The sequence below is a fragment of the Diabrotica virgifera genome, chromosome 2 (genome assembly GCF_917563875.1).
Source record: "Diabrotica virgifera virgifera chromosome 2, PGI_DIABVI_V3a".
NCBI lineage: Eukaryota > Metazoa > Arthropoda > Insecta > Coleoptera > Chrysomelidae > Diabrotica > Diabrotica virgifera.
Genome location: NC_065444.1, coordinates 224,935,481 through 225,447,820, shown reverse-complemented (window position 1 = coordinate 225,447,820; position 512,340 = coordinate 224,935,481). Strand labels below are relative to the sequence as shown.

The 512,340-nt window shown below is 33.5% G+C and overlaps 5 protein-coding genes, 1 long non-coding RNA gene and 1 other non-coding gene across 10 annotated transcripts; 5 read left to right on the top strand and 2 right to left on the bottom strand.

Annotated features, from left to right (window-relative positions):
* Positions 1 to 35,946: 35,946 nt before the first annotated feature.
* Positions 35,947 to 277,680, top strand: LOC114330008 (insulin receptor substrate 1-B). 3 transcript variants are annotated; one of them, XM_028279300.2, is made up of 12 exons: positions 35,947 to 36,711; positions 115,553 to 115,734; positions 119,742 to 119,833; positions 127,054 to 127,241; positions 155,004 to 155,234; positions 209,273 to 209,584; positions 238,507 to 238,785; positions 247,958 to 248,167; positions 261,401 to 261,653; positions 263,921 to 264,521; positions 270,462 to 270,939; positions 275,811 to 277,680. In XM_028279300.2, exons 1-12 carry the CDS (start codon positions 36,324 to 36,326, stop codon positions 276,371 to 276,373), a joined length of 3,777 nt encoding a protein of 1,258 aa, XP_028135101.2. In that variant the 5' UTR covers positions 35,947 to 36,323; the 3' UTR covers positions 276,374 to 277,680. The 3 variants fall into 3 exon arrangements, with proteins under 3 accessions (XP_028135101.2, XP_028135100.2, XP_028135102.2); XM_028279299.2 differs by having other exon boundaries at positions 247,955 to 248,167; XM_028279301.2 differs by lacking the exon at positions 155,004 to 155,234 and having other exon boundaries at positions 247,955 to 248,167.
* On the top strand, positions 107,363 to 107,434 carry Trnac-gca (transfer RNA cysteine (anticodon GCA)). The gene has a single exon. It is a non-coding gene; the product is annotated as a tRNA-Cys (tRNA).
* A 1,903-nt stretch (positions 277,681 to 279,583) lies between the features above and the next one.
* LOC126880441 (uncharacterized) lies at positions 279,584 to 293,123 on the top strand. The gene is made up of 2 exons (XR_007696590.1): positions 279,584 to 282,134; positions 283,474 to 293,123. It is a non-coding gene; the product is annotated as an uncharacterized LOC126880441 (long non-coding RNA).
* Positions 293,124 to 317,728: 24,605 nt separating this feature from the next.
* On the bottom strand, positions 317,729 to 329,819 carry LOC114330011 (U6 snRNA-associated Sm-like protein LSm7). The gene is made up of 2 exons (XM_050643123.1): positions 329,547 to 329,819; positions 317,729 to 318,157 (listed from the first exon to the last, which is right to left on the bottom strand). Exons 1-2 carry the CDS (start codon positions 329,574 to 329,576, stop codon positions 317,837 to 317,839), a joined length of 351 nt encoding a protein of 116 aa, XP_050499080.1. The 5' UTR covers positions 329,577 to 329,819; the 3' UTR covers positions 317,729 to 317,836.
* A 7,533-nt stretch (positions 329,820 to 337,352) lies between these two features.
* On the top strand, positions 337,353 to 363,794 carry LOC114330012 (dentin sialophosphoprotein-like). The gene is made up of 4 exons (XM_028279304.2): positions 337,353 to 337,498; positions 337,554 to 337,679; positions 351,891 to 352,112; positions 358,682 to 363,794. Exons 1-4 carry the CDS (start codon positions 337,458 to 337,460, stop codon positions 359,352 to 359,354), a joined length of 1,062 nt encoding a protein of 353 aa, XP_028135105.2. The 5' UTR covers positions 337,353 to 337,457; the 3' UTR covers positions 359,355 to 363,794.
* A 15,455-nt stretch (positions 363,795 to 379,249) lies between these two features.
* Positions 379,250 to 409,613, top strand: LOC114330013 (brachyurin). Its single transcript, XM_028279305.2, has 5 exons — positions 379,250 to 379,466; positions 382,806 to 382,990; positions 402,256 to 402,485; positions 406,195 to 406,353; positions 409,373 to 409,613. Exons 1-5 carry the CDS (start codon positions 379,404 to 379,406, stop codon positions 409,549 to 409,551), a joined length of 816 nt encoding a protein of 271 aa, XP_028135106.1. The 5' UTR covers positions 379,250 to 379,403; the 3' UTR covers positions 409,552 to 409,613.
* Positions 409,614 to 445,170: 35,557 nt separating this feature from the next.
* Positions 445,171 to 511,246, bottom strand: LOC114330014 (group 3 secretory phospholipase A2). Of its 2 annotated transcripts, none has more exons than XM_028279308.2 (7): positions 510,997 to 511,246; positions 479,054 to 479,092; positions 475,264 to 475,406; positions 469,329 to 469,486; positions 466,944 to 467,082; positions 455,701 to 455,844; positions 445,171 to 445,443 (listed from the first exon to the last, which is right to left on the bottom strand). In XM_028279308.2, the coding sequence occupies exons 2-7, from the start codon at positions 479,057 to 479,059 to the stop codon at positions 445,350 to 445,352; spliced, it is 684 nt and encodes a 227-aa protein (XP_028135109.1). In that variant the 5' UTR covers positions 479,060 to 479,092; positions 510,997 to 511,246; the 3' UTR covers positions 445,171 to 445,349. The 2 variants fall into 2 exon arrangements, with proteins under 2 accessions (XP_028135109.1, XP_028135107.1); XM_028279306.2 differs by lacking the exon at positions 445,171 to 445,443 and adding an exon at positions 450,821 to 451,040 and having other exon boundaries at positions 510,997 to 511,243.
* Between the last annotated feature and the right edge of the window lie 1,094 nt (positions 511,247 to 512,340).

Genomic DNA, 512,340 nt, shown 5'->3' with positions numbered 1-512,340 from the left:
TGATGACATCTAATGCATCTGGAGAAAGATCATTCAGCGTGTTGAAAAGAATCAAAAACTACTTGAGGAACTCGACTTCTGACGAAGATTCTAGATTGTCTAGTTTGGCTAGTTTTCTTTCAAATGCTGAGCTTTTTTAAGCCTTAGACTTTAACGATTTGATTAAAGATTTTGCAGCCAAAAAAGCTAGAAAAGTGAGTGTTTAGAGTTTAGATATGAGATTTATTATGAGTATGGAATGGAGTGAGTGTCAACTATCCAAACTAAGAACATGACATTGACATTTTTCAGTATAAGAGAATAATGTGAGACCGATCTACCGTAGCCTCTTACTATTACAGTTCATATTGTTTTGCTTGTTCTTTTACTTGTCATGTCTTTTCAACTCGGCTATTTTTAGTCTTTTGTTGTCACCTGTACTTTTCCCCCCGAATGGAACAAATGTTATTTAATTTTAACAATTAACTGCAATACTAATTTATAATATCGGGTGTCCGATATTATTTTCCCTAATATGTTATATTTTCCCCTATTTTAACTGCCTAAACTTCTAAACGGCTCAATATAGAAATATGCGGTTTTCGCTGAAATGTTTTATTTTAGTAAAAGTTTTGTCTGAATGGATTGAATTTTTTATATCTCTTTCAAATACGAAAACAAAAATGGCGGATTTTTTAAGAAAACGTTGTTGACTTTTTTTTTAATGGAACACCCAATATATTTTTTTGTAAATTGAAAGAAAGGTCATTTACCTATCCAGCGATATAAAGTTTTTCAAAATCGGTGTCAAATCAATGAGTAATTAATTTTTAAAATGAGAGGTGCAACATGGATATCACATACCTAAATAACATAACTAAGCAAATTGATAATGTTATGTGATTTCCACATTGCATCTCTCATTTTAAAAATTAATTGCTCAGTCATTTGACAACCAATTTTAAAAATTTTTATATCGCTGGATAGGTAAATGACCGTTTTTTCAAGGTTTTAGGTAAATTACCATTTTTTATATCGCTTTTAAATAAAAAATGGCGGATTTTTGAAAAAAAAAACGTTGTTGACTTTTTTTATTAACACACCCAGTATATTTTTTTGTAACTTGAAAAAATGGTCATTTACCTATCCAGCGATATAAATTTTTAAAATCGGTTGTTAAATGAGTGAGCAATTAATTTTTAAAATGATAGATGCAAGGTGGAAATCACATAACAGAATATCAATTTGCTTAGTTATGTTATTTAGGTATGTGATATCCACGTTACACCTCTTATTTTAAAAATTAATTACTCAGTGATTTGACAACCGATTTTGAAAAACTTTATATTGCTGGATAGGTGAATAACCTTTCTTTCAATTTACAAAAAAATATACTGGGTGTTCCATTAAAAAAAGTCAACAACGTTTTTCTCAAAAGTCCCCCATTTTTGTTTTAGTATTTGAAAGCGATATAAAAAATTCAATCCATTCAGACAAAACTTTTACTAAAATAAAACATTTCAGCGAAAACCGCATATTTCTATCTTGAGCCGTTTATAAGTTATAGGCGGTTAAAATGGGGGAAAATATAAGTGGACATCCGGTATAATAATTTTAGCAATATTAATAATTTTTCAAATAACTGCTGTTTGCTAACTTTTTGAATTATATTTTTTCTAACAAAATAGAAATTGTTGGTAGAGCTGTTTTGGGGTTTTAGCCAAATTTGTAAACCAAGATTATTTAATTAGCGAATACAACATTTCAACCTATTTATGTGCCGTTTTCAAATAGAAATAGAACATTAGTGGCATTTCTATTCATTTATGTTATGCTTTGTTTGTTGTACCAATTTTAAAAAGTTAAATCAAAATAAACGGTATGTATTAATATGAAATGTGCTTTATGCTTTAATTACTTAACTATGAAGTTACCGGGGGCCGCTCGGGGTAATTTGGCCTAGGGCCGCAAGTATCCAATATCCGGCGCTGGAAAGCGGAATGGGATCGTTTCCTTTTCGTTTTCTATATTCGTCGTCTGCGGTCTTATTAATTGAAAAAGTCGCAGATTAAGGATGTACCAGAAAGAACTTTCAAAACGAATAGTCTCAGATTTAAATAACTATTTACCATTTTTGGTGGATTCTGCATCTAAGACTCTTCAATTTGTTAAGAGATATCGCTGTATCGCGTCCTAATGGGGATTTTGAATCATCTTTCAGATTGCCTTTAAATTGATGGTCCAGGCTGGGTTACCAGGTCTACTGATTTTTCAGTAGACCTACTGAATAGAACTTCAATCTACTGATCTACTGAAAACTGTATAAAACCTACTGATTTCAACTCCAATTTACCGCTCTACTGAAACTTCTACTGAAAAATCTAAAAAAATTCAAAATCCAACATCCAACAACGTGTTAAAATTATTTCGTTTCACTTTACCTAAATTTTGGGCTGTTTAGAATTTTCTTGGTAATAATGATGTCAAGTGGTTTAGATAACAAGGGACTCTGCGTCGAGAGAGAATTGCTTTGTTTTCAATAGACAATAGACCATATTATGTGCCATGTGTTTCCAATTTAGGAATACTGATACAATAGGTACAACCACAACCAAATCGGCAAACCATCGGGTATTGTGACGCCTCGGATAAAATTTATGAGTATCTGATGAATAGATAGGTACTTACCTACTTTATTTTTTGGTAAAAGTAATGGGTAATTTTTGTCTTTAGTACTACTGTATAATATTTTTTGTTGTAGTTTTGTTCTGTTCTAGTCTGTTCTTTTTCCAAGATTTGTACATTTCATTCAATTTGATCAAAATATCACTTTTGCAAATTACAAACTAGCAAAAAGTGTAAACATAAAATTTATGTATATTTAATATAAAGTGAAGTATGTACATTGTACATACCTAATGTTTATATAATTAAAGTGCTTTTAAAAATGGCAAGTAGCCGAAACGGCAAGCAATAATAATGTGTTTTATTTATAACAGATCGACAAACCCAGGAATTGAAAAAGTTTTTATTTATAAATTCGTGATCAGGTAATAACAAATAATATACAGTGAGCACGTAAATGTTGGAAAAAATTCATTTTATCGTTAATGGGCGTTTTTGGAAAAACATCCCCAAACAGGTCGATTTTCATTTTTAAATTATGATTTTTTGGCATATATATCATGCTACTGACGTGCTTATTTGAAAGGTTATTCAATTATCTATTCAGTAATATAAACATCTTCTTCTTCCTTCTTGTATGTAGGCTTTAAACCCTGTTTCTTTTTCAATATTAGCCTCCTAAATTGTTTATATTAAGTTATTAAGTTATCGCACCATCTTTTTCTTGGTCTGCAATATTTCTTGGTCCATTTGGTGACTTATCTCGTGCTATTTGTACTATCCTATCATCTGCCATTCTACTAATGATTATAAATATTAATACAATTATTTATACAGGGTGTCAAAAAAAATTAATTTATTGACACAAAAGAAAAATGTATGAAATTTAATTCATAATACAATTTACTGCTCTGAGAAAAGAGAAAAAAATGTTTATTTGATAAATAAACATTGCTTTTCGGTTAAATTAAATATTCAAACTGCTAAGAGGTAGGTGGGTGGAAGCTTTAACATTGAATTTAAGCGAAAAACAATGTTTTCTCCTACATTCTCCTTTTTGTGTCATTTAATTCAATAGTTTTTTGTATCCTTTATAAATAATTATTTTATTGTTTAAAGCAATAAATGTTTATTACACTGAATAGAGAATTGAACAACCTTTCAAATAAGCGAACACACATTCATATTCTTATTAAAAATATATCATCGCTACATACGCCAAAAAAGCATAATCTAAAAATTAAAAATGACCCATTTCGGGATTTTTTTCCAAAGTTACCCACTTTTACGCGCTCACTGTATATTATATAAAAGACCAAATAAATAAATAGTACCTATCTATGTAAATTTTTATGAAGGCTTTAAAAATATGAGATTTCTTGGCCGCATCCGTAATATAGAGGTGACCGTAGATACCAGTTCTACATAATATAATTACCTTTACTTAGTAGTCATCGTTGACCGAAGATGGTTGATTGGGTCCTCGGGTAGAGTTTCACCATGTTCCCAGAGGTTTAATCCCTGAACATCGGCGTTTAGCCATTTTAAATTTATTTCAACATAATGTAGATTTATTTATAATCACAACCATTGTTTGGTTCTGGGGCTATTTTGCAAGTATTCAAATTCACTGATGATGGACCGATAGGTTTGAAAACGTTCTGATGAACTCATTTTATTGAATCCATTGGGATTCTAAAAAATTTTTAGTAAATATACCTTTTACATAGAAGTGGTTTTTACTTCATGTTCCAGTTTGTATAATATAATTAGTTTGGAGAATTTTAAACTGGCCGTTATTTAGATACTGGCCGTTATTTAAAAACTGGCCGTTAGTAGAAGTGGTCGATTGTAACAGGTGGCCGTTAACACAGGTTTTACTGTATTATAAATGGCTTAAAAAATCTACTGATGGCTACTGATTTTTTAAAAGCAAAACTACTGACGACATTAAAACTGACCTGGCAACCCTGGGTCCAGCTATTTTTAGATTCAGAGGAGTGCACGCTAACGTCGCTAACGAACGCTGCTGATGACGCCTGCAATAGTAGAAACAGCCTGTTCATCGGGTGTGCATCCCTCTGAATCGAAAACAAGCAAAACCATAATTTATTATTTTTTTATCTTTACTCGGATTTGAGTACTGAAAGTTCCTCTTCTGTCCTTTTTTCCTAAATGAATGAAAGCGGAATGTGATCGTTTCCTTTTCGTTTTCTATATTCGTCGTCTGCGGTCTTATTAATTGAAAAAGTCGCAGATTAAGGATGTACCAGAAAGAACTTTCAAAACGAATAGTCTCAGATTTAAATAACTATTTACCATTTTTGGTGGATTCTGCATCTGAGACTCTTCAATTTGTTAAGAGATGTCGCTGTATCGCGTCCTAATGGGGATTTTGAATCATCTTTCAGATTCCCTTTAAATTGATGGTCCAGCTATTTTTCGATTCAGAGGAGTGCACGCTAACGAACACTGCTGATGACGCCTGCAATGGTAGAAACAGCCTGTCCAGCGGGTGTGTATCCCTCTGAATCGAAAACAAGCAAAACCATCATTTATTATTTTTATTATTTTTATTGAAGATAGAAGATAGATAGAAGATAGAATTTATTCATCCACAAAGTTTACAGAATTGTTACAAAAAAATGTGTAAATCTTATCGGACTAGTCAAAATTTTAGTACAATAGAGTAGAATATACAGGGTGTTTCATTAATAATTGTCCATATAGTAACTGGAGAAACCTTAGCACAAAATACGAAGATTTAACCTAAAACACTTAAATAAAATGTGGTTCCTTACTGAGTTACAGGGTGTTTTATCTAAAAATTTAAAAACTATTTTTGCTCAGCATTTTAAAACTATTTGACGTATCATTTTCATACTTGGCAGAAAGTGCGACTACTATACACCCTACTAAATTATGATAAACAAACGTTTCTGGCTATTACCAGAGGCGTACAACTGGGGAAAGTGAATGGTTGACCCTTTCCAAATTCTACGCCACTGGCAGAATTGCTATTTTAGTTTAATTTTTGGATTCTCCAACACTTTTTATGAAAATAATATACTCTTCGTTCGTAACGATAAAGTCATTAGTTTTCGAGATCTTTGAAGTTAAAAATGAAACGACACGGTTATTTTTATTAATGTATTGTGTCGCTTCATTTTTAATTTCAAATATCTCGAAAACTAATCATTTTATCGTTACGAATGAACAGTATATTATTTACATAAAAAGTATTGGAAAATCAAAAAATTACACTAAAATAGTAATGTCGTCATGGGCGTAGAATTTGGGAAGGGTCAACCAGCCACTATCCCCTGTCGTACGCCTCTGGTAGTAGCTAGAAACGTGTATTTATCTTAATTTAGTAGGGTGTACACAACCTACACTTTCTGCCAAGTATGATAAGGATACGCCAAATAGTTTTAAAGTACTGGATACAAATAATTTTTAAATTTTAATCATATTATGAATTATTTCATAAATTAATCAAAATAACTGTGCCGTTTCATATTTAACTTCAAATATCTCGAAAACGAATGACTTTATCGTTACCATTGAAGAATATATTATTTACGTAGAAAGTATTAGAGAATCTAAAACTGATACTAAAATAGTAATTTATCCAGTAGCGTAGAATTTGAGAAGGGTCAACCGTTCACTATCCCCTGTTGTACGCCTCTGGTAGTAGCTAGAAACGTTTGTGTATCATAGTTTAGTAGGGTGTACAGTAGTCGCACTTTCTGCCAAGTATGAAAAGGATAGGTCGAATAGTTTTAAAATGCTGAGCAAAAATACTTTTTAAATTTTTAGATAAAACACCCTGTAACTCAGTAAAGAATCACATTTTATTTAAGTGTTTTATGTTAAATCTTCGTATTTTGTGCTAAGGTTTCTCCAGTTACTATTTGGACAATTATTAATGAAACACCCTGTATAGGGTGTCAATTTGAAAAGTTGCCACCCCCTATAAATTGGTCCCTATAGAAAATCTAAAAATATACAAAAACACGTCAAATTTATTTGTGAGGGGGACATTTTGTACAGCAGTTTTTAACTAAATTACATTAACCCTCTAGCGGGGGCGGACACAACCCCCAAAAACTTTAATAGAAAGGGGGACACTGAGTGATACCTCATTTTAAAGATCGTTCGATTACTTTTTCAAAAATACCCCATAAGTTATATTTCCATTCAGTACTTTTGGAAAAATCAAGTGAAACCGTACAGATATCCGAGTATCGAGTTCAGAACTCCAAAAATTTTTTAGAGTATTGCGGTATTTTTGAAAAGGTAATTGAATGACCTTCAAAATGAGGTATCACTCAACCCCCTTTCCATTAAAGATTTTGGGGGTTGTGTCCGCCCCCGTTAGAGGGTTGATGTAATTTAGTTGAAAACTGGTCTAAAAATGTGCCCGTCACAAATAAATTTTACGTGTTTTTGCATATTTTTAGATTTTCTATAGGGACCAAATTATAGGGGGTGGCAAATTTTCAAATTGACACACTGTATAGTAAAAGTACACATGATTAAAATAAAACAGTGATTACAATAAAATAAATAAGACATAAATAAAAGTTACAAATAAAAATTTTAGAACTATTGTTCCAAAAATGTTAAAAAATTAAAAATCCATCACTGTAGAATATGTTGTCCATTAAAAATGAATACACAGTTTGGCGAAAACCTATATGTGAAGAATTACTGAGAGTTAATATATTGACTATTTTATTGTAACATTTTATATAACATTTTATATTATTCTAGCCAGGGAGGTAGTGTCAAATTTGACCGAAGCATTTTAGCATGGCTGTTTTCTTTTTATTTAGTTAGGTATTCCAAAGCTTATTAACAAATGATGTGTCAGCTGGCCCAAAACCGGGATTCTAGACAAGAAAAGGTAAAATATGAAACTTGATGGAAAAACGCTACAACTTATGTCAAATATTTATCTACGTGACTTACAATTCTTAATAGCCTTGCTGACTTCTCTCCTAGCTTTCACTCAGGCAATCCGGGTTCAAATCCTGGCGTTGAAATTTTTTTTTGTTTTTAAAATTGACATTTTATTTTGAAAAATAATTATTTTTATAATAAGGGCGTTATTCAGCGGAATACTGGATTTATTGTGTTTTGATTGATTTGCACACTTTCGATAGCTATTTTCTATTGGATATAAAATGTATTCCGTTTGGAAGGAATCGGCTGTAACCACTGGATATATTTCATGACAAAGCTATTTAGTATTAATTTAACTCGCTCCTCATACAAACAAACATCCATTTTTATATACCTATTATACTGCCGTGCTAAGCCCAAAGGCGGTAACTGATTTTTTATCGAAAATGACATTTTTGTATTTCTAGGTAGATTTTATTATATTATAATGCTTCTACAACTCCAAAGACTTTGTAAATATATTCTAGATACCCATTATAATAGTTATACAACTCTAAGGACTTGGTAAATTATTTTAAATACCTATAATCTACGTAGAAATACAGCAATCTCATTTTCGATAAAAAATCAGTTACCGCCTTTGGGCTTAGCACGGCAGTATAGAGAACAGGGAAATATTTAGATTGCTATTAAAAATGGGGGTTGGTGATAGAAAAGTGAAAAATTAGGGTTGTATGTATCTTTTGGTTCTACATCATATTACATTAAGAAAAAAGAGTTTGTCCAAAAAATAAAAAAAATGTCGGTAGGGGGTAGAGAGGGCAACCCCCTTTTTTACTTAGATTGGTCGTACTAACTCAGGGGTTCATTTACAACAACTTTGCTTATTAAGGTCAATCATAATATTTATGGTCAAAACGGCAATATTCCAATTCATAATATTTATGACCAAATGCATAATTCTATTTCATAAGTTCTATGCATAATTCTATAAAAGACATACAGATTTTTTTATATTGTCTCGTATAAATAATACAAATGTGGTATTATAAAAATAATTATTTTTCAAAATAAAATGTCAATTTTAAAAACAAAAAAAATTTTCAACGCCAGGATTTGAACCCGGATTGCCTGAGTGAAAGCTAGGAGAGAAGTCAGCAAGGCTATTAAGAGTTGTAAGTCACATATTTGACATAAGTTGTAGCGTTTGTCCATCAAGTTTCATATTTTACCTTTTCTTGTCTAAAATTCCCTGGTTTTGGGCCAGCTGACACATCATTTTTTAATAAGCTTTGGAATACCTAACTAAATAAAAAGAAAGCAGCCATGCTAAAATGCTCCGGTCAAATTTGACACTACCTCCCTGGCTAATAGTTTATAATATAGATAATAAGCAAAATGTATAAATTATTATTTAATATTTACTATTATACTAAGAGACACACTTTACAAAATCCATTTCATTTGATTAGACTGATATTAATAAATTTTCTACATTTATTTTTCAATTTCAGTTTAACTCCTTTATCTTTGATAGGTTTAGCCAGAGGCGTGCGGTCCATGGAAGCGGGGGAAGCACCGCTTCCCTATACTTCGATATAAGAAATTATATTATTAATTAATATTTAATTATCAACAAATTTTCCCTAATCTAAGTAATCTATTATGTAGGCAATACGATCGAAAATATTAAAAATTTATCGCATAAACGAACTCAAATAATAATATACACACAATTTAACGCATCCTATACCAAGAGTCCGTGCCTGTACGGAAGCTCTTTTCAAAATAAGCGCAGTTGATCCATCCTTGTGTTGGCCAGGGGTGGTCAGGGTTTAATGACCGCACCCTCAAGTCATCTTGAGTTCGCGCGAATTTTCTTACCCTGGAAGCGATTCTATGCTCGCCTTACGGCCAGCATTTACTTAAGTCAGTCGAAATTCGTAGGGTTACGAGGCAACGTTTTTTTTAATTGTAAATTTTGTGCTGTCGTTTATCTTTTTCTTCAATGGAAGGAGCGAGTGGACCGTCCTGTGGATTTATGAACAATATAGACAACTGTTTTTTTATTTGTATTGTGTGTAGTTTATTAAAAAAAGGATTTTCAAGTCGAAGTTATCAAGAGAAAGTAGACATTATGAAGTCTGGTAGGTGAAAGGAGCCCATTAATTTGGAGACAAAAGTGAAAAAATCGGCAGAGAGATTTACCACACATTTCCATGTGGGTTTTTATGAAAAATATGAATGGTTAACTCGTTAACTGGCTGCAAAATTGTATCAAAATTATTTTGTTGACCCTGTATTCTTTTTAATACAAGCGAAAAAACACATTGGAACTCGGTCGGCATTACAGATTTAAATAATTTTCACAAAAGTGTAAAGTGACATGTAAATAGTAAATGCCATTTAAGTGCTACAATTAAAGAAACATTCGGGGCATATCGCATTGAACATAGTTTGGACAATCATTTAAATTATTTGGACAAATAAAAATTGATATAACTCTATTTTTTGTGGCTTTTTTCCAAACGTACGGCTCTAGAAAAAATATTGTTCCTAATTCATGCGGAAAGTGTCTTCCCCGCACTCCACTGCTTGCCCGAACTCCGTTATCGCATCGTTCGGGTCAACGGCAGTCTTGTGCGTGAAAGTATTACTTTCCGCACTAGTTAGGAAAATAACTATTTATTAATTCCACAGTTTTCCGAGGTACCTCAAACAGAATCCAAAACGACTTAATTAAATGTACGGCTGACGTTGTAATGGATCATATTAAAAATGAGATAAAAAAGCTCAATTTCTTTCAATTGCACTTGATGAAACAACAGATGTAACCAATTTTTGTCAGTTATCCATTGCTGTGCGATATGTGGTTGATGGTATCCCTTAAGAGAGATTTTTAGAATTCGTGAACATAACTGCCGATCGGACTGCAGAGGCTATGTTTCAAATTGTGTGTGATACTATTTCTAATAATAATATAAGCAAGAATGTAATTCCAAGCTTGTCGCTCAGAGCTATGATGGTGCTGCAGTAATGGCTGGTCAGTTAGCAGGTCTTCAAGCTAAAGTAAAGGAACAGTTTAAACATGCAAGTTTTGTTCACTGTTTAGCACACAGACTTAATTTGGTTTTATCTCGAGACATGGATAATATTAAAGACAAAGTTTTAGAGTGCCCCTATAGCGCATCAGAGTACTATTATCGGGTGGGGGGGAGTGGATAGTCTGGAGCATTGGGGCGGGGTGGAGTGACGGCCGCTTCTAGGAGTAAATCCTCCTCTCCCCAATGAATTGTATCACCCGAATGTCTTTCTCAAGGTGCGTGCAAGTGTCTCAGGCTGGGTTAAAAACACTATTGCTTGCTTGCTTGCTTCGTTTTACAGGTAATTTTTTATAGTTTTTGTTTTTAATCCATATAAGTTAACAAGTAGTATAATATTAGGTATATTATATATACCTACTATTTATCTATTAACCCTCCGTTAGTCGCTATCGGTGTCACACACCGACGACAGAATTATTCATTGGGGATTTACATAATAACTGGTGTTTTCTATCACCACTTTCTGTACCTCTTTCTATCAACTAACCTCGTATTAGTATACATTCTTACCTACTTGGGTACAGTTGTGCGAGTTTTATAGCTATTTTCGGTGCAAGACTCCCTAGCGACTAACGGTGTGGTTATTACTTTATTGGCATAACTTGCAGTTCAGGTAAATATTTAGCATCTTATTATTGCATTTTATCGGTAAGTTTTGGTCAAATCTTATTTACAGATGTCCTTTGAAGCCGAACAAAAACATTTAAAAAAACGAATAACAATATGTATATTGTTATACTATGGTTTTTCATTTTGTATCTGTTGTTTTTCAATAAAACATTTTCAAAAATATTTTTCAGTCATTCCTATACACAATATAAAATATTTGTATGAATTTTATAGCAATAACTATTTTTTTTTAATTGTCGGTCTCTGACACCGTAGCGACTCTTGATGCTCCGTTTATCCTAGTGACTAACGGAGGGTTAAGTAGGTACCTACATATATACTTATCACATAGTATATATTTTGATCTCGACCCCCGTAAGAAAATAATTTTATACTCTTATTGAATCGCTTCCCCTACCGAAAATGTCACCGCACGCCACTGGGTTTAGCAATATGCAAACTTTAAATTTTAACATATATGTATATATCTGAAATTCTTTAATAATTTTCTAAGAAGATATATATGGATGGATGCGTATTATAAAACGATGAACTAAAATGCGACTGAAAAGATTCGCAAGCATTCGTAGTACGAATAACAGAAGAATTTGCCTCTGCTCACAAATATGGGGAAATTATGGTATTTTCGTCTACATAAGTTTCAACTAAATAATCAACATATTGTCTAAAATTTCAATTTCTGGTTTGCATGACATTAAATCAAACACAAAACAATCTGATACGTCTTCTGGTGTTATATAATAAGGCCAAAAGTCTGTTTGAGCCACTTACCTACTTCAGAATCATTTTGTATATTCTGATGTTAAATCAAGAGACTGAATTTTTCTATACCAAGCTTGGTGTAGATCAGCGGTTCTCAATCTGTGGTACATATCATTATTTGCGGTGGTACACAAAACACACTAAAACTTAAAATAGTAGTACATAGTAAGTCTTGATTATACAATCTAAAAATATAGAAATATACTAAAAGAAATTTTAGATGGTACATGACTCAAAAAGATTGAGAACCGCTGGTGTAGATGAAATCTACAACCATGTATTTCAGTGTTCGGACACATTTGAATGATTGCATTATGTATAGCCTTTTCAAAATCTACAAAAATTTTACTAGGATTGAATGGGGGGAGAGGCGATCAAAAATTTTCAAAAATTGCGTTACGTAATACGTGAACGCCCCATTACGGTGCGTTACATAGGGGGAGGGCGGTGTCAAAAATCTTCAAAAATTGCGTTACGTAATACTTACTTGAACGCCCCCAAACTCAATTTTGAGAGCTTTAAAGATTTCTGATTTTTTGAATTTTCTGAATAAATAAAAAAATTGTTGTAAGTTTCTGTTTATTGTTTGGCAGTAAACAGTATATCTAATAAAGATATAATGCCCATATACATAATGCCCATTATAATGCCCATTACTTAACCCAAGACTAGTGAATAATTGCAAATAATATGTGGTACAGTAAGAAATGTACCATATATACGAGAGGGGCAAAATTATGAAATAAATTCATTTTCTCTAAAATGGAAGATTGTGGAGAAAAATGCCGAAACAGGTCGATTTTTATTTTTAGATTACAATTTTTTGGCCTATATTTCATACTAGTGACGGCATCCATCTGAACGTGATCACGTAGTCGATAATTTTTTTAAATGGGAATAGGGGTCGTGTGATAGCTCATTTGAAAGGGTGTTTAATTCTCTATTCAGTAACATAAACATTAACATATTTTTTGTACAGGGTGGCCAAAAAAATAATTCTTGGATTAAATTAATTGACACAAAGAGAAGAATGTATTTAATTTATTTGACTCAAAATACATTATATTGCTGACAGAGAATAGAAAAAAATGTTTATTTGGCAAATGAACATTGCTTTTCGCTTAAATTAAATGTTCGAATTGTCAAGAGGAAGGTGAGAGGTTGTTTGAGATTTAATTTAAGTGAAAAGAAATGTTTATTTGTAAAATAAACATTTTTTTCTACTTGCTACTCTGACAGCAGTACAATGCATTTTGAGTTATTATAGTCCAAGTAATGAAGCTTAAAATAGGACAAAACTTCGCAATTTTTACAGAATAAATTTTGATTTACTAGATTTGCTTGAAAAATTGAGAATAAGTAGTGGATAGTCCAAGGATTAAAATCTATATCATGCTGAAAGGCGCTTTTACCATGGGGGTGGTTTCCACCCCATCTCAGGGGTGGAAATTTTTTATTATATTTTAATCACAAAAGTTTTTAACCACCATAATTAAAATTAGTCAATGACCTTATTTGGTCTTTTTTATTTATGTATTATTAATAGGTTCTAGAAGTTTGACCGGCTTAGAATGAACATTTTTTTAAAAATAGAGTCAAAAGCAAATGACGAATTTTTGAAGTTTGGAAAAAATTGCTTTTTCTTCAGAATAGCAAGATTAGCATCCGAGATACGAAAAAATGTTCAAATATGAAATTGTAGCCGATTTAATTTCCAAAAACCTGGGTTGCAAAAATTTTTTCTACGGCAAAAATTGAGTGAGCTATCGACAATTAAAACTTGTAATGACATGCAAAAACCACCTTTACCAACCCTTTTAAAGTCACCTCTTTTTGCGACTGAGGATTTTAACAATAATTAATATTAATAGCCTTATAGACCTTATAAAAACCTACAAAATTCTTTTTTACCAAACTTCTAACATCAAAATTTAAAATGTTAGGGTTAAAAAATCAATATATTTTTTTGAAAAAAAAAGGAGAAATCCAATTGGAAGCATAATAATGTAAGTTAGCGGTGTTTTTAGTCATTGGCCTTATTCATTCTTATTTATTTATGTATTATTAATAGATTCTAGATGTTTGACTGGCTTAGAATGATTAGTTTTTAAAAACAAGAGTTAAAAGCGAATAACGAATTTTTGTAGCTTGGTAAAAAATGCCATTTTCTTGAGAATATAAAGATTAGCATCAGAGATACGAAAATATGTTTCAATATAAAATTGTAGGTTATTCAATTCTCAAGAACTTGGTATGAAAAAATTTTTTCTACGGCAAAAATTGAGTGAATCGTAAATGAGTATACCTATCAAAACATTGATTTTTTCGATATAAAACTAACATTTTCGATGGTAAATAAATCGAAAACTGTTAATTTTATCAAAAAAATGTATAGAACATTTTTTGCTTAGAATGCATGTTTTTATCAACTTTTGTGGTCAAAATATAATAAAAAATTTCCACCCCCGTGATTGGGTGACAACCACCCCCATGGTAAAAGCGCCTGTCGGCATCATATAGATTTTGATCCTTGGTCTATCTACTACTTATTTTCAAATTTTCAAGCAAATCTATCCATTCTGTAAAAATAGCCAGGTGAAAAGCTTCGGTTTCTGGCCTATTAAATAAAGTAGGTACATACCTACATTCTTCTTTCTGCGTCAATTAATTTAATTCAAAAATTATTTTTTGGTCACCCTGTATAAATAATGATGTTAATGTTTATATTATTGAATAGAGAATTATTTTACCTTTCAAATGAGCTACCAAACGTGACTATTATGAAATATATGCCACAAAATTTTAATTTAAAAATAAAAACCGACCTGTTTCGGAATTTTTTTCCAAAATCGTCCATTTTAGAGAAAATGAATTTATTCCATAATTTTTACCCTCTCTGTATAAAATTCAATGTGGCTAAAAGTCTTATATTTGTTTCACAACTAAATACAATTATCTTACTTTTGACACAGTATATAAAGAGAAAATTTTCCCCCTTGGTTATTTTTTGAGCACAGCTCTTCACAAATTCTTGAACCTCATCAATATTGGAAGGAGGTTGACCAGGCATCATTTTTCGTCGATAAATATATAAATATATTTTCTTATGTAACTGACATCAATCGTAGTAATTGTTTCAGTCAAATTACCTGCAAGCTCTTGGCGTAAAATTTTTGCTGGTTTTTCAGTTAGATTCTCTTCGGATTTACGTTTACAAGAGTTAGAAACAATTTTTAGATATATCTTCTGACGATCTGGTTCATGATTATGTTGTCGGCTACTTCTAGATATTGTAAAAGTTGCACCAATAGTAAACAATTTCGCACTACAAGTTGTTTTATTACACCACCAGAACACTTCTTCACTTCTTAAAACTTTCATTTTATAAAAAATAAAATTTTCAAATACCAGTAAAGGTTTACCGCAATTACTTTCTATTAAACATGCCATTTTTGTCAAAATTCCAATTGTGACTCAAAATAAAATACTATAATCAATTAACTAATTATTATTACGGGTACCTACTGTAATTTTATAGTAGATAAATAATTCCCTGAATGCCTTTTAGTAAAATCTACCTGAAAGAACCATTTCGGTTTTGGTGAGGAAAATACCTGTGGGATTATGATATACCCTTCCAAACGCAGGAAAAAAATTATTTTGGTGAGGAAAATACACCCGCCGGATAGAATGTGATATGCTCGAAGGCATATATTTTGAAGATTGAAGATGTGATTAACGATTTTGCTCAACTCAAATCTAGAAAGGTGCCTCTTCAATCAGCATAGATAGGTCTAATAAGCATTATGTTCAAAATACGAGAGCTAAAAGAAACTACAACGTTAACGGGATTTTATTGTCTCATATAGTCAATGGACCTCTAAATTTGAAAAAAACCGCGGAGTGCTACCATTTAAATGGGTGCGTTTTTGAGAAATGGGTGAGTTAGTCCCTAGGCACAAGGTGAATTGGGGTGAGTGCTATGCACTTTAGGTACAAAGACGTCTATAGGAAAATTGTTCCAGGTTAAATTTACTATCGAAATATTACATTTTAAAGTCAAAAACATTTTTATATACAAAAATATATTCAAAAGAAAAGCAAAAAACAACACGAAAGAAAGCAATTTTGTTTTTTGCCCCATAACTTTTTTCCACGGGGATGTAGGTATAGACATTGCTTCAGCAAAAAATAACTTACATTCTTTCTCTTTAAAATGACGTTTAGTAGAAGTCTCTAGGATTTATATTTTTCAAAATAGGATTTTTCAAAATTCGCCGCTCGCTCACAGCATTTTTAGGCCATTTTTCCCATTATTTCGCAAACATTGTTCTGTAACTTTTTTTACGAATTTCTAGGTATATGCAATGATACACCACTTACTGACCAACGGCTTCGGACGGATGAGTTGGTAAGTGGTAGGGGTTGTAAGTTGTCCTGGGGTTGGGAAACTGGCCCTAAAGGCGGATGAGCTAAAATATTAGCCAACGGCATAAGAATACAGAAGGCAACGGGAAACCACTGTATTAAAGATCGTAAGATATCCCTAGTCGAATCATCATGAAATGAGAAGACAGAGTATGCAGACGGGTACTGATCCTGCGTATCGGAGACCAAGATCCGGCAGGGAAGGAGTCAGAGGGCTTTTCAGGTCGTCAACCAGCGAAATCCCTGCCAGAAAAAGAAAAAAGCAGACCGTGAATTTACAATTGGAACGTGGAATGTCATGGTCGAATACGGAAAAACACACAATGTAATCCAAGAAATAAAAAGTGTTAACATCAATATTTTAGGAATAAGTGAAACCCGATGGATAGGAAATGGAAAATGTCAAGTTAGAGACCATACGATATACTATTCTGGTAATAATGACACACAACATCTACAAGGCGTAGCAATCATACTGAATAATGAAGTCTCACAACACGTCCAGAATATTCTACTTTTTTCCGAAAGAGTTATGCTACTACAACTAAAAACGACAGACATAAAAATAAACCTAGTTCAAGTCTACGCCCCAACGGACGAAAAAGATGACGAAGAGGTGGAATCTTTCTATGAACAAATTCAAGAGGCATTGAGAACTACCAAAGCACGTGACGTCACAGTAATAATGGGTGATCTAAACGCCAAAATTGGAAAGGGTAGCGCAAGTAACGTAGTGGGAAATTTTGGATTAGGTGATAGAAATCAAAGAGGAGATAGGTTGATACAATTCTGCCAAGATAATAGTATGATTGTTTCAAACACGTTCTTTGAATTACCTAATAGACGTTTGTACACGTGGAAATCGCCAAGAGATAATGAACATCAGATAATGAGAAATCAAACAGATTACATAATGATCAAAGAAATATATCGGAATAGTATTACAGCAGTCAAAACACAACCTGGAGCAGATATATCATCTAATCATAATCTCTTAGTAGCTCACATGAAAATTAAAATGAAAATAATAGAGAAAACAGCAAAGGAAGAAAGAACTTATATAAGTGCACTAAGAAATCCAGAAATCAGAGAAAATATCAAAGAAAGAATTAACGAACGTCTAAATACCGTACAGATTGAAGGGGAATAAAATGAAGAAAATATCAACAAAAACTGGGAAAAATAAAGGCCGACTTAATAGAACCTTCAAAAAAGTATCTACGCAAATCCAAAGAAAAGAAAAAAGATTGGATGACAGACGAAATACTTAATGAACAAAAGAAGAGTATATAAGGACAAAAATAAATCGTTATACCAGCAAACACAAAACTAAATACGGCGACAAATACGCATAACAAAAGAAAATTGGTTGAAAAAAAATGTGATGAAATAGAAACGCTACAACATAAACATGACAGCTTTAATGTACACAGCAAAATAAAAGAATTAACTAGAAAACCAGAATACAAACAAAATATACCTACTAGTTGATGAAAAGGGAGATATAGTAATGGATACAGAAAACAAATTGATGGTATGGACAAACTATATAGAACAGCTGTTTAACGTCAACCGAGACACAATAGATAACGAATATTTCGTTGAAGAGACTGGACCAGAAATAACAGAAAGTGAAGTAAAACACACCATTAAAGAACTGAAAACTGGGAAAGCTGTAGGACCGGACGAAATACCGACAGAAATATTGCAACTTATAGCCGACTGCAATATACAGGGTGTCCAGAAACTCTACCGACAAACGAAGACAGGAGATTCCTCAAATAATTTTATGACAATTTAACCCAATTCACCTATTCCGAAAATGCTTCCTAAGGGAGCTAGAGCTCTTTGAAAATGGCGCCATGTAATTAGTTTTTCTTAAATACCTCCAGAACGCTTCTATTTAGAAAAACGAAAATTGGTATATTTATTTACTTTCCTGAAATGAATCGATTCCATCCATTGCGAATTTCTAGTACCGGTCATAGGCGCACGTTTTGGGTAGGGCAACGGTTATTTTATTGCATAACTTTTTTGTCTTCAACTTTTAAGCATTTTTGATACTGGATTATTAAATTGTGAGGTATTCTAGTACTAAAAGGTACTCTTACTTTAAGTCGATAGGATATACACCGTTTTATAGAAAAATCTATTTGAAAGTTTTTAGTTTTGGGAATTTGAAAAAAATAGTTAAAAAAAATTTAAAAAAAAAACGATGTATTTTACCAACTTAAAGCAAGAGTAACTTTTAGTACTCGAATATCTCATAATTGAATAATCTCGTGTCAAAAATACTTAAAAATTAAAGACAATAAAGGTATGCTATAAAATAACTGTTGACCTACCCAAAACGGACGCCTATGACCGGTACTAGAAATTCGCCATTAATGAAATCGATTAATCTCTGGAATATAAATAAATGTACCAGTTTTCATCTTTCTAAATAGTTTTTTTTAATCTTTTTTTTTAAATTCAAGGAACGAAAAATTTTCAAATCGATTTTTCTAGAAAACGGTGTGTCCTATCGACTTAAACTAAGAGTACCTTTTAGTACTAGAATAAGTCACAATTAAATAATTCAGAGTCAAAAATGCTTAAAAATTAAAGACAAAAAAGTTAGGCGATAAAATATGCCCTACCCAAAACGGGCGCCTATGAGCTGTACTAGAAATTAGCAACAGATGGAATCGATTCATTTCTGGAAAGTAAATGTGTATACCAATTTTCGTTTTTCTAAATAGAAGCCTTCTGGAGGTATTTAAGAAAAACTAATTACATGACGCCATCTTCAAAGAGCTCTAGCTCCCTTAGGAAGCATTTTCGGACTAGGTGAATTGGGTTAAATTATCTTAAAATTATCTGAGGAATCTCCTGTCTTCGTTTGTCGGTAGAGTTTCTGGACACCCTGTATAGTCCGTCCGCTATAACTTTTCCCATGCGGTACGATTCATTTTCAATCAAATTAAGTCAAAACATAAATTGAAACGAACGTCGATGTGTATACATTTTGTATACTGTATTCTATATACTACACACCTCGGCGTACGTTTCACTTTCTGTTTTGACTTAATTTGATTGAAAATGAATCGTACCGCATGGGAAAAGTTATAGCGGACACTATACATGAAATTGTCGAATTATTTAATATCATATACAGAACAGGTATATTACCTAAAGAATCAACATTCGTGACTATACTGAAAAAGAGAAACGCCAAACAATGTTGCGAACACCGTACCATCAGTCTAGTGTGCCACATACTCAAAGTATTTCTAAAGATTATTCATCCTAGAATATATATACAAAAAGTTAGAACAAGACATTGGACAAACTCAGTTCGGATTTAGAAATGCTCAAGGAACCAGAGAAGCATTATTTGCAGTAAATGTGCTAATACAGAGATGTTTAGATGTAAACCAGGACATCTATGTCTGCTTCCTAGATTATAACAAGGCTTTCGATACGGTGAAACATAATCCGTTAATAAAACTACTAAGGATAAAGAACATCGACACACGGGATATAAGAATAATAAATAATCTGTATTATGAACAAGAAGCTGTTATAATAATACATAATTTAAACACCAATAAAATAAAAATCAAAAGAGGCGTTAGACAGGGCTGTGTCTTGTCGCCATCACTGTTTAATGCATACTCAGAAGATATATTCAAAAAAGCATTAGAAGATGAAGTAGCAGGCATAAAAATAAATGACCTACCCATATGTGAAATTAGATACCTACGCCGATGACACAATACTAATAGCAGAAACTATTACAGATCTACAAAGAATTTTAGATAAGGTTGTTGCAACGAGTGAAGAATTTGGTCTGTCACTAAACATAAAGGAAAAGAAATTCATGGTTATATCAAAGAAAAATATTAGAAACATCAATCTACACGTAAATAATAAGACGATAGAACGAGTTCAGAATTATAACTAATTAGGGACAAACATTAGTGAAACAAACGATTATACCAAAGAAATCCGAATTAGAATAGAAAAGGCTAGAAGTGCATTCACTAATATGAAACAGATATTATGTAGTAGAGACCTCAGCCTAAATCGTAGAAAGCGAGTACTAAAATGTTATGTATTTTCTGTTCTTTTGTATGGTGTGGAGACATGGACTCTCAATAAACAATGCCTCAATAGATTGAAAGCATTTGAGATGTGGACGTATCGAAGAATGCTGAGAATCTTCTGGGCAGACAGAATAACCAATGAGGAAGTACTAAAAGGAGAATACAGAACAGCAGGGGGATACTGGATTCCATCAAAATAATAAAACTTCAATACTTGGGTTATATAACACGTGGTGACAGATATGAACTCCTAAAATTAATTATGCAGGGAGAGATTCAAGGAAGGCGCAGCATAGGTAGGAGAAAAATGTCCTGGCTGAGAAATCTCAGAGAATGGTTTGGCTGCAGCTCAACTGAACTCTTTCGGGCTGTAGTGTCAAAAGTGAGAATAGCAATGATGATTGCCAACCTTCGTCGCGGAGATGGCACTTAAAGAAGAAGAGCAATGGTACATTTATTAGAAAGAGGAGTCAATTACCTTTAAAATTAAAATGGTCTATTGTATAAGGTTGCTTGACTATTTTGAAGCAAGTTCTGCTTTTTCAAGGTTTTATACTTTTAATGATTTTTGATATTTTTTATAATTATTTTTTAAATTTCTCATTATCACATTTTTCTCATTTTTTTCTTGTACATTTAGACATTCTATAATAGAAAACAGCATATTTTCTTTACTTTAAAATGGTGTATTCCAAAAAAATCTAGGACTATTTTTAAACAAGATATCCGTAGGATCTTCAAGAGTATCCGTAATTTGAAAAAAATTTCAAATTTTAAAATTTTTTATTTTTTTTTTTTTTTTTTCATTTAGAAGAATATAATTTCATATTATAATATAATTTTTAATTCCAAATAATTTTTCTTAATAACACTTTTCGATAATGAGAAATATAAAGGTACTTTACTCCTGAGCAAATTCATAATTTTTAACATACCTCGTACACTATTAATAAAAATTTTTATCTGATGATTGCATTTTAGATTTCAGACCTGGCAGAGCATTTTATAAAAAATACCTTTTTTTCATAAAATTAATACTAAAAAAGTTTTCCATGTGGTTCCAACTATTGCATGTGCATATTTTTTACAGTTCACCATTTTAAAGTAAAGAAAATGAGCTTTCGTTTTTATTACACAATGTATATACCCAAATATACAATAAAAAAAGTTATAATGAGCAATTTAAAAATAATGGTAAAATATATCAAAAATCATTCAAAGTAAAAAATTTTGAAAAACCATATCTTGCTTAAATATATCCATACGGCCTTCTACGATAGAACATTTTAAAAGTAATTGACTTCTCTTTCTACTAAATGTACCATTGCGTATACCTAGCTAGAAATGCGTAGAAAAAAGTTACAGAACAATGTTTGCGAAGTAACAAGGAAAATATCCCATAATCGCTGTGAGTGGCGAAATTGGAAAAATCATATTTTGGGAATTGTAAATCACAGGGACTTCTACCAAACGCCATTTTAAAGAGAAAGGATGGAAGTTTTTTTTTCTGTGAAGCAATGCATATACCTATATCCCCGTGGAAAAAAGTTATGGAGCAAAAAACAAAATTGCTATCTTTCATGTTTTTTTCTTGCTTTTCTTTTGGATATATTTTTGTAAAAAAACATGTTTTTGACTTTAAAATGTGATATTTCGATAGTAAATTTAACCTGAAACAATTTTCCCATAGACGTGTTTGCACTAATTGTGCATAGAACTCACCCTAATTCGGCCTGTGCCTAGTGACTAATTCACCTCTTTCTCAAAAACTCACCCATTTAAACGGTAGCACTCAAGCACTCCGCGGTTTTTTCAAATATAGAGGTCCATTGACTATATGAAACAATAAAACCCTGTTAACGTTGTAGTTCCTTTCTAAAATACATAATCAATAGCCTATAATAAGGACTAATCGTGGATGGATACTATACTAATTAATTTGTGTGTATGGCATTATTTATTCATAATACATAATATCTAATAATCTAATATTACTGTAAGTAAAGGAATAAAAATAAAGTTAAAACTTTGCATATCTATGTATGTTCTTTTTCTATTTTAGCAAAATATTGCTTTATTATTATAGGCCAGGGGCCCCATTTTCCTAATGTACCCAAAGCATCTAATATAGGGTGACCAAACGTCCCGTAAAAACGGGATTGTCCCGTTTTTTAACGATTTGTCGCGGAGTCCCGAAAAAGTATCTCGGGACGTCTAAATGTCCCGTATTTGCGTTGGGTTGAGTTTTTGTATCTAACTATATTTTCTCTCTTTAATTTTTCTTCAATTTCTGCATTTGTTTTCATTCTTATTTCTCCCTCTTTTGTTACATTGTGGCCCAGTATTGTTCTCATTATTTTTCTTTCAAATTTCAGAGGGCTATCTTTCTCTTTCTTGTTAATCGTCGTTGTTTTCATCCCATATGTAACACTAAGTCTTATTGAGGTCTTATATAGGTTCATATTATACTTAGAGTCTTGCTTCTCAGCAGATTTCTTCTACCGTGTAGATGTTTTTCTGTCCTTCAGAATTCTTTCCTCTGTTCTCTCTTATTTTCCGGTTTTCCCTATTTTTACTCCTAAGTAGCTAAAGATGGATACAGTTTCAAATTTATGGTTCTGTGTTATTAGATATTTCTGAGTTGGGTCATCTTTCCCTATCGCCATGTATTTTGCTGTGAGCTGGTTTATCTCTAGTCCTATTATTCTCTTCGCTTCCTTATGTAATTTTCCAACTGCAAGTGTTATATTCGTCTTCGCTGTGATGACTGAATCATCTGCATAATATTTGAAGTTGATCTGCGTAATAATGTTTTTGTTTGCAAGTTTGTCATCCTCGTGATTACAGATTATGTCAATATCTGATATTGTCAATATCAGATTAAATACTGTCGGAGAGATAGAGTCACCTTGTTTCAAGCCTTTGTGTACATTAATCTCCGTAGAAGTTGCTCCGTTGTAACTGATCCTTCCTCTAGTGTTCCTTAGGCTCACTGTTAAATATGTCTTAATTTTTTGGGATTCCAACATTCTCTAGCTGCTCCATCATTTTTGTCCGATTGGTTGTATCAAAAGCGCTTTTGAAATCCACGAATATTAGGTGCATTTCTCTGTTGTATTCTCTCGATTTTTGAATTATTTGCTCCACTGTATGTATGAAATTAATCGTCGACCTCCCCCGGTCTGAACCTGTTGTGGTATTTTCCTAATATTCGTTCAGTGCATGAGTTAAGTCTTATGTTTATATATTGTAACAAAAGAGAAAACTTGGCCGACCGCCGTATAACAGTAAACACCTCGAGAATGACGTCATCGAATGATCTAGGCCTCGGCGGAAAGGAGGAGGAACTTCTCGAACATACGACCCGTAGGCGGAACACGCTGATAGCTAGAGATGGGCGTCGATTGTTCCAGAATAACAACTGGGTATAAATACGGGCATATTTGTAAATACAGTTTAGTCTTAAGCTAAAGTTTGTAAAGTAAACTTGTATAAATAAATAATAAAGTCGTAAATAAATACGAACCGCTAGTTTTATTATAATTATAAGTAATTACAATAGTCACGTTACAGTTGGTGTCGGTGTTCGGTAAACTTAGTGCGATATAAATAAGTGAATTACAGAGAGACTTTAAAAGACTTTTGAACTTTATTCGTCGGGAATAACCGGAGTGCGTTAATTGTTCGGTATTCGGAAAGACATTTTGAAAAGTACGTGTGTGCCGACTAAAGATGTTGCTAGAAGAACTTTCGCTAAAACAGCTCCATGAACAATTAGAAGAGTACGAGCAAGATGCCAGTGGGTCCAAGAAAGTCCTGAAAGCACGACTCGAGGAGGTCCTCAAGAAGAATAGAGATGACCCAAAGACGTTCCACTTCCAGTCAGCAGAACAAGCGATCTTATCGAAATTCGAAAGTGTTTCTCAAAAGATCGATGAAACGTCTAAGATAAGTCTAAGTCTTTCTCAAAAGATCGATGAAACTTCTAGAAAGAACAACGAAAAACTCGAAGAAGTTAGTAGACAGAACAACGAGAAACTTGAAGAAGTTAGTAGACAGAACAACGAGAAATTTGAAAGTGTTTCTCAAAAGATCGATGAAACTTCTAGAAAAAGCGACGAGAAATTTGAAAGTGTTTCTCAAGTAATTAAAGACGTTTGTAGACAGAATGACGAGAAATTTGAAGAAGTTTCTAGAACATTCGATAAGATGCAGAAAAGTGTAGAGACCGTAGAAGAAAAGATCAAACAACTAGAGAGCATGATAACCGATACAAAAGTACAACCATCAGTTAATGCAGCAGCGTTAGATCCTGTAGTGAAAGATGAACTACCGAGAGACGAAACGTCGCATAATATGAGATTCAAATTACCACCATTCGATGGAAAGTCCTCTTGGTCCATATACCTTAGACAATTCGAAGCTATTGCGACCGCCAATCATTGGACCGAACAGGAAAAGGCTGTTTCCTTGACTGCTGCTTTGCGAGGTGATGCTGCAGATATATTAAGATCAATTCCGAAGGGTCAAGAAAATTGTTACCAGACCTTGTTCACTCGTCTAGAAAAACGCTATGGAGATGCCCATCTACAACAAGTATACAAAGCACAACTGCGAAGTAGAAGTCAACGGGCAAGTGAGAATCTGCAAGAATTTGAAGCAGATGTTGCTCGTGTGGTGCGGTTGGCTTATCCGGAGGCGCCAGACAGTATTTTAGAAGAAATTGCGGTAGATACCTTCGTCAATGGGCTGAAAGATAGTGAACTACAGAAAGCTTTACGACTAGCAAGACCGAAAGTTTTAGATGAAGCACTTGCTATTGCCTTGGAACACGAAGCAGCTAGCCAAGCTTCACGAAACAATCGAGTAATAACCGTGGAAAAAGGCGATAAGAGAAAAGATGAACGTTTGGTGGAAATGGTACGGAGGGTGATTCGTGACACGATGCCGAAGAGACGCATGAAGAGGGCTGGAAGAGTTGGTTCAAATACAGATGCTTCCTCGATACGGCCATGCAGTGAAAGTTGTAATCACCGGCTTAAACTAGATGAACAGCTTTGCCCTGTGAGACGAACTACCGTCGTTAATGAGCAATGGCAGCCACAACAGTTACAAGAAGCCCAAGAAGACGATCCATGTATAAAAAGAGTATTGGATTGGATGCGTCGAGGTGAGAGACCTAGTTGGCAAAACATTAGTGCATGTAGTCCGGAAGTCAAGGCCTACTGGAGCCAATGGAATTGCCTGATACTAAAAGATGATCTTCTGTACAGAACCTTTGAGAACGATGATGGTACAGAATCTAAGCTTCAGTTGATTGTACCTAAAAGTAAAGTGTCAGAAGTATTACGTCAGTTGCATGACGGTACATCAGGTGGACACTTTGGTATTACGAAGACTCTGCAAAAGGTTCGAGAACGGTTCTATTGGGTGAACTGTAAAGATGATGTAAGAAGATGGTGCCAGAAATGTGAACTGTGTGCATCCGGTAATGGTCCAGTTGGTAAAAAGAGAGCACCCATGAGACAGTACAATGTTGGCAGTCCTATGGAAAGAGTAGCAATCGACATTGCAGGTCCATTTCCAGAAACTGATGCTGGAAATAAATATATCCTGGTAGCCATGGATTATTTTACGAAATGGACCGAGGCCTATGCATTACCAAATCAAGAAGCTGCTACCGTTGCAGAGGTACTTGTTAAAGAATTCTTCAGCCGATTTGGTGTTCCCTTGGAGATCCACTCCGACCAAGGGCGAAACTTTGAGTCAGCTCTTTTCCAAAACGTTTGTAAATTGATTGGTGTCAATAAGACCAGAACAACACCCCTGCATCCTCAATCAGATGGGATGGTCGACAGGATGAACCGAACGATGGGTAAACACTTGTCCAAAGTTGTATCTGAAAATCAGCGAGATTGGGACCAACACATTCATTTATTCCTGATGGCCTACCGCTCGGCCGTGAATGAAACTACAGGTCAAACACCAACCTGCCTGATGTTGGGTCGTGAAGTTCGTTTGCCCTGCGACCTAGAGTTTGGCTGCAGACCTTCCGAGGAATATGTTGCAGGCGAAGAATACGTAGACCGCCTGAAGTTACGAATGAACAACATTCATGAACTTGCCCGACAACACATCCAGATAGCCAGTGACAGAATGAAAGATCAATATGATTCTCGCTGCAAGAATGAAAGCTTCGAAGTAGGTGATCTTGTCTGGCTTTATAATCCACAACGTCGTCGAGGCCTGTGTCCTAAACTGCAAAGACAATGGGAAGGTCCGTATGAAGTTAAGAAGAAAATAAATGACGTAATATACAGAATTAAGAAGTTACCAAACGGTAAACCAAAAGTTATTCACATAAATCGTCTTGCACCATATGCTGGCTCAAATGAAACAGAGGAAGCCCGAGTCCTCCAACAGGAGATGAAAGATGCACCACAGCCAAGTTTTAAGGAATTTATGTCAAATTACGCAGAAAGAAAGAGTGCTAGATTCGGCGTGACCACAGAAGTTCAGCAAGATCTGTTTGGTGTTCCAGAAAACGTCTCTCTAGCCCACTGTGTTGCCCAAGACCTCGAGATGACTAAAGGAATCTCGTCCGTATTCAATAGAAAGTTCGGCCGCCTGGACGAGTTAAGGAATCAACAACCTAAAATTGGAAGAGTATTGCGATTGGAAGATGGTCCTCGATCTTTGCTGTATATAGTGACCAGGAAGTCTTATACGGACACGCCAAGCTACGAGAACATATGGCGTGCTCTAACTAATTTGAAGAAAATCGTGTGTAATTATGACATCGAAGATTTGGCTATACCAAAAATAGGCCATGCAGTAGAAAATCTGGATTGGAAGATTGTGAGAAGCATGCTTGAAGTGATCTTCAGAGAAACTGGCGTACGAATTACTGTGTGTTGCATGAACCCGAAGATGTCATACCCTTCAAAGACAGTAGACTGCTATTTCTTCTTGAAGGGTGTATGCAGAGCTGGAGAGTCGTGTAGATTCCGCCATCCTGGGCCTTCATCTAGAGTTGCTGATCGGGACGCTCAGATCTTAAGAGGGGAGCAGTGTAACAAAAGAGAAAACTTGGCCGACCGCCGTATAACAGTAAACACCTCGAGAATGACGTCATCGAATGATCTAGGCCTCGGCGGAAAGGAGGAGGAACTTCTCGAACATACGACCCGTAGGCGGAACACGCTGATAGCTAGAGATGGGCGTCGATTGTTCCAGAATAACAACTGGGTATAAATACGGGCATATTTGTAAATACAGTTTAGTCTTAAGCTAAAGTTTGTAAAGTAAACTTGTATAAATAAATAATAAAGTCGTAAATAAATACGAACCGCTAGTTTTATTGTAATTATAAGTAATTACAATAGTCACGTTACAATATTTTCTAGAATGTTATAATATTGTGTTGTTTAATAAAGTTATTGCTCTGTAATTCTCGCACTCCTCTAGATCTCCTTTTTTATATATATAGGTATGTACCTACTATAATGCCTGCGTTCCAATCGGTTGGTAGTCTGTTTTGTTCATATTTGTTGTATTAGCTGGTTTATTCCTTTACGTAATTCTCTTACTTCGTATTTTATTCCACAGTTGTTTCATCTTCTGTGAAAATTTTTCCTTCGTCGTTATCTTGTACGGCCTTACTTCTTCATCGCAGTGTATTTCCTTCACAGTGAATACCATTTTTTCGTAATATTCTTCCAATATTTTGCTGATCTGTCTGTCCTCAAACAAGGTTTTTCTTTTTTTGCTTTTTTAGTCCTCTTGTTTTAATGCTGGTCTTATTTTTTGCTTCTTTGACTTTTTTGTAAAATTATTGTTGTATTTGATAGTTCTCTCTGTCTTTTTCAATATGGGGTCATCACGTCGTTGAGAAGAGGGAGGGGGGCTTGTTTATTACGACGGAGTACGACAGGGGGGAGGGGGTATGAGTGCCCATTCGACGTCGTTTAATATATTGGTATATTTAAATTTGTCGCTATTGTGTCTATAAAAATAATTTTTTACTAGCTTCTACCAGCATTAAAGTATCAGATATTCATATAGAAACGTATAGTTTCTTATATGAAATTGTTACGAATAAATATACCTACCTTTGTTAAAATTAAAAAGAATAATTCTATTATAGATACTTTTATCGCATACTTTTCATTTCGTTTTTATCAGTCACGGCCTTAAAATAATATTAGGTAGCACTTTTGTACAGGACAACAAACAATAAGACATTGTTCTTTGGGTTTCAATAATCGCTTCGTCTTTTGTCTGGAACGTCTGGAACCAAAAAAAATTTAAATTTTTAGTTCATTTATGTGCTGCATACTGTGTGTGAAACAACAGTTCTGAAAGAACGAATAGAAGTAAAATATTGTTTTCTATTTAGTTAGTAAGTCGTATTTATACTTTAGAAGAAATGGCATCGAAATCAAAACAAAATAAATATAAAGATTTATATGATGCAGTTAATAAAGCATACCCCTCAAAATCTTGGTCCAATGCTATTTAAATGCATTCATTTTTTTTTTCGAATACTAAGAAAACTAATAAAGATTTTTGAAAAATTTAAACGCAGATTGAAAGACTGCATTATTGCCGAGGGCCAAAAGTTCCTGAAAACATCTATAATGTTTATTTTAATAAGTTACAGGGGTAAAAAAGAAAATTTTGTCTGATTTTTCATTTCAAATATTTCATTCAAAAGAAACCTTTTGTTTATTCTAAGGGACTTTCAACCCTTGGTAATAATGTAATCTTTTATTCTGCGTTTAAATTTTTCAAATATATTTATTAGTTTTCTCAGAATTCGAAAAAAAAATAATGCATTTAATGCATTGGACCAAGATTTTACGCCTACCCCCTCATATTTGATTAAAAAAAAACAGAAATAATATTGATTTTTTTTAATCAATGAAAGGGGGGTCGTGAGTTGCAACGACGACGTCGAAATGGGGGGGGGGTCGTCTCTAAACGACGAATTACAACGGAGGGGGGAGGGTATTAAAAGTTCAAATTTTTTACGACGTAGTTTATTGATGCTCCCTATCCTCCAGCGAAACCAGTCTTTTTTTTCTTTTTATTTGTTGAGTTGGCTTTGTTTCTCAATATTTTGTATTCTTCCCTGGTTTGTTCTGACGGGTTGTTGATCCATGTCATTCTGACGGAGTTTTATAGTTTCCTGTTTCGCAGTCTTGATCGTACGTAAATTACACATTCAAAAGTAAATTGAAAATGATTTATAGGTCCCAAGTTAGCTAAAAGACCATGTTTTAATTTCCCCTACCTGTTTGGGTATCGCTCCAAACCCTCCTTGGCAGTGGCGCACCCATGGGGGTTTTGGGGGTTAAACCCCCCAGGCCATATGAAAAATATACAAAAAATCGTAGGAAAATATAACATGTCTTTCACAAACTATACAAAAAAAATTCGACGCCCAACCAACCCTCTCCCCCCAGAGAAAAATTCTAGGTGCGCCACTGCTCCTTGTATGTGTCTCGTTTTTTCAAGTTTATGATTTGGTCACCCTAATCTAATAGGTGAAAGACGGCCATGCCTTTTCCCAGTCATTCAGTTGTTATAAGTGTGTACCAAAACATATCACTCTTTACAATTATTATTGTTACTTTTTTAAATAGGTAGGCACTCACGCTTAGTACATATCCTCCAATTGTCTGTAATTTCCCACCTAACTTGTAACGTATTTCAAAAATAACTGCAATGTCATTACAAAGAATTTCCATTAGTCTGTAGATATCTTCAAGGGAACGCGTCATAATTTTATCTTGGCATCTCACATCTCATTGTTTGTTTTACGACTAAAACGCTGAATTAAAACTAGAAAGCAATCCACAAAGTAATTGAAAAGTTCTATGAAGATTAGGCAATATAGCTGTAAAAATTCACATTTATATTAAAAAAAAAAACGGCCGAATCCAAACCCGTAAGTACATCCACCCCAAATTCAAAAAAAGTATGTAATTTCATTCAATTTTGTGAACTTTTTACTTATTTAATTTATGTCTAAAAGATTAACCGTCATGAATTTATTACACAACTTCAAATACATATTATTTTGGTCTCACCCCTAGACAACTACGTTTTGGCGGTAACAGGCAATTGCATTGTGCGTCGACCTTAAGGATCAACGACCTAAACGCGTTTAATGAGTCCTTTACCTGCAACAAATACCACAGAATACTCTGTCCTGTAAATGAAGATCGCCCAACTACGTATCTTTATTGAATACTAGGAATCCAACACATGCGCATTATTTGTTTACAAGTTGTGCTTGTCAGCTTCCACAGATTAGAAGTACGTAAACATTTCCTAACAGAGAGAAAACGATGCGAACTTTGTCGGTATGATGGAGATGGGCGATAAAAAGTGTTTTGCAGACACATCTAATACAACGGGTATCGCAGACACATTGTTGTCATAGCTACCGGAATGTCACGACTATCAAAGAAATATATGGAAAAATACTTTTAAAGAGGAAAAAACAACCGGAAATTTGTAATTATAACATAACATAATAATATGAATGACTACAATGGCTGGTTGAATATTATGTTGCTTAAATAAAAGAAGCATCTTTATACTAAAATTTTTAATAAAATATGGTTTTGAACCTCATTCCATCGTCAGAGGCGTAATCAAGGGAGGGATAAACAAAACAAATCAACAAAACAACAAATATTTGTTATTATTGGACTAAAAAACAAACACTATGTAGCTATCTGATCTACTTTATTTATTTATTAACAACAATCGGGACAAACACACTGTCAAAATATAACAAATTATACAAGAATGCAGCATTAAAATAATATATACCTACAATATATAAAATTACAAATATAAATCAAATATACTTGAATACAATAAATAAGTAAATATAGTATTTTTACTACAAAAACTTATTACGTAGGTCAAAATTTTTGACGTAAGAGAACTGTCAAAACATTAGAATGTGACTTTTCATATTGCCGTGTTTATAATAAACATAGCAATAATGAAAAGTCACATTCTAATGTTTTGACAGTTCTCTTACGTCAAAAATTTTGACCTACGTAATAACGTTTTTGTAGTAAAAATACTATACACACTTATTTGTACAAAGTATATTTTGCATTTTAATATGTCAGTCAAAGTTAACTCTTCTGGTAAGAAAAGAATCCAGATTTAAGAAGTAGGGCTTTTCATCTATTGTCATTTTCGAGCTATTGTCATAGGTATGTTGTTTAAACTGTGTATAGTATTTTTACTACAAAAGCGATATTACGTAGGTCCAAATTTTTGACGTAAGAGAACTGTCAAAACATTAGAATGTGACTTTTCATTATTGCCATGTTTATTATAAACATGACAATAATGAAGAGGTCACATTCTAATGTTTTGACAGTTCTCTTGAGAACTATCAAAACATTAGAATGTGACTTTTCATTATTGCCATGTTTATTATAAACATGACAATAATGAACAGTCACATTCTAATGTTTTGACAGTTCTCTTACGTCAAAAATTTTGACCTACGTAATATCGCTTTTGTAGTAAAAATACTATGTAATATTAATATACACAGATTATACGACTTATGACACAAGCTCGAAACAAATGACTGTGAATAAAAAGCCCTATTGATCATACAAAATAGGGCTTTTCATCGATTGTCATTTTGTTTCGAGCTTCAGTCATGTGTCACATAATATTAATATATATACGTCATACGTCATTGGTTTGTATCATTGGTATTCTTTTTCTCATGATCATCTTTCAGTGCGTCACAGTTTTTCGATTTCTTTCTAACGCATTAAATTGTATGTGACAGAAAAAAAGGCACGTCCGTTATTACAGACATTTACAACATTTATTTTAGTTATTCTAGTTGTCGATAGATGGCGCCATAATAAAAAAATAATTTTTTTTAATTAGATAATAATATTACAAATATAATCTGTATAATTTATAAGACTATACAAATCAAAGAAAATACCATTTTATAAATGCAAGAAACATATTTGAATTGTTTTTATTCCAAATTGAAAATAAAATGTGACAACTGTCAGATTTAACTAAAATGTCATGTTAGAATAAATGTCATAAATGTGTATCATCACGGACTTACCCTTTTTCCTATCATTTGTTACGCACTGAAAAATGCTCATGAAAAGGACAATATCTACCAATAACGTATGACGTAGATATATTAATATTATGTGACACATGACAGAAGCTCGAAACAAATGACTGTGAATGAAAAGCCCCAGAATAGGGCTTTTCATCGATTGTCATTTGTTTCGAGCTTCCGTCATATGTTGTATAATCTGTGTATAATATTAATATACCCGGATTATACAACATATGACAGAAGCTCGAAAAAATTACTGTGAATGAAAAGCCCTATATGTTTACTACACAATTTAAACGAACAGTACATCATAACTTTCTCTCTCTCTCTCTCTCTCTCTCTCTCTCTCTCTCTCTCTCTCTCTCTCTCTCTCTCTCTCTCTCTCTCTCTCTCTCCTCTCGAGTGGCGTAACCAGGGGCGCTTTTGGGGATTATAACCCCCCATTGGAATGTACTTTGAACTTAAATTGGCTGTAATCGCTACCCTCCAGAAATCCTCCAGTAGTTGTAAACTCCCCCTTAGGATCATCCTGGTTACGCCGTATTGGATATACCTATGCTTGAGTAAAGATAAACCAGATCACAGTGAAATTTTCAAGTTAGGAGTGGACAAGAGAATTATAATTAAATAAATACCAATTAAATATCATAAGCAAAAGAGATTGATAAAACTGGATTGTCATTTTTCACGATTAATAATATAATTAATTTGTTTTTAACACACCAGTTCGCAAAACTGCCCAATGATTTCTGTAACCCAATGCCCAATACAATCACCATAGTCTCAAATAATACGAAATAATTTTAAGTCAACTGCATATGCTAAGTCTATGGTCTCCAATACACGCTGTAGGCATCCTACGGAGTGTATTGAAGAAAACCGGCTAAGTCGGTGTCACTTCAATACATTTGTAATTTGAATTAGTTTTAGAATTACTCTTTTTGAACTTCGGTTGTAATATAATTTTTGTTGAAAATGAGAATATGAGAGATGAAAATACAATTTCGTGCCACGTAATATTCATATCAGATCTTTTGTAGCTGGAATATTGTATGCGCCACTCATTTTTACGGCGTTTGGCGGTTTTTTTATTCTTGTATCAGTAGTTTTTCAAAGTTTTTTTATAAATTAAATGTATGAAGTTGAATGCAATTTTTCTCGATTACACGTTAAGCTTTATAAATGGTCGCCTTTGTCGCATTATCTCCCAAATGATCTAGTGTCCATGAAATGTACACTAGATTTTTTTCTATTCGAAATAGATTGAAAAAAATTATCGGGATGGCCGGTTAATGAACTCGTATTGCCCGTTGCCAGATCAAATTTAGCGTCGTAACCACTACAATTACATAAACCATTTCGGGAATAATCGTTAATTTTTTATACTTTTGTAGATTAATAACTTCTAAACGGCTTAACCGATTTTGATCACTAAACATGAGTTTGAAACGTATTGACAAGTAGTATCTGATGCATCTAAGGTCAAGTATGATAACTGAAGCTATCACAGGAATTATTGAGCTTGAAAAACCGTTTTGCCCATAGGAAATAGATTTGATCATACTTATGAAGCATATAACTTAAAAATTCGAATTTTTCCGGATATGAGGTATACACCGTCAGATTCGCCTAGAGTTTTTCTACAAACGCTCAGTTATTGGCGCAATTCGTAGGTTGAAATTTTGAGTAATTGTCGAAAAACCAAAATTTTCAATGTTTAGTTTTTCAGTTTTTCGGCCATACTGAGCCGTGTGTATGTCTGATCTTGACGGCTTAAACACCATTTGAAAGCTTAACTCAACACTATTGATTTGGTGTATTTGCGGTTCTCCTGTCTCTTCTTGAACCGAAGATATATACCCCCAAAATATATGCCGTTTTGTACTTACCAAGTCCTACAGCTGGCTTATGGGTGATCCAAAGTTTCAAACCACACCGGTTCTGAATCGGCCCTGACCCCCTCTTCAAACACAGAAAAAAAATCAGATCGATTTAACTTTTCCAGCCACATATATATATATATATATATATATATATATATATATATATATATATATATATATATATATATATATATATATACATATACATACATATCCACAAACATTTTCCCTTGTTTAAATAGAAATTGAGTCATATTTCTGAGCTCGGTAATTTTTGAATGGTATAACCGATTTTCAAAATTAGACATGCCTTGGAAAGGTAATGATCAGTACTATTAGAAGCCGCAAAGGTCGGACTTAAATTTTCGAAGTTTTTGTGAGTTTTGGGGACGAGAACGAAAAAGAGGCCCTAAATAGGAAGGTCCGTAAAATCCACATCCTTGGACCAAAATGGATGGTTGATATATGAATGAGTGAGTCTTTTCCTGAACTTTAAGATGGGAGTTGGTACAATTTTCAATTCAGTCAGATTTAGAAAATCGAAAATTTCGCGTATATACATATAGTGTCGCGTGTAGGGGGGTGTGGGTGTGCGCCACTGGCGAGAACTGCCGCTCTCTGGTAATTGTAAATTCTGATTCGGGAGTGCTCTTAGTAGCATTTAACGTGTCTTGGTTTGTTTATTTCTACTGCATCTCGATTTTAAATCTAGCAAAGGATATATTTATCAAGAACAAAAATATAACCTCCTATTTCCTAAAAAAAAAAAGAAAATTTAAGCGAAAAACGGACCGAAAAGAAGAAAATGGCTGTGGCTAAAAAATGTAGACGCTTGTAAAGGCAATCAGTTTGTCGCAATGATGGCTAATCTTCAGTAATGAAGAAGCACATAAAGAAGAATAACATTTGGAAGAATGAGTAGAGATGATAAGTTTTTATGATTGTAACACTGTAATCATGATGAAGGTGCAAAATTAATATTGGTAGGAGACTAGTCCAAAGGACGTAATAGTTAAAACAATCTAAAAAAATAAATGTAGAGTAGCTCGGTTATATAACGAGAAATCTGTAAAAAGACCTTTGTCTTTAAATTTTCCATCCATAATTCTTTGACCTAATAGACCTTTTCGTGTCGTTTATCTACATTATTTATTTGATAATACTATTTTATATTCGAGTATAAGTACACGAAACCTACTTAGATTTTAAATTTAAAAAAATTATTTCCAGTAGAATGGGAAGTTAATAGGGATATCCGGTCTAAATTCTTAAATCAGCACGCCCATGATTTTGAATCTGTAGAAACCCATGCCATACGTATCACGCGCGTTGTCCATATCAGTGATATGGTGGGGAATGCGGAATTTATATTTGAGGAAACTGTCATGATTGCATCGGCAACACTGTGCAGACGTCTACAAATCTACAACACAGACACATGACCACATGAGGGTTGTATCGTTTTTAATAGAAAAATACTTGTTATTTTAGACATATTCGCATTGCAAAGTGTTGGTTTAGTGTCGTGCTACAATATTTCGAAGTTTTTAGTGAAGAACTGTTGCGTAATTGGCGTTAGAACGTGTTTTGAAGAAAGTGCGCGTTATACAGACCTAGAAAGCATTGGATTGTTTGGGGTGTCTGGCGTCGTAATTTTCTAAATAAACACCTTTCATTGACCTATATTCCGCCAGTGTCCTAGTTTTTCACGAAAGAAAAGTGAATTTTAGTGCTTTTAAGATATGTAATTACTGTTTTTATTTATTATGCTTCAATAATGTCCCTTAAGAGTATTGGACCGCAGCGAGGTGGGGGCGAGGTTCTTCGCTCTGGACTCTTCAAAAAATTGAAAACCTCGCGAAAGAAGTGGTTTGTTTTGCGTGCTGAAACATCTGAATGTTCAGCTCGTTTGGAATATTATGATTCCGAAAAGAAATTTAACAGCGGCCAACCTCCTAAGAGAAGCATACCCTTGAAAACATGTTTTAACATAAACAAGAGGCAGGACATTAAACATAAGCATGTCATTGCACTTTATACAAAAGACGATTGTTTTTGCGTGGTGTTAGATACCGAGGAAGAATTGGAGACATGGTTGAAGGCGCTTTTATCACTTCAACATGGTGAAGACCCAACTGACGGAGAGGCACCCAGACCTACATATGGTGAGTTCTTATTTTTCATTATTCTAAACTATTTGCTAAATAAATTCCATACATTCCCAGAAGAAGACGTCCGAGACAGACGGTATATTTTTCTTCTTCTGTATCTTATTCAATCTAGCATTGAAAAGTTCAAGCATGGACGATAAATAAATGTCAATACTGAAGGTCTGGAGCCTATTTACCATAAATGTTTAGAAATTGGCAATGATATATCTAGCAAAATCATTAAAATAAATAAAAAACAGAATTTAATGAAGTGGTGATATAGGTTACAAAATTATTTACAAAAATGGATTCTTTATAATTGAATCAACAATAAATAAAATTGGTCGGAATAATAATTCATGAAAATCAACAATTGTTGTTGTTATAAATAAGGTATAAGAATAGTATGTAGTAAACATCAATTAAGTTGTTTTGATATTGTGATTATGACGCCATAAACCACTCATTATATTATGATCCAGTCTTTTTGGAATTGTAAACCATAATTAACTAGCAATTAACTATAAAAAAGTTCCTCCTAGTAGAAGGAACATGGACAAATAAACAATTATGAAGTACAGAATGATGAAGTACCTACTATAAATAAAAAACAAAGCTCTGCAATTATTAAGATAACCTATAAAAATCAAATATAAACATAGAGGGTCCTGCAATAGTGGGTTTTCATGTCAATCTGTAATGCAGTTATTGATTTTGTGAATAAGTAAACCACCAGTAAAAGTGCAGTCTAGACATACATACATATTTATAGATGTGATTTGCATGCAGTACATAAAATATGTACTTGAAAAATTATAGTAATCAGTAAAATGCATAAAATATAGGGTTATTTGAGTGAAATTTAAAATTGGAGGGAAAATTAGAAAAGTAGGATATTGATTTCTGTTTATGAACTTGCCATGGTTTCATACATTGTGTTTTTAATAGGTTATTTTGAAGTCACAGAGTAGGTAATTGAATTGAATTAAATTTAGACATGAATTATGCAATACATCACAAACAGATGTCCAGGTGTTTTTATATCATAGTCTAGTGACACTTCGGTTGCGATTACAAAGTCTGTAAGGTTGCCTGTGTATGCTCTAAATGGGCAGTCCTGTATTATGTGCCTGATCATGTGTCTTGCTGTATTGGTGTGCCGCAGTCACACAAAGGTGAAGGAAATTTACTCCATCTGTAGAGGGAGTAATTAAGGGCTGCCCAAATCTTACTGGGACATTCAAATTAGCTAGGTTTGTCTATAATGTCCAGAAGACTATGGTAATGCGGATCTGTCTTACTTTCCCATTCCTGTCTCTATCAGGCAAGTCAAGAGGTAACCTGGATCGAAGACTGTTTCCAAGAGTATCGGGGATGTTGTTGTGGACTAGAAGTTGATGACTATCTACAATTTTGTTATATGGTCTCTGCCATTTCCAACTATCAAATGTGAAAAGTGGTACTTTTCAGGAGAGCAAAATAAATATTTTTTAGAGACTTCTAAATCAGCGTACTGACAAATGGGAAAAATTATATATTTTTGTATGTAATGTTTAATCCTTGTTAGATTGATAACAAATTTAACAAACATGAAGAATCTGTCTGATGATAATTATTCCAATTTCTCTCGTCTCCAATCAGAATGTAAACGGTTGTCTGATGCATGCTTTTCCCTGTATATTAGAGGTTTAGATGCTGAATTGCAGAATAACCCTTATTCTTTTTGGAAATATATTGGGAATAAACTGTCTAGTCACAGCCTTCCTGATTTGATGTTTTATAATGAACGGTCAGCTTCTAATGGACAAGGTATTGCTAATTTATTCAAAGATTTCTTTCAGACTGTTTACTTACCCAGTAATAACGATCTCAAGTTACCCAGTGCACATTTAGATAGCAACATCGGTGCTTGCTTCAATATCACTGACTTTACTGTCACTGATATTTTTGATGGTATATGTTCTCTTCCAAATAAAACTTCCAGCGGTCCAGATGGGGTTCCTAATTTCCTTTTAAAAAAATGTGTGTTGGGCCATTACTGTTATTATTTAATAAATCCTTACAGTCTTCTACATTTCCAGGTGCTTGGAAGGAGAGTTTTGTTGTACCCATATTTAAAAAAGGTAAGAAGAATGACAGAAAATTATCGTAGTATATGCATTCTATCAGCAATTCCCAAACTCTTTGATAGTTTGGTAGCTAAGCAGCTGTCGTGGGTGTGCAGGGGTCTGATTTCTGAATCTCAGCACGGTTTTTGCAGACAAAAATCTACAGTAACGAATCTAGTTTGCTACCAATCTGATCTCTTAAAGCATATGGAAGATCGTAAGCAGATTGATGCTATTTATACGGATTTCAGTAAGGCATTTGATCATGTTGATCACCAAATTCTCCTTAATAAATTGGCATCCATAGGTTTTCATGTCCATTTTGTTGAGTTGGTTAAAAACTTTTTATCTGGTTGTACCCAACGAGTTAAAGTGGGTGGTCTTTTTTCTGATGTTATTACTGTAAGTTCTGGTGTTCCACAGGGTGGGCATACGTCTCCCCTGTTTTTTGACTTATTTGTTAATGATATCGTTAATTGCTTCTTATTTAGTAAATGTTTAATGTTGGCTGATGATGTAAAATTTTGGCGAGTTGTGAATGATATTGAGGATCAGAAACTTTTACAGGCTGATATGGATCGCTTATTTGATTGGTGCATTTGCAATAATCTTCAGTTATGTGTTGAGAAGTGTTGTTATATTAGTTTTTCCCGTAAGTTAAACAGAATTGATCCTGCTTATCACATAGACAGTAAACCTCTTAGATATGTCTCGTCTATTAGAGATCTAGGTGTTATCATGGATGAAAAGCTCTCATTTGTCGAACATATCAATTCATTATCCGTAAGAGCTTCTAAATTACTTGGATTTGTTAAAAGAAACTCTAAATACTTCTCTATTGATGCTGTTAGGTTGATCTATTGTTGTATAGTCAGATCTATATTAGAATATTGTTCGGTAGTTTGGTCTCCGTACCATCAAATTCATATTGACACTATTGAAAAAGTCCAACATAAGTTCCTAAAATACTGTGCTTATAAAACTCAGACTTATATTGAGAACCATGATTACACTGGGATTGAGCAAAGTTTATCATTAGCTCCCCTTAGTGTTAGGCGTGATATTTCGGGAGGTGTCTTTGTTTTCAAAATCATTAATGGACTTATTGATTGTCCCAGTTTGTTGGATAGTATAAGATTTAATGTTCCATATCCAGGTTTACGCTACAATGTTACCTTTAACACGGCCTTTCACAGAACATCCTACGGTAGTAACATGCCTTTAGATAGATATATGTGATTCCTTAACGGTTTTGATATGGATCTGTTTAATATAAGCCTGGGCCAACTGAGGAGATCTCTTGCCATGTGATAATTAGGTTTCATCTTGCAATGTTGTTGTATTTTATTATTGTATTTGTGTTTTGTACAATTTTATTGATTTGTTTCAGTTACATGTGTACATTTTATATTTTATTTTTCTAACTGTTATGTTTTGAATATCTTGCCTGGTGATTTTTCAAGCCTTTTATATTTTAATGAATGATTGTACCTCATTTCTTTATTGTGTTTATTGTATTTTTACTGTTAATGGGGTTTTCCTGTGGATAAATAAAATAAAAATAAAATAAAATAAAATTTGAACTGCTTATCATTTTTTTCTTTCCAAAAAATCACATTCGTTACTTTGCTTTTTGTATTAATCAAAGATTTGTTTCGGTCCCATGATTCAAAGTAGTGAATGTATAATAGCGAATAACTGTACAGTAGACTCCCGTTTCAGCCTCGGTTAGTTCGGTCTCCGCTTAGTCAGGCTGGCTCTCTGAGCATTAGTCACACACTTTGCACATCAAAAATCATTAGAAAAGAAAATTCAGAAAAAAAATTACTGACTTTTTTTAAGTGTTTAAGAAGCCAAACCACCAATGTGAAATAATATTTTTAAATTTTATTAGGCCTACAGTTCTGTAAGTATTGTTTTATAGTATTTTTGTAACTGTCTATCTTTTCATATTATGTTAAATATAAATATGTCAAAGTATTCCTCTGTGTTGTCTTCTACTTAATGAACAAGAGTTTTGTTTTTGCTAGATCCATACAAACAATAAATGGGCATTTTTTAGATAAGCATCGGTTAGTTCGGCCACTTTTAAGTTCGGCCTAGGGTCCGGTCCTAAGGTGGCCAAACTTACGGGAGTCTACTGTATAATCAAATTATGAAAATCCGTTAAAATGTAATCATAAACTGCCTCACAAGAATTTCTTGGAAGCGATACTGAAACAAAATTCGCACAAATTTTAAACACGTGAATTTTATTCTTCTCAGCAGTTTAGCATTTTCGACCGATTACAGATTATAATTGAATAACTATTGAATAAATTACAACACAAACTAACGAATGTGACACATACGACATTTAGCGTTGTACAACTATACCTTTAGTTATATTTATACAAAACAGAAGTATCGAATATAACACATTTTCTATCGAATATAATACATTTTTGTCAGTTTGCAGTCAACCAAATAAAAAAATTTTCATATTTGATGGTCTAAACAGCATATTTCCCGTGCTCCTATTCAAGCTATAATAACGAGAATTTGCCACAAGATGTATCACGTATAATGGGAGGCCAAGGTATCGAATCTGAAAAACCCGATTTTTCACATTCGATAGTTGGAAATGGTAGGGACGAGATTCTTTAACCAATGCATATTTAAGGTGTAGGTTGGGTAGTGCTATGTTACTAAGGGTGAGTAGCCACGTTGTAGGGGTGGGCATAATTGTGCCTGTTATCATACTCATAACATGGTTTAGCTGAGTGTCGATGAGGTGGGTATGCCTGCTATTTAACCACACTGGTGCAGAGTATTCTGCCAACAGTTTGATGAGCCATGCAGTTAACACATTTACGGACACTCTTCACATGTAGCCATGTCTTCTTATGGAGTAAGTGACTTCATATGCAGTCGTGTCTGTGAATGTGTTAGATACTTTTACAAATTGTACAAAACCAAGTTTTCCTTCTGTGTGAAAGTATAATAGGTAATAAACAATTTAGATTTAGAAATGGACTAAAAAGGCACTATTTGGTATGCGTGTTATCTTACAAAAAACTTAATGAGTTCCGAAGGAATTTTTGTTTGTTTCATCGTCTTACTGAAAAACTACCCATCAAACATGGAGTATGAGTGTATGACAGAAGAAAAGACTCTGATGAATACTTTAGGGAGGCTTTGGATGGCAGACAAGAGGGAGAAAGACTAGGCAGAGAAGTAATCAACAATATCATATACACTAAAGATACAGCTGTTCTTTGTAAAGATCTGTAGACATTAGTAACTCTAGCCAGTGATGCAAGTTATCTAAGAGGCCTTAAAATTAACATTTCAAAGACAGCGGATGGCAGTTAAAAAGATTAATATAGAACAAGGTCTGCTTTCTCTTAATGGAGAGGAGATAGAACATGTAAACCATTGTAAATACCTTGGCAGCTGTTAAATGTAAAATGTGACGCTGATAAAGAGATCATAACCAGAATCAAAATATCACTTAAGATTTATATGACCAGAAAATTAGTTTTATGTAACAGGTACAGTGGAACCCTGTTAACTTGGATTAATCGGGACCGCGGCTGATCCGGGTTATCGACAATCCAGGTTAGCCGGAGAAAATGGTAAAAATTAATAAAATATGGTATGCTTACAGATAAACTCCGTAATAATTGTCACACAGACACTGGTAAACCACGTTCGCATTCCACACAAAACCACACATACAAAGCGTCGTCAAGAGTCTTATTCTTAGCTTTATTAGCTTTGCACCGATTTTCCAAACTGTCTTTTGTTATCATTTTGAAAAAAAAATTCTTCGATTTTAGTTCTATTTTTCTTCCAATCCGATACTGTAGATGTATGCTACAAGATTCACCTTTATCAATTCTACTTAATGCTTCTAGTTTCTTTTCCATTGTCACTACAACATTTTTACGTTTTGTTGCCCTTATAGAAAAAGACACGCACACAAAATCTGAATAGATTTACGAACGATTACATTACAGAACGGAAGCGAACAATACTTTACTACACGCAATACCGTCTCTGATGTTATGTTATTTAATAACAGTGATGACTAAGACCATTGTTAAAAAAAGAATTTTAATAGTCTTTTCTAAACAATGCTAAGACAGTTTCAAATAAATAAAGGATAATACAGGTGCCTGTTGTTTTCGATAACACGACAATGAATGTGGTGTGCCATGAGTCATTTTTACTATGGTACTTATGTAGTTCAAATTACACAAATACCCATTATCTCTCAAATATTATATTACATTTTTATTGTTGAAATGTTTGTCTGATAAAAATCGGTCCGGGTTAGCCGGAGTTCCGGGTTATCGGGGGCCGACTTATCGGGGTTCCACTGTACCTGGTACCTGTCGATGCACATTCACAAGAAAGTCCTGAAATGTTATGTGTGGTGTATCCTAGTATATGGTTGTGAAACATGGAAATTAAAACTCACAAATGCTTAACAAATTAGAAGCATTCAGATTGTGGCGCTATGGACAGATCCTAAAAATATCATGGAGATGTTTTAGCCATATACACTCCTGGCCAAAAAAATCGGGACACCTTAAAAATGGGTCATTTTTGATAACTCGAATCTCCTAAACCTGTTGTCAGATTTTAGTGATTTTGTTAATATGTTATAGCCTTATTCTCTAAGAATATGGGTGTAGTAATAGTGTTGCCGAACAGGTAAATGTCATTGTATACCGGGTGTAAAAATATTCTAGCATTTAAAAACTATTGAAATTAAAACTCAATTGTAGCGTCAGCCTTTTTTAACATTCTGCTTTTTGACTCATTCATTTATGTTAAATAATGAAAAAGTTAGGTACTTTGACACCTAGCCATGTTCTTCATCAATACAGAGTGTTTCTAAACTAGTGCGACCAACTTTAAGGGGTAATTCTTCATGAAAAAATAATGACCATTTGATTTATAAACATGTCTGCAAATGCTTCGTTTCCGAGATACTGGATGTTTAATTTTTTCTTACACACTGGCTATTTATTTATTGCTCTAAAATCGGTTGAGATATGCAAATGAAATTTGATGGGTTTTAAGAGGCAGTTATTGCGCATTTTTTGAAATACAATTATGTATTTTATATTCACCATTGGCGTGCATATGGGTTATATTACCCGGTCGTATTACCTGTATGCACGCCAATGGCGAATATAAAATTTTTAGTTGTATGTCAAAAAATGTGAAATAATTACCTCTTAAAACCTACCAAAATTCATTTGCATATCTCAACCGGTTTTAGAGCAATAAATAAATCGTTAGTTTGTAAGATAAAATTCAACATCCCGTATCTCGGAAACAAAGCATTTGCGGACATATGTTTATAAAGCAAACTGTCATTATTTTTTTATGGAGAATTAACCCTTAAACTTTGTCGCACTTATTTAGAAACACCCTCTATTGATGAAAAACATGGCTAATTGTCAAAATACCCACCTTTTTCATTATCTAACGTAATAGTCGAGGAAATGAAGCATTTTGGCTCGCAATTTTTTCGTCCAGCATGGATTTACTTGAAATTTTCACGGAAGGTAGGGAATAGTCCAAGGATCATTTTCTATATCATGCCGCTGTACGCTAAAACCTTGGGGGTGGTTGCCACCCCATCTCGGGGGTGGGAATTTTTTATTACATTTTAACCATGTAAGTCGATGTAAAAAGTGTTTCTAAGAAAAAAATGTTTTTTACATTTTCTTCGTAAAACTAACATTTTTCGAGTTATTCGTGCTTGAAAGTAACAGTTTTTCGATGAAAGAATCGACATTTTTAGAGGGTTTTTTGAGAATACCTCGAAAAATATGCATTTAATAAAAAAAAACTGTATATATCAAAATTGTACCTTTTAGTAACACAAACCAAATTTTTTTTCTGCGATATCTTTAAGACGATTACAAACCGAGATACGGCATGTTAAAAGTTAGCTTTTTTCGTCAAATGCATAATTTGAAATATTCAAAGTAAAATAACGGAAAAACTTTGCATTTTTCAAGGAAAACTTAACTAATCTTTTTTCAAGTATATAGTTAGGCCTCTCAAAATATAATAATAAAAAGTTTCTAGCCTGAAAATTAGTCGACTTATGATCAAAAAAAGGTCCGTACCTGCTTTTCTCTATGAAAAAAAATCAGTGAAAACAACCCCCTAACTACACTCCTAATTAAAAATTGGTCTTCACCTTTCTGTAATTCCTTTTATATTTGTATTATCAATACACCCAAGATGTTTAACCTATTTAAAGGGCCTAATTTTAGAAAAATTGGAGTTTAAAGAAAAATAATTTTTTTGGAATTTCCCATTTTTCACTTTTTACTCCAAATTATCTCCGAAAATACTGGAGACATGAAAAAAATTATAGACTACTAAATTGTAGCATTTTTAATAACTAAAATTCCCTTGTGCATAGATTTTCATTACAGTGAACAGTTAGCGAGATATAGCTGTTTAAAACCTCTACTTACGAGCAAACACCCCCTAATTCGAGCCCTTTAAACCCACCCTAATTAAAAACTAAGGGATCTTACGGAATTTAGTTTACACAGTATTATAACTCTTCAAAGATCCTACACAGTCATTTTTGAATAAACTTTTTATCGCCAAAAATGACAGAGCTACGTTTATAAAACGAATTTTTTTTTTCGAAAAATTCGGATAGTCCGCTTATGGATAATTTTCAATGTACATATGTATAATACCACAGAACCGGTTCGTATACTGGAAGATGACTAAAAACTATTTGTATTTGTACATATTTGTAAATTCGTATTTTTGTGTAAATAAATGTTTTTTAATTCTTTAATTCTACTTTTTTTCTGTATAGATCTATTAAAATATCTACTTATAAAAACTGTAATGTTATTAAGGGTGGTTTTTCAGGGTTGAAATATTATGATATTATATCCTAAAGTATAAAACAATATTATTTAGCCAATCAAAACCAAATTTTACCCATATTAAAGTTTACAATGTTTTTACATAATTTTTGAAAATAAGGGGTAGTTTACACCCCTAAAAATAATCAACGCCCTTAAGCATGATATAGATTATGAAGTACAGGGTGAGATGATCCTAATCCCAAATATTTATGTAAATCGATGCAAGCCGAAATTATTCTTTTAAGATAAGTAATTTTTTTATATATAGCTCCAACAAGGGTGGTTTTAAGGGTTGAAATATTATGACAGTATATCTTAAAGCATAAAACAATAATTATGTAACTAATAAGAACCAAATGTTGACAATATTAAAGTTTAAAATGTTATTTTATAATTTTTTACAATTAGGGGTAGTTTTCACCCTTAAAAAACCAAAAGCGTACAACGGCTCAATATAGAAAATGAACTAGAGGGTGAAATGAGCGTAATCCCAAATTTTTGTACAAATCGATGCTGGACGAAAAAATTGCGAGGTTTTGCCATTTTTTCAGCTTCATTTCCTCGACTATAAGTGAATGAGTCAAAAAGCAGAATGTTAAGAAAGGCTAAGGCTACAATTGAGATTTAATTTCAATATTATTTAAATGCTAGAATATTCCACAAGGACGAACTTTCAGGAAAAAACACAGTATTATTGTTACACCCGGTATACAATGACATTTACTTGTTCAGCAACACTATTACTACATCCATATTCTTAGAGAATAAGGCTATAACATATTAAAAAAAATCACTTAAATCGGACAACAGGTTTAGGAGATTCGAGACATCAGAAATAAATGACCCATTTTTAAGGTGTCCCAATTTTTTTGGCCAGGAGTGTAATTAGAGTACCTAAATACCATCTACTTTGCCTTATAACACAAGGAAAAATGGAGGGAAAGAAATGGATTGAAAGATTTGAAAGAAACATTCCTGGCTGCGTAATACTATACAATGGTGTGATTCCATAATAGAAGAATTATTTCATGCAGCAGCCGATAGAGAAAAGTTTCAGGAAATTGTAAACATGATGAAGTGCAAAGTCTGAATACAGAAACAGCACCTAAAGAAAAACAGTTTAAGAAAAATTTAAACTTAAAAGTACTATGAATTGGCTAGTAAATATAAATTATTTTTTTATATAGATTATTTTGAGTTTTTGGTCTAAATATTGGATGTGACCTTCCAAAAGCTTATTGTCCAAAACCACGGATATGGTTAAATAAGACAAAAACAGCAAAATTTTGAAACAAAATGGCATGTAACTAGAGTTCCATTAATCATAACTGTTACATTATTTTCATGTGGAAAGCAAAAAATTGCCCAACATTACAAAAGAATTCTTGATTAGTTCCCAGCGTCTATTGTTATCAAAATAGTGCATGTAGTTCAAATGCATAAAAACTTGTTGACTGTTTGTGTTGCCTTAATCTAAATAATACTTCAAATGTATAGTCTTTAGTTTAAAATGTATTAACATTGTCGTCAGTGAGGTGAATAAAATTAAATTATGTGAATTAATTTGTTTTGTTTTCAAAGTAAACAAGATAATGTATTTTTTAAAAATTTTACTTTGGAAGAGCTTTCGAATCTGGCGGCTAAAACATTACAATATTTACAGTTTTTAAATTGTTGCTAATTAAAGAAATTAAGTTCTTATGTACAGGATACAGATCAAACAGTACATTATGACTCAACAGTAAAAATTTTGTCTATTCACTGACGTGTGGGTTAATAAAATTATTTTAAGATATGCAATGAAATACTTTGATGCCTCAAAAGTTAAATGAACTTTATTTACATGACTCATTTAACTAAATATTATAGTTCCAGAGATATTTGGATGTTTGTTAATTGCAATGACTAAAGACGCAATTTATAACTCATGAAATCTATAAGTTTAGCAAAATTTTATTAAAATTGGATATAAATATTAAATCATTTAAATAATAGAAAGTATTCATGCAAGTCCAAAGTAAAAATAAGTAGTTCCAGGTGCGATTCCAAAGAAACTCCACCCCTAACATTATCCTCCTCCAAATGCTATAGCCATATTTAGTTCCACCCATTATTTCTCTTCACTTTGTCCCGCTAGTTAGAATACAGCATTTTGAATGACACAAGGCAAATATAGGTTCGTTTACGAAAACGCAATTATACCATTGTGTTGGAGTTGGATTAGATTATGTTAGGTCGTTAGGCCATACAGCCTCACTGCACTTCAACCTATAGAGGTTTTTTGTGCATACCTTACTCTAGTTAAACACTATGATGTCAATACTTCTGATGAAGTTGGCAGACAGATGTAAGTGAATGCTATGTAGTATGTGCCCAAAGGCTAGTAAACCCTCACTTGTGAACATAGCTCATTCTCAACCAACTCCCTCCCTTCATGTAACATTTTTTTTTAACTTTAATGAGATTCAATTCGTGAGACTTAAAACTAATGAATAAACCTTTAAAAAGTTAATTTTTTTTATAATTTTTATGCCCTTTATACACGAATTTATAAGACGTTTGGAACACCTCAAGGCGGTGTATTGTCACCGTCATTATGGAACATAGTTGTCGATGATCTGATTCATGGGCTAAGCGCCCAAGGAATCTGGGTCCAGGGTTTCGCAGATGATATCGTGATAGTAACTAGGGGAAAATTTCCCAGCACTGTTGCGTATCAGATGCGATATGCCCTTCACTACATAGAGAACTGGTGTCTGAAAGAGAACCTCTCCGTGAACCCTTCTAAAACTAAACTGGTAGCCTTTACAAATAAGAGGAAGCTTACTGGACTGAGTGAGCTGAAATTATTTGGAGAGGTACTGGAAAGAACCAATGAGGTTAAGTATCTAGGGGTAACCTTGGATTCGAAACTCAATTGGAATACTCATATTACCAATATAACCAATAGGGCTAAGCGACTCTTCTGGAACTGCAGACGAGTTGTAGGTAAAACCTGGGGATTGAAACCAAAGGTGATATGTTGGTTGTACACATCAGTGATACGACCGACAGTTACTTATGGGTCAGTACTCTGGTGGAGAAAGACGGCTTTGCAATCTTGTGTGACCACTCTCACCACCCTACAAAGACAAGCGCTTCTAAATATAACAGGAGGCTTGAATAGTACAGGAACGGCTTCATTAGAGGCTATCACAGGTCTCCCTCCGCTGGAATTGTATATTTCGGCGGTAGCCTTTATGACCATCCTGAGGCTCAAAGCAAACAATACTTGGAGGCCAAATTATGTATTGAATAGCCACACAAACATTACTGGGACTATACTTGAGGAATACATCTTTATGATGAACTTAGATATGATGACACCAGAACTAATCTTCACTGAGAAGATTAACACAATTATACCATCTAGAGAACAAAAAGTCCCAAACATTAATGGAGACTTAATATGGTTCACTGATGGATCTAAAACTGCCCATGGTACTGGATCAGGAGTCTTTGGGCAAACATGTAACTATAATAAATCTTACAGCCTAGGTCAACATGCAACGGTGTTCCAGGCTGAAGTTTTTGCTTTGGTGGCCTGCATTGATGAAATAATTGATGAGGACCCTAAAGCTAAGAGAATCAACATTTACACAGATAGCCAATCGGCTATTCTGGCTGTAAAGAACCCTCTCACCAAATCAAAACTGGTGAGAAACTGCAAAGATCTCCTCAATAACCTGGCAAAAGACAACAAAGTGTCTTTAATATGGGTGCCGGGTCATGAAGGGGTGCATGGGAACGAACGAGCAGATATGTTAGCGAAACAAGGCTCGAGAAAAACTTTTGAAGGCCCAGAACCTTTCTGTGGCATCACTAAAGATGCTATGAAAAACGAGGTTCAGAAATGGCTGATAAATAATCATCAGAATAAATGGAGAACCACTCAAGGGCAAATCCAGACTAAAAAAATAATCAAGAATATTGATAAAAAACTCTCGAACAGTTTGATGAACCTCAATAAAAGAGAGATCAAAACGGTCACTGAAATGGTGACTGGACATTGTCGTTTAAGAAATCACCTATACAAACTAGGTAAGGTGAATGAACCATGGTGCAGAAAGTGCGAAATGGAAGAAGAAACTGCCATACACATACTATGCTATTGCAGTGTGCTAGGTGATGTAAGGCAGAACTTCACTGGTCAAATGAGGTTTGAACCAGAAGAGATCTTGAAACTACCAATAAGAAAACTGTTGGCCTTCGTTGAGGCCACAGGACTTATTAAAGTTTAAGGAGAAGAACAGGGTTTGGTACAAAGGTCTTATGACCAAGTGCCAGAGACTAACGAGTCTCGCCTGAGTTAAGAAGAAGAAGAAGAAGACGTTTGGAAAAACATCTGTTTTAGGAGGGGTATTTTTTGGGGTGTTGATTTTGGGTCATAATATTTTTCCAATATTTTTTAATCCAGACCTGGATTTCTTATAATGATAAATAAGTTAATCGATTGGACAGAATATTCTCATGCCAAATGTAAAGAAAATATACAGTGCGATTAAAAAGCTATGAGTGAAATAATATACAAGTTGGTAAAATAAATAAAACATCCAATTTTTGTTATTGATGAAGTAAGACCCATTAAGTATGGGGGTTGTGAGATCGCCTAAGTGTCCCATTTTTTCAGTTAACTTATGTTACTTTCCTATAGAAACACCTGTATACGAGCCCCTTCCCATATCAGTTGGCCCAATGCAGATTGAAAAGAAAATCCAATTTTATAGAACAAAAACAAAAGTCAAGCATACCTAAACTTTGAAAGTTTTAATTCACCGATAATTTGTGGATTTCCAGAAGTATACAAAATATGTTTTAAATCAATAATAACGATTAATTGAACAGAATAACAACAAATTAAAAAAAAACGTAAACCATATCTAATTTTAACAAAACAAATGTGAAAGTTTACATCTGAGTGACATCCCTTTTATTTTTAATAAAATTCAAAATTCTTCGAGGCATACTTTTTACAATGTTCTGGCAACACTCTGGTTTAAATGAATCCCATATTTTTTGCAAGTTTTGCTTCAATTCTTTGACGGACCTAGCAGGATGTTTCCCCGATGTTTTTTTTTATTTCGCGCCACAAAGAGGCGTGAAAGTTTCTCTCAGGGACAAGTCAGGATTCTTAGAAACGTATTCCAGAAGTAGAATATCGTGGTCTCCAATCCAGTTTAAACTCTTGGCTTATGGCAACCTACGCCATCCCATTGGAAGACAAAATGTTTCGCTGATTTTAACTTGTTTAAATGACTTTGTTCCAAAATCGGTAAGAGATTATTTAAAACCTTCAAATATTATTTGCCCATATTTAAAATTCTATCGATAAAATGCAACTTTTCCACACATTTCGCCGACATGCTGCCCCAGACCACGATAAACGTAGGAAATTTGACTTTTCTGTTAAACAGTAAGGCTGAAAATCTTTATTTTTCCTGCGAATAAACGACTCCTACTGTCTCCAATTCGACTCCAATACACACTTCAAATCTGGATTCATCACTCCATTGTATTGTATGCCTTAGTCAATTTGTGAAGCCTCAATACTCTTTTGACCATTTTAATCTATTTTTCTTGTGTTGTAATGTTATGACTGGATTAGTCTGAGATACTAAAATGAATTTTTCAAAAACAATTCATATTGATTTTTTCAACTTTATCAATTAATTTGTAAGTAAGCAAATCTTAATTTGTGAGCCTCTCGGTGATATGTTGATTTAGAAACGTGTCTTCCAACGAGGTTAATCCACAAAACACTTATATCTAGTTAAGTTGCAGGTCGTTTTTTACTGTGATGTGTCTTAATTCCCTTCGATCTGCTTCGTTTATTTTACTTTTTCCTGCATTTATAGGTTTGGTAATACCAAAACCTAAGGTTTTGTATCTCCTAACTATATTTCTTACACTATACTGTGACAATTGAAACATATTCGCGATTTCCGAATTGGATTTTCCAAAATTCAAAAATCTATTGATGATTGAACAAAAATGTTTTCATCCATCACTTTATCTCCACCCATTCCCATTGATAATTTTATCTCGACAAACGGTAGTAGGCTTTATAATATTACAAAATCTATTTGACATTAATTGACAATTGTTTTGATATAATTTTTCACAGCTAGCTTTGATTTTAAGATAATTATGAAAAAAATAAATGTATGTTGATGTAAGTGATGCAAAGACCACGATTTAGCGATTTTTTATTATTATTGTTTGAAAAGGTCACAAGGGTAATGTTTTCAATAAATATTAATAAAAGGCAATAATAATTAATATGGGAACTTATAAAAATATGTAGATTATTATTTGTTTGTGGTAATTGAAACAAACTGCAAATTCCAAAGGTGGGCCAACTGAAATGGGAAGGGGCTCGTACACACTTGTTCTTAAACCATGCAATAAAATGTACTTAATACTTTATGGCATAAGTTCTCTTACTTCTTTATTTTATTTTTCTCATTAATTAAAAATACAATAAAATTTAATTCACTATTGTTTTAAAGCTTCTGATTTATAATTATGTATGAATCTATTCTTAATATTACATGTGTATTATTTTTATGGTATGTAATCCACATAATTATCCTTGACTTTCTTATTTGTAGCAAATTTTTTTATTTATTTATTTATTTACGGGCAAGCCCAATTCAGAAAATATTATTACAAAAAAATATTACAAAGACAAAAGCAAAACCATAAACAGTGTCAACACAAAGAACAAATATATTATAATATGTATTGGATAACAAAGCTAATAAGTTAAAGGAAAAAAAGAAGATTACGATATAAGAAACAAACAAAGTTTAATCTTAAAAAAATGCTGATAGAAATTATATCATTAACATTGTATGTTCAACAAATGGTTTTTAAATCTATCCAAGGAATTGCAGAATATATTTAAGTCATTTAGAGGATTCGCAAGTCTAAGTTTTCGTGGTAAAAAATTGTTGTAAGTATAGTTATATCTATGAAAGCTTATATGAAAAGTTTGAGTTCGTCTTGTTGACCTAGTAGGTACAAAAAGACCAATTTTTGACAGAAGATCGGGACAGCTACTATTACCATTAATAATGTTGAATAAGATTGTCAGATCTTTTCTTTTTCTACGGGTTTCTAATGAAGTAATATTCAATAATAATTCAATATCTGTGTAGCTACGATATATATGTTGTTTAAAAGCTACGTATCTGAGAAAGGTATGCTGAACTCTATCAAGTTTATTTTTATGAACTAGATAATATGGAGACCACACAGAGGAACAAAAATCAAGATGAGATCTAACAAGTGAGCAATATAAAATTTTCGTTGAATTTATATCTGTGAAATCACGAGATGTTCTTTTAATAAAACCAAGCATTTTCATAGACTTTTGGGCAACGGTACTAATGTGGTGTTTAAAGCTGAGTGAAGAGTCTAATATTATGCGTAGGTCTCTGATTTGTGTGCATGATTGCAATGCTTGTTATATGGTAAAATGTTTTATGTACTCTATATTCTTATTTATGGCGCTTAAGCTTGGACTGTTAATGTTGACTTTGGTGTAGAGTAAAACCTAAGGAAAAAGGGGTCCTAGTAGACAACAAAAATCCTGGCTAAAAACAATTTACGACAGCACCGGATTAAAAACACAAGCACTTTTAAGAAAAGCTGAAGATAGATATGAATTTGCAATCGTTACTGCCAACCTTTACAGTAGTGGACTTGGCATTAGCAGAAGTGACTTTTCTGTCACTTGTATAAATTGGCGACTTAAAAAACAAAACAACCACTAACAAAATCTCTCAGTTATATTTGGACTACATATCAGACAAGCATACTTTATTTATACAGCTGCTTTATAAAAAGAATAATTGTCCGTAAACACATAATTTTGATCCATAAATTTTATCTTTATAGTTAAGAGTACTCTGATTAAAAATAAATTTTATAGCAGTATTTCATAATTTTATATTTAATGTTTCTAAATTTTGGCTTACTTAACTACAATTGCCAAATGGTTGAAACAATTGAGCCACAAACTACTTATCCTTAAACAACCATTGTTTTATAATGTGTTTATAAATAATTTATAATTACATATTTAATTTAATTAAAAATGATAAAATCGATAGATTTATACCTAATTTTCATTGCGTCAACCAGCTGTAGACAACCATTTACATCATTGTTGTTTATGTAAGGGGCAGCTTCTTTCGTTATATTTCTCTAGATATTTTTTCCTTTTGGAGAACTATAAATATACTAATTCCGACTTAGAGAATTTTGAGGAAATGAAATATTTTCATTCGTTAACCACTCATGTACTGTCCTGAAATTTGTTAGTTGCTTACCTATTTAAATTTTCAAATGGTATGGGGCATGATAATCAGTCAATTTTTATTTTGACAAAACCCCAAGATTCGCTCCATCAATAGAACCATGTGTTCAACCCACATGTAATATAATAATATGTCTCTTTCCCTCAGTATTATTGTGTTTTATGGATTCTATACACCTGTCCTGTCAAATCCGTCCATCTTTAGCAAAACCCACTTTTCATCTAAATTTTTTAATAAACAAATGAGACGTGTTCTTTTTTAAAACTATATATTTTCTTCAAAATTAGATTCTTTTGTGAATGACACTAGTTATTTCATACAAGGCTTTTCTATTTTCTTCTGTTTTGAACCTAAACTCTGAAACTGTTTGAAGAAAAATATCCAGAGAATTACCCTCTAAATTTAGAATGTATTTCTGTCTTTTAATTTTTTAAAAGTGTCTCTACAGAAACATTTTCTTCCTTTTCATGCATTTTATATATTATAATGTCTCGAATTTCAAACTTACAACCTTCAGGAAGATCTTTAGTCTGTAGGGTGTGGTCTAGGTTTATATTGTGGGACCTCTACTTCACTATTAACACTTTTTCTGTTTTTTTAAACTGACTTGAGTTTTGTCTCACTATGCATCACACACAACTGCACCCTCTTTCACCCCGCAGTCGTCGCTCATGCCAATATTTAATATTGTTAGCTATCTTATATTTCAATATTGAAATATTAAAAAAATAAAAATCAATAAAAGCAGCAACAATAGACAAACATTCCAATAAATTAAAGAGAAAAATAAGAAAAAGAAGATTTCGCAACTAAAATACTGCTGTTAAGTACATAATTAAATATATTATTGACGATTTCCATTATTTTTTATGAAACAGTTAAAAATAGCACAAATAATTTGTAAATATTTTTGTACTTTTTATTATTCTTTAAAAATGTTTTATATTGATAAATGGATTTTAAGGTCAACAGTTTAAATAAAGAGATAAAGACTACACACTTTTATTTTATTCAAAATTCAAAAAAATATCAATAAGTAGTAATCAATTTATAAATTATTTGCATCATTTAAACATGTTAGAACATATTTGCAAGCTAGCATACATTTCTTCACATCCTCCTGTTATCTATAATAACTCAATATTTTTACAATAATAATGAAAGTTGTTAGTTGGTCTGAGTAGGTGGTCTACATTTATGTATTTATTATGTACAAAAAATATTTATTATACAATTTTAAAAATTATCCAAACAGATTAAAATTTTTTTCAAAACGTTTTTGGTCCAGTCAGATCATTATCAGTGAAACAGTGAAACATCTTGAAAGTAGTTGAAACTAGCCATATATCTATTAACCTTTTGATTACATGATAAACATATAGACCAGGGCGCATCTGTAAAAATATTAGTACATTTGGACGTTGAGAGGTGACTCAAATTTTTTTGCAGAAATTGCTTGAAAATAAATCAAATAATAATATTTGAGTTATCCCCCTCTCAAAAAGGTCCGGAACATTGTTTAAATAATCAAAATGTCAAAAAATTAAGGAAAAATTCGATTTTTTTCTTGGTTTTTTGATTATAACTTTAAAAGTATTCATTTCTGAGAAAAGTTGTACTGACATAAAAGTTGCGTAATTAAATTTCCTACAATATAGAATTGGTTAAAAATTTAAGAAATAGTCACCCTTGTTGCAAAATAGCAATAATTGTGAAAAAAACATACAAAAACAAGTATTCGCATTTTACGTTTTTTCAACCATTTATGCTACACTTAGGACCTTCATGTTTCACCCTGAAAAATTTTATGATACAGTAAAACAATACTGTAAATTTCATTAAGATCGGTTTAATAGATTTTGCAAAATAAATTTTGCAATCCAGCTTTCGTAAAAAAATGCATTTTTTCAAAATGTTACAGGACTGAAAATAAAGCAGATAGCAAGTTGAAAATTTTTTTGCATATAGAAGTGCACTGTACCTTTCATTTGCAATTTTGCAAAATTAAAATCGCTTAACACCACGACGTCAGGAAATTTTTTAAATAAACATTAATTATTGGTGCTACGCGCAGGACAGCGGATAGGTTGCTATGATTGGGCATTCCAATGACCTTTGATAATGATTGATACATTTTAATTTTTATGACATTTCGATATAAATAAATAAATTTGTTTATTGCAAAATAAAAACACATACTCTATCTTTTGAAATAACACTTTTATTAGCAAAAACTTTCTTTGTTCATATATTTTAACTTAAATAATAAAAGTTTATTATTTTTAAACATATGCAATTGTTTAAACAATATTTCACAAACAATAATAAAATTAGTTTGATTTTTGTGGAATTAAAAAATTAAAATAATACAAAATATAGAGTAAGAAAATAATATATTAGATAAAGATTGGAAGAAATTTTGGTGGAAATCAACCTGTGTGAATCGAACACCGCTGTTCTGCGCGTAGCACCAAAAATTATTGTTTATTTCAAAAATTTTCTGACGCCGTGGTAATTAATCGATTTTAATTTTAAAAATTGCAAATGAAAGGTACAGTACACTTCTATAAGCAAAAAAAAATTCAACTTGCTATCTGCTTTATTTTAAGTCCTGTAACATTTTGAAAAAATGAATTTTTTTTGCGAAAGCTGTATTGCAAAATTTATTTTGCAAAATCTATTAAACCGATCTTAATGAAATTTACAGTATTGTTTTACTGTATCATAAAGTTTTTCTGGGTGAAATATGAAGGTCCTAAGTCTAGCATAAATGGTTGAAAACGTAAAATGCGAATACTTGTTTTTGTATGTTTTTTTTCGCAATTATTGCTATTTTGCAACTAGGGTGACTATTTTTTATAGTTTTAACCAAGTCTATGTTGTAGTAAATTGAATTGCGCAACTTTTATGTCAGTACAACTTTTCTCGGAAATGAATACTTTTAAAGTTATAATCAAAAAACGAAGGAAAAAGTCGAATTTTTCCTCCAATTCTTGACATTTTGATTATTTAAACAATGTTCCGGACCTTTTTGAGAGGGAGGATAACTCAAATATTATTATTTGATTTATTTTCAAGCAATTTCTGCAAAAAAATTTGAGTCACCTCTCAACGTCCATCTCAAAACAGATCCGCCCTGGACTAATATTCATTTTTAAAAATGTGGTGACAGGATGTCCATTTTATTGGATATCATTCAACACATTAACGCACGTGACTTCATATGCAGACACTTATAAAGGAACATGACTTTGTGAGAATGAAGATGTGTCCGTGAATGTGTTAAGGGAAGATACATCTCCCTGCTCGAAAACTGGACAGTTTGTCTGACAATTGATACCAGCCAAGATTTGGAAGACAATTTTAATTCGTTTGTATAGTTTTTAAAATTGGTACTTCATTGTAAGTTTCCCCTTTTAATTTGTATTAGAAAAGTATGTATTGGCACAAGGCACAACACAAGAAACCTTTCGAAGCCGGATCTGTAGTTTAAGAAGCATTTATTGAAGAGGTTAATGTATTATATATAGGCTTAATAGGCTTAATAATACAATATATTTTCCTTGTATACCGTAGGCCAGGGGTGGGCAAAAGCCGGCCCGCGGGCCGGATCCGGCCCTTTTGCTTACTTTATCCGGCCCATTGAGAAATCTCGCAAGCGATTTTTTTAAGAGCGTAATGCATTCATTTTTTTCGAATTCTGAGAAAACTAATAAGTATTTTTGAAAAATTTAAACGCAGAATGAAATATTACATTATTACCGAGGGCCGAAAGTCCCTGAAAACTTCTATAATGTTTATCTCAGACGGGAAAAAAAAAAAAGAGAAAATTTAGTGTGATTTTTAATTTCAAATTATGTCTTTCTCCTTTTAATGGTGGTCAAAAACTCTCTGTTCCTTTTCCATTCTGTGCAACACCATTTCGTTCGTAATATGATCGGTCCATGGTATTTTAATAATTCCCATAAAAAGCCACATCTGAAAAGCTTGCAGCTTTTTCATTAAGTCAGCATTAACAATCCAATAAAGAAGAAGAGAGTGGACATAACATTTTTATTATTATCCCGGTTTTTTATAGCGTTCTCCGTCTTCCCGTTGCCAGTTTCCAGTTTCGTCCGTCGTTGCATTCGTCAGGGTGAAGGTTCCTTTCCGACATTGCCTTCTGAATGCCGCCTAGCCAGGATTGTTTCGGCGTTCCTCTCTTCCTTCTTTCCCTTGGCGTCCATTTTAAAATTTGTTTTGGCAGCCTGTCGTCGTCCATTGACGGCGTACATGATCATACCAGACCAGATCAGTTGTCTCCATGATGGTTGACTTGAAATAACATTTTACCATCCGATATTAGATTTGCAGATTGAATCTTTGGTTACTCAGAAATTTCCTCATCTTCAAAAAGGCTGCTCTTGATTACTCTATTCTTGATCGAATTTCTGAAGTTCATTCTTTTTCTGGATCCTTGTTATGGCTTAATACAGTGCGCTGGAATAAGTGTTACCCCTCCCTATTAACTTATTTATTTTTAGCACATAAGCAAAACGCTCGGACAGGTCGATTTTTAAAACAGTCTAGTATATTCTGGCATCAATGTTTCGAACTTTACGTGATGCTTCTTCAGGTGACATAACTTTGATTTTTTTAAATGGGAAAGTACATCATGTGACACCTCATTTAAAAGCTTTTGAGATACTGATTACAAAAATGTATAATACTTAAATCCTTTTTGAGAGCGTAGGCGCAAAATTTCAGGTCGAATTATTTTTAAATGCATTCATTTTTTGCGGATCCTGAGAAAACTAATAAGTATTTTTGAAAAATTTAAACGCAATATGATATAATACGGTATTACCGAGGGTTTTAAGTCCCTGGGAACTTCTTTAATGATGATTTTAATAAGTTACAGGGATGAAAAAAATAGACAATTAAGAGTGATTTTTAACTTAAAATATATAATTCAAATGAAACTTTTTCTTTATTTTAAGGGACTTTCAGCCCTCGGTAATAATGTAATCTTTAATTCTGCGTTTAAATGTTTCAAAAATACTTATTAGTTTTCTCAGGATCCGCAAAAAATGAATGCATTTAAAAATAATTCGACCGAAATTTTACGCTTGCTCTCTTAAGAAAGATTTAAGTATTATACATTTTTGTAATCAGTATCTCAAATGCTTTTAAATGAGGTGTCACATGATGTACTTTCCCATTTAAAAAAAATCAAAGTTGTGCCTGTCACCTGAAGAGGGTTCACGTAAAGTTTGAAACATTAACGCCAGAATATACTACGATTGTTTTAAAAATCGACCTGTCCGAGCGTTTTGCTTATGTGCTAAAAATAAATAAGTTACTAGGGAGGGGTAACACTTATTCCAGCGCACTGTATAATGGACCATATTAAAAATTTCGTAATTTTACTGGGAACAAATTGTTCGCATGTACACACCAGAAAGACAATTTATTATTATTAACAGTCAAATGTCTTTCTCCAAACGCTTTAAAATGCTACTTTAGTATCTTTGTCAAAAAAATTTCTTGGGCAGAGAAAAATCTCCACCAAAAACATTAGCGTACATACTGGGTATAGTCTTCCGGCCCGGGAGACATTTTTAAAATTTCATTTTGGCCCGCGCTTAAAAGTATTTGCCCACCCCTGCCGTAGGCCCTAGATATAGCAGACTACCCTGCAATAATCCGAAAGCCGCGTCAGCGGTATAAAACGGGAGACTTTTATATTGATGTATTATTTGATGACTTAAAAATAGAACACAGATTATATCTGCTATCAAAGAGTTTGAGTTATCCCGTCCAATTGTTACCAGACCAATCTAGGTCATAAGGAAAGCTGTGGAAAGTCCTGGTCAAGAAGAAAGACGGAACTACGAGGTTCTGTGTGGACTACCGTTTGTTGAACAATGTTACCAAAAAAAGATAGTTATCCTCTTCCTCCTACTTTTCTTTGCAGTTTGATTATTCCACTGATATGACTTAAACCGCCCAGTTCTGCATTTTGATCCTGATGGTATTTCTTGATATGCCAGCTAAAAAAGAATTATTCACAGTGGACCTCTGAAAGAAAAAACTAGTGGAGAAGATTATTTACTGAGATTTTCTAAGTTATCTTTGTAAAATAAGATGAGCTACCGATTTACACCTGGACCCTAACCAAGGCAAATATGAATAAACTAGCTGCTACAACAGAAAGAGCTATGGAAAGAGCAATGTTAGGTATACGACTGTCAGATAAAAAGAGGAGCGACTGGGTAAGATCAAAAACAAAAGTCGAGGACATAACAACAAAAGTTGCCAAACTTAAATGGAGCTTTGCAGGCCACACTGTTAGACAAAAAGACCAACGTTGGAATGCCACGATACAACATTGGAGACCTTACCAAAGTAAACGACCGAGAGGAAGACCACAGATGAGATGGGTTGATGATATTAAAAGAGTAGCCGGAACGAATTGGAAATATGTTGCCTCAGGATAGAGACCGATGGAAGGAGTTGGGAGAGGCCTATGTCCAAACGTGGACGATAGAAGGCTAAGAAGAAGAAGAAGACCGATTTACAAAGTTCTTCTTCTTTTGGCATCATAACCCCGAATGGATCTTTGCCTGTCTGGCTATCTCCTTCCATTCGGATCTCTCTTGTGCCCTTCTTCTCCATTGTCTTATCTTCATATTTTTCAGGTTATCTTCCACGTCATCTAGCCATTTCGTTCTGGGCCTTCTTTTTTTGGCCTTCGTATCAGCTTCCATTGTAATATTTTCTTTGTTGTTTTTTCATCGCCTTTTCTCTGCACATGTCCCAGCCATGACAGTCTTTGAATTTCCACAAATCATACAATATAATAACCTTCATTCAATTCATTAACCTCGTTGTTTCCCCTGATTCTCCATGTGCCGTTTTCCTCTTGCACTGGGCCATATACTTTTCTCAGTATTTTTCTCTCTAACGTCCTGAGTTGGGCATCATCCCTTTTCGTCATTACCCAGGTTTCACAATCATAGGTTACTATGGGTCTAATCAATGTTCTGTAGATAGTCATTTTGGTTCTTTTGTCTAATAATTTCGATGTCATCAATCTTTTATTAGCATAGTATGTACGATTTACTTACGAAATTCTTTTGATTGATTTCTGTTCCCAGATATGTGAAGGCAGCGATTTACAACGTCTTGATTACAAAACCATCTGTCTGTGTATAACTCTTGAAGGAAAGATCCAAGTGTCTTGAAACTCCAGGGACATAGGTTCCTCTTGGTTCAAGAATATTATAAGGTGGCTTGGAAGGATAGTTCCAGTTAACGTGAATTGCCAAAAAGTTATTTTGAAAACAACAAAAATTACAGTTTTATGTTATTTTACAGTTGCACAACAGTAATGGATAAGAGATAAAATCTTTCATTGTTTAATTTTAACTGAAAATATGTTGAGCAGGTGTCTTATCTTTTATGGCTTGTAATCTGATTGTTTGTGGTTTACTCCAAATTTTTATCTTTATATAATAATTAAAAATACACAGTTTCAATAACATCAAACACTTATTTTTGATTTATGAACCACAACCTTTAAATTTTTGTTTATCTTATTTTTATATCAATATTGTATTACAGTGTCAAATGATTCTGTTTGATGTTGTGCTTAGACCTTCAAATATATTGTGTCAAATTCTCGACACAAGTCGATTTTTATTTTTAAATTACGATTTTTTGGCATATATATCATACTAGTGATGTCATCCATCTGGGCGTGATGATGTAATCTATGATTTTTTAAATGAGAATAGTGGTCATGTGACAGCCCATTTGAAAGGGTATTCAATTCTCTATTCAGTATAATAAACATTAACATAATTATTTATACAGGGTGTCCAAAAAATTATTTTTTTAATTAAATTAATTGAGACAAAAAGAAGAATATGTAATTTATTTAATTCAAAATACGTTTTACTGTTGTCAGAAAACAGGAAAAAACTGTTTATTTGACAAATAAATATTGCTTTTCGCTTAAATTCAATGTTAAAGCTACCACCCACCTGCCTCTTTGCAGTTTGAACATTTCATATAAGCGAAAATCAAGGTTTATTTTTCAAATAAAGTTTTTTTCTGTTTTCTGACAGCATTAAATTGTATTTAGAATTAAATAAATTACATACATTCTTCTTTTTGTGTCAATTAATTTAATTAATAAAAATTGTTTTTGGACACTCTGTATAGATAATTATGTTAATGTTTGTATAACTGAATAGAGAATTTAATACCCTTTCAAATAAGCTATTACATGACCCCTATTCTAATTAAAAAAAATCATCGATTATGTACATCGTCACGCCCAGATGGATGACGTCACTAGTGTGATATATATGCCAAATAATCGTAATTTAAAAATTAAAATTTCGGAAATTTCTAATAATAGTCTTAATTTAGCTAATAATCAATTTATGCGGTACTTTATGGACGTTCTGTATATTGCATTGTAAAGGGTGATTCATTTAGAGGTACTTTTTTGGTGAGGATAAAGTTGCTTTCTTATTCAGTATTGTTTGACATTTCATCCTGGAAACACTTAACTCAGCACAACGTCTAGAATGGTTATTTTCCTAACAAGTGCAGAAAGTCATTCTTTTCCGCACGCGACTGCAGTTTGCCGAACGACGCGAAGCTGACAAACAGAGGAAGAAGCTCTTTGTTAAAAATTGTGTCTGTGAATAATAACATAATTAGTTTACTTTTATGTGTATTAATTCAGTTATTATAGGGCTTTTCATCGATTGTCATTTATTTCGAGCATCTGTCATATGTTGTATAATCTGTGTATAATATTAATACAGTAGAACCTCGATTATCCGTCAGGGCACCGGACCAAGGGTATGACGGATAATCGAAAAGACTGTTAACAGAACATTAAAAAAAATTAAAAATTCATAGTACAACTCTCAAGTTTCATTTGTATATTTTGTTTGACAATATAAGAGGGATTTGTAATTGTGTTCGTACAATCGAATCAATTTAAAATATTCTGAAATCTTTGTTTGTTTTACTGTTGCTTCACATTTTGCGACGGCTGAATTTCTTAATCGGCATAAGACCATGCAATCTACTTTTCGATGAATTATTCCATGTGCGATGCAGCTTCTCTAGAATATTTACGCAAATCTTTGTCACTTACAATAGGTTCATCAACATATCTACAGTCAAATTCCAAGTCTGTCTCAACTTCTGAATCTTTTTGGTCCGCCTTTGTTGCCATTTCAACGATTTCTTTATCTGTCAGCAATGGATAGCCGTTTGTGTCCTCATCACAAATCAAATTAACTTTTTTTTATTTTTTTACATTAAAATTTTTGCTTATGTAGTCAATACATCGTCTGTATTTACCCTGACGGTTAACAGAGGTGACGGTTAATGGAGAGACGGATAATCGAGGTTCCACTGTATACACGGATTATACGACATATGACAGAAGCTGGAAACAAATGACTGTGAATGAAAAGCCCTATTGGTTGGATGCTTGTTGCGTGAATGTGCCGAGTCTGACTTCTTATGTTCTAATATACGTTGTTTAAGAAATCTTCGTGTTTGTCCGATATAAACTTTGAAATGCAAAAATTATGAACTTCATCTAGAACATCTGTAAGTTTTTATTTTGAAATGTTTTATATGCGACTTAGATTTTTATATAAAGTCGGTTCGCTAATCTCAGACACAACTGTCTAGTAATTTTAGTACTTAATTATTTTTTTGCGAAGTTAGTTTACATTTTGAGAGACTAGACGGGGCTGGAAATTTGTATACAACCAAGCACACGTGTCAATATAAATAGTAAACAAACATAAATAACATAAATCTTACGCCAATCAATAATTATTTATTTACACCATAATAATATAATGTAGGTAAGGTATTCATAACAAATGAGAAAATTATTTATTGTACAAAATAAAAATATTCCTTAGGAAACAAATTCCACAAAATTTCTGGCTGATATATATATAATACATCATACACTCCTATTTCAAATACTTCTTCTTTTTTAATCAAATAGTAAGTTTATTTGAGCTGTTAATAGTGTGAGGTAGGAATTTTTGTATTTTATGTTTCCTACTATCAATCTGTCAAAATTCGTCTTTGAGCGAACAGACTTTATTATAGTATAGGGGAGTGCAATTAGAACGAAAACATGCATTTCTAAAACTTTTTTTGTTAGTTTATATACATGTTAAAGTAAAAAGTTCTACTCGCAGATTTGGCCGCTAATTGTTTATTAATTGTTTAAACAATAACAATTGTTTTGTATTAATAATTTTAAAAATATCGTTAAATTCATCATTTTACTTTGATCAAATATGTTTCTATTTTGTTTTTCCTTATGCTGAATCCGAATATGGCATTGCAATTTGAAAATTCTTATACAGAAGCTCTTATACAGTATGTCTGCGTAGCTAGGAACCACATGGAAAACTTTTTTATTATCAATTTTACGAAAAAATGTTATTCTTCATAAAATGCTCTGGATAGTCAAAAATCTAAAACTCAACCATCAGATATCAAATTTTATCAATTTTATACGAGTTATGTCAAAAATATGAATTTCGTTAGAGAGTAAAGTACCTTTATATTCCAGAATATCAAAAAATGATATTATGAAAAGTTGTTTGAAATTAAAAGCTATGTTTTAAATATACAATTACATCATTCTTATCGAAAAAACAATTTTCAATTTTTTCTCAAATTACGGATACTCATTATCATTTTATTACAATTATGATAACTATTTTATTATCACTTTTGCGAAAAAAAGTTATTCTTCATAAAATGCTCTACCTGGTCTAAAATCTAAGATACAACCATCGTATATCAAACTTTTTTAATTACGAGGTATGTAAAAAATATTAATTTTTCTTAAGAGTTAAGTGCCTTTATTATTCACAATATTTTAATTAGAAGGATGTAATTGAACAATAAAACAATTTTTTTAATTCCAAACAACTTTTCTTAATAATTATTTTCGATATTGTGAAATGTAAAGGTATGTACTTTACTCTTGAGTGAAATTCATATTTTTTGACATACCTCGTATAAAATTAATTAAAATTGATATTTGATGATTGCCTCTTAGATTATATACGATGAAGAGTATTTTATTAAGAATAACTTTTTTTCGTAAAACTGATCAATAGGTTCCAAGTTACACAGACATACTGTATAAGAGCTAAAAAAATTTTTTTTGCTGAACATTTATTATTGTTGAAGCTTATTATTAAATCTATTTTAGGTAAGTTTTACAGAAAAAAGTTTTGATCACTTTGTATAAACATTTTTTAGCTGGTAATTTTCGGTTTTTGTATTACATTTTTGTTATCTTTCTTAATTTTCTCAAAAAGAAATAGTTTATTTCATTTCTAAAGTAAAATAATTTAGTGCATTTTAAAGATTACATCATAAGATTTGAAAATGCACTTATAAAACTGTAATAGATCTGTTCAAACTTGAGTAATACCGTCTTAAAGTGGTGGTAATTCTATAAAACTACGAATATTTCAAAAATTACATTTTTTGAGACGTCATATCATTTGAATTAAATTTTTGAGATTTTTTTAATGAAACATCAGTTAGTAAGATGCTTGAAAGGTAAGTTGTGCAAAATTGAGAGTTTTATAAGAAAAATTATATGTATTAGTTACAATTTTTAAATCATTTTTAAATAAAATTCATGTAATGCTCACTTTCCGCCCACACCGTACTTATGCCCATACATTTAATTTCTTTCTATTATAACCATAAGATAGCTTAATTATTCTTCTTTCATGTTCAATTTGTAAAATTTCATTTGATCCATTACATTAAAATAACTCAACCGTGCACTTCGCCGTAAGCTAGTTTACAGTGCGCCAATGTTTGTGAGAAGGGTGACTTTAGCGTTATAAATAAAAAATTATAGAAGATACAGATTTAATTTTAGAAAATTCTTTATAAAAGGTTTTTTTTTGTAAAATTTTCTGAATTTTTCAATGGTCAAGACATTTTTTTTGTAAAATTTAATTTTCGGAGTTATTTAAAAAAATATCGAATTTCGCAGTTCATTTGTTTAATAAAAAATGAAGCACCCACTTCTCGAGTAGAACTTTTTGATATGTTGTTTATTAAACATTTCTTCATGACATTACAAAAAGTTCTATCTTGTTGGATTTTTTTCGAAGTGAAAATCTATATGCACTCCCCTATTAGATTTTTTTCATGTGCGTTTCTAGACCTTGCTGTTGTAATGAAATAACATGTTTTTTAATGCGATTTGAGTTTTCTGTCTTTTACTATTTTCATTGATCATTTTGAGTTTATCAATTGATACTTTATCTGTTGATTTAACTAATACTTCAACACTTGAATTGAAATTCCTGAAATACACTAAAACCTTTTCTGGCGACAAAATTCTAATCATTTCTTAAAAATACCATAAAAATAGCGTACTATCGCGAAAAACATCTAAAACAAATAAGTACTTATTTCACGAAATAAAAAACACAGTTTTTAGGTAAATACATAAACAATTGACGTAGGTACGTGAATTCACGTAGATACCTTGTGACGTAGACCTGTCACTTTCAGTACCATAACAATAAATAATCACATCAATGTTCTTTTAAACTGTGCACATTTTAATCGTTTTACTACCTATATTTTTCCGTTACGTCCACGCTTGCAATTTTGTGGAGTAGGTAGATAAAAATATGATAAAGACTGACGATAGTATTTTATGTAAATCTTGTTAATTTCGCAATATTATCAGCAATTACGAAATTCTCGTCAATGGAAACGCTCTTGATATTTCCCGCAAAATCGATTTTAAGCATTTTGCTAAAAATAATGGAAAAACAAATTGACATGATTAAAAGGATCTGGTGTATTTACCAATTCTGGTTCTATTTTCTTTCTAATACCCCTTTCAAACCGTCTACTTCTTCTGCTAACGTTCTGCTTCTGCGCCGCTTACTTTGTGGAACCGCATTCTCTTCGGATAGGTACTTAATTTTTTAAATGGCTGAACTGATGGCCGTTTCTGTAGATACTATTTTTGGTACTGTACCTTTCTTCGGCAACCACTTAGCTAGATCCTCATTAAATGGTCAATAAGTTTATGGGTTCTTCTGCACTCGGTTGTAGGGAATCTTCTACAGGGGATTTATCCTCTGCACTCGGTTCTCGGTTTCTTGCGAGGATATCCCTGTTCTTCAGGAGTCTTCTTGTGGCCTGGTGGAAGAATTTTCTCTGGTCATGTTCACGGCTCAGTGGTGTGTACTGGAGCCTTTCTTCCTTTCTTGGATGGTTGCGTTTAAACCTCTGTCTTACCATGACGATCCATCTATTAACAAGCTTCTTCCAGTTGGTTACCGCTCTAACGTAGGCCTGGTATAATTAAATCTTTTTAGCCTGCGATAGAGGACTGTTTCTGTATATACAGGATTGAATCGACTGTTTCTGTATATACAGGATTGAATCTGAATCAATCTCTTCGCCATCAATGCCTTTTTCTCAACTTCGTGTGTGTGCTTTGTGGAGTTTAATCTTCTGGCCAGATATACTCATAGGTACTTGACGACATCTTCTGACTGGATTTCTATTTCCTCTCAGCGTTAGTTCTCCTCTAATTAATATGGTCTGCTGTGTAAATATGATGAACTGGATCTTCTCTGTGTTAATCTTTATCTTCCGTTTGTCTTGTAGTCTACAATTCCCTCTAGGTGATTTTTAAGTCTCGACGATTCCCATATTGTCTTTGGTTACAGTGTAGATTGCTGTGTCGTCTGCATATAGGGCTGTTTGTTCTGGCAGCAGTGGACAAATATCAAACAAAAATATTTTATATTATCGGATGCTGCCTTGAGGCATCCCTTCTTGAACTACTTCCTTACTGGATAGGTATCGTTTTGTCAGCTGAAATCTGAAAAGTTCTATTACTCAAATATGTATCACAGGCTTTTAAAAAACATGTTAAACAAATTTTGGTCCCTAAACAGTTTTTGGCGTGGACACCACAAAGGAGAAGAAAAAGGGGAAGGCCGAGAAGAATCTGGAGGGAGGGAATTGAAAAAGAACTAAAGGAAAGAAAAATCCCTCCAGGTTTATGGTTAAATAGAGAAGAATGGCGGTTAGGATCCGGAAGGCGTTGGAGAACGCTGTAAACCGATAGTAGTAGTAGTAGTAGCTGTAAAAGAATATTTTAAACTGACTGAAATTATTCCTAAAAATAATCACCACCCCTTTAAAAAGTAGAAGGGTTCTGGAGGATGACTAGAGTAATATAATTTGGATGAGAAAGAAAATAAAGAAAATATCAAAATTTAGTAGTAGCTGTAAGGCAAGCCGCACACCAACGAAACATGAAACGTAAAATATGAAACATGAAACGAAAAACCCGTTTCATGAAAATAAAACACGGCTAAACAAATCTTGAAGTCCGCCTACCAATGAAACGAGTGTGATTCTTGCTGATAAAACATTTTTATTTTCGGAAAGTTTCATAAATGGCCGGACGTTTATTTATTTAGCATTGTTTTATTTCCATGAAACGTAATTTATGTTTCATGTTTCTTTGATGTGCGGCCTGCCTAAAAGAATATTAAACTGACTGAAGTTATTCCTAAAAATAATCACCACCTCTTTAAAAAATAGAAGGGTTCTGTAGGATGACTAGAGGAATATAATTTGGATGAGAAAGAAAATAAAGAAAATATCAAAATTTAGTAGTTTTTTTTAAGTCTATAAAATATTTATGATATTTGAGCACTATATAAATGATAATGTACAAAATTGATTCTGAATCCCTATAACATTTTTGTACTACATATAGGAAATTTCTAGAACCTACATAAGCGACAAAATTTTCTCCAAATGTAAAATAAAGTATTAATGCCGATGACATAGTATTTCATGGCCGACATAACAAATGTATGCAAATATATTGGACATAGATAAATATTATCTATTATGAAATTGGCATTATACGTATTGGCAGCAAAAAGCAAAACAATAATAATTATAAATAAAAATAAACAGGCGAAAATAGGCGACATGGCGCTCAGAATTGGAAACTTTGTAAATTGCTTCACCAACGATGAATGATGAAAATACTTATGAAATCAGGTAAAACAAACCAAACTACCAGGAGTGTTTGATACGTAGAACCACAATGACAAAAAAAGAAATAAATAAAGTAGAAAAAGCCTTATAAAATAATTACAGTCAGAAAGTCCCAGTCGTGTCGATGGCTCAGCGGGCAAGCAAAAAAGCAATAGGGTTTAACTCAGCCTGAGAGGCTTGCACACCCCATGAGAATGACATTCGCGATACAATTTATGAATTCATTGGGGCGAGAAGAAATAACTCCCATAAGCGGGCATCACTCCACCTCGCCTCAATATGATCCAGAGATTCAGACTACCCCCCCCCCCGATAGCACTCTGATACGCTATACGGGTTCTCTATCGGCCAAAGTGCTTATCGTGTGGGAGTCCTGAGTACAAGCAACGGCGTAACCATTAAACCAGAATGATCATAAGGGGGGGGGTACAAGTACTGGAGGGCTTCTGGACTCCCACATGAAATCCTGCCCCGTACAATACAGGCCAGCGTGAGGCGCTCTATTCCCGCTATCTCTCGTGACTTATCATCGATCTGTATTGCTTAAGTCCTCGCTCAGTTCGGTGACTCGGCGCTCGAAGATGTGTTGACCGTTTTTGGGTTTTGTTACTATCTTTTGTGGCTTGCGTCTTTTATTAGTGGTTTGTTAAGAGGCTACAGTAGCGATCAACAGGTAGCAACAAACGCGGTCCAAGATTGCGGCTGTAATTTTGAATATTTTGTCGAGATATTTGGCACACATATTCGTAATATAATAAAGAATGGCGGTACAGAGCCCAATTTGAGAAATAGATTAGTGTGTGGAAATTACTGTGTAATTAAATACAATATTAAAAAAACGAGCCTGTACCGCCATTAAGACGAACAAAAAAATACACTTTCTTCAAATAAACTTTTTTATCCCATGCCTAAATTTTGTGTCATTTTGGACCTACTAAAATTTTTTATTTCTAACAAGAAATCGAACATATTTTATAACTAATAACTAATTAGGCAGCATAGAGAAATTGTCACTGCCCTTTTGACAAACCTGCGTCAGATTTTCTCTTATCTGTTCTGTTATCTTTATCGATATCTGTTCAGTGCAGTAGTTTTCATTCATTTTAAGAGTTCGTTATTGTTGTTTCATACGTCGGATACGCAGATGACATAGACATCATAGGAAGATCTAAAGAATCTCTGACTGAAGCATTTCGGTCGTTAAGAGGAAACAGTAGCGATCAACAGGTAGCGAAAACGCGTTCCAAGATTGCAGCTGTAATTTTGAATATTTTTTCGAGATATTTGGCATACGTATTCGTAATATAATAAAGAATGGCGGTACAGAGCCCAATTTGAAAAATATATTAATATGTGGAAATTACTCTGTAATTAAATACAATATTAAAAAAACGAGCCTGTACCGCCATTAAGAAGAACAAAAAATACACTTTCTTCAAATAAACTTTTTTATCCGATGTATAGATTTTGTGTCATTTTGGAACTACTAAATTTTTTTATTTCATTAGTACATAGTTCCAAAATGACACATAATCTATTATTTTTATTTTATATGTTTATTTTTATAAATATTTATTTACTAATAACAAAATTGTTTACTAATACTTCCACTTAGCGCGCCTATGGGGTCATATACGTTACTCGAGCTTAAAAAGTAGTCTAAATGTAATGATAAATTGTACGAAAACTATTGGGCTAATTGATTTCATTTTTTTTTTTAATTTTAAAGGTGGAGCATAAAACATATGTTAAAAGTTAAAAAATAATTAAAAACATGGCGGCTGCGTCCAGTGGCGTAGAACGTGTTTTTTTGGTCAGGTCAAACGGTGGGCATGATAACTGCTTAACCGTTCGTCCGATTAACGTAATTTTTGGCATACATATTCTAAATTAGATTCACTATCGTGTGACGAGAGCTTTTTTGATTAACTTTAACCATTTTCGAATAGCAATAAAAAAAAGACAATTTTTTTGGTGAAAATTACGACTTTTTTTTTAATTTCGACCATTTCCGTAATTTTTTTTTCTTCTTAAATTCCGCTCGTCACACGAGAACTATGACTCTAAAAAATGGTAAAAATTAAACAATTTTGTTTCAGATAAATATTACGAGCTGAATCATGCCCACCGTTTGACCTGAAAAAAAAAAAACACGTTCTACATCATTGGAGGCAGCCGCCATGTTTTTAATTATTTTTAAGTTTTAACACATGTTTTATGCTCCTTAAGAGTCCACCTCTAAAATTAAAAAAAAATGAAATCAATTAGCCCAATAGTTTTCGTACAATTTATCGTATATTTATGAAAGTAGGATTGCACCAAGGCTCGGTGCTTAGTCCTTATTTATTCTCATTAGTTTTGGACCAGATAACAGCGAAACTACAGGGTAGTATTCCATGGTGCCTAATGTATGCTGATGATGTAGTGTTAATAGGAAATAGTGAAAGAGACTTAGAACAAAAACTGGAACAGTGGAGACAAGCTCTGGAGGAAAAAGGTTTAAAACTTAGTAGGACAAAAACAGAGTATTTGGAATGTTCATTTAAAGATGGAGTTACTACAAATAAAATGGTATCTTTGGATGGTGAAATGGTTGTGAAAAGCAATAGTTTTAAGTACCTAGGATCGGTATTACAGAGTAATGGAGAAATAGATGGAGATGCATGCAGTAGAATTAGGGCTGGATGGATGAAGTGGAAAGATGCGAGTGGTGTGTTGTGTGACAGAAAAATTCCAATGAAGCTGAAGGGAAAATTCTATAAAACAGCCATAAGACCGGCTATGATGCACGGAACTGAATGTTGGGCAGTGAAAAAGAAAGAGGAACAACGAATGCATGTGGCGGAAATGAGAATGCTTAGATGGATGAGTGGAGTGACAAAGAAGGATAAAATTAGAAATGAGTATATTAGGGGAAGTCTAGGTGTGGCACCAATTGATGCCAAAATGAGAGAGCATAGGTTAAGATGGTTTGGTCATGTTCAACGTCGAGACGTTAATCACCCAATACGAAGAATAGCTGAAGTGCAGATTCCTGTAAGGAGTAGGAGAGGAAGACCAAAGAAGACCTGGGGGGAGGCGATAAGGCAGGACATGTTGGTAAAGGGGATTAACATTGATATGACCCAAGATAGAATTGTGTGGAGAAATGCAATTAGGGAAGCCGACCCCGCATAGGGATAAGGCAAAGAGAATGATGATGATGATGATTTTCGTACAATTTATCATTACATTTAGACTACTTTTTAAGCTCGAAAAACGTACCTATATGACCCCTTAATGTCACATTCAAGTTATGTCAAACAATTCCGAAGCACTGTTGCCAAAGTTTCGCAGACCTTACGAAAAAAGGTATGATATTTACTATCTCCCGAAGTTATATTGATGACGCGCTACTGTATACTCTTAATATATTTGGTGGCCAAAGCCGTTTTTTTGTGTTTTTTTGTAGATTTTTTGAGAGTTGTCTGAAACATCATCTTCGTCATCAATGGCGTTATAACTCTTCGTGAGTCTTTGCCGCGTTTACTATTGCCTTCCATGTTTGTCGATCCTGTGCCACTATTTGCCATTGTCTCACTCCATTTTCTCTAGATCTTCTCTGACCGCATCTTTTCACCTATTTCAAGACCGACCTACAGACCTTCTCCCATCTTGTTTTCCCCAAAACACATTGTTTATGTGCGATTGTCATTACTGCGTATCACATGCCCTGCCCTTCTGAGATTCTGAGTCTATTGGCCTTTATGTATCTGACTAGATTTTCCTTTCCGAAGAGAGACTCGTAATTCATTATTGTATCTGCGCCAAAACAACTTTTTGTCGAAAGTAATAAAATACAAGAATTAAAATACCAAAGATACTTTGTTGCTTCATAAAGCGAGAAGTAGAGTTTTATGAGTTTACTGTTTTAACCATTTCATATTTGTTTACTTCCTCGACTCTTATGGGGCTATAAATATTTACGTCAACAGTTAAATTTTTTTGTTACATTTTATATTAAAGTTGTTCATAGTACGCGCCGATACAAGCGACAAGCAAAGGACATCTAAATCTTCTGGAAAGTGTAATGTCACTCAGATATAATAAAATTTGCATGAATAGATTTGTTTCGAAATAACAATCATTTCATATCAGTGCGCCAACTCTTAATTTTGATTAATAAAGACGTAAGTTAGTAATATTATTCAAAACAATATTGTAGGATTGCATTCGTTAGCAAATACTTTATATTTTCCGTTACGAACTCTTAAGAGGAAACAGTAGCGATCAACAGGTAGCGAAAACGCGTTCCAAGATTGCGGCTGTAATTTTGAATATTTTTTCGAGATATTTGGCACACGTATTCGTAATATAATAAAGAATGGCGGTACATAGCCCAATTTGAAAAATATATTAATATGTGGAAATTACTCTGTAATTAAATACAATATTAAAAAAACGAGCCTGTACCGCCATTAAGAACAAAAAAATACACTTTCTTCAAATAAACTTTTTTATCCGATGCCTAGATTTTGTGTCATTTTGGAACTACTAAAATTTTTTATTTCATTAGTAGTTCCAAAATGACACAAAATCTAGGCATCGGATAAAAAAGTTTATTTGAAGAAAGTGTATTTTTTTGTTCTTCTTAATGGCGGTACAGGCTCGTTTTTTTAATATTGTATTTAATTACAGAGTAATTTCCACATATTAATATATTTTTCAAATTGGGCTCTGTACCGCCATTCTTTATTATATTACGAATACGTGTGCCAAATATATCGAAAAAATATTCAAAATTACAGCCGCAATCTTGGAACGCGTTTTGACTACCTGTTGATCGGTACTGTATCACCTTAAGTAATTCTATTTATCATAAACGCGAGCCGAAAGCCAGTTAAGTGGCATTTGCCGAATAATCTAAAAACGCGATAGTTCTAGGTTGAGCATATCATTGCCAAGCGACAGTACTCAGTCAGTAGTCACTAGTAGTCAGTCAGAGTAGAATCGAGTTGACAGTAAGACGCTGGATGACAGGGGCAGATGGCCTTTTCATCTTTATAACGACGTACGACGAAATACGATTGCATATTCTTGCTATAAAACCCTGTTTAGATTTCAAGTGTTAATTACCGTTTAGTTATATTATCATTGTAATTTACGAGTTCAAGTTCTACCACAATTCTACAATAAAGTGTTTGCTGTATCCTCAAATCGACCTGTGGCCAATTAATTAATCAACCCTAGACAACAGAAGATAAAAGCCTACAATATGAAAAACAAAAAGATTCAATGTTCAAATGGAACATTGAAGCTCCAATGGAACACACTCCTTAATGGAGCGGTAGCTATCTGGCCCCCAAGCTATACCATCACCTCTCCTAATAGCTGGACATAAAGAATGGAGAGGTTTTCCACTGAACCTTACTTTCCCTAGGTAATGGGACTCGATCTACATCAAGTAAATACTTCAACTGTAAACACAGACTAGTCGCTCCTCATCCACTAAATATCCTTCAGGTAGGTCAAATGGACCATACTCGCAGAATCGGAGCTAAAAGTATAGATATACGACGGAGATGCAAGACGGTGAATATCAAGAACTAGGTAAAAAACAGAAGAGTAGAACGGAACTAACACCAAGCCGAATGACAACAAATAGAGTAGTAAGGACGGCAAGAGACGGTTCCCCAATAGAAAGGCGGTCAGTGGGAAGACCACGAAAACGATGGAACGACAACTTACTGAAGGTACATTGAACAACAAACAGTAGTTATGTCTACACCAGAGGTTCTCAATCTGTGGTACATGTACCACTGGTGGTACATATCATTATTGGCGGTGGTACACAAAACACAGAAAAAATTAAAATAGTAGTACTTAGTAAGTATTGATAATACAATTTAAAAATATAGGTGGTACCAAAAATAATAAAAATAACTGTAGGTGGTACATCACTCAAAAAGGTTGAGAACCGCTGGTCTACACAATAATAAAAAGAAGAAGATCAATGATAAACATATCTGTTTTTAGATGGACAGGAGGACAGGTCTGAAGTCACATTCACATTCCTTCTTAGTTGATCACAAGACGAGTTGTTCAATGATAAACAACCTAACGTTGTCGTTATTTTTAAGATACTATTTACAAGTCTAGCTTCACGATTTTGACAAACCAGACTAATTTGTTTTCTGGAAGAAGTAGTGCATAACTTGCGACATTTCGAAAATGTCGAAACACACGAGACAAACAAGCGAACTAAATAAACATTGGATTGCCATTAAAACATTTTGTAGGTTGGTTATTTTTGATTCCCAAGAAAAACCCACGTCAAGCTTATTCGACGAAATCCTATCTAACCGATCGAAACAGAAAAATTTGTTTACTCTCTGTATTCTGTATTTGTTATTTGTGTTTGAATGCATACCGGATATACCGCGAATATTTGGCAAGGTACTGTACACTCCTAACTTAAAAAGGATGATTAATTTACAGTCAGGTTTAAAATGCAAGATTCATGTGTCATTATTGTTTTTCACGTGAAATATTTTATACAGTGAGGATATAAAGTTTACATAATAATTCAATGTAATACAAATTCAGATACATATTTCGTTAAAAACAAATAAAACAACTATATAATTCTCCCCCTCCGTGGCTCAGTGGTAAGAGCAAGGGCGGATCCAGGGAGGGGGCCATGGCCCCCTCCGAGAATTTAAAAAAATATAAATTTAAATATTTGCATTTAAAATGTTTTTAGTTTTACATATATGTATAAAACAGAGGATAATTATGTCTTCTGGACTAGAATTGAACAAAAGCAGTGACGGAAGCTTCAAGAATGATATAGGATGTTTTATAAATCAAAATGTTGATAATATTACAGAGTGCCGATTGTTAGAACGATCTTGGCAGCCATTAAAATCGTATCAATTTTCACATTTTGTACACATACAGAATAAAAAAGAAAAGAAGCGTTACTTGGGTCACCAGCACTGAGAACAAAAACAGTTGGTTGGTACTTTCGCACATTCAAAAGGCATTGATTTGCAAGTATTGTGTTTTATTTTTCTAACGAAAAATATGGTCACAATAAAGGGGTGACAGCCCAAAGCCTTGTCACTAAACCTTTATCATCTTTTGCCAAACTCATGGGCAAAGACGGAGGCATACAAACCCATGAAAAACATCATACCACAAGGAGTTCCTTCAGGTTGGCCTGGATTTTCTACAAAGTTATCGCAACCCGCAAAAGTCATTAACCAGATAGACTCTCAGAGGTCTAAAGATTAAACAAGAAAATTGAGAAAGACTACGACCAACAGTAGACCCTATAGGGTTCTTAGGTCGACAAAATATTCCTCTAAGAGGTCATCGTGATAATGGCCTCCTGCTTCTGGACGAAGATGCTGGACCTAGCAATGAGGGGAATTGTTCAGGTTTAAAATCGCATCAGGAGATAAAACTCTTAAACAACACATATCCACAGCATCTTCCTGATCAACATACATTAGTAGCACCATTCAAAATAAATTGATAACATGTTGTGAAGAAATAATTGAACAAATAATGAATCAGGTTCAAAGTGCAAATTATTACTCTGTCATATTTGAAGAAACTACTGACGTATCCCACATGGAACAGCTTTCTCTAAATTTGAGATACATACACAATAACAACATTCGTGAAGACTTTTTCAAGTTTATTGACGCTTATGAGAACATAAAAATAATTAGTGAAAATCAAGAAAGAGGGGGGAAAAGAAGGCCTGACAGGAGAAGCATTGGAAAAAATAGTATTAAACTTATTGAAAGAACTGCACTTGGATCCGAAGAAATGTGTAGGAATCGGTACTGACTTTAATAATACTTTATTAGTGTTACGTTTTGAATGCCTTTATACTGAAAGTGTGTGAAAAGTGTCTTAAAACTCGGCATTGTATCATAATTTTTAAAAATTACCACCAGACCCCCTGGTACTCCTCCCAAAAAAAAAGTAATGGCCCCTCCCGAAAATCGGTCCTGAATCCGCCCTTGGGTAAGAGCGCCTACCTTTTGGATCGAAAAATCCGAAAGGTCGTGAGTTCGAATCTCACCAGAGCCAGAAATGTTTCGTTATTATAAATTAATAAATGAAAATAGTCTCTGTCCTTGTGGGATCGGTACTCACCGGAGGGACCGCAGACGTTCGGATACAATTAGCGTCTCTTTGCAAAGACAATGACGTCGACTTTGCAAAGTAACAAGACACTTACTCAACACACACACACACTACACATGACACTAGGTACCTAACTGTAAACATTTACCGTACCTACCATGCCAATGGCTATTAGTTGTCGAGGCATTAGCTAAATAAAAAAAACTATATAATTCTACATTAACGTTAAATTCATGCCACTATTTTGTTGATTTAGGCCAAGGTCTTAATTCTAGACAGAGTTACCTGTTTGATGCTCATATCTCCTATTTAACCTTTGGTAAATTATTTGGGACATCGGAGAGTACCTACATACACATACATAATCTTCAAAAATGTCTAAAGAACACCGCTGTTATTCCACTTTTTTCAGTAAACCTTTTTTGTTAAATGTAGTAATGTTTCATCATTGCTGTTCCCGTTTTTGTGAAAGGCACTTTTAATTAATGTCATTTTATGATCGAATCTTCGAACCTATTGTCCTTCTGTTTGCCACTGCTTTAGGTTCTGGTTTGCGAGAATAATGCGAGGCCGTATACTCAGCAACAGTAAGATATTGGTCTCAGAATGACTATAAACACGTTTACCTTATAGGTCTGGATCCCGCGTATGAAAAGAAAGTTGATTAATAGCAAGCTGAAAATTTGTTAATAGCTTAAGAGTGTCTAGTCGGACAAACTTTGATATATGGGAACACTGGAACAGGGGAAGTTTTAATTGTGGAACAGATTAAAAATTTGGAACGGTCAGACCACGGAAACGGCACATTTATTTTGTCCGACAGAATAGACTTAAACTCTCCGAACAGAGATTAAACTCTCATGCAAAAATCAGACTGCTATTTATCACCAAATGGGCGTTTTAATGAGTTTAACATGTAGAATATGTCAAATGACAGGAATTGTGACAGGTGATAAATAGCAGTCTGATTTTTGCATGAAAGTTTAATCTCTGTTCGAAGAGTTTAAGTCTATTCTGTCGGACAAAATAATTGTGCCGTTTTCGTGGTGTGACCTTTCCAAATTTTTAACCTGTTCCACAATTAAAACTGCCCCTATTCCAGTGTTCCCATATATCAAAGTTTATCCGACTCGACACCCTTAAGCTATTAACAAATTTTCAGCTTGCTATTAATCAACTTTTTTTTCATACGCGGGATCCAGACCTATTACCGTGGCCAGCACAATCTCCAGATCTTAATCCCATCGAGCATATATGGGATATGCTTTAGAGGCGGATTGCTCTTCATGTGTGCAATGTTCATACTAGACAAGGTCATCAAGATCTTCTTACAAGGAATGGATCCTATTGTTTCAAAACGAAATTGATAATTTAATTTTAAGCATGTCAAGGCGGGGTCAAGATTTAGTACTCTTTCAGACTAAGACACTTGGTGTCTGCCACCGTTGTTAAATTGCAGCAAAGCATTGTTTTAAATGAACGACTAAAGACGAGAGCGTCTGGCTGATTTTGGTGACGTAACAATGTTTTGCTGCAACACCGGTGGCGGGGGGCACCAGTGTCTTAGTCTGAAAGGGCACTTAATGCTTCTGGAGTAAACACAGCTTGCTAGATTAGTATAGTTTCAATATGCAAAACTTTGTGCTCCTTAGACATTGTTAATGTGTCGTAACGTATAAGATGGTGCCACGCAGGGTTACAGCTATTACATATTATACGTTGGGTAGCCGAACATATCGATGGGTTTTTGACAAAACATCGTAACCGACAAAACGCACATTTTACAGGAGACGACTTTTTTCTTCTACCGACTTTTTGGTTAATATAATTAAAATTTTGAAACTGTGATAAATTAGTACATAAAAAAATAATAATTTAAGAAAAAAACTGCAATATAACATTATTTTATTAAATTATGTAACATACGATACTTTGTTAGACCTTGTCGCTTAAGATAAACAAACGATAGTTTCAAGGTATCAATCTATAAATGAATATTCATAAATAACGTAAGTATCTTAACAGACAAAATATTGAATACATGGATTTTGTTTAAAAATGATTTAAAAATGTGTAACTAATACAATTTTACTTATATAGCTCTCAAATTTGCACAACTTGCCTTTGAAACACCTTACTAAATGATGTTCTATTCAAAAAAATTTCAAAAATTTAATTCAAATTATATTGTCTCAAAAAATGTAAGTTTTGAAAAATGTAAGTTTTACAGAATTACTACCACTTTAAGAGGGTATTACTCAAGTTTGAACAGATATTACAATTTTATAGGGTGTTTTTAAAGCTTAACATGTAATCTTTAAAATACACTAAACTATTGTGCTTTAGACATGAAATAAACAACTTCTTTTTGAGAAAATTAAGAAAGATAAAAAAAATGTAATACAATAACCCAAAAATATCAGTTAAAAAAATGTTTGTACAAAGTCATCAAAACCTTTTTCTGTACAACTTACCTAAAATACATTTAATAACAAGCTTAAAAAATTATAAATGTAATTTTTTTTTGAGCTCTTATACAGTATGTCTGCGTAACTTGGAACCTATTGATAACTTTTTATTATCAGTTTAAAAAAAATATCAGATATTAAATTTTTTTAATTTCATACGAGGTATGTCAAAAAATATGAATCTTGTTCAAGAGTAAAGTAGCTTTATATTTCACAATATCGAAAATTGTTAATAAAAAAAGTTGTTTGGATTTAAAAACTATGTTTCAATATTCGTTCTATATTGACTCATTTGTTTCAGATTTCAGTGCAAATATAATATTTATGATATTTGCACAAGAACAACTAAAAACATAGGTTATGTCATTACCAAATTAGTAAATTAGACTTCAAATTCTATTAAAAAGACAATAAACCATAACAGCAAGTATTAAAAACTTATCGCATCTATTGAATAAGAGGATTTATCAAAACTACCACTATTTTCGTTTTAAATTGTTCTAGCGAAAAAAATTTACACTTTCTAACACATTTAAGATAACACTGAGTAATCCTAACGGTCATTTTGGTCATTGAATCTTATCGTAAGCGGCAAAATATGCAAACGTAACCGACAAGATTTATGGCGTTTACTATCATCTGTCGGTACTACCTGGCCGTTTACGATACCAAAGGCACAATATGAGGTTGAAATGCGGTGGTTACGATAAAAATTCAATTCAATTTTAGACACTTAAAAAGGATGTTATTATGGGAAAAATAATTTTGAATCAGCTGTAAACTATCGTAAGGAACCATTTAAGATAAAAATCCCATTTTCGGAAAATTGATGCTTACGATGTTTTGTCAAAAACCCGTCGATATAATACAATGTTACTTTAATATCAAGAAGGTTTAGGGTTCTTTACAATGAAAATCACGATATTAGATCGAGCTGTGTATTTCGTGTTTACCATACAAAAGTTGATCGCTAACTAAATAAGAGCAAAAGCTAATAATATTGTCTGTGTGTCCTATTCACATCTGCAAAACATTAAATATGTATATACAAAACATTCATGCAAAAGTAGGGCAATGATCATGCATTGGACCATGTAGATACGCATCGGAATGCCATGTGTCGTGGGTGACAATACGCATCTCACAGCAAGCCTCCCAAGGCGCAGTGTAAGGGTTTGGTTTGTTATTACAGTGTGTATTTCCAAAATTATTCTAATAAACAGAATTAGGGAAAATATGCTCTGGATGCTCAAAAGTGGACATCCTACCCAAAAAATGATTAATTGTGTACATTATGTGGTCGTGGATAATAGACAATCTATTAAACGTCAAATTGCCTAGTCTATTGCAAACTGAAGAGTTTATTACATGTTTGAAATGATGAATTATCTCTAAGGAAGCTATTGACACGATGCGCGATGGCTCAAATTTTCTACCCGTTTTAAAAAAATGAAACTGATTCTATGCATCCATTCGTAACTATAGATCAGATTACGATAATCCCAAACTGCTACAATAAACCGCAGAGTAGACCGAAGTCGGTTTCTCAGGTCCAAAGTAAGTGAAAAGTACCAATAAGTTTTAGTTTTGAAGACGTAGTGGACGAACAGAAGAATAATATAAAATCTTTTGAACTAGCTGATAAATTCGTAAGAGATGACCTGGTTCTCCAAAAAAAAATTTATATGGACTGTTAAAACATCCATAAAATTTACCAGCTCTAGTTCCCTTCGACACAATTTCTTTGACAGATTACATTGACTATTTACAAAAATGTCGCAAAAATGTGGCTTTTTATGATTTGTTTTTGTAGTTTTGTGATCATTCTCATGTAATACCGAAAATGAGTAATATAAGAGTAATATAACAAAGAGAACATTTGCGACAGAGGAGAAAATCTATTAATATTTGAACGAAGACAATTATTTTTGGTCTGGATTTGATTGACATTTTTGACATATAACACCTATTAAACACTATGACACCTATTAAACGTTAACCATAAAAATCGGTTATCATAACGTTTTAAATTTACGGCAGCTGATTACTTTTTCTATTATTTAGTTTAGACTGACGTCAATTTCTCGTAAAAATGTTTATAGATTTACTACTACTCATTCCTCCTATATACGATTCCATCATGGTAACAAGAATCGTTAGCTTTTAAGTTGTGAGTGCTAGGAAATGCACCGCAAACCGTATCCAATGCTGAAAAACAAAAACAATTTTATTTTAATGAGTAATAAACTGTTTACGAACGTTAACTTGTAAACAACGTCATCAAACAATCGGTAATTCATGCGTCGAATCAGTGGTGTCGACGACAAAGAGTACCGGGGACTGAGTATCCTGTTTTTAAGCATTTTTCATCTTCATGGTCTTCAGATAACGCAGCTGGTGGAAAAATATATGTAGGAATAAAGAAACAAACGCTCATAATGTTATTCATTGATCTTAAGAAAGCATATAGGTAATCCTGGAGAGGTTCTGTGGTGGGGACCTAATAAGAAAGGAGTTCCTGGAGTATGGAAAGGAGTATGTCAAAATTGGGAGGACATGTATGAAGGAGTAACAATTAGTGTTAGGACAGGTGTGGGAAACTCATAAATTTCATGTGAAAGTAGGATTCATTAAGGCTCAGTGTTGGATCAGATGACACATATGACAGGGAAACTACAGAATAGTATTTCCTGGTGCTTAATGTATGCTTATGATGTAGTGTTAGAAAATACTGAAAAAGATTTAGAACAAAATTTGAAACAGTAGAGACAAGCATTTGAAGAAAAAGGTTTAAAAATTAGTAGGACAAAACGGAGTATTTGGAATGCTCATTTAAAGTACATAGAAGTACAACGTCACCGATATACACGAAAAAACAAAACCAAAGTAATGTAGATATTGACAATGACGAAAATATAAATAGTGAACAGGTACAAATAGCAACTAAGAAAATGAAAAAAAAAGCCAGCAACTCATAGTATCGAATACGATAGCCCAAAAAGTATGACAAAAGATATTTCAATAAATAATAAGATATGGTACCATAGCAGAGGAATGGAGAACAAGAATAACAATCCAATGTACAAAAATGACAAAGCCGGTCCACATAATTACAGAGGAATAATGCTGCTCCAGTCAAAATTGTTAACAAAGATCAGAAATAGAGTAAGGAATGAGGATACTTTAAGAGAAACTGGAGTTCAGGATGTGTGAGATAGAGAAATCATGTCGACAGTATGGACCCAGGAAGAATCGCGAAATGGCCAAAAACACAAACCCAATACAAAAACACTACTAGGAAGACCCCCGAAGAGGTGGTATGAGAGCTGGACATTAACATCACAAGAGCTGGGATGATGGAATAAACATGACCATGTTATACATCAAGTAGAAGAGGAATAAGAAGGAACACCTGGGAGGGGGAGGTGCGCTTGGTCAGGACAATAGAAATTTATGGATAAATGGAAAGAGAATGGTGACGTTAACATTCTACTATATCAGGATGTTATACTCCATTTCTCTCTTCCCTGAAATTATCGACTAAGCTTATTTATCCGAATTTTATTTCTATCTGAAACTTTTTTTACATTCTCCCTTTCTTTTGCTTCACTTACTTAATAGAAAGTGTAGCTGCCCCCTGTAAATAACGTTAGATCTTATGCTTTCGTCCATAATATTGTTTTCACCCATTTTATATTAAAGTGTATCCATGTCTGTCTATCTGTCTGTAAAGATAACCCCTCCGTTATTAGAACAGATAGAATGACAAATAAAATGTCGAATAACAGCCTTTAAACTTTAACCCAAAGATGGTATTAACGGTGAAAAATTTAACCTCTGACCTTGGGTTTTAGAGTTGCAACCGGATATTCGAAATAGTACAAGCGATATATTATTCGACGCGCCTTAGCAAGACGAGAACGAATCTATATACTTCTGCTTTTATATCGCTTCCGGTTAAAAATGTGTAACCGGAAGTGCCACATTATAGTAGCAAAAAAAAGTAGTAGGTACGTGTGATATATCAATCGACGTGTATTGAAAAGTCGAGCTTGAATATGTACTGATGTGATCTTGATTATTGATATGAGATAATATTCTTATATGTCATTTAATTTAATCAATGCATTAATCATAATCTAATTAATTTACCAGATCACATATCAATATGTTTTCAATCTCAGGGCGAATTATAAAATTAATTACTTACTCTCGTGGCTTCTAAGTATTTCTCAATGGTACCTAATCGGGATAGGAAAGAAAAGCGTAAAATAATACACACATATGGGTTACAATTATAATCAAAATATTGTTTATTTTATTTAAATGGCAATCACTGCTTAATATTTGCTAGATCTTATTATTCTTAAACATAACATTTACAAATGGGAATCTTATTTCCTTTTGGTTTCCAATTGAAAGTTTTTATTAACATTTAACTATTAGGATTTATTAGCAACAATTCTATTTAAGTTTGATGAAGCTTTTCTGATATTATTTATTCTGTTCTTCAATTTATAATGTGGTATTTAATACGAAAAACCCATACATTCATGTCCAAACAAATGAGACTGACCTTTTTCTGGTGAACTGAGAATGTCTTCACACAAGACCCGTTTCCTGCTATCCTTGGCTGCGATCAAAACCTCGTCCTGGCTTTCAGTAATGTTCTCCTTTGAAAACTAGCTCGTATAGCTATCGTTCCTGCTTCTGTCGTGATGCTGTATTCTACCTTTTTCGAAACTGCAATCAGCTACCGGGACACTCTTGGCTCAAGGAGGTTCTTTTACTCTCAACCTGGCCTACCTCTCGTTCCACGATAGATACTCCACACTCACGGAACTACACCGGCTTTCTCACTCTCCGTACACTACCGTCTACTACTGGACTTCACTTCTCGACAGCTCAAAACATTCTGATCTCTCTTTTCAGTCATTCACCTACTTTCTAAATATCCCTTCCAGATTCACAAATCAACCTTCCACCACCAACTCTCATTCGCAGTATTCCTCAAAACCAATTTTTAATCTTTCTAAATATGCTTAATGGTTTTCAAAAAAGAAATAGTTAATTCCCATTCTAAAATTACTTTCTACTATTTACAAAATTTAATGACCTATTCTCTATTTCCACTAAGTCTTATTTAGCATCGGCTAATGATCGAACCTTCCGCGAACAACGATAATGACCTATTATCGATTCCAACTGAGTCTTATTTAGCATAGGCTAATGATCGAACCTTCCGCGAACAACGATAATGGTACGCGCCATTCACTTTGTTTATTCTAAGCGCATTTTCCCGAGTTTCGTTTAATCACTTCTTAAAATTAAATATAACAATATGTTGTATACAGGTTGTTCTACATTTATATGCCCGTGGTTGAGAAAATTGAAAATATTTTATATTAAATTGAATCCTTTTTATAATTATCAAAATTTAATTTTCATATCAAATAGAAATATAACAGTACATAGTTCCAGTTTTGATTTTTGATGTAACTTCCGATTAAACAGTTATGACCGGAAGTTTGGCAAAAATGACTAAACAATGAAATCTTATGTTAATCGACGAAAAATTACACGAAGTGTTCAAATATCGACTTCCGGTTCTACGTCTGGTCACGTTGGGTGAAAACCTAGGACCTCATCATCATTCTCTTTGCCTTATCCCTATGCGGGGTCGGCTTCCCTAATTGCATTTCTCCACACAATTCTATCTTGGGTCATATCAATGTTAATCCCCTTTACCAACATGTCCTGCCTTATCGTCTCCCCCCAGGTCTTCTTTGGTCTTCCTCTCCTACTCCTTCCAGGAATCTGCACTTCAGCTATTCTTCGTATTGGGTGATTAACGTCTCGACGTTGAACATCACCAAACCATCTTAACCTATGCTCTCTCATTTTGGCATCAGTTGGTGCCACACTAGACTTCCCCTAATATACTCATTTCTAATTGTATCCTTCTTTGTCACTCCACTCATCCATCTAAGCATTCTCATTTCCGCCACATGCATTCGTTGTTCCTCTTTCTTTTTCACTGCCCAACATTCAGTTCCGTGCATTATAGCCGGTCTTATGGCTGTTTTATAGAATTTTCCCTTCAGCTTCATTGGAATTTTTCTGTCACACAACACACCACTCGCTTCTTTCCACTTCATCCATCCAGCGCTAATTCTACTGCATGCATCTCCATCTATTTCTCCATTACTCTGTAATACCGATCCTAGGTACTTAAAACTATTGCTTTTCACAATCATTTCACCATCCAAAGATATCATTTTATTTGTAGTAACTCCATCTTTAAATGAACATTCCAAATACTCTGTTTTTGGCCTACTAAGTTTTAAACCTTTTTCCTCCAGAGCTTGTCTCCACTGTTCCAGTTTTTGTTCTGTCTCTTTCACTATTTCCTATTAACACTACATCATCAGCATACATTAGGCACCATGGAATACTACCCTGTAGTTTCGCTGTTATTTGGTCCAAAACTAATGAGAATAAATAAGGACTAAGCACCGAGCCTTGGTGCAATCCTACTTTCACCTGAAATTTATCAGTCTCTCCCACACCTGTCCTAACACTAGTAGTTACTCCATCATACATATTTCTCACAATCTTTACATATTCGCCAGGGACTCCTTTCTTATTGAGAGCCCACCACAGAATCTCTCGAGGAACTCTATCATATGCTTTCTCAAGATCAATGAATACCATATGAGCGTTGGTCTCTTTATTCCTGTATTTTTCCATCAGTTGCCTTACAATGAAAATTGCATCTGTTGTTGATCTGCCCTGCATAAAGCCAAATTGATTATCGGATATTTCGGTTTCTTCACGTATCCGTCTATCAATTACTCTCTCCCATATTTTCATGGTGTGGCTAAGTATTTTTATAGCCCTGTAGTTTGTGCATTGTTGTATGTCTCCCTTGTTTTTGTAGACAGGTACTAATATACTGCTTCTCCATTCGTCTGGCATTTGTCCAACTTCCATAATTCTTTTAAATAGACCTGCTAGCCAATTTATTCCTGTCTCTCCCAGTGCTCTCCATACTTCCCCAGGAATATCATCTGGTCCTACTGCTTTTCCTTTCTTTATTTTTTGAAGCGCTTGAGCCACTTCCTCGTTTGTTAATCTGGTAACCATTGCTGTTACTGTCTCCGTTAACTCGACAGGCTGTCTGTAAAATTCTTCATTTAATAAACTGTCAAAATACTTTCTCCATCTCTTTTTTGACATCCTTTTCGTGAATTAGTATTTTATTATTTTCATCTCGGATACATCTAATCTGATTAAAATCTCTTGCTTTCTTTGCTCTCTGTTTGGCTATTTTATATATCTTTTCTTCGCCTTCCCTGGTATCAAGTTGATCGTATAGGTTTGAATACGCTTCTGCTTTAGCTTTTGCTACTGCTACTTCGCTTCCTTTTTGGCGACCATATAGTTTTGAAGATCTATATCCGATCTGGTTTCTTGCTACTTTTTATATAATTTTCCCTTCTCTTTTATTTTTCCTTGTACTTCATTTGACCACCACCAAGTCTCTTTATCCTCAAACTTCTTTCCTGACGTTTTCCCAAGTATTTCAATAGCCGTCTCTAATAATATTGGCCATTTTTCTCCAAATTGTGTTAGGGCTTCCTTTCGTGTTCCAACATATTTTTTCTACTATTTTTTCCCTGAATAGACCTTCCTTCTCATCTTTTAGCATCCACCTTAGCATCCACCAATTGATTTTTTGTGGTCCTCTCCGATATTTTTGTTTAGTTTCGCTTTTTACTTCGATGTCCAGAACAAGCAGCTTATGTTGTTGGCTTACTGTCTCACTAACTATTACCTTGCAGTCCTTGCATTCACGTATGTCTTCTTTCCTTATCATGAAGTAGTCTATTTGGAATTGATGTTGTCCACTTTTGTAGGTAATAAGTTGAGTTTCTCTCTTTTTAAAGAATGTGTTAACAATCGCCATATCCAATGCTATTGCTAATTCTAGCATGTCATCTCCAGCTTCATTTCTAATTCCAAAGCCTAATCCGCTATGTATTGTTTCATATCCTGTCTTGGCTCGGCCCACATGTGCATTGAAATCACCTCCTATTATAACTTTCTCCTCTGCTGGAATATCACTCAGTACGTCTCCTAATTGGTCATAGAAAGCTCTTCTTTCATTCTCACCCAGACCTGTTTGAGGAGCATACACACACACAACATTCAATACCTCTTTATCAATTACAAATTTCACTGACATCATTCTATCACTCGTTCTTAGAACTTTACTACGTTATCTTTCATTTCACTATCAGCAATTATACCAACTCCATTTCTAGTGTTACTACTCCCTACATACCACAATTTATAACCATCACCTAGTTCTTTCGCCCTTTGTCCTTTCCACCTTGTTTCTTGAATACAAGCAATTTGAACCCTTCGTTTGAGCGCATCCACTAACTCCAGACTCTTACCTGTAAGACTACCAAGATTCCAAGACCCTATCCTGATTTTTCTAACCTGTAATGGTGTTCCCCCTGAGATAGTCCTCACCCGGAGATCCGAACGGAGGCTCATTTTACTTCCGGAACATTTTACCTCAGGAGATGCCATCATTTCAGTACAAGTTTTTATTGCGTTTGAAGAAGGTCTTTTCATTATTATGACCTGAAAAGATTTTTTGGATATTTGATGCCTGAATGCCTTTTCTATCAGCACCATACCCTGCCCTGCACGTTTAACCAATACACACCAATGCAACCAAAGTGCAGTATTACCCCACACCCGCCTGCATTTTTCTGTATAGGCCAGGATCCTTACTGTAAGGACTGCCCTATAAGCCAATGTATTGTTGCCCGTACCCCGCCACTAGGAGGCACGTACTTTATTCGGGATACCGAAAACCTAGGACCTACGAAGTCCAATTGATTTTGTTATTTCGTATTGCTACATTGAATATCTACCATTTTGTGTATTTTATAAACATTTTTCTTCTAGGAACTCCCTAATATTCTTCGCACTTTTCCAAAATATTTTATTTTTTTTAATTTTTTTTGCGTATTTGATTGATTTTAGAACATAATTAACTAGCAGCTAAATAAATTGTTCCATTTCTAAAGTAATTGACCAAAAAAAAATTACAATTGTGTATAAATAGAAAAGAAAAAGTAGTTAAGATCCCTTTAACGCGTGTATATTTTTATCCTGTCTAGTGTAAATATACATCTGGTACACCGTCTTACAAAAAGTAGGTCATTTTTTTTTCTTTTGAGTTCGGTAAATCGTACTCAATGTCTGTCACTGTCATCTCGCAAAATCGTAATATAGCATACTAGACGTACACCTGCTGTAAAAGTAGGTCGCAGTCGGTGCGAAGTAAAAATTACCTACATTAAAAATTTACAAATTTTCTTCATAAATTTTAACGACGGTTTTTGCACAAATAATGTGCATTCCTGGCTTGTTGTAAACCTTTTGCAACCTTGTGTCATGCATGTCACAAGTCATCCTAAACAGCACTACGTTTATAATTTTTTGCTAGGAAAAGATTTTTATTTGTTCAATATAATCAGTGTTTCTATGCTTTTAATGATATTTTTCAAATGAGGTGAAACTTGTAGAGGTGGGAAATTATCAATAGAAACCTATAAAATTGAAATTATAGTTTCCCACCTTTAGATGTATCGGAGGAGTTTGGCAGCTGCCACTGTGACAGGAGAATTTTATAAAATTCTTCTGTGTAATTTTGACTCCGATATGTCTAAAGATGGGAAACTATCAATATAATGTAAATTTTATAGATGTCTATTGCTGCACGTCGGACGTAAACTACATTATGTCGCCATGGTGTTATTTTGAATAATTTGCTTTAATCTACTTATTTTATTAGTTGGATTATAAAAATTTGGTTATACAGTGATGAGCGTGCTAATAACCGGCAAAATAGCGCAAAAAATAGAAGACGTATTAAGTTGTGAGATAAAAAGAAATGAAACTAGTCGAGCTGGGACATTTAGCGATAGTAACATATAAATTCACATTATATTGATTGTTCCCACCTTTACACGTATGAGAGGAGTATGTCAACTAAAACTGTCACTGTGACAGTGGCGGTTGCTAAACTCGCCTGATACGTCTAAAGGTGGGAAGCAATCAATATAATGTAAATTTTTAGGTTAATATCGCTAAATTTCCTAGCTCGACTAGTTCCATTTCTGTTTATCTCACAACTTAATACATTTTCCATCTTTTGTGCTATTTTGCCGGTTATTAGCGCGCTCCTCACTGTATATTATCATTAGAATATGGTTATATGTATTGTCTTTCAAACAATTATGGGATATACCTAGTGTGACCAACTCCAATTCAGTCGAATTCGGGACAAGGCTGAAAAAAATTCCTAAAATCCGGGACTTTTGATGAAAATCGGGCCATTTTTTTTAATATAAGTTTAATATCATCTTTTAATTAATTATTTTAATTAATTGATATTTTTATTAATGAACGCAGTTTATACCAGTACAGAGCGGAGTCAAACACGGTGACTCGTTAAGCCCACAGCTCTTTAATATAATAATGGACGAAATAATGGAAGCAGTACGTAAAGGTCATGGTTACAGAATGGGGAACAAAGAAATCCAAATATTATGTTATGCAGACGACGGACGCCACATTAATCGCCTAGACAGAAAACGATCTCCAGAGATTAACACACATCTTCAATACAATAGCCAAGAAATACAATATGATAATATCAGCAGAAAAAACCAAATGTATGACAACATCTAAATACCCCCTACGATGTAAAATCGAAATTGATGGGAAAATAATAAAGCAGGAAGCAAGGTTTAGATATCTGGGAATAGATATAACCAGTTACGGAGATGTTGAAGAGGAAGTACGACAACAAAAAGCAAGTAAAGCGGCGGGATCTCTTAATAACACAATCTGGAAGAACAAACACCTAACACAAGACACAAAAGCAAGAATCTATCAAGCAGCAATTAGACTTATATTGACATACACAGCGGAGACAAGACCTGACACATCTAAAACGAGACGACTACTAGTAACAACAGAGATGAAAATACTACGACGAATATCAGGGAAAAGTCTGTTGGATAGGGAGAGAAGCTAAAACATAAGAAGATCATGCAATGTAGAAGACATAAATGGATGGGTAACAAAACGGAAACAGGAGTGGAACGAACACATTAGTAGAATGGCAGAGGCAGAGGATAGGATAGTACGAATAGCACGAGATAAGTCACCAAATGAACGAAGAAGTATGGCAGACCAAGAAAAAGATGGTGCGATAACTTAAACAATTTAGGAGGCTAATATTGAAGAAGAAACAGGCTTTAAAGCCTACATACAAGAAGGAAGAAGAAGAAGAAGAATTGATTATTTAACATTTTTATGTTGACAATTATATTTTGATGGGATGAAGCGGATTAAGCCACAATTGGTTGTAATGATAATTATATTTTTGTTAGTTTTTGAAGTTTCGGCTTCCAATCCGAAAATCGTTCTCAAAAACGAAAAATTAGAAAATCAACTGATGTAACGAAATTATCATTACAATCAATTGTGGCTTAATCCCATAAAAAATATAATTGTCAAACATACAATAAGAAAACAGTTTCTGAACATTTTTATGTGGTTACTTTTTACTATCATATTATTTGTCGACCGATTGAATTTACGTAAAAATGAGAAGAATTCAATTTGATGTGAATTCTTAAAAAAATAACGTATTAAAAATTTCAAAAGAGAATTTTGCCAAAACGTTGAAAATTCGGATGGCCCAGAAGCATTGTCCGGGACGCCGGGACACGACTTCGTAATTCGGGCTAGTTGGTCACACTAGGTATACCGTATACCAGATTTTTATAACATTAAAAGTGCTCTACTGCACAGTTGCTCGAAATGACATAGTGTAGTTTACCCCCGAGATCCAGATAGATAATATCTAACCTCTACTAGTTACATCTCTTTTTATTGCGCAACGTATTATGTTTTCCGTCTTTTGCGTTATTTTGCCGGTTATTAGCGCACTCATTATTGTATAAAGTTTAAATAAGATTGGTGACAGGCATGTCATTTGTCTACGTATTTATTGTCGAAGCCATTTATCTACTTTGTTTTGAGTAGTATTGTCTGGCTTTAATTCTACATTCATTGTTTTCGCGAATTGATTTGAAAAGTGATTTGAGTTGACTGCATATTATTAGGATCCAGATAAGACCCAAGCGGTTATCTTCAAAAAGAGAAGAGATAACCCAGAAGAACAGCTAACATTGCAAGACAGACCCATCGAATGGCAAAACGAAGTTAAATATTTAGGAGTCACAATGGACCAAGGTCTTACATTCACATCACATGTCAACGCAACAGTCCAGAAAACAGCAGCGGCCAGATCAGCAATAAGAGGACTCACAGGAAGAAGAAGCAAATTAGCTATGAAAACAAAATTAAGACTGATAAATAGCATTATACTGCCAATAATTACATACGCATCTCTTGCATGGGGTCACATAAGTCAAAGTAACAAAAAGAAGATACAAGCGGCACACAACAACTGCCTCAGAGAAGCTGCAAACGTGCCCAGATACGTCGCCGAACGGTTCTTATTTAGAGACCTAAAACAAATAAGAGTACTGGATATTATGGAGGAAAAAGCCAGAACAAAATTTGCTGAGCTAGAAGACCACCCAAACCGGATCTTGCAAGAGATATTAAGGTATGATGTGTACCATAGATGGAAACATAGGAGACCCAAACAACAAATATTAGTAAATATAATAATAAAGGCTAGATAATCGTAGCTCTATCAAAAGAAGACAACTTGCTCACCTTTGGCATCTCATTATATTTATTAATGTTGATTTTTATAATTTTCAGACATCCCTCAAAAAAATATACAAAAAACTTCAAATCGGCTTCAGCCACTAAAAAAATCAATAAAATATTAACAATAGGCGAAAGCCACAAAAAAAAATATTAGTAACAAAACCCAAAAAAGGGCATGAGGGGCCCACATCCTCGAGCGCCGAGTCGCCGAACTGGACAGAGCCCAGAGCGGGGACTCGGCGCCCGAGCAAGCAATACAGATCGAAGATAAGTCACTAGAGATAGCGGGAATAGAGCGCCTCACGCTGGCCTGCATTGATCGGGGTAGGATTTCATATGGGAGTCCGTGTACCCAAGACTCCCATATGATAAGCACTTTGCTGATTGAGAGCCTCTATAGCGCATCAGAGTGCTATCGGGGGGTAAGTGGATGGTCTGGAGCATTGAAGCGGGGTGGAGTGATTCCTGCTTACGGGAGTTAATCCTCCTCGCCCCAATGAATTGTATCACCCGAATGTCATTCTCTAGGGGTGAGCAAGTCTCTCAGGCTGGGTTAAATCACTATGCTTGCTTGCTTGCATATTATTAGGTAGGTGTTATCTACTCCGTGATTTTCCGTTGCATTGCACGGGTTGTTGACTGGGACACTATCGTAAGCCTTTCGGAGGTCGACGAATACAATGTGCAATTCAGCGTTGAATGCTATTATTTTTTTATGAACTGAACTTTTTTTATGAAAAATAAAAATTAATATTTTTTGAAGCACTACAAAAAAGGATGTATGAGTTTTCACGAAAAATGCATTGATTTCTTCATATTTCACGTTGAAACTTTAATTTTGGCGTTTAACGAAGAGGAACCAACTTTCAATAAGCTATTTCCCCGATTGTATTGGGTTTACAGATATAGTTCTTCCACCGTATCTTTGCACATGAATGAAATAATTCACGAATTACTTTTTATACTAGGTCTCTTTTTTACTCACAGAAACTAGTATCGCAAAATTAATAAAATTAATAAGTTAAACAAGGATAAACAATACGTCTTTGATACCTTGTTTACTATGAATTTTCTGGCTAATTGGCTCTGCCAAAGCCATTTTTCAAAAAAAAAAATACTATGAATTTTGACGTTTATCATTTTCAGTGACAGCAACATTAGCGCATTTGTTGTGTTTATTAGTTTATTTACATTAGGTTTAGGTCACGGTTCTTAGACATTACTACGGTTGCCTAGATCGACTAACCAATGAACATTAAGGGTGCGATTACGTCACGAGAGTGTACTGTCATTTGAATCGTAATATGATTTTTTTCGAATCCTGAGAAAACCAAGTATTTTAGAAAAATTTAAACGCAGGATGAAAGATTACATTATTACCAAGGGCGGAAAGCCCCTTAGAATAAACAAGCAGTTTCTATTGAATGAAATATTTGAAATTAAATATCACACTTCTCTTATATTTTCAGCCCTGTAACTTATTAAAATAAACATTATAGAAGTTTTCAGGGACTTTCGGCCCTCGGTAATAATGTAGTCTTTCATTCTGAGTGTAAATTTTTCAAAAATATTTATTAGTTTTCTCAGGATTCGAAAAAAATGAATACAATTAAAACACATTGAGAATTTTGACATGCGTCAAAATTTTGCATTAACTCAATGTAAAATTCTAAACTGTTGAATTCCAGCTTCCCTAATTATTTTACATCAAAAGACATTAGAAACTATTTGTAGAGGATTGAAATCTGTATTGAAAACAACTGTTAAACTTGGTCTACGTAATTAAACATACTCCAAAATTTTGTAAAAATGTAATACATTTTAGTTTTCAGCCCAAACTTAGGCCACACGCAATGCAATAATGTTCACATTTTTGAACTGTCAATATTTTTATTTTGTCATCTATTGTTTAAAAACAATACAGTTGATAAGATACCCTCAGTTTCGGAGAAAGTATTAATAATAAAGATTTTTTATTCAGTCAATGGTGTGAGCACTGTCAGTTAAATAGTAACGTGTGGCCTAACTTTTACACGCATAGCTATTGTGGCAAATGTGTCATATTTTTCAAAATTTTGGAATGCATTTAAATCGTAGAACAATTTTAACTTTCGATTTTAATACAGATTTTAATTCTCTTACAAGAAGTATTCTCTCATGACTTTTGATGTAAAATAATTAGGGAAGCAGGAATTCAACAATTTAGAATTTTACATTGAGTTTCCTATGGCCCTTTTTACGATTCACCACCCGGTATAAGATAAAATGTGTACTCTTTGTCTTTTTATTTCATAATAACACATATAATACACATATATACACAATAACACACATTCAATGATCGAAAATCATTTAAAAATATGGGAATGTGTACTCTTGTGACGTAAAGTCAAAAATATAAGTCTCCCCGCCACCGTCGGTCAAGGCAACCGTAATAAAGTCTAATAACCGTGGGTTTAGGTATTGTTTATTTGGTTTTTCAGATTATTTAACTTTTAGTCTTTGTATATGTCATTTTAATTTTAATTTTCAAACATAATTGTTAGAACGACTAACTGTTGCTCTCGTAATTTGATTACTTCTGGTAAGTATTTATTTTTTACGCTAATGTGACAAGTAATATTTTTTAACCTTAAAATTGTCATTCTACTACATGAGTACTATATGAGTACTCTAGTTCGAACGGAAACTTATTTGTATATTTTCGATATTACTATTTAACTGTTTGTTTTTTTTTTTAATTTATTTATTACCGTTCTATATTAATCTGTCCACCAATCTCCAAACAGTGAAACAAGATTAAACACTTCAATAAAATAACTTTATAAAATACATCCACCGGGATAACAGCCATTTCCTAATTACTACATTGACAGTACGTATCAATGATATTAGGTACAGTCGGAAAAATGAAAGAATACCCATGAACGAACATATAAAACACGCTGTATTTTCCTGTCACCGTGTCACAAAGAAAATTGCCCAGCGCAAGTACATGTAATAATTATTATTACATGTACTTGCGCTGGCCAATTTTTTGTGTGACACGGTGAAAGGAAAATACAGCGGGTTTTATATGTTCGTTCATGGGTATTCTTTCATTTTTCCTACTGTAGGAAGAACTATACATACCATAAACACACCATTCTTTTTCATTTTTATAAGCCACATTTTTTATAACAATGAGTTTTTGATAAAATTCATATTTTTGCGTAATTTGCCAAAAACGGTTTGAAAACGTGTTTTTTTTTGTTAAATGACATTTTTCAAAAAATGTATAAGACACAGTTGTTTAAAATTTAAATCGGTGCAGGCTCAGAAAATTATATCGTTACGCGGTATTTTACCATTGTTGACTGTACTATTTAAATTTTGAAAATATGTAATTAATTTACTCCATACTTTACAAACACACTGTATGACAGGATGAAATAGAGCAACTCCTTATGCGCTCTTCTTTCAAAATTTGACGGTAATACTTTGGTAGCCATTTATATGAAAACGATTGTGTAAGTGTAAGGAATATCAAATGAAAGAAATTTGTCGTCTAATTTCGGCGTTTATTTAGGCTATTGATTATATTCAAAATAAGATAGCTAAAAGGAACTACAACGTTAACGGGGTTTTATTACTTCATATGGTCAATGGACATCTATATATGAAAAAACCGCAGAGTGCTACCATTTAAAGGGGTGCGTTTTTGAGAATTGGGTGAATTAGTCCCTGGGCACAGGTTACATTAGGGTGAGTTCTATGCACTTTTGGTACAAACATATCTACATAAAAATTGTTACTGGTTAAATTTTCTATCTAAATATCACTTTTTAAAGTCAATGATACTTTTTTTTACAAAAATGTATTCAAAAGAAAAAGCACAAAGAAACCCAAAAGAAAGAAATTTTGTTTTTTCTCCCATAACTTTTGTCCACGAGGATATAGGTGTAGGCATTGCTTTACAGATAAATAACCTACATGTTTCTTCTTTAAAATGTTGTTTAGAAGAGGTAATTAGGATTTATAGTTTTCGAAATATGATTTTTCAAAGTTCGCCACTCACAGCAATTTTGGGCAATTTTCTTGTTATTTGGCAAATATTGTTCTGTAACTTTTTTCTACGCAACTTTAGGTATATGCAATGGTACACGTAATAGGAATAGAAATCAATTACAATGGTCTACTGTATAACGTTGTACGACTTTTTTTAAAGGGATTATGGTTTTCCAAGGTTTTATACTTTTAACGATGTTTTATAATATAATATAAAAATAAAATAATATAATATTATATTATATATAATATAATATTATATATTATATTATTATATATTATATATTATATATTATATATTATATAATACCTAATATAAAAAAAATTATATTTTACATTTATTACGATTATTTTTGAAATTCCTCATTATAACTTTTTTTTTCTTGTACATGTTAATGTACATTTGTACATATGTACATTGTAGATATATATTGCTCAATAAAGAGGGCTTACGTTCTGTTCTTTAAAATGGTGTATCATCTACATATATTTAAATATGTAATGAAAACCTAGTGATTCTTTGATTTTTTTTTACCTGTATTATTTAAAATTATTTCTTTTACAAAAATTACATAAACATTAGTCTTAGAAAACATCACTTTAGTTAAAATTATTTAAACGTTGACATTTAAAAATTTTTCAAAATCAAAGTCCATCTCTTCGTTAGCGTTAGCTTCAATATCTTCCTCTGACACCTCAGTTATCTTAGAGTTCCCACAATGAGTACCCATGCACATGCACCCTTTGCAGAATATTGAACAACTAATTCCTATCTTCCTACAACCGCAGTTTTTTGTACATCCTTTGGTACATTTACATGCTATTTTTTCAAGCAAAGCTTGTGGTGCAGGAGCTTTGACAGTAAATATTGGAATTAATCCATATTTTGAAGTTTGCCCGGCCGAGTCAAGTGGATCCAAAGTATTACCTATAAAAAATAAGATTCAATCATAACACACGATCACATAAAAAAGTTATAATGAGGAATTTAAAAAATAATCCTAAAATCAAAAATCGTTGCAAGTACTTATTACATTTTGAAAAAACATATCTTATTCAAAAGTAATCCTAGACTTTATTATAATACCTCATTTTAAAGTAAAGAATAAGCTTTCTTTTTTATTATATAATATACAGTGCTAGTCAAAAGTCCGTACCCCCCTCTTATCTTTTGAACGGTTATACGTACAAAAGTGAAATTTGGAGGGAGGAAATAAACGGACATAAGCTCCTTAACTAGTCATGACAGGTGACGTAATAGTGACAGATGACGTTACAGAGCCACTGTGACCGATAATTTTAAATGGGATCTTATGGCAAGTGATACCTCGTTTGAAAGGTTTTTAAAATACCTATTCAGCCATACTAATTTTTTTGGGTATAGGTGGATTTTTATTTTGGTGAATAAATTAAATAAATATAATATTGTAGTTTCTCATTTAATTAACAAAAATTCAAATGTCCGCCTATGGTTTCTTTGTCAAAAATTTGACGATTTTCAATTTTCTAGTAGTTTTTACGTAAACTTCATTCCTTTTGACAAGTAATCATAGGCAGAATTTTGAATTTTTATTAATTAAATGCGAAACTACAATTTTATATTTATTTCATTTTTTCATCAAAATTAGCTTAAACTCAAACAAAATTAGTATAAATGAATAGGTATTTTCAATACCTTTCAAACGAGGTATCACTTGCCATAAGGTCCCATTTAAAATTATCTGTCACAGTGGCGCTGTAAAGTCATCTGTCACTATTACGTCATCTGTCATGTCATGTTTACGTCCGTTTATTTCCTCCCTCCAAATTTCACTATTATAGGTATAACCGTTCAAAAGATACGAGGGGGGGTACGGACTTTTGACTAGCACTGTATACCTAAATGTAGAAAAAAAAGTTATAATGGAAAATTTAAAAAATAATCGTAAAAAATATAAAAACTCGTTAAAAGTATAAAGTCTTGAAAAAGATAACCTCTTTAAAAGAAGTCGTACTACATTATACACTAGAACATTTTAAAGGTAATTGATTTCCATTCCTCTTACATGTACCATTGCATATGCCTAAAGTTACGTAGAAAAAAAGTTACAGAACAATATTTGCGAAATAACAAGGAAAATTGCCCAAAATTGCTGTGAGTGGCGAACTTTGAAAAATCATATTTCGAAAACTGTAAATCCTAATGACTTCTACTAAACATCGTTTTAAAGACAAAATATGTAAGTTTTTTTTCTGTGAAGCAATGTCTTATGGGACAAAAAACAAAATTGCTTTCTTTTGGGTTTCTTTGTGCTTTTTCTTTTGAATATATTTTTGTAAAAAAGCGTCTTTGACTTTAAAAAGTTATATTTAGAAAGTAAATTTAACCAGGAACAATTTTTATGTAGACGTGTTTGTACCAAAAGTGCATAGAACTCACCCTAATGTAACCTGTGCCGACTAATTCACCCATTTCTCAAAAACGCACCCCTTTAAATGGTAGTACTCCGTGGGTTTTTGAAATATACAGATTCATTGACCATATTTATGAAATAATAAAACTCCGCTAACGTTGTAGTTCCTTTCTATAGTACATAATCAATAGTCTAATTAGCCAATATGGAATATGATATAGAAAGACAATAGATTACATATCCCTCTTACAAAAGACAACTTTTTATCCTGTATTGTGTTTTTGTTCTTATTAAGTTTAGTCCAGCCATAATATCATACCTATAACATAACAGATCTGTTTCATCAATTGATTCGGAAAAAAATATTTAAGTCAAACAATATTGGCAATAAATTTGTTTTCCATCAACGATATAAATTAGTTGTTTACATTGATGCGAGAGATTGTTTTGATGCGTAGACATAATAATTGGATGGAAATGTTTTAGGAGGCGAGAAAGAAAAACTGGGATAACCCGCATGGCCTCTTAAAGGAACTGCATCGAATCGGACGCGTCACCGCCGCACCGTCCGTCGGAAAAGCGTCGGGCGGCGAGTGGGGAGGGTCAACAAAACAAACGAGGCCGCTGACAACGACGTCGACGACGATTACTCTCGGACGTCTGGAAAAGAGCGTCGTAGTCGTAGACGCCGATGTCGCGTATTTCGAGACGTCCTTGACGTTAATCGTCGGGGCTGTCGCGCGACGTTGCCGTTGTTTTTAGCGTCGCGATGCTTCTTTCACCTGTGTAAGTTAAGATGATCCTTTTTATGGATGAAATACAACCTTCTAGGTTTTATCCTCGGAACTGTTTTTACGTCGCAGTTTGCTTTTATCAAATACCTTGCTGAAAATAATCCTCTTCAGGGTTACTCACTACAAGTTACTTGAAAGAAACTCGAGTTTACGTTAGAGACTGACTGAAAAAACGTGAGGAATTGAACAATTTCCGTATAGTCTGGGCAGATTATCGGAGAATAGGCCATTTTTGGGAAAAGTTATTTACCAGTAATTTTATTGCTGGAATCGAATCTTATGGTTGTATATATTAATAATATAGGTACGCAAAGTCCGCAGATAGTGTGCTACTTTTTCTATAAACAAAATGGCGCCCGAAAATCGTGTTTTTTTTTCAATTTTTGCTCTATAACTCCAAAGATTTTAACTTTACACCAAAAACACCCAAATAAAAATTCACCGTAATTAAATTCTGCATAGAGACGTATTTTTCCCGATTTACTTCGACCAAAAATTTTACCCTGAAAATGCGGGTTTTTCCAACATAATCTTTAATTTTCAACTAAAATTTTAGATAAGTAATTGTTTATCAATAATTAAATAACTTGGAAATATAAAAGCTCTTTTTATATAGATTATACTTCCAGAAGCCGATGGAAATTGAATGAATAGTTTAGCAACAATTGAATTGTTAATTCAAAATTTACGGTCGCTATAATAATCACAATAATTATGATACATAAGAATAACTATGATTTTTGTATAAAAAGATTTTGTACCTATCTAACGTACTTTACAGAATTGAAATTGGACTATTTAAGCGGCCTCAGGAATATTTTAAAATTATAAACAATTTTTTGGCTTATAAACGAATAGAATATCTCGGGAAATTATTAAATTAAATTAAATCATGAAAACGGTACTAGAAAAAAAGTGGCAGGACGCTTCTTTTAAAAGAAAAAACGTTTAATTGTGATGAGTGGTTCCTGAGATACAACCGGTCAAAGTTGACCGGCATTTACGGTAAAGATATAAACAATAGGATCATAATTTTCGAACAATCTCCTTTTCATTTTTGTCCTCTTTCACCACACCAATTTTCATATCTTTGAAATACTCGTAACCGAAAAGGCTGCTAAACTTGTATTTATGTTTAAAATTTAAGCAGTTCTTCATACCAAAAACATGACATTTTGGATTTTGCCTGAACAAGAAATTGAAAGAAGGGAAAATGAAGAGGCAGAATTCAGTCTTGGGTGCTTTACTGGTTTTGATTCAGACACTTCCGATGTTGAACCGTCATCTTAATTAATTTTCTAAATTTTGATTTTGTTTTTTAAATGTTCAGAATTTTAAGTTATTTTGGAAAAATAGAAATACCTATATGTTGTTAATGTTTTCAACATTTTTAGTTAATTTAGTTGTTACTTGGATACTCGTATCATTTTGTTTTCTGTTTATGTAACATACTACCATACGTTCGTTTATATTTTTGTATTTTTTATTTAAGTAAAAATACTATTAATATCTTTTATATTGTTACATTCTACATTTAGAGTCTTATTTTGGTCAATTTAGTTTCTCTATTGAAATGTTTTCCAAAATATCATAAATATCATATAAATATCACATTTTGGATAATATATCGGATATATATATATATATATATATATATATATATATATATATATATATATATATATATATATATATCCGATATTTATATAAATATCATGGATATTTTGTGCCCTGATTACGTCACTGACTCTTATGTCCAAAAGGCTCTTGAAAATATTCTCAAAAGTTCTCGGAAATATTATGGAAAGTACTCGGAAACATTCTTGAAAATTCTCGGAAATATTCTCGAGAATTTTCCATTGAAAGTTTCCGGGAATATTCGCGGTCAGGAGAATATTGCCATGTTTTATAGGCGAATATTCTCGGGAACTTTCCAATGTTCGCGAATATTCGCTTGGAAATATTCTCGACTCACATCACTAACCTTGTATGAGACAGTTGCAAACCTTGTGAATAATTTTTTACTTAACAAAATAAAAATGTTTGCTTTTTGCGCCCATATTTTCGCCTATAACTCGAGAGATATTGCTCAAACAAAAAAAATATACAAGGTAAAAGTTTCGTTTTAAATAATTAGGAAAAATGTGTAAAAAAAACTATAGAATACAATTGAAACGTGCGCCTAATTTCGTTAGAATCGGTTTAATGCCGGAATTATGCTCAGCTATTGCCACTGGTGCTGCCGCTAACGGAAATATTGCCCGAAATACGATATCGACGCGAGTGAGGTGTTCACATCAGTTCCTCGCCAATGTCTTCACAACTCATTACCGAACGACTCACAAGAATGGAATGTGACGACAGCGTCGTCTTGTTCCCTTACTCACTCGTATTCGCGCTGCCTCTCCTTTGACTCCCGCCACAAAAACCGACTTTTTGGGCATCGTCTTGCAATGGCAGTAGCATGAGCATGAACAGAGCGAGTGAGCTATTTACACATTCACGCTGCCCACTTCCCTTTCCAATTCCCTGTCGGAACAGGACTGAGTGTAAATCCGGTATAACAGTTTTTGCCTAATAATTTTGCAATCCAGGGTCCGCAAAAAATTGCAAATTTTCAAAATTATTCTGGGCCCAAAATAAGCACTTCAAATTAGAGTCATATATATTTTTTAACATATAAAGAAGGTTCAACTTTTTAAACGCTTTTTGAAATATTGAAATCAGTCAACTAGCATAGCCTAGGAATTTTTTAAAGTTATGATAAGGGGCATTCCAAGTGTGATATTTTCACCTATTATACACCCATTTTAATTGCAAAACGGGAAATTTGCCCTCACTACCATAACTTTAGGGAATTCTGTGTTACCTCCTAGTTGATTGATTTTAATTTTTCACAGTACATTTGAGAGCCTTTCTTTATATGAAAAGTTAATTTTTCATCGACTATTTAAAGTGCTTTCGGCCCAGCATAATTTTGCATGTTTGCAATTTTTTGCGGACACTGGATTGCAACATTATGATGCAAAAACTATTAAGGCTATGGGTACATAATTCGCAAATATTTTAAGGCTATCCCTACCTTTTCTGTCTTTACATTGCAAATTACGTGTAGTAAAATTCACACTGGTATGGATATGTAAATATTACTAAAATGTCATTCTACTTGACAATGTCATAACTAACTTAAAGAGATGGCTTTTGAATGTTCTTGGATAACTGTTATTTTTTGTATAATTGCAAATTATTAATTCAGTTAATAAATGTGATAATTTTTTCACTAACTATGTATTCAGTGATTGTAATAATTTATATGTACCTACAACAAAAACTAATAATCAATCGAGAAAAGAGGAAAAGTGTTAAAGTGATTTTTTAATAATATATTGTTACTATGGAACGCTTACAATTTTGAACATCTTTAACAACAAAATACTTGGATCACAGAATATATCTTGATGTATTCTCTGCTTCTATCTTCCATAAATAATACACAATAAATAACTTTTTATAAAGTTCACGTCTTAAATCAATTATTTATCAAATACACTATATATCAATATTATTTAATCAACAATTCAAAATATTCCCGATTCATGTCAAATATTTAAAATTGTCACTGATTGTCAGTGTCTGACTGACATTATCCTAACAATATTCTTTTCGACTGAGTGCGTTGTATGACAAAGATAGATTTGGAAAATATTACCACGGACATTGTGTTCATTTTTTTCGAATCCTGAAAAAACCTATAAATATTTTTGAAAAATCTAAACGCAGAATGAAAGACTAAATTATTACCGAGGGCCGAAAGTCCCTTAGAATAAATAAAAAGTTTATTTTGAATTAGATATTTGAAATTAAAAATAACACTAAATTTTCTCTTAGTTTTTCACCCCTGTAACTTATTAAAATAAACATTATAGAAGTTCTCAGGGACTTCAGCCCTCTCTAATAACGTAGTCTTTCATTCTGCGTTTAAATTTTTCAAAAATACGTATTAGTTTTCTCAGGATTCGAAAAAAATGAATCCCCATTTGAATAGCATTGCAGCCGAAAATACGTACCCATCCTCTTAAACCGATCCAAACGAAATTTGTCACACGTTTCCATCGCATTATATTATAGTGTTTTCCTAGGCGGAATATGAAGGCATTATGCTGAAGGGTTCCAGAAAATTTAAAGGAAAAACTCCATATTTTGCACTCTTTTTTCCAAATTATTGCCGTTTTTTAAACAATAAACATTAAATTTTCAATTTCCAGCTATTCAAATATTATGTAAATTGAAAAAAAAAACTTAATTCATCCTTTTCATCGATTTAAAAAAATAGCTCACATTGCTCGTGAGGTCAAGGAATTAGAAGGAAGTGAGTTATAATTTCACTTTTTATTTTTTATTGGAAAACTACTTATCTATTTTTTTGTTAATTGTTGTCACGCAAGGTTAAAACGTTCCTGAGATAAAGTAATCTTTTTCATGTCTTTAGGCGCTTGTCTTCATATCGCCGCCGCCTACGAAAAGTATAACTCCGAAAAATGCCGTTAAGAGTAGAACTTTCAATGAACGCCGCGAAAAATATTATTTTCGATTATATGATTGTGAACATTATAATCTCTAATAAAGTGTTAGCGAAAAAATTTATTTTTTGAGGAGAATCAGCAAAAAACATCATTTTGTTTGTGGGTCCACGAAAATTATAATTACTAAAAAGTTCTCCGAAATAATTGTTTTCGTCGGCAGAAACAGAAACAGAAAGGGAAATAATTGTTTTCGTCGGCATCTATTATGAACTAAATCTTTTCGTTATAAATATTTTGGGAGTTATAATCTTCGCGGACACGCACATAAAAAACAATTGTATCGTCAACACTTATCAAAGAGTTATTTTTTTCACTGGAAATGTATTAGGAATCACATTAGGTACCAGCGATATATTTCAGTGGTTTTTTCCGTAAGTGTCTATTTCAGCGGTTCTCAACCTTTTTTACTCAGCGACGCACTAAACGTACTCCTTACAGATTCGCGACACCCTTATATGTACACATTTTTGCTAGTGGTAGGTAAGTAGAGATGAATATATTAAGCATATTATTTTTTTTATTACGGATTGGCACTTTATTGATTGGTATAACGTGGTATATACCTAATAGTTAAAAAATGGTTGAATGCATGATTGGTATATTATAACAAGTAAAAAATATAAATAAAAATATCGTATTCGCAAATCTCGCGACACACCTGATAGGTTCTTCCGGCACACCAGTGTGTCGCGACACGGTGGTTGAGAACCGCTGGTCTATTTTATTGAAACAAGCTAAACAAGACGGAAAAGGCGTTTGATAGTATCGATATGTGGGCCATAGAACAAGCCATTAATAATTATTGTAGAATAGATTCGAGATATAGACAACTAATACATAATATATATATGAAAATGCAACTATGATAGTACAACTAGATGAAAATAAAAATCCCATCCCCATTAAGAGAGGCGCGAGACAAGGAGACGTAATATCGCCAAAGCTTTTCAACCTAGCCCATTTTTAAAATGGCAGTGAGATTTATAATTCTAGAACCCACGAATGGAGTAAACCGAAGATTAGTTCTAATAAAGATTTATTTTTGATATTGTTAATATTAAAAGTAAAACTTTCATTCGCCAAAAATTTGATATCTAAGAATTCTAATTCTAAGAATTCAATAATCTACCGGATATGCATTCCTACCTACTGATTATTATTCATTTTCTATTAAAAAAATAGAAAAAAACTGACGGAATCATTTGTAAAAATTAATGTAATTTTACGGATAAAAATTTATGAATATTTTCTATATTATACCAAGAAATTATGGCTGATACCTCGTAAAAATGTAAAAAAGCAAGAAACGGGTACATTTAACTTCATTTTTATTATAAATTTCAATAAATTCGACCATTTACTTAACAGTGGTTACTTTAAATTCATTAATTCTAATTCCATATGGCTATCAATCCATCGACAACATTCTTTCTGGATGTTCTAGTAGGTCAAGAATGTTGAAGTCCGCGCATTCTTTTACGTAAAAAAATGGTTGTTTAAAACGGATTTATGATTTAAAGAGCATATGTTATGCGGATGTTGTTTATGCGTTTTGTTAGAATTCGAACAGTGTCATGGTAAAATTAGAGAGGATATTATTTTCTTTCTATCTATTTGCACAAGATGTACAGGGTGTCCCGAAAATATTTGTCATAAATTATACCGCACATTCTGGGGTCAAAAATAGTTCGATTGAACCTAGCTTACCTTAGTACAAATGTGCTCATAAAAAAAGTTACAGCCCTTTGAAATTACAAAATAAAAATCGATTTTTTTCAATATATCGAAAACTGTTAGAGATTTTTTATTGAAAATGGACATGTATCATTCTTATGGCAGGAACATCTTAAAACAAAATTATAGTGAAATTTGTCCACCCCATAAAAATTTATGGGGATTTTGTTCCCTTAAACCCCCCCAAACTTTTGTGTACGTTCCAAGTAATTTATTATTGTGGTACCATTAGTTAAACACAACGTTTTTAAAACTTTTTTGCCGCTTAGTATTTTTTCGATAAACCAGTTTTTATTGAGATGCGGCTTCTTTTTCAATATATTTACGTAAAAATTTTATGGGGGTTTTGTTCCTTTAAACCCCCCAAATATTTGTGTACGTTATAATTAAACTATTATTGTGGTACCATTAGTTAAACACAGTGTTTTTAAAACTTTTGCCTCTTAGTCTTGTTTTCATAAGTCACCTTTTATCGAGATGTAGCTTCTTTTTCAAAATATACCTAAAAATTTAAATTATAAATAAATTTTCAGATTATTAACAGGTCTCTATAATCGTACTTAATCATATATATACAAATATGTGGTGGATTGGACAAATATTCAAAATATCTCGATAAACACTGGCTTATCGAAAAAATACTAAGAGGCAAAAAAGTTTTAAAAATAATGTGTTTAACTAATGGTGCCACAATAATAATTTAATTGGAACGTACACAAAAGTTTGGGGGGGTTTAAGGGAACAAAACCCCCATAAAATTTTTATGGGGTGCACAAATTTTACTTAAATTTTTTTTTAAGATGTTACTGCCATAAAAATGCCACATGTCCATTTTCAATAAAAAATCTCGTGAGAGTTTTCGATATATGAAAAAAAAAATCGATTTTCATTTTGTAAATTCAAAGGGCTGTAAATTTTTTTGTGTGCACTATTGTATATAGGTAAGTGAGGTTCAATCAACTTATTTTTGACCCCAGAATCTGTGGTATAATTTATGACCAATCTTTTCGGGACACCCTGTATAATGTGCAGTGTATTGCGAATAAACAATTACAAGAGATTACGAAGAAATAATCTATTAAAACGGTTTTTTATACTTCACTTGGCCTTTGTCACTATGTCCGGGAAATCTTGTATGTACATAATCCATTATAAACATAGCGAATATAGCTCAGTGGTAGAGCATTCGACTGCAGATCGGGAGGTGCCCGGTTCAAGCCCGGGTGTTCCCTATTTTTTTAATTTACTTTAGTTAGATCAATTTAGTAATTTAAAATCGATTACAAAATTCTTTCTTGACATAGTGATGAAATTGAAACAACAATATAGTTATAGACAAGGCGAAAACGGCGGGTTCGTTGGAAAAAATATTCCTATGAGATTTTTTTGCATAATCACATCCGTTAGACATAGTCTAAGAGCTAGTGAACCTTTTGACTAACGGTCGTCCTGTAAGGCTAGAAATTTGTAGAGTGATAATTCATAGCACACCAAAGCTAAAAACCATGACCTGGCAGGCCTCAGCGGTGCACGTGTATCTACCAGGTGAATCGAAAAGTGCAAATTTAGGGGGTAAAATAAACTTTCTCCTGTAAGGTTTAAATTTAAGTATGTGTTTGAGTAAGTCATTTAAAAGAAATGTGTAAAATGACAGGCGATTCTGAAGAGCATAAGACCTTGCCAGGCGAGGGGAAAGATTAGGAGTTTTTCCTAAATTTATTTTTTTTGCATCGAACAAATTTTTTTTAAGTTTTTTGAATCATTCCAAACAGAAAAGGTCTTTGGTGATTTTTCTCTTAATAGTGTAGGAAACAGAGGTTGAACCTTGCAAAATGGACACAAGTCCGGTTTTATTTTTTTTCTGGCATATCAAGGGGTGCTTATTACAAGACTAACTTTTTCTGAAAAAATTTCGCCCCGGAACCCCCCTTTTCACCCCTTTAAAGGGGGTAATTTATGGTTTTTGCAGAACGTAGCCCTTCCTGTACCTTTTACAAAAAATTTCTTTTATAGAAATATGAAGAGGACTATATTTTCTACGATTTATTTCCGACAGCATCTCTCTATCATCCACCGTTTAGCAAGGGTGGCGCCCCAAAGTTGACAAGTTTTTAAAAAAGATGTTTTTAGAAAAAATATATTTTTCGCTAACTGTAACGGAAATTAAAAAGAAATGCTACGGAGATTATTCACAAATATATGATTGATTTTTTCGTATAGGTTTCACTTAAGGGTAATTGCCCTTTTTTTAATTACAGGGTGTTACATTTTAAAAAACCCCTTTTTATACCATCTGAACCGTTTATGCTAGAGTAAAAAGACTTTCAGCGATTACTCATGTACTGGTGTTATTTACAAATTTGTATAATGCACCCCCATTTTTTCCCCGGAACCACCCAAAAAAGAAGAAGAATTAATAAATAAAGTGATTTTCTTGGAATCCTTCACACACAATGCCCTTCATTAATATGCTTCATATATCATTTTGTGTAAGTTATTATTACCCATGCATGGACACTAAACGCGATTTCCTAGTGCAACCCTTGTAGCCAAAAACAATAAATAAAATGGGGGGTTAAATTTTTTTTTTGTTTTTTGCTTTTTGATCCATATGGGCATATGTTTCATCAATAGTGCTTTTCAAAAATATATACGGTTATTGCAACATCCCTGCGCAAACCACCCCTATCCTTGAAAATATACTGCAGAAACTACCCCTATACCTTATCCAGCATGTTTTTACGATTTTCTCATTACCTATTCATTTTTTTTAAACAAAACTTATACAAGGTTAAAGACCACTATTTACTCTAAAAATTAGGTCCTATCCATTTTTTTCGTTTAAGCAACCGTTACGGCACAGTGGCGCCGTAAACCTCATATATGCTTTGACGGGCTCCAGTTTTTGTTTATTTTTTCGTCATCTGTTTGTTTTATTGATAAAGTACTTATGTAAAATAAAACAACACAGTGTAACCTACAAATCATGACCTATGCACATTTTACATTCTTTGCTCCCCAAAGCTACAGTGGTGGCCCAAAATAAATTTTTTCATATTTTCGCCACCTACACGCATTTTATTGCGTTAATGCTACCTTAATAGCACAATATTCACCCCTAAGTGGTCGCTAAGCAGTGGCGGATCCAGGGAGGGGTGATGGGGGCGATCACCCCCACCCCTCTCAAACCAAGTGATATTATATTTGAAGATTATAAAAATTATCATTTTTTTTTATAGAAATACTTATATAATATTAATATTATTTTTATAAGAATGACTTTTTATGCTTTAGCGACAGTAGCGGATCCAGCATCGTTAAGAGGGGGGTGCCAATTGGTTAAATTTCTATAAAAATAAATGAATATTTTTATAATCTTTGAATATAATATGGCTTGGTTTGAGAGGGGGGGGGAGGTGTTCACCCCCATCACCCCTCCCTGGATCCACCACTGCGTAGCGACCACCTAAGGGTAAATATTGTGCTGTTAAGGTAGCATTAATGCAATAAAATGCATGTAGGTGGCGAAAATATGCAAAAATTTATTTTGGGCCACCACTGTGGCTTTGGGGAGCAAAGAATGTAAAATGTGCATAAGTCATAATTTGTAGGTTACACTGTGTTGTTTTATTTTGCATAAGTACTTTATCAATAAAACGAACAGATGACGAAAAAAAAAACAAAAACTGGAGCCCGCCAAAGCATACATGAGGTTTACGGCGCCACTGTGCCGTAACCGTTGCTTATACGAAAAAATGAATAGGACATAATTTTTAGAGTAAATAGTGGTCTTTAACCTTGTATAAGTTTTGTTTAAAAATAATACATAGGTAATGAGAAAATCGTAAAAACATGCTCGCCAAGGGATAGGGGTAGTTTCTGCAGTACATTTTCAAGGATAGGGGTGGTTTTCGCAGAGATGTTGCAATAACCATATATATTTTTGAAAAGCACTATTGATGAAGCATATGCCCATATGGATCAAAAAGCAAAAAACAAAAAAAAATTTTCAACCCCCCATTTTATTTATTTTTTTTTGCTTAAGGGGTTGCACTAGGAAATTGCTTTTGGTGTCCATGCATGGGTAATAATAACGTCCACAAAATGATGTATGAAGCATATTAATAAAGGGCATTGTGTGTGAAGGATTCCAAGAAAATCAATTTATTTATTAATTCTTCTTTTTTTTGGGGTGGTTCCGGGGAAAAAATGGGGGTGCATTATACAAATTTGTAAATAGCAAAAGTACGTGGGTAATCGCTGAAAGTCTTTTTACTCTAGCATAAACGGTTCAGATGGTATAAAAAGAGATTTTTTAAAATGTAACACCCTGTAATTAAAAAAAGGGCAATTATCCTTAAGTAAAACCTATACCAAAAAATCAGTCAATTATTTGTAAATAATTGCCGCAGGATTTCTTCTTAATTTCCGTTACAGTTAGGGAAAAATATATATTTTTTAAAAACATCTTTTTTAAAAACTTGTCAACTTTAGGGCGCCACCCCCGCTAAACGATGGATGATAGAGAGATGGTGTTGGAAATAAATCGTAGAAAATATAGTCCTCTTCATATTTCTATAAAAGAAATTTTTTGTAAAAAATACAGGAAGGGCTACGTTCCGCAAAAACCACAATTTACCCCCTTTAAAGGGGTGAAAAGGGAAGTTCCGGGGCGAAATTTTTTCAGAAAAAGTTAGTCTTATAATAAGCACCCCTTTATATACTAGAAAAAAAATAAAACCGGACTTGTGTCCATTTTGCAAGGTTCAACCTTTGTTTCCTACACTATAAGTTAATAGTTTTTGTTATATAAGCGATTGAAAATTTTGAAAATTGCGAAATCGACCATTTTTAACCCCAAATCGGATATTTATCTAAAAATCTCAAATTTGCCAAGGTAGGTAGATATTCTTTAAACATTGATTGATGAAATCCCAAAGAGTTTTTTGCAATACAATATCGGAAACCCCTTTGTTTTTTAATTGCTAATCAAGCGGACGCTTCACTGTAGTATAAGTGAGGACGTTTGAGTTGGCATAAATTCATTATCTCGAGAATTGGCAAATTTCAAGAGCAATCTTCAGACAGGTCGATTTTTATTTTTAAATTAGGACTTTTTGGCATATATATAATACTAGTGACGTCATCCATCTGAGCGTGATGACGTAATCGATGATTTTTTTAAATGAGAGTAGGGGTTGTGTGATAGCTCATTTGAAAGGTTATTTAATTCTCTATTCACTAATATAAACAATAACATAATTATTTATACAGGGTGTACAAAAAATTTTTTTTATTAAATTAACTTTGAAAAAATTTGACAAATAGAAGAAAAAAATTTTTTTGTACACCCTGTATAAATAATTATGTTAATGTTTATATTACTGAATAGAGAATTAAATAACCTTTCAAATGAGCTATCACACAACACCTACTCTTATTTAAAAAAATAATCGATTACGTCATCACGCCCAGATGGATGACGTCACTAGTATTATATATATACCAAAAAGTCCTAATTCAAAAATAAAAATCGACCTGTCTGAGGATTTCTCTTCAAATTTGCCCATTCTCGAGATAATGAATTTATGCAAGCTCAAACGTCCTCAATTATACTACAGTGTAGCGCCCGCTTGATTAGCAATTAAAAAAACAAAGCGGTTTTCGTTATTTTATTGCAAAAAACTCTTCGGGATTTCATCAATCAATGTTTAAGGAATATCTGCGTACCTTGCCAATATTGAAATTTTTAGATAAATGTCCGATTTGGGTTAAAAATGGCCGATTTCGCAATTTTCAAAATTTTCAATCGCTTATATAACAAAAACTATTAACTTAAGAGAAAAATAACTAAGGACCTTTTCTGTTTGGAATGATTCAAAAAGCCTAAAAAAAATTTGTTCGATGCAAAAAGAATAATTTTAATAAAAACCCCTAATCTTTCCCCTCGCCTGGCAAGGTCTTATGCTCTTCAGAATCGCCTGTCATTGTACACATTTCTTCTAAATGACTTACTCAAACACATACTTAAATTTAAACCTTACAGGAGAAAGTTTATTTTACCCCCTAAATTTGCACTTTTCGATTCACCTGGTAGATACACGTGCACCGCTGAGGCCTGCCAGGTCATGGTTTTTAGCTTTGGTGTGCTATGAATTATCACTCTACAAATTTTTAGCCTTACAGGACGACCGTTAGTCAAAAGGTTCACTAGCTCTTAGACTAACACCCCAGAATAAGGTTCAAGAAGTCGCCCACGAGAAAACTGGTCCAAATTTTTTTAAACAAATTGCAAAAATCAATATTTTCGGTCCGGACAATTTTTTTTAGGTTTTTTGGACCATTCTGGGCAAAAAAGGTCTTGTAATTTTTCTCTAAAGTTGATCTTTTTCTAGGTATAAGCAATTTGAAAAACGCTAAAATGGTCGTTTTTAAGACTTAATAACTCGGTTAAAAATTATTATTATGAAAGTCAGAAAGCCACTAAATCAAAGTTTAAAACCCCCGTACATGATCCTGAAGAAATTTGTGTCACTAATTTATTACCAAGCTGTTATTTTTAATAATTAACAATGAGCGGTAAGATCGTATGACGCGGCTGTAAATGTGAGTGCGAGTAAGATGCAGCATTGGATTGCCGGAATGGCATTTCTGTCGCACTCACCATTGACGGCAGCCTAATACGTGCATGGCGCTCAACAAAAATTTCTTCAGGATCTTGTAGGGGGGCTTTAAACTTTGATTTAGTCACTTTCTGACTTTAATAATAATAACTTTTAATCGAGTTAATTCACTCGATTTTTAACCGAGTTGAAAATCGTCATTTTTCATTTTTTTTTCAATTTTAAATTGCTTATATCTCGAAAACGATCAACTTTGAGAAAAATCAAGAGACCTTTTTTGTCCGACATAATGGTCCAAAAACCTAAAAAAAATTGTTTAGGTAGAAACAATTGATTTCTGCAATTTGATTAAAAAAATTGTTTATATAAATTTGGACACTTTTCGCATGGGCTACTTCTTGAACCTTATTCTGGGATGCCTCACGAATGTGATTATGCAAAAGAATCTCATGGCGATATTTTTTCCAACGTACCCGCCGTTTTCGACTTGTCTATTAATAATTTTATATTGTGTCCTATATACAGAGTGTTCCAAAAGTACTGGAACGGTCAAATATTTCGCTAAATAAACATCGGATCGAAAAACTGAAAAATACGTATTCCGGTCGGTGTGAGTTGACGGAATTAATTAAAAATAATAAAAATAAGTTAACGACGAACAGTAAAATATTTATTTATTAAAAATAATAAAAATAAATTAACGACGAACAGTAAAATATTTATTTATTTTGGTAACAAAAAGGTGTTGCTTAGTTAGATCTCGGAAAAGGGTCGGTCGTTAGCGAGTAGTGCGTTGTTCGCACGCTGTGAAGAGACTGTTAAGAAAGCCACAGATGCTAATCTGTTTGTGTTTCTACCCTCTGACCAGATGGGCAATAAATTAACTTCTGCAGGTTTAAAAACGAACGCATCTCCCAAAGTGAGTTGTTGACATAATGGTCTGATATGGTAATTAATTTATGGGCACTTCAGTTTGTTAAACTGAACACTCCAAAAACATATGGTTAGGGGATGCATTTCGTTTCGTAAATCCATGTCTTTCTTAGCGTCTGGTTTGTATATTAACGGTGACTTTATATGACCCATATTATTTCGTTTTGAGAAAAAATATTAAAATTAAAATTAGCAAAAATAGTAATTAAAGCGTATCGCTATATACGTTTTCAATAATTTTCAAAAATCTATTGAATGACAGCAAACACGACCCCCCACTCCACCCCCTGGAGGTGGGGTGGGGCGTAACTTTAAAACCGCAAATGAAAACCCCCAGTTTTATTGCAGATTTGCATTTCTTACGTAAAAGTAAGCAACTTTTATTCGAGATATTTTTTCGAATTGTGTAAATCATAGAAACGGTCTAATATCTCGCGAAATACACTTCGAATTGAAAAACCAAAAAGTACATGTTTAATATTTTTCAAAAAACTATCGAATAACACCAAACATAATCCTCCTCCCCAACCCCTGGAGGTGGGGTGGGGGGTAACTTTAAAATATTAAATGGGTACCCCATTTTTTATTGCAGATTTGAATTCCCCATAAAAAAATAAGTAACATTTGTTCGAAATATTTTTTAGAATTGTTGATAGGTGGCGTTATAATCGGAAAAATACGATTTATTAGCGCCATCTATCAACAATTATAAAAAATGTTTCGAATAAATGTTACTTATTCTTTCATGCGGAATCCAAAACTGCAATAAAGAATGCCGGTTCCTATTTAAGATTTTAGTTACACCCACCCCACCTACAGGGGGGAGAGTGGGGGGTCGTGTTTGGTGTCGTTCGATAGGTTTTTGAAAAATATTAAACACCTGTTTTTTGGGTTTCCATGTCGAAGTGTATTTTTCATGATATTAGACCGTTTCTATAATTTACCTATGTTATCACGATAAATCGTTTTTTCCGATTATGGCGCCATCTATCCACAATTCGAAAAAGTATCTTGAATAAAAGTTGCTTACTTTTATGTAAGCAATTAGGATTTTAAAGTTGCCCCCCCCCCACTCCACCTCCAGGGGGTGGAGTGGGGGTCGTATTTGCTGTCATTCGATAGATTTTTGAAAATTATTGAACACGTATTTTTCAGTTTTTGATACGATGTTTATTTCGTGAAATATTCGACTGTTCCGCTACTTTTGGTATATATAACTTTTCCTATATAACAGAACCGTGGTGTTTTAAAAATTACTTTTTTATAAAAGTGTAATTTTTTTTTAATATTGCACTAAACTTAAGTATGTATATGTCAAATATTTATCTCCGTACCTCACATCCAATATCGTCTGTTTAGAGCAGTGGTGGGCAAACTATTTTAATGGGGGGCCACCAAATTTAATAAATACTAGAGGAGGGCCAGAATTATAGAAAAAATGCATTTTGTGTTAAAGCGGGCCATGTATATCCATGTTGATGGACTCTCGGCGGGCTGGATTAAATACTTTCGCGGGCCGGAGTTAACCCGCGGGCCGGAGTTAACCCGCGGGTCGTACTTTGCTCACCGCTGGTCTAGAGTCTAGTGGCTAGGATACCTGGCTTTCACCCAGGAGAGGAGACTCGGGTTCGATTATCCCTGTATCTGAAATCCTTTTGCTTTTCAAAATTGACATTTTGATTTGAAAATTGGTTTATTCTTTTTTTTTTTATAAAAGTAATTGATTTATTTACTATAGCTTTAAATACGAGTATAATGTTCTCTCAATTAATGTATGTTTCTTTTATTTTACAGAGCACGTATGGCAAGTTGTCATCTTAAATCGAGGTCTGGGAACGGGAAGGACTGGTAATTATCGACTATGCCTGACGTATAAAACGTTGTGCTTATACAAGAAGGATAGAGACAGTTCTGTTACCTTGAATCTTTCAAATATCAGAAGTTGTGGCACTTTGAAGAACTACTTTTTTCTGGAAGTAAGTTTGTCAATGAATATTATAATGACCATTTTGTGTAAATTTGCTGCCTCTAGAACAAATATCTTTTCACGTCACCTGGTTTAGTCATTCAAAATTATGTAGTCATGCCGAAGTTATGTATTATACACAAAATTCAGTACATTTTTAGCATACTGTCGGTTCCATGAAATTGTTGTCCGTGATGTTCGTCCACAGAAGGTTAAGGGCCAATTTCTCATATCGAGTTCAACTCCAGTTTAACCTGAACTTCTAGTAAACGTCAGTTTAAAGTCAAAATCGTCTTTCTCAATTCCCGTTCAACCGATGGCAGTTTAAACTTGAACGATGCTTGAACGGTGGAATTCGGCCGTTCAAAGATTTCAGAACTCAGTTCAGATGATTTCATGGACTACGCATGCGTTGTATTAACACGAAACGCTGTCATAATATAAATATATCCTATTTTATTATATTAAGCCTAACGATAAACGATAACATTATTTGTGTTTTTATAATATTTATTTATAATTATTAAAATGACTATTTGACTATAAATAACTAAATTTAACTTTATTCAAAAACAGCATAAAAAAGGTAGTTCAAAATGGCGACAGTTTTTTACCTTTTGCCATCTATTGGCATTTCTCGAAAGCTGTAGAACGAGCACTGACATGAACGCGCAATGAGAAATGCATTCCAAACAGAACCGGAGATCACCCGTGAACCCGGTTCAACTGAACCATAGATTAACGCAGGTATGAGAAATCGACCCTAAGTGTTAAATTTAGGTGATATAGGAAGTGTACCTGAGAATGAACACATTGATTCTGAACACGATTCTGCTTCTGAACTTTCGGCGGATGATCGTGATAACAACAATGAACTATATTCCTTCTAGCTATATGGGTGGTTAAGGGTTCCTTCTCTCCTCTTTAGCGAAACCACACATGGGTGGTTAAAGGTTCCTTCTCTACTCCTATGTGCCTTCTCTATCTAGGTTGGCGGTCAATAAGGCAGCTTTATCACTGTTCTGGGCTTGATGAATAAGTCATTTCCTGTTGTGTGGGTCCAATCTCGGATGTTTCGTAGCCAAGATTTTTTCTTTCCTCCTGTTCTATACCCCTTTTACCTTCGATCTTGCCTTCTAATATTATCTGGAACTGTTCAAACTCCCTAGGGCGCATTATGTGTCCTAAATATGACGTCTTTATAAGTTTGATAGTATTGACCAGATGACGTGTATTCATTCTTTTCAGTAATTCTTCATTCGTAGTTCTGTTGGTCCAGCTTATTCTTAAATTTCGGCGGTACATCCACATTTCGAATGAATTCAATTTGTTGACGTTATACTGTTTTAATCTCCAGGTCTCACAGCCATAAAATATAGTAATAAAGATCACACATACCTAACACTTTAGTTAAGGGTTAACCCTGGAATTCTTGTGCCTCTTTTCCCCATCTGATTTTACTACATTTATTGTTTCAGGTTTAGCCATACGGCTTACACTCCCTCTAAGGGGAAAATTGACTCATCCCAGATACCTACGGTATCAAAAGGATTGAGCTCTGGTGGGACTCTTTCCATGTTATCGTTTATTGTTTCCAAATTTAGCCATACGGCTCACACTCCCTCTAAGGGGAAAATTGACTCATCCCAGATACCCACGGTATCAAAAGGATTGAGCTCTAGTGGGACTCTTTCCATGTTATCGTTTATTGTTTCCAAATTTAGCCATACGGATCACACTCCCTCTAAGGGGAAAATTGACTCATCCCAGATACCTACGGTATCAAAAGGATTGAGCTCTAGTGGGACTCTTTCCATGTTATCGTTTATTGTTTCCAAATTTAGCCATACGGCTCACACTCCCTCTAAGGGGAAAATTGACTCATTCCAGATACCTACGGTATCAAAAGGATTGAGCTCTGGTGGGACTCTTTCCGTGTTTTCGAGCCCTAGGTGACTTGGTATGCTGGAGTTTCTCCTAGAAATTTTCTTACGCATCTGGCCGTCGCGAGTAGTACATCTTTCTGCATGGTCTTATAAAGATGTTTTATGCTTTCGAGGAGGGTCTTCGGAATGACTCCAGTAGTAGACATAATAATCGGTATCGTCTGGGTACTTTGCATTCTCCATTGCCTTCGTATTTGAATTTCCAGATCTCTGTACTTGGCGATCTTTTCAGTAAATTTACTACGTAGATTATTGTTGTTAGGTATCGCCACATCAATTAGTGTTGTCTGTCTTGTTAATTTATTAACTAGTACGAGATCTGGTCTATTATGTGCCACTGTTTGGTCTGTGAGCACAGTGCGGTCCCAGTATAGCGTGTAGTTGCCATCCTCAAGCATACTCTCAGGGACGTATTGATAATACGGGAGATGGTCTGTTTGGAGAAGTCCCAGCTTGATAGCTATCTCTTGATGAAGGATTTTTCCCACTGCGTCATGCCGTTCCTTGTATTCAGTTGCAGCAAATGCCTTGCAGCCCCCTGTAAGATGTTGGATGGTTTCTTGGGCTTGACATCCATATCGGCATCTGTCGTTTTGAACCTCAGGGTCTTTGATGATATATTTCAGGTAGTTTCTGGTTGGTATAACCTGATCCTGAATGACCAGTAATGAACCCTCCGTTTCAGGGAACATCTTTCCTGATGTCAACCAGTAGTTCGACGCTATATTGTCGACATAATCTTGGCTGACCTCATTGGGATGTCGCCCGTGCAGAGGTTTACCCATCCAGGCGCGCACTTTTTCGTCCTTAGTAAGGTGGTTTATGCGCATTTCTGGTTCCCTCAGTTTGACCGGTGTTGTGTCATCTACTGCGCAGATAGCGCGATGTAGAGTAGATGTCTCAGCCTGCATCTGAAAATAAGTTCTTAAATTAGCAATTTGTTTATCTAATTGCTCACCTATATCCATAAGTCCTCTTCCTCCTAGATTCCGTGGTAATGTTGTTCTTTCTACTGCACTTTTAGGATGGTGTTTTTGTGCCTTTGTGAGGTGTGTTCGTACTTTTCGCTGAAGAGCTTCTATATCTGTTTTTGTCCACTTAACAATACCAAATGAGTAGCTAAGCGCGGAACATGCGTAGGTGTTTAGTGCCTTAAACAAATTTCTACTGTTAAGGTGTGAGCGAAGCAGCTGTTTTACCCTTCGTATAAACTCGGTAGTTATCTGTTTTCATTTGTTTATGGTCAATTTTCCGCGCTTGCTTTACTCCAAGATATTTATACATGTCATTTTCACCCATGGCCACGATGTTCTGGCCATTTTGCATATCGAATCCTCCGGGCTGTACTTTTCCTCTGACTATATTTAAAATACGGCACTTATCTAGTCCGAAGTGCATACTAATATCATTAGAAAAAGTTTCTACAGTCTTTAGCATCTCGTCGAGTTGGTTTCGAGTGGAAGCCATTAATTTCAAATCATCCATGTACAATAAATGATTAAGCTTCGCCACCACATTGTTGTTATTTTTGATGCTAAAACCTGCATCTGTGGAGTTCAATAGCTTATTGTTTCTATTATTGTCATTTTTATTACTCCCTTTAGTTTTTCAGATACTTCTATTTCGACAGCAAATATTTATAGCGTTTTACCTTTTAGAAGATCCCTTTTCAGACGAAAAAGAAGATATCGATATATAAAAACTTTATATAAGACATTTTTACTGTTTTTCCCAAGTGTTTCTTTATTAATGTGCCTAAAAAAATATGCAGTGACTAAACACTTCTGATTTTCTTTAGGAACCTGTATTATTTCGTCTTTTTTTATGAGATTGCGGATACAAGAGACAGTTCTAGCCACAAGAGACATAATTATAGAACAGCAGTTAATAAAAGAAAACATTTTCATTTGATCTCTAACATTCCTAAACATGTTTTTATATTTTTACACGTTTTTTTTTACTCTTGTTCTAGAAATCTTGTCATTTCCGGTCAAATTGCGGACATAGTTTGAATAGTGTTTTAGTTACTTTATCCGAAGTCTATATTTAAAAATATATATTTTATTTTTAGATTGGCAGATCTAGTCAGCTGGGAGCCGGAGAACTATGGATGGAATCAGAGGATAATACAATTGCTCAAAATATACACACTACCGTTTACCAGTAAGTTTGTTCTTTTATTTCAAACTCTTCACAAAATAAAAATGTTTAATATGTTTAATAATATACACGGCGCGTCAGAGAAAACGGACACCCCACAAAATCGGTCATTTTTGTTTCGAGTTTCCTAAACCTGTTGTCCGATTCAAGTGATTTTTGAAGTTATACTTCTTTAGGCGCGATTGGTAGTGAATTGTTGTTATTCTGCGGGCATGCGCACACAGACAGTATGGAGTTCGTTGCTAAATGTTTTAAGTAATGTATGTATTAGTCCAAAAAAGGTGTTGAAAGAATATATTAGTGTTTTTAGTAAATATATTTATTATAATTTTTGTATCTTTGAATTTGTCTACCTCGGGAATAAGATAATAAGTAATATTTAAAGTATTTTTATACTTCACTTAAAAAATTTTGTAGTTCGCACCCGCACAAACAAAATGAAGTGTAAATAGCTCAGTGGTAGAGCGTTCGACTGGAGATTAAGAGGTCCCTGGTTCGAATCCGGGTTTCTCTATTTTTGTTTTAATTTTTGGTATTGTTTTAATAAAAATTTTTGGAAAGTGCTACGTAAAAAATAGTTTAATCTTTAAATAAAATATAAATAAACTGTTCGAAAGTATATTTTTATTTCGTTGAAATCATATAATAGAACAGGGGTGACCAAGCACCTTGATAGTCCGAGCCATTTTTCAAAATTTGAAATTTTTCGGAAACCGCAACTAAACAATTATTTAAAAAGTGCAAAAAGGTATCAAATTTTTCTCTCACTGTTTGGATTTTATGAATTTTAAAGTGAAATAAAATGGTTCACATCGTTGTTTCAAATAATGCTATAAGCTGCCTTTACTAATTCAGGGTACTTCGATTCTTTATCATCCTTCCATCTTTTTCTGGGACGGCCTACTGATCTACCGAAATCAAAGAACACTGATCTTTAAAAAACACTGTATTTAACACTCTGTCTTCCTCTAATCTTACTACATGACCTGTCCATCTTATCTAAGCTTTTATATGTCTGACGATGTTTTCAGTACCATACAGAGTCACCAATACAGTTGTATTTCGTCTTATCTTCATTTATTCGAAGGCCCAGACTACCTGTTTCTTCCTTGAGTTGTGAAAACACCTCTCTCATGTCTATTGTAGAATGGGGGATTGCATCTAGATCATCATCAAATTCCAGCAATTTGAACCTCGATTGGCAAATCCCCCTGTCAGTGACGAATGTTGGCGATCATCATGGCAATCTTTATTTTATCTGCAGCAACGCGAAAAAGCTGCACAGATGTTTTGTTGAACCAGATTTTGAGGTTCTTTAACCAGGATGTTCTTCTTCCTGGACCTCGCTTTCCAACTATTTTTCCTTGCAGGATGGCTTGTAGTAGCGCTCGGTTCTTCCCCATTTTTCTAAGGATCTCCTCATTTGTGACTCGGTAAGTCCACGGGATATATGATATTTTACTTATTACATATTCTAAGGCCAAATTGAATAGCAACGGTGAAGGGGTCTCCTTGTCTAAGTCCTAATGTTACACGTAGTTATTTAAATTTGTTGTTAGTAATTTAAGACATTTTGAAACACAAAAATTGAAAGTAATTCATATTTATTGAGAGCCACAAATAATCCTTCAAAGAGCCACATGTGGCTCGCGAGCCGCAGTTTGGCCACCCCTGTAACTTCTTACAGTACAAGTATAACTTCTTACGTGCGTACAAAGTACACACACCGGCAAAATTAAAGGAACACCTTAAAAATCGGATATGTTTGATGTCTCGTATTTCCTAAGCCAGTTGTAAGATTTGAGTAATGTTTTTAATATGTTATAGCCTTATTCTTTAACAATATCGCTGTAATAATATTGTTGCTAGACAGGTAAACCATCATTTGTATACCGGGTGTACAAATCAAAGTGATTTTTTCTTAAAGTTCGGAACACCCTGTGGAATATTCTAGCATTTATAAAATACTGAAATTAAAACCAACTATAGCCTCAGGTGTGCCTAACATTCTGTTTGTTTATTCATTCGCCTATTTTAAATAAAAAAGTTAGGTACTTTAACAGCTAGCCATGTTCTTTATCAGTACAGGGTGTTCCTAAATAAGTGCGACAAACTTTAAGGGGCAATCCTGCATGAAAAAATAATGACCGTTTACTTGATAAACATATGTATGCAAATGCTTCGATTGAATATGACGATTTATTTGTTGCTCTAAAACCGATTGAAATATGCAAATGAAATTTGCTAGGTTTAAGAGTTAGTTCTTGCGCATTTTTGACATGCTATTATATATATTTTCAAAAAACCTTTTTACCACATAGTGGTGTAAGGCGCCAATACATTACATTATGTTAAATTATAATACAATGCAAAAACAACTTAATCTTAAATTTAACTAATAACTGCCATACATTTATATTATGTACAAATTTGACACATTCTTTCTTATTTCTAGCCAGCGTCCTTGCTTCTATCCACGTTGTTCCCCTTTTCTCGATTATTTTCCCTAGTGTTCTATCTCATGTTTGTCGTGGTCTACCTTTCTTCTTTCTTTGCGTTTGTGCCTGCCAAATTTCTTTCACCGGTTTTGTCTGATCCATTCTCTGAAGATGACCCCACCAACTGAGTTGCCTTCTCTCTATAAATTCTAACGTTGACTCGATTTCCAGATCTTCTCTTATTTGAGTGTTTCGTAGTCTCTCTTTTGGTAACTCCTCGAACTCGTCTAAGGTATTTCATTTCTACTGCCTGTATTTTACTCTTTTGTCGTTCTGTTAGTACCCATGACTCGCAACCAAAGGTTAATACAGGTCTATTGACTATATATTGACTTGAACACATTAATTTTTGTTTTTCGTGTTATTTCTTTTTTATTTATGAATTTATTGCTCATTGCATGGTATATGTTCATTGTTTTTTGAATTCTGTTATTAATTTCTGTTTCCTGTCTTCCGTTGTCTTCTAATTAAGTATTGGAATGTTCGTGCTTGTTCTATATTTAGTTCTTCTACTTTTATGTTTATCTTTTCTTCTTCTTTTTCCTCCATAACCATGACTTTTGTTTTATTTTTATTAAGTGTCATTCCATATTTTTTTAGTGTTTCATTCCATATTTCTATATTTCTTTGTAGTTGTTTCTCATTTTCGGCCAATATGACGACTTCATCGGCGAATGCTCCTTCTGAAATGTCTACCTACTCTTCTTAAATTTCTATAACCCACATGCATTTTTTTCACTTTTACTTTACATTCTTTAATTATCTCAACCATGTAAATTATAAATAGTGTTGGACTTAATCCTCCTCCTTGTCTCAGTCCCTCGTTCGTAGTAAATGGTTTTGATGTTCTGTTTTGACTGATGATATAATTCACATTGTTGTTGTAAATGTTCTTAATTACCCTTATCATTTTGTTACTTATGCCTCTCTTCTCCAATATTTCCCATAATTTTTGCCTTGGTACCGTGTCAAAAGCCTTTTCAAGATCTATGTAAGCCATATACATTTTTTTCTCCTGTTGCTGATATTTTTCTATTATTTGCTTGTTTGTAAATATGTATATGATCCTGGGTGCTTCTGCCTTTTCTGAAACCGCTTTGTGATTCCTCTAGTGTGCTGTCAATTTTTCCGATTATTTTTTTGTTCAGTATTTTTTCGTATATTTTCATAGCTGTGCTTAACAGTGTTATTCCTCTGTAATTGTTGCAATCTGTTCTATCGCCCTTTTTATAAATCGGCACTATCTGTGCCTTCTGCCAGTCCATCGGTATCTGTTCTTCTCTCCAAACTGCATTAAATATTTTTAATAATAGCTCTGTTGCATTTTGTCCCATTTTTTTTTATCATTTCACTGGTTATTCTGTCATACCCTGGTGCTTTTCCGTTTTTCATTTCTGCAATAGCTTCTTGCAGTTGATTTATGGTTGTAGGGTCTACATTGTCTACTTCTATTCTTTGGTTCTCTACATTGCGCATTGTTTTCTTCTTGATAGCAGTGAGTTTGTAGCATCTCTTGGAAATATTCTCTCCATCTGTTCATTATTTCATTTTCTTCTGTAAGATTTCGCCAGTTTTATTCTTTATGTTTTTTATTTCTTGATTTTTTCTTTTCTCGTTGATTTTAATACTCCATAGAACAGTTTTTGGTTCTCTTTACTGTTTTTTTCCATATTTTCTCCAAATTCTGTCCATTTGTCCTTCTTTGCCTTTGTAACCGGTTCTTTCACTAGTCTCCTTCCTGTGTGTTTTATATTCTTCATATTTTTCTGGTGTTTTGTTTTGTAAGTTAATTTTCCAAGAATTTTTCTTTCTTTTAACTTCTTGTTTTATTCCTTCATTCCACCATGCAGTTTGCTTTCTTTTATTGCTCTTTTTACTTGTTCCGCATACTTCTGTCGCTGTATTTAGTATTAGGTATCTCTTTGAAGTAGTTCCATAATTGTTCAGCGTTTTGACCCTCTCTATTTTCTTTAGTATTTTCTAGTTTTTGATTTATGATCATCTGGTACGTCTCAGAATTCTCTGTATTTCTCAACTTATATGACCTAATAGTTTCATATTCTTTCTTCATTTCTTGCATTTTGTGAGTGTTGTTATTATCTGACATATTTTGTTTTTTTTTTTCATTATTCCTAAATAGTGGTCACTCCCTATTTCTGGACCCCTTTTAACTTTTGTGTCTATGTCTATGTAATATGACCGATCATATTACCCGTATGCACGCCAATGGTGAATATAACATTCTAATTTTTGTTCTGAAGCTATTTCCTTGTGGCATTTTTATAATCAACTATTTTTAATGTGAATAAGCCACAACTTTACCAAAAAAATGATTTTATTAACGTTTCGAAGCCCAAATAGGGTTTCGTTGTCAAAATACAAAATACTACTAAAATAAACAAAAATGTTGCTAAGTAAAAAAATTCTTCTAATAATTTATTTAATCTGACTCATTTATATTGGCAATTCAGACGTATATTATATCGCCAATATTTATGAGTTGCGTTCCTGGGACGACTTTACTAAAAGATAGTTCATTCGATTACATAAAATCAATCCCAACTCAAGAATATCCGTCACAAAAAAATCATAGCATGTGATCTGTCTTTAAAAAGACAAAAAATGCAACGATGATGGAAAAAAACCAGGAAAAAACCTCGTGATACTATCCCGACATCGTAAGTATTTGGTCTTACATTTAATTTATCTTCAAAAAACTAATACCAAATTCTGATTTTAATATGTTTAAATTATAAATAATATTAATAATACATAGATATACAATAAGTAATACTAAAATATAAGATTTGTACTAACTCGATATGTTATTGACTTACTAATCGTGGTATTTTCTTTCTATTGACTTCCTCTTTCAGTATGGGTAACCACATCCTACTGCATTCTACCGAGGAATTTGCGACACAATTGGTTTCATTTAGCATAATTAGAGCCGCTTCTTTGATTTTTCTCTTTTTACTATCTGATTCTTTCAGGACTGTACTTGAATCTCTCCACTGAACTCTATGTTCATTATACCATGCGTGTTGACATATTTGAGACCTATCAAATTCTCTATTTTTAATATAAGACTGATGTTCACTTATTCTAACGTTTAATGGTCGTTAATAAAATCTTTTTTTTTGGTAAAATTGTGGCTTATTCCCATTAAAAATAGTTGATTATAAAATTCTTAATTGTATGTCAAAAAATGTGCAATAACTACGTCTTAAAAACCACCAAATTTCATTTGCATATCTCAACCGGTTTTAAAGCAATAAATAAATCGTCAGTTTGTAAAAAAAAATTCAACATCCCGTATCTCGCAAATGAAGCATTTGCGGACATACGATTATAAAGCAAACTGTCATTATTTTTTATTGCAGAATTACCCCTTAAAGTTTGTCGTACTTGTTTAAAAACACCCTGTACTGAAAAAGAACATGGCTAATTGTTAAAGTACCTAACTTTTGTATTATCCAACATAAGCGAATGAATCAAAAACAGAACGTTGAGAAAACCTGAGGCTATAGTTGGGTTTTAATTTCAGTATTTTATAAATGCTAGGATATTCCACAGGGTGTTGCGAATTTGGAGAAAAAAACACAATTTGATTCCTACACCCGGTATACAATGAAAATTTACCTGTTTAGCAAAAATATTATTACAGGGATATTGACAAAGAATAAGGCTATAAGATATTCAAAAAATCACTTAAATCGGACAACAGGTTTACGAGATACGCAACCTCAAAAATTACCCATTTTTTAGGGTGCCCGTTTTCTATGAGGCTCAGTTTATATATTTGGTATGTTTTTGGCAATATTACAGCCATCTAATGAAGATATCGCCGTTTGGCTGAGCATATGGCCGAAATGTTACTGGTATTTGAACACTATTGCAGTGCCTGATGCGTTGCCGATAAAGTCGAACTGCTGTGGAAAATTTTGCATGTTGCTCTGTATTTCCTCTTTATTTCCTGTACTCTGTTGAAATTTAATTTGGTTTTGTCAAAACATACAAAGAAAAGATGAATGAAAAGAGATGTGGTCAAATGAAATCACAATAAGGTTTATTAATGCAGTACATTTACGTCCAGAGTTGTGGAACTTGGCATACTTCTGGAACTATGAGACAAATAGAAGAGAAGTGCACCCTGAATAAATACATTAAACTAAAACTGTTAAATTACTAATCTTGTTGCGATTGGTATTGCGTTTCTCATGTTTGATCTTTCTTCTCTATTCTTGGCCCTATCATATTTATTAATAGTTCGAAATCACTTTTTGACATTCTTGTAAAATTCTTAAACAAATAATTGTCTAGCATTATTTCTATAGTTAAATTACTCATTGTTTCGCGTTTACTTAGAAAAGCCGTATCCACATTTTCCGTTTTTCATTTTTCTTTTTTATGTATCGTCTTAGCACAATTAATAAGGACGCAGCAACTCTCAAGAGAATATTCTCTTCTTACATCACTAAGTTTTACCATGGCCGGCACGCAGTCCCGATCTTAACCCAATTGAACACATTTGGGACAACCTTAAAAAACAAGCCCGTACATCCTTCGGAGAGCTCAAGATGGCTGCGGTAGAAAATTTCCATTTTTATGATGTGATCTCCCAGGAAAATTTCAAGCCCTTCACACGTGCAGTACAGCTCATCTTAATAATTTATTGGGTGAATTAATGAAGGTGTATAAAAAAGATTTTTTTTTTGCTTTTAGTGCCATGACCCACCAAAGACAACATGACAAACAAAATGAAAAACAAAATGAACCAAAACCTGAGGAAATGCGTGTTAGGTCGTCCTCAGCTACAGAATCCTCAAAACCAACGAATAATAGCTACAGAAAACAAGTTGTTTCCGGTGTTCCTAAGACCACTACTGCTCCTTCTGTTTTTTCAACTCAAAGTAAGTATCTTTTGACGTTTTTTTGCACATTTTGAGATCACACATAACAGGCATTTAGGTAGAGATATAAAAATTTTCCTAATAATTTCATTACGCGACATTGATTAAATGTTTTATGTTGTCTTGTTCCTGTAATAAAATGTTGTTTATTCTTCCGAAAATAGAATATGTTGTCAAGTCTAAAAATGATTTTTCGGTTTACAGGGTAAAAAAGAAGATCAAACACATTGGTCTCATATAGGCAATGTAAATGTATCAAATTTGGGTACTTAATAGACCTTCGGATAAATATAAACTACTATGTTAACATTTGTGCCTTTGAGAGTACTGAAAGATAAATAGAAGGAGAGTAAAATTGTGAAAAATGTGAGGCTTTCTATGGGAATCTGCGTGAAAATTGAATTTTCTTTTATAAAGAAAATCGCATGTGCTGCGACGGTTTTCTGCCTTTCCTCATGCCATTTGACAAATCGATAGAGGAGTATTGATTCTGTTTTTAAAAATTTTGGCATAAGGACTAGTGGTGCCGTAACGGTGTTAACTATGACCTAAAAATATAACTTTAATAGGTCAGTGTTCCTATTGTTCTCCTTCATGATACTTGAAAGTTTGTTAGTTTTCACGATAAGGAAGTACAAAAAAAGCATAACGGCAAATCGTGAAACCGAAAAATTTTACCTTAGAAAAGTTTCGGAAAATAAGGAAATTCGATGTTTAGAAAAACGAACCTGGTTCAACTCTTCGAGTTTCGTTTTTTTACTTATCTTACATGACATTTTCAATACATAAAATGGCATAAGGCATAAAGTTGTGGCTGAATTTGGTATTTAAATCGGATGGTCTATAAATAGAATGGTTAAAATGAACAAAATCTATCTCCGAAATAAAATTAATAACCAATCTTATTTTTTATTACGCTAAGTTTTGGGGACGAGTTGAGTTCACTCCCAAAATATGAATATTACCTGATTCCGTAAAAGGTAATGATTGAATTCACTCCCAGGCGATTTTAAGCCGTCATTAGTATAAGTAATTATTATACCTTAAAATCTGGACACTGTTGACAAATCATTCGTTTAAAAGTATATTTCTTATTGAGCGTTCTTGCAGATCTACAGCTGGTTCCTAAAAAAACTGATACGACTCTTAAAGCGTAATTTGTAGAAAATTGAGCAGTGTATTTTGAAGGATAAATACTTATTATTTACATACTGTCACTGTCACTGCCAAATCTTAAAATTTAATATATCGTCGGATTAAGTCGTTTGTTTTATTCCTTAATAATAATAAAAATAATAACAACCCTATTTTATGTAAAAACTATCAGTAGTATATGTACAAGAGCTCTAAAATTCTATATTAATTTTAGAGATCGAGTGCAATTTGTTGAGATATTTCATGAATAAAACTGTTCAAAACCAAAATTTTATTGTAATTTATTTATGTAAGTACAAATTAGTACAATTAAACACACAGTTGTTATAAATATTTGACGGTTGAAAGTCATCACTTTTATAATTTTTAAAACATTAATTGTCATTAATGTCACTGAATGTATTTTTTCATAGCAACGAAGGGCATCTGACGTAATATACTTGACGACGGGAAATTATCAAATATTATCAGTTTAATTTGTATTTCTGTAGCTTTCTATAATTGGTCAGAATCTCCTATGAATGAAATAATCATTTATATACTCTTTATAAAATTCAGGAATTTAAAATATGTAATATCAAAATTTAGACCTTAATAACTATTACAACTTATGAATTATCATGTAATCAGTAGTTTGTGGTTTGTTTGTTTATTTTATTATTTATCTGTCATAATAAATTTATTAGACCTGGATCCCGTGTACAAAAAAAAGTTGATTAATAGCAAGCTGAAAATTTGTTATTAGCTTATTAACGGTGTCTAGTCGGACAAACTTTGATGTATGTTAACACTGGAATAGGGGAAGTTTTAATTGCGGAAAAGTTTAAAAATTTGGAACGTCAGACTACGAAAACGTTTACGTATTTTGTCGGACAGAACTTCCAATTCATTTGTTACCATTTCAATAAACTCTCATGCAAAAATCAGACTGGTGTTTATCACCAACTGGGCATTTTAATGAGTGGAACACGAAGAACATGTCAAATGACAGGAATCGTGTTGGTTAGCAGTCTGATTTTTGCATGAGAGTTTAATGAAAGGGTAACAAATCAATTGGATAATCTGTCCGACAAAATACATGGGACGTTTTCGTAACCTGACGTTCCAAATTTTTAAACTGTTCCACAATTAAAACTTCCCCTTTTCCAGTGTTCCCGTACATCAAAGTTTGTCCGAGTAGACACCGTTAAGCTATTAACAAATTTTCAGCTTGCTATTAATCAACTTTTTTTTGGTACGCGGGATCCAGTCCTATATAATATAATGTCAGATCAATCAAATACACTGCTCAAAATGATCAAGTCTTACTAAGAGACGTATCAGTTTTTTTAGGAACCAGCTGTACATCTAATTGGGATGATTTTTAAAAATGCAACTTTGTGATAATTCAAGGAAACAAAGTTTCATTGTTATGTTTTTGTTAATATTGGTCACTAAGTTTCATTGAATACATACATTAGAGTAAAAATGAAATTGCTATAGCTGCCCCTCTTACTTTTTTTTACAACATATTTGATATTATTTTGTAGTTCTTTCAAATTTATCCATATAAAGTTTTTTCTCAATATCACTTTTCTGTCATACACTTTCACAACGGTATATTTGAAGTTTGATATAAGTATCTAATTGAAAATCTCAAAGAACATGAATAAACTGGTTAAAATTTGGATGTGTATTGTAAAATGAAGCATTATTGCGAGAGTGAAAAGACTCACATGCATTTGTTGTCCGTTGTGAAGACGAAGAATTTTCAGCTCAAATGTGAGGAAGAAATGTTGATGTTTCTTCAATATAGGTTTCAATAGTCTAGGGCGCATCTGTTTTGAGATGGACGTTGAGGGGTGACTCAAATTTTTTTGCAGAAATTGCTTGAAAATAAATCAAATAATAATATTTGAGTTATCCTCCCTCTCAAAAAGGTCCGGAACATTGTTTAAATAATCAAAATGTCAAAAAATTAAGGAAAAATTCGATTTTTTTTTTCGTTTTTTGATTATAACTGTAAAAGTATTCATTTACGAGAAAAGTTTTACTGACATAAAAGTTGCGTAATTAAATTTCCTACAATATAGAATTGGTAAAAAATTTTAGAAATAGTCACCCTTGTTGCAAAATAGCAATAATTGCGAAAAAACAATACAAAAACAAGTATTCGCATTTTACGTTTTTCAACCATTTATGCTATACTTAGGACCTTAATATTTCACCCAGAGAAACTTTATGGTACAGTAAAATAATACTGTAAATTTAATTAAGATCGGTTCAATAGATTTTGCAAAATAAATTTTGCAATCCAGCTTTCGCAAAAAAAATTCATTTTTTCAAAATGTTACAGGACTGAAAATAAAGCAGATAGAAAGTTGAATTTTTTTTTGCTTTTAGAAGTGTACTGTACCTTTCATTTTCAATTTGCAAAATTAAAATCAATTAATTACCACGGCGTCAGGAAATTTTTTAAATAAACATTAATTTTTGGTGCTACGCGCAGGACAGCGGTGTTCGATTCACACAAGTTGATTTCCACCAAAATGTCTTCTAATCTTTATCTAATATATTATTTTCTTACTCTATATTTTGTTGTATTTTAATATTTTAATTCCACAAAAATCAAACTAATTTTATTATTGTTTGTGAAATATTGTTTAAACACTTGCATATGTTTAAAAATAATAAACTTTTATTCTCTAAGTTAAAATATATAAACAATAAAGTTTTTGCTAATAAAAGTGTTATTTCAAAGGATAAAGTATGTGTTTTTATTTTGCAATAAACGAATTTATTTATTTATACCGAAATTTAATAAAAATTAAAATGTATCAATCATTATCAAAGGTCATTGGAATGCCCAATAAGAGCAAACTATCCGCTGTCCTGCGCGTAGCACCAATAATGAATGTTTATTTAAAAAAATTCCTGACGCCGTGGTAGTTAATCGATTTTAATTTTGCAAAATTGCAAATGAAAGGTACAGTAAACTTCTATATGCAAAAAAAATTTCAACTTGTTATCTGCTTTATTTTCAGTCCTGTAACATTTTGAAAAAATGAATTTTTTTTGCGAAAGCTGGATTGCAAAATTTATTTTGCAAAATCTATTAAACCGATCTTAATGAAATTTACAGTATTATTTTACTGTATCATAAAGTTTTTCTGGGTGAAATATGAAGGTCCTAAGTGTAGCATAAATGGTTGAAAAACGTAAAATGCGAATACTTGTTTTTGTATGTTTTTTTCGCAATTATTGCTATTTTGCAACAAGGGTGACTAGTTTTTAAATTCTTAACCAATTCTATATTGTAGGAAATTTAATTACGCAACTTTTATGTCAGCACAACTTTTCTCAGAAATGAATACTTTATAAGTTATAATCAAAAAACGAAGAAAAAAATCGAATTCTTCCTTCATTTTTTGACATTTTGATTATTTAAACAATGTTCCGGACCTTTTTGAGAGGGAGGATAACTCAAATATTATTATTCGATTTATTTTCAAGCAATTTCTGCAAAAAAATTTGAGTCACCTCTCAACGTCCAAATGTGCTAATATTTTTACAGATGAGCCCTGGTCTACAAGTAAATAGTTACTAAACTGATTGAATTGCAACAAGATATATGGCAAAGCAATCCCCAACGTCCTTTGCTTTGACAAATGGTAAACCAAATATATAAGTAAGATATTTAGTTATATCATTGTTATATCTGTTTCTGCACCGTTTTTTAACTGATACTCGTTGGACAGTCCCAACTTTTGAATTTTTCTATACCAACTTTGACCCAGGTGAAACAGGCATACCTTAAGTTCAGTGTCTGGAAAAACTTCACGAATTGCTTTATATATACTTGCCTCAAAATCTACTGTTATAACTTTTGAGAAAAACTGTTTACTGGTTATAGATTCAAATACTTCTTTTAAATATTCGAAAGCTAACATTATTATATGAAGTTGCGTTTTTTAGTGTTCTGTTGTTATTTAAGAATAAATAGAAAGATGTAGGTTGAAGGTTATTAAAATATATAGATATTATTTATTTCTCTTATAATAGTTATTTTTATGGATAAAAGTACTATTTTGCAACAATGTTTAAATTTCAGAAAAATAATATCCTTTAATCATCCTTTATAGTAAAATCGCTCGGGAGTGAATTCGAATAGTGTCGGGAGTGAACTCGACTAATAAAATAACTACCTGCTCAAGACGGGAGTGAACTCAAAGGTGCCAAGTTTTGAATGGTTCAGTTTTATTTATAGAATAGCAGTTCTTAGTCAACATTTTTAATTGATATACATATTAATGTTTTTTTATGTTTATAATATTATAGTATTTAATTAATTTCTCTTACCAAAACCCGGTATCTTGGTTTCTTTCTATCTGATTCCTCTATTTTTTTGTTCTTACGTCAGTTATGAGAAATAATAATCCACCAATAATATCTACAGTCAATAACATAATATTATTAACGTTTCGACGCCCAAATCGGGTGCCGTTGTCAAAATTGTCAAAAACATAATATTAATTAATAGTTATTTATGTACCAAGTCAGTAAAGTGACTCTTTATAGAACGAGTTTGATATTACGAGAAGAGCGAGTGTAGCGAGCGAGGCGAGTAACAGACGAGTTCGATAAAGAGTTTTTACTGACGTGGTGCATACAAAATTTTTTCGCCAACATAATTTGATTAGAAATCAACTTGAAATTTGAATTCCGATGATTCGCACCTTAAAGTTGACTACGTAAGAGTTTGGGCTCTGTTATTATTTAAAAATAATATAAAATTTATAAAAAAAAATTGAATAAAAATCTGTCGTTTATTTAACTTCTTTAAAATCTCATTATAACACTACACAATTTTTTTTAATTTGATTATCTTCATTATTTCATAAAATTAATCATCTTTAATTTTAATAATCCCTGAATGAAAAACTGAAGAATTAAGTACTGAAAGCTTGGCAGCTTGGACAATGCCAAAATATATTTTATCTACAATTTTAGTTTTTACAATAATTTGATACAATTTAAGAATTTTTAAATTTTAGACGTCATAATAATTTCATGACATTGATGACAGACAACTTTTGCAAGATGTCCGGTCTCGATTTTTTATCGATAGTTATCAATATTGAATAATTACTAAATCGGTAAAGTTTTAATTTATTTTATATGAATATAATTACAAAATTCGACTTTTTGACATAAATTTAATTGATAATATCGCAAATTGTGTCCAATATTTTTAATAATTAAAGTAAATAAATTTTAAGTTCACTCAAATACTCGCCATTCGATTACTGCCATCGAACACTTACATTCAATCTTGGTTAATTTGATTAATCGCGGCAGGTAAAGTAAAATTCTTCTTTCAGTACAATAAAGTCTTACTTTACTTATATATAACAAATATTTTTTTGCAACGAGTATTTCTTTGTTTTTGTTTTTTTTTATTTATCGTTTTTAATACTATATGAACAGTGTCACAGATTTTCATGCGTCCAAAACTCAAAAAAATATTGTTTTAAGTCCTAAAAAAATGATTGTGATGCGCATACGCAGAGGATGTAAACTTGATGGACCGAACCATAAGACACATCCCAGAACTTTATGTGGCATTTGGAAGAAAATTGGAAAGAAATAGGTCTAGCTATCAACGTAGAGAAAACTAACCCCCAATACAAATATTGAAGTTGTAACACAGCTCACATAGCATTACATGGGCGAATGGAACGGAATGAACAACTCACTCTTCTTCCTAGTCGGTCTTCCGAATCAGACATAGTGCCACCTTCTTCTTAACGTGCCCTATCAATTCCCCTTGACGTTGGCGATTAACATGGCGAAACTGTCTCTATCTCGAGCTATTCTAAATAAATGTTCTGCTTTCTTTATTCCTGCCCACTTCCTGATATTCTTCAACCCAGAGGCCTGCTTTCTACCAATTCCTCTGCATCCTTCGATTTTACCCATCATAATAAGTTGAAGAATATTATACCGGTCTCCCCTTACTACGTGTCCAAAATAGGCCATCTTTCTATATTTGATGTTATCAAGCAGCTCGCGAGCAGAATTTGCTCTCTTAAGGACAGCCATATTTGTCAGCATAGCCGTACATGGTATTTTTAGTGTACGTCTGTGCTGCCACATTTCAAGGGCCTCCAAACGATTATTGGTCGATATTTTTAATGTCCATGCTTCGATACCATACAAGAGGACTGACCAAATCTTTCCATTTAATCATGCGCTTTCGAAGTTGAAGTTGCAAGTTATCATTACAGAAGAATGACCTTATTTTTAAAAATGTCGTGCGGGCTATCTCGATTCTACATTTTTATCTCTTTATGGCAACCAAGATATTTAAAACTGATCATTAACATATAACCGTGAATCTGGATGGGCCATACGGCTAAATACCATGTATTTTAATTTTGAACAGTTTATGTTTAGGCCAAACTCTCTTCCCACTGTGTCAATGGCATTTAAAAGGTGTTGTAATCCATTCATATCATCACTCAAAATAACTGTATCATCTGCATATTTGATTGTATTTATCATAATTCCATTAACTTTCACACTCCATTCCAAATTATGCAGCGCTTGCTTAAAGCGTACTACCATGAATTTTCAATGATTTCTCTTAAACTGTCTCCATCTTTCTCTATCCTCTGCAACTCTGAAGCAAATGTTTAGTGGAGCCCCGACCTCTTTTGTAATGTGGTCCACATACCTTGTTGGTGTTCTGTCTTTAAACAACCCACACTTAATATAAAACCCAATCAACAGTTTCTCTCTTCGTCGCCGAGAATGGTGTATTCAGAATCGAATCAGAGCAGGTCACGCAATAAATCACTTAATCAATTGGGCATTGCAAACAGCCCGATCAATAGCCAGATATGGCGTAGAAACATACTTTTAAAAGAAAAATATTGAGAAGGATCCTAAGAACCCATTTGTGACAATCAGGCGCGGATCTAGAAATTCATAATAGGGGGGCCAGACTTACCTCAAATCTCAAATATTATATTTTCCAGATTTAGCCATACAACTCGCACTAACTCTAAGGATAAAATACACTATATAATCCCAGATACCTACGGTAACAAAAGGATTGATAGACAATTCACGACTATTAATCTCACTGGTCGTTCTTTACCATAAAGATTAACCTTTCTACCATCAATGGGTAGGTACGCATAGATTATCTAGTAAAATACAAATTTTTATATCTTTATTGTATCGCAAATTTGAAACGTGACTTTTCATGAGATAAAATTTATACCCAGTGTAATGTATTTGCATTTTAAAATATCATTTTTGTTATTCCTTGAATCGAGAAACATATTTCCATTGTTTATTCCTGCAGATTATTTTTCAGAGAAGGGTGTTTTATTAGATTTTATGGCTTCTTTCAATTCTTTGGAAGCGGTTGTCGTGTAATTTAGTGTTGTACTGATGGCTTAAAGTTTAGAGTTAACAGAAAAAAATAATAAATAATAAAAAAATACGTGTAGACTAAATACAATAGGGGGGCTCATGGACCCGTTGACCCCCCCTGTATCCGTGCCTGGTGACAAGGGTAGGTGGAGAATAAGGTTCAGTACGAGGTATATCAATATTACAAAGAACTCACTACAGCGAATTTGTAAAAATACAAAGATTGCGCTGGGCAAGTCACCTTATAAGATGGCTCCATGCATCGCCATTGGAGAGAAGAGTCACAAGTTTTCAACGTTTAAGGCTTGAGAGATAATTTCCTCTTTTTTCTTTTGTTTTCATGATACAACTTTCGTAGTTTAGGTCAGATACTACGGAAATTTATAGAGGTCAGATTCTAAGGGCTGTCGACCTATTTACTACGTATTTTATTGTGGCTACTACTTTGCGAATATTTTCTAGGTTTCCCTACAATCAAATTCTTTGAGTTCTGGATTTTGTGTATAGTCCAGTCCACATTCTCATTGGTTCTTGTTCTCCAGATATCTTCCATAGATTTAATATTGTTATCCCCGTATACTATTGTATTCCTTACTTTCGTTATAAGACTCACCCATCGATACGTTTTTTGTATATGTTTGTTCAATTGGAACGCATCTTTGGTCAGGTTAGCTTTGCAAACAATTGTAATCACTCAATTGGCGTTCTGCCATGTTAGTTATGTTTGTAAACGTCACACTGGTCAGTTGCTATCATTTGTATTTGACTGTGATTTTAAGTAATGTGACATAAAACCGCAACATCTAACGGAATATAGTCAAAACGAATATATGGAGATTGGAAAGAAATCCTTTGTAAAAGGTATAAAATTTTTTTTATTAAAAATCCCTTAAAAGGGCTACATCACAACAAAACGTTTTCGATTTTTATAAAAAACCATCATCAGTGTTCGATAAACTGGATGCTAGCTGAGCCACAAAAGAAAAATATCTGGGTAAAAACCCTTTACATAAAATATAGATGCCTTAAAAGTGCATACTTCAAGAAAAAGGCCTGTGATGGTCACATGGCAAACAGGATAATGCCCTGAGGTAAGGTATACAGGTTTCCCAACACGTGGGATCCAAATTGAGTTGATCACATTTCAACTGCCATTAAGTGATTGAAATGTGATCAACTCAATTTGGATCCCACGTGTTGGGAAACCTGTATACCTTACCTCAGGGCATTATCCTGTTTGCCATGTGACCATCACAGGCCTTTTTCTTGAAGTATGCACTTTTAAGGCATCTATATTTTATGTAAAGGGTTTTTACCCAGATATTTTTCTTTTGTGGCTCAGCTAGCATCCAGTTTATCGAACACTGATGATGATTTTTTATAAAAATCGAAAACGTTTTGTTGTGATGTAGCTATTTTAAGGGATTTTTAATAAAAAAATTTTATACCTTTTACAAAGGATTTCTTTCCAATTTTGTGATTGATGGTATACAGCCAACTACAGGAAAACTTTTTCTTTTCCTTGTGGATTTTGAATATATGGAGCGTTTCACGTTTGAATAGAACATTGCGGAGATAGCCCCATGTATTTCTTATGAGCGATAGCAGCGCGGCGATGCCATGCCGTACTGACTAGAATGAATCGTATATCGGCAGTCGAGTATCCACCCGTACGCGAGAGGTTTGGCAATACTGATCTCTGTAAGCGTAACGTTCTATTCTTAACTTGAAATAAAGACATAGGTGTCATTGTTATCTTACGTTATCTTGCCTTCAAGCAATAAGACGAAAACGTCCAGATAAGCTTTCACATGGTGTCATTCTGTACGACAATGATCGGCCTCATGTTGCCAAAGTAGTGAAAGAAAATCTACGACGAAAGAGATGGAGGATATTAGAGCATCCAGCCTATAGTCCCGATTTATCGCCTTGTGATTTTTACATCTTTGGACCAATGAAAAAGGCGCTAAGAGGTAATCGTTTTCAGTCGGAATATGTACCTTCATTGTATTGGTTATTATTTGTTACCAATACATTTTTCCTGGCCAAATATTAGTTTCAATTGAACAGGCCTCTTAATAATTATTGTATCGTTATTTTTATGCTTTGTCACATTGCTATTTTTAAGATTAAAGTCATCGTTGTTTGTTAGACTGCTTGTTTACTAATTAACTGTTCAATGTAAATATTAAAGTATTTATTTGTCATATTTTGTTATTCCAACAAAAATATTTGGTTCACAAAATATATATAGCTAACAATATATACAGTATGGTGCAAATGAAACTAATAAATTCGTTATCTCGTAAACCGGCGACTTTACGGAAAAATCCTGAAACAGGTCGATTTTTATTTTTAAATTATAATATTTTGACATATATGTTACACGAGTGACATTTTTAAATATGAATAGTGGTCGTGTGCTAGCTCATTTGAAAGGTTATTAAATTCTCTATTCAGCAATATAATTAACATCATTATTTGTACTGGGTGTCCAAAAACAAAATTTTTTAAATTAAATTAATGGAGAGAAAAAGAAGAATATATGTAATTTTTTTAATTCAAAATACATTTAGTACTGTCAGAAAATAGGAAAAAAATGTTTATTTGAAAAATAAACATTGCTTTTCGCTTAAATTAAATGTTCAAACTTCCAAAAAGCAGGTGCCTTGCGAGAGCTGGCTTGAACATTGCATTTAAGCGAAAATCAACTTTTATTTTTCAAATAAACATTTTCTTTTCTGTTTTATGATAAAAGTAAAAAGTATTTTTAATTAAATAAATTACATACATTCTTCTTTTTTTGTCAATTAATTTAATTTAAAAAATTGTTTTTGGACACCCTGTATAAATAATTATGTCAATGTTTACATTACTGGATAGATAATTGAATAACCTTTCAAATGAGCTAGCACACGGCCCCTATTCTCATTTAAAAAATTATCGATTACGTCATTAAGCCCAGATAGATGACGTCACTTGTGTGATATATATGCTAGAATATCAAAATTTAAAAATAAAAATCGACCTGTTTCGGGATTTTTTCTTAGTGTCGCTGGTTTACGAAATATCGAATTTATTCCTTCCATTTGCACCATACTGTATATTATGCAAACTGAGTTGAAAAGTAGATTGCAGCTTACTAATGCATTTAAATTAACTCTACCGACTCAAGGACAGGACAAAAGACTTTCAACATCAAATTGTCATACTTAGGACATGTAGATCATGTGTAGTCATCTCTTTCGGGAATCTATGTAGTGCATGGAAGACAGGACACTTAAGCTAGCGGGGACACATGAGCGGAATCCAGTTTAACCTTCGCTATATTTTTTCACCAATTCTAATTTTTTCTCACTAAAAATTTTTCACCCGTAAACCACCCTTAAGCCAGATCTATGTTACAACGGGGACGTGGACGGGACGGGGCCCGTTGCAGAATCGTCCGACATGAAAAGCATTGGCTGATTTATCTTACGACGGAACGGGGCGACACCGGGAAGTGCCGAGGGCGTGCGATTTCTATTGTTCTCCGCGCCGTGCCCTCCACGTCCAGGTGTAACATAAAAAATCAATTCAGCCTTTAATGGGAGCGATTCCTCTAGCCTAATATTCAAGCTGCCAGAATTAAAAAAAAAATGAAATACCATAGTGTTTTACTAGATTTTTACTAATTTATTACCTCCCTAGTAATTTTTCACCCCTCAACTACCCCTTACGAGGAGTCAATAATTCTGTTAGGTTCCAATTAAGGTGAAAAAATCTTTTTTTACAATTTCACTGTACTCTAATGTTACTATAACTGAAATAATAAAGCGTTCTGCTAAATTTTTACTAAACATTGACCACCCTTATAATTTTCCACCCCTAAACCATTCTTGTTTGGAAACGTTGCCGCTAGCTTAATATTCAAGCTAACAGAATCCAAAAAAATATTTTTGAAAGACCACAGTGTTCTTTTTTGACGAATTTTTTTACCACTCTTGTAATTTTTCACACTTTTTCTCTAACAGAATTATTGACTTCCCACAAGGGGTAATTGAGGGGTGAACAGTTAGTAGGATGGTAACTTCCATCCTGTTCGTAAAAATGTAGTAAATTCGTAAAAATGTAGTAGAACACATATTTCAAAAATATTTTTTTACATTCTCTTAGTTCGAATATTAAGCTAGCGGAATCGTTCTCATTAAGGGTGGTTTAGGGGTGATACATTATTAGAGTGGTAATAAATTAGTGAAAAATTGGTGAAAAAACATGGCGTGGGTTAAATTGGATTCCGCTTATGTGTCCCCGCTAGATTGGGTCATTTCGGAGACTTTTCATTGATCCTTTATCATTTCTGATATTGTGTAGTCGTCCATAAGTTATTTTTTTAGTTATCGTTTTTAAATACCACTGACATTAATTCGGATAAAAAAATTACAACATATGTACCTATTGTGGAACTCTATAACTATTGGTATCAAAGTATCAACACTATCTAAATCTGTGTCCATTTCTCTATCGCATATTCCAAGGTCATCCATTTCACCTTCATCTGTTGATTCCCCGTCTTTATCCTTATAGATGTCACATTCATTTCTTCATTTCCTCTTGCAGTGACCTATTTCTACTCATTCTCACTTTTACATGAGCATAAATTATAATAAATACATAAATGCATTTTTAAATATAATAAAAATTTTTTAGAACAAACATACCTTTTTAAACTCTATCCATAAACAGAACTCACAAATTATTAGACATAAGTTAACTGCTAACTATGAATTGTTAAGTGTAAATATGTGGAATATAGAAACGAAGAAAAAATGTTTACAAAATACAAGAGGGTCATAAATTTTAGTATGTATTTAAAAATTTGATGTCCTGGTATCTTAAGAGAACTTGCTACTGTAGTTTCCACTTTTCGAAGCTATGTTTATGGACCAAGAGCTAGCAACGTCCGAAAAAAAAGTATTTTAAGACAACTGGTTCTTTAATATATTATTCCCTATGCTTCCTCGAACACCGTACCGGCCATCTGGCTACTGATACAGGTTGCGTTCATTACTGCGCAACACACTTGTCCGGTAAATATATCGAATTTAATAGTTATTTATGATATAAGTGTTAAAAGTACACGTTTAAGGCACGCATGTGAAAGTTTGCAGAATGAGCGATAGCGAGTTCTGCAATTCACATGAGTGCCTTAAAAATGTAATTTTTAACACGCATATCATACAATATTTTTTTCTACAAACGTAATTACAGGACAATATCTACAAAAACTTTTACTTGAACTTGAACTCTACATTCCATTTTTATATTTTTTTGACATTACATCAAAATTGCCTATACGGTCAATACGAACTGCAGTGCCTTAAAAATATTTTAAAGCACTAGTGCCTTAAAGTAGCATTTTTAACGCTCGTATGGAGTGCTAAAAATTGCATTTTTAACACGGTTGTAGACAAAATTATTTTAAAACGAAATTTTTTTGTCATTACTTTTTAAACATTATTATAAATATGAATTATAATTGCCAGACATTTCTGTGGTTTAAAAAGTACTGTCAAAAAATGTTTTCGTCTTAACATAATTTTAAACCCAAATTCAGGGTGATTGATTAGTGTGATAAAGCTCAGTAGATCCGCTATAGTAATAGATAGCTATAAAAGTTAATAACAAAACTTGTAGCCAACTTTGAGCTTCACATTACAAAATTAGTTAGAATGTTACAGGGTGTTCGATAACATAGTGGCAGAAAAATCTTATGTTTTTTTTTTAAATGGAACGCCCTATATTTTATTTTATATTCGAAATCCTCTTAACTTCCCCATCACAAAAAGGACACGCGCCAACTCGTAACTTTTAACGACAAAAATTTTCAAATCAAAATGTACACCGGCCAATTCGTAACTTTTCTATTACCTGACCTGCAAACTCGAAACTTTCTTCAGGTGAATTCGAAACCATTGATTAAATCTAATACCTTAAATCTAAACCGGATGTTTCTTGGTTTGCTTAAGAAAATTATATTTGTATTATATGTACCTATAAAAAATAGCAAAAATTGAAATATCTTAATAAAATAATTGAAACAATATTATAGTGTTTCACTAACATGTGTTATAAATATTATTTCCATCAAGTATAGAAGTATAGCTCTAAGGGACCGTTCATGTATTACGTAACGCAGGTGGGGGCAGGCCCGACCAGAGGGGGGGGCAGGGGGGGCAAAATCCCCGGGGCCCGGGGCCCAAGGGGGCCCGGGCCCGGCCGTTAACAAATTTAAAAAAATTCCTTTTATTAAAATATTTTACAACAGATTGAATTTGCTTGCGGTTTTAATTATGAAATTATTATAAGGAATATTATGCATTTGGAAAAGGCAATATGCAAGAAATTATTTCTTTGCATCGAAGCATCTAGATCAGGTTAAGCAATCTCAAGAATCGAATAAGAGAATGCAAGTGCATTATTTGTCTTGGAGAACTCAAAACGAGTTCATAGCAAGTTGTGCTGATTATGTAAGGAAAGTTATTGTGGACGAACTCAAGCGATCTAAATACTATTCTATTATGGTTGACGCTACACCAGACTCAAGCCATGTAGAACAGACCTCTTTTGTATTTAGATACATTATTTTCAAAGAAGACGTAAAAGAATATGAAATCCATGAACGATTTTTGGAGTTTTCCGACTGCAATGAAAAAACTGGAAAAGACATCGCAAATCTAATCAAAGAAGTTCTTAAAAAATATGACATATCCTTAGATGACTGTAGAGGACAGGGATTCGATAACGGCAGTAATATGAGTGGCAAGTATAAGGGTGTTCAGGCTCATATTTTAAAATCAAACCCTCTGGCTGTGTACTCACCATGTGGATGCCACAGTTTGAACTTATGTGGAGTATGCGCTGCTGAGAGTTGTACTGAAGCACAGACTTTCTTTGGTGTTGTTCAGAATCTGTACAATTTATTCAGTTGCAGCCCGAAAAGATGGGAGCTTCTGAAAGAGATAGTAGGATCTTCACTGCACTCATTGTCTGATACGAGGTGGAGTGCTAGAGTAGAATGTGTGAAACCAATAGCGGCACACATAGGCAAAATCATTGAGGCAGTTTCATCATTGTTGAATCTTAACGTAACTGTTGAAACGAGAGCCACAATCAATGGGGTTTTAGAATATCTTAACACCTTCAAGTGCATCCTCATGGCGTCAATTTGGGTGAAAGTGTTGGTACCCATCAACTACAGAAGTCAACTACTTCAATCTATGGATGTTGACAACTACTTTGGATGTTGAGAGTAGTAATATAGAGAGCCTAATTGATGATTTAAGTGCCTTAAGAAATAACTGGGACAAGATATTGTCTGAATGCAAACATGTTGCAAATGCTTATGGTATCGAACCGGAACTCTCCACTTCCCGTGCGAGAAAGAGGAAGACTTTTCACGATGAAACAGCTACAGAAGATGTAATGTTAAATTTATCCCCGGAAGAACGCTTCAAAACAGAAGTTTTTTACACAATAATTGATGTTTTGGTGGCCAACCTGAAAACGAGGTTCACAGCACTGAGAGAAATCGAAATGAAATTTTCATTTTTATGGAAGTATAACGAAATGGACGAGAATACGATCTCAGAAAGTTGTGTAAGATTCGCCGAAGAGTACAATTCAGATGTAAGCAGGGATCTAGTTGATGAAATGATTTACTTGAAAACTGTTAGTAAATCAAACATCTCAGATACGTCGCTGAAACCAGCAAAACTTTTGAACAAGCTCGTGTCCCTTAATGTGACAAATCTTTTCCCCAATGTGTGCATTGCTCTTCGCATATTCTGTTGCCTACCAGTATCCGTTGCTCAGGCCGAGAGATCATTTAGTGTTTTGAGCCGAATTAAGAATTGTTTAAGATCTACTATGGGTCAACAACGATTATCTGATTTGGGACTGTTAAGCATAGAGTCAAAACTTGCAAAAACTCTTGATTTCGACCACGTGATCCAAAACTTGGCGGATATGAAAGCAAGAAAAGTTATGTTGTAACTAACAGTTCTATTGTAAATAATTAAAAACAAAGTTTAATTGTTAAAACTGTTTTAATTTTCTTCCTTCCTGTGTCAATAGCATGAGTGTTCACTATAACATATCCCAGTTTATGAGTTATCAGATTTTTGGGAATTTTCGTTCAACTGGGTTTCGGGGGGGGGGGCCGACCGGGTCTCATCCCCGGGGCCCGGCCTTGCTCTGGGCGGCCCTGGGTGGGGGGGGGGGTCAAAAGTCTTCAAAAATTGCATTACTCAATAGTTAAACGCCCATTAGAGTGCGTTACGTAGGGGGGGAGGGGTGTAAAAAATCTTCAAAAATCGCGTTACGCAATACTTGAACGCTCCCTAACACGAGCTTGGTTTTTATCAAGTAATTGTAACTTCAATATGTAGATGTTTAGCAATGATAAATTATTTAAATCCATCTGATAATTTAAAAGCAAACAGATTTTCCATAATATGTTTATTTCAAGTCTAAAAGATATACCTTTATTTAGTTACGAATTCACCGGTAGTTATGGTTACCGAAAAATTACCTAAGGGCCAGAGTTACCAACTGGCCTGTAATTAGGATGGGGGATAAAAATAGTTACGAATTCAACGTGACCCCACAAAAATATAAAGGTTTGTTAGGTTATGTCGGGATTTTACAAAGTTATAACCAATTTTCTATGAAAATCGTAACAAGTTCAGCTCCCTGTATAAAGAAAAATAAGCATAACAGCAATGGTTTATTGGTGCCATATTTTTTTGTGGATTGTGAAAATTTTTAAGAATTGTTGATATTGATAATTTTCTTTATATCGAATTCAGGGTGAGTCAAAACGCAGGTACATTCTTTTCTCAGTAATTTTAAATGGAACACCCTGTATATTATATCACTATCGAAAAGTACCATTACCGTACTTTAATTTTTGTATAATATTCCATATGTCTAAATTTGTTAGTTTTCGAGATATTTTCTCAGAGCAAGTTATTAATTACGGTGTTGTATTTAAAATACTGAGAAAATAATGTACTTGCGTTTAGACTCACCCTGTATTCGATATAAAGAAAATTAATCTTAATCATTTTTATAAATTTTGACAATCACCAAAAAAATATGGCACCAATAAACCATTGCTGTTGTGCTTATTTTTATTTATACAGGGAGCTGAACTTATTACGATTTTCATAGAACATTGGTTATAACTTTGTATTTGTAAATACCCTGTTTAACATAACAAACCTTTATATTTTTGTGATGGGGAAGTTAAGAAGATCTCGAATATAAAATAAAATATAGGGTGTTCCATTAAAAAAAACAAAAGTTTGATCGGCCACTATGTTATCGAACACCCTGCAACATTCTAACTAATTTTTTAATGTGAAGCTCAAAGTTGGCTACAATTTTTGTTATTAACTTTATTACTATTTATTACTATAGCGGATCTACTAAGCTTTATCACACTAATCAATCATCCTGATTTTGTATTTACCTGTACACAGGTGTGCTGCGCAGTGATGAACGCAACCTATATTAGCAGCCAGATAGCCGGTACGGTGTTCGAGGAAGCATAGGGAACAATATATTAAAGAATCAACTGTCTTAAAATACTTTCTCGAAAACGTTTCTCTTGACCATTATGACAATTTTAAAGTTTTCACATACTTATCGCAGCTTAGATTTAAATTCATGGAACTGTAGGTAGCATATAATCTAAATCTCCGTTATTATCCACAAGAGTCATCCACTTTTGTATGATATTGTTCATATATTTTGCATAGAGTTATATATTAGCATAGAGAGAGTGTCATTCAGAGCGAAGTGACGACACCATCTTTTTTATTTGGATTAGTGCTGTTTCACTCTTACGCATATTAAAGCTGCTACAGTTGTCCTCCTCTTCCGTGCCTATCTTCGCACTTAATGTCATCATAGATTTTCGATACAATGTGTTAGAAAGAGATGCAGCAAACCAGTCCATGAGATCTTGTCGTCAGCAAGCGCGGAAGGTAGGCTCCCTCTATGTTAATATATACCTCTATGATATTTTGCTATATTTAAAACGGTGAATATTAGTTGAAACCGAAAAGAAGAAAAAACTAAAAAGCAGCAATTCGATAATTTCGGCCACCTAATACCTAATTTGCAAAGTCTACACAGCAAAATTTTTGTCTGCTGTCAATGTTTTTTTTTTAATTAATACCAGAAATTCACTATTAACTTAGCGGTTTTGTATTTCGTACCATGAGAACGCCTAACCCTCGTACGATTTTGTGGTCTTCCCAAGACAGCACAACATGTTCAACATTCGTAATGGAAAAATCCGATTAGTTGTCATATTTCACTAGAATTGTTTTTCTGTTTTAACGCAAGTAATCTTCTACCGCATTAGAATAGAATGAAAAGTTTTGGATTTAAAGTCAACAAAACTGTAGTAAACAAGTGACTAGTTTTCTACGTAGATCAGTATGTTTGCGCCTGGAAAACATAGTTATAAAAGGTGCACAATACATTTCCGATGAAATACTTCGTTTATCTGTTAATTAGACTAATTAGAGAATTCATTGAAAACACTCAAAATATTAAAAATTTCTCACTTCCATTGAATCACCAATGTACAATATCTATCATAGCATAGCTCATAGTCGTATGAGTTGAGGACTCATACAGTTTCTTCCCATTCGATTCTTCATTTATTATCATTGGTTCTGTTCTTCTAATATTGTTGGACCAAATCTTTCATGTTAAAAGAGGCATTCTATGTATTCTTTCCATGTTCGTATTTTTGTTTCGTTGTCTGCTGATCTCTGCACGTTGCCGTCAATTAGTTCGTGCCTGTATTTGTAGCTTTCTCCGATTTCTCTAATTAATTATCTTATGTATGTTAAACGTGTTATTTCACATAATTTCTCATTCTACCAATTTTCTTTTGGGTTTCTCTGCGTATCTTGTCATTATTAATGGTATTAACATCTTTTTTTCTTGAACAAACTCGACCAACCTTTCCTTTCTTTCATTGCGCTGGCCAAGTCCATGTTCTCCAATCAAATCTTTCGCAGTGACTGATTTATTGGTAGTGTGACCAACTCCAATTCAGTCGAATTCGGGACAAGGCTGAAAAAATATATCTGAAATCCGGGACTTTTCAATGAAAATCGGACCATTTTTTTTTAATATGTAACTTTAATTTCTTTTCATTAATTATTTAACATTTTTATGTTTACACTGATATTTTTGATGGGATTAAGACCCAATTTGTTGTAATGATAATTACATTTTTGTTAGTTTTTGACGTAGGATAACAGTGTATTAACACCGAGTATTACCCCCACCAATTCAATTTAATGTGAATTGTTAGAAGAATAATGTATTAAAAAGATTTCAAAATAAGAATTTTATTACCAAAACGTATTACTACCAAAACGTTGAAAATTCGGATGACCCGTAAGCCTTGTCCGGGACGCCGGGACAGGACTTTGTAATTCGGGCCATGTCCCGGATTTTTCGGACTAGTTGGTCACACTATTTATTGGTAATTTTATCCACCAAAATTCCGACTCCTTTTGGATGGGTGTGATGATAGTCGCTGTTGTTTGATGATTGGCGTTGAGGACATTGAGCATCCCATTGATTGTGGGGCATTTACATTTACCATTATCCGGTCATCTGACCTCACTAATTTCGAGAATATCGAATATCAGTCTGACCATTTCTTTTTCTAAATTATGTAATTTCTTCTTCTTCTTTTGGCATCATAACCCTGAATGGGTCTTTGCCTGTCTGGCTATGTCCTTCCATTCAGATCTCTCTTGTGTCCTTCTTCTCCATTGTTAGGCTATTGATTATGTATTTTAGAAAGGAACTACAACGTTAACGGGGTTTTATTGTTTCATAGAGTCAATGGAACTCTATATATGAAAAAACCGCGGAGTGCTACCATTTAAAGGGGTGCGTTTTTGAGAAAAGGGTGAATTAGTCCCTAGGCACAGGGCAAATTAGAGTGAGTTCTATTCACCTTTGGTACAAACACGTCTACAGAAAAATTGTTTCAGGTTAAATTTACTATCGAAATATCACATTTTAAAGTCAAAAACATTTTTTTTTTACAAAAATATATTCAAAAGAAAAGCAAGAAAAAAACACGAAAGGTAGCATTTTTGTTTCTTGCCCTACAACTTTTTTTCACGGGGATATAGGTATAGGCATTACTTCACAGAAAAAATACTTCCATCCTTCCTCTTTAAAATGGCGTTTGGCGTAAGTCTGTGTGATTTACAGTTTCCAAAATATAATTTTTCAAATTTCGCCACTCACAACAATTTTGGGCGATTTTCCTTGTTACTTCGCAAACATTGTTCTGTAACTTATTTTACGCAGCTTTAGGTAAATGCAATGTTACATTTAGTAGGAAGCAAAGTCAATTACCTTTAAAATGATCTATCGTATAAGGCTGCATGACTATTTTTAAGTAAGATATGGTTTTTCAAAATTTTATACTTTTAATGATTTTTGATATATTTTACGATTATTTTTAAATTTCTCATTATAACTTTTTATTGTATACTTGGTATACACATTGTGAAATAAAAAGGAAAGCTTATTTTCTTTACTTTAAAATAGTGTATTGTAAAAAATTCTAGGTCTATTTTTAAACAAGATATGCTTTTGCATAGTTTGACATATACACATGCAATAGGTCCCACTAAGTTGGAACCATATGGAAAACTTTTTATTATTAACTTTATGAAAAAAATTATTCTTTATAAAATGCTCTGCATAGTCTAAAACCTAAGATGTAATCATCAGATATAAAATTTTATCAATAGTGTACGAGGTATGTTAAAAAATATGAATTTAGCTCAAGAGTAAAGTACCTTTATATTCCACAATATCGAAAAGTGTTATCAAGAAAAGTTATTTGGAATCAAAAATTATGTTACAATATTCAATTATATTCTTCTAATTGAAAAAATAAAAAAAATTTAAATTTTTTCTCAAATTACGGATCTCCTTGAATATCCCACGGATATCTTGTTTAAAAATAGTCCTAGAGGTGATTGCAATACAACATTTTAAAGTAAGAAGAAAATAAGCTTTTTTTATTCTAAAATGTGTATACCTAAATGTACAAGAAAAAAGTCATAATGAGAAATTTAAAAAAATAATTATAAAAAATATCAAAAATCATTAAAAGTATAAAAGCTTGAAAAAGCATAACTTGTTTAAAAATAGTCGTACGACCTTACACAGCAGACCATTTTAAAGGCAATTGACTTCTCTTTTTACTAAATGTACCATTGCATATACCTAGAAATGCGTAGAAAAAAGTTACAGAACAATGTTTGCGAAATAATGGGGAAAATTTCTCAAAAATTCTGTGAGCGGCAAATTTTGAAGAATTCTATTTTGGAAACTATAAATCCTAGAGTCTTCTACCAAACGTCATTTTAAAAAGGAAGGATGGAAGTTATTTTTCGCTGAAGCAAACCTATACCTATATCCATGTGGAAAGAAATTATGGGGCTGAAAACAAAATTACTTTCTTTTTTGTTTTTTTCTTGCTTTTATTTTGAATGTATTTTTGTAAAAAAAATACTTTTGACTTAAAAATATGATATTTCGATAGTAAATTTATCCTGGAATAATTTTCCTTTAGAAGTGTTTGTACCAAATGTGAATGGAACTCACTCTAATTCACCCTGTGCCTAGGGACTAATTCACCCCTTTCTTAAAAACGCACCCATTTAAATGGTAGCACTCCGCGGTTTTTTCAAACATAGCTGTCCTTTGACCATATGAGACAATAAAATCTCGTTAACGTTGTAGTTCCTTTTAGCTCTCTTATTTTGAACATAATAAATAGCCTATGTCTTATGTTCATGGTTTTTAGGTCGTCTTCTACGTCGCGTCGTCCAACCATCTCGTTCTGGACCTTTTCTTTTGGAATATTTTCTTTGTTACCATGACAGTTTTTGACTTTCCACAAATCTCACAATATCATAATCTTCATTCAATGCTCCTGATTCTCCATGTGCTGTCTTCCTCTTACAGCGGACCATATACCTTTCTCAGTATTTTTTTCCGAATGTCCCGAGTTAAGCTTCATATTTTTTCGTCATTGCCCAGGTTTCACAACCCTAGCCTACTACGGGTCTAATCAATGTTCTGTAGATAGTCATTTTGGTTTCTTTGTCTAATAATTTCGATGTCATCAATTTTTTATTAGCATAGTATGTACGATTCCCGCTGGAAATACGTGCATTAATTTCGCTACTTACGGAATTCTTCTGATTGATTTTTGTGCCCAGATTGTGTGAAGGTATCCACACGTCTAATAGTATAGTTGTTGTCTATTGTGATATTATTTTCATTGTCAGGTGTTCTTTTGGCGGTCATGTATAATAATTGAACACAGGACACATCTTATGGAAAATATAATGTCACTCAAATGAAATAAAATTTACATGAATAGATGCGTCCTGAAATTTCAATAATTTGATACCATTGCGCCAACTCTGTATTTTGATTAACAAGAGCGTAAATTGATAAAAATAAATTTAAAATTAAATAAGAATGTACGTGTGTCAAAGAGAGAAAAAAGATCTTGTGATTCGCTTACTCGATAAATCTTTCTAAGGGATTAAAGCAGATGCTTAGGCCGATGCCACATTATGCGTTTTGACCGGATGCGGTGAAAACGCATCCGTTTCCAACGCAACCGGACCGACCTGTCACACTATGCGTTTAGTCTGGTGCAGTTTGTAAGCGCGTACCGATGACTCAAAACGCATCCGTTTCCAACGCAACCGGACCGATCTGTCACACTATGCGTTTTCACCGGATGCGGCGGAAACGCATCCGGTCAAAACGCATAATGTGGCATCGGCCTTACTCTTATCTTTAACTGTTATTATTGATAATAAAGTAGGTATAATTTTGTTAGTTGTACCGCCTCTAATCGGCTTAAGCTAGTGTTGAATAGACTGTATTCAATAGCCACTAGACTAATATTATTTATGAATTCCAGTTTTATGGACTTCAAAATGCGATTTCGATAAACTTTAATTACAATTAACGCCCTAATTAAGCAAAATTCAGAGTTGGCGCAATGGTATTAAATTATTGAAATTTCAGGACGCATCTATTCATGTAAATTTTATTTCATTTGAGTGACATATTTTACATAAGATGTGTGCGGTGTCCTTTAACTGAAACCCTCAAGGTCACTTGACCGCATCAACGAACGTCTGTCGTGTCTTCTCTTCGCAGTTGCAGATAAATAGGTTTTACTTTACTTCGTTTTTGCTTCGTTTATTTTAGGCCCCCTTTTTCGTGCTTCAGGTTCAATCATTTTGAACTCTTCCATTAGTCGTGGCTTGTTCCTACTGATGATAACTACATCGTCTGCATATGCAGTAATTTGTACTGTTTTGATGTTTATATGGCCGGTTACATTGGTTTTTCTGGTGACTGTTATCTAATTTACTAACTTGAAAAATACTTTTAGTGTTTCTCAGTAAGCTTAGGTCGTTATAACATGGTTCACTGATTGTGAAATGATTTCGGCACTAAGTATCTTCAATATGTTTAATATTTTAACAAAAGTTCTTTTTACTTCTTGGAGATCTTTCGATCTGTTTAATTCTGAAGCTGCCTCTGGTTAATTTCCTGGGAGGTAGATTGCTAACTATCCCTCCATCTTTTAGGTGGTCTTCCGCGGGGTCTTGAACCGCGCGGGTTGTTTTCTAGGTCAATTTTTGGGAGTCTATTCTCATCCATTCGTCTTACATGGTTGTACCACATTCTCTTGCGCTGCCTTCCCCATCTTACAATACCTTGAATTTTGCATTGCTCTCTAATGTCTGTATTTCTAACTCTGTATCTTCTTGTTTTCAGGGTTATCATTTCGGCAACTCTTAGCATCTGTTTCGTTTTGTTGGTGTCTTCGCGCACTTCTATGCCATATGTCATGATCGGTCGTATGCAAGTCTTGTAGATTCTAATTTTACTATCTGTGTGCATATACGGATTTGACCAGGCATCTCCCGCAGACATCCTAACAATGCAGATGCTTTGTTGATCTGACTCCTCAGGTCCTTTACTGGGTCGTGAGTGCTTGATATATCTATGCCCAGATATCTGAATTGCATCACCTGTTCTATGGGGTTGTTCTCAACCACTAACTTACATCTGAGCGGATCTTTTGCTATTGTCATACATTTAGTTTTGTTGGTAGAAATGTTCGTATTTAGTTGGCGACTTACTTGAAAGAACTGAAAGAGCTGTCTCTGAAGATCATCTTCTGATTCAGCAATAATTGCTGCATCATCTGCGTAACACACCAGACCAATTCTTTTGTTGCCCATTCTATAACCGGGATTAAGAGATGTTACTTTGTTTATAATTTTGTCCATGAGTAGGTTAAGAGGAAACAGTAGCGATCAACAGGTAGCGAAAACGCGTTCCAAGATTGCGGCTGTAATTTTTAATATTTTTTCGAGATATTTGGCACACGTATTCGTAATATAATAAAGAATGGCGGTGCAGAGCCCAATTTGAAAAATATATTAATACGTGGAAATTACTCTGTAATTAAATACAATATTAAAAAAACGAGCCTCTACCGCCATTAAGAAGAACAAAAAAGTACACTTTCTTCAAATAAACTTTTTTTATCCGATGCTTAGATTTTGTGTCATTTTGGAACTACTAATGAAATAAAAAATTTTAGTAGTTCCAAAATGACACAAAATCTAGGCATCGGATAAAAAAGTTTATTTGAAGAAAGTGTATTTTTTTGTTCTTCTTAATGGCGGTACAGGCTCGTTTTTTTAATATTGTATTTAATTACAGAGTAATTTCCACATATTAATATATTTTTCAAATTGGGCTCTGTACCGCCATTCTTTATTATATTACGAATACGTGTGCCAAATATCTCGAAAAAATATTCAAAATTACAGCCGCAATCTTGGAACGCGTTTTCGCTACCTGTTGATCGCTAGTGTTTCCTCTTAAACAAAAGTTATAAATTCAAAATATTTGAATCTGGAATACATATTTACTTTAGTTGATGCGTATTGAGTAAAATCAATAACCTCTTAAAGTTTACGTAAGGGGAGCACATAGTTGCGTAAGGGTAGCACCGAAGAAGACACTCGATTGAAGTGCTTAGAGTTTTGAAAAGTGGGCAAATTTTAATTGGATCACGTGTATACCTTATGTTATAAACTAAGATTTTTTTACAGCATTTGAAATCTCATTGTCTCATTACGATAAAAAAAGTAAATCTAAAAGGGGAATTAAAATTTTTGTGGGGATTTTCTTAAGCCGAGATTCCAAGCAACGTGGCATGTCACGCGAAGAGAAACAGAAAATATTATGTAATAGAAAAAGATAAAAGCTAAAGACAGGAATCAAGGCAATGTGAAATAGCGTTTTTTCCATCACAATTTATGATTTACCATACTTGGGCTAGGGCCGAACCCTCTATTTACGGTCAGCGCAGGATCGTCCATCGTTTGTCGGTAAATAATTTAATATTATTTAAAGGAAGTTATAGACGGAGAGGCAGCGCCGAAAAATCTCTCTGAATTTACTAAAGCCATTTTTTTCACAGTTGATTACCGTGATTGTGTAGAGAAACATACTGCGGTCAGTCAAGCGAAACGTAGAACAGGTGGTACTGACAGCTTGTCAAAGTTGCTTACCTGCGAAGGTAATTAAATCCATTTACTAAGGCTGAAAATCAGTACACACATTCTAAATTGAATATAAATAAAAGTTATTATAGTCGGTCAGCTGTATGACGGGACAGAGCCGGTCGGTCAGCTGTATGACGGGACAGAGCCGGTCGGTCGGCCCCAATGAATGTACAGAGTTATTCACTATATTTTGACCCCCTTGTAAACTGCTTTATTTACAGAATTAGAAAAAAATGTAATATACAAAAGTTATTTGATTTTTTAATTATGATTTTTTGACATAATATATATTGTACTAGTGACGTCATCCATCTAGGCGTGATAACCTAATCGATTATTTTTTTAAATGAGAATAGGCGTCGTGTACTATCTCATTTGAAAGCTTATTCAATTCTCTATGCAGTAATATAAACATTAAGATCATTATTTATAGAGGGTGTCCAAAAAATTTTTTTTAATTATTAATTAAACAATTAATTTAATTAAAAAAATTTTTTTGGACATCCTGTATAAACAATCATGTTAATGTTTATATTACTGAATAGGGAATTGAATAACCTTTCAAATGAGCTAGGACACGACCCCTATTCTCATTTAAAAAAATAGTCGATTACGTCATCACGCCCAGATGAATGACGTCACTAGTACGATATATATGTCAAAAAATCATAATTTAGAAATTGAATAAGTTTTTTATTTTACATTTTTTTCTAATTCTGTAAATAAAGCAGTTTAGAGGGGGTCAAAATATAGTGAATAACCCTGTACAGTCATTGGGACCGACCGACCGGCTCTGTCCCTTCATACAGCTGACCGACTATAATAACTTTTATTTATATTCAATTTAGAATGTGTATACTGATTTTCAGCCTTAGTAAATGGATTTTATTACCTCCGCAGGTAAGCAACTTTGACGAGCTGTCAGTACCACCTGTTCTACGTTTCGCTTGACCGACCGAAGTATGTTTCTCTACACAATCACAGTAATCAACTGTGAAATAACTAGCTTTAGTAAATTCAGAGAAATTTTTCAGCGCTGCCTCTTGGACTATTAGAAGCTGATACAGAGTAGGTACGTTCCCCTCCAAACTTCCGACTCGGCTGGGGCCTAGTACGGTTAGTGCCGTGGTAATTTTACCATGGAGTGGTCTAACGACGTTGTGTTAGAATTGTTGTCATCGTATGAATTAACCAACTTACTAAAGTTTCTACTGCAAACACTGGTGGTGTACCCTCGATACTCGAGAGGACACGCTCTACCGGATTGGTTCAACCGAATTTATGAAAAAGTAAATATTTATTAATGTCTCTTTTCTTTGCTGATCTGAACTAGCGAAGAGCGCTGATCCACGTTCCTTGGGGTTCCGTCTTAAAAGCCGAATTGAAAATTTTGTGTGGTTATCTTAAATTGTTTATCGTATCATACCCCAAAGAAGTAAAACATTTATTTTGGTAACAGGTGGGGGCGTCGGTAGTCCGGGAACAACAATCAGCCACCAACGCACTCAATCATTACCCCTCACCGATCATCCCCCGCCTGCTGCGGTCGCTCCTCTTTCGACTACTTCCACTACTACAACAATCAGTAGTACCATAACCGATAACTCCTTTCATCCTTCTTCACGTGTACCCATCACAACTACCACCACTTTCAATGTCAATAAGGGCAGATCCAATCAGGCTACGAAATGTATGTATATTTGTTTCTCAGTATATTCTTTATTGTTCATTCCTTTTGCTATTATGGTATGAAGACTAAAGCATGATCCTTGTAAAGCTTTGCTTATTTTTATTTTCGCATGCCTTCAGTAGATCGACAGTAATGTAGATTAATGCAAAATGTATAAGTACGTTATATTTTGATAATGCTTGCTAAATATTGATTTCTGTTTTAACTGCATAATCTATTCATTACTAATAAAATAAACATTTACTTGAAAGTTTAAAATTAAGAAGAAATTTCGTTAATAGCAATGTAAACTGTATTGTGAAATAAGCACTTTATACAAATATGTAATCTTTTTTGTGAGTTCGAAACTAGCTTTTGAAACTGGTATTAGGTTTAAACCAATTCAAAACAAAAACAATTTATAACGACAAATATGTAGTTGAAATACACTTAAAAATAAAACCAACTAATTTCCTCAAATAGTTGAATCACACATTTAAAACAGATAAACATATATGCAATTCTCGAACATACAAATTACATGCAAAATTAAATAGTATGGTTCTTCTCAGAGGCATTTTTCAGTGCGACACAAGTGACAGAAAAAAAGGCACGTCCGTGATACATACACATTTATAACATTTATTCCAGTTGTTGATAGATGGCGCTATAATCGGAAAAGAAATGATTTAGATATTTACCGATTATTTACCTATTACATAATGTCTATACGACTATAATTCAAAGTTCTTCTCAGTCTTTCAGTGTGTCATTAATGACGTAATATATGATTTTAAGAATGTAGAGAATCATAGCATGACATTTTAGTTAAATCTGACAGTTGTCAGAATCGTTATCGTAATTTGGTATAAAAACAAATCAATTGTGTTTATTTCATTTATAAAAAGATATGTTCTTTGACTTGTATAGTCTTATAAATTGTACAGATTATAGTCGTGTAGATTTGTAGATAATAATATTATTAATATTATTATATAAATATTATATAAATCATTTTTTGTTCGATTATAGCGCCATCTATCAACAACTAGAATAAATTTTACAAATGATTTTAATCACGCACGTACCTTTTTTTTCTGGCACTTGCAACTAAATGCGTTAGAAAGAAATCGAAAAACTGTGACGCACTGAAAGATGCCTGTGAGAAGGAGATTACGTTATTTGATAAGGAAAGATGTGGTTACCTTTGTGAACGGAATGTGACGACAGTAACGTCTTGCTCACTTGCAGGTTTGCCGGTGGCAAATGAGCGAGAATGGCTGAATGTAAAAATGCACTTGCGCTCGCGCTGCCTGTCCTTTGACTTCCGTCTCAAAAAACCGACAATTGAGGGAGCGCCGTGCGGGTGCCGCCCGATTCACCAACGACTCTACCTTATCGGTAAGAGTCAACGAGAAGTGCACGATACATTGAAGGTGGAATTACAAAAAAAATATGTATGTCTTTGTACTCACTTTATAATGCTCAAAAATTACGGGATCTGGATTTCAATACATATTTTTGTTTTATAGGGAACTTGCACATTTTTTTTTATTACATAATATTGTTCAGTTTTGTTTAAAAATGAGATTTTCAAAATTTCACGCTTCAAAAACTCACAGTAACTTTGAAGTACAAGTTTAAAGTATTCTGTATTTTAATATAGTTCAAACGACCCATGACGTCACATCGTTTAACTTTATGGTTATATTTATATTTATGGTTATATTCAGGTATTTTCTTTTCTTCTTCTTTAGTTTATTGGCCTCCACCTATTTGGGTATTTGGCCAGCTCATCGTCGCGGAATAAGGGAAAAATATTTATATTCTAATGACATTTATTGTACGTCATTATAATAATATATACCAGTTTGTTGAGATTGGAGTTTGGTACAGTTTTTGAACGAAAGAAAAGAAGGTTTACTATGGAAAATATAAGAAAACACCATAAGTGTTATTTCGTGCCATTTTCTAAAAGTACAAGTTTTCCATGTATTTAAAATAGTTCAAACGATCAAACGTATTTTCTACTGACGTTTATAATGTCTAATTTAAAATTATATACAATTTTGTTTACTGTGTTGGTGCAGAATGTAAACATATAATCATATGACGTCACGACGCGTTTTGGGCTAGCTGCTTAATTTGAATTTAGAATCGTCTTTAGGGGCCAAACGGAACACAAAAACAACTTTTTTATCCTTGATACATGTTTTAAATTATGTTCTGTTGTGATTTATAACATTTTTTTCGAATTTAAAATTTTATGCAAGTTCCCTATTCTCGTATCAAAGTTGCGCGTGAAGTTAGGCGTGTTGAAGACAGTTGAGGAAGTGGGGTCGACCCGCGTCGACCTAATTGGGCGTTTCAAATTTACCTCCCGCGCTTTAGAGGATACAATTTCTATAGTACTTACCCCGGTACGGAAATTCATGTTGCACTTTTTTAAAATTTAGTAAAAAGCAGTAAAAAAGATTTCAAAACGACATGGGACACTCAGTAACGCCGTATGTTGGAGGATTAAATTCATAACAAAGAAAAAAATTAAAATGATACTACAACTACTGTATTACGAAATAAATATTTTTCAAGTTGAGTCCTAATATAAAGAGATGTATTAAAGTACTGATTTTAAACAGTAATGTATATAACGCGTTAACGAAGACACTACGTCAATAAATGAGCAAAGCAAGAGTGTACATTAGGTGCGTTCGCGGGACAGTTGACAAATTGTCGCCGACAATTTCTAACCTCACTTAATGTAAATAATACCGTTAATAGATAAATATACAAGGTATATTTACCTTTAATTAATATTAATAACTAATTATTAAATTATACTGGGTAAATATACAAGGTATATTTATCTATTAACGATATTATTTATATCATTTTAAAGTGCGCATGCGTTTTGCTGCTAATTTGTCGCCGACTAGTCGTCGACAGGCACCCGCGAACGCACTTAATAAATAGTACTTCTGGGAAGCGAATTTCTGACAGTTGTCAAAATTGTGCAGCAAACGTCATTTATGGTTAGGTGTGAAACATTCAGAGATATGTCAAGAATAGATCTGTCAATGCATCGTGGTGTAACGTCGATATCAAGTACGATGGTCTAGCTATCTTTGTCTGTCGTGCGAGTGTGAGCGTATCTACCAAGAGGTGGGAGTAACAGAACGACAGAAAGAAACACAGAGGCGGCGGCGATCATATGCTAGAGAGAGAAAGCTAAGCGCCGGTAGAGGGAGATAGATAGACCACCGACCCGAACTGCTCCGCGTTACGCTATTTTTCCGAGTTGGCCAAATCTATGTGTATAAGATCTTTGGAAACATACGCGTTCGGACGACCACAGCGGCTGGACAGCTGAGCCAGCAGTAGCTGTCAGACGTCACCGCTGGAAGCCAGCCGCTGAGAGATTTACTAAGCTTTCCCTATCACGGCTGGATTCAACCACTCAGCCGATTTCTGCTGACAGCCAGCCGCTATGGTCGTCCGAACGCACCCATTACGTATTTTCTCCTCGAGTTAGCGGAATCATCCGACTTGTCATCTGACACTTGCCATTAATTTAGTAATATATTGGGACCGTGCAAGTTCGGCAAAGCGACACCTGATTTCTACGCTCAGCAACTTTCTTCCCAGTTTTAATTATTTTGGCCAATTATATTAGTCCTGATTACTGGATAATTGTCAAGGCCATAGTCCAAAAAAATAATAAGACAAAGTAAGATTCAGGTTATGTTATTAAAAAGTAAACAATTGTATGTAGTAAATAAAATTAGTTATTAAAATGCAGTACTGCAAGCAAAATACAATTAATTAAATTTACCTTTATACAATAATTGCATATCATATCAATATTGTGGAGCAATATATATTTTTTCTTCTTCAATGACAGTAGATGTGAAATGTACGTCAATTTGACAATTTCAATTGACAATATGAATTATTTAAGAAAGTTGCAATATTTCTCTCCGCTATTCGCGCACGATCGTGTCTCGTATCTCCTCCAAGTACTTGCACACCACGAATATACGAGGTTTTAGTTAATGTTAAGTCCTAATGCTAGTGCCAGCACCCGCCACTGTTTCATTGCTGCAATATTTTTAACCGATGCTGCTAAAAAGGGTCATTTTTAATCCCAAGAGTGACGAAACTTCATCATAATTTACGTTTGTTGTATTTTTAAATCAAGTCTGATTGTAAACAAGGGTATGTAAATGTACTGGATAATAGCCAACGGTATGTTATAAATCTCACGTGGTCTAATAGGTCGTCTTCGCCGATTATGGTACATTATTGGTCAACAGGGGCGTCATTTGATAGGGTCAGGGGGCATTTGCCCCCCCGGCCCTGAAAATGACTGAAATTTACAAAAAATAGATCAATTTTGTATTATGTTTGCATATATAATGTATTGTATATATACTGCTTGCCCCCCCCCCATCAAAATTTCAAATGACGCTCCTGGGTCAAATTGAAAGAGGAACTCATTGAGAAACGGCCCCATATGCAGAAGAAAAATGGGTTGTTCCTCCAAGACAATGCACGTACTCACAAGAGCGTTATGACAATAACAAAAATGCATGCGTCGGTCGAATTGCTTTCCCGTCCGGCTTATTCTCCTGATTTGGCCCACTCCGATTATTATGTGTTCCGTGTTCCCAAATGTGAAGAGGTGGTTCGTAAAAAAATCGGCTCAAATGAAGAGATATTTGACGAATCAAACGAATTATATTAATTAGGACTGCATAAGAGGTTGGAAAGCCGCTGTAAACGTTGTATTGAGTTAAAATGGCTAAAAGTTTTTTATTTCAAAGGAGGCTACTTATCAGACCACCTGGATACTCTTAGTTATACAAATATACATAGTTGCCGTATACTGTGACAAGAATAAAAAACCGCTAAACGCCGTAAAAATGAGTGGCGCATACAATATTCCAACTACAAAAGATCTGATATGAATATTACGTGGCGCGAAAATGTATTTTCATTTTGATGCAAAACAAAATTCTAGTTTTATTTTAAAATATTTTTCCATAATATTTGCTAAATTTGAAGTAAACGCGCCACAAAAGAGTTTCAAAATTCAAAGTTACTCTTTTGTGGCGCGTTTACTTCAAATTTAGCAAATCTTATGGAAACATCTTTTAAAGTAAAATTAGAATTTTGTTTTGCATCAAAATTAAAATACATTTTCGCGCCACGTAATATTCACATCAGATCTTTTGTAGCTGGAATATTGTATGCGCCACTAATTTTTACGGCGTTTAGCGGTTTTTTATTCTTGTATCAGGAGTTTTTCAAAGTTATTTATAAATTAAATGTATGAAGTTAAATGCAATGTTTCTCGATTACACGTTAAGCTTTATAAATGGTCGCTTTTGTCGCGTTATCTCCCAAATGATCTAGTGTCCATCGAATGTACACTAGATTTTTTTTTCTATTCGAAATAGATTGAACAAAAATATTGGGATAGCCGGTAAATGAATTCGGATTGCCCGTTGCCAGATCAAATTTAGCGTGGTAATCACTAGAACTACATAAACTATTTCGGGAATAATCGTTAATTGGATTATACTTTTGTAGCTTAATAACTTCTAAACGACTTAACCGATTTTGATCACTAAACATGAGTTTGAAACATATTGACAATTAGTATCTGATCTGATGCATCTAAGGTCAAGTATGATAACTGAAGCTATTACAGGAATTATTGAGCTTGAAAAACCGTTTTTTCCCATAGGAAATAGATTTGATCATACTTATGAAGCCTATAACTTAAAATTTCGAATTTTCCTGGATATGAGGTATACACCGTTACATTCGTCTAGAGTCCTTCTACAAACGCTCAATTATTGGCGCAATTCGTAGGTTGAAATTTTGAGTAATTGTCGAAAAACCAAAATTTTTAAAGTTTCGTTTTTCAGTTTTTCGGCTATACTGAGCCGTGTGTATGTCTGATCCTGACGGCTTAGACACCATTTGAAAGCTTAACTCAACACTATTGATTTGGTTTATTTGCAGTTCTCCTGTCTCTTCTCGAACCGACTATATGCCTCCAAAAAATATGCCGTTTTGTACCTACCAAGTCCTATAGCTGGCTTATGGGTGGTCAAAAGTCACAAACTACACCGGTTATGAATCGGCTCTCATCCCCTCTTCAAATGCAGAAAAAAAATTAATGATCAGTACTATCAGAAACCGCAAAGGTCGGACTTAAATTTTCGAAATTTTTGGGAGTTTTGGGGACGAGAACGAAAAACAGACCCTAAATAGGAAGGGCCGTAAAATCCACAGCCTTGGACCAAAATGAATGGTTGACATATGGATGGGTGAGTCTTTTCCTGAACTTTAAGATGGGAGTTTGCCCAATTTTCAATTCAGTCAGATTTAGAAAATCGAAAATGTCGTGTATACATACATAGTGTCGCGTGTAGGGGGGTTGTGTGCCACTGGCGAGAACTGCCGTTCTCTGGTAATTAATCAATAATTTAACTAAAAAGTTTTTAAGATAAAAAATACAACTATTATATCGTGTTACACATATTTTCGACCAAATTTTATTATACCTATTATGCTTCCTACATAATTTCTATTTACGTAGGTAGTAATAGTTTTATTATTTATGACCTTGCATCTAGTAACACTTGTGGTTATTATCGGTGCACTATATTATTTTTTGTGGATAGGACATAAACTTTGCTAGGTTTAATACTCGTATATTATCCATTTTATGTTTACCTCACGAAATATGATTTAAGGTGTAATTAAAATTTCAATTATTGTTTTGATTTTAACATTATTACTCAGATATTCTAAGCGGACACCTTGTCTATGTATTTTACACTTTGAGAATCTACTGTGTACGCCCGAGGAAAACATATTCAGTTAGGTTCGTTAGAAAATTATTTGTTTGAAATATACGAGGTTAGTTCAAACTATCAGAGTTCTATAATCTGTTAGTTCTATATCATCATCATCAATGGTGCTACAGCCCTAGGAAAGAGCCTCGACCTTCCCAAGTCTATTACACCAGTCAGTACTATCCATTGCCAACCGTTGCCAGTTTGCTGCGCCTATTTTTCTCCCATCCTCATCTACACCATTCTTTTGGCCTACCCCTATTTCTACTTCCCACAGGTTGTGACATAAGGATTCTTCTAGGAGGGTCGTTATGCTGTGATCTTGCTAGATGTCCTGCCCATCTTAGTCCTCCTATTCTTATAAGAGATACTACGTCATTACCACCAAATATATGTTTATATCTGTGGTATACCTCGTAGTTGTACTTCCTTCTCCAAATACCATTTTCACAGATGCCACCGAATATTCCTCTCAGGATCCTTCAATCAGATATAAACAGAAGGTTTTCATCTGCTTTGGAGATGGTCCATGTCTCCGATCCATATGTCAATACTGGTTGTATAAGCGTTTTGTATATGGTTATTTTTGTTTTTTGGTTTAAGTTTCTGCTTCTCATATGTTTACTCAGTCCAAAATAGCATTTGTTCGCTAGGATTATCCTTCGTTTGATTTCTTCCCTAATGACGTTCTCCTTGGTGATCAGGGAGCCTAAGTATGTGAATTTGTTCACCACTTCAAAGGTAGAGTTATCAACAGTGAATTGGTAACCGATGTTTCTGGCTCTATTGTTGGGTGTTGATGCCATCATCTTAGTTTTCTCCTCGTTTACTTTCAGGCCCATATTTTTTGTGGCATTTGAGAAGGTGGTATACATTTCTTCTAGTTTGCGTGTTGTGCGGGCAACTAGGCCCACGTCATCTGCATATTCCAAAAGGACATCGCACACATCTTATGGAAAATATAATGTCACTCAAATTCAATAAAATTTATACGAATAGATTCGTTTTAAATTAACGGTCAAATCTTATCATTGCGCCAACTCTATATTTTCAATAATAAGAGCAGAAATTGATATAAATAAATCTGAAACCAAATGGGTACGTGCATAAGTTAGAGAGAGAAAAAATATTTTAAAACACCCAAATTGTCGGTACTCCATAAATCAGCGGATTAGTTTCACTAATCCGCTTAGGGCCAGCGGGGGTTTTAAGCTCTTTTGAATAGCACCCAGAGCAATAGTGATGGTAACTGACACTTTTACTGACTCAAAAAATGTGATTTCGATAAACTTTAATTGCAATTTGCGCCGTAATTATACGTAATTAAGAGTTGGCGCAATGATAAGATTTGACCGTTACTTTAAAACGAATCTATTCGTATAAGTTTTATTGAATTTGAGTGACATTATATTTTCCATAAGATGTGTGCGATGTCCTTTGGGATGATTTATTAAAAATATTTCCTCTGTTGTCTATTCGGGCATCTCTGATCACCTTTTCCAGAGCTATGTTGAAGAGGAGACACGCCAGCGCATCTCCCTGTCGTAGCCCAACATTCGTTTCAAACGCCTGTGATTGTTCGCGCTGTATTTCGACTTATCAAACGACTTTACGTATTGTAGCCTTAACCAATCTTATCAGTTTATCAGGGATGTGGAATTCATCCATGGCTTCATACAATTTATTTCTTAGGACGCTATCATTGGCTGATTTAAAATCTACGAAAAGATGGTATGTGTCGATATTGAATTCATTGGTTTTTTCCAGTATTTGCCTTAGCACAAAGATCTGGTATGTTGTTGATCGACCAGGCCTAAAACCACTTTGATATTCTCCAAGAAGCTCCTCTGAATGTGCACTTAGGCGACCATATAAGATAGTCGAAAATATTTTGTAAGCTGTATTAAATTAAGGACGGTTATTCCCCTATAATTTCTACATTCCAATTGATCACCCTTTTTGTGTAGCGGGCAAACAATTCCAACACACCACTCTTCCGGGATTTGTTCCTCATTCCAGGCTCTCAGTTCTATATAACTATATTTATTATCTAAAACACATCGTGCCTTTTCTTCATAGTGGTAAGCTAGTTTCATTTTCATTTTGGCAGTGTTAGCAAAGACCTGCAAAGGTTTTAATCCATATGTCTGGTTGTTAAGAGGCTATAACACCCTACTATATCACCTACTATATGGAGTAGGACCTGGGCCACAGTATATAGAGGTTCCCTCTTTATACTGTGCCTGGGCTCTTCAACAGAACAACATAAAACATATTGAAAGTCTAATCTCCGATAGAACTGCGACAACAACAAGAAGATTATTAATTGGACTAGATTTATACAAATGTAATTAATCGACATACCTAATATATAAGTCAAATGTTTAAAATAGGTGCTGGTTTTATATTTTATGACAAAATAAAGTTAAAATGCAAATTTATCAATTTATTTGAATGGTGTGTGTGTATTATGTGTGCGTTTGAATGTAAAGTGTTATTATGTAATCTGCTCATTTTCTCTCTTCAGCGCGCTGGACTGTGGAATCTCGTGGAATGCCTCCTCTACATATCAGCAGACGCGTCTGCGGATGCATCTGCCGATGTATCTGATGCCTCCTCTACATATCAGCAGACGCGTCTGCGGACGCATCTGCCGATGTATCTGATGCCTCCTCTACAAATCAGCAGACGCGTCCGCTGATGACATCCCCGTATGCATCCGCAGATGTGTAGATGGGATAATTTGGTCGTCTGTTGGTGGTCTGTTGTTTATTTTTCGCGTCGGCAGATGCAAAAAATAAACAACAGACGACCAAATTACCCTATCTACACATCTGCGGATGCATACGGGGATGTCATCCGCGGACGCGTCTGCTGATATGTAGAGGAGGCATCAGATACATCGGCAGATGCGTCCGCAGATGCATCCACAGGCGCGTCTGCTGTTATGTAGAGGAGACATCAGATACATCGGCAGATGCATCCGCAGACGCGTCTGCTGATATGTAGAGGAGGCATTAAACTTAGGTGTGGGCTTTATAAAAGCTGTGTATTATTACACTCACGATGCGATGGTTAAACGATTACTGGCACATCTCCGTGAAGGGACGAATAGGTTTTTTTATAAGTATCTCCTAAATATTTTAAGGTACGACGTATTGGTTACGTACGTAAAGACACACACAAACACAGGTTAATGAAAACTAAATATTTGTATTTACTTGTGTCATCTTATGGAAACTTTTTAAATATCAACAATGCGAATATGCATCTGTTTCATTCGCTATTTACATTAAAATATAGGAAAATCAAAAGTTTCGAAATAATAAAGTCATGGGTATGGATGGGTACATAAAGGTTTTACTAATCATACAAACCTTAATAATCTATCAATTTTTTGCACAAATCTCTATGACGCAATTTTTATTAAAAATAATATTAATAATAATAAACATGTAGTTACGGTGAAATTATGTACGGACATCTCGTAAATACACAATTTTTATTAGTTTGTTGGTACAAAAAATAACATACTATAATATACGTGAGCCAGATGTACTCGCTAGAAACATATTATGCATGAATATTCAGACATACAGGGTGATTGATTAGTAGGGTAAAGCTCAATAGCTCCGCTATAGTAATAGATAGCAATAACAGTTAATAACAAAAATTTTAGCCACCTTTGAGCTTCACATTACAAAATTAGTTAGAATGTTACAGGGTCTTCGATAACACAGTGGCAGACCTAACTTATGTTTTTTTAAATGGAACACCCTATATTTTATTTTATATTCGAAATCCTGTTAACTTCTCCATCACAAAAATATAAAGGTTTGTAATGTTATACAGGGTATTTACAAAGTTATAACCAATTTTGTATGAAAATCGTAACAAGTATAACTAAAAATAAGCACAACAGCAGTGGTTTATTAATGCCATATTTTTTATTTATTGTCAAAATTTTTAAGAATTATTGATATTGCTAATTTTCTTTATATCAAATACAGGGTGAGTCAAAACGCAAGTACATTATTTTCTCAGTAATGTTAAATGGAACACCCTGTATTTTATATCATTATTGAAAAGTAACATTAACGTACTTTAATTTTTATATAACATTCCCTATGCCCAAATTTATTAGTTTTCGAGATATTTTCATTTTTCAGAGCAAATTATTTTAGGTGTTTAAATTTATCTAAATTTTAAGTAAGCTATGACTGAATTGACAATCGAAGATTACCGATTATCAATCCGGTAATCAATGTAACACTGTAGCAAATAAAGAAATAAAAATAATTTATTAGTAATACATTTTACAAACAAGAACACAACCACTACATGCAACATTTTTGAAACAATTAAAAACTATATTTTTATGTAAATGCAACAAATAAACAAATAAAATTAGTAATAAATTTTACAAAAAAACACACAAACACAAAATACAATATTTTGTGAAGACAATAAATTAAACACTACTTTTGTATGTAAATGTAACAATGTAACAAATAAAGAACGAAACATCAGTAATACATTTTGCAAAAAAACATGTTTGAAAAAATTAGAAGCTACTTTTAATAAAATATTTTTAATATTTAATTACATAAGGTGTTCAAAATTATCTCCTAACACATTTATGTACGCCTAAAAACGATCATTTAATGAGCTGCTTACTCTACGGAGCATTTCTAAATTAACACATCGAAATACACTTTGTATTCTATTTTTCATCTCATCCCTTGTTGTTGGAGGTATTTTATAAACTTCATTATTAACGTAACCCCAAAAAAATCAGTCCAGTTTATTAAATTCTGGTGATTTGGGTAGCCACGCTACTGGTCCATTGAAAAATGAAAATATCTCGAAAACTAATAAATTTAGACATAGGGAATGTTATCTAAAAATTAAAGTACGGTAATGGTACTTTTCAATAGTGATATAAAATACAGGGTGTTCCATTTAAAATTACTGAGAAAATAATGTACTTGCGTTTTGACTCACCCTGTATTTGATATAAAGAAAATTAGCAATATCGACCATTCTTGAAAATTTTGACAATACGTTAAAAAATATGGCATTAATAAACCATTGTTGTTTTGCTTATTTTTATTTATACAGGGAGTTGAACTTGTTACGATTTTCATATAAAATTGGTTATAACTTTGTAAATACCCTGTATAACATAACAAACCTTTATATTTTTGTGATGGAGAAGTTAACAGGATTTCGAATTTAAAATAAAATATAGGGTGTTCCATTTAAAAAAACATAAGTTTGGTCTGCCACTGTGTTATCGAACACCCTGTAACATTCTAACTAATTTTGTAATTTGAAGCTCAAAGGTGGCTAAAGTTTTTGTTATTAACTTTTATTGCTATCTATTACTATAGCGGAGCTATTGAGCTTTACCCTGCTAATCAATCACCCTGTATAAAAATATACAGGGCGGAGCACACTTATGGAATATAATTATTTCTTGTTTTAAAGAATTATAAAAACACAGATCAGAGACGGATCTACGAGGGGAATAGGTAAAAATCCCCCCCCAAGTAGGTCCAAAATATGTCTTCTCCCCCATCCCCACTGCACATTTCTAGATCCACCACTGGCTGAGGTCCGTCGATTTTGATATATAAATGTGCACTTTTTAAACATAAAATTAAATGTACAGGGTGATTCATGCAATACTAGCATAATCCACAGCTTTATTTTAATAGAACACCCTATATAAATAATATTTTTTATTTTTAAAAGCTGCTTAACAACCTGATTTTTTAGCGAAGTAAATCACTTGGGGTGTATTATGAATAGTACAAGATGATATTTTGAAATATAAATAATGGAGGCCTCTAATGGAATAAAATTGTTTGTCCTTATTTCAGAAAATTATAAAAAACGCTAGCATGACATCCAGAACATTCTCGTACGTGACTAGTTCTTCTTTCACGTCGAGGAAATTTTTCTATGTAGGATCAATCTACGGAACTGTCATAACAATACAAATGAGGATCATTTTAAAGAATTTCAAATTTGTAAATTTAGATCGCAAGATTATTTATTATGCGAAATCTGTTGAATCGACAACATTAATAAGACCATACTTGTTTTCCCCTCATTGTATTTATTGCTATTTTGCAACAATGGTAATAAATTAACACATTTTTAACCAGTTGTATCTTATAGAAAATACATTTATCGCTATTTTATTTCAGTCCGACTTTGCTCCAAAATGAATCGTAAAGTTATAAGCAAGGAAGAAATAAAAACAATATTTTTAATCATTTTTAAACATTTTATTTTTTTACTAATATTCCTTACCAATTTGATAGGAAGTTAATTATTATTAGGTATTGAAGTTATGTACCACTAACTTTTTCTGCAAAAATGAGAGTGCCCCCTCTCACAGCCACCTCAAAACAGATCCGCTCTGATATAGGAGTAGTACTTCGAAAATATTATTCCAATCTTAGATTAGGTTTTGTTTATTAATATAGTTTGTCATCTATGTACATTTCTACGAACAATTGAGTTTATATCTTTGTTTATCCATTTTTAAAAATCTTTTGTGCGTCATCGAGATCTTTCAATTAATATATTATTTATACTGAAAAAAAAACCGGTATTTCATTAATACTATTTTAATGGCATTCAAACTAAAATTCTCGTACATACTAATAGGCCTGGATCCCGCGTAGCAAAAAAAATTGATTAATAGCAGCTGAAAATTTGTTCACAGCTTTACGGTGTCTAGTCGGACAAACATTGATGTATGGGAAAACTGGAACAGAGGAAGTTTTAATGTGAAACAGTCATCATCATCATCAATGGCGCTATCATAATATCAGGTCATAATTTGTAGGTTACACTGTGTTGATTTATTTTACATAAGTACCTACTTTATTAATAAAACGAACAGGTGACGAAAAAAAACAAAAACTGGAGCCCGCCAAAGCATATATTAGGTTTACGGCGCCACTGTGCCGTAACGGTTGCTTATACGAAAAAAATGAATGGGACCTAATTTTTAGAATAAATAGTGGTCTTTAACCTTGTAGAAGTTTTGTTTAAAAAGAATGCATAGGTAATGAGAAAATCATAAAAACATGCTCGCCAAGGGATAGGGGTAGTTTCTGCAGTATATTTTCAAGGATAGGGATGGTTTCCGCAGGGATGTTGCAATAACCATATATATTTTTGAAAAGCACTATTGATGAAGCATATGCCCATATGCATCAAAAAGCAAAAAACAAAAAAAAATTCAACCCCCCATTTTATTTATTTTTTTTTTTTTTTGGCTACAGGGGTTGCACTAGGAAATCGCTTTTGGTGTCCATGCATGGGTAATAATAACGTGCACAAAATGATATATGAAGCATATTAATAAAGGGCATTGTGTGTGAAGGATTTCAAGAAAATCACTTTATTTATTAATTCTTCTTTTTTTAGCTTGGTTCCGGGGAAAAAATGGGGGTGCATTATACAAATTTGTAAATAGCACCAGTATATGGGTAATCGCTGAAAGTCTTTTTACTCAAGCATAAACGGTTCAGATGGTATAAAAAGGGGTTTTTTAAAATGTAACACCCTGTAATTAAAAATAGGGCAACTACCCTTAAGTCAAACTTATACCAAAAAATCAGTCACTTATTTGTAAATAATTGTCGCAGGATTTCTTCTTAATTTCCGTTACAGTTAGGGAAAAATATATTTTTTTTAAAACATCTTTTTTAAAAACTTGTCAACTTTGGGGCGCCACCCCCGCTAAACGATGGATGATAGACATATGCTGTCTGGAAATAAATCGTAGAAAACATATGCTGTCTGGAAATAAATCGTAGAAAATATAGTCCTTTTCAAATTTCTATAAAAAAATTTTGTTGTAAAAGGTCAGGAAGGGCTACGTTCCGCAAAAACCACAAATTACCCCCTTTGAAGGGGTGAAAAATGGGGTTCCGGGGCGAAATTTTTTCAGAAAAAGTTAGTCTTATAATAAGCACCCCTTGATATAACAGAAAAAAAATAAAACCGGACTTGTGTCCATTTTACAAGGTTCAACCTCTGTTTCCTACACTACTTATGCAAAGGAGTTACTTACACACATTTGTGTTACCGCAGCTAGTTTCTTGGGTACGCCGAGCTCGTTCATTGCCTTCCATAATGTTGCACGATTAATTGAATCATAAGCCTGTTTGAAGTCTATAAAGATATGATGAACGTCCCGATTATATTCCCAATACTTTTCAAGCATTTGTCTAACGTCCGGTTTCACAGAGTAAAGTTACCTTGTGGTTAAGAGATAACCTCAAAATTACCCCAAAATATGCGTTTCAGTTTCATAATTGTTACCCTTCTGGGTATACCCATAAGGGTATCCCACTCCAACCTCTGGTTAAAAATTCTGTGAGTTAACCATACTTCGCCGTTGACCTGAAACTAAAACGCATATTTTTCGGTAACCTCTGGTTATCTCTTAACCACAAGTTAACTTTACTTTGTGAAACCGGCCGTTATTGTAAATATTTGATCAATATTCGATCTGCCAGGCCTGAAACCACACTGGTAGTCACCAACTATTTCTTCGGCGTATGGTACTAATCTTTTTAATAATATCTAAGTCAATATTTTATACGTAGTGTTGATTAGTGAGATTCCTCTGTAATTCATGCATGATTCCTTTTTTCCTTGCTTGTGTATTGGTACAATAATACTACCACACCATTCTTTCGGCATTATTTCTTGTTGCCAGGCCTTTTCTATTAATTGATGGATTCTACTTATGAGTTCATGGCCGCCTGTTTTAATTAGCTCGGCATCAATATTGTCCAGAGCAGGGGATTTATCGTTTTTAAGCGTTTTTATGGCATGCGTAATAATTTCTTCCATGCTTGGTGGGGATATTTCTAATTCGGCCGTTTGATACTCATGTTCTCCATTGTTTCCACCATTTTCATTGTCCTCATCAGTGAAACTTTGGATATTCAGGAGCTCTTCAAAATATTCAGCCCATATTTCTATTATTTTGTTTTCGGCAGCCAGCATTTCTCCATTTTTATCTCTCACGAAGTTGGTTGTCCTTATATAAGAGCCTCTCTTATGTTGTCTTACCTCTCTGTAGAAATTTTTACTTTGATTGCGTCTGTGTTCTTCTACTTTTTCAATTTGTTGTTGTAGATATTGTCTCTTTTTTCGCCTTAGTGTTCTTCTAGCTGCGGCTCTCTCTCTGTGGAATCGTGTACGTTTTTCTTCTGATGGGTTCGACAGATAATCAATTCTTCTTTTATTTGTTTCTTTAAGGGCCGGTTGTTCGAACGCTAATCAACAATGATCACTATCAAATATTTAATTACTGTCACAACTGTCAATGTCAACTTTGGTTGGGTTGCTGAAAACATAATTGATTATAATTATGAGATTAGTTAATCAATTAACATAACAATTATTAACATAATTGATTAACTAATTTTATAATTGTAATCAATAATTATGTTTTCAGCAACTAAATCAAAGTTGACATTGACAGTTGTGACAGTAATTAAATATTTGATAATGATCATTTTTGATTAGCGTTCGAACAACCGGCCCTTAGTGTTCTTTCACATTCCTCGTCGAACCATTTTTCTTTTTTGTTTTTTTCGTTCTTCCGATAGATTTCTCTGCTGCTTCTGTAATAGTTGTTTTTATGGAGTTCCATCGCTGATCTCCATCTTCAGTTTCATTTTCACTTATTTCCAAAGCCTGAAACCTATTTCTTAATTCTACTTTGTAATGTCTTTGGTTATTTTCTTCTTTCAGCTTCGCCACATTCCATCTTTCGATCTTGTGTGTTTATCTATTGTTTGTGTTGAAATTCTTGTTCTGAGCTTGTCCTTTACGAGAAAATGGTCTGTGTCGCTATCTGGTCCTCTCATAGTTCTTACGCTTATTATGCTGCTAGAATGTCTCCCACGTGATCTATTTGATTATTTGTTCTTCCATCGTTTGATCTCCATGTTGCCTTGTGGATCTTTTTCCTAGCGAACTGGGTGCTTTGGATGGCTAAGTTGCAGCCCGTCGCAAAATCGACCAAACGTGATCCATTATGGTTTGTAACTTATATCGTGGTTAGGAGCTTCTATCGTGGTTAGCTTTAGTAACGTGTCGGACTTGTTAAAATGTGCAAAATATTTGTCGGACAAACATTTTTACAAACAAATATATTATATTATATAAAATTTCTTATTGAATAAACTTAAAAACAACGTGCTACTTTTCACAATCATAAACTTGTCAGGATGACAAGTTCAACAATAAAAATCACGTTCCACAACTAAAACTTCCCCTGTTTCAGTGTTCCCGTACATCAAAGTTTGTCCGACTAGACATCGTTAAGCCATTATCAAATTTTTAGCTTGCTACTAATAAACTTTTTTGGTACGCGGGATCCAGGCCTAATACTAATAATGTGTATCACATAAAAATAAGTTGTTCATAAATTTTCCACGTGATAACGTTGATATTTTGTAAATATTTTGAAGTGTAAACTAAATTATTTAAATAAGAGTATTATCGCTTTTGAAACCTATAGATTATAACTCGAAATCTTATGTATGTACATTGTAATAATAATTTTGACTTATTATTGTAAACCGCTGTAGACACGTCTGTAAAAAATCGAGTAGTTGTTAATAACAGAAATTTTTGATTTTTTTATTGACGGCGATACGAAAATAAATGATAATAAAGTAAAAACGAATGAAATTTTATAGGGAAAACGATATGCAGAACGAAAAAGACCTACATTAACATTTTATTAAAAGGTTTTAATAATAAATCTTAAAGTAGTCTATAGTATGAGACAAATGTACAGGGTAGCCGGACGAAAATGAAACAGAGGCATCATCAGGAACTTCGATAAGAATTTTGAAAATCCCAGCGACTGGTCAATTTTTGATTACACGTTATTCCGGTATTTTCGATTATTTTACTTTGACCCCTAAGCCAGAGAAAGAATCACCTCATTTTTAATGGGCATGGACGACAAATAATATCGTTTTAAAGCTCCTGCAGTTGCATATACATTATAGACCAGGAAAGATCTGTTTTGAGGTGGATGTGAGAGGTGGCATTCGGACTTTTGCAGATAAAGTTAGTACTCCAGGAAAATAAGGTTTTTGTCGGGACACTTGAGCAGCCAGGTTGAAAATGGGTTTTTGGATACTATATACCTAATACATTATATATACAAAAATGCCCGTCACAGTTCGGATGAGAATTTTAGTTATTAACAAATAAGGGCCAAAAATGGCAGTTTTTTTCGTTTAAATCGCTACAGGTAAAAATGGGATAATTAAATATCTTATTTATAGTATTCTTCTTTTAGTAGTTGAGCCAATGTTTAAAACGGCAGTTTTTTAATTTTGGTCCGATAATTTGTTGCTTCGAAACTTGCAAAATAACTAAAATTTCGAAAATAAAAAATTTGCTATAACTTTCGGGAAAGGGACCATACGACTTTTATATTTCACAAAAAGTTGAGTCACAGAGTCCATGCAAAAAAATTTTTAAGACGATTCGTCAATTAGTTTAAATTTTATTCAATTTGTTTATCCCAAAGAGCTTTTTTTTGTAATGTTATTGTTCAGAAAATAATAATTATATAGAAGTTCTGTGAAAAACACATGAAAGAACAATAGTCTTGTTTTCAAATTATCGAAGAAAATCATTAAAAAGTAATTTTTGTCACTACGAAAACATTTTACTAAAGTAGAGATATTTTTGGCTTGAAAACAATTGGAATAGCTTTGTTAATATTGACTGTAGAGTAAATTTACCTTGGAATTTCAAAAGCTGGTATTTTTACACAAATTTAAAAAAAGAACTTTTTGCCTATGTTAATTACGGTCAAAGTTAGCCACTTTTATTATTTAATTCACAGTTACTTCAACATACATAAAATTCTCCTATAACAGTGTTAGTTACCATACTACTCCGAAACGGCTTGGCCGATTTTTATGACATTTTACAAGTATATCCTATGGGACTGAGAATAGGTTTTAATCTATTTTTCATACCCATAAGTTATAAGGGGGGTTGCCCCCTGACATTTGTTTAAATTTTTTTGGACAAAATTGTCTACCTTAATTTTAAATGATGTAGGATTAAAGAATACATACAACCCTTAATTTACACTTTTCCATCACCAACCCCTATTTGTTAATACCCATCTATATATTTACATCTATAAAATTCTCCTGTCACAGTGTTAGTTGTCATACTCCTCCGAGACCGCTTGACCGATTTTTATGAAATTATATATGTATATTCGGTAGGTATGTATATGCTGCAGTTAATACTGAAATGAAAGATCGACGGAAAAAGAGGAATTGGTCGAAAGAAATATTCATGGCTCCGAAACCTTCGTCAATGGACTGGCTTATCAGCAGATCAATTGTTACATGCCGCACAAGATCGAGAACGATATCGGCAAATTGTTATGGAAGCTACCCACGCCTAAAAATTTGGGCACGGTACTTAAAGAAGGAGAAGATTCGGTAGGCCTTAGAATCGGTCGTAATCTATTTTTCATATCCCTGAGTGATAAGAGGAACTCCCCCTAATATTTTGAAATGTTAGGTGGGGGTGTACGTACATAACGTACTCTACAAGACTACGAGTACATACAATTTTAAAAAATTATGATCAAAATCCATCAACAAGCTCTGGAGATATTAATCGCAGCATATGTTTGAAGAATCAGTTTCATTTTTTGAGTGCACGGATTTTAATAATTCATTTCCACCGACCACAAATCGATTTCGTTAGAACGTTATCTTTAAAGCTTTATTAACAACTCTGTTAAAGTTTAAAGTTTACTCAAACTTTCACACATAAACTATATACCTTCAACTTCGAAATGGCGCTAGTTGGGTTGCTTAATTGTTATAAACAAAGTAGCTGTCAATTAAATAAAAAAAGTGGCTAACTTTGACTGTAATTAACGTAGGCAAAAAGTGTTTTTTTGAAAATTCGTATAAAAATGCCAGATTTTCAAATCCCAAAGTAGTTTTAATCTACAGTCAATATTAACAAAGTTATTCAAATTGTTTATGAACTAAAAATGACCCTAATTTAGTAAAGTTTTTTCGAAATGATAAAAATGACTTTTTAATGATTTTTTTAAAATAATTTGAAAACATGACTTTTTTTCTTTTATGTGGTTTTCACAGAATTGCTATTACATTACTATTTTCTGAACAACAATATTGCGAAGAAAAAGCTCATTGGGAAAAACAAATTGAATAAAATTTAAACTAATTGACGAATCGCCTTAAAAAATTTTGTGCATTGTATGGACTGTTTGTCTCAACTTTTTGTGCAATATGAAAGTCTCAAGGTCATTTTCACAAAAGTTATAGCAATTTTTTTATTTTAAAAATTTTAGTCTTATTTTGCAATTTCTGAAGCAACAAATGATCGAACCGAAATTCAAAAACTGCCATTTTAAACCTTGGCTTATCTACTAAAAGAATAACAGTACAAAATTACCCTATTTTTACCGGTAGCGATTTAAACCAAAAAACTGCCATTTTTGACACTTATTTGTTAATAACTAAATTTCTCGTCCGAACTGTGACGGACATTTTTGTATGTATAATGTATTAGGTATATAGTACCCAAAAAACCCTTTTGCAACCTGGCTGCTCAAGTGTCCCGAACATGGTATATTTTTACCTTATTTCCCTGGAGTATAGGTGACAATTTCAATAATTATAATTGACTTATGCTCCTTCTCAAATATGCCCGGAACATTAATAAAAAATTAAAATATTTAAAAATTTCGAAAAACATCGATTTTTTTCTACTTTCATTGCTTATAACTTGAAAACGATTCATTTTGGAACAAAGTCGTAGGAAAAGAAAATAAAGATAATTGAATTTTGTATAATATACGATTGGTTTAAAATGTCTTAAATTATTGACCTTTCTGCAAAATAGCAATAAATAAAAAATAAGGGGGCAAAAAAGACTGCTTTTATTCAATATTTTTCAACCACTTTAGTTGCACTTAGAACCTTCATAATTCGCTTAGAAAATTCTTATAACATACTTAAACCGTCCACTAAATTTCATTAGAATCGACCTAATAGATTTTGCATAATAATTTTGCAATCTAAATTTTTTTAAAAAAGTTCAAATTTGTTAAAAACTTTCTGAACAAAAAGTAGACTATTTAGAAGTTTGCTAATTTTTTTACATATAAAGAGGTTCTCTACCTATCTAATACACTTTACAGTACAGAATTAAAATCGGATTATTTAAGCGGTCTCGGCACTGTTTTAAAGTTATAAACAATGTTTAGGCTTATAAACAAATACAGTGAGGACGTTTGAGTTGGAATACATTCATTTTCTTGAGAATGGGCGACTCTGGAGATAAATCCCGAAACAGATCGATTTTTATTATTAAATTATTATTTTTTGACATAAATATACTAGTGACGTCATCCATCTGGGTGTGATGACGTAATCTAAATATTGGAATTAATTTAATTCAATTTTTTTTAATTCAAACCCTGTATAAATATTTATGTTAATGTTTATATTAGTGAATACAAAATTAATGAATAGCCTTTCGATTGAGCTGTCACACGGCACCTATTCTCATTTAAAAAAAGCATCGATTACGTCATCACGCCCAGATGGATGACGCCACTAGTATGATATATATACCAAAAAATTAGAATTTAAAAATAAAAATCGACCTGTTTCGGGATTTATCTCCAGATACGCCTATTATCGAGAAAATGAAATTATGCCTACTCAACCGTCCGAACTGTATTTGTTTATAAGCCAAAAAATTGTTTATAACTTTAAAACATTGCTGAGGCCGCTTAAATAATCCGATTTTAATTCTGTAAAGTGTATTAGATAGGTAGAGAACCTCCTTATATGTAAAATAATTAGCAAACTTCTAAATGGTCTACTTTTTCTTCAGAAAGTTTTTAAAAAATTTGAACTTTTTTAAAAAAATTTAGATTGCAAAATCCATCAGGTCGATTTTAATGAAATTTGGTGAACGATTTAAGTATGTTATAAGAATTTTCTAAGCGAATTACGAAAGTTCTAAGTGCAGCCAAAGTGGTTCAAAAACATTGAATAAAAACAGGCTTATTTTGCCCCCATATTTTGCCTCCCTCATATTGAAACTTCTTGTTCGAAACGTTCTTTCACATTCCGAGGCATTTGTAGAGTGATTCGTAGGCATTCGTTGAAGGGTTGAAGTAAATCTTTTAAAGATACGGTTGGTGTTTTATAGATTTTACTCTTTAGGTGTCTATGTCCCCACAAAAAAATCCAGAATGGTGACCGAGGGGCGAGGAGGCCATTCTACGTTGCCTCCACTCCCTCCTCCCAATCCTACACCGTGAAAAATTGTGGTCCAAATATTTACGAACAAGTAAATAAAACTCCCAGGGAACAAAACTCCCATAAAATTTTTATGGGGGCACAAATTTCTCTTTTAATTTTTTTTTAAGATGTTCCTGCCATAAGAATGCCACATGCCCATTTTCAATAAAAAATCAATAGTTTTCGATATATTGGAAAAACCCCGTTTTCATTTTGTAATTTCAAAGGGCTGTAACTTTTTTTACGTACAGATTATTTGTATTAAGCTCAGTTAGGTTCAATCGAACCTTTTTTAGTCCCAGAATATGTGATTTCTTTATGGCCTCTTTTTATTACACCCTGTATACATAGGTACATGTAACATATTTTCAAAGATTACAAATTAATGATTACAACTGATATTCACAAGAGCATCTTCTAATTTCAGGTTCTCTATTACCTATGTGTTTATATCATATCATTTTTTATTTAGTGTGATAAATGTGACAAAAAAACCAAAAGTTGCGCGAAGAAAGAAATTCAAATCTAAACTACTGGATGAGTTTCGACTAAACCATCAAGGAATAGTGAGGACAAACAAACTTTTGAATAACAATGGCAGGCATTTTCTATATTGAAACACTCAGTAATTTATGAGTTTATTCTGATTCCGAATCTGAAATATAAGTTTCAGTTTATAAGAATCTTTCTGCTTTTTATTCTTTCGTCATACCAATATAATCTTATGTTTTTTTATTTGATCGGATATGAGGACGTATACCTTGGTGTATAATAAATTCTTAATTCATTCATGTTTTTACTTTTTAATTTGTTAGACCTAGACCAGCCTAGTTCATTCGTCTATTCTAACGGCACATTGAGGCCTCAAAAAATTCTTTCTATCATAAACATCTACATTATGACGTAAATAATTCCGATTAATGTTTATTTTATTTTGCACATTTTTGTTTGTCCCGGAGTGAACATTTTCGACTGAATAATATCTGTAAATATCATGTATTTGTTATTTTGCCGTCTTATCATTAAATCAGCTGTAAATAATAAAAAAAATTAGAAAGTAGTATGATTTAAGTAAGTAAGTGAACAAATAACAATAAATAGAATATTATTTGTGACTGGTAAGATTTGCCCAAGGTCAAGTTGAAATCGCACACATAGGCGGCGTGTTTGTAATTATTATTATGATCAGTCGATTTAAAGCTATGGAAAACATCAGACAGATACAGTCGAACCCACTTTTTAGAATACCGGTTATAAATATATCCCGGTTTAAGGAATAAAAATTTGAGGTCCCGATACGTTTCTCCTAGCCACCAATGATCAGTTATTAGAATATCCCGCTTATAGGGATACTTTTACTTGGCACGACCGCGATGCGCAATTTTTGGGCCAAACCAAAAATGAAACACTACTTCTGCAAAAGGTTACTTTTGAAGGGAAAATCGTTTAACTCTTTTGAAGATAGACTTGATGATCCAAATGGGTGGTAACTTTACCGAAAAAGAGTAATATTTTCCATCATTGAGCAGTAAAATTAGTCTTTCAAGCAGTGGCGGATGTAGATATTTGCCTTGAAGGGGGGACTTCCATTGAAACATGAACAAAAAAAAACATAAAAAAGATAAACCCAAACTGCATAAAAGGTATAAATATTAACTTAATGAAGTTCCCTTAATTTTTCCAACTAGCGGGTTTATTGGGTTGAATTTACATGTCTATGGTTTAAGTTTCATGTCAGTTAATATATTTTTATGTTTCAACAATTTGTTTCTTTAATTTTGGACTTTTTGGGGAGATATTTTCTGATTCCCCCGTAGATCCGCCACTGGTTTCAAGCAAAATGATTTACAACTTTCGTACAATTTATTTTAGAACGACTATGGCAAAGTCAAGTCAATTGCATACGTTTTGACAGTCCACAACATTTAAATAAACTGACAAATTTCAAGATTCAATATATTTAAGGAAATGTCTGAAGATGATAGGGATATTGAAAATTTAACCTCAAATTCATTTTAATAATTTTGTAACATTCAAAATATAAATAATGTATCAACAAAATAATTAATTTAACCACATACTTAACTAGTTAATTTGTTTATAAAAAATACTAGATTTGTTGTAAAAGGTATATTTTAAAATACCCTAAATAAGGGTCACATTAAAACAAAACGTTTTCGGATTAAGAAACCTATCATCAGTGTTTCTAAAAACCAAAAAATTAGCATGTCTGAGCCACCAAAATGTTTTGGGTAAAAACCTTTTAAAAGGTTTTTACCCAAAATATTTTGGTGGCTCAGACATGCTATTTTTTGGCTTTTTAGAAACACTGATGATGGATTTCTTAATGCGAAAACGTTTTGTTTTAATGTGACCCTTATGTGTTACAAAATAAATAAATTTGAATATATATTTTTGTTGTTGTGCATGCTCATAGAAAAAATCATGTATACTACTCGCATTTAATTGACATTATGATGCTCGTATTCTATACGACATTCGTCGCCACGTGGCTCATCTCGTATCGCTCATACTCTCATCATAATAACCACCAGTAAATGCTCGTTGCACAATATACCATTTACATAAGTAGAAGACTTGAAAACTGATATTGTCAATATTTTTGAATTGTATACGAATTGCAATCAAATCAAGATATTTTATTCGATTCCATGAAATCAACGTAAACTTAAGAACATCAATCAGAAAAATCATAGAAAAAACATCCGCATTTTCTTTAAAAAAACTCTGTTAGATTATTTCATTTTATAGATAAAATATATCTGAATGTGTTTTGAATGTTGTTGAAATTTTGAATTTATTTCCTATCGTTTTTAGTTTTTATGATAATCCTTTTATGTATGGTAGGAATTGTGATATTCATCGTATTATTTCTTGTGAATGTTATAGGTTCTCGTTCTAAGTTATTCTGTTTCATCCGGTCTATTCTTGAAATTTCCTTATTTATAAACGACAAGAGATATTCATTTTTTAATAAAACATAATGTTAAATATTTTTCCTCTAAGAACTAATTTTCGTTAGAACAAGTAATTTTGGCTCTATCGTATAAGGATTTAATGATTAAACTAAAAAGGGTAGTTCCCTGGGTTGGGAACATGATGAAACCGTGTTTCCAGAGGTTTCTATTAACATCGGCGTTTAGCCTTTTCAATTTTACAACATTGTAATGTAGATTGAATTATAATTACAACCATTGTTTTCTGGGGCTAGTTAGCAACTATATGAATTCACTGATGATGGATTGATAGGTCGGAAAGCGTTTTGAACATATTTTATTCAATCCATTGGGATTTTTTAAGATTTTAGTAAATTATACCTATTACATAGAAGTGGTCTTACTTCATGTTAGAGTTTGATTTAATGATTCCCTTTTTAATGTGGATACTGTGATTTGATTTGAAGTTTAGTTATCTATTATTGGTGTGCGTTGGTTGTATAATAGATCGTAAAACAAAAAACAAATTCACATTTTCCTTTGCATCATAACTAGTCAATATGAGCAGAGCAGTTTTCAAATTTGTTATATCCGGTGTTCGTGATAATAGTTTTTTTCTACGACCGTTTAATAACATGCTCATTATTCGCTATTTTTTTCATAGATAATAGCACCCATTACTGTACCCGTGAGTAATAATTCATTGCTCACGGGCTGAAGTTACTCACGGGTCATTACTCACGGGCTGAAGTTAGATTCAAGTGGCGCATGCCACTTTTAATATTAATCGTATATAAACTGCAAATAAAATTACTTAAACTTGTTTATTTAATACAATAATTATTGTAATTTATACCAATAATTAAATTCGAAAAATTTTTAAAGGAATTTTAACTGTAACAATGTCAGTATATTTTGTACGTTTATATCTTGTTTACTAATTTTGACGTTTATCATTTAATTTAGTGACAGTGACATTAGCGCATTTTGTTTATGTTAATTGGAATTTATAACTAATATTGTGTTTGTTTTTCAAGTTATATTGTGTTAAATATGTTATATAGTCGGTTCGCTAAACTCGGACACAACTGGTTAGTGATTTTAGTAAGTAATTTTGCCAATTTGGTAAAATTGCCAAAAATATAATTACTAAATAGTTAATAATTACTAAATAGTTAGTAATTTTGCCAATTTTGGCAAAATTAGCCAAAAACAAAAAAATTACCTGCTAAAATCACTAGCCAATTGCGTCTGAGTTTAGCGAACGGACTATAACATATTATGTATAGTTATATCTTATTATATTATATATAATTAAATGTAAATATACATTATAACTATATATTATGAAATACGTCCACCGACAACAGCCATTTCCTATTTATTAGATTCACTGACAACAGGTACAAAAGCTTATAATTTTTCGGAAACGAATAGAACTTATATTGACTATTTCTAGTTGTATTTTTACAATAAATAAGAATTTAGTAATGTAATAGTAGGCAACCAATTATTCAGTCACGTACTAGGGGTAAATAGCATTTAGGTATTTCTGTAAATTATTATAATTTAAATCTCGAGTAGTTGATAATTAAATTTTTTACTAATTAAAATAAAAAAAAAGTCGTAGAAAAAGTATAGTATTCTACTCGCATCTAATGGCTATTACTCACTCAGATGAATTACGACACTCGCCTACGGCTCGTGTCGCAAACTTCATCATCGTGAGTAATAGCTATCATTACATGCTCGTTGAATAATATACTATTAAACGGACTAATCGACATGATGTAATAATTATTGGTAGATGTAGGACATGTTTTTTGTATATATTTGTAACTTTGCATGTTTGTATAATCTGTTGTGAAAGAAACATTCAAACTTATAAAAGATGAACCTTAAAGCAGTAGATAATGCACACGCAGAAGTAAAGGTCTTTGATAAAACATCTTGGAAGCGTTAAAATGAACTATGTAGGCCAGACAAGAATATAATTTTGATTTGCGCAATTTGTATAAACACGAGACCTTATAACGACTTGTTATATAAATCAAGTTAACCGAACAGGACACGTGTTACGAGTTCAAGAAACACATAAAAGAAACTGCGCAATTCGCGGAATTTCACATGGGGTTGATAGATCAATGGTAGATGAATAGGTAGCATTACGTAGGAAGCAGGAAAGATTATTGTTCGGAAAAGTTTGAGCACAAAATTGAAAATGATGTTGAATTCGTCATACAATATACGTATTTATAATAAATATAATAGTCCGGGAGGCAGCGTCGAATTTGACCGGAGTATTTTGGCATGGCTGTTTTTTTATAGTCAGTAGTTCCAAAGCTTATTAACAAATTATGTGTCAGCTGGCCCAAAACCGGGGCATAAAATGAAAAAAGACCAGAAAATAAAAATAATTGCACTTTTATAAAAAATAATTTTTTAAAATACCACGTTTTTATTATTTATATGACACAATATAAAAAAGTACCTATTATAAAAATAATTATTTTTCAAATTAAAATGTCAATTTAAAAAAAAAGGATTTCTGTTGCCGGGAATCGAACCCGAGACTCCTGGGTGAAAGCCAGGTATCCGCTATCTAGACTGACTAGACCAGCGATACTCAACCTTTTTCTTTCCTGGGCCACATAGTAGCTATTGCCAAAGCTTGCGGGCCGCAATCAAGATGAAGTAGTATACAGAGTGTTTCATTGGGAAACGGAAATACTTGAATGGTGAATAGAGGTAAATGAGGCGGTTCTAGACATAATAAATTTATTGCTCCACCGACTTTATAACCGAGTTACAGAGTGTTTTATCGATTTTGCCCATTTCTTTCTGGACCCATAACTTTAGATCCACCTGGTATATTTTTTTTATATTTGGTACACATATGATGACACATTTGGTCACATTTAGAACCCAAACCACCCAACTACTAATCACAAGAAAAATCCAGGTTCGGATTAAACAAAATTATAAATTCATTGTGACCTTGAAACAAAAGAGCTTTAATGGAGCTTCCATTTTTTTGTGCAGACAATTCAATGACTTTAATTTTGAAATTATGTCGAAATTTTTAAGAACTCGAACTTTCAAAACAAAAATTTCGATATAATTTCAAAATTTATGTCATTAAATTGTCTGCGCAAAAAATTGAACCGAACTTAGTTTTTGTCCTATTTTCAAACTTGCAGACGAATTTTGAAATTTTGAATGTACTGGGTGTTGTTTCAAGGTCACAAATTATTTTAAATTTTTTTTTTGTTAATCCGGACCTGAATTTTTCTTTTGATTAATAAATGGGTCGTTGCAATGTAGTAAATAAGTATTGATTATTTTTAAAATGAGTATTTGTTCATTAACTTTAATAATTTATTATTAAAAGTTAATAATACCTTGCTTTTTAATCAGAGTTATTAAAAATTTCAATATAATTTAAAATTAAGTCATTAAATTGTCTGCCTCACTCCCAAACACGCCTCAAACACATCGGCACACTATCAAATATTTTGAAAAAACACGTGAACTTTGACAAATAGTTTGATCACAGGGCCCTTTAGTTAGCCTTCGGGCCGCATAAAAAACGCTAGAGGGCCGCAGGTTGAGTATCACTGGACTAGACCATAGTGGATGTGAGGCATGGAGATAAATAATTGAGATATAAGTTCTATGGTTATTTTCCATCTACTTTCATGTTATTTTTTCTTACCCAAAAGTCCTGGAGTCGCGCCAGCTGACAGACATTTTCGTTGTCAAACAAGCACTAACCACCAAAATAAATTCATAGAATCCGTTCTAAAATCACCGTAAAAATTTGACACTACCTCCCAGACTATAAATAATACAAAATTTGTAATACTTCAATATAATTTATACTCCAGTCGTCAGAGATTTAGAAGCGAGAAGAACAAGCTAAATTTTGCTGAGAATATCAATTTTAGGACCCCAAAAGAGTTTACAGCTCCTACACCGAGCTTTCCCCTAACCCCCCCCCCTGATAGGGGCGAAAACGGAAAACATAGATTTACCAGGAATCTCGTACGCCGTAGAAAAAAATGTTTTAAACAAGAAATGTAGTTGAGATAATTTTGAATAAAAATGTTTATTAGCACTTTTTCTGTAGAATGAACCGTTCTCTCAGAAATAACGCTTGAAGCGATCGGCGATTTTGAATGTCAGTTACGCGCGTGAAATCAGTTTTTTAAATAAAATTTGTATCTACTCAACGGTAAAAATTCGATATCATTTGATCAGAGTGTTTTAAAGGTGCAGAGTGCAGCTTTCGTATGCAATTTTTGCATTTTGCCGCAAATGAACTGTTAAATAAATAAACGTTGCGCGATTTTTGTTATTTTTTACGATTCTCATCGAGATCAATAAAATTTATCACTTCCATTAATTGGCCGATCGCTGCCTGGGGCCTTCGTTTGCTGTCTATTTTCCTCTGGACTATCAATTGCAGTAGACGGTACTGCATGAGTTAGATGATATTAGAGTTGAATGATATGAGTTGCATTATGAGATCTACCCCTATTGAACCACTCTATGTTGAAGCAATGGAACCGCCCATTGGAAAATTTCTTCTTAAGATCCGATGTTACAACACTTGTTTATATAAAGAAATTAGTACTTTAAATTATTTTGATTTAGCAAATAAATATTGGCCTCACAAAAACTCGCCACCGTTATGTGACGCATTTCGACACACTGTGAATAATAATACCGAACTTGCAGTTGCAAATAAAGTGGTAGATTTCGAAGATTTCTTTGAGTTACTAAATCAAGTAGATATAATACAACCCAGTTATCATGAGCACTCTTTATTAAACAGTATTGTTTTAAACAACTACCTTACAAATTGGTAAAAATCTGTTTGTATTTATACAGAGATGCATCCAAAAGTTCAAATGGTACTGGTTGTGCCTTTTATATTCCAGATAAATTTATAGAAAAAATGTTTAAACTGCCCTCAAATTTCTCCATTTTTACTGCTGAGGCTGCGGCGGTATATGAGGCTTTAATTTATTTCAAGTTAGCATCCTATAATTATGCAGTAATTTTATCTGATTCATTATCTGTGCTTGCTGCTATTCAAACACCTCAACTACCTTGTAGTACTTCTAATCCATACATTTATTTAATAAAAAAAATCTTATTTGAAATTAATAAAAACACCCCAAAAATACAACTTATGTGGATCAAAGTACATTCAGGACTTCACATAATGAACATGTAGACCAATTAGCTAAAAATTCCCTCATCCATGTAACTTTAACCAAATATCAGCCCTGCATTCTATATGCTTTTGCTTGTTTAAGAACTGAACAGATGAAGAGCTGGAAAACACACTGGGAAAGGTACTGTAACATATCAACAACACAACACAATTTGATACAACCGATTATTTCGGAAAAACCGTGGTATAAGAATTTCACCCTTCCTCGCAAATACATATCCACCATCAGTAGAATTAGATTTGGACATGCATGGTATCCTGCACATTTATTTAAAATAAACATATTAGATTCGAATATCTGTCAAGAATGTGAGGTTAAAAGTGACTTGAACCACATATTTTTTGAATGCAAGAAGAATAAACACCTAACCAATCACCTAATTAAAAGAATTATAGACCAGAACATCCCACTCCCTGTAAATATTCCCTTTATTCTGTCACTGAATAAAAAGATAATTTTTGACTGTTTGGTATCTTTCTTGTCGGATAGTAAAATATTATTGTAATTAGTTCTAGGTATTTGTAAAATATGTTTAAAAAAATATTAAAAAAGAATTAAAAAAAAATTTTAAAAAAAATAATAAAAAAATGAAAAAAAAATAAATAATAAAAAAAGATTTAAAGAAAAAAAGTCACTAAGAGGATTTAAACCTCCGAGGGGATGAACCGGGTTGACATCTTATCGTAGTGACAAAAAAAACAAAACAAAAAAAAACTAAAAAAAAAATACAAAAAAGAATGCATTTATTTTAATATTAACATTAATATTTTTATTTGTAAAATGTATACACTATGTGTTCTTGATAAACATTAAGTAGTATAAGTATAATATATTTATAATATTTATTAACATAGTATGTACATTAGCTGTAATGAGTAGGTAAATAAGAGGTAAAAATTGTAATATTATAATAACGATGTTTCACTAATTGGCAATATCTTTAATACATTTACTTTTGATTGAGACTGGCTAAATGACTACAGTCCAAGCCAAAAAATAAATAAAAAAAAGAGTTGCATTTGTTACTAGATAAACAAGGGTTTGGAAAGATACTTCCATGAGATTTTTTGGGGTATTCCCAAGGTCCCTATACCATAGGTTGTATGGTAACTTTGACATTGACAAATGAAATATTGTCATCGTGACGTCACCCAGACGATCAATTTTACGAATTGCTTGTAAACATAATAGGATACGTGATTTGGAGGCTATATTTTGTTATTAAATATCGTTAGTGTTTTAATTTGTGTTTATATCTTGAGATATAATGTATCTATAGATATCATTAAGCGTTTTTAGTATAATAACTTAAACCCAAAACTCTTTTACAAGTGTTCAGATACATTTTAATGTGGTTGCGTTAAGTACCTACTTACTTACTGGATTGCAGCCATCTGAAGATCGTTTGAATAAACAATTATAAACTAAATGAATATATAAAATGGGGAAAATTCCCTTTATTGCACTGAAATTGTATTTTTTTTATAATTTATTGTTAACGTAAAACTTCACAGGTACCTATTGAATGGAATCATAATGTTTTCATAGTTTTAGGTATTATAATCCAGTACCTAACGTAATTAGATGCTCTTAAGGGAAAAACTACTAATTTTGATACATAAATCTTTAGTTTAATCTCTTTTTCACCATGTTTTACATGTTAGGAGGAATTTATAATAATGTACTACATGCATTTATCCCCAATTCAAAATTATTATATACCTACTCAAAACCATTTAAAAAAGTAAATTGTATTCAACCCATTATTAATATACCTAGGATATTTTAATGATTTAGTCCCATATATACACAAGAAAGAATCTACTTCTGCTTTTATTAAGTATGTAGTAATGGTATTCCAGGGTAGCGGGTAGGAACTCCTTTGGAGTCCCTCGGATTCTATTGGATAGTCCTATCAGGGAAAGTGAATCAATCCCTGCCCCCTGCAGATTCCAGGAGCTTCCTGACCCGGGAAGCTAGCACCTGCTAAGGGTCCCTTGTCCAGGGTCACGGATGAAGTCCAGAACGGCATCCAAGGCGACGAAGAATACTTCCGGTACGGCGAAGATGGCGGAGCTGGCAACCCTTGATTTTAGGGATAGTATAATCTCACAAACCAGTAGCGTCTGTCTCAGAGTGAGCGGCTACAAACAGCGTCTGACCCAGAGTGGGCGGCTGAATAAGAACTCACCAACCCGCATGGCAAGCGTGGTGTTTTAACTGCCATTACCCCCCCTCTTTTTATCATGGCGAATAATAAAACAAACGGAAATGGTCCCCAGGTGGGTAAGGAAATTTCTGAATTCCACACCTCAAAGGTCTGCCTCACGGATTCTGGGGGAGGCAATAATTCGCTCTTGATAGATAAAAACAAAAACCCACTAAGACGAACACAACAGAAACCAAGAAAATCTATCAATCTGTCAATAGGGACATACAATATTAAATCAATGTCCACGGATGAAAAAGTACATGAACTGGAGGAAGAACTAAAAAATATAAAATGGGATATCATAGGCCTATCGGAAACTCGAAGGAAAGAAGAAAACCGAATACAGCTAAACTCCGGGAATCTACTGTATTATAAAGGAAATGAAAAGAATGGTAATTTTGGAGTAGGATTTATAATAAATAAAACCGTAAGTAAGCATGTTCAAATAATCAAAGGTATATCAGATCGTGTCGCCTATGTCATACTCAAAATAAGAAGAACATCAATTAAAATTATCCAGGTATATGCCCCCACGATAGCTTATGATGACGAAGATATCGAACTATTTTATGAAGATATTTCAAAGGCTATGGAAGAACATAAAAATCGTCTCACACTAGTAATAGGAGATTTCAATGCTAAACTGGGTAAGAAACTAAACAAAGAAGAAACTAAAATAGGAAATTTCGGATACGGCCAGAGAAATGATAGAGGTGCTACTTTGATGAACTACCTAGAAGAAAAGCGTCTATACGCAATGAACTCCTTCTACAAAAAAAAGTCCCAAAGAAAATGGACATGGATCAGCCCTAATGGGTCCACAAAAAATGAGATCGACTACATACTGTCCACGGAACGATATATCATTAAAGATGTAACAGTTCTTAACAAATTCACAACAGGTAGCGATCACAGGATGGTCAGAGCAAAAATTAATATCGACGGTAACTATGAGATGAAAAGAAAAATAATAAGAAACTCGGATATAGTAGATAGAAACAAACTAGGGCAATATAAAGAGAAATACAAAGACCTGTTAAAAGAACAATTCACCGAAAAATTAGACAGTGATGATAAGGATATAGACGAAATAAACAACATACTTACAGCAACGATGGTTACATCAGGAAAAGAAATAGCAAAAAAGGATGTTAAAAAGGACAACTATGTATCAGAAGAAACAAAGAAGCTTATGGATAAAAGAAGAAAGCTTGTCGAAGAAGGCAAAAGGAAATCTATAGAATATGTAGAAATCAATAAGACAATAAGCAAAATGATAAAAGAAACTAAGAGAAAAGAACAAGAAATAAAAATAGAAGAAGTAATACAGAACAACAAGAATATGAAATGCTTAAGACCGAAACTCGGCAGATTTGAAATAAACAAAATAAAAGACGTAAACGGAGTAGAAACAAACATTAAAGACGACATCATAAATATAATCCAACATTTCTACTCAGAGTTATATAAAACAAAAAAGGAACCATCAGAAGAAATAAAAACCCAACTTAAGTCGAAAATAAAAAATGTCAATTCAGAATTACAGCCAGAAATAAGCAAATCAGAAATAAAGAAGGCATTGAAAGAAATGAAAAACAACAAATCGCCTGGAAAAGATGGAATAACTACAGAGATGCTGAAATATGGTGGAAAAGTGGTAATTGATACTCTCTATTCCCTTTTTAACAAAATATTAAAAGAAAAAAGAATCCCAAACAACTGGAAGGAATCCGTAACCATTATCTTACACAAGAAAGGGGACAAAGCAGATATAAAAAACTACCGTCCTATAACACTCCTCAATGTAATGTATAAACTCCTAACAAAAATTTTAACCAACAGATTGACGACAAAATTCGACGGATACCAATCGAAAGAACAAGCTGGTTTTAGAAAGGGATTTAGCACAAGTGATCATTTATTAAGTATGAAAATCCTTATAGAACGAGCAAATGAATACAACATCCCTCTATATGTAGCGTTCATAGATTTCGAAAAGACTTTTGACAGTGTCGAACATTGGGCAGTGAAAAGTTCTTTGATTAACAGCAGAATTGACCACAGATATACAGACCTAATAGCCAATATATATAAAGATGCCACAACAACAATTAAAGTATACGAAGGAACACAATCAATTCAAATAAATAGAGGCGTAAGACAGGGTGACACAATATCACCGAAACTTTTCAATCAGGTTCTGGAAGATATCTTTAAAAGATTAGAATGGGAAGAAAAAGGTATAAAAATTTGTGGACAACGCTTGAACCATCTAAGGTACGCCGATGTCATCGTATTGATAACCGATAAAAAAGAAGAATTGTTTGAAATGATGAAAGAACTGGACATAGAAGCCGGAAAGATAGGCCTTAATATGAATTACAGCAAGACCAAAATCATAACAAATACAGATGAGGACATCACAATGAGGATCGGACAAGATGAAATAGAACAAGTTCACGATTATATATATCTGGGTCAAATTATAAAACTTAACAAGGAAAACCAAACAGCAGAGATCAAAAGACGAGTTAGACTGGCATGGGCGGCATTTGGAAAACTAAGCTACATCCTTAAAAACAAAAGATATCCACAACATCTTAAGACCAAGGTATACAATCAATGCGTACTCCCTGTTCTCACTTATGGTTCACAAACGTGGACGTTTACAAAAGCAAACATGGACAAGATCATAAAGACGCAAAGAGGAATGGAAAGGCAAATGTTGCACATAAAACTATTGGATAAAAAGAGAAACGAGTGGATAAGAGAGAAAACCAAAGTTAGGGATGTTAGACAAGAAGTTGCAAAGTTGAAATGGAGATTTGCCGGACACACTATAAGACAAAAGGAAGACCGATGGAACAAAATTCTCATAAATTGGAGACCGTGGCAATATAAACGAAGCAGAGGAAGACCACAAATGAGATGGGCGGATGATGTCAAGAAGCACGTTGGCTCTAGGTGGATAACTGTAGCGACAGACAGAGAAGAATGGAAAAGGATTGGGGAGGCCTATGTCCAAAGATGGACCGAAGAAGGCTAATTAGATAGATAGAATGCTATTCCACTGCATATATTTAATTGCAATTATATTCTATGATTTTTGTAACTCTACAGGCATCTACCGCATTTTTTAAAGAATATATTATGAAATAAATAGTCATTAAAAATCCAAACGTATTTTTTTTAATATACATATTTTCAATACATTCCTACTTTCCGAGATCATTTCAATGAGTGAAGTGAATGAATTTGAATGCAGCATTCTGGGTGACGTCACTCCCGCCATTAGATTCTCGACGCTGATTGGTGGAAAGTTACCATACAACCTGTCTATTTATGAACCTTGGGGTATTCCCATCTCGGCTCACTATAATCCTTTAGTACTTTATGACACCCCAGGTACATTTTTTTTGCTAACCACTTTCATGAGATACCCCAGAATAAAGATAAAGATGTTCAATTTTTTTTAAACAAATTGTACAGATAAACATTTCGGCCGAGCAGATTTTTTTAAAAAAAATTTGGATCTTTCTGAACAAAATTAGAGTCACTCTTTTATATGTATAAATAAAAAAGTTTAAATGTTTAAATATTTAAATAAATTAGAACCACTTTTCGCATGGGTAACCTTTAAGCCGATGCCGCACTGCCGCTAGATGGTGACGTGGATGGTGGATTTTAAAGGTGGATGGTGGAGGGTCGCTGCATCCTGGACGCAGTGAAAAGAGTGAAATTAAGTCAGTATCCAACTAACTGCTGAGGAGACATCATGCCTCTCTCTAAAGTTGCGAAAAAAATGTTACTATCTTCGGCAATTATAATGGCATATAATGTAAAAAAATGTTTGTCATTATTTTATTACTACGCTGTTATTTTTAAGTAATAATAATGAGCGCCAGCACGTATTAGGCGGCCGTCTATGGTGAGTGCGAGAGAGATGCCATTCCGGCAGTCCAATGGGGCATCTTACTCGCACTTAGCCGCGTCAATACGATCTTAGCGCTGGACTCCACTTGCGATTTTAGTCGCGCGATTATTTTTTCGCGAATATTGAACATATTGTTTCAAATACGAGTCAATCCATTTGCGACTTAATAATCGTGGATTGACTTGTATTTGAAACAATGTATTCAATTTTGCGACAAAACAATCGCGCGACTAGAAAATCGCAAGTGGAGTCCGGCGCTTACGGCTTATTGTTAATACTTAAAAATAACAGCTTAGTAATATATTAATGACACATATTTCTTCAGGATCATGTAGGGGGGGCTTTAAACTTTGATTTAGTCACTTTCTGACTTTCATAATAATAATTTTTAACCGAGTTAAGTCTTAAAAATGGCCATTTTCGCGTTTCTCAAATTTTCAATTGCTTATAACTCGAAAACCATCAGCTTTAGAGAAAAATTACAAGAGACCTTTTTTGTCCAGAATGGTCTAAAAAAGGTAAAAAAGATTTGTCCGGACCAAAAATAATAATTTTTGCAATTTGATTAAAAAAAAAATTGTTAAAAAAAATTTGGACCACTTTTCTCGTGGGCGACTTCTTGAACCTTATTCTGGGGTGTATTACAAATGTGATTATGCAAAAAATTATTGCCCTTCTTTTATAAACAGCCCTTATTACGCTTTCCTCCATATATGTAATATATTTATAGCGAGGCTACCCGGATGGATTATCAAACACGACACACGACTGATATTGATATGGGTGGATAGACGCCTGGCGGACCACCGGATGGGTAGATGGTAGTGGGAGGCCACTGCGGCTACCGTCGTTGTATTATTCGTGGTGGTATAAGTAGCTGGATGGTCGCCAGGCGGGTATCTACCATCCACCATCCTACCAAACTTCCTGCACTGCGGCATCGGCCTTATGGTCAACAGCGGTATGGTATGCAAAAGGGCGTCAGCAGTAGTTTACACATATTGCAACTAGGGTTGTTAACAACGCAACTGAATATTTCCGTAGAGGGCGCTTCAAAAATCCGTAGAAATCCGTAGTGCAGAAATCTGACAGAAAATGACACTTGGCAGACCAAAGAAAGAAGAAGAATGACACTTGACAGACAAAAAGAAGAAGAATGACACTTGACAGACCAAAAAAAGAAGAAGAATGACACTTGACAGACCAAAAAGAAGAAGAATGACACTTGATAGACCAAAAAAGAAGAAGAATGGCACTTGACAGACCAAAAAAGAAGAGTAATGGTACTTGATATACCAAAAAAGAAGAAGAATGACACCTTAGAGTAAAAAAATCCTCATTTTAGCTTCTTGATGGCTGCAGCTGAAAAATCCGTAGAAATGTGGTCGATATCTGAAAATCCGAAATAATTTCGAAAATCCGTAGATCTACGGAAAAATCCGTAGAGTTAACAACCCTGATTGCAACCCACACACTGTGCACGTTTGAAAACGAAACGCATTTTTGGGGATTCACGCAGAAATAAGGAACCAAGTAGGGGAATTACCGCGCGCTATTAACTTCATTGAGATTAAGCAGAATTATGTCAGATATATAATTGAGATATCTTCTTCTTTTGGTGCCTATTCGTTTCGAATATTGTGGATCATTCTCGCTATAATTATTTTATTAACTGATGCTTTAAATAGATTAGTTGTTGTTGTGGAGAACCATTTCCTCAGATTCTTTAACCATAATATTCTTCTTCTCCCAATTCCTCGCTTTCCGAATACTTGCCTTGAAGGATTACCTTCAGTAATCTGTATTTAGTGCCATTTCTCATTATGTGTCCGAGATATTCTAACTTTCTACTTTTAATGGTATACCTCACCTCTCTTTCCCCATTCTTCATAATACAGTCTCTACTAATTGAGATATAGCATCAACATATTAATAAATTATGTCTTCATAAGTAATTTCGGAAGAAATTTCGCCGAAATTACCAGAAGAATAAGGTTAGCGTGGGCAGGATTTGGAAAACTGAGTTAGATCTTGAAAAACACTAAAATAGAACAATATTTGAGAACCAGAGTTTACGATCATTGTATCCTCCATAAACTTACGTATGGTTTCACAGACGTGGACTCTCACCAAGACCAATATGGATAAAATAGTAAAGGCACAGAGAGCGATGGAAAGATCAATGCTCGAGGTGAGGCTCATAGATAAAAAAACAAATAAATGGATTAGAAGCAAAACCAAAGTAAAAGACGCAGGAGAACACGCTGCCAAATTAAAATGGAGCTTCGCAGGACACAATGTCGACTGAAGGATAAAATATGGAATCACTAAACACAACAATGGAGACCGTGGTTAGGAAGAAGAAGTAGAGGATGGCCACAAATGAGATGGGCTGATGACATAAAGAAGTTTGGAGGACACAACTGGAAACAGGTGGCGCAAAATAGACAACACTGGATTGAATTGGGAGAGGCCTATGTCCAAAGTTGGATTACTGAAGGCTGAAGGAGGAGGAGGTCTTCATAAGTATCATCGAAAACTTAAAATCATGGATTTGGGAGTCATGGACTGAAGACTGTTAATTGGAATTAATATGTATAACAAAAATTTAAAAGAAGTTTATGTGGTTCGTAATATAGGGTGACCAAACGTCCCATAAAAACGGGATTGTCCCGTTTTTTTACGATTTGTCCCGGAGTCCCGAAAAAGTATCTCGGGACGCGTAAATGTCCCGTATTTGCGTTGGGTTGAGTTTTTTTATCTGACTATATTTTCTCTCTTTAATTTTTCTTCAATATCTGCATTTGTTTTCATTCTTATTTCTCCCTCTTTTGTTACATTGTGGCCCAGTATTGTTCTCATTATTTTTCTTTCAAATTTCAGAAGGCTATCTTCCTCTTTCTTGTTAATCGTCGTTGTTTCCATCCCATATGTAACACCAAGTCTTATTAAGGTCTTATACAGGGTGTTTCAAAAAAAGGTAACACCGTCTCTAGGGCAGGTAAAAAACTGAAAAATAATTGGGGTTTGCTTAGTAAAAAATTTTTGTAACGCCATCCGTTTTCAAGATACAGGGCGTTGAAGAAAAAAAAATACGCATTTTTGAAAATTGAAAAATTTAAACAAGGTTTAAAAAATCTAATTATTGTTGATTTATCGTCATAACAATCAATAAATGTCAGATTTCCATGGCACACTTGGAGAAAATAGAGGTATACCTATTAGAACTTTATCATTACTACCAGCATCAATTATTACATACTTCATAATTTTCAAATCAAAATATTCCGAAAACGGTACACAGTATCGAGTTTTACCAAGAGTATTTTTTCGTGTAAAATTGAATGATGTTTAAGTTTACTTGAAATTTTGATTAATAATTATATTCTTAAAAAAGTTATATTGACTAATACTTAGTATGATCCGTGTAACTAGCACCCTCTATGAGAATCAGATACAAAAACAAATTCATGGGATGTATCAGCTTCCAAAACATATTCGTATAAAATTTCATTACAATGTTGCCAGTAGTTTCGGCAAAATCGTAAAAAATGCGTAAATTTTTTTTTTCTTCAACGCCCTGTATCTTGAAAACGGATGGCGTTACAAAAATTTTTTACTAAGCAAACCCCAATTATTTTTCAGTTTTTTACCTACCCTAGAGACGGGGTTACCTTTTTTTGAAACACCCTGTATAGGTTCATATTATACTTAGAGTCTTGCTTCTCAGCAGATTTCTACCGTGTAGATGTTTTTCTGTTCTTCAGGATTCTTTCCTCTGTTCTCTCTTTTCCGGTTTTCCCTATTTTTACTCCTAATTAGCTAAAGGTGGATACAGTTTCAAATTTATGGTTCTGTGTTATTAGATATTTCTGAGTTGGCTCATCTTTCCCTATCACCATGTATTTTGCTGTGAGCTGGTATATCTCTAGTCCTATTATTCTCTTCGCTTCCTTATGTAATTTTCCAACTGCAAGTGTTACTTCGTCTTCGCTGTGATGACTGAATCATCTGCATATGTTACTATTTGAAGTTGATCTGTAATAATGTTTTTGTTTGCAAGTTTGTCATCCTCATGATTACAGATTATGTCAATATCTGATATTGTTAATATCAGATTAAATACTGTCGGAGAGATAGAGTCACCTTGTTTCACGCCTTTGTGTACATTAATCACCTTAGAAGTTGTTCCGTTGAAACTGATCCTTGCTCTGGTGTTCTTTAGGCTCACTGTTAGCATATGTCTTAATTGTTCTGGGATTCCAACATTCTCTAGCTGCTCCATCATTTTTGTCCGATTGGTTGTATCAAAAGCGCTTTTGAAATCCATGAATATTAGGTGCATTTCTCTGTTGTATTCTCTCGATTGTTGAATTATTTGCTCCAATGTATGTATGGAATTAATCCTAGACCTCCCCCGGTCTGAACCAGTGCTGGTATTTTCCTAATATTCGTTCAGTGCATGATTTAAGTCTTATGTTTCGTATATTTTCTAGAATGTTATAATATGTGTTGTTTAATAGTTATTGCTCTGTAATTCTCGCACTCCTCTAGATCTTCTTTTTTATATATCGGTACCTACTATAATACCTGCGTTCCAATCGGCTGGTAGGCTGTTTTGTTCATATTATTTGTTGTATTAGCTGGTTTATTCCTTTACGTAATTCTCTTCCTCCGTATTTTATTCCACAGTTATTTCATCTTCTGTGAAAATTTTTTATTCGTCGTTATCTTGTACGGCCTTACTTCTTCATTGCAGTGTATTTCCTTCACAGTGAATACCATTTTTTCGTAATATTCTTCCCATATTTTGCTGATCTGTATGTCCTCAAACAAGGTTTTTCTTTTTTTGCTTTTTTAGTCCTCTTGTTTTAATGCTGGGCGTATTTTTTGCTGCTTTGACTTTTGATAGTTTTCTCTGTCTTTTTCAATATCCTCCAGCGAAACCAGTCATTTTTCTTCTTTTTATTTGTTGAGTTGACTTTGTTTCTCGATATTTTGTATTCTTCCCTGTTTTGTTCTGACGGGTTGTTGATCCATGCCATTCTGGTGGAGTTTTATAGTTTTCTGTTTCGCAGTCTTGATCGTACGTAAATTACACATTCAAATGTAAATTGAAAAGGATTTATAGGTCCCAAATTAGCTAAAAGACCATGTTTTAATTTCCCCTACCTGTTTGGGTATCGCTCCAAACCCTCCTTGGCAGTGGAGCATCCAGGGGGGTTTTGGGGGTTAAACCCCCCAGAGCATATGAAAAATATACAAAAAATCGTAGGAAAATATAACATGTCTTTCACAAACAATACAAAAAAATTCGACGCCCAACCAACCCTCTCCCCCCAGACAAAAATTCTAGGTGCACCACTACTCCTTGGATGTGTCCCGTTTTTTCAAGTTTATGATTTGGTCACCCTATCGTAATATTACCTCAGATTATACCTAATATTTGTACCTTACTTTATGTTGAGTACCTTGCTAATATAGCTTGTTCAATTGAATATGTGCGTTTAAGTCAACAACAACAACAACAACAAAATAGAAATCAAATAGATTATAAGAGTATTATCGCGAACAAAAGATACAGACATTCTATAATCATCATCATTCTCTTTGCCTTATCCCTATGCGGGGTCGGCTTCCCTAATTGCATTTCTCCACACAATTCTATCTTGGGCCATATCAATGTTAATCCCCTTTACCAACATGTCCTGCCTTATCGTCTCCCCCCAGGTCTTCTTTGGTCTTCCTCTCCTACTCCTTCCAGGAATCTGCACTTCAGCTATTCTTCGTATTGGGTGGTTAACGTCTCGACGTTGAACATGACCAAACCATCTTAACCTATGCTCTCTCATTTTGGCATCAATTGGTGCCACACCTAGACTTCCCCTAATATACTCATTTCTAATTTTATCCTTCTTTGTCACTCCACTCATCCATCTAAGCATTCTCATTTCCGCCACATGCATTCGCTGTTCCTCTTTCTTTTTCACTGCCCAACATTCAGTTCCGTACATCATAGCTGGTCTTATGGCTGTTTTATAGAATTTTCCCTTCAGCTTCATTGGAATTTTTCTGTCACACAACACACCACTCGCTTCTTTCCACTTCATCCATCCAGCCCTAATTCTACTGCATGCATCTCCATCTATTTCTCCATTACTCTGTAATACCGATCCTAGGTACTTAAAACTATTGCTTTTTACAATCATTTCACCATCCAAAGATACCATTTTATTTGTAGTAGCTCCATCTTTAAATGAACATTCCAAATACTCTGTTTTTGTCCTACTAAGTTTTAAACCTTTTTCCTCCAGAGCTTGTCTCCACTGTTCCAGTTTTTGTTCTAAGTCTCTTTCACTATTTCCTACTAACACGACATCATCAGCATACATTAAGCACCATGGAATGTTACCCTGTATTTTCGCTGTTATCTGGTCCAAAACTAATGAGAATAAATACGGACTAAGCACAGAACCTTGATGCAATCCTACTTTCACATGAAATTTATCAGTCTCTCCCACACCTGTCCTAACACTAGTCGTTACTCCCTCATACATATCCCTCACAATCTTTACATATTCACCAGGGACTCCTTTCTTATTGAGTGCCCACCACAGAATCTCTCGAGGAACTCTATCATATGCTTTCTCAAGATCAATGAATACCATATGAGCGTTTGTTTCTTTACTCCTGTATTTTTCCATCAACTGCCTTATAGTGAAAATTGCATCTGTTGTTGATCTACCCTGCATAAAGCCAAATTGATTCTCGGATATTTCGGTCTCTTCACGTATCCGTCTATCAATTACTCTTTCCCATATTTTCATGGTGTGGCTAAGCAGTTTTATAGCCCTGTAGTTTGTACATTGTTGTATATCTCCCTTGTTTTTGTAAACAGGTACCAGTATACTGCTTCTCCATTCGTCTGGCATTTGTCCAACTTCCATAATTCTATTAAATAGACCTGCTAGCCACCTTGTTCCTGTCTCTCCCAATGCTCTCCATACTTCCCCAGGAATATCATCTGGTCCTACCGCTTTTCCTTTCTTTATTTTTTGAAGCGCTTGAGCCACTTCCTCATTGGTTATTTTGGTGACCATTGCTGCTACTGTCTCCGTTGACTCTACAGGCTGTCTGTCAAATTCTTCATTTAATAAGCTGTCAAAGTACTTTCTCCATCTCTTTTTGACATCCCTTTCGTGAACTAGTATTTTATTATTTTCATCTCGGATACATCTAATCTGATTAAAATCTTTTGCTTTCTTTGCTCTCTGTTTGGCTATTTTATATATCTTCGTTTCGCCTTCCCTGGTATCAAGTTGATCGTATAGGTTTGAATACGCTTCTGCTTTAGCTTTTGCTACTGCTACTTTCGCTTCCTTTTTGGCGACCATATAGTTTTGAAGATCTATGTCCGATCTGGTTTCTTGCCACTTTTTATATAATTTTCTCTTCTCTTTTATTTTTCCTTGTACTTCATTTGACCACCACCAAGTCTCTTTATCTTCAAACTTCTTTCCTGACGTTTTCCCAAGTATTTCAATAGCCGTCTCTCTAATAATATTGGCCATTTTTCTCCAAATTGTGTTAGGGCTTCCTTTCATGTTCCAACATATTTTTTCTACTATTCTTTCCCTGAATAGACCTTCCTTCTCATCTTTTAGCATCCACCACTTGATTTTTTGTGGTCCTCTCCGATATTTTTGTTTAGTTTCGCTTTTTACTTCGATGTCCAGAACAAGCAGCTTATGTTGTTGGCTTACTGTCTCACTAACTATTACCTTGCAGTCCTTGCATTCACGTATGTCTTCTTTCCTTATCATGAAGTAGTCTATTTGGGATTGATGTTGTCCACTTTTGTAGGTAATAAGTTGAGTTTCTCTCTTTTTAAAGAATGTGTTAACAATCGCCATATCCAATGCTGTTGCTAATTCTAGCATGTCATCTCCAGCTTCATTTCTAGTTCCAAAGCCTAATCCCCCATGTATTGTTTCATATCCTGTCTTGGCTTGGCCCACATGTGCATTGAAATCACCTCCTATTATAACTTTCTCCTCCGCTGGAATATCACTCAGTATGTCTCCCAATTGATCATAGAAAGCTCTTCTTTCATTCTCACCCAGACCTGTTTGAGGAGCATACACACACACAACATTCAATACCTCTTTATCAATTACAAATTTCACTGACATCATTCTATCACTCGTTCTTACAACTTCTACTACGTTATCTTTCATTTCACTATCAGCAATTATACCAACTCCATTTCTAGTGTTACTACTCCCTACATACCACAATTTATATCCATCACCTAGTTCTTTCGCCCTTTGTCCTTTCCACCTAGTTTCTTGAATACAAGCAATTTGAACTCTTCTTCGTTTGAGCGCATCCACTAACTCCAGACTCTTACCTGTAAGACTACCAAGATTCCAAGACCCTATCCTGATTTTTCTAACCTGTAATGGTGTTCCCCCTGAGATAGTCCTCACCCGGAGATCCGAATGGAGGCTCATTTTACTTCCGGAACATTTTACCTCAGGAGATGCCATCATTTCAGTATAAGTTTTTATTTCGTTTGGAGAAGGTCTTTTCATTATTATGGCCTGAAAAGATTTTACTTTATGTTGAGTACCTTGCTAATATAGCTTGTTCAATTGAATATGTGCGTTTAAGTCCTCTATCATAAATACACAGTAGACTCCCTCTATAACGAAAACTGAAATGGCGGACTAATTACATCGTTATAAGCGGATCTCGTTATATCAGACAACAATAATATTGTGCATACCACCACCATTGAACTGTTTTGATGCCTCTTACGTAGTTTATTAGGTGTCGATGGTCGACCTCAACAATGAAATTTGGCCATCCTAAATTGTAAATTTCCCACAATATTCAATATCGGTCGATAGATAAGCAAGAAGGGAGAAGTTTATTACCGGTGGTGGAATTTATTGCAGCACTGGTCTCAATAAGCACACAGATGTTGGGCATTCCTGTATACAGGCATTTATGGTATTTATTTATGGCCATCACCACGCCAAAAACAGGTAAATAAACATATTCTTCTATTTCATTTTTCCTCGTTGTAACGAATTTCATGGGACATCTAGTGTACCTCGTTATAAGCGAAACCTCGTAATACCCGTGTTCGTTATAGAGAGAGTCGACTGTATTTTCTTTTTTTCTAGAAGTATAACTGCTGCTCATAATTCAATAAAAAAAATAGAATATATACCTACATCAAAAGAAAAATACATAACAATGTTTGTGTAACATGGGAGGGGTGAGAGCTTTGCTTATTTTGCTGACAAGGGGGCTTGGAGAGGGAATGAATAATCGTAATAAATCTGCTTATGTAATACTTGAACGGCCCCTTGAACCTTAAACTGGGGTATCTTATAAGTGATTATGTAAAAAATCTCATGGGAATATTTTTCCGAAAGAATCTGAGATTTTCGCCTTGTCTAAAAGAAAAAGAATCTGTAGTGTAATATTGTTTACCAGTTTAATATTTCATTGTTTATAATACACGTGTGCGGTGTAAACTTCCGTTGTACTGTACTGTATAATATTCGAACTTACATCTGACTTGTTTGGCCAGAAAAGGACAAAACTGATTCATTGAAACATAAATAAATAGGTCGTATTACGTTGTTTTTAAGAAAAATCACATGTTATCGAATAATATCAATATTAATTGAATGATATATCTAGTAAATATTATACGAGTTGTTGTTACAATATTTTCCTTATCTGTTTACGATTTAATGGTAATACTGATAAAAAGTGGTTCCGAGAACAATTTACAAAAATGTTCATAATATGAACATTTGTGACAGGTATTTTACACAAAACATTCTGGCGCCTAATAAGTGCTTGTATAATGATGTTGTATTAAAAAGTAGTTAGGTAGTAAATACTTATTTTCATTAATTGGGCAATCTTCACTTTCATTTTACTATCTTGATAAGTAATCTATTAACTTCTGCACGTTCCACTATTTTTTTTTATAAAAAAAATGTGGAACCCATTTTGGTTGTAATCTCATGGCCTGGTCAGGTGTTAACAGAGCATTATGAAAACCTTACTACTTAATCTTACTTTAAGACACTTTTGATCAAGGAACGCATAAGCACCCAATACTCCACAAGTGACGATAGGACTATACTAAATTTACAATCAAGATGCAGTAGAAATAAACAAACCAAGACACGTTAATTGCTACTAGGAGCACTCCCGAATCATAATTTACAATGTATAAACTTTGGAAATCGTGATTTGGGATTTACAATGTATATACATTCTAAATTATGATTTGGAAGTGCTCCTAGTAGCATTTAACGTGTCTTGGTTTGTTTATTTCTACTGCATCTTGATTGTAAATGATATATTATTGAATAAGTCATTGAATAACCTTTCAAATAAGCTATCACACGAACCCTATTCTTATTTAAAAAAATTCATCCTTTATGTCATCACGCCCAGATCGATGACGTCACTAGTATGATATATACCTATGCCAAAAAATTTAAATTTAAAAATAAAAATCGACCTGATTCGTAATTTATCTCCAGAGTCGCCCATTATCGAGAAAATTAATTTATTATAACCAGGGCCGTAACTACCATTGGGGCAACCGGGGCAGTACCCCGGGCCTCCTTTTGGTTGGCCGTGCATAGATTTTAACGAGGAAAATAAAAATATGTAATTTAAAAGCCGATATCAACGAATTATTTTCAAAACACACAATTTTAAAAAGACAGCAACATAAAGTCTTAATTTTTCACTGGGGAAATTAGTCTTTTCGACTAAAATGCAATTGGAACAGAACAGGGGCCCTGAGGCCTGAGCTAAGCTGGAACCCCCCGAGACATTAACATAAAGATTTAAATTATTAGTTAGGAAATTAGTTGTTTCGGCGTAATAAAACCTAAAATGCCATTGGAAGAGGGGACCCGGGCTAAGCTGGGGCCCCCGAGACCTTTCGTAAAGATATAAATTGTTGCTGAGGAAATTAGTTATTTTGGCAAAATAAAAATTAAAATGCAACCGGAATAGGGGCCTCAGGTCCCAGCCCAGCTACTTTGTCTTAAGCAATTTTCCCAGACCACATCTTGGTATGTGAAAGGAACCACATGGTACCACATTTACGTTTACTTGGTAGTTCGCTTGGTTATTCGTTCGCTACAAAGTAAGACCATTTACATTGTAGCGAACGAACGCATTCGTTGAATATCCGTCCACAGTGTCAGATACAGATGAAGATGTATTCATTAGTGCTGCTAATTTTATAATTATTGCAGGAAATGCTGAAAAAAAAAATAAAGAAGAGAGTGTGGTGTTCACACAGGAGGGAAAATGCATTTTCAAGGGGTTAATTTCAAACATTTTTCCAGACCCCCTTTGCGCTGAGGGTAGGGGCCCCCAAATTACGTTTGCCTCGGGGCCCCCAACATCGTAGTTACGGCCCTGATTCCAACTCAAACGTCCTCACTGTATGTACAGCTGGTTCCAAAAAAAACTGATACGACTCTTAAAGCGTATTTTGTAGAAAATTGAGCAGTGTACTTTCTTCTTTTTGTTTTTGGTCTCGCTGCAAGGCAATTACCAGCACGATTTATAGGGGATCTTGATGTAGTCTGGCTCTAAGCCATGTCAAAATCGCTGACTATGTTCTTGTAAAAAGCTTTTAATGAGGTGTTATATAATGAATATGAGTTTAATTATATTTAATTTATTATATTTTGAAGGATAAATACTTATTATTTACATACTGTCACTGTCACTGCCAAATCTTAAAATTTGTCAGATAACTTCAACCTCAAAAACTGGCTGTTTGTTTGTTTATTTTATTATTTGTCTGTCATAATAAATATTATATAATGTCAGACCAATCATACACTGCTCAAAATGATCAAATCTTACTAAGAGTCGTATCAGTTTTTTTAGGAACCAGCTGTACCTACAACTTCAGAGGCTTATATCTTAAAACCATGATTTTTTGGAGCTACGCGCCCATAGAGTCTTTTGTTCTACACATCAATGACTACCAGAACCCAAAGTTTCAGAGCATTTGGCAGAGAGCCATTTCCCATAAGGTTTCTGCGGGGTTCTTTGATTTTTAATAAAATGACAACATTTTGTTTACTATGACAAACTAAATAGCTACAATAATTTATTAAAAAACCATTTAAAAAATAACACAGATCGAGCCGATTTATTGTTATGGGACTAGTAGTCCCAGCGCGACTAAAGACGTTACATAAGGAGGCGCCTAACCGAGAGTTGAGGTATTTAAATTTTAACTACTACACTAATCCGCAGTACGGGAAGAATTATTTAATTGGCCATATTTTATATATAATATGTTCTAGGTTTAATTTAAGGTAGTTAAATTTTAATTTCAATATTTTGAAATTACATATGAATATGAAGGTTAACATCTCAATAAACCTATAATAATTATTGTTATTTAGTCTTTTTATACATATCTGGTTAGCCAACACATACATGTCGCGTAGCGTTAACGGTTCTTATAGTCTAAGAGCTAGTGAACCCTCCGACTAACGGTCGTCCTGTAAGGCTAGAAATTTTTCTAGTGATAATTCATAGCACACCAAGGCTAAAAACCATGACCTGGCAGGCATCAGCGGTACACGTGTATCTACCAGGTGAATCGAAAAGTGCAAATTTAGGGGGTAAAATAAACTTTCTCTTGTAAGGTTTAAATTTAAGTATGTGTTTAAGTAAGTCATTTAGAAGAAATGTGTACAATGACAGGCGATTCTGAAGAGCATAAGACCTTGCAGGCGAGGGGAAAGATTAGGGGTTTTTCCTAAAATAATTCTTTTTGCATTGAACAATTTTTTTTTAGGTTTTTTTGAATCATTCCAAACAGAAAAGGTCTTTAGTGGTTTTTCTCTTAATAGTTTTTGTTATATAAGCGATTGAAAATTTTGAAAATTGCGAAATCGGCCATTTTTAACCCTAAATCGGACATTTATCTAAAAATTTCAAAGTTGCCAAGTTAGGTAGATATTCTTTAAACATTGATTGATGAAATCCCAAAGAGTTTTTGGCAATACAATATCGGAAACGCCTTTGTTTTTTAATTGCTAATCAAGCGGGCACGACACTAGTATAAGTGAGGACGTTTGAGTTGTCATAAATTCATTATCTCGAGAATGGGCAAATTTCAAGAGAAATCCTCAGACAGGTCGATTTTTATTTTTAAATTAGGACTTTTTGGCATATATATAATACTAGTGACGTCATCCATCTGAGCGTGATGACGTAATCGATGATTTTTTTAAATGAGAGTAGGGGTTGTGTGATAGCTCATTTGAAAGGTTATTTAATTCTCTATTCACTAATATAAACATTAACATAATTATTTATACAGGGTGTACAAAAAATTTTTTTTTATTAAATTAACTTTGATTAAATTTGACAAATAGAAAAAAAAAATTTTTTTGTACACCGTGTATAAATATTTATGTTAATATTTATATTACTGAATAGAGAATTAAATAACCTTTCAAATAAGCTATCACACAACCCCTACTCTTATTTAAAAAAATCATCGATTACGTCATCACGCCCAGATGGATGACGTCACTAGTATTATATGTATGCCAAAAAGTCCTCATTCAAAAATAAAAATCGACCTGTCTGAAGATTTCTCTTGAGATTGGCCCATTCTCAAGATAATGAATTTATGCAAACTCAAACGTCCTCACTTACACTACAGTGTCTCGCCTGCTTGATTAGCAATTTAAAAAACAAAGGAGTTGTCGATATTTATTGCAAAAAACTCTTCGGGATTTCATCAATCAATGTTTAAAGAATATCTACGTACCTTGGCAACATTGAAATTTTTAGATAAATGTCCGATTTAGGGTTAAAAATGGCCGATTTCGCAATTTTCAAAATTTTCAATCGCTTATATAACAAAAACTATTAACTTAAGAGAAAAATCACTAAAGACCTTTTCTGTTTGGAATGATTCAAAAAACCTAAAAAAAATTGTTCGATGCAAAAAGAATAATTTTAGGAAAAACCCCTAATCTTTCCCCTCGCCTGGCAAGGTCTTATGCTCTTCAGAATCGCCTGTCATTGTACACATTTCTTCTAAATGACTAACTCAAATACATACTTAAATTTAAACCTTACAGGAGAAAGTTTATTTTACCCCCTAAATTTGCACTTTTCGATTCACTTGGTAGATAGATACACGTGCACCGCTAATGCCTGCCAGGTCATGGTTTTTAGCCTTGGTGTGCTATGAAATGAATAATTATCACTAGAAAAATTTCTAGCCTTACAGGACGACCGTTAGTCGGAGGGTTCACTAGCTCTTAGACTATTATACTGTGGTGTGGTATAAGACATACAGTATGGTGCAAATGTCTGGAATAAATTCGATATTTCGTAAACCAGCGACTTTAATGAAAAATCCCGAAACAGGTGGATTTTTATTTTTATATCACGATATTTTGGTATATACATATTTCATACGAGTGACGTCATCCATATGGACGTGATGACGTAATCGATGATTTTTTTAAATGAGACTAGGAGTCGTGTGATAGCTCATTTGAAAGGATATTCAATTCTGTATTCAGTAATATAAATATTAACATAATTGTTTACACACAGCGTCCAAAATTTGTTTTTAATTAAATTAATTGACAAAAAAAGAATAATGTATGTAATTTGATTAATTCAAAATACATTTTACTATTGTCAGAAAACAGAAAAAAAATGTTTATTTGACAAATAAACATTGTTTTTCGCTTAAATTTGATGTTCAAACCAGCTTCCGCCAACCACTTGCCTCTTGGAAGTTTGGACATTTAATTTAAGCGAAATACAATGCTTATTTGTCAAATAAACATTTTTTTCTGTTTTCTGACAGCAGTAAAATGTATTTTGAATTAAATAAATTACATACAGTCTTCTTTTTTTGTCAATTAATTTAATTAAAAAAAATTTTTTGGACACTGTATAAGCAATTATGTTAATGTTTATATTATTGAATATAGAATTGAGTACCCTTCCAAATGAGTTATCACACGACCCCTAGTCTCATTTAAAAAAATCGTCGATTACTTCATCACGTCCATATGGATGACGTCACTCGTATGAAGTAAATGCCAAAATATCGTAATTTAAAAATAAAAATCACCTGTTTCGGGATTTTTAATTAAAGTCGCTGGCTTATGAAATATCATATTTATTCCAGACATTTGCACCATACTGTATACGTCCCAAAAGTTATGATTTTTTTTCAAATCACTTATATACTGTCTTTTGCAAATATGTTTTTGACACTGAGAATGGGCTCTTCATTATTTTGAATTATATCTGTAAAGTTTGAACACCGCTGTAACAAATTGTACCGCTTTACTGCAATTAACTTAACTAGTTGCTTAACATGCTGTCGTTGAAACACAACTTTACTTTTCCACACTTTATTTAGCTTGCCAAAGGGCCTAGCCGGGTAAGATGATAAAGTGTCCCCAACTCGATTCGAATTCCATATAGGTCACCGTTTAGTATATATAGTGAAACTAACTTTCTGAAATTTTTAGCCCCCTAGGTGGTCATGTGACCCACCTAGAGCCTAATTAGGGTTTTTATGTTTTTATTTTTTATCTCAGCCGCATCGAGAACTAGCGAAAAACTTTAAATAAAAAAAGTTGTAAGCTTTAAAAAGGTCTGTCCAAAAAAAATATTTTCTTTTTTAATTTTTGGCGGGAAATTTAAATTTTAGAACGATTTTAAAATTTTAAATGAGCATAAAAAAATAACTAGGACATTCGTTTTCACGAAAAAAATATATATAACGTGTATTTTTGCATAATATTTCACCCTGAATTTTTTCAAATTTTCAAAATTGGTGAAACGCACCTTTAAAAATAAAAAACCGAATTTTTTCGTTTTTTTTTTTCGTTTTTTGATACAATTTTATACATATTTATCAAAAAAGGTAACACTGTCACTAGAATAGGTAAAAAACTGAAAAATAATTGGGGTTTGCTTCATAAAAATTTTTTGTAATGCCATCCATTTTCAAGATACAGGGCGTTGAAGAAAACAAAATTTTACACATTTTTTACGATTTTGTCGAAACTACTGGCAACATTGTAATAAAACTTGGCGGGTTTTAAGATTTAGTTATTGTGCATGTTTTTTTACAATTAAGGATTTGATATTCATCATTGGCGCGCATAGGAGTAATGGTCTGAACTTTTTAAAGAAAAAAAGATAGTACGCCACTGATAAATTAACAATCGTTTTTGAATACCTCGTTCAATTTGCGATAAAAAAACTATGCTCTCATTTTTTCATAAACATCTTAACGCTTTTCATAAACATCTTAAAAATAAAACATCTTAACGCTTCCAAAGTATTCGAATTAGTTTTTATAATGGATGTACGAGTTTATGTTAGATGTAGAAACTACTAGAAGTTCGAATACTTTGTAAGGGTTAAGATGTTTTATTTTTTGAATAAAAATGGCGCGTCGTATGAAAAAATAGAAAGATAGATTTTTTGTCACAAATTTAACGAGGAATTAAAAAACGATTGTTAATTTGAAATATGTCAGTGGCGTACTATCTTTTTTCTTTAAAAAGTTCAGACCATTACCCCTATGCGCGCCAATGATAAATATAAAATTCTTAATTGTATGTCAAAAAATGCACAACAACTACCTCTTAAAACTCGCCAAATTTTATTACAATGTTGCCAGTAGTTTCGGCAAAATCGTAAAAAATGTGTAAAATTTTGTTTTCTTCCACGCCCTGTATCTTGAAAATGGATGGCATTACAAAAAATTTTTATTAAGCAAACCCCAATTATTTTTCAGTTTTTTACCTATTCTAGTGACGGTGTTACCTTTTTTGAAAAATATATATAAAATTGTATCAAAAAACGAAAAAAAATACCGAAAAAATGCGGTTTTTTATTTTTAAAGGGGCGTGTCACCAATTTAAAAAATTTGAAAAAATTCAGGGTGAAATAATATGCAAAAATACACGTTATATATTTTTTTCGTGAAAACGAATGTCTTAGTTATTTTTTTATACTCATTTAAAATTTTAAAATCGTTCTAAAATCTAAATTTCCCGCCAAAAATAAAAAAAATTTATGGACAGAACTTTTTAAAGCTTACAACTTTGTTATTTAAAGTTTTTCGCTAGTTCTCGATACGGCTGAGATAAAAACATAAAAACCCTAATTAGGCTGGCTCTAGGTGGGTCACATGCCCACCTAGGGGGCTAAAAATTTCAGAAAGTTAGTTTCACTATATATGCTAAACGGTGACCTATATGGAATTCGAGTCGGGGGCACTTTTCATCATCTTTACCCGGCTAGGCCCTTTACTTCTGCTTGAATTTATCAAGTTCTGAAATCTGTCATTTCATTGCTTATTTTCGTCTTACAGGTCGGGAAAGATGCGACAGTATGCCATCGAGACCGCGCACCACGAGCGAGGGTAACCATCAACTCACGTCGTGGAGACCATATTTAGCTCCTTACCGCTCTCATGGAAGGGATATCTCCCATAGTCCTCCCTCGGGCAGTCCTATAAGTCCCCCAAGCGTTGGTTGCTCCACGGACTCGGCTGGATCTTCCTATAGTTTGACTGATGAGGCTGACATGTATGGCGAATGTCCAGATCTTGGAAGATACAATAGCATTCCACTTACTCCTGATGAAGCCATAGTCGAGGAAGATTGTTCAGAAGGTCAATGCGGTAAGTAGTCTGATTTTTATATTATATTTCCTGAGATAAAATGGATAAATAGATCATTAGGTACAGTAAATAGATTATATAGTGGTCACAACTTAGGAAACAAGGTATTATTTGTTAGACCTGCAATGAGGTCGATACTTAATCGTACTTGGACGTCCAGAACAGTGGCAGTCAGTCCAAAACAAACATGTATAAAATAAATGCTACGCTAATCTTAAGGGGCGTTTAAACACAGCGATAAGTCCAGCAACTAGTTGTGATGACAAGTTGCTGTGATTTGTTGAGGTTGAAACGCTGTTTAGACGCTGCGATAAGTTGACCACAACAAGTTGAAGAGGGGACCATTGTGTACATTAGACCCTTTTAGACCCTTCAATGAATTATAACTAGTTTTCATCGTAAACAAATAGATCCTGTTACTTTCAAAATATAAAGGTTGGGTATGTTATACAGGGTATTTACAAAGTTATAACCAATTTTATATGAAAATCGTAACAAGTTCAACTCACTGTATAAATAAAAATAAGCACAACGGCAATGGTTTATTGATGCCATATTTTATTTATTGTCAAAATTTTTAAAAATGATTGATATTGCTAATTTACTTTATATCTAATAAAGGGTGAGTTAAAACTCAAGTAGGTAGGTACATTATTTTTTCAGTAAAATTTAAATGGGATACCCTGTATTTTATATCACTATTAAAAAGTACCATTACCGTACTTTAATTTGTATACAACATTCCCTATTCGTCTGTCTACGCAAAAGAAAAAGTAATTAAAAATGCGTGATCAAGGGATCAGGCACGTCAACTTCTGTCGGTTTTTCAACAAAAGCTTTGATGGTTCGCAATACGTATTTGGACGGGTTTGCAAGTGGTTTGTTGGTTTTGGAGCGCCTGAGTTGAAAATATCAACAAAAAACATTCATACATTAAAAATTTAACTTTGTTTCTGGTGAAGCAACACAGTTGGAAAAAGCAGCTGATATAATATTATAATTGTCACCGGAAAGCAAAAAAGGTAACGCACAACTTGGAAGAACCTATAGTTTTCTAACTTCGCTTCTGGTGAAGCAACAGGGTTGGAACAACCAGATATATTATAATTGTGTCACCGGAAAGTGAAAAAGGTAACTCACAACTTGGAAGAGCCTATAGTTTTCTAACTTCGCTTCTGGTGAAGCAACGGAGTTGGAACAAGCAGATATATTATAATTGTGTCACCGGGAAGCGAAAAAGGTAACGCACAACCTGGAAGAACCTATAGTTTTCTAACTTCACTTCTGGTGAAGCAACAGGGTTGGAACAACCAGATATATTATAATTGTGTCACCGGAAAGTGAAAAAGGTAACTCACAACTTGGAAGAGCCTATACTTTTCTAACTTCGCTTCTGGTGAAGCAACGGAGTTGGAACAAGCAGATATATTATAATTGTGTCACCGGGAAGCAAAAAAGGTAACGCACAACTTGGAAGAACCTATACTTTTCTAACTTCGTTTCTGGTGAAGCAATGGAGTTGGAACAAGCAGATATATTATAATTGTGTCTCCAGAAAGCGAAAAAGGTAACGCACAACTTGGAAGAATCTATAGTTTTCTAACTTCGCTTCTGGTGAAGCAACAGGGTTGGAACAACCAGATATATTATAATTGTGTCACCGGAAAGTGAAAAAGGTAACTCACAACTTGGAAGACCCTATAGTTTTCTAACTTCGCTCCTGGTGAAGCAACGAGTTGGAACAAGCAGATATATTATAATTGTGTCACCGGTAAGCGAAAAAGGTAACGCACAACTTGGAAAAACCTATAGTTTTCAGGGACTACCTTTTTCGCTTTCCGGTGACACAATTATAATATATCTGATTGTTCCAACTGCGTTGCTTCACCAGAAACGAAGTTAGAAAACTATAGGCTCTTCCAAGTTATTCGTTACCTTTTTCGCTTTCCGGTGACACAATTATAATATATCTGCTTGTTCCAACTGCGTTCCTTCACCAGAAACCAAGTTGGAAATCTATAGGTTCTCCCAAGTTGTGCGTTACCTTTTTCGCTTTCCGGTGACACAACTATAATATATCTGCTTGTTCCAACTGCGTTACTTCACCAGAAACGAAGTTAGAAATATATAAGTTCTTTCAAGTTGTGCGTTACCTTTTTCGCTTTCCGGTGACAATAATTATAATATTCTGCTTGTTCCAACTGCGTTGCTTCACCAGAAACAAAAGTTAAATTTTTAATTTATGAATGTTTTTTTATATACTGATAACGATTTCCGAAGTGAAACTCGAAACGTCAAGTAAACTTGATTTCAAACTCGAATTGTGACTTATGTCCAAATAAAATAGTAAATCTTATTTTGTATTTCTCACGCCGGTAAGAAGACAACAATGAAATGACCTTTTTTACATTGGTCCGCATGTATATTTTTTATTTCAGCTTCGAGATGGATGACGTCACTAGTATGTAAATGCCAAAAAATCATAATTTAAAAATATGTCCGGATTTTTTAGTCGTCGGTTTACGAAATAATGAATTTATTCCATTTGGTTTTGCCACACTGTAGAACGTAGAACTAATAATAATTATTAAGTTACATAATATTTATTTAATTATAAAATTGCATAAAGTTATAAATTTAAAAAGCCATCGTCGTCATCTGAATAGGGAATCTTACTGATTCAAAAACAGCTTTCTTTGAAACACTTCAGATATCAGGACATCGAGATTCATTTTTCGGAAAAATAACAAAGAGTGCGAGCGGAGAAATCAAACTTGTTTGGTTTCGCTGTTTTGCTCTATGATTTCTGCCACTATGTTATCGAACACACCCTATGTAACATTCTAATTAATTTTATAAATGTGAATCTAAAAGTTGGCTACAATTTTTGTTATTAACTTTTATTGCTATCTATTACTATAACGGATCTACGTAGCTTTACCCCACTAATCAATCACCCTGTACATTATTTAATTATATATGTAAATAAATTCTAATACGGTAAGATTCTCCTAAATTGATACGACCCAAGTCCAATGATAAATCGCTGTACCGTTTAGACACGACGATAAATTAAAACAACTCGATCCTTGTGATAAGTTGATACCAACCTCAACCCAACTCCAACTTTGATAAGTCGTGCGATGCACCGTTTACACACAATGATAAGTTGCAACAACTCGATTGACCTTGATAAGTTGTTTGATATATCGCTGTGTTTAAACGATCCTTTAGGCAAGCGGCACACCCCTAATTTAAGGGGTAGAAATCTAAAAAGCGACCGTGATACGTGAATGGCAAATTTTTGTCATTCTTTATGTTTTCGAGGTCGCTGAATCCGAATATGAAGTTAATTTTCATGTAGAATTGGCGGAACATGTTCAAAAATCAAATTTTAAGCAAAAATGCGAAAAATTAACTTTGATGATTTTTCAACTTTAACTCGCTGTAAATATTTCCTTTTGAAAATTTTACTGCATCATCTTTGAAGTATTTAGATAACAATGTCGTCAACATTTTGTCGTCAGATTTCGTTAGTATCATGTTTACTTAAAAAAGTTGAGTGACAAACTTTTTAGTTTATAATTTTAACCAACACAGCATTAAAACATCAGTCATGAAGAAGTTTTCTGGAAAATTCCAAGTCAAATATGCAATAGGAAGAAAGTTATGTGACTTTATAGACGAGTGGCACTCCCCCAAAAAACGCTTATTTCTCGAGATACTGACCACGGTGTGGTGAACAGCTAATTTTGGTAATACTTTTGTTTTTAATGGTGCTGAAAATGAGGTTTATTTTGAATTTTATGTGGGGGAACATTGTCAAAATCGCAATTTTACCATAAAAAAAATGAAATCGAAATGATTGGATGGCGTGGAAGACGACCTGAAAACTATGAACGTAAGGGTGTGCTCACTACGGAGACCAAAGGATTGTATCCTCGCTCCGACCCTCGCTCCCTGGTATTTATATTCGTGAATTCTCGCATTTAAAATAATGTATTTATTTTATATAGCGATCTAAACTGCATTATCGATCGCTATGTAAAATAAATACATTATTTTAAATGCGAGAATTCACGAATATAAATACCAGGGAGCAAGGGTCGGAGCGAGGATACAATCCATTGCTCTCTGTAGTGAGCACACGCTACGACAATGGAGGTCTGAATGGAAGGGCATATCTTTTTCTTCTTCAGGTGCCATCTCCGCTACGGAGGTTGGCAATCATTATAGCTATTTTAATTTTTGAGGCAGTAGCTCTAAATAGTAGTTTTGAGCTGCATCCAAACCATTCGCTCAGGTTCTTCAGATATGATTTTCGTCTTCTGCCGATGCTTCTTCTGCCATCTATCTATCCTTCCATTATGAGTCGCAGGATGCCACACTTCTCGCCCCGCATCACATGTCCGAGATTCTGTAGTTTTCTTTATTTCATTGTAAGTTCAACTTCATTCTCTTTACCTATTCTTCTCAGTACTTCATTGTTCGTAACTATCTACCCAGGTAACCCTCATAATTCTTCTATAGGTCCACATTTCAAAGGCGTTAAGTCGTCTCATTGTCTCTACATTTAACGTCCATGATTCCACTCCGTAGTATAGTACACTGTATGCGTTACATTTTGTTAGGCGTACTTTAAGAGCTAATGTTAAATCTTTGCTACATAGGACCTTTTTTATTTTCATAAAATTAGAACGTGCTTTTTCGATTCTGACTTTGATTTCTGCAGTGCAGTCATTATTTTTTGTTATAAGTGTTCCTAGGTAAGTGTACTTTTTTACTCTTTCGATCTGGGACATATCCAGAAGGACATATCCAGACAGGTAAAGACCCATCCCTCGATACTCGATATCAATATGATCAAAATTAGTACTATCGAAAGAACATCAATATCAATATAAATAAAACACAATTTTTAATAAAACCATTTTATTCTATTAATTATAATATTTATTTGAACACAACATGGAACACAACATGGAACACAACATGGAACACAACATGAACACAACATGAAACTGCATATGCTTTTTGTGGATTTTAAACAGGCCTTCGATAAACCAAAAAGAGGAGAACTAATAGAAGATCTAACACGCATAAAAATACCAGGCAAATTAATACAGTTAATAAAAATGACAATGAAAAAGGCACAAGCAGTAATAGATTTAGGTCAAAAGACAACAGAAGATTAGGGTCCAAAACGGAGTCAGACAAGGGGATGCCCTGTCAACTGAGTTATTCATTACAGCTCTAGATTGTGCAATAAAAGAAGCAACAAATAACAGAATAATTAATAAAAATGCAGTACGAATAGTAGGTTATGCAGATGATATCGTTATAATAGCCCGGGACAAAAGACCATTAAGGCATTCTCTGAAATAGAAAAGGGGGCAAAAAGAAGAGGACTAGATATAAATATGGAAAAAAACAAAGTACATGAACGCAAGCAGATTTAAGAAAACAAGACTAACACAAATGATAATAGATAATTACAGATTTGAGGAAGTAGATACATTCAAATACTTGGAAACAATGATTAGTAGAGATAATGAAAGAATAGACCTGAAACAGAAACTACAAGCAGGAAATAGAGCTTACCACAAAAATAAAAAAATAATAAAAGATAAAAAATTAAGCAGAAATACAAAGATGCAAATATATAAGACTACCATAAGGCCAGTGGTAATGTATGCCATAGAAACCAACACCCTAACGTTAAAAGAAGAAGAACAGCTGAAAGTATTTGAAAAAAAAATAATGCGCAACATTCTGGGACCAAAAGTAATAAATGAAAACGCAAGAAGACCCTGGATGAACCACGAAATATTAGAACAATGGATGGAAGGAGAAAACATAGTGAAAGAAGCAAAAGTACGAAGAATAAGGTGGCATGGTCATATAAGTAAAAAAATGAAGATGATCCCATTAAAGTTATTACCAACTGGATACCCCCTGAGACAAGAGCACGAGGTAGACCAAAAGCAAGATGGAAACAGCAAGTCGAAAACGACTTGTATGGGAATTCGAAACTGGAAAAAAAAAGACTGAGAACCGAAATGAGCGGAGAACAGTAGTGACGGAAACGAAGACACACCAGAAGCTTTGAGGAGACAGATTAGAAGAAAAGTGGACTGATCCCCCATGTCTTAACGGATCATTAAAGTGAAAAACAGCTATAACTTCCACGGGAGTGTACAGCTTATATACATACATTATATTTATTATTATTTTATTATTATGATATATTTATTGATTATTATTTAATATAATATAGCATATAAGATTAATATATACATTTTGCAATAATATAAAATTTAACCCAACCATCTCAACTTATAAAAAATTTCCCACTCTTTCAAATGGGATTTAAAAAAAATAATATCAACATAAATATTTTACTTAAAAATAATTTGGATAATGCAATTTATCTTTTATTTTTACTACCATAAAAAAAATTATCATGTATTTCTTTTAACACGTTTGTATATTTTTGTATAATAGGTACATTTTAACTCATTAAATACTTCCTGTATATGTACGGGTGTATCGTTTTGAAAACGTAGGGAAATCCTTGGAGATTCGTATTCTAATCGGTAATTCGATATTCATAGTCAGAACATTATTTTTGGTCAGAAAAAGTCATTCACTCATTTTCAATGTCAAGAGTCAAGTGTGAAAAATAGATGGTGTTTGCGTCTACTTCAACCAGATCACTTCTTATGTAAATATAATGATTACAAATACCTTTTCAACGAAATGTTATAATAAAACTTAATTGTTTCTGGCTGATGTGAGTTTTCACTTTCAGTTTGCTTCGGTATTTATAAAATAAAATTTGAATTATGCTTTTGTTTGGAATAATTACTTGAGAATAATAATTATGATTGGTTAACCGGAATAACCGGTTTTTACTTTAAAAAGAAAAAACCGGTTATAAACGGGACAAAAAACAACCGGTAAAACCGGTTATTGCGAAGTAAAAAAACCGGTTTTCGGTTAAAACCGGTAGGTTTTTCCCATCCCTACCATCCAGGGTTATGATGCCGAAAGAAAAGATTGTGAATAATCCACAATTTTACTTCAAAATAAGTTTTGCCGGAAATCATTCTGTCGAAAACAGAACGATTTCCGTAACGGAAATCGAAACGTCAAAATCAATTTATTTTAAAGTGGAATTATGGCTTATTCCCAATAAAAATAGAAAATTTTCTTGGTAATTTGATAAAAGTTGACTTCCGCCAGTCTGGACCGATAAACGATGCTACACTAGTACACATGAATTAATGAAAGCGGAAGTGAGGAAAGGAACCACCGGAAACTAGTGATCAATTAAATAGAGGACAAGCACAAAAGGACAAAACATACAATAGCTATTTTCATAAGAAAAAGAAACAACAAAATGATACTTCAGTAGTACAGCTAAGTTCTCAAAAAATTGAAATGCTTTTGAAATGACATGATTGCTGTTTGTAAATAACAAATATTATCAGAATATCAGTTGACAACAATAATTCATTTACATATTAACTTGTAACATTTATTACTAAGTAGTTGAAGGAATTTTACATATTTCCGTTAGACATGCATTAAAAACAAAGAGAAATGAAGGATTTGTCATATACTGAAATATAAATTATTACAACTACTGTTATGCAAATTCTTAGAATAAATACAGTGGAACCTCGATTATCCGTCTCTCCATTAACCGTCACCTCTGTTAACCGTCAGGGTCCGTACATAAGTTGTATTGAGTACATAAGCAAAAATTTGAGTCATCAATTCATTTTTTTTAGCATTTCGATAAGCCAAACGAAGTTCGCTGAAATGTACAGTGCGGTAACAAATGAAGTTATGGCTGAATCAACTCTTTTGTTTTCGTTGCCTAAAGATGACATAAACGAATGGTTAAATTGTAATGAGGGCGCAAACGGCTATCAATTGCTGACAGATGATGAAATCGTTGAAATGGCACAACAGAGGCGCCGAAACAGGTTCAGAAGCTGACACAAACTTGGAATTTGACGGTGGCGATGTCAATGATGTTTTTGCAACTGACAAAGATTTGCCTAAAGAAGCTAGAGTAGCTGCATCGCACTATAGCATATGCACCCATTCATCGAGTGGTATTCTCGACAAGAACAATCCAATAAAGTAGATTGTATGATCTTACGCCGATTAAGAAATTCAGCCCTTGCAAAATATGAAGCATCAGTAAAACAAACAAAAACTTCAGAATATTTTAAACCGAATATCGACAATATTAACACGAACACAAATTCCCCTTATATTATCAAACAAAACATACAAATAAAATTTGAAAGTTGTAAAATCAATTTTTAATTTATTTAATATTCTGTTAACCGTCTTTTCGATTATCCGTCATACCCTTGGTCCGGTGCCCTGACGGATAATCGAGGTTCCACTGTATATTTATTTTTTTATAAAAATGAATGTATTTATTCAAGAACTAGTAGTCCATTGAAATGTTGCATTTAGGGTTGCATTTCTTAGAGGAGTCAATTTTATTTTTTAATCTGTAGGAGGGTTCAGTAGAAGCTTAAGTTCAAGTTTTTGGGGTCGCCGCCCTTGTCCCCCGGCCGCCATCTTGGAAAAAGAGGTGCAAATAAGTATCCCCTAAACTGGCAACCTTACAGAAAATTTAATTACACATAAAATGTAGTAAATTAAATTTTCTACAATTTTATATCTATTACTTTTTATCGCCAAGTGACCAATAAAAAAGTTATAAACAAAAATAAGAGAACATTTTGTAAGAAGTTTCTTTTTGGGGAGTATAACTTTTTTCCGTTCATTTTACAATAAAATAACATCATAGCGATTTTATCGAGGATTTTTCAACTTACAATTTCCACTATAAAGTTGTTTAATTTTATTTATTTATCTAGGTTTTACAGCGCTCCAAACTTGACCAGATTCTCGAATTCTCATAGGAATACAATAAAAACAAAACCTTGGGCTTACTTTTCTATCTATATATTTATTTATTATTATTATTTTAACATTCCTATGCTATTATTCAGCTATTTTTGACCCTTTTCCCGGCCACCTATGAGGTAGAGACTGGAGGCGCGTTGATATGTCCACGATGTTGCTGCAACTTTCACCACCACAATAGAGGCACATTGCTGAACATTTGAGGTCTGCTTTTCGGCAACCACATGCACTTCCAGTTTCCATTGCATCTGCTTAAGATGAATTTCATAAGCTAGGGGGTACTGGAGGCTTGGAAGTTTGGATTGGTATCCAAAATTTTCCATGCCTTTCCAGCCCCAATTTTCTGGATCACAATGTTTACCGAGTCATGACGGAATCTGGTGATACACTCGGAATCTGTGGAAACGGGCTGCATCTTGAGAAGAGATTAAATGCATTTTTTCTCACTGTTTTAGCGAATGGTTTGTATCTCAGGCTTTCCAGAGAATCGTCTTTATTTTCGCCATATAAAGAGACGAAAAACGTTCGCCGACAACAGGAAGTAAAGATGGCTCGACTTTCCCACTGACAAATAATTTTCCCTAGAAGTTTCTTACAAATAAAATAACCACTACTCATGATGCGCTCTTACAAAAAACACAAAATGCTTATCTAATCACAAAAATATAAATTTTACACACAAGACTCAATAGCATTATCTATAAAACTCAAAATACTTTTCACAATTTTTAATACGACTGCGACTGGCCAAATAGGTAGTAGGTAGCACCACTGTAAGAATAAGTTAAGTAGAGGGGGACCGACTATAATAGCAGGCAGATATTCAGTCCAGTACGGAAGAAAAATTACGTAACGGCAAATTTTGTCAATTCCTGTTTATTGCGCAATTAACTTCTAAAATACTATGTAACTATGATACAAAAAGACCGAACTGTAAAAATGTGCTGAGCCACTATAGGGTAGTTGCGTCGTCACTGAAATATGCGTATGATACAAAAAGACCGAACTGTAAAAATGTGCTGAGCCACTATAGGGTAGTTGCGTCGTCACTGAAATATGCGCTATGTTAGACCTTGTTTCAGATGCATAATGACGCAACTGTAGATAGGGTTGAAAATGGGGCGATTAAATTAAGATAATGAAATTTGAACCAATATCGATGAAAATAAAAGCCATCGTTGTCAAAAAATAAACGCCATACCGATGCTCCTGGACGATTACTCTTCATTTCAAAATCTTCTTTCAAATTCTTCTTCAAAATCGTTTTTTGCTCTTCTGAAGAATTTTGCATTTTGCGGTTGCGTCATTCTTCTTCTGGACCGGCGAATTAGTCCTCAAACAACTTCTTGGGCTTTTTCTATATATGCTTAGTGTTCTAAGTTTTATAGTAGGGAGAAAGGCCAAAAATAGATTAAGGTGATACAGTAGCGATCAACAGGTGGCAACAAACGCGGTCCAATATTGCGAAAGTTCTGCGAACTTTCAAAAGTGAGGCAACAGTGCGTCGGTAATTCGACACTGACAGTGACATTTATACTATTAAAAATAATAATGTTTATACACATAGGCGCGAAATGTTGCCAAGTCAGTGACGTTCGATTTCTTGTTATAAAAAAATCGATTTTTAGTAGTTCCAAGATTACGGGTCATTCCATTTCAAATCACTCAATTTGGGAGCAAAAAAAATTTTGGACCTCCGATTTGTTTGAAAATTGGTATATAGCTTCTGCGGGACGTAAAAATAAGATATTTAAAATTTCTCAAAATGTTATTTTATGCGATTTTACAGTGACTTGGTGTTTATTTATACAAATTTGCATTTTCTATCGTAAAGTATCAATGGAAAACATATTTTAATAGAAGGGACTCAAAAATGTCATTATATGGCATTATAACAAGTTACTTTGATTCAAAACAAGCTTTTGATCAAATTTAATAGTGTAGAAAACGTTAAAATACCGTTTTTTACATTTTTCTCCATTCCCAAAATACATCATAATCGATTTGGCTGAAAATTTGCTCACAGATAGACAAAACATAGGACTTCAAGTGGTGAGAAGGATTTGAATTACATTACAATACCAAAAAAGTTACATGCAATATTATAGTCAAAAATATAGGCGTCTACTGTAAGTACAATTAACTCGAAAATATCGACCTCACGACAAAAATTGTTAAAAAGAAATTGTAATAATTGTAAATACGATTTATTTGGAACAATTTCAGTTCCTACCATTTTTGTCGAAAAGTTAAAAATGGCGGAGATATTGAGCAAAACAGGTTCTCCTTTAAAATCAAGATGGCAGCTAACGTAACGGAGGAATTCATTCGTGATTTTAAATTTAGGCTACTATTGACTCCCCTAAAGATCAGAAAAATAAAATTTTGGGCAGCTCGGCATTCAAGGTCAAATGCTATCCCGATTGGACTAATATATACTTTTGAGTCTGATATTACTGCATGTAACTTTTTTGGTATTGTAATATAATTCAAATCCTTCAAACCACTTAAAGTCCTATCTATTGGCTATCTGTGGGCAAATTTTCAGCTAAATCGATGATGATGTATTTTGGGAATGGAGGAAAATGTAAAAATCGGTATTTTAACGTTTTTTACACTATAAAATTTGATCAAAAACTTGTTTTGATTCAAAATAACTTGTTAAATGCCATATAATGATATTTGTGAGTCCTTTCTATTAAAATATAATTTTTTTTTCATTGATACTTTACGACAGAAAATGCAAATTTGTTTAAATAAACACGAAATCACTGTAAAATCGCATAAAATAACATTTTAAGGAAAAAAGAAGAAGAAGATTTTTTGACCTTAAATATCTTATTTTTACGTCCCGCAGAAGCTATATACCAATTTTCAGACAAATCGGAGATCCAAAATTTTTTGCCGAGTGATTTGACATGGAATGTACACAAAATCTAGACACGGGATAAAAAAGTTTATTTGAAGAAAGTGTATTTTTTGTCTTTCTTAATGGCGGTACAGGCTCCTTTTTTCAATATTTTATTTAGTTGTAGAGTAATTTCCATATACTAACATATTTCTGAAATTGGGCTCTGTACCGCCATTCTTTATTATATTACGAATATGTGTGCCAAATATCTCGACAAAATATTCAAAATTAGAGCCGCAATCTTGTAACGCGTTTGTTGCTACCCGTTGATCGCTACTGTTTCCTCTTAATAATAGCATAGGAATGTTAAAATCATAATAAATTGTATGAATAAAAAATGTTAAGATAGAAAAGTCAGCCTAACGTTTTGTTTTTATTGTATCCCTATGAGCATTCGAGAATCTGGTCAAGTTTGGAGCGATGTAAAACCTAGATAAATAAATAGAATTAAACACCTTTATAGTGGAAATTGTTCGCTGAAAAACTCAATAAAATTGCTATAATGTTATTTTATTGTAAAATGAACTGAAAAAAAGTTATAACCTCCAAAAGGAAACTTATTAAAATTTTTTTACATATTTTTGTTTATATCTTTTTTGTTGGTCACTTGACGATAAAAAGTAATAGAAACAAAATTGTAGAAAATTTAATTTGCTGCATTTTATGTTTTATTAGATTTTCCGTAGGGTTGGTAATTTACGAGATATAGTGCGAAACCCATTTGCATCCCTTTTCCAAGATGGCGGCCGGGGGACAAGGGCGGCTACCCCAAAAACTTGAACTTAAGCTTCTACTATACATTAAATAAATAAAATCGACTCCTCTAACAAATGCAAGGTATGGCCTAAAAAATGTAATACTAAAGTGATTTTGCCCTCAATTTTTTTCGATTCTCTCAATTTTTCTGGCACTCTAATTTTATCTGATACCCTCCGATTGTTTTCTGACTCTTATTTTTTTATTTTATAACTCGAGAAGGACTTATTGATTTGGCTACTTTTTTTTAATAAAAAATGAAGATCTTAGTGATTAGTAAAAACTGGCAACAATCAGAATAAACCGTGAAGTGTGGAAACAATTGGGGGAGACCTTTGTCCAGCAGTGGACGTAAATTTGTTGGATGATGATAACATCGCTATAGAGTAGTATAGAGCTAGAACACTACGTAGTTGGCACAAAATAATTTGATACAATAAACGGTATAGGTCTGGATCCCGCGTGTGAAAAAAAAGTTGATTAATAGCAAGCTGAAAATTTGTCAATAGCTTAAGGGTGTCTAGTCGGACAAACTTTGATATATGGGAACACTGGAACAGGGGCAATTTTAATTGTGGAACAGGTTAAAAATTTGGAACGGCCAGACCAGGAAAAAGGCACATTTATTTTGTCCGACAGAACAGACTTAAACTCTCTGAACAGTGATTAAACTCTCATGCAAAAATCAGACTGCTATTTATCACCAAATGGGCGTTTTAATGAGTGGAACATGTAGAACATGTCAAATGACGGGAATTATGACAGGTGATAAATAGCAGTCTGAGTTTTGCATGAGAGTTTAATCTCTGTTCGGAGAATTTAAGTCTGTTCTGTCGGACAAAATAAATGTGCCGTTTTCGTGGTGTGACCGTTCCAAATTTTTAACCTGTTCCACAAATAAAACTGCCCCTGTTCCAGTGTTCCCATATATCAAAGTTTATCCGACTAGACACCCTTAAGCTATTAACAAATTTTCAGCTTGCTATTAATCAACTTTTTTTTCATACGCGGGATCCAGACCTAGTAGGAAGAATGATTATGACTACTTTGTTTTTGTTCCCATGGCCTAAAGATGTCTGCCTCTTACGACTTAATAATGTAATATTTTTTCCGATTTGTACTACAATCGTTGTTTATAGGTCTAAATTTCAATTATACTCATAAAGCAATCAAATGATTAATTTGTTTATCTGGTCCGACAAAAACAAATAATGATTATTATTGTAGTTAGTTGTTTTGTTGACTGACTGTTACTGATCAATTTTAAGTTTCAAAATATTTACTTTGAATCGTGTGGAATGTGTTGCTTCATTCTCCGATTGTGTTTTTAGATAAATTAAAATTATGTGCGATGTCAATTTAGACTCGAAAAAATTTAAAATAAAAATAAAGAAATATTAGTGATTGCTCGAGTAGTCCACCAGCTAAGGGATGTAACATACTTTACCAGTCTTTATTAATAACTATTTTGAAAATACACTCACTGGCACAATTATCCGCCCACCTTGTATTTCTTTCAATTTGCAGAAATTTTCAATATTAGACCACATTTTCACCTACCTTCGAGGAAAAGAAAACAATAAAATTATTGATAAAAAGTCGTTTATCAAGAGATATTTACCAAAAATTCTTCTTCTTATACTTGTTGTAGATATGTCGATTTGTTAATTCCGACGTTGAAGTATTTCTTGAGAGGTAGACTGCCAGCCATCTCTCCATCTTTTTGGTGGTCTCCCCTGTGGACGCTTGCCTGCTGGTTTTCCCTATAGAGCAATTCTTGTTAGTCTGTGCTCCTCCATTCTTTTTACATGACAACCATTCTCTTCGTCTTTGCCTGCCCCATCTGACTACATCTTGCACGCCACTTAGTTCCCTGATGATGTTGTTTCGTATTCTATATTCTATCTCTTCTTGTCTTCCCTGCTATTGCTCTTAGTGTCTTCATTTCGGCTGTTTGTAGCATGCTTTTGGTTTTATTGCTGTCTTCTCTTGATTCAATGTCATAGGTCATAACAGGTCTGATGCAAGTTTTATAAATTATAACATTGCTGTCCATTCTCATATATGGGTTATTCCAGACCACATCTCTCAAACATCCGGACAAGACAGCGGCCTTGTTAATTTGTCCTCTTAGGTCTCTGGCTGGGTCATGATAACTTGATAACTCTACACCTAGATATTTGAACTGATTTAGCTGTTCTATGGGTTTCCCCTCTACCACGAGCTTGCATCTAATTGGGTCTTTCCCAATGGTAATGCATTTTGTTTTCTGCGTGGATATGATGATGTTGAGTCGTCGACATGCTGGATAGAATCGGAAGTTGTCTTTGTAGGTCATCCTCGTCCTCTGCAATCAGGGCTGCATCATCCGCATAGCACACTATACTGATTCTACTGTGGCCTAGTCTGTATCCTAGTTGTAGCGATTCCACACCTTCTATTATTTCATCCATTAGCATATTGAATAGAAATTGACTGCACCTACATTGGATCCGATTTTCTCCGATCAGATCAGATCCGACGTCGGCCGACGTCGGAATAGAAAATAAACCCATAGTATTAAATGGGGGTGCCTACATTGGATCCGTTTTTCTCCGATCCGATCAGATCAGATCAGATCCGACGTCGGCCGACGTCGGAATAAAAAATAAACCCATAGTATTAAATGGGAGTGCCTACATTGGATCCGTTTTTCTCCGATCCGATCAGATCAGATCAGATCCGATATCGGCCGACGTCGGGAGTAGCTTCTCCTATTCTCATCGAGAAGTGTTTGGTTTCATTCCGATTGGTTGCAAGTTGAGTTGCAATTTTAGTTGCAAGTTGGTTGCAAGTTGGTTGCAAATTAGTTGCAAATTGGTTGCAAGTTGGTTGCAAAATGGTTGCAAACTGGTTGCAAACTGGTTTCAAACTGGTTTCAAACTGGTTTCAAACTGGTTGCAAGTTGGGGGTTGCAAGTTAACATGTTTAAATATATTAAATTCATCATCTCCTTACACATCTTCATCGGAACTCATTGTCGGTGGTCGGTGGTCGGAAGATTACTGAACCAATGTAGGCACCCTCGCCGGAAAACCGGTCTGATCGGATCTGATCTGATCGGAGAAAGACGGATCCAATGTAGGCACCGCCTGTCGGATCGGATCGGATCTGATCTGATCTGATCTGATCGGAGAAAATCGGATCCAATGTAGGTGTGCACTTAGGCTGTCTCCCTGCCTGATTCCTCCTGGTGTTGGTATGTTGGCCGTAGTGGTGTCGTTTGTTTTAATTTTTGTCGTGTTGTTATTGTTCATTTGTTTTATGACTTCAACAATGTTTGCCGGTATCCGTTTTTGCTTAATTTTCTTTATTATATCGCTAAGTCTGACTCTGTCAAATGCTTTCGTTAGGTCTACGAAGCAAATATATGCAGGTTTGTTACATTCGACTGCTATCGACTTCTCTTTCACTTGTTTCATAACAAATATTGGGTCCGTCGTCGACCTGTCTTTTCTGAATCCTTGCTGTTCTTCTCTGTTCTTTATCTGTGATTCCAATTTATCCTTGGGTATGCCTGTGAATAACTTCATTATCGTATTTAAGAGAGTTATTCGGGCCTCTGTAGTTGTCTGGGCATGATCTTTGTCCTTTCTTAAAAATCGGTATTGTGATACTGGTGTGCCAATCTTGTGGTATCTCTGCTCTGTCTAAGATTTTGTTAACCAATGTTGTGAGACAATTAGTGAGTTTCTGACCGCCGTATTTCAACAGTTCGTTCGGTATTCCATCAGTACCTGGCGATCGTGTATTCTTTAAGATCTTCATTCTCGCTTCTACTTCAGTTTCTTTAGTGATATACTTACCTGTCTTCTGTATTGTAATCGTGTTCGTCATTGGCGTCTTCACCTTTGTAGAGTGCTCTGAAATATTTTTCCCATGTCTCAGTTGGTATCCCCTTTGTCTGTACAAATTCAGTTACTGGTTTTTTTCTGTTTTTAGCATTTTCCAAACTTTCCTCTGTGCGCCATAGATGTCGTGATCCATGTCACTTGTGAACTTGATCCAATTCTCTCTTTTGATTGCTCTTATTCGCGAATTTATTCAGCAAAAATACAATCTCTAAAAATCTTTCAAGAAAATTCAAACCTAATTTTGAAAGTCATAGTCATAATTAAAAAAAAGAGTATTAATAATGGGTGTTATTGCCTTTGGTCCTTCTTGGAGCCGGTTCGGCCATCCATTCATGATATCCGGAGTGCCCGATTGGGAGATAGTGTGCCATTCCTCTACAGCAGCCGTCTTGAGATCTCCGAAGGACGTAGTGGCTGGTACTATTGTCCTTAACCGTTTTTTCAGGTTGTCCCAAAAATGTGTTCAGTTTTCACCAATGAACGGCGCGAAAGACATGACATGGTCTTGGAGAACTTCTTCCACGTATCTCTGAGCATTCGCACTGACTTTATCGAACGCAACAATATCAGTACGAGCTTCATAAGAGATACCTCCCCAAATCATTATTGACCCTCCACGATAAGCAACTGTTTCGGTTATATTGCATGGAGCAAACCTTTCATTTTGACCCCTATAGACACGCTGACGTCCATCTAGACTAGACCTAGTGGGACTATTTTGCTCTCATCTAAGAACAGTATGATCGTCCAACTCCGGCACAGTCCAGTAAGCATATTCTCGCACAAAACCAAGTCTAGCTCTACGGTGTGGGAGCAGCTGTGGGGCGCGACCTGGACGGAAATCTCTCAAATTTCTTTCTGTCAGTCTTCTTCTAATCGTACGTTTATTCAGACTAACATTTCTCACCTCAAAAAAAAACGCGTACGAGCTTCAGGGACCCCGTACAAAAGCGATTTCTCAACACGTTGCTGACAACGAAGTGGTCCTCTTGAATTGTAGTGCATCGATGTCGGCCTTGATTTGCCCTGCGTGTGTATGAACCTGTCTCCCGAAATCGTCTGATCGCATCCCGTACCGTAGTTCAGCCTATTGAATAGGCTGTAGTGAATATTGGATCTGGTGGAATTTACTTAAATCTTCCTTGAAGTTCCGGGAGGGGCAGAAAATATCCTAATTTTATTGTTGCTGGCGAGGATCAGATAGCAAAATCAAGTAGTCATAGCACTGGCTTCGTCTGGAATAGTTGTAATTTTATTAGAAGGCGGATGAACAGCACATTCTGCCTTGATCTTACCATTAACCATGCAAATCAATGAAACACTAGCTTGCAACATCTCAAAAAATACAGTAATGGCGAAGATTTTACAGGTATACAAATTAGTCGTTAGACAAAGGTACGATGGCTCACAAGAGGTATTGAAGGCATTGGACAGAACTTTGAAAGATATTCGTGACAACCGCAACATTTTTGGTGGAGACATAATTCTATTATCAAGAGGTTTTCGTCAGACTCTTCCAAGAATTACAGATTCTGTCCCCTTTTATCCATGCTTTCTTTTGTTTCCTGTCTCATGTTTCCTGTTTCCAGTCTCATGTTTCCTGTCATATTATCAGAGAAAAAAAGTTGGTACTAGAGTAAGACATGGCAGTATTGTATCTACAAAACTAATTTTGGCCATTGTAAATTTGATTATCCAAGAACAAAACAGGAAGTAGATCTAATTCATAAAAGTGTACAAGATATCGAGTTCGCAAATGAAATTTGCGTACGTATATCAATATGTACTGTTAGTTATTGCTGTTGATAAGGTGTCAAGTATAATGATTATGATAATAAGTGAGATTTGATTAATGACCAAATAATTTAAAATATAGAAAAAATGAACGACGTAAACAATTAGACAGGAAACAGCTTATAAACAATTTAAATCAAAATCTTTGATAACGGTTTGAAGTACATATGTCTATTGGTTAAATACAGTGATGAGCACGCTAATAACCGGCAAAATAGCGCAAAAGATGGAAAACATAATACATTGCGACAAAAACAGAGAGGAAACTAGTGGAGATGGAAATGATCGTTATAAACGTATGAATTAGCATTACATAACACCTAATAATAATAGTTTCCCACCTTTAGACGTATTAGAGGAGTATGACAACTGTCACTGTGACAGTAGAATTTTATAAAATACTCCTGTCACAGACGTATAAAGGTGGTAAACTATGTAATGTAACGTTAATTTATAATTTTATAACGATCATTTCCACCTCCACTAGTTTTATCTCTTTTTGTTTCGCAATGTATTATGTTTTCCATCTTCTGCGCTATTTTGCCGGTTATTAGCGCGCTCATCACTGTATACGGAAAAAAAGGTTTAAACTTAGATTTTAAAGTGACTAACCACAAACAATATGTAATGGCCATGGAACCAAAGATTAGACACCCATCCAGCAATTTGACCCCCAGATAAAACACTAAATTATAAAAAAAATGTTAGATACTCATACAACACCTTGAAGTTCTCGACTAGGACCATGTTATTCAAATAACCAAAGAATACACCAATTAGGGCACTAAAAACAGAATAGTAGGAAATTTAGATTAATACAATAATATGTATTCTACAACATATGTAGGGACTTTCTCACCAGACTATTCATTTGGTCTGCCCATCGTCTTAAAGATGTTCCTCTTGGTCTTAGACCTTCTTCATTTTCTTCTACGACCAATAGTTGCATAGTCCCCGTTTTTATGCCAGATTTATTTTTTTAATATTACGTCTTTTACATGAAGCTCTTCCAGAATAAATTGACAGGTTGGTCCCGTCTTATGTCCAGTAAACTCATAGAATTTTTCTGTATACCCATATTTCGACGGCTTGGATCTTACATTAGACCAGGGAGCATCTGTAAAAATATTAGTACATTTGGACGTTGAGAGGTGACTCAATTTTTTTTGCAGAAATTGCTTGAAAATAACTTAAATAATAATATTTGAGTTATCCTCCCTCTCAAAAGGGTCCGGAACATTGTTTAAATAATCAAAATGTCAAAAAATGAAGGAAAAATTCGATTTTTTTCTTCGTTTTTTGATTATAACTTTAAGAGTATTCATTTCCGAGAAAAGTTGTATTGACATAAAAGTTGTGTAATTAAATTTCCTACAATATAGAGTTGGTTGAAAATTTAAAAAATAGTCACCCTTGTTGCAAAATAGCAATAATTGGGAAAAAACTATACAAAAACAAGTATTCGCATTTTACGTTTTTCAACCATTTATGCTAAACTTAGGACCTTCAAATTTCACCCAGAAAAACTATATGATACAGTTAAACAATACTGTAAATTTCATTAAGATCGGTTTAATAGATTTTGCAAAATAAATTTTGCAATCCAGCTTTCGCAAAAAAATTCATTTTTTCAAACTGTTACAGGACTGAAAATAAAGCAGATAGCAAGTTGAATTTTTTTTTTGCTTATAGAAGTGTACCGTACCTTTCATTTCCAATTTGCAAAACTAAAATCGATTAACCACCACGGTGTCAGGAATTTTTTTAAAATAAACATTAATTATTGGTGTTGCGCGCAGGACACCGGATAGTTTGCTCTGATTGGGCATTCCAATGACCTTTGATAATTATTGATACATTTTAATTTTTATTACATTTCGATATAAATAAATAAATTTGTTTATTGCAAAATAAAAACCCATACTCTATCCTTTGAAATAATACTTTTTTTAGCAAAAACTTTCTTTGTTCATATATTTTAACTTGAGAATAAAAGTTTAATATTTTTAAACATATACCTACAATTGTTTAAACAATATTTCACAAACAATAATAAAATTAGTTTGAATTTTGTGGAATTAAAATATTAAAATACAACAAAATATAGAGTAAGAAAATAATATATTAGATGAAGATTGGAAGAAATTTTGGTGGAAATCAACTTCATGTGAATCGAACACCGCTGTCCTGCGCGTAGCACCAATAATTAATGTTTATTTAAAAAAATTCCTGACGCCGTGGTAGTTATTCGATTTTAATTTTGCAAATTGCAAATGAAAGGTACAGTTCACTTCTATAAGCAAAAAAAATTTTCAACTTGCTATCTGCTTTATTTTTAGTCCTGTAACATTTTGAAAAAATGAATTGTTTTTGCGAAAGCTGGATTGCAAAATTTATTTTGCAAAATCTGTTAAACCGATCTTAATGAAATTTACAGTATTGTTTTACTGTATCATAAAGTTTTTCTGGGTGAAATATGAAGGTCATAAGTGTAGCATAAATGGTTGAAAAACGTAAAATGCGAATACTTGTTTTTGTATGTTTTTTTTTCGCAATTATTGCTATTTTGCAACAAGGATGACTATTTTTTTAACTTTTAACTAATTTTATATTGTAGGAAATTTACATCTTTTCTGGGAAATGAATACTTTTAAAGTTATAATCAAAAAACGAAGAAAAATATCGAATTTTTCCTTCATTTTTTGACATTTTAATTATTTAAACAATGTTCCGGACCTTTTTGAGAGGGAGGATAACTCAAATATTATTATTTGAGTTATTTTCAAGCAATTTCTGCAAAAAAATTTGAGTCACCTCTCAACGTCCATCTCAAAACAGATGGGCCCTGGACTACATAGATTTTTTTGAGTGTCAGCTGCTTATGTAACAATGGGAAAGATAAGAGCATTGACGTACCTGAGCTTAGTCTTTCCATTTTTTTTTTAAATACAATCTGTTACATCACAAAAAAAGTAACACTAAGCATTTTTGTTGATCGAACAAATGTGAGAGGAGTTTTAGTCCAATGACTATCAACTCCTAGTAGGTTTGTTACTAATAACTACACTAAGTCACTTATTTTCACTTAAAACCTTAAAACACTTTGAAACACTTATGTTCTAAATGGCAAGTCAAGAGGAGTTCTAATTTTCAGTCTATTTAGTTGTGTAGAGTTGTCCAATAAATTCACTGCTAATTCGTTGGGGTGCTTTTCCAGTCGTTTGAAATATTTACCACTGCATTTGATGATCATCTGCTTCACTGTCTCGATCTTCAACCATCACAAAAAAAGTAACACTAAGCATTTTTGTTGATCGAACAAATGTGAGAGGAGTTTTAGTCCAATGACTATCAACTCCTAGTAGGTTTGTTACTAATAACTACACTAAGTCACTTATTTTCACTTAAAACCTTAAAACACTTTGAAACACTTATGTTCTAAATGGCAAGTCAAGAGGAGTTCTAATTTTCAGTCTATTTAGTTGTGTAGAGTTGTCCAATAAATTCACTGCTAATTCGTTGGGGTGCTTTTCCAGTCGTTTGAAATATTTATCACTGCATTTGATGATCATCTGCTTCACTGTCTCGATCTTCAAGTTCCTGTAAATGTCTGCATTTGGAATGAACCACGGTGCATTTGTGATAGCACGAAGAACCTTGGATTGAAATCGCTTCAGTATTGCTAGGTTGCTGTCTGCTGCAGTTCCCCACAGTTCAATCTCGTATGTCCAGATGGGCCGGATGATTGCTTAATACACTAATATTTTGTTAGATAGAGATAAGGTGGATTTTCGGCCGAGTAACCAGTAGTGTTTTTTGTATTTTATTCCTAATTGCTTCCTCTTCGTCCAGATGTGTGTTCTCCATGTTAGCCCCTTGTCAAGGTGTAATCCGAGATATTTTACAGTATCATTCTTAGAAATATTCTTGTTGTGCATTAGGATATTCGGTGTTTCTTTGTGACATTTAGTGAATACTGCGTTAACTGATTTTGCTTCGTTGATCTTTATCTTCCATTTCTTAGCCCATATTTCAACTAGATGTATGTTTTGTTGCAATATTTCAGCTGCCTATATGCGATCTGGGTTTTTTACCAGAATTGCAGTGTCATCTGCGAATGTTGCGATTGTAGATTCTTGTCCAGTTGGGAAATCATCTGTAAAGATTGTGTAGAGAATTGGTCCCAAGACGCTGCCTTGCGGGACCCCAGCATTTATGTTGTGAATTTCAGACACACTTTCTTCGTATCTTGTGTAAAATAGCCTTTCTTCGAGATATGATTTTAGTATTGTGTATAGCGGCTGAGAGATTTCTTTCTTCAGTTTGAATAACAATTCTGGATGCCAGACCTTGTCAAATGCTTGACTTACATCCAGGAAAATGGCATTGCAATAGCTCTTTTCCTGGAAGGCTGATTGTATCTTTTCTACCACCCTATGCACTTGTTCAGTTGTGCCGTGGTTTTGGCGAAAACCAAACTGATGATTTGGTATAATATTGTTTGTCTGTATATCAATAATTAGTCTACTTGCAATGATTTTCTCTGCAACTATGGACATAATTGGTAATAAGTTAATGGGTCGGTAGGATGTAATCTCATGTGGAGGTTTTCCTGGTTTTGGAATCGTTATGATTTCTGCTAACTTTCATTGTGCAGGAAAGTAGCCTGTTCTTAGTATCGAGTTAATGATCTGTGTTAAACTTACTATTCCTTTTCTAGGTAGGTTATTTAATATGTTGGCCGTTATCAGATCATGACCAGGCGACTTCTTTTTATTGAGGTTTTTTATTAGACCTTTTACTTCATTAGGAGTTGGCCATTTGGGTGGTAAATTCATTTGATTAGGACTATCTAAATATTCATAGATGTCGTCATCTTCATTGGCTCTGTTTGTTGTTAGTGGCTGAAATACCTTTTTTAGATGTTTTGCGAAAGCGTCTGCTTTTTCCTGATCTGTCGTTAACCATTTTAAATCTTCTGTTCTGATAGGTGGAATTTGGTTTTGTGGCCGCTTTAGCGTATTTGTGGCCTTCCATAATGAGTAATCGCTGTCTGAATTAGGTGTCAAATTTTCTAGGTATTCTTTTCGTCAAGATATAAGAAATTTGACCTGACGCTGGTGGGATGTCCCTACCGATTTAGTATCATAATAAATAGTTGACGTTACTAATCCCTCAATTGTCTTTGCGACGGGTGGCAATAGTTTTGGAACAGCTACTAGGGCCGTACTGTATATTATTTACAGAACCAATAATTATAACATAAAGGCGCATTTAAATCAAAGCGAACACGAATGAACGAACGAATTCGTTCGTTAACTTTATTGTATTTGTACAGCGAATCGAGCACGACCGAACGAATTCGTTCGCATTCGCACATGTTCCAACCAATGTCGGTAAGTGAGCGAATCATCAAAGGAAATCGTTGTTCAATGTGGACAGTGGATAGACGGTAGCGAACGAATTCGTTTAGAAGTACTGATTTAATTTATTTACAAACATTAGTTTGAGAGGGTTGTTTATTGTGTAGTTGTGAAAACATAATTTTGCAATATGGAATATGCCTATGAAACCCAAAATCGAAGCTATATAAAATAATAAACAGAAAAACTGATGCTTATTTTAACATTTCTTTAGGAATGGGTTGTGATGTCTCTGAACTAAAAAAATGAATTAGCTTCTGGCATCATTTAGACGAGAAAGACAAAAAGAGGGTTCGAAGTGGTTTGCTTTTAAAAGCCTAATGTTTTTATTGGATACATTTCAACCCAGAAACACTAATGAGGTAACCAAATCAAATTAATTGCTAAAATTAATTAAAAGCAAATTTATTTTGATACACCAATTTTACAATTTATTATTTGAACATGATATAGTCATAATATCAAGAGCAAGTAACTTTTTCGAGGAAGAATTTTAAGAAAGCTGGTTCTTTATTATGTTATTTTCTAAGCTCTCTCAAACAGCGTATAATACCTGGTACCTGCTATTTTTTTAAGCTATTTATTGTATTAAAATTTACCCAGCAAGAAACACGAAAATAAACTTAAACACAATGTGTGACTGGCACTGGCCCATGGCCCATCTAAAAACATCTGCGGGCAATATGCACTCCCGATCATCAACGAATGCGAACGTTCGCTTCAATGTAAATGGCCCTACTTTGTAGCGAACGAATGACCAAGCGAACACCTACGAAGTCGTTCCTTCGTTCGTTCGTTCGTGTTCGCTTTGATTTAAATGCGCCTTTAGATAACGATTCTAGTGAAGATGACAGCAATTGTGACATAGAGTTGTAATTTGTATTTATTTTTTTCCGTCTAAACTTCAAATTTTATTTTTCTAGGTTATTTTTTGTGTTATTTTTTAATATGTTATCTTTTTAATTCTGATTTTTGCTACCACTCTTTTAATCGTTTATTGTTATTATCATTAATTTCCTTAATTTCTTTAATTTGTTCATTTCTCTTATTTCATTGTACATAATATTATACCTATAACTACATAGATATAAATACGTAATAAATATAATGATATATTTAAATTTATATTTATTATTCCAACCCCATTAAAATATTATATCTACTTGAAGACTTGATTTTTTTTTTGTTAAGGGGATGGGTACGAACTTTCGGCTTTAAGCCGTTACGTTATTACCGAGGGCCGAAAGTCCCTGAAAACTTCTATAATGTTTATTTTAATTAGTTACAGGGGTGAAAAACTAAGAGAAAATTTAGTGTGATTTTTAATTTCAAATATCTCATTCAAAAGAAACTTTTAATTCATTCCAAGGGACTTTCGGCCCTCGGTAATAAAGTAATTTTTCATTCTGCGTTTAAATTTTTCAAAAATACTTACATATTAGTTTTCTCAGGATTCGAAAAAAATGATTACATTTAAAACACATTGAAAATTTTGACAGGCGTCAAAATTTTGCATTTGTTCCTTTCCCCTTAATTTTAGCGAATCCGCTCCTGGAGGGTTTGTTGTTTGTTATTATTGATACTAAATCGGTAGGGACATCCCACCAGCGCCAGGCCAAATTTCTTATATCTTGACGCGAAGAATAATATTGGAAGTTTGCGTTACTATGTTGTTTTAGTAGTTGTTTTATTTCTCTACACATTCTGTTTAATTCTGTTTTGTTTTGAGGTGAACGACGAAGTTTTCGTTTTTCTAATATCTTTGTTCTTGTTATTGTTGGGCAGTCCTTATGGAACTGTTTTCGTTCAAAATTTTGTTTTGTAGTTTCGCATGCACGATGTATTAGTGAGTACCCAAACATCAAGGAGAAAGATTAAGCACTACTCAGTCTGAGTTAGAGGTGGAACAGAAAGTGACCCATCAGTATAGTACGTGGTCGCTGACGGGCGGCTGAATCGATCACTACTGGATCCGACAAGGAATGGAAAGCGACTAATCAATACTTGGTCGCCGACTGGACGTTTTAGGGTCGATTCTCACTATACCTCCCGTTTACTTTCAATACGCATAGCATTCCGTTTCCATAAAATATTATTAAATACAAATCATATAGTATATGCCCACTTTACGTTACGTTTACCTACCATTCCCGAATCGTTGCGTTCAATATCGGCCACGTATTTTTCGGCGACGTCTCGGATACCCTATGGATAATGTGAATATTGCTATTACCTCGCGGTTCAGTCACGTATTTTTTTCTACGACAAGGTGTGACTTGTCGTGTAGAGTATGGATTGGGGGAATACGTAGCGGTTATGGATAGGGGGAATACATGGTGAGAAAAATTTGGACAATAAAAAATTTATAGAACTTGTCTGACATGACTTTTTAATTTTGAAAATAAAAAATACAGTGATAATACATTTAAAGACGGCAATATTTTGGGCGGCTGTTTCCAAGGAATTAAAATATTTTCTTCATCCAATATCTTCTTAAGCAATTCCGCTTGTTCATCGGCGGATTGATAACCTCTACGGAATATTGTCACTCCATTTTTTGCTTGTTCGGCCGATACTTCTATCGATTGGTGATTTATTTCTTGCTATTTTGACCACACGTGTCTCTCTATTCTGCTATGTGGTTGTTCCATTCTTTTTTCTTCTATTTAGTGTCCATTCGTTTATACATCCTGGGATATATAGTCCTGAACATTTCAGGGACTACCTTCTTCGCTTTCCGGTGACACAATTATAATATGTCTGCTTGTTCCTACTGCGTCGCTTCACTAGAAACAAAATTAGAGAACTATAGGTTCTTCCAAGTTGTGCGTTACCTTTTTCGCTTTCTGGTGACACAATAATTATAATATATCTGCTTGTTCCAACTTCATTGCTTCACCAGAAACGAAGTTAGAAAACTATAGATTCTTCCAAGTTGTGCGTTACCTTTTTTGCTTCCCGGTGACACAGTTATAATATATCTGCTTGTTGCAACTCCGTTGCTTCACCAGAAGCGAAGTTAAAAAACTATAGGCTCTTCCAAGTTGTGCATTACCTTTCTTGCTTTCCGGTGACACAATTACAATATATCTGCTTGTTCCAACTCCGTTGCTTCACCACAAGTGAAGTTAGAAAACTATAGGCTCTTCCAAGTTGTGCGTTACCTTTTTCTCTTTCCGGTGACACAATTATAATATATCTGCTTGTTCAAACTCCGTTGCTTCACCACAAGCGAAGTTAGAAAACTATGGGCTCTTCCAAGTTGTGCGTTACCTTTTTCTCTTTCCGGTGACACAATTATAATATATCTGCTTGTTCAAACTCCGTTGCTTCACCACAAGCGAAGTTAGAAAACTATAGGCTCCTCCAAGTTGTGCGTTACCTTTTTCGCTTTCTGGTGACCCAATTATAATATCTGCTTGTTCCAACTCCGTTGCTTCACCACAAGCGAAGTTAGAAAACTATAGGCTCTTCCAAGTTGTGCGTTACCTTTTTCTCTTTCCGGTGACACAATTACAATATATCTGCTTGATCAAACTCCGTTGCTTCACCACAAGCGAAGTTAGAAAACTATAGGCTCTTCCAAGTTGTGCGTTACCTTTTTTTCTTTCCGTTGACACAATTATAATATATCTGCTTGATCAAACTCCGTTGCTTCACCACAAGCGAAGTTAGAAAACTATAGGCTCCTCCAAGTTGTGCGTTACCTTTTTCGCTTTCTGGTGACCCAATTATAATATCTGCTTGTTCCAACTCCGTTGCTTCACCACAAGCGAAGTTAGAAAACTATAGGCTCTTCCAAGTTGTGCGTTACCTTTTTCTCTTTCCGGTGACACAATTACAATATATCTGCTTGATCAAACTCCGTTGCTTCACCACAAGCGAAGTTAGAAAACTATAGGCTCTTCCAAGTTGTGCGTTACCTTTTTTTCTTTCCGTTGACACAATCATAATATATCTGCTTGTTCCAACTTCGTTGCTTCACCACAAGCGAAGTTAGAAAACTATAGGCTCCTCCAAGTTGTGCGTTAGCTTTTTTGCTTTCTGGTGACTCAATTATAATATATCTGCTTGTTACAACTGCGTTGTTTCACCAGAAACGAAGATAGAAATCTATAGGTTCTTCCAAGTTGTCCGTTACCTTTTTCGCTTTCTGGTGACACAATTATAATATATTATCTGCTCGTTCCAACTGCGTTGCTTCACCAGAAACAAAGTTAAATTTTTAATTTATGAATGTTTTTTATATTGATAACGATTTCCGAAGTGAAAGTCGAAACGTCAAGTAAACTTGATTTCAAACTCGAATTGTGGCTTATGCCCAAATAAAATAGTAAATCTTATTTTGTATTTCTCACGCCGCGGCGCGCCGCTAAGAAAACAAATGTGAAATAACCTTTTTTTACATTGGTCCGCATGTATATTTTACATTTATATTATTAAATTTTCTTCAGACCACATATTTCATCAAGCCGGAAAAAACACGTGTATTCGAATCAAAAATTTAGGGTAAAATGTTGCCAAACCGGTACAAAATGTGTGGAATATTAAATGGGGTAAGTACAGGCGACGTCTAGTGAGAATGGTGGTTAAATTAATGGAAGGTGTATGGAACGTGTATGGGAAGTAAACGGAACTTATAGTGAGAATAGAATTTTAATGGGAGGTGTATGGAATGGTTATGGAAAGTAAACGGGAGGTATAGTGGGAATCGACCCTTAGCCTTAGATCAATACTCCTAGATACGTGTCGGAAGCTTTTACTGGATCAATACTCCAGCTTAAACTCCTGGAGCGGTTGACCTTTGATCAATACCTTCTCACCGTCTTTTTATATCGTTGCTGGTGTCCAGCGCATATCGATGGTGGTGGTAGGTGTTGATGGAAGTGCGTGCGTACGAAGAGGTGGCAAGCCGGCGGTTCCTTTCTAGGAACTAGTCAGTCGGATATACACCAGCAAAACAAATATTTAGTAAGGAACAATAGTTCCTGTGTTCTCCACAGCAGTTATTGGTTTTGTTGTGGGGAGTTGGCATCAAAATAGTTGTGAATTCATAAATTTTGAAATAATTTTAATGCAGAATACAGTGATTACCAATACTAATTTTGCTATTACAATGTGCGTGTAGCCCAACATGTAAGTTGCTACTTCGTTACTTATATCAAGATCTCTTTTATTTTATTCTAGGTATGTACGACAGTTACGTTCCCATGACACTTCAAAGTACTGACGACGGTTATGTGGATATGGTACCACGTTACCGTCACGAGATCCATTCACCTACTGCCAGTGTCAGTAGCGTAGTATCTGGTACACCATCTACCGATATTCGCTTTTCTGATTATCCCCTCGATAAAGTAGCATCCTATCTCACTTCCGAAGAAGACGGAACTCGAACTGCCAGGGCCTATTCCTGCGGATCCAAGCCGGAAACGCTAAAAGGGAAGAAGCACGCTGAAATATCAGGTAAGGTTTCATCATTCTCCTTACCATTTTTTCCATATAGATTAGTTTCCCTAGATTATATTTCATTTCTCAATATTTCTACCTTGGAAATATCAACATTCTCCTACAATTCAGCAAGTGTCCTAAATATTTATGATTGGAACTCAACAGAATATTTAGTAGAACGCTTAGCGGAACTATGGTGGGACGTCAGCCAGTAGGAAGACCAAGGAAGAGGTGGATAGACGAAGTGAGAACCGATGCTAAAGAGATATTGAGGGTGGATAACTGGAGGAGAGCAACCAGGGGGAGCGTTCAAGTATTACGTAACGCAGTTTGGGGGGGTCTTGTAAAACGTTACGGCGCGTTACATGGGTTGGAGGGGGGTTCGAACAGCGCGTTACGTAACATTCTTTTTTAACTTAAATAAAAAACTACATAATTTCTTTTATGTTTTACATAGACCCCTGAATTGTATTATGTTGCACCCTCACGCAGAGTTACCAGGTCTACTGGTTTTTCATTAGACCTACTGATTTGAACTCCGATCTACTGAAAACTGTATAAAACCTATTGATTTGAACTCCAATCTACTTATCTACTGAAAACTGTATAAAATCTGCCGAAAAATCTAAAAAAAATTCATTGCTCAAATATAAACCATTTCTCATTCATATTATACAACCCGAAGCCCAACATCCAACAGCGCATTAATCTTCTTTCGTTTCACTTCACCTAAATTATATTTGATGGTAAAGTTAGCGACATAGGATTTTCAGGGTAAAAATGATGTCAAGTGCCTAACCTAAGATAACAAGGGACTCTTTCGTTGAGAATTGTTTTGTTTTCAATAGACCATGTGTCATATTATGTTTCCAATATCCGGAACTGTTCCCTCGGAGTTATTTATGGGTTTATCTGATGAATAGATAGGTAGGTACTTTATATTTTGGTAAAAATGAAATGGGTAATTTTTGTCTTTTCTTAAAAGATGAAAAGATACATATTATGGGATTAAGAGGTTGCAGAGGGAACTACATGCTCATAAATCATGTATGTTTTCTGAAGTCCATAACATGCAGTATCGTTTTCAGCAGTAGGTATTCATTAATGTTTTAAATACGCAAATTTTCTAATTATTTAAAAATGTCTTTAAATAAAAAGCATTAAATACAAAACCCACAATATTGATACTTAGTTTAGAAAATTGATAGATATTTTAAAAAATAATACCCTTATTTAAAGTGTGATTCCTGAATTATTAATTTCAAAGTTTTATGTGATTAACATCTTGATAATTAACATAATTTCAAAATTTCACCTTGCATTATTCATAATAGACCCTACATAATACACATTTTTGAGATGATGTTGTTAAGCAGCTTCTAAAAACAAAAATATACAGGGTGTTTAATTAAATTAAAGATAATGGACTACGCTAGGCTTGCATGAATCACCCTGTACATTTAAATTTATGTTTAAAAAGCACACATTTTTATATATGAAAATCTACGGATCTCTTCTTCTTCTTATATACAGGGTGTCCAGAAACTCTACCGACAAACGAAGACAGGAGATTCCTCAGATAATTTCAAGACAATTTAACCCAATTCACCTAGTCCGAAAATGCTTCCTAAGGGAGCTAGAGCTCGTTGAAGATGGCGTCATGTAATTAGTTTTTCTTAAATACCTCCAGAACGCTTCTATTTAGAAAAACAAAAATTGGTATGCATATTTACTTTCCAGAAATGAATCGATTCCATCCGTTGTGAATTTCTAGTAACGGTTATAGGCGTCCGTTTTGGGTAGGGCAACGGTTATTTTATCGCATAACTTTTTTTTTAATTTTAAGCATTTTTGACACTGGATTATTAAATTGTGAGGTAATCTAGTGCTAAAAGGTACTCTTGCTTTAAGTCGGTAGGATACACCGTTTTCTAGAAAAATCCATTTGAAAGTTTTTCGTTTTTGGAATTTGAAAAAAAATTGAAAAAATTTTCAAAAAAAAAAACGATGTATTTTACTAACTTAAAGCAAGAGTAACTTTTAGTACTCGAATACCTCATAATTTAATAATGTAGTGTCAAAAATGCTTAAAAATTAAAGCAAAAAAGTTATGCTATAAAATAACTGTTGACCTACCCAAAACGAACGCTATGACCGGAACTAGAAATTCGCAATTAATGAAATCGATTCATCTCTGGAATATAAATAAATGTACCAGTTTTCGTCTTTCTAAATAGGTTTTTTTTGAAATTCAAAGAACGAAAAATTTTAAAATCGATTTTTCTAGAAAACGGTGTATCCTATCGACTTAAAGCAAGAGTACCTTTTAGTACTAGAATACCTCACAATTTAATAATTCAGAGTCAAAAATGCTTAAAAATTATGCTAAGACAAAAAAAATATGCGGTAAAATAACCGTTCCCTACCCAAAACGGACGCCTATGATCGATACTAAAAATTCGTAATAGATGGAATAGATTTATCTCTGGAAGATAAAAACGCGTACCAATTTTTGTTTTTCTAAACAGAAGCGTTCTGGAGATATTTAAGAAAAACTTATTAAAAGACGGCATCTTCAAAGAGCTCTAGCTCCCTTAGGCCGCGTTCAGAGTGGACGAGCAAAGAGCAAAGAGCAAAGAGCAACGAGCAAAGAGCAAAGAGCAAAAAGTGCACGTTCAGAGTGGACGAGCAAAGAGCAAAGAGCAAAGAAGTGCTAATAGCGGGTAGTTACGCTAGACGAGAGTTTAGTTCTTTTCCACTCGGCAGTATGGATAGGAGAGGTAGGATATTTGCTCTTTACTCTCACAGTAGTCCATGTAGTGAGACCGCTCCCGGTCTCTTTGTGGATTCCTATTTAAAAATATTTAAAAATTTCCTTTAAACAAATCTGAAGGGTGCCGGGCGGAATTTTTGGGCAGAAATTGTTTAAACAATTTTTTTTAAACAAATACAAAAGATCACGTTTTTTGCTCTGGAACATATATTTTTAAGTTTTGTGGGTCATTCTAAACAACAAAGGTATCTTGTAAATGTTCTCAAAAATTGATAGTTTTCGAGTTATAGGCAATTTAAAATCTGAAAAATGCGAAAATACGCATTTTCGAGGCCTAAATACTCATATATAAATTAGTATTTTTGAGGTTGCCAGATACTTAAATTGAAGTTTAAACATTGAGCCTCAAGACTCTGAAGAGTGATCGCGTCTAACCTTAATTTATACCGTTGTTTTTTAATTGTTAAATATGCGTGTTTATCCGATTTTTTTGCCGGTGCGGCGCGCTCTATTTCAAAAATCTCCTATTTTCCTCCGAAAATTATTTTTTCTAGATTTTGTGGGATTTTCTAAATAAAATAAGTTTCTTGGCATTTTTCTCAAAAGTTAACAGTTTTAAAGTTATAAGCGATTTAAAATCCAAAAATGAGTTTTTTATTAACTTATAACTTTAAAACTATTAACTTTTGAGAAAAATTCAAGAAACTTATTCTATTTAGAATATCCCAAAAAATCTAGAAAAAATTATTTTCGGAGGAAATAGGAGATTTTTGAAATAGAGCGCGCCGCACCGGCAAAAAAATCTGATAAACACGCATATTTAACAATTAAAAAACAACGGTATAAATTAAGGTTAGACGCGATCACTCTTCAGAATCGAAGCTGAATGTTTAATCATCAATTTAAGTATCTGGTAACCTCAAAAATACTAATTGAAATATGAATTTTTAAGCCTCGAAAATACGTATTTTCGCATTTTTCAGATTTTAAATCGCCTATAACTCGAACACTATTAATTTTTGGGAAAAATTACAAGATACCTTTTTTGTTTAGAATAACCCAAAAAACCTAAAAATATATAATAATAAAAATGTATACCATTTTTATTCAGTTGCAATGCGAACTGAATAAAAATGGTATACATTTTTATTTTATAGTCGTATTACTCCGTAGAGTAAGTGCACACCTACACTGGATCCGATTTTCTCCGATCAGATCAGATCAGATCAGATCCGATCCGATCCGACAGGCGGTGCCTACATAGGGCTTTTCATTCACAGTCATTTGTTTCGAGCTTCTGTCATGTGTCACATAATATTAATTTATCTACGTCATACGTTATCGGTATATAAACAATACAAACCAAAGACGTATGGCGTAGATATATCAGTATTATGTGACACATGACAGAAGCTCGAAACAAATGACAGTCGATGAAAAGCCCTATTGGATCCGTCTTTCTCCGATCAGATCAGATCCGATCCAGACCGGTTTTCCGGCGAAGGTGCCTACATTGGTTCAGTAATATTCCGACCACCGACAATAAGTTCCGATGAAGATGTGTTGAGATGATGACATTGAATATATTTAAACATGTTAGCTTGCAACCCCCAACTTGCAACCAGTTTGCAACCAGTTTGCAACCAGTTTGCAACCAACTTGCAACCAGTTTGCAACCAGTTTGCAACCAGTTTGCAACCAGTTTGCAACCAGTTTGCAACCATCTTGCAACCAACTTGCAACCAATTTGCAACCAACTTGCAACTAAAATTGCAACTCAACTTCAACCAATCGGAATGAAACCAAACACTTCTCGATGAGAATAGGAGAAGCTACTCCCGACGTCGGCCGATATCGGATCTGATCTGATCTGATCGGATCGGAGAAAAACGGATCCAATGTAGGCACTCCCATTTAATACTATGGGTTTATTTTTTATTCCGACGTCGGCCGACGTCGGATCTGATCTGATCTGATCGGATCGGAGAAAAACGGATCCAATGTAGGCACCCCCATTTAATACTATGGGTTTATTTTCTATTCCGACGTCGGCCGACGTCGGATCTGATCTGATCGGAGAAAATCGGATCCAATGTAGGTGCGGCCTAACTAGGTGCATTTTTCCGTTGGAACTTTACCAGCTGCAGACGGGGGATGTGAATTGCATAGTGTAGAATTCCTTCCCTCTCGTCGTCACTGCAGCATCCATTTGACTTGCAAATTGTAGAAGTCTTGGAGGTGTCACCAGGAAAGTGTACCAATAAGTTTTCAATTTAAAAATCTTTTATAGTATTTTTACTACAAAAGCGATATTACGTAGGTCAAAATTTTTGACGTAAGAGAACTGTCAAAACATTAGAATGTGACTTTTCATTATTGCCATGTTTATTAATATTTTTAATATTTTCAATATTAATAATTTACTATTAGGATTGAAAACTACTTCGTCTAAAAATATATGTTCCGGAGCAAAAAAACGTGATCTTTTGTATTTGTTTAAAAATAGTTATTTATGAAACAGTTCGTGAAGTATGCTTTTTGCGAACGCACGCGATATTTAGAGCACGAGCGACAGCGGAGCGAGTGCTATACATCGCGTAAGTTCGCAAAAAGTACTTCATGCACAGTTTCATACAATATTTTATCTACTCTACCATAAACAAATAAAAAAACTGTAACTCTTCGTCACTGGAATTCATTTCTATTCTACAATTTTTAGAACATTGACATTTAAAAATTCTAACTTCTTTCAAACCACAAAACTGTAAAAACTTTTGTCGTAATTTGTTGCTCATTATGTCATCACCATGACAACGCCAAAGTTAAGGATATTTGATTATATGAAAGTGTGTTAAAAACAGTGCGAAAAAGTAAGTCCCATTTAAAATACATTGTTACTTCACGCTCACTTTAAACACTTCACGCACTGCTATCTATAATGACAATTTTCACAAACTAAAAACTTACACATAACATAACATAGAGTAGATAAAATTCTTTAAACAATTTCTGCCCAAAAATTCCGCCCGGTGCTCTTCAGATTTGTTTAAAGGGGACATTTTTGAATAGGAATTGACAAAGAAACCGAATCAAAAATTTTTTCAGACGGGAGCGGTCTCACTACATGGACCAAAGAAATCAAACTTGTTTGGTTTCGCCGCTTTGCTCTTTGCTAGCACTCTGTGCACCTCCGTTTGCCAGTATGAGTTTGATTTCTCCGCTTTGCTCTTTGCTCTTTGCTCTTTGCTCGTCCACTCTGAACGTACGCTTAGGAAGCATTTTCGGACTAAGTGAATTGGGTTAAATTGTCTTAAAATTATCTGAAGAATCTTCTGTCTTCGTTTGTCGGTAGAGTTTCTTGACACTCTGTATATACAAGGTGTTTCAGAAAAGGGTAACACGATCTCTAGGATAGGTGAAAAATTAAAAAATAATTGGGGTTTGCTTAATAAATAATTTTTGTAACGGCATGCGTTTTCACGGTATAGGGCGTTGAAGAACAAAAAGTTTTACACATTTTTTTCACTATTTTTCCGAAACTACTGGTAATATCGTATATTATTCGTTATACAAAAATGTTTACTAAGCAAAATAAAATGTTGAAATGATAAATATGTTATTTTATTTTAAGCTTTTATTAAAAAAGATAAAATAGAAGAATGCATGAGAAGAACAATAAAGAATGAAGTCAAAAATGTATGTAAGGATGGGACCAAGTAGGGAAAATGTGAATGTAAAATTAATAATAAAAGATTATTATTGTAAGTTTTGAACATATTTCATGTCATGGGACATGAAATTACGATTGGCAGGGATAACCAGACACATGAACTGAATAGAAGAATCGTTCTTGGGTGGGCAGCATTTGGAAAACTGAGAGAAACTTTTAAAAGTGAGTTGCCAACTTGCCTAAAGAGAAAGGTATTTGATCAGTGCGTCCTCCCAGTCTTGACGTACGGATCAGCAACACTTACCTTAATTAAAGCCTCGGCTACCAAACTAAGAGTAACGCAGAGAAGAATGGAGCGGTCAATGTTAGGAATAACTCTGCAAGACAAAATCAAAAACGAAGAAATCAGGAGAAGAACAAATGTGACTGACGTCATCGAAAGGCTAGCCAGGTTGAAGTGGAGATGGGCAGGACACATTGCCAGAATGACAGATGGTCAATGGACAAAAAGGTTATTGGAATGGAGGTCAAGAGAAGACGAAGAGAAACGTCGGTCGACCGCCTACAAGATGGACTGACGACTTGAGAAAGCTAAATAAAAACTGGATGAGAGCGGCGCAGGATAGACGTGGTTGGAAACGAGGGGAGGAGGCCTATGTTCAGCAGTGGACATTTAAGGCTGAATGATGATTGTAAGTTTTTATTATTACCTCAAATGCCATTAAAATAATAACAACGTTCTTTTACCGAGTTTCCGGTATTTTCGCAACCTCGTTTTCTATTTAGGTTCAAATGGCCACTTGGGTGTTACGTAACGTTTAGGTAGGGGGAGGGGGGTACAGAAAAACGTTACGGTGCGTTACATGGGGGGAGGGGGTCAAAAATCTTCAAAAATTGCGTTACGTAATACTTGAACGCTCCCAGGACAGAGATATTTGGAGGCGGACGCTGGAGGAAGCCAAGGCCAGACTTGGGCCGTAACGCTATAGTTGAGAGAGAGAGAGAGAGAGAACTCGACAGTTTAACAACTCTTCTTTAACAAGTTATTTTCCTCTATACTGTACATACCTAGATTCTCTGCTATCTCATTTTTGCACTAAACTGGTTTTAGATTCATATTATTCATTTCAATTTGTACGTTTACAATATTCATTCAATACCACATTATATCTTGCTTGATTTAATTGGATCTCTTCTATCATGCAATATATCATTAGCATCTTTTCATATGGTGGTTCTCAGAGGCTTTTTTCAGTGCGTCACAAGTGACAAAAGAAAAGGTACGTCCGTGACTAAAAACATTGATAAAATTTATTGTAGTTGATAGATGGCGCTATAATTGGAAAAAAATGATTTACCTATCTATACGACAGATGGCGCTATAATCGGAAAAAATGATTTAGCTATCTATACGATTACAATCTAAAGTTCTTCCCATTCTTTCAGTGTGGCAGAATCATTGCATGACATTTTAGTTCAATCTGATATGAAAAAGTTATTGCAGTACATGTAACCCTTTTATTTTCAATTTGGTATAAAAAAATCAATCGTGTTTATTGCATTTATAAAAGCTATATTCTTTGATATGTAGAGTCGTATAAATTGTACAGATTATAGTCGTATAGATAATATGTAAATCATTTTTTTAAAGACGGCTTTTGCTTGCTTTCGATTCAGAGGGATACACAATCCCTGGACAGCTGTTTCTGCCTTACATGCTTCCTCAGCAGCGTGCACACCTCTGAAGCGAAAACGAGCCAGCCCCTCTATTTAAGTGAAATTTCAAAGATCACTTGAAATCCACATTGAGACGCAATTCAGCGACATCTCTTAAATGAACTGAAAAGTCTCAGATACAGAATCCACCACTATAATAAAAATTAAAATGGTAAATAGTTTCTGAAACTTTTCTTGTTGGAAATTCTTTCTGGTCTGGTAATCTGGTCTGGTAATCTGCGACTTTTACAATTTATAAGACAGCAGACGACGAATATAGAAAACAAAAAGGCCTCTACTATAAATAAATATGCAGTCACATTCCGTTTTCATTGGTCTGGGAAAAGGACAGAAAGAAACTTACTAGTACTCAAATCTGAGTAAAGATAGAAAAGTAAAAGACGGTCTTTGCTTGTTTTCGATTCAGAGGGATGCACAATCCCTGGACAGCTGTTTCTGCCTTAAGGGCTGTGACGCATTGAAAAAAGAGTCTGAGAAGCATCATATCAACTATCCTGTTCTACTACTCCCATCTGCTCAGTTGTATATTACAACATCGGTTCTAAATAAATAAAAATATTACTTTCAAGGGTGCGTTCACTACGGAGACCAAAGGATGGTATCCTAGCCTAGAGCATGATATTGTACTCTTCATATTCGTGAATTCTCGCATTTAAAATAATGCATTTATTTTACATAGCGATCGATAATATAGTTTCGATTGCCAGGTAAAATAAATACATTATTTTAAATGCAAGAATTCACGAATATGAAGAGTACGATACCATGCTCTGGGCTAGGCTAGGATACCATCTTTTGGTCTCCGTAGTGAACGCACTCTTAATATCATTTCACCATCCAAAGTAACCGTTTTCTTCGGATTTGCAACGCCATCTTTAACAAACATTCGATATTCTTGCCTTTTGACCTTTTATTTATTACGTCTGTATTGCCTTAGTTTCTTATTTCATTATGTTTTATTGTAATATTTTATTGTAAATTGTACATAATATTTATTTTCTTAGCAGATAGTGCCAGAGTAAGGGCTTTCAGTGTTGGTTCTAAGACTAAGAAAGGACCTAGCAGGATTTTATCACATCAGCATCACGCTAGTCTGAAGTCCATTAGTGCGCCGATTTTAAGCAACTCAAGGAGTCACAGCTCCCATAGCTCCAATGATCCCATGGACGATTTAATGGAAATGGATTTCTCTAAAGCTTCCAACAATAATCATTCAGGTAATTTTAGCTTTATATTCAGGATATAAGAATGGTATTGTATGCCTTTATGGCTTCATATATTTTTTAAGATTCCTCCTCTTTTGAGATTTCCTTGTGGATAGATGGCGCTATGATCGGAAAAGCAATTTATTGTAATACCATACGTAAATTATAAAAACGCTCTAATATCTCGAGAAATACACTTTCGAATGAACAACCAAAAAATATGTGTTTAATATTTTTCAAAAACCTATAGCACCAAACATGACCCTCTACCCCATCCCCTACAGGTGGGGTGGGGGTTAACTTTAAAATGTTAAATGGCAACCTATATTTTTTATTGCAGATTTGGATTAACCATGAAAAATTGAGCAACTTATTGAGCAATTTATTTAAAACATTTTTTAGAATTGTTGATAGATGATATAACTGGAAAAAGACTATTTATTAGCGCCATCTATCAAAAATTCTAAAAATTGTTTCGAATAAATGTTGCTTATTTTTTCATGACGAATCTAAATCTGCAATAAAAAATGGGGGTTTATTATCTAAGATTCTAGAGTTACCCCCCACCCCACCTTTAGGTTTTGGAGTGGGGGGTTGTATTTGGTGTCATTCGATAGGTTTTTGAAAAATATTAAATACGTATTTTTGGGTTTTTCCTTTGGAAGTGTATTTCTCGAGATATTAGTCCGTTTATATTATTTACCTATGACATCAGGATAAATGATTTTTTTCGATTATAGCGCCATCTATCCATAGTTTAAAAAAATGTCTCGAATAAAAGTTACTTACGTAAGGAATCAAAATCTGAAATAAAAACTTAGGGTCTCCATTTAAGATTTCAAAGTTACCTCTAGGGGGGAGAGGGGGTCGTGTTTTTTGTCATTCGATAGATTTTTGAAAATTATTGAACACGTATTTTTCAGTTTTTCGATACCATGTTTATTTCGAGAAATATTCGATCGTTCCGCTACTTAAGAAAAAGTTTACAATTTTACATCCCCTCCATTTTATAAAAATTGGGAAATACCCCCTTCTCGGGGGTGAAAAAATATATATTCAAAATAAGTCCGGAATTAAATAAAATAACTAATTCTAAGATACTTTTGATCTAGAGAGTTTTTTCACTAAGCCAATACTTTTCGAGTTATTTGCGAGTGAATACATATGTTCATTTTTAACAAAAAAAACATGTTTTTGTACGGTTTTTCGCAAATAACTAACAAAGTAAGGATTTTATAGAAAAAATTGTTAAAAACAGTAAAAATAATTTTGTAAAAAAATTTACTTTAAAACCAATTTTTTTCAAAAATGAGCACCTTGAACCAATAAAACTTATAGATCATATAAACAAAACATAAGTAAAGTAACTTGTGAAGCGGTAACGATTAATTTTATTTGAGATGCTAATTAAATGGTGACTTTTGCGATTCTTTTTACCAAAAAATAAAAGGAACCAACAAGATTTTAAGCGTAACTCACTTACTTGTAATGTTAGAAGTTAGAAGTGTTTTTTTTTAAACAAAAATAAACAATTTTTTAAACACTTTATAAAAGTTGTAATGAGTTTTCCCCGAAAAGTGCTCCGTTTTTTTTTTGGTTATTTCACGTTGAAATATTCGATTTGGAATTTGACGAATAAGAACCTACTTTTTAAGTTATTTGCGAAAAACCGTCCAAAACATGTTTTTTTTTGTTAAACATAAACATATTCACTCACAGATAACTCGAAAAGTATTGACTTTGTGAAAAAACTCTATGGAACAAAAGTTGCTTAGAACTAGTCATTTTATCCAATTCCGGACTGATTTTGAATGTACATATATTTTTTCACCCCCCGAATTTTTGTAAAATGGAGGAGATGTAGAAGTTTAATCTTTTTCTTATATAATATTTCAACTACATACTTATCCGCAAATTTTTATTGTTCCTTTATTTTTTAGGTTTTCATAAAGTTTTGTGTTCTTTAATCGGGCTAATAACAATTTCCCTATTTTTTGAACTGTTACATTTTGAAACTACCTAATTATAAAAATTCCACGTGTTAAGTGCATTTATTTTTGTTTACCTTGCGAGAAAGTAAACATTATTAATAGACGTACGTAAGTAAATATTTGTCGAATCGTGGATAATAAATTTTACATTAATTTATACATTATTTAAAAGATAACCGTAGTTATTCATAGAATACAAGGTAATAGAAAGCTAGCTATTAAGGAATTATGTTGAAAAGGTGGTTAATTGCAGGAAATGGTATCTTTTTACTTAGTTTCAGTTTATCATAAGAAATTGTTCGCATATCTTAATAATTTGTTTATTGCGTTTTTATTTATTTACAAACCTTTGACGCGTGAAAGCAATTTGTGTAAGATAACCATTATTGACACCGATTCTCATACCCCCATCCAATCGTTTTGTTGAAAAATAGAGGTTTTTGAATAATAACTACACTTGTAAGCAAAAAAATCAACTGTTAGTAACTAAAAAACATAATAAACATAACTTTATTGTATGTGAGAAAACATGTTATGAATGAAAGTCATTATGTAACGAACATAAAAAATCAAAATTAATACTCCTAAAAAAGTATTTCCTCTTCTGCGTCATATTATATTTGCATGCGAGATCTTAAGGACCTTATTAAGTTTCTAACTGATTCCTGAAGAATCGTTTCCCACTTTCATCTAATGCAGTTTTTAGCTCAACCACTGTCGCTAATGCTGGATTACGGATCCGAACCCTACGTTTGAGCTCATCCCATTGGTGCTCGATGGGATTCAATTCCAGATGGAGGCCAGTCCATTGTTGTTATTTTGGTGTTGACCAGGTAATCTTTCGTAATCCTCGCTGTGTGACATCGAGCGTTATCATGCATTAGCATGAAGCCGTAGGCCTATATAGCCGACATAAGGAACAACATGGCCTTGGAGAATATCCGTAATGTAACGATCAACTGTCAAACACCCTCCACGACCACCTCCGGGCACGAACACAAGCTGTGTTTCCTTCTAAAGATACGCCACCCCAAAACAACAACCTCCATATCTCATTGTTTTGACACTGCAGCACTGGACAAATGGTCTCCGGGCTTTCGATAGTCTCCAAACTGCCGCCGCTACCAAACGTTCTGCTACCGGTGAAAAGGCAAAATCTGTAAAGGAAGTGACTAAGGCTAAAAAAGCCGCATCAAATGCAGAGAAAAAGCCAGTTAAGGCGAAAAAGGTTGAAAAGAAGTCAGCACCTAAAACTGCGTCATCATCCGTAGTTCCGACTTCCGCAGAGGTTAAAGCAAAAACACCAACCAAGGCGAAGAAATCAAGTAAAGGAAGTCCAACGAAAAAACCAAAGGCACCCAAGCCGAAAACAGCCAAGGCTGCAGCAAGTTCACCAAAAGCTAGAAAGGCTGCTCCTAAGAAGAAGAAGTAATGGGACTAATGAATATCTCCGAATTATTAAAAACTAATGTCTTCTGTCATTGCTTTATAAGCACATTCGACTCTCATCAGAGAATAAACCGCTGCCAAAGGTCCCAATTGATGTGTTCTCGGGTAAATTAAAGTTAAGCTTGTTTCTGACGTGAGTTAAATTTGGGCCATGTGTTACCTCGTCTGGGGGTCAAAGTGGCAGCCTGAAGCCTTCTCCTCACTATCCACTGAGTGACGGTGACACCTCAAACATTCTTCTTCTTCTTCTACGGCACTACAGCCCAAATTGAGCCTTGGTCTCCTTTATTTTTTGCCTCCACCCTTGTTTGTTTGTGGCTCCTCTTCTCCATACACAGACTCCTAAAATGGCTTGTGCCTCGCTGTTTACTGTGTCTTCCAAGCGTTTTCTTGGCTTTCCAACCGGTTTTTCCCTGCATTCTAGCATTCATTGCTCTTTTTGGTAGCCTATCCTCTCCCATTCTTATCACATATTCGGTCCATTGCAATCTTTGTATTCTAATGAAGTCTGACAGGGATGTTTCCTTATAAAGTTGATAAAGCTCGTTTTTGTATCGACTTCAAACATTCCTCAAGGGTTATTGAAGCTCAACTCCTGTCACGTGCCGATTCCGCAAGGCACTCGGGACAATAAATCGACCATTCCTCTCTGTCATTACACGTCACCGACCCGAATCTGGTCGTCGACTGTAGCAACCGGTCTCCTGGTGTCGACAGTAAGCCCTTGAGACTGCAGACTGCTTCATAAGGAGGCGATGGGCGACAGGCATCTGAATATAGCCCTCTCGTAATTATGCATTTACCTAGGCCGCCTTCACTGGTGAAGTATCCATTTGTAAAATATTAACATACTGCACTTCGAAGTGTACACACACGTCAACGTTTGAAAAGCGACTGAGACGACCACCAGCATATTTATAGTGGTCTACATTGCGTAGAACATGCCCGTTACAATGTTTGCTGCATTGTCTATGCCATATAGAAGTAGGCAAATTTTACAACACGTTGCCAATTTGTATAAAACAGTGGTGCTCAAAGAGTCGATCGCCAAAGTTTTTGAAGTCGATCGCGATTCTCGGAAAAATACTAATGGAAAAGATATTATGTCTGCTATCAAAGAAGTCCTGTTGTAACGTCCAACGGTTACTATCATGCGGCTATCTCCGCAATGTTCAATATTTAACGTGAAACGCTCTATAGACGTATCTAAATTATGAAAAAGATTTGGAAAGCAAAGTTAAAAGTGATACTATAAAGTGTATAATATACTTTTCTCTGCAATTTGACGACTCAACTGATATTAATGATACCGCCTAGTTGTTATTTTTATTCGGATGGTATTTTCTGATATGTTGGCTAAAGAAGAATTGTTAACAATGCATCTGAAAGAAAAAATTTGCGGAGAAGATATATACAACGTTTTGTTTTTTAATTTTGTAAAATAATAGGAGCTACCGATTTACAACAGCTACTGTGTTACAACAGATGGTGCACCATCCATGACTGGCATTAACAATGGATGTGTTGCACTGTGTCGAGCTAACGATGACTTTCCATCGTTCACCACCAATTTTTGTGTTCCAAAATTTTAAATATGAAAGACGTCATGAAGATGACAACAAAAATTGTGAATTCAATCAGGGCGCGAAGCTTGCAACGACGTCTCTTTAAAGCGCAATTGAAAGCTAGCGACTCTGCTGAACACACTGATTTACTTTTGCTTACAGATGTGAGGTGGTTGAGACGTGGAAAATTTTTAGATAGGTTCCAGGAGTTACTTTTCGAAATAATTTGTTTTCTAGAAGAACGAGGGAACGACGCTCATCTACTTCAAAACCAAAAAATGGCTCAGGGATCTGGCTTTCGTATCAGATTTAGCAAATTATTTAAACCTCTTTAATTTGGAACTACAGGATAAAAATAAAACAATTATTATCGATGTGATGCGCACAGTACCTACATTCTTTTATTGACAAATTTAAATTATTGATTAATCAAATGAACAGAAAGGATTTAAACAACTTTCCATCGTTGAAAAAAGGGTAACCCTCATTTGAATTATGTTTATTATTAGGAGACTGAGCTGCAAGCAGTTCGTAGTGAGTTTGATAGACGCTTCGCTGATTTTAAAAAACACAGATATTGTAATATTTATGTCTAATCAATTTTCTTGTGAACAGATGAAAAATATTACCACTGAAATCTACATTACTTTCAATTAGATTCAATCAGCTAATTTCCGTCCACAATGAGGTACTGAAAATAATGTCGGATATATATCTTCAATCCAGAGCGACCAATACGAACATACTTGTGTCAGTCTGCATTTCCCCAAATTAAGGTAGTAAAATCAAAGTATCGTAATCGGCTAACTGATTTTGGTAATCATTTTCGTAATCATTTTTGGTCCTCGGTAATTACGTACCATCATAATATGAAAAACTTGTGGATGATACGCAGTGCCATGCATCAACATCCAAATAAAATTAAGATGAAAAACATGATTTTAATTACGACTCTCTGTAATTACAACTTAATAGAAATGTGCAATAAAGTGTTTCATTTTCAAAATTGTTTTTTTTTACTATCAGTCGATCGTTGGAAGCTTGACGTTTATGTGGTAGATCCCACGCAGTATAAGTCTGAGCACCACTGGTATAAAACAATTATTTTTAATAATAATTTTTTTGCATTACTTGTTGTAATTCAAAGAACACAAGACAACATGAAATTACTAAGCATAAACTACTAAGCAAATCGAGTGAGTGGATTTTTTTGCTCGCAAGTGTAGGTCATAAATAACATCAATCAACATAATAAGTCACATTTAAAGTCGGGACTGAATAATTTTAGCTGTGCAACATACCTCAAAATATATGAAATAAATTGATATAGAATTTCGTCTCTTTCGATTACAAACCCCGTCACTGCAGCCCCGACCAAACGGCTAAAATTTTGTATGTTGTCATAATCAAATGAATAATGCTTTAGAATAAAATATATTTTTTGTAAACGCTTCATTTCAATCAAAATGATGTTATGTTTCAGTACAAACTCTTGTACATTTTCATTTAGTTAAATTATTATTTTAATCAATTTTTCTGACAGAAAAACGTTGCATTCTACGGCGCTGGCAACTTGGTTCTTTTACCATGTATATAGTGCTAGGTTAACAATAAAGGTATTGGGTTAATAAGAAACTTATACGAAATACAAACTTTGTTGATAAAAAACTATTTTAATTGAATAGAAAAAGACTGTTTGACTGTTTGATAACATCCTCAACAAATTAAGGAGTAAAAGGAATAGATCCCTGGCTTACAATTCTGTCCTTAACAATTCCACTACAGCAGTCATGTATAGATCAATATCATACATAGGTTATCCTTCAGATAATATAGCCAAAATCTTAAATAACATCCCCAACCTTAAACTATCATTCAAATGTATGGAAAATATCAAATCTATTTTTTCTCACACCAAAGATAAAATTGGAAAAACATCAAAAAGTGGTATATACAAATTGTCCTGTGGAGACTGCCCTGTTACCTATGTGGGGAGAACTATGCGACCTTTGGAAACACGCATCAAAGAACATTTGTCTAAGATTGACAAATCTAGTTTTGGCAATCACTTACATGCTTCTAAACATAACTTCAGTCCCCAAAGAGATAGTAGGATTCTACATAGTATACCCATTAACAACTATACAAAAATGAATTTATTAGAAGACTTAAAAATTAGCAGGGAATTAAAAAGAAATCCTCAAAATTGTGTTAACACCCAGGTTCAATTAATTTGTAAATTTGATCCAATTTTTAAGAAGTTTCTTTAATACTGTTATATTCAGCATGCCCAACAATTGCTCTAGTTTTTTGAACATTACTTTATAACATATTTGAATTTTCTTTCGTGGATTACAATTAAGTAAATATTTTCGATTTGGCTTTTTTAATAATAATATTGTTTTCAAACAGTTTTGGAACTTGAGCTTGTCCAACGGTGCTTCTCCTTGGTTTTCATCTATCTCACTTCTATATTTGGTCAGAACTGACTGGTTGTTTGGTTTTTTAATAATTAATAATACTTTGATAATTTGATTATTTTCACATTTAACTTTACTTTAAACTTAACAATTGTCATTTAAATTTAACTTTAGTTTTTCATATTAACTTTAACTTCATACCAATTAGTAATATGACAACTTAGTCATTTTCAAAAATTTTAAATAATTTTAATAACACAGATGTCGCTAGGAACTATTGTTTCCGTCAGCAGCCTGTCGTTTTTGAATATTGTCAGTAACAGCTGTTGTTTGTAAGAATGGTAGCCATTTTATAAAAACACATTAAATGTGATTTTTAAACATTTAAGGGTTTTTACCCTAAACAGTGGTTATATCCCTGGGTTGATTTTAAACTATAGAATGTGTTTGTTCGAAGTTTTCTCTTCTTTTGAGGTTTTTACACCTATAAGACGTAAGTTTCACTTTATAATTTTTTATGAAGATTTTTCAACTTAGTCTTTTTATAGGATAGCTCTGATGATGGCATTAATATGCTGAAAGTACTTAGCTGATTTAATAAATTTATTTACACACTATCAGTCTTTTGAAAACATACACCAGTTCCCGTTTAGATTTATTTTAATTGAGTTGTTTATTATTTTTTAATAAATAAATGCATTATTTTCTAAAATAAAAACATTTTATTTAAATTGTAAATTATTTTTTTTACATACATAAGTAAAAAAATAAGACATTATTCCTTTTCAATAACTTTCATTTCCCAACAGAAGTTGACATATTCCTGTGAAATGTTCTTACATGTCCATGAGATTCCTTTGTTTTGCCGCTTTAAATCGGCAATGTCGCGCTATCACACAAAGATGTATACAAAGATGTCACGTTTTTAAATATGTACGTCTATGTCCTTGACGCAAACAATGAAGACATTTGGTGGATTTTTTGCATTTGTGATTATCTCGACTCATCATTGTTGAGGGACATATTTTTTTGGATTTTTTTGCTCTTTCAATAATGACAAAATGTGGATGAAAATCACAGGGATGGAAACTATGTCCTGTTGTCATGAACATTATGATCCACAGTGGTAAAGAACCCACTTAATATTGCATTACAGCAATCGTACACCAGTTGTTAGTTTGGCCTACACACCTGTCAGATCACAGCTTAAAGATCTTTCTTGACCTGGTCTCAATTTTTTAACGTTAAGCGCAACATATTTATGGATACAAGATGCCATTTCAGCCGAAACACTTTCCAGTGGTCTTATTCCAAAACATCATGTAAGATGTTTTTCCCTGGTCATGCATAAGCATAACCAAATTGTAACATGAGACTTGCCTCTTGATGAGAGACATTATTGTGCGTGATATTTGGACAAAATAAAACCCGCCGAAGGTCTAGCACAAAACTATATGTTCAGAGTTGAGCATGGCCTCCTCTTTATCTTTTTGTACAGCCTTATCGCCAGAGTGAGAGTGCATGCGGTGTAATTTGTTCCCAATGGCAATTTTTGTCTGGTATGTTCATCGAAAGCTTCAATTGTGGGGTTTGTCACAATAACCACATGTGTCTATTCTAAGTAGGCCACACCTGAGCTCAAATTCATTATTTAAAATATCACGGTCACGGTAATCGTGAAGCTTTGCAGAATTGTCAGGGTACTTAATGCAATACGACTTCCAAATTTTTCTAATACTCCGATCGGGATTCATCATCTTTTTGCTTTTAAACATAAAATCCTTTATAAAAGGTATATTTGTTAAAATCCCTATACAGGGCTACATCAAAGACAGAACTAGTTTTCGATCGGTTGACCGATCATCATCAGTGCAATCCTAAAATGTGTACAACCAGATAAAATGATGCAAAGTATTTAAAATGTTGACTAAGGTTATAAAAAGTTATAGGTTATACTCACTTAGAATCTACATGCAAGCCACCAAAGTAAAAATAACAGGGTAAAAACCCTTTACAATTGATCCGTCATCGGAACATATGACAAAGATGTGAATTATAACATGGATGATTAAGATGTCCAATGTTTTTCGCCCGAGGTACCAATGAGCTCTATCTGACAAGTTCACATCATGACTGTATGGAAGCAAGTGATTTTGATAACGGAAATTCTGAATGGTGACATGACAGGAATGACAGTTCCACAGGAAGTTATAATTTCCCTGTTGTTTTGTGGTATTTATTGTAAAATTTGTTAAATTAATAACAATAAAAACAGTCGTTCCCACTGTGGTAGATAGTCTGTAAAAATGGAAATAGACTTGATGTAAATGTTAAAATATTGTAATGGAGGAAGTAGGCAAACCACATTACACATAATACAGAAAACTCAATAAACATTATCAAACCCTTTATATGTGATATCTAGGGCTTAGAAAAGCAGTTGTGTGTTTATTTAAAAGTTATCAATTATATTAGAATAATTGGAAGTTGTTATAGTATGTGGAAGTACCATAAAAATCACTGTGTGGGTGACAAAGGTGTAGAACTGTTTTCTGATCTTGGAGGGATATATAATACAAGCTAAGATACATGCCACCATTTCTCAAGATCCCTGCATATCGCCTGGAACTCTAAGGGTTCGACAAAACAGACCAATATATGAGATAGCTAACATAGGGGAGAGGGGTGGTGTTATAAATTTATGAGAATATAATTAAAATGTAACATGAACGGGACCCAGAAAGAGTAGTGAGACTATTAAATTTAGTTGCAATATGATTATATGGGGTGGATATAATTAAATTATTGATGAAAATTTAGAGATGAAACGGTATGTATGTGGGTGATGATAGCAGCTATTGGTTTGTGTGTGTATAATTGGATAGTGATAGTGGTTGATGGATAGAGATGAATAAGGAAAGAAAATCATTATGAATTGTTTCAAATCAACTGTGAAAATCACTAAATGTGGCTATGTGAAAGCGATAGAGTAATAAAGAGGTGAAAAGTACTATTGTAATTAAAAAGAAGTTAAGAAAAAAGTTGTCGATGAAGTGGATGGAAGTCCCGGTTAAACGAAACATGGCGGTTGACACAATTTGGGCATTTTTGTTTTTCTCTGACTATTTCCAGGTCCTCGTACAAGTCCAACTTCAGAAAGTCTCTTTGGGGGATATTGTGTAGAAGAGAAACATCATCTGGGATGTTCAGAGTATGATTTTTCTCTTTGAGATGTTGTGAGAAGGTAGAGGTATTCTCTCTTCTGATGTGTTCAAGAGAGCGAGAAGCAAGTGATCTACAAGTTCTTCCTATGTAGGTGGCATCACAGTCAGAACATTGTAGTTTGTAAACACCACTACGATTCATATAGTTGATAATATCTTTGGTGTTAGATAGAGACTGTCCTATGTTGTTGGATACCTTAAAAGAAATTTGGACGTTATCTACTGATCTTTTTATAATATTTGAAATATCCCCAGATAGTCGATCTTCGTGAAAAGGTATGGAAGCATAAGTAGGTTTGGTTGTCAAACCCATAGGGAACGCGGCATGTCGTAAGACCCTGAGCTGTCTTTTATGCATGAGCTTGCTTATGATGTGTGGATCGTATCCGTTGTTGAAAGCAATTTGACGTATTATATTTAATTCTTTACTGTAGTTGGATTGTGATAAGGGGATGGTTTCAAGACGGTGTATGTAACTATGAAAAGCAGCAAGTTTGTGTGACATTGGGTGGTTGGAAGATGCTGGGATAACATGGTCGGTCTGTGTTGGTTTCCTGTAGATACTGAATTCGAAGTGGTCATTTAATCTGGTAATAGTAAGGTCGAGAAAATTGATTGATTGAGAAGACTCTAATTCCATGGTAAATTTAATGTTGGGGTGGATTTGGTTGATTCTAGAAAGTAATGAGTCAGCTGTATTTGAGTTACCTGAGATGATCAGAAAACAATCATCGACATAGCGAAACCAATGGAGAATTTCAGGATTTTTCATGATATGTACGGATTCTAAATGATCCATAAAAATGTCAGCTAGGAGAGGAGATAGGCAACTACCCATGGCTAAGCCATCAGGTTGTCTGTAATATTTATTGCTGAATACAAAGAAGTCTTGAGCTAGACAAAATTGTAGTAATTGAATAATTGAATTGGTATTGACTTTTTGCTTTTATTCCTTGAATAGTAGTTCCTGATGAGGAAAGGAAGAAATGTGAGCCTTAATCTGTTCATTTCTAAACTATTCACAATTGGCGAACTAATATTTTTAGCGAAGATTGTGCTACAGAAGTTAGTACCACAAAGTCTCATTTTGTATGTCAGTACAAGCACATGCTAATTGCTTGTTCACCTATAAGTACAGTAGCGTCAGAATTTTCAATTAAAAATGCTATTTTAAGGACGCATTACAGCAGATAGTCATGGCGATTAGTGCAAATAGATAAATTTGATAAGTAGTTATATGGATGGATGTACTAATTTTCGGTGCAGGGCTGGAGCCGCATATTTAATAAAATGGCATAGCAGTATTTTATATTCCTCAGATATGAACCGTATCGAAAATATTGGACCATTTCTCAAAAAAAAACACTAGAATTACCACTGGCAGTCTGGCGTTAAACTTTCACTATACTACTCGCGAAGGCAATCGAAGTTCAGCGAGTACGAGAGTGTAGACACAGACAGGCACCTCATGCGACTTCGCTGAGCCTCGGCCTACTTTCATTCGGTGGCGGTTTTTGCGATCGAGTCAAAGGAACCGAAGTCGATATCGCCCCGCGTGAATGTGTTTCTCGTGAAGTTGAACGAGTGTGTAGTGACGGTTACTTCGAACTTCGGTCAACTTTCCGAAGTAACTTCGCGAGAGTGTGGTGCTTGCTTTACATGTCTGGGAGAATGACAATAACAAGTGATATGCGTGTAAGCATTTATCATTCGATAACAATCTCATAATATAATAAGTTTGGATTTCGTTATCATAACTGTGTATTATTAAAAAAAATATATTGCATATCGATAGCTCAGTGTGAAAACCTCGGTATCTTATTTTACAGAAAATTTTACATGAGTGACTTTAAACTGAATTTCTGCCTACTCTAACCCAAAATATAAATTTGAAAAATGAATTTGTAATGATCCAATCGTACTCAGAATCAAAAATTTGTAAAGATAGTTTTTTTTTGTTTTAAGTTAGAGTATGCAGAAATTCAGTTTAAAGTCTTTTCTGTGAAATGAGATACGAGATTTTCACACTAAGCTATCGATATATTATGTACTTAGTTATTTGTTACGTTAATTCTAAAGGTGCGATTCGGACAACGACTGCAGACGGCAGATGGCAACTGCAGACGACAGATGGCAACTGTAGACGGCAGATGGCAACTGCAGACGGCAGATGGCAACTGCAGACGGCAGATGGCAACTGCAGACGGCAGATGGCAACTGCAGACGGCAGATGGCAACTGCAGACGGCAGTTACAGTTGTCACTATGACAGACGTAATTACTTTGCACTATTAATTTGTATAATTATTAGCAACTGACGTTCTGCCGGAGAGCAGTTGCAGTCAATATGTCAGAATCAGTCTCATGCAAATTAATAGTGCAAAGTAGTGACGTCTGTCACAGCGACAACTGCAACTGACGTCTGCAGTCGTTGTCGGAATCGTACCTGAAAGGAATTTTTAATAGGAGTAGACTATTCGTGTTCATTTTTTCCTAGATCCAAGTACTCTTAAGGTTACATTTTTAATTTAACTTTGGTAAAATACGTCATCAACAGTATCGTTATTTTATGTTACAGGTTTGGTTTTATGTTACAGGTATGGATTCGGGCAACAGAACTATCACTACAAATAACGGTTATGTAGAAATGAAACCTGGCGTTGAAATTGCCCCATCTCATAATTCAGACGTTTCACCATATGTTGATATGTCGGGGGCATCTTCTTACATGGATATGAGTGGTAGTTCTCCTTCCTCAAGACATGAAGACGAATGCAGCTCATTCGTGGATATTAACAGACAGTACCGACTGCCTGCAAATAATAATTATGTTGACATGGATGCTGGAAGGTTGGTATATTTTCTTAAAATTGTTTTTGGGTAAATACTCCAGTCAATGAGGGCAAAAATAGGATATTACCTCCGATTTTTATCCCAATGCATCGATTTTGATGAAATTTTGGAAATAGGCTCTACTTACCTACTAATTCAAATTCTATTCTATGCCGATATTATGCTTATTATTTTGTAGGGGTGAAAACTACCCCTTATGGAAAAAACTGAATAAAAACTAGTTGTAACGTAAATCGAAAGTATTTTTAGGCTTTAATAGCATTTAGACAAGGCGAAAACGGCGGGTTCGAAGGGAAAAATATTCCCATGAGATTTTTTTGCATAATCACGTTCGTGAGACATCCCAGAATAAGGTTCAAGAAGTCGCCCAAGTGAAAAGTGGGCCAATTTTTTTTTAACAATTTTTTTTTTAATCAAATTGCAAGAATCAATATTTTTGGCCAGAACAATTTTTTCTTTAATTTTTTGGACCATTCTGGACAAAAAAGGTCTCTTATAATTTTTCTCTAAAGTTAATCGTTTTCGACTTATAAGCAATTTAAAATTGAAAAAAACGAAAAATGGCGATTTTCAAGGCTTAATAACTCGGTTAAAAGTTATTATTATGAAAGTCAATATATGACTAAATCAAAGTTTGAAGCCCCCCTACAAGATCCTGAAGAAATTTTTGTCATTATTTTATTACTAAGCTGTTATTTTTAAGTAATAATAAGCGCCATGCACGTGTGCGGGGCTGTAAATGCTGAGTGCGAGAGAGAAGCTATTCCAGCAGTCCAATTGTGCATCTTACTCGCACTCACATTTACAGCAGCGTCAATACGATACAACCACTCATTCTTATTAATTAAAAATAACAGCTTAGTAGTAAATTAATGACACATATTTCTTCAGGATCATGTAACGGCGACTTTAAACTTTGATTTAGTCACTATCTGACTTTCAAAATAATAATTTTTGACAGAGTTATTAAGCCTTAAAAATGGCCATTTTCGCGTTTTTCAAATTTTAACTTATAACTCGAAAAAGATCAACTTTAGAGAAAAATTATAAGAGACCTTTTTTGTCCAGAATAGTTCAAAAAACCTAAAAAAAATTAGACCGGGCCAAAATATTGATTTTTGCAATTTGATTAAAAAAAATTGTTAAAAAAAAATTGGCCCACTTTTCTCGTGGGTGACTTCTTGAACCTTATTCTGGGATGTCTCACGAATGTGATTATGCAAAAATATCTCATGGGAATATTTTTCCCAACGAACCCGCCGTTTCCGCCTTGTCTAATTTGATAAAGTGAAATAAAGGTCTTTCTGTACTTTAAAACATTATTGTCGGTTATCAAACCACCCCCGCTTAAGAACAACCCCTATAAAATAAAAATAAAATACATTTAAACATATCATATGATGAAAAATAAAAAAATAGAGAAAAAAAGGTTTACAGAAAAAAATAATAAAACGTATACAAAAATGTTAGAACGAAGCAGTAAAGCACTAAAATCGGCCTTACCTCCGAAAAAAAAGGACAAGGCGGATCTTAATAATTCTTTTTGCATTCGATTCGTGAATGCGCCAGGAAACTTTGTGAACCGGAACCATGATATAATATTGAAAAACTGCTTACAAAAATGCATTCTTAAAGTGCATCTCAAACAGACAATAAAAAAAATTCAGAACTCGTCAATTATCGGAGGAAATGAGTTCAATTTTGTTACTCGGGGATTTTTGGGGTCGATGAAAACGAATATGACGTCAAAAGTGATCTCCGGAGTACCTGAAGCCAAGGGTACCTACTGTTTACCTCGTCATTAAAATTCATTAAAAAATTAGTCAAAAATCATTACTCGGAGATTTTCGGAGTACCTGGTGCCCAGGTACTGCCAAAATTTCTACATCCGAGAAGGGGTGGGAACCACTCCCAAGATAAAAGCATATTTTAGAGGGTAGACTTTGTTTCTTGAGCTATTGCCTACTTCTTCGGTTTCTTCTTCGTCTAGCCATTCACGTCCACATCTGAACATAAGCCTCTTCAAATCTCCCTTTTCATTGTTTTTCGTTGTACGCTACTTGTAGCCAATTTTTCCCGGCAGCCCGTTTCAGATCATCTGTCCATCTCATAGGAAGTCTGCCTCTGGGTCTTTTGTGTTGGTATTACCTACTTAAATTGATGAATTAGGACGAAATTCGGAGCCAAATACCCTCATTGACTGAACTATTTGGGTAAAAAAACGTTATGTACGTATCTAAACTTGCTCGTGTTCATTGTTTTAGGAAAAATAGAACTAAACCATCAACGTCACCAGCTTGGACTTCTGATTATTGCGATATGTCAGGAGGAATGAATCATTCTCGTCGATCTGAGCGGGGTTCCTCGTTTTCCTCACAACTATCGACGTCCTCGTCGCCTAGAAATAACGATTATCTCTCGATGAATTTCTCGCCCCAAGATAATCCTAAAACTCCCGAAGGGTACGTAGACATGAGTTTAGGCAAGAGACACCAGCGCCAGGGAAGTTTGGACGGAAATCAAGTAAACGGAGGAGGCAACGACGATTATTTAAACATGTCCATAGGACCCAAGAAGAAAGTTACAAAAAATCAGATGGTGATGTCGTCGCCGATATCAATACACCCAACTACGACGTCACAAGCCACCAAACATTCATCGAGTCCCATCTCAATATCATCGTTGCTAAGCAGAAAATCTTCCACTGGTACTTCTCCAAAAATGCATCTCCCTATCTCATCTTGGACTTCTTCGTTACCACGTAACAGAGCTAGAAAAGATTCGAAAGATAGCTCCAGTTCAAGCGTTACCACTCCAAGTAGCTCGAGTATCATTTTTCCGATGAGTCCTAGTTCCCCTCTTAAGGTAAGTTATACTAAATATTATTTGAGTACTTTTAAAACTTTTAATAGAGTAACAAGTCATTGTTATAGCTGAATTTCTGTCTTATTAAAATGTATAAACATTTTCAATTTCTTTGCAACACGAAAATGCAGCAGCTGCATAATACTCTGGTTAAATCGGAGAGTGCAGGAAGAATCTATACCGGTTTCGGAGGTTTTTTCCTCCTCATCAGTAGTCCCATATCCTCTTCTCTCCGATTTCCCCAGGTATCATACTTTGGGCCTTTCCGAATTGCAAAGAACGAAATGCCGCAGATGAACTAGAGCCATCTACCGAAAAACAAAATAAGTTATCAATCGAAGTATCACAGAACACGACAATAAATATCGTTCCCATACCACCAGATTGACAACAAGTGGAATACTTTCTTTGGTTACAACCTTCCGAGATTTTCAAAAATTATCAATTATCAATATTAATATGTCGTTTCCTGTGCTACTTCGATTGATAACTTATTTTGTTTTTCGGTAGATGACTCTAGTTCATCCGCGGCATTTCGTTCTTTGCAATTCGGAAAGGCCCAAAGTATGATACCTGGGGATATGTGACTACTGATGAGGAGGAAAAAAACCTCCGAAACCGGTATAGACTCTTCCTGCACTCTCCGATTTAACCTGTATTATGCAGCTGCTGCATTTATTATGCAGCTGCTGCATTTTCGTGTTGCAAAGAAATTGAAAATGTTTTTATACATTTTAATTCATTTACTCTTTTGTTGAGTACTAAGGAATCTTTCTTGTTGGAACTTTTACCACGCTGAGCACATGGGTTGTGAATTATTTAAAATTCTCTCATCTTAATTTCCTCGGCATCCTGTATGATTTATAATTTTTGAAAATCTCGGGATCACTGAAAATAATATTATTCATGTGTCCTCTTCTTGTATATCTGTTAACACGTCTAAAGCTGCACAGATATTGTGTTGAACCAGGTTCTGAGGTTCTTTATCCAGGATGTTCCTCTTCCTGGATCTCGCTCTCCATATATTTTTCCTTGCAGGATGCCTTGTAGGAGGGCATATATCAGGATTCATTTCGCATATTGTGTCCAAAGTACTTTCGAGATTTTATGATGGTCAGTACCTCTCAGTTCTTCTTTATTCTTCTGAGGACTTCGTCGTTTATGACTCAGTCAGTTCAGAGGATCTTAAGTATTCTCCAATATAGCCATATTTCAAATGCTTCCAATCTTCCGCACATATATTTGTTCAAGGCCCACGATTCAACACATTACCATTCAAACATTATTTTCAGATCTTGTTAATCTTGTATATTTTCTCTAAAGCAGGTTATTGAGAAAAGATTAGCCCACAACCTTTCTACCCATATAGTTTTTATTGATCTGACAAAGGCATACGATAGTGTACCACTTTCAATGCTCTGGGTACCAATGGAAAAATAAGGAATAAGCAAAAAAATATACAAGCAGTACAACAGTTTTACAAAAATATGACGGTAAACATTAAAACTGTAAAACATTAAACTGTATTAGTAAGGGCCTAAAGCAAGGTTGCTGCATAGCACCTACACTCTAAAATATATTTATATGAGGCGCTCTCACTGTGGAGAAGAAAGTGCTGCAATATGGGCATCCCATTCGATGAAGATAGATTGTACACGATACACTTCGCTGACGACCAAGCCATTCTGTCTGAAGACGAGAGTGATATAGACTATATGCTCAGAAAACTGGAAGAGGAGTACACTAAGTGAGGCCTTACAATTAGTATACAAAATACCGAGTACTTATTTGTAGGAGAAACATCAGAACGCCTACAAGTTGAAATGGGAACTATAAACCCAACAGAAGTCTTCAAATACTTATGAGTCCCAATAACTTCAAAAGCAGGGAGTAACGACGAAATACATTCCAGGATTGGCCAAGCAAGATCAGCCACCAGACAGCTACACGGACTATTGTGGAGTAATAAAATAACAAAAGAAAATAAAACATGAATGTATAAAACAATAATAGAAAGTATTGGGTTGTACGGCGCTGAACTCTGGGAAATCAACCAAAGAAACAAGTCAAAAATTAAGGCCACGGAAATGAACTATTGGAGACGATGTTGCCGACTCACTAAACTTAACAATCGAAGCCAAAAGACTTAACTGGTATGGACACATTCAGAGAATGCCTGAGAATAGATGGCCGAAAAAAATAGAAAAATGGACTCCACCCACTAGAAGAAAACGAGGTAGACCAAGACGATCTTGGAGAGAAGATGTTGAAGATGCAATGACCGCCAGAGACCTAAAAACTGAAGATTGCTTCTACAGAAAACGCTGGAAATTAGGATGCGGGAAGCGACGACAGATGTAGAAGACTCGCTTATTATATATATTATGTTAATCTTGTCAATTCCTGCTTCTTATAGCATTTGCATCATAATTTCAGCTTTGCGTGCTGTACTCAAACAAACGCTTTCTCGTAACCAACCAGACAGGCGTATACCTTGCAATTAATGTTTTTGCATCTATGGAAAGACTTGTGCGGAGAACAAAGAATCTCTCGTACCAACAGCATTTATGAACCCCAACTGGTTGGGGGAAATTTGACTTTCACATAACTTGTAAATTCTCTTATGTATTATCTTTAGGAACCAGTTTAGGAGATAACTCATGAGGCTTATCGTAGGGTATTCTCGCATATTTTTGGAAGTGCAATAAACTCGACTTCAGCCATTCTGTTGGTATTCCTCCAGAGTGTATATGTTGTTGAGTATCTTTGTGAATATTACTATTCATTCGTTGTCCATTAGTTTGAGTAGTTCTACTTGTATATTATCGGGACCCACTGTTTGGCCATCTTTTAGCTATGTTATTGCAGAATAATATTCCTTTGTAATATTATTGGTCCATCTCTTTGGGCTTCAAACAGTTTCTCTAGCTATTTTTTCCACATTCTTCTTTTAGTCTGCCTGTAAAAAGATAACGTTTCTGTCAGATTCAGTTAGATTTCCTTTCTGTCTCCATCTTAGTCCGCCAGTGAGTTCTTTAAGTTTCTTATGTATATTGTGACTATCGCACTTCGACTGTATAGTATCAATTTCTTCACATCTTACCATTGCTTCTTTTCTTTCGCTTCTATGATTTTCCTTCTTATTGTATCGTTTTGTAACTGTGTCATTTTTGACTTTTTTTTCATCAGGATCCATTCAGGATCGCATCTGTCGTCCATGATTTTTTGTAGATTATTTTATCTGGATTTAAGTGTTTATTCTTGAAATTTTGAACTATTTCTGTAATTTGTTTGATCGTTTGTTCTTCATTCGATTCATCTCTAATTACAGTTCTTGATCATTTAACGTGGCTCCTCCTAAGAACTTACTTGTTCTAGTGCCAACTCCACTAATAAGTGGCCCAGGTGGACCCCCAGGAGTCCACGAGGGACTTAACGGGGTCTACGTTGGCGTGAAATAAAAATGGGGGTTCACAAGTTGTATGTGGGGGTCCACGAAAATTTTGTAGTGATTTGGTGTTTATTTAAACAAATTTGCATTTTTTTATCGTAAAATATCAATGGAAAATATAATGTTTTAATCGTAGGGACTCAAAACTGTCATTATAACAAGTTATTTTGATTAAAAACAAGTTTTTGATCAGATTTTAGTGTAGAAAACGTTAAAATACCGTTTTTTTACATTTTCCTCAATTCCCAAAATACATGTCTTTCTATTTGACTGAAAATTTGCCCAGAGATAAAAAGAAGAGAAAGAGATTTGCCCGGGGTAAAAGCATTTGTATAGTTTTACAATACAGAAAGAAATACGTGGAATGATATCAGAGATAAAAATATAGGCGTCTACCGTAAATACAATTAACTCGGAAAATATCGACAGTACGAAAAAAAAAATGGTTAAAAAAATTGTAATAATTATTGTTAACACGATTTATTTGGAACAATTTCAGTTACTTACTCGACTATATAATTTTGAGTCTGAAATTATTGCATGTAACTTCTCTTGTATTGTAAAACTACATCTACAAATTCTTTTAACCACTTAAAGTCCTGTGTTTTGGCTATCTGTGGGCAAATTTTCAATCAAATAGAAGAACATGTATTTTGGGAATGAATCTTCACATTTGGGACGAGTTTTAGGAATATGGTAAAATGTAGCAGCAGGGGGTATACGGAAACCAGTAAATTTTTTAAAGTGGTCTACGAGAAAAAATAGTTTGGGGACCTCTGGTGTAGAGAAACATACTGCGGTCGGTCAAGCGAAACGTAGAACAGGGGTTACTGCGAAAGTATCAAAGTTGCTTTCCTACGAAGGTAATTAAATCCATTTACTAAGGCTGAAAATCAGTACACACATTCTAAATTGAATATAAAAAAAGTTATTATAGTCGATCAGCTGTATGACGGGACAGAGCCGGTTGGTCGGCCCCAATGAATGTACAGGGTTATTCACTATATTTTGACCCCCTTTTAAACTGCTTTATTTACAAAATTAGAAAAAAATGTAAAATACAAAAGTTATTCGATTTTTTTAATTATGATTTTTTGACATATATATCGTACTAGTGACGTCATCCATCTGGGCGTGATGACGTAATCGACTATTTTTTAAATGAGAATAGGGGTCGTGTGCTAGCTCATTTGAAAGGTTATTAAATTCTCTATACAGTACTATAAACATTAAAATCATTATTTTTACAAGGTCTCCAAAAAAATTTAAATTATTAATTAAACAATTAATTTAACTTTTTTAACTATTTATAATGGGAAATAAGCCACAATATTATTAAAAAATGATTTTTATTAACGTTTCGACGCCTGAATCGTAGTATTATTTTGTATTTTGACAACGGCACCCGATTTGGGCGTCGAAACGTTCATAAAAATCATTTTTTAATAATATTGTGGCTTATTTCCCATTATAAATAGTTAAAATTGTAAAAATGCCACAAGAAAATAGCTTCAGAACAAAATTAATTTAACAAAATTTTTTGGACACCCTGTATAATTAATTATGTTAATTATATTACTGAATAGGGAATTGAATAACCTTTAAAATGAGCTAGCACTCAACCCCTATTCCTATTTAAAAAATAGTCGATTACGTCATCACGCCCAAATGAATGACGTCACTAGTACGATATATATGCCAAAAAATCATAATTTAAAAATCGAATAACTTTTGTATTTTACATTTTTTTCTAATTCTGTAAATAAAGCAGTTTACAAGGGGGTCAAAATATAGTGAATAACCCTGTACATTCACTGGAGCCGACCGACTATAATAACTTTTATTTATATTTAATTTAGAATGTGTGTACTGATTTTCAGCCTTAGTAAATAGATTTAATTACCTTCGTAGGAAAGCAACTTTGATACTCTCTCAGTAACCCGTGTTCTACGTTTCGCTAGACCGACCGCAGTATGTTTCTCTACACAATCACAGTAATCAACTGTGAAAAATCTAGCTTTAGTAAATTCAAAGAGATTTTTCAGCGCTGCCTCTTGGACTATAATGAAGGTTGGCTATACTCTATACTGTTTCCAAATTCGTCTCTATCTTTTGCTTTTCTTAAAAGCGTCTGTGTGTTTAACTCGGTCCAGTCGTGAATATTTTTCAGTCAGGATATTTGTCGTCTACCAGGACACCTTTTTCCTTTGATTTTACCCTTCATAATCAGCTGCAACAACTCATACTTATCATTTCTAATTTACTCAGAAATTCTCCTCATCTTCTCTTGGTTGCTCTATTGTTGATCAAATTTATGATTTCGGATTTAGATCTTCCGTAATCCAGACTCCAAAGTATTTCATTTTGTCCACCAGCTTAATGTCTTCTCACTCTGTAAGGTTTTCCTTCTTACTGTAACTTACATTCGTTTAAATCCTAAATCCTAGTTTTTCCTAACTGTATAAAGTAATATCTCCATTATTTTGTAGGTAATCAAGCCAGAAACGCCGCCTCTAAATCCAAAACCATCGGCATCCGTTCTAAACTCATTATATAAAACAGGTACAAGACAACCTTCATCTGACGATTATGCTATCATGGGTTTTGACAGCGGTCGTAACGAAAGAGACAAAGAAAACTCTGACTACGTCAACTATTCAGCAGCAGTGTCTAACAAAATTGATTCTAATCCTAAGAAAGGATCTTTATTTTCAACAACAAGCGACTATGCATGTATGCAATCATCAAGCGACTACGCATTGATGCAACCATCAAGCGACTACGCATTGATGCAACCTTCCACCACAACAGCTGAGGTCACTGATAGACGAGAGAGCCTTGATACATCACCACTGATCGGTCATCTTTCCTTGATCGGTATTAAGGAAAGCCAGTCAATGTGCTTTCAACCCATTAAAGAAGATTCTGGATCCTCACCGGTGAACAAAGGTGGAAGAAAAATTGATGGTGAGTTTTTTTAAATAGCAATGTATATTATTTATGTGAATTGTTAGTTTCTATGTATGATATACAGTCGAACCCGCTTATTGGAATAGCCTTAATGCCAAGCAAAAATATTCTTATAACCGTGATATTCTAATAACCGATCATTGGTTGCTAGCCGTAATAAGTGTACCGAATATACGTAATAATAGCACATACTATGTTAATATGTATATTTATATGGTTTTAGGTCTTTTTATGTCAATAATACAATAGCGTAACGTATTTATTAAAAATCCAAATTACTTTATATTATGTGGATGCATACAGTAATTAATATGAAATGTATGCAATATATAGATTATGTAAATAATTTCGTATTAAAATACATAATATACTTAATAAGAAAATTACTTATTTAGTCTTGAAAAATAATTGGTAATTGTAGCTTGTTTTTTTTTACATAAAATACTAGTCACTTTTGTTGCTCTTAATTATAAAAATTAGAAAAATGTACAATGGTTTGGCCATCCTGAAAACGTTTTATAACTTTACAAGCGATTTGGATGTGCGAACTGTTTCTTAAAAATTTTATAACAGGCATGTGGGTGGTCATATCTATAGTTTGTAGAGAAAAGGAATTATTTTACGACTGAATTTGTCGGTAAACGATTGAATTGGTACTCATAAGAACGCAATAAAATATTTATTACCTATCTGACAAACCCAAATAATATAAATAAAATAGCACTACAGGCCTTCGAAGCCCTTGGCGAGAAACCATAATACAAGACATAATTTAAATTTTTAGGAAATTCGAAATTGTAGGTAAAAATTTGTTTTTTGACCTGAAAAATATTCTAAAAAGCGGTAGTTTTATTAATACGTATTCCAATAAACGGATAAATTTATTAAGGAGTAAATGGAAACGTTTCGGGACCTCGAATTTATATTCCATTAACCGAGATATTCCTATAACCGGTACTCTAATAAGCAGGTTCGACTGTATGTAGTTTTCTTTTATGTTCAGCAAACATGGTCAGTTTAGTTTTATTTGAGGTGATTGAATATTTTGTATAATTTTGTCGATTTAGCGTTCATGGACTTTGATGACCTGGGCAGCGTTCAATTTTAAGACTTTAGTTTAATCAAAACTGCATCAGAACTACAGAGGCATTACTCTGTTAGCATCTGCTTATAAAATCTTTGGAAATGTATTGTTTGAAAGACATTAAACATTTTACAAAGAATATTGTTGATCAAAATCAATGAGAGTTTACTGCTGAAGCTGGTCGACTTCAAAGCAACCTGTGACAGTGTTAAAAGAACTGCATTATACAGGTTGTAACAAAAATACAGGTCATAAATTAAAGTACATATTCTGGGACCAAAAATAGTTCGAATGAACCTAACTTACCTTAGTACAAAGATGCACATAAAAAAAGTTACAGCCCTTTGAAGTTACAAAATGAAAATCGATTTTCTCGAATATATCGAAAACTATTAGAGATTTTTTATTGAAAATAGGCATGTGGCATTCTTATGGCAGGAACATCTTAAAGAAAAATTATAGTGAAATTTGTGCACCCCCTAAAAATTTTATGAGGTTTTGTTCCCTTAAACCTCCCCAAACTTTTGTGTACGTGCCAATTAATTTATTATTGTGGTACCATTACTTAAATTCAATATTTTCAAAACTTTTTTGCCTCTTAGTATTTTTTCGATAAGGCAGTTTTTATCGAGATGCGGCTTCTTTTTTTAATACGTTTACATATAAAAATTTATGGGGGTTTTCTGCCTTTAAACCCCCCAAATGTTTGTGTACGTTCTAATTAAACTATTACTGCGGTACCATTAGTTAAACACAGTCTTTTTAAAACTTTTTTGCCTCTTTGTATTTTTTAGATAAGACACCTTTTATCGAGATGTGGCTTCTTTTTTAATATGGTTCAAAATATACCTAAAAATGTAAACCGTAAATAAATTTTCATATTATTATCAAGTGTCCATAATCGTACTTAACCATATAAAAATATGTGGTGGATTTGACAAATATTCAAAATATCTCGATAAAAACTGATTTTTCGAAAAAGTACTAAGAGGCAAAAAAATTTTTAAAACATTGTGTTTAACTATTGGTACTATAATAATAATTAAATTGGAACGTATACAAAAGTTTGGGAGGGGGGGAGGGGGGTTTAAAGGAACAAAACCCCCATAAAATTTTTGAGTGGTTTCCAAATTCCACTATAATTTTTTCTTAAGATACTACTGCCATAATAATGCCACATGTCCATTTTCAATAAAAAAGCTCTAATAGTTTTCGATATATCGGGAAAAATCGATTTTCATTTTGTAACTTCAATGGGCTGTAACTTTTTTTATGTGCACATTTGTACTAAGGTAAGTTAGGTTTAATCGAACTATTTTTGGTCCCAGAATATGTGAATAAATTTATGACCTGTATTTTTGTTACACCCTGTATAATGCAGTGATAGACTTTGGGATCCCACCTATGTTAGTTAAGTTGACCCAACTAAATGCAAAACGTAAGCTCGTGCGTTAGAATTGAAGGAGAAATCTCTACGTTCTTTGACATCCATTAATTGTCTAAGACAGGGGGACGCGCTGGCGTCTCCTCTTTAATATTGCCTTGGAAAAGGCAATCAGAAAATTAAATATTAGAATGAATGGAACTATTTTTAATAGATCGACGCAAATTCTCGCATTCGCTGATGATATAGCTATAGTGGGCAGAAGTATGAAAGACATGGTGCAGTGTTTTACAAGGCTGCGGACGCGGTAAGTGAATTAGGACTTATGGGTAAACGAGGAAAAAAACCAAATATATGTTGGTTTCTAAAAACTCCCGAAATATTTAACAGAGAAATCAACAACCATATCTTTGAACAAGTCAAAGAATTCACATATCTTGGATCGCTAGTAAACGCAACAAACACGACAAGCGAGGAAATAAAAAGACACATAACAATAGCAAACAGAACTGTTCACGGTCTCCGGAAACATTTAAAAAATAAAAATATAAAACGTGCAGTAAAGCTCAATATATGCAAGACCTTAATAAGACCGGTTTTGATATATGGGGCCGAAACGTTGATCTTAGCTCAAAATGATGAAAGACTTCTTGGTATTGTGAGAGAAAAATTCTTAGAAAGATTTTTGTGGCCGTAAATAAAAACGGGTTCCTACTTGCTTTCCTTTTCATCTCACCTCTATTACCGTATCCACTATCACCGATCAGTGTTGACTAGCTTTAGTTCACACTGCATTAACAACACTGGCCACAAAATCACAATTACCACAAAATAATCACAATAAAGTAGCACTTGCTTATGGCAATGATTTTCCCGAACTTGCGCAATGGCAGCTATGTACGCATTTGATCCCGATTGGCGGCGCTAGTGTAGTTGGAGGTCAACGTTTTGACAATTCGTGAAGTTTGTATATGGTGTTTTTGATTACGATTTAACAAATAATAAATTATGGCAGAAAAATACGGATCTTGGGCTGTTTGTGCGTTGAAAAACGAATAAAGGAGAAGGAATGCGAGAGTTACTGGAAAAAAGGAAGCCCTTATCGAATGATAAACTATATTAATCATCGTCTCAATGTTTTATTTCTACAGCTCGGAGGGTATAGATCTGAGGGTATTTATTTGGTATTGACTCACTCCCCCCACGAGTCTAGTGTGTATATGATTTATAATCTGCCTTACTTATTTATCAATTTAAAATTCCCAAATAAGTGCGCTCAGCATTAATTTTTGTGTTTATCTCGTTTAAAAATGTGATATTTTCAAAATATGGCTGCCATGACAGTTGCGCATTTGGGGTGAATTTGGTTTAAGCATGGGTTGAGCGCAGTGGATTCTGCAATGTTGCCTTATTTAAAAAAATTATAATTCCTTATAGAAATATAGAATGTGTTATTTAATTAAGTATAATTATTTGGGTGTTTGTCTAGGTGAAAGGCGACCTTAAATTTAAGGTGAAATTAGAAAAAATTAGGGTTAGGTTTGATCAGGTTATGTTTTAGTCATTAAAGAATATTTGAATGGTATTAGGTCACTTTAATTTTCAGTTATTAACTTGTTTATTTTATTTTTGATTAGGTTAGGTTTGATCAGGTTATGTTTTAGTCATTTTAAAGAATATTTTAAAGGTAATATGTCACTTAAATTTTCAGTTATTAACTTGTTTATATTATTTTCGATGACGCTAAGTTAGGTTTGGTCAGGTTATGTTTTAGTCACTAAAAAATATTGAGAACTTGGGAATTATTTCAAATTATTATTACACATTTTTCTATATTATTATTTCAAATATAATTTTTATTATATTTTCACTTCATAAAAAGCGATTGTAGATGTGGCAACAGTGTGAATGTATATAAAATTGCATATCTTAATCCGTGCGTTTATAATAAATTTTGATCTGAATTTTATAGTGAAGTATTCTATTTTTACAGTCGAATCTAGGGGCAATATCTACGTAATCTGTTTCAACAATTTTTTTGTTGCAAATATGTGCATTTATTGTCAGCACATATGTATCCCTTCTTATTGCTACAATCACCTTTTTTCTTACCAGAATATCTTTGGGAAACCTGTGTCCTGATGTTCTAGATGAGCACAAATGCACAGGACAACATTGAGGGATTTTATGCTCTTAAGTTTAATTCACACAGCGAAACAAATATGCAATATTTACTTGGAAATATATTGATTTGAAGTGTTGACGTAAGTTGAGGTGACCTCCAACTACACGAGCGCCACCTACGTTGAGCTTTCCAGATTAGCTGCCATTGAAATTTACAACGCTTGTTGTGCAGTTTAGTATTACACCTGATATTACAATATTTTTCTTATTTTTCAGACTCTTCAGACTACATGGAGTTATCGCTGTCAGCCTCTAGCAGCGAGTGCGTCTCACCTGCCGCAAAAATCTCGCGTCCAAATTCCGTGAATAGTGAGTCAGCCGCCAAATCGAATTTTTTATCCCGCGGCAATTCTGATAAGTCGCGTCCACCCTCTGTTTCTTCGGACACTTCGCGAAGTGCCACATCTCGGCCAAGCTCCACATCTAGTGAGCTTTGGTCGTCATCTTCAACTCTAGTCAATTCGCGTCCCGAATCTGTAAACTCTGATCGAATCGAAGGGAACTGGACAAATAATCCTTCACAGAAGGACGCCAAACCAGAAGAAAAGACGGAAAATAAACTGCATTACGCTAGTTTGGATCTGATAACGCAAGACGAAGAAAGTAGAAGTCCTAGAAATACCAAGGGATCCCAATCTTCGGAAGAAGCTTCTTCTAGTGTTCAGGGGGAACCCACCTTCGTTTACGCTGAAATCGATTTTGTTGCAAGCGAAGGATTAAAGCAGAATAGCAACAGCAACCAAAGCTTAGGGAATAATAATACAAAAGTTAAGAATTAGTTTTATAATTTTTTACTATTTTTTTTACAATATTAGAGTAAATAAACATTTTATAACAATTTACAGGTATAAATATTTATACAGTATTCACTTATCGTTCTGCATACTTCGAAAGAAGTAAAACATTGTCATGTGATATATTTTTGTACAGCTCACACAAAATCAGTTAAATATGCCTTAAGCTTTGTTGCGATAAATAACACTATAAACACGGTTCATATACAGCTTTGTCGAAAAAGTTTTGCTGTAGCTACATTTTGGCAGCTTATGAGTTCGTAAACTTGTTTTAATACCATACTGTGTTCAATAAAATAGAGACTCAAAAGTTGATTTTACTCTAACAAAACTCGGTAGTAAGAAATGTTTGATTTTGTATGGCCATTGGGTAGAAAGTAAATCTGATTATTTTACTATGCTGTTACTATAACGAGGCACAGACTTATTTAATAACTAGTATAACCACAGATTTTGGTCAATGATTCAACTACAAAACTTAACAAATTATCTTTTACTTTTTATCATTGTCACTGTCAGAATTACTGCCAAATAAACTGCAAATGTCAGAGTAGTAGAGGCCTAAGTTTATGTATTTGTATCATTCCATAATTTATTTGATCATTTTTTATTTTTTTCAATAATTATGGTTTATCCTAGTGTTGAAAAAAAAAACAACCCGACGGTTGATTAGTAAAATGTTTGTTAAACAATAAGCCTGAGAATGTAAGCAAAACATGCAATAGACCATTCCAAGGTGACGATACTTGACAGCGTCTAGAGGGCAAACATCATTTGTAAACAAAGTATGTTTAGTGCAGAAAACCATTGTTTCATTTAAAAATCTCATTAAAATGCCAGCATTTTGTTCAGTTGTAATGTGTTCCAGTAGAGGTGAAAGAGATAAAGTGAATTTTTTTAGAATCTGCCGCATTTAAAGATCTAGGAGATATTTTAAATACACTCTCAAAAGAACGACTAGAGTTACGAGTCAAAGCTCTAAAATGGGGCTCTTTTTCCGAACGTTTCTTGAAGAATACGACATCTTATAATATATTCCAGACATTTCATAAAAGGTAAGGATACAAAATTGTACTAAATAAACCTAAGAAAGATTTTCTTTAAGAATACTGATTTTCTGATTATATCGGGTTTCACATCCCCTGTAAGGGTATCATAATATCCAATATATGACATTTTTGCAGTTAAAACCACAGATTTTTAATAATAAAACGAGAAAAAAGTAAAAAGAACACTGAAACATCGTAAACAACAATGAAAAAGTCGACTTCAAAGCAATCATAGATAAAAGTTTTAGTATGATTGGGTAGAATGCGATCTCACTCTTCAAAAAATATGTCACGTATTTCAGCGCCACCTGATTAATTGGAAGTATACTACAATCTAGCCTCCACGCTAGGTACATAGCCTCCATACGGTACTTCCAATGTTTAATATTTTATTCAATTGGACAATAAAGGTAAAACACGTACAACTTTTGTTTCTTAATTATTTATTTATAAAATGTGATATTAAATATATGTTTACTTGTTGAACTTTTCCACCGTCTGCACACAACAGCTGAACGGAGCCATTAGACCTAACAACAAAACGCGAAATAAAGTGTGTATTTTAAACCCGTTGGATAAACAGTACAATCAGAAAATCTCTACCTTACAATCAGAAAAACTTCAAAAAACAAGACTGAATAATATTATTCTTTTTATGGTGACACAAACAAACATAAAATAATACCGACCATAATGACCAATGACCACAGACAGCGCAGGATTTGTCAAAAGTCATGTTCCACCAATCACGATGCCGAAATCAGCGCCTCGCACACCCTCTGAAAAATTGGAAGTAAACTAAATACGATTACATTTTATTTACTAGAGTGCGCGGGGCATGAAAGCAATGTTTACTTGCCCCTCAGCGATGCTGTTAAAGTCACGTGACCTGGAATGGTCTATATAGTTTGACAAGAAGTGACTTAACTTAAAAATCTAAATTCTTCTCTTGTCTACGCTCTCGAGTGAAGGACAAACCTTTAATATTGCATTAGGTAGTTCAGGAGATTACGCTGATACCTACTAGTGGCATAACACAAGTCTATTCGTATTTTGATAGTTTTTTTTTACAAATTTCGAATAAATAAGGCAATTATGATATAATTTAAGATTTTGTATGACATAATGGCCCGAGACTAACATTTTAGAACTACCGTATGTTTGCAGCCTGAAATCACTTCAATTATAGGACTAAACGCTATATTTCTAGATAGCAGATATTTTATTACGTAATTTTTTAGTTTGTTGACGGGATAATATTGATAACATGCGCTTAATCGAAAACAGGAAACTGTTAACTACTATTTCCTTGTTTACTTTTCACATAAAACAAATTGAACTGTGTTACTACTGTATTTAACTAATTTTGAAAATCCATCAATCTAACCTGATAGCACATATTTTTATATTCTCTAAAGTGTTTATTTACCTATTTATTTTATTTTCCATCAGTCATTTTAAGGAAAAAATTATTCAAAATGTTTGAATTGTCTTTATTGTTAGGGTTTGTGCAAGCAAGCACATTGTACATAAGTAATTGGCACTGTATAATCAGATTATGTTTGAGACAAATATACTTGGTAAATGGTTCATAAAGACTAATGGAATGCGTAGAATTCACTTGTATGTAAGAGTAATATCTTATATGTTGCTATGTCTATAACACTTTCACAGGCGTCTTTAAAAAACTGATTCTGTTTATAAAATTGACCCGTTCATTAATTATTTAGATAAATAGTTATTATTTACCTAGTTTTTAGACGACGGAAGCAGTAGAAATAGTGGAGTGAGGCAAGGGTGAGTTTTATTGCCTCCACTTTTAAATATCTACTCCTTATAGACGGAGAGGCAGCGCTGAAAAATCTCTTTGAATTTACTAAAGCTAAATTTTTCACAGTTGATTATTGTGATTGTGTAGAGAAACATACTGCGGTCGGTCAAGCGAAACGTAGAACAAGGGTTACTGAGAGGGTATCAAAGTTGCTTTCCTACGAAGGTTATTAAATCCATTTACTAAGGCTGAAAATCAGTACTCACATTCTAAATTGAATATAAATAAAACTTATTGTAGTCGGTCAGCTGTATGAAGGGACAGAGCCGGTCGGTCGGCCCCAATGAATGTACAGGGTTATTCACTATATTTTGACCCCCTTATAAACTGCTTTATTTACAGAACTAGAAAAAAATGTAAAATACAAAGGTTGTTCGATTTTTTTAGTTATGATTTTTTGACATATATATCGTACTAGTGACGTCATCCATCTGGGCGTGATGACGTAATCGACTATTTTTTTGAATGGGAATAGGGGTCGTGTGCTAGCTCATTTGAAATGTTATTCAATTCTCTATACAGTACTATAAACATTAAGATCATTATTTAAACAGGGTGTCCAAAAATTTTTTTTGAATTAATAGTTAAACAATTAATTTAATTAAAAATGTTTTTGGACACCCTGTATAATTAATAATCTTAATGTTTATAGTACTGTATAGAGAATTTAATAAACTTTTAAATGTGCTAGCACACGACCCCTATTCTCATTTAAAAAAATAGTCGATTACGTCATCACGCCCAGATGGATGACGTCACTAGTACGATATATATGTCAAAAAATCATAATAAAAAAATCGAATAACTTTTGTATTTTACATTTTTTTCTAATTCTGTAAATATAGCAGTTTACAACTGCGTCAAAATATAGTGAATAACCCTGTACCTTCACTGGGGCCGACCGACCGGCTCTGTCCCGTCATACAGCTGACCAACTATAATAACTTTTATTTATATTTAATTTAGAATGTGTGTACTGATTTTCAGCCTTAGTAAATGGATTTAATTACCTTCGTAGGAAAGCAACTTTGATACCCTCTCAGTAAACCCTGTTCTACGTTTCGCTTGACCGACCGCAGTATGTTTCTCTACACAATCACAGTAATCAACTGTGAAAAATCTAGCTTTAGTAAATTCAAAGAGATTTTTCAGCGCTGCCTCTTGGACTATTATCTACTACGACTACTGTACTAAACCTTATATGAAAATGCAGGTAATGAACATCAGAGCATATGGAATAAAGTTAACAAGAGTCCACAATATAACCTATTTGGGCGCCAACGTTAACGAAAACTGGAATATAAACAACGAAATGAATACGCATTGATAAAGACAAAGTTGCCTTCTATAAACTAAGGAAAATTCTGATTAATAGAGATATTAGATTAAACCTTAAAATCAGATTGATACGATGCTACACATTGCTGTATGGCATGGAGAGGTGGATTCTTACAGGCACGAATGAAAGAACTGAAAGACCAGGAAGGCGAAGGATTTCCTGGCTGAAAAACCTACGTACGTGGTTCAACACAACAACCACAAATCTTTTCAGAGCAGCAGTATGCAAAGTGCAGATTGCCATGATGGTCGCCAACATCCGAAACGGGTAGGCACTACAAGAAGAATTCTATTACAACGCTCACATCGTCAATGACAGTGACAATCTGTCGATGTACCAAAATAAAAGTCACTAGTAATACAGGATTGCTAACTTAATTTATGATTTAGGCTAATAAATAGTCACACTTGATGCTACGTTCATCCCCAAAATAAGTTAGAGGCCACAGTTTCAGACACACCCAATGATCTGAAATTGTGACCTCGAACTTATGTTGGGATTGAACGAAGTCATAATATATAAGGAAATGAATAATTTATCGAATTTATGATAGATTTGTCTTAAATAGAATTTGGCTAGACATTTTTTATTAAAAATATAACGATTGTATATAAATTGAATTATGAGTTTTGTTTTTATTTATTTAGAAATTATATTCAGTAAACGATTATGTTAGGGCTTTCAAACATTTTGATGTGTTCTTTAACACTGTACATAAGTAGAATGACTGATCTATTAGAATTCTTTAGGCAAAAATTGTACATAGATTCGTTGATTTTTTGTTAAAATTTTAACAAGTTTTTATATTGTATTTTTGTAGTTATAACCAGTAGAGACAGAAGGTAAACTTATTCACTAGCATAATGTATTTATTATCATGTTTTTTATTTAATTAAACTAAATCTAAAATTATAGTTAGTATAATGGAATGTATACAGTGTGTTCGGAAAAGATCCAACGTCATGTAGAACACTTTGTATATTTGGAACTCTAACGTTCTACAGGACGTGCAAGTGTATTGAATTAGACACTACCTCCATATGGTTCCTCGACGAGAAAAATTAAACTTACAAGGTGAACCGACATTACTTGATATCCCTCAAGATGATGTACAACGGGTCGACAATTAAAGAAAACATCACATTTTAGTTTGTAATTGTAATGGCTCACTTTGTAAATATTAGTCGGTTTTGAGGTAAAAGAAATTTTTGATGTTTCCTGACGCGTACATTATAAAAGACGCGTTTAAGATATAAGAGTACTCAAATGAAAAAGTTTTTTAATTTTTGATGAAGGCAAAGAGAAAGAAGGATATAGATTTCATTATAATAAATACTACGTTCATCTCCAAGATAAGTTCGAGGCCTCAGTTTCAGACACATTCAATGATCTGAAAATGTGTCTGAAACTGTGACCTCGAGCTTATTTTGGGATTGAACGAAGTCATAATATATGAGGAAATGAAACTACGTCCATCCCCAAGTTAAGTTCGAGGCCACCGTTTCAGACACATTAAATGATCTGAAAGTGTGTCTGAAACTCTGACATCGAGCTTATCTTGAGATTGAACGAAGTCATAATATACAAGGGAATGTTGTTCTGAAGCTATTTCCTTGTGGCATTTTTATGATTAATTATTTATATGGGAAATAAGCCACAATTAAAATGAAAAAAATAATTTTATTAACGTTTCGACGCCCAAATCGGGTGCCTTGTAATGTATGTATATAATCAATATAATGTATGTATATAATGTATGTATATATCAATATAATGTATGTATATATGTATATATATCAATATAATGTATGTATATAATCAAGTACCAAATGTCGCAAATTCCTCGGTAGAATGCAGTAGGATGTGGTTACCCATACTGAAAGAGGAAGTCAATAGAAAGAAAATACCAAGATTAGTAAGTCAATAATATCGAGCTAGTACATATTTTATATTTTAGTATTACTTATATATTATCTAGTATTATTAATAATATTTATAATTTAAACATGTTACAAGTCAGAATTTGGTATTATTTTTTGAGAGTAAATTAATGTAAGACCAAATACTTACGATGTCGGGATAGTATCACAGGTTTTTTCCTGGTTTTCCCTTGTGATTTACTATGAAGTCTCTAACGCGAGAATTTTACTGTCGTTGCATTTGGTTGTCTTTTTAAAGACATATCACATGCTATAATTTTTTATGACGGATATTCTTGAGTTGGGGTTAATTTCATGTAATCGAATGAACTATCTTTCAGTAAGTCGTCCCAGGAACGCAACTCATAAATATTGGCAATATCATTTTAAAGTCTTCTACTTTAAAATGTATAATATATGTCTGAATTGCCAATATAAATGAGTGAGATTAAATAAATTATTAGAAGAATTTTTTTTTGCTTAGCAACAACACTTTAGTTTATTTTAGTAATATTTTGTATTTTGACAACGGCACCCGATTTGGGCGTCGAAACGTTAATAAAATTATTTTTTTCATTTTAATTGTGGCTTATTTCCCATATAAATAATTAATTACAAGGGAATGCTACTACGTTCATCTCCAAGATAGTCCGAGTCCGCAGTTTCAGACACATTCATGATCTGAAGGTGTGTCTGAAACTCTGAAATCGAGCTTATCTTGAGATTGAACGAAGTCATAATATACAAGGGAATGCTACTATGGTTATCTCCAAGATAGTTCAAGGCCGCAGTTTCAGACACATTCAATGATTTGAAGGTGTGTCTGAAACTCTGACATCGAGCTAATCTTGAGATTGAACGAAGTCATAATATACAAGGGAATGCTACTATGGTTATCTCCAAGATAGTTCGAGGCCGCAGTTTCAGACACATTCAATGATTTGAAGGTGTGTCTGAAACTCTGACATCGAGCTAATCTTGAGATTGAACGAAGTCATAATATACAAGGGAATGCTACTACGTTCATCTCCAAGATAGTTCGAGGCCGCAGTTTCAGACACATTCAATGATCTGAAAATGTGTCTGAAACTCTGACACCTAGCTTATCTTGAGATTGAACGAAGTCATAATATATATGGAAATTATACTACGTTCATCCCCAAGATAAGTTGGAGGCTATAGTTTCAGACACATCCATTGATCTGAAACTGTGACCTCGAGCTTATTCTGAGATTAAACGAAGTCCTAATATATAGGGAAATGATACTATGTTCATCTTCAGGATAAGTTCGAGGCCATAGTTTCAGACGCATCCATTGATCTGAAACTGTGACCTCGAGCTTATCTTAAGATTGAACGAAGTTCCTTGAGCTTGTCTTGGTATTGAACGAACTATAGTAACAAAAATGGTCTTCTGTCATGATTGGATATGGTGGCATTATTAAACCCCAATAACATGCTATCTTTACTATCTTCAAACAAAGTCGTTCCTCAAAAACACTGACAATACAATTTTAACGTTGTCATAATATACAAGGGAATTATACTATGTTCATCCTCAAGATAGTTCGAGGACACAGTTTCAGACACATCTAACGATCTGGTGTCTGAATTTGTAACCTGTGAAAATTTGAGCATATGTAAGTACATTATTGGCGTTAATAATCGTAAAAAAATCATGACAAATTTCTTACTCTGACAAAAAGCATTTTGAAGTTACTATAACTAGGTTGTCTGTACTTGTAGCTTTCCATATATGTAATAATGGCCTTAACCAAAATTAAAGAATTTTGAATCTGGTACTAGAATATTGTAGATAAGAATAGTTTTCTTTTCGTAATTAGTTCCTGTTTAAAAATTTCTTATATCTCTGCAAGTAGCAATGGTTTAAAATAAAAAATGCAGCTATTTTCTCATGTTGTACAGATGCTCCCATTAAGAGATAAAAAATATCGTATTGTTTCGAGAAAGTAGACAATTGGACGCTTAGCGTAATAGGATTGGATTGTAGATGTGTTTGAAATATACATATATTAAACAATTTTAAAACTTTTAAATTAAATTTAGGTTTTCTATTATCGTGTTTGATTATTATATATTGGAAGTTTTGAGAATTTGATTCTAGTTGTTAAAGTTGGTCAGTTTAATCCTGTACTTTCGCACGTAGGGAAAATAAAATTGATTGAAATAAATAATTGAGAATTACTCTTCTTTTGGTTTAAATAATCGTAGGTCCTTTATTTCTTACCCTTTCGTTTTTTCGCTCTGCATATCACATTTAATTAAAAACTTATATCTCCACTCATTTCATATATTCTGCTACAACGGTAATACAAGTAATTCCGGTATGTAGTGTACTATTCAAATAGTTTTATTTTTTAACACACATTCCTGATGGTTTATTTTTATTTGCTAAGCTTTCTCAAGTTGTAGACTTCTCTATAGATTCTTCGTCTTTATAAGCAATTCTGCTTGTTTATCGGTGGATTGATACCTCTATGGAAGGTATCTTATCACTCCATCTTTTGCGCGGTCGTCCGATTATCTTCTACCGATTTGTGATTTATCTTTTGCTATTTTGACCACACGGGTCTCACCCATCCTGCTTATGTGGTTATTTCATTCTTTTTTTCTATTTAATGTCTTCTTCTTTATATGCTCTACGTTACATTTTCTTCTAATGTCTTCACTCCTCTTTCGATCTCTCAGTATATTTCCGATAATTCTTCTCACTACTCTCATCTCTGCTGTTTCCAGTAGTCGTTGTGTTGGGTCTTATTTCTGATGCATGTCATTATAGGTGTTACAATGGCTTTATAAATTCTTGTCATCCCGTCAGTCTATTTGTTTTTTGTACTTGATGGCTCACTTCTTTGTCCAGGTCTCTAGTCCAAGAGGCAGCGCTGAAAAATCTCTTTGAATTTACTAAAGCTAGATTTTTTACAGTTTATTACTGTGATTGTGAAGAGAAACATGCTGCGGTCGATCAAGCGAAACGTAGAGCAGGGGTTACTGAGAGGGTATCAAAGTTGCTTTTCTACGAAGGTAATTAAATCCATTTACTAAGGCTGAAAATCAGTACACACATTCTAAATTGAATATAATGCAGTCACTGAAGGTGGATATGAGCTATTACCTCCGATTTCGTTGAACCTCCGTCGATTTGCATGAAGATTGGTGAGTGGTTAGTGGATATCTCAAGGAATAAAGGTGACATGGTGCCAACTTGCGCTTTTCCCTGGGGGTGGGTGCCACCCCTTCTCGCGGGTGAAAATTATTTAATTAAAAATAATTACATAATTCGATAGGGGGACAAATTCTAAGTAAAATTTGTTATGTAAAGTTATTAAAATAAATCAAAACTTTTTGGGTTATTAAAGATCAAAGATTTTAATTTTTCGTGAGAAAAATGCATGTTTTTAACCGATTTTTCATAAATAACTTAAAAACTAATAAGTTTTTACAAAAAAGTTATTATTACCAAAATTGAAGCTAATACAAAAAGAAATAAACCACTTACTAAAAAAACCTTTTAATGTTGACTAAAAGCAAGTTATAGGTAATTGAATGTATATTTCTTTCGGCGAGTACCCAAATCTAAGTTTTCAAGCTTAAATAACGGGAAAATGATGCATTTATAAAATAGACTTATTAAACATTTGTCAAAGTACTTAGAAATATCTATCAAATGAGTCCTCAAACAAGTTGATAACATTAAAATTTATGCTCCAAAATTTTTTCAAAATTTATCTTTTAAAGTTTTTTCCAAAAAATGTTTTTTTTAAATAACTCCGTTAATTGTTAGGATATAAGGTTCACCTAAAAACTATTTGAAAGTTATTTCCAAGTAAAATTAAACAACGTTGAATTTAATCTTTTAAACTCCTTACTTTTTTAAAAATAAAAGGTCAAATGGCCCCGGTTATATGGTTCTCGCAGCAAAATTTAAGCTTTAAACGTTTCTATCTCGGTTATTTTTTACCCTACAGAAATAATAAAAAAGGTAAAATATTTGATATAGAAAAAAGTAAAATTTGGTTATTTATCATTTTTTACGTATATTGAGTATTTTGGAGTTATTATCAAAAGAAAATGAAAATTACGATCATTTTAAAAATTCTGATTTTTTTAATTATACCTTTTTTTCAAAAATTTTTATTCTAAACCGGTAAAAGTTTTTGAAATCATTACTTATGCTAACATAAAGAAATTATTTTAAGGATTACTATAAATTTTAATTTTTATGGAAATGGGGTATGTTTTATTTTTCACTTTTTCCTAAAAAATTCGAAAGGGTTGTCTTATTTTCATCATAACTTGCTTAATTTTAATGCTACTATATTATTCTGAAGCTCAGTTGATAGGTAATCCTAAGTGCTTTGACAAGTTCTTAACAGGTATATTTATAAAAGGCATCGTTTTCCCGTTATTTAAGCTTGAATACTTAGATTTGAGTACTCGTCGAAAAAAATTTACATTCAATTACCCATAACTCACTTTGACTTAATATTAGTTTAGTTCCTTAGGTAAAGAGTGTACTCAATTTTTTATTATCTTCAATTTTGTTAATAATAACTTTTTTGTAAAAGCCTATGGTTTTTGAGTTATACGTGAAAAACCGCTTTAAAGCATGATTTTTTTTACGAAAAAATAAAATCTTTGATCTTCAATAACTCAAAAAGCATCGATTTATATTAATAACTTTATATAACAAATTTTGCTTAGAATTTGTCCTTATATCGATTTATGTTATTTTTTTGATAAAAGAATTTTCACCACCGAGAAGGGGTGGAATCCACCCCTAAGGTAAAAGCGCAAATTTGCATCATGTCACCTTTGTTGCTTGAGGTATCCTCTAACTACTCACCAATTTTCATGAAAATCGATGGAGGTTCAACGAAATCGGAGGTGAAAACCTTCAGTGACTCCACTAATATAAATAGAAGATATTATAGTCGGTCAGCTGTATGACGGGACAGAGCCGGTCGGTCGGCCCCAGTGAATGTACATGATTATTCACTATATTTTGACCCCCCTTGTAAACTGCTTTATTTACAGAATTAGAGAAAAATGTAAAATACAAAAGTTATTCGATTTTTAAATTATGATTTTTTTACATATATATCGTACTAGTGATGTCATCCATTTGGGCGTAATGACGTAATCGACTATTTTTTTAAATGGAAATAGGGGTCGAGTGCTAGCTCATTTGAAAGGTTATTCAATTCCCTATTCAGTAATATAAACATTAACATGATTAATTATACAGGGTATCCAAAAAAAAATTTTTAATTAAATTAATTGTTTAATTAATAATTCAAAAAAATTTTGGACACCCTGTATAAATAATGATCTTCATATTTATAGTACTGAATAGAGAACTGAATAACCTTTCAAATGAGCTAGCACACGACCCCTATTCTCATTAAAAAAAATAGTCGATTACGTCATCACGCCCAGATGGATGACGTCACTAGTACGATATATATGTCAAGAAATCGAATAACTTTTGTATTTTACATTTTTTTCTAATTCTGTAAATAAAGCAGTTTACAAGGGGGTCAAAATATAGTGAATAGCCCTGACATTCATTGGGGCCGGCTCTGTCCCGTCATACAGCTGACCGACTATAATAACTTTTATTTATATTCAATTTAGAATGTGTGTACCGATTTTCAACCTTAGTAAATGGATTTAATTACCTTCGTAGGAACGCAACCTTGATACCCTCTCAGTAACCCCTGCTCTACGTTTCGCTTGATCGACCGCAGTATGTTTCTCTACACAATCACAGTAATCAACTGTGAAAAATCTAGCTTTAGTAAATTCAAAGAGATTTTTCAGCGCTGCCTCTCCGTCTACTCCATAGATGCCATCAATTTCTAGTTTATATCTGATTGAGTTCTTTCACCTTGATTACTGTTGTTTTTTTTTTCTTAGTTGGGATTGTTATATTAATTCTTATGCTCGTATGTTACATGTGTGGACTAGTATGTGCAGACTATCTTCATCTTAGGCTATCAAAATTGGGTCTACTGCGTAACAAGAGTATTTTTACTTCTTCATGTCGAAATCTGTACACTCTTTCTTTGCTTACATTTTCGAAGATTTCATCGATGATTAAATTGAAGAGCAAGCGGCTTAATGAATCAACTGTAAGTTGTCTATCTTAGCAATTGTCCATAAGCAATTTTGCTTGTTCTTGTGTCCGCCATTCTGTTGATGTGATTGTTCCATTCTTTTTCTATTTAGAGTCCACTCGTTTATACTCAGTATTAGTTCTGATCTCGTTACTTCTTATTCAGTCTCTCAGCGTGTTGCATGTAATTTTACTGAGTATTCTCATTTTTGCAATTTCCAGCATTTTCTGTGTTTTGACTCTCAGGACGTGTTACTGATGCGAATGTCATTATGGGTCTTATGCTGGCCCTTATACTGATTTCATATCACAGTTACGCCATATAGTGTTAATGAGGCTTTTTTCAATGACTCCATTTCATTACTTCATTTCCATTACTTGTTCAACTCCATAAACTTCCAGTTTTCATATGATCCGTTCTTTACTGAATACTATGGTTCTAGTCTTCTTAGTTAAAGGTACTGTAGTTGATTGGATATAATAAGAGATTATTTATGAAGACAATGAGGCCGACTTTACTTAGTAACAGGACAACGGTTACTAAGTTATACAGTGTCAACTGTTACAAACAATACACGCTATCACATGTACAGTAAGCCAATTGGCTGCGGTAAGACGAAAAAAGCACCATCTGCATTCCACTTAGAATAGTAGATGAATATCTGAAACGCTAATTTATGGTAAGAATCTATAACTCTTTCTTTTGTAGAACATCACCCTTGTATCGAGTATAACATTGCGTAGATAGGACTGCGTATTTCTTATGGACGATAGAAGCGCGCCGATGCCGCTTCTATCGTATCGAGAATGAATCTTATATTGGCAAACTAGTAGCAACACCTGCTGGAGAGTTTTGGCAACACTGATCTGCATAAGTCAAACGTTCCATTCTTAACGTGAAATAAAGAATAGTACCACTATATCGTCACATTTTCTCATTGAATACTTTTACTGTTGACTGTATTTGCCCATTTTGTTATAAATATTTTTCCAATAAATAATGTTGTTGATTGTAATTTTGTTAGTTGTGCGACTGTTTAATAACGTCTTAGTGGATTGCCTAGTGCACACTGTGCTTGTTGGCAGTAGAGGATTAAATTTTATGTGGAGGCTGTTGTGTGGCAAAATATGGATTAAGTATATATTAGATTATGTAGCAAATTGTATAACGTATCATTGTTTTTGATAAATTATTTAACCAAAATCGAAATAGTGCGAGTAATATTTCTGCAAGGAGCATCTAGTATAATACAACTGTACATAATGTTTCGTTTTGTTAAAGGAAATGCAAAATGTTTCTTTTGTATATATATGTTAATGAGAATCTTGAAATTCTACCTTTTATATTTATTCTAATACTAGGTAGGCTATGAAACTCTAAGCGATATTATAAAAAACGCTAAGAGCGATTGTTGGAGAAGAATGATTTATACCAGTCATAGTAAATTTTTGAGCTTTTTCAAATATAAAGCTCCGCAATTTTCAAGAACTAATTTAAATAAATTCTTGAGGCATACGAACCTACATTTAAATGATTTTTCTCCATGGTTTTAAATATATCCAACTTGATTAAGGACTTGTTATCCTCAGATTTAGTTATCATGGTGAATTAGAATATAGATGCTTTGGAATCACACGTAAGTTCCTTAACTGATACATCTCTGTCACGATCTCAGACTACAATAAAATTGGTAGTATCAATTACAAATAATTGCGGTTTAGACTCGGCTTTGTGACTGCGATTGTGATTTAGGCTATGGAGGACATTAGTTGATTAGTTTTCACTTCGGTATGGGAAAAAAATTCATAAATATAAAAGTTTCTACAAGGTTACCGTTTATCTTTTATCCGTTTTAAAAGATTTGCAAGTGAAATATATGTAGGTTTAGTTAAAGACAATCGTAATAAAAGTCCGTGTGATGTTTAACAGTTTTAATTAATAAAATAGATAACTAAATTATAGATACTATTAAATTGACGAAATGTAAAAGTGTTTGTGTAATTGCGACTAAAATTTTACGAGTTCTCACAAAAGAAAATGTCTTTGAAATAATCGCGTTTATCTACTTAATATATGACTGGGTTGTCAATATATTAGTACGTCTTAAACTTCGCGTCCTTTCGATTATCGCCAAATACAGCCTCTTTCATTCGAATCTAAAAATCAACTGCTTCTTGCACCCCCTACGCTAAAACAAATTCTCTTACATCTAATCTCCCTTTTCCGTTTTCCCCTGAGAACCAACCTATTAAAATTGGATCAAAGTATGTACAGACTTTTTCCAATAAACGAAAACCAATAAAATTAGTCAAGACGGCTACTGTTTATCTTAAACTCCGATTCCAGACGATTCGCACATGTGGCATATGTGTTTGTATGCGTGAGACCCTTTTTCGTGCTTGTAATAATAATTAAGAAAAAATATATACAGTAGACTTAAAAATATGTATAAGGTAAAATATTTACAACTCTACATATATATACAAAGAATTACACATAAATATTAATTAAATAATGCACTGAACTTCTGCAAGTGGAATTGACCCCCAAAAAGAGACAAATATGGGAACAATATTTGGAAAATCGTTTTCACAATAGACGACGCAAATATTGAAGTAGTAAAACAGCTCACATACAGGGGCGTACTGATAACTGAGGACGGCAGCGAGGGGAGGGAATACGGAAAAGAATAATGCTTGCAAAATATTCTCTCTATTCAAAGACATCCATAGGGAAGTAAAAAAAATATAAAAGCATCATACGACCAATAGCAACAGCAACATATGGCTTAGAAAAATAGATCATGTCAGAGAAGACAATAAACATCAATATTTTGAAACAAAGATGTTAAGAAGGATATCGGGACCCACCTGCGACAGTAATTGTATGTGGAGGAATAAGGTTTAACCACGAATTGTATCAATATTGCAAAGAACCCTCCATAGAAAATTATGCAAAAATACAAAGATTGTACTGGGCAGGTCACCTTATAAAAATGAAAAATAAAAGAACACCTAATAGAACGCTTAGCGTAACTATGGTAAGATGACGGTCAGTAGGAAGACAAAGGAAGAGGAAGATAGACGAAGTGCAAACCGATCTTAAAGCGTTAAGAGAGAGAGATTTGGAGGCTCGTATTTGGTGATTAAAGAACGTCTACAAATAGACAACCAAAATGCAAATAATTTTTAGTTCAATTCATAACACTTGTTAAAAAAAAGACGGTAACACCGATTATATAAAATATAAAACAAGGTTTTTGTCAGTAATACATTTTGTTTCTCCTAGTATTTAATACATATTCCAGATCATCCAAATGGTACTATAATAAATAAAATCATAAATAATAATGCCGAGTATGTGGTTAATACTGTTATATTAGCTGAATCGAAAGAGAAAATAACAGCTTTAATAGACGAACTATTAAAAGAAAACCACAAGATAATTTTGAAATCAATATTTCAAAAAAGGAAAATGCTGTGTTCAATAGCACCCTCCAAAAAAAGGGTAGCCTACATGTATTTCTATATGGACAGAGCAAAGTGGACCACTACAAAGAAATTTGAGAGAAATTGAAATAGCAAGACCTGGTTTATGAACATGAGTAACATCGCTGTCACCAAAAATTTTCATTATAATAAAATTTCTAATGTTACAATGCTATGTAAGAAACATGTACACTGAAACAAGAAGACAAAAGACTAAACGTACCTATTCGAAATTTTCATAGAAACCTTACCATAACTATGATAACATCCAGCCTCCGCTAGGAGAAGGAACTTTAACAGTATTCTGTTTCAAAACTAAAATGTCAAAAGTTCCTCCAAAATTGCCTGGTTCTTTTAAAACGGTAGCAATATTTTGAGATGTATATTGCGTATACAGCACCGTATCTTTATCTTTTACGATTACGAGTTTATATCTCGAGACATATCTTTTACATGATGTTCCAAAAGAATCAAAACGTGTGACATTTAGCCCAAAACACTAAAAAATATGTAAAATTTCGTAAAAAAAAATACCTAAAAAAACTTGCATGTGCATAAGTGCTAAAATTATGTGTTCAATGTGGAATTATAACGTATATCTGAGGATTATTAGCCCTTGACATATATTTCTTATGTATTTATATACCTAGTTGTAAGGGTTTGAGAAAAGATTCATTTTTTAAATTTAAAAAAGCATTTTTTATCTCAACTTTTGATCTTGTTTTAATGATTAGACTGATACGTTTTAGGTAATTTTTGTCTGTATTTAGACTTGATTGTTGGACATTAAATAAATTATTGTTTTTGTCTGCCCTAAGAATGTAATAGTCTCAATTTGTTTTGAAAATTTTGTGAATACAGGATGTTTAAAGATTGTTAAAATAAGTTTAATTTTACAGGACCATAAAATTAAACTAAATTTTTCTTGGACTGTAAAATAAAGTAAAATATAAAGCTACTTCAATACAAGTTGTTTTATTTAATTTAAAATAAGTAAAGTATGATAGAAACCACAAAACCTTAGTACCCCAGTAAATGACCGTTTTGGTGTGTAATTTTCAGGGGCAACTCCGAATTGCAAGAAAATTTGGATTTAGGTTCTACTTACCCTCCACTTCAAAGTTGAATTTGTGCCGTTGGTTGCTTTTACTTGGGGGGTGACAGTCACCCCTTCTCGTAGGTGAAAAAACGCGTGTTTAAATGGATAAATTGACTGATTATAAGCAACTTTCGTTCTATAGAGTTTTTTATGCAAGTCAATACTTTTCGAGTTATTTGCGATTGAAAATGTTTATTTTTCGACAAAAAATTACATTTTCGGACGGTTTTTCGCAAATAACTCGAAAAGTAAATATTTCATCAAAAAAATATTCTTTAGCAAAATTGTAGCTTATAAAAAAACGAAAAAATGGTGTATCAGTAAAGTCTATAAACCGAGTGAAAGCAAACTTGTAGCTCATGAAAAATACGTTCTTATTCGTGTAATTCCAAATCGAATATTTCAACGTGAAATCGACGAAAAATTAAATATTTTCGGAAAAACTTAACATTTTTTAAAGTGTTAAAAAAAAGCTTTATTTTTATTTTTTACAAAAGTTTCTAGCATCAAAAATAAACGAGTTACGCTGAAAAAAAGTTTACCCCTTTTTTTGGTAAAAAAAAAATCGTGAAAATCTCGCTCTATTTAGCACCTTAAATAAAATTAATCGTTACCGCTTTACCATTTACTTTAAATGTATGCGTATTTTTATACAGGGTGAGTCATGAGGAACTGTACATACTCCTACCTCGTATAGAGGCCCCTATGGGGAATAACAAATGACCTTAAAAAGTGTCTGCTCTCATTGTTTAATAATATACAGGGCGAGTTTCACATTTTGACAGAAATTTGTATTCGTCATAATTTTTGAACGGTCAGATCGATGTGTCTCTTATTTTGGTCGATCGTTACACTATAACCACCTAATCAACTGATTTATTCAAACTAGAAAAAAATCAGGTCCGGCTTTAAAAAATTAGTTTGTTAGTGCCCTAGAAAAAATTTCACCCTGTATACGCTTTTTGAAAACTCTAATATAAATTTTACAAATTAGACAAAAATATGCAATTAAAATGGCATATTTATTTTTTTCCCCACACGATTACCTAATTTTTTATAAAAAAATCAAATTTGACTATGAATTAAAAGTTTGGTAAAGTCAACCATAGATTTAAAAAAAAATAACTTTTATTACAAAAATTAAATTTTTGAAGTTATACTTCTTTACCGGCGATAGAGGATAAATTTTTATATGGGAAAACCTAGCGACCGGGCGCATGCGCATTATAACTTTGTTCTGATTGGATGTTCAAATGACATGTCAAAAATTATTCAATATGGCGGCTGTGGCACAGCCATAGCCACATTTACTTAACAAGCCATGAAGTTGAAATTTGGCAACATCTATTGGTAGACCGATTAATTCTGACAGTTCTCGTTTGTTTTTAAATAATTTTCACTGTATTTACAGAGAAACTGAAATATTTTACAATATTTCGTGCTCCAAATTATAAAGAACATTAAAAGGTATGTTATTAAGATGATTTTAGTTCAATATAATATATTGTTATATAAACTTGCGTGCATATAGAAATCCGTCCACTTAAAAATTTTGTCATTTTTAATGTCTTATATTTCCTAAACTTGTTGGCAGATTTAAGTGATTTTTTTAATATGTTATAGCCTGATTCTTTTACAATAGATCTTTTCATTCACAGTCATTTGTTTCGAGCTTCTGTCATGTGTCACATAATATTAATATATCTACGTCATACGTTATTGATATAACCAATGATACAAACCAAAGACGTATGACGTAGATATATTAATATTATGTGACACATGACAGAAGCTCGAAACAAATGACAATCGATGAAAAGCCCTATACCGCTGTAATAATATTGTTGCTAACCAGTTAAATTTTTATGGTGTACCGGGCATTTATAAAATACTGAAATTAAAACCCAATCATAGACTCCGGTTTTCTTAACATTCTGTTTTTTTGATTAATTCGCTTATGTTTAACAACTAGATTTGTTCTTTATCAATTCAGGATGTTTCTAAATAAGTGAGACAAACTTTAAGTGGAAAGGAACAAAATGCAAAATTTTGACGCCTGTATTTTAAATGTAATAATTTATTTTCGAATCCTGAGAAAACTAATAAGTATTTTTGAAAAATTTAAACGCAAAATGAAAGATTACTTTATTACCGAGGGCCGAAACTCCCTTAGAATGAATAAAAAGTTTTTTTAATGACATATTTGAAACTAAAGTTCACACTAAATTTTCTTAGTTTTTCACCCCTGTAACTTATTAAAATAAACATGGAAGTTTTCAGAGACTTACGGCCTTCGGTCCTAACGTAATCTTTCATTCTGCGTTTAAATTTTTCAAAAATACTTATTAGTTTTCTTAGGATTCGAAAAAAATGAATCCCGTTTATATTCTTGTTATTGGTTTTTTTTTTGTATAATAAACGTTACTTACAAGGAATTACTTTTAATATTATTTTGTACAAACTTCTAATTAATAATATTTTCTTGTTCGACTCAAAAAATACTATAAATTTTACCAGAATTTGTACTTTAAAATCGAAGTTTCGAAAGCGGTAGTCCGAAAGTCGGACTACAGCGGTAGTCCGAAAGTCGGACTACGGACGTCATCAATTGCGACGTTGCCTTTTTCTCTTCATGGCTTGTAAAGTAAAGGTGGCTATGGCACAGCTGTAGTTAGATTACCTATTTATGGTTGTTGCGTTTTAAAATTTGTGTGAAAAGAAACAACAAACAAAAGATAGTTAATAGTTATACTGCCTTTTTAAATATTTTTGGACATATACCTATATTTTTGGACTATTTTGGATAAGGAAAACTCATTCTAATTTGGTAAGTAGTTTTTATTATAATCATATTGTAATTATACATTTGGATTAGGTTGAAATACATACATTTATTTTCTCAAGAATGCGGATTTTAGAGAGAAATCCCAAATTAGGTTCGATTTTTATTTTTAAATTATGATTTTTTGACGTAGATTTATTTATCTAGTGGGGAGGTATGTAATGCTTTGATTTACATACTTAATTTGATTACCAACAAAAGTTCTACCAATCTTCATCTAGTATATTGTTTTCTTACTGTTTTGTTATATTTTTATATTTTCTTCCACAAAATTTAAACTACATAATTTAATTTTCAAAACAACTGTCAAACAGTAAAACGTTCAGTTACCGTATTTTATCCACATGATAAATAATGTGCGATTGGACGAGTGAGTCTACGCTTCGATTACGAGTCAAAGCGGCACGAAATTCACGGGTTCAATTCCCGATGCAAGTTTTATTTTTTTTATTTTTTTATGCATGTTATGATTGTAAGTATATTTGTTATATAATTTTTTTTTCAGAAAATGCGTATTTAAAATTTTTGCCAACAATTATTATCGTTCAGAAATCATTTTTTCTTTGTGGCATTTTTCAATGTGTTTGTGTGCGTTTTATTCTTTTATTTTTTTTAATTTTTGGTATTGTCTTAAAAATCACATAATATGTAGTAGAAGTATAACTTCTTACGTGCGTACAAAGTACACACACATTCTTGTTTTAAACATATATTTAATTTATGTTACACCCAATCAACTGATTTATTCAAACAAGAAAAAAATCAGGTCCGGCTTTAAAAAATTAGTTCGTTTGGGTCTTAGAAAAAATTTCACCCTGTATACGCTTTTTAAAAACTCTAATATTAATTTTATAAATTAGACAAATAGGCAATTAAAATGGCATATTTATTTTTCCCCACACGATTACTTAATTTTTTATTAAAAAATCAAATTCGTCAAAATCGCAATTTTACCATAAAAATAAAAAAAATTAAACGTTTTTCTTGAAATTAAAAGTTTCACCATTTTTTTTTTCTATAACACGTCTAGATTTAAAACTCCCCATAACACTTCTCTTTGGACTCTATAGTTTAACATAGACGTGATCAAATAGACAAATTTTAAATTTTTTCACTTAATTTTTGCGATTTAACTTTGCAATTCACGAATCTGCACCTTTTAAATTTTTAAATTCATAACTTTTACGAGAAAAAGACTGAAAGTCTACAACAATTTTCTTAGTCTTCACAATGGTAAGAAATATGTGCTGTAAAAATTTCAGAAAAAAAATATTAAAATGGAGCAAAGTTGTAGTGAGTTAAACAGTGATTTTTTTTTCATTTTTAGGTTAAAATTCCGATTTTGAAAAATTTGATTTTTCAATAAAAATTTAAGTAATCGTGTGGGAAAAATGAATATGCCATTTTAATTGCCTATTTGTCTAATTTGTAAAATTCATATTAGAGTTTTCAAAAAGCGTATACAGGGGGAATTTTTTTTTAAGACCAAAACGAACTAATTTTTTAAAGCCGGACCTGATTTTTTTCTAACTTGAATAAATGAGTTGATTGGGTGATAAGATAAACTAAATATTTGTTTAAAAAAAATTATTTTTTGTAATAAAAGTTATTTTTTTAAATCTATGGTTCACTTTACCAAATTTTTAATTCATAGTCAAATTTGATTTTATCATAAAAAATTAAGTAATCGTGTGCGGAAAAAAATAAATATGCCATTTTAATTGCCTATTTGTCAAATTTGTAAAATTCGTATTAGAGTTTTCTAAAAGCGCATACAGGGTGAAATTTTTTCTAAGGCCCAAACGAACTAATTTTTTAAAGCCGGACCTGATTTTTTTCTAGTTTGAATAAATCAGTTGATTAGGTGGTAATAGTGTAACGATTAACCAAAATAAGAGACACATGGATCTGACCGTTCAAAAATTATGACGAATACAAATTTCTGTCAAAATGCGAAACTCGCCCTGTATATTATTAAACAATGGGAGCAGACACTTTTTAATGGTTATTTGTTATTCCCCATAAGGGCCTCTATACGAGGTAGGAGCATGTACAGTTCCTCATGACTCACCCTGTATGATCTGTAAGTTTGACCGGTTTGAAGTGCTTATTTTTGAAAAAATTTGGTTTTATAGTAAAAACAAATTTTCTAAAAATTTTAGAAAAATTTCCTTTTTTAAAATAACTTAAAAAGTATTAGTGACACGAAAAATCTCAAAACAGTAAAAAATGTAGGTTTTGCCGTTATAAATATGCTAGTTTCATTTTGTTTTTCTGTAAGACAAAAATTGGTTAAGATATGGTTGTTCAAAGTTTGCATACACTCGTCATTAGTGACTAGTTCAAACCCTTTCAACTCTAACCCTTTCAAAAATAAGCACTTTAAACCGGTGATACTGACAGACCATATAAAAAATAGATAAGGTAAGTAAATTGTTTGTAAAGCGGTAACGATTAATTTCATTTGGATAGCTAAACACTGGGACATTTTCATGATTTTTTTTACAAAAACAGGTGTTCAACTTTATTTTGAGCGTAACTCGCTTATTTTTAATGCTAGAAACTTTTACAAACAATTAAAATAAAGCATTCGATTTGGAATTGTCGAATAAAAACGTATTTTTACGTATAAAAACGTATCATTAGCTACAAGCTACAAATTTGTTTTTGCTGGATCTATAGACTACACGAATACACTCTTTTTATTTTTTTTAAGCTAAATTTTTTCTAAAAATATTTTTTTCGATAAAATATTTACTTTTTGAGTTATTTGCGAAAAACCGTCCGAAAACGTAGTTTTTTTTGTCGAAAAATAAACATTTTCAATCGCAAATATCTCAAAAAGTATGGATTTGTATAAAAAACTCTATAGAACGAAAGTTGCTTATAATCAGTCAATTTATCCATTTCCGGGCTTATTTTAAACACGCGTTTTTTCACCTACGAGAAGGGGTGACACCCCCCCAAGTAAAAGCAACCAACGGCACAAATTCAACTTTGAAGTGGAGGGTAAGTAGAACCTAAGTCCAAATTTTCCCGTTCATTTACTGGGCAATAGGTCTTAGCTTTGCTGGTGTATGGATCTAGCAATTAGTGCGATACCATTCGTTTTTCAATACCATAGTGGACACCTACCTAATGGTTGGCCCAATTCATTGTCCATAGCTCTACCCAAGGAGACAACAGTAAAAACCTGTGCTAATTATAGAACCATGACTTTATTAATCCATTTATTGAAAGTTTTTCTGAAGGTAATACATGGTCGTATCTATAATAAATGCGAGGAATACTTAAGTGACACATAGTTTGGTTTCCGTAACAGGTTTGGAACGAGAAAGGCATTGTTTGGGATGAACGTACTTGCCCAAAGGTGTCGTGATATATCAGTAGCCATATACTGTTGTTTTATTGACTTACAGAAGGCATTTGATCGTCTTGAGCACTATATTGATCGAAGTTTTAAAAGACATTGTCTTGGAATTTGTCTCTATATTTAGTAACGAACCCTATAGCTGCATAATATTTACAGACAGTAAGAGTGTCGTTGATAGACTAACTAACGTACATAAGTACCAACAACTCAATCATATAGAACTGGAAATTATGACTCTTTATAATAAAATTGCAAATTTAGGAAAAAACATCATTATATCATGGATAAAGGGACACGCAGGCATTAGGGGTAACTTAATAGTAGACAGGCTAGCCAAATCCGCCCTAGAAATAGGCGAAGAATTTCCCATGAACTTACAAATGGATATTGATATTATTAGTAGACGACACCAAAAAGAAAATTGGCAAAGGTATTATCGAAACACGAGAACTGGTAGTAATTACAAACAAATGCGACCTGAAATTCCCATTAAAAGATGGTTTCATTCTGTATCAAATCGCCATTTCATAAGAGTTATAAATAGATTGAGATGTAATCATGCTCTTACCCCCCTTCATATGTACAGTCTGGGTCTCACAGAGTCACCTAACTGTGAGTGTGGAAAAGAAGGTAATCTACTACATATTCTCCTCGAATGTTCACATCAATCAGTAAATATAAACAAATTTTATGATAATCTTAATATATTAAAAATTCCACTTCCCGTCTACCTGAACAATTTGATATTTTCTGAAGATATTAATATATTAAAAACAATTTACGAACATATCAAAAATTGTAAATATAGATTGTAGCAATAAAATTTACCCTGTATTTAAGAAATTTTGTTAAAACAAAGCAGACATGTTTGTTAAAACAAAACAAACATGTTTGTTTTGTTGTTTTTGAAGTTATACTTCTTTACCGGCGATAGAGGGTGAATTTTATATGTTAAAACCTATCAGCCCGGCGCATGCGCATTATAACTTTGTTCTGATTGGATGTTCAAATGACATGTCAAAAATTATCCGATATGGCAGCTGTAGGACAGCTGTGGTTTGGAGGTAAAGGTAAAGGTAAACAAATGTATAATAGATTAGTTTTATTGTTGTGAGGACAGAAACAAAAAAGTTTATAATATTGTAGGGACTTTTAAATAGTTTTTAAAAGCAACAGGTACGTAATAATTGTTAATGTATCATGGGTATAAACCTACCTATTTGATCTGCCAAAATACATGGTATGTAATACTTTTATTTATATAATTTGATTACCATCAAAATTTCTATCAATATTCACCTAATATATTGTTTTCTTACTCTATGTTTTGTTGTATTTTTTCAATTCTAAATCATTTCAATTCAAAATTAAAATAATTTGATCAATTTTCAAAATATCAAAATATCACAAGTTTAATCCGTTTAGTTAGTCGATCTTCATAAATAATGACACATAGTGTCCGTGGCTAAGCGTTGAAGGCGAATGTATTCCAATACCAACCGCGCTTATCAGCGCTGGTTCGAGTCCCAATAGAAACTTTCTTTTTTGTTTTTTTAATACATTTTATGATTGTAAGTATATTTATTATATAATTGTATTTTCAGAAAATACGTATTTAGTTAAAAATTTTTTCGACAATTAATGTTCAGACATCATTTGTGGCATGTTTAATGTGTTTGTGTGTGTTTTATTCTTTTATTATTTTAATTTTTGGCACTGTTCTAATAAAAATGTTTGAGAAGTAGTAAGTATAAATTAGTTTAATATTTAAACAAAATATAAATAAAAAGTATATTAATTTCGTTTAAATCATATAATAGAAGTATAACTTCTTACGTGCGTACAAAGTACACACACATTCTTTTTTTTGTTTTAAATCCTGTAGATTTAAGTAATTATTGTATATTATAATTGAAAAAAGAAAAGAACAAAAAAAAAGAGAAAAAGAAAAGAAAAAAAAAAAAAACAGAAAAAATAAAAAAAGCAAAAAAAAAACTAAGAAGATGTAAACCTCCGCGAGGATGAATCGGGTTTACGTCTTAGCGTAGTAAAAAAAAACAATTTATAAAAAATAACAATAAAAAAATTAATAAAAAAAAAACAAATTAACAATATAAAAAAATGCAAAAAAATACAAAAAAAAAAAATTTTGAAAAAAAAATGAACAACCAAAATAGAGTATTATTTAGATAATAATTGTAGATAATAATGTTAGTTTGTTATGTATTTAGAGTTAGAAATACAGAAAAAATTCCTCTGATTGGAAAATCAAATTTGTTTTTAAAATAACAAAATGTCTGGCTAATTGGCTCGGCCAAGGCCATCAAATTCACTCAAAAAAAAAAGACATTGTCTTGGACGACAGAGACGTTCGCATAATGGTAAAGTATTGGAGTTGGGCAGCATCAATTAGTAGACTGTTTGGAATCACAGGCTCTCAATATTAAAACAGGAATACGGCAGGGATACCTCTTGTCACACCTGCTTTTCAACGTTTAATCCGAAAGAATTTTCAGAAATGCACTTTCTGAAAAACAAGAAGGAATAATTGTGAATGGTGAAGTCATCAGTAGTTTGCGATATGCGAACGACACAGTACTCCTACCTTCTACTCAAGAAGACCTGCAAAAATTACTTGATAGTAAGTGTGGTTGGTAGTTGTAAGGAAGCAGGTCTGGATCTGAACATACGGAAAACCGAAATACTCGTTGTCAAGTCCTTTGTACTTAAAGGACGTAAGTATTTGTAATGAAATAATACTCGATGTAAAATACTTTATTTTATAGAATTATGCACATGGTTTCCATTTTCTATCGCAGTATTAAGTATGTGACAGCTGTCGTTCAGATGACAGTAGTACCAACCTACATTCATGGTTAAGGGAGTTTTACACGAACATAACACCTCCTCCCTTGACCATGAATTACAAAAGTTAACTAGAAGTAAAAGTACTTACAAATTCAGTCTGGTAACAGGTTTCCTTACTCTAGTGGAACGCCTTAAAATGGGTTCCTCAGTTTCAGTTTGAGCCCCAGGTACACTATTCGAACTTTCCATATTGTTTGAAATTTCGGATTCATCAGTAATCACTTCGGTAGGTGGTGGTGAGACACTGTGCTCTGGAATTGATGCCTCCCTCGGAATCAAATTGTGAGTAATGGTATCCGGAATGTAACATGTTGGATTATTTTGAGATGGAGTATATTCCCCAATTTGCCGTATTTGGTCTACATGACGTTTCCATGTTCTACCATCATCTAACTGAATTAAATAATGCAATAACCCTAATCTGAGTACAATAATGCCAAATTGCCATTTAGAATGAAAATAATCCCTCACGGAAACCCTAGTTCCTATATCAAAGTTTCTTAGACTCATATCAGTATAGGTAACTCTATCACTACATGAAGGTTTAAGTAAATCTAATCTATTCCTTATTTGTCTTCCTAACATAAGTTCTGAGGGACTTTTACCTGTAACTGTATGTGGGCTTCTGCGGTATTGCATAAGTAGCTTACATAATTCAAACTCCCTGTCATTTCCCTCACTTCGCATAGCCCTTAAACATTTTTTCAGTATTTGGACATATCTCTCTCCCTGTCCATTAGTTGCAGGATGGTAGGGTGCAGTAAATTTTTGTGTAATTCCATTATCTTTCATAAAAGTTCTAAACTCATGAGAGTCAAATTGTCTACCATTGTCTGTAACAAAAACTTTAGGAATACCAAAAGTTGTAAAAATTTTTCGGCAAATTTCAATAGTAGTTTTTGTAGTAGTATTTTTTGTAAAATGAATTTCAGGCCATTTACTGAAGGAATCTACCAATATAAAATAATAACCTCCATTGAAAGGTCCAGCGTAATCAGCATGCACTCGTTCAAAACAAAATTTTGGTGGCTCCCATATATGAGAATTATCTTTAATTGGGTTGTTCTTGTGCTTATTGCACTCTAAACAATTTTTACAAAGTGACTCAATATCCTGGTCTATGTGAGGCCACCAGCAATAACTACGAGCTAAAGATTTCATTCTAACTATTCCAAAATGTGCAGTATGTAATTCTGTCAAAATTTTATTTCTCAATTTAGTAGGTATAACTACTCTTTGTCCTCTCATAATAACATCAGATTGTAATGAAAATTCAGCTTGATTTATATTGAAGCTAAATCGTTTATCAACAGGTTTTCCTGTTTTTAACCCAACAAGTAATTTTTTTAAGGTATGATCATTTTTTGTATGAAAAGCTAGATCTCTAATATTTGTAGGCAAAGTTTCAATTTGATTTATTTCAAAAATATCTGGCTCATCATGTGTGAAATTTTGTTCTGATTTTATAGGTAGACGTGAAAGTGCGTCAGCATTGAGATGAGAATCTGTATTTTTGTAACGAATGTCATAATTCAAACCTTGTAAGAAAATTGCATAATGTTGCATTCTTGTTGCACTTAAAACTGGTAGGCTTTTATCAGGTGCAAAAATTTGAACTAACGGTTTATGATCAGTGAGCAAAGTAAATTTCCTAGCACATAAATAATTGTAAAATTTTTTTACTCCAAAAATTATGCTGTAAGCTTCTTTGTCTATTTGTGAGTACCTTTGCTGTGTAGTAGTAAGAGTTTGAGAAGCAAACTGTAAGGGTCTCTCTGTACCATCTGGAAAGATATGTGAAAGTACTGCACCTACCCCATAGGGTGATGCATCAGTTGCTAGGACTAATGGTAAATTTGGGTCATAGTGACATAAAACATTTCTAGAACAAATGAGTTTTTTTGCTTTGTCAAACGCAGTTTGACAAGTATTCGACCATTTAAAATTGACATTCTTTTTAAGTAAATTATTTAATGGTTGTAAAATTGTAGAAGTATCTTTTAAAAAACGTCTGTAATAATTAATTAGGCCACAGAAACTCCGAACTTGAGTTCTGTTTGTAGGTATTGGAGCATTTGCAATTGCAGTTACCTTATCTGCACTAGTAGACACACCCGTTTTACTCATCTTATATCCACAGTAGTCAATCTCGTCTTTGAAAAATTCGCTTTTATCCAAATTTATATGTAAATTATGTTCAGATAATTTCTTTAAAACTTGTTCAAGTCTTTGTAAATGTAAGGTATTATTTGGAGCTGTAATTCTTATATCATCCTGAAATATTGAAATACCATCTATTCCTTGTAGCATTTGCTCCATTAAACGTTGCCATTTGGCAGGAGCACTAGCAATTCCAAACATTAATCGATTTGGTTGAAATAAACCTTTATGGGTGTTTAATGTAAGTAAATGTTTCATTTCATCTTTTATTGGCAAGTGTAAGTAAGCTTTCGTAATATCTATTTTTGTATATTTGTCCCCACCTGCTAATTGGGAAAGTAGGTCATCTGGTGTAGGTAAAGGGTATTCATCCACTTCAATGCAAGGGTTTAATGTGATTTTAAAATCACCGCAAATGCGTATGTCCCCATTTTGTTTAACTACAGGAACAATAGGAGTTGCCCAGTCCGAAAATGCTACTTTCTTTAAGACTCCCTGATTTACTAAGGACTCTAATTCTGCCTCAACTTTAGGGCGTAATGCAAAAGCTACAGGACGGGCCTTACAAAATTTTGCTTTAGTACCAGGTTTTAGATAAATTTCAGCCTCTAACCCTTTTATTTCACCAACTGACTTTTCAAATAAATGTTTATATTTATCTAACAAAGTTGCAATTTCAAAATTTTCATGTAGAATTGTATTTACCTGATGTAAATTGATTTCCAGAGCATGTATCCACTCTCGACCAACCAGTGAGTAGCCATCACCATCCACCACATACAACTTTAGAGTGTGCTTTAATTCCTGGTGCTCAACCTCCACTGAAACTAAACCTAAAACATTCAAATTATTTTTGCAGTATGTAGTTAATTTAACATCCGATTTTTGTAATTGTAATGCAGGAAAATATTTTTCAAATATATTTTTATTTATGATTGTAACAGCAGCGCCAGAATCAATTTCAAAATTTAAAATATTACCATTCACTTTTAAATGTATAAAAAATTTATCTTTGCAATTTCCAGCATTTACTTCTAAGACCTCTTGAGCAGAGTTTACTGAATTTACTTGCCTGTGTGAATTTTGTTGTGCCTTTAAACAAACTTTTTGAATGTGTCCGACGTTTTTACAAAAGTTACAGATTAAATGCTTTTTATTACATTTATCGGCTAAATGCGAGGTGTCTCCGCATCTATAACAAGCCCTATTACGGTTATTTGACATTGTAAAAGTATTATTAGGAGAGCTACTATGATTATTTACTGTATTATTATCATTAAATTTACTAGTGTTTGTATTTTTATGAAAACTTTTTGCTTTCGCATTTAAAACATTTATACTAGCCTGATTGTAATTATTGTTGTGAGAAAATTGATTACTATCCTTTTCTGAAGTTTCCATGCTTGCTGCAATTTCTACGGCTCGGTCCAAGTCCAATCCCTTTGTTTCTAATAGTCTGGCTTGAATCCTCTTTGACTGTAAACCAAAAACAAACTGATTTCGTATAGCACTTTTTAAATATGTGGAAAAGTTGCAGTTTATGGCAAGTTTCTGTAGAGAATGTAGGTATTCTTGTATACTTTCGCCTTCTGCTTGTCTTTTTGATTGAAACCTAAATATTTCAGCAATTTCAAGTGGTGCAGGGTTGTAAAAATTATCCATTAACTTAACTGTATCCTCATATGACTTGTCTTCAGGGACCTCTGGAGCTAGTTTATCGCACAGTGTATCGTATGCTTCCGACCCCATGTAATGTAGTAAATAGGGCAATTTCATTTCCTCTGGAATTTTAAAAACTTTGTATGCTCCTTCCAGCCGTTTTACCCACCTGGACCATTTTGTAGCTGTCTGGTTAAAAGGTTCAACGGAAAACTGGAATGTAGAAACTTGTGTAGACATTACTGGAGCTGTAGCAGGTGCAACTATCGCAGTTGTAGTCGAGGAACTCGTGTTTGTACCGGCTGTAGTTGGAAGCGTTGTAGTGTCTGTAATATTTGTATCCATTATCCTCGTCGCCAAATGTCAAGTCCTTTGTACTTAAAGGACGTAAGTATTTGTAATGAAATAATACTCGATGTAAAATACTTTATTTTATAGAATTATGCACATGGTTTCCATTTTCTATCGCAGTATTAAGTATGTGACAGCTGTCGTTCAGATGACAGTAGTACCAACCTACATTCATGGTTAAGGGAGTTTTACACGAACATAACACTCGTAATAAGTAAACAACAGAATATAAAACCGTCTATATACACACAACCAAACTTATATGGAATCACCATGTATTTCAAAGTAATATTTATTTCTTTTGAAAAAATTTGTTATTGTTGCGAAGAATTGTAATGATACGCTGATACGCTGAACAAGCATCGACACTTGGAACCGTGCAATTCTCTCAAATCGCGCAGATTTCTCCACTCAGTTCCACCTCTCCGAACCAACACCGGCAGAAGGATATTTAAGAGAGCCGCAAGCAGAGATCCGACAGTCCTAAAACGACAGTTCTGGGCTCCACAACCAGCCAAGCGAGGTGAGCTAGGCAGGCCGACCTGAGTAGCGAAGTGCACCGTACTGACGTGAGTCGCAAACTTAGGCAGGCCAACTCGAGCCGCAAGATGCACCGTAGTGAAGTGATTTGCGGCTCATAAGTAAACGGAGGCATGCGTAGTGAGCGAGCCCCCGATAAATGTATATATTTGAATAACATTGTTAATTTTGTTCTTCATTTCCAGACGTCTACCCGGAGGAGGACTTCGCTGCGACGGATAGAATGAGAAATATTATTTTTATTTATTTTGTAAATAATTAGGCCGAATATATTTATTTTGTTTTAACCTGTGTTTTACTGAGTCTGTCGTCTTATAAGAACTACCCATCACAGAATAAAGGTTTCTATTGAAAATAAACAAATGTATAAGACAATCAGATAGTACAGCTCAGTACGGTATAAGTTACTTGCTTGTTGCTTAAGTTGCAAATTGAACGAAGATAAATAAACTAACTTTTGCGTAAAAAAAACGAAAACATGCCTCATGTGGGGTTATATAACTTACAACGGGGAATGATTATTGGTCTTGTGGAGCAAGTAATGTTCTCAAAGGGACATGGCTGTAGAGCTAGGCGTAGGTAACAGAGGGCGTTCTGTCCAAAACCTATGCTAGGTAACAGGAACTAGGAAAGCTCAAAAATAAAGCAAGGAAAGTCGCCAAAAAGTAATAACGGTTCGCCACGATCGTTTAATTGCCCAATCAGCGGGAAGACACCCAACCATTTCTCACCTGCAGCTCCAAAGGCAGCTTTTGGAAGTTACAGGTGTAACTGTTTCAGTTGAAACGATAAGAAGAAGAGTTGGTGCCAAGAAGTATACAGTGATGAGCGCGCTAATAACATAGATATAACAAAATAGATTAGGCCAGTTCGAAAAATAGCGTAACGCGGAACAGTTCGGGTCGATGGCCTATCTACCTCTCTCTACCGGTGCTTAGCTTTCTCTCTCTAGCATATGATGGCCGCCGCCAGTGTGTCACTGTCGTTCCGTTATTCCCACCTCTTGGTAGATACGCTCACACTCGCACGACAGACAAAGATAGCTAGACCACCGTACTTGATATCGGCGTTACACCCCGATGCATTGAGTGGCATATGACTAGCCTGATCTATTTTCTTTACATATCTCTGGCTAATAACCAGCAAAATAGCACAAAAGATGGAAAACGTTTAAGTTGTGAGATAAAAAGAAATGAAACTAGTCGAGCTGGGAAATTTAGCGATATTAACTTATAAATTTACAGTATATTGATTGTTTCCCATCTTTACACCTACCAGAGGTGTATGTCAACTAAAACTGTCACTGTGACAGTTCTATGTGTGTCACTGTCACTGTGTGAAACGCGTGCGATGCGATACGTCTAAAGGTGGGAAACAATCAATATAATGTAAATTCATAGGTTAATATTAGGTTTGTTCTAGCATCAGTTTCAAACGGTTTGAAACCATCAGCGAATAGTCGACCAGCGCGAGTAGAGGGGATAGCACTGGTGACTGTATTCTGTTCTCTCACTGACCAACTGTTTGCTGACGGTTTCTGACTAGTTTGACTGTTTGCTAGAACAAACCTATTGCTAAATTTCTCAGCTCGACTACTTTCATTTATTTTTATCTCACAACTGAATACGTTTTTCATCTCTTGTGCTATTTTGCCGGTTATTAGCGCGCTCATCACTACAGCAGGAGGCAGTTATGGCTTCCCGAGTTATCCAGGCAGCACAAGATTGATCGCCTAAATTGGTGTCTTCACCATCAAAACTGGAACATTGGGAATTGACAAAATGTGCTATTTTCAGAAAAAGTCAGGATTTGCATAAAAGCACAAAATCGTGTACTTAGAGGTCGAGGAAGACAAGCAAGAACGAAAACTGTCAGATCTGTTCACAAAGATACAAGAGGCAGTGTGATGTTCTGGAGAGGAATTGTGATCCGTAAAAAAACTGCTTTAATTTTCATCCAATAAACTTTAACTGCTCACAGGTATGTTGATAACCTGTAGTTAGGCTCTGGAGAGGTGAAACAGGAGAAAATTTAATTTTCTTGCACGATAATGGACCTCCACATACCATTAGAGTGACTAGAGACATCTTGAAGCAGAAGGTATCCCTTGTTTGGAGTGGCCTGCTTGCTCACCCGAGCTTAACCCTATAGAGTATTTGTGGGATATGCTTAAAAGGAAAATTAGAGCTCGCCGGGATAATCCACAAAACACCGCACGGCTAATACAAGCTGCTCTTGAAGGATGGGGTAACCTACCACAACAAAATGTTGATAATAAACTGAAGCTTGCATAAGGACTAGAGGTGATAACACTAACTACAAAAAAAAATAAAAACAATTTAAACATTATTCGTTTTACACTGAAATTTTTTATGCTATTGACTTTAAAACAACTAGTTTCAATTTGTTTGTTAAATACTTTACTGTTTTATGTAATTGTTATTAAATTGCTTTAAAATAAATATTGTTTGACTTCGTGTGTTCGTTTTGAAAAATTCGCACGAAATAATAAGAAATATCTTATATAGAAATATTTGGTTGTGTGTATGTAAATAATACTAAACTTAAGCTTGATCAAATTGTTTACCTTGGATATCAGTTAAATGGTAACGCAGAGAATCATGGCGAAATTAGATCTAGGACAGAGCCGCTTTTAAAGGCCATTAAAGGGATGTCCAAGATATTATGTAACAGAGACCTAAAATTGGCATTGAGGATCTGCGCCTACTTCGCTGCTATATACGTGTTCTTGGTCTTACTTTTTGGTGTCGAGCCTTGGACTGTGAATAAAATCGATCTAAATCGTCTTGAGGGTTTCGCAATATGGTTAGTCCAGAAAACCACTGCGCATCCGCTAGGAAAAATATTCCGATTCGGATTTTTTGCACAATCTTGCTCAAAAAGGACACCTTTTAACAAATTTGCATGTTGCCAGGACCAGGGCTGCTTTATCCATTAGGCAATATAGGCAGTTGCCTAGGGCGGCAAATTATGAGAGGGCTGCAAAAATACTGTACAAAAAATATTTGTGTATAAAAATTAAAATCGAATAAGATTTAAGTACATCGTACATAGTACATCCATCAATGGAATATAAGTAGGCATTCATTTTTAGAAAACAAATTGCATTTTCTTAATACTATTCATTCAAAAAGGACAGAAGTCCTGTTCTATAAGTTTTTTTAAACTGAATCCTTTTGGGTTATTCGTCGTTGAAAATTTGCCATTTTCATTGAAAAATGCCGCCTTTTCGGTCATTTTTTGTGACCTCTTTTCGGTGAAAAGAAATTTTTTTGTGCATGCTCAAATGGGTGTGTTCAACTTAATAACAGAGAAATGGTCGATTTTAAGGGTATAATACTATCCATATCTTTTGTACTGCCTGAAAAGACCTTTAAAACGACCGCACTGTTAAATTTCGATTACATTCAAACTAAGCGAGATATGGTGCAACAAAAAAGGATTACTAATTTATTTTAAAATAAAATGCAAAGTTTGTATATTTTAATCCCTCATCCACCAGATTTAAATGCATCCTTTTTGCTTCTACAATACCTTTTACTATAGTGTTATTTCTATGTTCAACGAGTTGGACGGGTTTAAAATGTATGGTTTTTGAAAAAAAATAAGATCAAATTATAGAGAGCATTTTTAATTTTTTTTTAATCTTCCTTTTTCTCCATGTAACTCGAAAATGATAATGAGATACAGTAGTGAAAGAAAAATAAAATTGTTATCTAATAGAAAACCTACATTTTTGTAAGGTATTTTTTTACGTATCTCTTATCACCTTCGAATTACATGGAGAGAAAGGAAGATTTTTAAGAAAATTTAAAAATGCGCTCTACAATTTGATCTTATTATTTTCAAAAACCATTCATTTTAAACCCGTCCAACTTTTTGAATATAGAAATAACACTATAGTAGAAGGTATTCTAGAAGAAAAACGATGCATTTAAATGCTGGTGGATGAGGGGTTAAATATACTTTTCATTTTTCCTTAAAATACATTAGTCATAAGTTTTTTTGCACCATATCTCATATCTCGCTTAGTTTGAATGTAACCGACATTTAACAGTTCTCGTTTTAAAGGTCTTTTCAAGCACTACAAAAGGTATTTGTAGCATTATACCCCTAAAATCGACAATTTCTCTGTTATTTTAAGTTGAATACACCGATTTGAACATGTACCAGAAAAAATCTTTTTTCACCTAGAGCTAACATCTCTTTTTTTATTAAAACTAGAAGATTTATGAAAAAATGAATCTCTTTGATTTTTCATAAACTACATAAATGTTTTATATAGTTTTTTTCGTTAGATGCACAATTTTTATGGTATTCCCAAAAAAACAGTCTCCGAAAAGTGTCATTTTTCAATGAAAATGGCAAATTTTTAACCACGAATAACTCAAAAAGTATTGAGTTTTCAAAAAAAATTATAAAACAGTTATTACTTAGAATTAGGTTCTCTGGCCACTTCCGGTGTTAGTTTGATAAAAAAAATTTCTGCCCCCGAGAACGGATGGGAACCACCCCTAAGTTAAAAGCGTCATAGGATATAGCGTAAACTTTGTTTCTTGAGCTATTCCCTACTTACAGTGAAAATATCAAGTAAATTGATGCAGTAGGATGGAATTCGCAGCCACTGACTGCACTAATAAATACCTACATCATTCATACATGAATGCATCCACTTAAAGGTTCATTTGGATAATTCAATAAAATCACCAATCACCAATTGACATTCTAAATATTTAAAGAAGAGTGGATTGAAAGATATTTTCCCTAATTTTTATATTGCTTTGCGCATTTATTTGTGCCTCCCAGTTGCCAACCAACGTGTCCGCTGAAAGGTCATTTTCGAAAATGTCAAGAATTTAAAATAGTCATGAAAATAATTTCCGATCAAGTATGACGCAAGAACGTCTTAACAATTTGTCGATTTTGTCCATAGAAAGTGACGTAACAAAGGCAATAAATTATGACGACATTATAGATGATTTTTCCAAAGAAAAATCAAGAAAGAAATCTGATGTGATCGAACTGGAATGACAATTTTTATGTATTCTTGCATTTTTTTTTCGCAAAAATTGTACATGCTTGAAGGGCGGCTACTAGAGAATTGCCTAGGGCGTCAATTGACCTAAACGCGGCCCTGGCCAGGACCATAAGTGGGTCAAAAAATTTTTAAACGTTTTTTTTTGTTTTTCTCCTAAAATTATTTTTTTGCACGGAACAAAGTTTGTTTAGGTTTTTTGGATCATTTCAAACAGAAAAGGTCTTTAGTAACTTTTCTCTAAAGTTGATAGTTTTTGACATATAAGCGATTAAAAATTGCGAAATCGGCCATTTTTAACCCTCAAAAACTATGTGAAAAACTGAAGATTTGAATGTTGCCAACGTAGGTAGATATTCTTTAAACATCGATTGACGAAATTCCGAAGAGTTTTTTGCAATACAATATTCAAAACTTCTTTGTTTTTTAATTGTTAATCAAGCGTGCTCGACACAATTTTCCACCGTTGCATGTGTATACAATACATAATGTATTGTATATAATGCTTGCCCCCCCCCCCCCCCAATCAAAATTTCATGCGCCCAATGATGCCCCTACTTGATATTTTCAGAATACATTCTTCTTCTTCTTGTAGTTCCTTCTACTATCGGAGGTTGGCTATCATCACAGCTATCCATACCTTATTGGCGGCTGCTCTGAAAAGATCTACTGAGCTGCAACTATACCACTCTCTTAAGTTTCTCAGCCAGGAAATTCTTCTACCTATAGATCGTTTACCCTTTATTTTACCTTGCATTATGAGCCTTAATATCTCATATTTCGCGCCTATGGTAATGTGGCCTAAATATTCTAGCTTTCTTGTTTTGATGTTCTTTATCACCTCGCAATCCTTTTGCAGCCTTCTTAACACTTCTGCATTTGTCACTCGTTGGATCCATGGTATTTTCAAAATTCTTCTATAGCACCACATCTCAAAGGCTTCCAACTTCTTTATATTTTCTACTTTTAGTGTCCAGCTTTCCACTCCATACAACAAATTCGAGAACACGTAGCATCTTAAGGCTCTTATCCTCAGCTCTCGATTAACAAACATCTTTTTCATTTTTATAAATGCTTGTCTTGCAATTTCAATGCGTGTCCTGATTTCTCTACCCTGGTCATTGTTTTCATTTACCCAGGTTCCCAGATTTTTGTATTTATTCACTCTTTCTACTTGTTTTCCCTCAATATCCAACCTTCCTACTGTATGTTGCTTAGAAATAATCATGAACTTGGTTTTCTTAACGTTCATTTGTAGTCCATAGTCCATACTGACTTGATGTAATCTATTTACTAATAGTTGCAGTGCATCTAGACTGTCTGCAAAAATAGCGGTGTCGTCTGCTGCGAATCTTATGTTGTTCAAGATTTTTCCGTTTATTGATATACCCTGTTCTTCCTCTGATATTGCTTCCTTAAAAATAGCTTCTCTCTACAGATTGAATAACAATGGAGACAATACGCAACCCTGTCTAACACCTCTCTTGGTTTTTATGGCCTCTGTGTCGACATTTTCGATTTTAACCGTTGCTTTTTGATTCCAGTACAGATTGACAATAACCCGTATATCTCGACTGTCCACATTCTTCTCTTTTAAAAGTTTTATGAGTTTCTGATGTCGTACTCTATCAAAAGCCTTTTGATAATCTATAAAGCAGACATAGAGATCTTGGTTCATATCTAGTCGTCTTTGCGCGAGAACGTTAAAATCGAACAGAGCCTCTCTCGTTCCCAGTCCTCCTCTGAAACCAAACTCCATAATATTCTCTCAAAAGGACCTCAGAGCCCGATATATACTCTCCAAACAGAAAACGATGAGTACACAGAAACAGGGGAAGGAACTATTAGAGAACTGCTGAAAGTCCACTTCCCTGGTTCCCAAGTTACAGACTTAACTTTAAAGAACTGCCAGAAATCAGAACTAGATACCCCTCTGTGGGCATCCAAGGAGAAATGGCAGGCAGCAAAGAAAGTAGTAACTGGGGAAAAAGTAAAATGGGCATTACACTCATTCGAACCTTATAAATCGCCAGGATTAGATGGGATTTATCCAGTACTGTTGCAGAAGGGATCCGACCTTCTGGCAAATAGAATATGTACAGTGCTTCGGAGCAGTTTGGCTCTAGGATATATTCCAAAGGCATGGAGAATGATCAGAGTATCTTTTATACCAAAACCTGGAAAAACTGGACAGGATATGGGGCAAAGTCTCTGAGACCAATAAGTCTTATGTCTTTTCTGCTTAAGACGCTAGAAAAACTGCTAGATAGGCATATACGAGATGGCGTATTGGAAAACAGACCGATACATAAGAACCAGTATGCATATAGAGCAGGAATGTCAACAGAGACAGCATTACATCAGCTTGTAGAAAAAGCTGAATATGCTCTCAAGCACAAAGAGGTACTATTAGCGACCTTTTTGGACATAGAAGGAGCGTTCAATAACATATCCTTAGAGACAATCTCAAGAGCATCGAGGAGAAAAGGGATCGATGAAATTTGTTGCAAGTGGATAGACCACATGCTACAACAGAGACTCGTATATACGTCCATTCTAGGGGAGAGCATTATCGCCCAGGTCCGACGAGGGTGTATGCAGGGAGGTGTTCTGTCCCCGCTAATATGGAACCTTGTCATGGACGATTTGCTTGAGTCCCTGGAATTGAACGGCCATGAAACCCTGGGCTATGCAGACGACTTGGTAGTCCTTGTTCAGGGAAAATTCCAAAACATAGTAAGGGAACGCATGCAGCAGGCCCTTAATATTGTCACCAAATGGACTGAGGAAGAAGGGCTGAGAGTCAGTCCTTCCAAAACAGTCACAATTGCGTTCACCAGAAGAAGGAAGCTGGAGGACTTAGGGCCTCTGATCCTTAATGGTGAACAATTGGAGCTGTCTAAAGAGGTAAAGTATCTAGGGGTTATACTGGACCCAGAACTTACCTGGAACCGACAGCTTGAAAGAGTAATTAAAAGAGCGGAGGCGACATTATAATGCTGACCAGACGCACACATGGAAAAACATGGGGACTCTGTCCGAAAATGGCGTACTGGACATATACAACGATAGTGAGACCCATGATAACATATGCATCCTTGGTATGGTGGACAAAGATGCAGCAAAGAACCGCTATAAACAAGATAAGCAGGATACAAAGACTTGCATACTTGGGAATAATGGGAGCAATAAAAACAACACCGACGGCGGCACTGGAAACCCTGTTAGACCTACCCCCTCTTGATATATTTATCACAGGGGAAGCGAGGATGGGAGCATACAGGCTGCAAGGAAAACCAAGGGATAAATACGAGGACCTTGGGCATAATCAGATTTGGAACCATGGTGGGGTAAGTATATCTGATACATACACTGACCACATGGTACCAAAATACACATTTAATAGGAACTTCGGAATAGAAATCAATGACCGAAGGGAATGGAACAGCATCAGTAGCAAAATCAGGGGAACGATCTGGTATACAGACGGATCAAAAACCGATGAAGGCACTGGAGCCGGTATTTTTAGTGAAACAGAGAATGTAGGACTGTTTCTCACTAGGAACATACACAACTGTGTTTCAAGCGGAAATGTACGCAATTCTGCAATGTGTCGCAATGAACAACTTGAGGGCCTATGAAAATAGACGGATCAATATACTCACAGACAGCCAAGCATCACTGAAGGCACTAATGAGCCCGAAAGTGACGTCAAGGCTGGTATGGGAATGCCGGCAAGAACTGGCCGAAAGAAATAGTGTAACTCTATTCTGGGTGCCAGGACACACCGGGATAGACGGTAATGAGAAAGCAGATGAGCTGGCAAGGAACGGTTCATCAACTTTATATTTTGGCCCAGAACCTGCTCTAGGAGTACCTAAAACAATAATTAGGGGACAAGTCAGGGAATGGGTCAAAAACAAACACAAAGAATACTGGGGGAACGTACCTGGTCAGCGACACGGGAGGCCCTTAATAAGGGAACCCTCAAAACGGAGAGCTGAGGAACTAATAAAATTACATAGGAGTCAGCTCCGCATAATTACAGGTCTTCTCACGGGTCACTGTGCCCTGAAAGGACACCTGAATAGAATTGGGCTGTACGAAGGGAACCTTAACTGCAGACTGTGCAGTAGGGGAACTGAAACAGCATATCATGTACTGTACGAGTGTGAGGCTTTGGATCACAAAAGGCAGGCTATTTATGGACAACCAAAATTAAGTCCAGCAGAATATGCCACCCAACCCATGCTAGGGATGTACAATTTGGTACGTGGAACCAAGCTTGTGGATTGGGTGACATAAAAGGTAGGATGGTTGGCACAATAAGCCCATGAGGCTGCAGTGCCATCGGAGACATATGTCAGACGACCTCCAAAAAAAAAAAACCAAACTGGGTGTCATCTATATCTTCCTCTATTTTTTTGTAGTCTTCCATGTATTATTTTGAGAAATATCTTAAGTGTGTGGCTTATTAAAGAAATTGTTTGTACTGGGAGCATTCTGTCGCATGTATTGACTTTGGTAGTGTTACAAATGTGGACAGCAACCGATCCTGGGGTATTACTCCTGTTGTATATACCTTGTTGAACAGATCTAAAAGTATATGCAATGCTTCTTCGTCAATGCATTTAATTAGCTCAGTGGGTATCTGATCTGGGCCTACTGCTTTTGCGGTCTTTGAATTTCTAATTGCCTGTTCTAATTCGCACATTATTATTTTCGGTCCTGTTTGTTCCTGTGGTTCTTCTTGTATCATTTTATCATCGTCGAATAGTTTCATTATGTATTCCTGCCAAAACCTTAATTTATCTTTGATGTCTGCGATGAGTTTACCGTTATCATCTTTAAGTATAAAGTCCATGCCATAAAAAAAATCTTCAAGTATCCCATAGTGTGCTCGCTTTTTGGTACTTGTTAGTTCTTTTATTTTTTTATGCATATTAAAACTGCCGTATTTTCTGTCATACTCTTCTATTTCTTTGCATTGTTCTGTTAACCACTTTTTCTTGGCCTTTTTTAATCTCTACTTTAATTTTATTTTGTAGTTCTTTGTATTTTAGTTCATTTCTCTCTTTGGCTTTTCTCCTATCTTCCATTAATGCTAGAATTTCCGAAGTCATCCACTTCTGCTTTTTATTTGTATTTGCAAGAAATTTTCTTCCCCAGCCTTTAGCAATGCCTTCTGTATTTTATTCCATTTTTCATTGACATCTTCTGATGTTAAAATTTCTTCTTCTACTTGTGTTAGATTTGGGTTGACTTGTTGGATCATTTTTTGATGTATTTCTGTTTTTCCTAATTTCGTATAATCAACTGATGGTTTATTTTTACGTCTTACTATCTTTTTGAGTTTCAAGTGCATTGGTAGCACTAAATTTCAAATGCTTCTAGGTTTTTAATGTTCAATGTCTGTGTCCCAGTCTCAACTCCATATAAAAGGATATTATATAAAATAGAATATCTTAGCATTTTTATCCCAAGCAGTATATTAGTATTGTCATCACAAAAAGTTTTCTCATTATATTGAAAAAATAGTTTTTGTTATGGAATTTATTAATATTCGTCGAATTTTATTATTATATTATATTACTATCTATCATCTATCTTAAAATTATACAATTAATTTTTCTTGTGTATTATGGAATATTTATTCAGACTTAAATTATAACTTATCAATTATATTACATAAAATTATTGTAAATGAATGTTAACATTAACAACTAATCCTATATCAATCTTGTGAAATAAAGGGATTCTGAATCGATTCCATACCATCCATTGGACATATGAGCACAACACTAGTTCCCCTACAAACCACAAGTCCCAACTGTCTTGTATCTTCTATAAGTTTGTAAGGATCATCTGGGTCACGTAAATATTCGGAGGTATTGTCTAATACAAGGTTTAGAAGAGGGTCATAACCTTTTAGAACTCCACTAGCTTCTCTACCTCCAGCAAATTTAACCCTTATAGTTTTTTCAAGGTACTTGGATAGATCTAGAATGGATTCTTTGCGCTTTTTCTCTTTCTGGTCACCCGCTGAAGCCGCCGCCTACAAAATATAAATATAATACTACAGATACAAGCTGGGGCAGTAATTGTAATACATATAGAATTAGACCAACCTAATAATATTTTTATCAATTATCAATCTCCTATAAGGAGATATAAGAATAAACACAATACATAAAATATTTAATAACAAAACTAATAACTGCCAATTGTAATGGCTTCACACTAGTCAGTTAATTGTCATGGTAAAATAATTTTTAAAAGATATACTTAATAAACTGAAACACCAAATCAAAAAGAAGAAAGCTGTACAATAAATATATTATACACGGCTCACTAAAATAATTAGTTACGCCCCTGTACTACTGATTACTTAAAATTCAAGTAGTATTTATGTAACCTTTCTGGAAACTCCAGGTTATTGTTGAGACTCGCATTTGAACCCCTCGCCGGGGCAGATCGTCAAAAGCTTCCTAACGAGAATCATCTCTAATCTATCGACGCTCCCGCTATTCGTAAAAAGGCCGCATTTTACCGGCTTTTTTTTGCTATCGTTTTATACCGCTCAGATAATTCAATCTGCTCAGTATTATCGACGATGATTTATTTAGCGTATTAGTGAGTGCCTTACAAATGAACCAAATGGATTATGGAATTCAATCAGAGCTCTGATGTGACACGTCATCAAGGAATAAAACTGTAAGTACTCTACATGTATGTGAACATAACTTATTAGTCGTGATACTGTATGCATTTTGAACCATATACCTCTCGTAGCAAATATTCTTTGTGCCATTTATGCAGATAATACTTTAAATTACATATGAAAAATCGTTATCTACTCTTAACCAGCTTACCTATGGGAATATACTCTATAACCGTACAATAAGTATAGGTTACTATTGTTAAGGATACTTTACGTATTGCCTTAACATTTCTGTTCCATCGAGCCGTATCATATTAATTATTTATTAATTAAATCCTCAAGGTCCTTCGTATTTGCATATTTTGATAATCTCTATTCTGAGAATAACGGTTTTTCATTTATAGTGTCTTTCTGTTGCATTTGGAAATTTCCAAGCCACGCCGCCCCGGCACAAAAATAAAATATTCCTCTCTTTCTGCACTCAAATTCTCAGTATTTAACCCAGCACGTCTCTACAATAGCTGGTAGGTTGTTAAGCCCGGTCTACACGTGCAATTTCAGAAACTACTTGCTTTGTTCAAATAAAGGAGTCGTTTTGTTTGTATGAAAAAATATTTGCATATATTACATTATTTTATTTTCGTAAATATATTTTTCTGTTTATAGTATACAAAAAGTGTACTCATTTCTTGGCTGATAGTACGGGTGTTATAATTTTAACATTGTTTGTTCAACCTTTTGATTTAAATTAAATTTATAATTTTGAATCCGATTAAGCCTGGTTCACAGGTTACAAAAATTATTAAAAATAATTTTGTTTTCTTGCATAAATTGTAAGTTTTTGCTACATTTAGCTTCGCTTAAGCTCATTTTACACTTCTAGAAAACTATAGAAAATAAATAATTGTTTTTTCCTTCAATTTAATTAATTTAAATACTTGTTAAGGGTGTCTCACACTTGCTGAAAAATACCCATTTTGGAAAATTGCATATATTTTGAAATTTTATAGTTTTGCATTTCATATACTAATCTGCGCTCATACAGGGTGATACTATTAAGCCAATCTCACACTATTAAACGTGTAATATATAATATATTGTACATATTCTCTCATTTTCGCATCGATTTATAGGTTTAGACATTTGCAAATAATCTATCTAATCTCACATTCTCGCAACATGGCTGACCGATCAAAATATAACCGACAGAGGCTCACCGCAAAACTTGATATAACCAAGTTGGCTGATTCGGTTCCCACAACTCTTAATTCTCTAAACAAATATAAAATTCGTGAAATAATTTCACAACTCAAACATTCTTACGGACTTTTCCGCGATGCTCAAAATGTGCTGGAGACGATCCCCGAGGAACCTACCCCCTCTACTGATTCCTCTGTGGTTTTTGATAAATATTTGGATACAATTTCTCTATTGGAAGAAAGGTTAGAGGTCATTGAAAGTTCTAATGTGACTGCTACCCCCTCCCTCCAATTTGACCCTAATTCTTCTCTAACCTCACAGTCTATGGCTAGGCAACGAACAGTAAACCTCCCTCGTATTCAGTTAAAACCATTTAGTGGCTTAGTTACTGAATACAATTCATTCATTGAGACCTTTGATACAATAATAGGATCTGATACTACATTAAGTGATCTGGAAAAACTCATTTACCTCAAAAGTTTTCTAACTTCCGAGCCTTTGACGCTTCTCGAGCATATCCCACTCACAGGTGACAATTACAAAATAGCCCGGGATAACCTGACACAAAGGTACGCCAACTCTAAATCGCTTATCAAAACTCTCATCTCTCAAATTCTTGATGCGCCTCCTATTTCTGGAAACGCAAATCACTCACAATTAAGAAATTTTCATACGGTCATGTCAAATAATTTCAAGGCCCTATTGAACTTGAATAGGCCCCCTTCAGATCTCTTGCATTTACTTCTCATACATATCGCTACTCAGAAACTCGACGCACCTACCATTAGGGCTCTTGAGTTCCAATCCGGTGGTAGCCAAGCTACCCCTGATTTTGTCCATTTTCTAGGGGAAATCGAGACACGCGTTGTTCATCTTGAGAATATTCAATCTCAATCAAAACCAAAATCGACTACTACTTCCAGACACTCTTTACACCTAGCCTCAGACACTTCTACCAGTAACCTTTCGCCTCGCTTAGGTCCTAAGAAATGTTCCTATTGCAACGACTCTCACTCGATCTACTCTTGTCCTCAGTTCAAGCAGTTGAATTCTAAAGAACGTTTTAGTTTTGTCAAACAAAATAAATTTTGTATTAATTGTCTTGGGTCTCACATGCTCGATCAGTGTAAATCCAAATTCTCTTGCATAGTTTGTAAATCTCGTCATCACACGTTGCTCCATTTCGACAAAACGGGTCATAGTAACCCTTCCGCGGCTGTTGGCCAACACAACTCAAATAATCATAATAAAACCGCTATCTCAAATAACTCCCATACACAGGGTAATTCACAACAGGGGCCCTCACATGTTAGAGCTCCTGAAACGGAAGTTAATCTTCAAAATTCGACTCCACATTCAATGGCTCTATCTGCAGCCTCGCTTGATAATCATTTGGTGTTATTAAGCACACTCCAGGTCTATCTTGTCGCTCCTAGCGGCAAGAGGGTCTTCGCAAAGGCACTTTTAGACTCGGCCTCACAGGTTTCATTTATTAGTGCTGACCTCGTAAAGGAACTGTCACTCACCACTAGAGATGGAAAATTACGGATCAATGGAATTAACTCCACCTCATCCTCGTCTCAATCTATTGTAGATACAACAATTTTCGCTGTCGCTAACGACGTTCCTTTTGACATCTCGTGCTCTGTACTCCCAAAGATAACAAATCCGCTTCCTCAAATTTCTATTTCGGCGAGCAAACTAAACATACCCTCAGAGATACCATTAGGTGATCCGATGTTCCATGTAACATCCCCAATTGGTATCCTGCTCGGTGCAGACCTGTATAACGATATCATTCAACCTGAAATAATTCGTTTGGGAAAAGGTCTTCCCGTTCTTCAACGCACTCTACTCGGGTACACGATATCAGGGTCAGTTCCAGACTTTGCTCTTAAGTCGAAAAATACTAAAAAGGCTTTGGAATTTTATTCAAACTCTCTCGTTACTTGTTGTTCTCATAACACTCCTTCCGCCGTAAATGAGCCGGTAGTGTCCAACGAGGAACTATCCGATCATTTACAAAAATTCTGGGAGCTGGAAGAAGCCGCTCCTCAGAACACCGATCTCATTAATGATCACCCCGCTGAAATTAATTTTGTAAAACATGTTAATGTTCTCCCCAATGGACGATATGAGTCCACACTCAATCTCAAACTCCCTATCGAAGATATAGACATGGGAAATTCGTTTCTCTCGGCAAAAAGACGTTTTCTCAGTCTCGAGAAACGTTTTCAACTCAACCCTGATTTATTGGAAAAATATCAGGACATTATATCGGAATATCTCAATAACGGACAAATAATTCAAGTGCCGTTAAAAATGCTAAATGACTCAGGTAAACCTAATTACTTTCTCCCTCACTTTCCCGTTTTCAAATCCAACTCTACTACTTCCACTCGTATAGTTTTCGATCCAAACAATAAATCGTCTACGGGAATCTCCCTCAGTGACGTCATAGACAAAGGTTATGTCGTCCAACATGAACTTTTTGACATTCTCGCTAAGTTTCGTCAGTTTAAATTCGCACTAGTAGGCGACATCAAGGCTATGTTCCTACAAATCGCCATTTGTCCCACTGAAACATTTCTGTTAAATTTTCTCTTTAGGGACAATATTCAGCAGCCTTTACGGTGCTATCAATTTCAAAGATTACCCTTCGGGCTCCCAAGTAGCCCATTTATCGCTCAAAGAGTTATCAAGCACATCGCTGACAACAACAAACATACCCACGAACTTGCTACTAGTGTTCTGCAAGAATCTATCTATATGGATGACCTGATCAGCGGTGCTGACAGTCTTCATGAATTAAGTTGTCTTTTCGAACAATTAACTTCTTTGCTAGAAACCCATGGTTTCCTCCTCCACAAGTGGAACTGCAGTTCTTCAGAATTTCTGTCTCAACACAATTTAAATCCCGTCTCTGAAGTCAGTCTTAACTTCACGGGATCTGATAAAGTCTTAGGCATATTCTGGGATTCAGAACGCGACCACTTTTCGTTTAAAACTCCTATCTTCAAATTGGCTAATGTTGTTACTAAACGTACTATTCTCTCCTACATTGCTACTTTGTATGACCCGCTAGGATGGTTATCCCCTGTTCTTGTGAACGCTAAGCTCTTGATACAGGAAATATGGTCCCAGAAACTGGACTGGGATCAACCCATTGACTCACCCATCATTATGAAAAATTGGCAAAACCTCTTATCGACATTCAAAACTATAGAAGAGGTCAAGGTACCTCGATGCTTACTTTTACAAAAGAAAGTTGTTGATGTTCAATTAATTATTTTCACCGACGCATCGGAAAAAATATACAGCACTTGTGTGTATCTCAAAGCGACATACTCAGACTTTTCTGTATCGTCGCGGCTTATCGCTTCTAAAAACAAAATTTCTCCGCTAAAAAATAAACTCACCATCCCCAAATTGGAACTTTGTGGAATAGTGTTGGGAGTCACTCTGGCTCATAGACTTTTTCACATCTTCAAGAAAAATTTGAGTATATCTTCATCTCATCTCTTTGCTGACTCTACAATTGCCTTGTCTTGGATACTTTCTAAAAAACACATTTGGAACATTTTTGTACAAAACAGAATTCAAAAGGTCAATTCCTTGTTGGAAACTTTTCCTTGTGATTTCCATTTCGTCAGAAGTCACGAAAACATCGCTGACCCCGCTTCCAGAGGGATAAATGTCTTTGATAATCCCCAGACCACCGAAGACTGGTTATGCGGACCTAGCTTTATTAGAGACAATCCCATCGATTTTTCTCTTCATCAAATTCCTCATTTTCAGGATGATCTTCCTGAATTAAGGAAGTTAGTTGTCTCAAACATAGCAACAAATCACGAACTCAACGACACCTTTGAAAATCTATTCGCTAAATCTTCTTCTTTTCGTAAAATTCAAAGAATTGTCGCTTATCTTTTTAGATTCATCAGTAATATTAAAAAGAAAATAAATAACTCTCCACGAGATACGGATATATTGACGCCACCCGAAATGGAGATCGCTGATCACGCGATCATCAGGTATATCCAAAGTATCTACTTTAAAAAAGAGATTCTTGAATTGAAAAATGCTAAACTCGTGACCAATAAAGCCATTCGTAAACTCAACCCCTTCCTACAACATAATGATGGGCTGATTCGTGTGGGAGGACGTCTCCGACACGCCCCCATATCGTATAATCAAAAACACCCCATTCTACTTCCTTCTAAATGTCGAGTTGTAGAACTAATCTTGACTCAAGCTCATCATAAGTTATTACATTCAGGCGCGCAAACAGTACTTTCGTATGTCAAAATGAAGTACTGGCCAATTGACGGATTAAGACAGATTAAACGCTTAATTCGTAAGTGTGTAAACTGTTTCCGATTCATGACACCCAATTCTGTTCAACAGATGGCAGATATGCATCCCGATCGTGTACTCCCCACTAGACCCTTCCAAGTCGTCTCAGTGGACTATGGGGGGTTCTTCTTAATTAAGTCCTCACATTTGAGGAAGGCACCGCTTTACAAAGCATACGTAGCCTATTTCATTTGCATGAGCACTAAATGTGTTCATATCGAACTCGTCACAGGATTAAGCGCAGAAGCCTATATTCTTACTCTGAAAAGGTTTATTGCCAGAAGATCCACGCCCAGTATTATTTGGAGCGACAATGCCACAAATTTCCATGGGGCAAAAAATGAAATGCGCGAATTCTATGATTTTTTCTTAAATCAAAATAATTCGGAACAGATTAAGGAATTCTGTACTCAAAACTCCATAACTTTCAAGATGGGTGTTCCCCGCAACCCCCATCAATTCGGCCTCCATGAGGTAGGAATAAAGAGTGTGAAGTATCACCTCTATCGAATTATAGGAAATTCCCACTTCACCTTTGAAGTGTTTAACACAGTATTATGCCAAATCGAGGCTATTCTAAATTCGAGACCCATCACTAGGATGTCGTCTGACGCCAATGACTTCGCTTTCCTATCTCCAGCTCACTTCTTAGTTCAAAGAAGTTTAACCGCGCCCCCTGAACCAAGTGTTTCAGAGATACCTGAAAATAGGTTGAATCTTTTTCAGCGTATTAGTAAAATTCAACAGCAATTTTGGAAATTGTGGAAAAAAGACTATCTTTGCCTCCTGCAGCAAAGAAATAAATGGACCGACCCTACTGACCCTGTCAAGATCGGGGATTTGGTTCTGTTGAAGGAGGATGGTACTCCTCCACTCTTATGGCCAACTGCCAGGGTAATAGATGTATTGCCTGGTAAGGATGGTCTAGTTCGTACTGTCAAGATTCACACTACTCACGGTGATTTTCTTCGTGGTATTACGAAAATCGCTGTGATTCCCCTGGAAGATTAAAATCTATCCCTAGGGGGAAAACTTATCGTTTTCCTCCATTTTATCGTTGTTACCCCTTGTGTATATAAACTCTAATTTCTTCAAACATTTCTTATCGTTGTGCACATCTTTGCCAATCCCCTCTCTTCGAGGTGATATAGGCCATCTCTCTCGCCTGTCGCCCCCGGCAATATGTACAATAAATATATTATACACGGCTCACTAAAATAATTAGTTACGCCCCTGTACTACTGATTACTTAAAATTCAAGTAGTATTTATGTAACCTTTCTGGAAACTCCAGGTTATTGTTGAGACTCGCATTTGAACCCCTCGCCGGGGCAGATCGTCAAAAGCTTCCTAACGAGAATCATCTCTAATCTATCGACGCTCCCGCTATTCGTAAAAAGGCCGCATTTTACCGGCTTTTTTTTGCTATCGTTTTATACCGCTCAGATAATTCAATCTGCTCAGTATTATCGACGATGATTTATTTAGCGTATTAGTGAGTGCCTTACAAATGAACCAAATGGATTATGGAATTCAATCAGAGCTCTGATGTGACACGTCATCAAGGAATAAAACTGTAAGTACTCTACATGTATGTGAACATAACTTATTAGTCGTGATACTGTATGCATTTTGAACCATATACCTCTCGTAGCAAATATTCTTTGTGCCATTTATGCAGATAATACTTTAAATTACATATGAAAAATCGTTATCTACTCTTAACCAGCTTACCTATGGGAATATACTCTATAACCGTACAATAAGTATAGGTTACTATTGTTAAGGATACTTTACGTATTGCCTAAACAAAAGCCACAGGAAATCAAATTAAAAATGACATTAACTTCAGAAATTTCAGAGAGTAAAAGGAACACTTTAACTTGTCTTTCCATCATTCTTCTGTACATTAGGTTAACCCACTAATTGGAGAGACCTCATTTTAGCATACGAATGGAGACATGCTGTCCGACAGACTACCGTTTTTTAAAGAGATAATATCTGTGTAAATCAATTTTTGAAATTTATTTATTAATGTTTTACCGTATACATATGTTAATAAGTATATGGTACAGTAAATAAATTAAAAATATATTAAGCCTTTGCGGTCATTGTCATGAAATACATGACATCATTACAACTCATATAAATTTACTAACAATTTTACCCACAGGTCGCCTGGCCTGTCATACATGAAAATCGTAAAACACGGATTTAGTCGTTGGCATCTCTAGCATGCCGTAAATCTCTAATAGGTCTGGATCCTACGTATGAAAAAAAAAGTTGATTAATAGCAAGCTGAAAATTTGTTAATAGCTTAAGGGTGTCTAGTCGGACAAACTTTGATATATGGGAACACTGGAACAGGGGAAGTTTTAATTGTGGAACAGGTTAAAAATTTGGAACGGTCAGACCACGAAAACGGCACATGTATTTTGTCCGACAGAACACACTTAAACTCTCCGAACAGAGATTAAACTCTCATGTAAAAATCAGACTATTTATCACCAAATGGGCGTTTTAATGAGTGGAACATGTAGAATATGTCAAATGACAGGAATTATGACAGGTGATAAATAGCAGTCTGATTTTTGCATGAGAGTTTAATCTCTGTTCGGAGAGCTTAAGTCTATTCTGTCAGACAAAATAAATGTGCCATTTTCGTGGTCTGACCGTTCCAAATTTTTAACCTGTTCCACAATTAAAACTACCCTGTTCCAGTGTTCCCATATATCAAAGTTTATCCGACTAGACACCCTTAAGCCATTAACAAATTTTCAGCTGCTATTAAACAACTTTTTTTTCATATGCGGGATCCAGACCTATAAAGTCTTATAACTCGTAAACCATTCAATAGATGACAATTTTAACGGGATATTTGAATTGTTCGGTAGATTTTGGTTGAGAATCGCACATTTTGGGTTTGGGCTAATAGTACATGTGGTGAGACCGGTCCTGTCTGAAAAAATTTCTGATTCGATTTCTTTGTGGATTCCTATTCAAAAATGTCCCCTTTAAACAAATCTAAAGGGTGCCGGGCGGAATTTTTGGGCATAAATTGTTCAAACAATTTTTTTAAACAAATACAAAAGATCACCTTTTTTTGCTCTGGAACATATCTTTATAGGTTTTTTGGATTATTTTAAATAAGAAAGGTATCTTGTATTTTTTCTTAAAAATTGATAGTTTTCGAGTTATAGGCGATTTAAAATATGAAAAATGCGAAAATACGCATTTTTGAGGCTTAAAAACTCATATTTAAATAAGTATTTTTGAAGTTGCCAGATACTTAAATTGAAGATTAAACATTCAGCTTCAAGATTCTGAAGAGTGATCGCATCTAACCTTAATTTATACCGTTGTTTTTTAATTGTTAAATATACGTGTTTATCCTATTTTTTTGCCAGTGCGGTGAGCTCTATTTTAAAAATCTATTATTTTCCTACGAAAAATATTTTTTGTAGATTCTTTGGGATATTCTAAATAAAATAAGTTCCTTGACATTTTTCTCAAAAGTTAATAGTTTTAAAGTTATAAGCGATTTAAAATCCGAAAAATGCCAAAAAACCTTTCATTTATTGTTACAGAAAAAAAAAGGAAATACTTCAAATATGTATTTTTTTTTAGCTGAAAACGCTAGAAAATTGTCCAACTTAAACAAGAATGAAGAAAACAACTGATATTATAAAAAATGTACTGTACGCATTTAACGTAATTAGTCACACGAACAGAAACGTGCCGCCTGACAGACTAGTAAAAACTAAATTTTTATGGTAACTTTGCAAGGAGTGAATATTTCTCCCTCCAAATCAGGCGACTGCTAAACCACCTAGTCCTGTCGCCAGGGGGATACAACGGCCTTCTTAATTCAGATGGACTTACCCAAGTTTTTTTTATGTATTTTGGCCCGTAGAACCCGAATTTTTTGGGTAACAGTTGATCCGGTTGTCGATAAGATTGTTATAAACAAAGAAGTTGAGGAATTACGTAACAGCGATTTCTCGCAAAACAAAACATTTTTTTTGTATTTTTTGGGTCATTCTAACCAAAAAATGTTCCTACAAGTTTTTTCGTAGGATGCATAGTTTTCGAGATAAACGCGGTTGAACTTTCAAAAAATCGAAAAATTGCAATTTTTGAACAGGAATAACCTTTGAATAAAAAATAAAATAGCAATTCTGCTTACCGCCTTTAAAAGTTTGAGTCAAATTATATCTGTTTTGAATATTTGCATTGCTAAAAATTTATTTTTTGATTGTTAAAAAAGCTATAAACACATAGTGTTTCCCGTGCCTAATACATGCATTTTAATGCATGCTACGTAGAAATAGCCCCGCTTGCACTTTTACCTCTTCTACCTACTCGTTCGATTTTAAATGAGAAATCATTGAGAACATCACTCAAGCACTAGGTGTTTATAGCTTTTTTTAACAATAAAATAATAAATTTTTAGCAATACAAATAATTAAAATCGATATAATTTGACCTGAACTTTCAAATGCGGTAACCAGAATTGCTATTTTATTTTTTAATCAAAAGTTATTCGGGTTCAAATATTGCAATTTTTCGATTTTTTGAAAGTTCAACCGCGTTTATCTCGAAAACTATGCATCCTACGAAAAAATCTGTAGGAACATTTTTTGGTTAGGATGGCCCAAAAAATACAAAAAAACGTTTTGTTTTGCGAGAAATCGCTGTTATGTGATTCCTCAACTTCTTGGTTTATAACAATCTTATCGACATCCGGATCAACTGTTACCCAAAAAATTCGTGTTCTACAGGTCAAAATACTTAAAAAAAACTTGGGTAAGTCCATCTGAATACAGGAGGCCGTTGTACCCCCCCTGGCGACAGGACTAACCAATATTATTAGGAATACATGAAGTATGATTGTATGATGCCGATGGGTGGAGTGGTTCGCAATAATCCTTAGAATATGATTATGCTACAGTCTCTCAGTCGGCACCTCTCCTGTTAAGGATTAAGTATCATTTGGAAGGTTACAAGTTGCTGAATTTATTTATCTAATAGACTACATAATAAACTTCTATTGCATTTCATTTAGGCTAACTATATATATATTACAATTATAATTACGTATGTCTACAAACTGTAACCGCATTAGAGAGCAATTGAATCTTAAGGCTAATTATTATTGTTTGTTATTTCTAAAATTGAACTTCCGGATTTTGGTTGATCTAACTCTAAATATAAGTAAAACGTATTACCTTATCCCGTTTTTCTCCTGATGAAGCCATTAGTTCTTAAATTAAAATTAAAATTTAAAATTATAACCCAACTTTTTTAAATGTTTATAAAAAAGATGTTTTATTTGCTGTCAAAATCAAAAATGAAGTTGCTAAAAAAAGCACAGAACACGAAGAAAATGAAGTGTGACAGTGTGATAATTCCCGTATCAATAGTGGCCATTTTTATTGAGTTTTTGCATCGAGTTAACTCGATGGTGATGTATTCTTTGACTCGATGTATTTTTGCTTTCATTAATGATAACGATCATAATACTAAATACAAAATAATGAAAATTAAAAATCACCTATTATTGCATACATGACTGCAAAATAAACCGACACTACTAACCTGGAAAACTAGTGATGTATGCAACCAAATATACAAATGACTGCACGCAAAATAAATTACAGAGCTGACTTCGCCCATCAAAATTTACTATGGTCTGTTTTTAAACCAAGAGGAATTGAATCGTTTATTTCAGAATTCAGAAAGGGGTCAAGTGACTAATTTTGACAAAATGAGTTTTTGGTGGAATTTTTTAATTTAAACGTAAATATACCTCGTCCAATTTACTTACCGTTGCACGTCATCCGCGCCATAGCCTGTGACACGATACCAACACGAAATATTTAGGCGGTGGGTGTGTTCTTTTTTAGAATCAAAATGATTCTAAAGGGGAGCACACCTACCGCCTAGATATTTCGTGTTGGTATCGTGTCACAGGCTATGGCGCGGATGACGTGCAACGGTAAGTAAATTGGACGAGGTATACAGCTTTTGTTGCAGAAAGGAATCAATTGCTGCCATTGGTATTGCCTTGGCAGCGCAGAGAAATTAGCGTTTAGTGCAGAAAGGAGCCATGCAACAACTCAACGCATGACTCCTTGCTTAAAAATTGTGTAACCACCAACTTTATTTCAGAAAGGGGCCAAGTGCAAAAAAATATTTATTTTTTTCTTAAACAAATTAACAAGATAAATTTTTGAAAAATATAATACTTTTTGACAAACATTAGAGGTTATTAATGAGAATTTTTATTTTATATAATAAATAAAATTTTTGTTGAATGTAAACACCAACTTTGTTTCAAAAGGGGCCAAGTGCAACAAATTATTTTTTTTTCTTAAACAAATTAACAAGATAAATTTTTGAAAAATACGATACATTTTGACAAACATTACAGGTTATTAGTGAGAATTTTTATTTTATATAAATAAAAATTTTGTTGGATGTAAACACGTTTTTTTTTTATTTTTCTCAAAAGCAGGTTTTTGTGACTTGACCCCTTTCTGAAATAAACGATTCAATTATGCAAATTTACCACGCCTAATGCTTGTTTGTAATAAGTGTTCCAACGTCAGGCAAGTTTACTTCATTGTTATGAAATTTTGACACTATTGACATTTATAAAATTTTGACACTACAGGTATTTCAAAGGTTAATAATTAATATCGGCGGTTTTTTGTGTTTTCTACATTATATTCCTTTAATTTTTATTTGTCAACCAAAATTGTTTATTTAAATAAACCAAAAAGAAGATATATTTGGTGATTTTTCTAGTGACTTTCTTGGGTGTGAATCTGTCTTTTTAGTGTACTCCTCCTGGTTTAAAAACAAACCATAAAAATATTTTAAAGTAAAAAAAGTCGATTCACTAATTATTATTACTTACTATTAATTATTATTCATTAATAGGTTTGTTCTAACATCAGTTTCAAACGGTTTGAAACTATCAGCGAATAGTGGACCAGCGCGAGTAGAGGGGATAGCACTAGTTTTTCACGTATAAATCAAAAACTATAATGTATTATGTTCTCTCACTGACCAACTGTTTGCTGACGGTTTCTGACAAGTTTGACTGTTTGGTAGAACAAACCTATTATACACAAAACTACTAAATTGAAAGTAAATTAAAATATAAAAAAAATATAATGTATCAAACAGATTAATTTTTTTTTTAAATTTTGTTTGACCATTACCGCTCGGTTTCAAAGTTAAAGTGGACTTTAAATTTAAAGTTTCCTTTAACTATTACAATTCCAAAATTTAAAGTCCACTTTAACTTTATTACGAAATTGGGCGTATAAACACATTTTTCCAATTGCAACATAATACATGTTATACAGGGTGTTTCATTAATAATTGTCCATATAGTAATTTTTTGCTCAGCATTTTAAAACTATTTGACGTTTCCTTTTCATACTTGGCAGAAAGTGCGACTGCTATACACCCTACTAAATTATAGGTCTGGATCCCGCGTATGAAAAAAAAGTTGATTAATAGCAAGCTGAAAATTTGTTAATAGCTTAAGGGTGTCTAGTCGGACAAACTTTGATATATGGGAACACTGGAACAGAGGAAGTTTTAATTGTGGAACAGGTTAAAAATTTGGAACGGTCAGACCACGAAAACTGTACATGTATTTTGTCCGACAGAACAGACTTAAACTCTCCGAACAGAGATTAAACTCTCATGCAAAAACCAGACTGGTATTTGTCACCAAATGGGCGTTTTAATAAGTGGAACATGTAGAATATGTCAAATGACAGGAATTATGACAGGTGATAAATAGCAGTCTGATTTTTGCATGAGAGTTTAATCTCTGTTCGGAGAGTTTAAGTCTATTCTGTCGGACAAAATAAATGTGCCGTTTTCGTGGTCTGACCGTTCCAAATTTTTAACCTGTTCAAACACAATTAAAACTGTCCTGTTCCAGTGTTCCCATATATCAAAGTTTATCCGACTAGACACCCTTAAGCTATTAACAAATTTTCAGCTTGCTATTAATCAACTTTGTTTTCATACGCGGGATCCAGACCTATTATGATAATCAAACGTTTATAGCTACTACCAGAGACGTACGACAGGGGATAGTGAACGGTTGACCCTTCTCAAATTCTACGCCACTGAATTCTCCAATACTTTCTACGTACATAATATACTCTTCATTGGTAACGACAAAGTCATTAGTTTTCGAGTATTTGAAGTTAAATATGAAACGGCACATTTATTTTGATTAATTTACGATATGATTCATATGATTAAAATTTAAAAATTATTTGTACCCAGTACTTTAAAACTATTTGGCGTATCCTTATAATACTTGGCAGAAAGTGTAGATACTGTACACCCTACTAAATTAAGATAAACAAACGTTTCTGCTACTACCAGAGGCGTACGACAGGGGATACTGGCTGGTTGACCCTTCCCAAATTCTACGCCACTGACGAAATTGCTATTTTAGTGTAATTTTTTGATTTTCCAATAATTTTTATGTAAATAATATACTCTTAATTCGTAACGATAAAATTATTCGTTTTCGAGATATTTGAAATTAAAAATGAAGCGACACAATACATTAATCAAAATAACCGTGTCGTTTCATTTTTAACTTCAAATATCTCGAAAATTAATGACTTTATCGTTACGACTAAAGGGTATATTATTTTCATAGGAAGTATTGGAAAATCCACAAATTGAACCCCGTCTCACTCCTCTTGTTATAATCAGAAACGAAACTCTGAAGGAAATGCACAAGTTTATTGAAATTAATGAATGCAAACTATTTCTTAAAATCTTTCATAGTCCTGACACCTCGAAATTATCAGCGTGGGTGCTTATCATCTCCGATGTAGTCTAGATATTGAAATAAAAAAAACACACAGTGGCGTCGCCATAACAAACTTACGTGCATAGAAATCTTCCCACTTAAAGATTTGGTCATTTTTGATGTCTCGCATTTCCTAAACCTGTTGGCCGATTTAAGTGATTTTTTGAATATGTTATAGCCTGATTCTTTAACAATATCGCTGTAATAATATTGTTGCTAAATAGGTAATTTTTTATTGTATACCGGGTGTACGAATCAAACTGTGTTTTTTTCTCAAAGTTCGCATCACACTGTGGAATATTCTAGGATTTATAAAATATTGAAATTAAAACCAAACTATAGACTCACGTTTTCTTAACATTCTGATTTTTGATTCATTCGTTTATGTTGGATTATAAAAAAGTTAGGCACTTTAACAACTAGACATGTTCTTCATCAAAATACGGTGTTTCTAAATAAGTGGGACAAAATTTAAGGGGTTTTTCTGCATGAAAAGATAGGGACAGTTTGCTTTATAAACGTATATTTGCAAATATTTCGTTTCCGAGATACGGGATGTTGAATTTTTTTTACAAACTGACGATTTATTTATTGCTCTAAAACCAGTTGAGATATGCAAATGAAATTTTGTAGGTTTTAAGAGATAATTATTGCCGATTTTTTGATATAAAATTAAGAACTTCATATTCACCATTGGCGTGCATACGGGTAATATGATCATGATCAGTTATATTACCAGTATGTGCGCTAATGGTAAATATAAAATCTTAATTTTATGTCAAAAAATCGTCAAAACTATCTCTTAAAACCTGCCAAATTTCATTTGCATATCCCAACTGGTTTTAGAGCAATAAATAAATCGTCAGTTTGTAAAAAAATTCAACATCCCGTATCTCGGAAACGAAATATTTGCAAATATACGTTTATAAAGCAAACTGTCCCTATCTTTTCATGCAGAAAAACCCCTTAAATTTTGTCCCACTTATTTAGAAACACCGTATATTGATGAAGATGAAGTGTCTAACTTTTTTATTATCCAACATAAACGAATGAATCAAAAATTAGAATGTTAAGAAAACGCAGTGCCGGATTTAGGGTACTTGCGGCCCTAGGCCAAATTACCCCGAGCGGCCCCCGATAACTTCATGATTTAGAGCAGCGGTTTCCAACCTTTTTTAGCTCGAGGCACACTAACTTAGAAACTGGTTCATAGACCGGGCAGTATCGTCGCACCCTCTAGTGAAATTATTCCGATTCAATTTTTTTGCACAAACTTACTCAAAAAGAGGTCCTTATAACATATCCACAGGGTGCCGGGCGGTGCCGTGGTCGAAAAATTGTTTAAACAATTTTTTTTAAAACAAATTCACGAAAATTAATTTTTCCATTGCAAATAATTTTTTTTAGATATTTTGGGTCATTCTGAGCAAAAAAGGGCTCTTGTCATTTTTCTCTAAAATAGATGGTTGTCGAGTTATATGCGATTAAAAATTTTAAAAATGCAAAAATGGCCATTTTCAACTTATATGCGATTAAAAATTATTATAAAATTCAAAAAGTAACCAAATCAAGTTTTAAACCCCTTCTTTAAGGTCCTGAAGAGATTTTTGTCTATATTTTATTACAAACTGTTATTTTTAATTATTAACAATTAGTATAGCGCTAGCGTCCAGGATTTATCGTCGCCCCCGTTAGTGAAATTATTCCGATTCGATTTTTTTGCACAAACTTACTCAAAAAGAGGTTCTAACATATCCACAGGGTGCCGGGCGGTGCCGTGGTCGAAAAATTGTTTTAAGGACAATTTTTTTAAACAAATTCACAAAAATAATTTTTTTACTTCGAACAAATTTTTTTTTAAGTTAATTTGGGACATTCTAAACAAAAAAGGTCTCTTGTGATTTTTCTCTAAAATTGATTGTTGTCGCGATTTAAAATTAGAAAAATGCGAAAATGGCCATATAACTCGACAACAATCAATTTTAGAGAAAAATCACAAGAGACCTTTTTTGCTCAGAATAATCCAAATTATCTAAAAAAATCGTTCCCAATGAATAAATTATATTTGTGAATTTGTTTAAAAAAATTGTTTAAACAATTTTTCGACCACGACACCTCCCGGCACCCTGTGGATGTGTTATAAGAACCTTTTTGAGTAAGTTTGTGTAAAAAAATCTAATCGAAATAGTTTCGCTAACGGGGGCGACGATACAGTTGGACTATAGCGCTAATTGTTAATAATTAAAAATGGCAGCTTTGTAATAAAATAATGACAACAATCTCTTCAGGACCTTGAAGAAGGGGGTTGAAACTTGATTTTGTCACTTTTTGAATTTCATAATAATAATTTTTAATCGAGTTATTAAGATTTGAAAATGGCCATTTTCGCATTTTTCAAATTTTTAATCGCATATAACTCGACAACAATCAGTTTTAGAGAAAAATGACGAGAGACCTTTTTTTCTCAGAATGACCCAAATTGTCTAAAAGAATAATGTTCGGAATAAAAAAATATTTTTGTGAATTTGTTTTAAAAAAAAATTTTTAAATAATTTTTCGACCACGGCACCCTGTATATATGTTATAAGGACCTCTTCTTGAGTAAGTTTGTGCAAAAAATCGAATCGAAATAATTTCGCTGCGGGGCCGACGATACTGCCCGGTCTATCAGCCACGGCACACTTGGGTAAATAGGCACACCTACAGGAACTTCAGGGCACACCAGTGTGCCACGGCACACTGGTTGGGAACCTCTGATTTAGAGACTCACAATACGACTCCTTTAGAGATTTGTATATGTTGCAAGACACATTCAAGTCTGTAGCAGTCTTTTGCAATGTTTTGCTACTCTTGTCAAAACGTTGTAAAATATCGTACCACATGTTTAGAAGACTAGCATTCTCTAATTTAATTTATAATCTTATATTTATATTTATAATCGATAATCTCTTATCGATTTACAGTTGCGGTAGTTATTAATTTATTTTGGAAAATAAAAATACAATTTTTTTACTAAAAAAGTTTTTTTTACCCAAACGCTGCGGCCCCCTTTTGCTTGCGGCCCTAGGCCGCGGCCTAGTGGTAAATCCAGCACTGAGAAAACGTAAGGCTATAGTTGGGTTTTAATTTTAGTATTTTATAAATCCTAGAATATTCCACAGTGTGATGCTTACTTTGAGAAAAAAACACAGTTTGATTCGTAGACACGGTACCTATATATAGGTAACAATAAAAATTTAGCTGTTCAGCAACAACATTATTACAACGATATTGTTAAAGAATTGTGCTATAACATATTAAAAAAATCACTTAAATCGGCCAACAGGTTTAGCAAATACGAGACATCAAAAATGACCAAATTTTTAAGTGGGCCGATTTCTATCACGTAAGTTTATGATATTTGATAATATGTTATAATATGATATATGTAACAATTAATATGAGTACCTGCATTATAAGAGAAATAGGAAATAGGTTTATACAACAATTTTTTTAAATTTGAACACAACGCATTCTTTTACAAGTTTTTTGCATTGTCATAGAAGCCTAGATAAATGACTGGTCAAGTAGTTAACATTAAAAGCATATTTTCTTGTCTTTGTAAACTCGGTTAGATCAACTCCATCTTAACTCAGCTGCATTTTGACTCAGATTCAGATTAGCTAATTCGCTATTTGTTCCAGAATAATTTATTCTGCAGTATGTACGTAGTTAGTATCAGTATCTAATCATGCAATGTCCTCTAATAAAGACAGGAATGCAAAGACTGCAAAGTACTATAATAATCTTCATGGAGAAGACAGGAATAAATTATGTGATCGTAAACGATGCTTAACTTAAATGATTAAAGTATCCACATCTTAAATCAGAGGTCGGCAACGCGGCGCCCGCGGGCGCCAATGCGCCCTTCAATAAATGTTAGTGCGCCCTTAAACTATTGTTAATTTACACAAGAAATTCAAAGCGTATTTTTTTATACGTTTATATTTATATATTTATTAGGTCAAAAAATAGTTGGCGCCCGCCATGAATTTTTAATTTAGTATTTCACTCTTTACATTAAAAACGTTGCCGACCTCTGTCTTAAATAATCTGAATAAGGTTACCTACAAAATTTTTTCAAATTCGGTCCTGTATTTCAATTTATCCACCTTGTCAGCTGACATTGACGTAAATTTGACATTAATCAATTGTTATAAATATAAACATAAATATTGTAATTATTGGTGATTTAATATTATTATACGTTCAAAGCTTATTTAATTTAATAATTGATAATATGGAGGGATTAGACTATTATAAATCTTTAATAACAGATGAGTAAGCAGTAAGGAGTTTGTATAAAAAGCAAAATATTAATTTTACAATTTTTTAGTGAAGTCATTAGTGCCCTTATTAAGGATAGCAAAGTAAGGGAAGGAGAGATTGAAAAGCCAAGAGTTAGACCAAATTTAAATTTTTTTCAACGAACTGTCTCAAATTTGGTATCCTCTAATAATAGGTAACTACTTTAATACATGAAGTTAGTTTTGTAAGCTCATTGTGCTAAGTATTTTCCTCCTCACTTGTGTTTATTTATGTTCCTAGTATTCTAGATTAGATAGTATTCTTAGTTTCCTCATATCGTGGGCTTCGTGCAACAACTCACTAAGTCAAACTTTACATGTTTTGAAATCTTCACATATTTTACTCAGAGCCGGCCCCTGGGTAATATTTCACCCGTGCGAATTACTATTTTGGCGCCCCCCCTCTCCGAGGGGGCAATTCAAAAGTTCAGCTTTATAGTAAAATCATGGTTGTAAAAGTAAGGTTGTAAGTATCATGTTTTATTTGAACTTAAGTTGACAAGTTATACACAATTAGATTTTATTTACAAGTCCTGAATACAGTTTCGAAAATGGTTATACAAATTTAATAACTATGGTTATTTATCAGTGAAAAAATAGTTTTAAATTAATAAGAATTAAGCTTTAAAATGAATTAAACTTGAAAATAACAATGTTGAGCTTTGGACATAAAGTGGTAGGCCTTGTAAGGCAATGAGACATGACATTGTGTTTTTATGTTATAGGCTAATTGAACAAAGTTAACTTTTCTAGATTTTCTCTGGGAAAACTGATTTACAATTGCATTAACATCAATATTGCATCGAGCACTGCAAACTCAATTGAAATCAAAGCTAGTCACACCAATCTGTCTTGCGACATGGAAGACCTCAGATAATTTTTTACTATTTTTAACTTGGAGAAACTCCTTATTTCTCCTCTCGCGACAGACACTGGGAAAGTAAGAAGGATTCGCAGTGCTACACACAGGTTAGGAAAGTTCTCCACAAATCCGTTGTCTGCTAAGTAGCTCAAACTCAACATGTCAAATGGGCCTTTGATTTTGCCTTTATCTTCTTTTTTGACATTCTGAATCATGTTTTTGACAAGTTTCAATTCAGAATATAGTTGAAGACTATCATTGTCACTGTGCTGGCCATTAGTGAGAGCAATGTGTAGGTCCTTGCAGCATGTTAATAAGGTTTTGTTATCACTTGTGGTCTTTGAATGTAGAAACCCAAACAGTTGGTGATAGTTTTGAAGCTGCTCAAATCTGTCTCCTAGAGAAGAAATACACTGATCCCAGACCGCGTAGAAGAATTTAGTTTTGAACACGATCTCAGGATCAAGAACTGTTTCATCACTTGATTCATAAGAAATCATTTTCTTCTTTTTTCTCGGCCACAGTTACTTTCTTTAGGGAATGCTGGGTCAACAATCGACTAATATTCTGTTGAATCTTGCACAACTCCTTGTTTCTTGAAAAAATTGCTTCGTTGAAGAAATCAAAGCAAGAGAGTTTGCTATGTCCATGTTAACCTCTTGAAGTTTCTTGCATATGAGGTTTATCTTAAACAAAATCATATGCCACGTTACTAAGCAGCAGATGAATCGGAAATCTTTCAACTTTTTGGCCAAACTTGTAGCTGTATTTCTTGCATATCCGTCTAACCTTTTTTGGTCTTGACTACATTCAAAAAGCGCGTCATAGACTTCCCCAAGCTGATATATCAGTGGCACAACCACATTAATTCGACTCTCCCACCTAGTCTCACTCAAAGGTTTCAGGGTCAAGTTTGTTACGTGTTGTTTCAGAACATCCCAACGATGTGGTAATCCTGCGAAGAAATTGTAGACCTCCTGGATGATTCTGAACATAGAAATTATTTGTCTGTAAAAAATTAAAACTTACTAAGGTTTTCTGAAATATTACTAATTCATTATAAATGAATGAATAATTGGCTTAAAGAATTTACATAATTTAATAATTTATCGCATTTTAATTTTTTTTGGGGTGGAAGGAAATTCGCCCCAAACCCTTGGCGCCCTGTGCGGGCGCACGGCTCGCACGGCCCTCGGGCCGGCTCTGATTTTACTAAGGCCCGGTCTTTTCACCTCTGGATAACTAGTTACAGGAAGTTATCTGACACATTACAAGCTAATCTGTCAGATAAACTTACCGATAACTAGTTATCCTGAGGTGAGAAGACCGGGCCTTTGTAAAATATGTAAAGATCTCAAAACATGTCAATTTTGACTTAGTGAGTTAAGCCCACGATATTACCTTTGACATGTTTTCATGTATACAGTAAGCACCACACTACTAGACACATGGGTAGGTAGGTACCCAATTGCTATGCTTATGGGCTAATCCGGTCAGTTCTCAGATGTGACTTTCATCTGTCATGTTACTGTCAATAAACTATTCAAAATAATTGAAGCGTTTATTTAAAAACCAACACTTGTCCAAAAGTTAAAATTTTGGCAAATCAAGAAAAACTTCCGAGACATCTTAGGGGAGTGCATATAGATTTTCACTTTGGAAAAAATCAAACAAGATAGAACGGTAAATGTTTACATTAGTAAGGATCCCTAAAAATGCCTATTTTTTTAGACTTAGCCTAAAAATTGAAAAAAAGGCAAAATTTTCGTGTTTTTTATTACGGAACATACAAAAAGTATAAAAATGTTTAAAACCATTGAAAAAAAAATTATAAAATTTAGAAAATTGAAAATTAACCAGATTAAAATGCTATCAAAGTACGAAATAGCTTTAGTTATTATAACATACCTAAACAAATTAATAAATACCATTCATGATTTTCGCATTAAATTATACAAAAATAAACAATACTGTAAAATGGCCAAAAATTAATTGTTTGGAAAAGAAGTCCAGCGCGCGCGTTTGCGCACAATATACCATATTCTGATCATGTTCAATGTTGCCAAATGTACATTTTTGTTTTTCAGAGTAAATATTAAACTTCAATTTTAATCAAAGTTACCTATTATTATGTGTTGTTTTTTGGGATTACATAATTATTATGTTGAATTTAAATATTAACAACAGCAGTACATATGATTTATTTTTTTGGGGTGTAAATAAATAATTGAATTTAAATTTGAAGTATTATTAAAATTACGGAGTAAATAATATTCATCATTAAAGTTGAATGTTCTGTTTTATTTATTAAAAAGAACTCATAAATAATGAAAGTTTATTCTCAAATATAGGTTATTAATGTTTTGGCCAATATCAACTTCTATATTTCAATGTTTTCTCCAGTAACGACTTCAATATTACGTAAAACAACAAGCTGATATTATTATGTATTTTGTATTATGTATAATAATTTTGAAAGATGTGGCAACATTGCTTCAAAAAAGTATGCAATACGCACACGCACGTCGATGACAGCAATTAAAATGGCGGATTCGGTTTGAAATGGATGTCAAAATATCAGTTTTTGAATGAGAAATACAGAAAAACTATAGCTCAGCGCGAAAAAATGTATAGAATGTAAAGTGAATAAAAAGTAGCCAAGAATATACTGTGCAAATTTCAGATCAATCCGAGTAGCCTTACTAATGTAGCAATTTACGGATAGAACTTTTTGTAATTTCGTTAAGAAATGTTTAATAAACAAAACATCAAAAAGTTCTACTCGAGAAGTGAGTGCACCATTTTTAATTAAACAAATGAACTGCAAAATTAAAAGTTTTTTTAAATAACTTCGAAAATATAAATTTTAGAAAAAAACTGACTTTACTATTGAAAAATTCAGAAAATTGTACAAAAAAAATCTTATATAAAGATTTTTCTAAAATTAAATCTGTAGCTTCTATAATTTTTTATTTATAACGCTAAAGTCATCCTTCACACAAACATTGCCCCACTGTAAACTAGAGTTCGGCAAAATGCACTGTTGAGTTATTTTAATGTAATTCTTTAACTAATGGATCGAATAAAATTTTACAAATTGGACATGGAAGAAGAGCAATTAAGCTATCTTATGGTTATAATATAATTATAATTATATATTATATAATTATAATAAAAAGAAATAAAATGTATCGTCATAAGTACGGCGTGGGCGGAAAGTGAGACTTACATGAATTTTGTTTAAAAATGATTTAGAAATGTGTAACTAATACAATTTTTCTTATAAAACTCTGAAATTTGCACAACTTACCTTTTGAACATCTTACTAAACAATGTTTCATTCAAAAAAAATCTCAAAAATTTAATTCAAATGATACACGACATCTCAGAAAATGTAATTTTTGAAAACTTTGTAGTTTTACAGAATTATCACCAATTTAAGACGGTATTACTCAAGTTTGGACAGATTTATTACAATTTTATAGGTGCTTTTTTAAAGCTTAGAATGTAATCTTTAAAATTCACTAAATTATTTTATTTTACAAATGAAATAAACTATTTTTTTTTCAGAAAATTAAGAAAGATAAAAAAAATATAATACATAAACTGAAAATTACAGCTAAAAAAATGTGTATACAAAGTGATCAAAACTTTTTTCTGTAAAACTCACATAAAATATATACATTTAATAATAAGCTTCAACAATAATAAATGTTCAACAAAAAACATTTTTTTTAACTCTTATACACAGTATGTCTGCGTAACTTGGAACCTATTGATAACTTTTTTATTATCAGTTTTACGAAAAAAAGTTATTCTTTATAAAATACTCTGCATCGTATATAATCTACGATTCAACCATCATGAAGTATCAAATTTGATTAACTTTATACGAGGTATGTCAAAAAATATGAATTTCACTGAAGAGTAAAGTACCTTTATATTTCATAATATCGAAAATTGTTATTAAGGAGGGGGTATGGTTTGAAATATTTAAATTTTTTTATTATTTCAAATAAAAGTGCATACTTTCAAGAATACTCTCTGATAATTTCAAAATAATCGGAGTAAAATTACCAGAGATACAGGGTGTTGAATATCCCTACCTTCGACTCGCTTTGCCGCGGCTTGGCGCCAGCACGCCGGAGCGTAGTGAGAAACGTTAAACAACTGTTCGCCTTCTCTTTTGTAGATTACTCCCCAATTTAAAAAACATATTCCAATGTTCATCACTTTACGATTTGGCAGACAAATAAGAAGATGAAGATTCAGTTGTCAAAACTTTAAACGCATTTTTCTCAAAACTGCTTTTTCAAATGCGGTGGACATTGTAACTGAAAAACTACTCGGCCGATCTACCTGATATTTTGCACAGATTTTCTTTAGACATTTCGTGAGGTAACAACGTCGAGATATTTTTCTTTTTTTGCTTATTTTTTGTTCAACAATATTAAATCTGTAGGTTTTCACAAAATTTTTATCAAAAATTTCGTATTTTTGACTTTTGAGTGATACCAAAAATTCAAAAATCATTAAAAATAAAAAAACTCGACGTTGTTACCTCGTGAAACTCATAAGCTAATAAAATCTTTTTGAATTTTTTGTTTCGTATAATCCAGTGATGAGTTCTGATGTCCACCGCAAAATCCATTTTTTTTAGCTGCCTGTCAAAGTTTGTCGCCAATGGCTTATTTTTCAATATTTTGCATTGAATTTTTTCTTAAATATTCTTTGAATTGTACTTAATGTGTTTATTTAATTTAAAAATAAAATAATTCTACCATATTTTCGAAAAAAATTCACAAAAATGTGCTTGATATGTTGATTTCAAAGCATACCCCTCCTTAAGAGGAAACAGTAGCCATCAACAGGTAGCGAAAACGCGTTCCAAGATTGCGGCTGTAATTTTGAATATTTTTTCGAGATATTTGGCACACATATTCGTAATATAATAAAGAATGGCGGTACAGAGCCCAATTTGAAAAATATATTAATATGTGGAAATTACTCTGTAATTAAATACAATATTAAAAAAACGAGCCTGTACCGCCATTAAGAAGAACAAAAAAATACACTTTCTTCAAATAAACTTTTTTATCCGATGCCTAGATTTTGTGTCATTTTGGAACTACTAAAATTTTTTATTTCATTAGTAGTTCCAAAATGACACAAAATCTAGGCATCGGATAAAAAAGTTTATTTGAAGAAAGTGTATTTTTTTGTTCATCTTAATGGCGGTACAGGCTCGTTTTTTTAATATTGTATTTAATTACAGAGTAATTTCCACATATTAATATATTTTTCAAATTGGGCTCTGTACCGCCATTCTTTATTATATTACGAATATGTGTGCCAAATATCTCGAAAATATATTCAAAATTACAGCTGCAATATTGGAACGCGTTTTGGCTACCTGTTGATCGCTACTGTATCACCTTAAGAAAAGTTGTGTGGAATTAAAAAATATGTTTCAGTATTTAATTATCCTTTTAATTGAAATATTGTGAACTATAGAGGCACTTAACTGTTAAGCAAAATTCATTTTTTTTACATACCTCGTATAAAATTGAAAAAGTTTGATATCTGATGGTTGTATCTTAGACAGTAAGATGGTATATCCGCGGAACTTATTAAATATGGAGGTGCTACTCTGGCTAATCAAATATATAAAATAATACTGAGAGCCTGGAATGAGGAACAAATCCCGGAAGAGTGGTGTATTGGAATCGTTTGCCCACTACACAAAAAGGGTTATCAATTGGAATGTAGAAACTATAGGGGAATAACCCTCCTTAATACAGCCTACAAAATATTTTCGAGTATCTTATATAGTCGCCTAAGTGCACATTCAGAGGAGCTTCTTGGAGAATATCAAAGTAGATCAACAACAGACCAGATCTTTGTGCTAAGGCAAATACTGGAAAAAACTAATGAATTCAATATCGACACATACCATCTTTTCGTAGATTTTAAATCGGCCTATGATAGTGTACTAAGAAATAAATTGTATGAAGCCATGGATGAATTCCACATCCCTGATAAACTAATAAGATTGGTTAAAGCTACAATGCGTAAAGTTGTTTGCATAGTCGAAATACAGGGCAAACAATCACAGGCGTTTGAAACACATGTTGGACTGCAAAAGGGAGATGCGCTGGCGTGTCTCCTCTTCAACATAGCTCTGGAAAAGGCAGTCAGAAATGTCTGAATAGACAACCGAGGAATTATTTTTAATAAATCATCCCAAAATTTTGGCATATGCAGATGACGTGGACCTAGTTGCCCGCACAATATGCAAGCTAGAAGAAATGTATACCACCTTCTCAAATGCCTCAAAAATATGGACCTGGAAGTAAACGAGGAGAAAACTAAGATGATGATAAAACACCCAACAATAGAGCCAGAAACATTGGTCACCAATTCATGGTTGATAACTCTATCTTTGAAGTGGTGGACAAATTCACATACTTAGGGTCACTGATCACCAAGGAGAACGTCATGACGGAAGAAATCAAGCGAAGGATAATCCTAGCAAACAAATGCTATTTTGGACTGAGTAGACATATGAGAAGCAGAAACTTAAGCCGAAAAACAATAACCATATACAAAACCCTTATACAACCAGTGTTGACGAATGGATCGGAGGCATGGACTATCTCCAAGGCAGATGAAAACCTTCTGCTTATATTTGAACGAAGGATCCTGAGAGGAACATTCGGTGGTATCTGTGAAAATGGTGTTTGGAGGAGGTACAACTACGAGGACGAGGTATACCACAGATATAAACAAAAATTTGGTGGTAAAGACGTAGTGTCTCTTATGAGAATAGGAAGACTAAGATGGGCAGGATATCTAGCAAGATCACAGCAGAACAACCCTCCTAGAAGAATCCTTATGTCACAACCTGTGGGAAGTAAAAATAGGGGTAGGCCAAAACTCAGATGGAAGGGTGTTGTAGATGAGGATGGGAGAAAAATAGGCACAGCAAACTGACAACGGTTCGCAATGGATAGGACTGACTGGCGTAATAGACTTAGGAAGGTCGAGGCTCTTTTATAGGGCTGTAGCACCATTGATGATGATGATGTATCTTAGACTTTAAACCAGATAGAGTATTTTATTAAGAATAACCTTTTTTCGTAAAATTGATAATAAAATGGTTATCATAATCGAAATAAAATGAGGGATATCCATAATTTGAGAAAAATTTAATTTTTTTTGTTCAGTTAGAAAGGTGTAATTATATATTAAAACATAGTTTTTGATTCCAAACAACTTTTCATAGTAACAATTTTTGATATTCTGGAATTTAAAGGTACTTTACTCTTTAAGAAAATTCATATTTTTGACATACCTCGTATAAAATTGATAAAATTTGATATCTGATGATTAAGTTTTAGATTTTAGACTATGCAGAGCATTTTATGAAGAATAACTTTTGTTCGTAAAATTGATAATTAAGTTTACCATATGGTTCCTTGCTACTACGCAGACATACTGTATAAGAGGTTCTGTATATGAATTTTCAGTAGTAATTGCACAAGAGCTCTAAAATTATTGAATTTTTCCCGAGTGTCACTTTGGCAGTTTTAATTTCACGAGCCGAAGGCGAGTGAAATTATGTCAAAGTGTCACGAGGGCAAAAATTCTATATTAATTTTAGAGTTCGAGTGCAATTTGTTGCGATTATTTCATGAATAAAACTGTTCAAAACCAAAATTTTATTGTAATTTATATATGTAAGTACCAATTAGTGAAATTAAACACACAGTTGTTATAAATATGTATTTGACGGTTGAAAGTCATCACTTTTATAATTTTTAAAACATTTGTCATTAATGTCACTGAATGTATTTTTTCGTAGCAACGAAGGGCATCTGACGTAATATGCTTAACGACGGGAGATTATCAAAAATTATCACCTTAATTTGCATGTCTGTAGCTTTCTATTGGTCAGAATCTCCTATGAATGAAATAATCAAATTGTAATGCCATATTCGGATTCAGCATAATCAAAAACAAAATATGTATAAACATATTGGATCAAAGTAAAATGATGAATTCAACAATATTTAAAAAAATTATTTATACAAAAAAATTGTTATTGTTTAAACAATTAATAAACAATTAGTGGCAAAATCTGTGAGTAGAACTTTTTACTTTAACATGTATATAAACTAACAAAAAAGTTTTAGAAAAATATAAGCTTGTTTGAATTTTTCCGAAACAATGCATCTTTTCGTTTTATCTTGACTACCCTATCTGTTGTTTTTCTAAAACTATCTAAATGTTCTATGTATTGTCCTTTTCATGATCATTTTTCAGTGCGTAATGTCCACTTTACATCAACAATAAATTGAACAAGAAATTGACAAAGTTATTCAAGGACAAATTTGACGAGTACAAAATGTATGTTTGTAAAAGAAAATGAAGGAATTTGATGAAATAGAACAATTGGATATGTTTTATTTTGTCAATTTTCTTTTTATTCACGGCAAAATTGGATGTAGAATTGTGTTTTGTATAAGCCAAATTTGACCTTGAATAACTTTGTCAATTTCTTGTTCAATTTATTGTTGATGTAAAGTGGACTTAACAAATGATAGGAAAAAGGGTAAGTCCGTGATAATACACATTTATGACATTTATTCTAACGTGACATTTTAGTTAAATCTGACAGTTGTCACATTTTATTTTCAATTTGGAATAAAAACAAATCAAATGTAATTCTTGCATTTATAAAATGGTATTTTCTTTGATTTGTATAGTCTTATAAATTATACAGATTATATTTGTAATATTATCTAATTTAAAAAAAATATTTTTTTATTATGGCGCCATCTATCGACAACTAGAATAACTAGAATAAATGTTATAAAAATGTCACCGACGAAATGTAATCACCGACGTGCTTTTTCTTCTGTCACATACAATTTAATGCGTTAGAAAGAAATCGAAAAACTGTGACGCACTGAAAGATGATCATGAGAAATACTGTAGTTTACTCCGAACATCTGATATTTTTACACAACTGAATGTGTCAGATGGATAAAGAAACTACTATTCTATGAGAAGAATACATAAAGTCGAATTTGTGAAAAATGGACATGTGTTGTTTTTCAAATAAACGCTTCAATTGTTTTTCCATACAAAAAATACATTAATATAGTATTTTTACTACAAAAGCTATAATACGTAGGTCAAAATTTTTGACGTAAGAGAACTGTCAAAACATTAGAATGTGACTTTTCTTTATTGTCATGTTTATAATAAACATTGCAATAATGAAAAGGCACATTCTAATGTTTTGACAGTTCTCTTACGTCAAAAATTTTGACCTACGTAATATCGTTTTTGTAGTAAAAATACTATAATTAATAGTATTGTTACTCTGCTTTAAAATAACTTTATGCGAACACCAAGAATATTACAATACTTTAAAACTTTTACAACTTTAACAAAATGACAACTATAAACGTCAAATATGGATTTTCTATTAATTGTCAACTTTCTATACTCCATCTAATTTACTTCCCGTTGCACGTCATCCGCGTCATAGCCCGTGACGTCACATGATACCAACACGAAATATTTAAGCAGTAGGTGTGTTCTTTTTTAGAATCACTTTGCCGAGTACCCTGGCATTACAGCCACTAGACATATTTTATTATATACGCGTAGAAATAATATTTAAAGATTTCTATTAATGTCAACTTAAAGAAATACACAATAATATGTTTCATTTAATTTGTATAAATGGATTTTAAAGCGTTTTTATGAAGCACATTTGTTCGGAATACACTGTAACTATAATCGAACGCACGTGATATTTTGGCATAAATTGGTAACATTTATTTGACAGTTGCGGTTATGACACTTCATATTTGTTTATATTCTTTACTATAGGGCTTTTCATCGACTGTCATTTGTTTCGAGCTTCTGTCATATATTGTATAATCTGTGTATAATATTAATATACACGGATTATATGACATATGACAGAAGCTCGAAACAAATGACTGTGAATGAAAAGCCCTATTCGCGGTGTGCAAGTACTTGGAGGCGATAGGAGAAACGATCGTGCGAGAATAGCGGAGAAATATTGTAACTTTCTTAAATAATTCATTGTCAATTGAAATTGTCAAATTGACGTATATTTCATATCTATTGTCAATGAAGAAGAACAATTATATATTGCTCCACAATATTGATATGATATGCAATTATAATATAAAGGTAAATGTAATTAATTGTATTTTGCTTGCATTACTGCATTTTAATAACTAATTTTATTTACTACATACAATTGTTTATGTTTTAATAACATAACCAGAATCTTATTTTTTCTTCTTATTATTTTTTTGGACTATGGCCTTGACAATTATCCAGCAACCAGGACCATATGATTGGCCAATATAATTAAAAGTGCAAATAAAAGTGCAGAGCAAAGAAACCAGGTGTCGCTTTTCCGAACTTGCATGGTCCCAATAAGTATTTGTTTCATTATATTTACTGTTTTTATTATGTACTTTAACGTAAGATTATAACTTAATTCTTGTGTTCTATTTCTAAAGTTTTTATTTATTTACATTGAATATTAATTTGTTTTGCTGTATAATCCACTTCCGCAAAAATTGTGTGATGTATTTGATTTAAAATGAATTCAAGAATTTTTTGTAATTGGGCAACAATGTCAACTTAGATCTCTAACGTAGATAATGACGTGCAACGGTAAGTAAATTAGACGGACTGTATGTTAATATTTGGCTTCTATACATTTTCTGATGTAGGTACTAAACGTCACTAGACATTAAAATAAACATTGCAACAAGTGAAGGGCCCAGGACTATAATAGCTCAATATTTCTGTGTGTCTAGTAGCGTGGCAGTTACTGTATGTCATTATTTTCATTTTTCCTTAAATTAATTAAGTTCACTCTTTTTGTTGCTTACCTCTTATTTCTTAGTCTTGGAGTGTACACCATTCATAGAATGCTTGTAGTGAATTTGTAGGTCCTGGAATATTTGAATGTTCATATCGATACACCAGTTCCAAATAGTAACAAGTCTGAATTTTAGTGATTTATAGTTAAGTATTGGAAACTGTTAATGATGAGCGCGCTAATAACCGGCAAAATAGCACAAAAGATGGAAAACGTATTAAGTTGTGAGATAAAAAGAAATGAAACTAGTCGAGCTGGGGAATTTAGCGATATTAACCTACAAATTTACAGTATATTGATTGTTTCCGACCTTTAAACGTGTCAGACGAGTTTGGCAACTACCACTGTCACAGTGACAGTTTTAGTTGATATACTCCTCTGATACGTGTAAAGGTGGGAAACAATCAATATAATGTAAATTCATAGGTTAATATCGCTAAATTTTCCAGCTCTACTATTTTCATTTCTTTTTATCTCACAACTTAATACGTTTTCCATCTTTTGCGCTATTTTTCCGGTTATTAGCGCGCTCATCACTGTATACAGAATAATGTGTAATTTAAATATTTTATATTTCTTTTGTTTTCTTTCTTCTTCTTATGGTGCCTATCCGTTACGGATGTTGGACACTAACATGGCTATTCTGACTTTGTTGACTGCTGCCCTGAAAAGTCCGGTAGTGGTTAAGTTAAACCATTTTCGCAGGTTATGCAGCCAGGATATTCTTCTTCGTCCTGGACCTCTTTTCCCATGCACTTTACCTTGAAGTATGGTCCGAAGTAGGTCATATCGTTGTTCATTGCGCATTACATGGCCCAGGTATTCCTATCTGCATTGTTTTCTTTACTGGGTACATATTTAATTTTTTGAACAATTGTGAATTAAAGAACCTATTTAAGTATACTCATACCTAAGATATAGGAGCACTCGAGAGGTACTAATACCAAATTTTTTTTTTCTCTGATTTTGGCTTTGGTTTAGAACTAGAACCTTTAGCCACGTAATTGTATAACTTATCACTAAGTCAGGGGAGTAATGTGTAGTGTGTGTGTTGAGTAAGTGTCTTGTTACTTTGCAAAGTCGACGTCATTGTCTTTGCAAAGAGACGCTAATTGTTTCCGAACGTCTGCGGTCCCTCCGGTGAGTACCGATCCCACTAATACCAAATTAATTTTTTCTATATACAAAAAACAGAAGAAAACATATATCCACATTTTATGCATTCTATATGAATATTAACCCATTGGAAGCCAAAACTGCATATATGCAGATAGTAATTTCCCTTTGTCATGCCAAGAATGGGTTAAGTAAGGAATATATAGATATTAAGGATAATTGAGGCCATGAGAGCCAGAGTGGCCTGATTTGAAGATTACTTTACATAATCAAAGAAAATGATCAGAAGCTATCAATGTCCGATTGTTTTAGTAATTGTATGTTGACAAATAATGATTCTTGGTAAACATCAAACTACTAAAATAATCGGACATTGCTAGTTTCTGATCATTTTCTTTGATTATGTAAATTAATGTTCTTATTAGTTAGGCTAGGCCATTCACGGCCTCAATTAATATGTAGTGCAGATATAAGGATGTTATCTGAAAATATAAACAACTGCAAGAACTATAGCAATACCGAAATTGCACTGCTTGTCATCGCCATGTCTTACACTCACACTGATTTGTTGGTGGCAGTGCTGTCTCTCGAAAGCAGATAATGACTGGCTGTTATAGAGGAACTTTCGTGTAATACACTAGTTCTGAAATTGCTCGAGAAACGTACAAATGGCTGCAGTGTACAATGGTCACTAAAGACACAGTATCTGTCATCATCTGAATCTTTACTTTATCCTGATTGAGCAATGAAAGCTAAGATTAGACTCTTTTATGAAACTCATTTTGAAGGGATCGCTTTGATCCATGTACTCTAAGCCCTTCATGCCAATAAATAAATCAGTTCTTGTAAATACATTTTAGTGGACTCGTACACGAAAGCAATATCCAAACGCAACATGAAACACTCAACATCCCTTAACCCATTTAAACTACCTAGGATTCCTGGAAAATCGTTCACCTACGCAACAGGGATAAGGATTGTCCACCAAAAACCAGATGCGATACTCAGTGCATTCTTCTTCTTAGGGTGCCTGTCCCTTCCGAACATTGTCGATCATTCTGGCTATGATGACATTTTTGTTGGTTGCTACACGTAATAGTTGTGTTGAGGTCTTTCTATACCATGCTCTCAGGTTAGCAAGCCAGGATTATTCTTCTTCGTCCTGTGGCCCTTTTTCCTTCAATTTTACCTTGCAAAATGCATTGGCGTAGGTCGTATCTGCCTTGATTTTTCATTATATGTCCCAATGTACTGCAGCTTACGGCCCTTCACAATGTTGACCAAATCTGCGGTTGTGTCCATCCTCCGTAGTACTTCTTCATTGGGGTACTCAGTGCATATCTTTCCGCAATGTATGTTATATGTGATTTCTATAGGATATTGCTTTGGTGTACGAGTCCATTTAAGAATTTAGTTTCAAACCTGTACTTAATCCATTTTATTAAGAATTTCAGACAACCAAGAAAAATTGATAGCCAAAGAAAAGGAAAAGAATAAGAGATGCAGACCAAGAAAAATTCCAGTGAGGAAAAAATTAGCCATAGATTATATTAAAGAGATTTTGTCAGATAGAATAGAATTTGTAAAAGCTAAAGATCAAGAAAGTGCTGATACTGAAAAAAGTACAAATGATTTAAATTTGACAGATGATGATAAATTAAGAATAGGGTAAGTTAAATGTTGTTATATATATCATTAGGATTATGTCATATTATGGATATGTCCCGAAATGTCAGTGTGATGGAATATGAGCAGTTTATGTATGATGTTAGTGTGACTGTTAGAATGTGATTTAAGGGGATCTTAATGTGAAGTATGCTAGGGGGCTCTGGGGCAGATAATAGATGAGCAAGCAAGTATGGTGTACATAATGCTCAGATTGTCTTGAATGACAATAGTATAAATACTTTTGTAGAAGTTGGTTTGGACTTTGCCTGTAAGCTGTCTTTTAGGCCGCCACTCTAAGTAAATATAGGAGATAGGTACAACACATATAGCAGGACCCATGCCATACAACTTAGTTCCGAAGAGTGTTAGAAGAGATGTGTGTGAACCCAATAGTGAACTTTGGCACTTGGTCATAAGACTTGTACGACTATAGATTGAAATAAAACTAGCCTTTGATAGAGCGCGTTACTTGATACCGAATTGCTCTCGGTTTTGATATTTGCCATTCATGGCATGAAGTCTGTCAAAATTTTAAGCCAAAAAACTGTTAGTTTGGTTTTTACAGCCATCACAAGGAAAATAACTTTTGTGTTTTTGGAAAAATGGAAAAAAAGAGTATCGTTCAGTGATTAAGTTCGTACACAAAAAGCGGAAAACGAGTGTGCAAATCAAAGCCGACCTGGACGAAGTATAGCGTGAGGCTGCACCTTCGTTAGCAACAGTAAAATTGTGCAAAGCTGAATTTACAGCTTAGTGCAAAGCTTACGAGTGTTTTTGATAATGAGCGTCCGGAAGGCTAAATGAAGTCACCACGCCGGAAATGATCAACAAAGTCCATGACATGATTATGGCAGATCGTCGAATTAAGCTCCTCGAGTTAGTAGAGGCCCTAAACATTTCCTACGAACGCGTACACAACAGCATTCACCATCATTTGGACATGAAAAAGATATCCGCGCGATGGGTGCCGCGTTTGCTGATGATCTATCACATGCGAAAACGTGTGACCACTTCGGAGACGCTTTTGGCGATGATACGACGCGATCCGAAGGATTTTTTCACCGATTTATCACCGTTGATTAAACCTGGGTGTATTATTACACACGGAAAACCAAAGAACAGCAGAAACAGTGGCGCAAACGCGGCGAAGGCCCGCCGAAGGAGGTAAAAAGTGCACATTCGGCCTGCAAAGTGATGGCGACTGTTTTCTGCCTCTAAGCCTAATTGCGTCGAAAACGCCCCGGTTTGGCACGCAGCAAATGCTCTTTCTCCAAGACAACGCACCGGCTCCGACTCACCGATCGGCCGTTGCCATGCCAAAATTATACAAATTGGGCTATGAATTGGTTGAACACCCACCGTATTTCCCAGATCTTGCCGCCAGCGACTTTTTCCTGTTTCCAAATCTAAAATAATGGCTCGGAAGATGCCGTTTCGCAACAAACGATGAAGTCGTCACCGAATAAAAAAAATTAGAACATCGTGTTACTAAGTGTATCGAGCAAAACGGTTGAGAAATAAATCGATTTAATCCCAAAAAACTTGTTTTTTTCTCTCAAAGGGTAGTTTTATATCAATCCATGGGTCTAGGACGTTTCATCGCCGCCGTTTCGATGCCGCCAGTTCGATGCCGATGCCGGCCGATTCATCGCCAGTCAATTAATCGCTATCTGATATATTTCCGAATTTTCGACAGTTACAATTATTAGTTATTTTTAGTACTAATTAGGAATTCTAGGAAATGCGAGATATGACGGCGATGAAATGGACTGGCGATGAACCGGCGGCATCGAAACGGCCGGCGATGAACCGGCGGCATCGAAACGTCCCATTCCGCAATCCATCCTTGTACTTTACTTGTACTTGCACCTTACCGTGTTTTTTATTAAACTCTAATAAATCCCATTAATCCAAATTTTCTTAAATGTTCTTTCTCTAACAACCTTCTACACTGTATTAGAAAACTTAAAATAAAGATATAGGTAAATAAACTCGGTTAAGTTGATTTCAAGTTATGGCGTGATAGAGAAATAATATAGGGTGGTGTAACTGTCGAATATCTCGCGAAATGAACATCGGATCGAACAACTGAAAAATACACTCAATAATTTTCAAAAATCTATCGAATGATATTAAATACGACCCCCTTTCCACCCCTGGTGGTGGAGTGGGGGGTCTTGTTTGGTATTCGATTGATTTTTGAAAATTTTTGATGTATTTTTCAGTTTTTCGATCCGTTGTTCATTTCGCGAAATATTCGACCGTTCCGCTACTTTTGGGACACCCTGTATATATTCATTTTTATTCGATCGTCGACCACGATGACAGGCGGTTCGAGCAGTGAACCTCCTGACAAATGTAAATTTTGTGCTAAATTTACTTCAACAAGTGACATTAAATGTTTGGGTAATACCTGTGATGTTGTTGTGCACGTCAAGTGTTTTGATGCAATTTCGAAAGTTGTATTTCAGAAAGGACATTGTTCTGCTCCAATGTGTGATAAGTTATCATGTGAAAAAGTTGTGTTGGAGAAGGAGATTGAATGTCTGTCACGAGAAAGGGAAGTTTTAAATAAGTACGTTTCTGAATTGGAATACACAAATAATCTGCTTAAATCAAAAACGCCGCTGACGATTTTCAAGTACAACCTTTTAATTCTACCAGTTCATTTTTGCCAATTAGTGATAGGCCAGCAAAAAGTTACTCGGGTGCCTTGAAAATAAACAAAACTGGCTGTGATTCTGTTTTGCTTGTAAGGTTAACGAACCAAAATATTACTAACGTACAGGTAGATAGCGATATTAAATCGAAAATTAATCTTTCTTCTACAAAAGCTACTGTCGATAGTACTAAGTTGGTGAAAAATGGAGTTTTGATTAACTGTAGCAACGCAATGTCTTTAGAAAAATTAAGAGTGCCTTACCAAACAATTAGGAAATACTTATTCTGTTACTGAACCAAAGAAGTTAAATCCGAGATTAATGATTCGTGTCGTAAATGCAGCCTCTCTGGAAAAAACAAGTTTTTTGCAAGACCTTATTACTCAACGTAAATGAAGATGATATAAAAATAGTAACAAAAGTTAAGTTTAAGGAGCGTTTCAACGTCGTGTTGGAGGTTTCACCAGCTTTATACAAAGCGGTAATAGAAAGAGGTTTTCTGTATATAAGCTGGCTCAAATGTTATGTTAGTGAACACGTCAATATTGTAAAATGTTGTCAATTTTGTAAAGCCGATCACCAGAAAAAAATTGTCTTAGTAATTTAGTATGCCCGAAATGTTCTGAATCTCATGAAATGAAAGATTGTACCAGTCAGACTATGTGTTGTAATAATTGTAAAACGTTAAACTTAAGATACAAACTTAATTTAGATACAGCTTATGTTGCAAACAGTTCAGTTTGTGGTTATTTACTAGGTAAAATTGAGCAACTTAAAACTAGAATTCAGTATGTCTAACAAAAAGCTAAAATTAGCTCATTTTAATACACGTTCTTTGTTTCCAAAATTTAACGTTTTCCTTGATCTAGTAAATGATCACAACTTTGATATTGTTTGCCTGTCCGAAACTTGGTTGATCAGAGTGTATACATTCCGGGTTTTAAAATAATTCGTAAAGACCGTGGTTCAAGAGGTGGTGGAATCGCTGTTTTTGTACGTGATTCAATAATTTCAAAGTCAGAACTTGCTGACCTTCCTTGTCCATTAGGTATCGAACAAATGTGGATTTCTGTGAAAATACAGAAAACAACATTGTTAGTCGGTGTTATATATAGAACTGAGGCGTGCAGGATGCTAAATTTTATACAGTATTGTGATGATACCCTTTCTCACATAGTACCTCAATTTAATAATATTATTTTAACCGGTGATATCAATGTTGATCAGCTAGTAGATAATCAAATAAATTATTGTTTTCAGTCTTATAATTTTGTTCAATTAGTAGCGGAACCTACGCGCATAACTAACAGTTCACAAACATTGCTCGATGTTATTTATACAAATAAAAGTGAACTCATTAGACATTCAGGCGTTTTAGATCATGAACTATCTGACCATAGAGCAGTGTACTGTGAATTTGATTTAGATATTAATCACAAAACAAACTTTTTAAAGATACATAGAAATTACAAAAACTTTTCAATATCTTGTTTTAACGCAGATCTGGAAAAAATGTCATGGGATAATATACTCTACGAAAATTTTATAGATAATAAAATTCGAATTTTCAATGACATGTTAGTTTCGCTGTTTGACAAACATGCTCCCTATGTTGAATCAAGAATTACAAAACCACCTGCTCCGTGGCTAACACCCACAATACAGAATATGATGAAAACTCGTAATGCTGCTTTAGCCAAATATAAGAAAACTAGAAACGTCTTAGACTATAGTTACTATAAAGGCCTTCGAAACGCGGTTACTAACGCAGTCCGTCTGGAGAAGAGTGGTTATTTAAATTATCGGTCTGCTTCTTCGAATAAAAAAGATTTTTGGAAAGCGATGAGGTTATTCAAAATTGTAAATAAACCAGTTATAGAGATCCCTCAGGAGCTTAAAGACCCTATCTCTATAAATAATTATTTTACATCTGTTTTTAGCCCTGTAAATTGTTGTCCTGAGACAACCCAATGGTATCAGTCAAATATTTTCAACCCAGATATTATTTTCTCGTTTAAAATGGCCACTATTGATGAAATTAAATCACTAATATTAGGGTTAAAATCGGACGCTGTTGGATGTGATAATATTTCTGCAAAAATGCTACAACTATCCCTTTCCATTACTGCTCCTTATATTACGCACATTATAAATTGTTGTTTGGAGGTAGGTTATTTTCCGGACATTTGGAAATACGCTTTGGGAAAACCACTACCCAAATCAAATAAACCTGAATCACTTAATGATCTTCGCCCAATAAGCATTCTACCGGGACTGTCAAAAATTTTAGAAAAGGTTATTTATAAACAGATATACGATTATATTTTTAAAAATAATGTAGTTACGTGTATACAATCAGGCTTTAGAAAAGAGTTTAGTACAACGACCTGCTTCTTGACTTAACAGGACTTTGACTACTTCGATCATTTGATGAAGGAAAAGCAACCTCAGTCATCTTGCTTGATTTTTCTAAAGCCTTTGACACTATTGATCACACTCTTCTGTGTGCTAAATTGAAATAATTTGGATTTGATGATACCTCCTTACAGTTTTTCAAATTTTATTTGGTAAATCGTTATCAAAAGGTCATAAACGATAATAATTCATCAGAATTTGCATCTGTCACTTCAGGGGGGCCACAAGGTTCGGTTCTTGGTCCTCTTCTTTTTTCAATATATATTTCCGACCTGTATAAATCTTTAAATAATTTGAAGTTGCACTCTTTTGCAGACGATACACAACTTTATTTCTCTTTTGAACCTAACTCTGTAAATCAAGCGTCACAAAAAATAAATCAGGATTTGGAATCTATTTGTACTTATTCCACTAGACATAATCTTAAACTAAATGCAAAAAATGTAACTCTTTGTTATATTGTTCAAAAAATTAATAAAGCCACTGTTCAGGATAACTTAAAACTAATTATAAAAAATGAACCTCTAAAAAATGTTAATAGTGGCAGGAACTTAGGAGTCATATATGACTGTACGCTACGATTTCAAGAGCATGTCACCCTTTTAGTAAAAAAGTGCTATTTAGTTATGCGTCAACTGTATAGAAGTAAAGGTATTTTAAACTTTAAATTGCGTAAGTTACTTTGTGAAACTATGCTAATGTCAATTCTTAATTATGGGCTCTTGGTTTTTTATCCTTGCTTAGATCAAGTTACGAAATTAAGGTTGCAAAAAATTCAAAATAATTGTTGCAGATTTGTCTTTGGCATAAGAAAATACGATCGTGTATCATGCAAAATAAAAGAACTTCAATGGTTAACCATAGATAATTTATACAAATATCACCTCGCCTCTTTGATATATCGAATTATTTCGTCGTCAAATCCTATTTATTTAAGGAACAAATTAGTATTTCGTGGAGAGGCTCATAATCTGGATCTGAGATATCCTCATAGTCTTATGCTGCCAAGATATAGACTAGCTATTTTCCAGAGATCGTTTACTTACAATGCTGTTTTAGTGTTTAATAGTTTAACAATAAATTTAAGAGGTAAATCTCTTGAATTCATGAAGTAGCATTATAAGAAATTTTTACTACAATCACAGTAACGTTATTATTATATAGTATATTGTTGTCGTTATTGTTACCATTATTTTTGTTTTTATTTATCATTCTTATCATTTATCACATAACATCACAAATTATTTTCTTTATATTATTTTTCTAGTAGCCACATGACTATTTCTATCATTTTAGTATTATATTATTATTTATGTCGAATTATAAATTATTTCAAACTAACTTTGTAAACTTGAGGTTAAGTGGAGTAGCTCTAGCTAGACTTCGCCTCATGTATCTCGTGTTTGTAAATTTTTACAGACTAAATAAAGGCAATTTATTATTATTATATACATAATAGGTAAACTGTGATATATTAATTTTTATTTATTTTAGCACACCTTCCAATCATGATATCAAACAGAAACAGAAAAGGGTTTTTGTGTGCAAGAAAACCCCGTTTCAACAAATTAGAGAAATTTTATCTAATAATGTGGACAAAAGCAATTCAGCGTCGTCTAGTAATGAACTAAAAGACAGCACAGTACTGAAAAATGTAGCAGAACACGAGATTGAAGATGCCTTAAGTAGTAGAAAAACTACTGTTTCAGAAATTAAACGGAAATTTAGTGGACTTTCTACAAACACCAGTAAAATTAAAAGGTTAAAACATGAAAATACCAAGTGTCGAAGTTCTAGCTATTCATCAGATGAGAGTTCAAATGATCAGCGTTCATCTTCTAAAAAAGAAAGCTCTACGGTTTTATCCAGAAAGACAAAGACACGTAGAAGTAGTGAGTCATCAGATGATAGTTCATGTTATCATCGATCATCTTTAAAGAAAACCAGTACGTCGTTCTCCACAAGAAAACTAAAGATCCGACAAAGCAGTGACTCTTCCGACAATAACTCAAGGCCATCCCTTAATAAAAATAGTTTTACATCCTCTAAGAAAAATAAACATTTCCGCCAAAGAAGGGAGTCATCAGAAGTGAGTGTAATTAGTGTTTCTGATTCTTCCTTTAGTGAAGACTCTGATTCGGATGTTTGTATAGTTGAAGAAAAATGATAAGAATAAAGTAAATGTGTATAATAGGGTGGAGTGATAATCACATAATTTTAAAAAAATTGTCTAATTGATTTGGAATACCCACCAAAAGTTACCTTTAATAACGACAATAAGAAAAAAGTATTATTACAACTTTTGATAAAATTACATCTTCTGCCCTCTACAGGCCTTTGAAAAACGAAAAAAAAAAAAAAAAATAAATGTTAGTCATAAAAATTGAACATTTTTGTGGTTTTCGGCGATCGTGTCATAATATGAGTTCTTCAAAAATACGTTATACTAGACAATACATTGAGTGTCCGTTAATTCTTCCTATTTTCAGTTCCTACCTTGGCCAAAGTCTATGACCGCTATGGACTATCGGACAGATCTGTAGCAGCTGTGGCAACGGCAGTGCTATACGACCTTGCAATTGTTACCAACGCTAACACAAAAAAGTTATAAATAAATATAATCTAGAAGAACTAGTGGTAGCAGGCTGTGACGCAATCATAGTAAATACGGGATCAAAAATTGGTGCAATTTCTCAACTAGAATTAAAACTAGGACGCCCTTTACAAAGATTTGTCTGCCAGCTTCACGCTAATGAATTGCCTTTAAGGCATCTTTTCTAAGAACGGTCAAACTCTAGGTCCAAAAGCTTTTGCAGGAACTATAGGAAATCAAATAATTTGTTGTAGACTATAACATTATTGCCTGTGACTTACCAAAAGTAGATTTCATTGAGTTACGTGCCGATCAGAAATATTTGTTTCAAATTTTGGTCGTAATTTCTATAGTTCTATGGATTTATTAAACGGAATCCCTGCAAAGTTGAGTCATTCTCGATGCAAAGCAATCGCATTCTACGTCTTTATGTTAGTACTGAAAATACAACCTCAAAATTAAAGGAACTGAAGGAACCAAAGGAACCAAATTATTGTCACGGTTTATGCTCTTCTGTGGTTTCAGATTAAATGATACTCATCATGTGTAAATGGTGCAAAGCATGTTTATAAAACGTAGACGGTGTCTAGAGCAAGATTTGAAAATTATTATAGACCCTGTAATAATCAAAGAAATGCCTATTTTGTTCATCGCCTCCATATAAGAGAGCTATGTCGCATTCTAAATGGAAAAACTAAGGCCAATAATGATTCATCTAATATCCAACCTTTTATTCCACAAATTAATTTTGATGCAGATGACTATATTGATCTAATTGATTGGCAAAACAAAATAACTTGCCCGAATTGCTCCAAAGTTTAAAAGTAGAGGATTTGAAAAACATTATTTCCGGTTCTCATGAAAAAATCATCAAAATTGATTCGCGCGAAGTTATGCCAAAATTTGAATCAAATGAGGGGTAGGTAGTGAGTACAGGAATAAAAATGACATATTTCAATTAATTATCATTTTTATAATAACAAAATGTACTTATTGCCTAACTTTCCAATTAAAATCATGTTTGTATTTTTTTTACTTTTTCAACGCCCGGTAGAGAGCAGAAGATGAACATTTGTTGAAAAACCGCAAATAAAGTTTAGTTTTGTAATACCAATTGGCAACTTTTGCGCACTATTCCAAAAATCGAAACTTCGATTTTTCGCTCCACCCTAGTGTATAAAATTGTAAATCTGTCCCATACAAGTGATCGAAAATTGTTATTAACACCAATTATCTTTTATAATTATGACTCAGTGGTCCGTTGAATTAATTATAGGAATATTTCAGATTACATTAATGCTTTAAGGGGCTATCCTAGTGTAAAAGTGCGAAATTCATATATTTTTTTGCGAATTTCTAAAATAAAAAGTACTGCAGCAATCGTTATGAAAATTTGCATGAGCATTTATTATAAAAATAAGTAGATGTGAGATAATTTTCATCAACAAATATTGAAAATTAAACGATTTATGCGCGATCTACTGGCACTGTAAAAATAAAAACAGCTCCACTGCTGCCCCAACATTGTTTGATTTGCTTATCTAGATAATTGCTAAGAAGAAATGCGTTCAATGTGCGTCCCCGTTTAGGATTTTGTCCTCTTCAGGGTTTGTCGTGAATGTATTGTGTGGCAGTAAAAGCAAACAGTCCGAAAAACACACTGGGGCAAGTGTCGTATCCTGGTGTTTTTCCTTGGTTATGCCGGACGGTGGTGTCCAGAAGGCTAAAAGTCAACAGAGAAGAAAGTTTTGATGGATTGTTGTTGGTTCCATAGACATTTACGTGTACTGTCCGTGCTTTGCTCTCGACCAGTCTCCCTAGAAACCATTGTACAACGACAGGCGAACCTGCGTCCCTCGTGGGCGGTCAGGAGGTGGCTTTTGAGCGTAGCGTGGACAGTGAGCGTTCGAGTGGAGAAAATAGTTGCGGCTATTTTCTTGGGACGAACAGGTATAATTGTGCAATGAAGTTGGAAAACCGCAAAAAACCAACTTCTCCCTGTTCGGGGTAGGGAAGAGGATATGTTATAGGTGGGTACGGAAGGCTAACGGAGTAGCCTCAAGGATGTTTTCGTACTCTGCCGGGAGTTCGTCAATGCATGTTTGCATTAGAGCAGACGGTAAATGAATCTTTTTGTGTTTGGGCGTTCGGCAGAGTACGTGGCCGGAAGATGAACAGGAACATTTGAGAGATTCTTGTGGTCGCAGGGGGGGGCCGTTGATTACTTTGATTGTGAAGTTCCTGTTCAGAGAGTTTATTCTCTCGGTGATTTTGGGGATGTTTGAGATGTTATGGATTTCGTTTGAGGGGTATTGCCAGTGCTCATAGTTGCATCTACGCAAGATTCTACGTTCTGCCCCCAACAACCTCTCTTGTTTTGATCTAGCACAAAGAGAGTAGATGCATGATTTGTACTCCATGACGGGTCGAATAAAGGTCTTGTAAGTGTGAATGAGAGTCTTCTTGTGTGTCTTGCCAATTTTTCCCGAGAGAGGGTTGAGAAGTCTGGCCCTGTTCCTTACCGTATCTAAAGTTGCCTTTAGATCTGCGTCCCAGTTGAGAGTCCTGGTGAACAGTACTCCCAAATAGTTCGCAGTCGGGCTAACAACAAGCCTTTCTCCCAACAGTCTCAGTGGATATTGGTCGTCTTCATTAATTATGATTCTATATGACACAGAAGGGGCGCGAAACACAATTGTTGTTGTTTTGTTCGCGTTCAGCGTGACTCTCCACTTACAACACCATTCGCCGACCCCGTCCAACAGAGCCTGGGCTCTTCTGAAGAGGAGTCTTGGGTTGTATCGAGAGGTTGTTGTGAGCAGAGTCGTGTCGTCTGCATAGAGAAACAGCCGAGTACCTGGGATATTTTGGTTAGTGATGTCGCTGTTGTAGATGATGTACAACAGCGGTGCTAGGACTGAACCCTGGGGAACTCCAGCTTGTGGAGTGAAGGGGGTGGACTTTTGATCGCCTATTTTCACTCTGACAGTTCGGTTGTGGAGGTATGAGTGTACAATTTTGGTGAATTGTAATGGTAGCCCGATGTCCAGAAGTTTCCGAACAAGCCCGTCATGCCAGACCTGATCGAAAGCCTTCTGCACATCCAGGAATGTGGCTATGGCGAATGAACCATCGTTGATGGTTTGAGTAACTTTAGTAGTGAAATCTATTAATGCATGTTTAGTAGATCTACCTGACTGGAATCCATATTGGAATTTTGGTATGATATTGTGGTTTTCGAGAAAGTCATTGAGCCTCTCTTTTAGGATTAGCTCAAGAACCTTACCCAGAGTGTTGATTAAAGAGATCCACTGCTGCAGTGATTGGGACTAACAGAGATCCTGAAACATAAAATTTCAAAGTGATTATTGAAATGTTCTTTCCTATACCAACAACTAGGCATTTTGAAAAATGTTAAAATTTGAAAAAATGACGAAATGTTGAAAATTTGTTTTAAAATTAGCTAAAACATTTTCAGTTTCAAAAACCGTCAAATTGACATTTTTTATCCGATCAAAAAACCCCTAGTTGATGGTATAGAAAATAACTTATATTTCAATAATAACATTGAAATTTTATGTTTCAGGATCTCTATTAGTCCCAATCACTGCAGCAGTGGAGCTGTTTTTATTTTCGCGGTGCCAGTAGATGGCACATAAATCGTTAAATTTTAAATATTTTTTTATGAAAATTGTTTTACATATACATACTTCTTTTTATAATAAATATTCATGCCAATTTTCAAAATAATTGGTACAGTAGGTACTTTTTATTTTAGAAATGCCCAAAAGAGTATATGAATTTCCTACTTTTACACTAGGATAGCCCCTTAATTGTTTTTCTGAGAATTTATTTTCCCTAATTAAAAACTACGATCGATTCCAGAAAACTAGACCTGTCTTAATAACTTTACTACCAGACTGTACAAGTTTTTAGCAACAATTTTTTGGTACAAGCTTAATTATAAAAAATATGAATATTGTAGATAAAATTCGAATAAAGTATTATTTTGGCTATTGTTTATTTCTTTACTTTTGATTTATTACACTACAATATTACATATCCTAAAAAAATTAACGTACTTAGGTATAAATATAAAAATAATTAAGACTAAGCTATAATGGAGTCTAATTCAGATAACTTACCTAACGGACACCTTAGTTCCTTTAGGAAGAAAATATGACAAAATTCAGGAAGCTCCAACAGAAATCGTTGAAAGACGAGACAAAATATAAAATCTTGTAAATATTATGTTTATATTAAAATAAAACCACAAATTGGTTGTAATGAAAATTACATTTTATATTTGTTTTTGATTTCCAATTTCACTTCCAAAATCGTTTTCAAAAAATTAAAAGAAGGAAGTTATATACCTGTTTGTTGTGTAGACACTGTTGGTGATTGACCAAATTAGGAGGCAACGCGCTCGGTCTCGATGTTGCAGGCAGATAGCCATGGTTTGAGTTTTACCGGGACGATATCAAATTCTGATTTATAGCCCAAAACTCTTTTTTCAATGAAAATGAAACAGGAGTTTGAAAATGTTTTACCAAAAAATGATTACCCATTGTCCTTTATAAACAAATAATTTCACAATATTGAAAAAAGGAGACAAAAACACAATAAGCAATTCAGAAACGCTTACAAGAAGTGGGCGTTAAAGATTACAAAAACACCAATTTGTAAAAGAGTTATCAGAAAAATAAAAATCTCATAAATACAACTCCAAAACAACCAATACACTGAAATCTATTCTGAGCCAAACTAAACAACACAAGAAAGATCAAAGAACTGCATCTATAAAATACCATGTGAATGCAACAATTTTTACGTGAGATCCCTAAGTGTCAGAATAAACGAGCATGAAACCAACATCAAAAACAAAGCTTTCGACAGATCACATAATGGAAAGATGCATCCATAGTCATGAAAAAAGAGGAGAAAATCAAAGAAGCAGTTCTCATCTTAGCTAATGAAAATTTTTAGCAAAGCCATCAGCAGGAACAGACTCTGGTTGCCAATACTTAAAAGAGGTCAGCTAGCAACCAAGAATATACCTACCAACATTAATGGATTAATAGAAGGTAAGAAACACATCATTATCATAATATTTAACTTATATATGCCACAACAAAATAGTTTCGAAACTTCTAAAAACTCGAAAAAATGTGACCGATATAAATGTATAGTCAAAAAAGAATTATAAAATCATAACAATAAGAAAGTAATGTGCTGAAAGAAATTCCATGGTAGGAGAATCTAGATCCAGAGAAGTTTGGAGAAGTGTCCATTAACGATCTAAAAAAAAACAAATGAAAGAAGAATAGTAAATCACAAAAAAGAGAAGTGAAAAATCTATAAAATAACCTTATTTAATCTCAAATAATCATCATTCATATCCGATAGTAAACAGTATATATTTGTCACCCCGTATATCACATGAACCAATTTGTTATTATATTTACACATGTGCGGGTTACTAATTTTGTTTAATTGTTGCAAATCATAAACAATATTTTTGGCAATGGACATTAAATGTGCTGACTAAATAAAAACCTTTGTTTGAAAGTCGTGTGGGCTATGACCCAATTTGTCCTGCAGCTAAGAAAGAGCATGAATTAGAATTATTGACTAGAGTCAACTCAACGAGGCAAGATGTGCCTTTAAATATATTCCTTCGATTTACTTCATACAGTCAACATGTAGTGAAGTCTCAGTTCAAACTTCATACGAAGCGTATCAGTAAAGTAACGTCTTCCGGTAAACTTTGTGTCAGTTTATATAAATAAAAAATAATCTACTTGCATTTTTTGGTGTTTAACTAAAAGGCGATAGATCTACAGCTGAGCCCGAAGATTATACAAACCTATTGGAAGAATAATGCAGATAATATTTATGCTTTCAACTGGATGCAGGTGAAACAGAGGTAAATAGGTAGGCTGTAATATATTCCTGTGTTTTTTGAGTTTATGTTGGGTCCCAGGAAAAATTTTGGAGTAGTTCACTTAATTAGTCATGCTTAAAGTTTCATAAGAGACTTGATCGGGGACGGTTGGGTGTAAAAACAATTTGTTTGTGCTTGTGCTGTTATTAATTATTTACCATTAAAACCTAATTATGCCTTAATGACATAGAAGAAAGTGAAAATTAACGGCATTTTTGTTACTATAAATAATAATATCATTTAAGTAGTGCTATAAAAAGTGCAAGGGTGAGTGCAGATGTAAAAATCACTAACTGTAAGTACATTTTTTTTTGTTTTGTTTATTTTTTTTATTAAGATAACTGTGCAAAAGAAGCTCGCCTCGCAGGTATCTGACGGAACAACCGGTTCTGGCAAACTTATCGCCCGCGATAACAGTTAATTTCTCAAAATAAACAAACGCAGGTCCGGCTTACATACAAATAAATGAGCTGAGAGTTCGGACATATGAATAATAGCCAACCCCAGACGCCAAGGGGAAGCAAGAGGGAAAGGATCGACGACAATACATCTCCGGGGGAACAACACGTATTTCAAAAGAGTAAAATAATTGCTAGATCACCCCAAAGAGAGAGAACACATAACCAAACCGAAATTAATATGGAGGAAATAAAGGAAATGTTGCGCGAATTTAATAAATCTCTTAAAGAGGATATGGCCGAAATAAAACGAGAAATTAAAAATGATATTAAGGAAATTCGAGAGGATATAAAGGACATGAAAAAAGAGATACAGAAAAGCAAAGAAGAAATGGGATCTATGGTGGAAGAGATCACCCAAGTAAAGGCGGAATGGGATAAAGAAAAAGAAGCAGTATATAGCAGAATCAAAGAAGCTGAAGACAGAATGGAAAAAATAGAGAGACAAAAAATTCGAAACAACTTATTAATAACTGGAATCACCATGGATGCTCAAAATGACAGTATACTTGAGGAAGCTATGGAAAAAATGATAGAACAAGAACTGATGCTGAAAACAAAGATAAAGAAGGCCCATAAAATCGGCCAAGAAAAATGTATAGTTGAAATGGCTGAATGGGGGGACAAAGTGAAGATACTAAAAGAGAAAGCAAAGTTAAGGGGGAAAGACATATTCATAGAGGCAGACCTTACAAAGAATGAACAAAAAATCCAGAAACATATGAGAGATGTTGCTAGAGAAGAGAAGAAAAAAAGGAAATGTGAAAGTATGTTATCAGAAGATGGATGTGAATGGGAGACAACTAAAATGGGATCACATGCAACAGAAGCTAGTAGAAATGAAGGAGAAAGATAGCAATGCAAAAAACTAACAGCAGGACACGAAACTGGAACCAAGATGACGACTAAGCAAAGCAAACGGACAAATGAGAAGGAAAATGAACAGAAAGTTAACATGCATAAAATAGACTTGAACGAAATGCAACGAAAAGAAAACAATGATAAAGAAAATCAAGAAACAGAAGTGGAAGAAGCAGAAGAAGAAGACGACGAAACGGACTCTCGGGTGCAGAGAGCTGATAACTCACTCACCTTAAATCTTAAAATCAAAGAAACTAAAACGAAGCAAACCAAGACCACAAAAACCTTCCATCCCAAAAACCGCTGTAGAAATGGAGCCTGGAATGTCAGGACAATGCTCGAAGCGTCCAGACTGGCTCAAGTGGAAAAATAAATACAGAGTTAAATTTACATATATTGGGCTTATCTGAAATACGATGGCCTGGACAAGGAGAGAAGACAACATCAAATGGCAGTGTACTACTATTCTCAGGAAATGACATAACCAATGATAGAAGAAATGGAGTCGGAATACTTGTAAGCAAGGAGGCCAAAAGAGGCCTAATTAAATGGTATCCAGTGTCAGATAGAATAATAGTCGCCCAGTTCAACTCGCTTATAAGGAAGGTAACCATCGTGCAATGCTATGCACCTACAGAAGTAAGTGAAGAAGAGGATAAAGAAAAGTTTTATCAAGAATTAAATGAAGTTATGAGGAAGATAAACAAAGGAGATATTATCATAGTTATGGGGAATCTGAATGCGAAAGTAGGTCAGGATAATAATGGGGCAGAAGCAAGTATGGGAGTACACGGGCTGGGGGAAAGAAATAAAAATGGAGAAAAACTCATAGAATTTAGTTTAGAAAACAATATGGTAATTGGAGGAACGATATTTCCACATAAAAAGTGTCACAAGATAACCTGGGTATCACCTGATAAGAAAACAGAAAATCAAATAGACCACCTTCTGATTAGTAACAAATGGAGAAGCAGTCTACTGGATGTAAGGAATAAGCGATCAGCAGATGTAGGGAGTGACTACCACCTACTATTGGGGGAAATAAAACTAAAAATAAGGGCGAAAAACAGCAATAAACAACTCAACAGACGCAAAAAATACAACATACAACAATTGAATGACAGCGAAACTCATAATGAATAGAGTAATAGAATAAAACTGAATGCAGAAACTATAAACCATATGCAGATAAGTGTAGAAGAGAAATGGGAATCGATTAAACTTGCCGTACATCAAAATGCTCAGGAAATCTTAGGATATCAAGAAGAAGAACGGAAAGAGTGGATAAGTGAAAATACCTGGCAACTTATTAGAAAAAGAAAGGACCTCAAAGCCACATTAAATAGAGCACAAAGGAGTGACGACAAAATTAAAATAGCCCAAGAATATGAAGCTGCAAATAAACAGGTAAAAAAGAGTACTAGAGGAGACAAGAGAAAATGGGCTGAGGGAATGACTCGAGCAGCAGAAGAAGCAGCAGCAACAAATAACCAAAGAGAATTATATAGAAACACCAAGCGTTTGGCAAACAGGAACACAAACAATAACAAACCACTAAAAGACAAAAGAGAGCAAGTTCTCACAATGACAGAAGAACATACCCATAGATGGCAAGAGTATTACCAAGAACTCATAGCAGAGCAAGAAAACGAACCGTTTGCGCAAGAAGACCATGCAGCAGGACCAATTGAAAACTGTTTAAAAATAAATGCAGTGAGCCCAACGAAGAAAGAATTAGGTGAAGCAATCCGTCACCTGAGGAATAACAAAGCAGCAGGAATTGACGGTATCCCATCCGAATTGTGGAAAGCTGACATTGAGGGAACAGTGGAGTTACTGGCACCATTGCTGATAGAGATATGGAATGAAGAACACGTACCTACAGAGTGGAATAATGGAATCATAATAAATCTCCCAAAAAAAGGTGACGCGCAGCTATGCGAAAACTGGAGAGGAGTAACACTATTGTGTTCTATAAATAAAATACTAGCCTATATTGTACATCAAAGAATTAACGTCGAAATCGATAAAAATCTTCGCAATGAACAAGCGGGTTTTAGAAGGGGAAGATCCTGTATTGACCAGATTGCTACATCACGTATCATCATAGAAGAAATTAAAGAAAAGAATGCAGCACTGATAATGACGTTTGTAGACTTTGCCAAAGCGTTTGATAGTATAAAACACAAAGCTCTTTGGAACATTTTAAGCCACGTTAAAATTCCACCTAAGATCATTAGAATAATACAAATGATGTATAACCGAACAACATTCCAGGTATTACATAAGGGTCAAATGACGGACAAAATAGAAATAGAGAAGGGGGTAAAGCAAGGCTGTATACTCTCACCTCTACTCTTCAATATATGTCTCAACTACATTTTACAAAAAACCATAGACAGATAAAACGGAATCCCTTGGAACTACTTAGATGGTAAGAAACTGGCTGATATGGAATATGCAGATGATATATGCCTGGTATCCCATACAATAGATGATATGCAGAACATGCTAAGTAAACTGGAGAAAGAGGCGGCAGAAATTGGTCTCCGAATAAATGTCAATAAGACAGTTGAGATGAGAATAGGCCAACTCCGACAGGAAAAATTATATATCAGTAAAGAAGAAGTAAAACAGGTACAAGAATTTTGCTACCTAGTAAGTATACTTGGCGTACATGGTGGAATCGAGGCGGACATTAAACATCGACTTAGAAAAGCACAACAAGTACTTGGAACACTCTCAAACATATGGAGGTCAACACAAATTAGTCAAAACACCAAAATAAGACTGTTTAATAGTAATGTTAAAACAGTATTACTGTATGGATGCGAGACCTGGGCAATAACAGACGGAACTGTCAAAAAACTCCAAGTATTTGTAAACAGGTGCCTCCGAAATATTTTGAAAGTATATTGGCCCAACATCATAACAAATCAAGAACTCTGGAAGAAAACCAAACAAGAGCCAATTGAAATTGCAATTAAAAGGAAAAGATGGAATTGGCTGGGACACACCCTGAGGAAGGACAACTCAGATATAACAAAGAAAGCTCTAAAATGGACAGTAGCAGGACGAAGAAAGCAAGGACGACCCGCAACGACCTGGAGAAGAACAAATGAAGCTGACTACAAAGGTATGAGAAAGAGCTGGGGAGAGGTAGCAGCTATGGCCAGAGACAGAGTCCAATGGAGAAGCTTCGTTGATGCCCTATGCTCCTTTACGGAGTAACAGGAAATAAGTAAGTAAAGTTTTATTAATAATCTACAAAGAATACGAAGCCCTTTTTCTGCACCGTTAAATCCAAACATATACAAACAAATACAAGAGTATTTCGGAACTCAACATTTATGCCAAGCTCCGCATCACATTTGCTGTAAATTAATTATGTTGCACCTATATAATTTTGTGAAAACTTTAATACCTAATATGATAAAGCACAAAAAATGAAAACACGCCAGAACTTGATAATATTCCAAAAGACATTATAAAATTGAAGATCAGGGCCGGCGATAATGGGCCTGCAAGGGATGCACTGCAGGGGGCGCCAAAACGAATTTTTTTTCTGCTGGTGTTATACAAAATATTAATTAAAAAACCTTATAGAGCGATTATACCCTAGTGCCAGGACTGTTGAAGATAATAGATGATGAACAATGAACATCCTGAAAGACTTCTTTAACAGCATTAACAGAACTGACATATTACGAAAACATTAGGTATCTTAAATATACATAACTATTTTAGAGAAATCAAATACCAAACGCTGCACGTAGCTGTGTAAGTTTATACGGCAATACAGCACGATAAGATTAATGAGACATGAATTAAAACTATTTCTGAAATATTTTCTTCTTGGTCTTCTATCGCCCATGTTTGGACATAGGTCTCTCGTAGCTCCTTCCATCGATCTCTATCTTAAGCAACATAGGTACTTCCAATTTGTTCCGGTTATTCTATTTATATCGTCTACGCATCTGATCTGTGGTCTTCCTCTTGGTCGTTTACCTTCGTAAGGTCTCCAATGTTGTATTGTGGTGTGCCAACGTTGGTCTTTTTGTCTAGCAGTGCAGAGTTTGGCAATTTTTGTTGTCATATTCTCGACTTTTTGATCTTACGTTGTTCCTCTCTTTCTGTTGTAGCTAGTTAATTCATATTTACCTTGGTTAGGGTCCAGGTTTGACATTCATATGTCCTGAGGGATAGGGGATAGGAAGGGTGCACTGGTTGAACCAGAGCCGGATTTAAGGCAGCGAGGGCCCCTGGGCAGAATTGGTGTGGGGCCCTACCTCCTACCATTTAGAAAATTGTTGTTGTAACTATGGTATGTAGCTAACTACAGGGTTTTCTCGTTTAGTTGAATGTTGATCTACTTTTACAAATATATTTTTAAATAATACAAATACAAGAACTGTAATTTGTTTTTTTGTTTCAGTAAAACATTAAAAATAAACATATATGGTTAAGCCCGGGTACTTTTCGAGATTTTTTCATTGGGAATTCTTTAATTATGTCGGACATGCCTGGTTGCTTTAGGACATCGTGTTCAATGCCCATTAAGGCGGAAATACATATCCGCGCCGTGTGTGCGCCGCGCGTTCGTGGCGCGGTTATTGTTTGTTAAAATTTTTCATTTTGACGATCCAGAGGAAACTTACGAACGTTTAGTAATTGTAGATAATCACGTCTCTGTCCTGTACTTCTACTACATCTTATTTTGGTATCGTTCTGAAACTATTTTCTTGTGTCATCTTATGCGATTTACTATTTTATGTGGAATAAGCCGCAGTTTGGGAACATTTCGGGAAGTACCTTTTTCGCTTCCTGGCAACACAAATATAATGGTAGGGGAGCCCAAGCGGGGATTTTTGCAGTTACTCGAGCGCGTCAGATTATCATATGGGGAGAAACGTGGTACCCTGCAGATGTACCTCCACCATATATTGGCTCTTAATACAGGGGAGTTCGTTCAGGGGGGCCCGAAAAAAAATCTATCCTTAAAATATTCGAAATTGTCAGATTAAGATAAGGTAAGTTAAGTACATGCAAAAGAGTCTATATTTCAAAAATATGACGATTTGAGCGGGGCGTACGGAAATGGGTGAGTCAAAAAGTTTCACAAAAAAAGCGAATATTTCGCGAAATGAACGTCAGATTGAAAAACTAAAATCTACGTGTTTAATATTTTTCAAAAATCTATCGAAAAATACCAAACTTGACCCCCCACGGAGAGGGGTGGGGGGTAAATTTAAAATTTTAAATACAAATCCCGCGATCTTTCGCAAAATAAACATCATATCGAAAAATTGCAAAATACACTTTATCAATGTTTTTGAAAAATATATCGAATGGTTCCAAACACGACCCCCCACGGAGGTGAGGTGGGGGGTTACTTTAAAATCTTAAATGGTATACCCCGTTTCTTATTGCAGATTTGGATTGTTTGTATAAAAATAAACAACTTTTATTCCAAACATTTTTTTGAATTATGGATAGATGGCGCTATAATCGGAAAAAAGATTGTTGGAAATGGAAAATTAAATTAAAAAATGGGAAGTCCCCACTAAAATGGAAAATTTTACTTAACTTTTTTGGTTTTAGGACCTAATAATCACAACCCAATAGGTCCCCAAAGCGCTCGAGTGACTGCACATTTAGCATACTTTGCTCCCCTACCATAATATATCTGCTTGTTCCTACAACCAGAAACAAAATTAGAGAAATATAGGTACTTCCAAGTCATGCGATACCTTTTTCGTTTTCCGGTGACACAATTGTAATGTATCTGCTTGTTTCAACTGCGTAGCTTCACTGGAAACGAAATTAGAGAACTATAGGTTCTTCCAAGCCCTGTGTCAACTTTTTCGCTTTCCGGTGACCCAATTATAATATATCTGCTTGTTCCAACTCCGTTGCTTCACCAGAAGCGAAGTTAGGAAACTATACGCTCTTCCAAGTTGTGCGTTACCTTTTTCGTTTTCCGGTGACCCAATTATAATATATATGCTTATTCCAACTACGTTGCTTCACCAGAAGCGAAGTTAGAAAACTATTGGGTCTTCCAAGTTGTGCGTTACCTTTTTGGCTTTCCGGTGACCCAATTATAATATATCTGCTTGTTCCAACTCCGTTGCTTCACCAGAAGCGAAGTTAGAAAACTATTGGGTCTTCCAAGTTGTGCGTTACCTTTTTGGCTTTCCGGTGACCCAATTATAATATATCTGCTTGTTCCAACTCCGTTGCTTCACCAGAAGCGAAGTAAGAAAACTATTGGGTCTTCCAAGTTGTGCGTTACCTTTTTGGCTTTCCGGTGACCCAATTATAATATATCTGCTTGTTCCAACTCCGTTGCTTCACCAGAAGAGAAGTTAGAAAACTACTGGGTCTTCCAAGTTGTGCGTTACCTTTTTGGCTTTCCGGTGACCCAATTATAATATATCTGCTTGTTCCAACTCCGTTGCTTCACCAGAAGCGAAGTTAGGAAACTATAGGCTCTTCCAAGTTGTGCGTTACTTTTTTCGTTTTCCGGTGACATAATTATAATATATCTGCTTGTTCCAACTCAGTTGCTTCACCAGAAGCGAAGTTAGAAAACTATTGGGTCTTCCAAGTTGTGCGTTACCTTTTTGGCTTTCCGGTGACCCAATTATAATATATATGCTTGTTCCAACTCCGTTGCTTCACCAGAAGAGAAGTTAGAAAACTACTGGGTCTTCCAAGTTGTGCGTTACCTTTTTGGCTTTCCGGTGACCCAATTATAATATATCTGCTTGTTCCAACTCTGTTGCTTCACCAGAAGCGAAGTTAGAAAACTATTGGGTCTTCCAAGTTGTGCCTTACCTTTTTCGCTTTCCTGTGACACAATTATAATATATCCGCTTGTTTCAACTGCGTTGCTTCACCAGACACGAAGTTAGAAAACTATAGGTTCTCTAAGTCGTGCGTTACCTATTTCGCTTTCCGGTGACACATAATATATATCTGCTTATGAATGTTTTTTTGATATTGATAACTATTTCCGAAGTGAAAGTCGAAAGGTCAACTAAACTTGATTTCAAACTCGAATTGTGGCTTATGCCCAAATAAAATAGTAAATCTTATTTTTAATATGTTATTTTTAGTACAACAATGAACTAACATTTTTTAAAAAGGTCCGCATGTACATTTTTTTATTTCAGCTTCTATTTCCGTTCAGATCGGATTTAAGTCGTTTCTTTAAATTAAATGGTTCTTTATTGAGGATCCCACAATAATGATTTTCCACGGTAAACATCAATTTCCTTCCGACAATTCCCATTCCATTACTAACAAATATTCAACTCATGCGCGCCAAAACCAACAAACCACTCGCAAACCCGTCCAAATACGTATTGCGAACCATCAAAGCGTTTGTTGAAAAACCGACAGAATTTAGATCGTGGTGCGCCGTGTGCGTGCCGTTTGTGCGTCACTTGAAAACACGTACTAATCTGACGAATACGCTGCGCGCGAGCGGCTCGTACACCGAGCAGAGCGCATATGTATCTCCGCCTTTATAGAGAGATGATTCAAACGCTCTTGGCCCATCATAGTCGATTTTTAATTAACTTTAATTTTGAGAATAACCTCCATCCAATACATTTAGTTCATCAGAACTAAACAAACGAAGTGTCACCACAACATTTGGAAACGTATCATTTACATTCTTTTCTTTTAGCAGTCGGTACATTTGAAGTTCTTTACTTATATTTGATGAGCTGGTTTCCTCTTTAAATGAATTTAAAAAATTCTACAGATTGTACCAATTCAAAATATAGGTTTTCATCTAAATCATTGCTATCAATGTCGGTAAGCTACAGTTTCATTGAAAGTTAAATTTCCAAATAATGTAAAAATCCAAAATTGCAATTAATGGACTCACATGCAGAAAGCCTCTGACTTAAAGAGGAGTGAACTATAACAGCGATTAAATTTTGAATTATAAATTTCTCTGATGTTGCCATTTCAGTCTCTGAAATATTCCTTAAAAGAATATAAATTCTTTAAGTGATCTAAGTGCCGCCACTCCTGAATTAACATCAACATTTGGATCTTGGAGAATACGACTTGTGCTGTTTGTCCTCTTTAAGATTTCATTCCAAAATATTGCAAATATTCTTGTTTCCAGTAAACACATTCGATTATACAAACCATTTGCATCGTTACGAGTTTCAAATTGTTGCTAATCGTCTTACGAAATTTTGGATAATGCTTCTTTTATCTGATTATAACCTTTAACTAGTTCTTTTTCGGCGTCACTTCTACTAGATGACAATCTAGTAGTACGTATTTACTCTTTTAGGAACAATAATATTTCTGCCACGGTCGGCGTTGCTCTCGCTTAAAGACGCTTTTAAACATTCGATTAACAAGTTGTATCTATATATAGAGGAAAAATACATATAGTTCATATAGTCCATCCAGGAAATCAAAGAATGCTATGGCAGCAGGACAGCACTCAACTGCAGCTTTTGCAACTAAATTTAGAGAGTGGGCGGCACACGAAATCCACAATGGCAATATATATTATCTAATTCCAGCATAAACACCATTGTATTTTCCACTCATAACTGACGGGTTATCCTTGGACCGTCCCCTGCAAATTTTCAAATTGATATCATCTTCTTGCAAGAATGTCATTAGAAAATTAAATATATCTTCTGCTTTATAATGACCGTGACTTGGCAAAGATACATTTTCAACAGGAGAGAAACCTTCCATGTAACGTTCCAGTTAATTGATTGACAAAAATTATTCTATGTGAATAATGTGGTGATTTTTTTAAGTTTGGGACTTTCCGGGCAGCTAGCCTGCCCCCTTAAATCCGGGCCTGGGTTGAGCATTTTACTTCTCAAGTATTGGGATATTGTGTGGTTCTTCAGCATCCAATTATTTAAGTTTTACAAATCCTCTCTATGCTAGTCTAGCTCTAAAAGATATACACCACAAACAACCTCAGTGAGTGATAGAAAGTTGAGAGTGATACAAAAACAGTATAGCCTGCTCCTAGATGCCCAATGTCTTAAGCTAACAATTTTACATACTAAAATTAGATAGACAAACCTTTCTATCAAAATAGAAAAATTCGCTAAGATTATAATATTATCTTGTCTCGCAAGTAGATATTATTAGAAAAAGTTATTTTTGGAAAAGATTATAATCGTCAATTATTATTTTTTGATTAATCTTACTTAAGCCTTCTTACCGAGAACTAGAAAGTTAATTTATTTTTAAATGTGTAATTAATGACTGCCGTAGGGTAGATACTAGGGCCGTCAGATAAGTACTTAGCCTCCAAAATAAAAACGAACATTTTGGAAAAGTGGTGATTTATTTCTGAACGCAGTTCCCTTTAACTCGATATACCTAACCCAGCGATGCTCAAACTTCTTTAACCCATCTGAAAAATACATCTTCCTCGAAGTCTGTAATAGGCTTCCATGACGGCGGTGTACTCCTCATTCGACTCAAATGTCTGGCCGGCGAGTGACTTTCTGAAGTTTGGAAATAAAAAGAAGTCGTACAGGGTCAAATCTGGAGAATATGGTGGATGGAATAGCAATTCGTAGCCCAATTCGATCAGTTTGAAGTTTGACCATGGCGACGGCGGAGGTGATGCGTCATAGTAAAGCCCTGTGATAGTTTTGGCCTTTCCAGGAAGATGGTATAGATCACACCTTGTGAATACCAGAAAACGGCGCCCATCGCCTTTCCGGCCGATAGGGCAATCTTCGCCTTCTTCGGAGCACGTTCGCGAGGTGACTCTATAGACTTTTACTTGGTCTCTGGTAAGTACCGATGGATCCATGTTTCGTCAACGGCTATGAAGCAACGTAGAAACTCGGATTACGCAACAGCCAAAGACACTGCTTTGAAGTGGTTCATGGTTGCGCCTGTTGGCCTGAGTGAGAAAACGCGGTACCCATCGCGCCGACAGCTTTCTCATACCTGAAATTTCATGCAGGATATGATCTAAGGGATGTTTTGAGATGAGTACTGTCTCAGCTATCTCTCGAAACTTCTGTCGACGATCTGCCAATGCAAGGACCAGTGGTATGTTTCAATTAATATTTTTATGGTATGCAAATGGTCATTTGTGTAATATCCTGCCCTGAAGATTGCCTGTTCTTTGGGCTAATAGAAATCAAGTTTAGGTGTTAATCTCTTCGTTAAGATTTTCATAAAGAGTTTGCACATAAGTGTTAAGATATTGGTGGCTCTATAATTTTCTAATTTAGTAGAGGAAAGTCGCCAATTATGGAATATCATTTTGTTTTGGCGATATAAAAAAATACCTTTAGAGAAATGAAAACAGTTTAATGTTATGACAAATCAGTCATACATTTTGATGTAGTAATTAAAAGCCTTCTATTAAATATCTTAATTAACAAAAAAAATGAACTAAACAACAAAATCCCAAATGAGTAACCAAATATGGAATAGGTACCCATATATGGAATATAGGCATAAACCAACATATCAATAACAAAAATAGACATAAACATCTGAGATCAAATAAATTTAAATAAAAAAATTGTGAAAAATCAAAAAAATAGCTTAATTCACTTGCAGACATCACAGATCCATGTATGAAACTCTGGACCAGCACAATCATAATGCATTTAATCGCCTATTTCATAATTAGGCACCAACGACTGTCCATATTTTTAATTGTACATTAGTTCAAACTAGTATGAACATTTTTTCAAGTCGTAATGTTTTAATTACAGAAGATCATAAAATATTAAAATAAAGGTACTATCGATATACTCAATAGCATAACAAGTCTGTATTCCTGCATAATAACCAATAATACTCGTTGAATATATTTACCTTTGAAATTTTCTGCGAGACGATAAAACAAAACGCGCCTGCCAGACACGTATCGTTCGCGCAGCTGACACAGAGGTGTGAATACGATAATAAAGAGAGCGACTGAAATAGAGGATGGTATTGTAGTGCGCTTCCAACTTATATTTTCGGAGAAATCAAGGAATTCCATATTGGGACACTATTCCATATTTGGTTACTTTCTTCTAATATCACTTGCAGAAACAATGCAGTGACACGAATGTCACTGCATTGTTTCAACCTTATGGAAATTATAGATTTCTTATAATTATCTTATATACTATAAATCATTATAGATTTCTTGGCAGATTCATGCACGGTCCTATAAGATTTGTACGCGAGCATAAAATTTTTTATGATTTAAGTTTAGATTTGCATTTTGTATTAGGAATAGGATTGTATATTTGTTATTGCAACTGGCTGAATGACTAATGTCTATGCCATTAAATAAAAAAACCTTTTGGAATCGTACCCTCATGTACCTAAGCATGTATTAAACAGTTCGCTTATTCTTATTGATTTTAGTAGGAAATCTTCCCCTAATTTTATTACAGTGGAACCCCGATAAGTCGGCCTCCGATAACCCGGAAGTCCGGTTAACCCGGACGGATTTTCATCAGACAAAATAAACATTTTTTCACTTTTACTGAGTTTTTTAATGAGAAATAAACAATTACAACTGCACGTAATTTAGATGTATTGTGCATCTGTATTTCATGTTTTTGTAATAATTATAATGTGTATTTGTTTATTATTTATATGTATTTTATTAATTTTATCATATTTTCCGGCTAACCCAGATTTTCGATAACCCGGATCGGCCGCGGTTCCGATTAATCCGAGTTATCGAGGTTCCACTGTACCTCAATAACGAGTTCATCATCACCAGGCCATCGATGATTCTCCATTTCCATTAAAGCTACTCTCACTTCTGAGACTATAGTGGACTTCAGATCCCTGATTTATTCATGTCGGGAAATTGTCTTGTGGGCTTTGGCTGGTTTAGAGGTCTTAATAAAACTCTAGTTATTTTCAGAATGTTCTGTTATTGTCTTTTCGTCTTTGTCTCTTAGCTTTTATATTTCTTTTTTACTTTATATGAGTTCTCTTTTCATTATCATTAAAAATTTAATGGATGTAAATTGAAACTTTTGTCAATATCCTGTAATTCATCTGATATCGTGTAAATCATCTGATATAAGAAAAAATATTTAAAAATTAAGTATTTCATTGAGTAATAAATTTTGAACCTTTCATAATGGATAAAACTTTATCTATGGATTAATAGCTGTAATCCATGTATGTGTACAAATAAAATTATGTTATAAAATTGTAATAAACAACACTGGATACTTATTTCTCATCCTGATTATAAAATATAAGTACCATCGATAAGATAAACTAATAAAAAGACAATAAATGAAAGTACTTCGTTGCATAAGTTTAGGGCATTAAATCCATTCATCGGGAAAACAAAAACAAGAAAACAAGATGTTAAAGTTTTCCGTAATTTTAGGTCTTTTGACAGTATCATTGGCGCTTCCTAGTACTCACGTAAGTAAACGTGTTTCTTCTTAAAAACTTTATATCTAAACTGTTTAGAGTGAGTAGCAACTATTTTTATTTAAAATTAATGATTTTTTGAATAGCATAAATAATGTTATATTATTGATCGATAAAAATAGTTATTGCCACAAAAAAAATTGACATATCTAATATCTATCTACATACGTATCTACCTATAATTTAAAATATTTTTTCAATTTTAATTTTTCGTGCTCCATTTTTCAAATTAATTTTTTTTTTGAAAAGTTATGGAAAACTAACATTATTTTCAGTTATTTCAATTCAGATAACTATTTTATTATTAATTTTACGAAAAAAAGTGATTCTTAATAAAAAGTTATGCATTTTCTAAGACCTAAAATACAACCATCTTATGTCAAATTTTATCAATTTTATACGAGGTTTGTCAAAAAATATGAATTTCGCTCAAGAATAAAATACGTTTATTTTTCACAATATCGAAAATTGTTATCATGAAAAGTTATTTAGAATTAAAAACTATGTTTCAGTATGTAATTACATCTTTCTAATTGAAATATTCTGAACTATAAAGGTAGTTGACTTTTGATCTAAATTTATCTTTTTTGACATAACTCGTATAAAATTGATAAACTTAGACATAAGATGGTTGTATTTTAGGTTTTAGACCATGCAGAACTTTTTATTAAGAATTACTTTTTTTCGTAAAAGTAATAATAAAAGAGTTATCTGAATTTAAATAACTGAAAGTAATGTTAGTTGTCCATAATTAAAAAAAAAAAAAATTTCAATTAGAAGGATGTAATTGCATACTAGAATATAGTTTTTAATTCCAAACAACTTTTCATAATATCAATTTTCAATATTGTGTAAAATAAAGCTACTTTAGTCTTGAGTTAAATTCAAACTTTTTGACATATCTCGTACAATATTTAAAAAATTTGATATTTGATGGTTAAATATTAGGTTTTGGACCATGCAGAGCTTTTTATGAAGAATAACTTTTTTTCGTAAAATTAATAATAAAAAAGTTTTCTATATGGATACAACTTACAGGGACATACTGTATATATTTTTTCCTTCTCTTCTCAGAAGATTTCCTTCTTTATAGAGGCAGGATCGCCATACTTACTTACTTACTTATTCCTCTCCACTCCATGCGGAGCATACGGCGTCAACTGTCTGCCTTCATTCTGTCCTATCCTTTGCACTGATCTTTATTTCTGCCCACGTTTTTCCAATAGCATTAATTTCTTTTAAAAAATTTTTTTTTCCACGTTTCTACAGGTCTACCCGGTCTTCTCTTTCCATGTGGTGTGTATTTTAGGGCTTGCCTCGCTATTTCTGTGTCAGGTCTCCTTAGTCTGTGCCCCATCCAACTCCATTTCCTTTTACATATTGTCGTAGATATAGGTTTCTGGTTACTTCTTGTCCATAACTCTTGGTTTGATATGCGGTTTGGCCAGTCAATGTTAAGAATCTTCCTTAGGCATTTATTTATGGACACCTTCATCCTTCCGATACGTTTTCTTGATACTTTCCAAGTTTCTGCTCCGTGTAGTAGCACAGTCGTCACGTTGTTGTTGAATAATCGTATTTTGGTTTTACTATTCATCTGACGTGAAGACTACATTTTTCTTAGCATATTGAATGCGTTCCGAGCTATTCCTATTCTCCGTTTTACGTCCTCCTCCTTCCCTTCTTTATTCCCATAAATTTTCCCATTTCTCTTGGTGTATTTATTTTCATTATCGTAGTTTTTTGACGTTTATGTTAAGTCCGACCTTCTTCCCTGTCTTTGCTACTTTTTCAGTTTTGCCTTGTATTTGTTGTCTTTTTTCTGTTAAAAGGCATATATCATCTGCAAATTCCAAGTCCTCAAGTTGGTTAAAAACATTCCATCTTATTCCAGTCTTATTACTAGTAGCCTTGGACATGATCCAGTCGATCACTATCAGGAATAAGGTCGGAGAGAGCACACAGCCTTGCCTTACTCCTGTACCAATATCTTCTTGTTCTGTTAACTCCCTTCGTGGACTATGCGTGCTGTGGATCCTTCGTAGAACAGTTTTATAATCATTCTGATATACTTGGGAGGCATTCCGCATTCCTCTAGTAATTTCCATAAGGCGTTGCGATCCACACAATCAAACGCTTTCTCGAAGTCTATAAAGTTCACATAAGTATAGCTTATTCTGCCACTCTAGTTAGATTGCTCTATATTCTATATAATAATCGTTCTCATCGAACAAATGTCGTCAATGCAGGATCTTCGTGCCCGGAATCCAGCTTGGTTTTCTCTTATAACTTTATCTAATTGCTTTTTCATTCTTTCAAGCATGATTCAGGTCATTATTTTGCTTGTTGTGCATAGTAGGGTGATCGGTCTCCAATTTTCACATTTGGATGTGTCGCCCTTCTTAGGAATTTTTACAATTAAGCCTTACGTCCATTTTCTGGGTAGCTCTTCGGTTCTCCAAATTTTATTTAAAAGTGTGTACAGTGGACGGTTCGATGTCTGCTTTGATCAACTCAGCAGGGATATTGTCTATTCCGGCAGCTTTGAAGGCAGAATTCTTCGGTGTTCATGTTCATTGGGTGTCTGTTAGGTTCCTCTTCTATTTCGATTGTTACATTCTGTTCTTCATACATTTCTTTGAAATACTCCATCCATCTAGTAAGAATTTGTTGTTCTGTTTTCAGTACGGCACCACCTTTATGATTCTGCTGGATATAGGCCTCCCTCAGTTCTTTCCAGTATTCTCTACACTGGGCTGCTTGTAGCCAATTTCCCGCTACTCTTTTTATGTCGTTGGTCCATCTAGTCGGTGGTCGTCCTCGGCTTCTTCTATAGCTTCTCCATTCCATGATTCGTCTTGATCACCGCCCATCTTGTGTTCTAGCTAAGTGCCCTGCCCAGTTCCACTTAAGCGTCGTAGCTCTTTCGATGACGTCTTGAACTCCTGCTCTTTGCCTAATTTGTTGGTTTGTTATGTGGTCTCGAAGGCTCACGTCCAGCATTCCACGTTCCATGGCTCGTTGTGTAACTCTGAGTTTATTCGCGGGTTTTTTCGTCAGTGTTAAAGTCTCTGCTTCATAAGTTTGTACAGGCAAGACACATTGGTCATAAACCTTTTGCTTGAGAGACATGGGAATCGAACTTTTTAGAATATGGCTTAGTTTAACAAATGCTGCCCATTTCAGGCCTATTTGCCTCTGTATATTCAGAATACTTAGTGGATATACTGCTGTATTTCATACTTATAGAAATATGTATTAGTTTTCTTATAATCTAGAAGTTGATGCTTTTAGTAGAGGGACGATAAACATATTTACTTATTTTTCCAGAATGAAGTTTATAAACTGGGAAATACTAATCAGGCGCTTAAGATCATTAATGGAAACCCAGCTAAACCACATCAATTTCCCTATCAGGTAGGAATGTACGTGTATACTTCTTCCAGATCCGATTTCTGTGGAGGTTCGCTTATATCTCCTAACTATGTTCTTACTGCAGCTCATTGCGTTGACAAGTAAGTATCTTGGATGTCATTTATGGATAATTATATAGAATCTATAGAATAGGAAATTTAAGCAGCCAGAAATGAAATAAAAGATATAAAATTTAGTGCATTTTGTGACAGAACACTTTTAATGAAACTAATTATTATCATGGAGACACTGAATATTGGACAATTAAAAAGAAAGAAAAGCAAGAAATGCAGCAATTTGCAAAAGGGAGAATGCTTAGGTAGGCCAGGCGGGATCTGTTGAAAATGAGACCATAATGTACATTTTCCATATGAGTATATTTATTAACTGATGCTTTATAGTATATTAAGTATGGAGAACGGTAAGGGTTTTATACCGATCGAAGACAATTGTTTGGAGGAGGAGCGGAGCGACGACTCCAATTATTGTCTGAGATCGGTTACCCTTAACGTTCGACATGCTTATAACGTTTTTTGCACGATTGATACCATTATAAATTATAAAATTAAACATTTTCGTCATATTGACTAGTTTCATTAATTTTATCAAGATAGATACTTTGGTTGTTAGGTAGTAACTAGGGTGCATAACAACAATGGAGAATTGAGTTTTTATTTAGTTGTCAATAATTTTAAGTACAATTTTGATTATTATAAATTAAAATATGAGCGAAAGTGAATTTGAAGAAATTGAACGGGCTTTTTTTTATTTAGTTGTCAATAATTTTAAGTACAATTTTGATTATTATAAATTAAAATATGAGCGAAAGTGAATTTGAAGAAATTGAACGGGCTTGGGAAGAAGGGTGTTCCGCAATTATTCCCGAAAAATCCAAAATCCGTTATCAAAATACCTACCAAAGTTTTAAAATATGGTGCGAAGGCAAGAATTTAAGAATCGAAGAAAATACTCTATTGGCATATTTCGTTCAAATACATATGCAGTTGAAAGCTCCTGGAAGCCTGTGGGCAGAATATTCAATGATTAAATCCACCGTTTTTCTTTATGATGGCATTGATATTTCCAAGTTTTCAACTTCGATCGCGTATTTGAAGAGAAAAAATGTTGGCTATAGGCCTAAGAAGTTTCAATATTAATAAATAATTCGTTAGTTTTCTTCAAAAAATAAATTAAAATTAAGAGCTTGTTTAACTCGACGGTAAGTGAACTACTTACCGTCGAGTTGGAGTACTTACCGTCGAGTTTAATTACTTACCGTCGAGTTGCTAGTAAATGTCACCTACTGACGTAAAATCTATCACGGTAAACAGTCAAAATCAATCGTGCAAAAAATAGATTAATTGCTGTTGTGGTTTTATTAAGTAGACCAGGACTAATCTGTAAAAAACGTCTATTTTTGGATGTGGGAGGTGGCATTCGGATTTTTGCAGATAAAGTTAGGTGACACCTTCAGTAATAATAATTGACATATGCTTCTTCTCACATATGCCTGAAACATTAATAAAAAAATTAAAATATTTAAAAATATAGAAAAAACATCGACTTTTTTCTTCTTTCTTTGCTTATAACTTTAAAACGATTCGTTTAGGAACAAAGTCGTACAGAAATTAAACAAAGATAATTGAATTTTGTATGATATACGACTGGTAAAAAATGTCTTAAGGTATTACCTTTTCTGCAATATAGCAATAAATACAAAATAAGGGGGCAAAATACGCCTGTTGTTATTCAATGTTTCTTAACCACTTTGGTGGCACTTAGAACCTTAGTAATTCGGTTAGAAAATTCTTATAACTTACTTAAATGGTCCACCAAATTTCATTAAAATCGACCTAATAGATTTTGTATAAAAAATTTGCAATCTAAACGTTTTTAGAAAAGTTCAAATTTTTTAAAATCTTTCTGAACAAAAAGTAGACCATTTAGAAGTTGGCTAATTTTTTTACATACATATAAAGAGGTGCTCTATCTATCTAATACACTTCACAGAATTAAAATCGGATTATTTAAGGGGCTCAGCAATGTTTAAAAATTATATACAATTTTTTGGCTTATAAACAAATAGCTTTGTTTAATAATAAAAACAATTAATTTTTAGCAATGCAAATAATTAAAAACGGTATAATTTGACTTAGACTTTCAAATGCTGTCAGCAGAATTGCTATTTTATTTTTTAATCAAAAGTTATTCGCGTTCAAAAATTGCAATTTTTCTATTTTTTGAAAGTTCCACCGCGTTTATCTCGAAAACTATGCATCACACGAAAAAACTTGTAAGACCATTTTTTGCTTAGAATTACTCAGGAAATACAAAAAAATGTTTGATTTTGCGAAAAATCTATGTTATGTAATTCCTCAAGATCTTTGTTTATAACAATCTTATCGACATCCGGATCAACTGTTACCCAAAAAATTCGTGTTCTACGGGTCAAATTACATAAAAAACTTGGGTAAGTCATCTAAATACAGGAGGCCGTTGCATCCCCTCCTGGCCACAGCACTAATTTGTTTATAAGCCAAAAATTGTTTATAACTTTAAAACATTACCGAGGCTGCTTAAATAATCCGATTTCAATTCTGCAAAGTGCATTAGATAGTTGGAGTGCTTCTTTATATGTAAAAAATTGACAAATCTCTGTATGTTCTAGTTTTTGTTGTGCAAGATTTTAAAAAATTTTAAATTTTTAAAAAAAGTTTAGATTGCAAAATTATTATCCAAAATCTAGTACGTCAATTTTACTGAAATTTGGTGGACGGTTTTAGCACATTACAAAAATTTTCTAAGCGAATGAGTAAATTTCAAAGTATAACCAAAGTGATGGAAAAACATTGAATAAAGACAGCCTTGTTTTGCCCCCTTATTTTATATTGATTGCTATTTTGCAGCAAGGGTGATAAATTACGACATTTTTAACCAATTGTAGCTGATAGAAAATTTAATTATCTTTGTTTTTATTCTTATACGACTTTGTTCCAAAATGAATCGTTTTAAAGTTATAGGCAAAGAAAATAGAAAAAACGAAATTTTTTGAAATTTTTAAATATTTTATTTTTTTTATTAATGTTTCGGGCTTATTTGAGAAGAAGCATAAGTCAATTATTATTAACGAAGTTATCACCCAACTTTATCCGCAAAAATCCGAATGCCACCTCTCACATCCACCTAAAAACAGATCCTTCCTGGTCTAAAGGAAAATCTGAAAAAAATCGAAAATTTTTATTCTTGCGCCCATATTTTTGCTTATAACTGGAGAGATATTGCTCCCACAAAAAAATATGATTGTAAATAAAAGTTTAGTTTTAAATTTTACATAACATTTTTTTAGCTAGAAATTGTAGTCCAGGGCGCATCGGTTTTGAGATGGACGTTGAGAGGTGACTCAAATTTTTTTGCAGAAATTGCTTGGAAATAAATCAAATAATAATATTTGAGTTATTTTCCCTCTCAAAAAGGTCCGGAACATTGTTTAAATAATCAAAATGTAAAAAAATGAAGTAAAAATTCGATGTTTTTCTTCGTTTTTTGATTATAACTTTAAAAGTGTTCATTTTCGAGAAAAGTTGTACTAACATAAAAGTTGAGTAATTAAATTTCCTACAATATAGAATTGGTTAAAGATTTAAAGAACAGTCATCCTAGTTGCAAAATAGCAATACTTGCGAAAAAACCATACAAAAACAAGTATTCGCATTTTACGTTTTTCAACCATTTATGCTACACTTAGGACCTTCATATTTCATCCAAAAAAACTTTATGATACAGTAAAATAATACTGTAAATTTCATTAAGATCGGTCAATAGATTTTGCAAAATAAATTTTCCAATCCAGCTTTCGCAAAAAAAATTCATTTTTTCAAAATGTTACAGGACTGAAAATAAAGCAGATAGCAAGTTGAAATTTTTTTTTGCTTATAGAAGTGTACCGTACTTTTCATTTGAAATTTGCAAAATTAAAATCGATTAATTACCACGGCGTCAGAAAATTTTTTAAATAAACATTCATTTTTGGTGCTACGCGCAGGACAGCGGTGTTCGATTCACACAAGTTGATTTCCACCAAAATTTCTTCCAATCTTTATCTAATATATTATTTTCTTACTCTATATTTTGTTGTATTTTAATATTTTAATTCCACAAAAATCAAACTAATTTTATTATTGTTTGTGAAATATTGTTTAAACAATTGCATATGTTTCAAAATAATAAACTTTTATTCTCTAAGTTAAAATATATGAACAAAAAAAGTTTTTGCTAACAAAAGTGTTATTTCAAATGACAAAGTATGTGTTTTTATTTTGCAATAAACAAATTTATTTATTTAAATCGAAATGTAATAAAAATTAAAATGTATCAATCATTATCAAAGGTCATTGGAATGCCCAATCAGAGCAAACTATCCGCTGTCCTGTGCGCAGCACCAATAATTAATGTTTAATTAAAAAAAAATCCTGACGCCATGGTGTTAATTGATTTTAATTTTGCAAAATTGCAAATGAAAGGTGTAGTACACTTCTATATGCAAAAAAAATTCAACTTGATATCTGCTTTATTTTCAGTCCTGTAACATTTTGAAAAAATGAATTTTCTTTGCGAAAGCTGGATTGCAAAATTTATTTTGCAAAATCTATTGAACCGATCTTAATGAAATTTACGGTATTGTTTTACTGTATCATATAGTTTTTCTGGGTGAAATATGAAGGTCCTAAATGTAGCAAATGGTTGAAAAACGTAAAATGCGAATACTTGTTTTTTATGGTTTTTTCGCAATTATTGCTATTTTGCAACAAGGGTGACTATTTTTTAAATTTTTAACCAATTCGATATTGTAGGAAATTTAATTACGCAACCCTTATGGCAGTACAACTTTTCTCGAAAATGAATACTTTTAAAGTCATAATCAAAAAAAGAAGAAAAAAATCGAATTTTTCCTTAATTTTTTGACATTTTGATTATTTAAACAATGTTCCGGACCTTTTTGAGAGGGAGGATAACTCAAATATTATTATTTGATTTATTTCCAAGCAATTTCTGCAAAAAAATTTGAGTCACCTCTCAACGTCCAAATGTACTAATATTTTTACAGATGCGCCCTGGTCTATTGAAAATTTAATGTTTATTGTTTAAATATAGCTTGGGCTATATAGTTTGGGCAAGTTTACGGCAACTTTTCTTCTCCTTCAATCTCTATAGCTTCTGCGCTAAAACATCAACACCACCTTCTAAAGCCCCAGCCTCACTAGCAATGGTGCTCCTCCATCTACATCTACATCATTCTAATATCCACACACTAGTTTACTCACATCGTCCATACACTCCTGAAAAGAAGTTTCCAGTACCCTAAAGAGGCTTAAGCCTAATCGGGGAATAAAAATAACGTGTTTCGTTCGTTAATATTATGGTTTTGTACATTTGGATTTTGGCACGTCCTGAGAGAAGCTTTGATCTCATTAGATGTTGAACTGCAGAGAAAGATGTATTCCCCGCCAGTATTCGTATTTCAACCTCCCGATCTCCTCTGTTGTCACTGGTAATTGTTGTTCCTTCTTCTTCTACGGTACTACAGCCCAAATTGAGCCTTGGCCTCCTTTATTTTTTGCCTCCACCCTTGCTTGTCTGTGGCTGCTGTTCTCCATTCACGGACTCCTAAAAGGGCTTGTGCGACGCTGTTTACTGTGTCTTCCCAGCGCTATCTTGGCTGTCCAACCGGTCTCTTTCCCTACATTCTAGCATTCAGTGCTCTTTTTGGTAGCCTATCCTCTCCCATTCTTATCACATGTCCGGCCCATTGCAATCTTCCAGTGCTTCCCTATAAAGTTGATAAAGTTCGTTGTTGTATCGACTTCTGAAGATTCCGTTTTCCCTCACAGGTCCTAGTATTCTCCTCAGTACTTTCCGTTCGAATGTGTCGAGTTTGTTTTTGGATGTTTCTTTCAGGACCCAGGCTTGTTGTTCCTAGGTATTTGAATTCTTTTACTAACTCAAAAGTATGATCGTTTATGATAATGTTTTGTTTTATTCGCTGTCGTTCCTTTCTTGACAATGTATTTAGTTTTTTCTTCGTTTATTTTCAGGCCAACGTTTAGTGTTGCTTCTTCATTCGAAACTATATCCTTAACTTCCAGTGTTGTCTGTGCTACTGCATCTATGTCATCTGCAAATGCGAGAACAATCTTTGTTCCTCTGGCAGTTATGCGTGGTTCGTCTGGTTCGCCTGGTCGTTTGCGAAATCTGGTATAGATTTTTCGCATTGCATATTCCAATGCTAGATTAAATAGTAATGGGGACAACGGGTCTTCCTGTCTGAGTATGGTGTTTACAACGAATGCCTTTGAAGTTTTGCTTCTTTTTCTAATTTGTGCAAAGGTATTGTTTGCACACATTCGCGCAACCATGGTCAGCTTCTTTGGTTCGTCTAGCTTTACCATTTCTCTCCACAGTTTTAAGCGATCTATGGAATCATATGCTTGTTTGAAGTCTATGAAGATCTAGTGTACGTCTTTATTATACTCCCAATACTTTTTCTAGCATTTATCTGATAGTAAATGTTTGGTCGATTGTTGACCTTCGAGGGGTCTACCCCAAAATCCCGACAGCCAAAATCCCGACAGCCAAAATCCCGACGGCCAAAATACCGACACGCCAGAATCCCGACAGGCCAAAATCCCGACACGCCAGAATCCCGACAGGCCAAAATCCCGACACGCCAGAATGCCGACAGGTTTGATAAGTTCATTTTTAACATATAATTACATTTATTTCTGGTTTTTTGTTTATGGCCATCTGTTTTTTATTTTTTGTTACTAAACAAAAGTGTTTACCATTTAATATGAACTAATTTTCTAAATAAAATTTCTAACATGGGTATATGAATTAAATTATTTTTTTTGCCAATATATAGGGTGTGGCAGATCAAGGGCCTATTAGAAATATCTCGAGAACTAAAGGCAACTGAATTATGAAAATTAGAATAAGGGGGTTTTGAAGAGTGATCTATTTAATGAAAATATTTTCATCTATTTGGTACTTCCGGTTATACCGGAAGTTGCTTTTAACCTCGTTTTTTTAAATGGGACACCCTGTATATTTTTACATTTTTAGATTCTCCTCAATTTCTTCTTTCTTAAAATATAAGGTTTTGTAACATTATACAGGGTAGGTTAAAAAATAATTACGTTTTTTTTTTAATTTCGTAGCAATATTCACACCCCGTAGGATTGTAGTAGTTTGACATAATAAACTCTATTTATGTTCAAATGATTTTTAATATAGTCTACTATTGTTAGGAATTATTGGTATAATTAAATTTTTCATTTTAGTATACAGGGTTGGTCGAAACTCGGAATAGGTATTTTCTGAGTTTTCTTAAATGGGACACCCTATATTTTAGTATTATAATGAAATGATATTTCATGGTACTTTTTTACTAATTAAGCATTCCCTATACCTACCTGCTTTAATTTGTGCTTAATTGTTAATCGTACCAACAGTCTTAACTTCGTTGGTATTTTGATATCTCAACCATTATTGGCAATTTTAAGTATCAGTCTAGATTAATATGTATTTATTTCCAAAAAATTATTTGTGATTAAATATTTTCACGGTCACCCTAATACAGTTTCACATATTTTGTGTTGCAATTAATGTTTGGCTTGAATCACCAATAACTCACAAATTAAAGCAGTTAAGTATAGGGAATGCTTAAGAAATTAAAAAGTACCATAAAATAACATTTCATTACAATACTAAAATACAGGCTGTTCCAAATAAGAAAACTCAGAAAATACTCATTCCTAGTTTCGACCAACCCTGTATACTAAAATGAAAAATTTAATTATACCAATAATTCCTAACAATAGTAGACTATATTAAAAATCATTTGAACATAAATAGAGTTTATTATGTCAAACTACTACAATCTTACATGGTGCGAATATTGCTACGAAATTAATAAGAAAACGATATTATCTTTTAACCCACCTTGTATAATATTACAAAACCTTAAATTTTAAGAAAGAAGAAATCGAGGAGAATCCAAAAATGTAAAAATATACAGGGTGTCCCATTAAAAAAAAACGAAGTTACAATCAACTTCCGGTATAACCGGAAGTAGCAAAGAGACCAAAATATTTTCATTAAATAGTTCGCACCTCAAAACCCCTATATTCCAATTTTCATGATTTTCTTACCTTTAGTTCTCGAGATATTTCTAATAGGCCCTTTATCTGCCTCACCCTGTATAGTCCAATAATATATGTATAATCAAATTCTGAATTCAAGTTTACTTTCATATAATATATATTATCATGTCACTTACAACCTTCCATTTCAGTAAGTATAGCTTTTATATTATAAAATGAAGTGTTTAATGATTTTTTCTTTTAAAATACATAATAATTAGTACCCGTACTTATTAGTAAGTAATTAATTTTTCAATTTTAATACTCTTCTCTATAATATGATTTGGTATTGCATTTGAAAAGTAAACAATAAATATTCAAAATGTAGTGGTCGGGATTTTTGCTTATGCGAGGATTGTTGCATGTCGTGATTTTGGCCTTAGGGATTCTGGCGTGGCGGGATTCTGGCGTGTCGTTGGTGTTCTTGGCTGTCGGTATTTTAGCTGTCGGGATTTTGGGCGCCACCGATCTTCGAGGCCTAAAGTCGCACTGCTAATCGCCAATAATTTCCTCTGTATATGGCAGTAATCGCTTTAGTACCACTGAAACCAATATTTTATATGTAGTACTGATTAGTGAAATTCCCCTGTAGTTGCTACAAGTATCCTTTCTGCCTTTTTTATGTATTGGCACAATAATACAGCCACTCCGTTCTGTTGGCATTATTTATTGTTCTCAGGCTTCTTTATTATTTGATGTATTTTAGTTCTAAGTTCATGCCCTCCTTTTTTGATCAGTTCTGCATCAATATTGTCCAGTCTCGGGGATTTATCATTTTTTAGGGTTTCTACCGAGGTGCTAATTTCTTCTAGGAATAGTGGGGGTACTTCTATCTCGGCCATTTGGTACTCACAATTTGCGTTATTTCTATTAGCGTCGCCTATTATGTAAAATTGAAAAACGGTACCTTTATTTTGTATAATTGTTTTTGTAGGCCCGATATCTCTCGAGTTATAGACGAAAATATGGTCGCAATAAGCAAACATTTTCTATTATTTCAGATTTCGCAAAAAAAAATTAAGCAAAAGGTTTGCGATTAGCGCATAATCTAGATTCTAGATTATTGATACAAGTTATATCCTGAAGTAATTACAGTAAAAAATAGACTCATATGGAAATTCTTCTTCTTAAGGTGCCTGTCCGTTCCGAACGTTGGCGATCATTCTGGCTATGATGACTTTGTTGGTTGCTGTACGGAACAGTTGTGTTGAGGTCTTTCTATACCATGCTCTGAGGTTAGCAAGCCAGTATATTCTTCTTCGTCCTGGGGCCCTTTTTCCTTCAATTTTACCTTGTAACATGCATTGGAGTGGCTTGTATCTGCCTTGATTTCTCATTATATGTCCCAAGTACTGCAGCTTACGGTCCTTCACGATGTTGACTAAATCTGCGGTTGTGTTCATCCTCCGTAGTACTTCTTCATTGGTGACTTTGTCTGTCCATGGTATCTTCAGGATCCTTCTGTACAACCATGGCTCAAATGCTTGAAGTTTCTGTCTTCAACGTCCACGTTTCTACTCCGTATAGAAGCACTGAGTACACGTAACATTTAAGGAGCCTTATTTTTGTTTCTAGAGCGATGTCATGGCTCTTGAACACAGAGCTCATAGTCAAGACTCTCTCGGCATCTTTTGATTGGCACTCTTTGCCAATATCTTGAGTATTGCCCCACAACTCATTGATTATAGTTCCCAAATAGTTGTATTCTGAGACAGGTTCAATTCTCATTTGGTTCACATATGGAAATTGTCCAATAAAAACAGATTCCGCCTGAATCTGAACTAAGGTGGAACTTAACTTAAGTAAAAATATTAAGACAAGAAAAGGAGCCTAAATGATGTAACTTATCCGCTTTTTAAGGCGACTGATATCATTTATATCTAATAATCGACATTTGTATTATCTTTGTCTATATACTTCAAAACTTGTAATTTTTCCAACGAAACAATTATCTTACTATTTTATCAAATAAAACAAGATGCTCCTTGTTAAATTCAAGTGTAACTAAAATATAAATCGATGGATCTTCACGATATCGACATTATTACTTATTGTTTCATGCAATTTTTGATAGCTGTAAATCCATTATTTAAGTATTTTAGTACTTAATAAGATACTACAATTTTTTGTAAATTAATCTTCTTTGAATTGTAGATAGATGTTCAGTTTTTTTAATTATTTTGTATATTTCATATATTTACAGTTATAGTTGTTCCATTTTATCTTTGCCCATGCGTCATGATTCATTTTCAAACAAATTAAATCAAAACTACGTCAATTAGACCTGGATCCCGCGTACCAAAAAAAAGTTGATTAATTAGTAAGCTGAAAATTTGTTAATAGCTTAACGGTGTCTAGTCGGACAAACTTTGATGTATGGGAACACTGGTACAGGGGAAGTTTTAATTGTGGAACAGGTTAAAAATTTGGAACGTCAGACTACGAAAACGTTCCATGTATTTTGTCGGACAGAACTTCGAATTGATTTGTTACCATTTCATTAAACTCTAATGCAAAAATCACACTGGTGTTTATCACCAACTGGGCATTATAATGAGTGGAACACGAAGAACATGTCGAAGAACATGTCAAATGACAGGAATCATGTTGGTTAGTAATAGCAGTCTGATTTTTGCATGAGAGTTTAATGAAAGGGTAACAAATCAATTGGATGTTCTGTCCGACAAAATACATGGGACGTTTTCGTAACCTGACGTTCCAAATTTTTAAACTGTTCCACAATTAAAACTTCCCTTGCTTTAGTGTTTCGTACATCAAAGTTTGTCCGACTAGACACCGTTAAGCTATTAACAAATTTTCAGCTTGCTAATAATCAACTTTTTTTTGGTACGCGGGATCCAGGTCTAAATGTGTATAGTACAGTGAACCTAAACTCCTACGACTGTACTACACACAATACGGTCACAATCGGAACGATGTTATGTTATTTAAGAACAGTGGAGACTAAGGCCATTGTTTAAAAAAGAATTTTTTAAATAGTCTTTTAGTCTTTTTTAAACAATGCTAAGACAGTTTGAAATAAATAAAGGAATAACAGGTGCCTGTTGTTTCCGATAATCCGAGACAATGGACGTTGTTCTGCCGCCGTGTGCCATGAGTCATTTTTACTATCGTATAGTTCAAATTACACAAATACCCATTATCTCTCAAATATTTTATTACATACATTTTTATTGTTGAAATGTTTGTCTGATGAAAATCGGTCCGGGTTAGCCGGCCTTCCGGGTTATCGGGGGCGGACTTATCGGGGTTCCACTGTTTATAGTATACAGTATACACAATGTATATACACATCGACGTACGTTTCACTTTATGTTTTGACTTAATTTGTTTGAAAATAAATCGTGACGCATGGGCAAAGATAAAATGGAACAACTATATACGAGCATGCGTCTGATATAATCGATAGCATTATATAAGATGGATAGTTAGCTACTTCATTGATTTAATCAGTGGCGTAGCTGAAGATTGGTGGCCCCCCCGCGACAATTTTTGTGGGCCCCCGTATTATAAACATTTACTAAAATATGTGTAAATGACAATATTTGGCCTTTCTTTAATAAGTCTTCATCGGTTCGTGTTAATAGATTTTTTGGGAATAGGCATGAAAACCTATTATACCTTCATGTGTCTTAATCCGACAAACCTAAAAATATTAGTAAATTGTTTCAATATTAAGTACATATATTTAAATTTACATTGAAAACATTAACTTCAAAACTTTTTTGCTATAAGTTATTTTTTCGTCGCAGTTGAAGCTCATCGTAAATTTTTCCGTTATTTTTAAATTCCGGTTTAATCTCCACTATTCTGCTATTTCTGCTGCTTCTGCTAAAATTTCGGATAACGAATTTCTCATTTCTCGAAGATTATCACGAGTTTTTTCAAAAAGTTGAAAAACCGTAAACTCTGCCCTTTCAGATTGCAGAAGTTTTGATGTTAGTTGAATAAAGTCAAGTATTTTAGATTGAATAGTCATGTTAACGGCAAATTCAAAATTATTCATATGTTCTAATAATGCATTAGCTTCTAATTTTTCATAGTTTTTTCTCAAGAGAGTGAGAATAAATTGACAATAATGCGACAGTTTTCGAAAATTTGTTGTCTGGCAATAGACACGAGAGCCCGCAGGGCTCGAGTGGCTATTGCCCAATGACAACAAATTTGAGAAAAAATGAAGCATTATTTTCTTATTTATTCTTACTGTCGTGTGATATTCGTAAGACTATTTTTTAATACTTACATATAAAATTCAAGTCTTTATATAAAAACAGTCAGTTTTTCAACTTGTCAAAGTGAAAAGCACAGTTTAGCAAATATTTAGATGAAGATATTAATAAAATATTAGTCAATTTATTTATAAATACAGTTTTATTCATGAAATAATCTTACCGAAGTAAATCGAGCGCTTAAATTTGCCTATTTGTGTTCTCCTCGTGACAATTTGACATTAGATGCAGAACTAAAAGTATAAATATTATGGATATTTTTTTAAATGTCACAGTTGTCAAAACTAGGAAACTGGTTGTAATTAAACAGAAACAATCTACGTAAAAAAATTCTCATTGTAATTTTCTACAGTAGAAAATTGACTGGTGGGCTGCAACATTTTAAGCGACAGAATTGAGATTATGCAGGATATGAAAAAAACATATTGACAAGCTATTTATGAACATACGGATACCAACATTGCGGTACGAAAAACTCAGGGAAGGCAAAATGTTTTTAGCCAGATTGAAAGATGCTCGCATTGGTCTTTGGATATACAATAATATTGCATTAAAACCTCACTTTGACCCAATATGTCGCTTACAACATTGTTGCAGCCCACCATTCAATTAACGATGAAATAATAATCTAATTGGACAGAATTAAACACGTGATCAAAAATCTTACTATACGATTGGAAGTTAAAATCATTAAAAAATAATCGTTAAAGATTTTATTACTTGTTGGAAAGCTCGACGCAAAGCCATAACATTTTTAAGGTTGACAAACGCGATGAATCCAAAGTGATAATAGTACATATAGTACATTCCATCTTTTAATACTTGCACTAAAAAAACATATAATCTCTTAATTTAGTCGTAAAAAAACCAACTCCTATACACCAGCAACGGCATCATTCAACACTAGGTTCAGATTATGAGATGCACATGAAGATACGAAACTGTTTTTTCAATGTCAGTTATGCGCCTTTGTACGTCTGAATATACACCACTCATAACGTTTGCCCCATCATACCCCTTTCCTCTGCAGTTGTGTACGGAAAGGTGCTTTGATTGTATAAATTTTAAAATTTCATTTACAGGACCTTCTGCACTTTGGTCTAATATGCAAATAAATTCCAAAATACTTTCAACGACTTCTGCTCTGGAAAGTAAATTATTTTCATCGTAAGCTATTTTTACGTAGGTACCGGAAAATAAAACTAAGCTGATCATGTTTTGAAATATCTTGAAGTGATATCAAGAATTATTGAATAAAAACAATTTTTTTTAATTAAATTAATAAATTTAGTTTTCAGTTTCTTGAGCCAGCAAATTTATAACTACGTTTCGTATTTGGTGGCTCAAGTAATTTGTTTAAGTTATTGTTTTTATCGATTAATTTAGCTAAAACAGATTCATATTTAGCTAGTAAAAGATCCACCGACAAAAAATTACCTTTTTGGGATTCACTTTCATCTAAACTACCAACATGCCCACGAAATGCTAAATTGCACCTTGCATCCGGAAAGAGTAAGGGTTACGTCAATTACCCGCTTCATTACTTTCTTCCAAATTCCCTATTTCGATGCTTATTAGGAAAATATGTTTTGGTCCCCAATTTAAGGAAAGTAGAAGTATTAAGCTTGAAGGCTTTAAGGGGCCCCTCCTAACGTCGGGGCCACCCCGCCTTGCGGGCTCTGCGGGCCTGTCAGCTACGCCACTGGATTTAATGAATACGTTTCATCATCATAATCACGTAGCGCTACAACTAGAATGGGTCTTGGCTGACAGTACAACTTTTTTTCCAATTTGTTCGGTCTTCCATCAACCTAGGGTCAAAAGGAATGTTCATTTCCGGAGATCTGCTTGTATGCTATCTTTCCATCGCATTCTGGGACGTCCGCGTGGTCTTTTGCCTGTAGAAATCTCCTCCCATACCAGTCTTACAAGTCTCTCGTTATAAAGTCTGTGCACGTGGCCTGCCCATCGTAGTAGCTGTGATTTAATTTCTTGGACAATATCGGCGTCATTGTAGAGTGCTTTTAATTCGATAATGGTTCTGATTCTATACTGGTATGTGATGGTGTCGTGGTGAGGTCCGAAAATGTTTCGTTCAACACGTCTGAGCTTTTCTTCGTTTGTTTTGGTCCACGTTTCGCTTCCATATGTTAGTACAGGTCTGACGAAAGATTTATAGATTTTGGTCTTTGAACTTCTTGTAAGATTTTTTGATTTTATAATAGGTCAAAAAAGACAAAAGACAAAAATATACCCTGTTCGTGACACTTCAGCAGCCAGGGTACTGAAGCGTTTTTTCGACAGTTAATACCTATAGGAACAAATTATAACTATTTTCTGCGTAGGATCTGGCGGCCATTTTTATTTATAAACAATTAACTGTCAAAAATGGCATTTTCCCCTTTTTTTTTCAAATCAACGGAAAACAGTGAAACTTATGATTTTTTTAGTACAAATATCTTCGAGATTATGGAAAAAGCTTTAAAATGATGTATTACAAAGTTTGATATACTCATTTATTGTTAATATAATTGCGAAAAAGTTCGGAATTGCAAAAAAAATATTTTCTCAATAACTGTTGTAAAAATTAATGTACAGCTTTGAAATTTTTGTCAAATGAGGTTTCTTTGGTGCTTAATATGTTATAAAAATTTCAAAGCGATTCATTCAATTGTTTAAATTTTATTCAAATTATAGAGACCATTTTTTTGCAATAACATAAGTCAGAAAAAAATGACCTTAGAACCATTCCACAGTAGTCAAATGAAAGAGCATGAGCTACATTTTCAACATGGTTTAAAAAAGTGAATAAAAATGCATTTATTAGTAATAAATAATTATGCAAAAGTATCGTCAATTTTTCTTTATAAACTTTTTGAATAACTTTTTCCAAAAAGATTAACTATTTTACCCTGTTTTAAGTGCACAACTACCAAGTAATGTTATTTCTTATATAACAAAATAAAAAGTTTATAAGGAAAGATTTACGATACTTTTGCATAATTATTTATTACTAATAAATGCATTTTTTATTCACTTTTTTTTAAACCAAGTTGAAAATATAGCTCATGCTCTTTAATTTGACACCTGTGGAATGGTTCTAACGTCATTTTCGTCTGACTTATGTTATTGCAAAAAAAAATGCTCTCTGGGATAAACAATTTGAATAAAATTTAAACAATTGAATGAATCGCTTTGAAATTTTTATCACATATTAAGCACCAAAGAACCCCTATTTCGTTGCGTCAGAATAACAAGGTTATATCTGCAATTTTTGTCTTAACTGAGATTTTTATGTAACTTGGTTCTATTTTATTTTCTTCACCTTAATATACACTAGCACCCACACTATTAACAGGTGGCTGAAATACGTAAGTTACAAGGTTCTATCTCAGAGAATTTTAAATGTTGATAAGTTGCTTCTAACCGACATAAAAAAACAGGTCAACTAAGTACACAAGTTCCTATCTGCAAGAACTAAAATAAGTTAACAATAAGACATTATTAAATAAATATAAGTTGTTTTATTATATACTAATTGTTAAACAAAGGTATATGTGGAAAATAGAACTTAATTAAATATGTTTAATAATTTATTTCTCAAATCAGAACTCCTTTGTATTAACTATTGAAGTAACCTTATACTGTTAATAAAAATATATTAATTTTTTTTTAAATTTACATTGTTAACAAATAAAAGTGGCGATAATAGTAAAATAAATACATAACATAGAAACTTCAAACAGTCATAACTAAAAATGGCACCTGAGGCAGTTAGAACTTTGTTATTCCAATGCAACGATTTGACAAAAATTTCAAAGCTGTACACTAATTTTTACAACAGTTATTGCGAAAATATTTTTTTTGCAATTCCGACCTTTTTTCGCAATTATATTAACAATAAATGAGTATATCAAACTTTGTAATACGTCATTTTAAATCTTTTTCCATAATCTCGAAGATATTTGTACTAAAAACACCAGAAGTTTCCCTGTTTTCCATTGATTTGAAAAAAAAGTGAAAAATGCCATTTTTTGACACTTAATTGTTTATAAATAAAAATGGACGCCAGATCCTACGCAGGAAATAGTTACAATTTCCTCTTATACAGTTGAGTCCGCGAGTCTTTACCCGTGCGTCATCATTTAAAGCATACGAAATAAGTCGGAAATCTATTTCACGCAACAACAACTGACAGAAAGTGGCTACTGTTCCGATTACGGTTTTTATTATAAAATTTGACGTTATCAAATATATAGAATGTCAAATGTAAGTTTTGCTTCAAAATTTTTGTGCAGAATTACAGCTACATTTGAAGTAGCTTAATAAATTCTTTTATTATTATCGATTAATAAATAAATAAACAATTTATAAAAAAATCAATAACATATTTTATTTTTATTTTATTCACTTTAGAATAGAATAGAATAGAAATATGCTTTATTGTCATGAAAAATTGTACAATTTTATCGACAAAGCTTATAAAAAGTCAAGAAAACAAAACAATAACAATCCAATTTACTAAAATTACATAATACAATAATAACAATAATAATGAAGTTAAACAGAAGTAAGTAAACTTTGACGGAAATCTAAACACAATCATTTCTTTACTGTGTGAATGACGTTAGCTTTGTAGGTATGTTTTAAATATTAATTGCCAAAATATAATTATTTACCATAAAATTTTAAAGCCCAATATAAAATTAGTTGTGAACACAACTGTTTGTGTAATATAAAGAAACTTCAAAACGCAAAAATTCGACAAAAACCGCAAAAAATTTAACTGACTGACAGCCACAAAAGTAAACAAAGCAGAAACGTCAAACAAATTGTGCTTAAAATATGAAAACATACCGAATCGTCTTTTTTTGTACCTATCTCTTTTCAATGCACTGAGTCTAGATGGTTCATAAAAATAACATGTGTTTTTACTTAATAACAAACGGCAGCTGGTTTGTCATGAGTTTCATGCGTGGAAGAGAATGATGCTAGATAAAAAGTATGTGTTTTATCTCGCCAGGTATTAATGACGCACGGGTAAAGACTCGCGGACTCAACTGTAGGTATTACTTGTCGAAAAAACGCTTCAGTACCCTGGCTGTTCAAGGGTCATGGAAAAAACCTTATTACCTAGATTCCGTGCACTGTAGATATCTACATGTCGCTTTCTATCGATATTTGAATATCAAATTATTTGAATTTTTAGCTTTAATTGAATTATTTTCTAGTTTTGCTAGGTTATACTCTAATTGATAAACTAGAGCAAAACTAGAAAATAATTCAATTAAAGCTAAAAATTCATATATTTTGATATTCAAATATCGATAGAAAGCGACATGTAGATATCTACAGTGCACGGAATCTAGGCCCTTGGACTATAAGCTTATCCAGTGCGAATAGACAGCGATTTGCCAATTGGATTCTGTCTTTTATTTTTTCAGTAACATCGTTGTCAGCTGCTTTTACGGCCCCCAGATACTTAAAACGTTGTACTCTTTCGAAAATGAAGGTGTTGACTGTCACATTTTGTCCTACCCTGTCTCTTCCTCTCTTCGTGTCGTTATATTTATACACATGTATTTCATCTTCTCTTCATTAATCTTCAGCCCTACTTCATTTGTTGCTCCTTCCACCTTGTTGAAAATGTCTTTTATAAACAGGATTGACTCTCCAACGAGATCAATGTCATCTGCATATGCTAGTAATAGCTTGGGACCTTGAAACGATATCAATTCTAACGAATACGTTTCGCTTTTTTAAAATTTCAAAAGCTTCATCTGTTCACTTCAAATAAATAATAAATTGTATAAGTAAACGACTACAATGGTGTATTACATACTTACAAAACAATTTGTTGTTTTTTTTATGTTACACAACATTTAGAGCAAATATCTTATCGAAAAATAAATAACTACCACTGAGTTCATTCATTTGATTGTATGCTGATTTAAATTTCAACGATGGCTTCATTTGGTTATGTTGATTGTGACAATAAGTAGAAAGAAAAGACATTAGGAATTGGCAATTGGTAATTTTTTGTTTACGAACCGAGTAATATACACATGTGTGTGACATATATCTTCTATCCCTACGTGGATGGTCATGATTCAAGTATGCGATTGTTGAAATAGGTTGTGACTCCTAAGTGGTTAGTTGAATAATTTGTTCGACGGGAAGTTTTGTGTGGCGGAATACTATTAGACTATTTATTTAACTTGGAATATAGGGTTTAATGTGATTCTTATTTATTGCGCATAATATAGTGATAAATCTAGCTCAAACGATCGATGTCAGTTCTTTTATTTAGGGCAGACGGATGTTTGATAATATGGCACATTTCAAGAAGGGATATCTTATGATAATTTCATTGTGTGGCCAGTATTTTGACGTGTGTGAAGTCGATACGATGTTGATTAGAAATGGCATGTTGTACAAAGGCAGAAGAGTGTTTAGAAACCCTAATGTCGCTTTTGTGGAAAGTTATACGACCTTGAAGGGAACGGCTGGTCTGGCCAATGTAGCAGGAATTACATTCTGCTCAGAGTATATGATAGATAACATTAGTTTTAAAGGGTCTATGGTTTTTTGGACTTCGAAGACAGCTTTCCTACAGTTCTGGTAAGATTTAGAGCTTTTTAACGGGTATGTTACTTATCACCTCAAAGCAATCAAACTTTTTCAGTTATTTTACTTATTTATTTATATTATTTAGATATATATTGTATCAGTATGACTAACTATCTGATTTTATGAAAACTTATATTTCTAGGTTTTTTGTTTCTATTGTTATATTGTTATGTATGGAGAGTCCAGAAAGAAAACAACAAGATCAAATGAATCCTGTGCCATTATGTACCTATGCGTTAAAATTGATAATTTTATTCATTTTGTTTCATTTAAATTATCCTTTTTCAGAGCTGTGAGGGTAAATATGGTATTTGGTGCTCACAACATAACAGATCCCGAAGAAAAATCCCAAGTTAGGTTATCTTCGACAAGTTTTATTGTTCACGAAGGATGGGATGGAGATAACATTAACAAAAACGATATAGCACTTATCAAATTACCATCACCTGTTCAAACTTCGAAAGTAATCAAAACTGTATCTATCGCTGCAGGCACTAATAAATATGTGAACTCTGTTGGTAAGCTTTGGTACAATTAATTAATTAGTAATACTATTAAATAAAGCAAAATTACAGCTTGAATTTGTTAATAGAACAATCTAATATTTTTACCACCCTGTAAAAAGATAGGTATAGGAAACCCTAATACAAATTGAAAGCTAAGTAAATTTTCTACGCTATAGACTAGTAATATACAGGGTGTTCCACTTAAAATAAGTAAGTTATTACAGCTTGAATTTGTTAAATGAACAATCTAATATTTTGACCACCCTGTAATAAGATAGGTATAGGAAACCCTAATACAAATTGAAAGCTAAGTAAATTTTCTACGCGATATACTAGTAATATACAGGGTGTTCTATTTAAAATAAGTAAGTTATTACAGCTTGAATTTGTTAATAGAACAATCTGATCTTTTGACCACCCTGTAAGAAATTTTTTTGCAATAAGCATCTGTTTAAGTATGCTAAATAGTCTGTTATTTACATCCAAGAAAGAATTTGTTACTGCTTCTTAGATCCGTAGATATTTATTTTTTTCTAAAACCTTACATTTTTATAAAAATCGAAATAAATCAAAACACCCTGTATTTAAGTATAGAAAACCCTTATGAAAGTATAGCTTATTTTTTAAGGTCAATTCAATAATGTCATCAGATATAGGGCGTTCCATAAGAAAAAATATAACTTTGATATACCACTCTTTTTTGGAGCACCCTGTATAATTCACATTATTTTTAGATTATAGTATTAAAGGCCGTGTATAATTTTGTAAAGAAATTTTTTTAAAATATTAAGTGGTTTTCCGTACAGAGACCGAGGCGAATAAGATGAACCACCCTGTATAAGAGAGATATTTCTATAATTGTCTCATTTATGGACAGAGAGACGTTTGTTAGAAAAGTACTTTGATATACCATGATAACATCCGTTTGGAATTATGATTCGCCTATTTATTTCCCCTGAGGTGATATTATTGGTGTTAATCAATATTCCTAGATATATTAACTCTTTGATCGCTTCCAAGTTTTGGTCATTGACAATTAGATCTGCGTTAACATTTTCAGCTCTTTTATTTGTGTTAGTTGCTATGAATTCGGTTCATTTTGATCTATGTATATGTAATCCCATTCATTCTGCTGCTACTAGCTTGGTTAGGATTTCCGTAGTTCTCGCCCTGGATCTTGTTATAATGTCCACGGCGCCATCATACACACACTCAAAAATGTTTTGCATAATGTAATATTTTCAAAATTATCCACCAAATCTGGTTATATTATATATAACCAAATATATTATATAAAATTGTATGTTTAAAAAAAAACAATAAACAAAATTTAAAGGATTAACAATATATTATTATTATTTATAATATGTATTATAAATATATTTTTTTAAATTTGTACAGATCTAGGAACTAATACTTAATATGCCGTAGTTCCACCTCTTGCATCAATGCAAGACTGAATGCGATGTCCCATGCTTCTTTTAAGTGTATTAATGTAGTTCTGGTCCATGGTGCCCCATTCTTCAATCGCTGCTATTCTAAGGTCTTGTAGTGTCCTTGGGGGTGGCTGCCGAGACTGAATTTTCCTTTTGAGCATATCCCAGCCGTGATCAATGGGATTGAGGTCAGGTGAGCAAGGTGGCCATTGTAATCCGACCATATCTTCTGTCTCTAAGAGATCTGCTACATGTCTCGTACGATGGGGAGGCGCATTGTCGTCCATAAAAATAAATTCTGGACCAACAGCTCCTCGCCACAAGCGTACAACAGGCCTAAGAATGGTATCAATAAAATTTGTCCATTCATGTTATTAACAATAGGAATTAAAGGAGTTTTATTATTTAGCATGATGCCGCCCCAAAACATTATGGAGCCACCTTGATATGGGACTCTTTGGAGAGCTTGGTTAAGTCTATCCTGTCGATTTGGTTTCCTCCAAATCCTAATTCAGCGATTATCCGACGAAAGGCTAATTTTGGTTTCATCAGAAAATAACACGTTTCCCCATCTGTTGTCATGCCATTGTAAATGTTCATTGGCCCATTCCAGTCGAGTCCTTTTCTGCTCTAACGTAAGCTTTGGTACAAACAATGGTCTTCTTGTAAATAAATTCGCGGAATATAACGTGTTTCTAATAGACTGATCGCAAATTACAATATTATGAGCTTGCTGGAGCTCTCTTCTAATAGCTGGGGCAGTCATAGAGGGGTTTCTCCGGGCAGTTAACGTTAAAAAGCGTTCTTGGACATTGGTAGTAATTCTGGGTCTTCCGCTTTTTGGACAATCGCTAACAGAATTCGTCTCTCAATATTTTTTCACACTCCGAGACACATCACTCTGATTAATTTTAACCCGAACAGCAACGTCGACTTGTGTGTGGCCTTCCTCAATCAAAGTAACGATTCTAGCTCTGTTGAACTCAGATATCACTTGCCTATTCATATTGTTCACTACAAAGTGAATAAAACGCAAACCAATTTTTACAAATATCGGTTTTCGAAAACTGATGAACGCAATATGAATACTGAGAATCTTTGCGACGATTAAGAAACAAAAAACAAGCAATAACATCCATTATTTTAGTAGACAAAAAAAAATCAGTGCAAAAAATTTCAAATGAGAAACGTTCAGTGACGTTACAGATAATATGCAAAACATTTTAGAGTGTGTGTATGCTAGAACTTGGACTGATCTATTAAATATAGTTTCCATGCCATCCAAATTAGCGTCTCGTATGACTCATTCTAAGTCTATGTTAAAAAGCTGACACGCCAGTGCGTCTCCCTACCTTAATCCCTTATGTATTTCAAATGGGCTTGACAAGTCATTCTGAATTTTTACTGCTAATAGCACATTAGCCATCGTCAGTTTTATCAGAGAACAACGACCACATGTGACCATTTTATCATGCATATGAGTTATTTTTGGAATTTCTAACTCATTCACAGCGCTGTAAAGACTTGGTCTTATGACACTGTCATGCTGCTTTAAAATTGATTATCTATAGACTTATGCTGGCCACTCACTTACGGATATCGAAGAGGCCATGGCATGCAGGCCAGGACTGAAGGCCGTTATTTGAGTAGTTAAGTTAATGAACTGCTGTTGAGACGCCACACACATGCAGTTTTGTGATCGAGCGTGCCAACGCCTTTACGAAAACTGCGTGTATGTGGTGATTTTGGCTTCAATTAACCGCCTGTCAGTCGCCCGGCCTCTTCGATATCCGTAAGTGAGTGGCCAGCATTAGCAAATTGTAGTCCAACTTCAGGGGATTCTATCTCTGTTCAGTCTTGGACCCCCGGCGAAAGCATAGTGACCTTTTTAATATCGTGTATAATCCGTCTTCATGGACTTCTGTTTCTGATAGATCTATTACATTTTCCATAGGTCTTTTATAGCGTTCTGTGATCTGGACAAGTCATCTTGTTGGAGATCTTTCTCGTGGTCTTACGTCTTCTACTTTTCCTTGAATGATGAGTCTCTTAATATTATCTATGCCTAACCTAATAATATTTTAATGTTGTAGTTTGATTTTGCTGATCTTCATTGTCTGATCTTCAGTTCTTTTAGAATATAATTATTTTAATTTTTATTAGGTACATTTATTATTATATAATTTATTTATTTACAAAATATATTCTGTTTATCTACATGTTTATACATATAATGTAGTTAAAATCTTTATAAATTATATCAACCGTGTTATTTATAATTTTAGGTAATGTAGCCGGTTGGGGATTGACCAAAAATGATCAAACAGTAGTGACACCCGTTTTAAGATATATAAGTCCTTCTATTTTAAGTAATGACGACTGTAAAAAAGTGGATCAAGATTATGAAGCTGTTATTTTAGACACTCTTTTATGCAGCAATCCGGGTAAAATATTTTTTAAATATGTAATTGAAAAATTTAATAATGTATAAACATTTGATTCTTTGTAACACGAAAATGCAGCAGCTGCATAATACTCGAGTTAAATCGGAGAGTGCAGGAAGAGTCTATACCGGTTTCGGAGGTCTTTTCCACCTCATCAGTAGTCCCATATCCTCTTCTCTCCGATTTCTCCACGTATCATACTTTGGGTCTTTCCGAATTGCAAAGAAAGAAATGTCACGGATGAACTAGAGCCATCTACCGAAAAACAAAGTAAGTTATCAATCGAAGTAGCACAGAAAACGACAATAAATATCGTCTCCATACTACCAGATTTACAACAGGTGGAATATGTACTTTCTTTGGTTACACCTCCTGAGATTTTCAAAATTTATAAATCAAACGGGATGCCGAGGAAATTAAGATGAGAGAATTTTAAATAATTCACAACTCATCTCCTCAGCGTGGTAAAAATTTCAACAAAAAAATTCCTTAATACTCCTACAAAAGAGTAAATGAATTAAAAATGTATAAATATTTTCAATTTCTTTGCAACACGAAAATGCAGCAGCTGCATAATACTCTGGTTAAATCGGAGAGTGCAGGAAGAGTCTATACCGGTTTCGGAGGTCTTTTCCCCCTCATCAGTAGTCCCATATCCTCTTCTCTCCGATTTCTCCACGTATCATACTTTGGGCCTTTCCGAATTGATACGTAAAAAAGAAAAGAATGCCATATATACACACACCGGCAAAATTAGCCGAACACCTTAAAAATGGGACATGTTTGGTGTCTCAAATTTCCTAAGCCTGTTGTCCGATTTGAGTGATTCTTTTAGTATGTTATAGCCATACTGTGTTTTTGTCTTAAAGTTCGGAACACCCTCTGGAATATTCTAGCATATGTAAAATATTAAAATTAACACTCGATTGTAGACTTAGGCTTTCTTAACATTTTCTTTCTTGATTCATTTGCTTATGTTGGAAAATAAAAAAGTTATGTGCTTTAACAACTAGCCATGTTCTTTTTATCAATAAATCCTCATAGTAGGGGAGGAAAATATGCTAAATTTGCAGTTACTCGAGCGTTATGGGGACCTATTGGATTGTGTAAGAGTAGATCCTAATACCAAAAAAAGTTAATTTAAGTTTTCCATAAAGTTTGGGACTCTCCATTTTTTAATTTAATTTTCCATTTCCACCAATCGTTTTTTCCGATTATAGCGACATCTATCCATAATTGGAAAAAATGTTGCGAATAAAAGTTGCTTATTTTTACGTCAAGGATCCAAATCTGCAATTAAAATTGGGGGCTCCTATTTAAAATTTTAACCCTACCTCTTTGGGGGTCTTGTGTGGTGCCATTCGGTAGATTTTTGAAAAATATTGAATAGGTGTATTTTGCAGTTTTACGATCTGATGTTCATTCCGCGAAATATCGCAGGGTTCGTATTTAAAATTTTTAATTTACCCCTCACCCCTCTCCGTGGGATGTCACGAGCCCCCACGGAGGTGGGGTGGGGGATTTAATTTAAAATCTTAAATAGGAGCCCTCAATTTGTATTGCAGATTTGGATTCTTTACGTAAAAATAAGCAACTTTTATTCGACACATTTTTTCGAATTATGGATAGATAGCGCTATAGTCGGAGAAAAATGATTGTTTCAAATGGAAAATCAAATTAAAAAATGAAAAGTCCCCCACTTATGGAAAACTTCACTTAACTTTTTTCTGATTTTAGCACATACTTTTCACAATCCAATAGGTCCCCATAACCGTCGAGTAACTGCAAATTTAGTATACTTTCCTCCCCTACTATGAGGATTTATTGATGAAAAACATGGATAGTTGTTAACGCACATAACTTTTTAATTGTCTCACATAAGTAAATCAATCAAAAAGAAAAATGTTAATCAGTCTACAACAGTCTATTAATTTTGATATTCTACATATGCTAGAATATTCCACAGGGTGTTCCAAACTTTAAGAAAAAAACACAGTATGATTGGTACACCCGGTATAAAATGGTATTTACCTGTCTAGCAACAACATTATTATTACGATATTCTTAAATAATAAGGCTATAACATACTAAAAGAATCACTCAAATCGGACCAGTGGTTTAGGAAATTCTAGACATCAAACAGGTCCCATTTTTAAGGTGTTCGGCTAATTTTACCGGTGTGTGTATAATAAACTTTTAATTTTTAAACAAATCCTAAAGCCATCTGGGTCTATTCTACCATTATCATAATATACAAGTACTCCAAGACAAGATCCGGAGATGCATTGTAGATGAACCGTGGTTCTTTCGCAAGCTTGCCTTCAGAAAATCTGAAGGTGCCAATAGTAAGAAATCAGAATATACCCAATGAAGCACAAGTAGTGACTCCACTCTTATCACAGTGAAGGATCACTTCAGCTCCTTGATCTCTGTGATCGAAAAATGCAAGGGAAGATATACAATAGTGTGGTTAGAGCTGCGTTTGTGTACGGCGATGAAGTGTGGCCTATAAAGACGATTCAGGAAAAGAAGATGGAGGTAGCTGAAATAAAAATGTTACGGTGTATGCTGAGTAAGACTAGAAGAGTGACTACAGTCTCAAAAAGATTCAAGAAGAAATATTGCAATAGTCTGGTTACGTTAGGCGTAGAAATGAGAACTATGTGGGACAAAGAATAGATCCGCTAGAAGTTGACGGAAGGAGAGGTAGAGGAAAACCAAGAAGATGGAAGAACTGTGTGGCAGAAGACTTAAGAGGGAAAGTATTAGGCGAAGAAGACATAATGGACACAAATGAGTGGGGAAGAAGAGTAAGGGACAGCGACATCTGAAAAGTGAGAAGCTGAGAAAGAAGAAGAAATACTACATTCTGGCAAAATTCCTTGTCAGATGGGAATTTCCTATGGGAAAGATGCTTTTATTCTTTATTGAGAGATGCAAAAACTGGCAGATAGAAAATAGAATAGAAAGATTAAAACATTTTTTTGTTGGTTTTGTAAACTTAACGCTCTCTTTGTAGGATCTCATAAGCAGGGAACGTGTCAAGGTGACTCTGGTGGCCCTCTAGTTGTGAATGGTGTACAGATCGGTATTGTGTCCTTTGGTTCTACCGATTGTGAAGAAGGAAAACCATCTATATTCACAAGAGTAACAGAATATCATGACTGGATTGCAAAACATTCTGACGTTAAATTTTAAATCTTGATCAAGTAATTCTTTGTTAATTATTTTAAAAATAACAATAAAGCACACTCAAAGTATTACTTTGGTTTATTAATATTAATATATATTACTTAAAAACCTCCAAGATAACTAAAAGGTAACCAACCATTTTGTAGATGTTATTTTTATTTCTGTAAAAATCTTCCCTTCTCATGCAAAATAAAATCAATACCTAATGATAATAATTTATCACGTTTTTATATACTTTACCTGTTATTTGTCTGTCTCTTTGTCATTTTGTCTTGTCACTTTGTCCGGGAAAAATGTTGTACTGGATTTTAAACATACTTCCCGACTAGCTAGAGATCTAAAATTTTAGATCTAGAGATATTATCTAGAGACAACGCAATATTCGACAGCTTTTACATGGATGCATTGAGTTTTATTTGTAATTTTTTTAAGACATTTTAAATTTTATATGGTAAAATTAGTTCTCACATTTCTCAAACGATGGCGCTACTAGTTTTGTCAATAGATGGTTTTCTCAATAGATGGCGTTACTTTCTATATCATGTAAAATTTTCTATTTATTTGTGATAGATAATGAATATTTAAAATTGCCAAACGTGGTATTATAAAAAGTTTTTTTATAAAAGTGTAACTTCTTTACTAAAGGCTATATAAGGTAAGTGTAATTGTATCGGTATTGTATCTGTGTCTTTAGATATACCTAATATACTGGTTTAGGAAAAACTTAAACCTATTTGTTCTATTTTAAAAAAAAATTTACATTAAGCAAATCATTAAACATCTAGGATTCTTGAGTTTTCTTTGTCACTCAAAGAAAAGATAAGGCCCTTTTTATTAAAAAAATGTAAAGACTGAAATGGTTTTTGTACACACTTGTGACTACTGAAAGACAGGGAGAAGCGTGCTTTTGAAGTGTGTAAAATATTTAATTCTTAGCTGAGCGCTTGCAGCCTTTAAAGCCATCTTCAGTGCTACGGTCAACAATTTCAAAATACCACTATGAAGAGAGAGGGATACCATGTAAGATTGAAACAAACTTTTTCTTATGCAGTTTTTTATTGATAGAAAAAACTTTGTCTGGCGTTTAGAAAAAAGTAATAATGTTGTCGGTTGTGAAGTTTTAGTTGAAACATTGAAAACATCTAATACGGGCACAAAGGACTCTCACAAAAAACACATTACAAAAATTTGATCATGGTAAGGTCAAAAAAACCTTACCATCTGAAGGTAAACCTTACTATCTGAGGTACGTTGACAGAATGCAGGTATTTTAAAGATCTTTTTATCTAGTTCAATTTTCAATTCACTTTTTTACTTCCTTTCTGACTTAATTATAAATAAACCGTTTTGTAATGTTGTTCTGAAGCTATTTTATTGTGGCAGTTTTGCAATTATCTCTTTTTGATGGGAAATAAGCCACAATTTTACTAAAAAAATGATTTTATTAACGTTTCGACGCCCAAATCGGGTGTCGTTGTCAAAATACAAAAAATATTATTTCAAATATTTCAAAACTAGTTAAACCGTTTCGGTATCCCTAGTCTAGATCCATAGCGAAGATTTTTGAAGTTATACTTCTTTAGGCGCGATTGAGATTGAGGGTGAATTTATATTGATTTGCGCGCATGCGCACACCGACAGTTTGGTATTAGTCTTTATACGGGCTCTGATTGGGTGTTGAAATGATCTGTCAATAATTGTTCAATATGGAGGTTATCGGTAAACAAAAATGTTGTATAATATATTAGTTTTTATTGTTGTGAGGACAGAAATAAAATCAAATTTATAATTATAGTGACTTTAGTTTTGAAAAGCCACAGGTACGTAATTCTAAATGTTTCAGTTGTATTCCAATAAAAAATTATCTTCATACCTATTTGGAAAAAGTAAAAAATAATGTACTTACGTAATTAGTACTTGCTATGCTATACCTCTAGTAGGCAATGCTTTAATTTACATAATCTGATTACGAACAAACTTTCTACAAATTTTCATCTAATGTATCGTTTTCTTACTCTATATATTGTTGTATTTTAATTCGACAAAAATCAAACTAATAAAAATTCATATAAACAAAATGTCAAAAATTTGTTCAGTTTGTGTATATTCCCACATGACGTATACGCGAAGGTGGTGCAGTTTGAAATCGCTTCGACTCTCGTACGGCGGGATACACGGGGAGTAGGTTCAAGCCCAATGCAAGTTATATCATTTTTTGATTTTTTTTATAGATTTTATGATTGTAAGTATATTATTATATAATTTTTTTCAGAAAATACGTATTTAATTAAAATTTTTGGCAACAATTATTGTTCAGAAATCATTTGTGGCATTTTTCAATGTGTTTGTGTGTTTTATTCTTTTATTTTTTTAATTTTTGGTATTGTTTTAATAAAAATTTTTGGAAAGTAGTAGAGAAACTGTTTAAAGTATATTGATTTCGTTGAAATCATATAATAGAAGTATAACTTCTTACGTGCGTACAAAGTACACATTCTTTTTTTATTCTTCTTACAAGAGCATCTTTTCCGCTTGTTGTGTCTTGGTTGGCGACTGGCGTGTATTTCAGATATGCTTTTTTTCTTTCTTTGAATTTTTTCTTTATTTCTGTTAAGAACCGCGTACTACGCTTTCGAAACAATTAATTTCTGTATATCATATTTTCAAGATTTTCTATTGTCAAGAACTTTTTTATTTGGTGTGGGTGGAAAATACAAAACAAGAAATGTTTGGCTTTTAGTTTTTAGTTGTTGGTCCAGTTGTTCCCATTATTTTCGAAGAAGTTATCTCATGTAGTCAAAAAAAGATTATTCGAAGTTTTAGACGCGAAGATCCAAAGACTTCTGCTGGAACCAAGTTCTGGTAAACAACCCCTTTCGTGCTTTCGTACCCAATTCGTGCTTTATAATGCTTGCACAGCAAGCGAATGAAAATTAGAAGAAAATTATGGGAATTTACAGTTGCATTCCACTACTTGTCTATTTATCTAATTAGCTAAAAATTCCATCGAATCTTGGTTCCCTGTACTCAGATAGGAGTAAAGCTAATAGAAATGAAAAGAAAGACAACATATATTTCAGAGGTGACTATTATCCTCTTAAGCCGGGTTCTCACTTATCAGTTTCGCTGACGCAGTCCAACTGATTCAGTTATACTAAACAAATATTTTTTTTTATTTATTTATTTATTTACGGGTCTCCCCAATTTAAAAAAAAAATATACATATATAAACAATAAGTAGAAGTAAAAGTAGTATTGGTAAAGTCCAGTAAAACAGTAAAAAAACTAAAAATAAAATAAAATGAATTAAATGAAAGTGTGACAGCATAAAACTGTAGTAAGTACATTACAATAAAACTAAATTTAACATACACACAATCCACGTTATGCAGTGACAATACATAATAATATAATATAAACTGACATTAATCAACTAACTACAGACAATAAAAAAATTAACAAATTACATAATACAAAAGCATTATCCATGGCAAAAATTAACAAATCCACTGAAAATATAATATTAAATATTAAACATAAGTGCTGACCGGAAAAACTGATTTTAGTTGGTTTTTAAATACTCGACTGGAAGAAGAGAATAAATCGATGTCCAAATCATTCAGGCGACTTAAAGTTCTATCTATTGGTGAGTTAAGACCATAGTTAGTTGAATGATGAGGTACATGGAACAAGTTATTATTTCTCAGATTATGGTTTGGAATATTAAAGTTTATTAATTTTAATAAATCAGGACAATTGATTTCACTATTTAATAGTTTATAAATAAAAGCTAGATCATTTATAATTCTACGGTCTTTTAAGGAGTGCAAATTGAGATCATTACGGATGATGGTATAGTTGTGGTTTAGTTCAATAACATTATATCCCAATCTGTATGCTGCAAATCTTAAAAACTTATTTTGAACTCTCTCGAGACAAACAACATGAACATTATAAAATGGTGACCAGACAATAGAGGAGAATTCTAATATAGATATAACCAATGATGAGTAAACAGCCTTTATTGTATTAAGGGAAAGATCAGCACAACTGCGAAGTATATAACCCAGTACTTTTGAAGCCTTTGCTGTCACATAGTTAATGTGATCCACAAACGTTAAGTTTTCATCGAATATTACTCCTAAATCCTTTACTGCTCTAACATAAGAGAGCGCTTTACTGTCGATGACATATGATGATTGATATTTTTTTGCAACTTTGTGGAAGCTAATGAAATGACATTTATTAATGTTTAAAAAGAGTCTGTTTTTGTTACACCACTCAACTAAATTATTGAGATCGTTTTGAAGGAGACTACAATCTTCATGATCTTTGATAGATCTGTAAATCTTCAAATCATCAGCAAATAGCAAGTACTTAGAGTGATTAAAACATTCACCTATGTCGTTAATAAACAGATTGAACAGAAGGGGCGAGCAATGAGCACCTTGTGGAACTCCAGATAATGAGAACACATATATGTGGAACTCCAAATAATGAACATGAGAACACATTTTCATTTTAAATGATCAGTACATTCATACTTTCAGTTAAAGTGAAAACCAGTTCTACTTTTTTATCATTTTGACTAATCACTCTCTCATGTAGTGGAGTCACTGAAGGTGGATATGAGCTATTACCTCCGATTTCGTTCAACCTCCATCGATTTGCATGAAAAATGGTGAGTGGTTAGCGGATATCTCAAGAAACAAAGGTGACATGGTGCCAACTTGCGCTTTTACCCTGGGGGTGGATGCCACCCCTTCTCGCGGTGAAAATTATTTTATTAAAAATAACCCCATAATTAGATAGGGGGACAAATTCTAAGCAAAATTTGTTATATAAAGTTATTAAAATAAATCAAAATTTTTTGAGTTATTAAAGATCAAAAATTTTAATTTTTCTTAAGAAAAATGCATGTTTTTAACCGATTTTTCATAGATAACTCAAAAATTATAAGTTTTTACAAAAAAGTTATTATTACCAAAATTGAAGCTAATAAAAAATTAAATAAACTCCTTACTAAAAAACCTTTTAATATTCACTAAAAGTGAGTTATAGGTAATTGAATGCATATTTTTTTCAGCGGGTACCCAAATCTAAGTACTCAAGCTTAAATTACGGGAAAATTATGCATTTTATAACATAAACTTATTAAACATTTGTGAAAGTACTTATAGAAATATCTATCAAATATATAGAAACTATACAGGGTGTTTCATTAATAATTGTCCATATAGTAACTGGACAAACCTTAGCACAAAATATGAAGATTTAACCTAAAACACTTAAATAAAATGTGGTCCCTTACTAAGTTACAGGGTGTTTTATCTAAAAATTTAAAAACTATTTTTGCTCAGCATTTTAAAACTATTCAACGTACCTTTTTCATACTTGGCAGAAAGTGCGACTACTATACAACCTACTAAATTATTGTTGTTTTGAAGCTATTTTCTTGTGGCATTTTTATAATCAAGTATATTCAAATGGGAAATAAGCCACAATTTTACCTAAAAATGATTTTATTAACGTTTCGACGCCCAAGTCGGGTGTCGTTGAGTTATATAAATGAGTCAGATTAAATAAATTATTAGAAGAATTTTTTACTAAGCAACAACATTTTTGTTTACTTAATATTATTTTGTATTTTGACAACGACACCCGACTTGGGCGTCGAAACGTTAATAAAATCATTTTTAGGTAAAATTGTGGCTTATTTCCCATTTGAATATACTTGACTACTAAATTATGATAAACAAACGTTTCTAGCTACTACCAGAGGCGTACAACAGGGGATAGTGAATGGTTGACCCTTCTCAAATTCTACGCCACTGGAGGAATTACTATTTTCGTACCGTTTTTAGATTCTACAATACTTTCTACGTAAATAATATACTCTTCATTGGTAACGAAAAAGTCATTAGTTTTCGAGATATTTGAAGTTAAATATGAAACGGCACAGTTATTTTGATTATTTTATGATATGATTCATAAGATTAAAATTTAAAAATTATTTGTACCCAGTACTTTAAAACTATTTGGCGTATCCTTATCATACGTAGCAGAAAGTGTAGGTACTGTACACCTTACTAAATTATGATAAATAAACGTTTCTAGCTACCACCAGAGGCGTACGACAGGGGATAGTGGCTGGTTGACCCTTCCCAAATTCTACGCCACTGACGAAATAGCGTGTAATTTTAGTGTAATTTTTTGATTTTCCAGTAATTTTTATGTAAATAATGTACTCTTCATTTGGAACGATAAAATGATAAGTTTTCGAGATATTTGAATTTAAAAATGGAGCGACACAATACATTAATCAAAATAACAGTGTCGTTTAATTTTTAACTTCAAAGATCTCGAAAACTAATGACTTTATCGTTACGAATGAAAAGTGTATTATTTTCATAGAAAGTATTGTAGAATCCAAAAATTTAACTAAAATAGCAATTCCGCCAGTGGCGTAGAATTTGGAAAGGGTCAACCATTCACTTTCCCCCGTCGTACGCCTCTGGTAATAGCCAGAAACGTTTGTTTAACATATTTTAGTAGTTTGTACAGTACCTATACTTCTTGCCAAGTATGAAAAGGATACGTCGAATAGTTTTAAAATGCTGAGCAAAAATAATTTTTAAATTTTTTGATAAAACACCCTGTAACTCAGTAAGGAACCACATTTTATTTAAGTGTTTTAGGTTAAATCTTCGTATTTTGTGCTAAGGTTTGTCCAGTTACTATATGGACAATTAATAATGAAACACCCTGTATAGAAATATCTATCAAATGAGATACCGAACAAGTTAATAGCATTAAAATTTATGCTCAAAATATTTTTCAAACTTAATCTTTTAAAAAATTTTCCAAAAAATGTTATCGTTTTTTTTAATAACTCCGTTAATTTTTAAGATATCAGGTAATCAGGTTCACCTAAAAACGGTTTGAAAGGTAATTGCAAAGGCTAGTAAAACGCGTTAAATTTAATCTTCTAAACCCCTTCATTTTTCAAAATCAAAGATTTGAATGGGCACGGTTACATGGTTCTCGCAGCAAAATTTAAGATTTAAACGTTTCTATCTCGGTTATTTTTCACCCTACAGAAATCGTAATAAAGGTATAATTTTTGATATAGAAAAACTAAAATTTGGTTATTTACAATTTTTTACGTATATATTGAGTATTTTTATAGTTATTATCAAAAGAAAATGAAAATGACGATAATTTTAAAAATTCTGATTTTTTAAAATTATATCTTTTTTTCAAAAATATGCATTCTAAACCGGTGAAAATTGTTAAAATTATTACTTATGCTAATACAAAGAAATTTTTGTAAGGATTACTATAAATTTTAATTTTTGTGGAAATGGCGTATGTTTTATTTTTCACTTTTTCCTAAAAAATTCGAAAGGGTTCTCTTAGTTTCATCATAACTTGCTTAATTTTGATGCTATTACCTTCTTCTGGAGCTCATTTGTTAGGTATTTTGAAGTACTTTGATAAGTTTTTAGCAGGTAGGTATATTTTATAAAATTCATCTTTTTCCCGTTATTTAAGCTTGAATACTTAGATTTGAGTACTCATCGAAAAAAATATACATTCAGTTACCCATAACTCACTTTGAATTAACATTAGTTTAGTATTTTGAGTTAATAGTGTATTCAATTTTTTATTGTCTTCAATTTTGGTAAGAATAACTTTTTTGTAAAAGCTTTTGAGTTATACGTGAAAATAGTTTTTGAGTTATACGTGAAAAACAGCTTTAAAACATGCACTTTTTACGAAAAAATAAAATCTTTGATCTTTAATATCTCAAAAAGTATTGATTTATGTTAATAACTTAATGTAACAAATTTTGCTTAGAATTTGTTCCTCTATCGATTTATGGTATTATTTTTAATAAAATAATTTTCACCCCAGAAAAGTGGTGGCATCCACCCCCAGGGTAAAAGCGCAAGTTAGTATAACCTTTGTTCCTTGAGGTATCCTCTAACTTCTCACCAATTTTCATGAAAATCGATGGAGGTTCAACGAAATCATAGGTGAAAACCTTCAGTGACTGCACTAATGATGGTATTGTCTTGTTGTATTTTTGGAGCAATTTATTACAAAATCTCTTGAAATTTGTCTTTGTTTATTCTTAAGTGATTTGTATATGATTTGTATATCTTCCAAAGCTAATTCTTTCAATATAGTTTCACTGGCACCCCATTTATTTCTGCGCAATATCCAGGACATGACACATCATCTACGACGTTTTCTATTCTTTTGATTCACTAGAATATTCTGTAATTCATGTACTAATTGTAAACATACTTCGCGAACAGCGGGTCTCAATTTTTTTAAATTATTTTCATCATCATTGTAAAAAATGTTTGGACTAACTGCATTACTGAATGTAGCAAAACATGAAACATGTGAATAGAAACGTCGCATTTTATTTTTCATTGTTAATGAATCAGCCAGACTCCGTCAGCGAAACTGACAAGTGACCCTACGGCTCCACGGGCGAGAAATTGACGCTAGCAGTAGCCGTAAAACGAACTTAATGTTCCGCGGAACGGAATAGGAATAGCCGAACTGTACCGACTACAGGACTTGTGCGTATTAGTCGGTTCAGTTCGGCTATTCCTATTCCGTTCCGTGGAACCTTAAGTTCGTTTTACGGCTACTGCTAGCGTCAATTTCTCGCCCGTGAAGCCGTTCGCTGAGAACCCGCCTTTACGTTTCACCATAGGGTCCATCAAAGAGGCTCTATGGTCTACTCTGAACCGAAAAGAAATTAAGCTGTCTCACTAAGCATAATTATGCCAATAATTCGCTTTCAGACGCTGTATCGACATTTACTTATGGTAGGGGAGCCCAAGCGGGGATTTTTGCAGTTACTCGAGGGCGTCAGATTATCATATGGGGAGAAACCTGGTATGGTATGTTTAACAGTAAATGGTTGAGTTCAATTAGTTACCACTATAAACATCCTGGATTAACCGATAATAATATAAGAGGCCCGGTTTCAGGTAAAATTTAAATATGTTTTCTGGTAAAATTTCTTTGCTTTATTATGGGAGTACCGTCTAGTCAGTGTTAATTGTCAAAAGACCAACTCTGTCTACCTCGGTTGCTTATCGCTCCGGGTGGGTCTTAACAATGGGCCAGGTCAGATAAATTTAATAATATTTACGACCGCACTAATTGAACTCAACCATTTACTGTTGAACAAACCATACTTACCCTGCAGATGTACATACCTCTACCATATTGGCTCTTAACACAGGGGAGTTCGTGAAGGGGGGTCCGAAAAAAATCAATCCTTAGAAAAACTCGAAATTATCAGATTAAGATAAGGTAGGTTAAGTACATGCAATAGAGTGTATATTTCAAAAACCTGACGATTTGAGCGGGGCATAAGGAAATGGGGTAGTCAAAAAGTTTCACAAAAGAAAACGAATATTTTGCGAAATGAACGTCAGATCGAAAAACTAAAAAATACGTGTTCAATATTTTTTAAAAATCTATCCAATGATACCAAACACGACCCCCCACGGAGAGGGGTGGGTGGTAAATTTTAAATTTTAAATACGAACCCCTCGATATTTCGCGAAATGAACATCAGATCGAAAAACTGCAAAATACACATAATCAATATTTTTGAAAAATCTATCGAATTGTATCAAACACTACCCCCCACGGAGGTGGGATGGGGGTTACTTTAAAATCATAAATGGGAGCTCCAAATTTTTATTGCAGATTTGGATTCTTTACGTAAAAATAAGCAACTTCTATTCGAGATATTTTTTTGAATTATGGAAATGGAAAATTAAATTAAAAAATGGAAAGTCCCCACTAAAATGGAAAGCTTTACTTAACTTTTTTTGGTTTTAGGACCTAATAATCACAACCCAATTGGTCCCCATAACGCTCGAGTGACTGCAAATTTAGCATACTTTCCTCCCCTACTATTAAAACAGTTCAAAGTTTTAGATCCGAAAATTTAAAAACTTCTACTGGAACCAAGTTCTGGTAAACAATCAAACTTGCAAAGCAAACGAACGAGTTTAAAGTTTTAGATAGCATGAATTTGGGTTGTTTACCGGAACTTGGTTCTAGTGTAGAAGTGTTTAGATCTTCGGATCTAAAACTTCGAACTGTTTTAAGTAGATGTCGCAACGGCGTCTGAATGCGATTTATTTGTATAATTCTGCTTAGGGAGACAGATTACTTTCTTTTCGGTTCAGAGTAGATTCTACAGTCTAGAGCAGTGGTTTCCAACCTTTTTTAGCTTGAGGCACACTAACTTAAAAACTGGTTCAGCCACGGCACACTTGGGTAAATAATCTCGATAATGAAAGTGCGAATAATGAAATCTCGCGGCACACTTACAGGGACTTCAGAGCACACCAGTGTGCCGCGGCACATTGGTTGGCAACCTCTGGTCTAGAGCCTCTCTGATGAGCTCTAAGATGGTGAATCGTACTTAAGAGAATTATGGTCTTTATTTCCATTGTCATTCAAAAAACGCTGGACGGAAGGGCCGCCCGAGAACTTTATCGTACCGATCTATTATCGTTATCGTACTATATACTGGCATTCTATAAAAATAACAAAGTTACTCGTTATTTTGATATTTTAGAAACACCTTGTATACTTAAAAATATTTTATGGTTCTACGCATCATTAATTCCCGCATTTGAGAAAATGTTCGGGGACACACTATAGATTATTGCATAAATCAATAGAATATTGAAGAGGGAACCGCCCCAAGATAAAAGCGCCATAGTATATAGGGTAGATTTTGTTTCTTGAGCTATTCCCTACTTACTGTGAAAATATCAAGTACATCGATGTAGTAGGATGGAATTCGGAGCCAAATACCCTCATTGACTGCCCTATAATAATGCTCTGCTATGATCGCGTGAGAGGGGACACACACAAGATTCTAGCAAAATTTCAATTTTCTGTAACTTTTCGAGTTTTTGAGTTACAGCAACGAGTTTTATGTCATTGGAAAGATAATTTTACATTCTTTCAAAATATGTAAAAATATACAGGGCATATGTAAAAAATTAGGATTTTTTTCATTTCCGGTTAAACCGGAAGCCATATTGTAGGTAAAATTTATTGTGCTAATAGATAACAAAGTACTATATATGTCTGCTAAATTTTAAATTTTAGTTTCTATTAAAGAGGTAGTTACGGGCACTCGAATATTTTTTTATAAAAAATTCATAACTCCCCTCCTATGAGGAGTTAAGAAATCTGACCAATGTTATTCAATTTACCGATAGGATATCAAAAATATATTAAAAAATAAACAAATTCCTTGGAGTCATTTTTGAGAAAATTTAGTTCAAATTTATGTCAAATTTTGACCCCTTAAATATAGGCAACCCATAACTTTTTCTGAAAAACGATAACATTCTGGTTATAGCCCCATCTTTAGGCTATATAAATGTTTTTTCAAATTAAATTTATCTTAAACAAGTTTTTAGATTGGTAGGGAAATGTATCGGGTGGGCGGTCGGCCATGCTGGCCGCCATTTGGATTTGGAAATGTCAAATTCCGTATTTCTATTTACCTATCGATGAGCTAAGTTTAAGTTAAATTTCATTCGGTTCGGTCAAAATTTGCAAAAATGGGCCCCAAATAACCCCCCTATTTCGGCCCCCCTTTGAGAGGTTTTTTCAAAAGCTTAGTTTCTCGACAAAATTCTCTTAAACTTACTCATACCGAATTTCATCGAAATCGGTCCAGTAGTTTTTGCTGGGCGGTGGCGACATACGTACGTACATACGTACATACTTCCGACATGTTTTTTATTTGCTTTTTAGAATCAGGGGGACTCAAAACGTCGAAAAAAAATGAAATCTGAAAAAAATTTTTTTTGCACGATCCTATAACTTTATCTATTATACTCATACTGCGTATGTAGTACGATAAAGTAAAAAGATCTATGCAATTTAGACCTTTATTTTGATATCAATAATATGCTTGAATTTTACTGCATAATTATTTTAATTATTTTTAATTAAACATAATTAAAAGTAATTATTAATTAATTTTTGTTGCTTAATTTCTGTTTAATTTCTGTTGAAATGTTCTGTTTTCAACAGAAAATAAACAGCGAATAATAAAAGCGAAAGCAGCATACGTTAGAATGAGACCCATTTTCAACAGTCGAGACATATCAATAAAAACAAAATACCGTCTGTTGAAATGCTACATATTTACAGTTCTGCTCTACGGAATGGAAGCGTGGACACTAACTGTTGCATCTATGAATCGGCTCGAAGCTTTCGAAATGTAGTGTTATAGGCGCATCTTACGTATATCCTGGGTTGACCGAATTACTAATGTGGAAGTCCTGCGTAGAATGGGGAAAGAGTGTGAAATTCTCATAACCATCAAAACAAAAAAATTAGAATATCTAGAACATATAATGAGAAATCAAGAACGTCACGGCCTTCTCCAACTGATTCTCCAAGGGAAGGTAAATGGTAAAAGAGGACCGGGAAGAAGACGCATTTCCTGGCTTCAAAATTTACGTAAGTGGTATAACACCACTACCACTGAACTGTTCCGCGATGCGGTAAACAAAGTCAAGATAGCCATGATGATCGCCAACATGCGGAACGGATAGGCACTTTAAGAAGAAGATTAATTAATTGTTTTAATTTAACACTCTAATTTTATTTCATCCTTAACTCTTTTGTTCTATTTTAAAGAATTTTTTCAGAAATGTATAATGTTGGTTATCGTGGTTAGCCAAGTATTGGTTTTGGATTTAAATTCAAGTTATGCTACTAAAAACCAAAAGAAAAACTCTTATATGCATGAATATCTTTATTAACAATATATACAGTTAAACATTTTATTACTTCAAAAATAAACTAGATATGCGAGAAACTGGTCATAATATATACTATGTAGGTAGGTATCTATTAAATATCTACGATTAAGTTATATTGTCATTTTTATATCTATGCTAGAGTCAGAAGCATTAATAACGAAAATCTAAAGCTTTCCTTACTAAAGCTTGTCCCTACTAAAGCTATATTAGACCAGGGCGCATCTGTAAAAATATTAGTACATTTGGACGTTGAGAGGTGACTCAAATTTTTTTGCAGAAATTGCTTGAAAATAACTCAAATAATAATATTTGAGTTATCCTCCCTCTCAAAAAGGTCTGGAACATTGTTTAAATAATTAAAATGTCAAAAAATGAAGGAAAAATTCGATTTTTTTCTTGGTTTTTTGATTATAACTTTAAAAGTATTCATTTCCTAGTAAAGTTTTACTAACATAAAAGTTGCGTAGGTAATTAAATTTTCTACAACATAGAATTGGTTAAAAATTTAAAAAATAGTCACCCTTGTTGCAAAATAGCAATAATTGCAAAAAATACCATACAAAAACAAGTATTCGAACTTTACGTTTTTCAACAATTTTTGCTACACTTAGGACGTTCATATTTCACCCAGAAAAACTTTATGATACAGTAAAACAATACTATAAATTTCATTTAGATCAGTCTAATAGATTTTGCAAAATAAATTTTGCAATCCAGCTTTCGCAAAAAAAATCATTTTTTCAAAATGTCACAGGACTTAAAATAAGGCAGATAGCAGGTTGAAATTTTTTTTGCGTATAGAAGTGTACTGTAACTCTCATTTGCAATTTGTAAAATTAAAATCGATTAACTACCACGATGTCAGGAATTTTCTTAAATAAACATTAATTATTGGTGCTACGCGCAGGACAGCGGATAGTTTGCTCTGATTGGGCATTCCAATGACCTTTGATAAATATTGATACATTTTAATTTTTATTACATTTCGATATAAATAAATAAATTTGATTATTGCAAAATAAAAACACATACTCTATCTTTTGAAATAACACTTTTTGTAGCAAAAACTTTCTTTGTTCATATATTCTAACTTAGAGAATAAAAGTTTATTATTTTTAGACATATGCAATTGTTTAAACAATATTTCACAAACAATAATAAAATTAGTTTGATTTTTGTGGAATTACAATATTAAAATACAACAAAATATAGAGTAAGAAAATAATATATTAGATAAAGATTGGAAGAAATTTTGGTGGAAATCAACTTGTGTGAATCGAACACCGCTGTCCTGCGCGTATCACCAAAAATTAATGTTTATTTAAAAAATTTCCTGACGCCGTGGTAATTAATCAATTTTGCAAATTGCAAATGAAAGGTACAGTACACCTCTATAATCAAAAAAAATTTCAACTTGCTATCTGCTTTATTTTCAGTCCTGTGACATTTTGAAAAAATGAATTTTTTTTGCGAAAGCTGGATTGCAAAATTTATTTTGCAAAATCTATTAAACCGATCTTAATGAAATTTACAGTATTGTTTTACTGTATCATAATGTTTTTCTGGGTAAAATATGAAGGTCCTAAGTGTAGCGTAAATGGTTAAAAAACGTAAAATGCGAATACTTGTTTTTGTATGTTTTTTTAGCAATTATGGCTATTTTTCAACAAGTGTGACTATTTTTTAAATTTCTAACCAATTCTATATTATAGGAAATTTAATTAAGCAACTTTTATGTCAGTACAATTTTTCTCAGAAATGAATACTTTTAAAGTTATAATCAAAAAACCAATAAAAAAATAGAATTTTTCCTTCATATTTTGACATTTTGATTATTTAAACAATGTTCCGGACCATTTTGAGCGGGAGGATAACTCAAATAATATTATTTGAGTTATTTTCAAGCAATTTCTGCAAAAAAATTTGAGTCACCTCTCAACGTCCATCTCAAAACAGATGCGCCCTGGACTATATAATGATTGGATACAGAGGATTTGTATGTATTGGTATGACCCAAGGTAGAAACTTATGGAGAAATTTAATTAGGGCAGCAGACCCCGCATAGGGGATAAAGGCAAAGAGAATGACGATGATAATTATATTTTCTTGTTTGCTAAAAAACTTTATTTCAATCAACTCAATCCTTATTTCCTACTTCTTCACTATTAATATGGTATGTTCCGTATACAATATTTTTCTAAATTTATATTTAGAACTTCATTGTTAATAATATATTTTGCTTATATTTTATTAATGCTTCTGACAGTTTACTATAGTAAATGGAAGATATGCAAATTTGGCCCTTTTTACCCACTAATTTTATTTTCTATGCATTTTTCTACAACAATGTAAAATTATTTTTTTCGATTAAACATCACCTATTCTGAAAATGTTTTCGAAGGTATCTTTTACAAATAAACAAATATTCAATACCAAGAATTGTTAGTTTTTTATTAATTATTTGTTTTATAATTATTTAAATTAGCATCACAAAAAAAGCGATATATATTGGAAACAAAATGTCGTTAAATTATTTATTTATTTAAGGGGGTATGTTCCAGAGATATGTCAAGAGTATGTTCACCCCACAGCCAAACTGTGTGGCGTTCCAATAAACTAATGTTTAACAATTCTTTAAGTAGATGGCAGCACGTCCACATTTAACATTTTAGTTTTTCCAAAAAATTTAATTCTATGAATCACGGCGTTGATACCAAGTCACAGCATAATAAACGAAACCAGCAAGGACACTCCCTGATGCCACCTTTGAAGTTGAAAAGTACAGGGTCGCCATTTTTCGCGTAGTACATCTCAGTGGTGATGTGATGTGTTGGTTCATCAGTGTTGCCGATGTCACCAACTTTATTACCCGTAAGCTTTTTGAATAATTTCTGGAATTTATGCAAAATATTAACAATACAATCGCCATTCATCGTCAATATTTTGTGTTATGTCCCAATTATTGACATAATTCCCACAGGCATACGTATAAAATTATGTTAAAAAATATGAATGTCATAAAAGTTGAGTAAATCTGATAATTGTGTACAAATCGGCAACACTGTCGATTTTCTACATTGTCTGGTACTACGCACAAAATGGCCGACGATCTGCGCAGTAATAGTGCGCGAACTTTTCCCGCCTACTAGTGTGTCACTGCTGTTGCGTTTTCTATGCTGTGGCCAAGTACCCTCTCAATCGTCCTTAATGTATAATTTATAGACGACAATTCTTAACTCTTTACCTGCTAAGCGTAAATTCTCAGGAATTCGTGTAGGGTCATCGGGTATTCAATCAACGCTAATAGGCACAAAAGGTTCAATCATTTCGAAATATTTTATTATGAATACTTAATATTGTACATATTTAGAGAATTCTTAATAATTCTTTACCTGCTCAAAAATATTTATTTCGAACTGATAAAGAAATTTGCAATTGTTTGAAATCTAAAATACGTAAGTCAATTGAAGAACGGCAGTAACAATTTTTTTCATATCGAATGTCTGCGGTCACTCTGACGTTAAAAAATCATGATTGAAACTCCAACAAGGCCCAAAATGTTTACTGGGAGGGGGAGGGGCCACTTTTCTAAGCAAAACCACGTGAATAATATTTCCATGGTTACAAGATTCGTTTTCAATGTTTTGCAGATTTTTTTAAAATCCGACAAACGCTCATCTGTCGCCATTGAATACATCACTGCTGCCATCTACTAAATGACACGCGAACTCATTTTCTCATCTATTAGGTGATAGCGTAACTAATTTATCACTAGCAAAATGCCAACTCGTTACGGTAATATCAACAAAATCCCTAGATTGCAGCTTTTAACTATATTTTTTATCTTTAGGTAGAGTTAATTTAAAAATTATGGCAACATGGATAATGAACTTTTGCTTAAAATAAAGCTCTTTGCATAGTTAATCATTTATGGTAGTTATTTTGTACATAAGTTCAAAAATTATTACACAAAACCAATTTTTAGGGCAGGTTACCAAAGTTATGACATGGATGCCTTTAAGTACAGTTATAAAAATTGACTGCTTTCTTTGGAAATTTTAACTAGATACCATTAAAACAGAAAGTTTACAGTTCACGTATGTACATACGCCTAAGTTGGAGATTGGTTTTGAAATAGTGACGGTAACTGTACCTAAAAACTATACAGTAGGAAAAATGAAAGAATACCCATGAACGAACATATAAAACATGCTGTATTTTCCAGTCACCGTGTCACACAAAAAATTGGCCAGCGCAAGTACATGTAATAATTATTGTTACATGTACTTGCACTGGACAATTTTCTTTGTGACACGATGACAGGAAAATATAGCGTGTTTTATATGTTCGTTCATGGGTATTCTTTCATTTTTCCGACTGTATATAAATTTTATCATTGTGTCGTACCACCTTAACTCAAAAATATTTTCACAGTAGTTCCTAAGTCGCTAGCCACACTATCGCCCCTATTTTGGTGGTTCCATACAGGTTCGACATAATCTTTTCTTGTTTACTTACCCTTAGACAATTTTTTGAAAAGTCAGATTTTGATTGCTATAAAAGATTAAGTTTTAAAAAGATAAATACTTAAGTTTTAAAATAAGTTTTGTAAAAGGTAAAAGTAAGTAGGTACCTGTATATTGTATTTTCAACATTATCGATATGCAAAAAAAATGTGGGTCTCTTATTTTGGGATATACTATGGATATTTCCGCAAAAACAAAATAGACATTTTTTGAAAAAATCGTATGCTACTAGTTGGATAGGTCATGGTTAAGTTTTTGGGGTTGTGAATCTGTTCGCTTTTGTATAGAATTTACATTGTCATAGATAATGTGCTTACACGATCTATTTGTGCTTTTAACTAACACCAGTGTATAGACCACTCATCAGCGGTAAAAAACTGTAAAATCGTGGAATTTTGAGAATCAACACCGCCTTTAAAGAAAATTTGGGTTTAAGCTAGGTTGACCCTCTTCTTCAAAATCTTCCCTATGCCGAACCGGGCTTTTGCCCTGGGGGCGAAAACGACCCCACCCAGGAGATGAAATTTTTTTTTAATCAAAATAACTATGGAAATCGATAGAGTGACTAATTCTGAGTAAATTTTGTTCTATAATTTTTTTTTTGAAAATTAATACTTTCCAAGTTATTAGCGATTGAAACTATGCATTTTTCATTGAAAAAACTCACATTTTATAACAGATTTTCATGAATAACTTAAAAAAATTTAATTTTATAGAAAAAATCATTAACAAAAAATTGTGGCTAATAAAAAAACAAAGAGATTCGCGTCGGAAAGACCTATGTAAACCCAATAAAGACTGAGTTATTGCTCTCTAAGGGTTGGTTATTTTCGAAGAACCTCGAAATGGAGAACTTTCAATCTCAAATAACTCGGATATGGAGCAATTTATTGGGAAAACTGAAGAAATATCTTTTATATCTCATTAAAAAACCTTTCAAATAAGCTCTCACAAAAGTATTTTTCATAAGAACTGATTACACATACAGTGCGGTGGAATAAGTGTTGCCCCCCTGTTAACTTGTTTATTTTAAGAATATAAGCAATACGCTCGGACAGGTCGATTTTTAAACTAACCATAGTATATTATAACACCAACGTTTCGAACTTTACGCGATCCCTCTTCAGGCGGCAGCCATAACTTTGATTTTTTTAAACGGGAAAGTACATCATGTGACACCTTATTTAAAAGCTCTTAAAATACTGAGTTCAAAAATGTATAATACTTTAATCCTGTTTGAGAGCGTAGGCGAAAAATTTCGGTCGAATTCTTTCTAAATGCAATCTTTTTTTTTCGAATCCTGAAAAAACCAATAAATATTTTTGAAAAATTTAAACGCAGAATGAAATATTACAGTATTCTCGATGGTCCAAAGTCCCTGAGAACTCCTATAATGTTTATTTTAATAAGTCACAGTGGTGGAAAAAAGAGAAAATTTAGTGTGATTTTTAATTTCAAATATATCATTCAAAAGAAACTTTTTGTTTATTCTAAGGGACTGTTTGCCCTCAGTAATAATCTAATCTTTTATTTTGCGTTTAAATTTTTCAAAAATACTTATTAGTTTTCTCATAATTCGAAAAAAATAAATGCGTTTAAAAAGAGTTCGACCGAAATTTTGGGCCTGCGATCTCAAAAAGGATTAAAGTATTATACATTTTTGAAATCAGTATTTTAAAAGCTGTTAAATGAGGTGTCACATGATGTACTTTACCATTTAAAAAAAATCAAAGTTATGCCTGTCACCTGAAGAGGTATCACGTAAAGTTCGAAACGTTGATGCTATAATATACTATGGTTAGTTTAAAAATCGACCTGTCCGAGCGTTTTGCTTATATTCTTAAAATAAACAAGTTAACAGGGGGCAACACTTATTCCACCCGCACTGTATAAAAGTATCCATATTATCTATGAATACTCATTAAAAAACCTTTCAAATAAGCTCTCACAAAAGTATTTTTCATAAGAACTTACTGACACATACTAAAGTATCCATAATATCTATGAATACTTTAACAATAAAACGAGCGATTCGTATTTATATACGACTTTATTAATTTATTTATACAAGTTTTCTTTACAAACTCTAGCTTAAAACTGAACTCTATTTCAAAATTCATCGGTTATATATAGGTACGTTATTCTGGAACAATCCACGCTCATCTCTAGCTATCAGCTCGTCACGTCTACTTGAGGTACATTCTCGAACACTCTTTACCACTCCAGCACCATCTCGATCGTTCGATAGCGTCATTCTTACACGTTTCGAGTTGTGTATCATTATACGGGGGTCGGTAAAGAGTTCTCTTTCGTTTCAACACTTTTAGATTTATTTAAGAAAAATGCACTTCTTTTTTAATTATAAAAATGTCATTTTCGATTTAATTAACTATTTTTTCTAAACTAAGCATTCCAAACCGGTCAAATCGGATGCATCGTATCAATTATACTAAATAAAGTTAATTTCAAGTGGGAAGCTATTCATTTCTATCAGTGGCGGCTCGTGATTTTTACAATAGGGGAGGCTATACCTAACTCTAAAATATCTAGACAAATTTGCACTAGCAAAAAAATGCGCGAAAAAATGTATTGTAAGGCTCCATTTTTTGACCATTTTTTATCTACATTTCATAATATCATCATAATTCATAATTTCATATTATCATATCATTTTAAAAATAATTAGCCTAATTGTAAAAGTTTAATACCAAAGTTTGTGTCGTTTATTTGTTAACAATTCCATCTTTGTAAGTAGATATGCATATCAAAATAAATACAGATTTGAAGTTTTGCAGTCCATACAGGTTGAAGGTTCACATTTTTTAAGATACTCAACTGAATTTTTTTAATTCTAAACGCGGCCTACTGCGAATCCAAAAACATGATAAATTACCGATATTTTGCTTTGCGTTACAAATATCGGAAAAAGTTATTTGAACAAGTTGTTCCAAATATTATTCTAACCCCAAATACCAAATTTCATAACAAAATTCGCACTTTAAGTTTTTTCATTATTTTTAGTCAGGACCCTAAAATTCGTTGTCCCGAGATGCACGCAACGGCAACGGAGCCGAGAAGCTAGTTAGCCTCCGTTGGTAAATCTCCGGGCAGCGTGTGATGGCACCGTAGATGCCACTGTTAGGAGACCGGGTCTCCTTAAACGCCTGCTGCGCTGCGCGGAGCAATAGCAACGGAGGCTGGTCGGCTTCTCGGCTCCGTTCATGCATCTCGGGATAACCCATGCCTACAATAATAATAAAAAAACTGAGACACAATCATGTGTTCTAATGATAATGCTCCGTGCGCATGGATATTTAGTGATAATATGGAATTTACACGTTGTATAATAGTGAGAGTGCTTGTTGTTTTTCGCGATTCAAGATAAACAAAACAGTGTAGCGTGTGTAAAAAATTTATGGGGAGGCTAAGCCTCCCTAGCTTCCTCTAACGAGCCGCCTCTGATTTCTATTAGGATTGTAATGACGAGGCTTTAATTTTTATATTTCAAAAGGAAAAAAGCAGAGAGCCACATTATTTTCGTCATAAGTCAGTTAGTTCTTATGAAAACAACTTTTATGAGAGCTAATTTGAAAGGTTTTTTAATGAACTTTAAAAGATATCTGTTAAGTTTTCCCAAAAAATTGCACAACATTCGAGTTATTTGAGATTGAAGGTTCGCCAATTCAAGGTCCTTCGAAAATAACCATCCTTTTAAGGTAATAGTACACTTTAGAAGACCAAAAATAAGCATTTTTTGAAGATTTTTTTTCTCAGAACCTTTATTAAAAATGAACATAAAACTTTTTACACGTCAATATCTAACTCTTAGAGAATACGAAAAATATATCTTTTTTCATTTATGTACGTACACTAATATTGTAGAGGTCGCCGAAGTCGGGGCCTCGAAAAAAAGTAGTTCCGATGGCGGACAGTTAATCTCAGAATTGGGATCTCTGAAACAAAAAAAAAAACGAACAGCATTTGAAAAAGGTAGGTTTCTCAAGTGGCAATTTACCACCGTTAGTGAAAAATTCCGCAAAAAATAGACATTACCGAAATTTGAAAAAATTTTGTGAAAAAATCGCCCGTTTTTCTTTAGTTTTTCATGGTTAAAAAATATTTATTTTTTATTTTTTGGTCAAATTATGGTAAATTGTCACGTAAAAAACCTTCCTTTTTCAAATTCAGTACGATTTTTTTGTTTCAGATATCCCAATCCTGATATTAACTACTGTCCGCTATCATTTTTCGGGGCCTCGACATTTGCGCCCTCTACAATATTAGTGTACGTGCATAAATGAAAAAAGATATATTTTTTTGTACTCTCTAAGAGTTAGATATTAATGTAAAAAGTTTTATGTTCATTTTTAATAAAGGTTCTGAGAAAAAAAATGATTATTTTTGGTCTTCTAAAGTGTACTAGTACCTTAAGATCAATAACTCAGTCGTTATTGGGTTTAGATAGGTCTTTCCGACGCGAATCTCTTTGCTTTTTTATTAGCCACAATTTTGTTGCTAATGATTTTTTCTATAAAATTAAATTGTTTTAAGTTATCTATTCATGAAAAACGGTTATAAAACGTGAGTATTTTCAATGAAAAAAGCATAGATTCAATCGCTAATAACTTGCAACGTGTCAATTTTCCAAAAAGGACAAAATTTTCTTAGAATTGGTCACTCTATCAATTTTCATAGTTCTTTTGATTGAAAACATTTTCATCCTCTCGATGGGGTTGTTTTCACCCCCAGAGCAAAAGCCCGGTTCGGCGTAGGGTAGATTTTGACAAAGATTATCATTACTACATAAATCCGAATTTTCAAGAAAATCGACCTTGATCCTGTAAATTTCACGCGAAAATGGCTGTTGATTGGACTATAATATAATACTTCAAGCGATACTACGACAAAATACCACTTCAAGCACTTGTACTATAGGTTAATATTGGGGATGCTTTAATGAAAAATACTCGTATACTGTTTTAAATTAAAATGGAAACCTTTAATTATATTTCGGGCCAATAATATATTAGTCCTCAGTACACCGTCCTTTTTGAAAATGATTACAACAGTCTTAAAAATGCTTTTAACTGCTTCGTTTTAGACGGTTTTAGCGAGTCTACCACTTCTAGAGTACAGGTTGGACGCTTTTCTACAAGCACAACACCTAAACCTGTAGCTCTAGAGCGGTTACGTTTTGTTATTGCAAAACTATAATTTTTTGTCGGACAAAAAAGAGGGAGTGATCGTCGAGTCCGACACCCGCAAGATGTCACTCTAGCGCGGTACATTACAATTTGTTATTACAAAACGCTTAATTTTCAATTGAAAGATTAATTACAAAAGATTGTCGATTTCGTGTCCGACAAATTTACAGCCTCGTTTCTTTAGTCCGACAACGTAAATAAATATGTTAATTATGACAGGTTATGTTTTGCGATTTCTCGGAAAAAAAAGAGGGAGGACGACCACCTCCTCTATTTTTCCGACAAAAATAATAGATCTGGATCCCGCGTATGAAAAAAAGAATGTGTGTGTACTTTGTACGCACGTAAGAAGTTATATGATTATAAACGAAATTAATATACTTTTTATTTATATTTTATTTAAATATTAAACTAATTTATACTTACTACTTCTCAAACATTTTTATTAAAACAGTGCCAAAAATTAAAATAATAAAAGAATAAAACACACACAAACACATTAAAAATGCCACAAATGATTTCTGAACATTAATTGTCGGAAAATTTTTTAACTAAATACGTATTTTCTGAAAATAAAATTATATAATAAATATACTTACAATCATAAAATGTATAAAAAAAATAAAAAAATAAAAGTTTCTATTGGGATTCGAACCAACTTACCAGCGCGGCTGGTATTGGCGTTGTATTGGGGTTCACTCGCATTAAACGCTTCGCTACGGAGACAGTGTGTCATTATGCGCGAAGATCGACTAACTAAACGGATTAAACTTTTGACATTTTTGAATTATGTAAATCAAATTATTTTGATTTTGAATTGAAATGATTTAGAATTGAAAAAATACAACAAAACATAGAGTAAGAAAACAATACATTAGGTGAATATTGATAGAAATTTTGATGGTAATCAAATTATGTAAATAAAAGTATTACATACTATGTATTTTGGTGGTTTCAAATAGGTAGGTACCTATGATACATTTACAATTATTACGTACCTGTTGCTTTAAAAACTATTTAAAAATCACTACAATTATAAACTTTTTTGTTTCTGTCCTCACAACAATAAAACTAATATATTATACATTTGTTTACCTTCATATTGAACAATTATTTATTATTGACAGATCATTTCAACACCCAATCAGAGCCCGTATAACGACTAATAAATTTCGCAATCACTTGCATCGTGCAAAGTGGCTATGTTCAAATATCATAACAAAATTTGATCAACTATTTTTAAAACACTTACCAGTGTAAGATTCTTTAGCTTTGAATAAGCGAGATCGTAGATCGTCCCGGTTGATTGTTGTTATCCACAGTTCTCTACGCCTTCGAGCTAATAGGTTTTTTATCAGTAATTTTGCGGCACTCATACTAATCACATTTTGATGGGCTTTCACATTGGTATGCAACAATCATCTCTTCTATGTTAATAAGTCCAAAAATATAATATGAAAACTATTTAAAAAGACAGTATAACCATTAACTAACTTTTTGTTTGTTGTTTCTCTTCCTACAAATTTTAAAACGCAACAACCATACATAACCAAACCACAGTCACACAGCTGTTCCACAGCTGCCATATTCAATAATTTTTGTCATGTCATTTGAACATCCAATCAGAACAAAGTTGTAATGCGACTGCGCCGGGATCAAAGGTTTTAATCCTATTAAAATTCACCCTCATATCGCGAGTAAAGAAGTATAACTTCAAACAAGTTGATTAATAGCAAGCTGAAAATTTGTTAATAGCTTCAGGGTGTCTAGTCGGACAAACTTTGATATATAGGAACACTGGAACAGGGGAAGTTTTAATTGTGGAACAGTTTAAAAATTTGGAACGGCAGACAAAAGTCACATGTATTTTGTCCGACAGAACTTCCAATTTATTTGTTACCCTTTCATTAAACTCTCATGCAAAAATCAAGCTGCTATTTATCACCAAATGGGAATTATAATGAGTGGAACACGTAGAATATGTCAAATGACATAAATTATGACAGGTGATAAATAGCAGTCTGATTTTTGCATGAGAGTTTAATGAAAGGGTAACAAATCAATTGGAAGTTCTGTCGGACAAAATACATGAGACGTTTTCGTGGTCTGACCGTTCCAAATTTTTAACCTGTTCCACAATTAAAACTTCCCCTGTTCTAGTGTTCCCATATATCAAAGCTTGTCCGACTAGACACTTTTAAGCTATTAACAAATTTTCAGCTTATAATTTATTTTATTTTAACGTATAATGTTTTAATTATAATTAAAAATTATAGTTTTGCAATAACAAAACATAACCGCGCTAGAGCTAGAAATTTAGGTGTTGTGCGTGCGAAGACGCGCACAACACGAACGAGTACGCGCACGCGTCCAACCTGTACTCTGAAAATTTTCAGAAAGTGGTAGACTCGCTCAAACGAAGCAGTTAAAACTATTTTATCGCCAACCGTCACTAAAGTCATTCATTATTGTACTCATTTGCCCTCATTTACGGCAGTAAAGTAACACTTTATTGTACCGAAAGAAGAATTTTACTTTACCTGCCGCGATTAATCAAATTAACCGAGATTGAATGTAAGTGGTCGATGGCAGTAATCGATTATTTATTTGAGTGAGCTTAAAATTTATTTACTTTAATTATTGAAAATATTGTACACAATTTACGTTATTATTAATTAAATTTATGTCAAAAAGTGAAATTCTGTAGTATTTTGCAATTATATTCATATAAAATTAATCAAAATTTTACCGATTTAGTAATTATTCAATATTGCGGCATGCAGAAGTCATCTGTCATCACTGTCATATTTAAAAAATTTAAATTGAAAATTGTATTTATTGTAATAAAAGTGTTAAAACGAATATCAAATTATAGTACAGTAGTGCTGCTTTAGAAATGGAAGAAATTACATGTACGCCACCTAAAATACGCAAGAAATCGTTTCAGAGCTTCTCCCAGCATAATCCATCGAAAAAATACAATAGGCAATATGACATATTTAAAGCATGACGTGAAAAAATAGTATTACAAATGATAGTGAAAGTGTTTTACTAGCATATTTCTCTGATATGTCTAAAGAATATTCTCAATCGACTATGTGGTCCTATTATTCAATGTTAAAGGCAACTTTGACCACAAATAAAGACATAGATATAAGCAATTATAAAAAACTTACAGCTTTTTTGAAACAAAAAGGAAGGAATTACATTTCCAAAAAACCAAAAACCCTACCGCAAGAAGAAGTGCTAAATTTCTTATTAAATGCACCTGATAACGATTATTTAATGATGAAGGTAATTTATAGGTACAAATTTGTTAAAACCGTTTTAATAAAATTGTATTTATTTTAGGTTTGTGTTATACTGGGCATTGCTGGTGCTTTAAGAAGTGAAGAACTTCTAAATTTAAAAATATCGGATGTAGAAAACAAAGATAATAATATTCTAGTTGTTCATATTCCTATGTCAAATTGTTCATTAATTTTTAATATAACCCAACAAATATAAAATTACTATTACATATTATATTGTACGTAAAGTTCTTTTTCATATCCTTGAATCTACCATGATTTATGTATAATGTCTTTTCATTTGATGTCAATAATTATTTTTTTACATTTTTTACTAGCCTATTTGTTCTCTTTATACCTAATATCGGCCGTGTCTAGCAAGTGGTTGCGTAGGCTAGCGGTATGTGTATCTAGTTACGGACGTGTTAGTACTTGGTACGAGTCCCCCGTAAGAAAAAATTTTTGTTTAATATTAATGGTTATTGACAGTTAGACTATTATACGGACTTAAAAAATGATTAAAAATAATTAAAATAATTAATCCAGCTGTTGCCCAATGACGTCACCCGACAAGTTACACACACACAGACTCTTTTTTCGTTAGAAGGATGTAATTAAGTAAGTGTAAAGTAAGTGTTAATGTTTTTTATGATTGGCGATAAAATCTTGTATACACCACGTCAGTAAAGACTCTTTATCGAACTCGTCTGTTACTCGCCTCGCTCGCTACGCTCGCTCTTCTCGTAATATCAAGACTCATTCCATAAAGAGTCACTTGACTGACTTGGTACATAAATAACTATTAAAGACTTGTAATCGTTTTCAAAAAAGGACGGTGTACTGTGGACTCTATATTTTATTTTTCTCTGAAATATTACAGATAAAATGTTTCTGATGGTTGGAGAAACTAAGAAGCACAAAGTCAAATTTACTTCACATCAGTGGCGCACCCAAGGGGGTTTAGCGGTTAAACCCCCCAAGGACTTATTATAAAAAATATATAAAGGATAGTAGAAAAATGTAACTTGTCTTTGACAAACAGTACAAAAAACATTCGGAGTCCAAGCCCCCCCCCCAGAGGAAAATTGTAGGTGCGCCACTGCTCCACATTTTACCAAAAGGCACAAATTATATGTTTTTTAAAAACTATTCCGATGGCATCACAGGAGATTAGTAATTTTCAATCAATATTCCAAAACAAAAATAACAATAAAGTCCAGTCTTAGTTACGTTGTTGTAAAAAATCAACTAAAACACAATGGTCCTGAAATTTACTTTTTGAGGAAGATTTTCGAGGTAAAAATCGAAACGTCAAATATAGTGCAGTCACTGGACGTGGATATTCGATTTCGTTGAACCTCCATCGATTTTTATGAAAATTGGTGAGTGGTTAGGGGATATCTCAAGGAACAAAGGTGACATGGTGCAAAAATGCGCTTTTACCCTGGGGGGTGCATGCCACCCCTTCTCGGGGGTAAAAATTATTTTATTAAAAATAACTCCATAATTAGCTAGGGAGACAAATTCTAAGCAAAATTCGTTATATAAAATTATTAAAATAAATCAAAACTTTTTGAGTTATTAAAGATCAAATATTTTAATTTTTCGTGAGACAAATACATGTTTTTAACTGATTTTTCATAAACAACTCAAAAACTATAAGTTTTTACAAAAAAGTTATTATTGCCAAAATTGAAGCTAATAAAAAACTAAATAAATTCCTTGCTAAAAAAACCTTTTATTGTTAACTTAAAGTGAGTTATAGGTAATTGAATGAAAATTGTTTTGGGCGAGTACCCAAATCTAAGTATTCAAGCTTAAATTCCGGGAAAATGATGCATTTTACAACATAAACTTATTAAACATTTGTAAAAGTACCCAGAAATATCTATCAATTGAGATCCCGAACAAGTTGATAGCATTAAAATTTATGCTCCAATAATTCTTCAAACTTTATCTTTTAAAAAAATTTTCCAAAAAATGTTATCGTTTTTCTTTAATAACTCCGTTAATTTTTACTATATCAGGTTCACCTAAAAATAATGTGAAAGGTAATCACGATGAAATATTAATCTTTTAACTTGCTTACTTTTTTAAAAATCAAAGGTTACATGACCACGGTTACATGGTTCCCGCAGCAAAATTTAAGCTTAAACGTTTCTATCTCGGTTATTTTTCACCCTACAGAAATAGTAAAAAAAGAAAAATATTTGATATAGAAAAAACTAAAATTTGATTATATATAATTTTTTACGCTAATCGAGTATTTTGTCGTTATTATCAAAAGAAAATGAAAATGACGATAATTTTAAAAATTCTGATTTTTTTAAATTATATCTTTTCTTCAAAAATATACGATCTAAGCCGGTGGAAATTGTTGAAATCGTTATTTATACTAATATAAAAAAACTTTTGTAAGGATTACTATAAATTTTAATTTTTGTAGAAATGGCGTATGTTTTATCTTTCACTTTTTCCTAAAAATTCGAAAGGGTTCCCTTATTTTCATCAGAACTTGCTTAATTTTGATGCTATTAACTTTTTCTGGAGCTCATTTGATAGGTATTCCGAAGTACTTTGGCAAGTGTTTCGCAGGCATATTTTATAAAATGCATCGTTTTCCCGTTATTTGAGCTTGAATACCTAGATTTGACTACTCGTCGAAAAAAATATACATTCAATTACGCATAACTCACTTTGAATTAACATTAGTTTAGTTCTGTGAGAGAAGAGTGTATTTAATTTTTTATTGTCTTCAATTTTGGTAATAATAACTCTAAAAGATCATAGTTTTTGAGTTATACGTGAAAAACAGCTTTAAAACATGCATTGTTTTTACGACAAAATAAAATCTTTGATCATTAATAACTCAAGAAGTATTGATTTACGTTAATAATTTTATATAACAAATTTTGCTTAGAATTTGTCCCTCTATCGATTTGTGGTATTATTTTTAACAAAAAATTTCATTCCCGAAAAGGGGTGGCATCCACCCCCAGGGTAAAAGCGCAAGTTGGCATCATGACACCTTTGTTCCTAGAGGTATTCTCTAACTGCTCACCAATTTTCATGAAAATCGATGGAGGTTCAACGCAATCGGAGGTGGAAACCTTCAGTGACTGCACTAATACAACGTATTTTCAATTAAAATAAAATTGTAATTTATTCCTCTTCAATATAGTAGATAACTCCGAAAACCGAATATACCTTCTTCTTTTTCTTTTTATGTAGACATGACTGTGTTTTTCAATGTGCATTCAGTAAGTTTTCGTTTCATCGTTTTTGTGGTCTTCGCACTGATCGTTTTTTTTATCGAGGAACGATCTCCCGCCATCTTTACTAATCTACTCGTAATTTTGTAATCTATTTATACTCTTCAAAATGCCTTCTTCAGGCCTATGAAACATAAATGGGCGCGTTCACCAGATGCAAACGTTGGCAATCAGTTTGCGCTTTATGCTTCTGAACGACTTGCTAACGTCAAACATGTTTGGAAAGCGGTCGCCATTTTTGCAAACATAAAATATTTAAGTTGAACTTTGAAAACGTGTTGAATATTGAAAAAATATGGCGAGAATTTAAATTGTATATATTGTAGAATATATTGATAAGGGTTTTATATATAAAATAAAGGCTACTGAAGACATTCTGCTACGTTATTATCTATTAAATAAATTTTCTTTTTTCCTTTAATAAAAAAAAAAAAAATAAATTCAAAAACGTATTTATTGAGAAAATTTATTTTAGGTTACGTTCAAAGCAAGCAAGCAAAATGTCAAATTTTAACCTAAACAAACAACCGTTCAGCTCGCTGTCAACAAGTTTAGAATCAAAGCGCAAACATTTGTGAACGTGTTTGCATCTGGTGAACGCAGTCAATGTATCAGGTTGAACATTATAGTGATTTCTCTTGCACTTGCCTCATTCTAAATATAGCGTCGGTCCATGATCTTCCCAATCTAAAATTTTGCTTGACGATTTTTAGTAGTTTTTCGGTTCTAATTAATTTGTCCTTTTTGAAGAGAGTTATTAGGATGCTTCATCTCCATTCTTGTGGTATTCTGTTTTATTCTATTATTTTTTGGATTAGTTTTATTCGTTGTTAAGTAAGATCTGATCTGTCTTTTCCGTCCTGTAAGAGTTCATGGTATTCTGCCCTCCTGCTGCTGTGTTTCCAAGTGTCATCCCAGCTAAATCCATATAGAATAAGTATTACAAGAATAATTCTATATGAATAAGAATAAGGCAAAATAAAAAAAAGATCAGAGAGGTGTAGGAAGAGAACAGGTTTCTTAGATAAAAAAACATTCGTGAATGGATCCAGATACCAAGATTCTGATAAAGAAAAAAAATTATAAATAATTAACAACATCTTACCGGGGGCTGGTAGGCATTTGCTGCAACTGAATACAAGGAAAAACTGGGACTTTTCCAAACAAACCATCTCCCATGTTATCGATACGTTCCTGAGAGTATGCTTGAGAATTAAAACTACAAGCTCTACTCACAGACGAAACAGTGGCACATAATAGACCAGATCTCGTAGTAGTTAATAAATTAACGAGACAAGCAACATTCATCGATGTGGCGATACCTAACAACAATAAATTGCGTGTTAAATACTCTGAAAAGATCGTCCAGTACAGAGATAAGCAAATTCAAATATGGAGACAATGGAGAATGAAAGATACTCACACAATATCGATTATTGATTCTAGTACTGGAGTCGTACCAAAGAACCTCATAGAGAACATAAAAAAGCTGAGTCTGAATGAGCATCTCTATAAGACCATGCAGAAAGCTGTATGACTTTCTACGTCCAGATGGGTACGGAAGTTTTCGGAGATCCCCAGCATACTAAGTCACCTACATTATTCAAACGTTAGAATCAGTGTTTTCGCCCATTCTGTGAATTATCATAAATAAATCCTCCTTTTGTATTCCACAGCAAGTACCTGCCTAATACAGCTTTCACGGTCGCTGCCGTGAAGAGCAGCAACGTTGTCAGAAAATTCTCATTTAGTTAAGAGAATTCTCATTTAGTTAACTCCGCCTGCAGTTTTGTTTGGTGTGATCGAGTAGCTCACAGAACTGTTGCCGGTCCCAAGCCCGGATAAAGGAGGAGGGGGTCTACAGCCAGGTTAGCACCCTACTGATAGACGTTAAAACCATAGCTCATAGAAACAGGATTATGCCTCGGAACAGGAATGATTTCATTACGACGACCAACGCGAGAAAAAGGACAACGAATTTATGGAAAAAGAAAAATATACTTCGCATCGGTACTTGGAATGTAAAGTCTCTAAACACAAGAGAGCAGGAAATCACAAAAGAGCTTATAGAAAAAAATATACACATATGTGCACTACAAGAGACAAAGAAAAAAGGAAAGGGTCAAATTATGCTGGATGACTATCTGATGATTTACAGTGGTGTTGCAAAGGATACAAGAGCCAAGGAAGGAGTCGCACTGCTAGTTCACAGAAAATTTGTACACCAAGTACAAGAGTGCCGATATATCTCCGAAAGAATAGTTAGTGTAAAAGTCAAACTGGATGTCAAGCCTCTGAACGTGATAGCGATCTATGCACCTGAGAACAACAGCGATGCCACCATAAGAGAAAACTTCTATGAACACCTTCAGACTGTAATAAACGAGATCCCAAATGATGAATATATAATCATTATGGGTGACTTTAATGCCCGTGTTGGCAATGACACAGTTCCGGGAATAAAACAACGATATAATGAAAATATCAGAAATGAAAACGGAGACCTTCTGACGGACCTCTGCAGCATAAATGAAATACGAATTAACAATACATTTTTCCCTCACAAAGAACAATACAAATACCCGTTTGAAAACACTAGAGGACAAAGATCTATGATAGACTATATTCTGTCGAATAGAGAGTTACACCCGTCTCTAATCTTGGATGTAAGAGCACTAACATCAGCAGAAATAGGAAGCGATCATAAATTGGTATTGTGCAAAATCAGAATGAAAACACATCTATGTGATAACAAAACAGCAGAATACACCACCTTGATTAAAGTCGAAAGCTTACAGGACGAATCCACCAGATACCTATTCCAAAAAAGACTAACGGAAAAAAGCAGCAACATGTATATCACAGAAAGTGACGGAGTCGAAGAAAGCTGGGCAAAAATTAAGTCTAATATCTTAGCCTCAGCCAAGGAAGTTCTTGGTGAAAGAAACATTAATAAAAATAAATCGCTTCCAAGACGAAGAACTCCATGGTTTTGTACAGAAGTGAAGGAAAAATGTAAAGAGAAGAAAAAAGCCTACCTAAAATACATGTCAACTAAAACACAAGAGGCATACGATAATTATAAGACCATAAGAAACGAAACACATTCAGTAGTAAGAAGAATAAAAAACGATCACTGGGAACGTTTTTCGAAAGAAATGGAACATGATTTTTATGGTCTCCAAAAGGAAATATGGCGCTTTATAAGAGGTCAAAGAATGGAGGTAAAGGAACTAATAGAACCAAAACACATAGAAAAGGATACATGGATTGACTATCTAAAAAAGCTTTATGCAGAGGAAGAACAAATAATGCTAGAACCGGAAACACCAGAAATTACCACAGATGAAGATGTTAATATAAGTGCACAGGAAGTACGAAAAACACTCGAAAAGCTGAAGAACAGAAAAGCTGCAGGTAAGGATGGAATACCAAACGAACTACTGAAATATTGTGGAGCAGCAATGACGGAACAATTAACAACATTAATTAACAAAATCATAAAACACGGTAAAATACCGGAAGAATGGAGAACGAGCGAACTAATCCTACTATTCAAAAAAGGAGATAAAAAGCAGCCACAGAACTACAGAGGTATCAACTTGTTAAATACTACCCTAAAACTTACAACTAAAATCTTACAAGACGTAATGAATCAGAGGATATGTTTAGCAGATGAACAACAGGGTTTTCGTACTGGAAGATCGTGTACAGATGCAATATTCGTCATAAAGCAAATTACTGAGAAATCACTAGAGTATAATAGACCAGCATTTCTATGTCTGATTGACTTAAAGAAAGCATTTGACAGAGTAAGACTCAGGGATGTAATCCACCTTCTGTATAATAGAGAAATCCCTCTAGATATCATAAAAACTATTGAGAACATCTACCAAAATAACAAGATGGAAGTCAGAATAGATGGACAACTTACAGAACCTGTAGATATAGGCAGCGGAATAAGACAGGGAGACTCATTGAGTCCTCTGCTTTTCAATTTAATCATGGATGAAATCATCAAAAACGTCAACAAAGGAAGAGGATATAGAATGGGAAACAAAGAAGTAAAAATACTCTGCTACGCAGACGACGCAATATTGATAGCCCAAGATGAAGATAGTCTGCAAAGATTAGTCCACAGATTTAACATAACAGCAAAAGAATTCAATATGACAATTTCATCTCAAAAAACTAAAACTTTAGTAATCAGTAAAGAACCAATCAGATGCAAAATAGAAATTGATGGTATCAGTATTGAACAAGTAATGGAAGTAAAATACCTTGGAATTACATTGTCAAGTTACGGAGACCTAGACAAAGAAGTGAGAAATCAAGTACAAAAAGCAAATAGATTGGCAGGATGCCTTAATAACACTATATGGCGAAACCGACATATTAACACTGAGATGAAGTCAAGAATTTATAAAGCCAGTGTAAGACCAATAATGACATATGCATCAGAAACAAGACCCGATACCGCCACAACACAAAGACTACTGGAAACGGCAGAGATGAGAGTACTGAGAAGAATTACAGGAAATACACTGAGAGATCGAAAGAGGAACGAAGATATTAGAAGACAATGTAACGTACAGTGTATAAACGAATGGACACTAAATAGAAAAAAAGAATGGAACAACCATATAACCAGAATGGGGGAGACACGTGTGGTCAAAATAGCACGAGATAAATCACCAATCGGCAGAAGAAGTATCGGCCGACCGCGCAAAAGATGGAGCGACAACCTTCCATAGAGGTATCAATCCGCCAATGAACAAGCAGAATTGCTTATAAAGAGGAAGAAGAAGAAGAAGAAGTTAAGAGAAAAAAATACAATCACTGGAAGCGAAACTGGACAATACTGGAGAAATATAACCACTGGATTCGGAATTGGATATGTATCTGGATAATATTAGAAAACTGTGTTCGAACATTAATATTATGTGATTTGCAAGTTTACTAATTGTAGAATGTAGAATTTTTTACCATACTGATATTGTTTAAAAACAATAATAAAATTGATTTAAAATGTTAATAAATTTTATTTTTTGTTATAAGAATCAAAGGAAAATATGATTAGGCGAATGAAACCTTAGGTTTCGCAGTCAATATCCCAACCACACATACACACACCCCCACAAGAATTCAATGCTTTTGATATCGTGCGTATCTGAAATGAGTGAATTTTCTCCTTATGCTGGGGCCACAGTAACGTCTAATACCGTTAATTGACGCGTTATTTGACTAACGCGTTAGGTGTAGCCATGACTTAGCTCGCTAATTTGTTAATGCCATTATTAATGCCGCTAAACGTTAGGCGATAGATCGGGTGTCGGTTTCTTTCGACACTACAAACGAGTTACTCCGAAACCTTGATTACACGTAACGAGTATTGTAGCGAGACAGTGTTCTCGGCCGAGTTCTCGTTTGGTATAAACATACTAACGAGTACTTGGCCGAGCACTCGACCCAGTCATATGGCGAGACGGTCACTCAGATCTTGTTCTATTTACTAGGCCGAGTCTTCGTCCTCCCACCCTTCAATCGTATACTCGCCAATCCACTCGGTATGTGTAAACAACACTCACTCTGTAACTGTGCATATTTTCACTTCATCAGAGGAGACGACTTGTGTTAATCAATGTGATTTGTGATTCTCAAAACTAGCTAACAAATGGAATTCAGATAGGACAATAAAGTTCAGTTCAATTGTATAGATAAGTCACACCCGTGCTTATGAAGTTTCAAATCTTTGTTTGGAGTATAAAAATAAACAAAAACGTGATGCAGCATATGTATCGATTGTAGAAGAAATCAATATTGTTGGTTTTAAAACTCAAGAAGTCAAAAAAATAAAATAATTTAATTTCGACATATAGACAAGACATAAAGAAACCAATGAATCAAAGAAATCAGGAGCAGCAAGATTTGGTCTTAAAATCCATTGTCTATAGTCCAAAGACGCTTATCTCTTTCTCATAATATATCCGTCAATTCTTGTATAAGCCGTTTGATATGTTTTTAATGTTAGCTTTACATATAAGTACACTACTCCTGGCTTACGTATTAGTTATCTTTACGTATAAGTACACTACCCCTTGTTTTTGTGAATCGAAACTGAACTGAGTCGCCATCAAATTCAAAAATTGCCAAATACGTATAAACCATCTCTCGCCCTCACCACTGTCTCGGCCTAGTAACAGTTTGCTGTCTCGCCACTGTACTCGTTACGTGTAATCAAGCCATTACCACAGTATATAGACAGAGGTTCCACAGTAAAATCACTCTTCTGTCGGTGCTTTGATCTCAGGAAGTAATACCGGCAGTACGAAGTGTTAATTAATACGATAATGGATGTTAGACGCTAACGTTACTGTGGCCCCAAAATTAGAGGGAGTGAGAGCCTTATGGCTAAATCTGGCAACAAAATAAACAATAAATAAAATTTTAGAATTAATGTATAATTGATTTTGAAATGCTTGTTGTATCTGACAATTTTATAAATTGCACCTTTTAGGTTTATTTTAGGTTTCCATTTTACTGAAAATTAAACTATTGGTATTTTTATGGAAAATTAATGCCGTCTATTTGTGTGCGAGACCGTTTTAGATTTACCTCTGGTATTGCTTTTGGTATGGAATGCTTTATGTCGTTTTGTATGTTTGTTTTAAGGCAGAGGCATGAGTGGAACGTATTTCTCCGAAGGTCTGAAGTGAATCTGCGAACACAGTGCATCACCCTCAGCTTTTGTATATCCATTTCTGAAAAAAAGACAACTCATATTTAATAGCAAATTCTTTATAAATTTAATATTTTTACAGCAGGAGCCATATACAGGGTGTTAGTAAATAAGTATGAAAAACTTTAAGGGATAATTCTATTCTACATGAAAAACTAATGGCAGTTTGCTCTATAAACGTATGTCCGCAAATGCTTTGTTTCCGAGATACAGGGTGTTGAAATTTTTATTTCAAACTGCCAATTTTTTATTGCTCTAAGACCGGTTGAGATTATGAAAATTACATTTAGTTGGTTTCAAGAGGTAGTTATTGCGCATTTTTTGGCAAACAAATAACAATTTTATATTCATCATTGGCGCCCGTACATGTAACGTTCTGAATTTTTTAAAGAAAAAAAAATCTGAAAGTACGCCACTGAGAAACGACAAATTAAAAATCATTTTTGAATTCCTCGTTCAATTTACGACAAAAAATCATTCTTGTCTTTTTTTCATATGCGGCGCCGTTTTTATACAAAAAAAATAAAATATCTTAACGCTTACAAATTATTCGAGGTAGATTCCATATGCATAGAAACTTATTTCAAATACTTTGTAAACGTTAAGATATTTTATTTTTTGCATAAAAACGGCGTCTTATATGAAAAAAAGACAAAAATGATTTTTTGTCGTAAATTGAACGAGGAATTTAAAAATGATTTTTAATTTGACATATCTCAGTGGCGTACTATTCTTTTCTTTAAAAAATTCGGGCCATTAACAGTACGCGCGCCAATGGTGAATATAAAATTACTCTGACACCTTTAAAGGAGGTAATTTTGAACATTTGTTGTAGCCTTGCACATAGTTAAAATCTTTTTAGAAATATTTTTTGTTATTGTTCTAGTTTGGCACATAGGCGTAACCAGGATGTTCCTAAGGGGGGGGGGGTTACAACTTCAAAATGGCTTGATTTGTCAACAACACATAATGGTGTTAAGCGTATTGCGCTCAAAGTAGATCCCAATGGGGGGTTATAACCCCCAAAACCCCCCTGGTTACGCCTATGGTTTGGCATTATTATATTGGAGAGATTTTGATAATGTATTACGAAATGAAAAATACGCGCAATGTTTTATTTTTTTTGCATAAAAACGGTGCACCATATCAAAGAAAAAAAAACCAAAAAAGGTATTTTATGATAAATTAAACGTGGAATACAAAAATAATTTTTAATTTGAAATATCTCAGTGGCGTACTATTTATTTCTTTAAAAAATTCAGACCATTACTAGTAGGCGTGCCAATGATGAATATAAAGTTGTTATTTGTTTGTAAAAAATTTTCATAGCTTAAAAGGTCTTAGAGCAATAAAAAAATTCGCAGTTTAAAAAAATTTCAACACCCCGTATCTTGGAAACGAAGCATTTGCGGACATACATAGAGCAAACTGTCATTATTTTTTCATGTAGAATTACCCCCTAAAGTTTTTCTTACTTATTTACTAACACCCTGTATAAAGTATTTTTAATTAAAATTGTGGTTTATTTCCATTTTTCCATTAATCATCATCATCATCATCAATCACCCTTGATTTGTCCATTGTCAAACATAGGCCTCCTCCAGATATTTCCATCTTTTTCTGTTCTAATCCTCTGCTATCCAATTGGTCACAATTCTTTTGAGGTCGTCGGTACACCGCGTTGGGGGGGTCTTCCTCGGCTTTGCTTGTCTGCCCGTGGTCTCCACTCAAGCAATTTTTTTGTCCATCTGTCGTCTTTTATTCTTGCAACATGTCCCGCCCATCTCCAATTTTGCCTTGTAATACGTTCGATAATATCTTCGACTCCGGTTCGCCTACGAACTTCCTCGTTTCTTACTATATTTTTAAGCTTATTCCAAGCATGGATCTCTCCATCTTTCATTGTGTCCTTCTCAATTTTTCAACTGATGTTTTTGTGAGAGTTACGGTTTCTGCTCCGTAAAAAATTTTAGCATCAAAAGTAAACAAGTTACGCTCAAAATAAAGTTGCTCCCTTTTTTGGTAATAAATCGGGAAAATCACCCCCTAATTAGCATTTCAAATGAACCTAATTGTGACCACTTTACAAGTTTTTTACTCGCGTATGTATTGATCATATGATCTGTAAGTTTCATACGTTCAAAGTGCTTATTTTTGAAAGAGCTGTAGTTAAAAGGGCTTGAACGACTCACTTATCACGAGTGTATGCAAATTTAGAAACACCGAATCTTAACCAATTTTTGTCTTACAGAAAAATAAAAGAATACAAAATATTCAGAAAAGTAAAGCCGCCTTTTTTATTGTTTAAGATTTTTGGTATCTCTAACAATTTTTAAGTTATTTTGAAAAAAAGCATTTTTTTCAAAATTAAAATTTTTAAAAATTTTACTTTAAAACCAAATTTTTTCAAAAATAAGCACTTTGAATCGATGAAACTTACAGATCATATAAACCTAACAAGTAAAGTAACTTGTGAAGCCGTAACGATTAATTTCATTTAAGTTGCTAATTGGGGGGTGATCTTCCTGATTTTTTTTGCCAAAACAAAAGGGACCAACTTTATTTTGAGCGTAACTTGCTTACATTTGATGCTTGAATTTTTTTTATAAAAACAGATATAAAGCTTTTTTAAGTGGTTATTTTGTTCAAAAATGAACATATTCACTTGCAAATAACTCAAAATGTATTGATTTGGTGAAAAAACTCTATAGAACAAAAGTTCCTTAAAATTAGCCAGTTTATCCATTTCGGGACTTATCTTGGACATATATTTTTTCACCTTCGAGATGGGGTGAAACTCACCCCCAGGGCAAAGCACACATTGGCACCATATCACTTTTTTTCTTTGACGTGTTAGCTATGCGTACGCCAAATTTCATGTCAATCCAAGCGGTTCTTTAAAACGTACAGCAAAAACCGTGAAAGAATCTACTACATGTTTCTGACGCGTTTCATCTACATTTGTCAATTTTTAAAAATATCGTGATTCATTATTTTCATGTGTCGATACCATTATTCGATTAGTTGTCTAACGTCTTCATTTATTGTATATTCCAACTTTGATATTCGCACCGCCCTTCTGAGAAGTTCCATGTCCATGTATCAATTTTTTCCTTATTTGTTTTGTAAAATTACCAACCCCATGAGCCGCAAATTGTTATAGATTCTACAATGAACCTATATATTGATAATTTGGATTCCCGTTTAATTTTTGTCGACCAAAGTATTGAATGTAGTCTTTGGATTGCCGCATTTCTTCGCGACATTCTACTCCGTATATCTCTATCAGATGTCCCTTCTTAGGATAATAACGCTTCACAGATATGTATATTCCAAATGTTAGGTGCCGATTTTCCAGTGCATAAATATTCGGTTTTTTTGAACATTTATTTTCAAACCCTACTTTGAATCATCATCATGGCTTATTCACTCATGGCGGAGTGTTTGCCGCCCTTTTGAACCCTCTGATTCATTTATTGCGGAGAATCAGTCCGCTGTTGTCTTTTATTATTATAGCAGCGTTTGTGACAGTCCTGTCTACAATTTTCCTCCATTCTTTCCGGTCCTTACAGCGCTCCTTCCAATTGTAGATTCTCAGTTTCTTTATGTCTCCTAAGACTTGATCTCTCCATCTTGTTTTGGATATTTTCTTTGGTCTCTTTGTTGTTGGTCTCCAGCCAGTTATTCGCTTTAGCGTAGAGTCTGGGTTAGCTCTTTCTGTTTGTCCCAGCCACCTGAGCCTTTGCGCCTTCACGAACTTGATTATATCTTCACCTTGGATGACTTCTTTAATTTCTTCATTGGTTAATCTTCTAAATTCGCCTAGACTTATCCTCACCGGTCCCATTATTCGTCAAATTATCTTTCTCTCTAAGATTTCTAACCTCATTTCATCTTTTTGTGTTAGGCACATCGTCTCTGCACCATAGCTGATCACTGGCCTGATTGCAGTCTTGTAAATTTTTAATTTGGTTGTCTTACTAATGTGCTTTTCTTTCAAGAATTTTTGGTAGTTCCAGTAGGTTTTATCACCTAGTCGGATGCGTTCATTTATTTCATCCGTTCTATCATTTCTGACATTCACCATCACTCACAAGTATTTGAAACGGTGTACTCTTTCAAATGTATATGCACCAAGCTTAATTTCTTTCTCAATGTTCGTATTCTCTCTTGAGCACTTGAGGTATTTCGTTTTGCTTTGGTTTATTACTAGCCCTCTCTTCTTTGCTTCTTTATCTAGTATTAATATTATATTCTGCATGGTTTTTAAATCTCTAGTAACCAGTGCAATATCGTCTGCATACGCAATCAGTTGGACTGAAGATTCGATAATAGTTCCCATAATTTTGGCTGCTCTTACTGCCTCCTCTTGGGGGACCAAGAGGGGACAGTAATACTTTGAAGAATACACCTCCAATTGTTACCTTATCATAAATGAGATATCTTTCTCATCGTTGGCTATATCTACCTGATCATCTGCAAATGGTAAGGGGTACAGAGAGTCTTGTTCCATCTCTCTATAGCCATTCCGTAATACTTTCTGCGCCAGGTAGCTAGTGCCTTCTGGATGTATATTTTAAATAGAGTTGGGAATAAGCAGCAGCCCTGTCTCAATCCTTTATTCACTTTGAAACATGTTGATGTCCTTTTGCCCACTTTTAACACTTACTGCTTACTTTTACAGCTACTTTATTATTATATATAAATATAACAAATAGTTTTATTAGGGGCACATTATCATAAGCTTTCTCTAGGTCAACAAAACAATATGGATATTTGGGTTCCTTTCTCGTCTATTTTCAACTGTTTATCTAATTGATAGTACATTATCAAGGCAGGATCTTTCATCTCGGAAACAACTGTTCTTCTTGGACATGATGCTTTTCCATTTTTTGTACGATCTAAGGCGTTTTGATTTCATCTACTGTAATTTCTTTTACTGTTGTATTTCTTGTATTTCTAAAGTTACATAATGCGCTTTTCAATCTTGGAGATTTATTATTTGTAGATTGCCTTTCTATTATATAGCCTTTCTTTAAAATCTTGATAAGTTACCAGGCCTATGACATTTTGGTACCACCCATCTGTGTGTCTAGCTGTTCACATGTTTTCTTCCACAACTGATTTTTCTTTTTCGTTACTTCTACATTTACTCTAGAATTAGAATACTGTCTTAGATGTTCATCGTCTTGTGTTCTGAGCTAATTTTCAAACGCTCTTTTTTTATCTTTTAATTACATATTGAGATCATCGTCAAACCATTCCGTGTTTCAAATTTTTCCATTGTTTACTATTGTTTTCCATTACCCAATGCCTATTTTGCTGCGTTAGGAAGATATAGCTTTATTTGTTCATAGTGATACTCGAACCAACAGAAATTTTTTACAAAAAAAAAAATAAACCAATAAAATATATTTTATTATTCTTAATAATAGATATTATTTTTAGGGGGCATACGATAAGATATGCCAGTATGTTAAATAGCCGTTGAATCTGTGAGCTCTTTCCTCCCACTCATAACTAAGATCATCGACTTTACTTGCGACAAACTTTTCAGAATATGTGAAATGAGCTGGACATTGCTCGGGATCATCTACTGTAATTATATTGTAATTATAACTAAAAATAAAAAAAAATAAAAGAATAAAAATAATTAAAATAAAACAAAATTTTTAAATACATACAAAAATTGACACTCTGTGTTTCCACCTTTAGTTTCGGTGTGTAAACGTCGACCATTATAACAATTAGTCCAGGGCGCATCTGTTTTGAGATGGACGTTGAGAGGTGACTCAAATTTTTTTGCAGAAATTGCTTGAAAATAACTCAAATAATAATATTTAAGTTATCCTCCTACTCAAAAAGGTCCGGAACATTGTTTAAATAATCAAAATGTCAAAATATGAAGGAAAAATTCGATTTTTTTCTTCGTTTTTTGTATATAACTTTAAAAGTATTCAATTTTGAGAAAAGTTGTACTGACATAAAAGTTGCGTAATTAAATTTCCTACAACATAGAAAAGTTAAAAATTTTAAAAATAGTCACCCGTGTTGCAAAATAGCACTAATTGCAAAAAAAAACATACAAAAACAAGTATTCGCATTTTACGTTTTTAAACCATTTATGCTATACTTAGGACCTTCATATTTTACCCAGAAAAACTTTATGATATAGTTAAACAATACTCTAAATTTCATTAAGATCGGTTTAACAAATCCAGCTTTCGCAAAAAAAAATCATTTTTTCAAAATGTTGCAGGACTGAAAATAAAGCAGATAGCAAGTTGAAATTTTTTTTGCATATAGAAGTGAACCGTTCCTTTCATTTGCAATTTGGAAAATTAAAATCGATTAACTACCACGGCGTCAGGAAATTTTTTAAATAAACATTAATTTTTGGTGCTACGCGCAGGACAGCGGTGTTCGATTCACACAAGTTGATTTCCACCAAAATTTCTTCCAATCTCTATCTAATATATTATTTTCTTACTCTATATTTTGTTGTATTTTAATATTTTAATTCTGTCCTGGGCGTAGCACCAAAATTAATGTTTATTTAAAAAAATTCGTGACGCCGTGGTAGTTAATCGATTTTAATTTTGCAAATTTCAAATGAAAGGTACAGTACATTTCTGTATGCAAAAAAATTTCAACTTGCTATCTGCTTTATTTCCAGTCCTGAAACATTTTGAAAAAATGATTTTTTTTTGCGAAAGCTGGATTGCAAAATTTATTTTGCAAAATCCATTGAACCGATCTTAATGAAATTTGCAATGCTGTTTTACTATATCATAAAGTTTTTTTGGGTAAAATATGAAGGTCCTAGGTTTAGCATAAATGGTGGAAAAACGTAAAATGCGATTACTTGTTTTTTGTGGTATTTTTCGCAATTATTGCTATTTTGCAACAAGGGTGACTATTTTTAAAATTTTTAACCTATTCTGTGTTGTAGAAAATTTAATTACGCAACTTTTATGTTGGTATAACTTTTCTAGGAAATGAATACTTTTAAAGTTATAATCAAAAAACGAAGAAGAAAATCGAATTTTTCCTTCATTTTTTGACATTTTGATTATTTAAACAATGTTCCGGACCTTTTTGAGTGGGAGGATAACTCAAATATTATTATTTAAGCTATTTTCAAGCAATTTCTGCAAAAAAATTTGAGTCACCTCTCAACGTCCAAATGTACTAATATTTTTACAGATGCGCCCTGGTCTAAATGCGGTTAGTTTCTTCGGAATTTATAGTTGCAAATATGCACTGTAGATAAGAGCGGGTAACTTAGATGGCATTAGATGGAACCTGGATATAGCTGTATAGAACAGAAATCTACACTATATAGGGTGAGGCAGATAACTGGCCTATTAGAAATATCTCGAGAACTAAAGGCAACAGAATCAGGAAAATTGGAACGTAGGGATTTTGAAAGATGATCTATTAAATGAAAATATTTTCATCTCTTCGCAACTTCCGGTTATACCGGAAGTTGCTTATAACTTCGTTTTTTTTAAATGGGACACCCTGTATATTTTTACATTTTTGGATTCTCCTTAATATCTTCTTTCTTAAAATATGAAGTTTTGTAATATTATACAGGGTATTTTAAAAGATATTTACGTTTTTTTTATTAATTTCGTAGCAACATTGACACCCTGTAGAATTGTAACAGTTTGACATTAAAAACTCTGCTTACGTTCAAGTGATTTTTAATATAGTCTACTATTGTTAAGAATCATTAGGAGAGCTAATTTTTAAATTTTAGTATACAGGGTTGGTCGAAACTCGGAATGAATATTTTCTGAGTTTTCTTAAATGGGACACCCTGTATTTTAGTACTGTAATGAAATGATATTTCATGGTACTTTTTTATTTTATAAGTATTCCCTATACCTAATTGCTTTAATTTGTGAGCTATTGGTGATTCAAGCTAAACATTAATTGCAACAAAAAATACGTAAAATTTTATTAGGTTGGCCGTGAAAAAATTCAATCACAAATAATTTTTCAGAAATGAATACATATTAATCCAGACTAATCCTTAAAATTACCAATAATGGTTTAGCTGTCAAAATACCTGCGTAGTTAAGATTGTTGGTGCGATTAACAATTAAGCACAAATTAAAGCAGTTAGGTATAGGGAATGCTTAAGAAATAAAAAAGTACCATAAAATATCATTTCATTACAATACTAAAATACAGGGTGTTCCATTTAAGAAAACTCAGAAAATACTCATTCCGAGTTTCGACCAACCCTGTATACTAAAAATAAAAATTTAGCTATACTAATGATTCTTAACAATAGTAGACTATATTAAAAATCATTTGAACGTAAGTAGAGTTTTATATGTCAAACTACTACATTTCTACAGGGTGTGAATGTTGCTACGAAATTAATACAAAAACGTAATTATCTTTTAAAATACCCTGTATAACATTACAAAATTTCATATTTTAAAAAAGAAGACATCGAAGAAAATCCAAAAATGTAAAAATATACAGGGTGTCCCATTTAAAAAAACGAAGTTATAAGCAACTTCCGGTATAACCGGAAGTAGCAAATAGATGAAAATATTTTCATTAAATAGATGACCCTTCAAAACCCCTTAATTCAAATTTTCATGATTCTGTTGCCTTTAGTTCTCGAGATATTTCTAATAGGCCCTTTATTTGCCTCACCCTGTATAGCTGTATAGAAATCTACAGAAGGCACTGAAAACAATAGCACTGGAGTACCCAATGGAAAATAGCGATAAATCAAGAGAATACTCAAGAGGTTATCTTCAAAAAGATAAGGAAGAACTCAGAAGAACAGCTACCAGTGCAAAACAGGCCCATCTAATGGCAAAACGAAGCTAAATATCTAGGGGTCAAATGGTACAGTGCAGCGACAGTGCAGAAAACAGAAACGATCAGAGCCGCAATAAGAGAACTCACAGGAAGAAAAAAATTAGCTATGGAAACAAAATTAAGACTGATAAACAGTACAAGATACAAGCGGCACACAACTGTCTTAAAAAAGCTGCAAATGTGCTAAGATGCGTTGCTGATTGTTTCTGTTTAGAGACCTAAAACAAACACGGGTTATGCATATGATGGAAGAAAAACCCAAAACAAATATAGCTGAGCTATAAGACCACACAAACCAAAGATATTAAGGTATGATGTGTACCATAGATGGAAACACAGAAGACAAAAACAGGAAGCAATACAGTTCGATGATAAGTCACTAGAGATAGCGGGACTAAAGCACATACAAGATATAGTTCGGGGTAGTTTATCATGCGGGAGTCCTTGTACTCCCAGGGCTTGTACATGACAAGAATTCTGCTGATTTGAAGCCTCTATAGCGCATAAGCGTACTATCGGTGGTAAAGGACGGTCTGGAGTGGTTCCTGATTGGACGACTAATCCCCCTCGTCCCCAATGAATTGTAGTACTCGAATGTCATCCTTGAGATTGTGCAAGTCTAAGGGTTTGCTCACTACGGAGACCAAAGGATGCTATCCTAGCCTAGAGCATGGTATCGTACTCTTCATATTCGTGAATTCTCGCATTTAAAATAAGGTATTTTTTCTTCTTTATTTTCTAATAGATAGTACACTCCTACTATCCTAGGTTTTAAGTCCTAGTACTCCTAGTAGTCCTTTTTATTAAGATGCTCATAAATTTATGTAGTATATTTTTTGTATTAGGTATACAGTGATGAGCGTGTTAATAACCGGCAAAATAGCTCAAAAGATGGAAAACATAATACATTGCGAAACAAAAAGAGACGAAACTAGTGGAGGTGGAAATTATCGTTATAAACGTCTAAAATAACATTAAATTACATAGTTTCCCACCTTTAGACGTATCACAGGAGTATGGCAACTGTCACTGTGACAGTAGAATTTTATAAAATACTCCTGTCACAGACGTCTAAAGGTGGGAAACTATGTAATGTAATGTTAATTAATACGTTTATAACGATAATTTCCGCCTCCACTAGTTTCATCTCTTTTTGTTTCGCAATGTATTATGTTTTCCATCTTTTGAGCTATTTTGCCAGTTATTAGCGTGCTTATCACTGTATACTTAGTAGATGTTGGATCATGTTCGTGTCCGACTATGGCGACGTCATCGTTAGATTTTATTTAAACGTAAAGAAGCAATATCAAAAACACAAAAGAAAAAAAGAACCATAATTCCTAGGAACAATCAATCACAAGGCGATAGATACCAAAATTCGTAGTATTGACCAAACCTTCCCTAATATCATTAATGTACTTTATATTACCTTTGCCATTGCGAACAAGGTGTTCTTTCTTTAAAGCAAATCACTTGAACGACGTTGAAAAATATGGCTCCGATTGTGTTGGCGTTTTCGGTATTAGCAGTTTGAAGACATTTTCTGAAACTTGCATCACAGTCGCAGTGAGACCTTAAAATAATAACGAATATTTAAGTAAATTTATATGTATTTAAAGCCAAATATATGACGCAAGAGCAATATTCAGCAAACCTTCCATGCATGAATCAGTATCAATAGGATCCTACAACGTTGTTTCAGCATATACCAGCATCGTCAGAGACTCGGGATGATGCAAATTCATACCCAGAACGACCGAAGAATGTGTCTTATAATTAAAATGTCTCTTATACAAGAATACCGTCCACTCTAATGGCCATAAACGAAACACGATTCGATAAAGTCGATTTCTTTATACAGTGCACTGAAATAAGTGATACCCCCCTTTATTAACTTATTTATTTTTAGCACATAAGCAAAACGCTCAGAGAGGTCAACTTTTAAAATAATTATAGTATATTATAGCATCAATGTTTCGAACTTTACGCGATCCTTCTTCAGGCGACAGGCATAACTTCGATTTTTTTTAATGGAAAAGTACATCATGTGACACCTCATTTAAAAGCTTTTGAAATACTAATTACAAAAATGTATATTACTTTAATCCTTTTTGAGAGAGTAGGCGCACAATTTCGGTCGAATTATTTTTAAATGCATTCAGTTTTTTTGAATCCTGAGAAAACTAATAAGTATTTTTGAAAAATTTAAACTCAGATGAAATATTACAGCATTATCGATGGTCGAAAGTTCCTGAGAACTTCTATAATGTTTATTTTAATAAGTCACAGAGGTGAAAAAATAGAAAATTTAGTCTAATTTTTAATTTCAAATATATCATTCAAACTTTTTTTATTCTAAGGGACTCTTTGCCTTTGGTAATAAAGTAATCTTTCATTCTGCGTTTAAATTTTTTTAAAATACTTATTAGTTTTCTCAAGATTCGAAAAAAAATTAATGCGTTTAAAAAAGAATTCAACCGAAATTTTGCGCCTACGCTCTAAAAATGGATTAAAGTAATATACATTTTTGTAATCTGTATTTGAAAAGCTTTTAAATAAGGTGTCACATTATGTACTTTCCCATTAAAAAAATCAAATTTATGCCTGTTACCTGAAGAGGGATCGCGTTAAGTTCGAAACTTTGATGCTATAATATACTACGATTATTTTAAAAATCGACCTGTCGTTTTGCTTATGTGTTAAAAATAAATAAGTTAATAAGGGGGTAACACTTATTCCAGCGCACTGTATGTGACAATACCAGTCAGGGTATTTGGCTCCGAATTCCATCATACTGTATCAATTTACTTGATATTTCCCATGTAAGTAGGAAATAGCTCAATAAACAAAGCCTACCCTATATACTATGGCGCTCTTATCTTGTGGTGGTTCCCACCCCTTCTTGGGGGTGGAAAATTTTTTGGTCAAAATAACCACGGAAGTGGCTAGAGAACCTAATTTTGTTTGGTTCTCTATTTGGTTCACTGTTTGACTCTGTTTGGTAATGGGTGTTCTATATATATATTTTTAAAACTCAATACTTTTTGAATTATTCGCGGTTGAAAATTGGCCACTTTCATTGAGAAATAACACATTTTCGGACGGTTTTTGCGAATACCTTAAAAATTATGCATCTAACCAAAAAACTGTATAAAACATTTTTGTACCTTATGAAAAATCAAAGAGATTCATTTCTTCATGAATCTTCTAGTTATAATACAAAAAAGATATGATAGGCGAAAAAATATTGTTTTTGTGCATGCTCAAAATCGATGTATTCAACTTAAAATATCAGAGAAATGGTCGATTTTAGGGGTATAATGGTCTTTTCAATCACTATTAAATGTCAGTTACATTCAAACTAAGCGAGAAATACTACAAAAAAATTAACGACTAATATATTTTAAGGAAAAATGAAAAGTATGTTTTAACCCCTTATCCACCAGAATTTAAATGTTTTCCTTCTACAAAACTTTTTACTAAAGTGTTATTTCTATATTTAAAAAGTTGGGCGGGTTTAAAATGAATGGTTTTTGAAAACAAAATAAGATCAAATTATAGAGCACATTTTTAAATTTTCTTAAAAATCTTCCTTTTTCTCCATGCAACTCGAAAATGATAAGAGATATGAAAACAGGATACAGTACACCGTACACCACCACAAATGTAGGGTTTTTTCAGATAACAATTTTGTTTTTTCTTTCATTACTGTTTTCAAAAGAGTTATCAAAAAAAAATATGAAACAGTTTTTGCTTAGAATTAGGTTCTCTAACCGTATTCGTGGTTATTTTGACCAAAAAATTTTCCACCCCCGAGAAGGGGTGGGAACCACTTCCAAGATAAAAGCGCACATCGGCATAGGATAGACTTTGAATTACGAGATAAGTTACGAGTATTCAGATTTGATTACAGGACAGGAAAACAATTCGAATTTTAGTTCCTGAATCTTTTGACTAACTATTCATAGATGGTGCTAGTTGCATCTTTGGTAATTATTTTAATAATTACACCGAAGAGATGAAAATATTTGATCCCAGTTCAGTGTACGTGTTACAGTTCAAGTTGATTCTCAGTTAGAGTTGACTATTCCTAGTTCGAGTCAACTCCAACTAAAACGAGCAGTAAAAGTTGATTTGAAAAATTTAATTCAACTTTTACTAGTTGGAGTTGACTATTCCTGGATCGATTCAGTAAATGTTGATTATACGAGTATAATCTCACCAAGTATACGGCTGTCCCAAGTAGAAACACTGTAAGCGCCAATTCGAAAAATGTTCACCAGAGTAGAAAACGTAAAGGACTTTTCAAATTTCTGTTTTGTTTGAAATAAAAGTGAACACACATTAATTTAACAAAAAATACTCTTGTTTTTTAGTAAATATTTTTATGTCTGCATTTTATTTCCCGACTAGGTTTTGAACACATACAGTGTTTCTATTTGGCAAACCTGAAAATATAGCCCAAAATATCCCACGTTTTAAAGACATTAAGTACTACAAATGATACTTTATTCAAGTTCCTTTAACAAATATATAACAAATTACAACAATTTAATGGTCAATGTCTAAGTCATGTAATTGCTATTATCCAGAGTTATGAAAAAACTTGTCCACTAGTGTCTCAGAGACTGACCAAGTACGCCAAAACGACCTTTGACACCGTTTTCAGAGATCAAAGAAATAAGTTTCTCTATTATTTCTGAATAAATATACAAATTATATTAAATTCTCTATATAAACAAATAATTATATTTATTATGCATTTTTTAATAAAAAATTTCCGTTTATTGTTATAACTTTGTTATATATAATATTTATAATATATATTAGATTAAGGTTTAGTTTTACAGCTTGTAGTTTTTTTATTTATTTGGGCTATTATAAAGTTATCTTACTCAAAATTCAGCATAGAGTTACAAGTGAAAAATCGACTAAATTCTGTAACTTTTACAATGTTTTGGCACTCATTTTGCAGCACCTGTAGTCTAATTATTGGTCAAGGTTTACCAAACATCATTTTGTACGTTTTTTTAAAAGACCAAAATGCATTTTGTAAATATGATCTATATTTTTTAGTTTATGAATTATAATAACTTAAACAATTAAATTGTTTATAATAAATTATCGTCACTTCCGACGCAAATGCAAGTTTGAAATTCGAATTCAGCAGGTCAAAATACCGGGTGTCCACTTATATTTTCCCCCATTTTAACTGCCTATAACTTCTAAACGGTTCAAGATAGAAATATGCGGTTTTCGCTGAAATATTTATTTTAGTAAAAGTTTTGTCTGAATGGATTGAATTTTTTATATCGCTTTCAAATACGAAATAAAAAATGGCGGATTTTTGAAAAAAAAACTTTGTTGACTTTTTTTTTTAATGGAACACCCAGTACATTTTCTTGTAAATTGAAAGAAAGGTCATTTACCTATCCAGCGATATAAAGTTTTTCAAAATCGGTTCTCAAATCACTGAGTAATTAATTTTTAAAATGAGGGGTGCAACTTGGATATCACATACCTAAATAACATAACTGAGTAAAATGATATTATGTTATGTGATTTCCACATTGCATCTCTCATTTTAAAAATTAATTGCTCAGTCATTTGGCAACCAATTTTAAAATTTTTTATATCGGTGGATAGGTAAATGACCGTTTTTTCAAGACACAAAAAAATATACTGGGTGTTTTAATAAAAAAAGTTAACAACGTTCTTTTTTTCAAAAATCCGCCATTTCTTATTTAAAAGCGATATGAAAAATGGGCATTTCCTAAAAACTTGAAAAAACGGTCATTTATCTATCCAGAGATATAAAATATTTTAAGATCAGTTGTCAAATGACTGAGCAATTAATTTTTAAAATGAGAGATGCAATGTGAAAATCACATAACTTGCTTAGTTATGTTATTTAGGTATGTGATATCCACGTTGCACCTCTCATTTTAAAAATTAATTACTCAGTGATTTGACAACCGATTTTGAAAAACTTTATATCGCTAGATAGGTGAATGATCTTTCTTTCAATTTACAAAAGAATATACTGGGTGTTCCATTAAAAAAAGTCAACAAAGTTCTTTTCAAAAATCCGCCATTTTTTATTTCGTATTTGAAAGCGATATAAAAAATTCCATCCATTCAGACAAAACTTTTACTAAAATAAAACATTTCAGTGAAAACTGCATATTTCTATCTTGAGCCGTTTAGAAGTTATAGGCAGTTAAAATGGGGGAAAATGTAAGTGGACACCCGGTATATAAGGATACACGTATAAAAAAACATTAATATAAACGTGTAGTTTGATTGACCACGAAACAGTCACGGTCCTAATAAAGTTTTTTATTATCTGTAAACAATATCTTACCTTTGAGTATGGATGATTCTCACGAGTCATTTTTGTTCTGATTTCACATGTTTATTATTAACTGAATTATTCGATTTTAATTCATATTTAATAATAATTAATAGGTAACATCCCGTTGAATTTTAAAAACATATTTTAAATAATTTATGCAATAAACTTAAATAATTTATACACGACAAATTTCTACTGCACTTATCACAATAACCATTAATAACTAAAAAACAACTAAAAATTGCTTTAGGGATATCAATGGTCTTGGCGAATGCAAAATGTAAATCCTATGATTCCCATGGTAAATCACTGTAAATCACAAAAACCAAGTAAAAACACTGTATATCCCGTATTTACAGTGTTTATACTTGGAGATATGGATATAATGTGTTTTAAATTGGTGAAGTAAAGATTGAATGTGATATATTGTGTTTCATAGCAATGTTAAATTGTGGTTCTACTCATTTTTTTATTTTTTTCTTCCTTGGTAAATGGTAGATAACAACACCCTAAATCCAAAAATGCAATAAAAGCGATTTTGAAAAAATTGGATATACAGTGTTTTTACTTGGGGCAGCCGAATAATCTCACGTGCTTTTTTGATGACTGCGTCTCTTTGTTTTGACCGTTTCAACTACTTATTATGATTTGCAAATATAGGCCAGTAAATGAAGCTGAAAAATGGCAAAACCTCGCAATTTTTTCGTCCAGCATCGATTTGTACAACAATTTTGGGATTAGGCTCATTTTACCCTCTAGTTCATTTTCTATATTGATCCGTTGTACGCTTTTGGTTTTTTAAGGGAGATAACTACCTCTAATTGAAAAAAAATTATAAAATAGCATTTTAATCTTTAATATGGTCAACATTTGGTTTTATTAGTTAAATAATGATTGTTTTATGCTTTAGGATATAATATTATAATATTTCAACACTTAAAACCACCCTTGTTGGAGCTAATATGTATTTTATCTTTAAACTCCAATTTTTCTAAATTTTAAATATTTAGGTCAAACTTCTTGGGCGATAATACATGTAGAGTCCACTGGAATAAGTGTTACCACCCCCCCTTACTAACTTATTTATTTTTAGCACATAAGAAAAACGCTCGGACAGGTGGATTTTTAAAATAATCATAGTATATTATAGCGTTATCATTGTTTCGAACTTTACGCGGTCCCTCTTCAGGTGACAGTAATACCTTTAATTTTTTTAAATGGGAAAGTACATTATGTGACACCTCATTTAAAAGTTTTTGAAAGACTTATTACAAAAATATATAATACTTTAATCCTTTTTGAGACCGTAGGCGCAAAATTTCGGTCAAATTATTTTAATTGTATTCATTTTTTTTCGAATCCTGAGAAAACTAATAAGTATTTTTGAAAAATTTAAACGCAAAATGAAATATTACAGTATTATCTAGGGTCAAAAGTCCCTGATAACTTCAATATTGATTATTTTAACAAGTCACAGGAGTGAAAAAAAAAGAAAATTTAATCGGATTTTTAATTTCAAATATATCATTCAAAAGAAATTTTTGTTTATTCTAAGGGACTTTCAGCCCTCGGTAATAACGTAATCTTTTATTCTGAAATTTTTCAAAAATACTTATTAGTTTTCTCAGGATTAGAAAAAAATTAATGCGTTTAAAAAAATTCAATCAAAATTTTGCGCCTACGCTCTTAAAAAGGATTAAAGTATTATACATTTTTGTAATCAGTATTTCAAACGCTTTTAAATGAGCTATCACATGATCTACTTTCCCATTTAAAAAAATCAAAGTTTTGCCTGTCACCTGAAGAGAAATCGCGTAAAGTTCGAAACATTGATGTTATAATATATGTACATACTTTGATTATTTTAAAAATCGACCTGTCCGAGCGTTTTGCTTATGTGCTAGAAATAAATAAGTTATTAAGGGGGGGGGGTAACACTTATTCCAGCGCAATGTATAAAAAGAATTACAGAAGGCCAAAGATCAATTTTAATTAGGCGGGTAGTTAGAGGGTTGTTTTCACTGATTTTTTCGTAGAAAAAACTAGGTACATACCGACCTTATTTTGATCGTAAATCGCTAAATTTTTATGCTAGAAACTTTTTTTTGAAAGGTATATTTTTTTATACTTGAAAAAATATTCTTTTCCTCGAAAAATGCAAAGTTTTTCTGTTATTTGGCTTTGAATATTTCAAATTATGCATATGACGAAAAAAGCTAACCTTTAACATGCCGTATCTCAGTTTCTATTGGTTGTGGAAAAATTATAAAAAAAGGATTTTGTTTGTGTTTCTAAAAGATACAATTTTTAAAGCTACAGTTTTTTGATTAAATGTATATTTATATATGTATATATAAATGTATGCTTAAATATATACTTTCAACCGCGAATAACTCGAAAAATATTAGTTTTACGAAGAAAACGTAAGGAACATGTTTTTGATAGAATTACATTTTCCATCGATTTCCAATGTAATTAAAAATTCCCGCCCCCGAGATGGGGTGGCAACCACCCCTAAGGTTTTAGCGTAGATTGATGACTTAGAAAATGACCCTTGAGCTTTTCCCTACCTTTTGTGAAAATTTCAAGTAAATTCATGTTGGACGAAAAAATTTCGAACCAAAACGCTTCATTTCCTGGCTAGTCCAGGAAGCCACTGCGCATCCGCTAGGAAAAATATTCTAATTCGGATTTTTTGCACAATCTTACTCAAAAAGGACCCCTTTTAATAAATTTGCATGTTGCCAGGACCAAAAGTTGGTCAAAAATTTTTTAAACGTTTTTTTTTTGTTTTTTTCTTAAAATTATTTTTTTTGCATGGAACAAAATTTTTTTAGGTTTTTTGGATCATTCCAAACAGAAAAGGTCTTTAGTGACTTTTCTCTAAAGTTGATAGTTTTTGACATATAAGCGATTAAAAATTGAAAAATTGCGAAATCGGCCATTTTTAACCCTCAAAAACTATATGAAAAACTGAAAATTTGAATGTTACCAAGGTAGGTAGATATTTTTTAAACATCGATTGATGAAATCCCGAAGAGTTTTTTGCAATACAATATTTAAAACTCCTTTGTTTTTTTAATTGCCAATCAAGCGTCCGCGACACTATTTTCCACCGTTGCATGTGTATACAGTATGGTGCAAATGAAAGGAATAAATTCGTTATTTCGTAAACCGGTGACTTTAAGGAGAAATCCCAAAACCGGTCGGTTTTTATTTTTAAGTTATGATATTCAGGCATATATAGTATACAAGTGACGTCATCCATCTGGGCGTGATGACGTAATCGATGATTTTTTTAAATGAGAATATGGGTCGTGTGCTGGCTCATTTGAAAGGTTCTTCAATTCTCTATTCAGTAATATAAACATGTACATAAATATTTATACAGGGTGTCCAAAAAATTTTTATTAAATTAAATCATTTGGCAAATTGACAAAAAATTAAATTATTGGACACCTTGTATAAATAATTATGTAAATATTTATATTACTGAATAGAGAATTGCAGAACCTTTCAAATGAGCTAGCACACGACCCCTATTCTCATTTAAAAAAATCATCGATTACGTCATCACGCCCAGATGGATGACGTCACTACTATACCATATATGTCACAATATCAAAAATTAAAAATAAAAATCGACCTGTTTTGGGATTTTTCCTTAAAGTCGCCGGTTTACGAAATAACGAATTTATTCCTTTCATTTGCACCATACTGCATACACAATACACATGCAACGGTGGAAAATAGTGTCGCGCACGCTTGATTAGCAATTAAAAAACAAAGGAGTTTTGAATATTGTATTGCTAAAAACTCTTCGGGATTTTATCAATCGATGTTTAAAGAATATCTACCTACTTTTTTTTTTTTTTTTTTGAGTGAATTTGATGGCCTTGGCCGAGCCAATTAGCCAGACATTTTGTTATTTTAAAAACAAACAAATTTGATTTTTCAATCAGAGGAATTTTTTCTGTATTTCTAACTCTACCTACCTTGGCAATATTCAAATATTCCGTTTTTCACATAGTTTTTGAGGGTTAAAAATGGCTGATTTCGCAATTTTTCAATTTTTAATCGCTTATATGTCAAAAACTATCAACTTTAGAAAAAAGTCACTAAAGACCTTTTCTATTTGGAATGATACAAAAAACCTAAAAAAAATTTGTTCCGTGCAAAAAAAATAATTTTAAGAAAAAAACAAAAAAAACGTTTAAAAAATTTTTGACCAACTTTTGGTCCTGGCAACAAGAAAATTTGTTAAAAGGGGTCCTTTTTGAGTAAGATTGTGCAAAAATCCGAATTAGAATATTTTTCCTAGCGGATGCGCAGTGGCTTTCTGGACTAAGCCTAATATCCAATAACATTTAATTTCTAGAATCGGTTGTTTGTGTGAATCAACTTTTACTAAATGGCATTTAGACCAGTAAGGATCTGTGAAAAAACGTCTATTTTTGGATGTGAGAGGTGGCATTCCGATTTTTGCAGATAAAGTTAGGTGACACCTTCAGTAATAATAATTGACTTATGCTCCTTCTCAAATATGCCCGGAACATTAATAAAAAAATTAAAATATTTAACAATTTCGAAAAAAGTCGATTTTTTTCTGCTTTCTTTGCTTATAACCTTAAAACGATTCGTTTTGGAACAAAGTCGTAGAGAAATAAAATAAAGATAATTGAATTTTGTATGATATACGACTGGTCAAAAATGTCTTAATATTACCTTTTCTGCAATATAGCAATAAATACAAAATAAGGGGGCAAAATACGCCTGTTGTTATTCAATGTTTTTAACCACTTTGGTGTCACTTAAAACCTTAGTAATTCGCTTAGGAAATTATTTGTAACATACTTAAACCGTGTACCAAACTTCATTCTCGGGAGGAAAAGTAGCACTTTCCTCCCTTGTTATACAAATAGCTATTTAGCAATGCAAATAATTAAAACCGGTATAATTTGACTTAAACTTTCAAATGCTGTTAGCAGAATTGCTATTTTATTTTTTAATCAAAAGTTATTCGCGTTCAAAAATTGCAATTTTTCGATTTTTTGAAAGTTCCACTGCGTTTATCTCGAAAACTATGCATCCCACGAAAAAACTTGTAAGAACATTTTTTACTTAGAATTACCCAAGAAATACAAAAAAAATATATTATTTTGCGATAAATCGATGTTATGTAATTCCTTAAGTTCTTTGTTTATAACAATCTGATCGACATCCCGATCAACTGTTATCCAAAAAAATCGTGTTCTACGGGTCAAAAAATACATAAAAATCTTGGATAAGTCCATCTAAATAAAGGAGCCCGTAGCACACCCTCCTGGCCACAGCACTAATTTGTTTATAAGCCAAAAAATTGTTTATAATTTTAAAACATTGCTGAGGCTGCTTAAATAATCCGATTTCAATTCTGTAAAGTGTATTAGATAGGTGGAGTGCTTCTTTATATGTAGAAAAATTGACAAATCTTTGTATGTTCTAGTTTTTGTTGTGCAAGATTTTTAAAAATTTTAATTTTTTAAAAAAAGTTTAGATTGCAAAATTATTATTCAAAATCTAGTAAGTCAATTTTAATGAAATTTGGTGTACCGTTTTAGCACATTACAAAAATTTTCTAAGCGAATTAGGAAGGTTCCAAGTATAACCTAAGTGATGGAAAATCATTGAATAAAGACAGACTTGTTTTGCCCCCTTATTTTATATTTATTGCTATTCTGCAGCAAGCGTGATAAATTAAGAAATTTTTAACTAATCGCATCTGATAGAAAATTTAATTATCTTTGTTGTATTCCTATACGACTTTGTTCCAAAATGAATCGTTTTAAAGTTATAAGCAAAAAAATTAGAAAAAAAAAACGAAATTTTTTGAAATTTTTAAATATTTTATTTTTTTTTATTAATGTTCCGGGCATATTTGAGAAGGAGCATAAATCAATTATTATTAACGAAGTTATCACCTAACTTTATCCGTAAAAATCTGAATGCCACGTCTCACATCCACCTAAAAACAGATCCTTACTGGTTCAATTGGGAAGAGTATACTTTAACTAGTTGGAGTCTACTTTTACTAGTAACTGTTGAATAAAAATCTTCATTTTATATTTATAATCAACTTTTACTGAAACCAGCCGTTTGAGTTGACTCGAACTAGGAATAGTCAACTCCAACTGGATAATCAACTTGAACTGTAACATACGTATAAACATAGTAGATGCCCCGTCCTGTAATCAAATCTGAATCATCTTTACTTTGATTTCTGTTATTATTTATTAGTGTGATTACAGTTGGTGCATTTATTTTCTTAAATGTATTACCTTGTAAAAGGAGAATTGTTACAAATTCCTTGTTTACATTCACCTGGTGCCAACGATTTAGTACATAGATCATGCTCTCTACAACATATATCTTCTTTGTAAAGGAAGCCTATATCCGAATAATCGTTAGCTATAGTTCCTGAAAAGAAATATATTATACGTTATATTTTTTACATTTACAAAAAATCGTATTAGATTGACTAGACTAGACTGCATTAATTAATGCTAAATGCTTATGGTTGAAATATTAATTCATTATTAAAAAGTCTTTACATTAACCAGGTATGCTTATATCTGTAGCTGTAGGTATAAGCAAGAGTAGAGGTGTACAAGTTATTAGCCTGTAGCACCTATGCCTATCGATATGCATTCAAATAAAACAATGGTCATTTATGCAAATGGAAGCATTTATGCAAATCCAAAATAGGTATCCCAGATATCAGATTTTGTAGGCTTTGATCGCTTTATCAGGTCTTACGCTCGCGCCATTACCGCATAAGTACCTACTACTTTAAATATTGATTTTAGCAAAAAAATGAAAAAAATCAAAATTGTGTAGAATTTAATTCTCTCTATTTTTGTACATGTACATTTTTGTCAAAAAACTGATAATAAAAGAGATAATTTAATAATTATGCTCTGACTGTCACTATTTTCCGCCACAACTCGGAAAATATCGACCGCACGAAAATACTTATAACGAAATTATAGAAAATCACATTATCAATAATTTTAGTGCTTATACTTTTTGTCGAAAAGTTGAAAATGGCGAAGATATTGAGCAAAAACGGTTCTCGGTTAAAATCAAGAGGGCGGCTAACGCAACGGCGGAATTCAGTCGAGATTTTAAATTTACACTACTATTGACCCCTCCTAAAGACTAGAAAAATAAAATTTTGGGCAGCTCGTAATGCAAGGTCAAATACTATCCCGACTGGGCTGAATATTTTCAAGGTTATACTTCAGCAAAATAATGAGAGCAAGAGCGGGCAAAATATTGAGGAGGAATTGATTGCTTTGAAATTATTTTGCTGCTAAAACACGGAAAGTGTTCAACATTGATGTTATTTTCATAAGAAATATCAAAATTTACAAATTTACGAAAATCACATTTTTACGAAGTAGAATATCATCGGCTAGATGGCTGTGTGCAAAACTTTTATTGTAAGCCTGGTACACACGCAGATTGTGAAATAAGAACATCGTATTTATTTTTGGTAAACACAATAGTTAATAGTTCAATTAGTTCTTGTGTGAAATATTATTTGTCAACTTTATATTGTAACCTCTGGGTTAGAAAGAAGACTCAAACGAAGAAAACCATTTGAGTTAGCGTAAAAAAGTGTTAGTGTAAAAGCAGAGCATAGTGTTGTATTGTGTGTTAGTTTCAAAGTGCATACTTGTTAAAAAATATAAGAGGACACCATAGGGTTAAGATCTTAGGTTATGGCAATATTTAGTAATTTAAGTTAGAGAAAAACTGATAATTGGTCAACTGATGACCAGATTGCAGTAGTATAAACACAGCTTGTGTTTATATAAAAAAAATATTGTAACCTGTATTAGAAGTTAGTTTCAAAGAGTTCAAAAATTAAAGTACTATATATAGCCGGTCCGGAATAAGAATAACGTAACTGCAAAATTTGTCAATTCCTGTTTATTGCGTAATTAACTTCTAAAATATTGTATACAGATGATACACAAGCGACAGAATTGTAACTATGTGCTGAGCCACTACAGGGTAGTTGCGTCGTTATTGAAATACGTGCCATTTTAGACCTTGTTTCAGATGAAGAATGACGTAACTGTAAATAGGGTTGAAAATGAGGAGACTGAATTAAGATAATGAAATTCGGACCAATGGGGATGAAAATAAGAGCCATCGCTGTAAGAATAAACGGCGTAATAAATATTTAAAAATAGTTTTTTTGTAAAGAAAAATTTTCAGATCAAGAATGACGCAATTGTAGATAGGGTTGAAAATAGGGGCATTAAATTGAGATAATGAAATTCGAACCAATGGGGATGAAACTAAAAGCCATCATTGTAAGAATAAACGCCATACCGATGCTACGGACGGTTACTCTTTATTTAATCACTATTTTAAATATTTAAAAATTTTTAGATGAAGAATGACGCAACTGTAAAAGGGTTGAAATGGGGGATTTAATTAAGATAATCAAATTCGAACTATTAGGGATAAAATTAATAGCCATCATTGTAACAATATACGCCATACCATGGTCCTGGATGATTACTACGCGTTTAATCCCTATTTTAAATATTTAAAAATAGTTTTTTGCTCTCCTGAGAAATTTGGCTTTTTGCAGTTACGTCATTCTTATCCCGGACCGACGATATGTAGGTAGGTATTAAAAAATTTACCTGGTCCACACCATTTGGTTCCTGGATAAATAAAGCCACCTTGAAATGGCGACTCGATATCTTCCTTACAAACATTTGCTAGGTTCTCTACTGCGTCGTCGCTCATTTTTCTTACTCTTCTGGGATCGGAACTTAGCAATTTATCTCGTATTTTCCCCCTAGAATAAAAGCAAAATACTGATTCTAGAAATAAGCACAATAAATGGGGCAAATAATGAATGAATCCCAGTTGTTACTAATTCGATGGTTTTATCCAAACTAGTAGCTAAAGTTGAATTTAACAGATATTAATATAGAATAAGATGAAAGGATAGGAGTTGGAGTTACTGAGCTCAATTTCAGGCTGTCCAAATCACTTAGAAACGCTCCAACTACATATATTTCAGGCAGAAATACATGCTATAGACATCAGTGCCCAAGAATGTCTCAACCGAGACACTCGTAGGACAAAAGTCTTTATTTTATCAGACAGCTAAGGCTCTAAAGTCATTTACTTGTAAGTCAAAGTTGGTTTGTGACTGTAAACAATCCCTCAAGAAGCTGGCTGAACGCAACCAAGAACTTTGATGAGGACGCCAGATCACACGAGAATTGTAGGAAGTGAGGAAGCTGACAGCCTCGCAAAAGAAGGGGCTAGTACCCCATTTCAGGATCCAGAACTCTTCCGTGGATTATCGAAAAGCCACATCAGAGAGGAACTCCGGACATGACAACTCAATCAACTAAAAACGATACGAAAGTATACTTGGGCAAGATTTGATTAAACTATATGCTCGAAATCTGCTTTTTATTCCTATAAATTCAATCAACTACGACTAAATTGGTTTAACACACCAGAACAAAGGTACGCAAAAGCTCAAAAAATGTCATTCACCGCAACAAAACGCCTCCTCGAAATGAGTAAAAAAGATATAAAAATCGTCACTGGCCTTCTCACCGGTCAGCATCTAAACATTCCGTATATGTATTTGGAACCTAGGAGTTTTCTATTTGTTCGTTGCAGCACGCGGTCATATTTTAACATTTTAACCAATAGGCGGCGAGGTCCCAAACGCATATACGGAATGTTATTCGGTTCCAAATTCATATACGGAATGTTAAATATTCGTACACCGAAAAAGATAAGTTTTTATTAGAGTCTGTTAAAAGGAGATTAATTTTAAAATACTTGTTACTGTATTATTAAATAAAAATAAAACAATTATAGTATTTGGAATGTTATTTGGTGCGAAATTCATAAATACGGTATGTTAAATATTCGTAGAACAAAAAGACGATTTTTATTAAAGCCAATTAAAATGAGACTGGTTTTTAATAGTATATTATGCAACGAGCATTTAATGATGGTCATTATGAAGCGAGTATAAGCGATACGAAACGAGCCGCCTAGCGGCGAATTTCGTATAGAGTACGAGATTCATAATGATAATTAAATGCAAGTTGTTTACACGATTTTTTTTATAATCATTCACAAAAAAATATATTCAAATTTATTAATTTTGTAACGCAAACAAATTAAGTAGTTTGTCAGTCTCACAGTTTGTTTACATATTGAGAACTGTCAAAGAGTATGTATTTGATTCGCCATTGGTTACTGCGCGTGTGCCACCTTTATCGCAAATGTCATATCGCGATTCTATTGGTTAAAAATCTGTATCCTAATGAAAATATGTTTCATAATGAAGTTCATTATGATACAGGTAGTGACATCATAATTTATATATTATAGTATGAGAATAGAAAAATTATTGTTAATGTATTATTAAAGATCCACAAGGAAAAAGGTTTTCCTGTAGTTGGCTGTATACCATATAGTACAGAAAAACGAATAAAGTCCTTTATAAAAAGTCTATATTTAAAATCCCTAAAAAGGGCTACATCACAGAACTAGTTTTAGATTGATTGACCAATCATCATCAGTGCTTTCCTAAAATGAATATAACCTGATAAAATGATGCAAAGGCTTTAAAATTTTGACTACGTTTAAAAAAATTTGTAGGTTATACTCACGTGACCTTACCATGCTAACCACCAAAATATAATATTACAAATTTTATTTACATATATTACATAATTACAAATATGTTGGTGGTTAGCATGTAAGATCACGTGAGTATAACGTACAACTTTTTTTAACCGTAGTCAAAATTTTAAAACCACCACTTTATAAGGTTATATTCATTTTACGAAAGCACTGATGATGATTGGTCAACCAATCGAAAACTAGTTCTGTGATGTAGCCCTTTTTAGGGATTTTAAATATAGACTTCTTATAAAGGACTTTATTCGTTATTTTTGTATTATATCGATGGTATAGTGCACAAATGTGGTAAGTACAACCTTTTTAGAAAATTGATAAGTACACATAGTACATTATTTTGACCCAAAGTTTATTGTGCACAAATGTGGTAAGCAAATAATGAAACGTGTAAGAAATACAAGTTGACATAATGTGGTAACTGCTAAATATAAGAAAAATGAAATAAGCCAAATGTTGTATGTGCCCTTACCACAAATGGTTTCTCTTCACTGTTCTAATATTATGATACTTCTGATGATGAATAAATATTTGTATTCATTCTTTTTGCGAATTAAACAATTTTTTCCTTGATATTTGTTACTTAATTTCATTTAGAAGCTTGTAGTATATACCTGTCAAATGGGGTATGTACAATATAAGAAAAGTACATAGTGGTACAAAGTGGTAAGTACATACCTATAACTTTCAAATGGCTGTACTGTAAAATGTTTAGTTTTTGCACTTACCACAATTATGCCATCGATATGGTATACAGCCAACAGCCAACTACAGGAAAACCTTTTTCCTTGTGGATCTTTAATAATACATTAACAATAATTTTTCTATTCTCATACTATAATATTTAGGGTGAGGCAGATAACTGGCCTATTAGAAATATCTCGAGAACTAAAGGCAACAGAATCATGAAAATTGGAATAAAGGGGTTTTGATGGATGATCTATTAAATGAAAATATTTTCATCTCTTTGCAACTTCCGGTTATACCGGAAGTTGCTTATAACTTGGTTTTTTTAAATGGGACACCCTGTATATTTTTATATTTTTGGATTCTCCTCAATATCTTCTTTCTTAAAATATGAGATTTTGTAATATTATACAGGGTATTTTAAAAGATATTTACGTTTTTTTATTAATTTCGTAGCAACATTCACACCCTGTAGAATTGTAATAGTTTGACATTAAAAGCTCTGCTTACGTTCAAGTGATTTTTAATATAGTCTATTATTGTTAAGAATCATTAGTATAGCTAATTTCGAAATTTTAGTATACAGGGTTGGTCGAAACTCGGAATGAATATTTTCTGAGTTTTCTTAAATAGAACACCCTGTATTTTAGTATTGTAATGAAATGATATTTCATAGTAATTTTCTATTTTAAAAGTATTCCTTATACCTAACTGCTTTAATTTGTGAGTTATTGGTGATTTAAGCTAAACATTAATTGCAACAAAAAATACGTAAAATTTTATTAAGTCGGCCGTGAAAATATTCAATCACAAATTTTTTTTTCAGAAATAAATACATATTAATCAAAAAGATCCTTAAAATTACTAATAATGGTTTAGCTATCAAAATACCTACGTAGTTAAGATTGTTGGTGCGACTAACAATTAAGCACAAATTAAAGCAGTTAGGTATAGGAAATGCTTAAGAAATAAAAAAGTACCATAAAATATCATTTCATTACAATACTAAAATACAGGGTGTTCCATTTAGGAAAACTCAGAAAATACTCATTCCGAGTTTCGAACAACCCTGTATACTAAAATGAAAAATTTAGCTATACTAATGATTCTTAACAATAGTAGACTATAATAAAAATCATTTGAACGTAAGTAGAGTTTTGGTTGTCAAACTACTACAATTCTACAGGGTGTGAATATTGCTACGAAATTAATAAAAAAACGTAATTATCTTTTAAAATACCCTGTATAACATTACAAATCCTCATATTTTAAGAAAGAAGACACCGAAGAGAATCCAAAAATGTCAAAATATACAGGGTGTCCCATTTAAAAAAACGAAGTTATAAGCAACTTCCGGTATAACCGGAAGTTGCAAAGAGATGAAAATATTTTTATTTAATAGATCATCCTTCAAAACCCCTGTATTCCAATTTTCATGATTCTGTTAACTTTAGTTCTCGAGATATTTCTAATAGGCCAGTTATCTGCCTCACCCTGTATATGATGTCACTACCTGTATCATAATGAACTTCATTATGAAACATATTTTCATTAGGATACAGAATTTTAACCAATAGAATCGCGATATGCCATTTACGATAAAGGTGGCACACGCGCAGTAACCAATGGCGAATCAAATACATACTCTTTGACAGTTCTCAATATGTAAACAAACTGTCAGACTGACAAACTACTTAATTTTTTTGCGTTACAAACTTAATAAATTTGAATATATTTTTTTGTGAATGATTATGGAAAAAATCGTGTAAACAACTTGCATTTAATTATCATTATGAATCTCGTATTCTATACGAAACTCGCCGCTAGGCAGTTCGTTTCATATCCCTTATACTCGCTTCATAATGACCATCATTAAATGCTCGTTGCATAATATAGTATTAAAAACCAGTCTCATTTTAATTGGCTTTAATAAAAATCGTCTTTTTAAAATAACATTCCAAATACTATAATTGTTTTATTTTTATTTAATAATACAGTAACAAGTATTTTAAAATTAATCTCCTTTTAACAGACTCTAATAAAAACTTATCTTTTTCGGTGGACGAATATTTAACATTCCGTATATGAATTTGGAACCGAATAACATTCCGTATATGCGTTTGGGACCTCGCCGACTATTGGTTAAAATATGACCGCGTGCTGCAACGAACCAATAGAAAACTCCTAGGTTCCAAATACATATACGGAATGTTTAGATGCCACCGGTCACTGCCCTCTAGACCTCTAAGATATCATCTCAAAAAAATGGGCAAATCAGATAGTGAGAACTGTGGTTTCTGTGATAACGAGAAAGAAATGGCAGAATATACCATACAATTGCGTAGCACTGTTCTGCAAACGACTAAAATTCCTAGAAGAGGTCAGTCTAACGCCCTCTGACATGGGAAAAAAGTCACCTAGGAAGCTCATCAACTTCATCACAAGTATTGGCATCCTAGAGTTTAACTAGATTAACGTATGAACAAAAGATCTCTATAGGTCGAAGTGCAGTGAAGCTTCATGTGCTTAACGACCTCACATAATATAATTTTTCTACAACCGTGTTAAAAATGCAATTTTTAGCACTCCATACGAGCGTTAAAAATGCTACTTTAAGGCACTAGTGCTTTAAAAAATTTTAAGTATTGACCGTATATGCAATTTTGATGTAATGTCAAAAAAATATAAAATTGGAATGTCAGTCAAGTTCAAGTAAAAGAATTTGTAGATATTGTCCTGTAATTACGTTTGTAGAAAAATATTGTATGATATGCGTGTTAAAAAGTACATTTTTAAGGCACTCATGTGAATTGCAGAACTCGCTATCGCTCATTCTGCAAACTTTCACATGCGTGCCTTAAACGTGTACTTTTAACACTTATATCATAAATAACTATTAATCTAGTAGACAAGTATATTGGGATCATAAGAATATTAAGGATAGAGGAAGGAGAAAACGATATTAAGCTCTTCTACTTCTTCTTCTTTTTGAATAGACATGACTCTGTCTGTTTTTTCAATGTGCCTCTAGTAAGTTGTCGTTCCATCGTTTTCGTGGTCTTCCCACTGATTGTCTTCCTATTGGGGAACCGTCTCTCGCTGTCCTGACTACCCTATTTGTTGTTATATTAAGCTGATTTAGATTAATTCAAGATCAAGAAAAATAGACAAACGAACCATTAGTCTATTTAGAAACAAATTATAACTTACCTGTCAATTTGAACAACACAGTATGGCATTTTGGTGCTGAGTTCTATCATTTTTGACATTCCATAATCTGATATAAAAACTGTACTTGATGAAGTTACATGAATAAGCAGAAACAATTGGATGATTCGAAACAGTTCATTATGCTGAAAAAATAAAAATAAATGCAAAAGTATCATTTAAACAACATTCAATGAAAAAGGATCAGTTGTGTTCAATTTTCTCTGCAATTTTACAATTCATTGATCTGTTTTTTTATATTATTATATTTATATCATATTATATATTTTATATTGTTTTCACCCAATTTTGAAAAAATGTGAAAACTTTGAATTATCCACGTCCGTCTGTCCGTCCGTCCGTCTGTCTGTGAACACAACTCCTCCGTCATTATACAAAGTAGAATGACAAATGAGGTGTCAAATGAAAGCTTATAATCCAAGGATGGTACTAAAGGTGAGACATTTGACCTAGGCTGTCTGTCCGTCTGTCCGTCCGACCGCGAATATAACTCCTCCGTCATTATACCAGGTAGAATGACAAATGAGATGTCAAATGAAAGCTTATAATCCAAGGATGGTACTAAAAATGATACATTTGACCTAGGCTGTCTGTCGGTCTGTCCGTCCGATCGCGAATATATCTCATCCTTCATTATAGGTACCAGGTAGAATAACAAATGAGGTGTCAAATGAAAGCTTATAATCCAAGGATGGTACTAAAGGTGATTAATTTGACATAGGCTGTGTATCCGTCCGACCGCGAATATAACTCCTCCGTCATTATACCAGGTAGAATGACAACTGAGGTGTCAAATGAAAGCTTATAATCCAAGGATGGTACTAAAAGTGAGACATTTGACCTAGGCTGTCTGTCCGTCTGTCCGTCCGACCGCGAATATAACTCCTCCGTCATTATACCAGGTAGAATGACAACTGAGGTGTCAAATGAAAGTTTATAATCCAAGGATGGTACTTAAGGTGAGAAATTTGACCTAGGACTTCCAATTTTAGAAATGCGATTAGAAGTACTGCTTTAAAGTGACTCTAAATAGTAGAAGCGATATATTATTCGACGCGCCTTGGCAAGACGAGAACAAATATATACTTCCGGTTTCATGACTGTCTGTCCGTCCGCGAATACAACTCCTCCGTTATTAATACAGATAGAATGACAAAATGAGGTGTCGAATGAAAGCTTATAACACAAGGATGATACTAAAGATCAGAAATTTGACATCGGACTTCCGGTTTTAGAGTTGCAACAATGACTCAAAATTAGTAAAATCGTATCAATCGACGCAAAGTTACACGAAGAGTTCAAATATCGACTTCCAGTTCTACTTTCGATTACTTTTGGTGAAAACCAAGGACTTACGAAGTCCAATAACTTGTTATAAATATTATTGTATATTATATTAATTATAATATTATACCTACTTATAATTTCTGTGCATGCCTAGCTACTTTTACTAAAATTGATTTTAGTTCAAAATAATGCCGTGTTATAATTTAAGCCGTGTCAGAAACTATTATCTAATATAGAAGTAGGAGTTTGACAAGGTGTCAGCAGTCTGTCTACTACAATTTTTAATATAGCACTGGACTGGCGATTAATAAAACTGAAATCAAATAGATGATCACACAAAGCTATCTACAAAAGAATACGCTGACGATATGGTAATAGCCTCTATTACTAGGTCAACAGACAAAAAAGCCTAGAATACGCAAGTGGATAAATTTAAGTATCTCGGAGTAAAACTCAAACGACAGGAGCGTAGAGATAACTGAAAGAGTAAAAGCGGGCAATAGAGCATATTGGAAATACCAAAAACTACTAAAAGACAGACATATCAGTAAAAGTACCAAAATGAAAATATATAAAACATCAATCAGACCTGTCGTAGCTTACTCAGAAGAAAAAATGAGCCTACATAACAAAGACGAAGCTAAGAATAATAGAAGATCGTCAGAAGAATTCTTGGACCAAAAAAATATAAGACGGAGAGTTTACAAAAACGTTAGACGATAATTTAATAAGATAAATATGTAACCAGATACATAGAATGGATATAATCAGGCATATAAGGGACCAAAGGTGGAAATGGCTCGGGCTTGTACTAAGACGAGAAGAAGAAAAATTAATATAGAAAATATTAAAGTGGAAACCTACAAATACAAAACCTAGAAGGAGACCAAACTTCAGATTAAGAGAAAAAAATAAAAAATAGAAAGTAATAATAATGAAGTTAAATTTAATAAAAAATTTTCTTCTTGGTAAAAGGTATATTAGTTATTAGTTTAACTAATATATCTTTTACCAAGAAGAAAATTTTTTATTAAATTTCACTTATAATTAATGGTATACAGCCAACTACAGGAAGTTCTTCCTTGTGGATTAATAATAATAGTATGATAAAATTGATCCAAATAATGGCATAACCCAGACATCCAAAGTGAAAGTTATCCTTCAAAACCAAATTGTTTTATATGGTCTACATAATGTTCAGAAAAAAGTCACACCATTTTGAGCGTCGGGTTTGGGGGGGGGGGGGGCATTTTAATTTTTAGTACATTTCGATATAAATAAATAAATTTGTTTATTGCAAAATAAAAACACATACTCTGTCCTTTGAAATTACACTTTTTTTAGCAAAATCTTTCTTTGTTCATATATTTTAACTTAGAAAATAAAAGTTTATTATTTTTAAACATATTCAATTGTTTAAACCATATTTCACAAACAATAATCAAATTAGTTTGATTTTTGTGGAATTAAAATATTAAAATGCAACAAAATATAGAGTAAAAAAATAATATATTATTAGATCAAGGTTGGAAGAAATTTTGGAAGAAAACACCGCTGTCATGCGCTTAATGTTTATTTAAAAAAAAATCCTGACGCCGTGGTAGTTAACCGATTTTAATTTTTCAAATTGCAAATGAAAGGTACAGTATTCTTCTATATGGAAAAAAATGTCAACTTGCCATCTGCTTTATTTTCAGTCCGGCAACATTTTGAAAAAATAAATTTTTTTTTGCGAAAGCTGGATTGCAAAATTTATTTTGCAAATTTTATTAAACCGATCTTAATGGAATTTACAGTGTTGTTTTATTACATCATAAAGTTTCTGGGTAAAATATGAAGGTCCTAAGTGTAGCATAAATGATTGATAAACACAAAATGCGAATATTTGTTTTTTTATGTTTTTTTTTCGCAATTTTTGCTATTTTGCAACGAAGGGTGACAATTTTTAAAATTTTTAACCAATCCTATGTTATAGGAAATTTAATGACCCAACTTTTACGTTAATGCAACTTTTCTCAGAAGTGAATACTTTTAAAGTTATAATCAAAAAACGAAGAAAAAATCGAATTTTTCTTTCATTTTTTGACATTTTGATTATTTAAACAATGTTCCGGACCTTTTTGAGTGGGAGGATAACTCAGTTATTAATATATGAGTTAATTCCAAGCAATTTCTGCAAAAAAATATAAGTCACCTCTCAACGTCCATCTCAAAACAGATGCGCTCTGGACTAATATATTGGCCTGCATATCAGATTTAGAAATAAAAATTTAACATATTTCAGAACCTACAACATATCCTGGGAAAAAATTATAATATTTTAAGTTTAAAAAAGTACCTAACTGAATGTAACTTATTATAATATATTGTATATAACTTATTATAATAACCTACAAGATTGATGCGGTATATAAAATAAAAAGATATCTTTACTATTTACGAAATGGTACCATAAGTTTTATAAAAATTTAAGGTAAACACTTACCCTCATTTCTTTTCTTATATTGGATGGTATGTTCGTATACTGAAAAATAAGAAACAATTAATAAACTATTAGTACATATACCTTTAAAGTCAGTGTTGATTAAATAATAATCTCTGTTTGTAGGTAATCTATAACCATTAACCAGTAGGTATACCGAAAGGAAGTCGTGGTTTAGAAAATTTTTGTATTTACAGGTAGTGGTAAGCATATAAAATTTCCAAAGTGGTGAGTATAAAAATTAGACTTACAGAGTGTTCCATATCTATTAGCCATGCGGAAAATGGACAAAATTAGCTATATTTACAGAATAGACCAGAGACGATGCCTATAAAAATGGCAAAAAGAAAAAAAAAATAGTAACAGGGTGGAACTTATTGGAGAAGGAAGAAAATATGTATGTATGTATGTATCGGTTTTAGAACGTCTTTCGACGTTGTCCGATGCCTAACTTCCACGTCCTTTTATCATCCCATTGGCCATGGCCATCTCTAAGATCCCTTGTACTCATTGCTGTGGTTACCCCTTCTCCTTCCATGTCTTTTTGGGTCTTCCTCGTTTTTTGCAGTTTGGTGGTACCCACTGCCTAATCTTTTTGGGCAATCTTGTGTCTTCCATTCTTTGAACATGACCATACCAAATCAACTGTTTCCTCTCAATGTCTGTTGTTAAGTAAACATCTATTCCAATTCGTCGTTTTACTTCCTCATTTCGAACTCTTTCCCTACGGGATATACCTAATGATCTTCTAAACACATCCATTTCTACAGCTTCTAATTTTTTCCTGTTGTTCTCGGTTATTCTCCAAGTTTCTGCTCCGTAAAGTAGGCTGCTTTTAACCTTCGTAAGGCGGTGCGGGGTGCAGCTGCACCCCAGACCTCGTTTTTCTCACCTATCTTTTTTAATATTTTTTTTTATTTTTGTCCATTTTTTTATTCGCATTAAATTCAATTCTAAACGCACTCCACCCATTACAGCATTTAAAACTCTTTGCGTTTAATGCCCGGTTGCACCAACAGATCTTAAGCTTAACCCATTAACGCCCAAGTTTTTTTTTATTTAAAAATCTTTACTTTTAGGGTTAATTTGATAAAAATGTTAATAATTTAATCCAAAAAAAAAAACAAGTTTTTCAGTTTCCTGTCTTTTTTTAAAAAAATTATATGGTGTCACCATATGGTAACGCTGGGCGCTTAAGGAATTTTTAGGATCGTTGAAACCAAATTTTTTAATTTTTTTTTAAATATTTATTTGAGAATATTTTCATCATCTGGTGTGGTATCCTATAAAACAATTAACACACAAACCAACGTTGCATTTTTTACACATTTTTCATCCAGATGTTGTACCGGGTGTCCCAATAAGAATGGCTCTCGGCCATATCTCAGGAACCGTTTACAGTAGAGCTTTGAAATAAAAAATTTTATAACAAAAGTTGCCTCAGGAGAAGCCTGGAAATTATTTTCATAATTGTGGGACCACCGCTAGAGGGCGTAATTGAATATCAAAAATTAAAAAATCTAAATTTTACAAAATTTTCCTAATGAAGGGGCACTGGAAATCCGATCGTCGTATTCTTCATAAAATTCTACGCATATTTTATTTGACAAGTTTAGGTCTACCTTTGGAAATAAGAGGTGGGGGTGAGTGGGAACCTTGTTATGAAAAACTGGCTGTGAGTCCGGTTCTGCTTAATCAAATTTTGCAAACTTGGTCTTGTTGAAGACAGATCTTTTTTGTCAATGTAAAAGTTATGATTTAGAACCAACTTACTGAGTAATATGCCAGCTAGAAGGCGTTATTTAATTTTTTTCAGAAATCTAGTGTTCCTTGGAAAATATTAAATATAAACATGCATTTTTAATACCATATTACAAAATTAGACAAAATTAGCAACAGAATAGCGAAAACCGCATGTTAATACCTTTTTTCTATCTCGAGATATCTTACAAAACGTGTAAATTTAAAAACATAACTGTTACTGTCACCGGTAAACGAAATAATTCATTAAAAGTAGTGTGCTATGGAAACAACAAAGAAACATTTTCCAGCTGTCAACGTATATTAGGTCTTTTCAACGCTTCTCATTTGTTTCGAGCCTCGTTCATATCTCGTATATTAATATTATACACGGATTATACGGCATATGACAGAGGCTCGAAACAAATGAGAAGCGTTGAAAAGCCCTATTACAAAGAAATAAAAACAACTATTTAGTGATGACATAAACGTTCAAATTTTTACCCATCATTTTCGTTGCAAACATTTACTCTTTCAAGAGTAGATTGAACAGCAGTCTCAATTTCTGCTCTCGATATGCTTTGAATGGCGTTTAGTATTCTCTGGATAATGTATTCTAGAGTAGTGTATGATGGGCAACAATTTGAATATTTAGGTCGTCACTAAGTAGTTCTTTTTGTTCTGTGTTATATTTAATTTTAATAGTATTGTTTCTCTTTATATTGTTGTTTTAATTAATTATATTTTTATACGTTGACATCTGGAAAATGTTATTTTGTTTTTTTCACAGCACACTACTTTTCATTAACTTAGTTTACCGGTGATAGTAACAGTTATGTATAAAATTTACACATTTCTCGAGATATCTTGAGATAGACAAAAGATATCGACATGCGGTTTTCGCTATTCTATTGCTAATTTAATCTAATTTTATAAAATATGATTAAAAATGCATACTTGTATTTAATATTTTCCAAAGAAAACTAGATTTCTGAAAAAAATTAAATAACGCCTCCCAGCTGGCTTATTACTTATTAGGATGGTTCAAAATTATCACGCTTACATTGAAGAAAAAGATCTGTCTTCAACAAGACCCAGTTTTCAAAATTTGATTTAGTAGAACCGGACTTACAGCCATTTTTTCATAACAAGGTTCCCACTCACCCCCACCTCTTATTTGCAAGGGTAGAGTTAAACTTGTTAAATCAAATATGCGCAGAATTTGATGAAGAATACAATAATAGGATTTCCAGTGCCCCTTCATTAGGAAAATTTTGTAAAATTTAGATTTTTTTATTTTTGATATCCAATTACGCCCTCTAGCGGTGGACCCACAATTATGAAAATAATTTCCAGGCATTTCCTGAGGCAACTTTTGTTATAAAATTTTTTATTTCAAAGCTCTACTATAAACCGTTCCTGAGATATGGCCATTCTTATTGGGACACCCGGTACATCTGTCTCCAGCATATCGCCTTATACTGCTTGATGTAACAAATGGTCGAAGCGATCAAAACGAAGATCTAGCAAGTTCCGTCTATGTAGACTAGGTCTTCCTGTATATAAGGGACGACTTCCATATCTTGCGAGAAGAACTTGGGCCAATTCTCTTCTAAACGATAGCAAGGATATAATTTTTTTATATAAATGCCATGAATTATGGACTACAACACCCAACAACCATGTTACAATTTGCCAGTACCATTTTTTACTGCAAATTGCTACTCGGTAGGTTGAAACACCTTGATCCATCCAGACGGTACCCACCATATTTTGTTGTATTCAGCAATATAGTAAGGCCGACTTACTTGAATGTGGCCTTTTTCTTCATGAGAAAATATTTTTACCGTGCCCAATGCTGAACCACCACAACTCGTAGATGATATTGTAACAACAGAGTTATCTTTCCATTGCACCAGTAACACTATCGCTTCTGCTAACAAAAATCCACGACTGAAAAAAAATAAGATTATGACTCCGTACGCGCCCACCGCAACCATATGGTAATGGCGTACTTTGACTATTCCTACTGAACTCGCTACATTTAATTGTTGATAAAATACAACAATTTATAATAAGTTGGGGTATAATAAACTTAGTTTTTTTTAATATGCAAATAAAGTTACTAGCAGACTATCAAAAATTGCTTAAGCAAAACGGACGTCCATCTATTTCTATAAATTTAAACCACACTGTCATATGATTATCCCTCGACGGTTGAGAAAAGGCTAAAATACGAATCCGTTACGTTTCATGGGTGCCTGAAGTGTTCCTAGAAAGGATAGTTCTCAAAATATGTGACTGACTAATTCCATGGGCATACCGCAGAATTTTTAAAAATCATGTGTTTTACGTTACCATATGGTAACGCTGGGCGCTAATGGGTTAAGACGAGAATAGCACAGAATTAATATAATTTAATTATAATATATTATAATAAAAATATCATAATATAATAATAGATATAATTGATAATAAGGCAAGAATCGAAAATTATGGTGCAACGTAAGTGACACTCAAGGAGGCCCTATCTATAAGTAGAGCTTAGCTAAGCTGGAGCTTAAGATCTGTTGGTGCAACCGGGCATAAGTGTTTTTTTTTAAATAACTGTAGGGTGCATATGATGAAAATTTCATATCCTGAACTGGACGTTTCTGATGTTACACCTGGAGCTAACAGAGCTACGGAACAAGGTCGGTGTTACTTATGTCACAGAAAAAGACAGAAAGTCCCGACATAACTGTATTGTGTGTAAAAACTTTGTGTTGCTCACTCTGTGAAAAATTTCATGTGTTTGTGATGCAATGATAATAATTTTTTTTAAGAAGAAATGAGTACTTTGTTTGTAAAATTATGTTTCATAGTTTAATAAGCAAGTAATATTTATCTTTCAAATCAATTTGCCTGACGTTCACATATGAAAAACAATGGATATATGGATGGGGTGCAAATGCACCCCGCACCGTCGTTTACGTAAGAGTCTAAGCACCGCCTTACGAGGGTTAATAAGTGTTTCATAGATAGTGTATTTTCGCTGCATTCCTAGTTCGGAGCTTCAAAGTATTCCTTTTAGGCAGCCAATTGTTCTTCTAGCTTGTGTTGCTCTTTTCTTTATTTCCTCATCGTCTTTTCCCGTTCTATCGAAGGTTACTCCCAGGTACGTGTATTCACTACAGGATGTGACTTCTTCATTATCCTCTAGTTCGATATTGGATAACTCAGTTCCTATGGATAGGTATTTAGTTTTTTCCACATTAATTTTCAACACCCTCCCTTTTCCCCACTGTTCATATTCCTCCATTAATTTTCTTGCCATATACTGTAGATCGTCTTTATCATTAGCTATGATGACTTGGTCATCAGCAAATTGTAAGGAATATAAACAAACCTCTCAGAGGTCTATACCCATACCGTGGCATTTACGTTTCCAGTGGTTTAGTGCTTTTGCAACATATATCTTGAACAAAGTTGGTGAAATACAGCAGCCCTGGCGCAGACCCTTGTTAACGATGAACTTTTTAGATAGTGTGTTGCCAATTTTTACTTGTGATGTAGAATTTTCATATATATTTTTAAGGCTTTGATTAGAGTGTAGCTGACGTTAGTTTCTCGTAGTGATTTCCACAATTTAGTCACAGGAACGCTGTCGTATGCTTTATGGAGGTCAACAAACATGAGATGGGTCTCTTGATTGGTTGCTGATTTTTTTTTCAATTAATTGTTTTAGGCAGAAGACATTATCTGTGCAAGTCCTTCCAGCGCGGAAACCAGCTTGTTCTTCTTCTTCTTGTTCCCTATACTCCATCTCAATGCGATTTCTAAGAATGCGCCCGTACACCCGGCATAGTGTACTAGTTACCGATATTCCTCTGTAATTTGAGCAATCCAACTTATTTCCTTTTTTACGAATGGAAGAAATATAAGCTACTTTCCATAAACTGGGTGGTGTGACACCGTTTATATATTTGTCTATACACCAAGTAAGTGCTTGAAAGAGTTTATCTTTGCCACATTTTATTAATTCGGCAGGAATATTTTCTGGCCCTGGAGCTCTACCATTTTTTAGTTCATTTACAGCTTTCTTCACCATATCAACTCCCACTACTATCTCTTTACCTTCAACGAATACTTCTGTTGGTGATTGTGTGGTTGGTATATTCGGCTCTACTTTCTGTTAGCAAACTCTCGTAGTATTCTTTCCATTTTTCTGTTGGTATTAACTGAATAGAAGCAGTATTTCTTTCTGTGTTCTTTACTTTGTTTAAAAATTTCCATGTCTCTGAACACTTCCTTCCGCCTATGTAAGTGTTGATTTCTTGGCATTTCCTATCCCACATTTCTTTTTTTGCTGCTGTTACTGCTCTTCTTGTTGTTCTTCGTAGGTCCAAATATTTGTCTTTGTCTACTTGATGTTTAGTACTTAGCCACCGTGCGTACGCTTTCTTTTTCTCCATTATTAGTTTTTGTATGTCTTCGGTCCACCATAGCTTTTTACTGCGGCGCGGCGTTCGGATTTTAGACCAAGTGCTTCTTTTGCAGCTGTTTGCATACTGTCTATTATATTTTTATACACTTCTTCCACGGATACCAGAAAATATAAATACCAAAAATTTCTTATTTTTCTTCTTTGGCAAGTTTGCATCCACTCCTGGACAAAGGCCTCCCCTTGAGTTCTCCATTCTTCTCTATTTTGTGCTATTTGGTGCCAGTTTCTCCCCATTTTTGCTTTGATATCGTCTAGCCATCGTTTTTGTGGTCTTCCTCTACTACGACTGTGCTCGCGTGGTGTCCAATGTACAATGTTTCTCGTCCACCTTTCGATGTTTTGTCGTGCCACGTGTTCTACCCAGTTCCATTTCATTTGCGCAATTCTTCGAATTACATCTTCCACCTTCGTCCTGCTTCGCATCCTCATTTCGTATAAGTTCCCTCAGAGAAACTCCTAACATAGCTCGTTCGATCGCCCTCGGTGTCGTTCTCAATCTATTGGCTGATACCTCTGTTAGTGTCATCGTCTTCATTCCATAGGTCATAACTGGTAGAATACAACTGTTGAATACCCTTTTCTTTAGATTTATTGGTATCTTTTTGTTTTTCAACACATCACTGAGTCTTGCTACTGCTGCCCAAGTCATTCGGATTCTTCTAGTTATTTCTGCCGTTTGATTATGTTTGCCTAGTTTGATCGGATGACCTAGGTATATATGTTACGGTAAGTGTGATTAATTGGAAATTATTAATAATTACCGGTTACTATTAATACAAACCGAATAGCTAGGTAATAGTATATTATTCAACGAGCATGTAATGATGGCTATTACTCACGATGATGAAGTTTACGACACGAGCCGTAGGCGAGTGTCGTAATTCATCAGAGTGAGTAATAGCCATTACATGCGAGTAGAATACTATACTTTTTCTACGACCTTTTTTTTTATTTTAATTAGTAAAAAATTTAATTATCAACTACTCGAGATTTAAATTATAATAATTTACAAAAATATCTAAATGCTATTTACCCCTAGTACGTGGCTGAATAATTGGTTGCCTACTATTACCAAATTCTAATTTATTGTAAAAATACAACTAGAAATAGTCAATATAAGTTCTATTAGTTTCCGAAAAATTATAAGCTTAAATTTGTACCTACTGTCAATTAATCTAATAAATAGGAAATGGCTGTTGTCGGTGGACGTATTTCATATATATAATTATAATGTATATTTACATTTATACTATATGTAATATAATAATATAACTATACATAATATGTTATAACATATTTAACACAATATAACTTGAAAAATAAACACAATATTAGTTATAAATTCCAATTAACATAAACAAAATGCGCTAATGTCAGTGTCACTAAAATAAATGATAAACGTCAAAATTTTTAGTAAACAAGATATAAACGTAAAAAATAAACTGACATTGTTAGAGTTAAAATTCCTTTAAAAATTTTTCGAAATTAATTATTGATATATATATATATATATATATATATATATATATATATATATATATATATATATATATATATATATATATATATATATATATATATATATATATATATATATAATCGGTTTAAAACGTCCTCCGACGTCTTCCGATGTCCAATCTCCATGCATCTCTATCTTCCCAAAGGTCTTCGTCTAAACCTCTCTCTCGGATCTCTCTGTCTATTCCTTCTCTCCAGCTCTTTCTGGGTCGGCCTCTTTTTCTCTTACCATGTGGTGACCAATCTAGAATCTGTTTTGGCAGACGGTGTTCTGGCATTCTCTGCACATGTCCATACCACTTTAGTTGTTGTACTCTTATATCTTCGACAATCGTATGTGTGACTCCCATAATCTCTCGTATACGTTCGTTATTAATTCTTTCGAGTTTTGATTTTCCTGCGGCACGTCTCCAGTAGTCCATCTCCGTGGCTTGTAGTGTTCTTTCAGTAGTTGTCTTTAACTGCCACACGTCACTTCCATACATTACTATGCTCTTTATAATAGTGTTGTATATTCGATGTTTATTTTTTTTGGATATATGTTGATCCCAAATAATACTATTTAGTTGAGATATGGCCCTTCTACCTTGAGTGTTTCGTTTTTTTATAGCCTGATCTGATTTGCCGTCGTCCGTGATTTCTACTCCTAAATAAGAATATTTATTGTTGTACTTAATGTGTTGTCCGTCGTTTAAAACTAGATTCTGTTCGTTGCCACCGATGTTCATGTACATTGTTTTCTCTATGTTAACTTCTAATCCCCATTTTTTGTACTCTTCGATTAATTTCCGAGTCATGTATTCCAGATCGTCATAATCGTTGGCAATCACAATTTGATCATCAGCAAAACATAAAGTGTACAGGTTGTTATTATTTAATTGTATACCCATGCCGCTGCACTTCCGCTTCCAAAGTTTTAATGCTTGTTCCAGATATATTTTGAAAAGTGTCGGCGATAGGCAGCATCCCTGCTTCAGTCCTTTGTCTACTACAAAACCTTTGGAAACATTCGTTCCTATTTTAACTTTGGCGTTGGCGTTATCATATAGTTTTTCCACTGCTGTTATGAGATTTGAGTTGATGTTCGTTTGTCTTAGAGTGTTCCATAACTTGTTTTGGGGGATGCTATCGTAGGCCTTTTTTAGATCAACAAACAAAAAGTGGACTTCTTGATCTACAGCAACCTTTTTTTCTATAAGTTGAGTGATACAAAAAAGGTGGTCTATGGTCGATCTACCAGCTCTAAAACCCGCCTGTTCTTCTGCCTCCATATCAGTGTATTCTCTTTCTATTCTATTTTTGATCATTTTCCCATAGATTTTACTAATGGTACTAGTAACTGCTATTCCACGGTAATTGTCGCAGTTTTGTTTGTTTCCTTTTTTATGTAAAGTTGAAATGGTAGAGGTTTTAAATTCAGCTGGAACCTCTACTTTGTTTATGCAGTTTTGAAAGAGTATTGTCAGGTGTTCATATAGTTTTTCAGTTCCATATTTTATTAGTTCTGAGGGTATATTGCCAGGTCCGGGTGCTTTTTTGTTTTTGAGTGAAGTACAGATATCCTTTACTTCCTTTTTCGTGATTCTTATAGGAGATGCTTCGACGCGTATGTTTTGGTTATTTTCTTTTATTTTGAATTCTCTTCGATCTTCTTGCAACAGTTTACTGAAGTACATGTCCCATGTTTCTAACGAAATTGGTGAGATTAAATCTTTTTTCTTGTCGTTGGTCCTAAGAGATTTATTAAGTTTCCAGCTTTCTGTACTTCTGGTTCCTCCTATATACGTATTTATTTTTTGACAGTTTTGATCCCAGGATTCATTTTTTTTCTGTCTTATCATTTGTCTTACCTTTGCTTGATGGTTTTTGTAATTAGACCAATTGGTATCTGTTTTTGCACTTAAATAGTGTTCATACTTTTGTTTCTTTTGTTTTATCGCTGTGTCTATTTCTTCATCCCACCAGTATGGAGTATTTTTGTTTTTCTTTTCGTAATATCCAAGGGCTTCTTTTGCTGCAGAGTGAATACTTTCTTTAATGTAATTGTAGTGGTCTTCGATGTTATTGAAATTTATGTTTTCAAGCTTCTCGTTCAGTCTGTTTTGATACAATATTTTTACACTATCTTGTTCGAGGCTTATAAGATTATATCTTACATCTTATCTTATCAATAATTACATCTCAGATGTAATTATTGATATAAATTACAATAATTATTGTATTAAATAAACAAGTTTAAGTAATTTTATTTGCAGTTTATATACGATTAATATTAAAAGTGGCATGCGCCACTTGAATCTAACTTCAGCCCGTGAGTAGTAATGACCCGTGAGTAACTTCAGCCCGTGAGTAATGAATTATTACTCACGGGTACAGTAATGGGTGCTATTATCTATGAAGAAATAGCGAATAATGAGCATGTTATTAAACGGTCGTAGAAAAAACTAATAAATATGCCAGAAATAATCACATCGACCGGTAATTATTAATAAATCCCAGATTAGAACGGTAAATGTGATAAATTTCAATACCATTAAGTACGTAGAAGCCTGCGAAGTGTAGGAAGTGTAGCCACTGCGATATACCAGAGCTAAATACGGCGCATAGCGCATATTATCATACCACAGTGTTAGTCAATCTCTGTAGTCGGAAACGGCCACTGTGTAATACACTATTTAATGTATTAAATACATAAGGCTAAAGTAGGATTAAAAACATCCTTACCTCCTGGTACTTTATCCGAAATCAGAAGAAGATTTAAAAGCGATAATAACAGATCATTCTGATGACGCTGATGATGGAACAAAGCACCTTGGTGAAATGAAACTCAACAATACAACGGATGATTCACAGTTAACGAACATTGAAGATACAGGTAACACTAACAGCCCAATCGAACATAATGCGTGTGCGATAATTGCTGTCAAGGAGGAAGACAATGCCAGTATTGGCGTTAAATAAAATGAGGGATACGAAGAAGATGGCACTGCAATTGACAAAACTTCAAAAGAAAATTCAGGAGACTCGGGATCTTGCTAAATAGTCACTTGTAAAAGAATCTGACAGAACCTTAAAGCGTTCTATTGATAGATTCACTGTTGAAAAAGTAGGTCAAAGTGTTAGAGTGCGAATTCCAGAAGTTACTAGAGCTAAGGCCGACAGCCGAAACATTATTGCCATTATTATTTCTGTTATAGATGAAAAGCTATATAAGCTAGGCAATAAGCATGGCATTTAAACCAATTCATACAAGAAACGAATTTACCACCTGCTAGGAAACTCTTATTTCAGTCAATGAAGCGCCTGATACTGAGATAAGCCGCAGTGAACGCGTTCGTAAAATTTCGAATTTAGGCAGTCAGCGATTCCGCCACTGCAATTGTAGTGGCCAATGCAATTAAAAACGCTGCAAATGCAAAAAATTAAGCGTTCTTTGTAATTCCAAGTGCCACAAGAGACTTTTTTTTATTGATAAATTATCTTTAATTGTTTAACTTTATTATCAAATTTCATAAATAAACAATAGTGAAGCCCAGAATGCGTTTTTATTACATTAACCAAGATTATTAGGAAAGTATTAATAATAGCCGGTAAATTTAATTATAAAGGCATTATTAATCACATTGATTAACTGCTACGGTTACTATTAATATTTACCGGTAATTATTAATACAGACCGGATTTATTACATCAACCGTAACATATACACTTTTTGACCCTTCCTATCTCACTTCCATATATAGCCCAATAAATGACCGTTTTGGAGTGTAATTTTCAGGGGCAACTCCGAATTGCATGAAAATTTGGATTTAAGTTCTACTTACGTTCCACTTCAAAGTTGAAATTGTGCAGTTGGTTGCTTTTACTTGGGGGGTGACAGTCACCCCTTCCCGGAGGATGAAAAACGCGTGTTTAAAATAAACCCGAAAATGGATAAATTGACAGATTATAAGCAACTTTCGTTCTATAAAGTTTTTTATGTAAGTCAATACTTTTCGTGTTATTCGCGATTGAAAATGTTGATTTTTCGACAAAAAAACTACGTTTTCAGACGATTTTTCGCATATAACTCAAAAAGTAAATATTTGATCGAAAAAGTATTCTTAACAAAAGTGTAGCTTTTAAAAAAACAAAAAATAGTGGTGTGTCAGAAAAGTCTATAAATTGAGCAAAAGCTAAGTTGTAGCTCATGAAAAATACGTTCTTATTCGTCTTATTCCAAATCGAATATTTCAACGTGAAATCACCAAAAAACTAAGCACCTTTCGGGAAAAGCTTATTAACATTTTTAAAGTATTTAAAAAAGCTTTATATTTGTTTTTTACAAAAGTTTCTAGCATTAAAAATAAACGAGTTACACTGAAAAAACAAGTTTTCCTCTTTTTTTTGTTAAAAAAATCGTGAAAATATCTCTCTATTTAGCATCCTAAATAAAATTCATCGTTAACTCTTTACCATTTACTTTAACTGTATGTGTATTGTTTATATCTGTACCTCAGAGCTAAACCGCATTAACTCACAAAATTGAAATTTTACAGGAGAGCAGTTTAAAAGAAATATAAACAGTAAATTTTAAATACAATTTTTATTTCTTTTTCTTCAAATATGTGATAAACACTAATTGATAAGTATAAATGATCCCATATATTACTGTATTTGTTATTGTTATACCTCTTTAATTTTTTGAAAAATCGTGGAGTTAATACTGTTTGGCATGAAAACAATTACCATATTCGGAAGTTAATATAATGGTAAGTTGACACACGTGAATAAATAATCTGGAGATAATACGATACATGAAACATAATTAAGTCAAGAATACTTCTTTTTTTAAATTAAATGAAATAAAGAATATCTATAAAACAAAATGAGTAAACAAAACTAACGAAAAACGAAACCCAAAGGATCATGAGTGTTGTTCACTTACAATTGTTTTGGAAAAATTTTATAAATCCTCATCTACTTTATCGGAGTAGGATAAGTTTTTATAAAAATTATGAAATTCCTTTGGCTTATCGTGATTCACAGGCAGAGCCGCAGGAAACTCAACATGCCTAGGATTTCTGTTAAGATCAACAGATTGGAATGTTTCCGAACTAAAATTAGTTTTGAAAAAAGTAATCCCAAATTATCGCTACATACATACTTCCAAGTGGAAACATCTGACATACGAAAGTCTGTATTCTGCTGAGTTTGTTCCTTATAATAAAAGGTGGCCAGTTAAAACAGTTTTGTTTTGAAGAGTCTTAAAATCCTTGAAGTCATTTAGTTTTACTTTCATTTATTTTCCACAGAATACTGATTACCACTAGCACGCCGCGGTTTTACATCGTTTCATGGAGTTAATACTTTTATTTTGCTGGGTATTAAGTGTAAACGACTGTTTAGCTCGGAGCTACGGAGGGACTTAATACACTTTAACGTTGCCTATCTTCGGAACCACATTAAATAGGATTTTATATCGTATCGCATATGAAAGATGTGAAGTGTGTTATGTAGAAAGTGAAATAATATAATTTTTCAAAAAAATGGAGTTAATACAGTTTAGCTCTGAGGTACAGATATAATCTGTAAGTTTGATTGCTTTGAAGTGATTATTTTTGAAGAACATTGGTTTTAGAGTAAAAAAAAATTTCTAAAAATTTTTGGAAAATTTCCTTTTGTCAAAATAACTTAAAAAGTATTGATGATAAGAAAAATCTTAAAGAGTAAAAAAATGTAGGTTTTGCTATTAGAAATATGCTAGTTTCATTTTGTTTGTCCATAAGTCAAAAATGGGTTAAGATGTGGCTGTTCAATATTTGCATACACTCGTGATTAGTGACCCGTTCAAGTTTTTTCAACTATACCTCTTTCAAAAATAAGCACTTTAAACCGGTGAAACTGACAGATCATATAAAAAATAGATAAGTAAGTAAATTGTTTGTAAAGCGGTAACGATTAATTTTGTTTTGGGGAGCTAAACACGGGGAGATTTTCATGTTTTGTTTACCAAAAAAAAAAAGAGGTCCAACTTTATTTTGAGCGTAACTCGCTTATTTTTAATGCTAGCAACTTTTATAGACAATTAAAATAAATCCTTTCTAACACACTTCAAAAAAGTTTAAAGGTATTTTTCCCGAAAAGTGCTTAATTTTTCGGTGATTTCACCTTGAAATATTCGATTTGGAATTAGGCGAATAAGAACGTATTTGTCATGAGCTACAACTTTGTTTTTACTCGATCTATAGACTTGATGGATACACCATTTTTTTCGGTTTTTATAGGCTATACTTTTACTAATAACATTTTTTTCCATAAAATATTTACTTTTTGAGTTATTTGCAAAAAATCGTCTGAAAACGTAGCTTTTTGGCGAGAAATAAATATTTTCAATCGTAAATAACTCGAAAAGTATTAACTTACACAAAAAACTCTATAGAACGAAAGTTGCTTAAAATCAGTCAATTTATCCATTTCTGGTCTTATCTTGAACGTATGTTTTTTCACCCCCGAGAAGGGGTGACTATCACCTCCCAAGTAAAAGCAACCAACGGCACAATTTCAACTTTGAAGTGGAGTGTAAGTAGAACCTAAATCCAAATTTTCATGCAATTCGGAGTTGCCCCTGAAAATTACACGGTATCGCCGTATTTCCCGTTCATTTACTGGGCTAATAAGTCGATTGTGATATCTTAATTTGTCGTCACTTTTGTTTTATTTAAGTTCATTTTTAAACCGACTTTTTCAGATTCTTGTTTAAGTTCCTTTAGCATGTACATTAGAGGAACTGGTCCGAATATGGGCCCCCCATTTATTTTTCTATTGAAAGTGGCTTATTATATTTTTATAACAATGTCTAAATATCATTTATACATGCTATAAGACCTTAGAAAAAAAAACTACTAACTATATATTTTTTAAAATAAAGTTTATTTATTTTACAGGTAATTATATAACGTGCGACATATTTTTCCAACAAGGCCGGGCTGACAACAAAAATGCGAAATAATCTAGCCAACAGTTTATGCTTAAAGAACATAAAGAATAAACATATCTGCGAAAAATTTAAATAAAATTATCTGCAAAAATCAGAAACGTAATGGTCTTTTTCAGCTCCGGAACACTGTTCTCCTCTAGTATCATCAGAAAATTTTGTTCACAAAACAGACATGTGGCCTCATTGCTTTCAGGAGAATACTGTCCTATCTGTTCTACGTCAAGGTCTTCGTCAGCGGGCAAAAATGCCCCTTCCTCTTCTTCATCCGAAATGAATTTTATTTTGATTTTTCTCTTGGGTTTCTTTACCTTTTCTTTCGGCTTTAGCGCAGAAACTATTCGCTTCCGCTTTCCTTCCTTGATCTTTACATTTTCTTTCGATTCAACTACAAATACTGTTCTCTTCCCCTTTCCATCTTTTGATTTTCTTATATTCTCAATTGATAATTCAAGGTCTGATTTATACGGAGATAAAGTTCTAACTTGAGATCGAGAAGTTTTCCTTCCTCTTAAAAAGGCACGCTTCGTAACTTATGGGACAGGTGAAAGAACGAATGGATTCGTGAATATTTTTGAACAGTATTCTGGCACAGTTGTTGCGTACGTTGTGTTCATTAATGGTCGATCTGGGTCTTTAGAATAACTTGGTCCTTGATCTTCTGAACGAACTGTTATATTTTCTGAAGAAATCGTTTTTGCTAGGTCACTTGTCAATCCTTCCAAATAAGTTTCAGTCGAGTTACAAGTTTTCTCAGATTCAAGTTTCTCAGCACTCAAATTAGCATCAGAAAAAATGGTTACCTATATTTATTCAATTTATTGCCCCTATTTCTGTTACTTTAAACCCATTGTTAGCTATCTCAGCCGTCTGGCATTTCAGAAATGCTTTTTCCAATAGATCTGCTAGATATATGCGGGCGGTCTGAATTTAGGCCCCTAGCCCATATTTACGTCACACAAGGGGCCCATATTTTAAAATATGTACGTTCAAGAAAAATATTAACTTATGATTTTGTAACTATTTTTTGTTCATAATCTACATTAAAACCCTTTTTCTCCCTTTTTCTATCACACAAGCATAATATATCAATTCCGAAATAATGTCAATAAACACAAATACCACGTAATATTAATTTACCCAATAAAATTCTTTCAAGAGTTAAAATCAAACGGTCGACACTTTGTAACAACAACTATTTACTGGTCAAGGAATCTGTAAATATATGACAAGAGAGGGGCTTTCTAGTATATTTGGGCATTTTCTAACAGATAGCACTACTTGTTTCATAGATGTTTCAGCGAAGTTACGGCAGAGATAGGGGAGAGACTGCAGCAAATACTAAGCGCCTCCAGACAAGAACGGTGGAGCGAGACATTAAGTAAAATGGATATGACGCACAGTAGTAAGCAGGCTTGGAATATGATCAAAAAACTTAATGGTGATCCCACAGAGATGAAAGAGCCATGTGCAATAACGCCAAATCAGATAGCCCACCCACTGCTTCTGAATGGCAAAGCAAACCATCGTTGCAAAACGCCAAAGATCATAAGGTCTCAAGACCAGGAAACAACTCTCTTGCGAAACCCATTTACCATCGAAGACCTCAAAAATGGTATTGACTGTATGAAAAATGGAAAATCACCTGGGGTGGACGAAATCCTAACAGAGCAGATAAAACACTTCGGGGAAAAAGCGAGACAATGGGTGCTCGATCTATTTAACATCTGTCGCTCTACCTACCAGATTCCAAAACTGTGGCGTAAATCAAAAGTAGTAGCCCTTCTGAAACCTGGGAAAGACCCTGAACTACCGGGTAGCTACCGTCCGATATCTCTGCTATGCCATTTGTATAAATTGTATGAACGCCTCATTTTGAACCGCATCCAGGAAAAATTAAATGCAAAACTAATCCCACAACAAGCAGGCTTCAGACCAGGTAAATCATGCACAGGCCAAGTACTGAACCTAACAGAGTACATAGAGGAGGGATTTGAACAGAAAGAGATAGTGGGAGTAGCCTTGATAGACCTCACAGCGGCCTATGATAAGATAAACCACAGAACCTTGCTAACTAAGATCTATAACACTGTGCTTGACTATGACCTGGTAAATATCATTAGATCACTATTATGTAATAGACGCTTCTACGTTGTGCTAAATGGAAAGAAGAGCAGATGTAGAACCCAAAAAAGGGCCTACCTCAAGGAAGCGTTCTGGCGCCGTCCCTATTTAACATCTACACCAACGACCAACCAATGCACCCTCAGACTGAGAGTTTTGTTTACGCTGACGACCTTGGTATCGCCGTAAAGGGGAAAACACACACAAGTGGAGTCGACAATGGAAGATGCTTTAAACATGATGTCAACTTACTACAAACAAAACTCATTAAAACCAAACCCTACAAAAACCCAAGTATGTGCATTCCATCTCAACAACCATCTGGCGCATGTAAAACTGAATGTTTCTTGGGAGGGACAACGCTTGGAACATACTCCAAATATCTTGGAGTGATACTAGACCGCTCACTAACGTATAAATTCCACTGTCAGAGCACAAGACAAAAGGTTTCTACGAGACACAACCTTCTCCGGAAACTTGTAGGGAGCAAGTGGGGTGCAAACCCCCAGGTCTTAAAGTCAACAGCTGAGGCCTTATGTTTCTCAGCATAGGAATATGCTTGTCCCGTTTGGGGTAGATCTAGACACGCCCAACAAGTCACCACGGCGTTAAATGAAACATGTAGAATAATGACCGGTTGCATGAAACCTACCTCTCTACCCCTACTGTACCGGGCAGCTGGATTCGCATCACCAGACGACCGTAGATGCGCCTCACAATATATGGAGAAGTTCAGGCCAACTTTCGATGAAAGGCACCAATTATACGGGTTGAACCGCCAGGAACCAGCCGACTTAAATCAAGAAAAAGGTTTATGAGAAATGTCAGCGTCGAACCACCCGAACTGTTCCCCCTACATCCAGAACGACCTAATGGAATGAACCTGGACTGGAGAACCTGGCGGACACTCAACCGCATACGCACAGGTGTTGCCCCTGTAAAACAGAACCTCATTAAATGGGGCATCAAGACAGATAACGACGCACTTTGTGAATGTGGGGAAATACAGAACGTGGAGCACCTGAGAGTATGCAGACTTTGCCCATCACAGTGCACCCTTGATGATTTATGGCTCGCAAATACAAAGGGTGTAGACGTGGCCCGATATTGGGCAGAAAAACTGTAGTCGGATCCAGACACGAAAAAGTAAGTGTTTCATAGATAATGTGTGGGCCCATATTAAATACATAGCCCATATTCGGACCAGTTCCTCTACTTTTTCGGTATTGTTGCTTATGAGGACTATGTCATCGGCAAATCTTAGATGACTTAAAAATCTGCTATCGATCTTAATTCCACGTTGTTCCCAATTTAACTTCTTGAACACGTCTTCTAATGGAAGAGTAAATAATTTTAGAGAGATCGTGTCCCTCTGTCTAACTCCTCTCTCCGTTCTTATTTTGCTTGTTGGTAGACCTTGTGATACATTTATTTGCATAGTTGCATTGTCGTATATGAGGAGTATTCTATATCTAGAATCAATCCTTGCGTTATTCATTCCTTCTAATACGTCCCAGAGTTCTATGGAATCGAATGCCTTATTGTAATCCACAAATGCAAAATGAAGAGGTTTATTGTATTCGATACCCTTTTCGACAAAGTGTCCTTATTGACGGTAGGTGTTCTATGTTACTATAACCATTGGGAATCCCGCTTGTTCAACAGGCTGGTAACTGGCGAATTTATTTGATAGTCTATTAGTAATTATTTTGGAAGTTTGAACGGATGTGGCAACAGACTTATTGGTCTGTAATTTTCGAGTTTGTGTCTCCTTTCTTGTGTGGTAAAAGTACCTGCATTTTGCCAAAAGGTTGGAATAGCACCCCCAAAGATACACTTGTTCATTAGGATTTTAGCTGCTTCCAAAATTGTTTGACCTCAAGCTGTAATAACTCCAGGAGTTTTTCCATTTTTCATCTGTTTTAAGGCAGTTATAAAAATCTCTATAGGTAATCTACAGGGTGAGTCATGAGGAACTGTACATACTACTACCTCGTATAGAGGTTCCTGAGGGGAATAACAAATGACCATTAAAAAGTGTCTGCTCCCCTTGTTTAATAATATACAGGGCGAGTTTCGCATTTTGACAGAAATTTATATTCGTCATAATTTTTGAACGGTCAGATCAATGTGTCTCTTATTTTGGTCAATCGTTACACTATTACCACCTAATCAACTGATTTATTCAAACTAGACAAAAATCAGCTCCGGCTTTAAAAAATTAGTTCGTTTGGGTCTTACAAAAAATTTCACCCTGTATAAGCTTTTTGAAAACTCTAATATGAATTTTACAAATTAGACAAATAGGCAATTAAAATGGCGTATTTATTTTTTCCCCACACGATTACTTAATTTTTTGTAAAAAAAATCATATTTGACTATGAATTAAAAGTTTGGTAAAGTAAACCATAGATTTAAAAAAATTAACTTTTATTACAAAAATTAATTTTTTTTAACAAATATTTGATTTATGTTGCCACCCAATCAAATGATTTATTCAAACTAGAAAAAAATCAGGTCCGGCTTTAAAAAATTAGTTCGTTTGGGTCTTAGAAAAAATTTCACCCTGTATACGCTTTTTGAAAACTCTAATATAAATTTTACAAATTAGACAAATAGGCAATTAAAATGGCATATTTATTTTTTCCCCACATGATTACTTCATTTTTTTATAAAAAAATCAAATTTGACTATGAATAATAATTAAAAGTTTGGTAAAGTAAACCATAGATTTAAAAAATTACTTTTATTACAAAAATTAATTTTTTTGAACAAATATTTAATTTATGTTACCACCCAATCAACTGATTTATTCAAACTAGAAAAAAATCAGGCCCGGATTAAAAAATTATTTCGTTTTGGTCTTAGAAAAAATTTCAAAAATACGCTTTTTGAAAACTCTATATGAATTTTACAAATTAGACAAATAGGCAAATAAAATAGCATATTTATTTTTTCACACGATTACTTAATTTTTTATTAAAAAATCAAATTTGTCAAAATCGGAATTTTAACCTAAAAATGAAAAAAAAAAGATAAAATCACGGTTTAACTCGCTACAACGTTCAATTTAAAAAATTTTTCTGAAATTTTTACAGCATATATCTCTTACCATTGTGAAGACTATGACAATTGTTGTAGACTTTCAGTCTTGTTCTCGTAAAAGTTATGAATTTTTAAAAATAAAAGGTGCAGCTTCGTGAATTGCAAAGTTAAATCGCAAAAATTAAGTGAAAAAATTTAAAATTTATCTATTTGATCACGTCTATGTTAAACTATAGAGTCCAAAGAGAAGTGTTATGGGGAGTTTTAGATCTAGACGTGTTACAGAAAAAAATGGTGAAAATTTAATTTTAAGAAAAACATTGTTTATTTTTTTTTATTTTTATGGTAAAATTGTGATTTTGACAAATTTGATTTATTAATAAAAAATTAAGTAATCGTGTGGGAAAAAAATAAATATGCCATTTTAATTGCCTATTTGTCTAATTTTTAAAATTCATATTAGAGTTTTTTCAAAAAGCGTATACAGGGTGAAATTTTTTCTAAGACCCAAACGAACTAATTTTTTAAAGCCGGGCCTGATTTTTTTTAGTTTGAATAAATCAGTTGATTAGGTGGTAATAGCGTAACGATTGACCAAAATAAGAGACACATGGATCTGACCGTTCAAAAATTATGACGAATACAAATTTCTGTCAAAATGGGAAACTCGCCCTGTATATTATTAAACAATGGGAGCAGACACTTTTTAATGGTCATTTGTTATTCCCCATAGGGGCCTCTATAAGAGGTAGGAGTATGTACAGTTCCTCATGACTCACCCTGTATAACGGGAGAAATACATAATGGGAGAAAAACAACTTAAAATAATCTGCTATGCAGACGACGCAATACTAATTCTCTCAAAGTCAAGATGATCTACAACGTATGCTGCACGAATTTAATATAATCGCTAGAAAATTTAACATGTTAATTTCCCCAAAAAAGACTAAACTAATTCCAACTATAAGAAAAGTTACAAATCAATGTTGTAGGTAATAAAAACATCTAAAACTTTTGTGTTTAAACTATTTTTACATAACTTCAAACTTATGCAAAAAATTCAAATAACCGAGTTTTTGTTTTTCTATTATTACAAGACGGATCTTAATAATTCTTTTTGCATTCGATTCGTGAATGCGCCAGAAAACTTTGTGACTCAGAGCCATGATATAATATTGAAAAACTACATACAAAAAATTCATTCTTAAAGGGCATCTCAAACAGACAATAGAAAAAATTCAGAACTCATCAATTACACAGATTTACAAAAAAAATAAATGTTGGAATATTTGACGAAACCATATGACTAGGGGGTTTTTGGGGTCGCTGATCACGAATCCGGGGTCCGCTGACCTCTACTGCGTCAGGTAAGGGTCATTTCAAAGTCAAATCAAGATAAATCGACAATCGCTGTGAAAAAGTAAATTAGGGGGTTTTTGGGGTCTCTGATCACGAATCCGGGGTCCTATGACCTCTATCACGTCTACCTTAAGATTATTTCAAGGTCAAATCAAGATAAATCGACACAATCGCTCTGAAAAAGTATATTAGGGGGTTTTTGGGGCGCTTTACGACGGAAATATTACGCATTATACTTTTTCAGAGCGATTGTGTCGATTTGTCTTGATTTGACCTTGAAATAACCTTAAGGTGGACGTGATAGAGTTCATAGGAGCCCGGATTCGTGATCAGAGACCCCAAAAATCCCCTAATTTACTTTTTCACAGCGATTGTCGATTTATCTTGATTTGACCTTGAAATAACCTTTACCTGGCGTGATAGAGGTCAGCGGACCCCGGATTCTGGATCAGCGACCCCAATAACCCCCTAGTCATATGGTTTCGTCAAATAGTCCAACATTTATTTTTTTTTGTAAACCTGTGTTATCAGCGGAGATGAGTTCAATTTTGTTACTCGGGAGTTTTGGGGTTTCTGAACACGAATATGACATCGAAAGTGATCTTCGGAGTACCTGATGCTCAGGGTACCTACTGTTTACCTCGTCTTGTGGAGTTTTCGGCAAATTCATTAAAAAATTAGTGAAAAAGCATTACTCGGGGGGTTTTTGGGGTCTCTGACGACGAATATGACATCGGAAGTGATCTCCGGAGTACCTAGTGCCAAGGGTACCTAATGCTTACCTTTTCTTGTGGAGTTTTCGGAAAAAAATTTATTAAAACATTAATCAAAAATTATTATTTGGGGGTTTTTGTGTCGCTGACGACGAATATGACATCGGAATAATCTACAGAGTACCTGATACCCAGGGTACCCACTGTTGACCTCGTTTTCTGGAGTTTCGGCGAATTCATTAAAAAATTAGTCAAAATTCATTACTCGGGGGTTATTGGGGTCTCTGACGACAAATATGACATCGGAAATGATCTCCGGAGTACCTGATGCCCAGGGTACCTACTGTTTACCACGTCTTCTGGAGTTTTCTGCAAATTCATTAAAAAATTAGTCAAAAATAATTAGTCATGAGATAAACAGTAGGTACCCTGGGCACCAGTTACTCCGGAGATCACTTCCGATGTCATATTCGTCGTCAGAGACCCCAAAAACTGCCGAGTAATGAATTTTGGCTAATTTTTTAATGAATTTGCCAAGAACTCCAGAAAACGAGGTAAACAGTAGCTATACCCTGGGTATCAGGTACTCCGTAGATCACTTCCGATGTCATATTCGTCGTCAGCAACCCAAAAACCACCGAGTAATGATTGTCGGCTAATTTTTTAATGAATTTGCCGAATACTCCAGAAGAAGTAGGTACTCTAAGCTCCAAGTATTCCGGAGATCACTTCGGATGTCATATTCTTCGTTAGCGACCCCAAGAACCCCCGAGTAATTATTTTTGACTAATTTTTTAATAATTTTTTTGCAGAAAACTCCACAAGACGAGGTAAACAGTAGGTACCCTGGGCAACAGGTACTCGGGAAATCACTTCCGATGTCATATTCGTCGTTAGCGGCCCCAAAAACCCCCCGAGTAATGATTTTTAGCTAATTTTTTAATGAATTTGAAGAAAACTCCACAAGACGAGGTAAACAGTGTACCCTGGGCACAGACCCGGTCTGGCCAGGGCGGCTGGTCGGCGATCGCCGAGGGCCTCCGGCTCAAGGGGGCCTCCAAAAGCCAAAAAATTCAAGTAAACAAAAGTTTTTTTATTATAAAAAATTATTTTGTTTTACTGTTTCACAGCGACGTAATACAGCAAAAACAATTTTAAATAAACAATAACCTACTTTTTATTAAATTACAGCTAAGGGTAACCCCTAGGTTACCTAGGTATAATAAAAAAGTAATAGTAAGTCGTCATTACCGTATTCAAAGAAATATCTGATGGTAATTTTGATTGCAAATCCAGATATATGGCCAGAAATTTGGCAAGTCAATGGGCGAAATTTGAAAATCTATTTATTTCATTCGTTTTACTAGATGTTTCTTGTTATAACGTCTGTTTCGAAATATTTGCAAACTAAAACATTGGACTACGCTATTGCTTGGGATTTGGTTCAAACACTACTTAAACAGATCAATGAAAAAAGAAATGACAAATATTTTGAATTTTTGTACACGAAAACAAAAGAGTATGCGACTGCTGTTAACAGTAAATTGGAAGATAGCAATATTGATTTGGAATTACAATTGGACTTTACGGAAAGAAGAATTTCAAAGAAAAAACGAATGCCTGGGGAACAATCAAGTGATGATGCTCCTGAAATATCAGCAGCTCAACATTTCAAGCATGTATTTTTCAATATGTTAGACTGTGCTAGAACAAGCATAGAAGAAAGATTTTGCCCAAACAGAGAAACTTTAGAGGACCTTTCTTGGTTAAATCCAAGAAAATTTAATGACATAATGACGATTAAAGAATTTCCGGCTGGAGTCCTCTCTTGTATCTCAAAACTTTGCAATGTTGAAAGAAGTATATTATTAATAGGACTTAAACAATTTGCAGATCAGTACAAAAGTTTCATAAAAGTTGTAAACACTCAAGATGAACAGATCCCAGACGAAGGATCAAACAAAGCAGAAGAAATTTTAAAAGACCGTGAACTCGATTCGGAACCTGAATCAGAACAAGACAATTTTCGTGGTTTCTGCAATGACAGCAAAAAATGTTCCAAGTGTTTGTCATGTGCCTTCTCAGTTCTTTTTGAACTCTCTGGATCAGGATTGTTCACTAACTTATATGGAGTTTATAAATTTATCCTAACGATACCCTGTACACAGGTTACATGTGAACGGGTTTTTTCTAAGCTAAAAATAATAAAGAATCGTCTTAGGGCTAGTTTAGGCCAAGACCTTATGTCTAGCCTTATTTTTATGAACATAGAGAGAGACTTGTTTTCTGACATCGACAAAGAAGAAATCATTAATGTCGTGGCCAGTAGTAGTGACGAATTTAAAAGAAAACTGATGGGATAGGCTAGGCAATCGTTGATAAGGCTACTATCACTATGGTAGGAATTTTTGTCGTGTTTATACGGTTAACACATTTTTTTTTAACTTCTTTATGTAATAATTATTTATGTTATACTTATACTTCTATTACACTAGGCCATATTTTAGTATCAACGTACACTAGGGCGTTGCATTAAAGTTTTGTTTAATATAATGCAGCGTTTTTCGCCTTGTGTTTTTATCGACACTAGGCCATATTTTAGTATCAATGTACACTAGAGTGTTGCAATAAAGTTTTGTTTAATGTAAAATGCAGCGTTTTTTTCATTGTGTTTTTATCGTCATATTAGTAATTGACCTTTCATTTAACTATCATTCTGTTTTAGTCAACCATTCTTAAACAGTACTGCATTTAAAATTGATTTTTGAAGTAGTTACATTTATTAATAAATTAAAATTTGGTGCTGATGTAAAGGTAAAATATTTTAATCATTTTAGCCTCTGCATTGTTGATATACAATGTCAATGTCATTTAGAGGTACAGTATTACCTAACCAAATAGAATCGCTAAGATCTTCAAATTGCCTTGTAAAATATTTAGCAATTATTCAATTTCAACCAAATTATTAAAAATTTAAAAGCATTTAAAACCACGTTAGCCGCATGCAGCAAACATAGGCTAACTATTGTTGCCGTGAGAGGACCCCATGGTCCTCGTTCTATTTCCGGGGTGGGGGGGCTCAAATCACCATCTAGCCGAGGGCCTCCAATGGAGCCAGACCGGGGCACCAGGTACTCCGGATATCACTTTCAATGTCAAATTCGTTTTCAGCGACCCCAAAAACGCCCGAGTAACAAAATTGAAGTTATTTCCACCGACAATTGACGAGTTCTAAATTTTTTTTATTGTCTGTTTGAGATGCACTTTGAGAATGCATTTTTTCAGTGGCGTAGCTGACAGACCCGCAGGGCCCGCAAGGCGGGGGGGGCCCGACCTTAGGAGGGGCCCCTTAAAGTCTTCAAGCTTAATACTTCTACTTTCTTTAAATTGGGGACCAAAATATATTTTCCTAATAAGCATCAAAATAGGAAACTTGGAAGGAAGTAATGAAGCGGGTAATTGACGTAACTCTTACTCTTTCCGGGTACAATTTAGCGTTTCCTGGACATGTTGGTAGTTTAAATGAAAGTGAGTCCCAAAAAGGTAATTTTTTGTCGGTGGTTCTTTTACTAGCTAAATATATTGTGTTTTAGCTAAATTAATCGATAAAAACAATAACTTAAAAACAAATTACATTAGCTCCCAAATACAAAAGGACGTTATAAATTTGCTGGCTCAAGAAACTGAAAACAAATTGATTAATTTAATTAAAAAAAAGTTGTTTTTATTCAAAAAATCTTGATACCACTCAAGATAATTCAAAACACGATCAGCTTAGTTTTATTTTCTGGTATGTAAAAATAACTTGTGATGAAGATAATTTACCTTCCAAAGCAGAAGTTGTTTAAAATTTTTTGGGAATTATTCACATATTAGACCAGAGTCTTATAAATGAAATTTTGAAAATTTATACAATTAAAGCACCTTTTCATACACAACTGCAGAGGAAAGGGGTATGATGGGGCAAGCGTTATGAGTGGTGTACCTATATCCAGGCGTACAAAGGCGCATAACTGACATGGAAAAAATAGCTTCCTGTGTTCATTGACATTCATTGTGCATCCCATAATCTGACCCTAATAGTGTTGAATGATGCCGTTGCTGGTGTACATGAGTTGCTTTTTTTTAGGATATAATTATGTCTTTTTAGTGCAAGTATTAAAAGATGGGATATACTATGTACCTACTATTACGACTTTAGATTCATCGTGTTTAAAAGCACTTAAAAGGTTCTATGAAACCCGGTGGTTATCCAGACATGATGCTGTTATGGCTTTGCTTCGAGCTTTCCGATAACTAATGAAATCTTTAACGAAAATTTCATTGCTATCTACAACACGATAAAAAATTAGAAGCTAAAGCATTTATTATTAGGCATATGAATAATTTTGAATCTGTCGTTAACATTACTGTTCAATCTAAAATACTTAACTTTATTAATCTAACATCTAACATCAAAACTTTTGCAATCTGAAACGGCAGAGTTGACGGTCTCCCTTTATTGGTGGGGTATTATACCGAAATTTAAAAATAAAAGGATAAAACGTACTTATAACAAAATTTTACGATGAGCTCAGCTGGAACGAAATATTTATTTATGTATCAAGGGCATTAAATAGATGTTTATACCCTAAGGGCGACAAGCTTATAAACTCGAGGGCCTGTGACCCGAGAGTTTATAATTATGTCGCCCGAGGCTATAAACATCTAATAATCATCTAATAATCAATAATCACGTGGTGATTAGAATTAGAAGTAATATTGTATCACAGCAGGTATTTAGTACCGTTACTAGGAAAGTGATGTTGGTTAGCAATTTGTTATTAACGTAAACACAGTTTTCCTATGTGACATTGTCCAAAAATTTAGAACGCAAGAGAAATTCGATATTTCTGAAGAAATAGTTATTAAAAAAGCCAAAAAAGCGACTGAGAATCTGTTACCGAAAAAATCCAAAGAAACGTACGACAAGGAATACCCTAAATTTCAACAATGGATGGCAGAAAATAATACTGGATTAAATGAAATGTTTGATTTTTTTTTGTTGTTTTCTATTGCAATATGTAATTTCTTTATGCCCGCGCGGCATAAAGTATACCTACCATTATGTGGTTCGTAACTAAATAATAAATACACAATATTAAACAGGTATGACAAAAAAAAATAATTTTTATCAAAAAAAGGTTTGAAGTTAATGTTTTCATTAATTTAGATATAATATTGCAACAACTTACTAATAGGTTTGTCGGATTAAGGTATGTACTTATAATAGGTTTTCATGTCTATTCCCAAAAAATATATTAACACTAACTGATGACGACTTATTAAAGAAAGGCCAAATATTGTCATTTACACATATTTTAGTAATTACACTGTTATGCTGTCGTTATGTTTATAATAAGGGCCCCCACAAAAATTGTCGCGGGGAGGCCCCTGAATCTTCAGTTACGCCTATGCATTTTTTGTATGCAGTTTTTCAATATTATATCATGGCTCTGGGTCACAAAGTTTCCTGACGCATTCACGAATCGAATGCAAAAAGAATTATTAAGATCCGGCTTGTCGTTTTTTTTTCGGAGGTTCAGTGGTTTATTGCTTCGACTAATTTTCATCTTCCCCAAAAAAATTTTCACGAAATGGGCCGGCCTAGCCGGGTAAGATGATGAAAAGTGCCCCCAACTCGATTCGAATTCCATATAGGTCACCGTTTAGCATATGTAGTGAAATTCACTTTCTGAAATTTTTAGCCCCCTAGGTGGCCATGTGACCCACCTAGAGCCTAATTAAGGTTTTTATGTTTTTATTTTTTATCTCAGCCGCATCGAGAACTAGCGAAAAACTCTAAATAAAAAAGTTATAAGATTTAAAAAGTTATGTCCGATGTTTTTTTTTAATTTTTGGCGGGAAATTTAAATTTTAGAATGATTTTAAAATTTTAAATGAGTATAAAAAAATAACTAAGACATTCGTTTTCACGAAAAATATATATAACGTGTATTTTTGCATAATATTTCACCCTGAATTTTCAAATTTTTAAAATTGGTGAAACGCACCTTTAAAAATAAAAAACCGCATTTTTTCGGTTTTTTTTCGTGTTTTGATACAATTTTATACATTTTTTCCAAAAAAGGTAACACCGTCACTAGAATAGGTAAAAAACTGAAAAATAATTGGGGTTTGTTTAATAAAAAAATTTTGCAATGCCATCCATTTTCAAGATACAGGGCGTTGAAGAAAACAAAATTTTACACATTTTTTACGATTTTGCCGAAACTACTGGCAACATTGTAATAAAATTTGGCGAGTATTAAGAGGTAGTTGTTGTGCAATTTTTGACATACAATTAAGAATTTTATATTTGTCATTGGCGCGCATAGGGGTAATGGTCTGAACTTTTTAAAGAAAAAAGATAGTACGCCACTGACATATTTCAAATTAACAATCGTTTTTGAATTCTTCGTTCAATTTGTGACAAAAAATCTATCTTCCTATTTTTTCATACGACGCGCCATTTTTATTCAAAAAATAAAACATCTAACTCTTACAAAGTATTCGAACTTCTAGCAGTTTCTACATTTACATAAACTCGTACATCCATTATAAAAACTAATTCGAATATGTACCGGGTGTCCCAATAAGAATGGCTCTCGGCCATATCTCAGGAACCGTTTATAGGAGAGCTTTGAAATAAAAAATTTTATAACAAAAGTTGCCTCAGGAAAAGCCTGGAAATTATTTTCATACTTGTGGGACCACCGCTAGAGGGCGTAATTGAATATCAAAAATTAAAAAATCTAAATTTTACAAAATTTTCCTAATGAAGGGGCACTGGAAATCCGATGGTCGTATTCTTCATAAAATTCTACGCATATTTGATTTGACAAGTTTAGGTCTACCTTTGGAAATAAGAGGTGGGGGTGAGTGGGAACCTTGTTATGAAAAACTGTCTGTGAGTCCGGTTCTGCTTAATGAAATTTTGCAAACGTGGTTTTGCTGAAGACGGATCTTTTTCGTCAATGTAAAAGTTATGATTTCGAACCAACTTACCGAGTAATATGCCAGCTAGAAGGCGTTATTTAATTTTTTTCAGAAATCTAGTTTTCCTTGGAAAATATTAAATACAAACATGCATTTTTAATACCATATTAAAAAATTAGATAAAATTAGCAACAGAATAGCGAAAACCGCATGTTAATACCTTTTTTCTATCTCGAGATATCTTACAAAACGTGTAAATGTAAAGACATAACTGTTGCTGTCACCGGTAAACGAAATTCATTAAAAGTAGTGTGCTATGGAAACAAAAAAGAAACATTTTCCAGCTGTCAACGTATGTTAGGTATTTTCAACGCTTCTCATTTGTTTCGAGCCTCGTTCATATCTCGTATATTAATATTATACACGGATTATACGGCATATGGCAGAGGCTCGAACAAATGAGAAGCGTTGAAAAGCCATATTACAAAGAAATAAAAACAACTATTTAGTGATGACATAAACGTTCAAATTTTTGCCCATCATTTTCGTTGCAAACATTTACTCTTTCAAGAGTAGATTGAACAGCAGTCTCAATTTCTGCTCTCGATATGCTTTGAATGGCGTTAAGTATTCTCTGCATGTATTATAGAGTAGTGTATGATGGGCAACAATTTGAATATTTAGGTCGTCACTAAGTAGTTCTTTTTGTTCTGTGTTATATTTAATTTTAATAGTATTGTTCCTCTTTATATTGTTGTTTTAATTAATTATATTTTTATACGTTGACATCTGCAAAATGTTATTTTCTTTTTTTCCACAGCACACTACTTTTCATTAACTTAGTTTACCGGTGATAGTAACAGTGCTGTATAAAATTTACACTTTTCTCGAGATATCTTGAGATAGAAAAAAGGTATCGACATGCGGTTTTCGCTATTCTATTTCTAATTTAATCTAATTTTATAAAGTATGATTAAAAATGCATACTTGTATTTAATATTTTCCAAAGAAAACTAGATTTCTGAAAAAAATTAAATAACGCCTCCCAGCTGGCTTATTACTTATTAGGATGGTTCAAAATTATCACGCTTACATTGAAGAAAAAGATCTGTATTCAACAAGACCCAGTTTTCAAAATTTGATTTAGCAGGACCGGACTTACAGCCATTTTTTCATAACAAGGTTCCCACTCACCCCCACCTCTTATTTGCAAAGGTAGAGTTAAACTTGTTAAACCAAATATACGCATAATTTTGTGAAGAATACAATAATCGGATTTCCAGTGCCCCTTCATTAGGAAAATTTTGTAAAATTTAGATTTTTTTATTTTTGATATTCAATTTCGCCCTCTAGCGGTGGAACTATAAGTATGAAAATAATTTCCAGGCTTTTCCTGAGGCAACTTTTGTTATAAAATTTTTTATTTCAAAGCTCTACTATAAACGGTTCCTGAGATATGGCCGAGAGCCATTCTTATTGGGACACCCGGTACTTTCGAAGCATTAAGATATTTTATTTTTTACAGCAAAACGGCGCGTCGTATGAAAAAATGAAAAGATAGTTTTTTTATCGAAAATTGAACGAGTAATTCAAAAATGATTGTTAATTTGAAATATGTCAGTGGCGTACTATCTTCTTTCTTTGAAAAGTTCAGACCATTACCCCTACGCGCGCCAATGATGCATATCAAATCCTTAATTGTATGTCAAAACATGCACAATAACTACCTCTTAAAATCCGCCAAGTTTTATTACAATTTTGCCAGTAGTTTCGGCAAAATCGTAAAAAATGTGTAAAATATTGTTTTCTTCAACTCCCTGTATCTTGAAAATGAATGGCGTTACAAAAAATTTTTATTAAGCAAACCCCAATTATTTTTCAGTTTTTTACCTATTCTATTGACGGTGTTACCTTCTTTGAAAAATATGTATAAAATTGTATCAAGAAACAAAAAAACCGAAAAATGCGGTTTTTTATTTCTAAAGGTGCGTTTCACCAATTTTAAAATTTTTCAAAAATTGAGGGTGAAACATTATGCAAAAATACACGTTATATATTTTTTTCGTGAAAACGAATGTCTTAGTTATTATTTTCTACTCATTTAAAATTTTAAAATCGTTCGAAAATTTAAATTTCCGGCCAAAAAATAAAAAAAACGGACATTTTTTTTCGGACATAACTTTTTAAATCTTACAACTTTTTTATTTAAAGTTTTTCGCTAGTTCTCGATGCGGCTGAGATAAAAAATAAAAACACAAAAACCCTAATTAGGCTCTAGGTGGGTCACATGACCACCTAGGGGGCTAAAAATTTCAGAAAGTAAATTTCACTACATATGCTAAACGGTGACCTATGTGGAATTTGAATCGAGTTGGGGGCACTTTTCATCATCTTACCCGGCTAGGCCCTTTGGTGAAAACTTATCTTTTCATGTCCCAAATATACAGCAATAGTTTTGATTTAAAATATTTATTTTTTCCTTTTATTTTGATTTAATATCGAAAAAGCATCCTAACTTTAGTCCAAAATTTTCATGTCAAAAAATCAGCTTTTTTAAAAACTGTAAAAAATATACATTATTTACTATGGCAAATTTTATCAAAAAAAGCAAAAAGGCCTATTAGTACTTGTTATCACAATATTGGGTTTTCGTTTTTGATTGTCCTTGCGGAACTTTAGATTTATTGTATTGTATCAATTATTAAATGTTTCTAATAAAAATATCTTTTATGACACCACCTGATGCATACGTCAAACGAGATAAATTTAAGAGATTTAAGAATTGTGCATGAAATAGATACAGATTTGATAGAAAAATATAGAAGATTCCCTGCTTATTGCTGAAAATTTCAAGGATGATGTTTATTAATTTAATAGTATTATTTACTTGAACCAAAACAAATAGTTTAAAGAGCTTATGTAAATATTAAAATATATTTGAAACAAATAAAAAACTTTCTGGTTTTCTGACTACATGAAATATTCTACAAATAGATGACATCCTTACCTTGTTAAATAAAAATTCACAATTTTTGAATAAACTATCTACTATTATGTGTAGAAAGCTGAATGAAATTATTTCGGTGCTTTATCGATTTCGGCGCTACAGACAATTTTAAAAAGCCGACTCTAAAATTCAAATACATTAAACTTCGTGTTTATGCAACCAATAATACTAAAGTGAGATGAAAGGAGGGAACACTGATTACTGATTGATTAATTGTAAAATATTCTTCCAGAATGGCACATATTTGTAGTTTAAAATTTAGTAAACGAATAAAAGTTATGTATTACAAATATCAAATGTTCACGTATGTAAATACCCATTCATAGACATATAGGTAACCTAGACTAGACTGCGCGCTGTAATCTAAAACTGTTCCCCCAGTGTAGAAAGAGAAAAGTGTTTGTAATATAATTAGGGTACCTATGCATCTTTCTAATCGACTAAACGACTAATCGGCTAAACGTCCTACTCTCCGTGATTACATAAACCCCTCTGATTAGAAAGAGATGCCTACCCTAATTATAAACACTTTTTTATGTTACACTGGGGGAAGTAAGGGTTCTATATTTATACCCATAGATATATAATACTCTAGATTGCGCCCTGCGATCTTAAAATGGGTGACGGTTGCGACAGAGATAAATGAGCCTATTTGGTCGGTAGTCTCTTTTTAATTTAAGGGGAATATCAACGACGTGAATATCCCACTTTATCGAGTAATATGTATTGACAGTTGGAGCGGGTGGTGACGGGAAATGGTCTTTGGTCTTCGGACGTGGATAATCGTAGTTCGAATCCCATACCAACTTTACTTTTTTTTATTTTTATTTAATCAATATTGCGTGTATTAGATATTTTTCCATCTGAAAAATGGACCTAAGTAAATCTAGCAGATAATAAATGTATGTATAGTAAGAATATTGGAATACATAATTTGTGAACTGTATAGTAAAATAAAAGTCATTCGTTATTAATATAAATTCGTCCTTATTCGAATGATGTGAATGTTTGTTTTGCTTCTACTTTTTTAAAAAATTGTAACAATAGTTTCATAAATAAAAATAATGTCTAATTACTTATAATTGAATCGGTCATTTCAAAAACAGCAAAGTCCACAATTTTCAGAAACTAACTTTTTGAGAGGAATAGACTCCTTTAAGATAAACGTTGTGTGCAAAAACGACACCAGTCCAGTAAAAACATTAGGAACAAAACTACAATATAACTCTGAATTTTGATGTCATCCATTTCATCCATCTTTCGACTATATAGTTAGTTTTCTTTGCTCTTCTGTAAAATTAGGAATATGTGACTCATGTTGTTTTTGAAATGACCGATTCAATT

Excerpts from the sequence above, each read along its gene's own strand:
- LOC114330008 (XM_028279299.2), top strand. The coding sequence starts at position 36,324 with ATGTCCCTTAAGAGTATTGGACCGCAGCGAGGTGGGGGCGAGGTTCTT. Across the intron at positions 119,834-127,053 it reads ATACACACTACCGTTTACCA|TGCCATGACCCACCAAAGAC; the intron begins GTAAGTTTGTTC and ends TTTTGCTTTTAG. Across the intron at positions 248,168-261,400 it reads TTCCAACAATAATCATTCAG|GTATGGATTCGGGCAACAGA; the intron begins GTAATTTTAGCT and ends TTTATGTTACAG.
- LOC114330012 (XM_028279304.2), top strand. The coding sequence starts at position 337,458 with ATGGAGGGATTAGACTATTATAAATCTTTAATAACAGATGA. Across the intron at positions 337,499-337,553 it reads AAATCTTTAATAACAGATGA|TGAAGTCATTAGTGCCCTTA; the intron begins GTAAGCAGTAAG and ends ACAATTTTTTAG. Across the intron at positions 337,680-351,890 it reads TTGGTATCCTCTAATAATAG|AATTTCAGACAACCAAGAAA; the intron begins GTAACTACTTTA and ends CATTTTATTAAG.
- LOC114330014 (XM_028279306.2), bottom strand. Across the intron at positions 467,083-469,328 it reads AACCAAATGGTGTGGACCAG|GAACTATAGCTAACGATTAT; the intron begins GTAAATTTTTTA and ends ATTTCTTTTCAG. Across the intron at positions 455,845-466,943 it reads AACAATTCTCCTTTTACAAG|GTCTCACTGCGACTGTGATG; the intron begins GTAATACATTTA and ends TATTATTTTAAG.
- LOC114330011 (XM_050643123.1), bottom strand. The coding sequence starts at position 329,576 with ATGGCTTCATCAGGAGAAAAACGGGATAAG. Across the intron at positions 318,158-329,546 it reads CAGGAGAAAAACGGGATAAG|GCGGCGGCTTCAGCGGGTGA; the intron begins GTAATACGTTTT and ends TATATTTTGTAG.
- LOC114330013 (XM_028279305.2), top strand. The coding sequence starts at position 379,404 with ATGTTAAAGTTTTCCGTAATTTTAGGTCTTTTGACAGTATCATTGGCG. Across the intron at positions 379,467-382,805 it reads TGGCGCTTCCTAGTACTCAC|AATGAAGTTTATAAACTGGG; the intron begins GTAAGTAAACGT and ends TTATTTTTCCAG. Across the intron at positions 382,991-402,255 it reads GCAGCTCATTGCGTTGACAA|AGCTGTGAGGGTAAATATGG; the intron begins GTAAGTATCTTG and ends ATCCTTTTTCAG.